The sequence below is a fragment of the Alternaria hordeiaustralica genome (genome assembly GCF_023758085.1).
Source record: "Alternaria hordeiaustralica strain BMP 2776 chromosome Unknown scaffold_3, whole genome shotgun sequence".
Lineage (NCBI taxonomy): Eukaryota > Fungi > Ascomycota > Dothideomycetes > Pleosporales > Pleosporaceae > Alternaria > Alternaria hordeiaustralica.
In genome coordinates, this window is record NW_026056775.1 from 478,571 (window position 1) to 901,874 (window position 423,304).

Here is a 423,304-nt window from a genome sequence, read left to right on the forward strand (position 1 = left end):
ATGTACTCGATGGTAGCACAGGCAGGCCGGCTGGGGATCTGCTCCCTCTCCTCCAATATGAGGCCCTCTCAAAGAGACGGGCGTGGTGGGGTTGGTCAAACGCGGGCTGGCCGTTCCGCAGCCGCGGCCATGGTAGCATCTTGACGTCGCGAAGCCCCTGGTGCCGTAGCAGGGAAGGGCGCGATGTGAATGTTCCGAGATGCTTCGAGGATAGCGTTGCCGAATTCTATGTGTCACACCAAACCGTGCCTGCATGCCGCAATTCTCTCATGGCACCTGTGCAGTCTGCTGCATCGAGAGATGCTGGCTGCGGTCCAACTAGGGTCCCTTTTCGGCGTCCAATCCGGCGCCTCTCTGTGCACTGGAATGCGGAAGGAGCTTAGGGCGCATGGCGTCGGCAAATTTAGCTTCGCGCCTGCACTGGCTCAGGCTGCTCCTTCCCCAACGACGTGCCAGCCCTCGTCACGAAGTTTTTGTTTTTCGCCTGCTCCTCGTGAACCCCGGAGAATAGACGCACGCCAATCGCATACCCAGATACGCTGTCCTGCCCGACACCATGAACGATGCGTCCGGCACCATCGTGAGCCGCATGGGCTGTCCAGCGTCCCAGACACCAGCTGCCCAAAACGTCGTCCTGCATGCGCCTCCACCCCGTTTCTTGTCCGCTCCACCTGTCTTCTTTCTTTCACCGTGCCGTCATGACATACAGCCCTCCACTGCAACGTCTTCTGCGATACACGAATGCGTCCGCTCTCTGCATTGAGAAGTGCCGTCGGCACTGTCGCCGGCCTTTCCCTTCGCAGAATACGCGCAGCAACTGATGCAGGTCGGTGCATTTGCTCTGTCTCTGGCTGCTGCGTCAAGTCGACCTCCAGTCAGGTTCAGCTCGTCCACACGGCTACATGCAGCCTTACATTGCGTGTCCTGCTGTGGCGCGCAGATCCACTCATGGCCGCCAAATAGGTCTGCGTCCATGTCGAGATTCTGCATGCCATGTCGAGGGCATACTTGGACCAAAGCAGCAAGAGCACCATGCAGGTGGCTTGCGGGAGATCCACTATCAGCTCTATCGACATTGCTTGCTTCTGCGACGAGCAGTCATGACGTTCCGTTCCAGCATGTAATCTCGTTCCTCGAGTATCGGAAGTTAGAGTCATGTAGCAGTAACATGAGCATAGTAATCACTCGCAATTGTCAGAGACATCCCTGACGGGCTTCCATATCTGAGGCCTTTATATGCGCATCGGATGTATCTGTCAGGAGAAGCTCGGTCATGGCTTGCTGGTATGCGATCCTACCTGTCAGGGGGCATCTGCGTAACGACTTGAACCCTAGCAACGCGCTGTTCGTGGTCTTGCTGTTCCTTTTCACATCGAATACAACATCGTCTTTCCTTTGATGACATGACACGATCTGATTCATTGCTGGCAGATCTCATTACTTACTAAAAGCATATCCGAGGTCGGGACATGGCGTTCCAGCGGCCTACCCGGCCACAGGCAGATGATCAGAGCTAGGTCCGGCGCATCACACCCTCCTCTGTGTACCACATAAGCCTCGATGGTACCTGACTGGACATCACCACGGGAACTACGTTTTGGAGGCGGTGGTGGGAGCTCTACACTCGCTTGGACCCATCGGTTACACCGGATCGGAGTGAACCTGGCGCTCGGTGCCACAATGCAAGATCGCGACAACCATCACGTCCGCTGTGACCATGGCGCCCGTGTGGCGTCCTGCGTGTGGACGAATGCGCGTCCGTCCCAGACGGGGTGACTTCCTCTTCTCGCTAGCTCCATCGCCCGCCGCAAACACGCCAAGCACGCTTGGCTCACACCCACGCGACCTCTCAAATTCTACCATGGCAAGTGCTTGCGGGGGCTTTCGCTAGCTGCTCGAAAAGCCGCGTTCGCAGCGAGCCTCCAGGTTTGTGGCTTGACACCATGCATCATGGCAGTCAGACACTCCTGTAACGCGACCTAATTTCTCAACCATGCAGCTTCCTGTGTAGACCCATATGGTCGCCGAGGTCTCATTGTCGGCTTGCCAATGTTTCTCCCAGGTGACCCTCTTCCAGACAAGGATTCGGAGGATATGCTCCTGCGTTGGGTAGTTCAGAATCGGCGATTCAACCGACATCTGGAGATGATACGTGATCACACCACTTTCCACGCTCGAGTACCAACAAATACGGGCACGCGTCAGACGAAGCACAACGTCTCACCCGCTCTTAAGCTTTATCACGACCTCGAACCAGGCTCTTGGATACGCTTCTCTCCCGCTGCAGCCTCTATTGGCTGGCCAGCCGCTCTACATTGCTGTTGTGTACGCCGTTTTCTGTCAATGCAAACGCGTCCAACGCACAGCAACATCGAGGAACATGCCAGCCATTGCACCATACCTGAGACCCGGCGTTCGGAGGCGGACCGTGCAAACTAGTGTCCGCATACCGTGTGCTGGACAGCCAATCGGGGTGTTTATTTTCAGCCTTACGGCTCATCACACTACCTGAGGATCATGAAAATAGAGGGAATTGCGATGGTCCGGCTCCTCACCAAATGAAGCGCTGGTGTTCTTCTTTCGGTGTATGCCGTGGTGGGACGAGAAAGTTCCCGCTCGATGCAGGCGGATGAGGCGCCGTTTCTTCAGTTCTGCGCACCATCACGGTCTTTCATTTCCCACATTTGCACGCAGGTGGCTAATTTCCCTATTACAGACTCATGGTACGTACCTGCCAGGGTGATACCAGCTCACCGCCTATGTCCGATATTATCCTTATAGGACTATAGGAAGGATGTAGACGCCCAGACCACCCACTATTTACCTGGAAGGCTTTCATGAACTGCCGCCAAACCGACTCTAGCGGATCGACCTCCACGAATGGTTATGTGGATACGTCGGGAGAAACCGTCATAATCTATATCTCCCGCATTCGTATGTCGACGGCAAGTACGAAGATCATGGCTACTGTGGATCAGCGTTGCAAATGGCAACGGATGTCTGCAGCTCGCGCGATCGGAGCAAAGGTCAACGTGCGCCTCCATAGCTACACTAACGCTTCTGAACCGGTTCGAGGGTATGTATGAAGCCGGGAAGGGAACTATATCGGCTACGACAAGGAAAGTCGCGAATCGGTTGAGATCCGGTGTGGGGATTGATTCAGGTTGAGCAACGTACAGCACCGAGGCCACAGGAGTACAAAGCAAGCGGTGAGCTTGTACGACGTCTTTTGCTTGAGGGCGAGGCTGTCTAGAAAGCACAACTACGACCCATGTGGAGATATAGCTGGCGAGTAGATGCCTGAGGGAACCTAGATGTATAACACTTGAAAGTACCTCGTCTTGTTGGTGTCGACTCTATGCCTGCTTGATCATCCACGTCATTGGAGACACAATCGTAGCCCCATCCGTGGCAAGCCTGATGGTTGGAATATCTTCCATGGCGCTTTGGACGCCCAATATACTTGCGCAGAAGCTCAACAACAACCAAGCCTATCCAATCGCACACTACAGTGACACAACATTGTCCTTGATTGAGAGCTCTCCACGTCAGAGGCAGACACTCAACATGAATGCTGCGGCCCAATTCTCGACTTTATATCTCATCACAACGTACTAAAGCCCAATGACATGTTGGGAGGCGGAGTCGGATGCATTGCGTGTACGAAGGCGACTAAGTGCATCGTGCGCGCACCGTTGGCCAGGAAGCAATGTGATGTGGTCGCGTGACAGCGCTGCAGCAGCTTGTAAGACGCCTAGTTGATGCACAAGTCTGCATAAAGGCAGATAACGATCATGTTGCTCCTGCCTGGTCTCCCGCTCCCGTAGTTCCCTTGGTCGTTGACAAGTTGTCCAGCCGTCTGCTCGTTGCTGTTCGCGAGTCAGACACACGTTGCTGGTTGGGGTATCCGCATCGGGTCATTATAGTGGGGCCGGGCTAAACCCCTCCCGGGCGGATATCTGAGCTAGCATGTCGAACAATTTTGACATGCACGACCGTTACCGGCGTCCTCACCAGCCCTCACCTCAGTTTGCCCACTACGAGAACGTCACTCTCCTCGGCCCGCCCACCATGAGGGGCGCACTCGTCTTTGGCGGGTCTTCGCACCCCAAGCTCGTCGACGGCATCTGCGACAGGCTGGGCACGAAGCCTGGCTCTGCGACGCTGGGCAAGTTCAAGAACGGAGAGACTTCCGTCACCATTCGTATGTTGGCTAGCACTCTCGCCGCCTTCACGTGCTAAGCGTCTCCAGATACCTCGATCCGGAACAAAGATGTCTTCATCGTCCAGAGTGGAAGCGAGAAGTGAGCAGCCCAGCCTTGGTATGCGTCAACGGCTAATGGGTCAGAATCAACGACTCGATCATGGAGCTGCTGATTATGATCTCGGCCTGCAAAGGCGGCTCAGCCAAGTCGGTCACAGGTACTTGGGCTCTGTAAGGCTCGCTGCCAGCTGCTGACATCACCAGCTGTCATGCCCTACTTCCCATACTCGCGCCAGTCCAAGAAGAAGCAGCACCGCGGGGCCATCACCGCCCGCATGGTCGCAAACCTCCTCCACATCGCTGGTGTGAACCATGTCATGACCATCGACCTCCACGCCTCCCAGATGCAGGGCTTCTTCAAGTGCCCTGTCGACAACCTCGTCGCCGAACCCCTCCTCGCCCGCTGGATACGCGTCAACGTGCCGAATTGGAGGGAAGCCGTCGTTGTTAGCAAGAACCCTGGTGGCACCAAGCGCGTCACGTCTCTGGCAGACGCGTTGAAGCTCAGTTTTGGTATTGTCACAACCGACAGGCGGAGGGCAGGCACGGCGGTGCACTGGAACGAGAGCGCCATGTTCGAGCAACTCCGGTTGGATGGCTCATACGAAACCCCCGACGACCTGGTCGAGGCTGCGCTGGATGCCGACGCTGAGATTACGCCCATCTCCAAGATGACGGTAGACTCAAAGGCTGAACCAGGCAAGTCAAGTCTGAAGCGTGTACCGTCAAATCCCCTGCAAAGGCGAGCCAACGGATGGTCAGAGCCGACCGGGAGCCATCCGCTGTCTAAGAGTATGCGCGCAGGCTCTATCATCGAGCCCGAGGTACCCCTGGAGCCCATTCGAACAGATGTCGAGAAGAACAAGGAAGAACTTGAGGAGCAGAGTGCAGATGAGAGCGGCGCCGAGGAATACACTGACGAGGTATGTTCCCTTGAAAGGGTCTGTTGAATACAGCTAACATCTGCAGCGCGCGAGGAACGTCATCCACGGACGACTAGTTCAAGGCCATATCGTCGACGATACACATCCTTCCCCCTCTATGTCCGCGACATCGACCAACACCTGGCGCAACCGCCCTCCGTCCGAAGGCGAAAACGACGATATACCCTCGCACATGATGTCCTCTTTCATCTCGACTACCTCCTCCACCCGCAACAGGGACACCGAACATTCACATGCCCTCGGTGGCACATACGACGCCGCTGCATCATCTGAAGACGAGGAAGAGGATCTCAAGAACCCCGAGCTCGAGACCATGGTCACTCTTGTCGGCAACGTCAAGGATCGCCCTGTCTTTATTGTTGACGACATGATGGACAAATCTGCGTCATGGATCGCGGCCGCCGAGACTGTTGTCAAGCGCGGTGGTGCGACAAAGGTCTACTGCTTCGCTACTCATGGTATCTTTGGCGGCGACTGTCTTGAGGAGATGAGCAACTGCGATGTCATCGACAAGATCGTCATCACGAACGCGTTTCCGATCCCCGACCACAAGCTTGCGCAGGCGAGCCCTGATAAGCTGGTGGTCATCAACGTCGACAATCTTCTAGCAGAGGCGATTCGAAGAAACCACCATGGAGAGAGCATGAGCCAGCTCTTCCTTCACTACGACTAGCACACGGGCTCATCAAACACGGGAAAACGTTGGTTCTAGGATTTGGGGAAATGGTTAGCACGGCGTATTGGTACCGACCACATGGCTTTGAAGGTCGACACGGCGTTACGGTCAGGCACCGAAAAGCCTATATTGTGGCATGAATAACGATGAAGAAGATACCTTATCAGGCTTATAGCCACACATGCAGTAAGTTGCAAACATCAAAGACAGTATTGATACCAGACTCGTCATCGACGTTTACTTTCTTTCTCTTCTTTCTCCTTTCTCATGTAATCTCTGTCCGCGCTTGCAGCCAGACGATGTGAAAAACCCGCAGGTGTCAATGGTCTACCTGAACCACAAAAGACAAACACCAACGATGCAGGCCTTGAGCCTGCAGGAGTCCCGTGAAACGATACGGTGTACTCTTAACGGAACGTTGGAAGAGTGAATACCAGCTAGAGCGCTCCTTGAGCATGCCTGGCGCCTCACAACATGTGACGTCGGGCGTGAGAGAGCTCTTGTACATATGGTTTGTGATATTCTGACTGCTTATGCGGTTGTTGGATGGGGTAGTTAGTATAGACATGCACCCTCTACTGCCTACAAATCCCAGCTTTAAGCTTCTATCAATACACCATCGTTCTTATATCTGGCTTACAGTCGAGAACACATGCCATTCCATGTGGCTCGCTCTGCATCCACGGTATATACCTGAAACCAACGACCGTACCCCAGACATATAACCCGTTGGCTATTCTCCATATCTAGCCAGGGAACTACCAACATACTCCACATCGTTACTTTTTCCGTTCACCGGACACCGGAATCTTCACCCCACACTAAAGGGTGGTGGCAACCCCACTTGGGGTTCTGCACGTCAAAGACTGGTCTCGTCCTCACCGCTTGTTACACGAGTTGCTTAGTGCGCATCTCCCGCAGCTGCCGCCGCTATCATGGTGTATTCGAGAGTCAAGTGTGGCAAGATCCAGGGTATGGATTGCACTTGTGGAGGGCGGAGTGCGCGACAAGGCCGGTTAAGGTGGGCGTGGGTTACGTAGGTACGGAGAATTGCCTCGTAGGATGCGATGGATCTTGCTGCTGCATGGGCGAGATGGGTGTGGTTTGCCTTGGCATGAGATCTCTGGGCAGGTACTAGTTTTCTTCGATGGCATCATTCTCTGAGGAAGAGTTCTGGGTTGTATTCGTGCGCAGCTTCTTTTGAACACTTCTGGGCCTGCCACAGTCATGGTCATCCACATCCATTGGCAATAGGACAGACCAGCCCTAGCCAGATTTTGACAGCTATACGCGGACTACAGTTGCCTGTCCTAACAACGGTGTATGCACGACACCATGTCTGAGCGTAGTGCTTGCCGTTCGACTCCGGTTGGCCTGCCGTACACGCCATCAGGGCATACGTCGAGATAAGGCGTTGGACTCGCAAGCTGGATCTGTGCACCCTCCAATGGCCGTCCCTTCTAGTACACCCCAGTCTTTCGCACACTGACGATCATTGTAAGTTGTAGAATATGCTACACAGAGGTGCAGAGGCGCTGCACGTCTCGGCACAAACCCGGTGCAATAAATGGTTAAACTGCCAGGCAAGCAGTGGTTGAATACAGGAGGCGTGGTAGCGTTATCTTCTGCCTGAATCGTGTAGATGTCAAATTGAGAAGGTCTGGAGCTTTGGAGGCGTGGTGGTGCAGGCAGATATGGAATACATGCGGGCGACTACCTACGTGGATTGTCGCAGGTCGCTTAGTAGGGAAAAGCGGAGATAAGGTAGCAGATAGCGTCACCTGAGACCGAAGGAAGCCTCGGAAGATTTTCGTCTGTCAGCTCCGCCAGCAGCCCGCGCATCTTTTCTTCATCACACCATGGCGCCAGCGACGACTCCTTCGTAACTACGCAACCAGGCTATCTTCGGCTTACCCTCACTGAAGACACATACAGGGGCGCGGATCCGCCTGCGGCCTGTCCTCACCCCCGCATGATGCGAGGCACGCGCCTCGTCACCGGCTAGATTCCCCAGGAACGTTCATCGAAAAGCAAATTAGTACCACATGGCACTGGCATTGGCGTTGAGTGAGCGCGGCCTTGTTATGCAAGGCCAATTGTGTACTCAGCATGAGCAGAAAAACTGGCCCTATAGCATAACGAGCATCTGCGACGTGTAGGGGTCGCGTCATCCCCTTACTCCATGCGGCGTTGGCTTGGTCAGAAACATCCCACGAGATCTAACCAGAGAGCATTCTAGCTACACCAACGTGGTGGGTTTTACTAAGTCTCGCTCCACTCATCTCAGCATCTAGCGCTTGCGCACCGACTGACTTGTGAGGACCCGCATGTCGTCCGGCTTGCAAAGAGCGGGTATGCATGCTGAGATTTCGTATCCCAGTTTTCTACAGCTATGCACGGCTCTTAGAGGTTGAGCTTGCTTCACGCGCCTCTTCGCGTCGCTTCTATCTCGGATTACTTATTCCTAGTCGGACTGGTCAGGCCTGCTGAGTGCCCTTGGACCGAGGCGCGTCGTCCTTGCCGAAAGGCTATACCTTCCCTTCTTAAGTCCAAAAGAATTCAGTCTGGCTCCATCTGTTTCTCCCTCCGCTACGAATCGCTGAAGTCTCCACCCTGCCGCGTCAAACACCATAACCTTTTGCCAAGTTATCTTGATAGTCGCCCAAGAAGTCGAAAACGTAGAGACTGCCAAGCCAACTTGACCTGTCTCAACATCCCTAAAACCTTTCTGGAACCAAAACACACAGACCTCTCCATCTACGGAGACCCCAGATCCACGAGCAGCCCGTTCCCACTGGCGGACAAGAATTGCCAAGTACATTTGAACCCACAATCAGCCTCAAATTGCGTCGATCATACACGTACCATTGTACACGCAGCCGGACGCTTACGCACGCGAAACAAGTGTCTTCTGCGGTCTTATCAATCCACGGACGAACCGCGCCATCTAAAGCGGAACATCATTAGTGCACCGGACCCATACGATCGCCAGGGTCAATTACAGCTCCACGGCCAAGACCCAGCGCGGAAGCATCTGCAACATCCCGCGCTGCAACCCCAGGCCTCCTCTCGATTTTTGGCTCCAGCTCTTTTATGCTAGACGAAGCTAGACACGTTTAAACTACGCACTAGGCAGGATACACCGGAGACTCAAGCGCGTCGGACCTTTACTTTTGGCAGATCATCAAAACGCTCCAGCCAGTTACAGAGGTCACTTGACACACGCGAGCCCCGGCGGAACTTGCTTGGCAGCGCTACCCACGGTACCCACGCACAACACCGAACTTGAGAACTTTCACAATTGATAATCTCTCGGGCAACATATAAGAAGTGCCGACCACCTTCTGTCATCCTCCAGAACACCCACATTACCTCTCCATAACGCAAAACTTTCCAACCAACACCATCATCTCCAACCAACGCCTCACCACCCAAATACCAACAACCAACACCCAATCTGGCGCAATGTCTTCCACTAGCTCAACCTACCACATTCCCTTCCCGAAAAACTTTCTCACTGTCAACACTCCCGTCAAGAAGGCAGCCAGCCCCGGTATTCAATCTCCCACCGAGCCCGTCGTGCCTGCTCACGGGTTTCTATCCAACCGCCCCGCGCGCCACCAGTCCATTTCCTCCGTCTCCAGCATCACCAGCAGCGTTGCCGCCCCACCCTCCGAGACTAGTACTATCAGCGCGCCATCTTCTCCCGCCACAAAGGCTGCCGATTCACCGGTCCTTGGTCTTAAGATTTTCGCTCCTCTTGCGGTTAATGCAAAGCATGCGCTTCCGCCGACCTCTTCCTCGGAGATGAGTGCCGCTGAGAGGCAGAGGCGCATGAGCTTCGAGAAGCACACTTTCTTGTCCAACAAGCACTGAGTGTGTGAACGATTACCTCTATCGGATGGAGTTGCACGGAGCAACACCCTATACGCCTTTGACAGCGATCCAGCATCATGGAGCAGCGACAGGAGTTCTGGTCGGGCGTTAACGATGTCATGACTTTCCTTTTTTCTCTCTCATACAAAAGTCGATATACCACAAAAGATCCCTCACGGCCGTTAAGGGTATGGATGGGGGTGGGCATGGGCAGGCGTTTACTTTTGCGGGGTTTGACTAGCCGCCGGGAACAGGCAGGCAGTACAGTACATTGAACAGTACAAGTCACATTACCATGAATCCAAATATCATCATAACTTGCACTTGCTTCTCATGCCATTCTTTCGCAATGTGGTATCGTGGTAATGTCGGGGGCTGCGGATACCTCATACGGTAAAGCGGTTTCACGATAATAGCCGTAAGAACCACCACGACTATTCCCCCACACCTTCTGCCCTAAACCTGCGTATTGATGCGCAACTCTCAACTTACATCTCGTAATAACGTCTTCTTTCCCCCACCAACCACTCGTGTTTTCGCATGTCATTTCCTGAAGCGGACAATACATCACATGCGCAGAGTAGCTTGTCGATTTGAGTTTCCGCCCCGCCCCTTCCCCCGCTGACACGACGGAGTTTGTGTTCAGTGTATGCGATTATTCTGATGCACCGTGTAAGTACCTAGGTAGCACTGCGGGAAGGAGGAGAGAAGGAAGCACGAGAGCGCTTCATTGGTCGAAAGCGGTTAGGAATGACCATGTTTGATTATTTGTGATGAGTATTCCTAATGCTGATACAACTCGCTCCCTTCTCTATCTGAGATGTCGGGCTCTGTATAGCTCTGATAGAGAAAAGGTGCATCAAGTTCTCTCGGTCAAACATTGCAATCGCAACAAACGAAATACCGCGCCAAACATCTTCCCAGCACCGCCAAATGATCACATGATCCCGAACACCCTTCCAAGTTTCCCCATCTCTTCCCCAACCAAACCGCCGACTCACACCCCAGTCTAAACTTCCCACCGTTGCGCAACGATCCCACCTACCAAAATCTCTCACACACCGATTAGCATTTCTTTGTGAACCTTGGAAGCTTACTTCACTTCATCACACTTTTGCGCAAATGCGCACGAAACAAAGAGAGTGGGCCGCGCGGTTTTCGGCACGTTGCGGCGCGACTATTTCGGGTTATATTGATTACAAAATTTGTGATGATGCGGATTTGACGAACAGGGTGTAAGGTTGGTTGGTTTTTGTTGCGCGAAAGGAAGGAAGGGAGGATAAAGCCACCAATCAACGTTTGCGAAATCTGAGTTCGGTATCCGGGTGCCTTTTCTATGACTGGGATTTGTTGTGTTAGACGTGGAAGATGGGAGTTGGCGTTGGCAACAAGTGCTTGAGTGCTGAGCGCGTGCATTGCTACTTGAACCAATTCACGAGACTACGAAACTACCGTGGATCATACTAGTTATATGCACTTCAATATCATCTGTATTGGTATTCGAAAAATGGTGGCGTACATTATATCTGCGCGAACGCTATATCAGGGGGAGCCATGAAGAAACCGTACCGTCGCACAAGGGCCGTCGTAGTTATGAGTCGATAAAACTGTCGAGAGTTCCTCCTCCGTTATTTGACCATGACGCGAGAGACAGAGAGAAAAGTAAAAAAAGATGTGATCGAATAAGACACAAATAAAAGGCATATCGTAAAAGAGAGACTATATAGCATACAAGTCCTCTCTCCTCGCGGGCGAAACCCCGTTACTGATTGGGGAGGGGAATTCGGAATGGGGGTGCGCATTCAACTTTTTTTCCTCTCTGGCCTCTGTCTCCTCCGGCTTATCTCTCTCAGTCCATAGTGACATATTGGGAAAAAGGGAAAAAGAACAGCGAGATTTCGGGGGAGGTAAAAGGGCAACCAAGGTTCAGCAATCGAAGAAATCCGACCCCGCAGAGAGAAGTTATGTTCCGATGAAAACAGGCCCATTATCCAAGACAAGAAGGAAGGAGCAGGTCCCAGGGAATCTTTAAACGCCAAAAACACCAATGCTGCGCTCTTTGTATGATAGCTAGAGGCAATGATATCTCCCAAAGTTCCCGTTTCGTGACCGAGGATGTGCATCATGAATGGCACGATCGGGAGTAATGATCGTAAAGGGCTCGTGTATTATGTAAATGTATGGGTATGGCGGAAGGAGGAAGCTGAGCATGTCGGAGCACTCATAGTTCGTATGCGTGGCCGTCAAGAGTTGGGGTCGGTGCTGCGTAGGCGATCATAGTATGCCGGAGTCTTTTAGCGCGTTCTGCAGTATTGTTTCCTTGACAGCGGCAAAGACGAGCCGGATGTTGGATGTATCGGTGGCTTGTGTTAGGCTAATAAGGTCAGCATGCGTGAGGGGCTCGTGAGGGGAAGCTTCTTACTGAGGGTACAGGTTCAAGTGTGCTCGGTTGACCTGGTTGAACCTCCACAACAGGTACTTGGCGGCGCGATTGACATCATTCCCACCAGAGTAATCTGGAAAGTAATTGCCAAGTGGAGATCGCGCAAGCTTCGCTTTGAACAGATCGACCTTGTTGAGGAACAGGATAATACTGGTTCTCATGAACCACCGGCTATTGACTACCGAGTCGAAGAGCACTAAGCTCTCCATCATTCGGTTCTGCAGGCACGAGTCAGTGGGAGTCAAGGAGCTCGACGTAATGACATACCTGTGAGCTTTCTTCTAACAGGACTTGATCGTATTCGCTCAATGCCACGCAGAAGATGATTGATGTGACGTTTTCGAAACAGTGTATCCATTTCTTGCGCTCGCTCCGTTGGCCCCCTACGTCGAACATGCTGTTTCATGTTAGCCTGACAACCACAGCACGGTTTGAAGGGGCGCACATACTGTATGCTGAGCTGGCCCATCGTAAATCGTGTTTCGTATATACCGGTGGTCTTGGTACGCGCTCGTAGGACGTCGGACTCGATGGGTACATAATTGGGGTCGGATATCCGTTCTACTTCATCGAAGAAGCTGCAAACGTTAGTAAAAAACGGGGAGATGATGCGCAAACATACTATGGCGCAGAGTCCATGAGGTAGAACTCGCTCGAGTGCTCCAGGACTTTGCCGACGCATGGGTCGCTCCACATAGATGTGATGGCCTGGCCCACCCGTACATCGAGGGGCTTCTCAGGGTCGGGGTCGACTGTGTAGTCGAGCAGGTAGTCGCAGAGTTGGGCGTTGCCTGGCTTCTCGGGGCTAACGTCGAATTGTCGCATGGCGCCAATGAGGGCTTTTGCGCAGTCGATGACGTTTTTGTATATGGTGAGGCGGTACATGGCGAGCTCTTCCTGCGTGTAGCCGTTCTGATGTATGATCTTCATCTGCTTGACGATGGTCGACTTTCCGCTCTCTCCGGAGCCTGTAGGGTGTTAATGATGGCGTTGGCACGCAGACAGGCTGGAGCTACTCACCCAACAGCAGGATCTTGCATTCCCGCCGTAACCGTCGCGAGTCCTCCTCGAGCTTGCGGTCAATGGCCTGGCTGCGCTTCTTCTGCTCGACATCGTCGTTGTTGGTGCTCATGCAGATGCCCATAATGCCGGCGTGTGGTGCGGCTCGCGGCCGCGGGCGTTGGGGGGGAGTCGGGCGCGGGATAATGATGGAGCACGAGGCTCAGCGCGTCGCAGAACCGTCGGTGTGGAATGTGTGCGGTGATGCGAGCGAGGCTCTGGTCCGGATGGCGGCGTGACGGCTGGCGCGTTGCTGGAGCTGTGGTGACGCTTGGTCGGCTTAATCCGACACGCAGCTCCGTCAAAGGGGGCCTCGCGAGGTGAGCGGGCGCGGCAGCGTCGTCGCCAGCGTGGACGGCGGCAACAATGGGAGCGGGGTCGGGCTGGCGCGCGAGGACGGGCTGGGGTTTGGAATGCGACGGTGGTGGTGGTGTTGTATGGTTGGTAGGGTCGTCTTGGTGAGCTAGATCGGAGACTCCAGGGCTGCCAGTGGCTCGTGCGGAGGTGCCTTCCCCAGTAAGTTGATGAGGAAGGCGCGGGATCTGGAGAAGGTGCAACCAACAACAACGTCGCCCGGCGCCGACGGAGGGTCTGGGGGTATTGATTGCGGGAGGTGCGCGTGGCAAGAGGCGTGATGCAGATGCGTTGGCCCTTATTCTCGCAGCGCAGAGCGTGAATCACGGATGGGTGATGGATGTGAAGGCGATGATGGCAGCAGGCGCGATGCTGCTAAGCCTCATCCAATCGTGGATGCTAGGGCAGCGATCAGGGTAAATGGCACGAGCCAAGCAGCGGAACAGGACGCGCTGAAGCGAGGCAGAATGCAATAGTGCTGGCGGATGCTGGCAGTGGGGATGCGCTGCGCTGCGATGCAAGGCAATGGAGGTGTTGGTGCCCTAACAACGCTCGAGGCCGTGTGCTACCTAGGTACGCCGTCGTGCCATGGAGCGTGGCTGCCAGATCCGACGTGCCTCTATCATTGGCAGATTGGCCGTGTGCTTCAAGAGCTCGGCTTACGACCCGCGGCTTTCCAACACTGCCCTCACGGCGGCCCCTTGATACAACGGCCCCTGCACTACGCACTGCAGCTGTGCCTCCAAACGTCTATATACAGTACCTGCAGTCTGCACTCTGCGGTGCTACACCTCTGTTGGCTTCACGATGTCTCCCCCGTCCAATCGACCCACCGCCCCGATCAGCTCAGCCCCCAATCTTGGGGGGTCTCAATCTGGAACGCCTCCACGATAGAGTTTACCTCGTCGCCCAGCCAGCGCCAACTCCACCTGAATGACATGCAACGGCGTTTTCAAGTTAGACATGTCCGTGGGGCTGGTCCCCCCAATGTAAAGGCTTCTAATTTAAGCCGGGTACTTTTATCAAATGGCCCTGACTGAAGTTGAATGCGAGCCTCCTGCCACACACTGGTTCTGGTTACTGGTCACTGGCTAGCTGTGAAGGACGCTAGCTGAAAGCTGACCAGCTCCCACCTTTGCGGACAATGGACCTGGGACATGTTTTGATGTCGTGCATTATCATTGTGTCTGTTCGGGAACGTCAAACAGACAGATTCACCAGGGCCACATGTCAGCAATCGCTTGCACGTTTCGTGTGGTAGTGACCCTGTTCCGTGATAGCCGCAGCATACCATTCACACACGGTCGGCGCGAGCCGCAAACGAAGCATTACGCAATGCCACATCAGGGATGCCACGAGGGCTGGCAATCGGCCCTTGAGCCAGGTACCGCCGTGGATAGTGAAAAGTTCAAAGACGTTTGTGTTCTGGCCTGCATCCACGGCACCGCGGCATCACGGCATCGACGTATCAAGACATCCGCGTATCAACGTGTTGACGTGCACGCGACGTATACCATAGATAGTGCAGCCCGCGCGTTGTTCAACAAAGCCGTGTCTCTCATTATGGCCTACCTTCCTCATGATCTGATCAGTAATGGGTAGATATGATATCAGCAGGGAGACCCGGCGCAGGTTCTACACCCAGGGAAGGTCTAGCTGCCCAGACATGGTGTCTGCCCGTACCGTGTCAGAACGAGCAGGTAAGACAGCTGCATGTCACCGTTCAGGGCAGCCAGCGTAGTGCACGGGCCACCTCCCACGTGAAAGGAGGGGTGAAGGGGAGTGAATACGGAAAGAGCTTCGAGGCGGTAGTGGGGTACATGGACGAGACAGCAGACGTCGTGGTGATGGCGCATTGCAATCTTCAGCGTGTCCAGTAGAACCCGGTAAAGGCCTGCGCTAGGTGTGAAGCACAGGCTGCAATGGAAAACTCGAAAATCCATCGTGACGTCACCAGAAGAAGCCGAAACCTGTGTGAGCGACACTTGTGCGCGGGCCATGTGCATGTGTCCCTCTATCGCATTTGGTGCCTGCCCCTCGTTGTCTTCTTACCTTCACCTCTTCCTTTCCGCACTGATCTGCATCCTCGCCACGCCCTCGAGCCTCATCCTTGTGTTGCACATAGTCTGAGGTCATCCCGTCGGTGCCTCAATCCTCTCCGCCGACCCGCTTACTGTCAACATTGGTCTCCAAGCGGCAATCAGCAACCCCAACGTGTCCCAGCCGTCGACGCTCGCGACATTCCTGGTGCAAACTCTGAAGCCTTCGAAAAGGATTCCTCGGAGCCGTTGTCGCGCAAGCCCTTCGTTGCCGGACCCAGCCACCGAGCCCAATAGAACCTGCCCTGATCTAGCAGCGTCAACGTGTAACTAGAGCCCCGACGCATTCGCGACTACCCCACGGCTTCCTACTCGCCCTCTTCCACCACCACCACCCCAATTTTCGACACAGACCCGTCCTTGCGCCTGTCGCATCATCATAATCACCTTCCTTCACCATGGCGGAATTCGTACGCGCCCAGATTTTTGGCACCACTTTCGAGATTACCAGCAGGTGCGGATATACCCCACATTGCGTTTTCTGGCACAACTGACACCGACCAGGTACACCGACCTGCAGCCCGTGGGCATGGGCGCCTTTGGTCTCGTCTGGTACGACCTCCACACCACCAGACTCGAATTGATTGTTGACTCCGGCGCAGCTCAGCCAAGGACCAGCTTACTAGCCAGGCGGTGGCCATCAAGAAGATCATGAAGCCCTTCAGCACTCCGGTCCTGTCGAAGCGGACATACCGCGAGCTGAAGCTTCTGAAGCATCTTCGACACGAGAATGTGGGCAATGCAGCAGCCAGTCCCCAGCGAAAACTCTAACACTCTCCAGATCATCAGCCTGAGCGACATCTTCATCTCTCCCCTCGAGGATATGTAGGCAGTCACATCACCGCCAACCCGAGCAAGCACTAATCCGCCCAGCTACTTCGTCACCGAGCTCCTCGGAACCGATCTCCACCGCCTGCTCACCTCCAGACCGCTGGAGAAGCAGTTCATCCAATACTTCCTGTACCAGATTTTGGTGGGTGGCAAAATTCCAACCATGCAAGAAAATGCGCTGACCTGAAAAGCGTGGTCTGAAATACGTCCACTCCGCTGGTGTCGTGCACCGCGACTTGAAGCCCAGCAACATCCTCGTCAACGAGAACTGCGATCTCAAGATTTGCGACTTCGGTCTCGCCCGTATACAGGACCCTCAGATGACGGGTTACGTCTCTACCCGATACTACCGAGCGCCTGAGATCATGCTCACATGGCAAAAGTACGACGTCGAGGTTGATATCTGGAGTGCGGGCTGCATCTTCGCTGAGATGCTCGAGGGCAAGCCGCTCTTCCCCGGCAAGGACCACGTGAACCAGTTCTCCATCATCACCGAGCTTCTGGGTACTCCCCCAGACGATGTGATCCAGACCATTTGCAGTGAAAACGTAAGTAGATGCACAAAACCTTGGAAGCAACTTTGCTGATTTCCGCAGACACTGCGATTCGTCCAGTCACTTCCCAAGCGCGAACGACAACCCCTCTCCAACAAGTTCAAGAACGCCGAGCCTCAAGGTCAGTTTGCAGCTTCAATGAAGAGAGCGTGGACTGACATTATCTAGCCGTCGATCTCCTAGAGAACATGTTGGTCTTTGACCCGAAGAAGCGTGTGCGAGCGGAGCAGGCCCTTGCCCACCCATACCTCGCTCCATACCACGACCCGACTGATGAGCCAGTCGCGGAGGAGAAGTTCGACTGGTCGTTCAACGACGCAGATCTACCCGTCGACACCTGGAAAATCATGATGTACGTGTACTCCCAGTGCATCACGTAAACGGAGCTAACACAACACAGGTACTCTGAAATCCTGGACTACCACAACGTAGATGCGGCGGCACAGGAGGAGAACAACGGCAGCTAAATACACATAATGTCTACCAATCTCGAGCTACAACAATTTTCAGTCTCCACGACAACAAAGTATGCAGTTGCCGAGGCTCGACGTATCATCTGCCTGGCGCAGGCGGAGTTGCTGTTCCCAATGATTCCCAAGGTCTCGTCTGTTGGACCTATGTGACATGAAGGTGCGCGGTAGATGGGGCATGGGCTTGTCTTTGTCATTTGGATCGCCATGGCTGGTACACGAAAGGAATGTTATGGAGGAATTGAAGGCTATGGTCGACCTAGGTAGGAATGTGAAATCATATTATCAAACATACGTTATTCTTCACTTTGACTCATGAACATGTCTGATTATATTGTATTTCAATGCGATGACAGCATTCGTCGCTAACGGGCCTGGCATCGCAGGTACTCAAGATAAAGACTGCATGATGTAAAGGGGAGATCAGAAAGTCCTCCAGATCTTCTCTGGTATCCGTGGCGGAGGATCTCGGGCGTACTCCCAAACCCGGGAACGGGTGGAGATCGCCGAGGCTTTCCACTAGCGCCATAAGGCTGATTGAGGGACCGCTGTTTCGTCACCGCTCTGAGCGCGTCCGCAACGACTCGAGGACGCGAGCCTGGCCCCTATGGCCCTACAACATTTGTTTGTATTTAAACTGAATGCTATGCGATAGCACTTCTATCGCACGACAATGGCGACTCTCAACCCACTTGTCTGCGTCGTGGACTTCCACCATGCGCGGTAAGCTTCTCCTTTACCAGTAGAGGTGTGAGTACAGAAAGAGACGGAGGAAGGATACTGGGCAACTTACGATACCTTTGTGGCTATCTGATGCGAATGAATCGCTGACTATTCAACGCAGAGGCCCAGAAGTGGAAACATGGCTCGGGGCAGAAGAGGGAACCGACCCAGCAGTAGACAACGACTGGTCGCTGCTGCCCTTCATGGCCCTGAGCGATGGCGCGCATGCCTCTGCCGAAGACTACTCTTACTTTACGCTCCGCCGCGCTCAGACCCCGACCTCACCCGCTACCTCACTCTTCGGAATATCGTGTACGCGACAGCTCGACGCAAGCAAGCTTATCGATCGGCCGGCTGAAGTTACAAGGAGTACGGTGCAAAAGGCTGTCGTTGTCATCAGCGATAGCCCACAGCACTTTGGGGCCATAAAAGCGCAGCTGGGCGTTGTCACCCAGCTGTGGTTCAATCAGAAGTACGTCAGGCTCTCATAGTGCAAGTCGAGGATGACGTGGAACTCACAATTCTTCAGAGACTTCACCGATATCGAGATATTGGAGCGCTTTACGGAAAGTCTACCCCAACTGCTTAAGAATCAGGAGGGGCAGCAGGACCATTACTTCGGTATTTCTCTGCGCGAGTTAATCCACGAGTTCAAATGGCAGACTTTGGTTCTTTTCAAATGCGCGCTACTTCAACCGAAGGTATGTTTCAACCTCTTGAAGCCGACATAGTGTGGCACGAGCATACAAGGTTACTGACGAAATGCAGGTCCTCTTCTTCGGCTCCCATTGCGAACGATTATGCATGATGCAATTTGCTCTTATTTCACTGATACCCGGCCTTATTCGCCACCTACAAGATGCTGCTGACCCTAAGTTCAATTCGTGTGAGGAAAAGTGTGTCATGCCCACTTCATTAAAGACATCGGAGCGCGCTTCCTGTCAGTGCATGTTCTCACCAATAGAAGCAATATACTGACAAGATTCAGTGTTGGCATACATGGGTCTCCCGCTCCAACTCTTCGGTACAGGCTCGCTGTTTGGACCATACACACCGCTTCAGCAGCTTGATATACTTGCAGACCAAGATACCAAGTCCTACATCGTCGGCTCTACGAACTCGCTGCTGCTTCAGCAAAGAGATCGATACAGCGATATCCTCATCAACCTCGATGACCACACCGTAAACATCACCTCAGCTGCACTCCGACAAGCATCGATCTTGTCGACGCCGGACCGGAGATGGATGGACTTCTTGACACAGACGATCAACGATACCTGGGATGAGGCAGATCCAGCGCGGCCCAAGGATCACGGATACGCCGGCAGCGAGGAGTTCATTCGCATGCAATTCGAAGAGTACCTGCTCGCAATGCTCAGCTCCGTCAAGTACAAGCTTTACATGGAAAAGAACGCACACAAGGAGAACTTGATTTCTGAAGTAGAAGGAGACCCAGCGAGCGAGTTCTCAAATGAGTGGGTACACGCCTGGATGCAGACTGAGAACTTCCGCATCTGGAATAAGTTTACCGATTCTCACCTTTTCGACATCGTTGATCCCAAACACCCCTGCTCTGGCGGTCTCTCAATGGAAGACGTTCAACGCCGACTAGCACAGTACGTTCCCGCATTCTTTCCATATCCCCACAAGCCCGACTAAAGCACTCACTTAGTCTGTTCTCCAACACAACCTTCCAAGCCGTATCTCTTGGCGTATGTGTGCTGATGCTCGCTTGGCGATTAGGCAGGTAGCAGAAATGCATCTCGACGAACGACTAGAAAAGTCTAGGGAAGTCTTGGGTAAACAGCTTGCTGTGGGTCAACAAAAGGTCAGCTCTGCATACAACCGCCTGTGGGCGGAGATGGAAGCCATGCGCGAGGCACAGAGGAAAAGGGCCGAAGAAGCACGACTGCAAGCTGAGAAAGAAGGGAGGCCCGTCGATGATGCAAAGAAGTGTAAGTCAGACATGCCGCTTTTACTGGAACACCAATGCTGATAATTGGACAGGGAAAGCTCCTCAAGCCCCCGACCTCACGAACGCAAAAGCCAGCGCGGGCGCATACTTCTCCAGCTGGGGCACATGGGCAAGCGAGAAGAGGAAAGGATGGGGGACAAAGACACCCGTGTCTTCGCCTCCGCCGGGTGATCTCAAGAGAGCAGAAGACTTCAAGAGAGACAAGGAGGCGGTTGTTGGTGATATACCGGCTAGTCCGCCGCCGCCGGATGTCAAGAGGAGAAGCTTGTTCTTTGATGCGGAGAAAGACAAGGAGGGTGTTGGGAAGGAATAAAAGAGTAACGACTATGGCAAGGCATAGAGGATACTAGTGTTCGCACAGTTATAAGAGCGGCAATTTGATGCGGCGATCTATAGCGTTCGTTTCAACGAAGTAAATATATATGGTATCTCGCTTGTTCTGGTGTGTACCTCGATCGAGGGACTAGGCCTTGGACCTTGCGCTCGTCTTCTACTTTGAAAGGACTACCGCGAATCTGCTTCTGCCTATACGACTAAAGCCAATGCATGTCACTTGATAATAACAAGAGGCACTACTGGTACTATGTCGTGCCTGCGCAATGTTCCGAAGGGCAGTTTAGTCATTAGCGTCTTGGCCATCTCGTGCCTCGTCAGACGTCCGATTGTCACCACTCTTCCTTCTCCTCCAACTTCGAATCTGTCGCTGCGATAGTAATCGCCCATCCCAATATTGCCAAGTCCTCGTTCTTATCTCGTCAGTCGCTTGGCCATGCTCGTCGTACTCGAAAAAGAACTTATAATGCCATTGATCCTTCGAGCACGGAAGTTGTACTGAAGACTAACATGCAGTTTGACACAGTATGGCGGGCCGTAAAGGTAGGTGCATTCTTCACATTTCATTTGTATCGCATCCTAGTTACCTTGCATTGCGTCTTCCTTTTCTCCCGTCTTTCTTCATCGAGTGTTGTGCTTTGCAAGCTCCGGAGCGGAGATTGTTCCATACCAGCAGGATGTGGCCAGGCCTGGCGAAGTAGACTAATCCACTTGACTGTCCATGTCCAAGCGGTCTACTCATGTGCGCCGTATCACTGGCTTGCATACTGAGGATGCTCATTGAGGACATGCGGTGTGTGCGTTTGTTCTTGCTCCGGCTTCGGTGGCCACTTCGACCATCCAGGCCATGGCGGCTACGAAGCAAGATCGCGATGCACTCAAGTGCAAGTGCAGTACTCGATGCAACCTTTTCCTGCCACGGTTGTGTCGCAATTGGCACAAGCGGTCATACTGCTCACCGTCTCACTTCCCTTCAAAACCATGCCAACGCCGCCGAGTATTTGGGCAACGCCGGCATCGCATCCAAACGTAAACAGCTACCGATACGTTCTGCGACAATTTTGATGTTCTCGCTTGCCAACATACCCGTCCTCTCGCTCCCGGTGAACCCCGATTCGGCCTCCGCACTCAGTTCACCGCCCGCGCTCCCGCTCCTCACCACGCGTCTCTTGTTTTGATAAACGTCTCTCACGTTCACCAGTGTCAACAAAGCTGCCTGGAGCACGCGAGACGCGTCTTGGGCCCGAGCTTAAGCTGCTTAAATCTCTGCTATATAAAGGCTTGCTCCCCGCATCTACCTCTACCTCCTCACCCCACCCCACTCTTGAGTTGACACTTCGTCGACTTTGACCAAAGCTTTGTCTTTGAAAGCTTCCATCTTCCTTGCTCCTACCCATACCTTGAGATACCTTGCCTCACGATGTCCAGCACAACAACATCTTTGTTCGGAGGCGGTGCGCCATCTGTCCCCGCGAACAACGACGTAACGTTGGCGGTCCAGCTTCCCAGCGCCTCAGATGCTCCCCTTCCCGACGTTGATTCGTTCGCTTCCGAGCTCGGTAACCTAGTATTGGCCGTACAAGCCGCTACCGATACTGCTAGAGTTGCGCACGACGCAGATCTAGTAGCCGGCAGAGCTGTGCAAGCCGCTAGAGTCGAAGCCATCATCGCCAGGAAGGCCAAAGAGGCTGTAGCAGCGCTCTTCGCTAGCCAGCTCAAAGGCAAGTCCAAGTCACATTCAACAGTCTTCAGGTTATGCTAACAGCTTCAGCTTTCATTGCGAGTTTCGGGGAGGAACTCAAGAAGCACGGATTGTCCATTGATCGTCAGATCTCTTACATCTCAGATGCCCCCGACGTATGCTGACATGTACAGACCTCGGCATCAACCCTTGCACTTGGCTTGCTACCATGTCGCTCCCCTCCAATGATGAAAAGGCCGCCAATACCGCTGATGCTGCCGCTGCTACCGAAGTAGGTTCATCAGTTCTTTCTTCATCTTCTTTTCCTTCTCCTACCATCTTCATTTCTCTTTTCTTGTTCATCCATTCGTACCCTCCCTCGTTTATTCGATGAATATGAATTCACCACGAATTTAGGGTGTCTTGAGCCTCCCCTTTGAGGTGTTTGGCGAGATCGGTATTCATCTCAGCGTCACGGACCTCAACGAGATGCGTCTTGTCAACAAGCGCATGAAGGAGGCTGTGGCATTCCCATACGGTAAGAAGATTTTTGTTACTGAGAACATCGTTATCTTTCCTACGTTTGCAAGCGTTTCAGCGTTCTTGGTTGGGCTTGGGCTGGATGGTGCGTATCCTGGGACGGTTCGAACAATCACCTTGGTTGGCGAGGGACCGACAACCCCGGAGCTCGGCTACAACTACTCTTGGGAAAATCTCCACATTCTCAAGTTCCCCGGCATGCCAGAGCCGACCGAAGACCAGTTGTATGAGGATGAAGAGATCTTGGAGTTCGCCAATGATGAGCACAAACACTGGAGCCGGATCAACGAGTCATTCTGTCACACTGGCGCATACCGCACCATGCTCAGTAAGTCTCTTCCCATCTAACATGCTGCAAATTGTACCCCGACTACGCAAGAACAATACAGCTAAATTCTGAGCAGGCCTTGTACTCGCCAAGCTTCCCAACTTGAGGACGATTCAGGTTCGCAAGCTGTACCCCGGCGAGCACATCCCTGGTTGGGCCGGGCCGGAGGCTTTGTCGAAGATGTCGTCGTACCATCCATGGACTCCAGTCAACGAGATATACTATGGTGATTGGAAGTACGATGAGGTACACAAGCGGGTCACGATGTGGATAGACGAGTACGGTGAAGAGATGGAGGAGGACGATGCTGGCCCTCAGGCGGGATTTGAGGAGGATCTGTTCGCTGCCATGGCACTGTCTGGCACTCAGGCTCAGGTCTTCGAGATGCATAAGGAGTTGGTCTGATTTCAGATAGACATGGATGATACTGGTGTGTAATGGGTTGAGATGATACGGATATGACTGCTAGATCTACCTAATAGCTGGTCTCGATGGCAAAATATGATGAAATTTGCCCAAAATATCTGAATTTTGAGTGATCTATAATGGCTACATCACATGGACAGAGTTTGTACAGAACCCTGGTGAACAGGCCAGGTGTACTTCAGTATCTCGTGCCCTCAATGGCCATAACAGCAGATCTGACTGAATACCTCCCCGCCTCCTCATGGAAATACATACAACACTGAAGGATGTATTGAAGCACATCAGCCCTCACCGAAAACAAAGGCCTTCCAATTGCTCCCTAGCCTCTTGACACCCTCCTCCAACCCCCATCCTTTGATTCCACATATCCTACGTATGATATCTTCCAACCTCCTATCCATCTCATCCCCCGCAGTATGCAGGTCACTCTCCACCAACAACATATCATCCGGCACCATCTTAATGATATCCTGGAAAGCCTGCGGTGTTTCCTCCTCATCCAACGCATCCGACAGGTTAATCGCCGTACTAAACGAAGCAAAGATCTTACAAGGAATCTCCGGCCGCAAGTACTGCGCAAAATTCGACGGAGAACCAGAATATGAATGCAGACATATGCGCGGCGGGTACGGCTTAGGACTGTCGTCTTTTGCAGCAGCGCCACCATCGGCATCACCCATCTCATCAGCCTCCAACGCCGCCTCCGCCCCCGGATGATCCCTCCCCCTCTTCTTCCTCTCCCTCTTACTCAAAACCAGCCTCTCGCACCCCTTCCACGTCTCAGCCAGCACCTCCAACACCAACCCATGAGCCTGCACCCCATGCACACTAACCGCCCTCCCCATCTCCGCCGCAAGATCAAGCTGTTTCCTAAAAACGATCTTCTGGTGCGCAGGACTACAGCGAAATGGCGTCAACCGCCTTCCTTCGCGGCCACCCGGCGTGAGATTACTGTTGCGCTTCGCCCATAGATCGGGGTTGCCGGTCCAGGACTCTGGGATGCGGAAGGAGCGGTCGAGTCCGATTTCGCCGATTAGCGCGAAGGGGTGTTGGAGGAGGTGTTGGCGCGTGAGGGCGAGGAAGGTGGAGAAGGGTGTTGGGTCCGGGAGGGAGGCGTAGGTTTGGAGGTCTTCTGGGCTGGGGTCTGCGCGGTGGGGTTGTAGGACGGATTGGTAGTGCGTGATTTTTGCTTGGCCGGTTAGGGGGGCTTGGTCTTGTCCTTCTCCTTCTTCTTTGGAATCGGGCTCGGAGATGTACATTTGATAAGAGAACCAGGGGTGCCAGCCGAAGCAGGGGACGATGCATTCTTCTTTTGTCCATTGGGATGGGTTGGCCGATCGGATGCTGTGCTTGTTTGCGGTGGCTAAGACGAGGTCTTGGTCTTCGGCTCTTGTTGCCATTACGGTAAGGACGCGCGCTTTCATGTTTTGGATGGTTTCGATGCTCGACATGGTGTCTGTGGGGTGGCAGTGTGCGTCGTAGACTCCGAGATGCCATGGGAAGGGCTCGTCCTTGTTGGATTGTGTTGACATCTTGTGTCGATGACAGAAGAACTTCTGGATCAAAATGTGTAGAGAATTGGAATACTCTGTGTCGTCGCATGAAGCAAATCTACATTATGACGTGCATGTGAGGCTACTCGGGTGATCCCTGTCGGGCAACGCGCTTTCCGGATTATCCCACGACCCCACCATCAATTGCTGCATGCCAGCTTCCGACAGCTCTACAATGCCATATAACCCGCTAGTATGATCCCTTACAGCACTTAATCTAGTCCTCTGACCTATCCTGAGTCGTATTCAGCTTGCCTACCCCAGTCTAGGACCTCGGCAACTACCAGTACTGGCGAAACCTCGGAAGAGCCAACCTCATACCATTTGCTACTTACGGATACATGCGCATGCGCGCATGCATAGTACAAAGAGCCGTCTTCCTGGGTCCATCAGGCAGACGAGAATCCACTTTTTACATGGAGCTGTCAGCCCAATAGCAAACGCCACATTCCGCGCTACCTTGTACGGGACCTAGACGCGAAATGTATTGAGTTGTCACTTTACGCCCCGGAATACGATCGACGCAGAACCAGGTGCCTCGCTTCAATTAAACTCCATGGAAATCCACCAGTGAAGGATTCTGCTAGTAGACCTGTTTGCCTAATCTTACTCCAGGACCGAGGATGTACTTTCTCCGCATAGAGTAACCCCTCACTAGATATGCCCGTTCGCTTGACAGTCACTTGGACAGTCTAGTACATGTACTCATACTTTATATCACTTCTACTTCACTTCGACTTGTCACTATCTTTCTTTCTCTTCTTCTTCTTCTTCCTATCAACTTCAGGTCTCTTCCTCTTACTACAATACAACGGTCTATCCCACAGCAAACACAGACAACCAAAACTATCGTCACCTACCAACTTCACCCCAACTTCAAACACAACTACCACTACACTCTCCACGATGCCACCCCGCCTCCACAACAAAATCGCCGTAATAACCGGCTCCTCCTCCGGCATCGGCCGCGCCACAGCCCTAGCCTTCGCCTCAGAAGGCGCCTCCCTAATCTGCTCCGACATAACCGAAACGCCGCGTTCAGAATACGCCACAGACACGTCCCCCAGCACCACCACCGTCGCCGCCGCCCACGCCCTCGGCGCAAAAGCCGTCTTCGTAAAATGCGACACCACCTCCTCGACCGACATCCAAGCCCTGATCCAGACCGCAGTAAAAGAATACGGCAGAATCGACATTATGGTTAACAACGCGGGGATTAGCGTGGAGACGGGTGAGCATGGCAGTCGGCCTGTGTGGGAATACGAAGAAGCGGCTTTTGAGCGCACGGTCGATGTTAATATCAAGGGTGTTTTCTTGGGCACGAAGTATGCGAGTAGGCAGATGGTGGGGCAGGAACCGGGGGAGAGGGGGGATAGAGGCTGGATTATTAATTTGAGTAGTGTTTATGGGTTGAGGGGGACTTCGGGGATCTGTAGGTTCTTTCGTTCCATTTTCGTTCTTTTTGAATATGCGATGTTGAGGCTATGAGTAGACGGAAAGCTGACATTCTACTAGCGGGCTACGCGGCCTCCAAACACGCGGTAATGGGTCTCACAAAGTCTGCTGCGCTTGACTGCGCGCCCTACCGTATCCATGTCAACGCTCTTTGTCCGGGTTACACAGCTACGGCCTTCATCTCTTCGCTACTCACACCCGAAGCCGCAGATTCGAAGAAAGAGGTCGAGACGAGACATCCGTTTGGCGGACTGGGTACGCCGCAGGATATTGCGAGGGCGGCGGTGTTCTTGGCTAGTGAGGATGCGGCGTGGGTCACGGGTATTGGACTGCCGGTTGATGGAGGGTTTAGCTGTATGTGAGGTGCCATGGAATGGAGTTATGGGCGGATGGAAGGGTCTGCTGGACTGGGAATTGGATATTTCGTGCATTCTACTTAGATTGGCATGGTCATGAAGTAAGATTCCGGCTGAAGAGCATGATAGCCAGGAGCCTACAATCGTGTGGAGAACATACAGCCTTCCATCACAAGCAGAATATCTTCTGCAACTGAGTGTTTGACCTGTTTCATTGATTTTGTGGATTATACTAATCACTCTGTACTATGCTATTGCCTCTAGGCCGTCCCAAGTCCTCAAAAACAACACCCTATGTACACCCAGTCAACGTAAAAGTGACACACGAAGAAAGCCCCAAAGTGTATAGAAAAAAAGAGACAAAACAACTGGTTTGGGGAAATCGTCGATTGAGGGAAAATGCAAGGACAAGGAGACCCAAAAACGCCGCAGCTATGCATAGCTTTCAAGAGTAAAAGGACCTAACGGAGGGGGTGCGAGAACGGAGTCGACTAGGAAAACGGAGAGAGTGCGAATGGATAGGGTATCGCCGCCGGGGGGACAAGGCCGACATGTGTAAGAGGTGGTCGTGCTCCTTGGTACTATGCAAAAGATGGATCAGTCAAGCTGAAGGGTCGGAATGTAGTGTGGGGATATAGGTGGCGTGGTGGAAGGGCCGAGGGAGTGTGGGAGAATGCATGGAGGTGTTTGAGGCACTACCTCGCTACACGGTGGATCAACCTGTGGTGGATTAGTAAAGAACGCAGGCATGTCGTTGCTCGAGTAAACTTACCTCAGCGTGCTGATGGAGAAAGTGGCAATCCATGCAAGCAATGCAATCAACAGAGTCGCTGTCAAGCCCTTCTGCCTCTCACAGATGCTCTGTCGATACGGACAAGCATTCGTCCTGTCCGACTCAACGCATGCCCACTTGTCGTCCGTCAGGGCCTGGAAAGCCAAACTAAGGTTCGCCGACTCGAAGACGATGAAGGCGAGATCGAGAAAGATCAGCGACATTTTGGCATTGGGCGAGCGTAGGCCGAGAGGCTTGGATGTGTATTCGTCGTAGGTGATGTAGATGGTGTATAAGACGGCTACGATGTCGACGAGTATGGCCATCCAGGTAGACGAGTTGTTGCTGCAGCCGTTGTTGTCCGAGTGGCGGTAGATGGAGCAGGCGAGGGAGAGGGCGAGGATGGAGAAGACGAGGACAATGGCGCGGACCAAGGCGGGAACCATAGGGTGGTTCATGATGGTGTTGTGGAAGCGCATCAGGCGGCGCTTCCTCTTCTCCGAGGTGAAGAGCCAGAAGCCCTTGATGTGCTCGTCGCCGAGGCCGTTGTCGATGGGCTCCCACTTCTGCTCGAGATCGGGCATGTTCTCCTTGAGCCAGTCATCGTCGACGATCTGGCCGCGCGAGGAGATGGGGCGGTCGTGGTTGGAGGCCTGGGTGAACTGCTTCCACTTGGGTGCGCTGTCGCTGACGGGCGTCGAGAGGGTCACGGGGGCGCCCTCGCGAGCATGGTCAAACTTGCGGCCTGGCACGCTGGACTTGGGGGTCGGGCAGAAGTTGTGGTTGGCATGGCGTACGTTGGTGGGCGTGCGTGGTAGGAGGAGCGAGGAGGCGTCTACATTCTCGTCTTCGTCATCGGCGGACTGGACCCAGGGCGGTAGTGAGCGGACGGCGCGCTGCCTCTCCCTGTTCTCCGCGCTCGCGGTTATGCTCCGGTTAGAGGACGCCAGCGTGCGTGGAGTGCTGGATATCGACTGCGAGTGGCTCTTGCGGACGGGGGGCAGGCCGTCGTGACTGTCCTTGGAGTTGCCGGAGACGGCGCTGACTCGCGACTGGGGGCGCTGGGTCGAGGTGAGGGACGAGGCGGTCGGGGGCGGAATGGGCGAGGGCAGCAGGCGGTGGCCGTTGGAGTGGGACGAGTTCAGCGTCGAGGCCTGCGAGGTCTGGCTGCTCCCCTGGGCGGCGGCGTCGGGGCGGAGGTGCCCATTGCTACTGCTGCTGGTGGTACCATGGCCCGGGTCGCTCTTTCGGGGCTCAACCATGGGCGTGCTGGTCATTCTCTGGGAAGATGTGAGGGGCTTCCTCGTCGCACCACCAAGCACCAGCCGGTGTGTCGCGCCTGCCTGCACGCAGCAAGCTTTGAGGGCTTGACAGTGAATCAGCACCGGGGGAGATTACGTGGGAGCAAAGTAGACGAGTCGCAGCGACACCATGTCCGGCTTAGGAAGTGACGGGGCGCAGTGCAACAGTGCGGATAAACAAGACAAGGAAGCAGCGAACGACGAGATGGTTAGAGTTTGGTGGTGCGCCTGGGGGTGGTGGAGCGTTGGGTGCGTGCGCGTGTTGGCGTCGTAGGGGAGATTGCTTGTTCGTCGATCAGGGAAACAGGGATTGCGCGCTGGCAGCATGCTTAGCCAGGAAAACAGCCTGGGGTGAGGTCATGGGTCCGCAGTAGCCCGTCGTCAAATTCCGACGACACGACACCCAGCTAGCGATTTCGGTGCCTTGGTCTCTACGCGACTCGACCTGCGTCATGTCTCGCACACCTGCCGCGAGAGTTTGTTAAATCGCGATTAAGTACGCGCAGCCATTGCGCTTACCTAACCACCAAGACCCTCTGCCCCGCGACCCCACGGTCCTCATCCTACGACCCCACGATGCGTCTCTTCCTGCTGCCCATATCCACGCGTCGCTCCCTCATCTACTGCGAGAAGCTGCACGAAAAGGCCCCCAAGGACCGCTCCTACTATGACAAGATCACCATAAAGGCCAATGAGACGTGGGTCGCCTGGGAAAAGGATGAAAAGGCCATCTGGGACTGGAAGAAAAAAGTCACCTTCTACGGCAACCATGCCCTGAAGCGCATACCCTACGAGGAATGGGGGCTCAAGACCATACCCGCCCTCACGGCGAAGCGGAGGCAGGACATTGTAGACGGAAAGGCAAAATATGAGGTCCTGTTCCCTGGAAAGTACCTGCCGCAAGAGAGAGTGTCGGGGCTGCTGGAGAAGCTGGCAAAAGAGAGGCAGAACATGCACCGGACGAAACTCATCTGGAGCGTCGTCATCATGCCCTTCACCGCGCCCTTTATGCTCGTCCCCGTCATTCCCAACCTGCCTTTCTTCTACGTCCTCTACCGGGCATGGAGTCACTGGAAAGCCTTCAGCGGATCCAAGCACCTCGAATTCCTCCTCAAGCACAACCTCCCTACCCCTGCGCCATCGGGCACGCTCGACCAAGTCTACACAGCCGGACTCATGTACCCAACCCGCGCACTCTCGCGTGCTGCTCCCGACCCGACCCCACAACAAGCCCAGCAGGTCGCCAATGTCGTGCACCAGCAGACCAACAACGAGACTGAAGACGTCATGGTCTTGCAACGGTGGAACGGAAAGCTCATCGCCGAGCAATTCGACCTACCCGACATGGAGGTTGAGATTGAGCGTGCTGTCGAGCAGGTCGAGAACGCCATCAAGTCGAAGGAGAAGAGGATGGAGGAGAAGCTGGAGCAAGAGAAGGCTGCTGGGGGTAACGGCACAAGGGCAAAAGACGCATTGCCTGAGGAGATCCTGGAGAAGATACACGACAAAGCTGAAGATGTCGCTGAAGAGGGCAAGAAGGAGGCGAAACAAGCTGCCAAGTCATGATCCCATTTCATGTCCCAGCGAAGTACGATATCATGGTTCAAGATTCATAAACAGCATGGGCGTTGGAGGCTATGTATGTACTATACCACATAGAGTGTTGGCATCTGTATGATTGGATGCTTTATGAACATAACGATATAAGATCAATCTCTTCGTTGACAGACTGGTGAAGTGGTAGCCGGGAGGTTTCTGTTACATCAGCCGCCACAAGAAATCTCCCGACAAGACACCAAAGGCCTCCAGGCTACATCATCATGCGCCAGTCTGAGCTCACGGAGCGACTTGTCATCGTCCAAGCAACTTCCAACTCCTCACAACACACACTGTCCCCCTTCGTCAGCCTCACAGCTCACAACTCACTCCTCTCCCCCCTACAAAACCTCTCCAGTCTCTCCCTTCCCCACGTCACAGGCCCTCCCTCCCCATACAACGGATCCCTCTCCAACCACCCCACGCCCTTCACCTTCTCCGCCATCCCCTCCTCCCCCTCCTTCCCATAACACATATCCCATCCACACCCCTCGGGATAACTCCCCACCATCATAAACCCACCCTCCTTATCCTCCACCAACCTATGCCCCACCCCCGCCGGCACAACCACCGCGTCCCCAGCTTCCACCTCTGTTTCCACCCGCCCTGGATTGAATTCGCCGCCGAAGAGGAGGGTGGCGCGGCCGGAGTAGATGCAGAGGATCTCGTGGGTGGTGCTGTGGTAGTGCGTTGTGGTGTACATTGTGTAGCGCCACTGGGGAGTGAGGTTGTTGGCATGGAGGTGGGATTCGAGGGTTGAGGGTGGGGTGGAGGAAGGGAAGGCGGAGTGGTAGATGTAGAGGGGGTGGTTGTGGGGGGTTGTGTTGGGGATTAGGGAGTGGGTGGGGATGTAGTGGGTTGACAGGCGGAGGGAGGTGAGGGGGGTTAGGTTTAGAGAGGGCATTTTGGGGAGTTGTTTTCAAGATTAATTGCTAGATCTTTTAGTTCAGTTGTTTTGACGTAGGATACGTTGGTAAGGAGCAAGACTGCTATCTCAACTTCTGATATAAGATTGTATCTGATGATCCTACCAATACGTCATCGATCAAAAAGCCGGGATGAATTCGCGAGCAACGTCTATTATTTTGCCATTGTGGATCCAGTGTTCTATTCTGAGCAGACACTTATCTCTCCGCAGTGGAAGTTCTAAGTTCGTAGCTGAAGTTCCTAGAGTGACCATCACTATTATTTGCCACCAGTACCTAGGTAGTGTAGAGTTCACCATGGACAAGCGAAGATAGTATCGCGTGGGGAGCCAACCTAAAAGGCCTTTTTGGATAGCTCCTAATGATAAATGTAATATGGCATGATCTCCAATGAGACCAAATCACAGGAAAATACCTAGGTACCTAGGTAGTGAGGAGCCAACCTAAAAGGTCTTTTTTGGATCCCTCCTAATAAGAAATGCAATGTTGCGAGATGTCTACAAAATCTAAATCACGCGAACATAGTAAGCAGCTGACAAAAAACCTTTTGGGATCCCTCCTAACGAGAAAGGTAATGTTGCGAAATCTCCAGCGAGTCCAAATCACACGAAGATGGGGATGAGCGGTACTGCAGGCGCAAATGACATCAAGTGAGGACCTGCCCTAAAAAGACCTTTTAGGGGGGCCACCTAAAAGGTCTTTTTAGGGTCCTCCTAGGTAAAAGTGCCACATTGTAAGGTCCCTTATATACACCTACTGCTGCATCACAGCGAATATAAGGTGTTTGGGAAATACACCTACATTGAGATCACTATATAGAGTTACTAGACCGCGTTTTGTTGCCCTGCTCTGCATCAACATTCCACCATAATAGTAAGGTCCCTTATGAGCTGGGACCACACGAATATAGTAATGAGCGGTACTGCAGCAGCGTGAGATGTCCTCAAGTATTGCCACTTAGGTGTGGAACCGTCATTACTACGACCAACAACATAATCCGCTTATCCAACACGAACAAGAGAGGGTTTGCGAAAGAATTACAATGCTGGCAATGTTCGCTGTTAAGGATTCTGCTGCCTTCGCCATGAGCACTGTGGAGGCTAGTGCAAGGCTGCGTGAACGGGACCCTTGTAAAACGCCAAGACCCAAGCTCGGTGCTGCCTGAACTGTATGAACCGACAACGACGTGACTCTAAACGTCGCCGCCTCGCTCGTCCGGCACCTTCACTTTTCTCTTCTCCCTCTCCCCCGTGTGTCGCCTAACTTGACGGCGCATACCAGAACCCGCGGAAATCGACAGCTCGGTACATCTTAAGCCCTCCCCGCCCGCTACCATTACTCCCCACCACTTCACCGCGCCCTCCACCGAACCCGCCTTTATCACCATCCACCCTTGTGAAAGGACACCAAACAAGCGCGCTCTCCGGTGTTGCTTGACAATCCGCTTGTCTGTGACACGGCGGTTCCGACAATAAAGTTCCTCACGCGCAAGAAGTCGCCTCAGAAAAGTGCCCAAGAGCACGCGACGACACAACCCACTATGTCTTCCAGTATGCCACCCGTCCCGGCCAAGGACGATGTCAACGCCACGTAAGTTATTCTCTATCACTCCTAGCATCTTCTTCTGTCTAGCGCTGCAACCTGCGGAGTTCTGGATGGGTTTTAGTGACGTCTCGAATGGCGATCTGGTGTTCGCCTCGTTCGGTTTTTGAGAAAGCTGCGCCGCTATGGTGAGCGCAGGCGGACACAGCCATGACAGGACAAGCTATACTAAAGCGACCCCAACCCGAAGATGACGTAGAGCTCGACCAGCCGCTAACAGCTCACAGATGGAAGTACCTCGAAGCCGGTGTCGACAAGATCATGACCAACCTGCGCGAAGGTGTCGACATGAAGACGTACATGGGTCTCTACACCGCCATCCACAACTTCTGTACTGCCCAAAAAGCTGTCGCCGGCTCCTCGTTCCACGCCGCCAACAACCGCGGAGGTGCCCATCTCCTCGGAGAGGACCTCTACCAGCACCTGATCGAATACCTGAAGGCGCATCTCTCCGAAGTCCAGGCGGCTTCGCGGCAACATGTCGACGAGGCGCTCCTCCACTTCTATATCAAGGAGTGGAACCGCTACACGACAGCTGGCCAGTACAACAACCATCTCTTCCGGTACTTAAACCGTCATTGGGTCAAGCGTGAGATGGACGAGGGAAAGAAGCACATCTACGACATCTACACACTGCATCTAGTGCGCTGGAAGGAGGACATGTTCACGGGCAGCCAAGAGAGCGTCATGCGCTCGGTCCTGAAGCTGGTGGAGAAGCAGCGAAATGGCGAGACTATCGAGCAGTCGCAGATCAAGTCGGTCGTCGACTCTTTCGTATCGCTGGGTCTGGACGAGGCCGACAGCTCCAAGTCCACCCTGGATGTCTACAAGGAATACTTCGAGAAGCCCTTCCTAGAGGCCACCGCCCAATACTACGACAACGAGTCCAAGCAGTTTCTCGCAGAAAACAGCGTGGTTGAATACATGAAGAAGGCAGAGATCCGCCTGGAAGAGGAGAAGGAGCGCGTCCCACTTTACCTGCTCAACGAGATCATGTCTCCTTTGATGCGGACATGCGAACAGTCGCTCATCACAAGCCACTCGCAAGCGCTTCGCGAGGAGTTCCAGATCCTTCTCGACCACGACAAGGAGGAGGACCTAGGCCGCATGTACAAACTGCTTGCCCGCATTCCTGAGGGTCTTGATCCTCTGCGTCTTCGGTTCGAGAACCACGTCCGCAAGGCGGGGTTGGCTGCAGTTGACAAGATCGCACAAGATGGAGACAGCCTGGAGCCAAAGGTGTACGTCGAGGCCCTTCTTGAGGTCCACACCCAGTACCAGGCGCTCGTCAACAAGGCGTTCAACGGAGAGTCAGAGTTCGTTCGCTCGTTAGATAACGCCTGCCGCGAGTTCGTCAATAGAAACAAGATCTGCAAATCTGGTTCCAACAAGTCGCCTGAGCTCCTCGCAAAGTACACCGATACTCTGCTGAAGCGCTCCAACGCCAAGATGAGCGAAGAGGACGACATGGAGAAACTCCTGACACAGATCATGACTGTCTTCAAGTACATCGAAGACAAGGACGTGTTCCAGAAGTTCTACTCGCGTATGTTGGCCAAGCGTCTCGTCCAGACTACTTCCGCCTCAGACGACGCCGAGACCAGCATGATCTCGAAGCTGAAGGAGGCCTGTGGTTTCGAATACACCAACAAGCTACAACGCATGTTCCAGGATATGCAGATTTCCAAGGATCTCAACACCGCGTTCAAGGAGTGGCAGTCAAACAACTTGGACGAGTCAGACATGAAGACCAACGTCGATGCCTCATACCACATTCTCGGTACCGGTTTCTGGCCTCTAAACCCACCCACCACACCGTTTACCCCACCGCAACTCATCGTCCAGACCTACGACCGCTTCTCTCGCTTCTACAACCACAAGCACCAAGGTCGTAAGCTTACCTGGTTATGGCAGCTGTGCAAGGGTGAGGTCAAGGCCAACTACTGCAAGGTCGCGAACCTGAAGACTTCACCAACATTCCAGGTCTCGACGTACCAGATGGCCATCATGTTGCTGTTCAACGACAGTGACACCGTCACCTACGACGACATTGCCGAGTCCACCAAGCTGAACAAGGAGACTCTTGATCCCAGTTTGGGTGTCTTCATCAAGGCCAAGGTTCTGCTCGCCCAACCCGAGGGCGCAAAGCCTGAGTCTGGTACCTCCTACAAACTCAACACCGGCTTCAAGACCAAGAAGGTGAAGATGAACTTGAACATTGGTATCAAGTCTGAGCAAAAGGCCGAGGCGGAGGATACGCACAAGACGATTGAGGAGGACCGCAAGCTACTCATTCAGGTATGTATTCATCACTCTTATCTCCGCACGTTACAGCATGCTAACATATCAACAGTCGGCCATCGTGCGTATCATGAAGTCCCGCAAGAAGATGAAGCACCAGCAGCTCGTCTCAGAGACCATCCAGCAGATCAAGACCCGATTCATGCCCCGCGTCCCCGACATCAAGAAGTGCATAGACATCCTGCTCGAGAAGGAATACCTGGAGCGTCTGGAGGCAGACGAGCTCGGTTACCTGGCCTAGCCGGTTAGTCCCGATCCGATACGTAGCTTCCGGTGGATATCTTGAGTAATGAGTAATGCGGTTTTCATCATCATGGGTTGGGTTTTCGTCTTAACATCATCGTCCCCCCCACATTTCTTCGATGCGTATCATTTGGGCGTTTTCCTGGCATGGCCAGCCGGAGTTAGGGAAACTACTGTGTGGGAAATGAAATGGCGAAAGGGATGGTGCGACTTTTGGGAAGGGAGATGTTACGCGCGGATGAGGTGCGTTAGGTATCTATCCCTTTTCTTGGATGATAGATGGGAGTATAAAAGCCAGACATGGTTTATTAAAAGGAGATTGCGATCTTGATGTCTACTTGGTGTGTGTACGTGCTTGATGACATGTTCGAGGCTGTGTTCAATTTGATTTGGACTACTACCCTTGCCTTACCATCTCCTTTCCCTCTTGAGACAAACGTAAAGACGTTGTCTGCACGTCAGACCACTTCACCGTCTTCTCTTGCATCGCTCCCCCTATTCCTCATCTTCTTATACATCCATACACCTAGCACAATTGGACCGTGTATCAACAAAGGTGACCATTCTGAGTTTTCAGCCTGGTCAGATTTGTGTGTCGAATATGTAGTACTTCGAGCGCTGGATGTCGTCCCGTAGCTTTGGCTCGCGTCTGTCGATGCGGCCCCTGGGGGCCTGGGAATGAGGGGTGTTGTGCTGGTCGCTGTATCCGGTCGCTGAGAGGCTGTAGTAGCAGTAGCGCTTAGAGTTGACGTCGATGCATCTGACGGTTGCAGGGTTGTATTGGTCGTGGAGCTTGTGCCTGGCGTTGGCTCTGCGTGTGGATGATCTGGCGATGCCGAAGGAGTTTCGCTTGCTGTAGCTTCATCTGGTGGTGTAGCCTCGTCTGGTGCTGCCGTCTCATATGACGCTGTCGTATCAGCTGGTACACCATGGCTCGGTGAAGTGGTCACTACAACAACTGGTGTTGAGGATATGTTCTGATCTGCCGCGGCGCTCTCTTGGGAAACGCCGTCTATGGCTGTTTCCGTCGTCTCACTTGATCCTGCATCGGCCTGTGCCGATTTTTTCCTCATACTAGCAAGCCAAGACTTGACCAAGTACAATGTTGCTACATACGTCTTGAGTTCTACGCTCAAGAGGAACACTATCGGCCATGCCAACATCAACCATACGAACGGTATTATGGCAATGTTGACATAGCCAGACGCTTGAAACTTGAAGAGGCCACACATCTTTCCTTTCGCCTCATCAGGTAGCGTATCAGTATACGTCGGATTGTCGTGGTCTTCCGCACTTGCAATACTCCAAGCGTCGAACTGGGCTCTTGCAAGAGATGATTTGAACAAGTGCTCAGCCTCATGCTGCCAATGGTCATTAGGCAGTGGCATGGATCGAGATTGGCCGACTCGTTCTTGGGCCAACAGTCCACTACCGAGACGAAGTTTTATGGCGTCGTAGGTATTCGAGCTCTTCAATGCGTACTTCAAGAGCCAGTAGGATGGTGTAGTGTACCCGCCATCCGGTACCGCATCATTTGCATGCCAACATGGTGACCCCGAAGGTGCACAGAAGATGGTCTCATCAATACAGGCGAAGGCTCTTGCTTTTGGCTGGGAGTTGTAGTAGTAATCGCTTTGATCACCATGGTACCGGAAGGCTTTATCGGCTGTGAAGATTGGGTCGTAACTTGGCTTAGTGTAAAGAATACGTAAGGTTGTCACGAAAAAGAGACTCAAAGTCTTGGTTATGTCTTGCAGTAGCCCTGTAGCGTTCAGGTATTCTGAAGGCTGATAGAAGTCGCAAACCGTGTCGAGTAACGATGTGGCGTAGGTACTATAAGTTTCTTAGGCACGTTTAATAGGAGCCAGAGGTCTCGCCTCCAAACTTACTCAACTTTGTAAACAGGCGCTTGCCATTCAAATGGATGGCCAGTCATACGCAAAGTGTATTTTGAAAGTAGCACTTTTTCTGAGCAATTTTTGGTGTCCCAGAGCTGTCCATAGAGGTATCTGTATCCCGACTCGTTTGTCCTGCTGTTGGTGAAGTGTTCCACGAAAGGCCAATCTGCACTCAGTGGTGCACATGTTGTCTTGCGTCTGAACTTGTGCATAGACTCCTCGTTGATACCAAGTACTCCTGAATCAACCAAATTTGTGTCAAAGGTGATGGCCGCGCCGGGTTGGTAGCGCCCAACACAGACTTCGGTGTGCTGAAAAGGGCAGGTGTCCTCTCGCCTGTCATACCCGATGGACGAATTGTAGAAGAAGTCGCACTTGGTGGCTTTGACTTTGGTGTCAGGGTCATAGCAATCCTGCGCATAGGCGGCTGCCCGCCGTTCTCTTCCCACCATCAGTATATCTGCACGTACAGCATCCTCTTCACCTCCTTTCTTGTTGTCATACTCGTAGAGACCACAGACATCTGACTTCAACAACGCAGATCTGCTTCTTGCAACGTTGTCGGTCAGCACTGTCCCCACAATGGATTGATACAATACCAACAAGACGGATGCAAGAAGAAAGGAGCGAAAGAAGCGATGTCGAGCTTCCCAGGAAGGTTCTTGGGCGATTATGGAGGACGCCAAATACTTCCATCCGCCCTCCGTACTAATGGCAGTTTTCACAGTACCGGTCGGAACAAGGCGGTAGGCAGCTTCATCGTCGCGAGTATTTGGCGTCTTTGCTGGCGAGCGGTAGTATTTGACACACGATATCGTACTGATTACAATTCGCAGGACGTAGGGTGACGCCAGGGTAAGGCTGATAGCAATGCCGACTTTGAACCATTGCGCTGCCCGCCAGGAATCGTGTTGCAACGTCTGAAAGCCTACCGTCCTATTAGTACATGATTCCCAAAGTCGAGCGCACACTCACTGTGTCCCTCGCTATGATCCCTCCATCGTCCCGTCTGCGGCATGCTCAGAAGCGACATTAGTAAATATGCAGTATGGTGGTTCGGCTCGTGAAATCAAAGTTGTTCAGTGATGCCCTGGGCTCCAGACGCATCAGCCTCAAGTGGACGGGCGTGAGGAACGACACGATTTATCAGAACAACAGAATCTGTGCTGCAAGTTGTGAGTGATAGGAACCGCTCCTACCATGAATGCTGAGCAACTCAATAAACGTTCGCTTCATTCGAGTTGCACAGTCTCTTAGGTCGCTTCGACTTGAGCTCGTTGTCAACGTTTGTATCCGGGGCGTACTGCGAGCATGAATCTCGAAAACGCCGGCGAGGCACATCCATGCACTTAGGCTGAATGCTGACAACAATGGTCGCGCGCATTCTTGTCAGGCTACGCTAACCACTTGGATTGGTTCAGACGTGCATGACGGGGGCGTTTTCCTACGAATAAGATACGGCCTGTCTCATTGGCAACACGGGACAACACTCGTAGGAGCAACCGAGGAGACCGCATGACGCATGCGCTCATTAAGTGCAGAAATGTCCAGGCGTATTTCAGGTTGACTTAATAGTAAGAACTGCGGATAGACATGTCGAGTTAGTGAATGAGTTACCGTCAATGTCGCGGCGAGTGGACATACCTTATCTTTACGACACCGCATGTCCGACAAAGCGCGGACCGCAGTCCTTCAGCCTTTGGTTTTTCTGCAAGCGCGATTGCCTCCCGCCACGTACGCCGCGTACCCGCCAAACGATATAACGAGGCGCGCCCCGAGCTAGACTCCGCTACTGCATACGATGGAAACACACGTCCCCTGGAAGTGGTACGAACCACACAAGCGATTCTACAAGTACGATGCTTCTGGTAATATTGTATGGTTGGAACCAAGCCAGACTAAGGATAGCGGAGATGAGGGTCCTTGGCCAGATTGGGAGTATTCCTACAGCTATAGTCGTTACTACAGGTACGAGTATGGTGATGACAACACCATTCTCCAAACTCTTTGGAGCCGTCCAGGTCCACCGGAAGAAGCCCAAGCCGATATCAGATCAGGGCGCTGCTCAGAGTGGATCTGGTCGCCTCACTACAACAGCTATCACAAGCTCATGTACGGGAAAGAGGATATTGTTCTCAACACAATATGGGAACCAACGTCAATAAAGGACGCAGAGATGCTCATAAATAGTGCAAAAAGAGCCGTACATTTTGCATACCGCGGTAACGGATATCTTACAACGAGTTATCACATACCGCCTCAGTGAGTTTTTGGCGTCATGGCCAAGTGTGATATGCTGACACCATCGCAAGATACCGCACGTTGGAGAGCGATAAAGACCGGCAACGAGATGACCGGAACGACCGTAACCGGCATGAAAGGAGCGGCTACAGAGATAGCGATCCTTCGGGTGGGAGACAGCCTCCTGATGACGGAGACCAGCCAGACCACGGCGACGATACGCAATCAAACCCTGGGAGCTCCTATGGTCAATATCCCCCATATGCTTCCACGTATTACGCGCCACCCGCGTATCTCAAGGCTCAACATCCAATTGTCTGGCAATAACTCGAGAGTGGAGGAAAGGGAGCTCGATCGTCTCTCACATGCGGAATCTGCGAAAATGGCGTCGCGTCCACCAGATCTCCTTGCGACACGGCCGCGTTGATAATGGCTTGCGGTTCCCGTCGCGGTCGGATGAGGATAAATCATTGCCCACAGTACCCATTTTGTCGCTTTATCGTGCCTTGAGGGTGGCTGGTGCTTTTCGCGATGATGGGACGATAGCAGGAGATCGCGTCGTGGAAATGCAGAAAGCAGGAGGCAGGAGACAGTCGCGTATTCGGTGCAGCTTCCGTCGATGCCGAACGCGTAAACTTCATTACGTCATCATGTTGACGCGTTAACGTAGCCGACGTGAGCTGCACCCTCTGAGCGTCTGCTTTTACTTATACACACGACCTTTGAGACTGTAAATACAAACACGACGCGATTACTAGCCGGTTGTACTGTTATATATCCCAAAATGTTCACGCGTTCCTCAAAAGCTTCGGGAACACATGCAACGCGTGTTCTGCCAAAATCCCCTCGCAAGCATGTCATTCATGCTTTGATCGAGAAGAAAACTGGACAAAGGATACTGAGACGATTAGAAGCTCTTCGCTATATTCTTCTTATTGACTTAGTTCCTACGACATCTAAAAACATACCCATGGCATTACGCGATCTGGTAGAGCTTGCGAGCCCCCGAATGCACACCATCACAAGAAGCATAACACCAAGTGCTCAATTTCGCTAGTATTCTCAGGGCCTTGATGATAGGCCGCCGAGGCGGTTTTGGTTGCATGTCAGGCCGCCTGCTGCGCCCTTCTCAAGGTTTACCACTCCGGGCCTAGCGTTTCCCGTTTCGGAAACCCAAGACTTCCGCACGCGTGGCTACGAGGTAGGGCCTTATAGAGAAGTTTCTCTTGAAGATGGCAAAGTTGGCTCATAAGTAATACTGCTTGCAGTTCATGCTGCGCAATCTGCAATTCGACCATTCCAGACCTACGCTCTAGAAGATGACTGCCGTAACCACGACCTTGGCCGAGGACGATCGGAGTGCTGCTAGTAAGTACTCCGAGCACTGGACGTTCATACCAGAGTACTAACTATCCAGCCGCAGACACAGATGCCTCCTCTGTGGTGCACGTTGAACCCACCGCCGAGAATGCCGACCTCTACACCATGGACCTCCCAGAATACACTCAACAGGTCGCGGGCGGAGAAATCTCGGTAGATGCGGAGTCGACGCAAAACGAAAAGCCACGCAGTCAAGACCAGTCGCCGGCATACGACTCACTTCCAGGCCCAGAACCGCGGAGTCTTCAAGAAGAGCACGAGTACGACATACGACAGGATGCTAGCGACCAAGAAAACCCATCGCATACACGTTCGTCAAACGCTCCAGCCTTGACACATGACTTCACAGAAGCCGATGCAACGGCGAGCCTTGCTAGCATACGAGCATGTAGCATCCTTCACGATAGACCAGCAGTATGGCTGGTGAAGCGGAAAAGCCTGGCCCTATCGCCGCTTGCGGCTGCGGTGCTTACTAAAGAGGGTCTTCTTCAACCCAAAGACTTGCATCTGTAAATAGTCTCGCAATGCAACAAACGGTGGCTATCACTGACACTCACTACAGCATATCTCAATACTCAGACATGAAGCACGACCCAACCGACCCGGTATCCGCTGCATTTCTCACTACCTACGACGTGGTAAGCGGAATCATGCTGGGTCTCATAGCAGGTCCCGTCGAACTGGGCAAACAAACAACACCAATGCTACTGCAACGCGAGATAAGACGGAAAGAGAAGCGGGACGGGACTGCCAACCCATCACCTCCTCTCGACACCAAAGACTCGCCTCATGTAGCACGCCAAGTAGCCCTCGGTACCGCAAAAGGATTCGGACGCATCATCACCACCAGTCTGAAGAGTCCGGCGATTGTCATGCATGGTATTACTCGAGGTTTTCATAACCTTCCGAAAGCGTATGGTGAGGAGGTACGGCAGTATGAAAATGTGACTGGGTTGAGGAGTGGGCTGCTGGTCAGCTTCAAGAGCTTTGGTTACGGACTGAGTGATGGCATAAGGGATCTTATAATCAAACCCATCGATGGTGCGGAGAAGAATGGTGTCCTGGGTTTTGCCGCTGGATGTGCGACTGGCGTTATGAATGCGACCTTTAAGCCTGCTGCTGGTAAGTGGCCTTTATTATAGATGACGACTGGTTGGCTGACTGAATGTAGGCGCATGCGGGCTGGTCGGGTACTCGTCGGTTGGGGTATATAAATCCATTCGCAATATCGGTTCGGTAAAGAAGGAAGATCCGATACATTTGGTGCAAAGGCTGGGCGAAATCGAATATCAACAGGCGAGCGATGCGGATAGGCTGTACATAGTGCGTCTCTGGTGTCAAACGCAGATGCGCGTGCGCATATGTTAGCTTGTTGAATGCACCGTTTCGGTTTGTCGATGTTGTGATTTCATGGTTCAAGTGATGTATTGCGTGAGAAGGAGCTTCGCTCGGGTCGAAGATACTATCCCTTAACCAATGCGTTGGCTGATCTAGCGTGTCCGGCCCTTAGCTCGATGCAGAGGCCTTACTTTCCGGTACGCCATACGCCCTCTTCATCAAGTAGTGACTAAGTTGCCATTTCTGAATTGTGTCAGTAACTCGAAGTTCCACGGGGCTTGATCGTCAACGTACCACTACTTGCTGGCTCTCGAAATAGTCCTTCCATTCCTTGTCCTCCGCGAGATCGACGACCACATCCCATGGCCACTGCTCAGACTCTAGCTCGACGAGAGTAAAGTATCTGTGTAGCTCTTTCTTGTCTTTGGTCTCGAACTTTCCGCCCTGCATCGTTGTTGCGTTGTCGACCTCAAAGAGGCGAAACCGCAATACGTCTGGTGAACTAGATATTGTGGGGCCGACGACTTCTCTGTAGTATTTCATGACTTCCTCTTCCTTGTCGGCTGGTACGCTCCATTCCATTGCCGCCACGCTTGCGACGTATTCGATGTCTATCGACATTAGTCCGTCATCGCCGGCTTTATCCGCACCCGTGATCTTACCACCACCGTCACCGGACCAGTCGTCTTGTTTCCAACTCTTGATTTCCCGATAGGACCGAAGATCAAGAAGTAGGCCTTTGAGCGAAGCCTGCAAATCGGCATTTGGTGGATGGTATTGCGCGTCGTACATGTCTTTGTTGGCTTGGTCGACACTTTTTATCTCCCATACGGTCATGTAAGGCCATGGCGCGTCCAACCTTCCCACTGGCTCATTCTCCATACCACTCGCTGTTACTTCGCAATGTAAAGCATGCTTTGCGTTGTGTGGATTCAGTGAAGGTAGGTGTACGTTCTCGTACCACTCTTCGCGTCCCTCTGGGATATTCGCCCATACGCAAGCTATGCCAGCCATATTGTTCCGATTTCGCAGCGAGATTTGTCGCAAGTTCAGTAGCTAAAATTCCTCTGGTTAGGGGTCCAAAGTGTTAAATGCAGGTGTTTGTGCCGAGCTGTCAGTCAACGTTTGCAACGGGGAAAAGATGGAGGGACAGCTAGTCTGCAACGTGACGCGGCTGTTGCCATATTATGACAGACCCTGATTCACAGCTGTGTATGATAGTCCCTACGAGACGGTCCGACCGTATTTTGCTCGACCAGTCCACCCTGTTTCGGAGGTAGATAAAGCGGTATATACGCCGTCGCTTAGCCAATGGACGATGATGCGAGCGGACGTGATTGGCTATTGATACCTGAGACGTAAGGCGATAAATTCTTTCAGGACGTGGGCTAATGTGCATGTGTCGTAGGCGATCGACGTTCCCCACAACCTGCCACGAATGCCTGAAGTCGGAGAATTCGAAGCGCGGGTAGCGCCGAAAGGATCAGTGATGTGCCAGCATCAGCCGATTGATTGATGCCAAATTCATGGCTTCACCGGTCATTCGTGTAGGATTTTCTTATCTGAATTCTTGGAGGTATAGGAAGCGCATTGTGCATGTCAGGAGTGACACTAAGGTTGGGCCTTCCTGCGGTCCGCTACGACCCTAGCGCCGGCAGCACAACGGCGTTACCCCCGCTTAGGGGCCTTGGACGCCTGTCCCTACAAGACACATGCCTGTCGACACCTCGTGAGCCAACCTTGGCCCAAGTCACGATGCTTCTGTTTCACTCAAACATTCCGAAATTCTGCGATTTCTTCACGGGCCGAATCGTGAAAGTTGCCCTCGCTCGGTGACTGACGTGTATGCGGTTTTGATCATCTGACCAGATAGATGAATCGCCGGTTATATAGAGCCGCCTGCAGTCGCACGTGAAAGCGAGCTCGGATTTTACCAGGACACCCTGAACGGACTACCAGTCGATCGGTCGTAGGCAGATCGACGCGCAAGGAGATCTCGCTGTTCGTGCCCGTGCTGAGGAAGGTGCTTTTTCTCACAGACATGGTTCGCTGGGCCCATGACAGTATAGTAAACTTGGATTTTGCCCCAGGCCCCTGGACGAGTGCGCCATAGTGATCTACTCTCGCGGCACTATGTACCCACATCTGTGCCGTACCTCAAAAGCCACAGATTTCTGAAGAAGGCAACATTCGCGATTGCCACACCTACAATCCAGGAAACAGAGGTCCCAACAAAAATCTCGGTCTTCAATCTGGTACAACACATGGGTCCTATGGAAGACGGAGTTCAATCAAGATCGAAGTTGAAATCTGGTTCGTGGCTTACCGGCTCTATGGGTATCGGAAGAAGAGCTACCTTGTACGGAAGAAAGCCCGTGCTTTCGCGGTCCAGAAACGAGAGTAATCAATCGTGTCCGCACGGATGGGGTTAGAATGATCATCAACAGCGTTCTTCCAGGCGGGTAACAAGGGGGCGAGGAGCGACTACACCACAGGTCTATCTTGAGCATGCACAAAAACAACTCACAACGAACAGAGTGGCTCCAAGGTCGTGAAGTGGCGTGTATGTATCTGCCGACAGTCACCAGATCATATAGTTGTCTGTTTTACCAAACTACACTGGCAGCTTCTATGAATAGTAGCGCTCCAGCGCTTCTCAACAGACAGCGGAAGAACATCGTCAGTAGATGAGCACCAACAATCTTCCCGTGTGCGCAATCAAGTACCTGGGAATAGCAATGATCTGATAAGTTCTCCTGCTAGATCGTGCAGATACCCGAAGCAGGGACCTGGCAGGTGTTATGCCGTACGAACTTGTAGAACAGCCAGAGCAGAGAGCATAACCCGATGAAGGTTTATAAAAGCTTCATGTTTCGTCGATTATAAGCTCATCTTCATAACATCGTCCCGGCTTGCTCAAACAGTCTTCTTCATTTTGCAGTATCATAAACCAAATTCCAAGATGCGGATTCTTCTTCTCTCCGCTGTCACGTCGACCTTCTTCGCTTTTGCCTACGGCGCTGGAAGTGCCGTCCAAGGCACCGGGTCAACCACTCGTCAGTGGTCCTGTTGCAAGAACTCCTGCTCTTGGCCCGGCAAAGCTCTTGTCGACAAGCCAGTCCTGACGTGCGACGCGAGCGACAATCTCCTCGACAACTACAACAGGCGCGACGGCTGCGAAAGTGGCGGTGGCTCATATGCATGCTCTGATCTCAGCCCATGGGCTGCGAGTAACGACTTGGCGTATGGCTTCGCCGCAGTCAATCTTGCAGCTTCGAACGAATCCGCGTGGTGTTGCTCTTGCTACTCGTATGTTCCTTCAATTTGATGAACGAGCAGTGACTGACCGACTCTAGTCTGACGTTTACTTCCGGGCCAGTCAACGGAAAGAAGATGATCGTCCAAGTCACGAACACCGGGTCTGATCTAGGAGAGGATCAGTTCAACATTGCCATCCCTGGTGGTGGTGAAGGTTCTACCCAAGGATGCACGAAGCAATATGGCGGCGCGGATGTCTGGGGTCAAGACTATGGTGGCGTAGCGCATCGCGACGACTGCGACGCCCTCCCTTCTGCGCTGCAAGCTGGCTGTTACTGGCGGTTCGACTGGTTCCGAGGAGCTGACAATCCTTCGGTCAACTGGGAGAAGGTCAAGTGCCCTGAAGCTTTGTCTGGCGTGTCTGGCTGCCGCCGCAACGATGACCCAATTCCGGGGCAGAACACCCCATCACCGACGCCTACGACTTCGGCCCCGATATCTTCTGGTACTGTACAGCCGGGAGGTCAATGCGGCGGCAAGTCTTACAAAGGTCCCACTCGATGCGTAGGAGGCACCGTTTGTACCTATGTCGACGAGAATTCTTACTATTGCCTCGCGGACCCAGCTAACACAAGAACAACTCCAACGACTACAACCTCTGCTAGTGCCGCACCTACCATCGGCCTACCGTATGACCAATGCGGCGGGAATGGTTGGACTGGCCCCAGGACATGCAAGGATTCGGTGTGCGTGCGAGTCGATGAATGTGAGTCGCGCTGTTTCGATCATGTCACGCATGCCATCCCAAATCTGATACTGACGTATCGTAGATTACTCGCAATGTCAGCCACCGGTATCATCTCAGAGATCCACCAGCACGCGAACTCAGACAACTGCTAGACCTACATCCACTCCACCTGCTCAACCAGCACCGCCGTTCACTCGCACCCGGCGCACGACCACGACCAGACCTGCACCACCAGTGGCTACGGGCCCAGTACAGCTCTATGATCAGTGCGGTGGCCAGACGTGGCAAGGTTCAACAACCTGCAACCAGGGCCTGGTCTGCTTCAAGGTCGACGAATACTATTCGCAGTGTCAGAAACCGACCTAAAGCAGTGGAATCAAACAACGTTGGTGTGATGGATCAAAGGCGTTTGTGTTGTTGCTGATAGAGAAGTATCTTCGATCGTACATGTAAGTATTGGTTGGATGTGGAAGTCGTAGCAAGCCGGAATACAATGCGATTTTGTTTGACATCAGAAGCATGTTCCCCTCTTTCTCCTTGCTCTTGAACTAACTCACAGCTTCGCCTTAACCCCAAAACTCTTCTGCACAGCCTCAACCCCCCTCTTCGCAACATCCTCATCCTGACTCGGCAACCCCGTACTACACCCCACCGCCCCAACAACAACCCCATCCTTCACAATCGGCACACCACCCGCAATCGTCATAAACCTGCCTCCATTGCTGTGATTGATGCCATACGCCGGCCCACCAGGATACACATTGTCTTTGTAAACAGACGTAGGCGCGCGATGACCTGCAGCTGTGAAAGCCTTGTCGATGGCGATGTTGATGGATGTGAGTTTTGCGCCTTCCATGCGGGCGAATGCTAGGAGATGGCATGCGTTGTCCATGATGGCGATGTTCATTGGTACGTTGATTTCTTTGGAGCGCTGCTCGGCGGCGGCGAGGGCGATGCGCGCACCGTCGAGGGTTAGCGTTGGGATGGATTTTGTGCTCATGATGGCTTTTGGTAGAGAGGTTTGATAGTCTGATGGTAGCAACGCGCTGCTGGACGCGGTGTTATGGTGCTGATGATGGACCTCGGATATTGCAGGATAATGACGTAGGGGCGCTTTCATTGGCCCGTGTTGCGGAAGCGCTTGCTTTCGCGCGGGTCCGCTTCATCGAAGACAATATCAGCTCATAATGTTCATTAATCATACCTGTTCTCGCATTTATCCTTTGATGGGATGCCGATACCTTTGCGATTGGTGTCATGAAGTTCCAGCGCACAGCCTGGACTGATGTCTCGGCAAGCAAAGCTCACATGAAAAGCCCTAGAGGACTCCGGAAGCGCGAGCCCGGGAGTATGCTATACGGTGGCCTGCGATGACGATAGCCCAATCAACGAGATTGCTTGGCCTGTTTTGTAAAATGACAATATTCGTCGATGACTTACATTTCAAGTCTACCTGGCCACATCTCGTTCTTGGTCTGTTCGGTCATCTGTTCACATCTCGCGGTTTCCTATGTCCACGTATTTCTTTCTCGTTCAAAAATTTGAAGAAGAAGAAACAGATAACCTTTCAATCTATCAGTTCTTAGCGAAGATTTGTCGGAGTTCGAGGTAGGGTCAGTGGTCGCTCTGCGGAGCGCCAACAATAATATGTATTGTCATGCGTATTGGGATCTGAGTTCTGGCATTTGCCAGAGACTGACTACGCATCGCTATGGCTTCCTTTCACTCTATGGCGATGGGCAGCATATGTCCAAGGGTATGTAGGCGGCCACTGGGTGACATTCACGTGTCTTTTCCACCTTCACTTGCCAAAATGCCTGATACGCGAATATGGGCCCGTGTTTACCAGTGCGTCATATGCTATTCACGACGCGATCTCCAGAATCTTTTCTCCCAACTCACCCAACTCTTGCCTCGTTCCACCGACGTTGACCTAGCGTCACGATAGCCCGACGGCAACAGAAAAGTTCGCGACCTACTTCGCTATCACGACCATGAAGGAAGAAGATATCCTCGCGCGCCAATCTCGTCCGCAGAAGCATTCTACCTGGGTCCCCAAAAGCCGCGACTGGCGTTATGCGACCGGTGTCTTCCAACACGATGATAACGAAACCGCGCCCAACGATCGGTCGGCGTGGGATGACATGGACTACGACTATCAGGTCGCCGACCCTGGAAAGAGCAGGAGTCGGAGTGGCAGTGGCCCAAGCGATGGCGACATCAAAGCGTTCGATGTAAGCGCCCCGGTGTCGGCTACTCCAAAAGGCGCAAGGAACAGAGCCCTATCGGATATCCCGAAGGCCACTGTGAAGGTCCGAGCATTCAAGAGGAAGTCAAAGTCAAAGACTGCGAGGAAGAACGTATGGATGTCAGTAGCAAGGCGCCAGCGAATCAGCCATGACGATGTAGAGGGCGAAGAGCCAGACTACCAGACCTATAGCTTGACCGTCAGGTTGCGCTTCTCAGGCAGACTCATCATAGAGGATGCGCTTCCGGCTGTATCAACACCAGGCCCTATGCATCTCCAACAAATACCCGACACACCTGCGAACTTCAGCACGCCCTTCGGCCGTCATACCCCTGCCACAGCTCGCACCGCTGCCTCGCTCTACACACCGCACATGTCGCATTCGGGCGAATCCGTGCACACATATCCTCCCTTCCAGCGTCCATGGGTAGACGAAACGAAAGACTTCAATATGCGAGCAGTTCGCGGGGTTCTACAAAAGCCTGGGTTCGTAGGAAAGGACCTCGGAGTGCATTATACATGGTACAACGACGCAGTCCCCGTAGACGCTCTACTCCCCCCAGGGGTACCTCTATCCGCCAAAGAAGTCATGGCCTACTACCCCCATCACGTCCGGTGGAAAAGCATGATGGTCCGACTAGCGAACAACGACTATCGCGGTGCGGATATCGTTGGTATGCAGGTACGTCTTCGTCTGTCTGATTGCCCTGAGATAGTTTATAGCTGACAAGACACAGGGATTCTTCCGTGGCCCCCCAACAACGGACATCACAGCCGCAGTCATGAACCAGTTCCAACGCGACTCCGTCAAGAAGGTCATCGAGGGTTTCAAGACGGACACTATCAACGGGAAGCATGATGCCAACTTACATACCGACCACCTGGAGCCAGGCAGATACATCGCGGACAGACGTAGCGGTTACGTCCTGCCGACTTTCGGTGATCTCCTGAGTGGCCTGAACCATCTACCGTCTGGTCTTGATGCGCGCGGCCTTACAGAGTGTCTGAGCTGGTATCTCCATGTCCGGGACTCTTTCACACCGAGGCTAGAATTGAACGTCCTGCATACCCAAGCTTTGATCCGCGCGCTTCGCATACCGCTCAAGCGCTATGGACCGCAGAATATGGATTGCAACGCACTTAAGGAGTGGAAAGAGAAGGGGAGGTTCGAGGAGCGGAAGGTGTACTATGAGCCAGCCAGACCCACCTCGACAGAGTCAGGAGATGAAGCGCAGAAGAGGTCGCGACTGCACATGAACCTAGACAACCACGAAGTCAAGCTTGACTACCAACTCCAGCTCCGCCACGTCCTCACCGTCCCTTTCCTCGTCCTCCACAGTGTCATGGGCGAAGCGCTCAAGCTGGGTATCGAGAAAGCCGAGAACCGGATGAATGAGCGGGTGACCGCTGAGGGGAAAAAGATGCTGGAAGCCAAGTGGGCTGCGAGAGTAGCTGAGAACGCGGAACCAGAAGAACAGGCGCGCGACGTGGAAGCGCAACAACTACAAGCGATGATGGAGAAGCCCGAACCGATTGTTCGAGCAGAAGATAGCGCAGAGAAACCTTATCGCATTCCCCGAACGAGCCTCACGGCTGAAGCACTGCGTACCCTAGCTCCGGCACCGAGAAGAACATCTGCTTCGCAGTCACCGAATGATGGGCCACTTGGTCACCGCGTTGCAGGTTCATCGATGCAAGCGTTTGGTAGACAGTCTCATGGAACGCCTGAACCCATGTACCTCGACCGGGCTTGGGGTACACCATCACCTTCTTCCGCGTATGCGCCTCGCTCGGTGTATGGAAGGAGGGAATATGAGTCGCCAAGGCAGACAGATCAAAGGAATGGGACGCAGCGCGGTGGATGGAAAGACGATCGTGACGGATCATATCGTCCGAGAGATCGGTAAGGGCGATGCTTTCGTCGGCTGATGAGGGTGGGATGAAGACAGCATGGCCATGTAATGATAGCGAAATCGATGCATACCATAATTTCGGGTTCAGAAAGCGATTAGAAACTTGAAGTAGTAGTCAGGAGAGTATGGAGTGAGATAGGCGTACCCCGCACGTCTGAACGTAGGCAGCAGCCATTACTGTGCCGCTTGACATCGCGACTACTCACCATCTCCAGCCTTCAAATACGATGCACTTACCTTTCCACCCACCAGAGTATTGTGTCTTTGACTAGTCAAACAACATGTTCAAAATCTTGTCTATCATCGCAGGTGTAGTAGCAATCCGGCTTGCCATCACCTACGCCCAGGCGATCGCACTTGAGATGCAGGAAAAGCCGACATCGAAGTCGCCAGTAGTCGGTATTTCGCTTACTGCAAATCATGCGACAGCAGCAATTCGATGGCCGGACGGAACCTTCGAGAACCTTGGTCGGGTGGATGCATCGAAGGCGTATGTGAAAATGATGCGACGCCTGTCTTTGCCTTCTTCGGTGCATCTAACGTGGGTTGCAGGATCATTGTACTTATGGATACAATTGCTGACAATGTACATTACAGCGAACCCTACGGCAGCATGGACGACTTATGGAACGACGCTCCACGAAGAGCCTGGCGAAGCGCACGAAAGAAGCTCGGTCTGGCCGCCTCTGCCGACGTAGCAGTACTAGCCAAGATGCTAAAAGCAACGGCGAGGATGGCGGAAAGTGAACTTGGATCTCCTGTATCCACGATACAGAGCTTCCCTGCGTTACTTGCTTTATACCAGGAAGACATCAAGGATGCCGCGGAGCACGCAGATTTGCGTATGCTGACGACCGATTCCGGGCTACAATTACACGAGCTCATCGCTGCGTATGCCGGCCATGGGATGGGTCTCTCTGAGAGCGGTTCCGAATGTCAAACACCAGCCGGATTTCCTGGGTGCCACACAGTCATCGTGGAATATACTGAGGATGCTATCTTACTCGATGGTCGACCGCTGGATCGCGCTCGCGATATCGCGAACTACGATGATGATGATATTCGAACAAGTTTCGATCTTGGCAGCAGAAGCTCGGCAACGGAGGAGCAAGTACGCGACTTCGTTCTAGAGTATCTGCGTAAAGTGTACATTGGTTACACGAAGAGGCCCTGGGTCTTTCCCGAAGAAATCACTGTCATAATGACGGGAAGCCGAGATAGCGTCGGTCGTGAAGAGATTCGGATGGCAATCGCAGATGCATTCAGCTTGTTCGGAACGCGGGCCAAGATGCTGTATTCTGACCCTGAGTACGTAGCAGCGAGGGGCGCGGCTGAGATAGCATGGCGAGCTTTGCCACGTGACGAAATCATGGAGTTGTGAGAGGATACATGTAGTATTAAAGCTGGTGATTAATGTAGTTTTGTTCACGCTTTGCGCGAATCGACACTTCTGTGCCACCAAGCTGTCAAGATCGTGTGAACCAGGAAGACCCTCGTAGTACGCAACGCCACTTAGCAGATCACCCGAGACCGGAATCAACAGTTTTGCGAAATAGTTGCCGGAACGGGTAGGTTGGAATCTGAAACTGCACGTTTTGGCGAGTTGGTGGTCTTTTCGCTTGGATGAATCGAACCAAACTGTGTTGTGGGACCGGAACCTGGTAGGTAAGACTAAGCACACGTGGATCAATGAAAATTATTAGTTAATCGGTGAACGGATAAGTGTGTAGAGATCGTCTGTTGAGCGTAGGCCTCGAGTCAGAAGGGCTGAGGTTGCTTTTTCTGAGATGTCGTCGAATCGTGGGTTGTCTTGGAGAAAACGCTAAGGCGTGTCGGAAACGTGGAGAACAGCTTACTCCTTGGTACCCCGCCAGCTCATTGAAAGCCTACCTGGAATGATGGAATGATTGTCGCGTGTCTGCGAATATTGTTGTTGGTCTAGCGATGAGAAGATCTGTGATAATGATCTGCACAGGGGGTTCGGGCTGGGCACCTCAACGATGACGAGGGCTAGGATGCCGTCGCCAATTCGGCCCTCGCCCGCGCCTGCTTTCCTAGTCGCACGCCCGCCACGCGCTCGTGGCTGCCTCTCCTTATGCAAAGTAGTCGCGCTCTTGCTAGCTTCTTAACTTAATGTATGTTGTTTAGTGGTTTTATGTATTCACTCCTACCCGACCGTGACTTGAAGAAGCGCACCTCCGCGGCCAGAAGGAGATAGGAGAGGTCCAATGCCCGACCAGCAGCGCCGCTCATGGCACCAGCCTGACGTTACTAATCTGCCCCCCGACTCGTACACTGCGCAGCGACTGGTATGCATGGCTGCAGACTACCGCACGCATGTCGCAAGCTAAGAGGAGTAGGAACATGCCACGCCCGAGCATCTGCATCTCACGACGAGACGCTACTTCATCGGTCCTATCCCCACGGCATGGCTGACCAAGCACCGCTCCGATTGGTATGAGATATCGCTGCAGGAACGGCCTATGCGACATGTACTGACATCGTGCGCCTAGGTACAAGCACCATCTACGAATCAACTACTCGACGCGTACGGCGACCTTCTCCTCAGACCCGCGTGAGGCGCGCCAACGGCGACTGAGTGGCCTCGAAGGCCCCAGTTCCTCTGCCCTCTTCCAGCACAGCTTCCCCCAACCCGAGGAACTTCAAGCAGAAGATGAGGAAGGAGCGCAAGAGCTCGAGGCCAGCGGAGCCAATGGTGCGGCGGATGCGACTGCGGCGACTCCACCCGCCTTACAAGTCCCGCGCGCTTCAGATCACAAGAGCGATGTCATGGACGATGACGAGAACGACGAGTTCGTAGACGCGCCGTCGGAGCCGGAAGACGACGACATCGAGCGCATTCCCACCAACGAACGGACAGTCCGCCGATCGAGTACGGACAAGACGTATATCACCGCATCCTCGATACCCGCAGACGAAGATGATGACGAAGACGAACAAGGATCGGACGAAAGGCCGCTGCAGGGGCAACACCAACAACAAGCACAGGCAAGTGGCTTACAAGTTCCTTCAGGCCAAGGGCAGGCAGGATCAACGTCACTAGGCAAACGCCCACTGTCGAATGTAGAGAGCCTTGGGAGTCCTGCATCAGCTACCGGAGCAGCCTCTGTAGATGCAAACTCCACATCGTCTTTGCTGCGTAAGGCTGACATGAATAAGGCACCGGCCTCCGCTGATGTCGATTCGAAACCGCCTGCGAAGGGTATAATGGCAAGAGTGAGGAGGAGATCAGGCATGATGTCCTCTTCCGCGGAACTGCCCCAAGACACGGACCCTGCCACGGGAGACCTGACGCGCAAGAAGTCGAATCTGCGAAACCTTGTGAAGTTTGACATTCCGGAGGACTCCCGGCGTGCCACGATCCAGCTCAAGGCGAAGAAGGCGCAAATGACTGTTCAGCGAGCCGGCACGAAGATAAGACGGCAGAAGATCAAAGATGGGCTTGTCGTCAAGATGGAACGCATGCTTGTGCGAGTAGATGCCGCCGCAGAAGTTCCCGAAGACTTTGACGAAAACGTCAACCAGAGGGTCGTCTCCCGCGTCAAGGATAAATGGCGGGAGTACATGGTCGTCTGTCGCCACAGCCATACCAATGACGCAGAATTTCTGCTGCAGCTCTACCAGACACGGGTACGTTTGCCCATTGCTTTCATATGCGTCAAGCTACTAATTTCCTTCACAGGTCATCCCTGAAATTGAGAATGCAGGAGCGGGCAAGAAGGCTGCCTATGAAGTTCCGCTGGGGAAAAAGACCTGCAAGGTCAATCTCTACTCATCGTTGGACAAGTCAATGGTCGTGTCCTCACCAGGTTCACGCGAAACCCTGATCTTCATCATGCAAGCTCGAACCGCGTCCAATGCAGTAGAGTGGTATACTTTCCTACGGAACGTCCTTGGCTGGCAGCGTGCTTCCGAGCTCCAGATCAGCATACCAGACATGAGCTTGAGCATACGGATTGCCAACCCATTCGAGAAGTTAGAGGCATCGCAAAACAAAGTTCAGGATGCAGAGAACACCGAGGAGGCTCTGCTGAGGACTATGCAAGAGGAACAGGCGGTTGCTCAAGATTTGATCAAGCGCTGCTTAGATCAACTGCAAGATGCACCGGAGTGGGCTGACGTGCTGGAATCGTGGATCAAGGACCAGCGTATAGGTCTCGCCTGGAAGCGCTATGATCGACTTGAGTGGATACATGGCGCGAACGAGCGGAAGATGTACGGCACGATAGCTATGCTGAAGTCGCACGAACTCGAACTGAGGCCCAAGACACACTATCCTACAACAGCAGTGACACGGAAGAAGCACAAGACCTTGACCGAACCGGTTCCTGTTGAAGGCTTTCTTATCAGACTGACAGGGCAACGAGGACGGGCAAAGCGACTAGGTCTGATGTACCACAAGCAGCTATACTTTGCCAGCCACGATCAGTATCTCGTCTTTTCACGACCCACAAAAGTCACCCCACCTCCACCTCCGAGGCTACCTGCGTCTGGAAATGCCAATGTGCCGACAGCGCAAGCGGTCAAAGACGCGGTGCCAGAGAGCTGGGCTGTCAATCCGTATGGCCTCCAGGATAGGCAGATTGAGTGGTTGATCGAAGGTCACTCAGGCACGACGGAAGCTAGGCGGTTGCATGATGAAGATGCAGCAGATGAAGCTACCCGCAAAGAGCAGAACCTGCTCAACTGTGACGGCTACATCAGCTTGGCAGATGTTGTCAAAGTCCGCAAAGCCCAGTTAGGCGCCAGTCCTGCCGATGAAGACCTGGAAGAAGGCTCGGATGTGGACTTTGACGAGGAGGTCGACGACTCTATGCGCAACGACGGAGCTACGAAGGACCTGGACATCGATCGTACCCTGGAGTTGGTTATGAAGAATGGCCTCATCATTCGTCTACAGGTGCCTAACTCTTTGGCATACACCTTTGCTCTTGACTGACATGATATACAGGCCGCAGATAAAGCTCATCGGAAAGAGTGGATACAGCACCTACGCGCTCTGGCCAAGTACTGGAAACACCGTACCGCATTAGACATTGCCCTCTACAAAGCCACACGTAGTCGCAACCTCAGCGCCCTTAAGATTGACGAAGAGACAGAAGCACACGTTGGGCAATTCGCGAGGAAGTGGGAGGTGACTCAATCGTTTGCTTCACCAGAGCTCTACAACATGTGTGGTATCGCTTGTTGTCGCAGCGTTCATATGAGCGGAATGTTGTATCGCAAACCGCGCATCCATGCGCCCTTCACACGATGTAGTGTTCTGCTGACTGCCGGCACACTGCTCATCTTCCGCGATGTCTTGCGAAGTAGGGTTGGCAAACAACTGGCGCACATCCACCACGAGCGCATCGCGAATCTCGATCTCAAGGACTGCTACGTCTACTCTGGTCTCCTTACAGAGAATGACCTTCTCTATCAGAATCAAACTTTCGATGCGAACAAACCAGGACACCACGCCCTCCCACGAATCTACCTCGAAGACGGCTGGACATCAACAGACGAGGACGTCATGACCACGTTTGTTATCTGGCATGGCAAAGCAAAGAGCTGGTTCCGCGCAGAGGAGGGTGCAGGCGGCGGGGAACAAGTCCGCAAAGAGGGTAAGCGCACAAAGCTTAAGAGGGTAGCTAAGCTTGGAAGTAAAGGCCGTAGCGTGGTCTTTAGGGCGCGATCGCGTGCAGAGCGAGATCATTGGGTACTTGCAATACAGAACGAGATTGAGCGAATCCAGGGCGACAATGCGGACTTCAGACTCGAGGAGAGTGGTGAGAATGGGATGGCGAATGGGAAAGTTTGTCGGAGTAATACTAATACATAAGAGGAGGATGGTCTAGGGTGCTTATGAAGGCTTGCATTGTATATGGATTATTGCTCTCGGCAGGCGTACTGAGTCTTCAGCGTTTAGGACTCAGCACGGCGGTGGGCGGTCTGGGCATGTACATCACTGCATGCTTGCTGTTGACAATTGACCACAGCGTTTGAGCTATATACATAGGTGCTCGTAATGTAATACTATCGAAGTGTCCGAAGTACCCATGTTGCCACACTCTTCTGACATATGGCGGTTCTTCATTTTTTATTTGCACTACCTCACTTACACTGACGCCACCACCCGGTCGCGCGGTGTCGCTACGCCAACGCGATGGGTAAGTCCCCACGCGAACGCTTTCACATTCACACTCAAGGACAGCGGATGCGTTGCCTCTGCCTAATCGCCTCACCCGCACTGCAGCCTTGGCGCTATCAAAACACGCTCGGCCCACTCCCCGCACAAACAAACGCCCGCCTCCGTAGATAAATAGAGCGATACCCCGCCCTCACCTTCTCTTAACCCATCGCTTCTACTCTACACTCGTTTAAAGCAACTCAATCTCTACTCCACCGCCCTTTCGAAGCTTCCCAAGCAATCCCTTCGAACTTCTTACCCACACTCACTTACACCTAACAACGACTACCAAACATTGCAATGGCTATCTTCAAGAACTTTCTCGCGGCCACCGCGCTCTTCAACGTCGCTCTCTCGAGCACCGACTTCTCTTCGAATGTCGGCTCTGTTGTCACGTCCGTCCAGCTCGTGACTTCAGTTACCTTCGTCGACCCGGTCCCGACTTCGTCTAGCACTCACTGCAACACTCTGACTGTTACCGCGTCTGGTCCTCCTAGCACTGTCACAGTCACTGCGCCTCCTGTTGTTAGCGGTACCGGAGTTAAGACGCTGACCGAGTCTTCTTCTACCAAGGACATGACTATCCAGACGTCTATTCCTTCGTCGTTGTCCTCTATGACCGAGAAGCCTCTCCCGTCTGAGTCCTGCATTAGCGACGTCCACACTGTCACCCATGGCGGTACTCACACCACGACCATCACTGGCTGCAAGACGCCCCCGAGCTTTGCCACTGTAAGTCCCCCATCTCTCTTGATCCTCCCATCACCGATTCAGTCCACTGACATATGAAACCAGCCTCCTCCCACTCTGACCAAGAGCCTCACGTCAACCAAGGAGGTGACCGAGACCGTCGTCTCGCCTTCATCCAGCGCTGCTACCCCCGACTTCAGTGTGTCCATCATCACTGGAACGCCGGTCAAGCCCTCTGAGCACTCCCGCCACGTGCCCTCCGGCTTCTCCACGCCCTCGCACTCATTCCCCACCTTCAACACCACGATGACTGCGACCGCGACTGGAACTGGTCGTCCTAGCGCTTCCATGTCGAAGCCCGTCCTTCCTCCTTTCACTGACGCCGCTGATGCTAGCAATGTGGGCGCTGCCCTTCTGGCTGGTGGTGTCTTGATGGCTCTCTTTGGCGCCTAAGCGTTTGATCGTTTCACTGATTGGGGTTTGGAGTTTTCGGACTGGAAATCGGTGGGATTGATGATGAATGATTGATGTACATGTTCCGTCTTTGGAATTTAGATGACGGGGAATTACGTGTTTCTCGGTAATGAAATTCATGACCCAAATCTTGCCTGTTTATGTGACTTGTCTTGCTTATAGCGTTCTCTTACGTTCCAGCAAGATTGCAATGCACTGGCGCTGACGCCTTTGCATGATTCCCGACTCCACGACTTTCTTTGAACCTGGTTGTATATTCTGTATTGTACTTCCTGTTTCTTTTCATTCTACATGTCTTCTCACCGTGATCAAAATTCTCTCTCAGTAAGGCAGAGCATTGACGAAAGACATTTTCGCGCTGCAATCGTGGATGTGTGAATGTGGTGAGGTCGGTCGCGGCAGGCGGAACAGGGATGGCGCGTTGCCGAAAGTGGAATGGCGTGCGCTGCCCCACGGCGGCGGGCGATCTCACACAGTGAGTGGGCAAATCTTTGAGTCACTTCGAGCCAAACTACTTTCACGCTTCCACTCGGTCCAAGCCCAGCATACCGACGCTTATCCACTCTGCGCAGCAAGAACTTCTTCTCGCTCACCACTACATCTGACCTCTGGAAACTCCACCCCAAAAGGAAAGAACAATCCTAAAAGCGACCCCACCTCGCGACAGTCGAGCGACGTTACCCAACACCACACAGGAGAAGAGCAGGAGCACATATTCACCATGTCTCTAACGAATTGCCGATTCTACGAGGAGAAGTACCCGGAGGTGGAGAGCTTCGTCATGGTCAACGTGAAGCAGATCGCCGAGATGGGCGCATACGTCAAGCTGCTGGAATATGGTGGGTTGAGGATGTAGCAAAGGCATGGGCAGCAAGGCTAACCATTTAGACAACATCGACGGCATGATTCTGCTTTCCGAACTCTCGCGAAGACGTATCCGATCCATCCAGAAGCTCATCCGAGTTGGCCGCAACGAAGTCGTCGTCGTACTCCGTGTAGACAAAGACAAGGGTTACATTGATCTGTCGAAGCGCCGAGTGTCGCCTGAGGATATCGTCAAGTGCGAGGAGCGATACAACAAGTCGAAGATGGTGCACAGCATCATGCGCCACGTCGCCGAGAAGACCCAAACACCCATCGAGGAGATCTACCAGACCATCGGCTGGCCGCTGAACAAGAAGTACGGACACTCGATCGATGCCTTCAAGCTCAGCATTACGAACCCCGAGGTCTGGAACGATGTCACATTCCCCAACGACGTTGTCAAGGAGGAGTTGCAGAGCTACATTGGCAAGAGGCTGACACCGCAGCCGACCAAGGTCCGGTCAGACATTGAGGGTATGTTGGAGGAGCATAAGTCATGTAGACATCTTTGCTAACGTCTGTAGTCACCTGCTTCGGATACGAGGGTATCGACGCCGTCAAGACCGCCCTGCGATGCGCCGAGGCCAAGAACACCCCCGAGAACCAGGTCAAGGTCAAGCTCGTATCGCCGCCTCTTTACGGTACGTGATCGCGCCACATACATATCCCCATGCTCAACTAACTCCTGCAGTCCTCACCTCGCAATGTCTCGACAAGAGCGCCGGTATCGCATGCCTCGAACAAGCCATCGTCGACATCAAGGAGAACATTTCAAAGGCCGGAGGTGACTGCCAGGTCAAGATGGCACCCAAGGCCGTCACCGAGAACGACGACGCCGAGCTGGCTGCGCTCATGGAGAAGCGTGAGCGTGAGAACCAAGAAGTCAGCGGTGACGAGGACGAGAGCACGAGCGATGAGGGCGGTGTTGCCGAGGCCGATTAAGCGGCTGGGAGGATATCTGCATACGAGCAACGATGATAATGAAGACCAAGGGTATCTGCAAAAAGTGGGCATGGGCGTTTGAGGCGTCGATATGGTGGTTCACGAGCATGCATGCAAAGGCGTCTCGACATGTACAGCACCTTGTCTTCAGCCACATGCATATATGCGTTTGCGCATAGAGGGAGTGTTAGAACAAGCGGATTCAGCAGCAAATCAACAATGAATATGCACTCAAGTCCCATGGCTCAATCGTGGTCTCGCATGCAACGGCTTGGGATTAATTCGGCAGCAGGAGAGAGCTTGGGCCATTAGCAGGGTGGAGCGGGATGACGCTGGCTGGACTGGTGGAGCGCGCCCAGCGTTGTCAGCCAGGTTTTAGCCAACACTAGCCTCGAGAACCCGGTCCATCGTGGGTCCTGCTGCTTTGTTGTCGCGCTGTCACCGCAGCTTCTTCTCTGCTCAGGTCCTTCGCTGAGTGTGCATCTTGTTGTGTTGCGCAGTTTTGCTTTTCCAAGCCTGACGCTACCTCGGTACTTCGCTGCTGGGCACTTCCAGAGCTCGACATAGCTCTCGTGAAGCTTGACTGACCTGCACGAGACATAGCGCTGACGCACATACACCGCGATCATGGTGCGGTGGAACGAGCTATTCAGTGGAGATGGCGATAGGCGACACAGAGTGCAGGATGAGATGAGCGCGCGTACGTCTTCTTATCGTTCCTATCAATCCCAGTATTAACACCTCCCAGTTCTTCCCACGTCGCGTCGCGAACACCTTCCTCCTCCGCCTATCGACCCCAAAGACGTTACCATTGTAGCTCTGCGATTGAAGCACCAGATCGAGCAAGTCGTACCATGCGAGCTCGAAGAAGAGCAGATCACCAAGGCCCATAGTAGCATCATCACCGACAAGGTGCTTGAGACGGCCAAGCAAGCAGGAGCTCCTGAACACAATGCCTGCGTGGTCTTCTGCCTGTTGCAGGTGAAGAAGTGGTTTAAGAAACAAGCGACCGCAGAGCTGTGGGATGCCGACCTCCACGAAGTCCGCGCCGTGGCGGCAGAGATCATGGCCAAGCGCCTGATTGAGGCCGAAGAGGATACTACATACCTGTTCGAGGAAGTGCTACTCAAGCGCTACTCGACACTCATCGACGGAGAGCCAACCACACCCGCCAATGCCGTCGAGAAGGCCGTTGACCTCCACGCCGTAACGGTCATCGGATCATCCGGCTACCAGAAGTGCATCAACTACCTGTGGCGCGGCTGGGTAGTCCAGGATGACGAGGACCCCAGTCGCTTCGTCACATACGAGAACAAGACCAACACCAGCTACTGGGCCCATCTCGACCCCGATCGCATGCGCGTCCCCAAGTACCAGAACTGGGTGCAGATTGCCGTGTCCATCATCTTCTTGGGCCTCTACACCGGTGCTATCAACACCATCAACCCTTCTGGTGACCTGGATGTCGTCGAAGGTCTGCTGTACCTCTTCACTTTGGGCTTCATCTGCGACGAGGCGAACAAGTTCTGGAAGGTTGGACGGTTCTACATCTCCTTCTGGAACATGTTCAACAGTACCTTGTACTCGCTTCTCACAGTCAGCTTTGTCCTGCGCATGGTAGCTCTTGGGCACCCTATCAGTGACGAGAAGGACACTCGACGCGAGTATCTGAACAAGATGAGCTACGACTTCTTGGCTTTCACTGCGCCTATGTTCTGGATGCGTTTGCTGCTATACCTCGACACCTTCCGCTTCTTCGGTGCCATGCTTGTTGTGCTTAAGGTTATGATGCGCGAGTCGCTCATCTTCTTCATGCTACTCCTTGTTGTCATGATTGGTTTCTTCCAGGCCTTCATCGGTCTGGACATCGCGGACGATCAGCTTGCTAACGACACTGTCTTCGTGTTCCAAGCCATGTTGAACGCTGTCATGCAATCGCCTGAGTTTGAAGGCTTCGACAACTTCTCGGTAGGTCGCATCCTACAGTACTAAACTCAAGCTCGAGCTAACAAATAATAGCCTCCCTTCGGTATCATTCTTTACTACATCTTTACCTTCGTCGTCATGGTCATCCTGCTCAACGTCCTCATCGCTCTCTACAACTCGGCCTACGAAGACATCACACAGAACGCCATCGACGAGTACATGGCTCTCTTCTCGCAGAAGACGATGCAGTTCGTTCGCGCTCCCGATGAGAACGTCTTCATCGCTCCGTTCAACCTCATCGAGATGTTCTTCTTGATTCTTCCATTCGAGTGGTGGATGGACGAGAAGCGCTACGACAAGCTCAACGATATGGTACGTGATTCCTCCTCGCATAGGCCCTCCCTTCCGCTGTTTATATGATGATTTCTATGTATTTGCTACTTCAGAGCTTCGGCTATGAGACAATTATCACCTAGTACTGATTACAGCATTCTTCCACAAATCATTTTCAAAGCGATATGCTTGCACAGAAAGCTGACACCAAATAGGTCATGGCAGTAATCTACTCGCCCCTCCTCGTCATCACCGCCATGTTCGAACAACAAGAAGCCTGGGTCGTCCGAGACAACCGCCGCCGCGGCGAAGACGACGAAGACACAACCATGGAGTGGGAACAAGTCCTTGACGGTTGTGACTTTGAAGCCGACGGCTGGGACAAGAAGGTTCAGGCCTCGCGTCCCAATGTCGAGTTCGACACTGCGGTGTTGGAAGTCAGGCAGCTGAGGAAAGAAGTCAGCGAACTGAAGGATATGATGAAGATGCTCATCGAGGGCAAGAAGGAAGGCTGGGGCGGAGACACACTCGGCGAGAGTGGACTGGCGAAATTGGACGCAAGCAAACTGGGCATGCAGGGCGAGAGCAGTGAAAACGGGGGCGGAAGGGATGAGTAAGTGCGATTTGCTTTGTGTCTCGCTGTCACCAGTGCTCTTTCTGTTGCCGCTGTTTCTATCTTGTTCGAGTACTGGTGTGTTGACTTTTTGGTTGTGTAGGCGCTATAGGAGCGAGTTTGGAGAGAGTCAGGCGAGTGATTGGCACTCTGATTGATGAGTGCAACGTCGCTCTCCTGCTCCTCTTCTTCTTGTTCGAGTACATATTACGGAATGTTACGCGATACGATACGATATACGATATACGACACTAGGCGATGCGATGCGATACTCTGGTTATATACCCCTCCTTTACAACAATATGTCATGTCTATGTTTATGCACGAATATACTCACTCTTAAATTTCGTTGGATCTTTTTATTGCACGCTGTTGAGAGATTATCATTTGCTTGTTCTTTTCTGAAATGAAGTTGCTGGCGTGTGCCATTGTCGGTGCTGACAAGGACGCGTGGCTCCACCAATCAGGCGCGCCTCGGCATCTCCCACGTGTACCCCCTTTTGATCTAGCCCACACACATGTGTTATCTGCTACGTAGGTACCCGCTTTCCCGGTTCCAGGTTCTCTCCTGCTCCTTTGAGGGGACGCTTGGTGGTTCATTATGCCGTTCCGCCCGGTGCGGTTGCACTGCCACAAGGCTTATGTACCTGTCAAGGGGGGTCTGGATGGGCCCGAGCCACAGGTGTCCCTTTAAGTACCGTGGGAGCTCGCTGTTTCTTGTTTGGGGACTTCACACGATAGAGCGACTTTGTGGATTATTTTGATTTGACCGAACGACAGGTGGTGACTGAGGTCTTTGCTTTAATTGCGAGCAGACGCAAGAGGTGGAAATACGAGTACAAGGATGCGCATCGCCCTCGTCGACGGTTCCTCGTTTACGCCTTTCTTGTCTCCTTTCTCTTTATCTCCTTGAATCAACTCCGTGGACTCCAGGAAGCAAACTCCCAATCAACGTCCTCGTCTCTCCACTCCGCCGCCAAAATGTCAACAACCTACCTAACCCCCCTCACAACAAACACCCCGACCAAACGCTCCGCCTCCGCGCCCCCGCCAAGCCGCACACTCTACACCTTCCAAGAAGTCCACCCTTGGCAACGCGACAACGAGTACCTCAAGAACCATTATCGTTGCACCACCAATTCCTACCGCGAATGTCTGAAGAGCTTGTCGTATCTGCACAACCAGACTGGGAATATTTACACGCATCTCATCGGCGCCGTCGTTATCCTTTTTTACGCCATCTACGCCTACAGCAATATTAGCAGCCGTTACGAAACGGCTGATATCAACGATTTACTGGCTTTTGGGGTTTTCGTGGGAAGTGCGGTCGTGTGTTTCGGCGTTAGTGCTACATTTCACATGTTTGGGAATCACTCGAGCAAAGTATACCATACATGGTTGCAATTGGACCTTTACGGCATCTTCGTGTTGATTGTAGGCACGGTGTATTCGGGCACGTACTATGGGTTTTACTGCCAGAAACAATACTGGGTGTTGTATTCAGCTGGAATTACTTCGATTGTCACGGGTGCAGCAACGCTTTGTTCGATTCCTCGGTTCCGGACGCCGAAATGGAGATGGGCGAGGGCGACGCTGTTTTGTGCGATTGGCTGGTCGGGTGCGGTGCCGATGACGCATGCGGCTCAGGCGTTTGGGAAAGAGCAGGCGGATAGGCAGATGGGGTGGCGGTTGATGATTTTTGAGGGGCTGTTTTATATTACGGGGGCTTTTATCTATGCGGTAAGTCTATGGTGAAGACACATACTCGGGATACTTGTTGCTAACGCTCTTCACAGATCCGCTTCCCGGAGAGATTTCGCCCGGGACTTTTCGATATCTGGGGTTGCTCGCATCAGATCTTTCATCTTTGTGCTGTGGGGGGCGCGGCGCTGCATTTGGTGGCGCTGCTGAAGGCGTTTGATTACAATCATGATCCGGCGACGCGGATATGCTGAGGGTATCCCCTTTGGAGCTATCGAGCAAACGACCAATTTACCCGTGCACACTGCGTGTTCAAGACTCCATCTTCCCATTCATTCCTAATGCTCGATCTGAATAACGACCTTTGTCGCCCTTTCAGCTTTCCCATCGCTTAGTTCTCCAAGCTACACATTGCCAGCCCACGTGCACTGATTACAAGAGCCAGGGGCCAGCAGAGCTCATCGACCCCGCCCTTGACCCCACCGGCGGACACATTCCTGAAAGATCGAGCATCGTCTCAATACCCTTGTTCACCTCCAGCGAGGCTGACAATATGTCCGCGGAGAACAAGACCACCGTCATTGTAGGCGCGGGATCTATTGGTCTGTGGACTGCCTATCACCTCGCACACGCAAATCGTCGAACCGGTCTCTCGAGCAGCAACACCATCATCGTCATAGAAGCATCAGCGAGCGCATTCGGAGAGACATCCGGGACCTGCACAGGATGCATTCATCACAAATTCAACGACGAGATCATGGACGAATTTGGGAAGTACAGCTTCGCAGCCTGGCGTGATTTGGCAGAGAGAAACGACCTGTGTGATACTGCTGGACTCCGCTTCGATTCCATTTTCGGTTTGACCAAGGGTGATGGGGATGATCAAGAGCGTTTGCCGGATTGGCTTCGAACGAGCGATGCGTGGGGGGTCGACACCGAATTCTTGGGGACAGAGAATGCAATGGTGTAAGCATGTTGTACATGCATCACCTTCTGATGCTGATCAAATTCGTTGCAGTAACCCAGTCGGCCTCGGCAAATGGCTTGAAAGAGCATGTATCGACATGGATGTTCGCATTCAGACCTCTACAAAGGTCACTGCCGTCGAGTTGGACCAAGGAAACCGAGCCACTGCAGTAATCGTTGTTCGAGAAGACTCATCCTCCGTCAGAGTCCCATGCGACAACTTCGTTCTAGCCGGGGGCCCATGGACTCCGATGATCTACAAAACGCTATTCCCTTCCTCCCCAATCCACATCGACTCAGCCACAGAGGCAGGCGACTGGATCGTCTTCCGAAACCAGAATCCTGTCGCGAAGAACTCGGTGGCTTTTGTCGGCCTAAATGACATCGTGGGAGAGAAGTTGGAGTTCGCAGGTCGCAACGACGGCACGATCTGGGTTTGCGGAGCAAAAGATCACACGGGCATGCTACCTTCATTGGGGTCGAGAGGTCTACCAGATGCTGCAAGGATTGCGGAACTTACAGGTCGCGCATACCGTTTTCTTCGCGTCCACAACGCAGATGATTCGGACGCGCTCGAGGAGTTGGAGGTCGTTGCGCTTGGGCGGGCATTTCGGCCCGTTACGCTTTCAGGGCGCCCGATGATGGCTTTGGTCGAGTCTGACAAACTCTCGCATCACAGCGGTCTTCATGCAGATGGAAGGGGTGGCAATGTGTTTTTGTGCTGGGGGCATGGGTCTTGGGGACTGACACTTGGACCGGGCACAGGGAAGTTGATGAGTCAATTGATCTTGGGTGAACCGACAGATCTTGATCTTTCGCCATTTCAGATTCCAGAGATTACGTAGAATACAACTTGAGAAAGCATCTCCAAAACAAAAAGCCTGGAGTGACCCGATCAGACATGCCAAACCTCACGATCGTCCCCCTTCATTCAATTTCAACGCTCGCCATGCCAGCTCCGCTGCACCTCTCGCAGCTATGAAGTTAGGGTTCTCTTCTAACATCTCGGCTTTCGCGCCGAGCGCCTCGATAACGCGCTTTGTCACCCTCCAAGCTTTCCCGTCGTTGAGACTTTCGAAACTACCAGTCATCATCACAGTAATTGAGTCGGGAGGATGAGGCGTCGGGTAGTAATACTGGTGATACAAGAAACTTAGGACAAAATCTTGTATGTCCAGTTCGTCAGGCTCACCACCACTACCTAAGTCGAATGAGGTTGCAAGATCCAGATCCAGCCACGATGTCTCGATCGATTCCCGAAGGATGTCGTGGTGTAGAAGGAGCGCGGACTCAGTGTGTTCGACCAGTAGCGTGTGGCGAGATGTGAGGTTCCTCCCCTCTTCACGGCATTTTTCTTCGTTGTGGTAGTCTTCACAGAGACCTAGACCGTTTCCTGCGTATGCGGCGACGTCCTCGTGCGGATGAGATGCCTCTAGCAACCGACCTAACTCGTGGAGGCCGAGATAGCTCGCCGCGTCGGCGATGTCTTCTTGATAAAGACCTGGTAATGCCGGAAAGCTGATCAAGGCTGACAGTGGGGAGCCAGCATACGTTCCGGCTACTTCGATGACGGGCTTCAGGGCCTTGGCTATGATGCCCACTTCGCTCGATGCTGGAAGGCCGAGCTTCTTTCGCATGGATCGTTTTGCTTGGCGGGGCCAGTCATCAAATATGTCCTTGAGACTGTGGTATGGAGGGCTGTTACCGGTCTTAGTAGTCGCTCAGATTGCTACTGAGTTACTTGCGATGGGGGCCGTACCTTGGGTGTTGAGACGATGGGTGTGAGAAATGCCGCATAAGTTCGATATATTCTTCGGACGCTTTCAGTTCTACCAAGTCTTCTGTTGAGACATTGTTCCACCGAACAGATGCGACGATATGATCTACAGTTAAGGCGAAGCCGACCGTCGGCCGGTTGGATGCTGTCTCATCCAGGAATAGGATGGTCTGAGTGCATGCGACTAGCGAGGGCCACAGAGCCAGTGCGAGGATGAGGGAAACCATCTTCGGCATGATAGTGATCGCTACGCTTCAGTGAGTTGGAGCGGTGTCACAGCATATGAGAAGGTCTTTAGGCAACGATGATGCGCCCATGTGGCACAGTACCATCGGTGAGCGTGCTTCGCCCCTGATGTTTCAGTGCAAGAGCGGGGTTGGCTTGCTTCGAGCTGCGCAGTGTTTCTGTGCCTCTTTTCCATCGGAGCTGCGCAACATGTGTAGTGTGTTGGCGCGATCTGGTGTTGACTGTGTAGCGCTTCAGTACTAGATTTGCGGTCAATACTCAACTCTGGAATTCGCTCGACAACTCGATCTTTCTATGTGTACTTCGTAGAAACATCACGATATCTTTAGTTTGCAATGGGTTTTTGTTTGAGATGGCTCAAATAGATTGATGCTGTTATGACTTCGAAATCGGGAATGGCTCGTTCATGGTGGGTCGTCGCAGTACATGAACGTCACAATTCCATTCTTTCTTCATGATCCAGCGCTCGCCACGCCATCTCCGCTGCTCCCCTTGCTGCTACATGGGCTGAATACTCAGCCAGAACTTCGGCATGCGCCCCAAGTGCTTCAAGCACAATCTTCGTTGCTCGTTGCACCTTACCGTCGCCGACGCTCTCGGGATCGCCCACCAAGATGACGGTCATGTTCGGTGGTCCTCTCCCTAATCGCTCGTTGTAGTGATGGTACAGAAAATTCAGTACGCTATTGCGAACGTCCTGCTCGTCCGGCATCCGAGAGCTACCTAGGTCGAATTGCAGTTCAAGGTACATGTTCGGCCATGACAGTTCGACTGCTCCATTCAGACCCTCCAAGTGCAACAGCAGTGCGGTTTGCGTGTATTCAGCCAGCAGCACAGTACGTGTTGCGAAACTGCCTCCATCGTCCGGCACGCATCGTTTTACGGGATTGTAGCTCTTACACAGGTCGTATCCATGACCCGCGTATGCAGCGATGAGTTCGTGAGGATGGCGCGCGAGGCCTTTTGCTAGTTTCTCAAGACCGATGTAATAGGCGGCATCGACTATATCCTCCTGGTATAGGCCAGGCAGAGCAGGGAAGCTCACTAGAGCGGAAACAGAAGCGCCCACAGATGCTTCAGCAGCGTCTTTGATGGCTTTAAGCAGTGTCGCAATTACAGCTACGTCATTAGAAGCAGGAAGTCCTTTCTGCTTGCGTGCTTCTCGTTCTCTTTGACGAGGAATGTCGTTCCATAAGTCACCGAGCGATGCATATGGTGGGCTTGGGTGAGGATCAGCTTTTTATCTTGACCATATGATCCAACAAGAGAACACACCTAGGATGCTGGGAGGACCACAACGAGAACCTTTGCATCAACTTGATGTATTCCTCCGAAGCTTCGACTTTGGCCAGGTCCTCGAAGAACGTGCTGTTGTGGCGAATTGTAGCAGTTGCATGGTCGACCGTAAGTGCAAAACCGACGGTAAGAGTGTCTGTTGATGTTGCGTGGTAAGCTGCTGCGTACTGTGACCAGCAGGTCAAAGCGCATACCAGGAACAGATAGAAGGATAGGGTCATGACTGTGAATAACGATAGAAGTCTAAACAGGTAGCGCAAAGAAAACACGGGCACCATTGTGAGCTGAGTGAGCTCACTGTCCTCTTTTAGCAGCATTGAGAGATCTGTGCCGTCCTTTCTCAAGCTTGATGGCCGCAGTGCCTATGCGGCGCGGTGTCCAGGCAGCATCGCCAACAGCTTCGATGCGCGGGTGGGCATCATAGGCTGCATGCTGCATCGAAATCAACCAGAGACGCTCCGCCGTATTATTGCATCAAGGTCGTTGCATCATCGTCCGCCGATGTCTGCTGACGTTCGCAGCTCTGCCGTGAGACCTCGAGAAGTCCCTTCCGAACGGCCCTGGGGGTGTTGCCAGTCGTTGCGCTGTGTGATCGGATTGCACGTTACATAGATATGTCGAATAGAATGCAAAGTCTCATGAGAGGATCGTTTTTCGAATATACGAGAGACGCGATGACGAATCGCATTGTGACATGGCTTGACGTGGCTGTTACTGTGGAAGCTATGAAGCTGGTGTTCTCATCACGTCGCCCACGCGAGATTCGGCCCTTTATGCACTGACCACCCGCCACGCAGGAGCCCCTTGGGTCAGTCGAGCCGCACGAATCATCCTCTGCATCATTAGCTCCCATCTATCCAACGACCTTGTCCACAAGAGCCCTCATCTCCTCCTTGACGCTGTTGATATTAGCGAACGGATCTTGCTAGCATTTCATGCATTTGCCTTACATATTACGGAAGCGAAGGTTGCCCGGATAGAGCGCCGACGAGCAAAGATTGAACCTTCTGTGAGAAGCTTAGCCAGGTTTCGAGACGCGTTTAACATGCCTGGATACATACATGCAGTAAAGCGCATTCCGATCATCAAAGTCTTTGGCCGGCTCTGACATGGGGTAGTGCTTCAGATACTCGGTCACATAAGGTTTTCCGATTTTGTGGCGGGTAGGTCGCCATGGTGCCAACTCATCTGGTGTCGCAGTCTCGATCAGCAAAGGCTGGGTTGGATAAGACACTATAGAAGAGCTTACATTCATGATGGGCATATGAAGAGCATGCGTCGAAAATTACGGGCCGATCTGTGGCGGCATCAACGGACGTATTGCCATCCCAAAGGTCACCATGCACCAAGCAAGGAACGATGCTTCTGCCTTCGGACTCAAGCGGGCGCAAGAGCTTTGGGATTACTTTATCCATGATAGCTTCACGCAATTCCGTCATCTCCTGCTCATACCCTTGCGAGTTCGCTTCAAGCTCGAAGAATCGGCGAATGCTGCGCGAAAAGCTTTCCTCCCAAGTGTCGCATTCCGTGGTATCCTGTGGGAGCCTTCCCTGAAACGTTGGGACTGGGAACCCGAATTTTCCGGACGGCGATACTCCTTTCTTGTGCAGTTTGGCGACCATCTCAGGGAAATCGGACACATCGGGGACTTCGTCGGTCATGTCATGGAAATCACACAGGAAAAAGTACGTGTCGGCTTCGTTCGCATACTCGCCCCATGCAATCGGTTTTGGCGCAATTTCAGGCAAAGCGTCATGGATAGCAGACATGGAATGGAATTCTCCAAACATCATACCTTTGCCAGCATCGCCCTGGGACACCTATCGACTTCTGATCAGAACTGCACTTGCTCTGGACTTTCAGGTGTTTACCTTGAGGAAATACGACACGGCCTCTCCATTCTGGTCGAGAGCACGGATATGCGCTGTACGAGTCCAGTAGGATGCTCCGTGAGACGAGATGCCCTCGATAGTCAACCCTTTTGGAAGCTCTGGAGCCATGATCAGTAAATGGCGACCACCAACAAAGGTTGCTAAGCACGCGATATACTCACTCTCTTCTACGTTGGGATCGACATAAGAGATCACCGCTTTTGGTACGGCAACTTCCTCGTTCCAAATCGAAGAGTCGGTCATCTCGAGATCTGGCTCGGCTGCACGGAAGAGAAAGAAAATGGGAATCAGGCAGACGGCATTCCGCCATGCATCGCCTAGTTATAGGTAAAACACATGATGGTACCGGAGCCCAATCGCAATCCAATAAATCATTGCTATGCGGCACAGCTTACGCGCCGTATGCACGGCCCCCACGTACATGCAGTCTCTCAGCCTGATGGACGCTCTTCGTAACGCAGCAACAGGAAAGCATTCCAGGAAGCGATGATTTTTACGCCCGGATTACATGGCTCTATCCATATAGTAGTGGTCTAGTTGGAAACAACGACAGAGCACGGTATTGGAAACTTAGTAACCGGAGGTACCGTGTGGTACAAGGCGATCCGCTTATCGCTTCACGTCATTGGCTGCAGGTCAGAGCGCCCTCTACGAGCAACCTTCCCCTCATTAGCCGAGCATCCCGTCCCGACTCCTACGTTCATGGATCGGGATAGTACATTGCCGCTGACGTGGAGATTTGGCCGGGGCTCCGCGAGAGGCTGCGCATCGACTGAGAGCCTTTGTGTCCTCATGACTGAAGTCCCTTGTACCCATCGCACCATCATCCAAGGCCCACTCATCGCATGGGTATGTTGCTTTATATCCCTCGGAAGAAAGATCTCGTCATCAAAATCTCCGAGCCACGGTTGGCGGGGTAATCGCAACGCGAAACGATGCAGTCTTCACACAAACGTGGATCCATAGCCTCGGGCGCATCGAACGGATCGTTCTTCTCGCGGAGCTTTACAAGAAGGGACACAGGACGCACCGATGACAGTGTAGACTTCCCCAAGGGCGCCATCGGTCTGACCACATTACACGATCCAGAAGAAGATGCTGTCGCAGATATCATTTTCGTGCATGGGCTGAATGGCGGCTCCGAAAGTACTTGGACGAAGAATGGAAACCCGTCACTCTTTTGGCCCTCTGCTTGGCTCCCAAACGACGAAGCGTTCAAAGATGTCAGGATTCATACTTTTGGCTATGCTTCTGGCCTAAGCAAAGAGTCAGTTCTGCACGTTCCAGATTTTGCCCGGTCTTTGCTAGCCTCAATACACGACTCTCCGCGGATACCGTCTGGCGGTCATGTACGTCCTGCTCACCCTAACATGAAGTATGCTGATCACGTCAGGTACCGATGATACTCATTGGTCATAGCATGGGCGGTCTAGTCATCAAAAAAGCCTTTGTACTTGGCCATCAAACCAAGGAGTTCGAGGGCCTAATACGCAATATCTTCGCTATATTCTTCTTGGCAACACCGCATCAAGGCGCCGGCATAGCGGATACCCTTGGTAGGATACTCGCGCTGGCCCCTGGTTCCAGGCCATTTGTTCAGGATCTATCCCCGGAGTCGCCAGTGCTCCAGTCGATCAACGAAGAATTCCCTCTCTACAGTAGCTCTCTACGCTTATTTTCTTTCTATGAGACTGAGCCCATGAAAATTGGCATCGGAACACAACTGATAGTGGAAAAGCACTGCGCAGTCATGAATTACCCCAATGAGCGGAGAACATATCTGAATGCGAACCATCGCAATGTGGCGAAGTTCTCACTGCAAACCGATCCGTCCTACCTGGCTGTCAGAAATGCTTTAGCGACTACGATCGCGAGTAAAAGAACACCCAAGGCACTGTCGAATCAGACAGCAGGTTTCGAGCAAATTGAAGCACTCAGTACTTTCCTCAGTGTTACCGAGACCCCCGATGACGAGCTAGAGAGCCAGTCAACTCGACTGTCCGAAACGTGCGATTGGTTTCTTGACAGAAACGCATTTCAGGAGTGGCGAAAAGCAGCAGATTCGAAAACTCTGTGGGTACGTGGTCGACCTGGCGCTGGGAAGAGCGTTCTCTCGGCGCACATCATCCATCACTTGAGGGGATTAGGTCTCGACTGTTCCTTCTACTTCTTCGTGCAGGGTGACAAAACGAAAGCCACGATCAATACGTTTCTCCGATCGATGGCGTGGCAGATGGCCAGTCAACACCCCCACCTTCTGAGTATCGTTCTTGATATCTCGACAAGCTCGCAGATTACTGGGATAAACAAGACTGATCATGTGGCCGTATGGCGGCGTTTATTCCTGAGTGGCATGTTGAAATGCCGTTTGGACACGCCTCAGTACTGGGTGATTGACGCGGTCGATGAATGCAAAGGAGGATCTGAACTTGTAACGCTTTTATCAAAGATGCAAGAAGTTTGGCCGATCTCTCTCCTCATAACGTCAAGGGACTCTTTCGACAGATATGCCGATGGAGCTGTTCAAAGAATCGAGGTCATGTCGGAAACGATCCAAGAGGAAGATACTAACAAAGACATCGCTCAGTACCTACGTTCATGTCAGGATCAACTGCCAGCCACCGGGGCAGCAGAACGTGAAGCGATGTCCCAAGAGATTCTCAAGAATGCCAATGGATGCTTCCTGTGGGTTACCCTTGTACTCAAGGAACTGCGCCAGGTACATACGTCTACTGAGATCCGCAAAGTACTTTCCAGCAACACTGCCGACATGGACGAGATGTATGGCCGGATACTTAACGACATGGCAAATGCGAAGTTCGGAAAAGAGCTTGCAAAGGCTATCCTTGTGTGGACAACGTTTGCTTTTCGATTTCTCTCAACCGACGAGATGCATTGCGCTATTGAGCTCGACATCCACGACAAAATCGACGACATCGAACGATCAATCAGTACTTGCTGTGGAAATCTTGTGTATGTAGATCGCAGCAAAAGGGTCCAGTTACTTCATCTTACTGTCAGGGATTTCCTTACTCGGCAAGGCATGAGATCAGAGTTTCAGATCGAGCGTGCTACTGCACACAAACGTCTTGCTTTGGTCTGCCTTCGTTATCTGACCCGTAGTCAAGCTCGGCCGACTAAACCTCGAAAGCTGAGTGTGGACCAAATCCCGGAGAAGCCTCGCCTTATGGACTATGCATCTGAGTATGTCTTCCAACACATATTCCATGTAACCTCCAGCGACAACGAGGTCCTTACACTATTGGGCAAATTTATGGGATCAGACTGTGTGCTCAAATGGATCGAACATCTCGCACGGAAAGGTGATCTTGAAAAGGTTTACCAAGCGGGGAAGACTTTGAACAACCTCCTGGGAAGATTGGCCCAACACAGCCCACTTGTCGGGTTGAGAAAAGAGTTAACAGTCTTACACAGTTGGGGCAACGATCTTACCCATCTTGTCACCAAATTCGGAAAAGAGCTGTCGTTTTCACCCTCAGCGATACACCGCCTGATACCGCCATTTTGTCCAGTAGATTCAGCGCCCAGCCGACAATTCTCGTCACCTCACCGGGGACTGAGCGTTCTTGGACAAAGTACCGAAGGCTGGCAAGATTGTCTTGCAATTCTCAACTACACCAAGCCGGCTCGACCACTCACTGTAGCTACGTCACAAAGGTTCTTCGGACTTGGGTTATCTACCGGAAAGGTCATGATCTACGATGATGTCACCTGCCAAGAAGAGACCGTATTACAACACGGGGAGCCGGTCTGGGCGCTGGCGTTCAGCGAAACTGGCCTGACCTGTGCTTCCGCTGGGGCAAAGTCTATCAAAGTATGGAACGTGATGAACTGGACTGAGGTATTCCGCTTCGCCATTCCAGTCATGTGTCTTTCACTCGCGTTCAGCGAGGAAGACATGCTTTTGTTCGCAGCTACCAAAAAGAATGAACTCATGTGCTGGAACCTTGCAAATGGTGGGGTACCAGAAGATGTGGCTGACTGGACGATCGACTTCGACGAGCAGTCGAGCGTGCAGTCAAAACAACCAACACTGGCAGTGTTCTGTCCCCAGCAAAGCATCTTGGCCATTGTTTATCGTGGAGAGGACATAGTCTTATGGGACTACGAACGAGATCGTGTGTATGATCTCTACGATAAAGAAACGGGTTCCACTCTTCATGGGCCGCTGAAGGTCTCGGATGGGAGCACAACTGTATGGAGCCTTCAGTTCAGCACGCTTAGAGACGAGACTTTGCTTGCCGCAGCATACTCAGACGGCGATCTCGTCATATACGACACACTCCACGGAACAGTACGTGACCTCATCATAGGTGTTAACGCGCAAAAGCTGTCATGCTCACCCGATGGGCGTACGCTCGCATGCGCAGATTCGCTTGGAACGATTCAATTGTTCGACATGGAGACGGTCAAGCTTTTGTATCGGCTGGAGTTTGAAGGCGATGCTATAGCACCTAGGACGCTTGCATTCACTTCTGACAACCACCGCATCATTGATATACGGGCGAACCAGTGTCGGCTATGGGATCCAGCTGTGCTGCTGCGACAGGACGTAGATGACGAGAATAGTGACACAATCTCGGTATCCACAGCTCCGCATGAGGCCAGCTTTCGCGGTTCCATGTCAACTCACATAACGGCTCTAGAGTGTATATCCTTAGCTTCTAGCGTCTTCTGCGGCAAAGAAGACGGATCGGTGCATATTTACGATATCTCCCGAGAGCCTAAAGGCACTGAATTGTTCAAACAGACCGTCGGCATACCCATTATACTGCTCCATTTCAACGCTGAGAGCATGATCCTGGCTTGCAGCGATGCTGCCAGCCGAGTAACGATTAGGCAAATGAAGCGAGACGGGCGGAAATCATGGACTGCGGCTGCCCCGTATATCGACACAGTCATCGGACGTGGTATCACTGGACTCTTATTGAATGCCAAGCACTCTAGATGTCTAGTCGCAACGGACGAAGAGACACATCTCTGGTCAACGTCACAGGACGCCAAACAAGCTTCTCTGGTCACGATGCAGCCTGAGCGTAAAGGTCACTGGGTACATCATGGGAGCAACGCAGACATCTTGCTCTTTGTGTCCGCAACATCTGCTCGCATGTGTTCCTGGACCACGCTCGAACTATCGCACACCATATCATTGAGCAATTTAACCGAGCCCTTCACAGCGATCGGTCGAGTACGTTCTCTTCGACACCCTCGTTACTTCATTGGCATCTCAGTGGACCCATCGCGAGTGCGATCATCGCAAAACGTTATACGAATGTACGACTACAATGACTTCAACCTTGACATGGAACAAGTTGCAAGCGTTCAAGATCTCGGAACTTTGTCGTCGAATGTGCACACCATTATCGGTATCTTCAGCGAGAGATTGGTCTTCCTGGATACGAACAACTGGGTGCGCTCTTTGGAGATCAATACAGACGATGCGATGCCTGTTCGTCATTTCTTCATCCCGAACGATTGGGTGAGTCTTGTACAAGGTTTGGTATTGGATATCGGTCATAGTGGCGAGATCATATTCGTTAAGAGAGGGGAGCTGCTGGTCATCAAACGCGGGCTAGACATGACGGACCAAGGTATACTCACACCCAGGAAGAGAAGCATGAGTCCTAGAAGCGCTATGTTTGGAGGTCTCGCGCATCGCACAATGAGTCATTGAGACTAATGCTCGTGAAATTTCCTGCATCTTTTGAAACGGGGACATTAAATGCTGATTTCATTACACGTGGTCATATATTGGTGCGCGCATGTTAGCTAGAGAGCTATGTTAGTGTTCGTTATCATACTGAGGAGCTTGTGCCACATACACATGGAGCCCATCAATCTACACATGCATTTAACGTTCGTTCCCTGGCCATTGTCCCTTACATGACGCAATCGGCTGCGACTGGATCAGAGCCACATGATCTTCCTCGAAGGTCCACCGTCTAATAACTACAATTTAAGAACGATCCAATCTCGCCAGTCTCCATTTCCACCCCCATCTTTGCAACAGCCAAACAGCAATGATACTAAACACCCCATCAACAAGTCCGATCGATGTGAACATCCATCCGTTTCCAATAGCGTCCTTGAGTGGTTCCAAAATCGCCACAGCGATAGCAGAAAGTGCACATCTCGTGATGTTGTTTGAAGCCGCGGCAGTGCCGGCCTTTGACGGAAATATGTCCACCATCAAAGTACTAAACAGCTGTAACACGATAGTGCATCTAGCACCAATGAAGAATTGGAGTATCAGCGGTATACTTGCGTGGACCCGACGCTCGACAGCCCAGCCATAGCCCACAAGTGCGCCTATCGAAAGCGCGTGTAGTATGTATGAACCACGGGATCGCGCAGCCTCAATAGGGAAGTTGACTAGATCATCACCAGACACCCGATTGATGGGCAGGTCGTATTGTTGTGCGGTTCTTTTGTAGTTGAAGTCCAGTAAGCGCCCTGCAATGAAGCCACCAAGTATAACTCCGGCGCCGCCAGACAAGAAGCAAAGACTGACTGCCAGCGAGTTATACCCATACTGCTGGCCGTATATCAAGGGTATTGAAGCCTGAATGCAGTACCATACAGCATAAGGAGATGCGGCTGACCAGAGTGTGAGCACCGTATCGGCGTAGAAGATAAGGCGCACGGAAGAGAACGGGTTCGGAAAACTCCATACGCCTATCCCGTTCTTCCCGACGTTGACATCGCTGATGACTATCGTGGTGCTTGAGGCTTCCAAATCTTGCGACCGAGAATGTTTCAAGCAGGACCACCACGTCTTCCATATACTTTGGGGTTTGACTGCTCCGTTGCCCACGATATTCCTCCCAGTCTCTGGCATGGTCCATCCGATCATCATGAGCGAAGTTATCCCAAAGATGACGAGTGTCCAAAAGCACCACTGTGTTTGTCCTGTGGCTAAGACAATACCGCCACCCAACACTGGACCAAAACACGGCCCGAAGTTGGTAGAAGCAAGCATGGGTCCGAGAATCTTGCCTCGCTCCGCTGGTATGGAGATGTCTGCCACGACCGCGTACGCAAGTGACATGACAGCAGAACCGCCTATACTTTGGAGCGATCGCAGGACTATCAATGCAGCATAGCTGTGTTTGTTGAGTGCTAGGCCAAGGCTTGCTGCACAGTATATAGAGAATGTAATCAAGAATACTGGACGGCGGCCGAGACTATCGGACATTGGGCCAAAGAAGGCTGGCGATAATGCTTGTAGCACCAGATATAGCGTAATGGTAAGATCGATAGCGAATATTGACGCATTATATTGTTTGCTCAGATTTTCGATCAGCGGAAGGTAAATCGTAGCTGTGAGAGACGAAGCGAGTGTTAGATAACCGAGGAGATAAGTGAAGTAGATATGTTGGCGGCGATTAAACACGGTGAAGGCTTCAGCTGGCTGATCAGGTGTATGGCTGCTTTCTGGGGTCTTCTCATTCGACATTGTTCTGTGACTTTGAGTGGAAGGAAGGATAAACCGAGCTTGGCCAGTCAGGCGCGCCGGTGGTGTTGGTGGGGAGGCACCTTGTGATGCCACCCCACGCATGACGTTTTGCAGCCTCGCGTGCAGCCGTGCCGCAAACACAGCCTGGTCGTAGTGCGGGGTAAACCTCAACAATGTACATGCCGCATGTGTCAATTAAACCTGGACCTATTCATCTGCGTAAGCACGCGAATTGGTGAGAGAAGCACTGGAGTTTGCAATGACGCGACAGCACGTGCATTTTGACGCGCTAGAAGCTAGTGATGCAAGAAGGCCCGATTTGCCAGCCTCCTTCCTGTAATGACGCTCCTTCATCTTGCACACCTCGCAGGATCATACCTAGGTATGCTCAATTCTACAAAAAAATGGCAAGCAATCGCAAAAAGAGGATATGCAAAAACATACAACAGCGATTATTCGCTTGTGGTCACCCACTAAGCTACTAGTTCGCCGGTTAAAGGTTTGACGTGTGGAGAGCAAACGGGATCCAGTATACTCCTTTACCTGTGGTCGTATGTGGAAGAAGTGGCGCGGAAAGGACATCTATTGCCGATGCTTCATGGGAACTCTTTGCTAGTGGCCAATCTCCCCGCTACTAACTAGGTACCACCTTTAGCATCTACGACGAAACGTCCCTTGCACTCTCGAACCCCGAGCATCAGATCAGTGCGAACTCTTCCGCTTCGTCTTCTTTCCAGTCCACTTTCCCTCTACCCCATGGATCCATCCAGTCTTCAAGATAGCAAGTGCTGACCACTGTATATGTGTTCTTCTTGGGTACGCGCCGAAGCGCTACTGGATGCGAACAGCCATGTAAAACGCACAACAGATCCCCACTTCGAAGCCGACTTCCTGTCGCAAGACGTCCACCTTGTGTGATCCACAATTGTCTGCCTTTCATGACAGTGCCGATGTATTCGGCCAGTGTACGCTTTTCTGTGTCTCGATAATGGATCCGAGTTCGATCATAGTTGTCTCCTGCGTATTGTTGGAGTGGTCTCATCGCAAAGTCTCGGTATTGGTTTCTAACACGGTTGGCGAATTTTGCAGTAACCTCTGGAACGTATGATGATGGCTCACAATGACCTTCCGCGAGAAGTGCTGCCAATATCGACTCGAGTACTGGTAAAGGTACTTTTGGGTCGTAATGGCGAGAATCTGCCCATGTTTGCATGACTTTCAGTAGTAAGGGGATATAGGCGCGGTTGGTGTCTTCCTTAGAAGTCGCTATCTGGTAATCGATAGATACATCCACGACAGCTACGATTTTGCCATGGACCCCAAGACTATACCCGTGACATATTCCGTTCCATGGATAAGCCTCAACGCGTGTATTTGCACTTCCCGTACACACAGAGGATGGTAGAAAGGGTATGACTAGAGGCGGTGAGGTGAAGTCTGGAACCCAGGATGGTGTAGTCGTCGATGCCGTCTTCCTCGGTAAAGTCTCGAAGATATCGAGGCTTTTGGTTCCATCTATAATCGACCGTGCTGTGGCGACCAAGGCGTCTTGCAAAGAAGCCTCATACGACGGGTTTAGACAGATTCGGTCATCTTGGTTCAAACCGAAGAACGCATATATTTGATCATGAGCTGTGGACGTTCTAGCTCCAGCGCTTAATGAAGAGAGCACCTGGACTAATGGCATAGAGGATATGTTTGCTGATGTGTGTCTCTCTGCCCAGCGATGATACATCTCTTTCAGTACACCGTAGCGGGAAGTTGTATTCAGATCCTCGCGTTTCTGTAAAGACATTCTAACTGTCGTAGGATTCCAGAACCTCCATGCAGTTTTACACAATTTGTAAAGAGTTGGTAGCGAGACTGTTTCGCTCCGCTCGGGGTTCCTCAAAGAGCCCTGCAAGATGAAAGCGGATCTTCGTGGTAGGACTACTTCCTGGAAGACCCAAGCTCGAGAGAACCATGAAGTTCCGATGATTTCGTGACACAGAGCTAGCAAGTTTCTTTGTCTGAGCTTGCAGCTGACGAATGTTCTCATGAAGTAATCCATGTTTAATTTAAGGTCATGAGTCTGCCGTTGAAAATCGACATCTGCGCATTCCAGATCTTCGCAGAGTAAGAGAGTCGAGGTTAAATTGTCCAGCGTGAAGCATTGCCCTAATAATTCGGCTTTTAGTGAATGAATCTGTCCTAGCCACACCAGAACGCGTGCGCACCGAGAGTATATGCTGCCCATTATTGAGACCTGTTGCGCTCGCTCGAGAAGATCGTCTTGATTAATGCATATTTGGTCGATCCAGAGGTAGCCCGTAGAGCAATGTTCAGTGATGTGCGGCAAAGCTTCTTCCAAGGCTTTGGTAAGTCGAAGTGATGTGCCGTCCGCCAAACCAAGCAGCCCATTACGGCCTGGGGTACCCCAAACATATGACAAGGTCTCATACTTTGGAGCATCCTGGATGTTGGTAGTGATCAGGGAATACCGCCATCGCCGTTCTGCGCCGTTTACAGCTTCCTCGCGTGTTATCTGCAAAAGCCGTATGCTGTGCTGTGATCCCAATGGCTTGTAAGTATAGATCTGCGTCTGGATTTGTGTTTCTTGTGCAGCGAGGCCAAGGCGATGTATCCGAGAGAGCATAGCTCTAAATTGGTTGTACGAAGTATACGTAATCGTCCAACTTCGCGACGGCGACAACAATAGTTTGGGATGGTTATCAGCACATCACCGAGATTTGCGAGCATCTGGCGATGTTCAGAGTCAATGGACTTCCAATATGCCCTGCTTCCGACGGGTTGAAGGTCAGTCGCAACGAACATGCCAGAGCGAGGCCAAGCTGCATGTGCCAAGACGATAACAGCGCGCATAGCTTCTACGAGAATGGCGCGGGGCAGTGCTCGGTGAACGCGCCCCAAGCGGTGTAGCCCATCGCCTGCATGAGCCGCATCGTCGTTACTTCCCTATTGCTCCTCAGACCTCTTGTGAGGCTATGGGAACATCAGTTTACCACGGCCGGGCATGTCAAAAACCAAAGAAACGGCGCATTACTTCCGAACTGCGTGATCAACTCAAGTCAAGTGCTATTAACGCATGTCAGTGTTGTTGTGGCATTGCGCTCCATAGCCAGTCATTGTTCTAGCGCGTTTCGTGAACCGTTATGGCATTATAAGACTCGCCAGTCGTTAAATTATATGTACGTACAGGGTATCGCTTTTGATCATAAAAGAATTAAGATGCCGGACTCGGACTGTTGCGAGCTGGCGAAAGGAAATTCGAAGAAAGCGCAATCCGATACTTGGGGATGCGGTCAGGAGTAGGAGTAGGAGTAGAGGTCTTCTTGACGCCATTCGGAGGTGGATCAGCGATCTCTGCCTTCGCACTGTCGGAGGTGACCTTCGTCGGTGTGCTCTCCGTCTCGATCGTCGAGTCTTTTCTGCGCTGTTGCGGTGTCGGGGTGTCCGGCGTCAACGGCGGACTGTCTTTCGAGGCCTGCGGTGTAACGCGCTTGCCATTTGTGCCACCCTCTAGAACAAGATTCAGGTTCGCTGGCGTGCTCGCTGTAGATGATGCAGCAACAAGGTCATCGGAAGAGCGTTTTGTCTGCGAGAAGTGTGGCGACGTGATAATGTGAGCGTGTGGGAAGCCAAAGCCTTCGAGCTTAGCTGCCATTGCTTGGTTGTATTCTTGCAGATTGTTCGTCTCGGTAGCCGTTGTGGAGGGGATGCTGAAATCGTCATGGGTTTCATGAATGGTAGTGATTCGCGAATTGCCATTCGCGACAGCTTCGTGCGACACAGTCGGGCCCTTCCATTCGGGATGGGGTATGCGTCCGATGACATTCAGCCTGCCCGTCCCTAGTTTCGCCCATTCCCAGATGCCTCGACGCGTCGGTGATCGCTGTGGTGGCTGCACCGGTCCTCCCTCTAGCTCCCTCAATGCTTGATCTTCAAGCTGGCTATTCTGGTGTGGGTGAGACGCGTCGTCTGAGCTTCGGCGGCGCTCTTCTAGGACTGGGCGTGACCTCTGTATCTCCGTTCCACTGCTTTGAGCCCGCTCCAGGCGTCTTCTCTCCGGCGGCGTCACTCTGCGCAGCTTTTCCCTGTCCTTCTCCCTCTCGCGAATCGCGTCGAGATTGGGTGCTTGACTGGCGACTGCCATCTCCGTCGATGTGCCAACCGTCGAGCTCGCCGGACTTGTCAGGCGACGGCGGAGAGGACCGGCGCTTCCCTCTTGTGGGCGAGCTTGCAGGGGATGAGGCGGGCGAGGCGTCTTCGGGGGAGGAGGGCGGGGAGGGCGGTTGTGCTGGTCGGAGCTTATGTAGGGGACTGATTTGGCGGATGACAGGCCGGCTTTCTTCTTTGCTGGTTAATGGACGTTATTACGCGTTTTTGACAGCAGTGAGATGGCTGATAGGGTGCTGAGTGGGCTTGGGAGAGGTCGGAGTCACACACCTTGCTTCCCTTTGCCCTTGCCCTTTGTGTGGCAGTTCGGGCCAGCTTCGTGGTCATGGTAGTCGCACTCATGACCCTCATCTGTTGGATCGTCGAACAGCATGCCGCCAGTGCCTGACCTGATGGCTTTGACCAGATCGATGGCGAAGTCGGGATTGTTTTCGAAGCACTCGCGATAGGTTTCGACGTCGCGCTCACTACCAGGATCCATGATCTGGCGGGCCGCGATGCGCGTCATGAGCGTGCGGAAGGGCGACCCTGTCGGACTCTTGCGATAGATGTCATCAATCTCGTCAGCGTCAGGTACTAGCTCGGCCTCATTTAGGCCTTTTCTGTACTGATCCATCGCGACGTTCTTCAGTTGAAGCATGTCAAAGCGATCGCACAGCAGATAGAGTCTGTGACAGCTCACAGCATACTCATACTTCTGGTTGGCGTCGGCCATGTCAGAGACATCGTCGAGGCTGCCCTGGTATAGCCACTTCACCAGCAGCTCGAAGCCGGCAGGGTTGTAATCGGGAAGATCGAGGCGATCTTTCCTAGTGTGGCCGTCGGCATCGCCTAGCAGCTCGTTCTCGAGGGTTTCGGAGTGGTGGCATAGCAGATTGCGATGCAGCGACCAGTGGCGCTTGGACTCGCCTACGTAGACGTCGATCATAGGGCCGGAGAGAAGTCTATCGCGTTGTAGCTTAGCTTTGGCCCGCACATGGAGGCGATGAGAGTAGAGACGGTGGGTGAGAGCCGGGCGCACCGCGATGCATCGCGACGGCGCTTCGGGTCTTTGCGCCAGCGCCAATTGCGGTGCATCGGCAGGCGGCGCATTCTCCATGAAGTCATCCTCCTTTTCCCGCGATGTCTGCGATTGCGATGCACCCGCCTCGTCACCGTGGTCGAAGAAAGGATCGTCTACGTACTCAGCAAAAGTCGCGGCAGGCACGTCGCCAATGCTGCCAGAAGCCATGCGTGACCGTTTGGAACCCGGGATGGCAAAATCACGATGGTATTGTCGCAGAGTCTGCCACATGCAGCGCGGAGACAGCGCTCATGGATGCGCGATGGCTTATATGGGGGATAGTACGTGTCGCGATGCGGTGAGGGCTGTGAGGTGTCGTGGTGAGGTGTACCGTCCGTGTAGACGTGCTGGAGTGGAGACATCAAGGATGGCTGGGTGGCTCCTGCCCTGACGTCGTTGGCCCGCCCGGGGTAGCTTCCGCATTGCCTGGGCCCAGATCATCGCCGTCACTCCGGACCTGCATCTAACAAACATCAACTCAACATCTGGAATCTGCTTCCTCAACACCGCATCATGGTAACATGAAGTCTTGTTATTGCGCACGATGGCTGCGCAGAACGTAATCCCGCGTACTCTCGACATCGCCGCGCTAAGCACATGTGACGTTGCCTTTTTACCATAGCTCCCCATGCTAAAGCAGGCTCGTTAAACAGGGGATGCTCTCCTTGCCGCAGAACCGCTGTTTCCGGCGACGGCAAAGTTCTGCTAATCTGAGCCTGCAATTTGGCTTTTACATATCGGTAAACAATCCGGAGAGTACATATACAAATCGACTCATTGGTTCCCTCGGCACAGATGCTACAGCCCCTCATCCTCTGCAAGACTGACCCGTGGTTCATCGCTCCACGACCCAAACATCAACATCATATATTTCTAGCAATCTAGAGATATTTCATTCTTAACTCTACATTTCCGCCCCACCAACGTACACGTCAATCGCATCCTAACACACCATGCCACCCATGATCAGAGACAAAACATCGTTCGACGCGATCGTCGACCCTACCTCTTCTCAGAACACCCTTTCACTCAAGCGAATCTGGAGGAAAGCAATGCCTCGCGCAAATTCTTCGGCGAAGCGGTCGCCTGATGGGATTTCCAAAAAGCGAAAGCTTGCATTGTACTTGTTGCCGCGCCCTCCGATCAAGTATCTCGTCACAGACCTTGTCACAGACCCCAGGAACAGGATAGCGAAGTAACTTCAATACTGCTAAGATCGGCTCGCGATCTTCGAAGGATCATATGAGCCAATGAGAGACGCACTGCACACGCCAAGAACAGCAGCCGAGACTGCTGCCTGTTCAAGTCTTCTCACATCACAACCTTTGAACCATATGCGCTCTATTCCAACTCGACGGCATCGAACTCAATGGCCAGTTCGCGGTCATTAGAACCCTCGTTCGGCTGGGAACCTTCTGATCATTTCTTTCTAGTACGTCGGACTGCACTCTACGCCTTTTAGTCAGCACAGCGAGCATGAGCAAGCTCTATCGAATGCGACTGATCAAGAGCAAAAGGAGAAATGGGATCCAGAATCATCTCTACACCAAGACGAGCAAGAACGAAACATTATCAAAGCCTGGATCCACCTCGGTGAGCGTGGCCGTTCGGTAGGATCTACCTATCTCACTTTGTGGGCACGTCCGAATTTCATTTACTAACGCGCGTCTTGATCAGCTTTACCGCGAGCGATGCGACGATGTATCACTTCCTCAACACGTCCCTTCAAACCTGTCGGTCTTCGAGAAGCGCCGCAAAGTGACGGATTCAGGCAAATGGGATCGTGCTGCTGGTGCTATATGGATCCGGACATGGTATGGCAATGAAGCATCTAATGGGCAGAACCTGGGTGAAGAGATTGTTACACGCGCAAGTGCCGACGAGGCATATTCCCGACTATGGCAGAAAGTAACGTGCTGTCCGGAACACAACTACAACTTCGACGAAAACTTGTTTGGGCTTTTTGTATTCGACGACAACAATGCCGCATACGGAGTGGCGGCACGGGACGCCGATGACGAGGTCGGGCTGATGGATGATATACCACCGTTCATCTTAAGCGCTCTAGTCCGATGCCCCGACGCGATGGAAGGAAGCAATGTGACTCAGATGATAGGTGAGGAGTACGAAAATACCCATCAAACGTTGCTTGTAGCGGTTGCAGACCGCGAGGCCTGCGAAGAGGGATGGGTATTGCTGATTGCACTCAACCACAAGGGCCAAGCGTTGCACCGCCGTGTCAGATGCAAAGCTGCCAATGTCTCACTGCAGGTGTACTCTTTCAGGATGGGAGGCGACCCGTTGGATATCACGGAAAGCGAGGAGAACGTAGTCGACTACATGGATGCCAGTAGATCAGGCGATGGATGGGATGAAGATTGACATGTTTTCAATAACAAAAGAGCGTTGTCCGGTCTTCACATTGGGCTACAGGTTCTCAAAATACCACTTGGCCATTACTTGGCAATCTATTCGGAACCCGTTCATAGCGTACTCAAAGAGAAGGACACATGCTCCCCGTTGTCTAACCCATTCTTGACCACAATAACGCCATCTTGGTGTACAATCACGATATCGTGGCTCCGCCGTACCTTGGCGATAAGAGGCGAGTTGCCTGTGCGCCAAACCGATGGAACAAAGAAGTGCTTCTGGAATTGGTCGAGGACTTTGCGACCGCCTTCCCCGATCTGAACCGAGCAGACCCACCCCATCTTGGAAAGGAAAATAAGATGCCACCAATCGAACTTTTTCACCGTACCAATGATTCTCTCCACATCGGGTATATCAGCGACATCTCTAATGGAAGACCAGCGAGTATAGGACTTGCTACGACCGCCTCCGAAAGGATAAGAGAATGGGACATTGGGCGTAGCCGTTGGCGATAGAGGAATACCCAGGGTTGAAGATGGCTTGGGGTTCAAGAAGATAAGAGACTGTGTCGCGTTGTCAATTGACATATCAGGCGACGACGAGCCTCCGATATCAGTAGACTCGGGATCCAGAGTAGTCAGATCAAAGACGCGTATCTTGGTCATCATAGCGTCATTAGACTGAGGTCGCAGGCCCGGTACACTGTGCTGCACGGTTTGCGATCGCTGCAGAATGACCAGGTCATCGCCTTCGCTTGAGACAGAAATGGCATCCGCGTCGGCTTGTTCCCCAGACATGCGCCTCTCGATCTCGATCGGCACCACGGGGTTCTCAGAGGCAGCGATCTGGTGAAGGTCCTCCCATCTGAAAAGCCGCAAGATCTTGTCCTCAAAAAGAAGCAGTTGCGACGGAGCAGATGGTCGAACAAACCATTTCCAAGCTATGCGTTCTCGCCTGTCAAGTGACGCTACTTGCTCCTTGGTTGATAATGACCATATAGAGTCCGCCTCTGATGAGGAAACAAGTACGAACGAACCCTCAGGGTGGACGAGGATCTGTCGTATAATACAGCCTTGGCCTAACCTCGACTGGACCATCATCTCAGCGCTCCATTCTCTCCGTGTGCCAGTCGTGATTTTCATGATACAAAACTTTCCTGCAGAGTCTGCACTCGCTATCACACGCGCTCTAGGACTCCAGTCCATGCATGTAATACTAATGAAGGACCCACCATGCTTGTATAGGTTGCGCATAGTGTTCTCGGGGTCGTCGAGGTTGCAGGTATCGACACGTCCGTCGTTGCGCCCGCAGAAAGCCATACCACTTTGATCGCAACAGTGCAGGGTGGTTATGATAGCAGACTCGTTGACAACAGATTCAACAATGTCGTCTACTATTTGGTGCACAGATTCGCTAGGCTCGCTGGAGAGAGCTTCAGTGTCTTGCCCGAAGAGGACGAGTGGCTCCCAGACATTGGCTTGCGTACCCCGCGAATCCACGATGCGCAGGCTGTCGCTAGTGAAGGCGAGCGACGATACCGGATCTCCTTGTATATGTATGTTGTGGAGAGGTTGGAGCGTCTCGAAATCGAAAATCTTGATCCCGCCATTGCCGTCGCTTCCAGCAAAGGTTTTCTCGTTGCAAGAAATGGCCATCTTCGTGACGCATGTCGCAGTTGTGAGGAGCGGCTTGCAAGTCCTACTATCGAACTTGACCAGGATATCGTCCCAATATGACACCAGAAGTCGTGGGTTTGCAGAGCTGGTATTGAAGACTAGACAGTTGACGGTGTGGCCTCCCTTGTCATTCTTGTGCGTTGCCGGTCTCAAGCAAGCCCCGATACAGTGCTGCTTGTCCAGAGACCACAGCTGTACCGGCTTGCTTCGATAGACTATCGCAAGTGTTTGTTGTTCTGTAGATAGCCTGGCCGCAGATGGAGATGGTGCAAAGCCTGAGTCTGTGTCTTCAGAAAAAGCGTCAATCCAGGGGACCTGGTGTAGCGGTGAGCCATCGGAAATTCTGTAAGTCAGAACATGCTTGTCTCTGGTCGCTATTGTAACCGACGTTTCTGTCTCGTCGAAAGTCAAAGCTAGGGTTTGCGAATCGGTAGCGATGTGGAAGAGTTGAACGCCAGTCGCCGCATCCCATAGTCTTAGAAACCGCAAACCAGCTGAGGCGATGACTTTGGATGTGGAACCAAACTCCAGAACTGATACTGATTCTTCATGTCTCATACTCAGGAGTTGTTCGCACGTGGAGGTTCGATAGACATTGACCAAGCCGTCAGCCAACCCAACAGCGAATCGTTCGTCTCGAGAAGCAGCCACTGTCGCGTAGGTGTCATGATATGAGATGGAGCATATCCTATCCCCCCAACCTGCGTTCCACGCGCCTACTAGCTTGATGCCATCCTCAGCATATCCGAAGTGCCGGTATACAGCAGAGTCTCGAGGACAAAACGGCGGCACGAGTGTGTGGATGGCAGCGGGATCGCTCAGAAGATTGACGCCGAACTGTGTTACCAACCTAGGTAAGTCGACGGCCCAGGCATGTAGATCGCTTTGCAATAACGGAACATGCTCCATCCTGCGGTTGAGGTAGTTCGACAGGTGTCTTGAAGTTCGATTAAGACAGTCCAAATCTTTGAGATGGGCCACGTGCTCGATCCAGGAAAGCACGTTTGTTCTGAAGAACTTGTCTAACGTGTTGAACAGTTCGTTGGACTGGGAGGATGCTCGAAGAATGTGTTCGCTGAACCGTAAACATACGTAGTCAGTCATTGAAGTCTTGCTGTGCCCGCTCGTAGTGGAGCTACGCCGTCTCCTTGAATAACTCAATTCATCGCTCATCAGATGATTGAGGCAAGCCGATGCAATAAGACTGTGTCCTTCAGCATAGTCAATTCGAAAGTCTGAGTTCAGATCCGGATGAGTGAGGAAAGTGCGGGCTGTTTCGTGAACTAGCTGTACCCGCGACTGCACATCAATATCGAGGAAGTATCCACAAAGATATTGGAGACTGGTTCGTAGATCGCGTGCTATAGGACTTCCCAGAGTCAGCCTGATAGCATCCTTCATCTGGTTGACGGTCAAGGGATGCACAGCGCAGATTGCCCATGTAATTGTATGCTTTGCTGCGCTCTTTGACCTCAGGGACTCCATTTTCCGGATGTTGTGCGTGTATAGGTCATCCATTTCTTGAGGAATCTCGCATAGAACCTCGTGAACTTCTCCGACAGTGAAAACTTCCCGAAGCTGTTTAGTCACTAGCACGGTCCACAAGAAGCTACCGCCAGACATGCGAACAATCTTGTCAACCAATTTTTCTCTTTCTTGAGTTGTATTAACGGGGAAGGTGGCGGACCATTTCTGGACGTACGAGGAGATATCGGGCAACAAATCCTCTGGCGATATGTATTCTTGCACCAGAGGAAGCTGCACGAACAAATCATCCAATGCGGGATCTGGTCGACTGGTGACGAAGATCTTCAGTGGGATGTTTTCGTCGATCTTGGACAGTAGACTGAAACATTCATTTAATGTGCCCCTGTCGGCTGCCTCATCTAATGCATCAACCACCCAATAATGACTGCAGCGGTTGTGTGAGTTCCGCCCTGCATAGGAGCTGCAAAACACTTACGGGGTAGGGAATGTAACGTGAAACACACAGCTCGTGAAAACAGTGTTCCAGATGGTTCTCTGGTTGCGAGCATCGATGGGTGGACCTTTCTGTGAAAGCCGGAAAATCGCGCTACGAACGACAGGGTTGATCTGAGCCATCTGTAGCGCCATGGAGCGTAGAAAGCTGCTCACGTTGTTGTCGGTCTTATCACCTTTGTTGAAGAAGTAGTGACATACGGGGCTGTCTTGTAAGAACTCAATAACATAACTTGCGAGCATTGACTTCCCCGACGCCGGTGTCCCCTTCAGCCAGAAATAGCGAGGTGCTGGTGGCGACCGCCACTCCCGAAAACTGGTTCTGTTAGTGAGCCAGGAACCTGATCCAGTCATTCTTGTGTTATTGAGGGTTGAAAGCCTTTTGTCGTCTGATGCATCGATGGAGAGGTACTTAGCGATCTCCTCCATCTCGTTCGCCCTACTTTGATACAGCTCTGGTAAAGATAGCAGTACCGATGCATCGGGAGTTTTGATACCAATCTCCATACTTGAGAAATTCGATGGTGTTGTTTGCTTCTGCATTTCGAGCCTTATCTGATCGATTGTTGATGCCAGACGGTTTCTTAGAGACCTGTAATTTGAGTCCAATGTAGTCTCGAACTTGGCTAGATCGCGATGGTTCGCATTTAACAACTGGATGCGTTCTTCAGCGTAACCTATGACGGTCAGTATTAGATCCATGGCTATTATCGGCTAGCAGACCTAGAGTAGCGGATTCTTGATCGACGATCATTCCAACAGGAGGTGTGGGCTGAGACTCGTAGAATGTGTGCAAATGTATTCCCGCATAATGAATACGGAAGGAGTCGCTCAGAATACGTATGCTCTCTGACTTAGCTTGCAAACTGGATACGTACGCTCTTCGTCCACTTCCAGACAGGCGAAGGAAATTGTTTAAAACACCAGCGAGATTCGAGCCTCGGTGGGGAGTACCCAGGAAATACAACGAATGTAATCGGTTAGCGATGTCGCTGTAATCCGGATTAGTCTTAGATAAGACGCATGCTTTCTTGATCACTAAACCACCCATGCTGTGCCCTACAAGGATAATGCGACTATCCAGATTATTGATCTTTGGATCGCTCCTCAGGTCTTCGACTAAAGACTGACCGAAAGCATGGATGTCGACCGGACTCTTCAGCCAGGTGGCCCAATTCGCGTTGTATCCAAAGCTGTGGATACGGACTCCTTTGAAGTCTGGGTCTTTAGGTAACCACTCTTTTGGCCAAAAGTAATCGGCGTCTTGCTTGAGACACCATGTTGTGCTGGAACCACCGCCGAGACCATGCACAAAAACAAGGTCTGCGATGACTGCCGAAGTTTCGTCCGGTTCGTACACAGTATTTAGGCCAAATTCGTTCCGTGGCTTCTCGACTTTGGTCGTTGGTTTGCGACTAGAGAACGATTTGAAGCTGAATCTTCGGCCTATAGATAAGCCGAAAGATGCGATGCTGGCACTGCTGGTCTTCGCAGTTTTCCGCTTTTCGATGCTCTTATCGATGTCGGGGAGATCGCTGACATCCTGTAACATTGAATCAGTCGTTCATTTGAGACTAAAAGCTGTGGGCCTCTTACGTCATCCATCGCATGGACTTGATTAGAGAAAGTCGAGTTATCGTGCTGCCTGGACAAACAATGAGAACAGGTGGGTCTCTGAAGATGTGGAGCTGGCGAGATTGAGTGGAGTTGGAGATGAAAACAGGTCGCTAGAAGGTCAGGCTAGTGTACATGGGGCAATGCAGAGTCAGACTCTTCCCAAAAATGCAACCAATTAACCTATAAAGACATAACAAGATACGACAGCGGAGTGGAAATGGGTTTCAGCAAACAGCCGCAAAAGCAATGATGTTCCAAGCCACAGCCTGGTAGTGGGTCAGACCAATTGGTCAGCGCAACGATGTGTTGTCGCCTTCCTAATCGCGTGCAATCGAGGCGATACGAATGCGCATGAGTGGCGTGTGCCGGTGAGCGCCTGCAGAGCAGAGGACATTGGGTGGCAGCTGGGCAGCCATTCCTTCTCACCCGCATCCTGCATCCCTCACTGGCCAACCAATCGGGTTTAAAGCTCTATGTAACACCCGCTCTGTGGAACCTCGCCCCAAATAACGACCCCGCCGATGTCTCTCTTCATCCAGATTTAATACTCACTCAACCTTGTAAGGCCAAATCTTCTAGTCAGTGCCAGCCTTAAAACTATTGTCGACCCACATAGACCATCTCGAACTCGCTTCAAAGCATGACGGAAATTACGTGGATACCAGAGCCAACGAAACAACTTACGTCGCAGGCTATTGATGTAGACCAAGCCATCGTTGAACGTAAGTAAATCTCCCGAGTGCTGACAAGAACTGGACTGATCGCCACCAAGAGTTACCGCCGGGATGCAAAGTGATGGGAGCAAAATCACACGGCGCTAGCTTCTGGACACGCACTGCGCGTATCGATGTTCAACTAGCCGATGGAACCCCCAAGAAGTATTTCCTGAAGGTCTCCAGTGGGGAATTAGGCATGAGTATGCTAAGAGGAGAATACTATGGCGTCAAAACCTTGCATGAGTACACTCCAGGTACGCGACCTAGGTAGATGAACACTGACACAGCTCTGACTTTGAACATCGGTCTTTAGAAGGAATCCCACGTGCCATTGCTTGGGGCACATACGTATCTGATCCAAGCAAGCACTTCTATCTCGCTGAATTTATGGAGATGATCGAAGATCTCCCGGACATTCGTAAATTCTCTGCCATGCTTGCTAAACTCCATCACGACAGCATGGTGGACCCGAAAGCTCCGACGAAGTTCGGTTACCATGTCATGACCCACGAAGGAAGTATGTATCAGGATCTGACATGGAGTGAGACATGGGAGGAGCTCTACAGCCGCCGCTTTCAGTCCTTTGTCGACCAGGAGTTGGTATCGCAGGGCCCAAGTGAAGAGATTGAAAGACTGGTACTTGGTCTCAAAGAGAAGGTCATTCCTCGCCTTCTTCGACCCCTGAACACTCATGGTCGAAGTCTCAAACCCGTTGCACTCCATGGCAACATTTGGTGCGGTAACATGGGTACCAATGCAGCTACCGGTGACCCAGTATACTTTGACCCATCTGTATTTTGGGGTCATAATGAATGTAAGCAGCTACTCTATTGTTGAAGTTGTAATGGGACTGACGAGGTGATTTTCGATAAAAAAAAGACGATGTCGGTAGTATGGCCACCCCGCGCTACAAGCTCGGCCGGCAGTGGATGCGAGAATATCACAAGTTCTTTCCGATAACAGAACCCGAAGATGACTACGAGGATCGCAACCTTCTTTATGCTATGTAAGCAAACCAGCCAAGACCAATGTCTTTGCCGCTAACGTAACGAAGAAACGGACACTTTTGCGCCTCAGCCTTGTACTCGGACAACAGCAACTTTCGAAAGATGTACGCACCGACTATTCTTACCACGCACGAATCCACTGATATAAAGCAGGGCCATTGCGGATATGCAGCGAATTCTGGAAAAGTATCCGAACGGGTATCAGGGAGAATGAGACATGTGTTCGTAATTTCCGGCCTGTACAAACCAATGGCTGAAGACTTCCCATTTCTGCACTAAGTGTGATTTTGCATCTTACCTAGTGAACCGTCAACCCATTCCGGGCCAGTCTCCACCTTCGTCCAAATCTTAGCTCGATGAAGTAAAAGAAACCGGCAATGAGGCAAAACGAACTCATGATAACGAAGGTCCAGCCAAAACCTATAGAATCTATGAGGTATTGGAGAACGGCTATCATGACGGTAGAAAGGGCACAACGGACGATATTGGACGAAGCCTGAGCCGTTGCTGGCATGTCTTGATTGATATCAACCAGTAGAGTGTTGTTGATCTAAGACAGTTAGCGATGGGCTATCATGAACTGTAGCTGAGGGCTTTTACGTTGAAGCAAGTCTGGATAGAAAGGCCCGCAAAGAAAAGGCAGATCAGAGGTCCTGCAAGGTGCTAAGGCGTGTCAGCCAACGAATGAAACCCTTCGGGACGCCACTCTGCTCACTAGACGCTCATTGACCAGCCAGCCATAGACCAAGATGGAGGCAAAAGCACAAAAGACGGGCGCGAATGCGCTCCTCATACGAGCTTCTTCAATGGGAAAATTCAACAAATCATCCCCAGACATTTTAGTCACGGGCAAGCCATGGGCCTTCGCTACAATACGATAGTCTCGGTCTATCCACTTGCTGGAGATCAAAGTCGCAAGAATCGCGCCGACACCAAATGGAAGATATGACAGGCCGACTTGCCATTCTTTGAGATGGTAGACCTGCACAAAGGTTGTCGACAGTGATGTGTGAATGCAGCAGTAAACAGTGTACAAGAAACTTCCAGGCATAATGCTTACAGCCACGTCTTTGCGTGACAATACGCGAAGACTCATGATTGGATTCGGTATTCTCTTGACTTGAAGGGGTGGGGGCGGAGTACTCGGGCCGCGCTGGCCGTCCCATGGCCGCATGATACCTCTGATGATAGGCTCCAATAGCTTTGAAGGTTTGATACCGCCGTTCCCGATAATGCTCCGATTGGTCTCCGGTAAGGCGAGTAATAGTGTGACCAAACAAAAGCCGGACACGATGGCTAGAAATCCGAATATCCATCTCCAACCAGGACCGGAGGCAAATGCGCCACCTATGACCGGGCCCAGGCTTGGCGCGGTGGTGATCCTATCGAGTGTCAAAAGAAGCTGATCTAGAGTGTGACGCTGTGTAGCGATTTCACTCACCCAAATGAAACAGCAGATACAAAGGCCCCCCTCTCACTTGGTGCTGAGATGTCGGCGATAACACCATATGAGATGGAGAAAGCGCCTGATCTTGGTTCACAGTTGTCAGCTTGCTGCACATTCATGCTCGTCAAGAACCTGGCGGGGGCCACATGCCAGATATCCCTGCACTTTGCACCATGCGTAGCAGTAAGAGTGCCACAGCTGAGTGTTGCATTGCAAGCCCAACGTTCGCGGCGACATACAGCAGAAGGGTGACTGCGTAAACGGGTCGGCGTCCAAACATGTCAGCTGCATCTCCGACAACCGCGGGAGCGACGGCAGATACGACCAAGTAGGACGTGACGGTAAGGTTGATCATCGTAATCGACGAGTCCAGATCCTTGGCAACCATCGGAAGGGCAGGGTAATAAATGAAACTGCTCAGAGTCGAGAACCAGGCTGCCAGGGTGATCATAGCAACAATTCCGTATCGTTCGTTCTTTGTGAAAAGCGAGTATGGCACCGGTGAGTCTGCAGCTGACTCGTGCGGGTTCTGGTTTACTCCTGGTTTGTCTTGCCCGTCCGCTTCTCGGTTATCCGTATTACTTGGAGAAAACATGACGGTTGAAAAGAGAAGCTAAAGCTGATCCGTTGGGTTGAACAAGTCTGGATTCGAATGAGGTTGGTAGATCGCAGTTGGAAATCGATGACTATGCGACGTGTTTGAGAGTTAGGGTCGAGTACACCTAGGCAGTTTGCAGCTTCCGAAATTGTCTGCTCCCTGTGTAAGCTGCATGAGGGAGGTTTGAACCAAACAAATAGTGTGTCGATACCTAGTGCTTCAAACCCGCGGGCAGGTGGCACAGAAGCGGGGTTTGCAAACCTCAACCAATAGCAGTACGTGACATCGCTGACGCTGTGCATACTCGCACATTTGATTCACCGGAAAATGTACGTTCTTGATCTCGCAAACGCCTGCGCGTCCTGCCCAGTGCTCACTCCACAAATACAGATTGGCGTCCGCAGTGGATACCCCACTCTTGCTGGCATGTCGACCCACCAGCTCGAACCACTCTGATGCCACCCGCTTATTGGGAATTGCAAAGCGCGCCGAAAATCGATCAAAGCGACGTCGCGCTTGATGAGAACATCATCACAGGTAAGTCTACTTCCTCTCCGATGACAAGAGTTTCCCCTGGCGCTGTGGGGGCTGACACACCTGGGTACACTCCAGTACTGCCATCAAAGGCGAAAACTCAAATGTATCTGGGTCATGGCGCGAGCAATTGAAATACAGCAGCCCGTGCAGTTGTCGATATAGGTGTGAAAGAAGAGTCCTACTTTGTTAAACTGAGTTGTGGTACTGGACCGCCACTGCGCTATGCTCAACGCGATGTAGTCACAAGGCGACGCGACTGGTAGCGAATTGTTCCACGGTGAGTTCGAGAGGAGAAAGATGATCAACGATCTTGTCCCAGACTTTTCATCGAAACCTCTCTCGTAGGGTAAACGCAAAAACTGTGCAGTTGAACCAGCACTACATGTACGACTCGAATGTCATCGGCATCAGGTCTTCCAACTCCTATTGCCACGCGTAGTGCTCGTTGTTCAGCCACAATGGCCTCTCGTCACTGACACCGCCATCTGCATCGTACCAAAGAAGGCTAGCAATACTGTCGTTCTTCCGTTCTACAACCTCGAAATCAAGCCCACTTTGAGCAAGCATGTCTAGAACCAAGGGTGTAGGATCCCAGAGCTTGACGACATCGAGTTTCCATTCTTTGGCTTCGGCCTGGGCGGCCTGCAAAACCGCCCGAAGGTATACTGCCTGCTGCTCGTACATGGCAGGCTCAGGCAGTTTTGCTGCATCGGAAGATAGCCTTGTTGCAGTCTCATCGACCTCCATCACTAGCCGAAGTATGTATAGCACGTTGCGTGACGTACTTGCGTCAGGATGACTGTAATATCGATGCGTCCAAAGTGCCCATACTTGGCTGCCGTGCGGGCCAGCTATCGCTCCTTTCGCATTGGGTATCCGGTCAAAGAGGTGTTTCGTCGCAAACACCTCTTTGGATATGTGCCAGAGCATATGTTCAAGATCTGGGATGATCGTAAAACGAGTTTTCGCCTCCTGCGTGGGTATTGCCATGCGGGACCGAGCCAAGTCTTTGTCCCGCTTGCACAAATCTCCTATCTCTTCCTCGATAACTGGTGTAGCCGGCGAAGGCCACGCGATGGCGCAGGGTTGCAGCTCGATGTGCGAATTGGTGGAGTTTGGGAGCCAGCCTAGTTTCGCATAGAATTCTTTCCCAATGTCGGAATACAGCGTGCTTCCTACACATGGATATCCTTCTGCTTGCCACGTATGCAAGGTCCTCGCCAATTCACGCATCATGCGCGCCGCATACCCTCGGCCGCGGTACTCGCTCGGGGAGAAAACGCTGGCCACGCCATGCACAATGTTCTCGCTGATAGCGCCGCTCGTATCGCTCGTGAGTGAGCGTTTAGAGAAACTCTCGCAAGAACACAAGATTTGACGTTCATTGGGAGCTTGATCTTTGTGAACCAAGATCCACGCTGTCATGCCTCTATCCCGGGCTAAAGGAACCGTAGCGAGGAATTGTCCCTCTTCTAAGTATTTCGCGAGTGAAAGCGAGTCTTTCCATTCAGTGGATGTATTGGTGGAAATTGTCGTGCACTCTTCTTCGGTAGGGTGTCGGATGACGAGGTGGGGGCTATGCGAAGTCGGCAGGTCTTCTCTCGAGAGGTCGGCCATAGTACTTCGTAGAGGCTCGTTTGTGCGCGATGCGGAAGATGCAGTTGTGTAGCGTGTTAGTATGGTTTACTGGACATGCGCTTACAATGTAGGAGGGATGCCCTGAGTGCGGGGCTTTCAGCTACGTCCATGCCCAAGGCCATACTTAAGGCCGAGAGCGACGATGGCGGGATAATTTGAACAGGCCAAATATTCCATACTGAAGCAGCACCTAGTGTCGCAGCATGAAGTGTGGCTGATGATTCTGGGTGCGCGTAGGGGACGTGTCTTGCGAAGGGACCTCGGGGGCATCCCGAGAGCGCCTGGGCGAGTTGAGACGCGTGATTGACGCGCTAAGCAAGCACGTGATCATCGTCATCTCATGGGTCTCGCGCGTGTCTCCTGTCGCATGCGGCGCATGCCCGCGCAAGAGGACAGCCACGAGTGGGACCCTCCATTCCTTAACGACACTCTCCATCTCCCAACATGCACAACATGCGGTCACCATGCGCATGCACTGAGTAGTACAGGCAGCTTTACTCTTGTCAAGATGCCATTACCCAGTACCTTCGCCAACACCTCGGGAAGCATACATGCGCGCGCACGACCATGCCCAACAGCGACGGCAACAACAACGCTTCCAGCAGTAGAGGCTCGGGTTTATCAAGCGCAATAGCAGCGTTGTATACACCTAGCAGGCTAACGTCTAGCGTCTAGCCATCTCGTAATCACCTTCACTTGCCGGCCGACATCTCCACACCGAAGTACGACGATTATACAACTTCGAAGCCTCTATCACCCTGTTGTAACGCTATCTACTCCGCGCCAGCAATACGATACGATGTGAATCTCTATATGAGTCTCTGTCCTTGTTGTCTTCGACAGCTTCCAAGCTTGTTCGAACAAGATGCTGCTGCCGCTGCGTATGGTGGCAAGTCACACCGCAGACACGGCCACATGGAAACATAGTGGACGACGTCGTAACACTTGAAGAACATCGGAGAATGGGAAATATACTCCTGGCCTTAGGGGAACCAGGGAAAGCTAGCACACACGACAGTTGAACGCTAGGGGGAGACTAAAGGTAGTGCAGCCGCAAAGCATGAGGCAACCGTGCCTCTACGGGCCTTGAGAAACGTTACACATACGAGGCTTCGAGCACAGCATACAAAAAGGAAGATAATCTGAGGAACACGAACACAGGCAAACACGTCACTTCTAGAGATGCAATGTACATAGTTCTAGACAGAAGCCAGACAACGCTGGGCCTCTGGGGATAGATGGTTCTTGCGAGAGTGAAGTAGGGCGGTGCGGACGCGAGTCTGCACCGTGTCGGCTGTCTGCCGCGCCTGGCATCTGGGCACAGCTGCGCATTCGCAGCTGAAACTGTGTAGGTAGGTCTTAACCAACCACCCAACCAAACCCCGTACAAACCGGGCATTCGGACCAATTTGAGTACTCTTTGACATATTTGTTACCGCTGCAACTTCCACATGGGTTGGTGTACCTAGTGATCCATCCCTGCTGACAAGAGCCACATTCTCGTTGACCATAGCAGTTTGTGCATTCGTACTGATCAACCTGATACCCCTTTCCCTCACATCCTCCACACTCAACGTCCTGCTCTGTGGTACAATTAGGGCATTGTTTCGTATTGCCCATTGTCGAGTCTCGCTTTAGGGAAATGATGGGTTACAGCGGGCTATGCGAAGACAGGTGACTTGTTGAAGACTGGTGCCTGTGCTTGTTAGTTTCGAGCCTATCATAAACTGGTATTGGGTTGAACTGCTACGAACTCTCTCTCTCTGTTATGCGTCCCCTTGAAATGATAAGTGAAGTCCAAGATATAGGTCGCTATGAGACGTTGTACTCAAGTTTGTCTACGAGCCGGGAGATATATAGGTGTAGTCTTCAGCCATACTGACACCATTTAACTTCACGCCCCCGCCTTGGAATCAAAAATAGCCATAGATCGGCGATGAACATCACTGGTCGCTGCCCTTCTAATGGCGGAAGCTTTGCTGTTACACAGCATATGAAGCATGAGAAAGCACTGCAAGCTGACATGTTACCATATTAGTGGTCACAAGTACCGGTCAATGATATGCGCTGTCTGATTTATACTCAGCCTGTCACTGCTGTAAACCATACAATGCCTAGTACCCCTTCTCGGGACATACGGTGTTCTTGGCTCGCTAAACCTTCGATGCTTTTGACGGCCTGCTGGCCCTGATTCTGTGCAGCCTGTTGCGCCATCGCAATGTCATGACGCTGGCAGCCCACAGCTCCCTGGCCTTCTCCATCTTGGAGCGGCTCCACAAGCTCTGAAAGTCTTCACCATGCATGGCACCCCGATTACCCAAACTTTGATGTCCACGTATGTAATAGCATTTCTCGTACCAGAGTTATTTCGCTTAAGAGCTGGAATTGCTGGCGAAGTCGATTTAAGACCAATGCCTATCGTCGTCAGTACTAGGAGAACTACCACTAAGGTAGCGAAATTTCTGTGCGGCTTTGTGGCAATGGCTCCCGTCTACCCGACCAACATCTTGCTTGCGTATCTCCACGTGAATTACATCGTTCCCGTTACGCATTGGGGTTTACTTCTTCCCCTTTGCATTTACATGGCATTTTGCTTCTTCGTGGAGTACCTAGTACGGCTACTAAGGTCTCAAACCCTCACATCGCCAGTTGCTCGTATCACGCAGCTGTTGGGCGGAGATATCGAAAAGTTTCATCGCAAAATAATCGGTACCCCAAAGAAGCTGTTCACTCTAGTCGCGGTGAATTCAACACTACAGTCTCCCCCTCTCTTGATTGGATTTACTCTGTACTTTATATCGCTAATTATGGCGGTAATTGTAGGGCTGGTAGTGCTTGCGTTGATTGCGACAGCTGCGCCTGACACTGATGAGTCACCACATGGGGATGTCATGCCACCGCTAGTTGCCTATCCCTTCATATGCTCTCTAGTCATTATCTTTGTGTTCTTATCAATCCCCGTGATATCTTTACTTCTTTATGGTGTGCTTTTCGTTGGCTTGTCGTCGAAGACCCCACGAAGACTGACGGGTATCAAAGGTTCGATGGGCGAATTTATAGCTGGATACTTGACACTATGTAGTCTCTTCACGGTGCTCTATATGTACAGTCAATTGTGGGCGTCGGAAGGAACATACAAACCCGCGTGGGCAGATTATCTCGGCTAATGGTATCATCGTTAGCATATCCCCATCAAATTCAATTATTAGGTCGAGGACATTCAATCAATCGTGGGTTTCTACCGTCTTCTTGTATCCTCCCAAAGCATGCTATGTTCAACATGTCACTCATTTTTATTCTTTCATGCTAATTGCCCACTACTCTCCAACCAAACCACACTCCTCGGTCTACCCACGGTCATCTCCCCAACGCCCACCGTACTACTCCTCACGTCTGGCACAACTATAACACTCTCCCCATAACTTAAATAGTCAATCTCGCAGTTCAAGATCTCCGCCTCTGTAGTACTTAACTTCGCCTTCTCTTTCTCCTCCTCCTTTGGCTTAATCTTCGCGCGGATATCCACATTTGGCAACAGCGTATTCCCCGACTTGAGCGGAATGAGCATGATGGGCCATTCATGTTCTTCGTCCTCCTTGGCAGTGAAGTGCGCACGTCGTTGACCGGCGACGAGCCAGACTTCAGGATTCGCGTCGATGGTGTAGACGAAATCTATATGCTCGCTTACTTCGGTGAGGTTGGCGGCGGAGAGGAGACTGGACGGTGAGGCCCAGCGGCGGGTGTGCGAGATGCGAAGGGTGGTCATGATAGGCTGGCCGACGGTTGCGACCGTGGAATGGGAAGAGGACGAGGGCGAGTTCAAAGATAGGGATGCGGTATGCAGGATGTGGGTCTGAGGGATTGAGACTGTGATGACCATCCGCCGGGGTGGGTTTGGCGATGGCGGAGCGGTCGGCTGCTGTATTGTATCGGCAGTATCGTCTTCGGTGAGCAGGATGGTTCGGTGTTTCTGTCAAAACATTAGTATACATGTTCCACTCGAAGAAGACAAGCACTTACTTCATGCCACTTCTGCAGCCAGGTCTGCGTGTCATCACGGACGACCAGCGGTAAACTTTCCAAACAATCTGCCCACCCAACCTCCTCGAACGCACCTAGGTCGAGCCTCTGCAGTAACGCGATCTTTTCGTATTGCGATGGCAAGATATGCTGCTCTAGTTGACTAGCAAAATGTTCGGTAAGCAAACGAGCCAATCGATGAACTGGACTGTCTTCCACAGCCTCAGCAAACATCACCCGCACTCGTTCAAGAACGTCTTCGTTCAAGCACCTGTACTCAACAGCCAACGATAAACTGCCGGTGGTGGAAATTCGGCTTTGTCGCTTCTTGGCAGCGTCCATCGTTTTCTTAGTGACTTTGTATGTCACGGCGACAGGCTGCTTCGGGAAAACATTGACAGCCTCTTTCGGACGCCTTGGCGCATGGACGTCGAACTCTTCTGATCCTTCTAGTGCGACATCTAGAAGCTTCAGCGGCACATGGTTGGCCGTCTTGATGTTGAATTTCGAGAACAGTGATTTGCTCTTGAAGTGGTCGTGGACGTTGACATCTAGAGGCAACTCAACGGGGATGACGAAGGTGGAGGTGTACTGAAACTGGCCCTTGGCAGTAAAGTAGTCGACGTCGATCTTGACAGTAAGGTCTTGCAATATCGTTTCCATATCGTAAGGCACCTTCAATGTCGCTGTAGTTTCGGCCGGCATGGCCCCAATAGCGATGACTCCCGGCGTTGGCTTACTATCATCGATCTTGATCTCTCCTGAAGCCACGCTTGCATTTGCGGTTCGCAGCCGTAAACCTGCAGAGGCAGACTTTAGCCGGACTTCTGCGCGCGTAATCTCATTCCAGCCAGCTGAGCACTCGACCTCTATGTGCCGCGGCTTGTCGATATGGATGAAGTGCGAGAGATAGATCCGGGCTTGGAAGGATTCACTACGCGGGAAGCACAGTATCCGAGCTTTCTTCGCAGCCTTGAGAGAATGCGCAGAGACCGAGGTGATGATACCGAGTGGAGTTGTCGCCTCGGCCTTTTGGAAAGGTTCGTGTACGAAGACGATACGCTTTGCTTCTAGGACAACCCTGTCAACCATGTACGGTCCGATCGTGTTCACGTTGCAGCCAATCCACATGCGATTCAAGCCTTTCTTCAACTGTATAGCCCCCGTCTCTTCGAGCCATATGTCCTTGGCTTGGTTCGAAACTGCGCTGACCAAGCGGATCTTGGCTGCGCGTATTTCAATTTCGTCTTCGAGATGGTGTCTGAATTGAAGGCGTAACTGAAACCCATCTTTATCATCGTAGTGTCGAACGTATGGCTCTACCGAGATGTCGCCGAAGTATTTCGGCATTTGGACCGTGACATCATAGGGTAGCTGTTGCGAATAGCTGATGAGTTCATGGAATACATCAGTAGTGTCCACTTTGTCGTCGTTCAGCCAGACACCAGGCATGTCACCTGCGTCGGTTGTACTGGCTCGTTTCGAGGCACTCTTGAACGCCATTCGGCTCGCCGCAGACTTTGCTAAGAGATCAAGTACCGTCCGCACATATTCATCTTTTCGGTTGAGTTTCTTGAGGCAGCGTGCGTGCATCTTGAGCATGGTTGTCTCGACCGTGTTCCATCTGCTCTCCGCAAAGTACGATGCCATACGTCCAAAGTACATTGCGGCTGCCGCGAAGTCACCGAGTTCACTATAGTGATATCAGTATTTGGCCTGATGTAACCTGAGAAGTGGCAAACATACAACCTGAGGGCAGCCAGATCCCCGAGCACGCTTTCTGCTGACTTGGTCTGGCCTGCGGCCATATAGTGCTTGACGATAAGATCACTCAAAGCCTGTAAAAGTTAGCAGCTTCATGCGGGGTTATATCATGTCTTCTGACCTCATAGAATTGTCGGAATTGCTTGATGGATGTCATCGCAGTAACCAGCGCTGCAGCAGATATACCGAGACGTGACTTTGAAGCTTCCCCTTCCGTTTCAGTATGAGACTGGTTCTGCTTCGATTCATCCTCCTCCTCTTCCTCGTCTTCTAGGTCAACCTCAGTGAGCTCTTCTTTAGCACTCAGAGATGCCAATATGGCATTCCAGCCAATGTTCCAGCCCATGCTCTTGCCTGCATGTTCGAGCAAACGTCGCTGAATTGCGAGCAGCTGCGCTCTAGTACCAGCCAGTTCCTGCAAGCCGTTTTTAGCAGAAGGAATCGTGCTCTGTTGGCCAGGTAGTGGTCGATCGTGATACTGGCCGTTCTCAAATACGACTTGTGCATTGGCTGCAGGTTGTGAGTATGGCATGTCTGATACTGGTCGCCCATGATTCAGAGATGTCGATCTGGATGGATGGATCATGGACTTCTGTTCTGAAACCTTCATCTTTTGTTCTTTGTTGCGGCCACCAAACGAAAGACTCTTACCGGAAGAGCCTGTCGATAGGTTTCCAGAGGACTTCGTAAATGGAAGAGATCCTGTAGATGTTTCACGTAAGACTTGTTCCAGTGCAGCGAAAGTCCACGAACGAACGATGTTCTCGACGAGATGATCAGGAAATGTGATATCGTGAGCTTTCGCACTACAGCGATTGATTAGTGCTGTGTCTTGACTAGATGCAGATGGACTTACCCGTGAATTAGATCATCTCGCAAGAGCCGCCCAGCAAAGGTAATGAAGTTCAGTGCACGCGAGCAGAGTTCAGCGAGAGAGAACAAATCCTCTGAGTCGTTCCCTTGGCCGCCCGACTTCATACCAATAGTGCTGTCATCAGCCGAGCGCTGTAGCACGCCGGCATTCGGTCGAGGTTGTAGCTTGGCTGCGAGGTCGGAACGTGCCGAGACTGAGTTTCCAAGCCTCAAGAGCAAGAACATCTGGCGAGCGAAGATGTAAAGCCTGAAGTCGAAGATCGAAATGTTGTTCGCAAGGATGAGACCGCGATAATCTTTCTTCAGCGCGTTGATCGGTCTATCATCGTGTATGGATGGTCCTGATCCATCATTACCATTCTGCTGCGCGATCTCTGCTGCCGTCTGATGTATGTCGTCTGAATAGCTGAGCAAAACGCTTCCTTGCGCGTCTTCGCTCGACTGATCACGTATGACGCTGTCTAGACCGATGGAAAGCTCATCATAGCCAAGTAGCGCATCTTCAACCAGACCTACGCTTTCGAAGCCTCTTGCTAAGCCTTCCTTCAAGATGAAGAATGTATTGAAGTTCCAGCCAGGAAACGAGCGCTGAGCGTCGTTCTTGCGAATGTCTTCTTCATACTGGCTCACCCGGAGGTCAAACGAAAGAAGGATCAATACCTTGAACTTAGCGATAACATCAGCCCAAGCACGCTCTTGTTCTTGGGGGCTCTCGGTAATAGCAGGGGTGGCGGCAGGTGCAGCAGCTGGAAGCATGTGCTGTGGAACTCTCTCTTTTGGCACTCGTATTTGAGCTACCCGGTCGGGCGCCGATTTTGATGAGACATTGAAGTCGGCGCGAAGCTTTTCCAGCAAGGTCGTCGTCCCGCGCGTCCATCTAGATGCTGCTCCAGACTTCTCCTTCTCACCGGTTGTAGTATTAGAGGATCCACGAGGCTGGCTTGCTGCCGGCGTCTCGGGCACTACGACATGTAGAATCAACCATTCGTACGCATCATGATTTTCCTGCGTGTTCGCCGTACTGCTTTGAGAAGGTGGGGTGTGTTCCTTCACCCACTCGCGGACCTGCTTACGGGCAGTCGCCTTGTAAGTCTCTGAATCGTCGCACCTCAAAAGGTAGACCTTCAGATAAGGCGTTTGGCGCAATCCTGGGATCTGATGCCGTCTCTCTTTCTCTTTGTTAACCGGCCTGAAGATCTCATCCGTGTTCCTATTGGGCGTACCTTGGCCAGGTGCTGAAGTCGACGAAGCCGCACTTGCAGCCTGTGCTGATTCTTTACTTGGCACGAGATCAACATGTAAGGAGTCGATAGACCGTAGTGGCCGTGTAGGAGCCTTCCAGTGCAAGTTACGAAGGGGCAATCGCGCAGCCAAGTCTTCTTGTATCAATGAAAAGACTCCCGAAGGGTCATGGTACTCGACTGTGAAGTATGAGTATAGGGGTGTTGAAGTTGCAGGGGTGCATACCCGTCACTTTAGAGCTCGAGAGCCCGTCCATCACCGTAGGTTCGGCTGGAGTTTGCCTAGAACCATCCTCTGTGGCACCCAGGGCTGGCGCACCATTTCCAGCCACACTCATGAAACGTGCACGATGGGATTATCGGTATAACGGCGGATTATGTGATAGACGTCGTTTGCTTGAGTGCGCGGATAATGATGCCGTCGCGAGATGTACGTTGCGCATTCGGCGGCTTCACCGCTAGCCTGGACTAATCCAAATCCGGTAAGGACTCATCAAAGGTCTCCGCCACATCACGTGTGCGTCTTTCCATCAAGTTGTTGCTGCGCAAGCCTCCCACCCTCTGCCCATCACCGGTCAACAACCGTACACTCTCGCTTCACCCTGTTACCGATGGGAAGATGCGCCTATTCAGCCCTGTGCTATGCCTTGCAGAGTCGCCTCAGCTGAGCGCCGCTGTGCAGCCGTCGCATTCATCGCATTGGCCTTCTTATGAGGGGTCTGACATCTGCGCTATTTGAACGTGTTGTCGTGAGCTTCACTCCATATATTTAATCTCGCGTCCTAGGTATAGAAGGACCAGTATGCTAGCGACTCTATCTGGGCGCATATTGTTCTTGTCCCTTACTCTGCAATAACGGCTTTTTGCCTCTGACTTTCGGACAGCTTGTCTCATCAATTACACGAATCCAGTCATCAGTTAGTTTATCGCTGTGACATCGTATTCGTCGTTCTCAAGATGGGAATGGGAGACTACTCGCCTGGCAGCATCTGGTACTATGCACCAAACAAAGCCGCACCCATAGTATTCATCATCCTCTTCTCCATCTCCGGTGCGCTCCATGCGTGGCAAACAGTGTAAACACCTCGATAGTCGCAGTTGTGCACTACTGATATCCCACAGCAAGCACAAATCATGGCGAACAACAGTCCTCCTGCCGTGGGCCGCTCTTCTGATGATCAGCGGCTTCGCAGTGCGTCTCGCAGGCGCATACGACACTAACAATCTAGCCTACCTCATAGCTTCGACCGTTCTTATCATGTCTGGGCCGCCGGTATACGCGCTCATCAACTACTTCATACTGTCAAGATTACTCTACTACATACCCTACCTGGCACCTCTTCACCCAGGTCGCGTCGCAACAACCTTCATAGGCCTTGACGGCGTGTGCGAAATCCTTATCGGACAAGGAGCATGGCGTATGGCCAACTCCAGCTCAACCGATGCAGAACGGCAACTCGGCTCGGATCTTGTCACCGCCTCTCTCTGTCTCCAAGCAACACTCTTCGGCGCCTTTGGTCTGCTCGCTGCACAATTCCATCGACGTGCCAACAAAGCCGGAGTACTGAAGCAAGATCTACGCGTCGTACTGTACGTCATGTACGTGAGTGCGAGTATCGTAACCATACGCTGCATATATCGCCTCGTAGAATACATCCTCGGCTGGGAGTCCTCCATATATCAGAATGAAATCTACTTCTGGATCTTCGAAGCTGTCATTATGTTTCTCAACACCGTTTTACTCAATCTGTGGCATCCGGGTAAACGACTACCTCCTTCCAACTCTGTGTTCTTAGCTCGCGATGGCGTGACTGAACGGAAAGGACCAGGCTGGGGTGATGACAGGCCGTGGATCATTACCTTCTTCGATCCATTCGATCTTTGGGGCCTGGCCAAGGGGAGAGATAAGAAGACACAGTTCTGGGATATGAGCGACGCAGAGTTAGAGACGGCTAGAGCAGAGAAGAAGAGGAATAAGCGAGGAGTAGTGAAGGGCTTGGTCGATCCTTTTCATCTTTGGGGTGAGAGGGGATACATTGGCAGGTATCTCAAGAAAGACAAGAGAGGCAACGTAAATGACCATGAGGATGTGGTACAACTCCGACAAGCCAAGCAGCACAAGTACGATGGTAAGGGTACGAATGATGCAGTGTGAGAAGAGGGGCGGATGATGATCAGATCTGTGGAATTCTTTCCTTACTCATATAATGTTCTTCATGTTACGATTGTCCAGCTCGTTCATTCATCTTACATACCCCTCAAGCGTTTTCGTAGTCTCCAGAACACCCTTTCGTTGAAGCAAACATTGGAGAGTTTTCATCAAGCAATCGATCAGACTGTTATAATCACTCTCTTCCAGACTCTCCATGGCGAGACAAATCCCACACCACTCTAACGGTAAGGAACTATGCTCAACAAGATGTTCTTCCAGATATTCATCCCCTCAGTCCTCCTCGTCCTCGTTGCTGCCATCGCGGCACTACACCGCTACAGGCCAAGGTTCTTCCCCTGGCTACGGAACACCCTACGCGACGCAGTAGTACGGCTTTACACTTACGTTCACTGGCGGTGCACCCAACGAACTTCACAAGGACAGCAAAACAGCAACGTTGCAAGTACGTCTCATACACAACCCGCTGACGGCGCGACACAGCTTCTTCCAGCGGCGAATTCATCACAACAGACCTCCAACGCTGCACCCTCCGCAACGAACCAGACGCTCCCGAGAGATGGCATCGAGCTCCAGAGACGTCCGAATACTGACTAAATATCAGAGCCGTTGCCTTTCGAACCTCCAATTAGAAATGCGCTGGTACATCATCCACATCCACTAGATCATATTTCGGAAGCGGAAGACTCGTCTGAGGGAACAGGTACGTAGTCGACCAACCATCTTGACATTGAAGAGTGGCGAGATTTCTAACCTAAGCAGTGAGATGATGCGAATGAGTAGGCGGAGGAAGTGCGTCAAAGTGACGACCTCTTTGGGATGTAGTCTCGGTTGGAGTTGAAGCCGAAGGGAACGCGTATGGAGCTTACAGCATGAAGGCGGTTGTACGTAGACATTTTCAGCTATTGGCGGAAATACCGAATGGCGGCATGATGAGTAAAAAGTGTTCATGCATGTGATGATGCGCGACTTGCGACTTAGTGATTCCAGGCGTTCAAGCTATTACGCGGCAGGCGCTACGCGTCCTGTCAGGCCCCGGGTGTCGTCACCATCTAGTCAAACGCGACATCGGTTTTCACCGTCACTAACCAGAAGCGATTTTGTGAGAGATGCAATAGACGTTAAAGATTCATGATAATGCTATGCTTCTATGTAAGCAACAGACCTACTTCCAGGTAGGTTGGTGAATATGCAAAACCCTTAACCGAGAGGTTGTAATCCATGCCACTCTTGATAACGCCAACGATGCACGTATGCATTATAGAAAAAGTCATTACGCTGGACAGGTATTAGGAAAATTGTAGTCCACACATCAGAAGCCGTTGAAGCCCATGAGGATGCCCGCACCAGCGACCGCAGCACCGCCAACCCATGGGTTTGCAGTTGCGGCCGGCATGGCAGCGCCGGTAGATGTTATGATTCCACCGCCGCCGGTTATGTTAGGACCATCGATTCTGGGTCCGCCAGTGCCGACAGCTGCAGTAGACACTGCGTTGGGAACACCTGTAGCGTTGGGTACGCCGTCAGAGCCTTCTTGAATCTCCTGAACGTTCTCTGAGGTGGCGTTGAAATTTGTCTGGGCAAGGGAAATTTCGTTGTTCTCAAGGTCGTAGACAACGTATGCGGATCGTAGGAAAGTATCGCCGAGAACGGCGACAGAGGAGCCCGCGGGCCCAATGCCAAGTATGCACACCGGCTGTCCACGACTAACGGCAGCAACTATGACAAGCTCGTTGAGTGGGACAGAGATCGTGACACCGGAGAAGTTGAATTCAAGCGAGCCTTCCTGATTCGCAAGGTCGCAGTCGACAGTGGCTGCGCCCTGCGAAGGACGGTACTGGGCGCCGAAGGTCTGGTACAGAGCGCTCGCGACATTATCGGGAAGATACATCAAGGAGGACCCTGAGTCAAGCAGGACCGGTACGTTGGAATCGTTGAAGATAGAACCGTTCTCGCCGTTCTGCCCCATACCAGTTAGAGCGATGATGAATTCGGCATATTGTCCACGCTCTGGGATAATTGGTAGCGTCTGTAGTTCACCCGAGTACTTGTCGGTGTCTACGCCTCCAAAGAGAATGCTTCCGGTCGACGCATCCAGGTCGTTCAGCCATAGCGAGTATGCGTTTGAGTTGATAGTACCGTCGTCCTTTAGCTTTTGAGGCAAGTTGGGGTATGGTTCTAATCCGGCGCGTCCTACGGCAACTTCGTTGATGGTGTAGCCAATTCCGAGGATACCCTCCGGTGAGCTCGACACGTAGCCGATACCGAACTGCAGGTCTTCTACTGTCTGGCCGCCGAGGCGGAAGTTATCTGTTGCGTAGTCTCCCGATGCGCCTGACCCATCCACGTATGAAATGTTGAATGCGCCGTTGACGTAGTTATATGTCGAAGAGTCGTTCGCGTTGTATGTGCCCGATTCGCCGCACTGGTTGCCCCCTTGACTACACAGATTCGAGTTCACTGAGTTGACCCAGAGATCGCTGCTGCCGGTATCGATGTGGAGGCGGAAGTTCTGTTCGGGGGTGCCTAAGCTGGCGTTGGCGAAGTAGAGTGTCTCGAGGTTGTCAAGCGTCTGCTGGACAACGTTTTGCCGTCTCCGTAGCTGGTCGTGTGCGACGGGGTTGACATTTCGGCGCTGGGTATCCAGGCGCACTACTCTTGGGTTCTGAAAAAGTCAGCATCGCATTCGACAAAGCTCTGGTGATGCGCACGAGGCGCTGCGGGAGGATTCGCTTCGCAGTGAATCTGGGGTGCCAAGAGTGGCACTTACCTCTCGCGGTGCAAGCCTCACTGCTACAGCCGACGACGCCAATTGCGCCGCCAAGAACGTCGAGTACTTCATGATGTGGTTTCTGAGAAGAGGATCCTAGGGATGTGCGATCGATGTATACCACGGAAGTGAAAGGATCCCTGGTGTGGCTTGGTAAAACCTGACGCACGAGTGGTCGGAGTTGGGTGAGGGCGGCAATGGCCTTGTGTTTGAGATTGCAATTGAAGTCGCAAAAAGCGGAGCGCTGTCCAAGCACAGTGCGAGTAGAGGATGACAAGGGAATAATAGCGACAAAGCAGAAACAAACGAGCTGTGACTAGGAATACAGTCGATGCGAAGTAGAGGCGCAGGCGCGAGGCTTTAGTCGGCGCAGGGGGCGTTCGAGCCTTGTGATGACGACGCGTATGATGAGGTCAAGTCTGGACCTGTAACGGATTCTGTGGCCCTTTAGTGCACCTGCCCACGTAACAAGCATGGGCAGCCGCCGCCATTTCCGGGCCTAAAATCGCCAGCCAACGGGGCTTGTGTGTGCCTTGCTGGGGGATCCGCAGGGCGTGGCGTTGCCTCGATTACGAGACGATTCGTTTGTATCGCAAAGCCAAGCGCTTGGTGCCGACGCTGGCATCCCTTGCCGCCGTGCGCCGCCTGCGCCTTGTTCGCGCTCCAAGGCTGCGCCGACGAGGCCAACATTAGGAAGGACATACAGCATTCACAACCTCATCAGCGAACGTCTGGAGCTGCTTCTACACAATAGCTCGCTGACGTGCGTGGACTTGGTAGGTTGCGGACCGCTTCCGTCAGCCGCATACGTCACCCTGTCAACCACCAGGATCCCAGTGTCTTGACGCCGTCGCCATGTCGCAAGCTACTAAAGCAATGCAAATAGCCCGTATGTTAGCGACTGAGGAGCGATCGGGTGATTTCTTCAGGCGCCCGATGCTCGATGACTGCGCCTCTCGAAAAAGACGTTTGGGGCTGAAACCTCAGGACCTGCAGCATCGGTCGGTACCTGAAAGCCCATCTGGCATGCTAACTGAAGATCCCTCGAGAGGATCATTTCGTACTTCGCGTTGTACAGGCGTGCAGGAGGATATGTGCAAGAACATAGCCTCGATCCGTACCGACGCCAGTGTGTGATCTGGAGAAAAAATCCCGATCTGATCTATCGTGCTACGCAGGTGACGTCGCGTCGGACGAATCTATCTTTAGCGCCAAGGGCATGATATTTCGCTGCCGCGGCTGCGCGTCGATCGTGCCCGGCTCACGTGAGCACTAGTCCCAAGACGGATGACCCGTGAAAGCGCGTTTGCAGAGCATCGCGTGTTTCGCGTCACCCCTCCAAGTCAACCACCACAGCCCAAATGTCAAAAGCCGAGTCCTCCAAAGCCGCCGCCAGCAATGGCGTCAAACCCAATCCCAATGCGGCCGGCGGTGCAAACTACGAGCTACCATGGTAATTCACCGCTCGTGGCCTTCGCCAGCTTACTTCGACTAACATTGTCCCAGGGTAGAGAAATACCGTCCCGTCTACCTCGATGATGTCGTTGGCAACACCGAGACAATTGAGCGCCTCAAGATCATCGCCAAAGATGGTAACATGCCCCATATGATCATCTCCGGTATGCCTGGTATCGGCAAAACCACGTCCATCCTCTGTCTCGCACGCCAACTCCTCGGTGACGCCTACAAGGAGGCTGTCCTCGAACTCAACGCCTCAGACGAACGTGGTATAGACGTCGTTCGCAACAGGATAAAGGGCTTTGCGCAGAAGAAAGTCACACTTCCCCCGGGTAGGCAGAAGCTGGTCATCCTCGACGAAGCGGACAGCATGACCAGCGGTGCACAACAGGCTCTGAGGAGGACAATGGAGATATACAGTGCAACAACTCGATTTGCATTCGCTTGCAACCAGTCGAACAAGATCATCGAGCCGCTACAATCGAGGTGCGCCATCCTCCGATACGCCCGCCTTACCGATGCGCAAGTCGTGCGCCGCGTCATGCAGATCTGCGAAGCCGAGGACGTGAAGTACTCAGATGACGGAATCGCGGCACTAGTCTTCTCGGCGGAGGGAGATATGCGACAAGCCATCAACAACCTACAGTCGACATTTGCCGGTTTCGGTTTCGTCAATGGCGATAATGTGTTTAGGGTGGTCGACAGCCCGCATCCCATCAAGGTGCAGGCCATGATCAAGGCGTGCCATGAGCAGCGTATCGACGATGCTCTGACATCACTGAAAGAGCTGTGGGATCTGGGATACTCGTGTCACGACATCATCAGCACAATGTTCAAAGTTACAAAGACGATTGACACGCTGAGTGAGCACGCAAAACTGGAATTCATTAAGGTGAGGCTTCGCAACGGGCGGTTTTTACAGAGGCTAACAGCAACCAGGAAATTGGCTTTACCCATATGCGCATTCTTGAAGGCGTACAAACCCTTCTGCAATTGTCTGGCTGTATTGCGCGCTTGTGCAAGATCAATATGCAGCCTCAGCTGTTCGCACTCCCTACGTCGAAATGAAAACGTTCCCTCGAAGCATCTGCAACATTTAGCATGGAGTTTGGCGTTCACATCTGGCGTATGTAGGCCTGTACAGGCATATCCTGGTGCAAACGCTGTTTGACGACCTTGACATCGAAGTTCTGTTTGTCTATCCGCTCCGATTCCCTGTGACTTATTTTGCTACGAAAGGCCTCTAACCACACTCGGCGTCGATGCCTAAATATTGCGAGGCCTCGACAAATTGTTCCACGCATCGTTTGCACAAACGTGTATCATGTTCTGTGTTTTCAGCAAACTTCTTTACTACATATCAGCAGGCACAGGAACTCACATTGATGACTTACTACAGTCAGGATCTACAACTCATTATCCATCCCACGACCATGTCTGAAATGCAAGAAAACCCCACTCCTGCTGACCAATCCTCCCCAGCTATCACATCGACCATGTCTGATGTGAAGGAAACCCCAACCGCTCCTGACCAATCCTCATCAGCTATCCCCTCGGTCACGTTTGATGTGATAAGAACCATTCCTGACCTCGACAAATCTCCACTCTCGATCGCCCATACCCCCAAAGAGATGAGGCGACCTCCCCCCATCGACACCACACGTAACTCGACCATCGACATCGCAAAGATCACCCCACCAGGTCAAACCGACAAGTTCCCCAAGGAAGCTCTAGGTACATATACGCCCAAAAACGCACCCGTGACAGACGCCATGATCGAGCGCACATACCAAAGCATTCTACGAGGGGACTTCGGCATCGATCTCAACACGTTCAAGCCTGACGAGCACGACCCCGATTACGATGTACGAAGGCACTTGTCGTTGGTGCAGCTGGCGCTGTTGGCGACGATGCAGGACGACCACCAGGATAGGATCATCGAGGCCATTCGCGATGATGCTGATGGTAGCATTTTCTGGAAGGGACCTGGTAGTGAGGATACTGGGATCGGTTGGCGGAAAGATGATGAGGAGTTCAAGGCTGAGATCTGTAGGCAGCGTTGATGAGCGTGGCGAGCGACCCTTGTGAAGTCTCTTCGATGGAGGGGAACAGCCGGGGGAGGGCAAGATATGATGGATTCTTTTGTACTAGGAATAAGCCATGGACGCATCACTAGTCTTCAAGCATACTAGGCATAGTTGATTCATAGTCTCTTTTCATTCGTGATAGTAATGCACACCACTTTGATGTAGCCTAACGCACTGAACACTAAGGCTACATTGGCCTCGGTGACGACAGCACTACTTAGTACGCCGATGTCGTCGCAGGATAGATAGGCGAAGGGAAGGCCTGAATGATGGACGACGTAATCGGCACGAATGATTGCGTGTGAGTTGCATTCGCAGGGCCAGATGATGTCAAGTTGGCAGTGACCTTCTCCTCGCCAGTCGCGATATCGTAGTGGTACAGAGTACGGTTGAAGTATGCCAACGCGGCAACAGCTACAAGTCGAGTTAGCAAAGCCCGTCGTCTGCCCAGACTGGCTGGAATGTCTGTAGCAAGAAGACTTACGCTGATAATAAGGAATCTCATGACCGGCCTCGTAGACGCGCGCAAAGCTAAAGTTGCCATACTGGCGTACCTCGCCGTATTCCGTACCATCAACCATCATAGGCGCGTAACCTGCGGCACGGAACTCGTCGCTGTGAGTGTACTCCATCGCAAGACTGATGGCTTCACCACCAAACCAGTTGCCTGAATGTGTTAGAAATATCGAATGACCGGTAGGTATCAAAGGACTTACAGATGTAGTCAGCATCGCCATACGCCAGACTAACACGCACATCCTGGCTCAGCAGGTACTCCAGATCGAGCCTGAAGTTGGGGTAGATGAAGTCTCCCGTGTTCTGGAAAGCATAGTAGATGCCATTGCTACCAGAGTAGTTGAGGGTAACGCCTAGGGCGTCCTGGATTTCTGCAAGGTTCAAGTAATCGCCGTAGTTAGAGGGGGGTGTCGGGTCCTCGTACGTGTGACGGATATCGTAGACGCCGCGGCCTGAGTAATAGTAGTACGGAGATTCGACGTTGTCACGGCACATGTCTGCTGCTTCGTTGCAGATCTGCATCTCGCCTGGTGTTAGCTCGGCTTCGGTGATCTTTGCATCGGCGTGGTAGTAGGTGGTGTTGCCTTCGGCGGCGGCTCGGCAGAGGGCGATCTGGTAGAGACATCCGTTGTACATGTTGTTCGCAAACTTGGCGTACGAGTAAACGGTGTCGTTATACGCCTTGATGCCGTAAGTGTTGTTAACAGCGAACTCGGGGTAATGCTCGGCTTGGATGGCCTCGTCAATGATGCCGTTGATTATGCCGAGCGAGTTGAAGTTGAGTGGGTATCCGGGCATGCTTCCGTTCTCGATCTTCAGGTTCTGGTTGTAGAAGTAGCTGAAGAATGCTGGGCCATAGTGACCACCGTACGACTCAGTGAAGAGGTTGAAGTCTCTCGCAGCATCCAGATCTCCAAGCTTGGCATCAAACTTGGGGATGGTGGCCAGGAGGGCTTGGAAAACGTGCTGGATGCATCGAACGTGATTAGCGCAGGTCAAACGCATTCAATGACAGATTTCTACTCACCCACACAGCAACAGCGGCAAGATCCGTAGTATCAATAGTACCAGTGTTCAGCGGTTCGAGCAGAGGCCATCGACCAGTAGCGGGCCATTCGCTAGAGTTGTAGTGGAAGTCTTCGGAGAACGAATTGAAGCTTCCGACACCTTGCTTCTGGTAGCTGAAACCAGTTCCGACAGGTTGCGAGATGTACAGCATGTTCGAGACATTGTTCCAGCTGTACGGGTTGTACACCGCAGTGAGGTTGTCATCGATCATGCAAGGTCCGTTCTCTTCGAATAAACCGATCAGCGAGTCAGATCCCGGACCTCCGTTCAACCACAAGGTAAACGGGTCCGATGCTGGGTCGTTACGAGATTCGAAGAACCAGAAGAACACATGGACCTATATCGCATTAGAAAGAGCGCTTGTATGTATGGGTGAGTTTGATACACACATCAGGCGTCAAATCGACATATCCAGAGTAGCTGTCCACGCCGGGGGTAGTCTCGCAGATACCAGGGTTCTTGTACCGAATAGTGACATTGTTCGGAGCAGTCGCGGTCTTGTAGTCGCTAGTCTCTTTCGGCAAGTACAAGTGGTCGCTCCTCTTAGTCCACTGCTTCTGAGAGACAGCAGCAGCCTGTAGGGCGAGGCTTGAAAGCGCCAACAAAGGCGTGACTACCGACTTGGTAAACATGCTGAGAGCTGCAGACAAATGGCGCAAGAGCAGTGAGAAGAGTGTGAGAGCAACTTACCCTAGCGTATTTAAGCAGTCTTGGAAAAGGCTTGTCAAAGCTTGTCATTATACGCGCGTTGAGGTCACTATCTTGACTTTTGGCGGGGTTGTCGAATGAAATGGGCTCGCGCGTCGGACATGGTTTCGCTCCTGCCTCAACGGGCTTAGGCATTCCGTACAGCACCGGTACCATGCTCTTTAAAGCATGTAATCTCACCAGCCTCGCTCCGCGATGTTTATTGCTGAAGATAAGTTGCTCGGGCCGGCAAAGCTTTTGCAGAACATGTCGTCAGCTTGTAGGGATTGTCGGGTGAGATCACCATATGCGGCCAGAGTGTTCGGATACGCTCACTTGTTCAGTACGGGAACGATTCTTTGACCTTTTGATTTGTAGTCTAGTCTCATTAATCTACATGAATGTGTTTACTAACACAGAGTCCACCTGTGAGATTCTGTCTAATCATCTAGCACCTATGTGCCTTGAACCATTTTTTGGGGTTGAAGAGTGGAGTTATCGAGCCTTTCCGCAACCTTGAACCACATACCCTTTACTGCTCCTCCCAGGTCAAGTTGAAGCGTCCAGGCGCACTCTGATACTCCTTCAGATGTGTTATCACTTCGTCGGCGCTAAGAGCCTCAGAGATGATGCCAGCGTTGGTAGGCGCAACGAAACCGCTGGTCACAGCGTTCTTGACCCACTCAATGAGACCACTCCAATAGCCGTCCACGTTGTACACGATGACAGGCATGTCGTGGATGCCTAGCTGGTTCCAGGTGGTAATCTCCATCAGCTCCTCAAATGTTCCGTAGCCACCAGGTAGAGCAACGAAGCCGCCGCCTGGCCCACCCTTGACAACTTCCTGAGCCATCATCTGCTTTCGTGTGTGCATGTCCTTGACGACAGTAGTGCGTCCATATTTGTCTGCGTCGATTGAGTGGCCGTTAGGGTTGGCAAGGTCGCTGTGCTGCTCGAGTTGAGTGAGGGCGCCGGGGATGATGCCGTGGACCGAGTCGGGGCCCGACAGCGAGACGAGGGTTCGTGCTACCTCGCCCATGAGGCCGACAGTGCCGCCGCCGTATACGACCTTGGTGTTGGCCTTGTGGAGAGCATGCGCAAGTTGCCTCGCTGCCTCCATGTGGACTGGCGATGTGCCACTGGAAGCGCCGCAGCTGTATCACAGTTAGCTATTCGCTCCATCAATCAGTTGACGTCCTGTCTACATACAATACGGCAACCACGGGCTGCTTGGCAGAGCCATTGCTAGCTGTTGCGTTGTTGTCCGCCATGGTTATTCGGATGGTTGATAGAGATGCTCGGAACGAGGGAACTAGAGTCGGAACGCGGGCTGTCAAATGCAATTGACGTGTTGAGGAGGGGCGGCGACAGAAGCTTGAGAGGAGCCTCTCCAACGGAGGAGGGGTTAAGGCAGCGGTAGCCCCATTATAAGGTCGTCAAGATGATATTAGGCAGCACCTTTTGCGCAGCATTCTCATCAACCCATAGCTGCAATCCCTTGGTGAAGGGTAAGCTCCAAAAGGTATGCATTTCGGTGAGGTGCATGAGGTCACCGCCACCTGGGCCGGGACCTCGAGGCCCATGTGGCTAGACCCTGACGCGGGACAGGCACGGGCCCTCGGCGGAACCGCCAATTCCTCGGGAAGTCTCCAGATTATGTGTTCAGACTTCATCGCGAGTTCATCTTCCTTCTCCACCTAACAAGCTGCTCAAGCCGGAATCTAGGTTCCGCACGTTGCCATCATGCCAGAGGCACAAGCAGCCGCCGCGCCGCCCGAGGAGGGCAAGAGTGTAAGTCGCGAACAAGACCCCTCTGCTCCGAGATGATAGCTGACGGCTCCCTGATAGCTCGTCAAGTCCATTGTGCAAAGCGTGGGCCTGTTCCTGCTCATTCAGGGGGGCATGAAGTACTTCATGCCCCAGACTGCCAAACCCGCCCCCGCCGCCAACGATCCCGCGCAAACTGGCTCCGTCGCCGCCGTCAAACCAGCTGGCAATGTCGTGATTCCCGCATGGGAGCAGCGCCCACAATCTCTTGACCCTGGTGCTCAGTACAGCCACATCCCATATGCTGTCGCGCCCATGTGGCCTGCCGGCACCGAGATGGACATCGCCATGTACATCTCCTCGTCCGTCGCAATGCCCCCGCTCAAGTCGATGCCCAAGGACTCGCTGTTGATCGAGGAGAAGAACTTCAAGTTTGGAGACTACAAGGAGAACAGAGAAATCCATACCGAGTTCAAGGTCCCAAGCGAAGTGCAGCATAATGCTACTCTGCTTGCTCACTTCTACGTTGCGCAGAGTGGCAGCGTGCTCGATCCCACGCAGCCCGGCTACGACCACAGCAAGGCTTACCACTTCATCCGCCCATTGTCCCAATACCAGCCCAAGAAGAAGATCGCGAAGACGAGAAACTTGCTGAGCGATATGCCAGAAAGAGCCGAGGTGGAAAGCGAAGAGGAGAAGAACGCGCCAAAGATTGTATCCTCCTACTACCATCCCAACTTCACCGTCTCCCTGATTCCCGACGCGGGTACTTTACAGTATGCCGCCATGCATCCCGGTCCCAGGCGATTCATCACACTCGAGGCTACCGGCGCACGAGATGCAAGTGGGCAGAACACCTGGTACTATCCCATCGTATTCACCAACACCTTCTGGCAACTCAAGAAGCACATGATTGAGCTGAATGACACTGTCACAACCCTTCCGCTCAACGTCAAGCTCAACAACCTTGCACACTGGAAGTACAACATCTTCGCCGCAGTTGACGAGAACCTCAATGCAAACGCTAGGGCCGCAGCTGCAGGTCAATCTACCCCCGGAGGTGGCGATGGCTCTGAGATGGAGATGTTCAAGGAAATCCTTATCGACAGCAACTCATACCTCCTCGCCATTACCGCGGTCGTGTCCATCTTCCACATGATCTTCGAGATGCTCGCTTTCAAGAACGACGTCCAGCATTGGCGCAAGAAGAAGGACAATATTGGAACCTCAGTCCGCACCATCGTCGCAAACGTTTTCATGCAAGCCATCATTTTCCTCTACCTCATCGACAACAACGAGAACACATCCTACATGATCCTATTCGGTCAGGGCATGGGCATGGCAATCGAAGCATGGAAGATCACCAAGTCGGTCAACGTGCGCATCCGCCAAACAATGCCTGGCTCCCTGCTCCCCTACACCATCGCATTCGAAGACAAGCACGTCCTGTCCGACACGGAAAAGAAGACAGAAGAATACGACGCCGTCGCATTCAGGTACCTCTACATGGTCGCCGTGCCCCTCCTCATCGCCTACGCCATCTACTCGCTCATGTACGAAACCCACAAGTCGTGGTACTCCTTCATCATCACCACGCTCGTCGGTTCCGTCTACGCCTACGGCTTCCTCATGATGGTCCCCGCCCTCTACATCAACTACCGTCTCCAGTCCGTCGCCCACATGCCCGGCCGCGCCATGACATACAAGTTCCTCAACACCTTCATCGACGACCTGTTTGCTTTCACCATCAAGATGCCCACTCTGCATCGCCTCGCTACCCTCCGCGACGATGTCATCTTCTTCGTTTACTTATTCCAGACGTGGAAGTACAAGGTTGATTACAACCGTGTCAACGAGTTTGGACAGGGTGGCGATGAGGAGGAGGTCGAGGAGAAGGATGCTAACAAGCCGTTGGCTGCTCATCCGGGTGGCGATAAGAGCTTGAAGGTGCCTGATCAGGAGAAGTTGGAGAAGGTGCAGAAGGAGAAGGCGGAGGCTCAGGCGACGGGGAGTCAGAAGAAGAGTGGTGCCACGAAGAGGAAATAGGATCATCCCTGACAGTGAGGCTGTAGGTCTCTTGTACGGACTTGGTACCTTAGTGGTGTTGTATAGTTAAGTTCTATTTATTTACAAGGGATGGTTTTGTGAGTACAGCGCTGATGTGATAGATCGGTTCGTTGCCAGGACTCGGTTTCTTGGCTTGAACCGATCTATCGCATCAGCGCTGTAGCCACAAAATCATTCCGAAGAGATATTGCTGTATTACCACAAATAATAGAAGGTTCGCCCTGGTATCCACTGTGCGCCTTTGTTACTTCATCGCCTGCAGTGATCTGGCCGGAGTGCAGCTATCGTCGGAGCCTCGACTTCTCCCCTACTCATCAGGTTCGTTGATTCTTCAAATGGTATTTGGTCAAAAAAATCATAAAATCTTAGTTTTCATTATGAGGCCAGATCAGGTAGTGCAGCTAAGTAGTACTAAAGATATGCCGCCGAAGCGTGATTGAGAATCACCGTAATCGTATATCTGACTAACCGGACTCGAAAACCTTTTGAACCCCGTCGTTGCCTGACGTATGCCAGTGCTGGATCGACTGACTCGCATTCGCAGCCACAACGCCTCGCAATGCTCTTGACGAGATAAAGCAGACTGTCCACCACGATTGTGCCTTACCACCATTTCAGGAAAGACTATAACGTATATGTAAAGGATGAAATCCGGAAAGACCAGCATTGGAAACCTGCCATGTCGAGACTAGTCGATCAAAAACTGTTGTGTACAGGAAAGTAATTTAGATCGAGGGGACGGCGCATCTGCTGTGGGAGAGGCGAGTTACCCCTGTGGGAGTCATGAGAAACCTGGAAGCTGGAATCCGAAGCCCGGAACGGCAGGCGGGACGGCAACACCTTGTTCAGGTCGGGGCGAGATGTGACGTGGGTCGTTGACGGGACGATGATCTTGCTTGCGGAACTTGACCGGGCCATTGTTGTCAAAACCACCGCGACCACCGTTACCAGCGAACTCGTTGCGACCGAAGTCTGCACGCTCACTGAAGTCATTTCGTTGGTTGAAGTTGCCACGTCCGCCATGGTCTCCACGTGCATTGAAGTCACCTCGGTTGCCGAAGCCTCCACGACCTCCGCGAGGTACGTCGGTTGGTACACGCCGACTGATAGCTAGGTTGTGTTAGTCGTGCCACGAACAAGTGATGGATGTACATACCCTTTGAGGAAACACCTGCACCTATCTCGATGTCTGGCTCCTCGATCACCATACCTCCCTCTAGTGGCCGGCCACCTGTTCCACCGTGCTCAGCGGTCAAAGCCCACTTGCGATCAGCATCTGTGAGACGAGAGATGGGCACTACACTAATGCCAGTGGTGTAATCACTGCAGTCACGGGGCCCAAAGCCGACACCCCATCGGGTCTAATACTGTTAGTAAGGGAAAGTGGGCATCAGCAACGACTATCTTACCTGGCGTGCTTTGGACTGTGCAGCGGGATCCTGGAGGGTGTCCATACCTTGCTTGGCGGCAACGGCATCCGGACGGGTCAACATCTTGACGAAAGCGTGTCGCTTATCCTGGTTGACAATACAAGTTTGGACTCTACCAAAACGAGCAAATATGCTCCGGATCTCACCTTCAGTTCCGCCAGCACCACCTACGAATAATGTACGGCTGAGGACTCTGATGTGATCGCGCGGCAAAGTTTCATCCCACTCGATATACTTCGACTGGCCATACGCTGCCCTAGGCGGGCTCGGCTGTCGTCGCGGCGGTGACCGCTGGCGATACTCATTACGATCATTACGACCACCCCTCTGTTTACCACGACCACGACCGCGCTCACCTCGCTCAAAGCGTTGTGCATTGCCCTCGGGACCTGCATTGGGGTCGTAAGTACCATATGTCGGACTTTCCCGCCGATTTGGGTTTGGTGGAGATCTAGGCACGGGCGATCGTCGACGTTGATAGTCGGGCGATCTGCTACGGTCGCGCATTCTACTGTCGTTCAGGTCATATCTGTCTCCCTGGTTACCGTTCTGCGCAGCAGGCTGAACCTGCGGCGGTGTCTGCGCAACAGCCGGGAGCTGCATTGGTGGCATAGGCATTCCGCCATTCTGGGCCATAGCCAACGTGTTCAGTGCCTGTATTGCTTGGTCGGGTTGGATGGAGCCAGCGCTCATAGCCTTTAGAATCTGAGTCACGATCTCATTCGTACCAGCGGGGGGAACAGGCATGTTAGGCTGCCCCATTGCTCCAGCAGGTGGCGGAGGCACGAAGCCAGGAGGTGGTGGCGGGACCATGTTTTGTTGAAAAGGAAACGCAGAAGCTGCTGCAGGTGGAGGGTTAGTTTGCCCATTCTGCTGACCGACGCCAGCGAGCGCAGCGAAGAGAGCACCCGGGTCTTGTGAAGGTTGTGGCAGAGCTACAGGGGGTGTTGGCTGTTGGTTAGTGTGCCCGTTGAATACTGGTACTGTGCCGTTACTCTTAGGTGGCTCTGAAGGTGCTGATGCATCTACGTTGACTACGGGTTAGCTAAATGACGCCTGAAAGACGAGTCTTGACCTACTGTTTTGGCCTCCATTCAGCTGCTGCTTGAAGCCGGCGAGCATGTCCTGTGGAAAGGTCTGACCGCGCTCCCAAATGTCTAGGAGTTTCGAGATCTTCTCTTTTTGTGTCTCTGGTGCTGATTGGATCAAATTGTGCATCATGGCTGGAAGCACGTCTCGCATCATCTGCACACCCGAAGCATAGGTTCCTTGCGCCGCATTCTTTGACACAGCCTGGCCAGCCTGCTTAGCCCTCTCAACCCATTGGCGGGCGACTGCATCTACGACGTATAGTACTCCGAGCTTGTGTGTGGCGACGCTGTTCTGGAGCTGCTGGGCGATCTTTTGGACGATTACGGAGTGAGACTATAAGTGAAGGCAGATACTTAGTACGAGGTTCCATGTGCACGGAAGATGTGTAGGAGATCCTGGCGACTGGCATACCTGAATGTTGTCGACGCACAGCTGCGTGATAGCCTTGATCTTGGTGGGCGTGACTCCCGGCGGCTTGAGGGCCTGTAATGACTGCAATTGCGTGCCTAGTTCTTCCATGGCTGCCATGATTAGGTTCAACGGACCAGGTCAAACTTGATGCGAAAGGAAAAGAAGTGTCGGTAACAGCGCGCTATGGGTGGAGCGCGAGGTGAGAGAAGCGAGATGGCAAACGCGCAAGCACTTTACTCGAGCTCGCCAGAAACAGCCGAAGCGGGCAGATCTAGGTAGTAGGATGACTGTAGAAGAAAGGTGCAGTTGAGCGAGCTGCGCGCGAGATGCAATGCGCAGTGTGGGGATTGCGCTGACGTGTGTGGTGAGGTGTGTAGGGAGCGAGCTGTGGTGCGATTCAATCTAGGATGCGACGGCGCGCTGAGATTGGAATGCGCGAGGCGTCTTCTTCACTACGAAGTGCGAGCGTCGCAGCGAGCCAGAGTTCAAAGAAGCAGCGGAATAGGTCGCCAGAGTTGGGGCTGGTCTACGTCAAGGGCGCAGCGGCAGGTGAGTAAGACCCGTGTGATGAGTCCAGACAGAGAGAGGGATGGCTGGGTGCGTGCTTGGTGCCGAGTTTGAGAAAACAGCGCTAGCCGCCGACACGTGACGGCATGATGGAGACGATCCACCCCAGCCCGGACTGGCAAGGACTGGCATGGCAGGCTGGCTGGCCCGACGCTTGCAGCATCTGGAGCCCTGCATTTGTTGACCCAGCGATCGCTCAGCTTTTCTGTACATGTGGCCTCAGAGCTGCGTGGCCCACAGCAGAGACTGTGCCTTGCATACGAGCACCGCCGTTTTGACGTATTCTCTACCCGCTCCAGCAAGCACCAAGACTGTGCCGAGGCGATTGCATATCCTGTTACACGTCCCAAGCTTAGCACTCCATACTATGGCCTGTATGCTCGGAAACCGGCAGTAGCGGCTGCGTACCTGTCTGCGAAGAAGTGAAAGTGAACATGAACATGAACATGCCGGCAGCACGAATTGTTCTTTCCGCCAAATAGAAGCCTCGTGCGAGACTACGCTTCACTCGACTCCATTGGCCCTCCACAGCACCGGAACTGAGGGACTTCCGAACGTTGCCCGCGCGGGTAGCATTCCTTTCGCTGCAAGGTTGCGCGACCATGACGACCGTGCGAGCTCCACCGATATTTTCTCGCATCGTCCCGATCGAAGCCTTTTAACTCCCCCCCATCCGCCCGCCCTCTTGTCCTTCCTCACACATCACTACCATGGCTTCTGCTCTACGACTGTCGAGCGCTCTCCGCGCCGCCGCCCCTCTGCGGACCACAGCCTTCAATGGCCTCCGCTGCTACTCCACCGGCAAGACTCAGGTATGCCACTTTTCTCTCGAGAGGCTAGGACGCGCGCTAACCAGGCCAATTGCAGTCGCTGAAGGAGACCTTCGCCAACAAGCTGCCCGGCGAGATCGAGAAGATCAAGAAGCTCCGCAAGTACGTGCTGCCGGCCCCGCGCCCACCCCAGTGCACCGCTGACATCATATCCCAGGGAGCACGGCAACACTGTTGTCGGTGAGGTCACTCTCGACCAGGTCTACGGTGGTGCCCGTGGCATCAAGTCGCTCGTCTGGGAGGGATCCGTCCTCGACTCTGAGGAGGGCATCCGTTTCCGCGGCAAGACCATCCCCGAATGCCAGGAGCTCCTCCCCAAGGCCCCCGGCGGCCAGGAGCCTCTCCCCGAAGGTCTCTTCTGGCTCCTCCTCACCGGCGAGGTCCCCTCCGAACAGCAGGTCCGCGACCTCTCTGCTGAGTGGGCTGCCCGCTCCGATGTCCCCAAGTTCGTCGAGGAGCTTATCGACCGCTGCCCTAGCGACCTCCACCCCATGGCCCAGTTCTCTCTCGCCGTCACTGCTCTCGAGCACGAGTCCAACTTCGCCAAGGCCTACGCCAAGGGCATGCACAAGTCGCAGTACTGGGAGCACACCTTTGAGGACGCCATGGACCTCATCGCGAAGCTCCCCACCCTCGCCGCCAAGATCTACCGCAACATCTACAAGGACGGCAAGGTTGCTCCCATCCAGAAGGACAAGGACTACTCCTTCAACTTGGCCAACCAGCTCGGTTTCTCCGAGAACAAGGACTTCGTTGAGCTGATGCGCCTGTACCTCACCATCCACACCGACCACGAGGGTGGAAACGTCAGCGCCCACACCACCCACTTGGTTGGTTCTGCTCTCAGCTCTCCTTACCTGTCCCTGGCTGCTGGTCTGAACGGTCTTGCTGGTCCTCTCCACGGACTGGCCAACCAGGAAGTCCTTGTCTGGCTCCAGAAGATGAAGAAGGCTATCGGCAACGACCTCAGCGACCAGGCCATCAAGGACTACCTGTGGTCCACCCTCAAGGCTGGCCAAGTCGTTCCCGGTTACGGACACGCCGTTCTCCGCAAGACCGACCCCCGCTACGTCTCCCAGCGCGAGTTCGCCCAGAAGCACCTTCCCGACGACCCAATGTTCAAGCTCGTCAGCCAGGTCTACAAGATTGCCCCCGGTGTTCTCACCGAGCACGGCAAGACCAAGAACCCCTACCCCAACGTCGACGCCCACTCCGGTGTCCTCCTCCAGTACTACGGTCTCACTGAGCAGAACTACTACACTGTTCTCTTCGGTGTGTCCCGCGCGCTCGGTGTCCTTCCCCAGCTCATCATTGACCGTGCCGTCGGTGCCCCCATCGAGAGGCCCAAGTCTTTCAGCACTGAGGCTTACGCCAAGTTGGTTGGTGCTAAGTTGTAAGCGCGTTACTGCAACGTGCTCTACGGCCAGGAGAATGTGGAGGAATTTGTTTAACATTCAGAGATACCTTGTCCTGTGTAGAATTGCAATGTAAGGATAGGGAATGGGAGCGTTACGGCGCTACATCACTACATTTTAGTGAACGAATTGCTGTATTCTCACGTCTTGATGATCAGAAATCTACGCTCCATGAAGTTCATACTATGTGTCTGTTGCGATGAAGCCGTCGTGAGTGCCTTCGGGCCATTTTCAGGTGTATGAGATTGGCCCAATCGCATCGGCGCAAAAAAGCAACGAACGGTGAGATAAGTAACCGGGATATTCGGAGCGTGGGTAGCTTTCGTTGAGCGATGGGGAACCGATGCGGATCGTTGAGCTCTCCAGTGCGACCCGACGCCAATCCGACCCAACAATTCGCTGTTCAGGTGGTGTATTACATAGCTGTACATGGAATCGCAAAAGCAAACACGAGCATACTTGTAATAGAGAAAGTGACTTTCGGAGAGTACTTGGAGGCAAAAGCAATGCTAGACCCCTCGCCCGGTACATGGCCGCGGATGGGAAGCAGCTGCGGGACATGGCCCTTCCGCCAAGCGGCCGATAGCCTCAGGGACAACCCCAATTATAGCGCGCCCGGACGGCGGTCAACCAGCAACACAGACCACCTCGCAAGCTTATACCGTTTTTCTATGCATCCCTTTCCTCGCTTTGCTCACACACTTGATACTACTCACATTTGCGACGGAGCACCCTTTTGCCTTGGTCAGGCCGCATATCTTCGACAAGAGAATCCCAGAGAATGAGCTCCACACCTGCGACGGGCGTCCCCAGCATGGCGAGGAACGGCCCGCCATCGCTCGAGAAGAAGCCGGTCAAGTTTAGCAATCTGTTGCGTGAGTCTGCGTGCTGATAGAGAGCGGGAATGTGTGCTGACTGTAGGCGCAGTTGGTGCTGGTCTCAACATGTTTGAGTAAGTAAACATCCCACTTCACCACCAAGATAGCAATTGGAGCTGACTGAAGATGACAGAGTGACAACTCTGGGACAGGTATGCAATTTCAGGCAACAAACTTCGCCGGAAGCACACTAACGACCGATGATAGCCGTTGGAGGTCGTCAAGACTACCATGGCTGCCAACAGGTCTGAAGGCTTCTCGGGAGCCATTGGTCGCATCTGGGCGCGTGGAGGTGTTCTTGGCTGTCAGTATGCACTCTACAGTTTCCAGACAATCCCACTAACAATCGTACAGTCTACCAGGGTCTCATTCCATGGGCCTGGATCGAAGCCTCCACCAAAGGAGCCGTCCTTCTCTTCGTCGCTTCCGAAGCCGAATACTACGCCAAGTCATTCGGCGCCCCCGACTTTCTCGCCGGTATCTCTGGTGGTATGACGGGTGGTCTCGCTCAAGCCTATGCCACCATGGGTTTCTGCACTTGCATGAAGACGGTCGAGATTACAAAGCACAAGGTCGCAGCCACCGGTGCGAAGCCCCCGGGTACGCTCGAGACATTCATGGGCATCTGGCGCGCGGAGGGTCTCCGCGGTATCAACCGTGGTGTCAACGCCGTCGCGGTGCGCCAGGTCACCAACTGGGGATCCCGCTTCGGTCTGTCTCGTGTTGCGGAAACCGGTATTCGCAAGGTTATGGACAAGCAGCACGGCGAGAAGCTCAGCGTGATTGAGAAGATCACCGCTTCAGCTCTCGGTGGTGGTTTGAGCGCGTGGAACCAGCCTATTGAGGTTATCCGCGTGGAGCTTCAGTCCAAGACTGTTGACCCCAACCGCCCCAAGAACCTGAATGTTGCATCTGCGTTCAAGTACATCTACTCGAACAACGGTATCAAGGGTCTGTACCGTGGCGTTACTCCTAGAATCGGTCTTGGCGTTTGGCAGACGGTCTGCATGGTTGCTCTGGGTGATGTGTAAGTTTTAGCGATACCGCTCTTCAAATCTTCGCTAACGAATCTCTAGTGCCAAGGAGGCTGTTGAGAAGCTCACTGGCGACAAGGTCACCGCAAAGCATTAGACGGCGTTCGGATACTGGATCTAACGGGGTTGATGTTCTATCAATGATCTATGCAAGTGGTCTGGCATCAGCTGTGGTCTTGGGATGAGAAAGCATGACGGGGGACATATATGACTATGACGTTCATAGCGCTATAAGATTATAATACTCAACACACTGAAAGTCTCGTGACATTAAGGCTTATTTTCAACCGCTCGTTCCATGTGAGAAACCATGTATATTGTGAAATGTTTTCCGTGGTCGTTCCTTCCTATTATACTTGGGCAGTGGTGAATGCACTAGCATGTGGTACAATTCCGACCATGCCCTAGGTGCCAGGTGCCTACCTAGGTAGGATGGCGCTAGCTCACGTCATAACCAACCACCACCAGCTCTCTCTCTCGCCCACCACACGACACAAACTTCGCATTTTGAATACCGCCTTTGGAGCAAGAATGCGGTATCTACCATGTCCCCACATATCGCCTGTATACCAACGGGTGATCATCGCGGAGAAAAACGGGTGAGTTACTTGTATCCTTAAACACGGCCTACTGGGTTGCTGGGAGCACGACAAGAGCTTGAAGTGGCCTCAAAGCGCAACAAACAGTCACACACTTCATATTCAGAATCTGCCGATTCATTGATAATCAAATCTCTGATTTTGCCGCTGACCCAGGGTAGTTCGCCGATGGAGACGCGCCTCCAGATTTGCGAGATTGGCGTTGCGACTTGACGGGCCTTTCGCATCAACATAATCTCTACTTTCTTGCCTCTGTCGATGAGCTTCATGTCTATCAACCAAGCTTTCCAGACCAAGGTTTATCTGATAAACCTGAGCTTGTGTTACATCCGCCAAAATCTGGCACTCGTGGGTATGGAATTGACCCGTCGAACCCTCACTCTATCTGTCGCATCTTGGTCGATTATGTCGGCAACGAGGAGATGCTTATGCTGGCCTGCGACGATGGGGACGTTATTATATATCGAACTCGAGAGATACACCGAGCGTTGGAACGGCGCACCAACGTGCAGGAGCCTGCTGACGAGGACGGTGTCCATGTGTTTCTCCACTGCAATGTCGGTAGAAGTGCATGGGGCTTGGCTGTACAGCGCAAGAGTCGTATGATCGCGATTAGTGCGGTATGACAACCTTGATTTCTCACACGCTCTACTCCTCTAACCTCAACAGAACACTCATCAGATAACGATAGTCGCATTCGCGCTCGCTTCCGATAGCGAATTGGAAGCCCCAGACCACGGTACCAACCCTGGTTTCCCACACAGCAGAAGAGAGGACAGTATCTTTACCCTTCAAGCGACAAACAATGTTCCCGCAGTATCATTCTACGGTGACTCCGGTCGCTGGCTTCTGAGCAGCTGCATTGATGGCAAGACATCGATGTGGGATTTGTACACCAAGAAAGAGGTGGCTACATTCCAGTTAGGCTGGTGCGCCAGCGCAAGCGATCTCTCGAAGCCGCCTCGTTACATATCTCACAGATTCCTGTGCGACTGTCCGGGCGCGCAAAATGTTCTCCACGGGGCATGGGGTACTATAGCGCTGGACACGCGATCCGCATACGAGTTACCGTTAGATGAAGGCATGACTGCGAGTTCGACATGTAGCTCGAGCGACTTCCTAGATATCTCCGACCAGAAGAAACGGTTCAAAGTTTCCGAAACCACCTCTCATCAATACCATCCCGACACAGACGACGAAGAGGACAGTACAGATGACGAAGAAATCGAAGTAGTCAGTGAAGCGAACGAGACAGACAACGACGAAGAAGATATTGATCCGAATCACCAGCTTCTCGGAATGACCTTTGAGGAGTTGGCTCAATCTGTAAGTGTAGTCTCTACTGTACCTTTTGCAACATATAAAGCAATCTCTTGTCGGCTGTATCCAATTAGAACGTAGCCAGAGGGTATAGCCACGCCAACCTGGGGAAAAACTGAACATCCTGGAGCCTACGTTGATGTTGGGTCACCTACTTTGCATGGTTTTGGGTCTATGTAGTCTGCAGACCTGTTCGAATTTTTTCTTGTATGAGGTGCAGCATTACGAGGAGCAAATCTCCTCTTCGTTCATATTTGAAGTTAAAGACACGTTAGGTGACTAACATACAGCGCAGTTTGGTATAAGTGAGACGCTGTTGTCTTCCATTCGACCCGGAACATTGCGCAGCCCTAACAGAGCGCCGTATCGCCTGATTGATGACTTGAGACCCATCGCAGAACCGATGGGTGGCCCATTCTTAATCTTCACCAAAGAGGACATATTCCTCATCCAAGGCCTTTCCGCAACATCACTCAATGTGCCTCTCAAGCCCATCGTCGCGATAAGACGACCGCTACATCCAGAGCGATGGGTAGACTCCCTCATGTCTTGCGACCGACACTGCTTCTTCTCCCAGATACCCGAGCTGGGCATCTTCATAGTCGGATCTCCGGCCGGTCGTGTCGGCGTCTTCAGTCTGTACTATACTAGAGACAAGAACACTGGGGAGCCGTGGTATGGCTTCAAACTTGAATACCTTCTGCCGTTTCGGTCAGGCAATGAGACGGAGATAGCGGGAGGGCCGAACGAACGGCTGCTTGGTGTAGCTGTCGCGCCTATGCAAGGTAAGATGATGATGATGATGACTACTTCCACGTGTATCGTAGGGCTCACAGGTATACAGGCATGTTTGACCCTTCAGAAGATATCGAAGTACTGGATCAACGGGGCTTGCTTTCCCTCCAGCCTCGCCGATGGCGCTTGTTGATGTACTACATGGATCATACTGTATTGAGCTTTGAGTTGTCAAAGCGGAGGATGGGCGAGTCGCCAAGCTTGGGTGATATGGTCGTTTAGCACCTCAACCTAGGGAAATTCAAACAGGTCTGCAGCCTACATCAATTTGAAAACATGAAAAGTAGGTGACCTAACGTCAATGTAGGCTCCAGGCTTGTTCGGTTTTTTGCTTGTATGAGTCTCTGGTATCGATTGTATGAGCACATGCTACGTACTTTCCCGCTGGGTATCATCCAATGCCCTCGTGGAGCCAAATCAAATTCACATTACGGCCGCTATTCTTCTAGCCTCAGATACACTTCCAGCACCCTTCTGCTAGCTCTAACCGCCAACCTCTCCGTTGTCAAATCCTCGCTTTCCTCATCGTCGTCCGTCTCATCAGCTTCAGTCTGCTCAATCATGCTCTTCAGTTTGTCCGCCGTCACGCCATCAGCTGGTACACCTTTCTTGAGTAACCTCTTCACATTATCCTTGATGCGCGCATCGTTCGTACATAGATACAACGTCTCAAGACGCGCAAAGGGACGCAGATATGGTCCAATAAGCGCATACGAGTCCAGGCCGGAGTACGAGATGACGAGGCGTTGAATATGGGATAGACTGATCGGCGGCAGGATAGAAGACAGCGTTTGCAGACGAAGCGTCTCAGTGGTATTGCAAGCAGCTGTGAATCTCGCACTCAACCATATGATATCCCTGTCAAAGTTGAAGTAGAACTTCTTCTCATTTTCTTCTCCGCCGATCTTCCGGCCGTGAAAGGAGAATAATGCGGTAAAGTTCTCCGATGTGAAATTAACGAGTTCTCCACCTTCAAGTGCGATACTGAAGTTTCTGGCTTCTTGGTTGGTGGAGAAGAGCGGTGGGAGTGGCGGTATGTAGCGGATGCGCGGGATGTGGTCGATGGTGTTGTAGGTGTGGAGTTCGAGGAAACGGGTTCGGGGGGCGGGAGCGGCGTGGAACCAGATTAGTGTGCGGACGGCGGGAGGAAGGCCGGTGAATGTTGGGGTAGTGGGGGGTGTTTTTGTTGTAGTCTTGATAGGGTTGGGGTTGGTGTGTAGGTCCACAGTGTCGGTGTCGTTATACTGATCAGACTGCGTGTTGGGAGGCGGTACTGGTGGACTGTTGATGTCGACGCCGCTGTCTTGCGGAGCGTCTTCGCTGTCAATAGACATGGCGCTCGAGCCTAGGCTGCCAAAGCTTTGACCGGGAGAGTCGGTTGTCATGATAGAATCTTCGAATGGCTCTTTCTTCTTCTTAATACTCATCATAGTCCCGAAGGACCTCTTCAGCGATTCGAGCGCCATCCTTCGCGGTTAAGATTGCAAGTTTTGGTGAGTGTTGTGCTTGTGTGTTGGAGCGGTATCAGAACCGGAAGGCTGTAGGCAGCCAACGGCAGAGCTGTTTGCGTCCGTGTCGCGGAGCCAGCTGAGCGTTTGCCCGAGTTGCGGCGACAGTACGCGAGGCAGCAAACGCATCGGTTACATGTGACTCCAGAGTTTAAGCCGCTATTATAGGCGCGTATTGCTGGTTTTGTACCTCTTCTTCACATTCACCTACGGTGCTAAGTATACTGTAAAAGTTAGTCCGAGTGTACCCGAGTCGATGTAGATTCCTTGACTTACTCGAAAGCTGCTATCAGATCATCGCCATCGTACCTACTGACGGTTCTCGGCTGTTTCCAAGGCATTTCATTCGACCTTTTGGCGGCTAGATACTTGTTTGGTGGAGCCATTGGTGTAACGAACAGTTTCACTCCCTCGTAAAGCGACCCATGCACTTTGGCAATGAACTCGTCGAGCGCGTCTTGTGTTAGAAACGATACCCACCATATCATTTTTCTGTCTCTTGCCAAGTTTACATCAATTGCATCGAGACCCACAGCAAGTAACCCATCATGGGGAGCGCAGAAATCCGCTAAACCGTTTGGTGTTTGCAAAGGCAGTTTACTTCCATCCCACGCGGTAATACGCGCGTTTCGTTTCCCACTATATTCATCATACTTCTTGTGTGGGAGACGTGATACGCGGCCAATGCTTGGTTTGGGTAGGTCATGCAAAACCCTTCCAGAAAAGAGTGCGGAAAGAACAGCCAGAAATTTGACGGCATCGGCAGCGGCCCCATGTTTCTGATGCCTGGAGCGCCATCCAATTATTTTCAGAGCTTTCATGACTCGATCTAGACTGGGCTGACGATATCGAGGAAGTAATTTGTCGGGTTCGGCGATTATGCTCTGGTAGGAATCGCTGACAAGCTCTTGTACATCGCACCAAAAAGTGAACAGTGCTGCGATGGCCGGATACTCATCGCTGATCCATTTGAATTCCCTCTGCATGCCAAAACCAACCAATATAAGTTCGCCTGGGAAGGAGGACAAGAACTTGTACAGTCTTGCGCCAGCAGTCTCCTTAGTCTCGTCGGTCATGGTCCCAACAACAGGCCCGTATCGCCGTTCTTGAATGCGAATGGTAAATGCCTCGATCTCGTTCTGATTGTAGAAGTGATACATAGACGAGAAGAAGCGAAGTGGCTTTGAACTAGGTCGTAGTACCGCGACTCCAAGCTCACTCGCCTCTGAACCACGCTGGTGAACTCCTTCTATATCGAATGCTACCACTGTGGCTTCAGCAAGGCGGTCTTGGATGCTAGCAAGGCCTCGAAGTTCCGACTTGAGCAGTGGCTGCACATCGCGGTTCTTGACGAAGCCATAAATACCCTGTTTGTTGGGCTTCATCTTGTATTGTAGACACGGGTTGTTTTCGGGCAGAGGTAATTATCGAGATGTAAGTCCAAAAGATGGATGAGTAATGTTTGGAGACGGCTGTGGGCAGCATACAGAGCAATATAGAGTGGATTTTGTTGCGACGGTGGTACCATGGTTGGGCGTGGCTGACTGAGACCAACAGGACGGCCTTTACACGACGACGAAAATTTCTTGTCGGAGCGACATTTCATTCTTCCACAATGATTTCCGACTTCCAAAAGACCCACGCGAAGACAGCCAAGAGCTTCAGTCCGCAAGCAGTCCACAAGGCACCTGCGAGACCTACACTGCTGTGCGCATACAATCCACCAATGCAGGCTCCCAACAACAGCATCGCGGGTGCAGCGATCCTCCTGTTACGCTCCACGTTCGAAATCTTGAAAAGCTGAGGGTCAGAAAAGAGGTCGCAGTAGTTGCTCGTGAGCACGACACTGGTCAGACCGTTGTACTTCAGGGCGCGCGACGTGACTGCCTGGCCACTGGATTGGAAAGCGACTGAAGCGAGCGGAACAATCATTTGCCAATGAAGGCCTTCTTTCGTGTCTTTCCCGACAGTAGCAATCAATGCAGCGACAGCAATGAGTAGCATCTGGAACGTGTAGGATACGATGAGCACCCATCTCTTGGCTGGCGAGAAGTAGCGATGAAAGCGCGCGAAGCAGAACGAGCCAGCACAGAACGCGACGATGGATGTCAATGCCTTGATCCAACGGATGCCCTCAGAAGGTGCGACAATGCCCAAGCCAAGATACACGGTGTTACCTGCATGTTGAGTAAGCTTCTAGACCAACAGAGATGGCGCTCTTACTCACCCGTCTGCATGCTCACGAAAGAGCCCCATATGAAGACAGCCGAGCTATCCAGTAGCCCAGTAACAATGTAGCAATACAGCAAAACAAGATCTGCCCAGTTCTTGTTAACATCGGCATTCATGTGCCGTTTGAGCCGCTGCATAGTCCCCTTGCTGTCCGATTTTCCGCCGGCTGGTCCATTTCGGCCGAGAAGCGGCGTTTCCTCGTCTGCGCCGCTGCGCGTGGCGTCTCTGCGCGTTACGCTGCTCATGGTTGCACGTGTGGAATGAGATCGTGTAGTCGTATATTGCGAGGGCTGCGAGGACCGGTAGTTATGTCAGTTGGGGCGGGGTGCAGATAATCGCGTCAGCGCAGCCGGGAAGGCGCGAGCCAGCGTGCAGATCGACAGGCACTTCGACTCAAGCTTCAGTTAAGCTTTCGACGCCCGCTGCGGCAATTGCAGGATATCTCAGGACGTGTGGCTTGAAGACCTTCCTGATGTGGCGTTGCATGTACAAGCAATGCGTTTGACGTGCGGGGAAACGGTTCTGGGTGGGTATGGTGCGTGGAAAATTGATGATTGATGCGCAGAGATGGCGTGGGAGTGGATGGTTGTTGCTTAGTGTCAAGCAAGCATCATAAATAATCATGGCTAGACTGTCGTCATCGGCACACGGCATCGCAGGACGCGCAATGCACGCGGCATGTCAAAAGGGCGTCGTCTGCCGGGTGAATAAACTTTCGACTTCGCGATCCTCTTCAGCTTCTTCACTTGAGGTCAATTGAAGCCGTCATGCATCTTCCGTCGTTACTGGTCGCGCTTGGCGTATGTGGTGCCGTGGCTGCGCCATTAGAGCAACAACAACCGCTGGCTGGCAGTGCGCGACACCACGCAGGACCTAACAAAGTCTTCAACCCGTACAAGCCTGGCAACAATGATCCATTTGACAAGAAGATTGATTCGCAAGGCGACAAGCTTCAGCCACTACCCTACGTGAGTCCATCATTGAGACCATTCCTCCGCGGAACGACGAATATCTAGCTCGATAATGGTCAACATGCTAACAAAGTTTCCAGCGCAATGGTGACGGAGCGAGTGTTCTAGGGCCTCGCAACCGAGCGCGCGAACGACAAAACCCAGATCTCGTCCGCCCACCCAGCACCGACCATGGCGCGATCCCCAACATGCGATGGTCCTTTGCCGACTCGCATATCCGCATCGAGGAAGGTGGTTGGACGCGCGAGACGACTGTCCGCGAGCTAGGTACTAGCAAGGAGCTAGCCGGCGTGAACATGCGTCTTGAGGAAGGCGTCATTCGTGAACTCCACTGGCACAAGGAAGCCGAATGGGCATATGTCCTCGAAGGCAAGGTCCGCATCACCGCTCTCGATCCTGAAGGTGGCTCTTTCGTCGATGACCTAGAGAAGGGTGACCTATGGTACTTCCCCTCTGGCCACCCTCACTCGTTGCAAGGCCTGAGCCCCAACGGCACCGAGTTCCTGCTCGTCTTCGATGACGGAAACTTCTCTGAAGACTCTACCTTCCTGCTCACCGACTGGATGAGACTGACACCCAAGTCCGTCTTGGGTGAGAACTTCCGCGTTTCGCCAGAAGTCTTCAAGGCAATTCCCGAGAAGGAAAAGTACATCTTCCAGGGCTCAGAGCCCGGTCCCATCGACGATGAGGTTCCAAGTGGCGGCAAGGGATACAAGAAGTCGAAGATCCAATTTACTCACAAGATGCTTGCTCAGGAGCCTGTCAACACAACTGGTGGTCAAGTTCGCATCACCGATTCGACAAACTTCCCCATCTCCAAGACTGTCGCTGCAGCACACTTGAGCATTCAACCTGGCGCAATCCGCGAGATGCATTGGCACCGTAAGTCACTCACTTACCCATCCGTTATTCCATGCTAACTCTTTACCACAGCTAACGCAGACGAGTGGTCCTTCTTCATCGCTGGCCGTGCCCGCGTAACGATCTTCGCCGCCAAAGGCACAGCGCGCACATTCGACTTCCAAGCCGGCGACGTAGGCGTCATCCCTCGCAACATGGGCCACTTCATCGAGAACCTGTCTGACGATGAGGACGTCGAGGTGCTCGAAATCTTCCGTACAGACAAGTACCAGGACTTTAGCTTGTTCCAGTGGCTTGGCGAGACGCCGCAGAGACTTGTCCGGGAACACTTGTTTGCGAATAGTCCTAAAGAGGCGGAAGAATTTGCTAAGGCTATTCGCGATGCCGAGGAGGATCCTATTAAGGACACAGAGGTCGATGAGGAGGATAAGGAGGAGTTGTAGGATGGGCGTGGTGATGGGAGGCACTGAGATGCAGTAGATGGGAGATGGACTGGATTCTTGACGCTGAAGATGAGGAGGCTGAGCGACTGCTCGTGGGTAGATTTACACTTGTAATACAATTTCGCCACACATACCGAAGCTACAAGTTCGATCAATTTATGCACGTGGGTTCCACGTTGAGGACAGAAGATATGACCACTTCAGTCTTGAACAAGTAACCCACGCGCATCTGTCGGTTGAGGTTGGAGTATTAGTTGGCTCGTCCCAATTCCATGGTCAGATGAACTCATACACATGGTCAGCTTAGCTCTACTGATGGTCAGCTTAGCTCTAGTCAAGGTCAGCCCAGCTCTTAGCGATGGTCGGGTGAACTCTTAGTCTCGATCGTTCGGGGATGACCCTAGCCTGTTAGATCTTAGTCATGGTCTGATGAGCTACTAGTCATGGCCGGATGAACTGCTAGTCATAATCGGGAGAGCTTTCAGCCGTCGGGCGAGCTATGTCCTAGGCCAGCTCGGCTTCCGAGGTCTGTTTAGCTTTGAAAGACAGCTCAACTTTCGAGGACAGCTCAACAGCTCGCATGTTCAGGTTGGCTAAATCCATGGTCGGGCCAAGTATTTGGATGGTCTGTTCAGATTAATTCACGGCCGGATAAGATAGGTCTATGATCAACTAAGATCGTCTATAGCGTCATACGTGGTTTGTTCGTCGCATACTTGCGCGTCTTCACATTGTAGTCAGTGGCTACGTTGCCTCCTTCCTGCAAATCATCAGATATGACGCGTGCTGAGGTAGTAATTCCAAATTTCAAGACATTGACTTAGGCGCAAAACTGCACAACTACAGTATGAGCTTGAGCGCAGCCACAACGCAGCTACCCCGCCGTGCACCTCGTGAATTGCCAGGAGCTCATTGCGCTGACGTAGCCGCTACCATGGCGCGAAAGTACGCATAAAGCGGCAGAGCTTGCGGATGCTAGTATAGCTCGCCAGGCTAGTCGTGGGCGTACCATTTATACGTTCGGCATCTTGAACTTTGTTGATGAAAAACCAAATGCGCAGCAAAACGATCTCGAATGCTGGATCTGACAGCCTCCACGTCTCGGGATGCATGCATCATCCATATCATGGCTATGCCCTGCGACGCATGTGCAAATGCTCTCCCCGCCGTCGTTGAATTGTTGATTGTTATTCCTATTGCGTAACGTCGTTGTTCTGTGCTAGCGGTTCCGCTGTGTGATCGGCCAGCATAACGCCCAGGACACAGGTGAACCATCTCAGGAGTAGCGGTTCAACAGGGTGATCCTTATCATCGCCTCCGCTTATGGGTGCCGCTGTCCGGATGCCAATGCCTGCGCTGCCAGGTGGCTACTGTCGTCGTCGTCGTTTTCGAAGGACGTGTAGGGCATGAAGAGATGCACCGAGTTTGTAGCTATTGTTCAGCAAATTCAATGCTAGCACCTATCATGAGTAGGTTCTAAGCCACCTCGCGCGATGGCGGACGTGCAGGAGGGTAGGATTCGGCTGCATCTTTGTGCCTCGGCGCCTAGTCTCGTGCCCGAGCAGTCAACTGGTCATCCTTCGCAAGTCTACAAGGAACCATATAGGAACACATTATAGTTGAGGTTCTTCGGCGGTAAGCTGACTTGGTCAGACGCAGGTTATGCGTGATGGACCCAGCAGGTCAAAACGGCGGTTCGGTCTTTTCGTGGTGCCCGAAATAATTAATGACGCGCACGCTGACGCAACCATAGGTATCATGAATAATATTCTGCCGGTGAATTTTCAGGAGGTGGGTGATTCGGATGTGATTATGTTTTCGAGGTGTGGGAGTGGCGAGCGAAGGGCGGGGGCATTGCGAGTAGAAATGGCTTCCGTCGTACACGTATAGGCAGTTGGACAGTGCCTGAGGGGCCGAGTCCGCCCTTCAAAAAGCACGCGGAAGCGGCAGTGGTGGTGGAGGAAAAGCAGCTTGATGTTTGATGTGCGGTGCTAGACATGCACGGGGTGAATGTTGCGAGTACGCGCGGCGTACCCGTGTGGAGCGTCTGGATATAGCGCATGGGGATCGATACGCAATACGACCTAGGCAGGCGACTGAAACTGCTATTACGGATACTGGATACGCGCTTGAGACGATCGGGACAGATAGGCCGTTGCCCGGTGCACAGGCGTGCAGCACGCGGTGGCGCTGTGCCAAGGGTGTCACCCGCTGTAGTTTGGTGATAGCGTTGATTGCATTGTGCCGTGACAGACAAGTATCTCCCTGCCCTGCGATGGTTCGAGGTGGTGGGGAGCGCAGCAGGGCCGACTGCGAGATGGATGCCCTGGCTGCCTCGCTCCTGCCTGCCGCGGTGCATTGGCGGGTCGCGTCCAGGCTCGCATGGCCAGTCAGAGGCGTTCGCTGTGCGGGGCGACTTTCCCGCAAAAGGGTCCAAAGGGTCCAAGGTCCCCAGGATGCTGGCTGCGCTAGGCTGCATGCGGGCTCATCTGGGCCTTCGGGACTTCGATTCGTGTTCCCAAGGGCTTGGCGCGCGCTGCGAGGACGATGCTGCGTTGCACCTGCCTATCGCGGGCCCGTGGGCACCTGGAGCAAAGGAAGCCGTTACCCACTCTCCTATTTCGCGAGCGCACGCTGGCCCATCTATACGCTGCGCTGCGAGATTGATCTCCCGCGGGCCTCAGGGTCTCGCGGGGCTTGGTCGCTCCAGGGCAAGCGCAGGCTCCATGGCGGGTGAATTTGCGAGCTACAGGGCCTTGGGCGGGCCCACTGTGCGGTACCGTTGGGAGTGCCTCCTTTGTTGCTCTTCCACTCGCTGGCACCTCCGACTCCCGCGTGCGTATGCGTGCCACCAAAGTGACGTACCAAACGGCTCCGCCCCCTTCGCAAGCAAACGCTCCAAGATTTCGCCTGGCCCGCGAACCGTGCACACGGCGTAGGCGGGAAATCTCCCCAAAAAGTACCCAGGTTCGCCAGCGCCCTCGCTCGCCCGCTCCTGCATTCGTATATATCCTGCTGTCCCGCTGATTAACCAAACACGCCCACCCTCACCTCTCACAACCAGCCCCAGCCATTATGTCGCGACACCGAATCATCGCGCCCGCCGAGATCGCGCAAAAGATTGCCGAGGGCGAGCCAATCGTAATCCACGAGGGCTATGTCCTGAATCTCGGAGAATGGATCAATAGGCATCCGGGCGGCCGTCTCGCCATCCTGCACATGGTGGGAAGAGACGCGACAGACGAGATCAATATGTATGTAATGCGGGACGAGCCTAAATATCGCCAGCCCTACCAGCCCTTCCGCAACAGGCAAAGTTCGGCCACACCATGTCGCCGGATACTGCGGAAGCGTTGAGTAAGCAACCCAGCTTGACCTAATACTGACCTCACAACAGCTATCACACCAATAAGGCACTGCTTATGATGACAAAGCATCGCATCGGTCGTGTCGAGCTGCCCTGGGCCAACATGGAGCCTCCAATCCGCTCGCCGGACTACTACATAAATCTCGCGGAAAGAAAGCGATTGGCCGCGGCGCCAGAGTCCGAAAAGTCACGTCGCGGGAGGAGCGTCGACCTGGGATCCGTGGGTCTACCCCCCACCCGTTCGCATTTACCGTCCTCGCTAACATGAACAAGGCCGCCGCCATCATCAGCAAGAAGTTGATTGGAAAGCCAGATACTTGTGTCTACCGCTCAAGTAGCAGGCCTGCAAGCGACCCCGAAAAGCTACCTCTCATCCAAAGCGAGGATGAGATTGAGACACCAGTCTTGTCTGCCGCGGAAGAGAAGAAGAGGCACAGGGAGCAGTATGCCATCGAGCAAGAGGAGAGGGAGATCGAAGAAGGTATCCGCGACAACCCCTCGCTCGACCTGGAAACGCAAAACACCATCATACAAAGCTACCGCGAATTGCACCAACGGTTCAAAGACGAGGGCCTGTACCAATGCCGCTACTCAGAATACGCCAGAGAGTCGGTTCGATACGCTCTGCTCTTCGCTGCGTTCGGCGGCTTCCTTTACGCCAAGTGGTACATGACTTCCGCAGTCTTCCTTGGTCTTTTCTGGGTAAGTCCACTCCCTCCTCTGGGTCAACGCGTTCTAACATAATGTAGCAACAAATCATGTTCACAGCACATGATGCCGGCCATCGTGGAATCACAGGCAACTTCGTCATCGACACCCTCATCGGCGCTTTCATCGCAGACTTTTGCTCTGGCCTCAGCATCGGCTGGTGGAAATCCAGCCACAACGTCCACCATCTCATCACTAACATGCCGGAGCATGACCCGGACATTCAGAACATCCCTCTGTTCTCCACCACTCCTACTTACATCAAGTCCGTTCTATCATCCTTCTACAACTTCCAGTTTGTATGGGACGCTGCATGCGATGTCATTGTCCCTTACCAAAAGTACCTTTACTATCCGATCATGGCCTTTGCCAGGTTCAACCTGTACTTCCTCGGCTGGTTGCATTTGGTCTCACCCCGAGCAGCTCAATTGGGTGCAGCATGGTGGACACGCCCCGTCGAAATCGTCTTCATGTGCTGCTACTGGTATATCTTCGGCTACCTTCTCTGCTGGCTCTATCTTCCCACATGGCCCATCCGTGTCGGCTTCGTCATCATCTCGCACATGGTCACCATGGTTTTGCACGTACAGATCACCCTCTCTCACTGGGGCATGCCCACTGCCGACCTCGGACCCACTGAGTCTTTCCCTCAACGCCAACTGCGCACAACCATGGACGTAGATTGCCCACCCTGGATGGACTGGTTCCACGGCGGTCTGCAGTTCCAAGCTGTTCACCACCTGTTCCCTCGTGTACCTCGCCACAACCTCCGCCGCGGCCAAGAGCTCGTCCGCGAGTTCTCGGCCAAGACCGGTGTCAAGTACAACTGCGTTGGCTTTGTCGACGGCAACAAGGTTGTCATCAGCCGCCTAGAACAAATCTCGCAAATGGTCAAGATCATGGTCGAATGCCAGAACCACATGGCTGAGACTGGCGAGAGCGGATTGCACTAGTACGCGCAGGCGCGGAAGCAGTAGATTTTTGCTGGCGTGTTCGCTTCATGACGATGTTAGATTTGTAGACCTTTATCTCCTTTGTTTTGTGCATAATTAGCGACAAGAAGGCTACCTCTAAAAAAAGTTACGAGCAATATACACGATATTTGCATATCCTTTTCTCTGCACCTGACTTGACTCTACACACATTTGAATTACTGACTCACTGTAGGCACAAAACTGACTTGCATGCAATGGTAACAGGAGAAATAAGGGGTGCGATCGGTTCATTACATGGCTGTCACCGGGGAGTGGATACCGGGAGTCTCGCCTCGCAAGTCGGAAAATGCGCACGTCCTCAGCGCAGAAGCTTTCAGAAAAGCGGCAGCTAGGCAATCTTAACGTCGGCAATGTGCCTTCGGATAGACTCACTAACTTATCGATATCCTGAGCCAACGTGCTTTGCGTTCATCTCCGACCTGGGTATATCAGAGCGCTGCCGGATATTTCCGGTGCCCGCGCTGTTTTCAGGGTCCAACTCCTTGCCAGCTCAGGCCATCAACACGCAATCCTCACCACGCACCGAGGTCTACAAACGCCCACAGCGTTAAGATATCACCCCCTCTCCCTATCGGTATTAATTCTGCATATTCGATATATCTCAGCGCAATGATTCACATTGCTCCAGCTCAGCTAATGGGGACGCCTGTGCAGGACGGTTGGCTGGCTTCTACCGGAAGCTTGCTTTCACATCACAACCTTCTTTGATGCGACTGGACATGCCCGACTTCGAGTATGCTTCTATGAGAAAGAGATGTGTTCTTTTAGAACCTGACACATAATGTACCCATAAGACAGTGCCGACACCGGGCCGCAGACCCGCAGATGTCCATCGCTGAGGGGTTGGCTGGTCTCCAAAATCATAGGACGTCGTTGACAATAGGCTGGAATATGCGCAACTATACGCGCTGGTTGGCTTCGAAGCCCGGAAAGGACGCAATAATGTCTGGCAGGTTCACTCGATCAACCAGCCCATACGTGGATAACAGGCAACTTCCTAAGCAGCGAATAGGTGCATGCTGGCAGGGCACCCAGCTGCAGCAAAGTAACCAACCGAGCCTCAAGCCACTTCTGAATGGGATTGTTCTTTCGAATCAACCAACCAGGCTATCTCGATCACAGTCGCTTCCTCGGAAATCCTGTGGTCATTGCCCACGTTGGACCATGCGAACAGAATATTCGATAAGTTCCGCTCTCGTAGAAACGCTCGAATGGAACATCGATCAGACTTTCGGCTTCATCCCGTCTGCATACTGCTCATGGAGATGTTGAATGAGGGTGTCAAAAAGAGAAATCATCACGTACAGCTACTGGTCCACTATGAAGTCACCAGCGACATGCCAATATCATCGGGTGCGCCGATACGAATGACGACCTGTGCTATTACTAAAGCAGTATGTTGAGTCTTAGGGTCAGGGCATTTCCTTAGTGTGGCAAATGATCCCACGAGACTGACAATGAGCATGCTACTGATTTGATGAACAAGCGGAGATATAAATGACAGTGCATTGTACCTGCGCTAGTTTTGATGTTCTTCCCAGTACCTAGAAGTTCAGGATTACCTCGGATTTCGCCTAAACTGCGGCATCGTGAGTCTTCACATCGTCGCAGTCTTCGCGCTCTTCGACTTGCAAACACTTCACGCTTCGCAATAGGGCAATACTGACATTCTATGCTGACAAAACCACACCTCAGCATTTATCTCAAGGCTCTGTTCGCAAATGTCTCAACAACTCACCGGACAGTTTGCCCGTTTCGTGCACACCAACTCCACCACCACATCCGCATCCCACGTGCCAAGCATGGAGACCACCCCCAACAGGCATTCGCACGCTACTCCAGCGTCACACTCGGTAAACCCGCCTACTCAGGACCACTTTCTACCAATTGTTCATCTCGAGAAGCAAGTTTTTGCCTTCTTTTACGGAAACTGAGTACCGCAATGTCCATCGCCAAGGCAATCCGCCGCCTTGGCTCGGCGCCCAGCCATGTAGGTGTATGCTCTGCAGCATCGACCCGAAGGTAAGGATATAAAACTTTTGGCCCGTAGACACTGCAGTCACTTCCTTACCCGACTACCTCTCACGAAACATCCTATTCGAGCCCTCAGGACATTCCCTCGTTACCTACATATCTAACTCGACAAGACAACTACGGTCGTTTCAACACATTCAAGATGAGGTTCTCGGTCATCTCTCTTCTCGCTGTCGCTGCCGCCGTTGTAGCACAGGACACCGTCTCTGTGACTGCTGGTGGTGAGTGCGAGCCCCACGGCGACCACTGGTAAGGCGATCTGAACATCATGTAGTCTATGAACCAAACTGACAATATCAAGGCACTGCCCCGACGGCGTTCCAGAGCCCACTGGTGCTCCTACCCCAGAGCAGCTTGCTTCGCACTCCGCTGAGGAAGCCGCTGAAGAGGCTACTTCCGGCCCTGCCTCCACGATTGCCTCCACTACCGTCACTGTCGTCTCCTCTGGATCCACCATGATCACTGCCTCCGCATCCCACAGCCACGATGACGAGGATGATCACGACCATGAGGCCACCGCTAGCACTTGCGAGCCCCACGGCGACCACTGGCACTGCCCTGCCGGCGTTGCCGAGCCCACCACCGCTCCTGCTGAGACCGTATCTGGCACTGCTACTGTTACCGGCGACGATGCTGCGTCCGCTGCTGAGTCCAGCGCTCTCCCTGAGCAGACCGAGAACGCCGCTGTTGCCGTTGGCGCCGGAAAGGTCGCTGCTGTTCTTGGCGCTGCTGCTTTCTTCTTGTAAGCGCGGATTCGCTGGGATAGTGCTGGAACCTTATCGCAATCCAACTCTTCAATAAGTAGATGTGCATATGATGGATGAACTTGGCTCTACTACACGACTTTACCTGTACATATTAGCATAATGGGGCTACTTGATCGCATCCTAATCAGACTCAAAATAAATGATCCTACGCAAGAACTCACTTGAGAACATACATGACGCGTGGTTCTGTACTGCGCAAATTGACTTCATACAGAAGTTCGTCGTGATGATGTTAGTGCTAAGCAACGAATGAAACACTTGGCTGACCAGCAAACTGCATGACATCGCGTTATGAGCCCCAGCTGAGGCCCTCTGTGTTCGCGATCCTTATAGACTTTCTAGAACCTCGATGATGCAAGCCAATCTAGGATTACGTTCCAACCTCCTATTCCATGCCACAATCGTTTGAATGCCATCGGGCACCATGAACACACTTCTCTATGCACTACTTTAAACCACGCCTCCTCAGAAACAGAGCATACCACGCAAGACCTGCAAGCCTTACAACGAACCATGTCTTGCTTTCTGCATATAACACACGTCTGATTGTCTCGTACATCGACAAAGAAGGCGCCAAAACTCCACGAGACAAGAACAAAGCACAGCAAGTCCTTGTCTGGCAAACAGAGATGTCTCACAAGAAGAGAGACATCACCATGCTACTACGAAATAGATGCTCACTCACATCTTCATCGAGATAAATGCAGCGAGACACCAGGAAACCAGACGGTATCACTCGACATATATCTAATCACTCCTCTTAATAGCAGTGAAAGTCAGGTCTACCGTATTACCACTACTTTAAATACCTGCAAAAACCATTGTCAAGATGGCATTCTCCTGCCTCACCCACATCTTCACCACCACAGCTTCCACACCAAATTCCACCCACACAGGCGTCATTCACCGGGCCCCTCTCCCGCAGGACCGATCCTCCACCTTCTCCCAGACATCCGACATGGCCAGCACAGCATTCGCCCCCTCGCTCGTCGCTGGCACTGCATACCACGATAACGTAGCCTCTTCCAATCGACCTCGCGCTAAGACCACAGAGATAGAAGAAGAAATAAGAAACAGTTGGGTGCCAGAGTCAGAGTCGAGAGATGGACATGGATGGCATGTTGGGTATGAGTGGGCTACGCAAATTGTTGTTCGGCGGAAAGGGAGGGGGGCGTTTATGTTTGAGAGAGCTATGATGGAGCGGTGGGGGGTCGAGGATGAGGAAGGGGATGGGGAGGAGGAGGAGGAGGAAGAGGGTAGATACGGAGTGGAAAGGCTGGAAGATGGGTTTGAGTATCGGGGATGGGTGGATGACGAGATGGCGACGGGGAGTACGGAGGGTGTGGAGGGGGATGGGCAGGAGATTGAGATTGGAATTGAGAGGAGGAACGCGATGGAGGGAAAGAGGGATAGTGTGGGGCGAGCTCTATTTTGGAATAAGTTTTAGGCAATGATGTCTACATATCAGCCACATCAAATAGTATGACTGTGGACTTGCCTTCAGGCCAAGCCATCTTCCAAAATCGACGGCACATGATATATCTTCCTCAAATCTCCACTTTCGCATCTACACCATCGTGGTGTTGTCCGACTCGCCGAAGATCCGTCCCACATCAAGCATTAAGCAAGGGATCTCTGCATACCAATAGCCAACTCCTCTCGCCCACGCCGCACACCAAAATGAGATCGAAGGATCTCTTCGAGAGATCATGTGCCCGGGAGGAGTGACTATGACCACCAGTTGCGGGAGTAGGCGCCGTTGCCGCTATCCAACCGAATCGTTCGAGGACCATCTGCGCCGCATCGCTTCGACTATATGGACTTGAGGATGACGTCTAGATGGCAATCTAGATCCTATCGCGATCCGCTATCGATACGCGGTTCTGTGGTATACGAGAAGGAAGGAGACGTACTGGCGAATCAAGGCCGATGCACGAGGTGATGGCCTTTGTTGGTTGCGTCTGGAGGACGAGAATGCTGAACGTAAGGATGTGGAGCTAATAACTTACATGCAGAATCGATACTCTTAGAGGTACTATCGTGCAGTCAGTCAGTGGAGTAAGTGGGTCGTCGAGCAAGATGTTGGCTTGCCCAGAAGCCGCCGAAAGATGTGTATAAGAAAGCCAGTGATTCCCTCCTATTTCTCTCCTCACCCATTATTTCAAAGCGATAGCAAGCCGCACTCCTCTTCACTCGAATAAGCAGCACCATGGACATGAAGTTCCTCAGCCTTACTTTCACTCTCCTCTCTCTTACTGCCATCAATGCAGTTGCTGCACCGGCACCGGAACCGGTGGCGGCACCAGTACCACAGATATCAATAACACCACGTCCGGATCCTTGCGTAGGCCGCTACTGTATCGTCTACCCTGAGCCATGGTCTGCTAAGCGCAAGAACGTAACTGTGGACTGCGTAACCAACTCTTTTGCGTCTTTTGAGTGGTGCAACGCAGGCTGTGAGAACGGTGCTTGTCTATGATCCGCTATTTCCAGTTACGGTGGATGATGGTGAGTACAGTAGTTGGATTTTCAATCAATAGATTCTGGTACTGACGACTTGCACAGCTGAGGAGGAAAAGTGGTATCCTGTTACCTGGGGTATGCGAGATGACAGGGATTCGCGAGGCGTGATCTTGATGCTATCTTGAGACCACAAAGACAACTGAGGACATTCTCAGCACCTTGAGGAAAGAAGCAGGAGACATAGCTTAAAGAACACAATCCTATCGTTCTTGGAATACTCGAGTTGCGAAGTTGTGAAACATATGGAGCGAAGATGCTAATCAAGAATTCGTATATGACAATTGGACGTAATGCAGTCTCTAGAATCTCATGCGAGAGTCAGGGATGTGGTCATTCGAACTGGTAAAGGCGTGATGCGAGAGATCGCGTTCCGACATATAAGCAACGATAAGCCAGCATCATGACAAGATTTGATGAGATGACTAGATTTTGAGGATTTCCGCCGTGCAAATCGACTGACTGAATCTTGTCAGAAAGACAGAGGACGATAGGCCGGTATTACAAAACGCATAACGGAGTTGAACAGATCCGAGACGGCATGGAGCGCACACTGACACGCGTGAATACACTGACGCGTAAGGTGACGTGTACCTGCCCTTTTTGAGGCCGAATGTAAGTTCGAAAACGAATACCATCGTTCTTGCCAGTGATGCATAGTTGTCCTTGGAATGAAGGCTGTGTGAGATCTATACGGGTTACCTCGTGAGTACCAGGTCAGCTGGTAGACGTCACGGTATCTGCAAAGCAATGGCTTATATGTTGGAATGTTCCAAGTCGCCAATGGAAAGAGATAGCAGTCGATACGACAGACAGCCAACGTCTTGGACTCGTGCTAGCGCCATGCACTCCCTGTGACGCTGATTGACCAGCGCATACCCAGTACCAACAGCATGATCTGCATCCGCACTTCTATTTCAAGCCTCGTATATGTGCAGTTGTCGAATGCCGCTGGACGTAACGTCTGCAGCCGCCGAATCTCCCGTGTTAAGTAAGGGGTTGAGTGCACCAATGGTCCCTCTCACATTCTTTCACCGATCAGATCATATCTTCTAGAAAGACAGGGGCTTCCAGAAGGCCACCCTTGGGTAATGCACAAGTCGAACTGTTCCGAGCCTTTCGGTGCTTGATGTACGCTCCGATCTTGCCGGATTGTGGCCACAGGAGCGCGCAGCATGCCAGCGCATCGTATGTAGTAGACCCTGTGAAATGTGAGGTATGTTGGTATGTACAGAAAGGTATGTGCTTGCTGCTATCAGACCATATGGACGCGGGGTGGTCGTCATGTGTGGCATCTTGACTGCATGGTGGCTTTCCCTGGGCCCGACCATTGGAATGATCGGTATCTGAGGGTAAGGCTGCGCCTGCTGTAGACTGACCAAGATGGTCCAGGGTCAAGACGTGGCTTTTCCCAGTGTGACGTTCGTGTTCAAGAGGCGCCCAGTACACTGAGCCGCAGGAGCTGAATGCGATTGTTTGGGTCTTGCGGCGTCTATTGAACACGCTAGGTCAACGTGGCTCTGTAGTGCCTCCAGGGGCGCTGAGTGTAGCGAAAGATGGCCTGATATCGAGACAGCATAGGCAGAGGAAGTCTGGTCGGTGGAGCGCAGACGTCATTTGTAGGCATGCACCTAGCCTGAAGGTTTAGCACGGGCTCATGCAAGGACTTCGGGTGTACTCTGCTGTCACGCTTTGCGCGATAGTCGTTGCAAAGCGTAATTTGAGGCATGCAAGTCCGTGCGATATTACCGCGTGATGGAGATAGCACGGGTGTGGGTTCAGGTTGTTTGGCCAGGCTGCAATTGAATAGAGTGAAACGAGTGTGGGATCCAGGCCTTAGGCAATAACCAAGCGCATATCGCAGTGGGTGCAGTGATTTCAGGTTGGCTGAAGAACCTTTGCAGGAGACAACGCGAAACGCTGTAAACCATATACGACTGGTGCCATGATGCGTCTTCTCGTGTAAGCTAGGGCGGGAGACTGCATTGGTTGATGGTCTTCAGCAACGACGCTGTGCAACTCTCTGCGCAGCCATTGCCGAGGGTAAGGGTTCTGACTTTTGAAGGTACGGAAAAACGACGCCAGACGCGAACACAGCAGACGGCGTCATAAAACGACCAAACCATCCAAAGTTACCGACCAAGGTTTCAGCGACAGGGTCCATCAGGGTCGAATGCGAAAGCGCGGAAGACGACGCTGTGTTCGGCCAGGGTGAAGCGATTGGTAACTTCCGGGGGATTTGTCGGAGCCTAAGTGCGACAGCAGTCAACCAACAGAGCGTTTGACATGTGCGCGTGGTGGGTTCGCCGGCGGCAGTCCCAATCAATGAAGGGTGAAACCTCCGCTTTCCGCAAACTCTAATGGCATTTACTTTTGCGAATCGCTCCGGGCTGCGGATAGAACGGGCGTCCTCATGCACGATTCGGCGGTACATGATCACCACGAGATGCACTCGGCATCGACAAGCAAGGGCGGCGTCTGACTGCGATTAGATGTCCAAGACGTCGAAACAGCGCGCAGGATGTTGTTGGCAGCAGGAAGCGGATCTGATCGCCCCCGGCCCTGAGGAGGGCTGCAACGGGAGAGTGCGCATCCCGGCCGTTGAGGAAGACAGGAATACTGGGGCTGCATGCTTCCGATAATGGAGGGGGCGAATCAAGGTGGCTGGAACGACGGGTAAAGGATCCCACTTGGCGCAATCCAGCAGAAGGGCAGCAGGGGCATGTCAGCCACGGTGATCCTTTGCGAGTGGGCCGTTTGCTGCCCACTGCTGGCTGCTGGAATCCGCCTCGCTGGCCATTGGTTTCCAGCGTCCCAGCCGGCAGTCAGTCAGCAGCGTCGCATAAAAAGCACCGTTGGAGAACCGTTCATGGGGGCGGTCAGCACTCTGGCAAAAGGACGAGATGGGGCTGGAAAGAGTAGCGAGGAGACGGCATGGATAGTGACGAGCATCAGACCATCTGGCTGTTGTGCGCGCCAGCCATTGTCGCACGGCACAGTGTGCTTGGCCCAGGCGGTATCTCCCGGGCACCCTGGCACCATGCATCCCCAGGCGGGCCTACTACAGAAACCGGCTCTCTACCCAGACGTGGCGCCCAGCTGAGATGGGCAGCAGTGCAATTTAGTGACATCTGGATGTGGGAGAGGCGAATGCGAAGGTGACTAGTATGGAATACACTGTGCTCGTAGGAGGGAGTACTCTTGAGTGTAGTATGGCATGTGCGTGCCTTGTAGCGTAGGCATGGCGCCAGACCCAAGGCGATGTGATGGGACGACACCATGGTTGCCCATCGAGAGCCGGGAGCTGGAACCGTGTGATCGGTGGGCTCTGGTCTGGCTGGCTAGTTTAACTTTGGCAAGACGCGGGCCAATATGTTTCGGTTCCCGCTTGGTGCTCGCTTCGGGGTGCACGAGTCAGTGCCGGTGGTTGTGCCCAGGTGGTGGATGGCGGGCGTGCAGAGAGGAAGGTGTGGAGAGCAACGCGCTCCTTACCATGGTTCTCGCCAGCTTCTCGCGATGCAAGACGATGCACGACGATGCAAGACGACTGCGCCTTGCCGTGGTGGTACTAGGACTGCAGCTTCTGCGCGCGAGGCGTCCGCGGAGCATTCATGGATTGCAGGCGGGTGAGGCTTCAAACCAATAGCCACAGCACACTAAGCTGCCTTTGTCCGGCTAAAGTGTCAGTGCAGATGAGCCTGACCCAGCGGGCCTCTCAGCCGTCCCCTCTCATAGCCGCGTGCCCTCAGCTCTCCCCATTCTTCACATATCCATCGCCGACTCTTGCACCCTCACTGCAATTGCGGCTCCCGACGACCGGTGCTGTTCTCGCTCTGCCATCTGTCCCGGAGGTTCCTTTTGAGCACACTTGACTTGGCATCATCTTAGCCAGCCTCGCCGTCGCGTCTCCCAAGCTTTCTGCTATCTGCTTTCTGGCCCCCAGCACCCGGCCCTCAGCACCACCCAGCCATCGACCGCAGCACCGCGAAGACATCCATCTCTGCGCATCCCCCACTGCACTGCTCCTCTGCTCGACTTGTTGCTTTGCGCATCATTTTTGGTTGATTTTCCACGTCTCCATCGGTAAGTTTTCCCAGCGAGTCCCGCCCGCGCCTTTGGGATGCCGACAGTTCGGGCACGCGTCAGCCAGCGATGCGGCGTTGGCCCTGCGGCGCCCACGAGTCTGTCGGAATGGCATTGTCAAACACATGTGCTGACCACTCCAGACTGTCTGCTACCGTGGTTCACTCCAGCGTAGCTGTTGTTCTAGCTCGTTCAAAGTACCCATTGTGTGGTCGCTGATGTAAGTGTTCCCTGTGGGTGGGTGCCGCGAGGCAGTCCCTGGCGTCGACTCACCCCGACTCCACGACGACTCCGCATGCTGACTCGCTGCAGACCAGACACATCGCACTCATGATGTCCAACATTGCTGTCAGCCACGAAAACAAGAGCCAATTCATCCGCACCACCAAGGATGGCCGCACCATTCGCTACAATCTGCAGGTAATCCAGCAGCCCGAACGCGCGCGTGCATGTGGTAGCGGCGCAAAGTCGAGTGCCGATCGCCGCCCCGTGGACCCTCCCCCGATTGTCGAGCTTCGCATCTACGAGAACGACCAGGACATCACCTTCGCTTACAATGCGAGTTTCTTCCTTCATGCCAGTCTCGAGAATGCGCGCGCCATCGCACATGGACGCACCCAGTCCTCGGCAGGCCCCAGCTTTCCTGTCCTGACCGGCACCCCCGTTGCGGGCATGGCCTACCTCGAGCGCCCTACGCCAGCCGGCTACTTCATCTTTCCCGATCTTTCAGTCCGTCACGAGGGCAAGTACCGCCTGAGTTTCGCTCTGTTCGAGAACTTGGCCGAGGTCAAGGACCTGGACCCTGGTGACCCAGAAGTCATCTTCGACGGCAACCACTTTGTCTCCCACCGTGCTGAGGTTAGATCATCGCCATTCACCGTCTTCTCTGCGAAGAAGTTCCCTGGTCTGTCCGAGAGCACAGCCCTAAGTCGCCAGGTTGCCGAGCAGGGCTGCCGTGTTCGCATCCGTCGCGATGTGAGGATGAGGCGCCGCGAGAACAAGTCGTCCAAGGAATGGGACGAGTATGATGAGGAAGGTGGTGGCTACGACCGCGCGAGAGGAACAGCGACCCCCGAAAACTATGGCCAGGCACCAAACGCCCCTCTCGATGACCGTCCGCGGTCCGTCTCCAACGCCAGCAATCCGTCGCTGGCACCACCCCGCCGTCCGAGCATGGAGGAGATGGCACATGGCTACCCTGCCAGCAACGGCTATCAGCAGCAGATGCCGCCGCCGCAGAACCCCACGTACACGCAAATGCCTTCGTATGCATCGAGCCAGCAACACCAATACTCGCAGCAGTACTCCGCTCCCCAAACGCCTTCCATGATGCAACCTCCCCAGCATTCTACTGCATACCCGCAACACCCGCAACATTCTCAGCACGCTCAACACGCCCAACACAGCAGCTACTCGAGCCAGCAGCAACCTCAGCCCACAATGCCCGCAAGCCAGCAATACAACTACTCAAACTACCAGCAGCCGGCGCACTACGACCAGGTTCCTCCTTCTCGTCAGGAACACGTTCCCGCAGAGTACGCTCAGCCAGTCGACTACCGACGCTCGTCTGTGACCCAATCGTCGCCTCAGCAATACTCCGCGCCCAGCCATGCAGTGCAATCCTACAGCTCCATGGATCAATACAGTCGACCACAGCAAATGAGCCAGCCTCTGCAACCCTTGCAGCCCCTACACACCTCACCACAGGCTTATGCTTCGTCTACACCTAGTGCTGTGCACACTCCCAGCCACCAGCCGCTGCCATCTTTGAGGCCCATCGTCGCCGAGAAGCTGGAGCCCGTCTCGCCTTCTTACCAGTCACCGCCCGGTACCCTTTCAGCTACCATGTCGGTCAACTCTGACGGGTCCAGCCAGAACTATGCGCTGCCCAAGTTCAACGCCCAGGCACAGGGTCTTCCGCCCATGTCGGCTGGATCAAGCAACAAACGTTCCTTCTCCAGCACATTCGACTCCCGCCACTTGAACGAACGCATGGTGTCTGGCAGCAGGCCACAACCCTCTGGTGCTGGGTACAACTACGATCCTGCCGACTCTCCGGATATGGAGGAGCCAATGGACCGAGCGGCCATGAGCTACCGGCGTGCGGACGGGACACAACGGCAACGTCATGTACCCGCAGTCGGCCATTGAGTTGTTCTCTGCTGACGGCCGCGTAGCTCTGATAAGACCGGCCCCCAGCATGTACGTTGCATAAGGATCTGTTGTAGGAGTACGGCGTTATGTGTGCTGTTACGGATCTAATGTGCTCTGATCATCTATACCCCCGAGTACGACGAACGTGCGATCTCGCCACGGCAGTCTTTCCTATCTCGTCTCCAAGCCCTGTCTTTCTATGCTTTATTACATAAACGTCAGCTATTAAGCTGCACACTACCATTTCTTTTCACTGTTACACAAAACATACTACCCACATACCCCACATCAAGGCAAAACGCCCTCTGTTTCCTTTCAATCTATTATTCCTACCTTGTACTTTGTCTGAATGTGCTCTACAGAACACGCGGCTCAGCAAATTGAGAACTCTGGCATTTCCTTCTATTGGTTAACGGAACTGTGGCTTTATCATTAACGGCTTCATGTCGCCGTCCGGAAAATCGGATGAGATAGTATACGCATGAGCATGCAACAAGGGAGGCTGCTTGTGATTTGCATAGATTCCGTAAGCTCAATCATGGCACACAGTGCGCCATTGAACTTTAGTTTTGGTCCCTTTGTGTGAGCAATACATGCAGGTGGTGCGCTCTAAGTCCATGCCACGGAACGGATACATCTCGCGTCGTCTAGTCCGCCTCAAGAGTACCCCTCCAACTACCCCGCGTCCCGATACAGATCAACACAATCACGCAATTTGCCAGCGTCCTACCAGAACACGCGCCATGCATCCGACGAGTATAATGTGACTGTCTTTTACACATAATAGGAAACGTAGAGCTTGAAGTTTTCGCATTATGCCGCAAAGAAGAACGGCTTACCTAAAGCTAACCTGTGATGGTATGGTACGAGCGTGACAGGCTTCAAGCACACTTCCCGCCATGGGAAGCTACGAAGGAGTGCCCGCGGACTCTGGTTACAAGTGTGATCCACACCCGCGTGGGCAGAAATGACGTGACGGACGCGACTTTTGGCACAATTGATCCTCTGGTTCTCCCCTCTTTTCGCCTTCCTCTCCTCCATCCCCAAACGCTCTCGTGAAGATCTAGCACTCTACCACCAATTCATAGCGCCATTGTGCATAGTTCTTGGATTGTAAACCAACATGGCTGAGGAACTATCCAAGAACTTCGAGACGCTGCAACTGCACGCTGGTGAGCGCTTTTTAGCTTCTCTTCAGGTGTATGTACTAATACAGTATCTCCAGGCCATGAGCCAGACTCAGTGACAAACTCTCGTGCCGTACCCATCTACGCGACCAGTGTAAGTTGTGGAACAAAGTGGGCCTCTACTGACACTCATGCTGATACAAATAGTCTTACACGTTCAATGACAGCGCTCATGGCGCAAGGCTCTTCGGACTAAAGGAGTTCGGCAACATCTACAGCCGCATAATGAACCCCACCGTCGATGTCCTCGAGAAGCGTATCGCCGCATTGGAAGGCGGTGTTGCAGCACTAGGAGTAGCGTCTGGCCAGTCCGCCCAATTCATCGCCATAGCTGCTCTGGCGCACGCCGGAGACAACATCATTGCAACCTCGAACTTGTACGGAGGCACATACAACCAGCTCAAAGTCTTCTTCCCGCGCCTGGGAGTGCAGACCAAGTTCGTCAACGGTGACAAACCGGATGACTTCAAGGCTGCGATTGACGAGAAGACCAAGGCGATCTATGTGAGTTTTTGCGAATGATTGTTCACAAGCTGGCTAATGTCCCAAAGCTTGAGAGTATCGGAAACCCGAGGTACAACGTTCCCGACTTTGAGAAGATCGTAGCGATTGCGCATGAGGCTGGTATTCCAGTTATTGTTGACAACACGTTTGGTGCTGGAGGATACTTCTGCAGGCCTATCGACTTTGGCGCTGATATTGTCGTGCACTCTGCGACAAAGTGGATCGGAGGTAACGCTCACTTCGTCCTTGAACAGCAGGCATATATTGACCGAGACGACAGGCCACGGAACCACGATTGGTGGTATCGTCGTCGACAGCGGAAAGTTCGACTGGGGCAAGCACGGCAAGCGCTTCCCGCAGATGGTCGAGCCATCAGACGGATACCACGGGCTGAAGTTCTGGGAGACTTTTGGAGCCATTACATTCATCATGCGAGCGCGCGTTGAGATCCTGCGAGACCTAGGCGCAGCGCTGAACCCCTTCGCCGCCCAACAGCTCATCCTTGGTGTCGAAACTCTTTCTCTACGATGCGAGCGACATGCATCCAATGCACTCAAGCTGGCGAAGTGGCTCGAGAGCAACAGGAACGTGAGCTGGGTATCGTATCCAGGTCTCGAGAGCCATCAATCACACGAGCTAGCGAAGAAGTACCTGCCGCGTGGGTTCGGAGGCGTGCTATCATTTGGCGTAACAGGAGGTGGTGCAGCAGGCAGCCAGGTCGTAGACAACTTCAAGCTCATCTCCAACGTAGCGAACGTTGGCGATTCCAAGACGCTGGCTATCCATCCTTGGACGACGACACACGAGCAGCTGAGTGACGAAGAGAAGATCAACTCAGGTGTTACTGAGGTAAGCAAACATTGCTTAACGAGCCAAAGTGATTACATGCTGACAGGTTACAGGACCTCATTCGCATCTCGGTAGGCACAGAACACATCGACGACATCATTGCCGACTTTGAGCAGTCTTTCAAAAAGTCGGCAACGGCGCCAGCTGAGAAGGGTCAACCTGAGAATGCAACAAAAACAGGCGGCGGTGAGCCCTCTGCGTCCCTGTCGGGAGCTACATAGGAACGTGGTACTGAGGCTGTTGCTCTAGAAACGCGAATAGCGATTCCGAGATTGTAATGAGATGAATACCTAATGGTAGCCCCGGCATGTTGTGGCTGATAGGCTAGACGCTTGATACCTACACTACTGTTATCTATTGCGCAGCGTGAAGTCTCTCCGTGGTGTCCTCGTACGAAGTCGTTACATGTCTCTTCTAACCCCTGGCCGCGCACACGCAGCATCTCAAGCCGAGGCATCTTCCCTACCGGTGGGCTCCAGTACCGAGATCCGCTGACCAATCAGCATGGAGCCGTCTACGTGGTCGCGAAGCAAGGATGGTTACCCCAGGATCTGATCTCGACAACATGTGAAAGTCACATATCTAGCACATGACGCATCTGCGCATGCAAACGCTCTCGTCATGCTATGCGCACCAGCCCTCTCGCTCAGCGGTATACCCAAGGCAGCGCGACGCCCCATCTCGTTCCCCGCAAACACATGCCAAAAGGTGCCTGCTCCGGAGTCTGGAGAAGAGCGGGATGCCCAGACATCGGGGTTTCAGCTGCATCCAGCGCACCTGACCGGTAGCTTTCGGTGCAGGAACTTGGCTCCAGTTTTCATCTTGGTCGCAATTGGACGGGCGCGCGACATGACGACTTTGCCGAGGCACGTTTTGCGCCGCCATGGGAAATTGTGGAGTTTCTGGCTTAGTCCCGTATGATTACGACCCTTGCCTTTAGGGTTCGTTGCGCCTGATTCCCATCTTCCACTGCTGAGTTTGAGCGCGTTGCCCTTTCTCGAGACGTGTTGCATCTTCTCTTTACTGTTAGCTGTAGCTGAGGAGAAAGCGGGAGTCCTGGCGTAAAGCTATAGGTATGTGAGGTCATCTGCCATGTCGCAGCTGGAAGCTAGAAGCTTGGGGCTGTCCCGGACACGCCGACTTCGCCCATGCGCGACGTGTTTACCAAGAGCTCTGCTGACGTTTGATATAGAGTAGACTGTCTGTCATCACCTCGCTGGTATCACCTTTACACGTTACACGAAGCCGTCCTCGACCGAAGCGGAAAGAGCGACCACTCGAAACCGACCTAGCCGAACACACACATACGCAAAGATGTTCGGATCTATAGACCCTCAGCTGGACCGCGCGGAGGAGCTCCACGGCCCTCCAGCGAAGGGACAGCCATACAGCGTGGCGTTGCCAGGCTCAGAGGCAGAGGGAAGGAGCGCCATCTACAGGCATTGGAGGTTTACGGACAAGCCTCTGCTGGATCACCTGGTCCCTGAGATCAGGACACCCCACGAGGCATTTGAGAATTCGGTCGCCAAATGGCCCAAGAACAAGTGCCTGGGCCACCGCCCCTACGACACCGCTACCAAGACCTTCGGTCCCTACGTTTGGGAAGACTACGAGACAGTCGCCAAGCGGAGAACGAACTTCGGCGCCGGCCTGGTACATCTGCACAAACAAGCTGGCGTTACTGCGCCAAAGTATGGTATTGGACTGTGGTGTCAGAACAGGCCGGAATGGCAAATCACGGATCTGGCGTGCATGTCGCAAGGTCTCTACACCGTTTCCATCTACGACACGCTAGGTCCAGACACGACCGAATACATCATCAACCACTCTGAGCTCGCTTGCGTAGTTGCTGGAGTGAACCACGTTACCGCGCTGTTGAAGCTAAAACCTCGACTGCCATCGCTGAAGATCATCGTAGTCCTCGACCCGCTCTCCGCCGGCGAGCTTCCCGGAGAGTCCAAGGGCGACATCCTGAACTCGCTTGCGAGCGAACAAGGAGTGACAATCCACTACATCAAGGATGTGGAAGCTTTGGGCGAGAGGCAACCAATCCCGATGAACCCTCCTACACCCGAGGACATCGTCACTATCAACTACACATCTGGCACCACGGGAAACCCCAAGGGCGTCGTTCTGTCTCACAAGAACGCGCATGCCGGAACATGCACATCCATGGTCATCATGGGTAGCAGCCCTAACGAGGTCATCTGCTCTTTCTTGCCCCTGGCACATATTTACCAGCGGCTGGGAGAACACAGTGGGCTGGCAACCGGTGCTGCTATTGGCTACTTCCATGGAAACATCGCAGAGCTAGTAGATGACTTGCAGATGCTGCGACCGACCATCTTCTCTGGTGTACCCAGGCTGTACAACCGCTTCGGAGCTAAGATCAAGGAAGCGACCGTCCAAGCCACTGGTGTCAAGGGTGCACTATCCCGACACGTGGTATCGACCAAGCTGGCGGCTCTTAACGACAAGCAAAACCCGACTAACAAGCACATGCTCTACGACCGCATCTGGGCTAAGAAGGTTTCTGCTGGTCTTGGACTGGATCGCGCAAAGGTACTTGTTAGTGGCTCTGCGCCCATTGATCCCAGTCTGCATCAATTCCTCCGCATCGTCTTCGGAACCAACTTCACACAAGGATACGGTCTTACCGAGACTTATGCCGTTGCACTCGTCCAGCACGAGGGCGACTTCTCCGCTGGCAACTGCGGTGGTGTTGGACCGAACACAGAGTGCGCTCTGCTCGATGTGCCTGACATGGAGTACATGTCCACCGATAAGCCGCACCCTCGTGGTGAGCTGCTGATCCGCTCTGCATCGCAGTTCAAGGAGTACTTCCGCAACGAGGAGGAGACGGCCAAGGCGATTGACGCCGATGGTTGGTTCCACACCGGTGACATCTGCTCCGTCGACGAACTTGGTCGCTTCAAAATCATCGATCGCAGGAAGAACGTCCTCAAGCTCGCACAGGGAGAGTACATCTCCCCCGAGCGGATCGAGAACGTATATCTTGCAAACTGCAGCTACCTCGCTTCGGGCTACGTCCATGGCGACTCGCATCAATCCTTCCTCGTGGCCATCTTTGGTGTCGCGCCCGACATCTTCCCACAATTCGCATCCAAGGTGCTCGGTGAGAAGATCCCAGAAGGTGATATAGCTAAGTTGAAGGAGGTCTGCAAGAACAAGAAGGTCGAGCAGGCAGTACTTAAGGAGCTGGAAAAGGTGGGACGAAAGAACAAGTTCAACAGCTACGAGCGCGTTAGGGCTGTGCGGTTGTTTGTTGATCCTTGGACCATCGAAAATCAACTTTTGACCCCAACGTAAGTTTGACTTGACATACTACATAGACATCTCACTAACACTACGCAGATTGAAGTTGAAGCGCCCGCAAACCGTCAAGGCTTTCAGGAAGGAGCTGGACGACTGCTACGAAGAGGCACTGGCCGAGGAGTCGAAGGCCAAGGCGAAGTTGTAGAGAGCGGAACTGCATGTTTGGCGTCTGGCGGCCGTACGAGGATACCTAGACAGTGATTGCATGGTTGCTTTCCTAGCGCGCGGGTACTCAGGCACCCTGTGCGAGTCATGGTACCATGGAACTACACATAGATCGGTCGATTGAGTGTACAGTAGCGGTAATACTACAAAGTGAACATGTTCATCCGACCGCTGTGGAGATTTCCCGGCTGATGTGCTGGTGAAGGGATAAAAATTGCAAGCGGTGAACGACAGTAGACAACGTGTCACGGGCCGTGGTGGAGAGTAGCGAGTGGGTGCCAAGTCACGCATTGACAGGGTCCTCCTCACCTCGGAAGCCGTAGCCAGTAATTGTCGTGTCCGACGCTGCAACCAGCGATGCAACTTGTCGACTAATTTCTGCACAAAACAAACACTCAGGCTCCTCCGCTATACACCCTCGACCCTTCTCCGCCTTGTTGCCGCCTCGCCGCTTCCTCGAGGCGCGCTCTCTTATCTCCACCACCTTACTGTATCTTAGCGCCGCGAGCACCCCGACGGATGCCCATTACACGCGCAACGGCTTTGGCCATGAGCGACGACGCCGCCGATGAGTCGACACAGCCGCGCGCGTCGCGCTTCAAGGAACACACAAACACCAACGGTAGCATACGACCGCCGCCGGACGAGCTATGGAAAGACATCGGCATCGAAGAGCTGATCGAGCAGTTCAACGAGGAGAACGCGAAGCCGCCGACGTCGAGAAAGAGCTCTGCGAACCGCATGCCCCGCCTGGTCAAGTCGGCTTCTTCGAGGGCTGCTTCTGGCAGCGGGACCCCCACGGAATCCAGCTTTAGCGCAAGCGTCCAGGCATCGGCAACCGCGCCGACAGAGACGACATATGCCCGCCTCCAGCGCGCGTTCGCTTCCATGTTCGGCAGTGTTCTGGGCAAGCGCAAAGCTGGGAACGCAGACGCGGAGCGCGAAAAGGACCAGCACCAGCAACTCCTCGACCAGCGCAAGAGGGATGCCGAAATCGCCTACCATGAAGCGAAGGACCTGGGCCTGCTTCCTCAACCAAAGGTCTTTGTACGACCCGCTATGAGGTCGCGGCAGTTTGGTACACCATCCCAGCCTGTTGCTGCCGAGAAGATGCAGCTTGGCTTGACCGCAGCTATGGCCGAGGCAGCGACCCCAATCCGCACACCGCGAACACCAACCCTCCGCCACACCCCCAGCAAGAAAGACCTGCACAAGCAGAAGAAGCTCACGAAGCGCGTCTCTGACCTCGAGTACAAGCTCGCCTCTGCGAAGAAGGAGCTCCAGACCGTCCTCTACAACGACATACCTCCCGTCCCACGCATCCCCGACTTCGCACCACCCACCCCCGACGTCACCCCGAGCGAAAACGAAGACCCGTCACGAAACACAACCCCCGTCGAGGTTGAGCCCCCCGCCAGCATCGGCAAGATCGTAAAGAAGCGCAAAGCCACCATCCACGACTCGGACGGCGAGTACAAGCCCATACCCACCGACTCCGAAGGTGACATCGACATGCTCTCCGCTGCATCCGCCTCTGAAGCCGAAGTGTCAGAGCGCACTGAGCGCAGTATAAAGCGTGTGAAGAGCACCGCCAGCAAGAAGAGTCCTGGCAGACGGTCTAGCTCGAGGCTCACCAAGCGCTTCTCGAGGAGTAATCTGAAGAGCGAAGAGCCTGTGCGTGTTGTGCCTGATGGTAGGGATGTACCTGACGTGCCTAGCATACCGCGTGAGATGGAGAGCAAGGGCAAGAAGGTCAAGGTTGGGGATGATGGGTTTGGAGGGTTGGGCCATGAGATCTTTTGACTAGAAGATTGATGATATGTTTGGGAGATGTTGAAAAGCTTGCTTTACACGGCGAGACCATTGGGCGTTGTCGCATCACCAGCCTGGGAATATCTTGCATAGCACATGGAGTGTGCGGGAAAGGCGTCTGCTGGGTATCCTGTACCTCCTCTCTTTCTTCTTTTCTGGTCTTTTTCCCTTTTGTCATTTTCCGTTTACATCATCAGCGTCCCTCTCGACTACTCGCACTGTGTGCGGGACTGGAGTTGCTATACTTCTTGTATCTGTCTTCGTGAGAGATTTTGGTCTTTTTTCCATCAATGTCTGGAGCATTTTGTATAGGTTTTGTCTATGCATGAAAGCGACGAAATTACGACTTAATAGCATACAATGGCATAATATCTATTCTTGGACAGATTAGTGTTGGGGGGTTCAAGACTTGGAAGTGTACTACTTGCATCTGGGAAAATGTGTTCTGAGACCGAGATTGGTAGCTTGTAAGGCACTCTTCTGGTATGTGCACATGTCTTGGTGCTTTGGATCATGACGCTGCTGTAGTCGCTTGTCGTCATGCAAGACATAGTAAGACATGCTCAGACACATGTCTCTAGACATCAGAAGTCTCAGACCGACTACGACCAAGAGCGATATATCTACCTTACCAGAGGCTCACATGCAAAAATATACACACCAGCAAGACACCAAAATACCATAGCAAGATATCCAGAACACCATCCAACCAAACAAACGTCAATCGCACAACATGCCCTACCACCCCGACTCAACATCCCGCGCCCTCTTCATCCGACACCACATCCACACTCCTACCACCCTGCAAGAAGTCCTCTGCTCCATCTGTCGTCAGCGCTGCACCGACCGCCACCAAGTCGTTCAGATCACTGCACATCCGGAATGTCAGTGTGTGTTTGGCGAGACGTGTCTGCTGCAGTGGTTGAGATCTGGAAGTGCGGCGAGTGGCACTTGTCCGAGTTGTAGGGCTGTGCTGTTTAATAGGGGTGTTGATGATGACGAGGATAGCGATAGTGATAACGAGGGGGATGAGGATGAAGACCAGGATGAGGACGGTGAAGAAGGCGAGACTCAAGGCGACAATGCACGCGGACGACAGCGAACAAGACAGGAAAAGGGGCATCGCCCTCGTCGCCGTAGAACGCCTTCGTCTTCGCGCCCAATATCACGAGCATCCTCCTCAGCCTTTTCTGCCGTTGTCTCCGTCACAGCACCACCTCGCTCTTTCCACCGCCGTCGCCGCTCCCCTTCTCCGTCTCCGTCCCCATCTTCATCAGCCACCTCACACACCTTTTCCGCCCCATCCACACCCACGCTCAATCCCATCCTCGCAATCGACACCCTAGTCACCGACCTCTGGGCCGGAACCTGGGACCTCGTAACAGAAAGCTGGTCGTTGACCCCAAACGATGCTTCACGCTCACGCAGCATCACCCGCGCGCAACTCATCATGCTGGTGCGTGATGTCAATCCTTTTGAGGAGGAGATGGCAGATGCGGTGGTTGAGCATCTTGTTGTGAGAGCGAGGAAGATGGTGGTGAAGCATCGGCGGAACGGGGAGTATGATGATGGAGGGGAGTTGAGGGCGGAGAGGGAGGATGTCAGGTTGGCTGTTGGGTATGGGGTGTAGATGTTCCGCGGGCGTGTTTGCTTTTGCGTGTGTTTGGTTGTTGGATGTGGTCTAGATTCCGCGTGTAACCTTATGGAGTTTGCTTTTTTGTTATGTCGGTTCTCGAGAGTGTTGTCACATGTGAACTCGAGGAGGGTAAGCGATAGGGGTCATACAGCAAATCTATTCCATTCACATAACCTGTCTAGATACTGCATCTGGACAACGAAAGCAGCCAATCTCACATTACACAGCGCCTATCAACTTTAATGCTTCCAAATACCCTGCACGAACGCCCGATTGACCCCGCAGAACCACGGCGGCTACTCCCATTTCCGAACCACGGACATGCGGGTCATCCGGTTGTGGCAGTCACGCCAGCCAATCGCAAACGAGGGATATAGTTCCGCTCCACCACCTCTTTCCCTCCCCCTGCTGCGTGCGCCCCACGTCATCGATAGGCCCCAGTCTAGAAACGACAATGGCCATTGTTTGGCAGCCTGGCAGGCCTATATAGTCAGGGTGGGTCTGGGACTTGCTGCTGACGTGCGTGCTTGCATATTGTCTACCACTCCCGAGCGATAACTACTTGCGGATTTTCATGTACGAACATAAACCCGAGAATATGGCCGACGAGAAGAAAGAACAGGTGAAGCGTGTTGCGGCGGAGAAGAAGGATCAGGCTGAGCGTGTGGCTGCTGAGAATGGCATGTGAGTTTGTGGTGCTGTGAAGTCGAGATGCGATGGGTTGCTGATGGATGAGTAGTGCTAATCCTTCGGGTGCGATGATTGCGGCTTTTGCGCCTATGTATCTCGCTGCCATACCTCTTACGTACGTCTTCCAAGGCTCTTAAAGCCCTTCGTCAAACCGGACTGGAACTGAATGGGTCGAACAGCTCCTTCCTCACGAAACCGAACAGCGTCACTCAGTCGCTGGTTCACGCGCTCATCAAGTTGATCCCTGGTGTCACAGTACGTGTTCTATTCTTTTACCCCGATACCGTACTGATAGCAACGTCCAGACTACAGCGATAACTTCCGGACGCGCAATCCCCGCCCTCTCAGCTCTATACATATTCTGGACCTTCGGCGCATCGGGCGCGCTCTCCGCAGCAGGACAAGCCATGGGACGGGAAGAAGGTCTTGATCTGGAACATTCGAGGAAGCATATTCACAAGCTCGACGGGCTGCCACTGAGGCTGAGGAGTGCGCATTATGCGCTTATGGAGAACTTCCCTGGTGAGTCGACACTTCTTGCAGTGCCCTCTATCAGCAAGGATTGCTAATGTGAACGTGATTGCAGGCTTCGCCCTTGCTGCCGCGCTGGCGCAGGTCCTTGCGCCTCGAGATGCACAGATCGTGAACCTGCTGGGATACCATGTTATCGCCAAGTTGCTTGTACATTACCCGTCTTACCTGAGCAACGTGGCTCTACCGAGGACTGCTGCGCATGTTACTGCCACGGCGGCCTTGATCAACATTTGCTGGAGGTTGGCCGCTGGCAACTAGAATGGAAGCAAACTTTGAAGTCGTGTTGATTAGGTAGAGACTACTATCCGAAACTATCCAAGACGTGCCCATGGCTACCATCCTATCTATGCAAGGAAGCTCATCTTGCTACTAGTACCGCTCTTGTACTTATATTCCCTCTCATAGTAGGTCTGATCAACTACATCCTCTTCACCGAGGAGATCCTCACCTGCGAGAGCCTTGTCGTGCAGGACCATGGTTGCAACCTTCGACTCTCCCAAACCGTTCTTACTGGCTACCCTGCGGATCTCTTGCAGAATACGATCCGAGAGACGTTGATACATGGGGTCGTCAGGAGGATTGTCGCCTCCTGGGCCTTCCTTGGAAGAGCCACCATCGCTCTCAAACGGCTCGAAGTACGCAACGACCGTTTCCAGCTCAGAGAAGTTTGCCAAAACCTCGGCGTAGGCGGCAAAACGGTTGTCGAAGCCGGTGATCTGCGCTCCGGTAACGCCATGTATCTTCCCAGCGAAGCCGTCGTGCTTCCATGGTAGTCCAAACATTAAGTGTCGAAATCCCAGCCGCTTGAGGTTGGGACGGATAGCCAAGATTCTCTTCAGCATACCTACGTTGAGAGAGTTCGCCCCAAAGCTCAGATCACATGACTCCAGGTCGGAATGGCTGGAGATCATCCGAGCCAAGTCCGGCTGCCAAGGGTTGAGCGAGACGACTTTGAGGTCTTTCAGGGTCGAGAATGAAGCGAGAAATGCCTCAAGACCGTTGGGATCATCATCCCAAAGCTCTTCAGCGTAGTCCCAGTTCTGCACATCCAGCTTCTGAAGATTGACGTCAGTAGCCATGAAGTGTTTGAGGAAGCGGGGTAGCAGCTGGCAGTCATCCAGTTCGAGCCGACGTACGCTAGAGAAGTTGATGCATGTGTAGGTATCCAGGGGGAATCCGTGGCCAAAGTCGAAGTGACCGAGGCGCAGATGCGTGATGTTGAAGCAGCGGATGGCGGGGGGTGGCGCAGGAGCCATGTTGAAGATGTTTGCACAGTCATGCTCGGGCCATCGCATCGACCATGCTACGGATTCGAAACCTTGTGCGGTCGGGAACCCAAAGGCGCCGAGAACTCTACGGAACATGTTCACCGACGTGCCTGTCTCTGAATTGCGGTGTGACATAGCCTTGTAACCGCCACCGTGCACCAGGAGTGCGTCTTTGCTTTCTCTTCGGGTAGGCTGGAACGTGTAGTTGACTGAAGAGTCCATCATACGGTGTGGCTGCGGGATAGAGTCACAAGCCCATGGAAGATACAGCTCTTTGAGGTTTTCCTTCAGTGGCATCGAGTCGGCATCGAATAGCATCTGGAGATAGGTATCGACCTTGCGAGTGAGGGAGACGTCAGTAAGCCGAAGCTCCTTCAGCGGTACGTCACGGAGCTCCATGAGAAACTCAGCCAGAATATATCCGACTTCCTCATCGTTCGAAGCAGAGAGAGTCAGTGTTTGCGTCCGGTGAAGTTTCATCTGGTCCAGGGTACATGGCAGATAGGTATCCGCCATGAAGCTAGCGTCCTGACACGGGCTTTGGTCGATGTTGATGGCGACATGTTGGTAGAGAGGGCGAGCAGCGGGAGCTTGAAGATATTTGCAGACCTGAGTGACGTCGTACAGGAATTGTCTACCCTTCTTTTCATGGTATAGCTGTATCAGTTAGCAGTGCTCCTCTGCGTTTCGCTCAAGCATCTGGAAACTTAAGTTCTTTACTTACATGCTCCATAACATTGTCTAACAGCTCTACGGGGAGCTTGAGCAGGCCTTGACGCCCATTGGTCGGCGCTGCGGGGGCTGGTACAGCGACAGGCGCGGGGATGGGTGTAGGAACAAGTGCGGGGATGGGTGTAGCAACAGGCGCGGGATCGTCCAGTCTTGGTTTCTTTGATACCACATCCTCTGACTGCGATGACGAGAGGGAGCGAGAACGTTTCGACGGAACTTGAACTGGACTCGCTGTGTCCTTGGTCGCTGTAATATCGGGCTCTGCGCTGTCGCGCTTGACTCCTCCGGATGCGGGTTTCTCTTCTCCAGGTCCAATGGACGTGTGAGGGCGCTCCAATGGAGCGAGATCGTCATTCGATGTCATCTTGCCAGTGATCTCTGTCGACCCGAGCGACAGTCGCCAAATTGATCCAAGAAGTCGGGGGGTGGGAGGAAGGTGAGGGGGAGGTGAGAGAGATCAAGTGAGAGAGAGATCTAAGACTGTGTCAACACCGCGACCGTTTGCAATATTGCGTCACCCACTCAAGGCGCGCTAACGCGCACAGTCGCCCACACACCCGCTACAAATACCGCTTGTCTCACCCATTTCCTCTCTTTACTTTCTACCGCTTCGCGTTCCCAAGATCAATCGCACTCCTCAACCCTCTACTCATCCCTCTACTCATCCCTCTACTCACCCCTCTACTCACCCCTCTACTCCCCCTCTACTCCCCCTCTACTCAACCGCGCCACCCGATCGCGCTACATCGTAAGTGATCCACCAACCCATCTGTTCTACTAAACGTGCAATAGCCGCCTGGAGATACCCTCCAGCCACATCACTTCGCTCACCGGGTGGAAGCGTCGAGTCGGCATAATAGCCACCAAAAGGCTCAACTTGTGTGGAGGGGACCCCAGGCCAAGCCACAGAAGCTTTCAACAGTTTCGCCAGTGCGAGTTGATCTACGAACGATGGTGAGCGACGGAGACGATACGGAGATCTCTAGAGGTCTACTTGGAGGCTCGCTGGTGCCTTTGAGGACGGTCGAAAACCAGCGCCCGTTCTACCCTTACCCCAACGTCCGGCATTCAACATAACCGGGAGGGAAACGCAGAACACCTTTTTTCATTGATACGATTGCTGTACGCCATCGATCGAGGAAGAAGCAACATGGTTACATCCAGATGACGAGACCGCTGATTCATCAGTCTTTGGACCGGAGATGGTGAGAATGGCAAAAGGCGGGGTAAGTTGAGTATTTCCAAGTCATTAACACCGCTGAACATAGAAGACGCAGTAGCCAAAAGTGAGCGCGAGGCCTTGATCTGAAGAAGAGAGACAGCGCGCACATGACTTGGAGGAGGGAGCGCGCGGTCGTAAGGCTGGTGCACCCCTTGCGATCGTCTTCACGTCACTATACCTCTAGCTGTGTAGCGACTGAGGCATCACTTGCGGCTCGCAAGTCGTTCATGGGGGTGGGTGTTCAGCTCTTTCCTTGTATGAGGTGTCACCGCCACACATCGTGCCTTCCTCAACAACGACCTCACTTCCGAGAAGAGCACCTTCCACAACAACGATGACGAAGGTGTCGTCATCAAATCTCGATGCCTGCCACCACTCTCCTCTGCACACTCGCTATCCTGGATCTTCAGGATGGACCTGGCCACTATGCGAGAGCTACCAACTGAATCCGCAGCGACTCTCCAGCCCTCAGATGAGCATAGCGACACACTTCTTGCCCTCGCCTCCGCGGTTCTACTTCAACTCGACACCGACGCTACATGTCCTGTCTTCGTTAAAAACATCTTTCAGGATGTTAATGACGTTCTCTGGTACCTTCGCGAAGCACAGGTAAGCTCTCTAGCTTCTTGCTTATTTATTCTTATCTATTTCTATTTACTAATTCTAAATTCTAGATCACTTTTCTCCCTGACCTTCTGGAGCTTCTAGTGACTGGAGAACCCCCTTCCGCACAGCACTTCCTTGGCGGATCTCTTCCTCTCAAGAATGGATATGGTCTTTACGTGCTGGTGCTAAGGAAGTGGATAGGTGATGCATTCACTGGCGACTGGATATACGATTACCGACTGTATCTTGGCAGTGGGACTGAGAAAAGAAGGGGCATCCGCACAAGATTTGGTGATTACGATCGCGACGAAGGCTACTCAGATGGTGTGGCAGGTGCCATACACTTTGGCTGGCAGATTGCACACCGATCGATAATTGCATGGGCTCCTCTAGTTGAACCAGTCCGACATTTTCAGCTTCAGATGCTGTTTCTTACATTAGAAGCCACTTTCAGCCACGTCTTCGCAATGCACGACCATAACTACATGAAGAGTTTGGAGAAGAGCTTCTGGAATCCAGCCACCCTCGACTACCAAGGGCTGTGCAGCGGAAGTAGCCTACGAGAAATCCATGAACTCAAGGGTTTCTTCGATTTGAGCGAAGAAGAGCTAAGAGCGGAGGTAGAAGCTTTGGAGAAGAAGGCAAAAGAACGGCGAGACCGCTACGTAATATCCCCAGAAGCGAGGGTAAGGAGGAATGAGGCCCGGAAAGAACGGAGAAAGGATCCTAGAGTTGCAGCGAAACAGAATGAGGCGATGAGGGCGTATAATAAGAAGCAGCGGAATACCCCAGAAGGCAAAGCGAAGAAGGCTGCTGAGAACAAGGCGTATAATCAGACACCAAAGGGTAAGGCAGCTCAAAGGAAGTCTCGTCTGAAGAAGAAGCTGGCAAAGGAGGCAAAGGAGAGAGCGGAGACAGAGTGAGGATTAGCTCAGGACAATCGAGAGAGCTATCAGCGTCAGTCACTGCCCAATCACAAGGAACATGGCGAATCGTTGGCAGGCAGAGAGATGAGGGATCGAAGGATCAGGCATTGGGCGGACTTGCAGCTTGTTTCATTTAGCCAGAAATGCCGAAGCAAATATGTCAGAGATCTGTAAGCGCAGGGTGTTGGAGAGCGGACGGAGATGTCAGCGGAGGGACATTTGGGAAGCGGCGAGAGTTGCCGAGGCGCCAGTCGAGCTCGGACTTGGAAGTCGCGCGCAAGCGAGGTATGGCGAGCAGCTGAATTTCGTGTCCTGCCCGTTCCATCATCTATGACCGATGCCACTTCATGGTTTAGAGATGAGTACAAACCGAGTTCGACCGCATTCTATACAAAGAGTGGCAATAGCTGGACGAGAGAAAATACGATCACGGCGATTCTGACTCCACGAGCGACCCAATTGAACCCCTCCGAAGACCCTCAAACCCCGAACCAGTTCTTCCCTACATCACGACACCGAAGTCCGGGATGATAATGGCGAATGCTGGCCACTCCTGTCGATCTCCCGCAAGATACCCACAAGCCCGCGCATCATCTCCGCTGAACCCAGCTTAGCGCTTTCGGCAGCATTACGCATCACTCACGAAGTCCGGAATAGCGCCTTCTCCTGGGATGATCAGAGCTAGTTCTACCAACTGAATCTGGATCTTGGCGACTGACTAGGCTAAACTACGAACTCACGATACTGGCGGACGGGTCTTAAAAGCAGCGCATATGATGCGTTTGGCGCCTAAATTCTTATCATCAAGAACATCTTCTCGTTCCAGGGCGCCACCATGTCAACCATATCATATCGGCCTACAGCTGTTTTGCCAGCCAATCCGTCACCCAATGAACATGGTACCATGTCGGTGTCCTTTTCAACAATGCATCAATGTATCACCATCACTGCGCCTTCCGCTTAGAGATAGAGAGGTGTACGAATCTGTACGTCATTGATATAGGTAAAATTAGGGCACTGCATGTGAGATAAGGATTAAGTGTGGTGGGTAGAATATCGTACGTGGGCGGCAACAGTAACGAGCTCTTTAGCTATAGGGACACGCAATAAGGTTGCTCTCGAGCCGAAGGCTAAGATGTAAGTGTCACATCATACTAGGGAAACACTAAACACCCTGGAGCCTACGTCGCTGTCAGGCCACCTGCTTTGCACGTTTTTATCTTGATGTAGGCCTCAGGGTGTTCGTTTTTTCCCTTGAATGGGGTGGTGTTTAGAGCCAAAGAACCTTGCGGCATGGCGTTGGGAGATGTACCGAGTTTGATGAGTGCGGACATTCGCGAGGTGCGCCGCAGAGCTCCTTAGAAAACTGTGGCACTTTGGATAAAGAATTCGAATAGTGTCACATTGAGAAAGTCTTGTTCATTTGGAAAGCTTATTGCACTCTACCTGGGAAGAATCTAATGTCCACGCAGAGCTACAAAGAGGATAAGCCTAGCTAGAACCGGCTCGATAGAGCTTCTATCTTCGGGCCTAATCTTGGTGAAAAATAGGGCTCCATGGGATCCTGCGTCTCGAAATCTTGCGAGAGAAAAGATGTAGAGTACTTTGGAGAACGCCATACTGTTTCCAGACTTTATGGTAAGAATATGCGTGCCTTGATGTAAAATCTGTAAGGCGATCAAGGGTAGACTGTTGCTTCTCTCATCGCATGGGGCACGCGACACTCCCGCTTTTGCTCTCCGAGTACCTTTTGACGAACGCAGTCTAAGCAAATGCCATCCACCGCATCATAAATCTTGTCGAGCTCGGCTATAAGCGTAGCCTTAGTGTATCGAGCAACAGACTTGCAAGCACAGTTCGGGGTTGTGCAACTCGCATAAAGAGGAGGTGACTCAGGTACGGCCCTAAGCTTGGACTTGATGACCAAGACCGAGCACTGATTAACGGGCCAAAGATCATTCCGCCTGAGACCGAAGATAAACGTATTCAAGGCCTGCTTTGAAGCAGCACAAAACTCGAGTCCCGTAACGATCGAAGCGAATGCCGTGGTAATTCGCCTCTGATATGAAATTTGACGAAGTAGTAGGTATTCGAACACCTCCAAAGGTAGGAACTCGTGACCATCTGTGGCTTTTGTGACGCTGAGGATCGCGGTAGGGTCGCGGACCAATCTCTGAGAGACTCTGAAGAACTCTCTCGGCAACTCGAGGAGATGTGTGGCAAGAAGCATCTTTTCGAAATCTGCAGCTTCGAGATCTTCGAGAAGGGCGCCAATCCAGATGATAGCCCATGAACGAACCACATTCGCGCAATCGTATTTGTTACAACAAAGCGCAATTTTGGACAAGACGGTGGCGGCGAGCTTGAGGGGAAGTTCCGAAGTCTGCATGTGTGCGATCTTACAGATCATGATGATGGACTCAGGATCGTCATCTGGAAGCGGGACAGTGCGTGGTGAAGCCGGCGAAAGATTCTGGCCCTCAGAGAAGCGGCCGTCGAACATAGCCGCAAAGACTGGTGAAGCGAGGCCGAGCACCACGGACGAGACGAGGATGTTGCGAACTCCTTCTCCGACTCCGTCTTGGCCCGATTGGAGTATGACATCGCCTCTTTTTGCAATGACCTCTGCGTTGCCTCCGCTTTTCGACATTGTGACAGCGCCTGTGTTAACGTCAGTAAACAATTCTTACGATCAGGTTAGTGATCAATCACCTTCAGACGTGCGCTTCCGTGGGATAGCCAGCGTGAAGACTTCGCCTTCTTTGAGACCGTGGTAGAACAACAACAACTTCAATTCGCGCCCGATTGGAAAGTGTCGGGTTCAGAAGATGGAAGCAAAGACGGTGGTTGAGAGGGGGTCGCGACTGCCCTCAGGGTCGCGACTGGAGCCTGGGCTTATTCGCACTCACCTTCACTTCCTTTATGGCCCGCACGCGTCTTGGGCAAAGGAGCAAGCCGATAGAATTGCCGAGTGATAAAACAGTTCAAAATCATCAAACTGAGATATTGTGATGAAGCGCATCTTCCCTTCCGTTGCGGTTTCTGTGCGCCGCTACTTGACGTGTTTTGAAGTGCTGTCGCCAGTCAATTGAGAATTGTTTGGAACTACTCATGTGTTGAAGCCAGATCAACGATCAATATAGTGCACCGAGAGTAACCATAAGCTCTTCCACAGACCGTCTGACCTTGGGATGGTGTTGCGGCATCATTGCCTATCTAGCGCCCACCTCACAACCGCCGCGATCGTTAACACGGCAACACGTCAACCTAGGGAAAGTCTGAACAGGTCTGGAGCCTACATCGGCGTTGGGGCATCTACTTTGCAGGTTTCCATGTTGATGTAGGCTGCAGACCTGTTCAGTTTTCCCTTGTTCGAGGTGGCAATGTGAGAGTTCTAGACAACCTTTTGGACGACAGGAGGGCTATGATGAAAGCAAACGCCGATCTTGTGGCACGGAGAGGTGATGACTTGATCTTCAGCTGTGATGAAAGTGATCGAGAGGAGACGGAGCTGCCGGAGAAGTTGTGTGATCAACACGACGGTAGGCAAGAGCTGGACTGGATAACTAAGTCTTTTCAATCACGGAACTTAACTCCATGAGATGTCGGCGAGACGACACAATGACACCATCGGGTCCCTCAGCTACATCGGGAGAAGGGATGCGTAGTGTCATTCTGTGGATGTGGTGGGGTACCTGGAAGCTGGAAGCTGGAACTACCGAAACGCGGATTTGGCGCGCGCACACCTTCCGAGCGAGCTTCGGCCGAAAGATAAGAACGATCTCCAGCCTGCCGCCGTCTAAACCGAGACAAACCCCCTGCGCCGACCGTCGCCCTGGCTTCCCGCGAGTTTTGTCAGACGCAACGGCGACATCTCGCATCCGCAGACTGCGAGCTTGAACCGCTGCAGCTCCGCATTTCCTGTGCTGCCGCGGACAAAGTACAAAGCGGCATCTAGATTGCTCGGACGCAAGCCCACTTTCCTTGGATTTGCCATCGCTAGCACGGGCACGACTTTCCAGAGATGCTGTGGGTGTGTCGTCCGAGCCCACAGTTCTCTCTACGCAAGATGCATTTTCCTGTGGTCGCATTGGAAGCTGGAACCCGGCGAAAGCCCTGTGGACAGCCATTCGAACAACACTTCATCACGACCTTCGGGCCTCTGAGAGTCACAATACCAGCTCCGTAAACCATATTGATCCTTCCACAATGCCGAATTGAAGCTATTCGGGAGCTCTCCATATGGAGCTTTAGCGTACGCCAGTGAAGTGCCACTCCCAGGCCTCGATTTACGTACATTCTTGCTCGATCGGGTCAAACGACCACGCGCTACTGGAGCTACCGTGTTGACCCACGCCCACAGACTACGCTACGGGCTTCTCGGCGAAGCTTCGTGAGTATCAAACGGGTAAGCAGCTGGTAGAGCTCCCCTGGCGCGTCTGTGAGCTGATTCGCGCCATTGGACGCGACCCCGCACTATCAGCGATGCGAAGTAATTCCAAACACGACCGTCACACCCGCAGCGACCACTTGTCCGTGTGGGAATGTCGCATCACCAAGTGGGGATGACCGACCTCGTCTGCCTGGTGACCCAGGGATCAGAGGCTGAAAGTAGTGAGAAGATCGTGCGGCTGCTCGGCGGTATATAAAAGCCCCCTCACGAACCCCTCAATTGCTCTCACAACACCAACATTGTCCAGTGTAGCATCCGGTCTTCCATTTAACTTCTCTACCATACACCGACGTCACTTCGGCCCGCAAGAGGTATACCGACCCACGCACCCCTCACTTCCCCCCTGCCGGGACGATAGGCTGACATACCTTGCGTCAGGAATACGTACCATTCGTTGTACCTTTGCCGGCTTCTACTATATATCTCTCCCTCGGAGCCTCAATTGTTCTACTATCAGTTCAATAAGTCAAAATGGTATTTCTCCGATCTGCTTCTCGCCTTGCGCGCCCTGCCTCCTCCCTCCTCAGCGCACGCGCCGGACCTCGATTAACTTCGTCGCTCCGCCAACCGAATGCTTTCAGAACGCTGACCGCGACGGCTTCACAACAGGGCAAAGTTCTTCTCGTCCTCTACGATGTAAGTGTCTATGTTACTCCCAATGCGCGTTGGCATGTCTAACAACGACACTAGGGTGGTGTCCACGCTGAGCAGGAGCCTCGCATGCTCGGAACTACCGAGAACGAGCTAGGCATCAGGAAGTGGATCGAGGAGCAAGGCCACGAGCTCGTCACCACCTCCAACAAGGAAGGCGAGAACTCCGAGTTCGACAAGCACCTTGTTGATGCTGAGGTTATCATTACCACTCCGTACGTCAGAGCTACCCCGCAATGCCGCTAAGCGCCCCACATGCACGCGTCAAGCTTCGGCCGGACGCGCTAAGGCTGCAAACACCATCCGAGCCAGCATCAGCTAACAGATCGCGATCAACAGCTTCCACCCCGGTTACCTCACCGCAGAGCGCCTGGCTAAGGCTAAGAACCTCAAGCTTGCCGTCACTGCTGGTATCGGATCTGACCACGTCGACCTCAATGCCGCCAACAAGACCAACGGCGGTATCACCGTCGCCGAGGTTACTGGCTCCAACGTCGTCTCCGTCGCCGAGCACGTTGTCATGACCATCCTGACCCTTGTCCGCAACTTCGTCCCCGCCCACGAGCAGATCGCCAAGGGAGAGTGGAACGTCGCCGAGGTCGCCAAGAACGAGTACGATCTCGAGAACAAGGTTGTCGGTACCGTCGCTGTCGGCCGTATTGGTGAGCGTGTGCTCCGCCGTCTCAAGCCCTTCGACTGCAAGGAGCTCCTCTACTTCGACTACCAGCCCCTTTCCCCTGAGAAGGAGAAGGAGATTGGCTGCCGTCGCGTCGAGAACCTCGAGGAGATGTTGGCCCAGTGCGATGTTGTCACCATCAACTGCCCGCTCCACGAGAAGACCCGCGGTCTCTTCAACAAGGACCTCATCTCCAAGATGAAGAAGGGCTCATGGTTGGTTAACACCGCCCGTGGTGCCATCGTCGTCAAGGAGGACGTTGCCCAGGCTCTCAAGGACGGCCACCTCCGTGGATACGGTGGTGACGTTTGGTTCCCTCAGCCCGCTCCCAAGGACCACCCGCTCCGCTACGCCCAGAACCCATGGGGCGGCGGCAACGCCATGGTTCCTCACATGTCCGGTACCTCCATCGATGCCCAGGAGCGATACGCCAACGGCACCAAGGCTATCCTCGACGAGTACTTCTCCGGCCGCGAGAACTACCGGCCAGAAGTGAGTAAAATTCTAAACCTAAACCATGTGAGACATACACTGACTTCGATTTACAGGACCTCATTGTCCACAAGGGCGACTACGCCACCAAGGCGTACGGTCAGCGCAAGTAGAGGAGCGATCTTCTTCAGCAGCCTTCTGTCTTCTTTGAGCGATTTGGCACGAATTTCTTTGTTTAGGTTTAGGCGTCGGATGGGTATTTCCGCCTACCTATGTACATGAATATATCCACTTGAACTCCAACACCAACTCCAGCCGATGATGTGATGCATGAAACATTTCCAAATTGTAGGGAAAGTGATGCAAACACCTCATACGAAAAGTTCGGACACCTACCTCCTAGAAGTCTACATTACCTCAGGGCTTTACATAACTTCAGCTTTTATGCTAATGTAGACGGCAGTGCAGTTGTTCGTGTTTTCTTGTATGAGGAAGGGTATTATAGAAATCATCGATGTCGTGACAAGGACCGCCGCCTCTCGTCTTCATGCTCATCTTCACTGTCATCCTTGAAGCCTTCCTCCAGCTCACGGCCTAACCGCCGCTCTTCCTCCATGATGCTCCGTCGTTGTTCGAGGGCTTCTCTTCTCCTCTCATCGATGGGGTCAAAGCCCACCATGCCCTCTCCCTCCTCGTCGTCGAACAAGTCGTCGTCGTGTTGTCCGCTCCCATCCACAATCGCGCGCTGTCTGACCCACGCGGAAGGCGCGAAGAGGTTGTAGAGGGCATCGGAGAGGTTCGTCCGCCAAGAGGACGGGAAGTCGGTCACGCTCGCGGGCATAGGCAGGTACTGGCTATAACGGCTGCGGTGCCGGCGCACAAAGGGCAGCACGAGGAAGACTAGCAGGACATAGAGGAGGGCAGCGAGGAAGAGTGGTACGAGGATGGTCTGGAGGCGTATCGTCAGCCTCCACATGGGGTTGGTGTGCGCGGTGGGTCGCGTTATGCGCTCACCGCCCAAGCTTCCTGTACGTGACAGCTGTCACTCACCTTGAGGAAATGGGTAAAGCCGGCCATGGCTGTGGATGCATGTGCTAGTGAGGGTGCGTGAACTGGCGGAGCGCGTCCTTTTGATCGCCTCGGGCTGACGCGAGGCCGGGGCTGCTAGCCGTGGGTGGTGGATGTGGACAGCAGACGTGGTGTTGAGACGCAGTGCGCCAGGCGTGAGGAAGGTGCGACGGGCGAGTGTGCAGGTGCTGTGCCTGCTGCGCCACAGACAGGCGGGATGTACTGGATGTGCCGGGAATAGTTGCTGTCGATGTCGAGGCCGATGGGAGGACGGCCGTCGCGTAGGCCGGCTAGGGGTTCGTCTGGGCATGGATGGCAGATGGCGCCACAACACGGACGTGCGCACGTCTCAGGAGAACGTCGGAGCCAATGCGGCCATGGCGGGTGGTTCGCGTGCTTGCATATCCACGCGGAGCAGCCCTGGCGCGCTGTAACTATGAGACGTGGTGAATCGGCGCTGTGGAGATCAAATGGCCGCGTCCCAGTCCTGTCTACTTGCCATGCAGTCACACGGGGGGCGCTAGTTAGTTACAGTATTCGGCAACTTCCCACTCCCTCTCTCGCAGCCGCATTGCTGCCACGACGGCGCCCCAGGAATTGCTTCTCACCTTCGACTCACCGCACGCAGCCCCGCACGCTCGTTTCAGGACCACACACGCCCGCTGAGGCAGCGGCATCGTCACCTGCGCCGTAGCAGCGAGGCGGGACGCATTGCTCCGCGAAGGAGGGGGACGCAGACACGTCGGGCGGCGCGCTCCCAAGGCGGCAGAGCATTGGGCATAGGCTCTCGCTATAGGCATGGACAGCAAGGGTCGGCAATCTTCCGCCGGCAAGTTCTTCGGACGACGCCTGCACAAAGACAAGGACAAGCACACGGGCGACGCCAAACACACGACCACATCCTCCACCGACAGCCCCCCGGGGAGCTCCCATGGCTCGCTCTCGTCACGACACTCACACAGACACTCCATCGGCGGCGCTTCGATAGACCAGCGGCCCGTGTCCATGACGGCCGAGGGCATCTTCGCGCGAGCCGGCCCCGTATCCTCCATCGACCCCCCGCGAGACGACGCCCTCAAGAACGCCGAACCGCTGCCGCACCACCTCAACAAGGGCGGCGGCGACTTTCATCAGTATCCCGTCTTCAACGCCACCGCAATGCCCCAGAACGGCTACTCCAACCCGGGGCCACCGCGCCCTCCGCCCCATTCGCTCGGCACCACCATCGCCTCGAGCAACCCAGGCGACCGTGGCGTCTCGATGCAGCAGTGGGGCGCGCGCGGGAGCAGCAGGGACGGCAACTACTCGTACTACGCCGGCACTGACTCCTCCAACAACACGCGCACCTCGTCCGACCAGGCGAGCATCTACAGCAATGACTCCAAGTCGCGCGGCAGCAACGTCTTCTACCCGCAGAACCCATCTCAGAGCACCATCTCCTCCATAGGCCTCGATGCCGGCAGTCTTCTCCCCACCGCCGTGTCCACCCCCCGCGACTCGCACCGCCATCTGCTGCACTACAACTCCTCCTCGCCCTCCGCGTCGCAGACCTCGTTCAACCAGAACACGCTCAGCATACAACGACCGCCAGACCATGTCGTAGAGAAGGAGTTCATGAACCTCATGGTGAAGCGAGGATGGAAGAGCTTACCAGAGCAGGCGCGGCGGCAGATGGAGGCCTACAAGATTGACAAGAAGTGGACCCTCGTCTACCAGGACAAGCTGGCCGAGTTCAAGCACGAGGAGAAGAAGCGCCAGACGCAGCGGATAACCTACGGCGGCCCCGGTGCCGGTGGAGGCCAAGACATCCTCATGCGCGCAGAAGAGGAGGGCTCGCCCGAGTGGTACGTCAAGAAGGTCATGGACAACTCCATATCTATAAAACAGATGTCGAGTTTGGAGATCAGTCTGCGAACACAGCCCATCGCCTGGGTCAGGGGCTTCATCGAAGCGCAGGGTCAGATCGCCCTCACGAATGTCCTGGCCAAGATCAACCGCAGGAAGACAACAGGGCCGGCGCCCCCTCCCAGCGTCATGGCGCAAAAGGCGGAGAACGACGTCGAACGCGAATACGAGATCATCAAGTGCTTGAAAGCGCTGATGAACAACAAGTACGGTGCCGACAACGCCCTCAACCATCCGTCCATCATCCAGGCGCTGTGCGGCTCTTTGATCTCCACACGGCTCAACACACGAAAGCTTGTCTCAGATGTATTGACTTTCCTGTGCCACTGGGGCAACGGAAGTGGACATGAGAAAGTACTGCAGGCACTCGACAACCTCAAATCACAATACGGCGAAAGCAGTCGTTTCGATGCATGGATGCGCATCGTCGAAGTCACGGTCGACGGCCGTGGCAAGATGGGCTCCATGGTAGGCGCTTCAGACGAAGTCCGCAGTGGAGGTATCGGCGTAGAGAACCTGCTCATGGAATACGCCATCGCGACACTCTTCTTGATCAACATGGTTGTGGATGCCCCGGAGCGCGACCTGCAGCTTAGGATGCACGTGCGAGCCCAGTTCACAGCATGTGGCATCAAGCGCATCTTCAACAAGATGGAAGGCTTCCAGTACGATGTCATCGACAAGCAGATCGAGCACTACTTGGACAACGAAGCTGTCGACTATGAGGATTTCCTTCAGAAGGAGAACAGCTCCATGGTCGAGGGCGTGGAAGGCGAAACCAAGGATCTCAACGACCCTCTGCAAATCGCAGATGCTATCATGAGCAAGATTGGTGGCACTCGCGCGCAAGACTACTTCACGTCAGCTATGCAACACTTGCTGTTGATGCGCGACACGGAGAGCGAGGATCGATTACGCATGTTCCAATTGGTGGACCAAATGCTGAGCTACGTGGCTATGGACCGCCGACTGCCAGACATGGACCTCAAGCAGAGTCTGAACTTCACTGTGCAATCTCTGCTTGACAAGCTGTACACCGATTCGGAAGCCCGACAGGTTCGCGATGAAGCAGTCGAAGCACGACAGATAGCAGACTCGGCTATTGCAGAACGCGATGAGATGAAAGCGCAGCTGGAGCTGGGTGCAGATGGCCTAGTCTCTAAGCTGCAGAAACAACTTGCGGAACAAGAACGTATCATCGAGCTCCGTGGTAGGCAAGTAGAGACGATGAAGGCCGAACTAGCGGAAATGCAGAGGATACGAGCACAAGAGCTGCAACGCAATGAACTGGAGACGCGAGAACTGTACTTGATGCTTAGAGATGCTCAGGACGTCGCAGCGTCGGCAGCGAAGAAGTCTGGTAAAGACGGGCTCGCTACCACCGATCCAGCTCAAATGCAGGGTATCATGGACCGCGAACGTCTGATGAACAGACTGGAGATCCAACTGCAACGAGCCAGGACACAAGCAACACTGGAGGGCAAGTCCCTGCAGATGCAGCCCAGCGAGAAGCTTAGGGAACTGCGAGAAAAGATGGAGGGCGACATGCCTGGCATGACCGAACAGGGCTATGGTGGCCTCGAAGCCAGCTCGTTCGGATCAGTACGTGCCAAAAGTGGAGTGCCCCGCAGGAAGCCCCTCCCTGGCCTTCCTGGCCAGATTGGTGAGGATGCTGAGATGTCGGAGATGGACGATGATGATGCTGTCATCGAGAAGCCCCGTCTGATCCAGATGCACAAGCCAAAGCTCAGCACTTCGACAGCCAATGCCCTCATGGCGGATATCACGGCGAACGTCAAGCGATACGAAGACTCTGATGCCGAAGGGGATGGCGTTACTACAGGACCATCGCATCCCAGCCTCGAATCCGACTCACCAAAGACACCTGGTGATAATGAGGCACCCAAAGCCAACATCCCTCCACCTCCACCCCCGCCTCCTGGTGCCCTTGGATTCTCGAACAACATTCCTCCTCCGCCTCCTATGCCCGGTACTGCTGGACCTCCACCACCTCCGCCGCCACCGCCTCCGCCAGGCAAACTTGGCTTCAAGCCCGGAATTCCTGCACCACCTCCCATGCCTGGAGATGGCAGCATGCCACCTCCTCCACCACCGCCACCACCAATGCCAGGTGCCAAACGTCCTGGATTCATGCCCAAGGCGCCTGGATTTGGCGCTGCCCAACAATTTGCTCTTTCTGGACCGCGACCGAAGAAGAAGCTCAAGGCCCTGCATTGGGACAAGGTCGACCAACCTACTACCACTGTCTGGGCCACTCGCGGTCTCAGCTCGGAAGAGAAAGAAGAGAAGTACCAGGAGTTGGCAAGGAAGGGTGTTTTGGAGGAAGTCGAGAAGCTCTTCTTGGCAAAGGAGATCAAGGCGATTGGCAAGAAATCTGGCAAGAAGGACGACAAGAAGCAGATCATCTCTCGCGACCTCATGCACAACTTCCAGATCAGTATGGCCAAGTTCTCATCGTACGGAGTTGAAGATATCGTGAGGATGATCATCCACTGCGACAACAAGATTCTGGATGATCCTGTCACTATGGAGTTCTTGCAAAAGAACGACTTCTGCGATATTCCCGATAACACCGCCAAGCTCATGGCTCCCTACTCGAAGGACTGGACTGGACCCAATGCTAGCGAGAGCAAGCGCGAACAGGACCCGAACGAACTCACACGAGAGGATCAGATCTACCTTCTCACTGCCTACGAACTGCACCACTACTGGAAGAGCAGGATGAGGGCGCTTGCGCTGACTCGCACTTATGAAACTGAGTACGACGAGATTTCCAACAAGCTGCTGGAAATCTCAAGAGTATCCGAGAGCCTGCGTGATTCGTCAAGCTTGATCAGTGTTCTGGGTCTCATTCTCGACATTGGTAACTTCATGAACGATGCCAACAAGCAAGCCAGTGGTTTCAAGCTCTCTACTCTGGGGCGATTGGGTATGCTCAAGGATGACAAGAACGAGTCGACATTCGCCGATGTCGTTGAAAGAATCGTTCGCAACCAATATTCTGGATGGGAAGGCTTCACCGACGAGATCAGTGGCGTTGTAACAGCCCAGAAGATCAATGTCGAGCAACTTCAGACCGACGCCAAGAAGTATATCGACAACATCAAGAACGTTCAGATGTCGCTAGACTCTGGTAACTTGTCCGATCCGACCAAGTTCCACCCAGAAGATAAGGTCGCCATTGTTGTACAGCGGAACATGAAGGAGGCTAGAAGAAAGGCAGAGCAGATGCAGGTCTTCCTGGAGGACATGCAGAAGAGCTACGATGATATTATGGCGTTCTACGGTGAAGATCCGACCGACGACAGTGCGAGGAGGGATTTCTTTGCGAAGTTGGCCAACTTCGTCCAGGAATGGAAGGTAAGTCATCAACAATCCTCTGTTCTTGTGATCGCAATGCTGGCTTTACACGGCTTGGTTATACGTTGCTATGAATCAATTGCTAATTTGCTTGTAGAAATCTAAGGAGAAGAACACCACTCTCGAAGAGCAACATCGTCGCAACGAAATCTCCATGCGTCGCAAACAAGCGCAAACCGCAAACCCTCTCTCACCCAACGCCCTCTCCTCGGACTCCGATGCTCCCAAATCACCCGCATCCACCGGTGCTATGGACGACTTGCTCCAGAAGCTACGTGCTGCTAAGCCCGAAGCAAGAGATCAACGCGATCGCCGTCGTCGCGCCCGCTTAAAGGACAGGCACCAGGTACGCGTGGCTAGTGGCCAGAAGATCCCAGAGATCGGCGTCAACATGGAAGATGGTGGAGAAGGTGCCGAGGGTGAGGACGAGAAGAACAAATTGCTCAGTCCCACCAGCGAGACTGCGGATAGCGAGGCTAGTAGCACCGCTGGTCCTGCAGCTGTCGCTGCCGCCGGTACCGCCGAAGCAGACATCGCAGACCGCGCTGCTGCCATGCTGGAAGGTCTCCAGTCCGGAACTGGCCTAAACAAAGATGGATCACTATCCGTCAGGCGGAGAAGAGAGAGCGCGGACACGGAAAGACAACGAAGGAGAAATCGACGCAATCAAGCATCCGCCAAAAGCGAAGACGGAGGCATCTTGAGCCCGACTGCTATACCCGAAGAAGGCGAAAGTATCATCGACGGTGATGGCGCCGCCGACCAAGAAGGCGACGAATCAAGAGATCCCACGACGCCAGTCACAGTCGTCCACCCACCGAGTCCGGAATCAAAGGGGAGAGATCTACCTACTCCACCGCCGGAGGAAGGCTGAGAGAGCTACGTTAATACCGCCACGTTGTCACGTACTGGGGGCGCTGCTTGCACTATCATCGCTGTTGTAGCAAGGGAAGCCATACACTTGGAAGGAACGGAGGGGAAGGAAGCCAGTTGGGAAAATAATTTTCGCGATAGCCCCATTTTCGACTTCGATACCCGATCGCCTTGTTTTTTTTTTTTACTTACTTTATTTTGTCATTTTCCTCGCTTGAGCAAACTATAAGCTTTTTTTTTTAACTTTTTACACAACATGGCTGTCTCTGCTTGTTTTCCTTGTCTTGTATTGTAATACATCTGGAGGGACCTACTAATGCATCGCTTGCGTCCTTGTGATGTTCGCTGGCGTCGTTTTTTTGCTTGGTACTGTTATTGTAGGGAAGGTGACGGATGGGTATGTTTGGATGATGGGATGGATGGCTTGGTATGGGTGGGCGAGGAAGGAAGGTTAGATATCCTGGGGAAGGTATGATGGGGGTTATAGGAATTATCTCGTCATCTTTGTTTCTTCGTCTCTGTTCATGTGATGTTGGAAGTTGGGAGGTTGGCGTTGGGAAATAGCGGCATGAGGTAATTCGCGTCAGTGGCGTTAGGGTGATGTATATGGGTGGTTTTGGTAAGTTGTGTGTCGTCCCTTCCTCTTCAATGTGCTGGGGCTGATGTTATTCACAGCGCGGGGCATGTTCGGCGATGTGGGCCTTCTGTGTTCAGTTCCTTACTTATCCATGGCTCCCGTTTGTCCGCGGTCGGCAGCCTCGTCATTGGGCTACTTGCGTGCTGCGTCTCAATTGTTCCATTCATTCCCATCCCCTCTCTTCCGATCCGCAACTGGCGCATGTCTTGTCGCTCAGCCCAGGTTTCTCTATAACCACGCCATTACGTCATCGCATGCGATGTAACGTGAATAAGGTCCGTAAGACTGATGCTCTCCTCTCGGTCACTCGCATGTGCGTCATTTCTTCTTCAACGCACTGCTCAAGGCAGCAACGTCAACGAAAAAAAAAAGATGGATTCCGTCGTTCGTTTCGTTCATGTGAGCCTCCAAAGTAGCTCACACTTAGATCTCGAGATCTCCGTATCGTTGTGGATGCTTCGTATCCAGGACCGCACTTCACAGACCGTCTCGGGTTGAAGCTCACTCTCCAGGGATGGTTTTCGTGAGAAAGAGGGTCCCCCTGGCACCATCGCTACTGTCGAGTAGGTGTTGCTGGTGGGTCGCAACACAAGCTTCTGGGTCATCAGGCCTAGGCCCTTGAGCCTAGACGTTCTGCCCTCGCAGAGTCATATGTGGCACACCTGACGCTGTGTGAGTGTAGGTGGGAATGATTGGAAGAGCTGCTTTGTAAAAGATGGAAGAAGTTGTTAGTAAGTCGTTGCGTCGCCGCTGTTTTAAGGTAGGTGGAAACGATTGAAAGAGCTGCTTCGAGAAAAGGGAAGAAGATGTCAGTACGTCGACGCGCCGCCGCTTCTTTGGGTAGTGCGAAGGCGAATTAGAAGATAGCACTGCCATGGGGAGCAGGTTGGCTGAGGTCGAAACTGGAGGCGGAGAGGACAGGACTCTTATACAGGGAGCCCGGGTAGTGCAAACGCAGGCAGACGCGCTAGCCTGGTCGGGACTGGAATTCATTGCTCACCATTGCCCGCACGAACTAGACAGCCTCTTGCTCGCCGTCTCTCGTTCGTAGATACGACAATAGTGATCTTGGAATTGCTCAATCCACCAAGCTGTCACCAGATATTGCCACCGCCATGGCTTCTGACCGACCTCGAGCAGCCAAACGAGAAGCGCCTTCGTCCCAGCGCTCCGGACGTCATCACAATAAGCCCAAGACGCTGCACAATGCAGCCGAGTTTCGCGACAAAAGAGCGTCCAAGAAGAAGGGCAAGACCGACAAGAAGGAAGGAGTGCAGGAGAACCCCAAGGCTCGCTCCAAGCATTAAGGTAGCTGCGAAAGAAGGAAGCGTGAAGTGTCGTATTCGTACTGTTGTCATCACTAAACAGCCCACTCTAATGTTTGAGCCCAGCGTCAAGAACCAAGGCTTATCTCAGGGCACCGTGCTCGATTTCCTGTTGAAGGAGGAGGTAGCTTGAGCCGCTTTGGCCGGCATTGACGTTGAACATAGTCGAAGGAACGCATGTGTAGATAATGAATACATGGCCTTACTGTATCGTTCTATCATTGTAGTAGGACGCATTACCGAGTACAGCCAAAAGCAGAAGAACATTGTGGATGCTGTTAGAGAACTGAGACGCCTACATCAACGTCGTTATTATCCTTCGCGCACTTTGTAGCCGTGGTGCGTTCTGCAGAAGGTTCTGTTCAGTTTCTTCCGAGCATGAGAACGTGATGGGTAAACCCAATGGGTATTCGTGAAGTGTTTAAATTACTAATGACATCGTACTACTGTGTCATACTACCCGCCGCCTATCCTTTTGCTAGACTATGGTATATAAAAGAAAACATGACTAGCATGTACCATCAAAGAGAGTCGTGAAGTGCTCATAAGGAGATAATAAAAAGGTATCGTAACGCCCAAAAATGCTCACACCGTGCAAATTACCCACACCGTCTACCACTTGAGGCGGTCGAAGAGGTTGCGGCTTCTGACATCCCTCTTCTTGCTGCCACCAGGCAGCGCACTTGTGCAGTCGATCAAGTCTCCCTTGTTCTCAACACCGAGCATGCTCATCTTGACCATTGCGCTTACGAATGCTGAGTCCCACATACCCTTGCTGGCGGCAAAGGCGATGAAGGGGCCGGCAGTAAGGGGGTTCTGTGCTAGGCTCTTGTCGGAGGGGAGTGTGAAAGGAGCCCTGCCACGCATGGTCTCGGAGTAGTACTTGTTATCCCAGGTGCCGACAGTGGAGTCGAGGGCAGAGCCAGCTTTGGAAGGGTCGGTGAAGCGTTGTTTGGCAGCAGTGTGGGCGCCGATGAGAGCGGCGAGGTCGTAGGGTGAGAAGCCTTTTTGCGCTGGGAAAGCTGTTAGCTATGAACATGTTGAAGACTAGAGATGTATGCTTACCAAAGAGCCCAACTAAGTCCTTTGCATTGGCGTGACCGCTAGGTAGAACACCGAGAGCATTCGCCTCGCTGGAGTCCTTGCGGCCAACCTTGACGGGAATAGTGGGTCCTCCAGGACATGTCTTGACTGCATGTGCGGCGGCAAATTGGATCAGATCGGCAACACCGACCTTGGTCTGGGAGGCGACATTGGCAAGGTTACCGCAAAGGCGCTCCATACCGCGGTTCTCATTGTTCGAGCACTCGTTGGCGAGGATGAGAGAACCGTCGCATGCGCCGTTGAAGCAGTCATGGAATGAAGATCGGATGGCAGCGCGCGCAGCATCTGTGCATTGGCCGTCCCCGAGGAATTGTTGGGTGAGGGTGGAAGAGATTTGAGTCCAGACAGCAGGGCATTCTTGCGCAGGTTCCTTGCCGCCGCCACCGAAGATGCCGTCGAATATGCCGAAGATCTTTGCAAGAGTACGCTTCTCTTGTACTGGCGCTGGTGCTGGGACGGTCCAGTCTTCTTCCCGAATGGTGTAGTTGGAGTAGGCCTGGGCTGTGCTGGCAGCCGCAAGGCCAGAGATAAGGACGTTGCGAATATACATTATGTGTGAAGAGAAGATAGTGGTCCTATCGAGTGAGTGTCTAGTAGGATGAAGAATAAGATAGGATAGGTGAGAAGTGCCGAGAAGCGAAGAGCGAATGACTGTGATGACCTGAGATGATAATGGTAAGAAGAGAGCGATGAACATTTCTCTTTATACACTGTAACATGTTTCCGAGAAGTGGCAAGAATAGCAGCCGCGACTCATGCTTACACCTAGCACTGTATGAGTAGCTGTCTCCTCTGACCCCGATTCCCATGGGTAAGCGTTGAAGAGAGGTGCTGGAATAGATGTGACAGGCCGCTAGAGCAATGGTGAGGAAGACCCACGCTACTGTTTTGGGAGTACGGATATACGCCAATATGTGACCGGTGGAAAGCTCCTGCTTGAAGCGTGACATGTTTTAGCGAACATGCCCGTTATGCTCAAGCTTACGATGTGGTTCCCGGTCATTCACCTCACGAGATGTGGTGCATCTGCTCATGGTCATTGATCATCGTGCCATAATTCGCCAACTCTGCGTGGCGATCATGTGGTGGATCTCACTCGCAGCAGCTTCAGAGCTATGAGATGCATGCAATGCTGCCGGTACTGCATTGTGCTGAACAACATCGATACTGCTTTGCAGAGCCTAACCCTCCGATGAACGTTTTCTGGTGTCGCATTAGCAAACGGACCGTTAGTTTGGAAGGTGATACCCCTTTCTGTCGAAACGAGAGAGTTCTAAAGAAAGATGTGGGGGTGTTGTTTATTGTTTCAAGACAGCTTCAGACTAGTGAACGTGGAGGAACTGCAGTGCCGATAAACGATGATCAACACGGCCCCGCGGTTTGGGCCATGGACGCCCTGCGTTTGAGGCGCAGGGCAGGGCTTGTGAGCCTGACCATATGAAGTCTAGAGTCGCGAAGTGGTTGATAATGGGCTAACGTTAGCGACTTGAGGTTCCTGGCATCGGTGCGGCTAGCACGTGTCGCGCGTGTTGGCTTCGCCTTCGGCAGGTAAGCTTGCAACTAGACACTGCCGGATGGCAATAAGTCTTTGTAAAAAGAGGTTGATAGAACTCTTTCGACGTTGCCAATTGATTGAGTAAGGTGGAGACTGAGATCCGTTCGTGTTTGCAATCCTGCGCTTCGGAGAGGGAAGGCCGCTCCGTAGCTCTCACGCAGGGTCTTTGTCAAGCCCTGTCAACTGTTAGAGATACAACCTGAACTCCACAGCCAATTATCTCAGGCCCAATAGTCGGCTTCCTGTTTGACGATGCGATAGCGCTGATGGTGTTGCGGACATGCATGTCGGAGACCCGAAAGTGGAAATCCCTATAAGGATAGTCCAAGAAGGCGATCCTCTAGCGAAACCTTCTCTTGCCGAATTGCACCCTTGCAATTACTCATGACCCACCAACTTCGCGAACGCAACTACGCTTGCGACTCAAGCCCTCTGCGTCGGGCGATGGAATTTCTGAATTCGACGAACAGCGTGAAGCCGTCGAACGAGATGGCGCCACCCGCATACCGCTTATCCGTGATGTGCGCTCGTTCGCGCTATTGAGGCGGTGGAATTGTCAACAGCACCACCCACCGCCTCGAGGTCGCGACATGCGACGTGGTGTCCGAATCACACGCGAAAACCCGCACATGTCGTACAGAAGGCGAGACCGACATCCACGCCTATCCCTCCATCTTCGAGACGAACGCCACAACCCATGTATGGCTGCGCATTCACCCTCCGGGCTCTTCCGCCTCGCACCGCTGGCACAACCCCGGTCAGCTATCGGAATACATGAACAAGTGTCGGCATGGAGTTGGATGATATCGTTGGACAGCATGATTGGGGTGTGTCGAGATGCGGCTGCTAGATGGGTGAGATGGCACAAGCTTGCTCTCACAAAAAACGGCGATGAGGAGAAGGGTGGGGTCATTGCGACGGCATTAGTGATAACAATGCAGGTCAGTGTCGCGCAATGTAATGGGCACGCAGAGATGCGGTCAAGCAGAAGCTTGGGAACAAATGGACAAGACGAGCTGAACGTTGAGGCGCGTGTTGAGGTCCTTCGCGGTTTCCTGTTACGCGAAGTCGCGTGATTCCGCGTTTGTAGGAAGGCGCGACCCCACCCTCGAAAACAACACAACACGTATTGGATCACGGGTGAGTACTAAATGCAATCAGGGCAAGCAATTATGGAAAATGTATTCTGAGCCCCGAAAGCTGCCGCAGCGTCGTGGACACATCACAGCGTTAGTGCTGACGATCTGGCCACTCACGACACATTTGCTCAAAGATAACATGAGAAGACTAAGCTACCGATGAGCGCGCTCAAGAGGGGTAGAAAGCTCATTTGTGCGACACGGCATATATTGGAAGACGTTCCGAGGTCTAGCATGTGCCTTGTCACATGTACTTCGCAACTCCATACCACAAGCCTATCGCTACAGCCACAACAGAGGCGCCCAGCGCAGCGAAATTGCTTTCTGAAAGCGAAACTTTCGACCCCGAAGCCGTGAAAGCGTCCCAATGCGCGTACGCCGGGAACATACACTTCAGGGTAAAGTTCGTTTGCGAGCGACTACAGTTTATGTTAGCACGCTGAAGCCATTGGCATAGCTTGGTCTGGACAAGCAGAACTTACGGATACATGGTCGAATTGTAACCCTCCTCATCCATATACCAACTCCGACAACCCACAAAAACGGTCTTTTCCAGATCTTTCTTCACACCCTTGGTCCACGCCGTGACGGCCTGTTTCTTCACCTCGACGCGGTCGACCTTGCCGCTCAGGATTGGTTTGATCATCTTGAGAATATACGAGACCGTATTTTCGCTCGTGAGGATGAGTGAGTGATGGCCATTCGCCGTGTTCGGTCCGACCGCGATGAAGAAATTCGGGAACCCATCGACGGCCATTCCCATGTATGCAGCCGGGCCTCCACGCTGCTTCCATACTTCTTGCAAGGCTGCTCCGTCGCGACCGTAGACTGAAAGTGGGTGCAACCAGCGGGTCGCCTCGAAGCCGTTGGCGAGTATGATGACATCGGCGTTGATGCGCTGTTGGCCGGATGTAGCCTTCCCATCGGCACCCAGAATGAGCTCTTTACCATCCACAGCTTGGATGGGACGATTGGTAAGCGTAAACTTGGAATTCTGCATGCTGGGCAACCACTCAGTATCGAAGACGCGTCTCTTACATCCATACGGATAGTCTGGCGTCATGATATCATGGTACTTTTCCGGCACGATTTCCTTCATCATAGCCAACTGTTGTGTTTCGATCGCAGCCCGCCACTTCTTGTGTTTCATTTGGAACACGGTTGACCAAATGACTTCCACCAGCAGATATATCAGGACGCGGTTTACATACCCGAGGAATGGAAGCCACTTGTAGACCGTGGGTGCGTATTTGGCGTATTTTTCTTTTCCGAAAGGCTCGGAAAGTCGTGGCATTACCCAGGGTGCTGATCGGCCGATCTGTGTTAGGGAATTGACTTCGTAGGGCTCTTTGAGTAGAGACGGGACTATCTGTGCAGCGCTACATCCTGTTCCGAGTACTACTACGTCTTTTCCGTTGAGATCAATGTCGTCGCGCCAGCGCGCAGAGTGAAAGACGTCGCCTTTGAAGGTATCGCGCCCTAGAATTGAAGATGGCCATGGATTCGGCTCTACAAGGATTCCCACACAACTTATCACTGCTTTGGCGCGCACGACTTCTTCATGCAGGTATACGGACTCGCGACCAGAAGCGGTTGCTTTGTCTTCTCGATCTCGGGTGCTAAGATCCCCGGTACCAGGAACCAGGTGCTGGAGTGTTACCTCCCATTGCGCGTCGGCCTCAACCCAGCGGAGTTCCTTTACGTCGGTGTTCAGCTGGATGTGAGAGGCCAGTTGATACTTGTCCGAGATCTCGTTGAGATACTCGCGGAATTCTTCGCCGGTGGGATATAAGCGTTTCGAAACGTAGTTTGGTGCGAAGGAGAAAGAGTATAGGGAAGTAGGCCTTGTGATGTTCAATAATCGTCGTTACAAGCTCGCACAATATCGCTTACACGTCGCATTGCTTCGTTGCAGTCAGTGTTGTTCCGATTATCGTGTATGATAAGACTTACTACTCCTGGGTACCTGTTGATCCACCATGTCCCTACCACCGATCGTCAATCAAGGCAATTATGAGATCGCTCTTTTGACGAACCTCCAATACCAGACTGGCGATCAACAATCTTGAATTCTTTCAGTCCGAGCTTTTGCCTCAGTTGACTTCCAGCCGCGATACCTGTTGCACCCGCCCCGATGATCAAGACGGGATGATAAGTTGTTTTGCGTTTCTTTACGTTATTCGGGCTCGTCATATTGAATACTAGGACAAGAAGCACAATACAAGATACGACATCAATCAAGAACTCGTGTACCTATGTGCGCGACTGCTAACACACGGATTTGAAAGCAGGGTGTTGGGCGCCTGATGCCGGTGGTAGATTAGCCGCAGGCGTGAATCCATGCTGCAACCTAACTGCTCGTTCCCTCGTTTGATTGGTCATATACGCGGGCGCATCCACCTTGGGGCGTAGGATCGTGTTCCTGCAGGATCAAGTTTCTGACGAGACGGGACGAATGCGCCGTTCGGCGTCCGTGGATTGCGTGGCTTGATTGCGTGGCTTGATTGCGTGGGGAAGCTCATCGTTAACAACATCGTGAATTTAACCCTAACCAGGGACATATGTCATCCTAGCACTTCCATGCCACTATGCAAAAGTCCATCCAGAATACCCTCGCAATGCCCAACCAATAATGCCAACATCGTGAGACAAGCTACCAAACCGCGAGTAACGCCATCAAGAACATGCGAAAACTATGTTCACTTCCCACCAAAGATCCTCTTAATATCTGCAAACTTGACAGGCTTAACAAGGTACATGTCCACACCTGCCTCTTGCGCATCCTGTTGATCCTGCGCACTCGCGAGTCCAGTCAATGCGACGATATGCGATTTCGGCAAGCCGTTCTTGCTCTCGAATTGGCGGATATTACGTGTACTTGTCAGACCGTCCATGACGGGCATACTCAGATCCATGAGTATGAAGTCGAAAGGGCGGGCTGGCGGTGAAGAAGACATGGCTTCTGATTTGTACGTTTCAAACGCTTCGAGACCATTGGTAGCTTCCACGTAGCGTAGATTCTGCCGTTTGGCGAACACGACGAGGAGCTTCAGATTGATGGCATTGTCGTCTACGAGGAGGACACGTGGATTGAAGTATTCACCGCCTTCGCTGTGGGTGGGACTCAGAGGGGTGGTGGTTATTGGGAAGGGACGCGGTGGCGGTGGAGAAGGGTATCCGGCGGCCTCGTCAGCCTTTCGCGTTGATACATCTTGTGGGAACATGTCACTGAGACTTCGCTGAGCCGAGGCACGAGGCGGTGCAAGAGTCTGAAGGTTGGGCTGGACTAATGAGGAGCTCATCGATCGGCTGATGTGTCGCTCGTTGTTGTGTTGTGAGGCGCGTTTCTGGCATGATAGAAGTGTCCGGGCGAGCTTTCGAGGTCCGCAGCTGTGCGTGTCGTCAGTAAATTGGTCTCAGACTTGCGTAAGGAATACTCACGGCTGTGTAACTATTTCAATGATCCAGCCCAGCGCTTCGATTTGTCTCGCAAGCTGAGTCTCTGCTGCTACTTTCTCTGCAGTATCTGTACAAACGCAAACTACTCCTAGCGGTGATGTGTTATTGCGACTGGCATTCGAGTTCTGCATCAATTGGTAGAGAGAAGGCGAGTCGATGAGCAGAAAGTCGATGTCGGTGACCGAGATGTCAGTGCTGGCGTGCTTCGAGGCGACGATCTTCATGTCAAAGTTCTTGCAAGCGTTTTCCATGGACTCCTTGGTTTTTAGCCCCCGCTCGCCGCCTTGCGTGTTAGTCATGTCGCAAACGATGGAGACAGATGTGCCCTTCAGCTCTTGGGGTGCTCTGACAAGAGCATGATCTTGGTGGGCATTCGCCTTGGAGCCAATGGGTAGACGTATGCTGATCTTGATGACAGTACCAACGTTATGCGTGCTCCTTACTTCAATCTCGCCTTTCAGGGATTCTATGATCTGCTTGACGATCGAAAGACCCAATCCGGTACCGGAGCTGAAAGGGTCTTCTTGACTGAATGGCGAAAATAACTTTGTCCGCTGGTACTCCTGCGACATTCCCCGACCGGAGTCTTCCACACTAAGAGATAGGTCCATGAAGTTGGCGGAGCTTTTTTGCTGTATCATGTTGATAGCAATATAGCCAGAGTCGGTGTATTTGAGCGCGTTCCCAAGTAAATTCATCACAATGCGTCGCAGAGCACCGGGCTGCGATCTCACGATCCAACTGACGTATGGGGCTACGATCAAAGACACAGCAACAGAGCCATGTGTATCTCTGCCTGCCACTTCGTTGCTGCTATTCGTGTCCTGGAGGGACGTTGTTGCCGCCTTGCTCTCAGCTTGATCGTAGATTGCGGCTCCTTTGATGTGATGTGTCTTCCTGAACGTGTGACCAGCACACACAGTGTCGCAAACTTCCTCGACTAATTGTGCTAGATCGAAGTCGGACGTAACACCAAGAATCGAATTATCAGAAGGCTGTCGCTTGTTTCGCCCCACGCTTCGCTTGTTCTGACCAGAGACTTTCTGTAATTTGTTGATTTTTGCGTAATCAAGCACGTGATCTATCGTATCGAGCAGTGTCTTGCCGCAAGTTTCGATAGAAGACACCAAAGACTCTTGGTACGCCGATGCCACCGTCTCGCGTAAGAACTCGACAGATCCAAGGATACCATGCAGGGGCGAACGCAGCTCGTGTGATATAGACGCAATGAATGTGGTTTTTGCACGATCCGCTTTCTGCGCATTGAGTCGTGCTACTTCGCTGGTCACTGAGTTCCCGAATGCTTGGAGATATGGGAGTTCGTTATCCGGGCTCATCAACCTTCCGGCTTGGGTGGTCCAGATAAAGCCACCAGCAATCCATCGTTCCGTAGCCGGGCACCAGAGTGGCAGGAAGATAAGGCTCCTAACCTTTGGCAGAACTTTGAGGAACTCGGTTGGGATGAATCTTTCTCGCTTTTTGCGCGTCTTCTTGGTGTTAGCGGCGGGTTCGTCGACTGTACGATCCGACTGTTCTGTCTCGGAACGTTCAGACTTCTCATCAGAAGAGTTGATGCCCATGCCATCCTCATTGTAGTTGAAGAACTTCCCGTACGGATATCGATGGATATAGCGCTCCATGGCAGCTTCATTGAAGCTGAAGTCTGTGTGCACTAGGGCCGCATTGCCTTCGCGTAAAGATAGTCCGACCACAGGACAGGCCTTGCTGTCAGTCCCATTTGCATCGGATACGCCATCCGCGTCGACGACTGTCTGTTTCTTGTGCCTTCGTGAAGCCGTTGAGTCGCCGGTATCAGTGTTGTGTGTCGCACTCTCGTCGCTGCTACCGGCTGTGCGGTTGTAGTCGTAGAGATGGGTTCTTATCCCAGCGGTCGAAGTGTCAAAGAAGACGACACCATCGGCCTCAGTACTCTCGCGAATTATACGAGCGGCGCTGTGGAAGATACGAGCTGCGTCGGATTCGGCGTCACGCTTGCGGTGAGCTTGTCTGGCAGGTACAGACGTGTTGTGGCCTTCTTCTTCGTCAAGGGCTAGTAAGCGCGCGTTCTCGGTCTGCTTCTCCATAGTGGTGGGCCGGTTGCCGTCTTCTCGACTGTCCTGTAAAGAGGAGCGCTCGATGAACTGAGTCAAGCCACGTACCATGCGCTCACCCTTGTTGCGGTCCATGCTGTCTTTGGCCAGCTCGAGGTGCTCCATGACGGCGGCGGAAACATCTTGCATGAAGCGCAATTCGCCAGCACTGATTCCATCGCGAGGCTTCTCATCAGATACAGCATAGACGCCAATGCGGTGGCCTGCTTTGGTAATGATGGGGACGCCTGCGTAGAACCTCACACCAGGCTCACCCTTGACATAATCCCTATCGGCGAATCTTGCATCTAGTCTGCAATCAGGGATGACCATGCATTCGCCAGTGTAGGTGCTCCCATCGTCCTCCTTTGCCGTGTAGGTCGACGAGAAGGTGTGGTAACAGACAGCATCGGTCTTGGTCAAGATGGCATTGCCCAGCCAGACCTCGTCTTCGGGCTCTTCGGCGACGGGCTTGAACAGCGAGAGGGTGCGCGTGGCCTCGGCAAGAATGTACTGGTGGTGCGCGTCGATCAGCGATACCATTGCCCGCCGGGTGTCGAGTCGAAGCGTGGCGAGCTGCGCAAAGGCAGTCAGTGATCGATCGCGCGACGTCTGGGGTTGGAAGCCAGAGTAGGTCAGGCCTTTACCAGAACCGTCGGCAGCGTCAACCAGGCTCTGTGCATCGAGCCATGGGCGGTAGTACCTGTAAGCATCCTTAGCTGCAGCCGAAGCGTTTCTATCGCATAATCCAAACCTGTGGAGATCGCGCTCGCGGGCTGCTTCTGGCCACGAGTAGCCCATGGTTCTAGTATGTTCGTGGGGGATTCAGCATGTCCTTCTAGTAGCACAACATAGCAGAGTATCAGTCCCAAGGCAGAGGCACAACGGTGGGGGGTTTGCGACTGGCGGCAGCGAGGGTGCTTGTTCCTCTTGCAGGCGAGTGGCTGCCGCTGTCGTCCATTTTGAGTGACATAGTAACTGCATTGGTGCTAGGCGGCGGATATCCTGCTCCGCGGGCCATTCCAAGGCAATTGCATTTCTTTTGGCATGGGGGGAAACGAAGAATCCGATCGAGATGCGCCCGTGGTTATTGCCAGGTGACGAAGCGATCGTGCAGTTCCGCTAGTCACCTGTCTAGCCAAATGCCGATCTCCCGCTACGCAACCGATGTCCAGGCACGAAACTTTCAGAACAGCAACTTCTGCGACGTCCATACGACAGCGCCATGTTTGAAGTGCCGGATGCGAAGCGGTGGGTCGACTCGCTAGTGCGCCTGTTATCTGCATACTGACTTTGCCAAGGGTTCGCCGCGCTGAGCTGGAGTCGCCCATATCATCTAGACAATCCTCGCCAGACCCCGATCTCGAAGAGCTGCTGCGATCCAGGATAAACACCGAGTTTACCTATACCACGACCGAAGATGATGTTCACGACATCGCGCAAAGCGACGAAGACGAGACGGAGCTGCGGCTCTTCGCTGCGCCCGCAAACGCTGCTCCACAATCGCTGAAGATTAGAATTTCATCGCCAGGCGCCGATAGCGGAGAGCCAGGACTGATTCTGAAGAAGCCACGGAGCTATTATTTCGCCGACGAGCCCACAAGCGAGGAGGAAGACGCCTTCAGAGCGGCCGCCATCGAGGGAAGGAGCGTCCTGGAGCTGTCGCGGCAGCCATGGCCCGGTTGCGCCCTGCCATGGAAGGTGCGCACCATATCGCCGGCCGGCATGAGCAAGGAGGTCCTGGTTGGTCACCCTCCTATGCTCGTCACGGTCGAGGATAAGGCACACAAGCGCACAAGGAAGGGCAAGAAGTCACGCATAGCGATACGGAAGAAGCTCCAGGCGGTAAAAGAGAAGCAGAGTGAGGCAGCACGTCTTGCGCAAGAGAAGGAAGAAGCCAAGCGTGAGAAGAACACGCGGAGAAATCGAGAGAAGAAGCTCAAGAAGAAGGCGAAGGAGCAAGCGAAGAAGGCAGCTGATGGCGCCACAGACGGGGCAGCAGAGGCTATGGATGGTGTGGTGGAAGACACTGTGACCGAGAGTCATTCTGTTCCTGATGGGTCGATATGAAGCGCATCATTGCACCTCTATTATCTCATCAGCGTTACGAACGAGACGGGCATCAGACGCATGACTCCTACGGTTGCAAGTAATACTTGCTCGGTCATAGGCACCCTTCACCTGTGACATGAGGCTACCTTTACCTATGCCGGTTCTACGCTAGCAAATACCTCTATTTGTCGACTATAACTGCTTCGTTTTGGTCTACCTGTTTCCACCAACTTACACTCTACGACTCACTCAACTGCCAACATGGACCAGAACTACAACCAAGAGCATATGAACTTTGACAGCGCTTCTGGTGGCGGCCCGCAATACGCCCCGGTATATCCCTATCTCCAGGAGAGGTTCGGACCATCTACACCACAACACATAGACGAGACCTCAGCTCCGCATTACGGCTTTCATAACCACGGCACGAATGGCTACGACACGTTCATGTCTGATGTAATGCCGCCTGGTGCTCACTACGACGGGTACCACAGACCTATGACGCCGGAAAGCACACCTCATCCTATCGAATCGAACGATGCCCAGTTCCATGTTGCAGTTGAAGAATCGCACCAGTATACTGCAGACATGCAAGAGGAAGAGCCAGAGTTGCCCCCAGACTTCTGGAAGACTCTGGTTGATTTCGAGATCCCGGACTTTACCCAGACTTCTATCAACAACATACCCGGTATTCAAGCCTTATACGTCGCCTATCTGTCCCACTATGGACCACTGTCAACTGCGACAAACGCAACTCGCATGCAGTACGCCAAAGCCTTTGCTTTTGCTCTCCTCACGCACTACTATCCCCCGTCACATAATTACACGGTGGTGCCCACTTCCCCCGGACCCGTGGCAAAGTACGGGATGAACTTCATCTTAGCTGCCGACGATAAGTCAGATATCTGGAAAGAGTTCCACAAGAATAAAGGCAGGGCCTTTCGCCGTAAAGTACCAACCAAGAAGGAGCTCGAGAGGGCGGAGAGAGAAGAGCAAGACGCCAAGGTAGCAGAGTACGCCCAAGGTATTACGCAACTCTTCAACCTGCAGTGGGATCATATCGCGCCTGAGGACATCGCCGCTTTCGTGGTTATGCGCAAGACGATGGCAACGAATACTGAGACTGGTGCGATCACGCACGAGCAGCATCCGTATACTTACTTCGCCATTATGATCGACAACTTCGAGGAAGTCCCACGCCTCTCCACGAGCAACACCATGCACCGCAGCGACGTTCTCACTGATGCCTTGTGCCGAGGTGGCAAGATCCAGAACGGTCACGGCATGTTGCTGTACGGCCCGCGCCTAGAGTTCTACGCCTTTGATCGCGGAAACGAATGGATCTATCTTGACGATGAAGAGGAAAGCGAGCAGGGAACTCAGGATATCGAACCTAAGATGGAGGTGCTGTTGTCGGGCGGCCAGGGCTTGGAGATGGATCTGCGCACTACCGGTCTGGACATGGTAGACGCAGCATTTCGAGATGTCGCTGTGAGAGAGGTGGTTTATGCAGCTGAACCAGAGGCTATTCCGGCCGAAGATGCAGGTTCAGCACATGGTGAGGACGAGATGGCGGAGTACTAGGGACGCTCCAGCGAATTAGAAGGCGAAACGTGCGTTCAGTGGTTCATTGCTGGCAAGCACTTCCCTGGCGATAGATAAAAATCTACTTTGACAAGACAAGTGTACTTGATTTCTGCTCGTTCTTCGCGTTACTTGAAGTGTGACGGGCTTTAGACGACCCGCCAACGGTCGCTAGTTATGTCCCACTTGCGCGGACACAACTCCGATGCCTGCCATAACGTAGTCTACGGGAGCGTCCGCCCGCTAGCTGATATGCCTGTCATTCTACTAATGTAGCGAAGGGCCGAAAGAAAGTGTTGAAATGCGTTGAGTGTTTATTGTAGTAGGTTGCCTGATAGTGTATCTCAACTTCATTGTATGTAACGAATCATGTATCCAGACAGGCGTAATGCCTCAGCCCCCTACCATCCTCCTTCGCCCCACCATCGATCCAATCCATCTTCTGAGCAGCCTCCTTTGCAATCGCCCTAATTTCCTCAGTCAACCCCTCCATCTCAACAAGTTCCCCAAACCTCTTCTTCCAAAGCGCCCACCTCTGCTTACTAAACTCCGCTCTACCATCCCATAACGGTCCACCGCTACCTGGATCCCCCTCCGTCGCCTTCTTTGGAGTGAGGTCTTGTTCTCTTTCGTAGATGTGTTTACCCATAGCAAAGATCCAGACCGCAGCGGAGGGGATGAAAGAATTGTATTTCTGTATTGCTGTGCCATTCGCATCGTCTTCGTGTGGTGTCTCGAGTGCATTGCGCATTTGCCAGATGCAATATATCCAGAAATTGCGGATGTTTTCGCGCGTGATGAGGGCGTAGAAGTAGAGCATGTTGGCGTATGCGTGCACTTCTTGTGACATGTAGCCACACTGGCCTCCCGGGCCGTCGTCTATACTCTCGCGCGCGGCCATGCCGAAGCGGCGGAGGCAGGTGTACATGTCTGAATCTTTGGCAGTTGGGGGTGGAAAGCTCGCTTTTATCGTCTTCATGAGGGTGACGAGCTTGTTGAGACCGTTGGTGTCGCGGAAAGAGAGGCGTTTGGCGGAGTGGATTATGGAGTACCAGATACTAAGAAAGGGGAGGTGCTTTCGGTTTTGGAGGATGGCTTTGTTGATGGGGTCGAGCAGTTTCTTCGTAGCGTCTTTTGCATTGGTGTTGTTGTTTAAGTAGTCTTGTATGATTGCGTAGAAATGATTGTCTTCGCTTGGTCCAAAGCATCCTCGCTTCTTCATGATAATGTCGATTTGGGTGGCTTCATCTTGAACGTTGGCGATGGCCTCCACAATCTCGCGGTTTTTTCTTTCTCTTCGTTCTTCCCAAGACATCTTCTTTGATGACAACTCCATGGTTAGGAAGCGTTACCGGTCAGAATGTGGTGTTTTATGTTCGCATACAATCTCAAAGTTGAAGTACGCCCTTCAGCCCTTCAGGCTGCCGTCTCAAAGCGCTAGTTTGTGACAACATGCATGCTTGCGCATGTAGTGGAGATTTGCCATAGGCGTTCTTGAATGCTGCCCCGCCATTCGTGCCAGTCTTGTCCTAAATTACTGGAGTAAGCAGGCTATAGAAACGTCGGGGTATGGCCAGTAGAGTAGCGCACAAGTCTCGAAGAGCTTCAAGACATGTTTTCCAATCAGTGCCCTACCACAAATGGCAGCATGGACTCGCGGTGTTTCAAGATTCAGGACATGCCTGGACATGCTGCTCTACATGAAGCGGTCGGGCGACGCGCCGGATTTCCATCGTTGAAACCAGGCGCGCAAAGATGTGTACTGCGGACGAGGGCCGCTTCGGACGATTCTGTCGGCTCAAGAAAGGTTGCGCATATTGGCATGAACTGGTTGCATCACGAAGAGCGGAAGAGTAGCCATGGTTTGGGGTGAAGAAACGTTGGAGCGTGGTGTTGGTAACTAGGGTCTTGCTCCCAAACGCCCAGTAAATTGGAAACAGCGACCCGGGCGCGACCCGACTGCCTCGCACCACCACTAATCTCCAACACCGACACGACGGCATAAAGTGTCCACCACGCGCATCGGCCGCCCACACCCTCGAACGGCGATCGCACACAATCATGTCGTCCTACCTAAACAACCTCCTTACAAACACGACTTCGCGCTACAACAATCTGCGACGACAGATCCTCTCGGACGAAGCAGACGGCGACACAGAAGACGACTCGCATCTTTCCAGAGTCCTTCGCGCATACTACACGGAGAAAGGACGGCCGTTCCCGCAATGGCTTCCTCCCGACCCAAAGGCGCCCCAACCTGCGCCCGCCCAGTTCGTGTCTTCGCGACAACAGGCACAAGCACAAACAGCAGGCCGAGGAGGAGGCTTGAACGACCTCTGGGATAACCCCGCGCCACAACAACCACCGCAAGAACCACAGTCACTTCGCAGAGGGCCAGGAGCACGGGGCGGTGGAGCGCGTCCCATGCAAGGCCGGCCCATGGGCAACTCGTTGACGCCAGATCCTCAAATACAAGGCAGACCACTGCCCAGCCAACGAGCAGGGAGCTACCAAAGCTCATTGGGAGGACGCCCACCAGCAGAAGCTTCACCACCACCGAGCGCGGGTACAGGGTCGGGCACAACAGCACAGGAAAGGCTCAAGGCCAGGTTATGGGGACGGTCACAGAGCCCAGCACCGCGTGGACTTTCTTCAGAATCTGCCAACTCGCAATCCTCCCCGCAAGGTGGACGGGCGCCTTACCCTGAAGATCGGAGTCACAGTTATGGAAGTACTGGTAGCGGCGGCGGGAGACCACAGGGCTCATTTGGCATGTCGTCGAACTCCCCATGGAGCGGGAACGATGATCCGTATGCGCCCCAGGGTGGAGGATATGGCGGCGGCGCACCTCCACCACAACGCGGACCGCAAGGTGGACGAATGGGCCTGCCAAGCGGACCACGCATGCGTTGAGCATCTTCTTGTTGTATGCAGCACGGCGTAACGGAGTTGGATCTTGGTCGTCACTGGGTGGGAAGCATGGGGTTTGTAGACCTGGCCACATAGACGAATACCTAATCAATACATTCAGCTCACAATCGCTTCAAAGCACAATTTCGTTCAGAGCTATCTTGCGCACAGTGTCGCGACCAGAGCACATTACTCGATGCGATGGGGCTGGGGCGACGCGAACCCCGCGCGTGGCTACCTAGGCACGGTAGTTGCACTGCCACACCTGGGCTGCGTCATTCGGCGGGTGCAGGTCAACCGCAAGCATCACCTGCAACTGCATAGCGCCAAACGGGTACGCGCCTCTTTCTTGCTTTATCACTGTACTACTCTGAACATCTTCTGCGCATGATATCTGGCCATCTTACTCGGAACCCATCACCAACCTCCACTCCGCGTCTTTGGGACGCCGCCTAGCCCCGCATGACTTCGTCGGCCCCAGCGCCCCCATCGCCCTCGGCCAGCTTCTACGACCTGAGCGACGACGAAGAAGGCGAATACAACACGATCCGCCATACAAGCAGCGGAAAGGGTGTGAAGTTACTATACACCAAGAGCAAGGTACGTAAAGCCTACCCAACGCAGCATGATGGAAGTAGGCTAACATGTGCAGGTCTACGTGCATCCCTCGCCTTCCTCCAAAGACAACATCCCAGGCTTCGTCGCTCTCGTCCAGCAGAAGTCTAACCGGACCGTCAACGATGCGCGTCCCACCTCTTCCTCCTCCGCTCGAAGCGTGAACGCGTCATCGCTGCTCCTCGCCTGGATACCAGAGTCAAACCTCGGCGATGCATACGATACATACGTCAAGGTCGATCTGTCAGACTCCTCGTCACCCCCAAGACAGTCATACCTCGTACCTCCACCTCCCACACCATCTACACATGTCGGAACTCCCGGGTATGCATTCGCCCTGCCTGTCAGCGAGATATACTCCGTCCTCATACGGCCACCAAGCATCGGATGGTGGTTTGGCAGCGTCGTCATCAACACTCGGGCTGGCGACAGTTTCCCTGCTCTCTTTTTCCACGACAGCGAGTGCCAGTCTACCATAATGCAGCGGAAGAAGCTGGCCAAGGAAAGCTTCGATCCGTTTGGCGACGGAGGAGGCATGTTCTGGGGCGGCGACGAGGTGCTGAGATGGCTCAAGAGATACGTCACAGTTGAACGGTCCGGTGCTGATCCAAGCATATACCTTATCGACCCCTCGGAAGACGACAAGCGATCCTTCGGCAAAGACGTTGCCCCAAGGAAGAGCACCGAAGGCAAAGCAGACGCGTCATCTTCGCAGTCTGGTAAACGGGACGGTGGCATGGATCCGGTCACAAAGGCGCTCAAGGAAGCAAGATGGAACTTCCTCGAGAAGCTTAGTCAGGTCACCACCTTCACGCGGAGGACTGCTCAAGCTGTGGCAGACAACCCCAAGATCCCGCCTCAGGTTAGACGCCTGATTCAGAACCCAGAGGTCCAGACACTACAAGAAGAGTTCGACAGCGCACGGTTATACCTCGCAAGATGGGCTATGGGCATTGCAGAACAAAGCGAGCGGGAACGGAACCAGCGGATATGGACAGCAAAGGATGTTTTGGCTATGGAGGAGAGCGATGTCGGCGACTTCGAGATCCTTGACATGGATAAGATGACCATGGCCGACCGAAGAAAACCTGTCACGTTGGAAGAATGGAAAGGATTCTTCGACCCTAAGGGCCGGCTACAACTGACACCGGACGAGGTCAAAGACCGCGTCTTCCATGGAGGTCTTGATCCTGACGATGGTGTACGAAAGGAAGCATGGCTCTTCCTTCTCGGGGTTTACGACTGGGACAGCTCAGACGAAGAGCGTCGCGCGAACATTAACAGCAGGCGCGATGAGTACATTCGGCTCAAGGGCGCTTGGTGGGAGCGAATGGTTGAAGGGAACCAGAATGAAGAGCAAGAGGAATGGTGGAGAGAACAAAAGAACAGAATAGGTATGCATCCTTGCGCGTTATGCCCTTGCTTGAAAACTGGCTGACTTGTCCCATTCTATGGGGTCCGTTGTGTAGAGAAAGACGTACATCGCACAGATCGCAATATCCCTATCTTCGCCGGCGAGGACATTCCCCACCCTGACCCTGATTCGCCTTTTGCGGAAACTGGTACCAACGTTCACTTGGAGCAGATGAAGGACATGCTTCTTACGTACAACGAATACAACAAGGATCTCGGCTACGTTCAGGGCATGAGCGATTTGCTTGCGCCCATCTACGCTGTCATGCAGGATGATGCTGTTGCATTCTGGGGCTTTGTTGGATTCATGGAGCGCATGGTATGTACTAATGCGATGGCTATTATAAACACGTACAAGGACTGACGCGCATACAGGAGCGCAACTTCCTACGCGACCAGTCGGGCATGCGCAAGCAACTCACGACGCTTGACCACCTCGTACAGCTCATGGACCCCAAACTCTATCTGCACCTTCAGTCCGCTGAGTCTACGAACTTCTTCTTTTTCTTCCGGATGCTGCTCGTCTGGTACAAGCGCGAATTTGAGTGGCCAGATGTACTGCGGTTGTGGGAGTCGCTCTGGACCGACTACCAGAGCAGCAACTTCCACATCTTCATCGCACTAGCTATTCTGGAAAAGCACCGAGATGTGATTATGGCGCATCTGAAGCACTTTGACGAGGTGCTCAAGTATGGTAAGCTATGCAATCAAGCCAACGCAAAACTACAGTGAATGGTACTAACGCTACTCCAGTCAACGAGCTTTCTGGTACTATGGATCTCGAATCAACGCTCGTTCGCGCGGAGTCACTCTTCAAGAGATTTCAGCGAACGGTAGAGACAATCGACAAGAAGGGCAACTTTCCCTCCGCTCCGCAAGCCCGGCAACGCAAGTTGGCTGCTGCAATCGTCGCCGGCCCCGGGCCAAGTACGTCCTCAAGTGCGTCACCGGCGAAAGACCAAGCGTCGACTTCCGGCACAGATAAGGGCAAGCAGGTTGGTGAAGAGGAGCAAGATGAGGCGAGGGTCATCAGTCCTGAGCTACGTGCACTGCTGAGCAGGAAGGTGGAGAAGCTTGACAAGCAGACTATCTTAGAGCATGGTGGTGGTGTTGGCAAGTAAAGACGGCACATGTCTCATTTTGTTTAATTGTTCATTGGGGGCGGCGTTACGGCACATTTGGATACTTGTGCGGGTATATCACGACTGCTCGAACCCAATGAGACCCCGGTGGTAAGGTCAGGTACACGTGCGATCTTCGAATCGCATCTTCATATTCATTTTGCATATCGTTCTTCACCTCACGCCTTGGCCGAACATCGAACTTCTTGTCGCTTCACCGTTAGCCACGCGCAAGGCGTATGCTTCACTACTTTCGCTGTCATCCTCGTTTTGCACTTCAATCAATCAATGTAAGCGTCCGCCTTTGCGCTCACGTGTCTATCTTGCAGGTCCATCTTCACAGAGAGTTTGACTCCTTCACATCCAAACGCAACATGAACAAACTACCAACCGTCACCTTTCGCCATGTTAAAAAAGACGAGTATAACAACAGCAGGCCTTCAATGAACTATATCAACCGCTTCATCGATCGCTACTCTCCGACCCATCCGCCGCGCAACACTTCGCATCCCGCGCAGCCTCCCAACAGTCCCGCCACCTCTCCCCATCGTCACAAATCTCAGTCACACTCTCACCACCGGCGCAAACATCACCATCGCGAGAAGATGACATCCTTCAACGGCCCTTGGTCAGGCGATCTCGACGCGTTGAAGAAGTCGGTGCAGTCGATGCCAGATCGGTACAAGTCGTCCTTCGCTGCCGCTTCCAAGAGCACTCTCGAAAAGGTCTGTGACCCAGGTGTCCTTCACATCTGGGAGACCGACTCCGATATCGACAGCCTTCTCCAACTCACGTCGGTCATCGCCAAGCTGTGCGACCTCGGCGTGCGCAAGAATAAGGGCGCGAACGAAAGTGATGGCAGTATGCTAATCATTGCTGAAGAGAGTCGAAGTAGGAACAACTTCGGCCGCATCTGCCAGTTGATTGAGTATCTGACTGGAGCTGATGGCAAGAAGCATCTCGAAGGCACCGTGGCGGTGTTCAGCAAGATTGTCATAGTGAGGGGATGGGATAACGGCGTTCTATCTGGACAGCAGGAGGCGCTCGAGAAGACAGTGAAGAGAGTCAATACGGCTGTCGAGCAGGTACTGAAGATGGGCGGATTGAAGAAGATAGTCTGGCATCACGGCGCTGTACTGCACTTCCTGCTACAGTGGATCAACATGACAACATCTCCTCTACGATCCGCTTTATCTGCAATCACCATCACGGGGTCCCTCAACCTCGCAGACGGAATAGCACCTTCCGTCTCTGGACGAGCGAACAAACTGCCGGATCTCGAACGCTTGGAACAGTTCGCAAAGAAACTGGACATTCCTGTTGTCTTCCTCGATGCACCTAGTCAGTTGCTCAACTTCGAGTATCTGGGTACTTATGTGTACTATTACGCTTACTACATCAACACGTTCCTTCCTACCTCGCTGTCGCGGCCTCACCTCCACAAAGCGCAAGATGAGCTCGCTACCTTTGCATTCCGGCTTCGCGCTGCGAGTGAAGGCAGGTACGGCAGTGACGCAGTCAAGATGGTGCAGAAGCACCTCGATGCGGGTAAAGCGAAACACTGGGCAAGAATGTGCGTGAGCAAAGAAAACTATGAAAAGAGCAAGTGTCGTGCAGCCGGCAAAGACGAAGCCATACACCACGCTGTCCAGCTAGCCGATTCCCCTTTCGCCCTTCTAGCCCACGGCGCAGGCGTCCCTGCATTCGCCAGACTAGCAGTTGGTCCCGCCTCTGCTTCCGCGCAAGACTACTACACCGCAGCGCCCGTCAGTATCGCCTTCACTAAGTCGCAAATCCGACCCACCAGCCCAGCGACCCTCCACATCCTCATCCCGCAGTCCTCTCAAGATCTCGAGAAAGTCACGAGCCGCGTTCAGGGCCTCATGATGGCCGTGCTAGAGCGCGTAAGACAGGAGAAAGGTAGCCCTGTGCTCGGAGACACGGAGAAAGGGATGTGGAATGCGGTTGTCAAGGCGTGTGAATGGGCGATTGGAGGATGCGACGAGAGTAAGATGCCCAAGGGTGTGGCGAAGAAGGTTGGATTCGTCAAGGGGAAGTTGAGGGAGGGGACTTGGGGTTTTGCGCTGAACCCACCGAAAGATGTGGGGAAGATGGCTACAACTAATGTGGCTGCGGTGGCTGCAATGCCGGAACCTAATCGAACATATGGGTTTGGGCAGAATACGCAGCAGACTAGGGGGTCGCACCTGGCATATAATGGGACTGAGCAGCAGCAGCAGATGCCGCAGCAAGGCTATGGAGGGGGAATGCCACAGGGGCCTATGCCGAGTCCTGTTCAGGGTGCTGCGTATGCTCAGCCGATGCCTGGCCAGATGCCAGCGCAAGGTATGTACACTGGTGGTCAGGGTCAAGGTCATATTCAAGGTCAAGACTATGGTGGTGGTCACTTCCCTGGTGGGCAAAGCGCAGTGTTGCCGTCGCATCGTGGGTTTGAACATGGGGGAAGGGGCGGTGGATACCCACAGAGCATGGGCGGGCCTTGGTGATCTGGGTCACAACTTGACTGTACACAAATGGCACGATTGGATTTGCACACATAAATATACTGGTAAGAGTGAGCATGTTGATGTACTTGAAGTGGCTGCTCATGATGATGATGATGATGGGTTGATTTGAGAGCTAACCCGATTTGGTTGGATACAAAGATGGCTGGGTAATGACGTGTGTGGGCAAGCACCCACCGGGTCACGACGCGTCTATTTCGCTGGCGCGTCGTGCATCACAAATACATCGAAATATCTCGAGCCATGGCGTTACTAGAAGATCCTGGCGGATTTACAGCAGTCGACGCGCGCTGTCTCGCGCGAACGGTCTGCTCCTATTCAATCCGATGACAGTACATCCCATTCACGCTTCTTCACAAAACTAACCAAAATGCAATTTCGATGACCGGCGCGCACCAGACCAGGTCCCAATCCGAGTGAAGGGCGCATTACCTTCTTTGCAACCCTATGAACAGCCCATCATGGCGGCTACCTTCCATCTATTCCCCAAGCTACCTGCCGAACTTCGGGCTTCGATCTTGGGTTTCCAATTACAGAACGAGAAGGCTCACCGGGATGCTTAGCATGGAACGAAGACGAAGAAAAGACCTACTGTCACGATTACACTGCTGTGAGCGAGACTGTATCTTGGAAGAGGCTGGTTACCTTGGCGCGAAACCCCGTAGTCGTTTGTGAAATACTGAGCTTGAGGACCACATGTGGTTGCCAGGGGTGTGTTTGCTGCGCGCAAGTCAGGCTTGAGGGGAGTCACTTGCATGTGACGTCTATTTCGCAATCTCTAGCAATCATGTTGCTGCATATAATACGCCCGTTACAGGCGACAGAAGGTGAAACCATAACTGAGCCATCCGCACAACATGCCACCAAAGAACACGCCTCAAAAGAACGCTTCCAATGCAGGATACTCAAGCGAACACTCCCCCGACGAGCCAGACCAGGAAGTCCTATCCGATTTTGAGGAAGAAAGCTCATCTTCCAGTTCAGAGTCTCCACCCAAAGAGAAGCGAGTCACCACTTCCGAAGGCGAAGACGACGACCTTGTTACCGTGAGCAAAAATAGCACACCCAGTCCTACCGCAAGCACCATCCTGATAAGGTTTGAACTTGAGGATACTCTGCTGGCAGGTAAGATGAACGAGAAGTGGAAGAAGGAGTTGAGTGATACAGAGAGGGCGAAGAAGCTTCAGGGACTGCTGGATGAATGCACTGCCAAGAGGGAGGAGGGGGGAAGAGCGGCGGTGGAAGAAATGAAGAGGAGAATGGAGGAGGATGACGAAGAGGAACAATATGAGGGAAAAGGTAAGGGTAAGCAGGTCTAAAGGTACATCAACTTAGATGATGTATAGACAGCAATGTAGTCACTCTGTTGCATCGCTATCTACTGCAATGCGCGTAATACATGTAGGTCATCTCCGATTTAGCAGTCGACGTTGAGTGAGCCAAGATTAACATCTCGAGGAAGCCAATCCAGTCACATTCACCCATCACATATTGCCTTTCACTTTCACTTTCTTTGAGCTATCCTGTCCAAGGATCAATAAGCCCGTTTGGTGACAAGGTCCACAATGGCCAGCTCGACAATAGAACAAAGAGAAAGGCTACCCATTGTCGCCCGTGCAAACATAGTTTAAAAGAGATGGAAGAACTATCGACGCGCGGGAAGTCATCACACCCAAAAAAAATCTTCATGAGACTATCGCAATCTCGCATCAATTCCTACATCATCTACCGTTATCGACTGCATTAGATCAACATGCCTCCGATTACGCGGCGCCAAGCAGCCACCGCCCCTATACATCTCCCTCCCGCACCTCCTCCCCGAAGCCATCGGTCTCGCTTGCCACGTGGAAGGAACCCTCGCAGACCTGCGATTACGAATGCAATTAGCAAAAGATGGCCAGAAGGCCGTCCCGACAAGCAGCCCCGCGGCATTGGCAATTCGGGAAACTCTTGCTACATGAATAGCGCTTTACAAAACCTCGTCCATCTTCCAAAGTTCTGCAGCTGGATAAAGCAGCATAACGATGCAGCTCTGGGCGCGGATTGGACTTGTCGCGCAAACGATCCGAATCGCCATCTACCGGTGAATCAAACGGAGGACCAAGTGCTCCTTAAGATGGGCGAAAGCATTAAGCAATGCGTAGCCTGCTTGGTAAAGGCTTTTGTCCTGGACTACTGGTCGAATGCTCGGGAAAATGGAAACAATCCTTCTATGAATTTTCCCCACACACGTCCTAGCGTCAAAGCGTTGAACGCCATGGCTAGACGCTGGTCCACTGAGCCCCCCAGCTCCTCTGGACTCACTAAAGCGCAGGGAGAATCAGAGAATGCTTTCATGAATCGAAAGCTTAAGAAAGAAAGCGCCAGTGACCGCAATGGGCGCAGGAGAAATGCTGCTGGCCAGCAAGATTCCGATGAGTTCTTGATGAGGTTGCTAAATGCGTGTAAAGACAGTATCGATCCTGGGTAAGTACTCTCTTAACTCCACCCGTGTACAGATCACTGACTGTCTCAACAGTAATCACCAACGACTGGACGAGTTCAACTACCTCTTCACTCTGACCCGGCATGAAGAAATGCGGTGTACACATGGCAGTTGTACACACCTCCACTCCATCGACGACTACGACATCACCAAAGACCTTGGCTTCTCAAACGTCATGATTGCAAAGAATGGGCATAATCATCCTGATCTGCAGACTGCCCTGGCAGGCTCGACATGGCTGGATATCGAAGATATGCCGGTAACATGCGGAGCCTGCAATCATACGGGAGATGTCAAGAAGTTCAAAACGATCGAAGCCGCACCCGAGTACCTTCGCATTAACCTGGAACTGAACTCTTTTGACAAAGATGGGGAACAAGTATTCGACAAGGACGACCAAAGCCTGCCGATCAAGAATACGCATCCCATCATCATCCCCAACGAGCTCGATCTCACTGCACACGTTAGTCCACCGTCTTCACAGCTCCGGTACAAGTTCATCGGCAAGATCATTCACTCCGGTAACCTCACACGAGCGGGTCATTATACCGCATGTGTGACAACCTGTCCTCGAAAAGGCAGACAGAAGAAGGACAGTCCACCGCCAATAAAACACTACTTCATCAATGACGATCACCATCTCTTCCCTTTTCCAGGAACCGACATACACCCGCTCACTCATAATCCAGAGACCCAAGGTGGCACCGATTTTGAGGCCTCGACTCTGATATACGAAAGATTACCCAACAGACCAGGGCCAGTTGCTGAGCTGTACGAGCCACCTGAGAGAATTGGCGTTGTCGGGATCGTATGGAGGAAGGGGAAGAAGGAAGGGAATCAGGGTGAGAAGAGAAAGAGTGATGAGATAGAAGATGAGAAAGTCGAGGAGAAAAATACCAAGGAGACAGATGAAAGTAAGGGCAAGAAGGAGGCATCAGATGTGCAAAGCCAGGAGCAGAAACCGAAGAAACGGTCAAAGACTTTCGAATCTACTGATCAAAGCTCTTGGGATACCCTCCGTCAGGCTTACAAACTGACAGAGATGCCCGGACCTCTGGACCAGCGCATTTGGACTGCCTATAGTCAGCTTGATAGTTTGTCAAAGACCCACTCCTAGGCTTTTGGATAAGCTCGCGTAATTTGTAACTATATTTTTATTGATTTGACTACGTTCATCCACCTCTCTTGTCGTTGCCTCGTTGCGCTGAAATTAACCGTAAAGACCCAGATTTGCACCATGTATCCTCTACGCCTCATTTTCCCTCCTAACATCAGAAACCGACAGCTCGACAGTCACGTCCTGCACCGGATCGAAAATGCTACTAATCTGCTCCAGCGACAGGCCCTTAGTCTCCGGCACATAGAAGAAAATGAAGTTGATAACCGCGACCAATACACCAATATAGACCAAGTAGTATTTCCAAGCAATCTTGTCAATCGCCACGGGGTTCACGAATTGGTTGAAGGTGATAGACACGGCTTGCGATACCCAAAATACGCTTGTGCCTTTCGTGCGGAGATGACTCGGCCAGATCTCGTTGACGTAGAGGATGGGTATGGGTGTCAGGCCAATGACGTAGCCACCGAAGAAGAGAAAGAGGAATACAATGACGGCGTAGCCTGCAGATGCGGAGCCGGTGGTCGAGTAGAGGGCCGAGCAGATGGTTATCAGGACCATGAAGACCAACATTAGGCTCGTGGACGTCAAGAAGAGGCGGCGTCGACCGGCCTTTTCGCACAACAGTGCGGCTGCACAGGCTAAGAGCCAGACGTAGACTTGAAGCCCGCCGTTGATGCCTTGTTGGTGAAGGGAGTTTGTGATTCCGACCGTTCGCAGGACCGGCGCCAAGTAGAAGCTGATGATTCCGTTTCCGACCCATTGCGTAGCTACGGCGATGACCACAGATAGGACGAGGCGTTTGCGGTTGCCTGGTGTCGCAAGCAAGGCCAGCCAGCCAGTAGTGTTATTCTGAGCCTCAGCCGCCGTCGATGCGCACATGCGCGCGAACTCGGAACATACTAGCTCATCACCAGCGAGTCCATTGGCATGGTATCGTATCATGATAGACTTGGCCTTCTCTTGTTGTCCGTGTCGTACAAGCCACCTAGGCGACTCGGGGCAGAACATGATCAAGCTCAGCTGCGCCAGCGACCAAAACAGCTGAATGGCTACCGGTAGTTTCCATGACCACGAACCCGGTATTCTCAAAGCCCCGTAAGAGGCCCAAGCCGCGGTGATGGAGCCGATGAAGTAGCATGTGTTGAAGAGCGCACCTGCAACGGCCCTCTGGCGTGGATGTGCAAGCTCGACGAGTAAAGCGGAGGAGGAAATCGTGTTTGAAATACTCGAAAAGCCGACGAGTATACGCATGCCGAGAAATTGATCGAATCTCGTACAGAAGATCTGCCCTGTAAAGCCGGCTATCATCCCGATGTTTCCAAAGATGATTCCTACGCGGCGACCGTACTTATCTGACAGCCATGGTGCTGGAAAGAAAGCGGCGATGCATCCCATGGACTGGGCAGCGGTGACTAGTCCGAGCAGCTTCGGATGGGAAAGCCCTTGTATGTCTTGGAAGTATCTGGGGTTGGCAATGAGGTTGGAGATGAGGGAGCTGATGTAGCCATTCGTTATGGCGCCTATGTAGCTTGAAAGGAGCAAGAAGTTGAGTTTCTTCATGCCCGGATCTTTCCACCATTTCGGATGCGTGTTGTTGGCCAAGGTATCCATCTTGAGGTACGCAGTCGCGATGTTCGTCTCAGTTGGAGTTGACTGCCAGTCGTACTGTTACAAGCATATATAGTTCCACACGGACAGAGTTCGGCACCTAGAAGGATATCTTAACCGGCGGATGTAAGACTTCTTTGACGTTTTCGTATCTGAGTGTCGGTGAAGCCTTAGGAATGATGATCGTCATGTTCCCGGTGCCGCGGTGTAACGTCGTAAGGTCAGGTGCTCACGATCCTAGAATTTACCATGACTCGTAGCGTCATGTACAACCAGCCATTCCCATGTGGCAGGAATCCCTTACCGCGGCGCGGTGATACTCTCCTGGAGGTTGGAGATATCGCCACTTCCGCCATGACTTCCTATTCGTCAAAACCCGCTAGGCAGGACCATCGGGCCAATCAGGACGATCCCGAACCCCCACTCGGGGAATCGGGATACCACAGTACGAACCTAGGAGCTTTCCAAAAGTGAGCTAGAATGCGTGGATTTCATGTCAGTACACCGACTGTCTGGCACACGTTAACATGCTTTCACTTACCCTGGACCCCGACCAACCAGCGTTGGGCTGAGGGGGATGTCTTTGCGGCAACGAGTCCCATTCGTCGCTGTTGCGTTCTTTCGTAGCTTCGGAGGATTAATGAAGTAAGCGTCCAGGAACCGTCTTTGAGTCCGCTTAGACTTGATGCGGTCAAGCAAAGGGTAATGATGCCTGTACAGCTCTTCCAGTGGCCGCGTAGACAAAACCCGAGAGAAGAGCTGTACCCGCCCAAGTGTGTCGCCAATAGAGTCACCCACTCCCGGTGCCTTAGCGAACAGACTGTCCGAACTGGTTCTTGTCGTACAACTGATTATCGAAGATACTTTTTGGCCTGCCCGCCACTCTCATGGCGGAGTCTTTCTCACTCGTATCAGGTCCCACGCGATACCGCCCAGATAAGCCATCTTTAGAAAGTCAAAGTACAGGCGGCACTTCTCATCAGAATCAGCTTCGTGGAGTGCAGCGTCCATGAACGTGGTCCAGGCACTGATAAAGATGTCTTTGTTGCGACGGAGAAAGCATGTAACCTAAACATTGGTCAGTTCTTCGGGAACGATTGGCAGTGCAAGATGAGGGCGGACTTGTGGTGGAGAGAGATCAGAGGTTTGCACAGACGCGGTACCTGAACAGGATCAGGTCAAACCGCTAGATAGGCAAGCGAGCCGTCTACGGTTCATGACCATCAATCTCCAATCATACCAGATTTGAATAGCCTAAAGTAACAAGAAAGTGGACATTAGATACAACTTTCGGTGGAGTCGTTTCGTATATCACTGGTGAAGTTTGTCAGCCATCGATTTTGTAATCAGGCCGAAGTTCGACCGATCACCTTCACAGCAGCTATACCGAGGGGAGATAGATGCTTAAATACGTAGCATCTAGGTACAAGCATCTTCTCAAAGCTTAGCTAATTCACCCAATTCTGTCGTCATTCCGCTACATTCTCCATTCAAACCCCAGCAATTGCACCCGACTTCAAAGCTCAAACTACCGCCATACCTACGGCAACCACCATGTCCGCCCTTCTCGCCAACAAACCCCTCCTGGGTCCGCTCGTCGGCCTAAACATCTGGACCTTTGCCATGGAAGCTCTTCTCTACAAACGAAGAATCCCAGCCCTCTCCCAATACGACATCAGCTTCGACCCGGCAACCGTCAAGAAGCAAAAAGACGAAAAGCTACCGGCCTTCGTCAAGTGGCCTGCAGATAACTTCAACAACTTACTCGAACAACCCACTCAGTTCTACGCCGTGTTGCTGGGACTGAGCCTTTTGGATGTAAAGGACAAGAGGACCGTTGGTTTGGCGTGGGCTTATGTCGGCTTGAGATTCGTACACAGCATTATTCATGTTTCGACGAACAACGTCTCCCTGCGCTTTCCAGTCTTTGCTGCGAGTTCGGTTGCGCTTCTGGGACTCACGGCCGAGGCGGCATGGAAGCTTATCTTCTAGGGGATTTGGCTGTGGTGGTGATATTCGTGTCGGGAGGAAGATCTAAACAGATGTGGGTATCTGGAACAGGCCTAGCTGGAAGTGAAAAGATTTACTCGACTTTTGGCAATTGTACATCAGAAAAAGCATATTCGAGAGGGCTTTAAGCATATTTCCATGAAGCCTGTGACATTTCTTACAGCTTTCGCATCGTCAGAGCGAGTTTCATTAGTGTTGCGCCGTACGTGCTATTCCCCGCAGCCTCTGGGATGAGCTGTCACTTGATCTTTACGCCTGTTGACAAGCTGGGTACGACCAGACAGAAGATGATGACTATCGAGCATCTCTTATGGATGGCGTAGCGAAGAGGTGCCTATCCTCTGTGTAGTGAGACAGCTCTTATTGAACCAACTTTCCTCCTCTTGTCCATTGCGTAGTGGGGTATCGTAGTATTCGTCCTTGGTGGAAGTGCACCGCATGCAACTTTGTATGTCTTGCGTTTGCATCTCCCTATGACCTTCTCGTCCCACCTCTTTCTATTCCTTCTTGTATCTTCGAGCTCAAGCCTTCTTCTCCGCTTCAGTGCCCTGCCACGCCAGATTCCATCTCCTCTTCAGCACATCTATGCTCTCCTGTGAGGTCCGGCCCTTCTCTTTCTCCTCGCGATTTATCCGTGTGAAGGCAGCAGCGAGACCGATGGATATGGCGAAAAGAGGGTCGAGACTTCTGCGCGACTTGTTAGTCTCCAAGTCCAAGGTCGACGAGAGGGGAAGGCGCACTTTGATATGATGTACTGGGCCGCCATAACTGCGGGGTCTCAGAATAGTATTCCGGAAGTGATCCGATTGCGAACAGGTAGTGGGTTGTTTAGGCAACTACGATGGTTCTGCAGGTACAAGTTGGCAAGGACAGAAATGCACGGCGGTGTCTCGATCAACTTCTCCCAGATCGCGTCCATCAAAGATCCACTGCACCTGCATTTGCTGTGGTCCGTGCCTGCCGCCAGCTGGAGCTTCCCCACGCCCGCGGTCGCGCCATGCGGACTACTTGGGCAAGCACGCGTCAAAAGCCGCTTGGAAAGCATGTCATTGTTTCAGAAGGTGCTAGAACAGTTCAAGTCGCTCTGATTATCCATGTTGTGCATCCAGTCTGCATGCAGCTGGTTGTATGGAGGCGGTTAGGCGTCTGGTGAGGCGGGTGATGGCGTCATGGGTTTCAGCCCGGAGGAGCCGCAAGTCACGCTGCCTTGTCAGGTACAGATAGCGCTTCACGGGATACATGCGAGACGTCACAGATGGGGTCATGTGAAGACAGTCGTCTTGGATTAAGTCTGGTGCATTTGGGCTGAAATGTGATGATCAAGCTACAGGTACAGCGCAAAAGAGAAAGCCAATCTGTCCGACCGCCACTCGTCATGTCCGTGGAGCTCCATCTCCAGCGGAGTGCATTCTCGCTGTCTTGTGCTTGATCCGCCTCATTCTCAGATGATGTTTGCCTAGTGCTGAGTGCCGAGGAGTCTGCCGTCGCACCAAAGCGCTGATCAAGAATACCGATCCATCACCCAGCCCGTGTAGTGTTGCCATGAAATAATGAAGAAACCCGTGATCCGATAACGCCTGTGAGTTCGCCGCGGCCTTGATAACCGATAGATAAGGGGATGCGGGATGGAGCGAGCTCCCTAGATGGCCTCGCCGAATGTGTTCTCGCCGGAGTACCTATAAGGTTGTTAGCAGCTGCATCGCGGTGCGCGGCGAAGGGATTACGTACGTAATGTACAGGAAGCCATCCTCATCCTTGTGCTCCTCATATATCGAGCTCATGAGCGCGGCGGTAGGCGGCAGAACCTCATCAACGAAGATGAAGATGGCCTTCTCAGGTGACAGCTTGATGCGCTTACGGATCACGTAGACGAACTGTCCGACGGTCAGGTCGGCGGGTACCAGGTACTTCTTCTTGTCGATGGTCGCGATGTCCGACTTCTCGACCTTCTCGCAGATGACCTGCGCCTTGTTAGCTACGGTCGCAGTGAGGGAGATGAACAGGCAGGAGGCAAACGTACGGGAATGCGGTCGTTGTACTTCTGGCGAATGCGCTCCGCCTCGGCCTTGCGCTTCTCGAACGGGTGCTCGTCCTTGAACTTGGAACGCATCTTGGATATGTGTAAGAGTGATGGGTAGTGTATGTGAGTGTGTAGAGTGAGCAGGCGGGAGTTTTGTCGGTGGTGCGGGTGGAGATGTAGGACGCTGAGGGTGCGGGCGGTGTGGGAGTTTAAGGGCAGGCAGCAGAGCGGGGCGAATCACTTCCAGCCTTACCTAACCAACGCCCAAGTCAGTCACCATCCATGCACATGCCCTATGCAACAGACGACCAACGCTTCACGCGCCAGCCAAGTGCTCTCTGGGAATCAGAGACAGTGCAATCAGCCCTCTTTCGTCATGCGAATGCAGCCCTTTTCACCCGTGAAGAGCGACCTGGTCCTCGTCCATGGCTGTGCTGACCGCTTCGCCCACCAAGTCACTTGCGAAGCTCCCATGACCTGGGTCTCCCGGACGCATTCAAGGTTGAGTCATCCATCGACTTGAGCACCGCCACTGTAGGCACGCGCCGTGACGCTATCTTGAACTTGACGTAGGCTGCATCATTCCATCGTTCGAAGTCGACGCGTTGGACACGCGCGTTGGCAGGCATGTAGCGCGTCCGACCACCTTACCGCTCATAGCAACGTAGCTATCTCTTCAGACGCCCTCTATGACAGCGCGAACGAGTACCTCTTGTGCACCGTGAGATGCCCGTCAGGATACTGGGTAGCAGTGCGCACCCTACCTAGCGAGTACCGCCAACGAACCCTCGCTACCCGCATGCTGCGCGTCTACAGATAGGTCCATATGTGTCTTTGAGCACTCAGCCCGTCAAAAGCCGAAACCAGTACAGCTCAAAGTAAGCGCTTTCGCGCGTCCTCACCTTCGTTGTCTTTAATGGCAAGTTTGCCGTATTTGCATGATGCAGGTACCGATACCGCTAGTAGGAGTACCGAGGAGCTCCACTGATGATGCGCCCACCGTGGTGTGATGGACGACAACTTTCCAAACCACAGACTTTCTCCCACAGACTTGACATAAATCAATTCGCGACTATCACACACCTCCAATGATTTCCCCGCGGTGAACGTCTTCTCAAGATTCCACACGCCCGCCATGCGTCCATTCCGATCTTCCCTCCGCATCTCAAGAGCTCTCGAGCTCCCCCACAGCCATGCGCCGCAACCAACACTACGGCCGTATCACATCTGCAATAGACAATTACACGCTTCACCAAGACGCCGCCTAGACCTACCCTCAGGCAAGAAACCGGAGAAGCCGGATCCTTTGGAAGAATGGCGTAATCCTCCACCGAGCAAATGGCCGAACAGGATACGGTTGCTATTTGTACCCTTCATTGGGGCCTTGGTCTACTCCATGGTACACAGAGACCCTGAACATTGCTTTGAACCTTATTGACCATGTCACAGTGGACGGACGATACGATCAAGACCGAAGCACCCACCATCGCCGAGAAGGATGCCCTGCTCAAGCGTGAGAATGGCGTCTCGGAGCAATCACCCATGCGCCTCCGAATGGAGCAGTTCATAAAGCAAAACCAGAAGGAAATCGTGGCTGAGCTGGAAAAGGTCGACGGCACTAAGTTCAAGATCGACACATGGCAGCGACCAGAAGGCGGTGGTGGCATCACTTGTATCCTGCAAGACGGCAACGTGTTCGAGAAGGGAGGCGTGAACACCTCAGTCGTATACGGGCGCTTGCCTAAAGCCGCCATACAAAAGATGCGCGCCAACCACAAAGCTCTCGACCCCAACGTCGATTCGCTCGAGTTCTTCGCCGCAGGCCTATCCATGGTCCTTCACCCCCACAACCCCAACGCACCGACCGTGCACCTCAACTATCGTTACTTCGAGACCGCCGACGAGCTGGGAAACACAAACGCATGGTGGTACGGCGGTGGCTGCGATCTCACACCCTCTTACCTTTACGATGAAGATGCGATACACTTCCACGGCGCTATCAAGCAAGCCTGCGATAAGCACGACAAAGCATACTACCCGCGATTCAAGAAGTGGTGCGACGAGTACTTTAGCAACAAGCACCGGGGCGAGACACGAGGTGTAGGCGGCATCTTCTTTGACGACCTCGACGAGACGGAGAAGGATCAGGAACAACTATTCTCCTTCATACAAGACTGCTTGTCTGCTTTCCTGCCTTCCTACCTGCCCATCATCAACAGGCGGAAGGATATGCCCTACACGGACGAGATGAAGCAGTGGCAGCAGATCCGTAGAGGACGCTATGTCGAGTTCAACCTTGTGCACGACCGTGGAACGGCTTTTGGTCTGAATACACCTGGTGCTCGGGTCGAAAGTATTCTCATGAGTTTGCCTCTTACGGCAAGGTGGCAGTATATGCATGAACCTGCAAAGGGTAGCAGGGAGGAACGGTTAATCGAAGTCCTCAAGAGTCCGAAGGAGTGGGTGTAGAAAGTTGGGACGCGAACTTGTACATAGATGTATCATGACGGAATATACGAGTCGAAGTAGGAGACATCCATGTATTGAAATATGTGATTGCTACCATTGATTACCATCCATGGAGATTACGTAGAAGCCCAAATATTATATGGCTGAGTCAAAACGCCACGCTATGCTGCAAAAGCCCACCATCGTTGCCTTCTCTGAAAATTGGCCAAGAATCAACGGCTCAAAGTAGACACTGATGCCTAATAAGCCCTAACCTTCTTTCCCTCCCCATTAACACCAAGATCTGCCTTCCTCTTTCCAAGTACTGAGTCAGGCGTGCCTGGCGCCTCAATACCAACACCCTTACCATAAACCTCCTCAAAACAAGTAGCATGGTATATCTTACCACCCACGCTTACGGCATCCATCCACACAAAGTCGTTGGCCTCCACATTCCACTGCGTCTCGAATTTGTCCTGGCAGATGGGGCACGGTGCCTGCTGTAGTGTGACGTCTTGTGGTACGCTCACGTAGCGATCTTTGGCCTGTTTCTTCGGTTTAGCACCACCTGTACCAGAGGAACCGTCGTTGGACTGGTTGGGGGCTGTCTCGTCGACTTCGCGGTACTCGATCCACTCCTTTTCGGGAATGTACCAGCTGCGGTGTACACCTCGCTTGGCGGCATCTGGATCCTTGACTTTGAAATGCCAGTCCATATGGCGTGCTTTCTTCTCTTTGCCTTCGGGTGTGCTCTCAAAGCGACGGCCACATGTGGCGCAGATGTTGGGCTTGGCTTCGTAAAGGCGGGAGATGAGGTGAAGACGAGGTTTCTTCATTGATGCCGTGGTGAGTTCGATCTGTTCCATCAAACTACCCGGCGCAAGTGGCTGTTGTGTGGCCGGCTGGGATTGAATTGGCGCTGGTTTTGCAGATATACCACCAGGTACACCACCCAGAGCTTTCAAAAGCCACTCGGCGGATCCAAGGGCTGGAGCCGCAGCAACAGGTTGTTGTGGTAACTGAGGAACGGGAGTGCTCTGCACAGGCGTGGGTGGCATTGAGGGCGGCACGGCACCGGGTTTGCTGAACTGCGCAAGCAGAGCAGCGAGATTGGCAGTGGGTGTCGCGGACTGGGTCGGCGGAGGAGCCTGAGGTGCCGGTACCGGAGTCGAGACTGGGGGCGGGAAGCCTTGGAATGGCATCTGAAACGGGGCTGGGGCAGGTACTGAGTTCGGCTGTGCTGGGGAAGACACACGTTTGAGTAGCTCTGCCAAGTTCAAGGCCGGTGGATTCGGGGTTGGTGCGGGTTGCGGAGTCGATTGTGGTGGTGGTCGGAAGCCTGCCAGAAGTTGCGCGACATTCGGCGGAGCGCTGCTCGGAGGTGCACCCATCGGAGAGAAGTTAGGTGGATAGCCTTGGGTCATTGCCTGTTGTGGTGGGTACACTGGCGTAGAAGGAGCAAAGGTCGGTGTTGGTGCTGGTGGAGGTGCTAATGCTCGGACCTGTTGACGTACGGCCTCTAGTTGTTGAGGAGGCAACGTCTGTGTGTCCAGGATCTGCTTGAGGGACAAGAGTGCCGACAACTTTGTACGTAGAGCAGCGTCAGCTGGGTTATGCGCGAACATGTTCTGTGTTGTGCTGATAAGCTGTGTCAATTCCACCTTCAAGTCGGCAAGATCAACAGACGACATGGGCTGAGGTTGCTGGTATACAGGTGGTGTGGATGCGTGTGATGGTGGATATTGAGGTGTCGGGGGTTGTGACTGGAAGGTTTGTTAGCAAGATTGTCTGAAGATCGTATTGAAAACCTACCGGTCGAGCACGCGGATCATTGGGAGCGGCATAACGTGGTCCAGTTTGCGGTGGCGTGGATGTACCCCTCCAGGCGACATTGAGTGACGGAGGACGAGGGGGAAGCGCGTGTTGCGGCCGAATCTGTTGCTGAGCTGCGCGGAATTTAGCCAGTGCATTCTCGATGTCCTGTGTCACGTCGGCTTGAAACACAGGGCGAGGGTCCATCGACTCGGGCACGGGCATCTTCCACGTCCTCAGCAAGCCTTCCATGTTCTTGCGTGTGTTTTGATCCATCACGAGATAGGCGTCCATGAAGGTTCTGTAAAGGTTGCGACCAATGTAGACGGTGTATGGCGTGCCAACATTCTTAACAATCGAATCAAGGACGTAGAGGGCTGGAAGCTTCCATTCGGGGCGAGTCTATGCCATGTCAGTCACCGGTGGATAAAGTAAGTTTGAACTGAATGATAGAGTTGTTAGTCTACACGGTTCCAGGACGTACCGATTGGATATGCTTCTGAAGCTCATTGGATATGGCTTCCGCATACTCTGTGTTTTCTTTGGCGATGAGGGTTAGATTGCTAATCTCAGGTCTGCTGTTCATCCTCAAATCTTGCAGGGCATCCCGAAAGTCGGCAGCCACTTCAGCAGCTGACACAGACATGATGGGCAAGAATATCTGGGGTTAGACAAGAGGGGATGTGTGCTGTGTTAGAAGACGTGAAACTTGCGCGCAAAGGGCAGGGTGAGCGGCTGACTCTGCGGTCGGGGAGTCGCAACGCTGACGATGTCGATGCCAGATGAACAAGATAGACGATATGCTTCCTCGCTCTCGACGAACACACGTAATGACAGTGCTTGTGTTGGATACTAGCTATGGCCGCGCCAAATGACGCAGTGTGAAGACTGCGCCGGTACAGCTAGGCAGTAACAAACTCGCTCTCCTCCAGCTACTGCAATCCTCCTTCTGTATGTATGCCCTTCCCCCTTCAAGCCAACAATGAGGCGGTGATGCGCAACTGCGGAAGTGTCGCAATAGAGACCCAAAGTGACTCAGGTGCTGCGACGACGGCGGCGCCTAGTAGGGTGTCGTCTAGGATGAGCTTCGTCAGTTGCGAAGCTGATAAACAGCGTCGAGTAGACTCTGTGAGACGTTGTCGGGGTTGTCGTGATGGTGGGGGCCTGAGGTTGGTGGTCAGGCGAGTGATTTGTAGGAACAAAGGTGGAGGAGCGGCTGCGGTCTTTGACAATCGCGAACCAGCCGCGCCCCCATTTGCCAAGCCCGGGTCCGGCAAATAGTATCACCGCGCGTCATGGCTGTCGCGCTCCCTTGAACTTTCCTTGACATCTCTCGATCGACGTTCGCGCCTGGTCCACCTTTACCGCGACAAGTCACCGTTAATCGATCTCGCATCCTCCGCGCTTTCTCACGGATACCCCGACTTCGACGAACCAGGCCCAAATAGCCAGCATGGAGGACGTTGAGTTCAACCGATCGCATTCGAGGTCGCCGTTACCAGCGGCTGGCAACGACCCAGCTGATCCGCTGCGCCCCGAAATCGACGAGGAGAATGCCACCCCGAACCCCCCTATCGGTGATCCAGACCAAGATATGGAGGTGACAGAGGACCGACCCGGCGAGATGCCTGACCAGGACGACGTCGAGGCTGGCTTGTCAGACAACGAGTCGGTGCTTTCTGAGGCGCTAGACGATGACCAAATGGACGAGCAGTTTGGCGATTTCGATATCAACAATGTTGCTATTGACGAGCGCCCGGCGCAAGCGATCGACGAAGACAACGTCAAGCAGATTGGTGTACACAAGCGAAAGCGCACTGCTGCTGAGGGTGAAGAGCCAAAGAAGAAGAAAAAGAGGGCTGAAAAGCCTCGCCGCAAGAAGAACAAGGATGGCGACGATGACGGTGATATTGCAGAGGGTGACAGGCGAAGCAAGCGGTCCAAGAAGGCAGGCAGGGTCCGAGCCGCAAGCCCAGAGGGCGATCCAGACGAGCATCTGACTCCGGAAGAACGTACGTACGACCATACCTAGACCCTCATATCTACTAACTGTGACTTTAGGACGAAAGAAGCAGCTTAATGCCCAAATCGACAGCATCGTTAGCACCAGCTCGAACCGCCGCCGCAAGAAGGATGGCATTGACCTTGAACAAATGGCCGACCAAGAGATTGAGGAGATGCGCCGCCGTATGGCAGCTGCCGCCGAAGCCGACAACGAAGGTCGAAAGCGCAACGAGCCCGCAAGACACAAGCTCAAACTTCTGCCAGAAGTCACCGCCCTCCTGAACAAGAACACACTCAGAGATACTATTGTGGACCCCGAAGTGAACCTGCTCGAATCGGTGCGCTTCTTCTTGGAGCCCCTCAGCGATGGTAGTCTTCCCGCGTACGACATTCAGAAGGATCTCATGGCCTCATTAGCCAAGTTGCCTGTCAACAAGGACACGCTTGTTGCATCTGGCATCGGCAAGGTCATCATGTTCTACATCAAGAGCAAGAAGCCCGAGTTGACCATCAAGCGACAAGCCGAGCGCCTCTTCACAGACTGGACGCGTCCCATCCTTAGGCGGACAGACGACTACCGCAAGAAGGAGTTTGCTCAGGCCGACTACGACCCGAGGTATGTGCTGCGCCTTCATATTTCGCTATATATGCTAACAACCCTAGCCAAATCAAGACTACCGACAGGTCCGCTGCCAGCAGCCAAGCTGCCGCCTACGCAGCCAACCGAAAGAAGCAGCTCGAAGCTCCCAAGGCATTCCAGCGTGCTCGCATGGAGTCTGGTCCCACTACGTATACCATTGCGCCGAAGAGCAACGTTGTGTTCAACGAGAATGCACGCAGCCGTTCGAGCAACGTGGATATCATGAAGCAAATCAGGGGTGGTCGCAGCGGAGGCAGGCGCTGAGCTGGGTCTCATGACGCCATTCACATGCGGTTTGCGTTTTCTTTTCTGTTCGGCTTTAGACAAGGTCATTGATCCGCTGCTCTGGACGTCACATTGGTACTCTGATATACACCTGGGGTCTACGCATGGTAAAATTGCATAGCGGGCGTTACTTGCAGTTTCAGAGTTGGTGTGTGGGTTAGCCAGCTTCTTGTACACTATCAAATACAGTCTTGTTCTTCTGAGCTCAACCTGAATGCTGTCATTTCCTGTGTCAACTAGTACTCATGCTCATCATGTATACTGACCAAGGTCGTGCCGATGATTTGAAGTAAGTATGATATAAATTGACTACGACATTCCCTTAGAGGCTAAAAATGTAACAAGAGACACTGTCTATGCTAAGGAAGACGCTCTCTGACCTGATGCGGTCTCATATAACAGCCCTGAGCTGGAATCTCCTCGACCCCGAACCCCACTAAAAAAAAGATTTCGACCCTTTAGCAAAAAGTAAAAAAGTGCTTCTATTTCTCTTGCTACATATTCTATAGTATGCAGAGAGCAAAAAGAAGATGATATTCCGACACCGGGAATCTGAATCGTTGTTAGAGGAGATCGAACTGAGGGGTAATCGAGGAAGCTTACCGAACCCGGGCCTTGCCGGCACTGAACAGTGAACTGACTCTGCAGATGAGAGCGGCAAATCCTAGCCACTAGACCATATCGGACGTTGATTGGATGAGAAGACCAGGAATTGGTGTGAATATGAAGTTTGGGAAAGATTGGTCATGTGGTGGTGGAGTTAAGGGGTGGAAAAATTTGTATACAGGAAAAGCCCCACTAAGTACAATCCAAAAGGCGAAATTTATACTCCGACCATCCACAAGGCAGCGGCATAGAGCACATGATGTACCGAACTTGTGGTTGAGATGGTACCGTGGTTGCTGTTGAAAAACCAAAAAAATCGACCGAACCAGAGGACACTTGATACAATCTAATCTACAACGAAATATCTAGATCAAGACCGAGACTACCAATTCTCAACACGTTGACGGTGTCTGCAAAGGTACTGTTGTTGTCTTGGTTGTCCGCCAACTCTACTCCATCGCGCGTGATAATTTCTGTGCTACCCACGGTGTTCACGTTGTAGAGATTGATGTCGTACGTGTTGCGGCCCCCTTCAATCGACAGAATGGTCGACTGGCACTTTTCGTCTTCCGTAACCCGCGAGCAGTTTGTCGAGTAGTTGTTGAAGAAAGAGTACAGGCCTATTCCGTAGCCGAGAATGTTGTTGCTGCGGAGGATGCGCAGGCCCCAGCCGGATGCAGTGCTGGTGGACGTAGAGTTCGTTGCATTCAGAGGCTTGTGTGTGAAGACTGGGTCAGACAGCGCTGGGTTGTTTGGGAAAGGGAGGGTGGCATCGGGGTTGGGCTGGTAGTAGGCTGTCTCCGTTTGGATCTGGCCCATGAAGATGTTCTTGGTATCGACGAACTGGTATTCGTAGAGAACGTGGTGCTCGACTGCGGTGCCGGTCCTGTGATAGCATTAGTGATTGTTGGCGAAACTTCAAAGGTTGGAAAACTCACAGCCATATCCTCCCGTTGATACTCTCAACAAGCAGACCACGGCCAGCATAGAGAGTGAGCTGGCCGTCACCGTCGAGGTCATGATCAGACGTCCACAGCCAGTTGTTCTCCATGTACAGTCCTGCACTGAACTTGGTGAGGTGCATAGTCATGTAGGATACGATACATTCCTCCTTCAAATTCGCCGCAGTGGTCGTAATGTTAGGCGTTGTTCCACACTGCTTGACTTGCTGGTCTGATCCCACGAATCCTCCAATACGTGCATGCACATCCCAAAGACCAGCAGGCTCGTCGGTATAGGTACCAAGATTGTACTCAATCAGAATGGCACCAGCCTGCGCGCCCTTTGTGCTCACGAAGAGATCGGACAACTCCACTCGGCCCTGTTCGCCTGGTCGGGCGATCTGCACAACTGGCTTGGGATTGGCCATGTCGTTGAAGTAGGGGCCAGAGGAAAGAATTACAGAGGCAAGAGCCTCTCCAATGATAGTGGCACCGGGAGGGATGTAGATTGTAGAGGTGACCACATAGAAACCGGCGTCGATGAAGAGGATCTTCCCCTCGGCGTTAGCTTGGAGGATCGCGGCGTTGAGAGCATCGGTGTCGTCGGTTCGACCGTCTCCAGTGGCACCAAGATCACGAGCGCTGAGGAACTGCGACAGTGGGACATCGCCATACTGAGGCTTCGAGCGCTCGTAGTATTTGCCATCCGCACCCAACAGTTCTGTTGGGCGCTTGGTTGGGTCAATAGCGCCGCGCACCTCTACGGGACCTTGAGGCAGATATCGGTGACCGTCAGCCCAAGCTTCGATAGTCGAAGCACCAGAAGATCCTGCTAGGTACGTGCCGTTGGGTCCCGCTACAGCAGTACGGACATTGTCGAGTTTGATATTCTCCAGGTAAAGGGATCCGGCAGCAGCAGGCTCAGAGTTCTTGGTCCTGGAGGTAACGATACCAATCGGGGTGTTTGTGATCTCGCTGTCAAAGAAGGTGATTGACCCCACATTGACTGCAGAAGGACCACCGTTGGTCATATTGAGTCCAACCTGGCAGTTGTTGATCGAGACAGACTTGTACGTCCAGCCCCAATCCCAGAGCTGCTCAATAGCGGTGGTGACATGATTGAAGGTAATGTTTCGAGTGGTGAATTGCTGGTTTCCGACGATGAATCCCTTGTTTCCACCGTTGAAAACGAGGTCAGTCATGAAACCACCGGATCCTGCCTCAACGAAAAGACCTTGGTGTTGCGTTCCGTTTTCGGCGTTCATGTTGAAAATCACGTTCTGGATACTCGTCGCCTGTGCAGTTGGCCAATGGATTCCAGTAGGTGAATCCTTAGCCGACATTTTTGTTGTGTCAATGATGAGGTTCCGAATCTGGCGGAAAAAGGTGACCGTAGGATTGAAACCAAGTCCATTATCGCCGTATAGAGAGCCGTCGATCAGGCCGAAACTTGAGCCGGAGAAGTTGGAGGCAGCCTGAATGGTAGGAAGACAGTTTGGGTTTCCGATGATCTGCAACGAGTTAGCTACAACATTCCATACGTATCACATAAGTCCCCGTCTCCAAGTAACATCCAATATGTTCCATGTTCCCTTCAAGTATGCACGTATCTTCCATCCATACGTAAACCAGTCAGAAGTCATTGTAACTTCCAGAGTACAATTTCTTTTTTTTCTTGGCTGACTATAGTGATCCCATCTTTCTTGCACTGGACAGAGTACATACCTGAGTATAATAGTAGTCAATAATAGCACTCGAGATCTTGTATGTTCCACCTGGAAAGTACACCACAGCAGGCTGGTTAGTAGAACTCCCGCAAGTCCCAGGCGCACATCTGCCACCATATGAGATCGCTCTCTGGATAGCGGCAGTATCATCATGGACTCCATCGCCGACTGCGCCAAAAGACTTGACATTCCGGAAGACGGTGTAGTTGCCAGGGTTCGGATTGTAGCTAGCAATGCCCTGGTGTTTGATATTTTCCATCCAGTATGGAGCACATGACGCATCCTGATCTACAGATTGGCGAGGTCTTGCGTGGGGATGGGCGTGGCGTGGCGCAAAGTGTAGGTTGGAGGATCCATGGACATAGCCGTTGTTGGAAGGAGCGGACAGCGCGATTGCGCAAGAAGAGTACAATGCCAACACAACGGAAGATGCGGAAATCAACATCTTGGACAAAGACCGTAAAGAGCGACGAGAAAGTGAACAACAGAAGTTGAAGGCCGTCAGACTTCCGCAAGATCACATATTAATACAGCACGAGTAGGGGCGGATCTTTTGTCGCCCCTGTCATCATTTGGGGTCGTTGTAGGGCCGATCGACCGCGACTACATCCGGCGATCAGCCATGCGTATTTGCTTCGCTGATTGGGCACGCAGGCTGCGCGGTGCATTGCTGTTCGGGCTCGGATCGGAATCTGTGGCGTTCTTGTTGACGGCGTGTTTAGAAGATCTGAAACATTTAGTTCACCGGTTCGCAACGGATCATTGCAGCGCCAGCTAGCCCAATGTTAGCTTTCGCAATCAAACCATATACCAATTCCGGAGTCCTGGATGGGGGCGACACAGATTGTACGACCTGCACGTTGGGCGCATGATGCCTCCACGGACTGCGGGCACGCGGGTGCATTGTTGAGTCTCGGCCTCCTGCGTTAGCCTCGCAATGAATGGAAAACCATCACTTCATCTGAGGCAACGCTAACCGCATAGCTACATATCGGAAGAACAAGTACATACGTTAGAAGCCTACATTGTTCTTAGAAGTTGTAACCTGCGAGTTATATGCTGTTGTGGGCCGCTAAGTGTACTCGCACCTGCCTGTTCATTCTATCTCGCCCCCAGATTTCGGCAGGTGGACGTGCTTGCGGGTTTATTCCCGGTAATTCGACATCACCGCGCCACGAGCTTCACTGACCTGGTTCCGTGCCCTGTGTAGGTTCAAGACAGGGGTGAATGCACATTCACGTTGACCTAGGAAAAAACTGAATAGGTCTGCAGCCTACATTATCCTAGAAAAATGCGACTCAGGTAACCTAACGTTGATGAAGGCTCTAGACCTGTTCAGCTTTTTATCTGTAGGAGGTGCATTGATGTATGAAATGATATTTTTTCAGAAGGTGACGGTTACGAGAGATGACAGCATGTGGAGATAACAGATTTGGGGGTCGAAGAAGGAAATGCGCCTTTGATTCAGCCTGGGGCCTGGTCTCGGTTTGGCCTGGTCATCGAAGTATTGGAGGTTGCTAGATTGGGAGGTTGAAGTCGGGAGTTGATAGAATTCGTGTCAGCTTTAAGAAAATATGTCAAGGGTATGCAGATTGATGAGTGAACAGCATGTCCGTTCAAGTGTACATCGGTCCGTTTTGTTGTACAGGACAGCTTGTTCGTACAGTTGATCAAACATGCTCGACCTGCCAGTCGGGATGAGGAGGAATTGAAATCTCCGAGGACTGATAATCAGGTCCGAGTGAAAGGCGTTCAGTCATCGAGCAAGCAGTTTTCTTGTCATCAATACCTAGGTAGACTGAGGGACAGAAGACTTGATGAACTGCTGTCGGTCACCCTGCCATGCCGAACCAGACAGTCGAGAAAGAGGGTTCAAAGTAATGTCTGCTGTTCATGCTGAAGAGAAAGGGCGAGCACAACGAACGATCAGCCTTGCAAGGAGGGTGCGCGCAACCACGTGACCGACCGCATCGGCGATATCGCCCCCCAAACGCCGACAATCCAAACTTTTGCGTATCCAAGTGCACCGTAAACGTCATCTTCGAGATACCCAACTTGCATACCGCCTGTCGCTTTACAGCACCTCCTATCGCCTCACCTCACAACTCATACAAGACACCGCCATAATGTTCGGAGGTGAGTTTTGCCAGGGATTGCCGCATCCAAGACAACGAGGCTGACGTGCATGACAGCACCACCACAGCCATCCAAGCAGGAGCTTGCCGCGGCCGAAGCACAGACTATGACCGATATCAAGTGGACAGCTGCCAGCGCTGTCGTGCTGTACTTCTGTAAGGATGATCTGGGACTACATGGTGGTTGGATGGAGACTAACAGCCTGCAGCACCTCATCTCGTCGAATACGTCTCGAAACTCTTCTAAGCAGCGACTGCTCCCGCGATTACGAACTCGTCCGCAAAATCTAAAGCGCTGGACATGAACAGGTGTACGCACAGACGGAGTGAAAGAATGAAGCAATATACCAACGAACTACTGTACAACATACTCGCATGGCCTAGGGAATACATGCGCTTGTAACATTACTGGTTGAACGGACACAAATACCCTTACAGTATATGGGGATCGACGCATACGTCTAGAAGCAAAGAGAATTACCAAACGCCATCTGACATGTGCGCAATGATGAGACGATGAATATTTATGCAACGCTTGATTGTACGCCTTCTATGCATCCGTCCGCTGCTGCATGGTATCTCGCAACGCCCAACTTTTCGCAATATAACCTCTACATCACCTATGAATCGTACATGACAAATGCGCCCTCGTATTATACCCTTATCGCTTTGCTGGCCTTGACTGCTTTGCAGTCTCCCACTCGTCGTATTCGTCTCTGGTGTCGTCGACCCACTTCTTGAGGTGCTCGAGTTGTCGGTCGTAGTCTTTGAGGAGCTGAGATACGTGATTAGCATGTGTGGGGGATCATGGGATGGGCTTCTTACCTTCTCCAACGCCTTCTGGTCTTCATCTGTAAGAAGTTCACCATTTTGCTGCTGGTCAATCGTCTTGCCCAGCTTCTCAGTCTCCTCTTGTAGGATGCGCGCCCGCTCCCGCACACCGGACATGCGCGCCCAGATCTCTTCTTGACGCCCGCCAAGTACAGGATCAAAGGTCTGCTTCTCCAACTCGATGAGCTTCTTCTTCAACTCCTCCTCTGGCTGATCCATAACGTATCCCCGGTTTCGCAAAATCTGGACCTTAGTTGCAAGGGCCAGTGTCCGCTGAGTGAAGACGACGTGCTTGCGCTTAGCTTCGGTGATACGCGATGCTACCGTCAGCTCATGGGCGTCTTTGAGAAGCGACAGTGCATTGTTGATCTCGTGCAGGCGGGTTCGTAGCGCGGTGACAGCGGCTGCTTGTTGCTTGATGCGTTCTCCAACTTGCTCAAAGCCACGCGCAAGCACGGGAATAGCTCCTGGACTTGGCTTCTTGGACAAAGCCTCCTCCCATTTCCGTTCGTCTTCACCCTGCGAGGGACCGTAGAAGGGCGCTTCTTCAGGCTTGACCGAGTTGTAGAAGTAGTATTGGAAGACGCATTCGGAGCTGCTGGGATCCCACTTGTTATTCAGGATCCGTATCTGCTCGATGACCGACTTCTCTCCTGGCAAGTGTTAGCGCGACTTCAGCGGTGATCTCGAGGTGCCGTACTGTGACCGTTCATGGTATTAGCAGCGAAAGGTTGCGCGGAGGACTGGCGCAACTGCGGAAGCCCTTCGCGCTGTTGTTGGATGCTTTGCGCCTGAATGTTGTTCAGGACGGGCGCAGGCTGCAATGAGGCGCCGAAGAGGCTGTTGCTCATGTTTGGCTGTTGTTGCTGCCCCTGCTGCTGCTGCTGTTGCTGTTGCTGCTGTTGCTGGCCAAACAGACTTGAGCCGGCATTTTGTTGTTGTTGCTGCTGAGGTTGTCCGAAGAGGCTTGAGCCTGCGTTCTGCTGCTGTTGTTGGGGCTGGCCGAACAAGCTCGATGCCGAGTTCTGCTGCTGTTGCTGCGGCTGTGTCGAGCCAAACAGGCTATTGGTGTTGTTCTGTTGAGGGGCGGTCGATGAGCCGAAGAGGTTCGACTGTGTCGCGTTCGCCTGCTGCGGCTGTTGCTGCTGCGATTGACCGAAAAGACCGCCAGCTGGTGCTGTGGTGCTTCCAAACAGAGTGCCCGTCTTCTTTTCTCCACCTGCCGGGTTTCCAAAGCTGAAAGACATGTTGTATAGAAGTCGGAGTATGCCCGTGTCCCTCTATGTAGATTCGATGGTGATTCGAACGAGTGTCGTTATTCAGGTCGCGAATGGAGGAGCTTCGAATGTTTGTTTTCGGTCGCGCGTAGGCACGCGAAGGAGGCGATCGCTGAAAGTAGGCGCTGGTATAATTTACAGAAACGATCAATCGGCGCACATCCTGTCTGATGAGAAGCAGAAGAGGCGTGTAAAGGCGCACTTGGGGTGCAGATGGAGCAGTGAGAGATTGTTGTCTCTCGCTCACAAAGGTCAGGCACAAGCGCGGCCCATCGCATCCCTGCCAGTTTTAGTGAGCGCCAAGACCGACTTCCGCGACGACCTCACGAGCATCATCGCCAATTCGTGAGCCGATAGCCCGCCATTGGCACCTCACCCTCAAGATGTCGTCGCGCCAGCCCAGGTAAGCGCTCTCTGCCAATCTCATGGCGCTCACATATGCTGACTAATTTGCAGGTTCAACCAGCAAGCCCTCATCGACACCACCCCTCTACCCGACGACATCCCCAAGGTCAAGGAGCTCGGAGCCAGTTCTGCGCCCCTCCTCAGTGCCTCGTTCTTCATTGGCGCGCGATGCAAGGCCTACAACGATGACTACATGATGTGCAAGACCGAGGCCAACGGCCGGGGAGAGTTTGACTGCATGAAGGAAGGCCGCAAGGTCACCAGGTGTGCGGCTAGCGTGTACGTACTGGCGGAAGGTCTAATACAAGACGCCGGATATTGACAGCTGTGGCAGTATCAAGGACATCAACGAGAACTGCCTGGAACAGTTCCGCACCCACTGGCAATGCCTAGAGAACCACAACCAGCAACTCTGGAACTGCCGGTCAGAAGAGCGCAAGCTCAACAAGTGTGTATTCGAGAAGTTGGTATGTCGCGGTTATCGTTGTGCCTTACGTCTTTCGCTAACACCACTTCAGAAATTGGAGAAGACGATACCAGATGCGCCAAAGGGCGAGACCCCAGTCCACCTGCGCACACGCAACATCTTTGCGACCCACTGAGCTTTGTATATAATTACCGCTGGGATGGACACAAGGAAAATGAACGACATCACTTGAAATGCATAACTAGGACGAATCACTGCACGACTGTTTGTAAGGTGACGAAGCGATCAGTTTGCTGCAACTATAGGTCACGTACAACAGGTGATCTACTACACTCCGACCCCTTCGTCAATGTACCTTCGCATTCGTTTTCTACCGTATCTTCTTATTGTCGCGTTTCCCATCTTCAGACAATGCTACGTGAATCAGGCGGTTCACCGCAGCAACATTACGCATTCATGATTCCCGCGGGGCTTGAATAGCCGCTGTCACCAGCTATTGTTCAATAAGTCAGCGAGCCCTATTAATACCCGTCATCTTCGCAATTTCTACTCCTGACAGCTCCGTCTCCCACACTCAGCGTCATCATTTGCTCTTTTCCATCAATCCCCCTGACAGCGCTCAGATCAGCAATCACGCTGAATCCGACATGATGGCCACGTCAGCAGCACCTTCCGCCAACCCCTTCAGTGACAGATACGCCGAGTCTCCTACGCAGCCTACGAAGACCGTCGACACCGATGTATTCCTCAAGGTCAACACCAGCAGAAAGCCTGGCTATGACAGCGACAATGCATCTCACAACATCCAGCACACTATTCTGGGCGAGCCTGGTGTTCAATGGGTTCCTAACCTCAAATGGACCCCTCCCTCCTCCCGCGGCTCTCGCGTAAGTCTGTCCAGCATGGACGGTTCGTCCACAGCGCCCTCCTCACCGATTTCCGATGACACGGATGAGCCTATCGAATGGAATAGTGGTAACCTCATGTACCTCATCAGCGTCCTGAAGCCGGAAGAGCTTGAAGCAGATACAGTCACCTTTGCTCCACCACTTTCGGTGCTAGAAGACCTCAAATACCCATTTCACCTTCAACTCTACAACAAGGAACGCACATTGGTCGCCAAATCAGACCCAATTTGTTTGAGCCCAAAACAAGCCCGCCGCTCGATCGCTTATGACCTCATGTCAGACCACAAGGTTATCGACACCACCATCGGCAAGCTGAACGCACTGTGGGCCATCCACAGTAGCTCAGTGCCTACATTGGCGTCGTTGCTACGCGGAATGGAAGAGATGATGACCGTTGCCGACGACGAATGGCAGCAGCGTATCTATCAGCTGAGCGGCGCAGTCGATGGAGACTACGTTGGGGAGTGTGTGGATGGAGAATGCTCCATAGAGACTCGTCTGGAGTACTACCTGCTGCTGAAAGGCAGGGACGCCCTGGAAGATTCTATGCGGTGTGTAAGTCATGTTTTGGGCTTGGACTCCGACGAGGAGAGGGCGGAGCGCGCGGAAATGTTTGGAGAGGCAGGTAGCTTCCTCGAGAAGGCGTTTGAGGAGACGTTAGCTGAGGTGTAGGGGCATGTTGTCGTCCGGGTCGTGTTTGGCATGGGTAGAAGCGATGGTAGAATGGGATGGGGACCTCCTGGTTTGTATATTGGTAGCATGAAACGGGCTTGTTGCTCATCTGAATACAATCAGGCTCTATCGAGCTACTGGGTATCTCTATCGTACATTCATAATCATTACCACACTCAACATCAAGCCCTCCTTCCGCCTCCTCCACCGCCACCCCTTGCGGCCCCCAAGAACCTGTCTCTCAGACTACCCCTGTTAGCTGCCGCGTTCCCTGCAGGTGAGCTCCTCAAGAACGAGCTGCCCTCAAGCAGCGAACTACTACCATCCATGCCGAAGCTACTACGCCCATTCCCCAGATCAACACCCAGACTAACCCTTCCAACAGCGGGATGTCCGCCTCCAAACATCATGCCCCCAGGCAATCCCGAACTTCTGCGGCTTGAAATATGGCGTCCACTGGAGCGGCGTCTATGTGAACGTGTCGAACGCGCGGAAGCCAGACCAGGTGGAAGGGCGCTATTATCCACGTCGCTATCATCTTCGAGTTCGGAATCCGTGTGTTCGTAACTCCCGGCTTCTGGTACATCGTCATCGAGATCGCGCTCATCTTGCAGGACGCCTGCCATCTCCGCCTCCTCCATCTCCAACATGTGCGATACTTCTGCTTCCAACATGCTGCCCTCGATGAAGCTGTCCTCGTTGAACGGTACTGTGCTTTCTTCCTGGACATCACCGCTGACTTCGCTAGCTTCCTCCTCTGATTCTTCGTCGCTGGAGACCTCGGAGGCGGATGCGCTGGGTGTGCTTTCTGCCTCGGGGACTTCGTCGTCAAGGTCTCTTTCTTCTTCGCCTTCTCCAGCCTCTTCCGCCATCTCTCCTCTCTCCCTTTGCTCCTCGTTTGCGGCGTCTTGTTGTGCGGCTGCCAAATCCATCATGGCTTGCTCTCTGCGCTGCATCATCTCTTGTTCCTCCTTCTCGAACTTTTCGTCCTCCCTGGCTTGGAGTGTTTTGGTGACACCGGGTGGACGAATCCAACCCGCACCGAATCTGCGAACATTGAGTTTACGCTGGGCGATTGTGTTTTCGTCGGCGGCTAAACTGGCGAGGAATTGATTTTGAATGCGACGAGGGCCATGGTGCGAGGTAGGGCGTCGCTGGTTTTGGCCATGGGCTGTGTCTGGAGGGGAATTCGGGTGGGTATCTTCGAAAGCGGCGTGGGTGGTGTGGTGGGAGGGCCAGAGGCTGGCGTCCTGGAAATCTCGTCAATTTGTTGCTAACATGACCTTTGTTTGGAGCACTCTGAGATACCCGTGAGAGTACTTACTGGGCGCGGCGCGATCATAGGCAACGAAAACATCTTGAATCTCGTGACGGCTTCGGACGACGTAAAATGGAATGGGAAAGTTGCAAACAAACGATTGCGCGGGTTGTCGCGTCGGAACGCGTCGTTTGGTGTTTCCTCGTGCTTGATGTGAGCTCATCGCCCCACCTCGGTTCGTCCTAATACAGCAAGGTGCAGCCCACCTGCACCGCTCTACGTCCGCTCTACGTCCGCTCTTCTACACATTATGCTACCTTCCTTCATGACTACACGTTCTCAAAAACTTCAAAATCCTGCGCCAGATATTCTATGTCTTTGTCCTGGCTATCCCAAATATTCAAAATATCGGCGCTGACGACCCATGTATCTGTCACGCGTATCCAGAAATCCAAACATAAACGTCCAAAAGACATGGATTTGAAAGCATCGTCTATCTAAAACTGTTCCTATTCCTCTCTTCTGCTCGCATCGATCAAAATCATCTGGACAATTTTCATGTTGGTGTAGTCCAAATCCTCAGGTTGTCGACCGTATGGGCCGCGTAGGAAACCATTAATCTCAATACATGTGTCGATGTTGTGACCAAAACACAATCATGAAAGCCGCATGGGATTTGAAAAATCAGTGTATCGGTCCGAACGCGAATGCGAGTGTGATATACCGCGAATATACACCGGTAACACCGGTGTACGACTGGTACAATACCCGGTGTCAGTCAGAGTCGAGGTCGAGACTGAGGTCTACATGAAACTATTCGCGTACGATTTCGATCCACAAAAGAGCCTGAGAACCTCCGGGCGCCATAATAGGCGTTCTGGACGACACATCAAATTGATCGTGTTTCGTCCGTGGGGTGGAATATCAACCAAGTGCCGGGCTTGTTGCGGGTAGCAGAAAGCAGTTGGCTGTAAGCGACGAGTACCACCGCAACGGGGGCAATCCCTTGCGAATATACTTTACAAATCGGGCTGCAACGCCTTGTAAAGGGCTGTCATATCCATCGTTAATCGGCCCTGCATGGAGTCATGTTCAGCCTCCGCGGACACTAATCGTCATGTGTACATGTACCTGTACATCCATCTCGTGGGTCCCCATCTCGAAGGAGAACGGCGCATCTCCGCCCTACTATTCCCGCTGTTACATCCAGCCCATGCCCCATCGTCGTCAGCCTCTGCTACGCTTAGGGAAAACGACCTTCGTCTACGGCACGACTTCGGACTAGTCCATGAGATCTTTTCCACTTGTGCTCCGGCTTGTCGGTCGCCTCCGCGCCGACATCGCGAACCGCGGACCCGACAATTTCACAAGGTTTTGACGTGCGCTTGGTACAAGGCTGGTAGTGCAAGGTTGCGGAGACGGTGTAGACGTAGCCTATTTCGAAAAAAGCATCTAACGTCCATAATCTCCGTGTCTGTATCCGTCAAAAAGACTATTTTGATATCGCATGGCTAACGATGCGATGCCTATGCGATCCGCTTGCCGTGCCGGGTAGCTCCCCATTCAGTAGTCCCGGAGGCGTGCCCGCAGCAGGCGAACGGATGCTTGGCGACCAAAGCTTAACGCTTACGTTGGCGCTAGAATCGCGCATTTTAGCCGCCTCGCCGCCCACAGATGGGTCGAGATTCCAGGCGTGCAGCCGATGGCTTAGAGAGGATGTGGCATGAGCAAGCGAAGGTTAGCAGGCTGAAATGGGTGGCAGTGACGATCGAACAGGCGCGTCGGAACGAAACACGGTGAAGAGATTTCGGATAGCGGGTAGTAAGCATAGCGGGAGTAATACCATTTGCGGCTCTCGCGTTGAAGTTGTTGTATGGAAGCAGCCTTGGGAACCTGACATCCCGTGAAGCATACGACGGTCCTAATGTTTCCAATCGTAATAGCAAGACGTACTCTGGAGCATACGCCGGGAGTCAGGCTGCTCTAGTTGCAACTTTGCACGGCTAGAACTGTCAATAGCCTCCAGGGCGTTCGTATACAGTGGTTGCTGCTAACAATGTATTGCCGTAGTGCACGACGCAGGAGAAAGTGGGAAGTGGGGAAAACCCTATTCATGTGTTCCAGCTTGTCAAAAGGTCCTTTCCTTGGAAGACGGAAGCTCCGCTTACAACCTGGACGCGTCCTGCACCAGTACGCGCGCTAGATACGTTTCAGTGTCGAGCGTCGAGAACTTTGCGCGGAAACGTAAGAGGCGTCTGCTTAGGGTTGCAGAATCACCTGAGTGGCTGGCGGCGCGTCCGCGATAACGGTATCGTGCCCATGGGAATGCTGCAGATTGTCAGCACCAGCGACAGGGTGTAATTCCTCGCGTGTGGGAAGAGAGGGGTAAGGATCCTATGTACTGAGTACTTGCCATGCGGCTACTTTATACCATAGCCACTTATCTGCTTGTTGCTGGGACCGTTGAGTTCGTGTCGTGCCGTTGAGCCAACAATCACACCACCTGGAGGCTCAATGTAGAAACGGCGTCCGTCTCGAGGCAGCATGGCAGGCTACAGGGGACCTGGTCCGTGACGACGATGGGCAGGGGCAGGCGACAGAATTGGGTGCGCAGATATTGGCAGATGGATATGCATCGAAGGTTGTGTTGCACCTGGGGAGGTTGTGTGGTTCGAGAGTTGGTGTCGGGCAACGCTGACCTATTCGTGGGTTTGGACAAGCGAACGATTGCGAATACAGTGCATATACGGCGGTTTCTCTTCGTCAGAGCGCCGCATACCCGAATGATTGGATGTGCGCTTGGCCTCATCGCTGTGTTGGATAGATGGCGTATACACCACCTGTATAGTCAGCCATGGCACAACTGTGCCACAACATGAGCCGCTTGACGTCTCTAGCGACAGCAAGATGATGAAACGCAGCACAACAGTGGGAGAAAACTAAACATCTTGGAGCCTACATCGCCGTTAGGTCTCCTACTTTGCATGTTTTCATCTCGATGTAGTCTGCAAACCTGTTCAATTTTTGGTTGTCGTCTGGGGTGTCAAGAGGTTACTGGTATGAGAGCTTCTTGTATCGCAGCTGGCGTCATCAAGCTTGAGCATACCGATGGCCTCAGATAAGGCCAGTTAGACACAAGGTTGTCACCACTTCCACATGTCGTGAAACGAACAGTTGTTCAACGACACCAGCTGAGTAACTCAAGCCATTACAGCACGCTGTAACGTACCACATTTTCCCCTGATACGTAGCACTCGTAAACGCATTAAGACTGATCTTTCTTCAAGTAGAACCGTGAAGATCTTGGCCAGGTTATGCGTTAGTGTGCGGCATTATAGCGAGATGATGTATACCTCAACCGTCATGTACAAGGCAATATACGCGTACATGGAAAGTCAAGAGGATCTGGGAACGTGGCCGTCTGCAATCAAAAGCGTTTGTCGCATATTCCTGCCCACTTTCAGTGGGGTCTGCGTACTAGTCGGGTTACTGCAAAGTATTCCATGGTTGGATTGATATGTAAAGAACGGTACGGAAGCGCTATCTTATCAAGCGACTATCTACCCGCAGGACCGATTGCACAAGTTGGCCGAAGTCTTGATGCTCGCAACGGGGAAGTTCGTTTCTTCTGATCTGCACCTAGGTATGCTGTTACCCAAATGTCTACACCGTATCTATTTTGTCAGCACGAAGCCCTAGCATACGGCCCGCCCATGCCTTTATGGTACGGTTTCCCTAGGTGCAAGACAGAAGAAACGATTTGTCCTTGGTACGGTCTGTTTGACGGGGTCTCTCATGTCCTGGCGCAGGATCGCCTGCAGGGGAAGATTGTTCCTATATCTGGTCTGGTGCTAGGTAGATGCCCTGGTGTATAATGGCTTTTGCTATAGCACGGCGCAACATGGGACGCTGCACAAGCAGAGACGTGGAAAAGTTTGCATGCCATCCACGTCTGTTGCAGATGTTAGTTCTTTCGACATACAGGAAGCACCGGATGTAAGACCGTGCATAGATTCGAAGCATCGTAGAACAAAGTCGATAGTCGACGGTTTGGGCGACTGTTCGATAGGTGTGCTTCTGCTGCTAGGGTGGCTTGGCAGGTGTTCGGCTTGTACGGTGAGTATCATAGCGACAAGCAGCCAATGGCCAAATATCCGCAAAGCCACGCGGAAGCCCGGCCGTGCAAAAGCATCATCAAGGGCAGCAAAGATTTGCATCAGTTCGGCGGATTCTATTTGAATATGCGACACAGAAGTCAGGTCGTTTCGCAATATTGCACTTTGTGATACAAACGTTTGGGGTCAAGTTGGTGTGGTCTGGCCGCAACTTGTGTCATCGAGTGGGATATGGCGACTTTGAGTAGTTGCATTCCGAGAAACCCAGCGGTGTGCTCCGTCGCCACTGGGAGCGGGGGCTAAAGACTAAATCCTGGGGTTTAACAGGGCGAATGACGGCAGCGTCGCAACAGGTCACAGATGGATGCGTGTTGCGGCAGGCTGCGTCCGACGACGGTGGTGAAATTTGCGACTGATTATCACAAACTTTACAGACAAGTCGACAGGCATGGACAGCAGGTGCAGCTGGACGTGCGCTGGAGGTAGCCTGGGGCCCGGGATGCCTGAGTGGACGATCAGGCGTGGAAGGTTTGTGGCAGGCAGGCGGTCGGTGGCACCATTCGAGGCGTGTGGGCAGGCGCCCAGATGGCAGCTTGGCTTGGCTCGGTCTGCCGGATGAGACTCCGCGAGAGGCCAAGTCGAGGGCTGGCGTGGATCTGAGGCGTGCATGGTGGACAGGCCTCGACGCAATGGCGCAGGATGATTCGCATGCAGGCCTGGGACACGATGCAGTGTTTTGATTGAGCACAACGGCGCGGTCGCACAGCAAGCCGACTCCAGCCGCTGTCAGAGCCTAGAGAGTGCAGGGTGAAGAATCTGCAGCTAACGGGGCGTGCGCTGGAAGTTCAGGTACATCTCCCGCGGTGGACCGCACGGGTTTCGCGGTGCAAGTGGGAGAATAGACAATTCACTACGCCGGCAGAGTGGAGTTTGAAAAATTGAGGCATAATGGGTAGCGCCGAGCCCAGTGCGCTGGGGCGTCGGACAGCTGTGGATCGGCCTGGGTAGCCGGGCGGGCAAGGCAGCGCTGTCATGGCATCGATGTACCTCTACACAGGCGCCCGCTCCGGCTCTGGGTGGTGTCGTTCGCATGGGCAGGGATTATTCGACGTTGGTTAGCAGCCAGCAGCCTTAGACTGCGGCGAACCTCAGTGGGGTGTTGCTAAGAGAAATACCGCCTCTATTCACCTGTCCCCGTCCCCATAACCCACCTCCTCCCTCCTCCGCACCCCGCTTGCCTGCCTCACTACTCCCCTCAGCACCCGTCCAGCTCGCCCATCCCACTCCAAGCCTGCAGCAGCTGTGGTCTCATCGTCCCAAGCTGCCCCTGACGCGTCTCCCCGCCCGCCGACCGCTCCGGTGCGCAGCCTGGCTCGCGCGCGTCTCATTGGCCCATAGCCGGTCGTGCCCATCACTTACGCAGCGCTGACCTGCACCCTTGGTTTTGCGAGCAGACCCCTCACCAGCAGTGGCCACGACCGCTTGCACCCACACACTGTTCCCAGTCCATCGTAGCCTTATAGTCCCAGACTGTCGCTTCCTCTGACCCACGGGTTGTCTCTGTCCTCGCATCATCTCCCTCACTGCCCACTCTCGTTTAACAAAAGATCGCCCGCGGGACCCCGTAGGCCCACAATTCTTACCCAGACGTCTGCCCACCATGGACACGATGCAGAACTTCAACACCTTTGTCAATCCCCAGGACCTCGAAAACCACGGCGACTTCCAGGACTCCTTCTGGCAGATGCGCATTGATCCCAACGCCTTCCAGTCGTACGATGCCGTTGGCGTCCTACCTGGCACAAGCGAGCGCTCAAGCCGGAAACAGGACTCGGCCCTCGACCTGACGTCCTTCTCCAGCCAAGGCTACCCGTGCATCAAGACCGAGGACGAATTCAGCAGCTTCGTCAACACGGCCCAGTCGACACCCACTTCCAACACACCCTCGCCCCACGACCAATTCATCTTCAGCAATGCCAACTCACCAGGCGAGTACAACCGGGATCAGAGCCAGACCAGCTCCCCGGAGACATGCAATGAATCCCTTACCAACGACAGCTGGCCTGCAATCCACATCCCCCAGGCCCTCGAGCAGGCCAAGGTCTCTATCGCTCTTGATAAGAACAAGAACCGGGCCGAAACGCAAATCAAAACTACCGTGACCATGGACCCGCTCGCTTCGCACATCCAGTGGATTCGCTTCCCCCGCCAGAATCTCGCCAAACCAAAGCAGATGGCCAGCACCGAGGAGGTTGAGGCCAACGAGAAGAACAACTCCACTGCCCGCTTACAGCTGACTCTTGTTCTGGCAACCGCCGTTGAGAAGCCAGAAGGACTGGAACGCGCCTTCCGCCGTGCCCGTGGCGAGGAACCCACGCCAAGGCGCCCACGTGGCGTCGCCATCACAGACATCGCCAAAGACGACCGGTGCCACCCCCAAAATGGCGGCGCTGTCATCATCTGCGAAGGCTGCAAGGAACGCGAAGCCAAAAGATTCAACCGCAAGAAGAAGCGCGAGGCTGACGATGAGAAAGAGTGGTCCAACTACGAGGACGACCGCATCATCATGATTAACGAGAAGGAGTTCAAGAGATGGCAGGACAACGATAACTCCGACTTCTCTATGAACGCCAAGAAAGTCGAGTTCGTCATGCGCATAACGTGCTACTGCAGACATCAAGAAGACAAGTCCCCCGTCGGCTACAGGGTCATCTTCACCTTCAAGGACGCCAACGAGAGCGTACTCGCTCAGGAAGTCTCCGAGATTGTACAGATCACAGATGACCACAAGAACAAGGAAAGTCCCTCAGAGGCCCTGAGCTCTTTGACTATTCCCACTGGGCCACATGAGAACATGCTCCCCCAGTACACAATTCCCATGTCAGAATACTCTCCGACCGTCTGCAGCAGCCAGTACTCATTACCCACGACGCCCATTGTCCCACAAGCTCCCGGATTGCCACACTCACAGAGCATGTTTTTCCCACGGGACGCACAGTACCCTCGGATGATGAACCCTACCCCTGCGAGTCAAGCTCCAAACCAAGGCAACATGAGCTTTTACGGTACTGCCATGCCTGCGCCCGCACCTACTCAGCAGTACGCCTCGCACCAGCGCGGCCAGAGCTACTTCTCGCCAACGATGCTCAGTCCTACAGCAGACCAGATGTCAGCACAGGCTGGGTACGCCCTCCATCGCCCGCATTCTCTGGACAGCTTCCCACAGGCATACAACTTCCAATTCTCGGCACAGCAATCGTATCCTCAGATGTACTCATCCCAACCGCCATCACGCGCCACCTCCCGGCCAGCATCGCCAACTTGGGACCAAGGGCGGGGCGCCAAGAAGATGCGCGCTCAACCTGGCTTCATGCTGTATGAAGACTTTGAGGAATGAACTTCTGACGATACGAAAGCACGAATTACGACAACAAATATGGGGCTATGTATAGCGGGCATCTGGGTGGCGTTTTGGGGTTCTGGATATCTATGTTTGATGATGATTTTGGTGGGATGGTTCTCTGGTACGAACAACATTGGCTTCGGCCACTTTGATTCTGGAAAAAAAGCCTTTGACTCGCTCGAAATCTCATTTGTATTCTTCTTCGCTGTCGAGGGTCGTTCTCACGGGCGATACGATACTATCCGCCATAGACTTTGCTCGGTTACTACCACTTTAATCACTAGACCAAATCCTCTTACACTGCTAGATCCCTCGCAAGGACTAGCAGGTTCAACGATCTCTCGCTACAAGCATACAACCTGAACTTTGTGGATTGTCCCCAAATAATGATGTGCTCTGATGTTATACAGTAAATTCTCCCTTCTCTGCATGCCAAAACAGAGGCTCATGTATTTCTCAGAGGTGTACACCACCTGATTCTGTAAACAACAAAAAGCCCTCGTAGTCTGCAAACCGTGGGTGCCCAGCTCCTGTGTGAAGACACCTAGTACCGTATACATCTACCGCATTTGCCTACCACATATTGATGACATGGACGGACGATGCTGCAGCGGAGCTTATCCGATGCAGCAGGGCGGCCAAGCTACGGAAGTTAATATATGATAGATTAGAAGGGCGTGGGATGCGCACTGCAGCGTCGATAAGACAACACCGTTTAGCAGGGCCACAGGACACACACGCCGCAGGTACCCGAGCATGACCGTACAGTGCGCTCCTGGGCACTAATGGTGGTTACGGTTCGTGTTGCGTTCTGTAGAAAATCTTAGATATTATCAAGAGTTTAATCTAGCTAGGAGTATACATTGTGTTCGAAACTGTCTAGTTGTCAAGCGATCATAGCGTGTATGCAGCAAACAGGACACAGATTCCAGCAATTCCTGGTGCTGATGTGTGTGCAATCCACTGATAGCAACAACAAGGAACGCAAACCACGACCTAGACCTTCCCTCTCCCATTCGACACTCCGCTTCGGGCGTACGGAAACAGGGCCGTTCAAACAAACTTTCCAGAGGCGTTTATGCATGTCAGAACTCCAGATCGTGCGTTTCCTGTAATATACACTGCAGAATCTCATCGAAATCGAAAGGAAGCACATCATCCATCTCATTTGCATTGCGTCGTACGGAATAACTATAAGTTGTGTGACCACCAACACGCTGTTCGTTTGCATTCATCCAAAACCTTCCTGTTTCGCATCACCAGTGCCAGAATAGCCGAATGAGCCGGAAAAGAGAACGCCAAACGCCAAATTGAACTCCGAGAAAAAAACTGGAAAGGTGTAACATTATTGTGGATGGGCTGGAAGACGCGAGGAAGTAAGGAAATGCAAATGGTTCATGCAGCATCGGGAAAGGGAGACGGATGAGAATAATGGGTGCCCGCTCAGGACCAGACACCTTCTAGAGCACCGGGATGCACATCCAGTCGGGAGAGATGCAACGGCCCGAAGCCGCGCCTGCTTGCGTATAAGCCGGGCCAGCTATATCACGCAGGAAGCATTCGGACATGTATGCACGGCACGGTACGTCTCTCCCCGCCACTGGGCACACGGCAAGCAGGCTATAAAGTACGCCCCGCATGGCAGCACAGCAACTACTGCAGACCCCTCGTGTCTTCTGCAGCGCTTCTGCGACGGTTTGTACAGGATGAGGAGGGGAGGGGCCGGTGCGAGCGATCGATCCTCGTGGGAACACGACGTTGTAGGCTAAAAGCCTGCAGCACTAGCTTTCCTGTATTCCTGAAAGTTGCTAGCGATGGTTGGGTCTTCTTGGCTGCGCAGCTCTTCCTCCCAGCGCTCTTCTTCTTGCGCGTGGGCGGCTTCGAAGGCGGCGGATTGGCCGCGGTGGAAGTACAGGGGTGCGCGTTTGAGGAGGGCGACGTCTTGCGTGACGAGGATGTGCTTGACGCTTGAGCCTGGGGGATTTGTTAGTCAGCTCAATCTATTGTCGAGGCAGGAGGTAAGCTTACCGGGTGTCTCATATTTGGCTTGCAAGAGAAGCTGGTCCACGACGTGTCGTAGCCCGCGGGCGCCTGTGCCCATCCTACTTGCTTTGCGTGCGATTTCGCGAAGCGCGCCGTTTGTGAAGCGTAGCTCGATGTTCCTGAGGTACGATTTGTGCTCTTCTTGTCTTATCAGGCTGTCTTTGGGCTCGGTGAGAACGCGGACAAGAGCTTCTTCGTCCAGAGCTGCTACTGCGCAGACCGTGGGTATGCGGCCTATGAGTTCGGGTATCATGCCAAACTTCTGCAAATCTGCTGGTTGCACATGGTCAAGTACATTAACCTTCTCTTCCCGTTGAACCTGTCTAACACCAAATGGGTTCGGGACCTCGTTCTTGGGCGGTACGAAGAAAGGGGAGTCTTTCTTGAAGGACTCAGCTTCCACACCTGTCAGCATAACACCATCGGCGGCGGCATGTGCGTTCGATGACCGTATCGAGGCCCCGAAACCCATACTGCCCTTGGACTTCCTGTCCAAGATGATCTTGTGTAGGCTCGAAAAGGCGCCAGTGCAAATGAAGAGTATGTTGTCAGTTCGGATGTTGAAGACCTCGCCTTTGTTTCCGCCAGGCCCAGGAGGCTGAGGACCACCAGGCATTCCACCGGGCCTGTTCGCACTCTTCTCCGGTTTGGCTTGCACCTGTACGGTTGTGCCCTCGATGATCTTCAGCAGCGCCTGCTGAACACCTTCGCCGCCGACATCCTTGCCGTATGACATCTTGGACCCTGCGATCTTGTCGATCTCGTCCAGAACAATAATGCCATGCTCGGTTGCGTCGATGTCATAGTTCGCGGCTGAGAAGAGACGAGCAACGCACGACTCGACGTCGTCCCCAATGTATCCTGCCTGTGTAAAGGTAGTGCAGTCCGACATGGAGATGGGTAGACCCAGCGTCTTGGCCAGTGTCTTGCACATCAACGTCTTTCCCACACCAGTAGGTCCAAGTATGAGCACATTAGACTTTTCTATCTGCAGCTGGTGCTCGCTGGTATCGAGTAAGGAGTCGGGGTCTGAGGAGGTGGACGAGGCTGGTTTGTAGGCAGGTGCTTCGCCGTAGGGTAGAGGGTCACTGTGACTGTGCAGTTCTACGGTGGACTGCTGGCCGGGGAACTCGTCTGCTCTGCTGCTCAGCGCCCGCATCATAAGAGGATGACGGTTGAAGTCGTCGATGATTGGATCAATATGAGATTTGGGGCTACCTTCTACAGGATGTCTGTACACGGATGCTCGCCTCTGAGCCTGCGCCTCGAGTCTAGCCTGCTCATGGTGCTGTCTCTTGATCTCTTGGATGCGGAGATGGTGCTCGTGGACAGCCACGCTCAAGACTATCTTTGCGCGATCCTGATCAACGACGAATTGATCGAGGTGCTGTCGCAGCACTTTGGGCGTGATGTGGCCTGCGCCCACATTGCTGGTGTTGCCCAGTGGACCGCGCGTGGGCTGGTCAGGCTCATAGAAAGACGAGAAGCCCTGGCCGCTGAAGTCGGAACGATTGAATCTAGACGATTTGCGCGTGTGCGACTGGGACAAGGGCGCGCGACGCGAGATGCTATAGAGGGCGAGGTAGGACGCGCGGGCCTGGGGCGAGACGGCAGCGGGAAGCGCGCTCCGGATCGTCTTGGACAGCAGCATCGTGGGAGAGGAGGCGCAGGGAAATCACACTACAAACTCAAAGACATCGAGGGCATCACGGGGGCTTTAATACAAAGTCGCGATGGCGCCGGCTGCGCTCGAGGCTTGGAAGTAACCGTGGTTGAGCCGCCGTGAGCTCCCCACGTTAGGCCAGAGATGCGGGGGAAGCTCTGTCCCCACGGTTCCCGATGCCGATAAGGGCCTTTGCCGCCGACGCGTGACCAGCGTGCTACTATCAGGTAGTCTACAACACCATGTAGTCGGCAAAGCGCCTCAGGGTCCGCTTCAATGGCATTTTAGACGCGGATGCCGGTTCCTGGCTCCGAATGAATTGTAGCGCAAATCCTTCCGACAGCACCCCAGCAGAGATACGCTGTTGGGACGTGGCGCGGGCGCGATGCCCGTTACAGCGTGCTCGGAGCTATGACGTTGATTGTTGGGTTGGCAACAACTTTTGGTTGAGCGCTGCCCTCAGCAATCGGGTTAGAGACCCCGCAAATTCGTGATCGTCTCTGCAATTCATCTGGCGGCCTGTCGCTGTGAAACCTGCATCCTCCCGCTGCCATATACTCTGGTAGCAAACCTCACAGCTCCTCCCACCTACCATCCCACACCATGGAGCTCAACAAGGCTTCCGCAAACTCGGCCCTGAGCGACGCCCCGGGGCAGGTCCCCAACGATGGCACTGGTACATATTGATGCCCAAATTATCTTATCAATTGACTGACCAATTCGTCCAGGCATCATTCAGATGGATGGCTACCTTGAGCCCTTCAAGGACGCGCTGAAGAGCCGCTTCTCCAAAGCTCAGAAGTGGATCAAGACCATTGACGAGACTGAGGGCGGTCTCGAGAAGTTCTCGCGGGCAAGCATCCCAACCGCCTTGGCAAGAGCGGTGTAGCTAACAGCGCCCAGGGTTACGAGAAGTTCGGCTTCAATGTCCAGTCCAACGGCGACGTCGTCTACCGCGAGTGGGCCCCGAATGCCCTGCGCGCCTACCTCATTGGTGATTTCAATGGCTGGGACCGCGATGCGACGCCCATGACCAAGAACGATTTCGGCGTCTTCGAGGTGACGATCCCTGGCCAGAACGGTCAGCCCACTATTCCCCACGACTCCAAGATCAAGGTCTCTTTCGTCGTCCCCAACGACCATGCGCGCCAGGAGCGCCTCCCCGCCTGGATCACCCGAGTGACCCAAGACCTCAACGTCTCCCCCGTATACGATGCCCGCTTCTGGAACCCTCCCCAGAAGTACGTCTGGAAGAACCAGCGGCCGCCCAAGCCCCAGAGCGCACGTATCTACGAAGCCCACGTTGGCATCTCCTCCCCCGAGCCCAAGGTAGCGACCTACAAGGAGTTCACCCGTGACATCCTCCCTCGCATCAAGCACCTGGGATACAACACTATACAATTGATGGCCGTCATGGAGCATGCGTACTACGCCAGTTTCGGATACCAGATCAACAGCTTCTTCGCTGCGAGCAGCCGCTACGGCTTTCCAGACGACCTGAAGGAGCTCATTGATACTGCGCACGGAATGGGCATTACCGTCTTGCTGGACATGGTGCACAGTCACGCATCTAAGAACGTGCTTGACGGTCTCAACATGTTCGACGGCAGTGACCACCTCTACTTCCACGAGGGCGCCAAGGGACGACACGAGCTGTGGGACAGCAGGCTGTTCAACTACGGTTCCCATGAGGTCATGCGCTTCTTGCTCAGCAACCTGCGCTTCTGGATGGAGGAGTACCGCTTCGACGGGTTCCGATTCGACGGAGTTACCAGCATGCTATACACCCACCACGGCATTGGAACGTGAGTATTTATCCGCTTCTAATGCTAGCAAAGACTAACGCACCCAGGGGCTTCTCGGGTGGTTACCACGAATACTTCGGTCCTTCGGTCGATGAGGAGGCAGTCGTGTACCTCATGATTGCCAACGAGTTACTGCACACACTCTACCCCGACTCCATCACAATTGCCGAAGACGTTTCCGGTATGCCTGGTCTTTGCGTGTCGCTCTCGTTAGGCGGAATAGGATTCGACTACCGATTAGCCATGGCTGTACCCGACCTCTACATCAAGTGGTTGAAGGAGAAGCAGGACATTGACTGGGACATGGGCGCACTCGTCTTCACTTTGACAAACCGAAGGCACGGCGAGAAGACCATTGCCTACGCGGAGAGTCACGATCAAGCGTATGTTAATATCCGGAGTTTAACCCTCAATACTGACATATCCTAGGCTGGTTGGAGACAAGACTCTGCTCTTCTGGCTTTGCGACGCGCAAATGTACACCAATATGTCGGTTCTTTCAGAGCTCACCCCTGTCATCAACCGCGGTTTGTCGCTGCATAAGCTGATCCGACTGATCACACACGGTTTGGGAGGTGAGGGCTATTTGAACTTTGAGGGTAACGAGTTTGGTCACCCTGAGTGGCTCGACTTCCCTCGCCAAGGCAACAACAACAGCTTCCACTACGCCCGCCGCCAATTCAACCTCCCAGATGACGAGCTCCTCCGCTACAGGTTCCTCAACGAGTTCGACAGCAAGATGCAGTGGACCGAGGAGAAGTACGGATGGCTCCACTCGCCTCAGGCCTACGTCAGCCTCAAGCACGAGGGTGACAAGGTCATCGTATTTGAGCGCGCTGGACTGCTGTGGATCTTCAACTTCCATCCCCAGGAGAGCTTCACCGACTACCGTGTTGGTGTTGAGCAGGAGGGCACTTACCGTATCGTTCTGAGTACCGACAGCAAGGCGTTCGGTGGCCATGGTAACGTAGACGAGACAACCAGGTTCTTCACCACACCATTTGCCTGGAACGAGAGGAAGAACTTCCTGCAGGTGTACATTCCTAGCAGGACTGCTATTGTAAGTGAACCCTCATTTGGATGTATTGTGACCACATGCTAATCATATTCACAGGTACTGGCGCTCGAGAGCACTTTGTAAGAAGTATGACCGATGTCTAAGAGGCATGGTGATGGATGTTAAATTGAAGGGTCAATATACCCAGCGAAATGATCGTGCCGCATAGTATGAATAGCGATTTGTGTCTCGATAGATTAATAGAAGACATCTGCCGATCAACTACGCCCTTTTTTTCTTCTAACATGATCCAAATTTATGTTACAGCTTCAAAAAGATGAGCATATAAGCCGTTGGGTATCATTAAACATGTGTCCAAGTTTGGTATAGCCCTCTACAAGTACCAAAAAGGTCGTGAAATAGGAGTTAATGCAACATATCCTCGACCGATGGGAAGCTTGAAGTTCTAGCTGCAAGTGACGCTTAAAGTACACTTCATCTTGCCGGTGCTTCGCGTATCAACAAACACCTTAGCGAATAACTCCACGCTGTATTTTGACGAAAGGGTAAGTTTGGAGAAATCAACGTAGATGATGTGACTTTCCTATATATTTCATTTAATTAAACTATTCCTCATGTAACAAAGACCTGCGAGCTCTACCTGGGTGATTAGCGTTTGTACGTCATGAAAATGTCGGGTATCTCATCGAAGTATTGTTATGTTTTTGCCCATGGGTCGAGTCCAGCTTGACACCAACCTTTTTGCCATGCAGAGTTCTTCTTTTTGCTGGTAGCGTTTGTGGTCGTCCTAGCTTAGTTGTGTCACTGTAAGTGAAGGTGAAAGTGAAGGTGACTCAGAGATGGCCTATTAATCACGATCAGTGTCAAGCCTTGTACTATCTAATCATGAATTAGTAAAATCAGATGAATACTCTATGATTCTTGCTGTGTCTGATTGCTATCGTGCGGTGCGTGGTATATATAGGCTTCTTCCAAGTCATCTCCCGTATCTTTCCTTTCATCGCCAAATATAGGCGATGTGGATCTAGATACCGCCAGGGCAACGGCTGCTAAGGGTGCGACCTGCACATGTGGGGGGTTATACGGTCACTATTGCGGATTCGCGAAGTCTTCGAGGACAACCCAATACATCTCATCAATCTGATTGTAGGCTAGTCTGGTCGATAGTCGCCGCCGCGCTGCCCTACCACCCGACTGACACCGCGCAACTATCAAACACCTCACCGGCCCCGTACCGCACTCCAAGTTCTTCGCTTGGCCACCAGAGTAGAACAAGCAACGAACCCTTTGCGCAAAAGAATGAAGAGGAGATAGGAGGAGAGGGAAATAGAAGAAGGGAACTGGCATCTCACCATGTGCAAAGGGTTGGCTTCTCGCCAGCACGATCAAGGCATCACGCGAGAGGGTAGGCATCTCACCAGCACGATCAAGGCATCTCGCCAGCACAATCAGGGTATCTCGCCAGCACAATCAGGGTATCTCGCCATGTGTAAAGGGGAACCACTTACCATCGGTGAAAGAAGGCATCTCGCTTCACTCTTCGTCGTCATCGTCGTCCTCTTCGTCTCTGCCGACTTCCTCTTGCGATTGACAGGGCCCTTTTTTTGTTTGATCTTCGGTGCGTCCATGTCTTAACGGGCCCGCCACCTAGCCTGGTTCATGTTGCAGAGATACTCTTCCACCTTGCCCATTCAACCTCTTCTCTTCTCGGTGCATGTGACATCTGTGGTTCGATGTCGTCAAGTACACTTATCGGGCTTCGGTATATTTCCCTTGGTCTTCCCATCGTGCTTTCGCTTCGGCGCGTCATGGGCTGACCTTGAGGAAGGCAGCCTTCGTGCGACCGGAAGACGAACATGTATCTCGCTATCACAATGGAAAGTGTAGAAGAAGAGCACTTACAACCTATGAAGCCTAGTATTTCGAAATCCTACCCAACACGCAAAATCTACTTTGAAGTATACGTTGTGTGTTGCAGTCATAACGTTGTAAGACAGGATGTAATGTAGACGCCCAGGGTATGTGTCCAGAGCACGGGAAGTATTCAGCTTCTCCGTTTACAAATCGACCACGAGCCTCGTTCCGCCGGTGTTGTCATATAGGATGCTCCAAAGACCCGCATCTGGAAGTGATTATGGTGGTTACATTATCGTGCATTGCAGCATACATCAGCGTCTCGACTGGGCTACAGTTGCTGACAGTAGAGCCTGGAGGTACTCACAGTTAGAACCATGCCGTCGCGGTAACTTCTCGTACTGGTTTGGGGACTACGAGCAAGCTTTTACTACCATTAGTACGACAACCGCTTCATCGATGTACTGTGCGATGCGAGGGATACATATTTGAGATCATGGTTGTTGATCTCCAGAATTGGCGACCGAGAGGAAAGACAATGCCAAGGACAAGCGTACCCAGAGAGATAAGGAGCTGGGTGACTAGATAGTATCTTGTGGAAGCTTCATCGTCCTTGTTGGCATACCGTTCTGTGGCAAGTTCTTGAGTTGGCGACGATTGTTCGAATTTCCCGATAGTTGAAACGGCGAAACATCTCATTCGGGAGGACCTAGTTGTACGGGGTATGAGCCTTGGAAATTGTGAGTCGCTCCTCGGCGACGGGCCATCACGATGAGTACCAAGGTAGAGTGTGTGAGTCGACTGTTGCGAGTATGTATCCCGATACGCATCCTCGTTATGATCTGAGTTCACGGAACAGTCGTGGGACTTGGCCTCAGGCCGCAGCCTGAGTTGTAGTCTACTGTGTAGATGGGTTGAGAGAATCTTTTGCGCACACCATGACCTTGTGTACCATCATTTCGCTTTGCGCGGTCTGATTCCGAGGCGGCTGCTGAGGACGGTTGTTCAATCGGAGCGAATCGGAAGGCGGGCTGACGTCGTGACAACGACTAAGAAGGCGTGCATGTGGAAGTAAGTTGCGATGCTCGGAGGATAAGAGCGACCACACTCGAAGTGTAAGAATAGAATCGCAACGTGCTTTGGAAGATGTGGGAAAATCGATCCTGGGGTTGTCTCGTTGCCGGATGCTAACCGCGTGGGCACTAGCCGCGCACGGATCTTTTGGCACGCCGCCTTCCTTTCGAGCTGTGAGAAGCTCTTTCCTCATCAACCCACCCTCTCTCCACTCACCAATCCGTCTACCACATATCTCACAATGCTGAAGAGGTAAGCCAAACGCCCAATGAGTTCAATTGACGATGAATTGAGATGGACTGACGCCGTTTTCGACAGTGGGATCCAGCAGGCGCTCCGCGCTTCCATGCGCAGGCCGGCCATCCGCCGCAGCGCATTTTCGCCCATGAAGAAGAGCTTCGCCCCAGCTATGTCCACACGCTTCGCCAGCACCGATGCTACAAAGGACGGCAAGATTCACCAAGTGATCGGCGCTATAGTGGATGAAAGTTTGCCCAATTCCTTTAAGAAAAGTTTTCTGGTTGATAGTGGTGGAGTTTTGACTTCGCCATCAGTGATCGCATCCACACAATAGCGACTAACAGCCATTGCAGGTCAAGTTCGACACCGAGCAGCTCCCTGCTATTCTCAACGCTGTCACAACCCAGAACGGTGACCAGAAGCTCATCCTCGAAGTCGCTGTAAGGACGCCAAGAACCGAAGAAGTGGGAACAGCATCACTGATTCAGCACAGCAACATTTGGGTGAGAACGTCGTCCGCTGCATTGCCATGGACGGTACCGAGGGTCTCGTCCGAGGTTCCAAGGCCACCGACACCGGTGCTCCCATCAAGATCCCCGTTGGTCACGGTACCCTTGGTCGTATCATGAACGTCACTGGTGACCCCATTGACGAGCGTGGTCCCATCAAGGCCACCAAGTACGCCCCCATTCACGCCGACCCCCCGGAGTTCACCGAGCAGTCCACCTCCGCTGAGGTCCTCGTCACCGGTATCAAGGTTGTCGACCTGTTGGCTCCTTACGCTCGTGGTGGAAAGATTGGTCTCTTCGGAGGTGCCGGTGTCGGAAAGACTGTCTTCATTCAGGAGTTGATCGTAAGGACACGGAATGTTTGCAGGCTGAGCGCTGGCTAACAATGGGCAGAACAACATCGCCAAGGCCCACGGTGGTTTCTCCGTCTTCACTGGTGTCGGTGAGCGTACCCGTGAGGGTAACGATCTGTACCACGAGATGCAGGAGACTTCCGTCATTCAGCTTGACGGTGACTCCAAGGTCGCCCTTGTCTTCGGTCAGATGAACGAGCCCCCGGGTGCCCGTGCCCGTGTCGCCCTTACTGGTCTCACCGTCGCTGAGGTAAGTTCTTGACAACCGACCGTCGCTCATACGACAAAATTGCTAACGAAAGCAGTACTTTAGGGACGAAGAGGGCCAGGACGTCCTGCTCTTCATCGACAATATCTTCCGCTTCACACGTTGGTTCACCCCCTTCACTCCCCCAGCGAGTCACACACTAACAACTTTTCAGAGGCCGGTTCCGAGGTGTCTGCTCTTCTCGGTCGTATCCCCTCTGCCGTCGGTTACCAGCCCACCCTCGCCATCGACATGGGTGTCATGCAGGAGCGTATTACCACCACCACCAAGGGATCCATTACCTCCGTCCAGGCCGTCTACGTGCCCGCTGACGATTTGACTGACCCTGCTCCCGCCACCACCTTCGCCCATTTGGACGCCACCACTGTCTTGTCCCGTGGTATCTCCGAGTTGGGTATCTACCCCGCCGTCGACCCTCTTGACTCCAAGTCCCGCATGTTGGACCCCCGTGTCATCGGTCAGGACCACTACGACACCGCCACCCGCGTCCAGCAGATTCTCCAGGAGTACAAGTCGCTCCAGGATATCATTGCCATTCTCGGTATGGACGAGTTGTCGGAAGCTGACAAGCTTACCGTCGAGCGTGCCCGTAAGATCCAGCGTTTCCTGAGCCAGCCTTTCGCTGTCGCCCAGGTCTTCACTGGTATTGAGGGCAAGCTTGTCGACCTCAAGGACACCATCCGCTCATTCAAGGCTATCTTGACTGGTGAGGGTGACGACCTTCCCGAGGGTGAGTTTCCCGCACATTCGTTCTCGCCGCGCTTGACTGACATTTCTAGGTGCTTTCTACATGGTCGGTGACTTCGAGTCAGCCCGCGCCAAGGGAGAGAAGATTCTTGCCGAGCTCGAGAAGTCATAGACGGACTTTCGTGGTGGGTGAAGAGTCGGCCAGAGTGTCTAGGGCAAATCGCTGGTAGTCTCACTTTGTACAAAAGATATACCTCCGAAACTGTGGGACTTTAGCGGGTGTCATGATGCGTGGCTTTCTGTAGCTTATCTTGCATGAAGAGACCGCTTTTTCTTGTTCGAATTATCTCGATTCTGATGTGCACGTGATTCTGACGAGAAGCAAGTGGCCTATAGTCTCTTAGCATGCTTCTCACCAGATTAGTTCCATACCAAACGACTGGGCCTCAGATCAGGAATGCATGGTCTCATCCTCCACACTCTAAAAGTATTGCTATACCGTGCCACTGGCTACAACTCATTCGAGCTCATCCCAGGATATGTTGCAGGCTGGAGGGAAGCAGCAAGCGGAATCTCAGGATGCCGAGGTCGCAGCCCAGATTGTAGAATACATATACACCAGAGCACTCTATAGTAGAACTCAACAGGTACCCTGCAGTCTACATTCGTGTTAAAAACGCAGTTTGGTAGATTCCTGATGCAATGTAGACTACTGGTTTATTTGCCCCTACCGTCCACTGTAAGAATGAGCTCCATGGTTCGCTTGAATGGGCGAGAGGTGTCATAGAGCATATACACTGCAGGTAGCTGCCGGTTATAGTACATTGGAACACGAGCGATAAATAGCGTAAGGTCACCTGCAAAATCGAGACTTGCAAAACGATCAAGTCCGTAAGATTACGTGAATTCACGTCATCGATAGTATACTATGTAATACGCCATCAGAACACAATTGCCTCCTTTGTCTCATGAGCCCTGGGCCTGCAAGGGCATGCCGTTTTGCAGTCCTGCTTGAACGTATCCATAGGTGCACCTACCGCACGCAAGGAAGAAAGTGAACAGGTGCCGTGCAGGCTACGTTGATGTGAAGATCAAAGTTATGAGTACTTTCAAGGTAATGTATACTTCCAGGCAGCTTACTTTTAGCAGGTGTTTGATGTTTTGCTTAAATAGGGTGCACCGATAATTCCCACAATGGATGAACGCTGCAGTCTATCTTTACTAAATCAGATGAAGCCCTAGGGAGCTAAAGTCAGTGTTCACCCATGACTTGCAACTATCCATTGGAGAGCTAGAAGCTCATAAGCAAGCTTGTGACTTCAAAGTAAGCACGGCCGCGGTTTTTACACTTCTTCAACAAATATGCTATCACAAAGCTGACATATCTCGTTTCTGTGCGACAATGACTACCTCGGCCGCGGATGCGGGTATGTGCGTCTTTCATAGCTGCTATCAGCCGTGTAACCCATCGTTCTCGTAACATGATATCTGTCTGCATGCTGCAGTTCATGATTTTGATCAGCATGACAGTCACCCGATGATGGGTGTGGAAAGATCGTGCATTGGATTATACATTGCAGATGGCGAAAGGACTGTTTGATATTAAACAAAGATGATAGGAATTGTCTAACCTCACCAACAAAGATACCCTAGGCATGAGACCCCTAATATATTACTATTGTGTGGACGTAATTGCTAACAGCAAAGTTAAAACCTAAGAAGCATTAATTAGAAAACTGTTTTTTAAGAAATTAGGCGAGACTTATATTATTGTAATATTAACCTCTTTAGTTATCTTTACTCACCTTTAGTTAACAGTCACGCAACTACACAGGTATCATCTGACGTGACGAGGATAGAGCGCTTTGATTTGAGAGTTGCATAAGTCATACAATGTGCGTCTTGCACATGATCGAAGTGGAGAACAGTCAGGTAAACGCGAAAAGCCTCTAGATTTCTGTACAATGAGGACTATTATGACAATGGCCGATCGGCAGCCGTTCGTAATGCTTTCGATCTTGTTGTATGTGACACAGACAGTACCAAACGGAAAGTTGACACAAGGAAAATGTGGTATCGGTATTGGCATGGTGATTGCTGTGACGCTTCTATTCGAATCTTTACTCATCGTTGAGCTTCTCCCTGGCAGGCAGGTCCTTCTCGGACTTGCTCTGTACCAACATTCCCTTGTAACCGGTGATGGGCTCGCTGCCTTGCGACTGTGCTGTGTTAGTGCTGACGCGAATGTGCGAGCGTGAAAGTGGCATACCTTGAGGTACTCCTCACTGGCCTCTTGCCATTCCTTTGTCATGGTGCGGGGCCGGATGGGGCTGGCGAACATGCGCGTGAAGGCGAAGACGGCGAAGGCACCCATGATGACGGCAGAGGAGAGGAGGAAGACGTTGCGGCCCTCATCCGGGGGCGGGGGTCGGCGGGGACCGTGAGGACCAAAGGCAATGTAGTAGGCTGTATACAAAGGGTGTTGTCAGCGCGGTGTTCGTATCGATAATTTCTCGGCACGTCGCGATAACTCGCGTTAAGCGCACCAGATGCCGCGGGCTAGCTCGGGTACCTCGATCAAAACACAAGATACGTCATACGAGCTGTCGCAGTACCCAGATGCGCGGAATGGGATTGTACGCACCAGCCTTCTTCTCCTGCATGGTCAACTCTTTCCAGTCGGTCTTCATGCGGTCCCTAAGCGTCATCCACAGATCGGCCTGCTCCTGTGGGGGCATGTCCTCCCATCGCTTCTCGATGTTGGCGAGGGTCGGGTTGGAGATGGCGTGGGCCTGGCGGGATTGCTGGATCTGGCAGGCTACGGGGGCAGCTCTGGGGAGAGCAGTGCGGGTCGCGGTCGATGACATGGCGGCAGCCGAGCTTGAAGCCCGGGCAATGGACGAGCGCAGCATGGCGGCGGGTGGAGTGGAGAGTGTCGAAAAATAGAAAACAAAGGGAGAAGCTTCCCGTCGAGGGACCTACAGCTGCCAATGGATCGTGGTGGTGATGGAGTCGATGGTGGGCCAGGAGAGCTGTCTTGCAAAATGTGGTTGCGGGAGGAACGCCAAGGTGGTGGAACGATCAATCTTCTGTGGCCCGAGCGCCCTCGTCGTCCTAACGCTGAGTCTCTCATTGGCCGGGACAACCGTCTATCTCGGCATCTGAGAGCCTCATCCCACCCTGAGCTGAGGTTGCCATGTTTCCGATATACGCCATGGTGAGAGGGAAGCCACGTGGAATGAAAGTGGATGTTGCCGTTCGCTCGAGCAGCTTTCCAAGGTTAGCAGTTCTCTCACAGGGCCCAGTCGCGACATTGACATTGGAGATTTGACCGAGGAACCTTTGGCGGCGCTGGAAGTCTACAATAGCATCGCGATCGTGACCTCAGTTCAGCTACGACTGGTTATATGAAAACGCGGAATGGGTGCGCTTTCGCCCTGCGTGAGCTGCTTGGTCGGCAGAGACCCCTGGATTTGGCTAGATAAGGCACCATAATGTCGCAACAAACAAGACAAGATAGTATGTGTATGCTAAATCGACTATATCGAGAGGCTTTTGCTGGTCTATATATCTCACATGCGTTGCATCGTTCCTCTTTCTGGGTACCCGAGTGAGCATGGAATGTTCAACTTGGAACAAAACACTCGCAAATTCCCTCAAGCGCGGGGTAGATCAGTGTTGCGAGAGTCTACAACGTATAGATGCTAACCCATCATAAATGTCCTTCAAGCGTTTGTAAGCAATTAGACATCTCTGACAGGATGACATTGAATTTTGCGTGTTCAGACGCGCTCTACCTAGGTAATTCCAAGGTGTCTTCCCGTCCCGTGATCGGAGGCTCGGCACCTGCGCACAACATACGCGTCGGGGCGGGACTCGCTTGCATCGTCGTCTGAACTCCGAGCTCGAGCTCAAGCTCAAGCTGTAGCTGTAGCTCCAGGTCTCCTTGCCACAGCACCCATATGCAGGTACCTGTGCTCCTGGTATAATCGCCGTAGCATCTGGCGATCATGTGGCGGGCCAGAGCTGCTACAAATAACATGTCTGTCCATCATAGTGCCACGGTGCCGGCCGCGGATACCCACGCCTCATCTCGAACCATACTCGACTTTGCCTGGCGGAGAGAATCTCGGTGGTGACACAAAACACTCGCCTCCCCACGAACCGGTGATCGCATCAGACTCTGCTGCGCGCTTTGGTTTATCATATCGAATGACCAAAAGATCCTGCCCACGACAGCGACAACGGCTGACGCCCGCGCAGAGCTGTTTTAATCACTAGTCTGTGCTTTCGCTGATTACGAGATGCACGTATACCTCTTTCGTAAGAGCATTGATAGAATCGTATCCTGCGTGGCGTGCCGGGCCTGAATGGCCGACCAGCCGCCTGCGGTACATACTGCAGTATGCGAGGCTGCAAGTACGGTATCACCAGAGCGCTTGGCGTCACGAATGCGTCTGGAGATAGTTACGGATGCCTCGGTCAGGGTACTCTCAGCATAGTCTGCCCGAGCTGCCCGCCTTGCTCTCCGGTGCAGTCCGCGGCCTCGAATGATGGCGATATCGCCCCCGAGGCTGAATGCAAATGCGCTTGGCTTGACAAGCAGGTAGCCGGCCGGAAGTGTGGGAGGCGCAGGTGGTGCAATTGGGGGCCCAGGCTGCGCTGCATATCGGATTACAGAAAAAGAACTAAAACTTGTGACGTCCTCAAGCTGGTCGCTATTTAGCTTGCCCCTCCCTCATCTGGGCACCCCACCTTAGCCCAGACCCAACAAAACACTGCGCCCGACACAAAACTCTGTCTCTCACCACTTCTACATCAGCTTATACCCTATAAAAGAGTGAGCTCAGCGCAATTGCCTTGCTTCCTCTTCAACTCTCTAACTTTCTCAGCACTACACTCAGTTCATCATGGTTGTCAAGGTAAGCTCCTTCCACTACCCCGCTGCGCCAGGAGGCAGTCACTAACACGTCCGCGCAGGTTGGTATCAACGGATTCGGTCGCATTGGCCGTATCGTCTTCCGCAATGCTATCGAGCACAACGACGTCGACATTGTCGCCGTGAACGACCCCTTCATCGAGCCTCACTACGCTGTAAGCATCCCCGCGCAAACACAAACCCAGAACAGCCCACCCATCTTTGCACATCGGCTTTTGCGATGCCATGCAGCGGTTCTACGACTACGGGACGTAAGCTAACACACGCAGGCCTACATGCTCAAGTATGACAGCACACACGGCCAGTTCAAGGGCGAGATCAAGGTCGACGGCAACAACCTGACCGTCAACGGCAAGACCATCCGCTTCCACATGGAGAAGGACCCCGCCAACATCCCATGGAGCGAGACCGGCGCCTACTACGTCGTCGAGTCCACCGGTGTCTTCACCACCACCGAGAAGGCCAAGGCTCACTTGAAGGGTGGAGCCAAGAAGGTTGTCATCTCTGCTCCCTCCGCCGATGCCCCCATGTTCGTCATGGGCGTCAACCACGAGACTTACAAGTCCGACATCGAGGTGCTCTCCAACGCCTCTTGCACAACCAACTGCCTTGCTCCCCTGGCCAAGGTTGTCCACGACAAGTTCACCATCATTGAGGGTCTCATGACCACCATCCACTCCTACACTGCCACCCAGAAGGTCGTTGACGGCCCCTCCGCTAAGGACTGGCGTGGTGGCCGTACCGCTGCCCAGAACATCATTCCCAGCAGCACTGGTGCCGCCAAGGCCGTCGGCAAGGTCATTCCTGAGCTCAACGGCAAGCTCACTGGTATGGCCATGCGTGTTCCCACCGCCAACGTCTCGGTTGTCGACTTGACTGTCCGCATCGAGAAGGCTGCGTCCTACGACGAGATCAAGCAGGCCATCAAGGAGGCTGCTGACGGCCCCCTCAACGGTAAGCTTCTACTTTCCCATGCCATTCAAATGCATATTCTGACACTACACAGGCATTCTCGGCTACACCGAGGACGACATTGTCTCCACTGACCTGAACGGTGACAACCGTTCTTCCATCTTCGACGCCAAGGCTGGTATCTCCCTGAACAAGAACTTCGTCAAGCTCGTCTCCTGGTACGACAACGAGTGGGGTTACTCCCGCCGTGTCCTTGACCTCCTGGTCTACATTGCCAAGGTTGATGGCAACGCTTAGGAGTCAGGACAGAGCCAGGCAACACCTAAACTCTGATTTCACTTCTTCAGCACCGACTCAATGGAGCGGGCTACCTTTGGCTAGGCGCGGACAACGCGGGGATGAAAATATGGTCTGAACATGAATGCGTTATGCTAGACATGAATCAATGAATAATAATCACCACAATAAAGCTCGCCTGTATCCCGTGAACATGAAGTGACAATAAGGCTCCCCTCGCCCGTCTGCATGGTAGTGGAGCTGCCCCTGTCGTTGCATTTTCTAGCGCTCCTTTGCGAGCTAGTTCCCGAGGTACGACTCTCACGCGAATGTATACTTGCACGCGGATCCCTTTCTCCCGCTTAGTTCCCGGCTGCTCGTTTACGTCCCGTAATCTGGCGAAAGCGTTTGCGGGGAAGAACGGGGTGTTCTAGGTGGCTTCCGTGATGCGGCAGTTTTAGGCATCTGAATGGCTAGTATCGGCTTTGGGCTTCTGTATGGCTATGCTGAGGAGCTGTCCTGGGAATATCAGTAACCTTAAAGCATGCCCTCCCCGAAAGCGCCATCTCTCAGTAGTGAATGTTCACACTCGTGTGTCGTATCATGGCATCCCGAGGTCCTATACTGGGGACATTGGGAGAGCACTTGGCCTCGGTCTGCGGGTTGCCGAGATGCCATGTCGGAAGCGGATGATGAAGCTACCTAGTTCGCACACAGCTGAACCACATAACCTACTTCAATGCTGCTCATGCTTGCCGCTGCCATAACTTTGAGGAAGATTAGGTCACCAGGTTGAGCACTGAAGGCATGCGGCGAGGGACTGCGCTAAATAACTTGGCGCTGCTTAGTCATGTGACGGATCTTGGCCGCGTAGGGAACTTGCATTGCAACGCTCCACTTTATCCCCTACTTTGAAGCCCAGCATCAGCTATCACGAGATTCAGAAAGCTATAGACTGCTTTTACGTTACATAAAATTGCTGGAGCTCCAGTCTCACGTTGTTCAGCAGCTGATGTAGGTGACCTCTGTCGCGATTTACGATCTACCCTTCCACATAACGCGACGAACAACATATAGTCAGTGCATAACGACCTTTACTTACCCAACTACAGATCAGCACGGCTCCGTGAAAATAGTATCGCAAAGAAACAACACTTGGCGCTCTCACCCTGCAGCATCCACTAGAGCGTGATCTACTCTCATCTTCTGGAACCAATCCTCCACCAATACGTTTAGCTCCAGTACAGCTAGCTCAATGCGGTAGCGATATTGCCAGTAAGTACCTTTCTATTCACCACTCCCGAAATTCATCCCAAAGCAGCTCTTACAGTTAGCTCCGCATCAACAACATGTTCTCATACCAGAGGTCGACCCTCGAAGCGCTTTCTCTTCAACATCTTTGTTTCTTGGCATGCTTGGGATCACATTTCCATCTACCCAAATCGGCTTCAGATTAGAAGCATGGTTTTCTTCATTCACTCAGCACACCATGCTGAAGTCATGGGGTCGGGTGTTCAAAGTCATACGACCAGCGCGTCTGATAGTGTTGTCGCTAATGGATTTATAGCTGCAAGCCCGCGACCGCAAAGCGAGGCGTACCATGCCCGCTTTACCCTACGAAATAGTCATGGCAGACGAAGACTATGCCATGGGAGATGACTCCATCATCAATTCGACGGAGCCAAATGGGGACCATGTACTGGACACCGTGAACCCGTCTGAAGTTTTTGCGAACATCAAAGGGCCACCATTATCTAAAAGAGAGCAACTCCCCTTTCACAGCCCATCGAAGAACCCCTCATTTCTGCAACCTAGTACCACGCAGAGCCAGGCTGGATCACATCGAACGACAAAGTCACCGAGTGGCTGGTCGGATAAGATGAGCATGTCGCGCCCTACTCCTGTTAGGCGATCAAGTCCGCAAGTTCGCATACCCCCAAAACCGAGATCATCGATTCTTCCATATGCGACGAACAAAACAGGCCTCGTCTACGACTCTCGCATGCGCTTTCACGCCGAGCTACCTGACATGGATCTCATTGATGATATCCATCCCGAAGATCCGCGTCGTATTCACTCCATCTATGAAGAGATTAGGCAAGCTGGTCTACTGGCGACTAGTGATTTAGACGAAGACCAAGAAGACAAGTGCTGGAGGATCATGACGCGCTTCGCTACGAGACCAGAAATCCTTCTGATACACACGGAAGAGCATTACGCATTCGTAGAGTCATTGCAGGGTAGGTTTATGATAACATTAAGAGAACTCGACTAACTTTGCTATTAGACATGACTGTGGAAGATCTTAAAATGGAGGCCTCCAATCGCGACTCAATTTACTTCAACCATGCGACCTATGAATGCGCCAAGCTCGCAGCTGGAGGAGCCATCGAGGCCTGTAAAGCGGTAGTACAAGGAATCGTGCGCAACGCAATCGCCATCATTCGTCCTCCCGGGCATCATGCCGAAACAGATCAGGCTTCGGGATTCTGCATCTTCAACAACGTTCCGATAGCTACCCGGGTCTGTCAGAATGCATATCCGGAAACTTGCCGTAAGGTCTTGATCTTGGACTGGGATGTTCACCACGGTAATGGCGTCCAGCATGCCTTTTACGAGGATCCAAACGTACTCTACATATCGCTGCATGTCTACAAAGACGGAAACTTCTACCCCAACTTGAAGGACGGTAATCTTGACTATTGCGGCAAAGGTCCTGGTGAGGGGAAGAATGTGAATATCCCTTGGGCGGAACACGGCATGGGCGACTCAGAATATCTCTACGCTTTCCAGGAAATTGTCATGCCCATTGCTACTGAGTTTGATCCGGATCTTGTCATAGTTTCGGCCGGTTTCGATGCAGCCGAAGGAGACCTGCTGGGCGGTTGTTTCGTCACACCAGCGTGTTACGGTCACATGACACATATGCTTATGCGACTAGCAAAGGGGAAAATCGTGGTGTGCCTCGAAGGTGGTTACAATCTCAGATCAATAGCGCGCTCGGCGCTAGCCGTGACGAGGGTACTCATGTTGGAGCCGCCGGATCGCCTGAACGAGGATCTTCCAGCCCCAAAGGATAGTGCGGTTTACGTCATAGAGAACGTGAAACGCCAGCACTCCAAGTACTGGAAGTCCCTCTACCCTAAACACCTGGACAAAACCGACCCTGGCTACAAAGATACATATCGATTGCACGAAATCATCCGCGAATGGCAGAGTCAGCGGCTGTCATCAGAACACTCCATGGTTCCTCTTCCTCCACTCCAAATCAACAAGGCTGGCTTATCCCAGACGTTTGAACATAATATCATTGCAACGTAAGTTCATTCTCCTTATAATCCCCGCAGATCCTGACTTAGTACAGACCAAAGTTCATGGACCGGTATCCTCTCCTCGTGATTTTTCACGACCCGCCGAGCTTCCAAGACCACACCGATCCGGTGACTGGTAAGAGAGAACTGCACAACACATGGCTTGTGAGTACGGCTGCAGTCTCGCACTGTGTAATCGCTGACTTTGGATGAAGACTGATGTTACGAAGAGGTATATTGACTGGGCCATCAACAATGACTTTCAAGTCATTGATGTCAATATTCCGAGAGTCGTTGCAGTGGAAGACGTGAGCTTTCGCGATGCTTTTGCCGAAACAGCTTGCTAATCACAGTCAGTCGATCATCGGCTACACAAGATCCGATGATTCCGCAGTCCGAGCGCAGCAAACCCGCGAGCTTGCAGCGTATCTGTGGGAGAACTATATTGAGTAAGTCTCTCAGAACGCGCTTTTAATCAATCATTAACGTGTGAATAGACCAAACGAGGCGACGCAAGTGTTCTTCATGGGTATCGGCGATGCGTATCTTGGACTTGTTGATCTACTGAGCCACAACGGTAAGCATCCCAAGTCCTCTCGCAGCTTGCCTTCCCAGAGCAGCGACTGACTTTACAGAAAACTGCACCGATCCGGATAGCCCAGTCGAGTGCTTAATCGGATTTGTGGGAGAAACAACTATTCAGTCCATCAAACGAGCAACGGACGACACCATTTCCAGCTGGTACTACTCCGTAAGTACGCTTGAAGACTACAACATGATACCAGCTAAGATTCGCAGCACTCTATGATCTTCGTGAAGAACAGCCACTTCGTCTGGAATCCGAGCCGTCAACGCAAGATGCGCAAGAAGCTTGGCAACCTTATCCAATCGCCCAAGGACAGTTTAGACGATATGCTCGAGCAGCATTTGGATGAAGTGCAAAGCCTACTTTTGGAAAAGAAGAGCGAGTTTGAAGAGATGAATGACATTTCCAGTCGTACTGACGAGGGGCCGCAGAACACGGCCGCAGGGCTGCGAAGCCCGCCTGTAGCGAGCGCGTCACACACATCTAGGCGGTTTGAGCAAGAAGCCGCCTCGAATCTGTTAAAGAGCCCTAAGATGCCTCAAATGGGCTTGTTCAGTGCGAGCAGTCCACGGAGTCCCGTCAAAAGGCCACCCTTTTGAGCCACTTGAAGCTGGTCGAGAGATGGCGTGATTTGCGGCATCCATCATATTCGTTGCATGGCCTGGCGTATCTGGCATACCTTTTTCGCTGTACGATGAAGCGATGTCTGATGTTTTATGTGTTGAGTACGCGCGCTGCATTTCTTCAATCGCAAATAATCAACATCTCCTAGAGGACAGCTGCGCCTCGATAATATGAGTACCCCGATGATGACTGTGATGTTGAACGAAAGTCTTATTGATAGCTTTGCTGATGCGATGCAATGCAAAACCTCGGTACTTTGAGCCGCTTCAAGATGGTCGGCTTGCGCCTCGCTTAGGAACGAGCCCTGCAGATGGCTAATCATGACGCCAACCGTTATCCATCGAACCGGCCGAGCCCTACGCCTCACGACAGCCGCTCCGCGCTCGCATGATCCTCCACCCACCACAGCAATTACTCCGCACACGCATCGCAATCAGCATACTGCGCCCAAGCCATGCATGCGCCAAGCAGACGGGCCCGCTTTCATGGCCGGGTCGCTGACCAACGCTAAGCTCACTCGAGGCTGGCGGCTCAAACGCTCGATGCTCATTCCTTGACGACAACTCAGCTGTGCTCCACCACATGCCAGCTCGCGTACGAGAAGGATCTAGACGGCATGGCAGCTGCGAACAGCGCAAATCGATAACTAGATACGCGGAAAGAGTTGCTACGCGCCCTTGGCCAGCATCTCCAGATTCCTCAGAACGAGGTTGGAACGAGATTGTCAATACTGATGCACTCGGCGGCGCAGTCAAAAAGATGGTGGCACGGAAATAGGCCAAGTGGTGATGGGCCAGCATCAGCACTAGCTGCCGTTACACATATCCAACCTTCTATCGACTGTGCTTCTTATTCCCTGCTGACATGCTGATGGCACGCCCCGCTGGCGAATTTACAGGCATGTTGCTGCAATGGCTGTACGCCTCAGATGCGCCCGCACAAGGGCGCGCCTGCCAGATCGGCAACATTGAATGTACTGATTGGTTGCATAAGACGAACAAAGGCTATGTATGATGGCAGATACAGGAAGGTGGCCTGTCGCTTGGTCCACTATCCGCAGTGCGGCTGTGGGGGCTGGAAACAGCGGTATCGAGCAAGATGGGCGGAAGAGTGACTTAAGGGTTGGGGTCAGCCTGCTGGGTCACCTCTGCTCTGTTTCCTTCTTTGAGCCTTTATGCTGCCTGCTACACTGCTAGCACTGCATTCTTATTTTCCCGACAATCAGAACACTGAGTGGACTAAGAGATCACGGGCTTTGTGCAGGAGGCTGGTCTTACTATTGTGCTTATCTACCCGCCACACCACCATAGCAATGAGACGCTCGTGGACCGCAAGGCTAGCAGTGGCCATCGCGACCAGCCAACTTTACTTTTCGTCTACTATGGCGCAAGATGTCTCACAGACAGCATCCAACAATATACAATCTTCATCGGCGACACCTACGACCTCGGAAGCAGTAGAATCGTCGACTGCAACACCGACATCGTCGGGTGAACCAACAATCCACTCAATCAAAGCTGGCGCCGGAGGCTTCAAATTTACACCGCAAGAACTTCACAATGTCTCCGTGGGCGACATCATTCAATGGGAGTTTTATCCACCGGATCATTCGGTCGCGAGAGCTGAGTTTGGATCAGCCTGCGTACCGTATGAGTATACGGGAAAAGACAAAGTAGGGTTCTGGTCTGAGACCCAATGGGTGAACAATACGAATGAGGTTGGTCCTTCGATGAACAGCCGGCCAAGTTACGCTAACACTCTCGCAGCTCACATACTTCAATGTTACGATCAACTCGACAGAACCCATCTTCTTCTATTGTGCAGCACCGAACTCGTGTCTGGGCGAACACATGGTCGGAGTCATCAACCCGAACTCTACGCAGACACTGGCATCGCAAGTCCAAGCGGCTGCCGCAGCAGACTTTCAACTAGCGCCCGGCGAACCAGTTCCTGGTGAGGCAACATCGACGCTGTCTAATGCTCCTACGTCAACGGGAGCACCGCCACCATCTAACGGGGGAGGTCATGGCGGCGGTCATAGCCTGTCAACTGGTGCCATCGTTGGCATAGTACTTGGTGGCGTAGCTTTCCTGGCAATCTGTGCCGCTCTCTTCTTCTTTGTAGGCCGATCCAAGTCGTTGAAGGAGGTTATCAAACAGCGAGATGGTACGAATACCCACGATCCAAACATGAGCCAACAGTACGGTCGCTCGGACTACGGTCATGGAGGACTCTCATCGCCAGGGTTTCAATCACCAGCTCCTGACTATGCTACCCCACCGCCAGGACACTACCCAGACTATGGCTTCAACTCGCCCCCAGGATACGGTCAGCACAACGTAGGAGAGCAGTACCCGTCGGGTTGGATCAGCCCTGGGCCCCAACATGGCCATATGAGTATGATGAGCAATGTCAGTGGGTTGTCGCAGCAACAGTAAGTACCACTCATCTGAAAGATACCTGGCCTAGACATGCACGCTAACTATAGTTATAGGATCGACCAATCAAAGCATGCACAGATGAACGGGCAACCTGCCGTAGCAGAGTTGCACAGTCCACCGCTGGAGCAACAGTCTTTCTCGGCAGAATTGGACGCATCTGGGCGCAATAAGCCAAAATGATGAGCGATATGTATTTGAATTATCATCTTTAGCTCGTATGCAATGTTCGTCCGATACCATTTGAATAAAGTAGTGCAATGCCCAAATGGGACTCGTGCAGACAACGTGTTAAAGCATGAAAAACCTTTGACGCCGTTGTAGAGGCTGGATCATACGATGCAGGCTACCTCGAATAGAGAATACAGAATAGATCTATATGGTGCAAGCTTATCGATAACGTGAAGTGTAGTCACACCTTTGTTGTACGTCCGACTCTCGCAACGACACTGGAGACTACACAAGTAATACACGAACCGACTCGAGACTAGATCTGCTCTCGGAACTCACGGCAGCAAGAAGATCGGTCTAGCTGACGGTAGACCGTACAGCAACGAAACCATCATGTACTGCATCTGCAATTGCCACACGATACCATTTCGGGCCTATTGTGTAAAACCCTGCCAAGCGGCTCTCGTCTCGTCGAGTGATGTTGTGGCATTGGAAAACGTGGGCCGGCAACCAGCGGCTAGCGACATTGTGGTACCAGAGTTTATCGCAGGTAGATAGCAGAGGGTCCGCGGGTTAGGTAACTTTGAGGTTGGAGTTGGACGCGTCGCGCATAGTGGGTACTCGAGCGAGGATAATTGTCAGTTGATCGGTCGTCTGGTGAGTGAACTCTGCCAGGCGTTGACAGCTTTGTGCGATGATGACTGGAACATGCATGTTTTTTGTCGAAGTGACATCACGCTCATCGTGTAGTCAGGCTTGAATGAATTGAAGACTGGCGCAGTTTCGCAAGAGCAAAAATCTACACACTATCTAAGCTAGTGCGAGCGGAAGCTAGCGATCGGTTGTCGTCTTCTGGAAATTTTGATTAGAGGATGTTCCCTCCATGTCTAGGGCTTAATGGCTAATCATTGGCGGTCAGGCGCTCCGCAGCGATGACGAGCATGTTGGCACGCAGGGCCGATGCGCCTACACGCAACCAGCCAGGAAATGCGGTGAGAATTACTAAAGGCTGCGCAAGACAGGAAGAAGCAGCCATGGGATGGTTTGCCGATGTTCAAGAGGGTGCAAGGTTTGCCCGGCAGCCTACAGAAATCCCCGGACGTCACACGTGGTGTGGGCGCTGCCTGCTATCGTCAGAACGCCAGCCAAGCCTCGCTCAAGGAAGAGCGGCCGCCCTACGCACTCGACGCCAGATGAAGCCTCGCCGATGGTTCCTCCCTTCCCCACGTTCCTGCCAACAGTTCCGTGACCGTCCTCAGGCCTGACTATGATTTGCACCGCGGTTGCCCGATCTTGCCATCTTCCTCCACCCTAGGACCCCCAGCCCGGCACAACGACATGATCACTTCCTCACCCACAATCTCGCAACCGCCCTCGCCGAACACGACCTTCCACACGCCCAGCCACCGCCCGTACCATGCCTCGCGACGCACATCGGCTTCCTCCAGCGCCCACTCGCCCCGCTTTGCCGTGACCACGGTAGCCTCACGGCGATTCGACGCGCCGCCCACCCCAAAGCCCGCCTTCTCGGCGCCCTCGCCAGTCCCGACGTTTGCGCCCTCGCCTCAGAGCCGCAAGAGAGGATACGTCGACTCGGGCACCCAGTACTCGCCGTCTGGGTTTCCCCCGACTTACCGGCCGCAGCCCAGCAACCGCACCAGCGCCGACATCGCTCTCGATATCTCCACCCTCGACCAGGACCGGGACCAGGACCAGAAAACGGCCGACCCGACGTCTTCCAGCGCTCCTGCCACTGTGCCTACACCGCGGGGGGATACCTCCGCCGCGCCTGTCGTCACGGAGCCCCCCGAGCCCCAAGTGCGGGTAAGTCCGCAGCCCATCGCGCCCGCGAACAATGTGCAACCTCAGGGTCGCCGCATGTCGCACGAGAGCACGCATGCGGAAGTAGAGCCAGCCGGGGTGCAGAAAGAGCAAAGCACTGTCTTGCAGGTTCCTGCCTCGCCAGCCAAGCGAGCGAGGCCCGAGGAGCCAGGCGTCAAGGTCATGCCCCTTCAGTATGAGACGTGCGACGTCAAAGACCTCGGTGTGCTCATCTCCGACATGCTTATGGAATTGGTGCGGCTTAACGACGGCTATCCGCTGCGCGACGGCACACTTACACGATTCCACTCCAGGTGCGTCCGTCCAAGACTGACCGAAGCAGTGTTCGCTGATATTGATCCCCAGAGCCCCGCCGGGCATCTCAGTACGAGACTATCTCTCCCGCCTCATAGTGCACGCTACACTGTCCCCGCCTATTCTCCTCTCCATGGTCTTCTACGTCGACAAGCTGTGCGCCATGTACCCCGCCTTCACAATCAGCAGCCTTACTGTGCATCGATTCCTGATAACCGCTGCGACAGTCGCAGCTAAAGGCCTTAGCGACAGCTTTTGGACCAACAGTCTATATGCAAGGGTCGGCGGCGTCAGTGTCCGTGAATTGGCGCTACTCGAGCTGGAGTTTCTGCGGAGGCTCGAATGGCGCATTGTCCCAAAGCCAGAAGTACTCGTAGATTACTACAAAGGTCTGGTCGATCGTGGCGCAGGTTACGTTATAGAGAAGGAACCGGAATCAGGACCGGCAGCCAGCTCAAACCACGTAACTACGCCTACGGGATCAGCGACAGGAATACACACCAATCAATCAGGCACATAATGACGGAAGCTCTTGAGCGCTGAGCAGCATCATGCCACGATATCAAGCCAGCTCATGAAACGCTCCCAAATGCCGTTAGCGTCTCTACCTCGATAGCTTTGGTCGCAATCACGAGTTCGCGAAGACGACGTTGCGGGTTATCTTATCTGTTCCCAATGTCAAGCCAAACCGTGGCCGCCCTTGTATGGAAGGCTGGGACGACGGCTGGTTGGATGTGGATGAGCTGGCGAACATGACTCGGCAGGAGTTATCACCTACAGCCTCTCCTCCAACGGGGGATCTTATCGAGCTGCCGGAGGCACATCACTACATCATCTCAGGCTCGTGCCATCAGCGAGCACGCTCATAGGCATCTTTTCGATGCCACCAGCACGGTCCGTCACAGCGACGCCTCTCGTAGCTATCAAAAGCGCAAGGCATGCTTCAGAGCAACAGAACAGCTAGGGATGAAGCAGAACATTGCCCTCGTGTGACCGCTTGTTTAGTAGACGACGAGCGCAGGATGCACGAGGCGAGTGAGAAAGTTGAATAGCAAGTATTACTTGGAAAGTACGAGCAAAATTAAATCATCAACCCCTTTCAATATGCATGCCACTATCTTGTGAATGGTGTTCTGGCAGACGCACCACGGTCAAGCCGCTAAGAGCATGCATCGTGAGTAACGTGGACGAGTAGAATCGGCTGCTAGCATACCCCAGTCGTAAGACGCACGGGTGCCGCAGAGTGAGGCTAACACTCCACCCCTATGGCGTAGCTCTTCGTGCTATCGCGCTCCTTTGCTGCGACGACGGAGGTTCCTGCAAATGCCACGGCGCCAGGAGAGCCGAAGCATGCTACACGCGACCTTGATCAACGATGTCGGCTTAGGTAGTGGTGACCCTGACCCAAGAGTTGAACATGACCTGACTTGAAACCCTCCGTCCTTCATTCTCCACCCCCACTACACTCTCCACGCGTCTGTCTTTACGAGGTCACATTAGAGCAATCGTGTGCCGGCGCTACCCCGAGCACCTCGCGATCCAGACGTGATCTCCACCCCGACCCGCGGCAGACGCGTCTTACTCCTCCGGCGGCGGCAGTAGCGCGACTATAGTACTATGAGGGTGAGTGTGTATATGTCACAAGAGCCCACGGACCCAATCGAGCGCTCTGTGTTCCTCGCCAGCTCTGGCTTTACTTCCCTGGCTTGTCTGAAACCTTCGCACGTGCTCAAGTTGCTCGTCGATAGTTCCGCCATGCTGCTTGATCACTCTGTAATTGACAACTCACTAACTGGCACCAGAGGTTCAGGTAATTCTCCAACACAGAGTGCTATGCGTAAGAGATGAACTCGGAATACACCCGTTGGGATGGTATCAAACACCAGTACGACAGTCCTTGGAGCGCGCCTCGCCCCGAGGCACCGCCAGCGCCGTCTGCCCTCCCGTACGCGTTCCCCGAGCCCTTCCCGCAACTCACAAATGGGTTCCAGCAACTGCAGGTGGGAAAGCACCCAAGAACGCGAACGTCGCCCGTAGTCACGCGCACACGCATAACCAGACACGGCTCCGAGCCAAACCCTACAAGACCGCTGTCTAGCGGAGGAGACGCCCACATGGTCCCTTACCAGACCCTCGTCCCACATCGTCGCTCCGAATCCTACTCCCAGCCCACCCCGCTCGAGGACTTCCGCAAGTCAAGACGATGGCCGCCGAAAGGATACACGTCGGAGGATGCGCTGGAACCTGACCAGGCAGAGGAACTCATATGTGCCGGTGCGTCGTCGTTCAAGGGATATTGCGATGCGATAGCAAACGCACCAGCGGGCTACGATCGCTACTATGCGGTCATGGAGGCTGAGCATCAGAGCCGAACGGACCGCGCATCTTTCCAGCAGGAGGCATACAGGGACATTTCGCTCAACATGACGGGTGCGTCTGATAGCCAGTTTCCGTGGCTGGCTCACGAGTACCCTTGCATGGCGTACGCGTTTGGCAAGAGTGCAGGAACCACAACTTTGAATAACTGGGTCAGCAAGTGGAGGACCAGTCAGCCTCCTACACAATTCGCGAGCGAGGTCAAGCCACGGAAGATCAGGCTCCTACAGATTCTGGACCGGTTACAGACCCTAGAGAGCGGCCTCAATGAAGATGTCAGTCAACAATCGTGCTCGGGGTGCTTTGGTTCGAATGATCCTAACTATTGGTTTCGCAGGATCCTGAGGACTTATATCGGTATCTATACGGTACACTGATCGAAGACCCAGAGCGATTTGACGAAGAACGCCGCCATGTTCGGATCGACCAGCAGATCACGGATCTCATCACAGTACTAAGCAACCCGAAATGGGTAGACTTCTCACACCCCAAGAACCAGGTCGTGGCGAAGTGGTTCGATTCTCCCGATCCGCAGCGGAAGCAAGACTTCTTCCACCAACTGCTACTGTCAGTGGAACTCTACCTTCGAATACACTCCAAGCACCATACGGACAAGTCTAAGCGGAAGCTCATCCTGCAGCTCCCAGCCATCATCACATGGGACCTAGCAGTGGCTCAACGGTGGCTCGAGAATATGGAGATTACGAAAACGCGTACATCATCCACCCAGAGCACTTTTAGCTTCGACCTGAGGAGCAAGAGCAGACAGATCGAAGCCTTGAGGCTCTTTGCGGCAACGCTCAAATGGCCGAACATGGACGAGGTTGAGTATGTTCTAGACGAGCAGGACCTGAAAGAGAAAGCGCTCGAGGACCGGTCTGCGGATGCCATGTCTTGGTTTTCGGGGATTATCTTGCCAGGTCGGACGCTGCCGTGGCTCATCATGAACAGCTTGATAGACTGTGATCGAGACACCGGGGATGCTCTAAAGTACCTGACTCACGTGCATCCTGCATCTGGATTCCAATACCGAGCGAATACGTACTGGTCATCACAGTCCATTGTTGGCAAAGTACTAGGGGCTGCACGCGGGGTGAAACAAATTGCTGGCTGGATTGGACCATGCATCTACACCCCAGATCTCAAGCGGACAGAGTGTGTAAAGGTTAGACAGCACGAGTCTCCGGATCCCATGCTTGTCTCCATCGACGTGGAGTCTATGGATCAGCGCAGCAATCCCTTGGGCGCGCCAGACGACATGTATCCCGTGGACGACTACGAGGTTCCTATGCCAGACACCGAAGATGTCACAGACCTCATACGTATGGAGAAGCTTCGCTTCATCCCCGTTAAGGAGCGTCCGGAAGGAACCAGACATGCTGCTGGTCCTCCAATACTGTTCGATGCTGGTATTTCATTTGCATGTGGTGGTGAGAGCTGGGTGATGAAGCTGCGATACAATGTCGACTTCATCAATGCCTTCCCCTGCCACCAGGGCCCTCATGGTATGAATTTTTTCTCAGCAAAAGCTTGTCGCATGCTAACACCCGTCAGTGCTTTTCTACGACTTTAGTTACAAAGCCATAAAGATCGACGACGGCCTTGTCGACATCCATGATTGGGGTACCCAGTCTGGTCGCATACCCCGTCCCACGTCGTCCAAATCCTCTCCTGGCAAGAAAGCCCTCACACTCATGAACGAGAAGCAAAAGAGCGCGCACGAGCAAGTTACCAATGTCCTTGTTATAGAGGCTCTGGGTGTGAGTGATAACGAGGTTTTCGCAAGAGCATGGTGCGCGCATCATGGGCATAGTGCTATTGTGGCAAACATCAAGGAGACGTGCATGGCTTGTGCGGTTCGGGAGGCGTACGCAGCATGTGTGGCTGTTGTCATACTTACTGAGGGGGGTGTCGTGAAGGAGAACGATACCGAGGTTTATGGATATGGATGAAGAGACGAACCTTCTGGGGGTTATGCATTTGCATCTTTCTGGGTCTGCTTCGGCACCCTTTTGTATTGATGGCTACACGATTCTCTTTTGTCTTGGCGGCGGGACGGTGGCATCGGGAAGGGATTTGGGGATGCGTGTCACGACTGTAACGGTACTCATGGGAGTTTGGGTGATGATTATGTAACACGTTATGAATGTACGCATTTGCTCTGTTCGGACATGGAAACCTTGGACCGACTTCGCATGAAGGGTCGATCACGTGGCGATAACCAAAGTGTTATCGCGCGACTCTGACGTTTGCGCCAACGCGATGGAGCGCGGGCGGCTTTGTGCATCATCAAAGTTCCCTCGCGACCACCCGGCGAAGCATGACTTACTTTGCAAACTTCTCATCGCGACTGACGACTGTTTTGAATTAGCGCTTACTTGCCGCATGAACAGTGGTACAGTTCTCTATTGCGCCTTCCTACGATCCTCCAGCCTCTCAAGCCGCAGTTTCCCTGGGACGCTTCCATTGCGCCGTTCGTCATTGCCACACGCTTGTGCGCCCAGCACTGAACCTCTTCGCATGAGGCTGCACGACGACCGTTAATCTGCGCCAGTCGGTTGTAGCACACGCCCATTACCGAAAACCCGCTCGCTCTTCGTCTACGCCATGGGCCGGTCAACGATTCCTCCCGCGCTCAGCGAGCTTGCGAATCCGAGCACGCCCGAGGCACAGCTCGCCGCGCTTCAGAATCTGAAGAATGAGATTGTCGGACACGAGCAGAGGAAGGAACTGGCAGTGACACATGGTGTTGTGAAACCACTGGCGGGCTTGCTACGGGCGGAAGCTAGGAAGGGTGGGAAGAGGAGGAGAAACGTCACCAATGGACACAGCTCTGGGCTCTTCAATGAGTCCAGAAAGAGCGCCGAGGAGTGGACGACCGAGGATGAGTTGAGGTTCCAGGCCACGCTCGTTGCCGGTAGCCTTGCGAATGGTGAGCGCGCATCGCGAACCAATACTACTGTGAAGCAACATGTTTGCTGATATTTGAGACATATAGGCGGACCAGCGTTCGTCGCTCCGCTTCTGGCAGGTCACGTACTACCTCCCCTGCTTGAAGCGCTACGACCCAGCGAGACACCTTCAAAACTCGTTACCACGACCCTCAAAACCCTCAACCAGATCGTCGATGCAGTCAACCAAGAAAAGCCCTGGCTCGACCACTCCGAATCATCCTCCCGATCGTCTCTCGCCTTTACCGTCAACGAATCGATATACACCAGGCCTGTCATTGACAGCTTGGCCGAGATACTGGCGCAACCGACAGGCACGATGAAGGCCTACCAACAGATTGACTCGACGATCCGGCTCATCACGAAGACGTGCGTAGAAGATAATCAGAAGAAGATGCTAGTAGATGCGGGAGTACTGGATCTCCTCGCTGACAAACTTGCTGCTGTCGCCGCCATGGACGATCGTATCCCCGCAACCGAGTGGAGGCATTCCAATGGCCAGGCAACAACAACAGGAGGTGACGGCTCGAACAGTGTTCAGAAACCGGCTTTGACGCCGACAGATCGGATTCGTTTGTCGGACATCATGGAAGCGATTTCGGTCATCATTAAGGACTCGCATTACTATACCGCACGTTTCCTGTATTCACACTCAATACAGCAGCTTTTTGGGTGGCCAAAGGAGCGGAATGTATCAGATGGAAGTACACAAGCGGCATCGTGGGATAAGCTAATACCACGGGTACAGACGATGGCGAGCAAATCAGATCCGTACATCAAACAATGGCCGGCGCTTGGTGCCTATGGCTCTGTCACCGGGGATAACTATTCTCGACTACCGAGTATGGACTCGCTGCAGCAGAACTCAAGTCGGAGTGTGATCACTGACGAATCCGAGTCACCACTCTTCATATGGCTTATATACGTCGCCCGCCGCGGTGAAGGCCGAGAACGTCTATCTGCTTGTGGGATGCTAGCACTGCTGAAGAAATTCGGCGAGCGTTGGCCTTTGAACGACCCTTCCAAGACATCACGAGAGCGCCACTTCTCGTATCTCATCATCCCTCTCGTTGAGAAGATGATTGAAGATTCAAGTCCGACATCAGAGCAAGCGAAAAGAGCTAATACTCTAAGCTCTGCTTCAAGAGATGAGATCCGATTCATGTTGGAACGCTCGCCAGTTGTACTTGCGGAGCTGATTGCAGGAAATAAGACTCTTCAAACAGCGGCCGTCCATAATCGAACCCTACCGACCCTTATTCAGATTCTCAAGAAGTCGTTCGATGTGCCGGCTACATCTTCAAAACCTCTCTGGCAACCACGATCGTCATCTCACGAAGTGAAAGACCCAGATATTGACCCAACATCTTCCACACTGGGCAGACCTGGACTAAGCGCCGATGTATTGCACGCGTTCAGGTATCGAGAGAGTGTGCTACTGGCTCTGGCAGCGATAGCTGGAGACCAAGATGCATTGAGAAAGATGGTCATTGAGATGGGCGCTGCAACGCACATTATCGAAGCCTTGGTTCCTTACCGTGAAAGCAACGAGCAGGGCGCGTCTTCTTCAGCGAAGGACGGCAACCCAGATTCGGTGCTCATTGCTGCGTGTAAAGTCATACGGTCGCTTTCCAGGTCTGTCAGTGTGCTGAGGACGAGCTTGATCGATCACGGAGTTGCACAGCCGATCTTCGAGCTCTTAACGCATCCGAACGTCAAAGTGCAGATTGCTGCTACGGAGGTCATCACCAACTTGGTGCTTGATGTGTCACCTATGCGAACTGTAAGAACGATGCTCATTGTGTGGTTTTTCCATGCTAATGTATTTACTAGGAGATCGTCGAGTCTGGAGTACTGGGAACGCTCTGCGAACAATGTAGATCAGCAAACTTCGACCTTCGTTTCGGTAGCCTTTGGGCGCTCAAGCACTTGTGCCTAGGCTTACCACATGCCATGAAGATACAATGCCTTGAGGAGCTCGGTGTTGGCTGGCTCGTACAAGTACTCAATGGAGAACCATCCAAGCCAGCTATGGGCACACCCAACGCAGCAGGAGAGCAAGTCGATATTCTCAATGCGGTTGACGAGCCCCATATGGATGTGGACGAAGAGCCGTCATCCGAAGAGGATGATGACGCCATGACCGAAAGTATACCGTCTATGCGACGGCATCAACGTCCTGGTTCACGGTATACAAGTGCAACTAACATTCGAGATCGGTTACAACAGATCAAGAACGACGAACAGGACAACCGGCTTAACGGCGAGCGCGACGATATCCGTATACAAGAACAAGCGTTGGACTTCATCCGGAACTTTATTTCAGAAGACAAAGCTTCCGGTGAGATGATCGACCACCTGCTCAAGACCTTTGGCCACAGTCGGTTCTTCGAAATTCTCGATGCTAAGATCCGGCCAAAGACGATGTCACAAGCTCAACCCAGTGCTACAGCCCCAAGCTACTGGCCAAGCACTAGCCACCGCACACCTTTTTCCTCTTCCACAAACACCCCGGCACAGCCAAATTGGGCGACCTATCCCGCCCCCGAACTCATTCTGGCCGCAGTGTATATTCTTGTCCATCTCGCCAATGGTCGGCCTCAGCACCGCTCTCTTCTCATCTCGCAGACCACTCTCATGCAGCATGTTCTTCAGCTTTTCACTCACCCTCGTCGCGACATCCGCGTCGCATTGTCCTGGATGCTGCATAATCTGGTGTGGATAGAAGATCATACCGATGAAGCCGCTACGCGTGAACGTGCCATCACCCTTCGCCAACTGGGCTTCGAGGAAGGCGCTAAGCAGCTGGGTCGCGATGCAGACAACGACGTACAGCAACGTGCAATAGTAAGTATTGAGCAGTTCGACAAGCTACTCAACGGTGGTAGTGGTAATCGTCGGAGCGGTGGCTTTGGTAGCCCTGGAGGTTTCGGTGGTGGAGACAGCGGCGGTGGCCTTTTGAGCGGGCGTTTGAGCGGCGGGATGCATGGCTGGAGACATGATAGGGGTTAATTCTGGGATAAGTCAGGTGCACTTCAAACACGTATATGAAGGAGACCCTCTAAAATCATCAATTATGTTGCCGACCACATGTCGTCTTCTGAATCTTCAATTGCCTGTGACCTTCGGTGTGCACCAAACTCCGAGCCCGCGCTAGTGTACTGTAATACCCCGACTTCGCGTCATCATCGCGGAATGCTTTCCGAAACGCCCATACAATTTCCACATCGCCCCCAAGAATCTCGCACGCCAACTTCGCAACATGTCCTTCACCCGAATCTCTCGGGCTGCTATACCACGCTCCTTTCGCTCATTCTCCACGACCCGGACGCGCTTCCAGACCGCGATACCGTACACGCAATCATGTCCGTCACCGAGCTGCGAGTGCGCAGCAACGCCTCCCGATCTAGACATTGATCGCAAGACACCACTGTTGAACACTATGGCGGCCTACTCTGAACAGGTCATATTCTGTACCGGGAAGGAAGACTGGGTCAGCAACATCGAGCAGGAGGAGGGCGAGACCGGGGAGTTTGTAAAAGGGCTCAAAGGTGTGATTGGAAAAGGCGGTCCTGGGTTTGATGTAGGTCTGTTTCCCAGTACGGTCATTCATGATACATAGAAAGCTGACGCGTTGCCGCATCATATAGCCATTCACGAACGTTCTCATCACTGCTTCCTCATTGCCGAAGAGTGATAAGCCAGGCGCGACAACGGCATTGCTATTCCCGAGCTTCAAACGCATACCGGATATCCCACATACCCCCGAAGCCTTGTCCAACTTCGCGACCGCCTACCTAAAGGCTCAGAATCTCCATTCCATGCACGATGGTCTCTCCGCTGAGCAAAAGTCTCATCTCCTTCGCGACGAGTCGAAAGCGACCGAACTGCCAAAGGCGGAAAACATCACCAAACCCACGATCCTGATATGCGGCCATGGCGGCCGTGATCAGCGCTGCGGCATTCTCGGGCCATTGCTACAGTCCTCATTTCGCTCTGAATTTCAGCGGAGGGGTATAGATGCAGATGTAGGGCTGATCAGTCATATTGGTGGGCACAAGTATGCGGGCAACGTCATCATGTACCTACCTCCCAGTATGGAGGGTAATGCATTGAAGGGTTCGGGCATCTGGTACGGGCGCATAGGGCCTGAGAATGTTGAGGGTGTGGTTGAAGAGACTGTGGTTAGAGGACGCGTCATTACGGAGCTGCTGAGAGGGGGTGTGATGCAGGGTGGAGGGAATATTGGGAGGATGATTGAGGCACAGTTGAGGAAGGATAGTGGGGAAGAGGATAGTGGAACGTTGAGATTGAAGGCCAAGGCAAGAGGCTGATTATAGGCTTAAGAGCATGAGCATGATGTGCATACTGGATAGTGGTGACTGTAGTAGCGCGTGAACAGTCTCAAATACTGGCTGTAATGTTATCAGCCGCGGTCAAGACTGTGTCAAAGAACATCAACATCGTCTCTGTGTTGAAACCGATCAATTGATCTATTGCGATCCTTCTAGAATGGTCTGCACATGAGGGGTGGCTAGCAGCCGCATCAATGCTGGTCAGTGCGTTGATCATATCCTCTCAATTCCGATGTGCTTCACTTTACCTCCTCATCCACCTTCAACCTTCAATCATGGCTACTCAAAATATCTTACTCAACATCAAGTACCGGGGGAGTGAAGGCGTCATGAACATTCCCTCCTGGGAAGGCGCTGCGAGCGTGCCGACCAGTCTCTTAGGGGCACCATTGGAGGTTCGAGAGACCCCCGAATACAAAGCCCAGCTTCGTTCCACACTCCTGGACATCGAATCCAAGCATCGGGCCCGGTGTAAACAGACAGTTTCCGGACATCCGTGTATGTTTTGCGGCTCGAAGGCTACCGATTTACTTTTCAGGCCGGAGTGCCTACTAGATCTCGACGCCCCGCAAATCAGGACAAACGTTTATGCGACTTGCGGGAGCCGGTCCTGTAAGACAAAAGCGATCGCAGCACACGATGCGGTGATTCAAATGACTACGGCTCATCTCCAAAGCGAAATATCTAGTGGAACTCCCTGCCACTGCGGGCGGAAGGACGGAGCAATGAGATGTGCCAGATGTAGGGTGACGAGATATTGCAGTAGAGAGCACCAAAAGGCAGATTGGAAGAAACATAAGCGTATTTGCGAAGACCTGAAGTTCGCGAAAGAGTACTTGGAGGAAATTTGCCAGGCTTGGAAGCTCCTTGACGAGGAAGAAGACGGAACATCCAGCACCTTGACGTCCACCACCAACACGGCTCCAGCGCAGCAAAAGAACAAGAAAACTGAACCGAGTAAGGGAAAACAGCAATCTGGGCCCAGTCAGCCAAGTAGCAGCGCCTCGTCGAGCAAGCAGAGCCAGGGAGAAGACAAAGCAAAGAGCACAGCACAACCCAAACCAGAAATGCGCACCGTACGTATGCACTGTACGCCTCTAAGCTTCCAAGAAGTAAAGCCCTGGGACTTTTACTCCGAGATCCCCGCATCTCTCATTATTGCCCCAGAGATGCACTCGAGCCCACCCCCAACATACGAACGCGAGTTCGGAGAAGCCATGCCTCCAATCATCGCAGAACACCAGAACGAGTTCAACACAAGGAGTGGTCCAAAATGCTTAGTCTGCAAAGAAGCCCCGACAAGATACGGAAAGACTTTCTGCGTCTCCCAACTCCACACGCCGGAACCGTTTATTGTCATTGGCATCGTGCCAACTTGCGGTACGAAGAAATGTGTAGAAGGGGCTAGCGAACTTATGAAAGTCTTCAGAGCGGAGCAAACGAAGTACGACGCAGAGCACGCCTGCAAGGTGTGTGGCAAGTTTGAGGGGTCAAGGCCATGTTCGAAGTGTGGGATTAAGTGGGCGATGTATTGCAGTGCTGAGCACGAGGAGCGAGACTGGCCGAATCACAAGATTTTCTGTAAGGGCCCCAGTATGGCGCGTAGCTGCGAGGTGTGTGGCAAGTCCGAGGGGTTAAAGCCATGTTCCGCGTGTAAGTCGGCAAGGTACTGTAGCGTTGAGCATCAGAAGCGGGACTGGCCGATTCATAAGGGTATCTGTAAGGCCTTGAAAAGTGTTCGAGATCTTGCGGAGGAAACAGGAAATTTGGGCTTGGAATGACGAACGTTCATATTGTCATGACGTTCAGAAAGTAAAATCAGCCACTACATGTATACCCCTCGGTCCCCAATGCTCAAGCAGATCGGAAGTGTGTACCGATGTTGAATCTGCCGCCCTCCTCGTACCCAGACCCAACTGCCGCTCCCTCGCCCTCTATCTCCTCCAGGGCCTGCTGTGCCGCCTCCGCCAGGCCACCCGCGAACATCTGTGTAGCCGCTATCTCCTCTGGTAGCTGGGCGTACGCCTGGTCGGCGGTGCCTGTCATCATCCGCGCCATCGCGGTCTTGCAGTCGCCGCTCGTCACTTCGCCCGGGTATTCTCCTCGCTCACGCCTAGCCTCCACAGTTGCGACCAGATACCCCATCGCGACCTGGTATCTACCAACACTGTGGCCGCTCAGCTTGCGCACGTCACCGGCAAAGCGTGCAGGCCAATCGCACGGAGCGACCAAATTGCCTTCACCGTCGCGAGGCGCAATCCACTCAGGCAAGATCTCGCTGTCGTCACCCAACTCCCAATGCTTGCGAATGGCCTCGAGGTACTTCTGCGCCTTCTTGTAGGCGCCAGACGCCTCAGCGCCGGAACCTTGTTGACGCCCACCAAAGGTGGCTTCGATGCGGTATGTCGGGCCCTCGACAAGGTGGTGGTAGTCCAGACGGACTTTCTCATCGCGCTCAGGATGCCAGATGATGATGTCTTGAGTGGGTTCAAGAACCCCGGAGAAGGTGGCGCGGAGCGCGTTGTAGACCTCATCGCCCTGTTTCAGGCTAGAGGAGACTTGTCCCCAGTAGATGTCGTCGCCAAAGCGCATCATGATGAATTTTGTGCGCTCAGCGGGGGTGTTGTATGCGTATTGCATTGTGATGGTTGTTGTGATGGTGTGTAGGAAGTGTGTTGTAGTAGGTAAGTAGTGAGATGATGAGGTAGAAGGATTAGAGAGAAGAAGTCGAAGGCAGCAAAAGAAAGCTTTTGTATCCCAGTACGAAGCGCAGAACTAGAAAAAAGGCCTTCACCGCGGATAATTCCTCGGTCACTGTCACTTTGCGTAGCACGCGATCTCAAACGCGTCTTCACCTTCACTTCCACTGCTCCATAGCTACCGCACCCGCGCGCAAAAAAGATGCTAAGAACTTACATATCAAAGACTGTCACAAGCTGAGTTCGAACAAAAGGCAAAAATATAACAATACTTCGGAAGGATGTTATGGCTTGTTTCAAGATGTAAAGACACGTATCACTCCATTCGAACCTGCAGGTCTTTGCTATATGAGAATTAGCTGAATTAATTACAATACATAGAGCAGTCAAATTGAGTTCTATACAGATCTGAATCCGCGCGGTTGTGTTGTGGGGGAGCGCGTGGTGAGAGCAAACGCGCAAACGCTCGTTGCCATGGCACTGCGGTGAGAGCGCGCGCACATCATCATCAGACGGTGCAAGAACACCATGAGTTTGTCTCTTGACTGCAGCATACATCGTCCCGTCTTGTTGCTCGTTACTCAGCGAAAGCCACGCCTGGAGGTATCCGCGATTTGCCCCGATGGTAGACTTACTGGACATAAGATCACGTATCTAGTTACACAGAATGTCAACAACAACTTGATGACAATGGGTTCTTTTGTAGTCAGCCAGCTAGGCGATGAAGAGCAGCATAGTATAACGAGCTCCTTTGTATTCGGCAACCCAGTAAAAGGATCATAGCTTATAGCTAGGCTCCCTCATGAGTCGTGACCAGCGACCTAGAAGTTGAACCACAGCTTAAGACAACAGGCTCCTTCATAAGCGGCAATTTGAAGAGATGTGAGATTGTATTTATACATATGTTCATCGACCCTTCTCCAACTTAGGCTTCTTCGGCCCAACAAAATTACATAGCGCACCGCCGTTAACAGCAATGACCTTCCACCCCGCCGGAACGACACCAAACTCCTCACTCTCTTCCTCCGTCGCACTCAATTTCCAGATTTTGCCCGTCTCTCTATCAAACCACTCCCTCCCTTCTGGAGTTTGTACCAACTCACCAAGCACGAACTTGGTTACAGCTTGAATATCTTTGGGGTTGACCGAATCGGGGAGTTTTTGGATATCCACGTCGAACTTGCGTTTGCCATCGATTTGGACAACACATTTGCGCGTTGTGGTGAGGAGCGGTATGATGGCGAGGTCTGCGGTTGGGAAGCCTGTTGCGAAGACTGTTGAGACGCTGCTGTCGTTCGTCTGAGTCGCAATGCAAGTGTTCAGTTGATGCCAGGCTTCCTCAGCGACACCAGGAGCAATCGGGGCGAGCATGCGAACGAGGTGGGCCATGGAGTACCATTTGAGAATTGGCGTGATGGAAGACGCATGCGGCGTGTCCCAGATAGTGTTTGTCAGTGTCATTAGATCGCTGACGACGGTGTTGAGAGAGTATGTTTGCGAGTACGATTCCGTGACACTGGCGATGATTTCTTGTGTCTTGATCCAAAGCTGAGCCTCATCTGATTTTAGGGTGGACACCAAGGTTTCGCGTGTGGCGCTCTCAGATTCGCCGCTTGTCGAAGCATCTTGTAGGATACTGAGGAGCTTCCTGTCAACCTGTGTGGGTATAACGAACTCGTCTATCACATCATCCGGTATCCATGGTGCGGTCGACAGCTTGATGACTCGATGTAACCATCGTTGTACGCCAGTGATCTTTTTCTCATCCCACTCAAGCACATCACTGACAGGTGCTTGGAACAGCATGTGCGCGCGCGTGGCGTCTGCGCCATACTTGGCAATCGTGGCACCTGGATCCACTCCATTGTACTTGCTCTTCGACATCTTCTCGAAACTAACGTTCGGAGTGACTCCACTGGCCTTAATGATAGGCTTGGAAGGATTGATCAAGTCGACTTCATCGGGGCGTAGGAAGCGACCATTTTCGGGGTCTGTAAACGTCTCTCCATGAACCATACCTTGCGTGATGAGACGCGTGAAAGGCTCGCCATTCGTCAGGTGACCCTTTGGCCATGTTGGAGTGGTTGCCAGAAACTTGGAGATGAAGCGCGCGTATAAAAGATGGAGAATTGCGTGTTCTACGCCGCCGACATAGAGGTCCACTGGCATGCCAGTATTGGTCTTTGTCGGGTCGACCAAGGTGTGCTCGTTCTTTGGATCTAAGAACCTAAAGAAGTACCACGACGAGTCCATAAAGGTATCCATAGTATCAGTCTCGCGCTCAGCAGGCGAGCCGCACTTCGGACAAGTGGTCTTCTTCCAGTTCTCATCTTCTGCTAACGGATTACCTTTGCGGCCCTCGAAGAAGCTGTCGGGTAGGTTCGGTAGCTCAACCGGAAGGTCTTCCTCAGGCACAGGAACAGCACCACAAGATTTGCAGTGGATGATTGGAATAGGCGCACCCCAGTAGCGCTGCCGACTTATCAACCAATCACGGAGTCGCCAGTTTGCTTTCTTCTCAGCCGGCTTTCCAGTATCGAGAATCGCTTGTACAACCGCATTCGCGGCTTGCTTTGAGGTCATGCCCCCGAAGTGATCTATATCTGCAGCAACAAAGCCTTTTTCGGTCATAGGTACGTCCTCACCACTGCGCGGTACAACCGGCAAAGGTAGTGAGCCTTTCTTGGCAGATACGACGACTCTGACTGGCTCATCACCAACGTTCTTTCGCCAGAACGCATGGTCTCGGGCGTCGTGACCTGGTACACCCATTACAGCGCCAGATCCATAGTCGTCCAAAACGTATGGAGCCACATATACAGGTACAGAGGGTCCTGTGGAGCCTTGAACATGGGCGAGGGGATTGCGCGCTACAATCTTCCCCAGCTTGAACCCCTCCTTGGTGTCCGAGGGAAGGTCCTTTGCTCGCTCCATGAAGGCGCGGAGCTCTGCATCCTCGATGGCTAACTGTTGGACAATTGGGTGACGCAAAGAAAGAGCGATATACTGTACTCCAAAAAGCGTGTCAGCCCTGGTAGTAAAGACATCGACAGGCTCAAAGCGCATTTCACTATCGGTCGAGACAATGTCGAACCAAAGTTGCGCGCCTTCAGACTTGCCGATCCAGTTCCTCTGCATGGCAAGAACCTTCTCAGGCCACCTGCCGTCTCGTGCAAGAGCGTCCAGGTCCTTTAGCAAGGGTTCCTGGAACTCCTTGATCTTTAGAAACCATTGCTTCAGCATCACCTTCTCGACCTTTGCACCGGACCGCCACGAGCAGCCATTGGCATCTACTTGTTCGTTTGCGAGGACGGTTTTATCGACGGGATCGTAGTTCACGAGGGATTTGGCTTGGTAGGCTAGGCCGCGCTCATGGAGCATGAGGAAGATGCGCTGGGTGTGCTTGTAGAAATGGGGATCGCACGTTCGTATTTCCTACATACAGAGATCAGCCCATGCCTAAACATCCTGAGCGGTTTCCATACAGCGTCCCAGTCCCAGCGACCACCCATTTCCTTCATCTGACTCTTCATAGTCTCGATATTCTGTAGCGTCCACTTCTCCGGGTGTACCCCTCGCTCGATGGCTGCGTTCTCAGCCGGTAGACCGAACGCATCCCAGCCTATGGGATGTAGGACCTTGTAGCCCTGCATGTGCTTGTATCTGGAGAGAACATCGGATATCGTGTATACCCGCAGGTGGCCTAGATGGAGGGTGCCGGAGGGGTATGGGAACATGGGCAGCACATATGCGTCTCCCCTATCGGACTTCCGTAGGTCGTGCCATTGGGCAGACAGCTGGTCCCAATGTGGTTGCCATTTCGCAGTGAGCGATTCGACCTTGATTCCCTCAGCTCTTGACTTTCTCTCCAGTGTACTCGCCCATCGAAGGGCTATGCGTGGTCGGAGGACTGGGAGGCGTGGAGGGCGCCGCCAGCCTACGGACTGCAGACTGAGACGACGCATCACCTGGACGTATGCGCATGGCGAGGACGTATCGTAGTCATGGTCTGGAGGATGCGCGGATCTACGCCAAGCATCCAGTCCTGAACGACTCCCACATTTTTTGGATGCAGCTCTAGCGCTCAAACGGGAGCTAGTCCCATGACGGCATAGGAGCCCGTCGGTTTCAACAGCGCATGCAAGCTGCACCACTCATACACGGCAGCGGTGAATGCTTGAAAGGGGTGCTGGATACTGCCCCTACACATACCTTGCGCTTTATATCATAATTACCGTCCATGGCTAGCAGATAGGGTTGCGCGCATCTCTCCCACATTCCCTCCCCATCATGGCCGCCGGTCGCTACTCCAACCTCCCACCGCCGACTCGCGATTCCCTCGAACTCGCCTCGCTGGCCTCCTCTTCGCACCCTTCCCGGCGGACTTCCGAAGAGTCTTCGGCCTCAGGCGCGCCTTCCTCGCGTAGACTGTCGTTCGATGATGAAGACCCTCTGTCAGAACTGAATCCGGCCGGCCACGATCCGAACAGACCACGGCACAATCGCTCATACAGCGTGTCCTCCGCCTTCGATTTCGCGCCGAACTTGTTCCCTCTCTCTAGTACCGCGCAGGGATATACAGCACTGGGCGCGCCCTCGAATCCAGCATTAGACCCGTCGAATGCGCTTAACGGCGGCTCATTGGAGAAGAACAAGAGCCTGACATACCTCAATGGCCTGTCATTAGTCGTTGGGCTTATAATAGGGAGTGGCATCTTCTCTTCGCCATCTCAGGTCAACAAAAATGCTGGGTCGCCAGGCGCGTCTCTCATAGTCTGGATCGTCGCTGGAATACTGGCATGGACGGGTGCCGCGAGTTACGCCGAGCTCGGAGGCGCCATACCACTTAATGGCGGTGCCCAGGTCTATCTGTCCAAAATATTTGGAGAGTGGGCGGGATTCCTGTTCACATGGTGCGCAGTCGTGGTGCTGAAACCCGGCTCGGCAGCCATTATTGCCATAATATTTGGAGAATATCTGGTGCGAGCTATTATTGGCGCCGAAGCTGTCGACGCAAGCACATGGTTGAACAAGGGCGTGGCTTTGGTGGGACTTGTGGCTGTCACGCTACTCAACTGTGTGTCCACGAAGCTGGGCACACGGAGCGCCGACGTCTTCATGTTCCTGAAGTTCTTCGCACTTACGGGAGTCACGGTCATCGGTATTGTAGTTGCGGTGACCGGGCTCTCATACAAGGGCGATGCGAATGAGGACTGGAAGAATCGCGGCTGGTTCGATGACACGAGCGAAAACGTTAGCAACTGGGCAGTGGCACTCTACGCCGGGCTCTGGGCCTTCGACGGTTGGGACAATGTACGTCAAGCGATTCGAAACTCTGCCCACTCCTACTAACGACACCAGGTAAATTACGTCACCGCCGAGTTCAAAAACCCAACCCGCGACCTTCCCCGCGTCATCCACACTTCGCTCCCGCTCGTCATACTGTGCTACATCTTAGCCAACATATCCTACTTCCTCGTCCTCCCGACCTCGGTCATCGAATCATCCAATACCGTCGCCGTAGCCTTCGGGTCGCAGGTCTTCGGTCCTGTTGGCTCCCTCATACTCGCCCTGTTCGTCTCTGGGTCATGTTTCGGCGCACTCAACGCGACGACCTTCACATCCGGCCGCCTAGTGTACGCCGCCGGTAAAGAGGGCTATCTCCCCGCCCTATTTGGAAATATCGGTCTAGGAAAGAACCACCGAGCAATCCGCTTGCACAGCATGAACGCAACGCAAGGGAAGAGCAAGATACCAAAGAAGCTAGTAGCCTGGTTCGCGGATGCCGACGCAGGCTTCTTCTTCACGCCCATATCCGCCATGGTGCTCAACGCCCTCCTCACCGCAATCTACATCGTCGTCGGCTCTTTCGACACCCTCGTCACCTTCTACGGTGTAGCAGGATACGCCTTCTATTTCCAAACCGTACTCGGCCTAATCATCCTACGCGTCCGCGAACCCGATCTAGAACGTCCATACAAGACTTGGATTACTACACCCATCATTTTCTGCTGCGTCAGTCTCTTCTTGCTGAGTAGAGCCGTATTCGCAGAGCCATTACAGACTTTACTCGTTGTAGCCTTCATGGTAGTAGGCCTAGTGATTTGGTTCGCGTGGGTGGGGAGACGAAGGGGGAAGGAGCAGAACAAGTTCCGTATGCCGGAAGAAGGCAACGAGAAGGTGGGCTGGAAGTTCTGGCAACGCTGGAGGCGATGAATGGGGCAAATATTGCCGTTCTGTTGTATACTAAGCGTCATGGTTGTATAAGATTACGTAGAAATGAAGAAATGATATCAACGTGTACGTCTTCTGTTCCGTCGTCGTCATCTGCGTCTTACCTTCCTCAGGCCCTCAGATATCTCGTTACGAGGTACGATGTGATGTCGGCTTCGATTGGCCCGGTCCACAATGGTAGACTGGCAAGTCAAGACCCTAGCATCGTTCGTCTCAAGTCTGGTATTCCAAATTACATCCTGGTCCGCTCGAGGCCAGCTAAGCCGGAACCCGGGTGGAAACTCCAAGCGTAGATCCATCGTTTTCCATTCGCCTCCTGTTTCGAGGAGAACGCATGATGGTGTGACTGGCACGTGGTCGGAAAGAGTGGCCGTGAACAGGTTACCCCAGAGATACTTGGTGTGGAATTTTGAAGGTACCGGCAGGATGTAGGGTCGTATATACTTTGGGCGTATCATTTACGTGACAAGTCGGGAGCGAACAACTCGGGTGAAAGCGAGTTCTGCAACAGAGCAGAAATCATCATAGTGTATGATAGCAAGGCAATATGGAAAAGGTTTTTATTTGTTCATATTTCTGCTCCTTTCAATCTGATCAAAGAGACTAACAGAGAATCGGGCTATGCTACTCAAAGGCTCAACACCTTCTATCTCCTCGGGTTATTAACAAGAGCTCATGGAAGAGGCAATGGGGGTGCTAAGCGAGACGTGAAGAAAGATAACAGTGGGAAGACAAGGGGGGGAAGAGGGACGAAGAGGAAGAGGAAGAGATGGAAAAGGTGATGGTGTGGGGTATAAAGAGCGGACGTGCCGTGCTCATTTCCGTAGCAGGGTGCGCAGCACCGGTGGTTCGTAAATGAATGTTCGTATCGTAAGCGACGTGACGGATGGAAGGTCGAGAGTCAAGACCTTGCCTGACCTGACCGAAAAGGGTCTGAAGTTCCCATGAACCTTCATGCGACAAAGGGCAAGCTGGGGTTGGGGCTAGAACCCTGACCAATGTGCCGAGACGCTGTGTCGCAGGAGGTGTTGTGCAAAATATGAAACCGAAACCGTAACGCCTGTGTGGGTATGTTGCCCAGACGCGAACCACCCAGAGTCGCGAGAGCAAAGGAAACAAGAAATTTAGAAACTCGCGTCTTCCCAGTTAATCGTACAGGCGGCTCGTTGCCGATTCCGGTCTAGCAGTAAGAAAGGAAATAGGGTTGGGAAAGGTACCCTCGCGCGTTTCGTGTAGCCTCAGGCTCCGCTTAGATCCAGCCGTTGCGTGGCGTCCGTTGCATCGTGCCCGCGCCAAGTGGAATACGGGCTGTAGGTGACGGAGCGGCATGGCCACTGTTCGTTCGCGTGAGGTTGTTGACTGACGCAGGTGTGCCTGGCTGCGATGATGTTGTAGGTGAACCAACTGCTGTAACGGGTGTCACAGGGTTCATGCGCAGTCCGCTGATGCAGGCAGGTTCGGGGACAGCAGGCTTTGCCGGAGTAGCAGAGGGTTGAGGGGAGGCTGGCGACTTCGGGGGTGGGGAGGGTAGCACCTTCTCGCGTTGGGCCTGGAGGTAAGCGCTGGATTGACCTGCCGGTGTGATGGGGAAAGGTGGAGTCCGCGCTGGGCTGTTCGCTCTGGGTCGTGTTGGCGACTCACCACGCGGGGGAGGAGGGGAGAATACGCTAGAGCTAAGCATCTCCTGCGATGGCGATGTGCTGGTCGTAGAAGGCTTCTGAATCGGAAGAGCCAACGAAGCTTCACTGCTGTCGGTAGCACCTCGCTTCAACGGAGGGGTCTCTCGTTCAACCCGTGTGCACTTGGCTGCTGCAAGCGTGGCAGGCGCAACTGAGAAGCGGAGACCAATTTGGACGGTTGCACTGCTATCGGTACTTTGCATGCGTTGGTGCCGTTCTGCAAACGGTAGTTTGGGCTTGCTCAGAAAATCCCAAGCGTCGCCGACATTCGTGACCGAGCCGCGTCGAGTAAATCGTCGCAGGGCAAGCTTGGAAACAGAGGAACCGTCTGACGTAGCCTTGGGGTCGTAAACGGTTGGTGGAAGACGAGGTACCTCTTCAGCGCGTGTGGGAAACAAGGAATAGCTTTGGCTTCGTGTGCGCTCGTGTTTCGTAGTTTCGTTGTCGAGAGCAGGTGGAAGAGGCCACTTTGTGGGATCGATAGGGCTTCCAGGTTTGGTCGATGCCGGTGTCAAAGCCCGCTCTGGTCGTTCAAAGTACTGGGGATCAAAGTCACCACGGTTCTTTTCTGGCCCAACATCGATCAGACCCTGTTGACTGTGTAAACGTTGAGTTGTCTGCAATGCCATCGGGCCACTGATCTGCATCTCCAAATCGCTAGGGCCGAAGAAACGGATCTTTGGTCGTTGTTGTTTCGCGGGCGCCTTGAGTTCTTCGATGGGACGAATGACCATTCGTGTCGCGTTCGTGCGGAGGAAGAGGTGGAAGAACGTGATGACCATTCCCGACGAGAACAGCGAGATTTCAGCGACTCGAGAAGCGGCTAATGCTTCCATGAATTCTCGGCGAAGAGACTGTACTTCCACAGGGATGACGAGAGTCTATGACTGTTAGCTAGGGAGGCTAGAGAGGTAGTGCAGATACTCACGTAGATTAGTGCGGTAACGATCAAGAAGTAAGTCATACGTGAAGCTGAGATTCGCTCATTGTGGTCCAGGTCCGGCGTTCTCATCAGCTGAATACTGATCATAGCGGCTACCATGAGCAGCAGAAAAACAAGAATTGAAAGAAAGATCAGCATCAGAAGATCGTACCGCATGGGGAACCAGATAAGCCCGCCAAAGCAAGTGTTCGGAGACGGCCAGGCAACAGTCGGCATCCAGGAGAGAAGCAGCATGAACGATACAACGGCGATACAGATTATCGTGTTCCACTTGCCGCGTGGGGCGAATCGGTCTTGTTTGTAGGCCCTGACTGCTACCTCGATACCGAAGACCAAGGTAATGAATCCGATCAGAAAGATAGCTGCTGTTCGTTAGTCTAATTATTCGCAAATGCAGTGTATGCGAGCGTACCAGGAAATGTGACCATCGCAAGTCCGCGGCAACTTCTAGAGAACACGCTATGAAGTGTAGTGCCCTGCACTGATACGAAGATGATTTGTTGTAGAACTGCACCGCAGGCCAACGCAAGGGGAAAGGTTTCGGCAGGGTGGACATTGTGAAGAGCATTGAATCTCCTAGTTCTCGTTAGCAATGTCGCAAACTCCGATCATGCTATACTGACTTCTTTCTTGGGAGAACCTGAAGAGCTGCAGCTCGTCGCGCATCCGACACGATCCGATGAACCGTCAACAAGGTCAAGGCAAGGCTGAAAGCTCCAAGGGTAAGATGTGTCGTCCGAAGCGTTTGTACCTGTTGAAGCTGTAGACTCGCGATGAGAGTCCTCGTCGTGTTTGATTGCGTCCAGGGAACTTGGCGAACAGCTGACGTGTTGAGAGTTAAGTTGAAGTGCGATCGGACCTCGAGCTGAGGGAAATGGTCGGCCCATGATTCCATCTCGCCGGCTTTAGTTACAACGGGTGTAGAAGGAATAGAATTGTCTCGCTGGTAACCAGCAGCGGCTGAAGAAAGGAAAACGACTAGGTATTCATGGAGACCGTGTGACTGACGTCGTAAACGAAAGAGTAACCAGCTCAGCGTCAAAGAAGGAAATGGCTAAGCCTGCCAGCAGAGCAACGAAAGAAGGGGAAAGAGCGTGAGCATTAGACGTAAGAGACAAGAGACGGGTATGAGACTCCAAACGGTATATGACAAAACCACTGGGCGGTAGCTGCTGCGCACGGTTTCGGAACAGCGGTCCTCAGGCGTCTATCCGGTCATTGGCTGAAAAGACCCGCATTAGCAAAGATCCAGCCAGTTCATATTACAGGTCGCATCTTCCCGCAATGGGTGGGAGTGGGTTTCAACCTCATGCGAGCCACCCGCATTCTGCCAGGTAGCCCGGCCAGCGGAAGCAGCGAAACCCGCGCAGGCACCGTTGCGCCGAACAGCAGCCACCTGCCTTGGAAAGCCTCTTGTCGCTCTCGTAGCTGCTGTCATATAGACCGGGTTGGACAGGTTCAGCACGACGTCATTGCTTGACGTTGCCGTAGCGGCCGTCTCCACATGGTCCGCCGGTGAACGTGCCTTCGTTCTCAAGACCGCAGACCCATTTTCGTCAAGTCGTTCGGCCTGCTGAAGCGCGCAATCTCATCTGACGCTGAGCACTATACTTGGGTTCCTGGATAGCTATTTCCAGCGCGGAAGCGCTGATGTAGACAGTGGCGCATCGTCGGTGGTGGTGAGGTGGATGTGGTCGGACTAGAGTTCTGATGCTTGCTGGGTTTAGACTGTGCCGCAGATCCTCGCTTCGACCCTGTCCGAGACACAGCGAACTCCAGAACCCCTGCCGGGTCAACGTTCGCCGGGGAAGCCTCGCAAGCCCACGACACGTCCGTAGCAAAGATGGTTAGCTGGAAGGTATAAGCAATATATTATAGAAAACGGAGGGTGATGTGTAAAGCCACGAGGCATTGCTGCATTAGGCCTAGTGCGCAGGTCGGTTTACGCAGGCGACGTATAGGAACGGTTCGCGGGCGTGAGATTGAAGGATGCAAGACCCATCAGCATGCAAGACGGAAGGAACCGATTGAGAAGCCCAGATGGAAGATCGTGTGTAATCGCAGCCCAGCGCACCTGGGCCTCCACAGAACTGACTTTCAAACCACTGGTACCGCCGAGTGGTAGAGAGTTGTGCTGCAGAAAAGCAACATACTCGAGACGTAAGTCCAGCGCCGAGAGCGCGACACCATACGATGATCAGTATTCACATCATTACACTCCCTGGTAGCCGCCGACAGGTCTAATCAAGGCGCCTACACAGTCGGACAGTCACGTCTACACCCAAGCACTTCAGACGTCTCGTCACAACCGCCGTGGTCTGAAGTTTGACCTGGCAAGCCACCAAGACCAAGATAGAACAGAGAGGGCTTTGCAAATCTTACTACAACAGGCAGTGCACGAACTTCGTCAATGCATCGTGGTAGTCATACTAGGAATGGTAACTTTCCAGAACACCAAGGCACAGCCTCTACATAGTCACAGCCACAGCACGAGGCACAAGGGTGTGCTTCATAGTATTCTCCGATAATGCAAATCATGAACCGGGTGGATACAAGCAGTTTAGCTGGGTCTTGTGATAAGGATCAGGCCTGATAAGACTAGAAGTTGTAGACTGGGACTTGATTTTGCTGTTCACAGGTGTCTTGTTGAATGACACGATTGTGACAGGAGGGTATTATTTTTTGGAGGGCATTGAACAGGCCTGCAGCCTGCAGCCTACAATAAGCCAGAAATAAGCAAACAAGAAAATGTAGCGTTGATGAAGACTCCACGGTGTTCAACTTTTCCCTTGAATGGGACTGATACACAATGCTGCGCAAGGCCTGACTCAAGCCGACTTTGCAAACTCTTCAAGGTACGAGACGAGTAGCTTGGTGCCATCTAGCGAGACGGCATTGTCTAGAGCACGAAAGAAGTTAGCCTGAGTCACTGATGGGGATTTTCCCCAGGCCGTATCCTAGATCGAGTACACTCGGCCAGGTCGGCCAGAAGCCGCGTACCCAAGCATGCCTTGTGAAGGCACGACTCGAACCATGTCTGACAGCGGGATCAATAAGACGGGAGTTATAGGGCCACTTACAATTACTGGCACGGATGCCACCTACGCTGCGGTGTCCTTTCAGACCCAGCAGGCCCTTCTTCTCCGCGCCTGCAAGGAAGGCCTTCTCTTTGTCCGCATCACCACCGTTGACGCGGAAGCAGATATTCATTCTACTGCGTACAGACTTGTCTGGCACTACCTGGTAGACGTTGGAGTACTTCTCGAGCATATCGTAGATAAGCCGCGCCTTCTCGTTGGAGACATCCTCTTGACCACCAATGCGCTTGGCACCATAGGAGCTGACGAGTCCGGACATGACCTGGCCAGCCACCCAGACATCGAAGATGGGCAATGTGTTGTACAGCGAGTTGTTTTTCGCGATGGTGGGGTAGTCGAGCACAATGGGGCCAACTGATAGGTTGAGCTCTCTCATCAGGTCGGGCGAGGCGGGTGTTGAGTGTGGCGGAAGGAGCGACTTCCGCATGATGACGATTGCGATACCCGTGTTGCCAATGTTCTTCTGGGCGCCGCCAAAGATGATGGCGTACTTGCGCACATCAACCTTCCGGGAAATGAAGTTTGACGACATGTCGGCGCAGACCAGGGGTGCGTCGTCGCCCTCAAGGCTCTGAGGGAAAGACGGGAACTCGACTCCGTCGACGGTCTCATTGTCGCAAAAGTACACGAAGGCTGGCCCGCCCTTGGAACGCGGAGTCAGGCTCCACTGGTCTTCCGAAGCGATCTTGCCAAATTTGCCGTCATTGATCTTGCGCGAGTCGGTGGCCACGTTGACGTGCTTGGCTCCTACAAGACGCGCTGCCTCTTGCGATGCCTTGAGCGACCAAGAGCCGGTGACGAGGTAGTCGAGTTTGAGCTCCTCGTCGACGACCTTGCGCAGCCTCTTCACCACCTCATCCTTGTTGTCGCCCACCTCTTCCGCAATCTTGGCGCGCTTCTTCTCGACCCATATCGAGACGAGGTTGTATACGGTCGCACTGAACTCGCCGCTGCCGCCGCTCTGGAGGAAGAGGATCTCGTAGTCGTCCGGGATCTCGAGCAAGTCGCTCAGGGCCTTCTTGGTGTCGGCAAGGATCTCGTTGGCTTCTGGCGAGCGATGGGAGATTTCGCAGAGGCCAATGCCCTTGTCTTTGTAGTTCAGAAGCACCTGCGAGGCCTTCTCGAGGACCTCGGTGGGCAGGGGTGCGGGGCCAGCGCCGAAGTAGTTGACGTCGGAACGGTTGACCATGGTGACGACAGGCTTGAAGATTAGTAGTGGGTGTGCAGAGTTAGTCGGAGATGCTTGGGAGAAATTGATCAAAGAGGGGCGGTTTGTCTGGTGCAAGTCTTCTCACGTCGCGTCATACGGATGACTCCAATGCCAACCTCTTACCAAAAGTTGCTTCCGATCTCGGGCTAGCATGCAACACGCAGGCGTGGACATCCATGGATGGTGGCTCCCTCATGCAGAGTACTCAAATATAGCTTGCCCCGGATCCTACACGTCCCCGCGTGGGAGTTGTTAGCATTATGCGAAGTCATTGCAGGTGTCCGGCTGCGCCCAATGGCAGGCGCCGCAAGTCCGCTGACGCCGGTTTCGGTGCGCGGGTGGGTCGCGAATTTTGGTCTGGGGATGCGCATCACTGCCGTCTGCTGCAAACACCACATTGCTGCCAGCTCAAGCACCACCACAGCAATGGCCATGTCGCTACGGGCAGCCCGGCTCCTGGGTCGCAGGCAACTAGCAGTATGTCGGGAATGTCGTCGCCGGCTATGTATCCTCTAATGTCAAATGCAGCCCCGGGCAAGTCTTGCTCTTCGTGCCGCCTCGCTTTCGCCTCGACCGTGTTTCGCACCCCGAACCTTTGCCACGACCGCCGCCCGTCGCGATGCCCATGATGTCTTTCCCTCGATGAAGGAGAGCCCGGCGGCGAGCTTCCTCTCTTCGCTCAATGAGACGCCCGCAACACCCCAGACTCTCACCGAGAAGATTGTGCAGCGGCATGCCGTCGGCGTTGCGCAGGGCAAAGTCCTCAGGTCGGGCGACTACGTGACATTGCAACCTCACAAATGCATGACACACGACAACTCGTGGCCTGTGGCGCTCAAGTTCATGGGCATCGGAGCCACCAAGATCAACGACCCCAACCAAATCGTCATGACGCTCGACCACGACGTACAAAACAAGACGGAAAAGAACTTGAAGAAGTACAGCCAGATCGAGGAATTCGCACAGAAGCAGGACGTCGTCTTCTACCCCGCTGGCAGAGGCATTGGCCACCAGATCATGGTAGAGGAGGGCTACGCCTGGCCGGGAACACTTGCGGTAGCTTCTGACAGCCACTCCAACATGTACGGCGGTATCGGATGCTTGGGTACACCTGTCGTGCGCACAGATGCGGCGAGTATCTGGGCAACGGGCAAGACCTGGTGGCAGATTCCGCCCGTGGCCAAAGTCACACTGAATGGCAAAATGCCCCAGGGTGTGACTGGAAAGGATGTCATCGTTGCTCTGGCTGGCCTCTTCAACAAGGACGAAGTGCTCAATCACGCCATCGAGTTCACCGGCACTGACGAGACCCTGGGCAGCATTCCCATCGACGATCGTCTCACTATCGCGAACATGACAACCGAATGGGGTGCGCTTACGGGTCTATTCCCTATCGACTCTACCCTGCACGGCTGGCTTCGCGCAAGGGCCACTCTGGCAGCTATGGGAGAAGGACAGGCCAAGGACCACCATCAACAACAGTTTGTCCACGAACGTATTGATAAGCTATTCACTGCTACTGGTATCGTTGGTGAGAAGATGGGTCACATCTTCAAGCCTGCGTTGGCTGCGGACAAGGGAGCGGTATATGCCAAGGAGCTCTTCCTTGACCTGTCAACTCTGTCACCCTACGTCTCCGGTCCCAACTCCGTCAAGGTGGCCACCCCACTGCTCGAGCTCCAGAGCCAAAACATCCCCATCAATAAGGCTTACCTCGTGTCCTGCACCAACTCCCGCGCTTCCGATCTTGCTGCCGCTGCCAACGTCTTCAAGGATGCCGCCGTTCTGAATGGCGGCAAGATTCCCAAGATCCCTGACCATGTCAACTTCTACATTGCTGCCGCGTCAATTCCTGAACAAAAAGCTGCAGAAGAGGCTGGTGACTGGCAGGCGCTTTTGGAAGCTGGCGCGCAACCATTGCCTTCCGGTTGCGGCCCCTGCATCGGACTTGGTACCGGTCTTCTCGAACCTGGTGAGGTTGGTATCAGCGCCAGTAATCGCAACTTCAAGGGTCGTATGGGTTCGCCTGACGCCAAGGCTTACCTTGCTAGCCCTGAAGTAGTTGCTGCAAGTGCCCTGTCGGGCATAATTTCTGGCCCGGGATGGTACGAGGCTCCTGAAGGCTACCAAGGTGTTCGACGTGGAGAAGGCGATGGTGTTCCTGAAGAAGAACGCATGATGACAATCGAGGACATGCTCGAGAAGGCCATCAAGGACGCTGAGGCTGCCATCGACACGTTCGGCAACGCTGAGCCCGAGACACAATCTGTCAACCCGCCCGCGGCACCAGGATCGGAAGCCGAGACGCTGACCGAGATCCTCCCCGGCTTCCCTGAGAAGATCAGCGGTGAGATTGTCTTCTGCGATGCAGACAACATCAACACCGACGGTATCTACCCCGGTAAATACACATACCAAGACGACGTTACCCGCGAGAAGATGGCGGAAGTGTGCATGGAGAACTACGACCCCAGCTTTGGGCAGATTGCCAAGGCCGGCGACGTACTCGTATCCGGTTTCAACTTCGGTTGCGGTAGCAGCCGTGAGCAGGCCGCAACTGCTATCCTGGCCAAGGGCATCCCGCTAGTCGTCTCTGGTAGCTTTGGTAACATCTTCAGCCGAAACAGCATCAACAATGCTTTGATGGGTGTCGAGGTACCCAAGCTAGCCAACCGTCTCCGCGAGGTCTTCTCTTCCAAGGATGCGACATCCTCACAACAGGCTATTAAGGAGCCTTCCAATAACAGCGAGTCGCTCGATTCGCCACCTCCAGCCGCTGCTGCTCAGCCAAGTCAAGCCAAGCAACTAACCCGCCGCACTGGCTGGACCCTGGAATGGGATGTTCGCAGGAGTACCGTCTCTGTACAAGAAGGACCAAATGGCGCCAAGTGGAACGTCAAGGTCGGCGAGCTACCTCCCAACGTGCAAGAGATTATCGCTCTCGGCGGATTAGAAAACTGGGTGAAGAAGGAGATTGGTAGCCCTCTCTCGTGAGTATGAAAGGGCTCAGTGATTAGCTTGTAACATTCATGTATACCCAATTGAAAACTTGCATAGACGGCGTTTGAGTATTTAGGTCCATTACATCAAGCAATACAGACTTCAATAGTACATGCTACCAGCACATGTCCCGTGCATCGACTGGAAGGTCTTAACCACATACCTATCCTCCTCACCTCATATAAACCGGCATACCCTTCTCCCACCCCTTCACCCTACAACAATGCCAAGTATCTGTCTCACTAACACCCTGCCCCCCACTACTCTTCTGATCAATACTAGCATACACACTCCAACCCTCCTCCTCCAACAACTCGACCAATACAATCAACAACTCCCGCACCCGCATCGTCTCCTCCCCACTAGCCTGCCATGGATTGCCCCTGAGTTTGCACTCCCACACCCCTTGCTCTTTTAACCCAGACTCCAAGATACAATCCGCACCTACACGAGCCGGGAAGGGCTCGTACAACGAAGCAGGCGCGTCGATGAAGCGAAGGCGGTTCTGGCGACTAAAGGCTACAACACACCATTCGTGATGCACAGGGATCGGGTTCTGAAACCGGAACAGGAGGGTATCTTTGTCCATTGCGGATTTAGAGATGTCGGTGTTGAGTGTCAAGAGCCAGCCTGATGCATGCAGCGTTGCTAGTACACCGTTCATCAGACGCCGTGCTTCAACGCCTTCTTTGCCGTAGCCGCCCCATGGGTAGCCGTTTAGTTTGAACTCGTGGCTGTTTGCGTAGAGCTGCTCTTTACTAATACCTAGCGGCCGGGTTGAGAGAATGGTGGCGCGACACTTGGAGATGATGGGCTCAGGGAAGCGCAGGAAGCGGAGGCGGTCTTCCTTGTGGAGCGATAGCGATGCGAAGCGTGTTTGTACGGGTTGGCTTAATGCGGGTTGTGATGCTGATGAGCAAGGTGCTGTGTAGGCGGGTGGTGGGGGTGCGAAGGATGAAGTGTCTTTGGTGGAATCGGTAGAGTCGCCTTTGGAATGCCCGGATGGGGACTTTCCGCGGAGTTTGTCGAACATCTTGGGTTTGGGGGTGGTGGTGTTGCGGGGTGAGAGGTAATCGAGATAGGACTAGCGGGGTAATTGCGCGCCTTACTTTCCATTGTTGGTGCCTATTGCGCCTTCTATATATAGGATACGTGACATGTTTGTATGTGGCTTATATTCTCTCCGTCTATGTGCAGCCTTAATGCATCACCAGATACAAGTTCAAAACCAAGATAACCTGCAGACTACACTGGAAGAACATCATCGACTCGAAAGATCTAGTGTTAATGTAGGCTCCGGGGTTTTCAGTGTCCCCATTGATCAGGCCTGCAGTGCTATCACGCTCCGATGAGTCGGTCTTCACCCGAAAGATAATGTAGTTTCCCTATCGGTACCCCAACATTTCGAATGATCCCATAGGCCGTCACGTTGTGGAAGAAGCTATCAAATCTGTTAGCAACGAAGGCATGTACTCAAGAGACTCAAGACAACTTACAAGTTCGGTAGAACGAACTCCTGCAAATAGGTCAAGCCGTTCAAATCGAAATGCCACATGTTAGGCACGTCGATCGTGACGGGCATGTCTTCTTTCCCAGCGAACGCCTCGGGTTGCGCCTTCTCGAAGCATTCCAAAGCCTGCTCAATCTGTTTGTATAGATCTTGGAAAGAGGCCGCGTCGAACCCGAACGTGGGTACTTCCATACCACCAAGACGTTCAAGAGCTTTCGTGGCGGTAGTGACTTGGAAGAAGATTTGAAGGGCGAGGGGCTACAAATGCGAGTCATTAGCTATTGCTCTCCTCCAAGGATCATTAACAAGATACGTACATGCATATCTGGAGCAAGCCTAGCACTGAGGACTTTCGAGTGCGGATATCCGTTCTCATCGCACCACTGTTCACCCTTCTTCAAAACCACCAAATGGTTCTGCATTGCTTTCCGCAGCGGGGGTACGCACAGTTCGTAGAGAGGAACGGTCGACGGCATGTTGATTGTGTTGTAGATTTATCTAGGTACCCTTGAAGCCATGTGGGAGAGGGGGACTTAAGTGTACCTGCATCACCGATCACTTGAGGCGTAGGCCGGCTCGTAGAATGTCCCGCATCGACCCGATGCTAAGGCCCGAGAAGCCGTTTCGCATTCTCGGTATGATCCAATGATGCGATGTCAGTCACCGTTGTAGGCTACCACGTTTTCAACGCCTGCCAGCCCTGGCGTCCTCTTCCATGCTCCATGCTGATTCCCACGTGGTGTGGCTTGCCTTCGGATCGACGGATCGTTACAAAATATTCACAGAGATCTAGATTCATGAAGCGCATGACGCTGATGATGGGAATTGCCTCTATTGTCGGCTACAGACATCCATACGCGGAGGCCTCCCAGACTTTTGATAGTATCGCCCGCACCTTCTCCCCGATCTCGTCGTTCGTTGAGCCAGAGTTAGCTCGCTTTTGCTCCGCTTGCACTATCAGCAGCTTCTTCTGGAGATGATCCAACCCCTGCTTTACGACTATGCGGCCCACCACCTTGGATTCCTCACTGTCCAACACGAACCGGCCCACTTGAAACTTGCTGTCGCCTAACTCGACGCGACTTTCACTGTTGCCTTTCTTGATTTGGTTGTCGGTTGTCGCGTATTTTGCTTGTGCCGCGACGTAAAGTGTGCAAAGAACGTCCAGCTCATGCAAAAGAGCCATAGCGCGCATTGGGTCTGAAGAACATGTGCTGCACTCCATCATTGCACTATACAGGTTTGATAGCTTCTGATCGAGCTCCAAAACCTTCTCTAGTGTATTGTACTCTGCAGCGGGATCTTGTAGTTCGATGCCGATTGGGTTCTTGGGGAAGCATTCAGTGTTTGTCGATGATCTCCAACACATGCACTGCCTAGTCTGGTCGCTCGACAGAGGGCCCTGTATATGAAGTCAGCAAAATTGAAGTATTACACTTGGTTATTGAACGCCGTACCCTGATGTCCATATTAACAATTACAACAAATATAAGGTCGTTTAGGAAGAGGACGATTGACTTGCAAGATGGTACATATGGAGACATTCACCAAACGTGATGCTGTTATAATGTGTATCTTTCTCTCCTTTCTCTCCGTGCCAATGCTCCGATGCTCCTCCAATCGGATCATCACACGACGAGCGCGCAAACAAGAAGTAATGACTACTGTTTGGTTTCATGCGTAAAAACAGCCCTGCAGTAACAGAGAACGGGGGGTTCATTTATGAAACAGTCACTCTATCCCGAGCTCAGCTCGGCCCAGTTGTCTGTGGTTCTCACGTAGGAGCGATCAGAGGACCAATCACGCACAGCATACCGCATGTAGTAATGGGGGGTGTTGAAGCCAATACTCCGGCTATCGAAAACGATGCAGTAGTTGTGCGTGCGGGTCCTGCGGGAGATAGGCCCAGGCATCCCCAAGCAGATCACCCGGACTCAATTCTTGCCGAATACGTCGTATACCATGCAGAGCGGTTGAGACACACTGAAGACAAGACTTACAATGGACACGTGACGCAGAGCAACGAAAGTTCTTTTGCGAAATCTTCTCTACACAAGTATAGTAAGATGAATAGAGTGCGCCTTTGACTCAGACTGCGGTCTGGTCCTGGTTCGGGCTGGTCACTGAGACGGTGCTTTGGTATATGATATGATTGCGATAGCTTTGATGACAAGTAGAATAAAGGAATGATAAGATCCATATAGCTAGCGAAAAGACCTCGTAGTTCTCCGTGGGTCTATCTATTCAGAATCTCTATTTCATACGGGATCAAGATAACAGAATCCTTTCGCAAGAGCAAGTTTGTGTTTGGCGACCGGGTGCCAGCCTACTGAACCACGACGTCATGCACACTAAGTTCCAGCGCCGATCTCGGTCGGACCCACAACCCAAGACACGGAGTTCCCCGCGCGCAACGAACGCGCCACATTGAGGCCTTAGGGGGTTCAGTACTGTAAACTGCTGCGGCTGTCGCCCAGCCCAACGAAAAGGGGCGCAACGATTTCTCCAGTCCATACCCACCTAGGTAAGGTTCATTCACTTTGACCCTTTATTCATTCACCCACTTTGACCACAGCCTCGATCGCGACCGGATACTTCCAACGCTTCCAGGCACAGAGACAATGAGTACCTAAAAATACGCCAGTGTTTCGGCATCTACCCGCCATCGAGAGCAGACGCTGACAAGATCCATGCGCGACTTCGTAATTGAGATGGGCAAGGAAGCTGTGATCAAATCCCCGTCCGTACTGTTGGTAGGACCAAGATATATGCGCTGAACGAAGTTTGTTGTTCATTACAAGGGAGTGCCAGCCTTACCCGTTCGTAAGTTCGATCCCGAGGCTGCCCCCGACTCCCGTTTCACAACCACTACCCGCGACGATTGAACTTGCGACTTTCAACGGTCGAATTACGTGTTAGAGGGCTGGCGTCTCATGCCGGACCTTGCGTGAAGGAAAGGTCGGCGTAAACCAGATTGCGCGTTGGCAACCTTAGAAGTGTGAGGCTTGTCGGCACCGGACCGACTTGACCCTCACATAATACCGTATGCAGGACCGGTTGGCTGACACTAGCGAAGCAACAGCGTGTGCCGACCTTCCGCCGCCATGAGTATCCTGGTCAACTTACTCCAACGTTCATACAAGCATTGCGGAGTGGCGCCTCAGCTTATGGCTGGGGCTCTTCGACGTCATCGAAGTCTTCTCTATCAAGCCACAAGGGTTGTCTCGGCGATGGGTACGAAGTACGCACACGCAATCACAAACTTATGGTACGCCGTAGGTACACTAGCCCAACTCCCCCTTAGTCGACTGTCCGTCGGCGTGCGATGATCGACGGAAACTCCCAGAAGCGAGGCTGAAGTGTCACTGTGTCAGCCACTTCAACGCGCACAGTCTATGTCTGTGCCCTTGATCTGCATAACAGATGAGGACACCAAACTCTGGCCCCCGTCAGGCCTCAAGACAGGTCTGCTCCAACGGCGCTGCTTGTCCAGACAGGGTAGCAGAGACCTAACACGCGCTGGCTTTTACTTGCACGGCGTGCTATCGCGGAGACGGGACGTCAACATTGCATCACAGTTATTACCAGAAGATGCTTGGTGGCCGAGCAGAAATGCCGCTGTAAACGTTTGAAGACAGCTCCTCCGCCGTTCTAAGGCACCCACAGTCATAGCATGCGCACCGAATGCGAAAACTCAATTTCTGGGTTGTCGGTTCTCCTACGATGGTACGAAGTTTGTTCATACTTCTGGTCGACCATGGATCCCCAGGAGTGTACAATTACGATACCGGTTAATAGTAGTCCCCTGCCAATTTATCAAGTAAGTGAATGTCTACATGTGTATCAGATAGCATCACATAAGCTCGTGATTATCGCACTGTCAACATCACCACACTCTCGTTCCAAGTTTTTCACGTTCATCTATTCAAGGTCAACTTTCAGCTTCTACATAACCGACGTATCTCTATTCTCTTCGCGAAGCTACTATCATGGACCCAGCGCGTCCGGGAACCCGCCGGCTGCGCAACTCTTGCGATATCTGCACTCTATCGAAGCTCAAATGCAGTCGCGAAAAGCCAGTCTGCCAACGTTGCGTAGACCGTGGCTGCCAACAAGACTGCAATTACAGCGTCGCACGCCGCCCGGGAAGGCGGCGTCAAACATCTATAGTCTCAGATGACGCCGGGTCGTATGGTCAGGATGCCAGTGCCAACGGGTTACGGACAAGGCGTGGAACAGCACCGCTGACACCCTCTTCATCTTCCATGGACTCGCTCTTTTCGAAAAAGAAGCGTCACGATTCGACACGGAACACCCCCCAGCAGATCTCGAGAGAAGCAAGCGATGGAGGGGACGGGCGTTTGCTTATTATGAAGTCTCCAGGGATGGATTTGATGGAGTCGTTCACCAACATACCCATGGAACTATCACACAGTGGCGACGGAGTTGACTTTGCACCTATGGACAGTCTTTCGCTATGGGAGTGGGGTGAGAGTGGAATCGACATCAATGCAACGAATAGCCATCACCCAGGCGCCATGCCGCAGATGTGGGACATGTCGTCAGGTCAGACCATGCTCAGTGGCATGGACTTCGAACTCAGTAACGATATCGGGGGACCAGGACAGGAGCCATCACCACCACTGAGCCATACGAGCCAGCAAAACTTTTTCCAGGACAACCAAACTTCTCTTCTACCCCCAGCAGACTTCAGCAGAGATTCCAATTCCTCCTCTCCAGCTGCTTCAAATTTCATCTTCGACCTGTCCAAGGATGTGGATTGCAAATGCTCCACTCAAATCAGCCAGCTCATCTATTCTGTCAGTCTGCGGCGTGCGACAGCAGTTCCACTAGACGTTGTTTTCGCTGTGGAACAACAGCTCAGCCAGACCAAAGAAACAATCACCGCATGCGCGAACTGCTCTCTCGGCTCACCATACATGAGCATGATGCTTTGCACTGCCATGAGCTGGGTGATTGAGCATCTAGAAGCCTATATGCGCGAGGCAACAGTCAGCACGCCCAACGGCCAAATGACGTACCTGACAATCAGCGGCTTGACGCTGAGCAAAGACATGTCTCAATCGTGTTCTGAGGCATTGGTCAAACTCCGCCTCAGACGAGTGGTGCAGACAGCACGAGAGTTGTCAATGTTCAACATGGAGACGAAGAGCACGCTTTTGGATGGATTGCGATCCGCGGCAGCCGAGACTGGAGCGGCAGCGCAACAGATGTTTGGAATGTTGGAGATGAGAGGTGCATTTCAAAAATGAGAAAAGCTCGCGATTCAAGGAATGTCAGCACCAAGTGCAGGAGGAGGTAGATAACAGGAGTTCAATGGTAGCGCTGGTAGCACCTCGTGATATTTAGAGCAGATACTTCCAAATACCTTAACATCAAAGCTTTTATTATATTTGCATCACGGACTCTGATTGGCCTCCGAGCATGTGGTACTCGGTACATTTGCCTGACATTAACGCTTCGGTGATATAGATGCAATGTCCAGCTGACAGGTCAGCTTAGGCGCAAATGTGATAGACAGTAGACTGATGTAGGCGATATTCATCGCCTCGCACGTGGCCGCCGGCTCAGGAACTGTTCGCTTTCGCATGATGTAAATCGAGACTCTTCCAAGTTTGGTTTCATATGGGGAAGGGATTTCACTGCTCTTCAAGATAGGTGCATTCATGTAGAATCCCGGGAGTTTGACTGATGCGCGTAGATTTGGCTATACACCGAACAGTATTTGGGGAAACGCTCCGGGGTAATTGGATTGCTCCATCGTCTATCACTTGGGTAAACCGCACACGCACATGGCTTTGACCCGAAGTAGACTGGGCCTCATTGAATTGCGTGCCTTGCTATCTTTTGTATCTTTCGCTGAGAAAAAGAACAGCTTGCAAAAATATTCAGACAGAACCATTATAGAGCTTCCAGGCCATACCAGCGCAACCACCCAAGGTATGTCGAAGTATTCTCACTGCTGCCACGACAAAGAAGAACGCTGATCAGATCCAACAGATGCAGCTTCAATATGAGCTGTCCAACGTCTCTCTTAGCACACAGTCAATATACGCCATCGCCCTAGCTTTCGCAGCCCTCTGGGTAGTGCAGAGCTCCATCCGAGCCTGGTGGCGCCTCCGGCACATTCCCAGCGCGCACTTCACCGCGGCATTCTCCTACTTCTGGATAGGACGCACCACATACAGCGGCCGTCAATACTGGATACTCCGCGACTTGCATACCAAACGCGGTCCGCTTGTGCGCGTCGGGCCCAACGAAGTCGTCACTGATGACCCCAACATCCTGCGCACCATCTCTGCGGCGCGTAACCATTACCCTCGCAGCGATTGGTACGAAGCTGGCCGATTCAACCCGTATCACGGTAACTTGTTCACGACTACCGATCCGGCAGAGCATAAGAAAGCGAAAATGAGGTCCATGGCCGCATACAACGGGCGCGAAACTCAAGGTCTCGAGGGTTTGATCGACGACCAGGTCAAGACGCTTATCAGCGTTGTCCGAAACCGCTATGTGGTGTCTTCGCCAGGAAAGGGCCAGCCTCTGCTGGATCTAGCGGCCATCACGAAATACTTCACCATGGATGTCATCACACGGATGGGTTTCGGCAAAGCGGTTGGCTACCTCGAGGACGAAAAAGACCACTACGAATTCTTGGGCACAGTAGACGAGCTTTGGCCGAGGATGTCGACGGTGGCTGACATACGTTGGATCCGCAAGATTGCATTCTCGCCTTTCGTGCTCAGATTGGTCGGACCGAAGAGCAGCGACAAAAAGGGCTTCGGGGCACTGATGGGGTAAGTACCTGGCTGAAGTTGATTCAACTTACAGATTTCTGTTCTGGGCAACCTCACTGACTTTCGACCAGTTTCGCAGCTGATCAGGTCAGCCGTCGCTTTGCTGCACCCGATGGTGGTAAAAATCACAAGGACTTTCTGGCGAGTTTGATGGCTCGTGGCTTCACAGAGGAAGAGTGCCAATCCGAGGGCCTTTTTCTCCTACTCGCTGGAAGTGAGAGCACCGCTAACGCCATGCGCTCCATTCTCATACACACCATAAGCTCGCCCGCCGTGTATAATCGACTCTCTGCTGAGATCCGGGACGCGGTACGGACGGAGAAGGTGTCCTTCCCCATTACCTTGGAGCAGGGAAAGAAGTTGCCGTATCTGCAGGTATGTCTCATCGAGATCGCGCCCAAACGTGTTGATCTTCCCCGCTGACATATATCTCTTCCTTCCAGGCGGTCATCTACGAAGGCCTGCGCATGCGCCCGGCCATTCTCGGCCTCTTCCCAAAACAAGTACCCGCAGGCGAATATCCAATCTTCCACGGAAAGATGCTTCCCCCAGGGACCGATGTATGCATGAACATGTCAGCCCTGCTGCAGTCAACAGATCTGTTCGGCGCCGACGCGGCCGTGTTCCGACCAGAACGCTTCATGGAGGTAGGCGACGAGAGACGCAGGAAAATGGAGCAGGACGTCGACATGTCCTTTGGCTACGGAGGCTGGGTATGCGCAGGCAAGAACATCGCTATGATGGACATGGTGAAGGTGGTCTTCGAGGTATGTTCGCAGCGTGCGCGATGGTGTTGGTGTGACCGTCGCTAACCCTGGCAGATGCTTCGCGTGTTCGACTTGCAGCTTGTGCGTCCATTTGAGCCGTGCGATACGATTAGCTATGGCGTGTTCCTTGACAAGGGGTTGATGGTGAAAGTGTCAGAGAAGAAGTGAGATGGACGCGTTTCGTGTTTATCACCTGGGCAGGCGCGGCAGGCTCGGGGGCAGGCGGCTCGGAGGACTGATTGGAGGATCTGGCGGGGCCATCACCGCATGAGGCAGTTCAGCCGACGAGCCTCATCTCAATGGAGTTTGCTTCTATGAGAATATGGCTATAGGGCAACGCTAAAAACCTGTCTTTGCGCAATTTCCTGCTGCTGCACTATACCGACGCGTGCGAAATCTTTATGCTATTCGTCATCCTTTCTTGATAACACCTTCACTCTCTCCAGCGATGCAGATATGACTAATGTTTTCCTTATGTCCTCTGTCACGAATGAACATGTTCACAGCGCACTTTCTGTTATTGCCTTTCTTGAGATGCGCTTCGTCGTTTACGCATGCGAAGACAATGTCGGCGGAGTGCATGCATCATCGTTTACTCTCTGCTCGAAGCACTCAAGCATGTGCCAGACGCACGTCGGGTAGGCCTGCTAATCAGTGACGCATGCTGTTGCGAAGGCTGCAAGTAATCTCGGTCAGCAGAGAACTGTCGTGTGAAATACTCGTGTGATTATACGGTTGTGCGTAGCAAATTGAACGCACTTTAACGATCGAAAAGCAACTGGGCGGCATGGTGGACACTTTAGAAGCACGTCACAGCAGCATGGAGTCCAACGTTGTTAATTACTGCATATATTCCACTATCCAATTTCTTCCTTATCATACTCCCTTGAGTATGATACAACATGACTACCACGCTTGTGTGCGCTTCAATTTCAACGGCAAACCATCCTTGGGTTTGATAGCTGTAATACCAGCAGGTTGTGGCACATAGGTTTTATCTGCCATCTCAAACTCATAGCTACCCACAAAGGCGGAGATAAAAGCCCGTAACTCGACCTTTGCATAGCCCGCTCCAATGCACTTGCGTGGTCCATGCAAGAATGTCATGAAAGCGTAATTGGTGTGTGCATTACCATGGTTGTTCGCTCGGCCGCTGTCTTCATCAATCCAACGACCCGGTTCAAAAGTATCTGCAGTCTCTCCATAGAACGATGCAAAGCGGTTCATAGCCGCGGGAACAACCCACAGACGCGTTCCGGCTGGGATGCGCGTACCAACGATGGTGGTGTCTTCTACGGCGACGCGTGAGGTAATGGGTGAGGTGGGCATGAGACGTAGTGTCTCGTTGACGACGGCGTTGAGGACGGGGAGGGTATCAAGGGTAGCAGAGTCGCTGAACCTTTCTGCGTCGTTGTCGAAAAAGCGGTAGGGAATATGTTCGCGGATTTCGGTACGGAGTCGATCTTGCCAGGTGGGATTGGTGGCAAGTAGCCATAGAGCCCAGGTAAAAGTTGCTGAGGTAGGCTCGTATCTATGTGGCTATTAGCAGCAATTCCTATCGTCCACCAATAAACGTTGGCGACATACCCTGCACCGATGATTGTTAGAAGCTGGCCAACCAGTTCCTCGTCCGTTAGCGTTCCACTTTGTATGAGCTGCAGTAAGAGGGCTTTTTGTCCGGTGCCTTCGGCAACTTCCTTCTTTCTCTCTTCGACAAAGGCAAAACAAAGCTGTCGCAACTTATTGCGAGCGTCATCAAGGTCCCGGTTAAATTTCCGTGGGAGGAGTTGTAGCACCCAGGCCGGCAAAAAAGCGTTGGCTATGAACAAGTGACGAACGCTCTCTTTGCTGCCAGTCAACAGCTCATACAACTCCGTGAGCTCATTCGGTTGCCGTAGTGTGTCGAAGTCTTTGCCCAATGCAGCGAGACCGATAGCATCGAGAGTACCTTTATTACCCCACGGCAGAACATCCACCACGGTATGCTTTGCGTCAGCTGAGGCGGTAGACCGTTCCATTGTTTCCACCATATCAATGGCCTTTGACCAGAAAACGGGGCAAAGATCTTGAACTGTTCGATGATTGAATGCCGGCTGAATGCGTTTACGAAGATATTTGTGCTCATCGCCTTCCAAGATGAGGAGAGACGGCCCCAGAATTCGGCTCATTAGCCGTCGAGACACCGCTGGCTTGGAGAATGAGTACGCGCGACGAACCAGCACCTCAGAAAGGGCCTCGTTGCTGACCACTAGGACATGGTTGACGTTCATAAATCCGCGGAAGTGGATCAGACCCTGGTTGGGTACCGAGTTTGCCATGTCCAAATAGGCTTGTCCACGGGGGTTGGTGAATTGAAGGAGCCCATGGCCTAAGAAAGGTAGTCCACCCTGTAGCAACACTGTCAGTTATGCACCAAGCATTTCATGGTAATATCTCACTTTTGCTGTGGGAAGATGTCGAAACGGGTTGAAAAGACGGGGGTGGATTTCGACCTTGTACACCAGATAGATCACATAAACCACAGCCAGCGTCGCACAGAGCGCTGGTAAGGACAATGGAATCGAGGCAAATCGAGAGGAGATCAGTTCTGTATACATGGCGAAGGTATCAAATGGTGTAGAAACCGTGACACGAAATGTAGGATATGTACACAGATTACGCCTGCGATTCTTACTGCGAATGACGTCTGTTTTGCTAGGACAAGCTTTCAGTTTGTTTTGTCCAACATCAATGTTATCGTTCCTGCGCCGGCTCAGAAAAGAGTTCTAGGCTCAGAAGTATCGCGAGGCAGATAAGGCGCGATCGTTGGCGAACGGCTGACGTTGGTGAGGCTGGTCGGGCCAGATGCGGGTGGTAGGCTGGAGGCAATCGCCCGGAATTATGCAACCCAAAACCCCGATGGGATGAAGAGAACCACCCGACAACGGCGTGATTACATTCTCACCGTAACGCGATGATTTTGCGCCAGCTCAACTGTACCAGTTTCGTGCTAGCCTGCTGCAGCGCAAGTTGATATCGTAGTCGTGGGCGGTGTAGGCAAGCGAAGGAGAAGTAGAAGTTGAAGAGCACCCCATATCTTGATAAAGTCATTTATCTTATATATCCCACTGTCAGCTCAACTGCTATCATTTCTCCAAATTTTGCTCCAGAAGAATAACCAGCTGAAACATGATGGAGATGCAAGAGAAACTTTTCATCAACAACGAGGTGAGGACGGAGACAGTACAAGATATGTCGCGGTATGGAAGCTAATAACCAAATGCAGTACGTCGCATCGCATACTAGCGAGAGGCTCACGGTGCACAACCCGTACGATGGAAGTCTTGTTTCAGACAAGATCGAAGTAGCGCTAGAAAAGGATGTCGACTTGGCTGTGTCGGCAGCACAGGCGGCGTTCCCAACATGGCAGGCAATGACAGGCGTACAGCGTAGTGCGCTTATGCTCAAGTACGCCGATCTGGTCGAGAAGCATACTCAACAGATAGCCCAGCTCGAGTCGCAGTGTATGGGAGCGCCCATGATGCTGGCGACGAGGGTGGTGGGGAACCATGTGGCCGCTTTCCGTTATTACGCAGGTTTGACAGATAAAATCGGTGGCACTACTTACGCCGAAGATGGCGATGGCTTCTTCAAGATGGTGTTGCAGGAGGCGATTGGAGTATGCGCAGGCATCGGAGCGTGGAATGCGACGCCCATCTTTTCGGCGTTGAAGGTGAGAATGCCGCCCATGTTCATTCTTCCTGGCGATTGCTGACTGGAGTGCAACAGATCGCACCCGCTATCGCAGCAGGTAACACATTTGTGTTCAAGGCGTCAGAGAAGTCGCCGCTGGGCGCGTTGTACCTTGGACAACTGTTCTGCGAGGCTGGCTTTCCCCCCGGTGTAGTGAACTTGGTATCCGGTGGGCCAGCGACGGGCGCTCTCCTCGCCTCGCACATGGGCATTCGCAAAATCTCCTACACAGGCTCGGTCAGCGGCGGCCGCGCAGTACAGCATGCAGCCACAAAGAGCAACCTGAAGCAAGTCACACTTGAGCTGGGAGGCAAGTCGGCAGCACTTGTCTTTGACGATGCCCACCTCGAAACCGCCATTTCGCACTGCTCGCAGACATTCGCCCTCAATGGTGCCCAGGTGTGCTCCGCAGCCTCGCGAGCGCTTGTCCACCGCGACATCGCCGATGCCTTCATTGCGGGCATCAGCACCGCCTTTAAGCAGTTGGCTGCAGCCCACGGCGCGCCGGCGGAAGCCTTCTTTGGCCCCTTGGTTGACAAGCAGCACCGTCAGCGAGTGCAGGCCTTCGTGGATGCTGCCCGTGACGAGGGTGTCAAGGTAGTCGCAGGCGAGGTGCCTGACCACCCCACCGCCCTATTCATGCCGCCGACGGTTCTGATCGATCCGCCAACCAACAGTCGCGCATACCGCGAGGAGATCTTCGGGCCTGTCCTGGCTGTGAAGACCTTTTCCACAGAGGAGGAGGGTCTTGCACTTGCCAACGATTCCTCCTACGGGCTCGCCGCTGCTGTCTTCACCTCAAGTATGCCGCGTGCTCTGCGTGTAACCCGCGCTCTCCATGTTGGCATGGTGGGAGTCAACAGCCCGGTCCTGCCCTTGAGCCAGCTGCCATGGGGCGGGTGTAAGGAGAGTGGCTACGGGCGCGAGGGCGGGATGGCTGGTCTGGAAGAGTATCTGCAGTCCAAGACGGTCATGATCAGCATGAAGGACCCAACTTCCGCCAAATAGATTAGTTCGTAGCGTTATAGCTCTAGCAATCACACTCCTTACAACTTCTCGTTCGGCGTACTGCTCCTGACCTTTGCGTGAAGTAAGACCAGAAGCTAAGTGCGAAGCTGGCTCCGTTTTATCGTGCACTCAACTGACAGGAGAAGCCCTCTGGTCTTGTTCCGCGCTCGTGGCGTACGTATACGGGAGCAAAGCACATGGCCAAAGTGGGATCGTTGTAGAGCACCGCAGATGCTGATTCAATCTGAGAGCATTGAAAGGCATAGATGTGCACAGAAAAGCGTTGGCGGCGTACTGACTGCGTGAATGTTCGCATCAAGAGGTGCAGCGTGCCAAGTCTCGGACCTTCGCTAGCCGAAGTGGTCAAAGCTCTCAAATCGCCAGCCATCCGCAACATTCCTACAAACACCAACCTTCACATATCGAGGTTTATCGAGATGAAAACATTACAACACATGGATTGAACTTTTTGATATATGCCGTCTGAATTCCTCACCCGTGTAGAGTACCACTAGATGCCTGCCCGTTCCTGGAACCGAATGTACAAATCGGGTCGGTTCAAAGTCTGAAACGATCTCAGAAGCCCGAAATGAGGATCCATACTCCACAGGCGATTCTTCTCACCTTCCATTCCCTCGGTCTCCAATCCGAAGTCAAAAGACCAAAGTAGATGTGCGATGGTCAATCGAATTTCGAAGTAGGCCAGATTCTGGCCTATGCAAAGTCTGGGCCCGGCCCCAAACGGCGCGGACGCAGACAGCTTGTCGTCTTCAAAAGCTGGGTCCCAGCCCTCGTCGGGGTTATTGCGCAGCCATCGCTCGGGGTGAAATTCATTGGGCAGATGGAAGTTACGCTCAGAGCGTACTGACGCCCATGGCGACGTGGAGACTGCCGTACCTCCCGGGACTACAAGCGGACCGATCTGCGCACCCTGCGCCGGGGTTTCGCGTGGAAGACTTGAGCTGACTGGTGGGAAGACACGCAACGCTTCTTTGATGCACGCATCAAAATACACCAAGTCTTCCAACCTTTGTAGTGTAATGTCACTTGGGTCTGCGAAGGTGGTACGGATGAGGGTAGCGAGGCGCTGATGGATGTCGCGATGGGTGCTGAGAACCCACATGAAACTGACGAGAAGGGAGGAAGTAGTTTCGGAGCCGGCAACGATGAGGGCCATCATGTCGAGGTAAAGCTCGGTTGGCGAGAGGGACTTTCGGGCGTCCTGGTTGCGTTGATAGTGGTAAACTATGTCTTTATGGTCAGACTTTTCGTCGGCAAGACCTGGCTCACTGTTAGCTGACTTTGTCTCTGTAGATGTATGGCGACGGCCTACGCTCGAGAGTCCTTTTCTTCGCGTTCACGAAGGAAATCATCCTCCACTTCATTGCTTCCTTCGGCATAAGTTTGAGCGCGATACGGTTGAGCAGTGTACCCACTCCCGCGACTCTCCGGACGGCCATGTCCAAGTTCGAAGTAACAAGAACTTTCGTCGTTGCCTCTGCCCATTCAGTGGCAACACCACTGTCCAAGCAGTGGAACGACTCGCCGAAGCATATATCGCCGATAATATCGAATGTTGTAAAGGATACTATGCTTCGTTAGATCATGTTACTGTCCCCAATGACAAGTCATATGGGAGAGGAACTTACACCAATCGGCCATGTTCAAGGCTTTGCCGTTCTTTCCTCGTGTCTTGATGACGTGCACCAATTTGGATATCTGAGTCTCGAGTATCTCCTGCTGTGACACGAGTGCAGGCTTCGTGAAGCCAACTGCCATTCCACGTCGGTGTCTCTGGTGCTCAGCCCCCTTTGAGAGCCCGATCCCGATACAGCCATCGACGGGTGTTGCAATGCCAATGAAAATTGGTGACTTCTCCAACGCTTTGCCATGCTAAACCAATCTGTTAGCCGAGACTGCACTACATATATAGGCGCTGCTGGATGGACTTGCGCGAAAACCGTATATCTGCTCAGCTCCATATGGCTCGGCAAAGCTCAACTCATTCGGGGAGGTCCGAACGATTGGTCCGTATTTCTCATGCAACTTGTAGTTGTACAAGTGTTGAACACCACGGAAGACTGCGAATGCGCTCGGGATATTCGACACGCTGTTGAGCCATGGTCCTGGATATTTCCTCAAAGGATGCATCCATTGTCGATAAACAGCTGGCCCTATGACAGACACTAAGATCTTCAGGCACGAGTCAGTGTTTGTCCTATGCGTTGGCGCATGTGTAGCTCACCACCAACAAAATGGTCCACCCCGCAAATGGGTTGTGCGAGAGGGCGAGTTCGAGCACAGCCATCACGCGAGTAGGATGCTATGGTGGAGAGCTCTTTGGCGAAGGAGAATGGAAGTGACAGGAATCTGAGTGGAAGAATCTGGGAGTTCCTTGTCAGTATTCTCTTTGGTGGTTTTGAAGTGGATCGACGTGCGTCAGAGAACACTAAGGAGGGTCAACGGCACATATACCAACTGTGCTATTGATAGCAAAACGTCGTCAACTTAGTAGATCACAATGAACCGAATTGATTGATGCCGGAGTGCGCGGATGCAACGGTTGATACTACGTCATAACGGGGGAGAGGTTGACATAATATCCCGCGGCCTTATTCAAGGTGGGATTTGGGTTTCGGGTCATTCACCATCAGATCTGACCCCGCGCATGAGTCGCAGATGGGCGATTGACGAAACGATGAGTACGCGATTGAGTTGTGCATCGACAACGACATATGCCACGAAGATACCAAAATTGGCCAGGTATACTCTGGTATAAAGGCAGTATGCCACAAAGTGATCATAATTTCACACCACTACAACCCTTCGCAGCACTCAATCCTTACATCGATAAAACTATTCAATATCACCATGTCTGCCTTCCCAACCAAAGTTCTGGCTAACGTCATTGGCTTTGGAATCGTTTGGACCGGGGTCTTGATGTTGCAGGTACGTTCACCACAACATTACTAAACATGAAGTACAGTGCTAACTCGAACACAGCGATTTCGTTCCCAAGGGAAACAAGACCTCCTTCCCATCGATGATCAGAAACCCAAACAACACTCTGACCAGGCGACTCATAACAAAACCCATGTTGTCAATGAGCGCTGGTACTACCCACCCGACATCGCGGATGACTTGAAAGATATCGACCTTCCGTTCCGAGTTAAAGAAGAGATCTACGCAACGGCTTGGGAATACACTCGCTGTGTTATTCCTGAATACACCAACTGGTCCCGATATGTTGCCTTCATGCGCATCATCGTGATGGGCATCATTGCGGAATTCAAGGGTGATCTCATGGACGTTGCCAACGACGACAATGTCGTTGGTTACAGTCTTACCGGAGTATTGGACACCTTGTGCGGAGGCACAGCAGGAGGGTATGTCTCACCATCTGGCACCGTGGACTTACCAAGTTTTCTTTGCTAACATAACCCCGTCTTCAGTGAAGAAATGTGCCGCGAGTACCGCTGCTTCCTCTTGATGTCGTCGCAAAAGTCTCGCCACCAGACAAACACTATGCTGTTCCGCCGTTACAGTGTCGCTCTATCGAAGGGCCCTTGGCAATTCTTCCGCATGCGCGATACCGATGCGCTCGCCCGCTTCACCATCGGTGTAGCGCTAGTCTGCAACGATCTCGACCACATCTGGTTCACTGAAGAGCAATTCGACATTATGGCCGAAATTGGTAATACCATGTACGACGGTATCTCTTACTGGAAGCATCGTTCCGAGGGAGAGATCAACAGCACCTTCGCATATGTCCCAGAGGAGAAGCGCGTCTTGGCATACCACAAGTGCCGCGAGGCGCTCTGGGCTTTGGATGTAGCGTGGGCGAGACAACCCGAGATGAAGTGTGTCATCAACTTTCTCCGGTATTTCGGTGGCCCAATCCACATGATCATGCGACGATACCGCTTTGTGGAAGAGGGTCTGACCCTAGGCCGACCCGAGGACCAGCGCGTCATTCAACAGACACGGAGCAACGTCAAGCTCTGGAATAGGCTTGACGAGCAGAAAAAGGCGAAGGAGCAAGAGAAGATGAGCGTCGAGCAGTACCGTCACGTTCTCGCTAACGAGAAGGTCTTGTTGTTTAACGGTCTCGCGCCTATGCTGGACAAAGCCGAGCTGGGTCTGTGCAACAAGTGCAGCTACCGTGAGACATATGGTGCCCCACAGGCCCATACCTTTGGCGGAGTCGTTCTGTGCGATGAATGCCAGCAGGGGTGGGCCGATTGGACGGAAACCGTGCTACAGCGCATGGTCAGAGCCTTCCCGGAGGCTGCTGAGACTGTCCGTGTTAGTGAGATGCGATCGAGGTCCTCAATCGCACCGTGAGCATTGCACTCGGATTTTGAAGAGCTGGTGGTGTGTTGGAATACCACAGGGCGGCGCGCTGTTTATCTAGATCGTATATGTGGAGACGAGATGCATTCCCTTGTTCGTTGTTTACTCTGGCGGTGTTGAGGAGCCAGGCGGAAGGACCTCGGGAGTCGAAATGGTGGGAATTGGCGATGTAGCCACGCTTTGATATCAGGCCGGTTCTGTTTGTATAGATAGTAGCGAAATGAACATTGTCCCCGTACGAATGTTTCCCTCAACAGTTCTCCACTAAGCAGAGTCAAATTTCGCTCTTGCTGTCCAGGCCAGAAGATCTCGAGTACTACTGTGGTCGGTGACAGCATGTCCGCAGTGATATAGCGAAGAAGAGAATACACTTCTGAGCGAAATAGGGCGTGGCCTTGGTTCAGTCTGTGTATCGGAACTGTAGCTTGGTATGCGAGACGATTGTGACAGGTTTGGGATGGTTCGCTAGAGTGCCGTCTGATGTGTCACCCAGATGTAAAGTGGTCTGCATGCCATTTGAGCGTACAAAATGTATTGCAAAGTAATGCGCGAATCATGCGACAGCAGTTGCAAGTTTGCAAGTGCAGTATTAATGTGAGGAGGTGGTTCATGCTGGGGGCTGCTGCTCCGGGCAGTTGAGTGTCTTGCGGCGGCCTCATTGGGGCGGCGCTCCTTGCCGAGAGCAGGCTGGGTGGGCCCACCTGGGCAGGCCCGGGCGCTATGGGACACATTCCAACACCCAACTTCGCATCTTCCCAACCATTGATACCAACCGCTGTCTTCAGCTCGCCGATGCATTCTGCTCTAAAGACTACTGGAGAAGATGTACATGTCACTCGGCGCATCCTCATCGCCGCCTCAGTGCATATGTCTCATCAACCTCACGGAAACTCACACTCATTCCGCGGTGCGCACGTCAAGAAAGCTCAGTACACAGCAAACACTTCATATTACTACTATCTAATCCCACTTCTCTATGCCAGGCAGCAGATAAGATAGGCCCCAACGACAAAACGATACAGCAGCTCTCCAACATTCCCCTCCTCAAACATCTTGATACACTTCGCAACCCCCCAATGCCGGATCAGACGCAAACGCCTCGAAAACATCCTCACCGACATTCAAGAACAAGTTGAGCCCGTTCTTATACCAAGCATTACCAACCGGCTCACCATTGGGCACGGCCTCTGTCAAGACAAAGAGGTTAGGTATGGAGGACGACGGGATATAAAAGGACGGGCTGAGCGGTCCAAGACGAAACTTCTCGTAACCCAAGTGCGCGACCGAGCTAAAGATAAGGTGTTCGTCACCACCTTTGAACGCAAAGGTGCGCGAAGGGCTGTCTTTGAAAGTCGCGTCGTAGGTGATTGCATGCATTGCGTTGTCGTCGTACTGACCGAGGGTCTCCGTGACCTTGATGGCGAGGTTGATGGGATCTGTGGCGTTGTCGGGCTTGCTCTCGGCATCAGGAGAGATCATGACATTGACGTATGGGGACCCCAGTAGTCCGTCGCGTACGCCTAGTAGCCAGCGGAAGCTGCTCGACAGATGTAGATCGACTGGCGGCCGTTGGACACGACCGCGAGCCCGATTGAGACAGGCCCAGAAGAAGCCAATCAGCACTGCCTGATCGGTCAGGCGCATTGAACCTTTAGACTGTAGTTCTTTGACCTTGTGCTCGACCTCCGTGGCTGGTATGTGCAAGAGGTAGTTGTATATGGTCTCCGGTTCTAGCGTCTGCGTGGCACCTGAGCTATTTGGCTTCAGTGTACGGCGGTACGGGCCTCGTGTGGGAAGTTCCTGAGCTTTTTTAAGGAGCGCAGGGCCATATTCCTCTAGGTCGATCTCAGCAAGTTGCTCGCTGAAAATCTCTGGCTGCCATGATGGCGGGTTCTGGGGCCTATCGTTTTCGCCGTGGAACATTTGCCCGTAGTTCACCGACCAGCTTTCTAGAAACTTTGCCGCCGTATAACCGTCAGCCAGGCCATGTTCAAAGTCGATGCCAAGACTGAATCCACCGCATGCGAACGCCGTGAACTGGACCTGAATGCCAGGAGGCTGAGGGGAGGGCGCCGGAAACAGGGCTCGGACAGAGGAGGGTGTGTAGTCCCATAAGAGTGTCGACTCGTTCAGAGGAGCAGGTGGAAGTAAGCTGCGAATGCGCGACTTCGTGCTCGCTTCAATGAACGATACCGCCTTGTCGCTGGAACTACCCCAGCTGACAGTGGTTCGCTGGTACTCTTGATCGCCCTGCTCCGCATTTGGTGTTGCGCCAGTTTCCAAAGTTCCAACAAAACGTGGGTAGATATCAAGTGTTTTGGAGAGACTCGCAGTAAGGCGCGCTACGAGGTCTTGCGGCAGCTGCTTCGGTTTCTTGAAGAGGTATATCGTTGGTACCGTACGACGGTAGGCGTACCATGCATCCAAGATTGGCAAATTCGCAGACTGTCGTGATAACTTCTCGTAGCCCTGGGGCCAGATCTCGTGTACTTTGACAATGTCGACTTTCATTTTTGCGTATGACGAAATTTGATAGAACGATTACACTCCGCCAATAGAGCAAGATGAGATAATGACAGATAATCCCAGTAATGATTAAGAGATACCACAATTACCAACGTTGTGGGTGTTGGCCCTTGCGCGGTGAGAACAGTCGCCAATTCCCCGTATGCCCCGATGACGTCCGGCTTGCTCTGTACTTCACGGATTTATCCCGAATATCCCATGCGACAATGAAAACTATCGGGCCAGTTGAAAAGATGACCCTAAACGCCGTATCACATTAGGTTCAACTTCCAGATCATGCGCCGCAAGAAAGAACCTGTGAGAACTTGCAACTACCCGGACGTCCACTTGATCACGTGACAGTGATCTATCCCAGGTCAACAACAACATCCCGGTGTCGTCATCGATGAACGCGCAACGTTTTATCCATAGTTTCGGGTCGTGAAAGAGTTCGACTCGATGCAAAGGCAGCATCGCGATGGCGGGTTAGCGATGTTTAAGCCGGGAGCCTACGTAGTCGTCCGTCCACGCCTGATTACCTTTTGCAACAAATAGCAATATATGCCTAAGCCTACCTCTTGACGCTTCTCTTTCTTGTCTCATTGATATTCACAACCACGATACCCATCACCCGCCTTTTCATAATGCCGCTCTACTACACAGACACCACGCCCACGAACGGCATTCCGGACATGAACGGCGTGCCTTCAGATGCTCCTCCACAACCTAAATCTGATGATATGTCGAATGCGATAGCGATAGTTGGCATCAGCTGCAAGTTCGGAGGGTCAGCATCCAACCTCGATGGTCTATGGCACACATTATCCAGCGGCGAGAGCTGCTGGTCGCCAGTTCCCAAGAGTCGCTTCGACATTAGCAAGACATCGCATCCCGACTCTCAGCGGACAGACAGTGTAAGTGTCCTCAAGCACCTCAAAACCATGGGTAGTAGCTGATTATGTACGTGAAGCTTCATGTAAAGGGCGGCTTCTTCATCGAGGACGATTTGACAGAGTTCGACGCGCCTTTCTTCAACCTGACGGCGGAGGTCGCAAAGTCCATGGACCCGCAGCTGAGACTGATGTTGGAAGGAGTATACAATGCGACTGAGAGTGGTAAGCTAGCAACCCGATTCCCCTGAATCGCTGTCTTGCCAGAGCTAACAGAATGACAGCGGGTCTTCCCATCGAGAAGCTTTCCGGCTCGAACACCTCCGTGTATTCTGCAACCTTCGGCAGAGACTATGCCGAGATGTTGATGAAAGATGCGGACTCAATGCCCACATCTCTCGTCACTGGAAACGGTCCAGCCATGTTCGCCAACCGTGTTTCACATTTCTACAACCTGATGGGACCCAGTGTCACCGTCGACACGGGATGTTCAGGTGGTCTAGTAGCCCTGCACATGGGTGTCAACAGCATCCGGAATCAGGAATCAGAAGTTTCCATTATTGGAGCCTCCAACGCAATATTGAACCAAGACTTCTACATCGCCATCTCGAATCTGGGTCTTCTACACGAAGATGGAAAATGCTATTCCATGGATCATCGTTTCGGTGGTTACGGCAGGGGCGAGGGTATGGCCGTATTAGTTTTGAAGAAGTACTCCGCGGCAGTCAGGGATGGCGACCACATCCACGCTTTGATCCGCGAGTCTGCTGTCAATCAGGACGGCAGAACCGGAACGATAACGTCTCCCTCCATGGACGCGCAACAGCAGCTCATCAAGCAATGCTATAGCCGGGCAGGAATCGACCTCTCATCAACAGGCTACGTGGAGGCCCACGGCACAGGAACCGGGGGTGACGCTATTGAAGCCGAGGCCTTAGCATTGACCTTCGGTAACTCAAGAGAGAAGTTTGACCCCATCTGGGTCGGCTCTGTCAAGAGTAACATCGGCCACACTGAACCTGTTAGCGGGCTAGCAGCAGTCATCAAAGCAGCTCTCATACTACGCCACAAGCAAATACCTGCAAACCCTACCTTCGAGAAAGCCAATCCGAACATACCACTAGAGGATTGGAAGCTTCAGGTACCGACAGAGCTGACGCCATGGCCAAAGGACAAGCCGTTCAGGGTATCTGTCAACAACTTTGGTTATGGTGGAACCAATGCACATGTCATCCTCGATGCGCCCCCGAGCCCTGGCGAACAACGTCGCTTCGCACTCCAGAATGGCAACGGCGAGATCGCCAATGGACATGCGAGCACCAACGGACACGCCAGCACTAATGGACATGCCGACACCAACGGGCACCCAAATACCAATGGCCATGCCCTCAGCAACGGCCATGCGAGCAATGGGGTTGATCAACCTTCCGACAGCTCCACCGACCCGTCGTCTCTAGTCTACATGTTGAGCGCCAAAGAAGAAGCCGGCGCAGTCACACGATGCAAAGACCTAGCAAAGTATATCCGCAACGCCCTGCAGGAGGGTAATGCCCCAGCGCCCAACGATCTAGCCTACACGCTTTCCGAGCGCAGATCGAGGTTCCCATGGACCGTCGCCGTCAAGGCCCGCAGTCTAGAGCAACTAGCCGATGCTCTCGAAGACAGCCGCTTGAAGCCGACCCGCGCATCGTCTGCGCCAGTCCGTATAGGCTATGTCTTCAACGGTCAGGGTGCACAATGGTACGCCATGGGCCGTGAGCTCATGACCTCATCTGAGGTGTTCAGCTCATCTATCGATCAAGCTGAGGCCCACTTGCGAGAATTTGGTGCGCTTTGGTCGTTGAGAGAAGAGCTCTCGCGTGATGCGAAGACTACCAAGGTCGCGGAGATTGAGCTTAGTCAACCGCTCAGTGTCGTTGTTCAGCTGTGCTTGGTTGACTTGCTGCGGTCCTGGAATGTTGTTCCTTCCGCTGTCGTCAGTCACTCGAGTGGTGAGATTGCGGCAGCATACGCGGCGGGCGTGCTTTCGTTCAAGGAAGCTGTTGGCGTCGTATATCACCGTGGACGACTTGCTAAGAAGTATCAGAAGATCACAAAACTATCGGGCGGCATGATGGCCGTTGGTCTCGGTGCTGAAGAAGCCCGAGAGTACCTGACTGATCTCTCTTCTGATGGTAAGGTGGTAGTCGCCTGTGTCAACAGTCCATCCAGTGTCACGATCTCTGGTGACATGGACGCCCTGGAAGAAGTCGCAGATCGTTTGGCAGAAGATGATGTCTTCGCACGGAAGCTGAAGGTCCCTCTCGCCTATCACTCTCATCACATGGAGCATATGGCGGAGGAGTACCAGAGTTGCCTCGAGGAACTTCTAGGACCAATCACAGAAGGCGAGCTCGACGTCGCTTTTGCATCTCCAGTGACGGGTGGCATTGTCACTTCACGTTCCACTTTTGAGGCTGCACACTGGGTGCGCAATCTCACTAGTCCCGTCCTGTTCTCAAACGCGTTGGAAGCGTTGATCTTGGATTCGACAAAGCCTGAGGGTGAAGCGCCAACACCGAATCGCCAGGTCTCCGTCTTCTTGGAAATTGGAGCGCACGACACCTTGTCAGGTCCCGTCAGACAAACGCTCGGCGAGACACGCATGCCGTACCTCTCTTGTCTGAAGCGACCTTTAAATGCGATTGACACCGTGCAAGACGTCGTCTGTGCCCTTGTGGCGCGAGGCTACTCTGTCCATCTCACAGCTGTGAACAAACCCCAGTCGAACATCTCACATCAGTCAAAGTATATCCATGACCTCCCGGAATATCCTTGGAACCATCAGACCTCCTACAAGATCGAGCCAAGGGCTTCTGAAGAGCATCGATACAAGCGCTTCAAGCCCCATGAGTTGCTTGGTAGAGCCATTCCTGGATCGAATCCTTTGACTCCGACCTGGCGCAACTTCCTCAGGACAAATGACATTCCTTGGCTAGTCGACCATCAATTGGAATCAAGTGTGGTCCTTCCTGGCGCAGGATATGTGTCAATGGCCATCGAAGCAATGCGCCTTCTCAAGAGCAAGCCTGACCAAGAGGTACCTCAGTTGCAGTATCATTTGCGAGATGTGGACATCATCAATGCTCTCATTATACCACAAACGTCGAGTGCCTCGAACAGAGGAACAGAGATCCAGTTCTCGCTCCGTCCTTGCAACGACAAGGACCTGGACAACGCTGGTTGGTACGAATTTGAGTTGTGGTCGGTCAGCGCCAAGCACGCTTGGATACAGCACTGCAAGGGCTGCATCACAGCTAGATCAGACCACGGCGTGCATTTACTAGAGGATGTCAGGGCTTCTCTTGGCTCTGTACTGTCCCACCAAAAGGACACCAAGGAGATCGAGCCCGAGAACCTGTACCAAAGGTTGCGAGATTCGGGCTTCCACCACGGACCAACATTCCAGAACATTGTTGGGAGTCGCGTTCTTCGTGAACGATCGGAGACCGAATTCTCTATCGCTCCAGCGGCCTTTGAACGCGAACAGCAATACGTAATACACCCAACGACACTGGACTCGATCTTCCAATGCTGTTACGCGACCCTACCCGCCGACCTGACGAAGGATGCAATGTTCATACCTCGCTCGATCCGGAAGGTGATCGTGCCTTCCCAGCTCGGTACGCATGCGGACCAGCGGTTGCTCGCAAGCCTGGACTGCCTGTCATCAGGCACCAAAGGTTCAATCTTCACAGGCTCAGTGTTTCCCACAGGAGATGATGCGCACCAAACGGGATCATTCGAGATGCAGAACTTCCGTCTCCAGCGTGTTACCCAGGCGGCTACGCATGCGCAAGATGCGAAGTCAGCGCATCCCGCGATCCATTCCAAGAGCCGATGGGAACTCGACATCCACTACGCTATCCCAGATGATATCAAAGACTCGATGAGGATTCCCCTAACCCAGTCTGAACTCGACTTTGCACAGGACGTCCGCGAAATATCTTACCACCATATTTCCCGAACTCTGGAGCAGCTGGGACCGAAGGCGGACGACCAATGGACTTGGTATCACAAGAGGTTCTACGAGTGGATGAACTCCATCATCCTGTCGGCCGACAAAGGTACACTCATGTCAGGGAGTGATCAATGGTCTACGAGGAACAAGGCTTCTATCGAGGAGCTCTGTAATCGAGTGGCCCAAACCAACGCATCCGGAGAGTTGGTCGAGCGCGTTGGAAGCCATCTGTGTGACATCGTGCAAGGCAAGTTGACACCTTTGGAGTTGATGATGGAAGACGGACTCTTGAATCGATACTACGAGCAGCTTCCGCAGCTTTGCAACGGCTCTTACAAGCATCTCCGAAAGATTGTCGAGCTTTACTCTGTTGTGGACTCCGGAGCCAAAGTCATCGAGATCGGTGGCGGAACTGGCGGAGCAACATCCGTGGTTCTGGATGCTTTCGCTGCGCGATCAGGACAGGAGTCAGACGCTTCGCTACTGGGCCAATACGACTTTACAGATATCTCTTCAGGATTCTTTGGCGCAGCAAAGACCAAGTTTGCCACTTGGGAAGACAAGATGAACTACTCCAAGCTCGACATTGAGCAAGATCCGATCGAGCAGGGTTTCGCAGCCCATAGTTACGATCTTGTAGTTGCTTCACATGTGCTCCATGCGACACCGAGCCTGGAGCGTACCTTGTCGAATGTCAGAAGGCTGCTGCGACCAGGAGGCCAGCTAGTCTTGCTCGAAGGGAGCCAGGATTCGCTCGATGTCCAGTTGATATTTGGAACCGTTGAGAGATGGTGGTTGAGCGAAGAGCCTGAACGCCAAACATGCCCTTATGTCAACCTAGGAGTATGGGACAAGGCTCTGAAAGCAGCAGGCTTCTCTGGCGTCGAGTTCGAGATTGGAGACTGCGAAAACCCTGAAGTCCAGTTTACCAGCACCATCTTGTCGCACGCCAAAACCCAGGATCCAATGTATCCGTCTTCAATTTCCATTGTCGTACCGTCAGCTTCAGAACCTCAAGCCTGGTTGGATCAAGTATCAGGGACCGTGCAGCACGTTACTGGCTCAGCTCCCTCGGTGGAGACTCTCGATGAAGTTGAGGCAGACAGTGACCGTCTGCTTATCATGGCGCTAGACCATGACACACCTTTCATCGATACCATGGATTGCGGTGCATTTGAAAAGCTCCGAAGTCTCCTTCTTCGGTCCAAGGGCATTCTTTGGCTGAGCTTTGGTGGAGCTGTCGACGGTGAAGATCCACGCTTTGCGCAGGTGACTGGTCTCTTGAGAACTCTACGACGCGAAGATCCAAGCACACGATATGTTCGGTTGGCATGCGAGCCACCCCAACAATCATTGCCAACCGAGACCATCCTGATGCTTGCGCATGTGTTCAAGCAATGCTTTGACTACAGCACATCTGAGAACGTCAATATTGATTGGGAATATTCCGCCAAAGACCAGAACCTGTACGTTCCCCGCATCTATCCAGATTTTGAACAGGATCGGGCTGTCAGCGGAGGCGCAAAACCTCTTCAGCTGCAGGAGTTCAGCTACTCCGGCAAATCACTCGTCCTGCAACCATCAGGCAGCGGTACATCTGGCGCAGAGTCCTGCTTTGTGGATACGTCTGATGCGGTGGATGATCTGCCGAGTGGATTTGTTGAGATCGAACCGAAAGCCTTTGGGCTGAACATTGTAGGGGCGAGTGAAGACAACGAGTCGGTTGCACATGAGAGCAGCGGTATCATCAGGAGCCTTGGCCCGGACACACGAGACTCTGGACTTCGCGTTGGAGATCGAGTGTGCGGCATCTTCAAAGGACCTATCAGCAACGCCGGTCGCGCTCATTGGACCAACGTCGTCAAGGTTTCCGACAAGCTTACATGGGAGGAAGCCGCGTCCACCCCATATGCATACTCCACCGCTTGCTTAGCCTTGCGCGAAATCGCAAGACTTCAGAAGCATGAGCGAGTGTTGTTACACTTTGGTACGGCAGGTGTGGGCCAGGCTGCTCTTGCACTGGCGGAGAACATCGGAGCCGAGATCTTCGTCACTTGTGGAACAGACGAAGGGCGTCGAGTTCTGCTGGAAGATTACAACATCGCTCCCAGCCATATCCTGCAGGATGAAGCCGCCTCTCTCGTTTCTGCTATCATGTCTCAGACAAACAGCGAGGGAGTTGATGTGACGCTGAGCTCAGTTACTGGGCCGTTGCTCAAGGCATCCTGGGAGTGCACTGCACCATTTGGTCGCTTTGTGCAGATCTGTAAGGCTGATACCGAGAAGGCAAAGCATCTTGACATGTCGCCCTTTGGCCGCGGAGTGTCTATGACTGGTCTTGATACCCTCCAGTACAGCGAGATGAGAGGCGCCATGTTCCACAGGGCATTGGCGAACTCCATCGAATTGTTGCAGCACAAAGAGGCGAGACCCGCGACACCAATCAAGGTTTTCAAGCTGGCCGAGATCCATGAAGCGCTCCAGTATGTCCGAGGTGGGAGCTACATGGGTAGTGCTGTGATCCTGCCACAGCCAGGTGACGAGGTTCATGTCGTCCCGAAGGCTGAAACATTGCTTGGCCTAGACGCTCCAGACTCTACCTTCATGATCGTTGGAGGTCTTGGAGGCATCGGACTTGCCACCGCTTCGTGGATGTTGGAACATGAGGCCAAGAACCTTTTGATCGTCTCCCGCAATGCTGTCGCTCATCCAAAGGGGCTGGCGTTGATTGAACAAGGGCAAGAGCACGGTTGCAACGTTCATCTTCGCAACTGCGACATTGCCGACGAAGGAGCTGTCCGTAGTCTCCTCGCAGACGTGAAGGCAGAGTTACCTCCGATCCGTGGAGTTCTTCAGATTGCTGCAATCCTTGACGATACTGTCTTTGAAAGCATGACCTTTGAGCAGTGGCAGAAGGCCATTGGCCCTAAGGTCACCGGCACATGGGCCCTTCATAACAACCTGCCTGACCTCCAATTCTTCATTACGACCTCTTCCGCCACTGCAGTTCTCGGCAACGTGTCACAGAGCAACTATACCGCTGGCGGTACGTTCCAGGACGCGATTGCGCGCTACCGCACTGCCCTTGGCCTGCCCGCCGTGACAATTGATCTTGGTCCTATTGACGATGTCGGATATGTCGCACAAGGAGGCGATGTGGTGAAGAACCGCGTGGAGAAGGCCCTTGGCATGAAATGTCTTCCGATTGCCCATGTATTGCGACTGTTCGAGGATGCAATCAGGAACCCAAATCGACGCCGGGCCGAAAACAGTCAGATCATTACGTGTATCACTGGATACAGCAAGTTGGTTGACGATCCAGCGGTGAAGAAAGACCGTCGATTGGGAACCCTTCGACTGGGCGATGATACCACGACAGAAGCCTCAGCTCAGGGACAGTCTGAGTCTTCCAAGAACATCGATGGATTGATATCTCAGTTATCGGCACTGTCGGCGGGTGACAGCAAAGCGAAGGAAGTCGTCACAGACCTGCTAGTAGCCAAGGTTGCCGACTTGTTCAATCTGGAGACGAGCGCCATCGACACCGCTGATGCGCTCACAAGCATCGGCGTCGACTCCCTGGTTGCTGTGGACTTCCGGAACTGGTTGGGTAGCGTTGTCAAAGCTAAAGTCAGTATCTTTGAGATTCTGCAGACACCGTCGCTAGGCGAGTTCGCTGGCTTGGTTGCAGAGAGGAAAGGATAGGCGCACAGCCTTTCATTCTGGATTTGATTGCGCGTAGAACAGGGGCGTTTATTGTTTCGTATAAATCTTCTTGTATGATGTGGTTAGCTAGTTACCTAGTCAATTACTTACGATCTGAGGACTCGGGCTTCATCATGCGCGTCACGTGCCGACTGCAAATTTCCGACTTGACAGATTTCTATGCTGCGCGAGGCAGAGTTCACGTGTAGCAGGCGGAGTGCTCCTCAATCGCGTGATGTGATGCTGCCGGTGCGTGTCGGGATGGAGGGACAAAGTTTCGCGTCTGGGGGCGCGTGTGGTAGCGGCGTGGTGCTTGGCGGGGCGATGCCGGACGTTGAACTCGCTTCCCCGACGACTTTTTTTGAGAGCGGGTATCGTTGGGCATCTTATCTCTAGCTCCCGTTCTTCACTGCTCGGTACCGCAATTGCCTTGCGCTGTTGCTCCCTCTCACACCTGTCAATTGTCCATTTCTGCTTTGCTTGAAATCCTCGACCATGACGCCATCACCTTCCGAAGCCGCCGCAAAGGTTGCGCAAGTCGCTGCCGGCACCAACTCGTCCGCAAAGGTGTACAAGAGGGAGTCCAACACAGCTAGGGTCCTGGGTGCAGGTACATCGGCCGTTCTCGAGTCAATATAGCATATCTGACATGCACAGGATGTGCGGGAATCGCAGAACTCATGGTCTTCCACCCGGTCGACACGACGGCGAAGCGGTTGATGAGCAACATTGGCAAGGTGCGACATGTGGACCATACAATACCCCGACGGCGTCTGACTCGAACACATGTAGATCGAGAACGCAGCACATCTCAACAAGGTCGTCTTCAGAGACGCAGCCGGCGCGTCAGTCTCTGGGCGATTCTTCTCACTGTTCCCCGGTCTCGGATATGCCGCCGCATACAAGGTGCGTGGAAAAGTGCAAGCACACAGGAACTCGGACTGACAGGGACAGATCCTCCAACGAGTATACAAGTTCGGCGGACAGCCCTTCGTACGCGACTACCTCGCCCACAACCACGGTGACAGCTTCGACCGCGCATTCGGCAAGGGCAACGGCAAGGCTATCATGCACGCGACTGCCGGTTCCATAATCGGTATCGGTGAGATTGTCCTCCTGCCATTGGATGTTCTCAAGATCAAGCGACAAACCAACCCTGAGGCTTTCCGAGGCCGTGGGCTGTTCAAGATCATCTCCGACGAAGGGCTCGGGCTGTACCGTGGTTGGGGATGGACGGCAGCACGTAACGCTCCAGGGTCATTCGCAGTATGTACACCACTCTGCTTACAGCTATCCGAATACTAACACACCCCCAGCTCTTCGGTGGTTCCGCTGTCGCCAAGGAGTACTTCTACAAACTCACCGACTACAACTCGGCCTCATGGTCGCAAAACTTTGTCGCCTCCATCGCCGGAGCCAGCGCATCGCTTGTCGTCTCTGCCCCTCTCGATGTCATCAAGACGCGTATCCAGAACAGGAACTTTGAGAACCCCGAGAGCGGCTTCAGGATCGTGTCCAACATGATGAAGCACGAGGGTCCCACGTCCTTCTTCAAGGGACTGACGCCCAAGCTGCTCATGACAGGACCCAAGCTGGTCTTCTCCTTCTGGTTGGCCCAAACACTGATCCCTGCTTTCGGCAAAATAATGTAATATGTAGCGATGAACTTGTCCTGATGTCTGTACTATATGGGGGTTTCGGGTTACTGTGCTTTAGAGCTGGCAGGTTGGGCTACGTCAAAGGCAACGACGTACGACGGACCGCACACTGCTGCAAACGAATGACACATTCTCCATTCCATGATCAGTTGGGTGAAAGCTACTTGTAATCGATGGCGGTGATGCGTGCCATGGCTGGGTGACTGGGGCGGTGGACCCTGGCGGCTGTCACGTGGGTGCACTGATGGCACCCACCTGGCACTGTACATGATGATGCGTGATCTGCGACTGTCTGGCACTGCAGTGGGCAACAAGACAGAGCAGAGTCATACGTCAGACGGCGTACGGGCGCCTCACTGGACAAAGCTAGGCGGCAGATAAGCAGGCGTGAATGTGATGTTGATGGCGCGACAAGCTACGGCAACTTGTGACCACGGATTTGGGCCTGGCTGAATGCCAAGCTATTCACATCTGGTATCCGCGCATTGCACCCCATCACCCTCTACTTAACACCGTCAGCCTCGACGACCCGCGATACCCCACAACGACTGCCTCTGACCACCCCCAACTTGCATCTCTTAGTCTCTTCCCTCTTTCCACCCCCGCAACACCGCCATCATGAACCCTGAGTGGTACGTAACCTCCGCGCGACGCCCACCGCCACAGGCCGGGGAACAGCGCCGCCAGATCTGGGGGTGCGACTGTGCTAACGTGAAGACCCGCAGAGTTACTTTTTCCCATCGACGACAGCCCTGGTGCTGCCCGTCGTGCCATGCAAGGCTCCCGCTGACGGCTCGGTTCGACAGATACGACTACCTCTTCAAGCTCCTCCTCATCGGTGACTCTGGTGTCGGAAAGTCGTGCCTGCTCCTCCGTTTCGCCGACGACACATACACCGAGAGCTACATCTCGACCATCGGTGTCGACTTTGTGCGTTGTCCCGCGCACCTGCAGCCCCGGTCGGCGATAATCTAACAAGCCCCAGAAAATCCGAACAATCGAGCTCGATGGCAAGACGGTGAAGCTACAGATTGTGCGTACACTGCATATGCAGCGTCTAGGCGTGAGTGCTGACAGTCATCGCAGTGGGATACCGCCGGCCAGGAGCGCTTCCGAACCATCACATCTTCGTACTACCGCGGCGCCCACGGCATCTGCGTCGTCTACGATGTCACCGACATGGACTCTTTCAACAACGTAAAGCAGTGGCTGCAGGAGATTGACCGATACGCAACCGAGGGCGTCAACAAGCTGTTGGTCGGCAACAAGTCCGATATGGCGGACAAGAAGGTTGTCGAGTACACCGTAGCAAAGGTACCATCATCTCGCTAACCCCAGAGCACGCACGCCATCTAACAGCTCAAACAGGAGTTCGCAGACAGCCTTGGCATCCCCTTCCTCGAGACCTCCGCAAAGAGCGCCACCAACGTCGAGCAAGCTTTCCTGACCATGGCCCGCCAGATCAAGGAGCGCATGGGTACCACAACCGCCAACACCAAGCCCACAGTCCCTATCGGCCAGGGCCAGGGTGTCCAAAACGGATCCGGCGGTGGTTGCTGCTAGAGAAAGAGGAAGAGTTGTTATGTGTCGGAGAACGGACCGGTGTCTACGGATAAGCAATGCACGGCGTGGGTGTTTGAGCTCCCGCCTTTACGCCATGCGAGGGTTGGTGCAGTACTACGATAATGCTCACTGATACATGACCGCCATGTCTCCCATTCGTCACCATCTCCACGTTTCCATCCCGAAGTTGTGCGCTAGCATGGCGACATCCGATCGCATAGAATGGGGGCTCTCGTTTGGATTTCTGGGATGTGCTGGTGTCTACATTACAATTTGTGGTGGCCACTAGGTCTCTTCCCTTCGGTGTCTCAGGTGTTCTTTAATATGGGCAATCAGACTTCATCTCCTAGATCTTTGATGCCTGTTCCACAAACACAAACTTGCGCTTTAGTGATGTGAAGACGCCAGCTCAGCCACCACACGACTGATGGATAAGGTTCAACAACAGCTTCGATGCTAACGTCCTACTTATCAAGATCTCTGCGTGATATTGTGACAACTGATTTGCGCCCTTGATGCGCCCTTTGACATGTATGGATGCCGAGTACCCTTCGCTCCTTCCCGCATCCGGTAAAATGCAGGCGCTGACGTATGACGCGAAACTCGACTAGGCCCCAGGCCTCCAGGCAGCACTAAACACTCCGGTCCGTCATGGCTTCGGAAAAGCAATCATAACCAGAGCCTCTTCTCTTCTTTTTTCCTTCTACAAAACTTCTGGCCTTCCTAATGTCTTAGAGTCCAGGTGTACCAACTCCGCCACGCTCATAATACCCACCCTATCCTGAACCTCGGAGCATGTCTGTTCGTGATGCGCCTGTCAAAGCGGCACAATGGCTCGGCCGCGAACTGGGACTCGCGACAATGAAGCATGCTGGAAAAGACGTCTACATCCTCATTCTGGCACGGTACATCCGTCTGTTTGCATACGGGAGCGTGGCACTTATCCTCGCACTCTTCTTCCAAGAGCAAGGATTCTCAGATGAACAGATCGGACTCTTCATGTCGTTGACGTTGCTCGGCGATGTAGTCATCAGCCTCCTCCTCACACTTGTCGCGGATACGCTAGGACGGCGCCGAACATTACTCCTTGGGGCTGTGTCCATGGCAATATCCGGCGCTGTTTTCGCAACAACAAGCAACTATGTGGCTTTGCTTCTAGCAGCCATCGTCGGTGTCATCAGTCCTAGTGGGAACGAGATCGGGCCGTTCAGAGCTGTGGAGGAGTCGACGTTAGCGCACCTGGTAGCCGAGGACAAGAGGTCGGACGTGTATACTTGGTATGTCGTCTTGGCTGTACTGGGCACGTCAACGGGGTTGGCAGTTGGTGGTGTTGCGGTCGACAACCTGCAGGCTATCGAGGGTTGGACGGATCTGGATGCGTATCGCGCCATCTTCTGGATTTACACTGGGGTCGGGTGTGTCAAGGCGCTGATGACTCTGTTCCTGAGCCAGAGATGCGAGCACAGCGACTGGAACGATGAACGGAACAAGCCTGCTGCATCAGTTGAGACCGAGCCGTTGCTGAACAATGACGAAACAGAGAATCGAGATACTGCAACTCGAGACGCAGCCCCCAAGAAGCCTAAGAAGTTTTGGCATTCCTTAAGCAAGATCTCCAAGTCGAGTCGCATTGTTCTCATCAAACTCTGCAGCTTGTTCTTCCTGGATTCATTGGGCTCGGGAATGGTCCCCTTTAGTTTGATCAACTACTACATGGAACGTAAATTTGATCTACCAAAAGGGAAGCTCGGTGGCATCATGTCTGCAACATGGTAAGTCACAATCTTATCAAAGCATGCCTTGAACCACACGCTTACGAACATACAGGTTTGTGTCGACACTTGGAAACGTCTTTGCCTCGAGCCTGGCCAAACGTCTCGGCTTAATTCAAGCAATGGTATTCACTCATCTGCCTTCTTCTATATTCCTCGCGCTACTGCCTGTGCCGTCGGGACTAGCTTTAACCATCTGCCTGCTCGTTGGCCGCTCTGTGCTCAACTCTATGGATCAGGCACCTCGATCAGCTTTCCTCTCGATTGTGGTCTTACCAGAAGAGCGAACAGCTGTTATGGGCGTAGTTAACATACTCAAGACACTATCCCAAAGCAGTGGACCAAGTCTTACTGGTGTACTTGCTGGAAACGATCATTTCTGGGTTGCTTTTGTTGCAGCTGGTAGCTTGAAAGCGACATATGACTTGTTGCTTCTCGCATTCTTTGGCGGGAGGGTGCAGCCGCGGAGTGAAGGACCGGAAGCAATAACTGGCATAGAGGAGGATGACACTATTGACGAGCCCGCGAATGGACATAGGACTACTTGATGTAGCTTGCGCGGACTTGAAGACATAAACAAGAAACACAACTAGACCAATACCCTCTTGATGCAGATACAATAGATTTCACAGCTTCTAGAATGTTCAACATGCCGTTTGACGCTACACCGCCAGGTACGGGTGAAAGCCGAAGGCGCTACCTCGGTAAACTCCTTCTTGGGCTTACTTGTACGATTTCTTGCGTACACTGGCAACAACTTCCGACATCACAGCTATCAGCAATTCACTACGGCGCGGTCGCTATTGCCGATTTTCGGTGTGGCTGACCTAGCCATGCACATAGTATGCGCGAGTACTCCAGCTCAACGGTCAGCTTGTCGGCCGCCGCTCCGATCGTGAACACCCACGCTCTGGCCAAGGACAGGCCAGCTGGGCATGCACCAGGCGTGCCACGAGACCATGTGAACGAAGAATTACCCGAGCCACCAGCATCCGTCTCTGTCTTCCTAACCCATAGCAAGAAGGTCGCATATGGGACGACCCAATCACGTCCGCGCACGGCCGCAGGAGATGAAAGCTCCACCTGTCTGCACGCGACCCAGACCCTGGCTTGCATGGTTCGCCGCTACAGCCACGCTTACCCGAAAGCCATGCTAGACCCCGCAAAATTTTATGCTTAAAGACCGCCTCATGTCCTACCACCCAATGTCACGGTAGCAGTTTCCCCGGATTTCTCTTTACTTTTGTCCTGGTTCGAGAGTGTGTGGAGCAGCGTTGCAGCACCCCACTATCGTTCCCAAAGCAGCCCAGCCCTGGCCGGATCGCCATCGGCCCGACTTTCTCTGTTTGCAAGAAGTAGAGTTGACGGAAGAGAGCAATCATGGCGGAAGAGAAGGAGATTCAGCCCACTACCGCGCCCCCGTTCGAGCATTATGGAGAACATGAGGAGTCCGATCACAAGCGCGCTGCTAATAAGCTTGTCGACGATGCGCGGCTTGCCACGGACAACGAACGCAAGATGACGCTGATGCAGGGTATCAAACTCTATCCCAAGGCGATTGGATGGTCTGTCCTTATCAGCACGTGTATCGTCATGGAAGGCTACGATGTCTGCCTGCTGAACAACTTCTTCGGATTCCCGCAGTTCAAGCAAAAGTACGGCGAGCAGCTTCCGGACGGGTCTTGGGAGATTCCAGCGCCATGGCAGGCGGGTCTGTCGAACGGAGTCATTGTTGGCGAGATCATCGGTCTTTTCCTCAATGGATGGATCAGTGAGGCTATCGGATACCGCTATACTGTCATGGGATGCTTGCTTCTGATCATTGGGTTCACCACCATCTTCTTCACGGCTCAGACGGTGGTACACTTGCTGATTGCGGAGATTCTCTGTGGTATCCCCTGGGGTGTCTTCCAAACACTTACCATCACATACGCTTGCGAGGTCTGCCCTGTTGCTCTGCGTGGATACTGTAAGTCTACCAAGCTCTACTTTCACATACACAAGCTTACATCAATTAGTGACCACCTACGTCAACTTCTGCTGGGGTCTTGGTCAAGTCATCGGTATCGGCGTCATCCGCTCCATGGTCGACCGTGATGACGAATGGTCATACCGCATCCCCTACGCCCTCCAATGGATGTGGCCCGTCCCCCTCATCATCGGTGTCTTCCTAGCGCCCGAGTCGCCATGGTGGCTAGTCCGTAAAGGAAGAATCGAAGACGCGAAGAAATCCCTGCTTCGACTCACCAGCTTGGACCGAGAAACTGATTTCGATGCCGACGAAACGGTGGCCATGATGGTGCACACCACCGCCCTCGAAGAGAAGATCACCCAGGGAGCCAGCTACTGGGACTGCTTCAAGGGTACCGATTTGCGTCGTACGGAGATTGTCTGCATGGCCTGGGCGATGCAGAACTTGAGTGGAAACGCTTTCTCGGGTTACTCTTCCTACTTCCTCCAACAGGCCGGTCTACCCGCATCGACTTCGTATGACTTCGCAATGGGTCAGTACGGTATTAACATGGCCGGTGTCTTTGGCGCTTGGTACCTCATGAAGGTCGGTTTCGGACGCCGAACACTCTACCTAGGTGGTCTTTGTGGACTATGCGTTATGCTCTTCGTCATGGGTTTCCTTGGCCTGGTACCAGCCTCCCAGCGGGAGAAGGGCGCCATGGCTACCGGAGCTATGATGATCGTATGGGCTATGTTCTACCAGTTGACCGTCGGCACCGTATGCTACTCTCTCGTTGCTGAGCTTTCAACCCGCCGCCTCGCTATCAAGACCGTGGTCCTCGGCCGCAACCTCTACAACGTAATCGGCATCATCACCTCCGTCCTCACACCCTACATGCTCAACCCCGGAGCCTGGAACTGGTACGTCACTCCCTCACTCCCTTCCTTTCCTTCTTCCCTCTGCTAACCACACCCCAGGGGCAACTACGCCGGATTCTTCTGGGCCGGCTCCTGCTTCCTAAGTATCATCTACACCTACTTCCGCCTACCCGAACCCAAGGGCCGCTCTTTCGCTGAACTTGATCTCCTCTTCGAGAAGCGCGTCAGCGCGCGCAAGTTTGCAAGCACGACTGTCGATGTGTTTGAGGACAGCCATATCCAAGGGACTGCTGCTTTTGATCGCTATGAAGAGAAAGTTGATGCTGCTGTGAGAACCGAATCTGTTGCTGTTGGTGTTTCGAAGGTTTAATGACAAGAAGATTTAGGGTGTATATGTGTTGAGTGGGAAGATGTTGCATGTATGAGCGCATGATGTGCATGTTTTGCTGTATGATGGTTTGATGGGGATTTGGTATCATTTTAATCGAACTTCTTATCATGAAAGACTCCACGATTGCATCTATGTGGTAGAGCAATAGAATGCAATGCAATGCAGGCGCGAGCGTTTATGCACGTTCTTCGAGGTACAGTAGCTGATTGGACCTTCCATGTAAGGGTGCTGCGAGGGCGGGGCATTGTGCCGCGGACATACATACCCTCTCTTTTCTGTAATCCTCTGGTTTCTTTCAACACGTCCGTCTCACGTTTCTCAACTATGTTGCAACTCGACCCTGACTTCATCCGTATGGACGCCGAAGCTGAAAGAGCCAAGGGTTTTGTGAGATGCAAGTTCAACGAACAGATCGACTCGATACCAATGTACAGTCCCTCACATTCACTGGAATCAATATCTCTGCTAATCGACAGCCACATATAGATACAATGCCTCCCCTTCAGAACGCCAAAGAGCAGTAGAAGCCGCAACTGCTGCGCGAAAATCATGTCGCGAACTAGCTAGCGAGTTCCACGCCGTCCTACCAAGAGAGCTTCGAAACATGATATACGCCTACATCGTCGGCCCGACAGCTCAGCCTCAAACTACACCGGAATATAGCGGAATGTGGTGGCGTGTCGAGTGCGGCAAGAGCATACGCATTGGCTGGTTAGACTCGCAATGGGGCGAGGGTATTGAAGCACTCGACATCTGCGGTGAAAGTCTACACATGCAACCCAAATGCTGGGCTATGGATCCAGCATACTTTGGAGCGCACGCAGCCCAAGAGCTTACAGAAACTTACTACAGTATCAACAGTTTCTACATCACGTCTGCCCAGGAGATGAGCAACCTGTTCCGCGCCGATCCCTTCAAGCTCGGAATGAAGCCGTATCAGTTTATCCGCAAGTTCACGCTGGTGCTCAACTTCTCCGGAACTGGAATGCAAAGCGAGGACGAAGTGGCGGCTCTTCACAATAACCTCCAGGACCTCCAGCTACTACCTCCGAAACGTAAACACGAAATTTGCATTCGCCTCGAGACAGCTTTCCAAATTGGAGAAATCAAACTTGGTGGGTATCGATATCGTCATCCCTACGACATGGAAGATGAGCGGGTTATGCTCAATATCCTCGAGTCGATCAGACGGCCCGTGTATGATCTCTTACACAGGAGGAAGTCGGTCAGGGTGTTCCAGGCAAATTTAGAGGACTGGTGTACACCACGCCAAAAGACAATTGAGGATGTAGGAGTAAGGTATTTGACATCTGCTGAAAGAGTGAAAGGCAACTGGAGGCCGCCTTGTCAATTCTTCAGCATGACGGAAGAGGAGTGGCGAAAGGTATGCGGTTTGCTAATCATCACGCGAGTGTCTGCATGGGTGAGGCTAATGAGTGATAGGAGAAAGAAGAGGATGCAGATGGGGACCCAGCCCGGCATTACGTTCTCCGTCCGCCTAATCTTGCAAGCGACAAGGATAAGCACAACACGAACGAAGACAGCGAGGAAGACGAGGAGGCAACAGATGAAGAAAGCGACGAAGACGAGGAGGCAACAGATGAAGAAGAAGGACCAGAAAACGAGAGCGACGACGCGGATTTCTTGTTCAATCGGGACCAGACTCTAGACACGGAAACCAAGCTCAAGGTGCGCGAAGCGCTGAAAACCCGATGGCAGGAATCAGGCGCTCTTGATCACTTTTGGCACAGCGGCGACCGTGAAGGGCCTTTCGGACTCCAGAAACAGAAATCACGATACTCATCGCGGGATCTGCAGTATGAAGACTTCGTGTAGCTATACTACACAGCAGGATATTATTTGAGCGGGCTACAAAGCTCTAATCAACACAGAAACACACATTCACCACACCACAAGCGCACAGCATTCCATCAATCAACCAAAGAACGAATTAGATTAAGTAACTAACCATGTGCACAAAACGCAGCAGTCGCTCAGACCCAATCCTCCCTACTACACAGCCAGCACCAAGACTGGCCCAAAAGCCTCCGTCTCAAGTGAAAGCTTCAGTACAAGAAGAGTAAGCGTGAACAAAGGAAAGGGCGTGCGTCGCAGCGACAGTGGGAAAAAAGGGAGAGGGACAGGTCCAACGCTCAAGGGTATGAAAAGTTTGTTGTGACAAAGCCATGCTAAACATGTGTACTCATACAAAAGAGCGATTCGGGGTGTGCGAGTGTGTGTGGTGGTTTGGAGTGGGAATGATCGGGGGGGGGTTAGTTTCCACCGGAAGCCAGGTGATCGGCGGCCTATTGGAAATTGTTAGTTGGAGTCTTCTTCTACATAGAGTGTGGTTGCATTGCTTACCTTGTTGATGTCGTAGTCGTACTTCTCGAGCGCAGACAAGGCGTCGTTACGTCCATAGCCCATACCGGTCAGCTTCTTGAGGATAGGGTCGTCATGCTCGGTTCCAGTGCTGATGGCACGACCAAGCGAGGGCATCTGAGGCGACAATCCCTGAGACTTGGATGAAGAAGCAGCAGCCTCCTCATTGTCGAGAGTGTCAAAGACAGACTTGCCAAAGTCAGTGGACGCTTGCTGCGAGTGTGAGCCCTTGTCGGTCTGCGACGACTCGAGGTTGGAGAAGATGGCATCCCAGTCCTGGGACGAGGCAGCGGGTTGAGGCTGCTGGGGCTGTCCTCCAAAGGTCTGCGACAGGTGTTCAAAGTCACTGAAGCTGTCATCACCACGCGGCTTGCCGGTGGGAGTCTGCTGAGAAGCCATAGTGTTTGACTTGGAGGCAGCTGGCGAGTCAAACACTGGGTTGAACTCGTCAAGACCTTCACGGTTCTGCGAAGAGAACATGAAGTCGTCATCAGCGCGGTCATCCTCCTTGGCATCCGCTAGATCATCAAATCCGGCGTCGAAGTCATCGTTGAAGGCAGACTTGCCGAGTTGGGGGACGTTGTTGGAAGGCGATGGGCCCTTGTTGTTCTCATTGGCACCGTACGATACTGCAGAGTGGTATTGGTCGGATGGAACGGTCGATGATGGAGTATCTAGAGGAGGGGGCGATGTGGTCGCAGACTTGGAAGGGCCGCCAAAGAGAGCAGCTCCGTGACCGCCAGGAGGATTGTACGACTTCTCGGGACCTTGCGCGGTGTCAGGAGATCCTGGCGATGTTGGGTCTTCGCGAGCGGGAAGAAGACCACCGAACTCAGGTGGGAATTGGTTCGATCCACTTCTGGTCTGGTTCACACTGGACTCGTAGGTGGGTGGGGACTTCTGCGCACTAGGAGAGGGCAAGCCACCGATGTTGGAGTCCAGGCGGGTAGTTGGCGGCGGAGCTCTGTACAACTCGTCACTTGACGCAGTACCTGGTCGCTGCTGTTGCTGAGAGCGCTGCTCTTGTCCTGTGCTAGTACGCTTCTGGTTTGGCGACGCGGATGTGAAGTTGTCATCGAATCCGCGCTCATCGTTACTGTCGCTGTCATCATCGTGAGCGAGGTCCTCGATCGGAGGGAACTCCTTGTTGAACCTGTTGGAGTTATCCGCGGGTGCGCTTGTGGTGGATGCAGTAGCAGTGTTCTGACGACTAGGGCCGAAGCCAGCGAATGCCGCATCGAAATCATCCTTGCCTCCACGAGGTTGTTCACCAGAAGTGCTGCCGAAGGGGTCGGCGCGGTTGATGTTCCTGTTGGGGGCGCTCAGACTGCTCTCTCCAGTTTGGTTCTGCTGAAGAGGGGTAGCAGCCTCACGTGGGAAGGCACCAGGAATGTCAACACCAGCTGAAGGTGCTCCGAAGTTGGAGAAGGCATCCTTACGGTCCTCAGCTCTGGTTGAGCGCTGAGTATCACTGGTGATACTGGCTACAGGAGATGCTGATGAGAAGTTACGGTTGAACAGAGAAGGGTTGAAGTTGTCGGTTTCTGTGCGGTTGGTTTCAGTTCGCTCTACCGTGGGCTTCTCTGCTATTGGTGTGCTCGCAGGAGATGCCTGGGAAATTGTAGGTGTCTCGTTGCCAGGGCCACCGTATCTGCTGGCAGGAGCAGTAGCTCGCACGGAAGAGCTGAACGAGTCGGATCTCTGGCCGCCTTCCCTCAGAGGTAGGAATGAAGAGCCAAATTGACGCGACTCAGGGGGGGCTGGCGGGTCTGCAGCGCGGGGAGATTCCTGGTAAGAAGACAGAGGGGGTGAGGTAGACGGTGTGGGGACGTCAGGTCCTTCGGAAGAGCGTACTGATTGGCCGGATGGAACAGAGAAGCTGGGACCTTGGCTCTGGTTTTCGGGACGGAAAGAGACGGGAGGTGCTGTGCTTTGAGGAGTGCCGAAGCTACCAAAAACGCTGTCAAAGTCCTTGTGCGGGCCTTCACGTGCGAATCCAGATGGCGACATGGTGTTCTCCGCAACGGGTTGGGGCGACTTGCGGAAGAATGGGTTCGTGCTCTGGCTTGTAGTGGACGCTGCGGGGCTGACGGCGACGGCGGGAGTCTGGGCCTGCGGACTGCGTGTGCCCTCTTCCTGCGACTTGGTCAAGTCGTTCATTTCGTTCCTGATCTTGTCGCGTTCTCCCTCATTGGTAGCAAGCTGCTTCTTGTTGATAGCAACCATGCCCTTCTGCTGTCGGGCATCGTTCCTCATCTTGTCAAGCTGAGGACGCAGCTGTCCGATCTCGGTATTGAGTTGGCGGATGCGTTCTTTCAAGCTGTTGTTCTCACGTTGGTCAGCCTCAAGTTGGCCTCCCACCTGGCGGTGCTGATTCTGGAGATCCTGGTAAGAGCCCTCGATCATAGCAAGGTCCTGCTGCAGCTTGCGGGTCTCGTTGCGAGAGGCAGCCAGTCGGTCCTCTAGCGCCTTGACAGCCTTGACTTCCTGGTCGTACTGGGTCTTGAACTGCGAGAGGCGCAGCTCGAGATCGCGCTTCTGGGTGTTGACACTGTTGAGATCGCCCTCTGTCGCAGTCTTCTTGTTCTGAACTTCCTGCATCTGGTTTCGGAGAGTGGTCATCTGGTTAGACATGTTGGCCAGGTCAGTCGAGTCTTGCGTCAGCTTCTTGTTGATCTCGGCAACATCCTCTCCACCCAGCAAATCGTCCATTGCGGATGGTGTGGAGTGTTGTGGTACGCCAGAGGTACCCGATTGGCCTGTAGAATGCGCAGTAAGAGTCTGACCGAATGAAGAACTAGGCATGAACGGCTTGAAGGTGGAAGCAGGGTTCCGCGGTTGAGGCTGGAATGGGTGAGGAGACGTGGGCGAAGTTGGCTTGCTTCCGAAAGGATCCGCCTCGAATGGCTTGCTGAAGGTAGCCGAGCCGCCTGTCGATTGCGGTTGCTGAGGAGCAGGAGCCGGTGCTGTGAAGGCGTCGAGTCCGAAGAGATCATCTGCAGCTGATTTGGCGGCGCGAGGAACGGGTGGCGCTGGCTGAGGGGCGGCTACTGGCACTGCTTGGTTGGCAGCTGTTCGTAGGCTCGGGGGAATCAGGCTGGGTGGTAGTGTTGCTGGAAGCTGGTCTCCCTTCCGTTGTTGACGGATCAGGTACATTGCGACTGCGAACTCGTCCTTGGACAGCTGACCTTCCGAATTGATGTCTGCGAGGTCCCATATTCCTGCGAGGACATCTTCGGGCAGGCCGGAATCGCTGAAAAAGCGCACTGCCTGGTCGCCAGTGATAAAACCGCGACCCATGGTGTCAACCGTCTTGAAGAGGTTGTCGTAAGACGCCTTCTCTTGTGGGCTGATAAGCCAATCGCTGCCGGTCGGTTGGGGTGCTGGAGCCGGTGCTCCGAATGGAGTTCGTCCAAGGGGACTCGATTGCCGCGGCTGGTTTTGCTGACCGCTGAACTGGCGCGGGATGGACATGGATTGGTCTGGTCGGCCTGGTGGAGGTGGGAGTTGTCCCCGTCGCGAGGCAGCTTCGTACAGGCCTGGGGGTAGAGCGGTCGGGAGGGCCTTCATGTTGCCAGTTCGGTAGGAGGCGAGCATGTGCATGGCAATGATGAATTCGGTGACGTTCAAAGCGCCGCGCTGCTCCGTGTCGGAAAGATTCCAGATGCGACCGAGGACTTCATTGGGTAACCGCGCTTTCTCAAAGATCTCCTTTGCATTCTCGCCTGGAAATGTTAGAGTCGCACTAGTCGAGTATCGAGACACATACCAGAGAGCACGCCATTGACGGCACCAGACTTCTCGAATAGGCCTGCGTATTCAGCAGCCTTGGCGGGTACTAGCGGAGGCACGCGGATGGGGCCGTTGCCGCTCATCTGAGGTTGTATCGAACCGGTGGGTTGTGGAGAGAAGCTCGGGGCGGCGGGAGGAGCGGATGGGATGTTCAAGCCCTCGAACTTGGGCAGGGGCGCAGCTGCGGGAGTGTCAGCGCATGGCTATACTACGGGCCATTGAGGTCATACGTCTAAAGGCCAGCTCTGGGGCGGGGTCTCTGCCGGCCTGGTAGTGTCCGATGAGGCGCAGGACCTGGCAGAAGCCGGCCATGGTCAGGAGACCGCGGTTCTCCGTGTCTGCAATCTGCCATATCTCGCCCAGGACAGCGGGTGCCAACTTGGTGCGCTCGAAGAACTTGACGGCAATCTCGCCTGTTATGACGCCCAGCTTCTCCGTGTCGGCTTGCTGGAAGAGGAACTGGAAGACGCGCTTCTCCTCGGGCGTCAGGTTGAGGACGGGCTGGTCTGCGCCGCGTTAGCTGGGACGTGGGCAGGTGTATGTGTCAGCACGCACTCAATTCGCCGCTCTGTGCGAGGTCCGCCATGGCTGTGTGGGCTCCGTGGACGGCGCTCGTGGTTGTTAGGCTTCTGCCTAGGTGGATGAGGCTGAAGCTCCCGGCGCTGTCGTGTAATGGAGCGGGGAAGCTTTGGGCGGCCGGGCGGTGGACTGCTGCAGGGCTAGCGGCCGGCGGCTACACGCGAAAAAACACCTCTCGAGTAGCGATGGAAAGCCCTTGGGGGTGAAGGGGGCGCGATGGTGGTAGCAATGTTGGTGGAGGGTTGGCCTTGGGGAGATGCGCCGGAAGCTTGATCCTAGTGATGCTAGGCGCGAGTTAGTCGTTAGTGCTGCGTCGATGCTCGCAACTCGTCTATTGGGCGGGAACACAGCAGCTGTCACGGGCCCAGCCACGCTGTCGATGCATCCCATCCCGCCCTGCCACTCATTTCCATGCACATGGCCGGCCTCCGCATTTCACCCAAGCCCTCGGCCAATCGCACACGCACAGTTATTCCGGATGTGTAACCTGACGCACCGGGTCATCAGCGGTCGATACGCATGTGAAATTGACGCTGCTGTGTGAGGATGGGTGTTGTCATTACTTCGTGATTACAAGTCTTGTACAATAGGGTGGTGAAGGGCCTGTACACCGACGCTTCATCGCCGCTCGCCACGACCCCGACTGTTCTTCTCTCTCCAGCACTTGACAAAAGCCAGACTAGGGCTCACTTCCTCACGCCTCCCCCACGCCCGTCCCAGCAGCCAGTCAGTGACACTGATCACCTTGGCCGTCCTGTCCCAGTGCTGGCCCTCTTCTGTGTGCTCGATGATGTGATTCAAGATGCGCCCCTCTTCGTCGAACTCAAACTTGAAGAGCCCAGTGAACTCCTGGTGCGGTCTCTTGGATCCTGCGACAATGCTCGTAATCTTTTCGACTACGTCGCTGACCTGGCCGTTCTCCTTCTCCGATTTGCATGTCTGCCACCGGACTATGAGCTTCTCGTTGCGTACGTTGCTTGTGGCGGATCCTCCATTCTTGACCATGCGCTCAGACAATATCTTGAGCTTCACATTGCCAAGAACTGGCACCTGGCCCCATGCGACCGGTGCTGTCCATAATGCTGCCGCGTATGAAATCCTCCCACTAACGGTGGGTAGGTGCGGGTGCGTCGAGGGGAACAGTTGAAGACTGATCTGCGGGGAAAGTATGTCTTGCGGTAGGGGCGATATTAAGAGCGTGGGTAGGCGATCGTGGAGTACTCGGATTGCTGTCATCGTGTTAGCCTTCTAATTCTACATGTAGAAGGTGCCGCCTACTGTTTCCGAGTTTCAAGTTGCGCTCGTTGGAACGCGCCTTCTCGCGCTCATCGGATTCCGGATGAGAGCATGGCGACGAGCTAGTGAACCAGTGCCTTGACACGGATGCCTGTCTCGCGCCGGCGTCGCTGAGGGTCCTCTTGTACTGCTTGAGCCCCAGCAGCCGGGGCGCAGTGAGCGATCTCGCTGTCCTAGTGGGGAGTTGCGTGCGGGCAAACGTGGAGAAGCGCCGCATCAGACCGCTGGTCATCTGTGTGGATAGGGATATGCGACCATAGGTGAAGATGTACTAGGTGGTGAAATGGCAATTGCGGAGGATTCGCTGTCTTCGCGCGCTAGTCGTATGACCGAACATTGAAAATGCTCAGGTGGGTCCAACCTCGAAATGCCGGGGTAGGGGTCGTGACGTAGGTTTACCGACCATCTACATCCCGCTGTAGCTACCGTCCTCGCCACGCCTGTTCGCATTGAGATGTCCCGGTGGGACGATCGATCTCCAGATGCACAATGACGCCTATAAAGATGAGGATATCTCTGCTCGACGCTTTCTTGGATGAATTTTCAATCTTGTCTCAGCAGATTCCCTAAAACGCCAGTTAGACCTTTTGTTAACAAAGGGTAAGAACGACCCCGCAGTTACCCCATGCCCAAGCTACCACTAACATATCGAGTATTAGATCGCGAACATACAAGAACATTCTCCCAGTCCCCAAATTCTCCACAATGGCCCCCTCAGGGAAGCGCATCGTCTTCACCGGCGGCTCAGGAAAGGCTGGACGCCATGTCATCCCAGAACTCATCAAGAAGGGCTACTCGGTACTCAATCTTGACTTGACAGGTACATTCCCGATTTCTTCGCTGCAATGTTCTATGAATTGACATCAACCAGACTTTCCCGACCCGAACGCCGGAGTCTTCACCCTCAAAACCGACCTCACAGACAGCGGCCAAGTCTTCAACGCGCTCACAACCCACTTCAACTTCGCCGGCTATGAAGTTCCTCACGTACCCGGCCCACCAGACGCAGTCATTCACTTCGCAGCCTACGCACGAAACATGCTGGTACCCGACAACGAGTGCTATGCTGGCAACGTGAGGTCCACATACAATGTTATCGAGGCAGCGTGCAAGCTCGGCGTCAAGAAAATCATCATCGCTAGCAGCGAAACAACCTACGAAGTGTGCTTTGGCCAAGGAGATCTCGACTACACCGCGTTTCCACTGACTGAAGATATGGACGTAAACCCCATGGACACCTACGCCATCTCCAAACTCTGCGGTGAGCGCGTCGCCCGCGGATTTGCCCGCAGATTTGACGCCGACATATACGCCCTCCGTATCGGAAACGTCATCGAGCCTCACGAGTACGAGCGCGACTTCCCAAAGTACATCAAGTCTCCAGAGTGCCGTAAGAGAAACGCTTGGGCATACATTGACGCTCGTGATCTTGGTCAGATTTGCGATCTATGTGTACAGAAAGATGGACTGGGTTTCCAGGTCTTCAACGCAACGAACGATACCATCACTGCCACGTTCCCAACAAAGCAGTTCCTGGAACAGTATGCACCCAATACGCCCATCACGAGGGAAATGGAAGAGTGGGAGGCACCGCTGAGTAACCGCAAGATTAGGGATGTTCTTGGATTCAAGGAGGAACACAACTGGCGGAAGTACTACAACCCTGATCAGTAGATGCCGATCAACTGCCATTAAAAACACCAAGCATATGTTCAAAGTTCAGATATCCGAATTGTTTTTGAGTTTGTGATGTTCCTATCATATGCGTTTACGCCCCTTCTCCTCTTTCCTCCACATCACTCCGTCCATGCTTCTCGCTCACAGCAGCAACAACATGTCCATCATCCCCACCCATTTTAACCCTCCCAGTATCCCCCTTATGTCCCTGCGTCCCTATCCTCAAAAAGGGAACAAGAAGCAATCCAGGCACCGAAGCAGCCGCCGCGAACCAAAACACCGCCGCAAACGGCTCCGCAGCATTTTTCGCATAGTAGCCAGAGGTAGCAGGACGTCTTTGAACGGCATCAAATATGGCAGTCGCAGCACCATACGCAATCGCAGTACACAGACGAGTCAGAGTCTGGAATAGCGACCCGGCAATGGATTGTTTGCTTGTAGGCATGGATGAGAGGACGTACATCTACTCGTGATCAGTGTCAAGAACCACTAACAATACACAACGAAATTGGAAAGGAGAGAAACTTACATTAGCGACAATGAACTGGAAATCCACCCCAATAACACACAAACACAGTGCGGGGAAAGAAAACGCCCAGTACGAGTCTCCGTACCTCTGCACGGCAGCGAGGGTGAACGAGACGGTTAGTGCTGCGGCACCGATGCCAACGAGCAGTTTGTTGGAGACTTTGTGTTGCACGAGAGCGGCTACGGCGTTGGCGGACAGTCCTACGATGACCATGGGGAGCATGTGCACGCCTGTCATGAGGGCGTTGTAGTTGAGTTGGGTTTGGAAGTAGAGTGCGATCCAGAAGGAGAAGACGGGGAAGCCGAGAAAGCCACAGGAGAGGATGGTGAGGAGCTGTGTTTGATGTATGGGTTAGTGGGTTGTGGAACTTTTCTTCCCGTGGTAATGGTGTTGATGGTAGAAAAGTAGACGGCGAGGAGAACTTACAAGGGAAAAGTCCCGATCATACCAGATCTTCATGTCGATCATAGCATATGGGTATTTGATTTCCCATACGACAAATGCCGCGATTAGGATAAGTCCAAGAATCAGTAGGACGAGCACATACGGCGTCTTCCACCCCTGCGGTGCATCGCCTCCCAGACTACCCCAAAATCAGTCTGACACCCTCTGAAGCCTACTTGGAGAACATACCTCAACGCCGCACAAAACATCCCAATCCCCAGCACCGTCAACCCCGTCCCCGGCAAATCCAACCTCTTAACCGTCTCGGCATCCAACCTCCTCTTGGGCGTCGCATCCCTCGGCACCGTAAACGCCGCAACAATACTAGTCACAAAGTACACAATAGCAAGTAACCAAAACCCCGCTCTCCAACTAAACACCTGCGTAAACAATCCCGACAAGATAGTCCCGAAAACAAAGCCCATGGGATTTCCAGCGCTGAAACAACCAAAAGCGCGGTTCTTGCGTCGGCTGGGCAACTCGTAGATGGCGCCCAGCATACCTTGGGCTGGAGGCACGGAGGAGGCGGAGAAGATGCCTAGCACGCCGCAGAGGATATCCAAAGTCATGCCCGAGGTGGAGAAACCGGCGCCGAGACAGAAGACGGAGAAGAGGAACATGGAGGCTATGAACATGGTTTTGCGGCCGAAGAGGTCGGCTACGCTGCCGAAGAAGAGGAGGAGGGATCCTGCTGTGAGTCTATGGGTTCTCAGTCTGCGTCAGTCGAGATGTTCTGCTGGGTATATGCTTACGATGTCGCTGCATTCATCCATGTGACTTCCGCATTCGTCATGTTGAGATCCCGCGCAGCGAAAGAACTCATGACTGTGATCGACCCGGTTAGGAAGCTCGTCATGGCGACGGCCATGGTCACTGAGGCGATGAACATGCATTCTTGGAAAGTCGATGCGAAGCATTCTGGTCGCGCGTTGGGATCCTTGTCGCTGATTGGTTGATCATGATGCGAAAGGGAAGCGGCGACTTCGGCGTCTGCGTCTGCTGCGTCCGCCCCCATTTCGTCTCGGAGTGCTGAACGCAAAGTTGAAAGAAGCGCAAAGAGCAATTGATAGGAAAGATGCTATGTGGGTTTCGAATTGACGAGACAGGGATCTGAGAAGCAATGATCGAAATGCGCCGATTGTGGAATTATTCAGCGCGCGGAATTCATCCATGAGGCCGCGCTTGTTGCATAACGTCTAGCCGCTATTTAGGCAAGTGATGGCTGCACTATTCCCGGCTTGCATATATGCGCAGTTACGGACTCGGAGAAACACCGATGTCAAGATCCGCGGAGTGTGTTAAAATGCGCCAGGTATAAGATGATGGGCGCATAAAGAGTGTGAGAGTGAAGATGATGGATATCATGGTGAACGTACGTTATCTTACAGCTTTATTACTTTCCACTCACCTAGTTGCATCCTTCCTAGTTGGCCACCTAATGGGCCTTGTACCTCTCTTCCGTTGGCCCAGAGCTTCTTGCCTGCCCAATGCTCAATGAATCCATCTGGACCTGATACTATGATCAGCCTTGAGCCGTTCTCTGCTCGTTGCCTTTGTATCTTCTTCTCGATCTCGGATGGATGGATAAATGTCTTCTCCTCGTCGACGTAGTAGTTGACACGGAGGCCTTCGCCTTTTGTTGCTTCGCTCCGCTTCTTGAGCGCATCCAGTTCCTTCACCACAATGCCCTTGGACGCGGTAGATGAGTCCTCCGCAAGTGGTGCAGCTGCAACGGACTCGCTGGAACCGAAGAAGCTCTGCCACCAGCCTACTCGATCTAGTGCAGATGTTGTACTGCCTCTGTCGTCGCTGACGCCACCTACACATTCTTCACGCCGCCTATTCGCCCATAGTATGTGCATCCGGCTTCCAGTCCTTCTTCCTAGGGCTTGAGCAACCTGCATCGCGGGTGCTATGCCGGTCCCGCCTGCCAGGAAGACAACCTCTATGATATCGCGGGGAAGCTCAAGTTCGGTGTTCGGTCCTCGTAGCTCGACGGTGGATTGTTCGGGTAGTCGGTGCAGGTAGGTCGAGACCTCGCCTCCCTGTTCTTGCCGTATGAGCAGCCTCATATCCTCGGGCTCATTCTCGCCATTCTTGTGGACGTCTGGGGGTAAAGGCGGCAGCGGTGTGTATGCGCGCGCAATCTGTAATTGTGGCTGCTTTATCTGGACACTCCAGATGCTGCGCTTCCACACCTCCTTCACACTTTCCGTATCTGAGACCCCATTGCTATTGCGCAATGTGAATATTGCGCTGGTCGACGAGACGGGCTGCTTGTCTACAAGCGTGTACGGCGTGAAGGTATGCGGGTTCAACGATGCGTCGGAGGGGTCGGCGGATTTGGTAAAGCGATAGGCGGCGCCGCCAATGGCTGAGGTCCCGAGTACTATCAAGGGCCCTGCTCGCCGTTTGAGCCAGGACATGGCGTCTATGGGACTTGGCCGTCTTCAACGAGATGTCGTGGTCTCGCGCCGTGGGCACGCAGCGGAAGAATCTCGACATGACGACATGGCCCAAGCGCGATGCCCGCTCTAGTATGCCGAGGCGTGACCATGTCCGATGCCATCATTACTAAAGGGTATCTTGTGGCATTCTGACATCTGTTGCGCAGATCGAGAGCGTCAGGCTGGGTTAGAGACTATACCAATATTGCTCTATGTGTCGTCCAGTAGACTCTTTCCCGGCATCTGTGAGGGTGAAGAGGTTCGACTTCGTAGGGTTGCTGTAGCCCGCGTGGGATGGCTGTAACGCGTCTCTGACTTCTAGAACATGGCGCGGGGTTTTAAGGAGGTGGCAAGAGGTCGATCGTCTGGGTGAAACAACATTAGCGAAGGTTGCTTTCCTTTTCGAGGACATGCACACCTCAGATGCGTCGAGCAGCTAAGCGGCTGCTTCCGTTGGACCCTGCATCTGGGGCCTATTGACCCTAACCAGGTGGCGTCCTGGCATGAGTTCGTTATCGTTCATTGTAACACTTCCATCGCTTTACTACCGCTCTCACCGCTCTCCTACTGTCAGCCTTCCATCTACTCAACTACAGCCAAGGTACTCCTACGAACCCGATCCACGGTTCCGCACTTGCACCGGCGAATCGCCGGAGTTATCGCGGGATAAGATTTCAGCCCTATCACCTCTTCAACTTTTCACCAACCACGATACAACACCTGGCTGTCGCTTAGACGTCCGGCCTGACTCTCTTGACAATTCAATATCGGGATCTGTTGTAGAAACATCTCACGCACTACCCGATTATTCCGGGCTTCAGACCCGCGACCAAAGCGATGGCGCCTGCCGTTCTGACTCAGCGCCCAAGGATACTCTGTCTGGACGCCTACGACTCTTTTTCCAACAACATTGTCGCGCTGGTCGAGCAGAATGTAGACGCGGAAATCATCAAAATCTTCATCGATGATCCTGTTCTTGCGAAGCCATCAGCCTCTGGGGAGTTCACAGCGTTTACCGACTATTTGAAGAGCTTTGATGCCGTCATTGCAGGGCCGGGACCTGGCTGGGCGAAATGTGACGAAGATGTTGGTCTAATGAAAGAACTCTGGAAACTTCGGGATGAGCAGATCATTCCAGTGCTCGGTATATGTCTCGGATTCCAGTCGCTATGCCTTGCATTTGGAGCCGATATTGAAAGACTCGCGGAACCAAAGCACGGTATCATAACGGCCGTCCTACACAAGAGCCAGTCAATATTCCGCGGTGTGGAGAGTCTTTTAGCAACGCAGTACCACTCTTTGCAAGTCAAACTCGATCACCCCATACAGAACAAGCGCGCTGTACGGTATCCTGCACAGCTTTGGGAACCCACCGAGACCTGCCCTCAGTTGGAGCCGTTGGCGTGGGATTTTGATAGCGATCTCAACGGTGCCGTTCTCATGGGCATCAAACATTTGCAGAAGCCGTTCTGGGGAGTTCAATTTCATCCAGAGTCGATATGTACAAACGACGAGGGCAAGCGCATCATCCGGAATTGGTGGGAGGACGCCCAAGCCTGGAACCGGAAGCGCATGTTCAGGAACGTCCCCAAGCATAGTCTGACATCCAACGTGCCGTCTTTGCCGATGACTGCTGAGGATTTCCGACGAGAATTGGGGATCTACGGCACAAAGAAACAGAGCAAACGCTCTTATACCGATTTCGTCGCAAAGCTTGATAGCGACACTATCACACCGTTCGAGCTGGCCTCGCTCATTGCGCATGGGGACGGGCAGTCACTACCGGATCTACCACCGAGCACTGTGCATTGTGCGACCACGGGAAGTGGACGACTTACCGTTGCGGATGCTTGTGAGCTCTTCGAGTTATCAAGAGGCGAAGCCATAGTGTTAGAGTCGGGACTGCAATCGAACCTCGTACCCATGGCTGTGGGAACAGGCAGGTACAGCATTATTGGTGTCGTCATCCCAGAAGAGACTCTGCGCCTACATTACTACGCCGGCACCCGCAGAATGGAGCTCAGAGATGGTAAAGACCAAGTGCATACGGACTGGACCGTGGCCGACCCTTGGCCCTACGTACGAGAAGTCATGAAGAGTCTCCAGCCCTCGACTCCGCCACAGGGTTCAACATGGGCTCCTTTCTGGGGAGGTTTGATGGGATATGCATCTTACGAGGCTGGTCTAGAAACAATTGACGTCAACGGCCACGAAGAAGCCTCATATCCGGACATCTGCTTCGCCTACATAACAAGGAGTATTGTCTTTGACCACCAGATCAAAAAGATCTATGTTCAAAGTATTCGCGGCCCCTGTGACCAGGATTGGGTTATCAACACAATAGAGAGACTGTATGAGCATGCAGGCTTCAAATCACGAGAGACTACCCCGAACTCTGCCGCAATGAGACAGGTCGACCCTTTCGAGACGCATGGCACCATGCACCAGTATATTGAGTCATGCCATCAGCTCACCGTTGGCGAAAACGACTACTGCGATAAAGTCAGAGCCTGCAAAGACTCGATAGCAGACGGCCAGAGCTACGAGTTGTGTCTGACGACTCGCAACGAGGTTCGTGCTCGCAAGCCTACAGCGTGCAGAATATCCCACTCCGAGGATAATGAACACTCCTGGAACCTCTACAAACGCCTAACTGGTCAAAACCCCGCGCCATTCAGCGCCTACATGAGGATGCACAATGTGCATATACTGTGCTCCTCACCAGAGCGGTACATAAGCTGGGACCGATCGCAAACTGCACAATGCCGGCCAATCAAGGGAACAGTGCAGAAGAAACCTGGTGTAACTGCCGAGATGGCCCATGACATCCTCTCTTCGTCCAAGGAACGTGCAGAAAATCTCATGATTGTTGATCTTACCCGCCATCAACTTCACGGTGTCTATGGCTCCGAGAACGTCCGAGTGAGCCAGCTCATGGAAGTGGAAGAATACGAAACACTGTGGCAACTAGTCTCAGTCGTCGACGCAGTACCCAGCGGAATCTACAAGCCTACCACCCCGGAAGATTGGGAAGACCCTGTGGAATACGCTTCCAAAAAGCCAACCAAACACTCGGTGCCATACTTAGGGTTCGACGCTTTCGTCGAGAGTCTGCCACCAGGAAGTATGACTGGGGCGCCCAAGAAGCGCTCATGCGAAATCCTTCACACCGTGGAGAGTGGCGTGAGGCGAGGCATATACTCAGGTGTTCTCGGGTATCTCGACGTCGGAGGAGGCGGCGACTTCAACGTCGTCATCCGTACCGCTATCAAGATCGACGACGATCAGGAAGATGACAAAGAAGACGTCTGGCGCATCGGTGCTGGCGGGGCAGTCACAAGCCAGAGCACCCCACAAGGCGAATTTGAGGAGATGATTGCCAAGTTCGGCAGCACGAACAGAGCTTTCATGCCATTGCCACCACCAAAGCCAAAGACCAAGGGTAGAAGGGTTGAGATCATTGAGCCTGATGACCCGGAATTTGCGGAACTGTTGGCGAGTATGAGGGGTGGGGAGGAATTGACGCTTGACGATGCGCAGCTCATGTTGAGGGCTGTCGAACGCGAGCTCAGAAGAAGGAATGCTGCAGGTGATACGGCAGGCTTTATTCCAGATGGGGAATGATTTGTTCGATAGGAGTTTGAACGGGCGGAGTCAGTCATTTGAGCTTAACCTGTGATACCATGTTTTGAGATAGTATAGAGATAGAGTTTCTTGGTTTCAACACCAATGCCATCACGTATTTTACACAACGATTGTGTCCAAAGCCCCTTCTTTGATCATGTACTACCTTCGCAAATCAGTCAACTGTTTCAGTTGGCAATTGAGGGATGGGTAGGCGCGATGACTAAGCACGCGATTGGTGGGGAGATGTAGCATCGCCGCGTACCTCCAGATGTAGCATTGCGACGCCAACACGCGACTTTCAGTACCCAACGCCAATGGCGACCGAAACGCCAGACCCACGAACCTTCCAGACGTGGGAAGACGCGTTCCAATACCCCATCCCCGTCGTCCGCAAGCTCGAACAGCAGCTCCGCAACAATGCCGACGACAATCGAGAGAAGCTACGGTCGCTTGTCGGGTACGAAACGCCAGGCCAACAAGGGGATAGAGGTCGGAGAGGCTGACGGAACTACAGGGCAAGCTATCGCAGCCTCCTCGACACGGCCGGTACGATCATCGACATGGAAGTGCGCATGCAGCAGGTGGAAACTAGGCTTTCAAGAGTAGGGCAGAGCTGCAATTCGCGGGGCCTGGACAAGATCACAAAGAACGCGGGAAAGATGGATACGCATACACGAAGTCGCGGTCAGTCTACAACAATGCATTGGCAAGGGACAGTGGGTTGACGCGCAATAGATGCGGAGCGCTATACATTCGCGGCCCAGCTCGCAGTCATGCGCAACGCGCCTGTGGTCATGACGCGCATCATGAAAAGAGAAGGATCATATCTGCTCATTGCGAAAGTCCTGGTCATCTCAAGACTACTCCACAAGTCGCTCAGTCAATCCGACAACAAGGCGCCCATTGTCAATCAGCTGTGGGAGAGACTGCTGTCGGTACGGCGGAAGCTTCTCAGGAGGATTGACAAGCGCCTCTCGAACACGAACGGCGAAACAGCCAGCCTGCTCGAAAGCATGTGTGCCTACGCGCTCGCGACGAGTTCCACCCCGACCGATGTCCTACACCATTTCCATAAGATGCGATTGGACAAGATGAACAGCGAGCTGAGGGCAGGAGGCGATGAGCTTGCGAAGCATGGCATTAGCGCGCTCAAGCTGTGCATTCAGACATGCCTCGATACACAGACCATCTTTCCGCGGCGCTTAGCAGAGGCACTGGCAAAACTGAAGGCACAGCCGTTGATCCAGGACCCCGACGTCCGCGGTCTCTACGAGCTGAACCTCGATGTACATGATCGGTGGTTAGGCGATGAGGCACGGAACTACACGCCATGGCCGAGACACGACGAATTGCAGCGGCCGGATGCAGAGCGGATAATGCACCGATGGTCAAAGGACGCTATTGCCGCTTTCCTCAAGGGTGTGCAAAAAGCACTGGAGGGCGAAGAACGACTCAAAGAGGTTGCAGACTTGAGGCAAGAGCTGATCGAGACCTGGATATTGTCTGGCTCACGAATGGCGGGTGTCAAGTCGGCCAACGTTTTAGACGATCTACGAGACACGATGAACGATAAGCTTGAGGGCATAGTGCGATCGCGCACACATGGGCTACAAAGTGTCGTTACCGAGCTGACGAATCGACTGGACACGGTGGCTTCAACAGACAAGGCCGTGGCACCTTCACTATGGGATACCACCACCAAGGCCTCTGATCTGAGCAACGGGGCACAAAACTTCAAATCCGCTATACTCAACACCTACCAAGGGCGCGATGAGTCTGTCATCAGTGTAACCTCTGCCTTTGACAAGTGGATGGAGTCTATCCTGGAAGTCAAGGGTATCGTCAAGAGCATGAAGGAAGCACGATGGGACGATACCTTCGCAGACGACGTGGACGACGAATCCGACGATGAGCTTGGCGATTCGAAGCAAGCACTCCTCAGCGATGACGATCCAAAATTGCTCGAGGAAGCTACCCAGGAGGCCCTGAGCGAAGCCATGCAAAACCTAAGCCGGAGCTTCAATACTATCGTGAAGAAGTCTGATGGTGAGCAGTCAACACAAAAGGCCACTTTCATGCTGCGCGTAGTCAGGGAAATCGGCGATCGGATACCGCGGTTACGCCTCCAAGATAAAGCCACACCTCTTGCGTCACCCTTTACGCTAGAGATTCTTCAACCTTTGCATACTACACTCGCGTTACGCGTCACGAGACCAAGCGTGGAAGCATACAAGACATCGCTTCAAGGTTCACTTAAAGGGAAGACGAACAGCCACATCCTGTGGGAAGGACACCCACCACTACCGAGCCAGCCGTCACCCAGCGCTTTCAGATTCCTGCGGGGTCTAAACAAAGACATGGGCGCGCTGGGCAGTGATGTATGGGCGCCCGGCAGCGTCGAGGTCCTGAAGAGTAGCGTCGCCAAGGAAGTAGTCAAAACGGTTCAGCAGCATCTCGACGCCATCAGCGCGCCTACAAAAGAGCAAAGCCCTTCTTTCCAGGAGAAAGACGAAGGCAAAGAGGAAGATGGAGCCGAAGACTCCAAAACCACGGACGATGGGGAGAAAGCAGACGTCACCGCATCATTACCAGACCATAAGGAAGCAAAAGAACAGAGAGTCAAGCAACTGCTTTTCGATCTTCTCTACATCCAACGCTTTGTCGGTGACACAGGTGCAGACGATGCCAAACTCACCGCGCTGGTACAGAAAACCGACATGGTGGACTTAGACGAGGCTGCTATCAACAGGCTTAGGAAGAACGCGGCGGATTATGCGAAGAAGACGTATCTGCTCTTCGCACTGCTCGCGTAGATAATTATACGTAGACATGAACCAATGATGCCATTACTACTCCTCACAGCTACTTGCACTTCTATCGAGCTGACAACGTGATGCTCGCTTTCCATAGTCTACACTCCGCAGAGACTAGGCAGATCGAACTTGTTTGAAGCTCAGAGCTAACGGCCATGGTTCCCGTGTAGAAACCCCACTTGGTTCGAACGCCACGATGGGTCCGGTGCACAACGTCGTCTTCTCTGTCTTTCGCGCTCGAGCCCAAGGGGTCTATTCGCGAGGGTACTTCGATTGTGTACATTGGGGGTGCACAACGTCGTCGAGTAAGCAACTCGTCGGTATATGCTGTATTGCGTTTCTAGTGCCTGTGCTAAGGAAATTACATGCGGTCGAACTGTATGCCGAAAAAAAAATGTCCAAACGCCATGCATGATGGATATCTCAGGTTACAAAAGAAAAGATGCTCCGACCCAGCCCACCTTCTCCCCTCGTCTCCAACAAACCACACAGGGCGTCGTATGCAGGTGTGGGCTCTACGAGACATCCATACTGTCCCCGCCCGTCCTCAACCCCTCAATCTCCTTGCGCAGCAGCTCAATCTCCTTCTCCTGCGCCTTCATCTTCTCCAACGCCATCTCTATCAAACGCGCTTTATTAACCGTCTTCTTCTCTCCCGGCACAGACCCCTTCCCACTCCTCACATCGTCATCGGCACCATCCGTCACCTTCTCGCTCCCATCCTCGCCGTCTTTCCCTCTCATAACGACAAAACACGTGGTCCCGCTCCCGAACGTGACTTCGCCGTCGAGTAAGAATTCAGCTAGATCTACCATGGCGGTTTTCATGCGATCACGCCGGGCTTGTTCGGCGGCGCGATGCGTGGCGCGCTTCATCATTACGCCTGTGGCCATGGCGGTGCTGAAGTGGAGGCCCATCTCTAGGTGTTGGCCAGAGGAGATTAGTTCGTAGTTTGATTTGGAGGCCAGCAGGTCGGCTTGGGGGGTTGTTACGCCACCGGCGCCTGGGAGGAGTTAGTTGTATCCTGAATTTTGTGTTTGTATTGTTTGGGTGAGATTGAGGTCACGGGACTTGACGACGAAGAGGGAGGCATACCATTACTGTCAGCAGGTACTATATTACTGCTTCTTCTTGCGATGGCGACTTTCTTCGGTGTTGCGGATGATGCATGGGATATTGATGATAGAGTGCTCGCGGTGTCTGCTGCTATTGACGGAGATCTTATCGAAGATACTGTGGGTGATGTGACAGATTGCGTTGTTACTGATGGCGATTTCAATGGGCGGATGGGATGTATCGGTAATTGCACGGGTTGTTGCTGTGGCTGTGTTTGCGGTGCTGGTTGCATTTGCACGTGCTGCATCTGCTGTACGTGTTGTTGCTGTTCTTGTTGCTGTTGGGCGCTCTCCCTAACCGGACTATATCTCCTTCTCTTTTTGAACAACTGTGGCCATGTTCTACTCAGCGGACCCCGATGCCCGCCTTCATTTCTGTCGTTACCGGGCGGTCCACTCGGCTGAGGATATGGCTGCATGATTCATCGAGCCGCAACACCAGACGCTTTGCGGTGGATGTGATTTTGTAGAAGTCTCCGACAAGCGGTAGTCGTAGCAACAGTGTACCAGATGGCAGAGGCGTGCCTAATGCGGGTTGGATGTCAGACTGGGCTACCACCCACAAGAGGCAACAACAACAATGACGGGGTATCGAAACAAGGCGCCAACAAAGACCAGAGCGAAAGCACGAAAGCGACGGGTCCAAGGCTCTGGGGATCTTGAGCTTGTTCAGCTGGGCTGCGCACGTACAGCCGCGTAGCAGGCGGGTACAGGTGTTATGCGTGAGCCGTCGAAGTCGGCCTCATCCATGGGTCGAGAGCAGCGGTCGCAACAAGGCGTAGTAGACGCGCGATCTGGAAGGAATTCCGCGCATGCTTGCACTGGGCCGTTAAAAGCAAATGGCTTCCGCAGCGCGACTGATTGTGAGCGAAGCTTTTGCTTGGCGCAACCCAAAGACGTGGTGTTGCTGCTGACTTGGAGGTGCGTGAATGCGTGGCTGAGCCAACCAAACCTCGCCCCGTGAGCACATGGGCTTGGCGCGTCGACGCATGCTAAAGCGCCCCTTCCAAGGTTGTCTCGAACCCAGGACGCCGAGTGCTTAGTTGCCACTCTTACTGCTCAGCGCTGCAATCAAGTGACATTCCCTCCGTGCGCAGGGTCGAGCCTCCGCTACGGAAGCTACTCCAGTCTACCGAGACGGAACGTCGCGGAGGTCACCTTCTATATTCGGAGCCGTCGATGAAACAGCCGATAGCTTACATGTAGTCGTGGGGATCAATGAGCGCTGCACAAGAACACACGTGCTGGAGATCACTATAGAAACATTGGAAGTGCTGTCGCGGCTTCTGCCGGCCCACGATATGGTGGTCAGATCATGATGATCGAGGTCGTGCTCAAAGTATTATCCATCTACAATGTAGCGGTTCAGACAAGATACCCCGCACAGTCTGCTAATGCTATTTGGCTGGACATCAAGGTGTCTGCACGCACATGTTGTTTCTTTCGCATTGTGATACGTGGCCAGAGGAGCAATTTCCTGTCGCATTAAGATGGGAAAGTTATATTCGTTACAAGCCTCATCCAAATCATTCTCACGTGTCGCTAATCCAAGCTGTTCGTTCTACTGGTCATCTCGTGGCTTTCGTAGCTTCGCTTGCCTTTGACCTGAACTCCGGGTACATACTCCAGATCCTCGTCCTCCAAATCGGTATCCAGGTCCTCCTCACTGAGCATCTTGGGGTTTAGTGCAAAGGCGCCTTTCGGCACAAAGGTACTCGTCAAGACCAGCACACTGATGATGGTGAACTGTACAGCAGCCACGTTCAACACAGCCCCGTGTATCTGTTCGTTGTGGCGATCGGAAACGCGGTCGATGTAGGTCCCGAGGGAAACGGATGCGATCGCGTACGTGACGATGTATGTGCTGTAGAGGAACGCCATGACGGCACCGAGTGCAGATACGTTCTGAGTCTTCGACTCGATGCGCGCTAGTGATGCCTGAATGTATGCGGCGAGCGATACGTCGCCGGCAGCCCACCCGAAACTGATGGGGAGGAACGTCGCTCCCACGATCCAAGCTTGAGCCACGTCGTTCTTGGGTGGGTTCCAGAAAGGTAGATACCAGACTATCAGGAGAGCCAGGGCGTCTAGCCGAAGCCATGGTATCGGAGTGTGCACCAAGTTCGTGAACATGAATACAAACAGCGCTCCTAGCAGTTCGCCGAAGTTTGAGCCTCCCACTATGATCTGTGACCATGCCGAGTTTCCGAAATAGCGGCGTGCTACGGCAGGAGCGATTGCGTTCTCGAGGTATCGGTGCGCATAAAGCGCGACAGCATATCCGGGTAACAGCCAGATAAACTTGCGGTGCTTGAAGATGATCTTAGCACCGGTTCCAACGGACTCGAAGAAGAGGTAGAATCCGCCTATCACGGCCTTGACATAGGTTGGCTGACTCTCCAAGATCAGAGATCTGCCTTCCTTCGGTATGCTGGCTTCCTCAATGAAGTACCAGAGTATGGATGCGGCGGCGAAGAATATGGGCGTGATAATGAAGCTGAAGTTGTTGCCGAACCGGGGAATGAGCGCAAGTGCTGTGCAAAAGGCACCAGCAGTGCCGCTGATCTCGTAGAAGATATGGACCAGAGAGTCCATACGTCGAAGCTTTTGGATGTTGCCGCCAACCAAGTCGCGCGGAATGACTCGCCGGATCAATTCGACCATGCCGTAGACTATACCACAGACGCAATCTAGCGTTCGTCAGCAACATGGAATCAGATGAGAACAAGTACCTGCTGCTCTTTACAGCACCCGCCAGCGACAGCTCTGGCGGTAGCAGACATGAGAACAAAGGTGACCGACATATCGAACCGTTAGGTAGACTGGGGCTATGAACTTACAGATGGGGATCATGGCGTCGGTATCATAGTCACCGTAGTAGCTGAAGTCATCCTTTGCCCATCCGCGCGGTGCGAACTTGCCGCCAGTTGCAGCGTCTAAGATGAGCAAGACGCTGCTCATGAAGGCGAATATAAGCACTGCACATGCCAGAACGTTCTTCGTCGGATATCTTTTGATGAGTGGCGCGATCAGTATAGATCCAACACACTGAAAGGCTTGATTCAGTCCAGTCAAGACGCCGACACGTTGAAAAGTAATGGAGATGTGCGTTTTCTTCTCGAGTTCATCGTATCGATTTGTCGCAAGCGCAATGACAGATCCGTTGAATGCCTCGAGGCCGAACTTGTACATCATGATGCCGGCGATGTAGATGCCGATGTTCCGTCGTTCGACAGGAGTGTAGATGTTCCATGTCTCGCGCATGACAGCGATAGGCCGGACCATGGTGACAGTCGGGGCACGTAACGTGCGGTGGTGTTGCTACGGGAAGAGACAGCTAGCCCGCAAATGCGGAGAGACCTGGTTTATACGTCCACGATGCCGGAACGCTGGTGTTGAGGAATGGACCAATTAGGTGAGTGGGCTATCGCATGCGGTACTCTACGGCGTCCCGTGGGTGTTCATAGAAAATGACGCCCGCATCGGTGACGAGGAGGCATTGCAAGAGCCCTGTCGTTCGTGTTAATGGAAAAGACGGCGTGGAGCGTTTGCGAGCCAAGTTGCACGGGCATGACCCCAGTCGTTGTGAGGACTTGGCGCGCCCGTCAAAAGCTGGCCATTCAGGTGACCCACGTGGGCCGACAGCTGGACCGCCTGGGGTAAGCACCTAGGCCGATAAGAAATGCCAACCCGAACAGTGCGTTGCAGACGGACAAGATTCATCGTTCAGCTGTAGTGGCTGTCACAATGCGTGTATTAGATGTGGTATCGTTACTTGTGATAAGGCGAACGAGGTGTGGTGAAGATGAAGCCCTAGCAAAGCACCTTGCGCAATGTGCGGTACGCCTCCGTTCTCTTGACAGGTCTATTCAGTACCGAAAGATACGCCGGAGTGGAGATAGGTATCCCGCGCATGCAAACTAATGTCGCTTGTGAGCGGCGCGTTATCCTAGGTGCGCATCAGTGGAGGTGAGACGTCACGGAAGCAGTCAAGTCAAGTCAATTGACATGGTGTAAAGGGTTCCTGCATTAGAACCAAAAGCCAGTAGACAAGGGTACACTGGGTGCTCGTTTAGATCTCATCTGTTGAAGTCAGTCTGCTTCTTAGACTGTAAGCTGGAAGACGAAGCTGACCTGTCTGTGCCTCCAGCTTCCGCACCAGTAATCGACAGTCGCTATCTTTGGTACTAGAGGTATGTCGTAGAGATGCCAGAGACCGATTTTCGGATGCTAGTCTCCAGGCAGTAATGCCATGCCTTCAGGGTGGTGCACAGTGGCTATGGGTATCGGAAAGGATCATAACGCCAAATAGCAGACTCGCAGAAGCTCAATCCGAGTCGTCCTCCCTATGCCGCCTGGCTTCTTTCGCTCTGGCAGTCCTTTCTTCGTCTTCGGCCTCCCTCTTGGCTAGACTGTCGCGCATTCTCTCCTCTTGCTTCCTCCAGTGACTTCCTTCCTCATAGTCTGCGCTGATGCCCAGGGCTTTGCGCAACCTCTCGCTCTCTTCTGCCTTTGCTTTGGCAAGGTCGTGGACTTGGTGCGACTTGAGGCGCTTCGCATTAGGACCGAGATCTTTGCCGTCTTTTCGTTCCTGATCGAGTTTGCGGCGTAGGCCTTCGCACTGGTCGTCAATCTCGTCTTCGTCGACGCCTTCGTCTTCAAGCTTGTCGCGCAGCTCAAGGACCTTGACTTCGATGTCGCGCTTTGCTTCGTGTTCGAGGATCTCGGCGTCTGGTTGTCTTGGGCGGTGTTTGGCATGTTCCCAATCTTTGGGGTAGGGCTGGATCTTGTCGCGCGGTCGGAGGAGGGATCGGTTCTTCTGGACGTAGCCCGAGGTTCCGCTACCTCTTGGCGTGGTGAGGCCTACGTTGTCGGCCATGGTGCTCAGTGATGTGGTGGGTGGAGATGGGTGTCGCGTTGGAGAGCGTGGCTGGCGAGACTGATGGATGGTTTGCGGAGAGCTCGGAGGTGAGCACGGAGGCCCAAGCGCAATGATGGAATGGCTCGCCCCACCAAAACTTTACCCTTGGTACTGCGCAGACTCACCCAGAGATGGAGTCATTGCCTTGCGATATAAAACTTAAGAGATTTCGCTCTCATCCCTTCTCACACAATTCACGACCACCATGACTACACAAGACGCCACAAGCGACGACACCACCTCAGGGCCGGTTGAGGTGGGGTACAGAGAACTGCCCTTCCCACCAGTCACCAAAGAGCACATCCTGAACTGCTCATACCACAAATGGCATCCCAAGTTAGTCTCTACTCCTTCCCGTTCTTAGATCTTCATCTAATTGCAATAGGTACCGCGCCGTGACACCCAAAGCGCGTCTCATCCCCCTCCCACCCGCCTTCCTCGACTACCTCCGATCAGACGGCATCATCCTCCCTCCCGAAGAGAACGACGACCCTTCGTGGTCAGACAATGACAGCGGCATATTCTCGGGTGCGGACAACAACGACGACGATGAGGACGAAGCTCAAGACCCGAGCGCCAACTGGCGCGACACACACGAAGCCATCGAGCGGACCATCGAGGAATTGGGCGGCAAAGTCGCACCCAAGCTGAACTGGAGCGCGCCAAAAGACGCGACTTGGATAGCCGCAACCAACAGCATGGAGTGCCGGACACCAAACGACATCTACCTGCTGCTGAAAAGCAGCGACTTTGTCACACACGATCTGGCGCACGCCTTTGACGACACTGCCAACCGATCTACAACACCAGACCCGGAGATTCCCTATCATCTCGTCTTGAGGAAGTGGATCACGCTGAATCCAAGCGTCGAGTTCCGATGCTTTGTGCGGAATCGCCGGCTGATTGCCCTGTGCCAGCGAGATCTGAACCACTTTGACTTCTTGTTCAACATGCAGGACAAGCTGCGAGATACCATTCAAGACTTCTTCGACGCGAAACTGCGCGACACGTTTCCCGATCCCAACTTCACCTTCGACGTATACGTACCGCCGCCGCACGACAAGGTCTGGGTGGTCGATTTCAACCCATGGGCTGTGCGGACTGATCCTCTGATCTTCTCATGGATGGAACTCCTTACAATGGAGGTACCCGACGCAACACCTCTCGAGGAAACAACTGTGCGTCTGAAGATCGCGCAACCGGAAGACAAGGGCGTGCCAGTTGAGGCAGCTAGTGACACCTCAGACGAGGATGAAGACACAGATGAGGACGACATTGAGGAGCTATGGCAGCCAGAGTTTCGCCTCGTACGGAGAGATGACCCCGAGGCATACGGCTTCTCGACTCCACAGTACAGTGCGCACAAGCTTCCGAAAGACGTAGTAGATGCAAGTAGCGGTGGAGAGGGTCAACTGCGAGAATTTGCGATGCAGTGGGAACAAGCGCAGAAGTTGGCTGAGCAACAAAGAGCGGAAGATAGTGAGGATGATTAGCTCCACGGACCTACCGTAGCGTAAGGGAGGAGTCATAACTGCATACATCTTGGCGTAAACAAACAGACGTTTGCAAAATCGTGATTGGGCGTCTGTGGAATGTTGGCCAGCCTCGTCGCGTGAGGCTCTGGGGCCGCCACCGGGACTCGCGGTGACTCGCTCCTGCAGGGCATCTGTTTGTTTCACCGCTCCACACCCCACATCCATGATTCGTCGACATCATCCTTCACTCATCCTTACAACAACACGTCGTTGGACACGTTGTTTTTACTCTTGATCAACTTTTGCTACAATAAATTCCGCTAGAGACCCATACTTTTGGCACCATTGAATACCACAAATTTTCCACGATTACGATTACAACATGAGCGTGACGGATAGCAGCAGCTACAGCGGCTTCTTATCGATACCCACTGAGATACGATGCCAAATTTACGACTACCTCCTCACCGAACCGCACGCAATCACGATTAGTGCTGGCTACACTACGTGTTTTGGCAACCGGATACAGGACCGCGCCCGAAAGACGGAAATTCCTGGTCTACCACTTGATCTCGCGCCGCTGGCACGCCGCCACCACGATGCATCTCTCCTCTCAGTCGCGAAGCCACCCACGATTGCCGTCGAGAATGGACACATGGAAGACATTGAGGGCGAGAAGCTGGGCTTCCCCGGTGCCGTGGCGCTGATGTTGACGTCCCGATTGATCAATGACGAGTTGAACGATTGTGTTCGTAGGCGGAGACATATCGCGCAGGCGCGTTCTACTGTTGATGCCGACGGAGTCGTTCACGACAACGAAGAAGACCAGGAAGGCCTGTCACTTTACGTGTCTTATCCTTACGGCGTCTTGGTATTGAAGCACCAATACCCCTACCTGTTGAAACAAGCGCGTCGAGTCTACATCTCTGGCTACTACACACCCCAGCAAGAGAACCAGGTCGATCCACGAGATCTCCAGACAAGCCATGATGAGCGCTTGACGCCATCCAGCAGCTTTGCAGCACCATCTTTTACCACCCCATCATCAGGACCAGCAACGAGCTTCACGCGCTCCTCCTCCCGACGAACAGCCCGCCACGGCGTCTCGGTCAACGCCTCGCGCCCGCGCCTCCGTCTCGACCCTCCCCTCCCCCGCGAATCCCGCCAAACAACCAGCATACACACGACCTTCCCGTCCTTCTCCGCCTCCACCTCGGCCGAAGCCCCCGCCGCCCTCGCACACCTCATCACGACCCTCTTTCCCAAACAAACCACGCCCCTCACAAAGCTCACAACCCGCATCCTCTTCCCAGGCGAAGACTCGTACGGCTCCGTCTGGGGCGACGACAACAGCCCTGTCTCGCACATCCTGCGCAGTATCCGCGGCGGCAAGATTGATATGAAGGTCCTGAGAGGTAGTCTAGGAACGGGCCTGAGGCTGACGGCTAGGCCGAAGCCCGAAACGAGGATTGTGAGTACGAGTTGGGTTAATTGGAAGAAGGGGGATGTTGCGGCGAGGGGTGCGGCGGGGATGGTGAGGAGGGCGGGTGGGAGATTGGGTGTGAGTGATCTGGATGCGTTTTTGATGGGTGAGGAGGGGGCTTAGGATGTCTGTTATTGTTTACGGAGAGGACAAGGGTGTTTGTGAAGGACTGGCACGGCTACTGTGTGGCATGCATGTGCGGTTTCCTGGACTGCTGACTATATATTTCTCTTTGTACGATACATTCAGCGAGATATCTTTTATGTTTATCGGAACGAGCGGTCCACCAGACCATATGAATAGTCTGCTGGGTTTCAGCCTCTTCTCTTCAGTTCCTGGTATCCTCCTTCGCTATCGTGCTGTGATGGATCCATTTCCATTCCAATTGCGCACTCTTTGGTTTTGAGTGCATTGCACGACGTGCTCTTTAACCCTTTTGCCCTCTTCATGTGACGATAAGACAATGTCTTTGTCCGCAGTTGGAGTAGTCTGGCGAAGCGAGGGACAAGGTCTTCCTCCATTCAGAGCTGATCGGATGTAGAGCAGCGATGGACGCGAGAAGTCTCTTGGCTAATGTCTTGAGCGAATGTAAGGCCAGACTCGGGCTTTTGGGGTTGACGGGAGATCGCAGACTGTCGTGCGTTGCGACATGACGTGGAGGAAATCATCGCCGGTCGCCATCGGTCCACACCTCGAAGTGCCGACACAGCAGTGAAGAACAGGTTGGTACTCTCTCATACCTCAGGTGAACACCCTTCTACCAAGTAATCCACTTAACCGACCCGGGAATTCCAATCGCCAAATCCCTCGCATCTGAAAACTCAACCTTGACTGTCCGATCACTATCTTTCGGATGTGTCAAATAGAACGCAATAATACGCAAATGCTCCGGCACCTCCAGCTCCGCATGAATCTCATCTTCCTCGATACCCATCTCCGCTCGCGCACGTTCTTGTTCCAACCTCAACGCCTCTTCCGCAATCTGCCCAGCAAGCATGCCATCCCAAAATCCTTCCCGTCGGGGATGGCTCAGCATGAGCTTTACAGCGCGCTTGCGTAATGCCTGACATGAAGACGGTGCGCGCACAGCGATGGCCCAGAGTGCGGATGTAGGGCCAACGGGTGTTTGGAAGATGGGCGTCTGCGCGCCTGAAAGAGGGAGGAGTTTAGCAGCGAGTTCGAAGATGAGCACGAATTGTGCGGCCATGTCGAAGGGTTCGATGAAAGGTTTCCGCGCGGGTTTGAAGTCGCCTAGACAGGGGAATTTCTGGATGAGATCGGCTCGTGGGGCGCGGAGGAGGAATTCCATTTGGGCTTGTGTTAGTTCCAATGCCGTGAGGGGTTCTGTGTATTCTTCGCCGTAGGCAGGGGCTTGCTTCCAGAGATTGTCCATGGTGAGTTTGCCGCGGTGGTAGCGTGAGATGAGATCGAGGTATTCGATGTATACTTCTTCGACTTCGTCGGCGGGGCGTAATTTGGTTCTTTGGTTGAAGGCGTGGATGCTGTTTAGTAGGCTCTGTGTGTGTCCCAACATCGCATGTAGCGCAGACATACTCAGCGTGTTCGTTGAACTGCCCAGCGGTCTAGTCTTGGGCTTCGCGACCCAGGATGGTGAGATGTGCGTTGGCATTATCGCCCTAATCTGCGTATCGAATCCCACAAAGATGGTACGTATAGACTCCAGTTCTATTGGGTGATCAAACTTTTCTTTCCCTTGGTCCACTTCGTTTAACATCCGGATGCCGCTGCGTACATGTTCGATTGCGTCTCGTTGGTAGCCTTGCAAACAACACATGCTGGTGAACAAGATAGCGCAGGTCATAAGCGTAATCTTGTCTGATTTGACTACTTTGTCATTGCTCTTCGGCTTTTTCAACAAGTCCTGAATTGCTTGATTAGACTGTCGCAAAGCGAATTGTAGATAATTATCCAGTATGGCTGTCTCGGTCAGACGTGAGTCGCAGCCTTCGGAAAAGCGTCGATACATAGCGCCCAAAGCGATAATGCAGTGTTGAATCGCGGGCTCACGATGAGCGGCTTGAAGCAGTTCTCGTTGCCAGAACGGCGAATCGAGGAATCCGCGCAGATTTGAGACGGCATGCGTCATGAAAAACTCGAAGCTATCTCGCTCTTCTTTGGTATCGAGACGAATGGCTGGAGCGATGAACACTGGTGAATGAGACCGCGTCAAGCTCCAACTTGATACCGACTGCGGTGAACTTTTCGATGACTCTGGAGGCGAGGGCGTTGATGGTGGCGGAGGTCTGAAAGTCGGATCGTAGCCATCGCACGTACGGCCCGTTGAGGTGCATCGTCTGCAGTTCGGTTTCTCCTCATCACACTTGACTTTGCGTATTCTATACAGATTAGCAAGAGGCTATTGGATACACAGCAGTACTAAAAGACGATATATTCAGCTTCGAGTTCATGTGTGATGGGATCTGATGACGACGCGGCTTGGAGCTGGAGAATGGCTTATCGGGTAGACGTTTGGCGTTACCTGCCAGCGGGCGGCGGAAGCTTTGCGGGCTATGAGCCCAGCCACAAACAAAGTGCAAGCCATACCGTGCTATGAAGATAGGCACACTTTATAATTGACGCAGCGACTTACTTGCAAGTTTTACAGCCAGAGCGTGCTTTGGGTTTCCAGGCTCTCTGGCGTGGTTTACCGGACACCGTCGCCATGTTAATTTGGTCGAGTTTCATCCGACCAATGGGAGGGGAGTCAGCGAAATTCAATTATACGAGCGAGCGTGTAGCAAGTACGGATTGAACAATGTACGACTGCGCAAATGACATCGGTGGTTGAAGAGTAACTCGGGAGGCTGCATGGCACTACCTAGGTATGCAGCATTGCGGCGTGGTTGCCCACACAGTTAGGCTACCGCGACCAGGCCCGCGAGCAGAGGCCCACGGCTATTATTATCAAATCTGGCCAATGAGACGACAGCACGACAGGGTTTGCGATCCTCCTGGGCGTAATGCCACGAGAGATTTTGACGGAGTCGCATCCTTCTGGACCCTAGTGAACCGTTATTATTAGATTGTGGTATAGTCCAAGGCGATTGATGCGGGGTTTTCAGACCGATTGGGTCACTCAAAAAGGCATGCACCGCGAATTGTCGCGTGAAGCGCTTGGTATCATTTATCAGCAAGCAGCCATTGTCAGCCTTATTTCGTAGCTACTTGCATTTGCGCGAATGAGAGTCGCATGATAGAATTACAGTCTTGTTGATAGTGGTGTTATCGTATAGGCGACCAAATACACTGGTCATGTTACTCAGAAATTTCGCCAGAGGTTCTGGACGAAGCCTTGCTTCACTCGCGGCTCGGTATGCGGTTCCGTCTCCACGTATTCGTCCTTCATATCCAAGTCCTTCCTCATTCCCGTGTCAAGATCAACCTCGTGGCTTCGCCTGAAACTTGTCTTGAATATGATTTTGTATCCCACAAACATGATCCCGAACACCGGCAACATAATATAAGCGTCGACAAATGTGCCTGCATCAAATGGGCTCAGCGTGGTCCATCCCTGAACAAGAGCGAGGAATATATTGGCTGATACTCCAAAGTAGGCATTCCACGGGAAAGCGAGCGACTTGAAAGGTAACATGTCGGGCGTTCGACCTTGTGCTTTCCAAGCTTTCCGGAAGCGAATGTGCGTAAAGGAGATAGAGCCCCAAACAAGGAAGGTAGAGACACCGCTCAGGTTAACGATGTAGGAATACGCCTGGCCACCTCCAGTGCTGACGTTCATCATAGATATCGCACCGAACAGGTTCGTGAAAACAATGGCGTAGATTGGGACTCCCCGGCTGTTCGTCCTCCCAAGGAACTTCGGCGCCATTTTCTCTTGTGCCATGAAGAGTATCGTTCGAGACCCAATGTAGATGGAGCTGTTCGCAGCGCTGAGGACTGTGATAAAGATGAACGCATTGATCAGATGCACGCCTCCTTGCCATCCAGCGTTTTGGATCGCTATGGTCATGGGGCTTTTGAGTGCGCGGCTGGCTCCGTTCGCTAGGCCGTCCGCATTTGAAGGGCAGGTGAGCCCAAAGAAGAAGGCAACTCCGATGTATACGAAGAGAATGCGCCAAATGACTTGTCGAATTGCCAGAGGTACAGCTACTGATGGGTTTCTGGTCTCTGTAGCGGCCACAGCAACCGCCTCGACACCGGCGTAAAACGTCGAAGCGAAAACGAAGACTGTGGCTACTCCACGGAAGCCGTCTACCCAGGGGCCGGGGTCATTCCAGTACCGGAATCCGAGTGCTTCATCTTGCCCGATGAGACCACCAGAAGCATAGATGATGGCAAAGATGAAATAGGCGCAAAGACCCGCAAGCTTGATCAGGGCAAGCCAGAACTCCGCTTCGCCGAAAGACTCGACGCCCAACATCTGGAAGCCTAGGAATGCAAACCAGAAGATTAGAAAGTAGCCCCATAGAGGCACCTCAGGACCCCAAAAGACCAGTATAGAGGAGATGACATTGTACTCGTTGGCTAGCACGCATGCCCACACCAGCCAGTACTGCCATCCCACCGCTACTCCGAATGCTTTGTCGACAAATCGGTCGGAAAGCGTGACGAAAGCACCACCAGTAGGATACAGTGTTGTCATTTCTCCCAAGGATTGCGTAATGCTGAAAGCGATGAATCCGATAACGCTGAAAGCTATAAGCAGAGATGCCGGTCCTCCTTCTGCAAGGGCGCCACCAGTACCGACCAGAATACCAGGTCCAATGATTCCAGCGAGCGCCATCATGGACAGATGACGTGTTTTGAGGCCTCGCTTGACTCCACTGGGGTCCATTCGTTGGAAGTCATCGTCGCTATAGTTTGCCGTGGGCGACGGGTGCTCGGCGTGAGCTTTCGAATCAAAGAGGGCCATGTCGAACCGGAAGATGGTGGTCAGAGAGAAAGACGCATAAAAGTAGGCATACCACCATTATAAGCGACTTCCTAGTTTTTACTTGGCGTGGGAACGGTAGATCTGTGACGAATAATAGCGTACTATGGCTTGGTGCATGTTGCGATTTTTACTGTGGATTGCGCGATAACAGGGTCTGAGTAGTTTCGTAGCATCCTAAAGAAAAACGATTATGACAGAAGCGCTCCGAAGCTGGAAGGCTACATATCGTCCCAACCTTGGACTGTTTGTTGCCGTGTTGATTGATGGCATCAGAGCAGGATAACAACCGGGTGGCGGGGGCAGAATAGCAGTTACGATAAGCTTGGTCCGCCTTAGGCTTAGCTTAGTGGGTTTTCGATCCTTCACCTTGGCGTCACTTCTCCCGGTAAACCGCCACTCTTAAATCCATTAATCCCGACGTCAGCAACCACCGGACTTGTGCAAGAAGGACGCATATTTCTTTTCTTATGAAGCATTCATTGCGATTCGTTATACTCTACAATACTCATTATCTATATGTATCCGATTCCATCATCGATCGTTGGCGCTGAACCAGCCAGTCCATGTATTAACATTGGGGTAGAGTGTTCATCACATCCACCTTAGTTCTTGTTACCAATCTCCATGCGCTTCTTGAGCTTGTAAGCGATGGCGCGCTTCCTGGCGGCGGCGCCCTGTGTGAAAGCAACAGATCCGCCGAAGGGACCCGCGGCAGCACCGTTGCGGACGCGCATGACGCAGACGTTGTTGACACCAGCAACAGTAGCGTCGCAAGTCATACCAGCCGGCATCTGTACCTTCATGGCAAACTCGGTGTTGGTGGCGAGCGAGATACCCTGAACACCGAGGCCAGGAACGTCCTGGGTGACGGTAGCAGGCTGCATAGCGGCCTCGTCAGTACCGCCCGAGGTACCATCAACGTCGGCAGTGAATGGTCCAGCACCGTCCTGGTTAATCTGAAAGGAATGAGTTAGAAATGTATGGGAATGAGTAGGAGTGATCGCTTACCTGGCGCAGAGTCATGGTGACGGTACCATCGTCAGCGCAAGTGGGCATGCCGCTTGTGGCACCCGCTCCTACTGCGGCAGCAACGCGTGACTCTGGTGGGCCGTTGACCTTGTCACCACCTCCACCGAGCAGTCCAGCGATACCAGTAGCACCGGCCTTGCCGCCAGCGCCTCCAGCACCACCAGCGCCTCCACCAAGAAGACCGCTGAGGAATTGACGCTTCCTCTGGCCAGCCTGTTGGATGTTGTCCTCAACGCCAACACTTCCAGAAGCACCGTTGTTCGCAGGAGGCGCGGCACCCTGTCCCATGAAGGCACCAACCATAACGGCAGCATCAACGTTGCCGTTACCTTGTGTGCGACCAAGAGGACCAGTCTTGCCACTGGAGATTTCGCGGTCCCTGATGATGGCAGTGTCGGCTTGAGAACCGCAGCCGCTGAAGATTGGTTAGTAACCTGTTTCAAGAACATAAGGTTGAGAGACCTACTTGGAGGAGCAGTCGCGAGGAGTTCCGTCTTGGATAGTCAAGCCAGGCATGGTGACTCCATTGGCACCCTTGATCTCAGAGACCACACCGTGGGCAGAAACGGCAGCCGCAAGGGCGAGGACGAGAGCTGGTGAGAAGTGCATATTGTATGTGTGTATTTGAAATCGAGATCAACTCGGTGGATTAAAAGATACGGGTGGTTTGAAAGTAAAGGTGAAAAGCGAGAAGCACCAGGCTAATGGAGATCGAAGTATTAGTAGAGGAGTTGAAGAGTTGAATGTTGATGATGATTGTAGAGCCGGCTTCAACAAGGCATCTTATACCTCTTTCCCATTGCGCTGCATTGTCGATCTACATCGCATCGTATTCTCCATTGGGATGACAGCCGCCCACCGCTCCACTCAGCTCGTCATTGGCATGTACAATTCAGTATGGATACAGGCAGGCTCATGTGTCAAGATGCGTTTTCGAAGGTCTTCCGGCAAGGCTAAACGTGCTTGGCGGCAGTGAGGCGTTTCCCTCCCATACTTGGCTGTGGCGGAGTGCCGATTATCCAGGCGATGAGAGGTGTCAACGTTCCGATACTCAGTTTCGTCTGCGCCTGGGGATGAAGGCTAAAGGCGCCAAGGCGGAAACTCTCAATGCAAGATCGTGGATTTGCGAAACGCTGTCTTTGGAGTTGCAGAATCCCACTAAACAAGCAAACGCATGTATGTTTCACATAATACCACCACCACATTATTGACCTATCAGAATAGCCAAGTCACATAAGCCCAATCCACATGCTGCAGGCTGCGATCGGTATTGGTGAGTTACTCATGTGTGAGGCTCTGTCGTAGTGCTGATCGCACCGTGGTGTTGTTCTTGCAGCCCGTACCAAAACGAGTAACTCCACCCCGCGCGCATGACAAGTCGCACCAAACACGGTTGATTCCGAACATGCAAAACCACACACTCAAATCATCGGTTTCCAATCACTCGCAACTATCCTGTTCAGCATCAGCGTAGGCGAATACTAGTTGCCGTGATCCACCCGCAGCTGCATGATGTTGCAGGCCCGTCGCCACTAGCGTTTCACCAAACGACACGGTCGATCTTCAAACATGAAATGCCTGGTCCCTCAAACTCGTGCCCTGGTATGATATGCGACGGATCCTGTGATCCGAGGCTGGGGTGGGTTTTTTGGATGTGGCTGCGATGGTTGGTAAGTGGATGGGTCGAGGTGTTGATGAAGTGGAGTGGCTGAAATGGGGCAGGCGGCGCGAAAGTTGGTTTGGGAGTTACGTCTGGTAATCGAGAACATCAAGACAGCGCTTTCAATCATGATAACACTGCAATGGTAAGCACACACGTCAACCTAGGGAAAAAACTGAACAGGCCTAGAGCCTACATCGACGTTAGTGCACCTACTTTGCAGGTTTCTATGTTGATGTAGGCTGCAGACCTGTTCGCTTTTTCCTTGTATGAGGTGCACACATCATACTGGCTTTCGTAAGCAGGTATGTGACGTCTGGTTCTGATAGTGCCATCCTGCTCTGTCTCTCAAATTGACGGCAATGTCACTAGTAGCTGGATCGTGGCTACCAAAATAGTCCCACTGGTGAGTAGCCAGCTAGCAACAACGAAACCACTCTGTACGTCTCTAGTAAGAGCCGACCAGATCACTCCAATCACAGCGCTCACAACGACTCCGCCGACAACGACTATACAAAGGCGGTGGAAACATCCTTCCTCTAGTTGTAACCCCCAGCCTATGCCAAGATCTGGGTGCTCATTGTGGTTCCAGGGCTCTGGACGATCAATACGTTTAGGGATACGCTTGAAGCATATGCTATCTTTTAGAAACTCCTCCTTCATCGAACAAGTGAATCGATGCATGAGAATGTCGTTGTCCAGAGCAGGCTCGTGACCTCGCGATTGGGGCTCCAAAGCGTAATGCGTTTCGCTTGCCGGCGGTGTGCCATGTTGAAGACTGTGAACCTCATTGCGCTCCAACAAATTGAACTGCACGTATAGTCAGAGATATCCTCGCTACAGTAGCTGCTATTTACCTTGACAAAGTTGATCTTTTGTACAGTCCAGATGCCAAGTTTGCGATGAGCCCATGAGAAGTTTGCATCATACGCCTCTCGAAGATTGGCGAAAAGCTCACGATCTTTACTGACCTGGGTTAGAAGTAAGTCATGGCGAAGCTTGAAGTACCTCTTCACTTTGAAGCAAACATGAATAAAATCGCCGGATGAAGGAATTGTCACGTTTGACGGGTTCGACAATGTTGCTGCTGTCACTTGCGACGAGGCGACTGGGACGGCTTGGGGTGGCACCGATGTACCAGATGGGAATGTGCTTCGGTTTGCAGTACCTTGGCTTTGCGCAGAAGGTGTGCTTGCCGAGTTCCTCGGATTACCACTGCTACCTGTGTTTGGTACAAGCGCTGGGGTCTTCTTTGGTCCGTCCGGAACAGAAACGCACGTATTCCTGAGACCATCGGCGGGCTTTATGACTGGCACCGCTGTTGATGGTGTATAGAGTGTGGCGGTAACGTATTGTTTCCAGAAGTTTTCTGCCGTCATTTGAAGTCGCGATATAGCCATATCAAAGAAGTTGTTCCAGATATCGAAGGAATTGTAGGGCTCCAGAGTAACTGTGTATCCTCCATTCTGAAGCTCTGTGGCAAGTTCTCTTATCGCACCGGGCCTAGACTCCATGTAATGGCCGAGTCCTTTGAACCCACAACTCTATATCGTCATTAGCAATGCTTCCGATAGCCTACTATTGTAAATGTCTATTCTTCACAGCCAAGGAATAAAGTTTCGACATAAACATCGCTCGACTAACTGACCAAATGTAGTGATAGTGCGATACTAATTGGGGAATCGAGAGAACGACAAGAGAACACATAGATGCCGTGATGTCACGGCTGCGTCCGGAACCTGCACCAGGATGATTACGTGAAACTTTACTTACACAGATCCAGTACATACGATAGCCCCGGGCTAACTGCGGTACATCCACCTCTCGAACCATGGATGGGTTTGTGGAAGCTTTGGAGATGTGCGCCCTGGAGTCTCGCGCGAGATGCAGCACCTCTTTCGTGGAATCATTGTTCACAATGTGCGTAGCCGTACTAGCGGCTTTTGAAGTTGCTTTTTCTGCTCCAAATGGTACCGCGAATTCGATGACAGACAGTTTCTCTTCGAGCAAGAGATCTGAGATCTGTCCCGACATATACTCGCACACATAGCATGTTCCGATGACTTGGTATCGCCAGCCTTCGTTCTCCACCATGCGGAGTACAACGGGAACGCTGCATTGTGGGGTAAAGCAGATCACTTCTCGCTTGTCAGTTGCATACCATGTGTAGAAAGATGAGGGTACACTCACAGTCACCTGCCCTCATATGAGCAGGACCAAGGCCCTTGACTGACCACCTTCTACTTCTGAATAACCTCCGACCTTTTGTCAAAGCATACAGATCTTCGAAAGCCTTGCAAAGTTCTGATAAGCGAGTAGATTCATCCTTTCCGTTTTCGGAGTCTTCCGCTAGGAGACGAATGCATTGAGCGATATCGAGGCTTGAATCGAATTCTAATTCCATAGCGCTGGCCAGTAACGTACGAGCGAACTTTGGTGCATCATCTATGAAATCCTCAGACAGCCACGATCTAGGGAAAGCTATATTCGAATTGTCATGAACATCAGTGATGGCCTCTACTTCATCGAAGAGGTAGCCTTGGGTGAATATAAGGTCCTCGGTTATCATGGTGAGCCCTCGCATCATGGGGTTCAGATGACAGCCATCGAACATGTTATATGGCGACCTTTGCCCCGGAGCTTGTACCAAGGAAACTGTGTGGACCCTTTCCTCGGCCTGATAGGATGACCATGGTGATGGTTGAAGCCATTTCCACGGACGGAAGATGACATCCAGACTCCCGGAGTGTGTAATGCAAAGCATGTAAAAAGTCGTTTGGACTTCTTCCCATGATCTATCATAATTGGGAAATCCTCCGTGCGATTTCCATGTGTCAACATCGACCGCTACTTCTAGCAGACCATATATATAGTCGAGTGGATGCGATGCTTCGGCGGCCGAGAATCTGAACACCAACTCCTCTAAAAAGAGTACGGGCAGTTTTACGTGTCCATTCTTACTAAGGCCAGAGCATTCGTCGATGTTGAGTGCGAAAGAAATGGCCTTATCGACTCGGCTATCGACGTGTAATGACAGCTTGTTTTGACGCTGAGCGAATCTGGCTCGTGATGCACGGATCGCCTTCAAGAACGTTTTCCAATAGAGTCTACCATAGCCCAGACGAATGTCGATATGATGCGCAAAAGCAAGTTCCTGCACAACCCATATACGCGTGAAGTATGGGTGCATCAACAAAACTTGCAAAGCTTGCCAATGCGTGTCGTACGCATCTCCAAATACTGGGTCATCCACGTCGCTGGTCCTTGCGACGCGGCTCATGAACGGAAATAACCCTATATCATTCCTAGTCTCTTCTCCTAACCAGACCGACACCATATCAGCACATTGGAAAATCTTTCGAATCTTGAAAATCTGATGTCCTCGTTCGATCAAATCGGCCATGTTGATGCAGGCGGCGTCAGCCCAAATCCGACGCTCATTTCTCCAGTCGCGAATTTTCCTTAGAGCAAGCTCGAGATTTAGAGGTATTGGTAAGTCAGCACCATCTATGGAAATGGAGCCTCCATAGACGTTGGTCCCCCATGTGTATGAGACAGCATCGTATCCTCCACTACGACGTTCGGTGCTCAGCGGTCCATCTGGTAACAACTGTTGTCGTTCTCTTCGGCCTCGAAGTGGGGCATTGGAGTCGTCGTCCGATGGATACAGGACTAGTATGCGAATTTCGTCGTCCCCCAACGAATCTCCTGTGGTAGGATCAGGTAGATCCTCATCCTCGTAGGCCCCTTCGAATGAGCGAGCCTCGTTTTTCTGCAGAATGTCGCTCAGGATAGGAATGGGTGATATTTCTGGGCGTACGTTTGGATTTGAAGTGCGCCAGTCGTCTCCCACCGAGCGGATCCCAATTTCAAGATCGGGTAGGTCGTCCTCCTCCATTGTTCTTTCGGTAGCTGTTCTTGCGCTCGTGGATCGAGGTGGTAGAAGTCAACTCGATGTGGCCGAAGCAACAAGGTGGAACTGCGGCTGAGATCAGGTTAGGCGCCAACGCAGCTGGTGGCGTTCATGCAATGCATGGCCAACCAGTGATACGGTTAGCTACCCACAGACCGGTGAGCTCATCACTAATGAGCGATTGGTGGTCTGGTGAGAGTAAGCTGCGCGAAAACCCTCTCGGGTGGCAAAGTTCGCAGGACGTACAGCGAAGACGGCCCATACAAGATCATACTACGATTTTCCCTATGTACACAGTACATCTAACGCCATGCGCAACCTCTCACTGACTGCGAGAATTCCGCAAAATGGTATATACCCAATACTCATTACTACATTAGTTTTCCCATGTCAACCTTTTTGTGCCCAGCCGAACTCAGAAAACACCCCTTTACTCCAATCCCGTGCCCCTCCTTCCCAAACTCGGTCTCCCCCCACTAACACTGCCCCTATGCATCCTCGACCCACCTCCACCGTGCATCATATCCAAATCAACAGGCGTCCCCGCGCCCAGCGCAAAACCATATGCCTCAGCTCCTTGCCCGGAGAAAACGCCGTCGTCGCCTAGACTGTGTTGTGGTGGCGGCTCCACATTGAACGGCACGAAGTAACTGCTCATCGGATCGAAGAAGTTGTTGTTGTTCGCATTGTTGCCCAGACCCATGGCTTCGAGGTTCCAGAAAGAATTGTTGAAGTCGGTGGCTAGATCGGGGAAGGGGGAGAGGTTCGTAGGGTCCATTTGGTGGGCGTGTGAGGGATGGATCATCGTGGGTGAGGTGTTGATGAGGGGAAGCGATGGGTGGTGAGGGTGCTGTTGATGCGCGTGGTGGGAACCTGCGAAGTCGGCGAGGAATTGTTGGGGTGAGGCGTGTTGTTGCTGTTGTTGGGCGAAGAGAGCAGCGGGGTCGTAGCCTGCGGCGATGGCGGCATCTATTGCGTCTTGCGAGGCCATGTTTATGTTCATTTGCTGCTGCGCTTGCAGTCGAGCGGCATGATTTTGCTGAGATTGGCTGTTGTGTCGTTGTAAGCGTGGCAGATCTTGTTGGTTGGCCGAAGCGAGATCAGCAGGTTTTGAGATCGACTTCGACTTGTTCTTGCGCGCTTGTTTGCGTTGCTGATCGGTTTTCGACGGTGGAGATAGCGATGCGAAGAACTCTTCCACGCTTTGCAGGTCGCTCTTGTGCCCCAGAACAGCATCAGTGCCTGGCTCATTCGGATTCGACTCAGCTGCATCTTCGTAGTCTGTTTTCGAAACACCGTGCGGGTATCGATCGAACCAGTCGCCATATTGGAATATGCTGCCCTTCTTCTTTTCACCGCTCGCATTTGGCCCCTTCAACTGCGCGTCGGCGTGTTGACGGTACAGCTCCTTCAGGTTTTCTGCAATGTAGTGGAACATGCCCCAGTACTTCTTCATCTTTGTCAGGTATTTGACGTTGTATGCCAGGTACTTCTTCGATTGCGCTTCCAGCTTCGGGTTCTTCGAGAACACACCATGAACATGTACGGTCGAGGAGAAGAAGGCTGAGTAGCCGGCGAATGGCGCGACGACGTTGTGGTCCATGGCCTCGTTGATGAGCATCGAGATCTGGTTCGCGGCATCGAGCGCGGAGCGGGCGGACTCCGTGAGGAAGTCATGCGGCATGTCTTTCGGTGGTCTGCTGCCTGCAGTCGAAGGTAGCGCGAACCTGTGCATGAACAGCATAATCTGTTGCCACAAGATGTGAAGATACAAGAACGAGTTCGCAGTCTTGCCAATCGCATGGCTCTTCAAGTTCTCCGGATTGTAGACAAGCATCTCAGGCAATGCAGCCTTGAACTCTTTCGCCTCTTTCTTGATCGCGTTGTAGGTCGAATCGGCCGACCACATGGGCTCTGCTTCGCGTTCCTTTCCTCCCAGATTCATGTACTTGATGAGTTTGCCCCATATGCAGACCAATCGTATGGTGTATGCCGAGACACCCATGTTATCGCGCGGGTTTGCCAGTTGACCGCTGTCAGGTGGAACGGGGTTTGGCACGTCGCCTTCTAAGTTCTCGGTGGGCGCGTGTATCTCGTGTACGTATAGGTGCTCTTTGACTGGTAATTGCACTTCGATGTACTGCTCGTGTACGAAGAGTGGTCGGTCGGTACCGGAGGAGTTGAAACGGTCCATCAGGAAGCAAGACCACATCGTCCGCCGCCGTATCTCGCGATCAGTAGCACTCAGGGGTTTCCTGTCTGGCTCGTTGACCAGTGGGTCGTACTCGTTCTCCTTGTGCAGTTGTAGTGCGTATGCCATCCTCTGCGCCATACCGCCAAACATCCAACTCCGTCCGCCTTGACATGTGCCAAACTCATGGAGCCCCAACAGCAGGTAGACTATCAAGATGGTGATATTCGGTGCGTCGTATCGTTTTAGGGCAATCTCGCGCGCTCGTTCAGCCCAACTGTCGCCCCGTAGGAAGCATGGCTCTGTCCGTAGTTGCGGGTGGTTCGAGAATCGTGCCGATATGGCGCACATTGCTAGTATCAGTACCGGCGGAACCTTCCCAGCTGCTAGTCTTCGCATAAAGCTCGGCTTGTGCAGGAGTGGGTAGCTTTGCCCGTAGACAAAGTCAAAATACACCTCAGCCAGGTGTTCTTGGATCTCTTTCGACGGCAAGCTCTCCGCGCCTTCCGTAAGAAGCTTGCTCTCGTCTGATTCCTTCCCATGCGATGTCGACCCAGCGGTTTCTGGATCTCCTCCTTTTGCTTTCGACCATTCGTCCAGCTCGTTGCCAAAGGCTTCTTCTGCGGCGCGTTTCTTCGTGGTGGGTGTTTTGGGTGGGGCGCCGGGGATAGCGGGCTTAACGACGGATCTGCCCACATTCGCAACAGAAGGCAAGCTTTCCTTTGGTATCAGCTTGATGACACGATCCTCCATGCGCTTGAGCCTCTTGTCCAGCATCGCCATATAGTCCGTCCTCGGTGCAGCCTTCCTAGTGGTGACCTTGTAGACACACGGTATCCGGCTCCGCAGGCAGTGTTTGCAGGCTGGCTTCTCGCCAGAGCAGCGAATCTTCTTCCTTCGACATGCGATGCAAGCGAGAGGCAGTCGTTTCCTCTCCTTACCAGCCTTTGTCTTCATCTCGCTCCAAAGTGGCGGATCTTGCGCATCGTCCTTGCTCCTTCGCGATGTAGTCGAATGGTTTGTGCCGTCATTGCCGCTGTTCATGGCATACGCCGAAGCATCATTCATCGATTCGCCAATTGCGAGCATACCCATGGCAGGTGCGCTCTCGGGGCTGGTGTTGTTTCCGTCGCGGCCGGGGCTTCCTCCAATGCTCATCCGATTTGGATGCGCACTCCCGCCACCACTCATACCCTCTTCGCTCATGTTGCCGACGCTGCCTCTGTGGTCCGCATATCCAGCCTCAATCTTTGGTTGTATGCCGTCGAAATTGGACGCGAATCCTTGGCTCTGCGCAAACGTCATGTCGAAGTCGGAAAACGAGCCCATAATGTTAGACGGACTAGTCCCAGTCGCATTCGGAGAGGCTCGAAGTTCAGGCAAGCCGAATTCAGCCAGCAGGAGCGAGTCGTCGTTGTCGAAGCGCGCGTGCGAGGGCGTGGCTATGGAGGTTGCGGTTGCGCCGGAGTCGGCCATGTTCTCGACGACTGCCTGCCGTCGTGGAGCTGTTGCGTAGCGCCGAGGCAGTCAGTCTTACATCAGGTTCCAAACTTCAAGATCAGAAGAAGAAATATTTCATATGCGCCTGCACCCAAGGCCCCAAAACAACATCGCAGGCAGAATCAGGCGTCGAGACGTCCAAACGTCGTGTGCTTGGATCGGAACGCCGGCCGAAGAAGGGGAAATGGTAAGCTCCGACTTCTCCACAGGATAGTTACGGCCCTTGCTTGGAGTCCAGTGGGGGCGCTAGTCTCTATATCAAAGCGCGAGCTGGGTATGTGGGGAGGTGGATTGAGCGTCAGCACGCGCGACGGGAGCAGAGAAGCAGCACGCAGCCAGGCCGACACAACTCGGGGCTGGATGAGACAAGAAACGAGGTATGACGACGGTGGGTGATGTATGAAAGCCTTCCAAGAGGTGCTTGCTGCGGCCTATCCCTCCGCCTATACTATGGCTGCATTCCCCATGCCGCCTGTACAAGGGACGGAAGCATGGCCATGTAATGGCGCCCTTGCGATTCGTACGCTTGCCTCCCGTCGACGTCCGATTAAACCGCGATCAAACTCGTCGGCCCACTCAAGTCACTGGCCGCACGTTGGCCGATGCAAGCCACACAATCCTGCCCTTCCCCACATGGCAATCCTTGCACGTCGAGACCCGGTGCTGATTATTCAGACATCACAAAGCAGTTTCCAGTGCCACCAAGCCTCGAGCGGACCATGATCGCCGCCCAGGCTGTACGCTGCCTATCCTCATACATCGCTGTAAGGCGCCTCATATGCACATATATGATGTATAACTCTACACCGGCTCTGCACATCACGAGCGCATCTCCGTGGAGCCCGGTGCGCTGTGGCTGGCGGGACCCGTCGTGTGCCAGGTGGTCGCTATGCTGCGGGGCGCCCGCCCTGTTCAACGTTGCGACACGTTAGACGCACGCGAGGTATATGAGCTCTACATTGCGCTTCTATATAACCCATATGTCTTATTTTCCGATTCGACCACTTGCGTCCAATCTCCGGCTTCGCCCTTTCGCGCGAGACTGTGCGCCGGTCGCTTAAGCCTGGTGCCACGATGTTGCCTACAAACATGGGCGGCGGGTGCATCACGAGGGTAGTGCACAACCATCACCATCTAACTTGGCCAAGTGGACCATTTGCAAAGTAGGAAATGCGACTACCACCGGAAGAATGCGTTTCAATATTTGCGGCGCATACATATGTACACGTTCGTTGTTAGGACCAGAGGTAGGCACCTGTGGGCTTTTCGTCTCGGGTGCGTCATCGATTCGGGCGTGTCGACACGACCAACCCCCTGCCCCCAGTTTAACGTTACGGACTGAACCATGACAGGCCTTCTAGCTGCCTTCTGCGGGCACGGTTCAGGAGTCGTCCGACGATTTGAGATAACCCATCTTTCCTGGTTCGTAATTGCATTTGTCTTGAGAGGGGGCCGTTCTACACTGATCCCTGCACGTCGCTCTCATAATATGAGTGGCTGATTTATCCATATTTCTTCATCTCGTGTTGTACACTTGACCACGCGCACATGGGCGAACCTCTCAGACGTAGTATTGGAATGCGATTCATACTGCATTTGGTTCGCTGGCACTACGCACTGCAACTCTGGGACTGGGTGTGTGCATTGTTGGGGCCATATGCAACTCGAGCCGAGGTTACCGATATTCGATATGGGAAGATGGAGCAAGCGCCTATACGGCCATACGCGACAGCCGATCGATCCAACAAGATCAATAGATCCTGCTGCTGAATCCTGAATCCTCTGCATCCCACGCATAACGATATCTGTAATGCTATATGTCATCGGGTATTACTAGGGGCGGCCTTGTTACCCATGCGCCAACGCCAGACGTTCACCCGTAAGAGTAGTTCTGTGTAGTGTACCCAGGCTGCTCCACATCCCGATGGCGCGTACCCGATGAGCCACGCACGACTGCATTGACACGAACGACCGAGCCAATACCATGGCTAGCCTGGCAGTGAGGGTGTAGTAGTCCCAGAGAAGGTGGAGTATTCACCCTTTACGATCACGTCGATCCAATCTTTGTTGCTACATCCTGCCATTACCAACCAAGCCTATAGAGAAGTTTGCTACTTGGCAAAAGTATTGTTGAGTCACTTCTGAAGGATGAGATGATTAGGATACCAAAATCTAAAGGTGATCGTAGTTCATGATACTACCAGTCAAGCAGTCAAACGGACCAAAATATAGAGCCAATTCACCAAACATCATCAAAGAGCCACATACAAGGAGCGACACTTTTATTTCCATTCCCTTCATTACGACCCCTCTAGCAGCTTTACATACAAACGAGCGACAGCGCGACCATCATCGCAAAAGACACGGCAATCGATCGTGTGCAGCATCCTACACTCGTTCATGCAGCGAGCCGTCGCCCTTGCTAAAGGCTCATTCAACACAGCCACTCGCAGCCATGATGCATCCAGCTTTGGCGACTTCAGCCTCAGCTGCACCGCCGTATTTGCCGTAGTTTGAGTAGGGGCTACAAGGGAATCCAGTTAGTGTTGATCCGGCACATGAAGACGAGAATGATTGCAATGAACAAAGGAGGAGAGAAGGCTGGATGTCCAGGGGAGAGACATCGGAAGAAGAAGAAGGAAAGAGGAGAAGAAGCTTACATGTAAGACTGGTACCAAGAATCCCCTGCAGCCTGAATCTCCTTGGGCTCGTCACGCTTCTCGCTGTTGGCCATCTGATCCATCATCTCCTTGGGCATATCCACGATATGGCGCTTTTCCATCTTGGCGTTCATCTTCGCGGCTTCGGCTTCTACAGAAGCAGGGTACGGATTGTAATTCTCGTAATACACGCCGTAGGACTCGTACTTATCGTACTTATCGTACACCTCTTCCTTGGATAAGGGTTCGTCGCGCTTCATGTTCGTAGCCGCTGAATCTACTGGACCGTTAGGAGTGCTTTCATTCGGGAAGTTGGAGGGCGAGAGAATGTACCTTGCTGCGTCTTCGCTGCCTCCGCTTCGGCCGGTGAAGAATAATCTCCGTACTGATAGTACGGGCGGTAGCCGGCGTATTCCTTGTAGTTGATATCTTGGGCTTGATTCGCGGAGTCGTCACCCCTCTTGTCGAGTGGCATAGCTGCCGCAAGGGCGGCGAGACCCACGAGAACCAGTTCGAGATGCATGGCAGGGAATGATCGGCCGTGAGACAGCGGAGACTTTCAAGGATGTCGAGGAAGTAACCTTGAGGGAAGACTGTTGTGGTGATTTCCCAGTTTCGCCACGGGAGTCACCTTTTTGTACATGTCGGCTTGCAGTGCCTATGGAGTACAACCTCATTACAGAGGCCAACTGTAGTGAGCATGGCGTAAGGTTGCATCCGCATGCGCGTAATATTGTATCTGCTCGCATTGACTGCAAGCATCAGGGAAGCATGCACCACGTAGCTCGCGCAGGTGCAATGAAGTCGCTGCTGTAGGTTGTGCAAAGACAACATCGGTAAAGTGATATTGGTCCGAAGTTTTGGGAAGACGTAGTTCAGATGCGCTCAACAATGTACACCGCCTTCAAGTGAAGCAAGCAAGACGTACTCTTCCGGTAATAACGCCTACTGGTTGATGAGTGAAGATTGCAGGACAGGTGTAGCTGTGCGTCGTTGCTATGGAGTCAGCGTCATGTGTCCCAATTAAGTCGTGATAGTTATTCCGGCATACATGTTTGCTTATTGTGACCCCAATTCGGTGTGAGTGTAGAGCGCATCTCCATAGCAGTAAGGCGGAGTAAGTCATTCGGTCAAGCTATGGTAGCGTTGGGGTACCTTTACGCAGGTTCTTCAATAGTACGGTACGATCGTGACCAGTACGGCGATTGATGCCTCAATGAAAGAAAGTCGGATACTGTTAGTGGGAATTCCAAAGATATGATAGGGTGCGGTGCTGCTAGCGGAGTGATATATGTCGCCTTTCACATCGCACGACTAACGTGTTTGACATGTCTGACGCCCATCACAGTGTCACTGCTTGTCCTACACGGCTGGTTAAGTCGTACTGATGTCCAATTCGTTACGAAAGTCGTACGTAGAAGATTATAGGGATAGACGGTGTTGAGTCCCAGTCGTCTGGTAAAGCGACTTGGGGGGACTCGCATCCCTTGCTGCGATAGCAGGTCTATCGCGATCTCCTTGCTACTCTCTCATCGTCGACCAGTTTCCGATCTCAGAACGCGTGTATCTGAACTGCAATCTCTTCATGTTCGACATCCTCCGCAATCGTCCTCGGCACGAGCGGTTACTCCAACACGACTCCGAGTGCCATGACGACGACGACACTCTTTTGCCTGGCTCTTCTTCGTCGACCTTACTGACGCTCAAATCACCAGCGTTCCAAGGATCGAGCCGCGATGTGCGAGTCGCAGTGAGGACCCTCATAGCATGTACCATCGTATACGTTGGTGCTGCTTTGTGGATAGCCTTCACTGTGAACAGGTCAGCTTTGATCTCTGATCCAGATGACTTTTGTATCCATCACGTTTCGCGATACTGTATGTAATGGACTTGCGAAGAATACATGTCCTTACTGACGGCAACAGCACCGGTCGTCCGAGATGTGAAACCAAATTGGCACACGCAGTTGTTCAACGGTAGTTTTCTCCATCAGAACATCTATCGCCAACCGGCAGGACAAGAAGTTGATGCTGCATGGGATGCGCTGGGTGTCAATTGTAAGTCGATTGTCTAGCATTACCAGCAATGCGCACACTCAGTGCTGATTCCCATACTAGATCGGAGTGTTGTGATACCCGAGGACGAAGCTGAGCAAACCGGATTGCGACACGACCAGGTGAAAGTCAGCCAAGAGTATGGAGGTGGCTTCCCAGCGAACGTAGAAGGCCTCCATCACTTGCACTGTCTGGTATGCAAGATCAGGTAGCGGACAGTACATCACTAACGTTTCGAAGGACCTTCTCCGTAAAACTCTATATTGGAACTATTCCTATTATTCGGCAAAGAAGGAAGGACCCTTCGTCAATAGCGAGTACATCGTGCGAGTGCACACGACGCACTGCTTGGATATAATAAGGCAGGTGCTCATGTGTAATCCAGACGTAGGTGTACTTGGTCAAGTGTGGTGGCAGGCCGACACTATGCCAGACCCGACGCCATTCGTGGACTTCAACACAAGGCACCGATGCCGAGACTATGAGCAAGTTCGAGAGTGGGCGGAAGCGCACCAGCTCCCACCAGAGACGGAGGTGAACATGAGCCGTTTCTACGAGATGCCGAAGCCGGGAGATTTCATCTTCCCTGAGATCCCATGAGGGTCGTGGACGCTGAGTATGTCAGTGGACGTAGCTGAGAAATGTTCGGTCCTTCGTAGCAGTATGAAATATCTCGCACGTGTCCTTTCCGTGACAGCCTGTGCAATATGCGCTGGGGTAGTAGATGTGTGCGACAACTGGCGCAAGGCCTTGTTCAGTTCTGGCGAGGCTTAACGACGCCATCGTGCACAATGTAGTACACGACTGTGCTGTCCGTGTCTACCGACGCTAATAGTACGCGCTTGGTTGTTCTCCAAGGGTTGGTAGGGCGGTCCCCCTCTACTGTCGACGCGTCTGCTGCCGACGGGACCATGGTGATGGCATCGAAGACCTGGGCCAGCCGACGCAGCGTCCACTTCTCGTTCAGCCTGGTGGGAAGTATCCATTCGCGCTCCGGCTCTGCCTTGACCTCCAAGCCACCTGCCTCGCCCTCGGCGCGCGCCTTCCGCTCGCGGTCGGCCTTCTTCAGCAGCTCCACCTGCTCGTCGGGGTGTACGTAGAGGCGGCGCGGGGGTAGCCCAGAGACCAGCGGGCGGGGAAGGGGCTCGTGGGTAGTCGGTGAGTGCGTGTGTACGTGGAGGTCGGACCAATAGTGCTGGTACTGGAGGTTGTGCAGTATCTGGCGGGCGAGCGATAACTCATTCGGAAGGTGGCTTGATGCTGCGGCTGCCTCGGGAGCGATTGATACGAACGTCTGCAGCGCAGCGGGCGCAACGGCACGTTTCATCTCTGTCGTTACGGCGACTGTCGTCATACTGGAGGCTGGGCGCGGAGAAGTGCTGGGGGACTATTGGTGGTGCAAGGTTTCGCACGTCGACGAAGCTACTCGGTTGTGGAAGGAGCGAAGATCTCAAAAAACACCCCGCCAGTCACGCGAAGGCTGCCGAGCGACTATGGGAAGGGGCGACGCGGCCTAGGCAGCAGACAGCGTCCATTCTTATAGCTTGTCCAGTTGGGTTATTTTCGCAGTTGAAGACTCCTTCGAAACTTCCAAGAAACATTCAACCATCTTCGCAAGACCGTCGTCATGCTCGCAGCAATCTCCATCCCCACACTTCTGCTTCTGGCTAGCGTTGCCGTTGCCCAAGACGATACACCCTCAGTCGCGACCTCGCCATTCGTCAGTCCCACGCCCGAGTCTGAAGCCCTCTATACTATTCAGACTCAGACCGCTACTGATGATATCGACCCATGGTCGTGCTACATGGAGTGCGTTCAGCCTCCATGCCCGGCATGTAAGTATACCCTCTTCGGCCTGTCGCGCAATGTGTTTAACAATAGTAGGCACCGGCAGCATGATGAGCGTTCCCCCGGTTTCTATGCCCAGTGTAACGGATGTGTCCGTCATCCCTCCGGTTTCCATGCCCACCGTGACGGACGTGTCAATTCCACCACAGTCTGGCATCTCCGTCGTCACAACGCCTGTTCCTATGCCCACTGTAACGGACGTATCAATCCCCCCTCAAGACTCCACTGGCGCCATGTCAATTCCTGAGGGCGAGACACCCATCTCTAGCGGCGCTGTTGACACGCCTTCTTCGAGCCTTGGCTCGGCCGCGAGTGCGACTAGCTCTGGTCTACCAGAGCAGACAGAAAACGCTGCCGCAGCGAGGGGTCGCGACATGCCCGTCGTTGTCGCTATTGCCGGCGCTCTGGCTTTCTTGTGAGTATCGAGTTGAGAGCGAGGGTGTTGGACTGTTCTTATCAGTTGTTTGTTTTGTGTTGTCAATGCGACGGCTGCGTTGGGGCGCGTCGGAGTGACTCCGGTTGCCAATACTACATGCACTGAGACGATGGGACCATTGTAGAAAGGTGCATTCGCAGTAAAACTCTGCTGAATACGATACATAAACGAAGAAAAAAAACTACCCAAGACTCTCATGTATCTCGCAAGTCTAACCGTGACGCGCGGACTGCAATGCCATTACGTGTGGCGAAGTACCTCTCGCGTATTCGTATACCTAGCGATCTAACGGTGGCTTATACGCGCTGCACGTCAGTGGGTCTGGGGTTGGCAGGAGCCGCGTCCACAACAATCTAGGCCGTCTCCTTCCCTCCACGCCAGCGCCAACACCATATAACCTTGGGTGCCCAGCACTCGCAACCATGTCGATTTTAAGACGGCTCCTGCTATTCTTCGAAGCCGGTTTCATACAAGCACCCCTATACCGGCCCAAGTGATAGCAACCGGAAAGCAGGGATCTCGCCAAGGCACTGTGACATTGCCAATCGCACCAGCGATCAACCACTTGGCTGACACGTCGAACCGCACACGCGCTCCAACGGGGCGAATCTCCTACAAAACAAGCGCGAGCGTGCACTTCACTCTCGCCAGCCATGGCTTCCCCGAATAGCAACGTACCAACGCCAGTGCCGTTCCCTCAGCCTGAGGGCATTCGCAACCCAAATGCAGCGAGCCCTACCGCAGAGTCGCCCAAGACTCGCGAACGAACTTCCACCAATGCCTCCATCGTCTCCAACAAGATCCGTACCGCGACTGGTAAATTGATGGACGTGAACCCGCCGCCCGGCATGTGGGCTGCCGCAGGGACGACTGCCGCCAAAGCACCTTCGATAACGGACATCAGAAAGGGCTCATTTGGTTCTGACGGATGGAACGAAGACTCGCAACGGAAGAGAGCAGGTTCACGAACGAGCCAGGGCGAACAGCGGTCGCGCGCTTCCACCAACGCGGCATCACCGATAGATCAATCTGAGCGTCCGTCTTTCGGTGGTCAACGCAAGGTCTCGTCGAGCAATGCATTGAACACTGAAGCCTTTCCTGCTCTAGCTGAAGAGGATACAAGACAATTTACGGGTTACGATGGTCACGACGAGCGCCCCAATACCGGCATACAATCAAAGCATGATTCCGAATCCGCGACAGAGCACCTTGACGACGATAGGCCGCAGCAGCCAAAACGGACATCCTCAGGACGGGTACGTCTTCTCCTCCACCGTCCAGACAAACATGCTAATCATGGCGCAGTATGCCAACGGCTACGTACCACCTCCCAAGTTGCCGTGGAAGAAATCGTTCATGATCGGGCTTAAAGGCTTTTGGAAGTGGTTCCTCACACCCGCCGGCTTTCTCATCACGCTCTACGGCCTGAACGTCGTCGCCTGGGGCGGTATGCTCTTCCTCCTACTCTGTAACGCCGCACCCGCCATGTGTACACCTACCTGTGACGACATCAATTCCCCGCGCCGGAAGTGGGTCGAGTACGATTCGCAAATCCTCAACGCACTTTTCTGCGTCACAGGGTTTGGTCTCGCGCCTTGGAGGTTCCGCGATCTATACTACTGGGCTTGTTGGAGAATCGGAGGATCAGCCCGCACGGAGACGGGCATCAGACGTCTTGCTGGCATACATCGGGGATGGTTTCGGCTTCCAGGTTCAGATCGGCTGCCTGACAAAGCAGGCGCAACCGTCGTCGATCCCGAAGATCCAGCTGTACCAATTCCCGTCCAGATGATCCCCGACCCACCGCCCACGGCGATTCGCGCCCCACCCACTAAGAGCTGGAAGATGGATTTCGTCATATGGATGAATGTATGGAATACTTTCTTCCAGGTGGTTCTATGCTTCTACATGTGGCACTATAATCGCATCGACCGGCCTTCCTGGGCTACTGGTCTGTTCGTGGCTCTGGGATGCGGAGTGGCGGGTGCTGCAGGCATCATGATGTGGCACGAGGGCAAAAACGTCAAGAAAGTCGAAGGTGTGCCCATGCGTAGGGATTATGGAGACCAGCGAGACGACGAAGAAGCGCAGAACATTCCACTCGTGACCACAGGAGTGGCGACGAAATCCTAAGGAATCTGCCCAGCGCCTTGTGTTGCGCAGCCATGGAGGCTGAGAACGCTCATTGGAGCGGGACCCTCCCTTTCCTTCTTGGCGTTTGGTCTAGTTGTGGCGTTGCATTGAACACAACATAGACACATTTTTATGATCGATACCCCAACAGCCCGCGGGCAAGTACCACTTTTTAATAACGTACGCATGACCTTTTCTGAGTCAACGGTTCTTTGTTCTTCTTTCATCACGTCAGCTTTCCGTCGCGCAAAGAAAGTGCCGGAAGTTCCCTCCGGACTTCGCCATAGATCAACCTTATGTGAGCCTCGTGCTGACAAGCTTGCCGAGCTCCCCGGATAGGCCGAGCTGCATGCTAAGCGTTCCCGAAGCAGATCCGTTGATCGAATGACGTATCAACGTCGTACTTTCTACGGACTGGTGACAGTTGCACGCGCTCTTGGTATTTATTTAGCCAAGGCCTTGTGATCGTGTTGTCTTTCGTATTTTGCATCTTCATCTACATCGTACCTACATTTATTTCCAGTCATACCTTCTTCCTCCAAACAAATAACATCATCAGCAAACACTCGAACAGACTACAAGAGATGGCAGCGCAAGAATATTATCTGGGTACAGCGGCTGCGCATGAACTGCCAGGCAGCCACCCGCCAAATCCATATTCACCGCAGCCACCAAAGCCGCCACAATACCAACAACCACCTGCGCAACCTCCACGACCACACGTTAGCAATCCTCCATATGCGAACACGCCGCCTCCATCATACTCAGCATATCCCCAGGCCCCGCCGCAACAACCTTATGGCTACCCACCTCAACAACAACAGCAACACCAGTACTACCCAGAGAAGAAGAACGCCCAAGCCATGACAGCACCATACCCACAAACACCACCAGCAGGCGGCTACTACCCACCCCAACAGCCGATGCCCCAAAACAACGGCTACCTCGGCGCCCCTCTACAACCCTACAGAAGCCACTCGCAACCCGCGCGCGTACGCTTCGCAGATCAAGACTCCGACCGCAGCACAAGTCTAGGCTCCGTGTCCGACTCGGACGACTACTCCCCACCCCGGCACAGCAACAGCAGCAGACACCACCGCCATCACAGCCACTCTACCCGCGACCGTTCCACCTCTCGCGACCGCGACCGCTCGCGCAACGAACGCAGACACAAGCCGCGCAAATCACACTCATTTGACAAGGCACACGAGGACAAGCACAAGAACAGAGACACGTTCCTCGGCGCAGGCGCAGGCACGATCATCGGTGATGCGATCTTCCCTGGTTTGGGCACAGCAGCCGGATTGGTGCTGGGTGGCTATGGGGGCAGGAAGTATGCCGACACGAGGAGTAAGAGCGATTATGCGGGGAGTGAGAGGAGGAGTCATCGCGGGAGTAGAAGGGCGGGTGATGATGGGTGGGATGAGAAGACGAAGACGTACCGGAAGGGTGCGGCTGTTAGGTGATCACATTTACGTACGATCATGATTATGGTTTACTCATGCTCTCGATGATGTTACGATTTCTGTTCTTTCTAACTACGTTTATGACTGGAATGACGTGGGATGATGAAGGAATGACCTGCTTTATACGCTGCTGGACGGCACGACTCTAGTTATTAGTATCAACGTATTCTCAACTTCTTACAACACACCTTCCATTGCATGGTCAGCTTACGTCATGTGAATAAACATTATTGTAATTTGGCATGTTCGTCTTCGATCGCTCGAGAGCGATAGCGCTACATGTCCATCTACCTGTCCCTACATTTTCGGCGCACGTCTTCAATCGTCTTCACGATAGCGTTGCAGCCGTTTTCCTACTTCCGTCGCGCTCTCCATGATGTATGTCTTTGACCGGCCGTGCGGTAGCATTCCATCTTCCTCCCAATAATGATACATGGATGTATGTCTTCAACCGATTTTGCGGTAGCATTCCATCCTAAGCCTCCAGATATAAATACAAACAAAAACATAATGGGTGCACGTCTTCAACCGCGCGAAGCGGTAGCGTCACACCCTGATCTTGACATCCCATCAGAAGTCTTGGAAGAGACCTTCTAGTAGATGCCAGGCACGATCCTGTACGGGACAAGCTCGACGTAGCGGTCCCAATCCTTGCCGTACTTCCTGCGGCACTTCTCCTCATCGCGACGCTCACGGTGGATAAGGAGGATGGCAAAGTAGACCATGAAGAAGTAGGTGAAGATCATACCCCAGCCCTTGGCCTCACCAGGGACGGCGTACTTTCCGTAGCTGTTCTGGTAGAAGTAGGCATCGGTTTGGGATGCTGTGATGGGAGACTGAGCCGCGTTCTTGATGAGGTAACCGGACATGGCAGTGGGTAGAACGTAGCTCCAGCTCATGAACCAGTCGCCAAGATAGTTGATGTGACGCGCCATACCCCACCAGCCACTGATCAGAAGCTTGGAACCTGCGGCTGTCTCGATGCACTTGAGGTGCTTGACACGCGGGTCGTTGGGGTCGGTCCTGAAACGGTTCTTTTCGTTGTTCACCGAGCGGAAGATGTAGTATCCGATACCCTGGACAGCCAACACGCCAGCGATACCAACGGGACCGAGATCAACGGGGTAGTTGGAGAGGTAGCGGGTTTGGATGGAGTATGTGAAGGGCACCCAGACGAGGTCACCGAAGGAAAGCATCATACCAAATCCGTCGGCGATAATGTCGATGGTGGTAAGGATAGCGGGCTCCATGAACAGCGCGTCGAATGTGTACACGGTGTGGGCGATGGTGACGAGGAGGATGCTGTCAGTGACGCGGCCGAAGTTGCGGTATTGCTGCATGATGAAGGCCAAGTCGAGGATGATCCATCCTAGCATTCCGGGGCGAAGCTCACACCATGCCTTGATATCAACTTCTCCGAAGATGGGCATGTTGACACGGGGGTTCAGCTCACGTCCGATAAACCAGTCGTAAAGCATGTTACCGGTACGGCCACCGGCAGCAAGCTCACGCATAGACGGGTCCTTGGGGTGCTTGACACTGAAAGAAGCGACGTAGCAGTAAGTGGCCAAGAAGTAGGAAATGAGAATGTTGCTCGTCAGGATCCCAACGTAGTTGTCGGTGATAAAGGTCCAGACGGGGAACTCGGCACCCTGGGAGATGGTACCGGCAGCGAGAAGAGTCATGATGAAGAGGGCTGAGTTCCAGGCATTGAACCTGTACTTGAGCCTTCCGCCGCTCCTGAGCTCGGTACCCTCAACTTCCTGGCCAGGAAGGAATCGGTAGAGGAACAGACTCAGGAAGTAGTAGGCCAGGGTGCCAAGGAAGGCCTGGGTGTTGAGTAGACCCGAGAAGCCAGTCCATCCTACCTCCTTCTTCAGCTGCTCAAGAGTGAAGCTGTAAGGGTGGAGAAGGACAGGCGCCGGGCATCCAGAGATGTCATTGCACAGAAACGTGAAGACGTACACCAAAACTGGAAGACCGAAAGAGATGATGAAAGCTCCGGGGCTGGAACGAGGTTAGCGTTGTGATCGTCAGGGCGCGCAAAAGTCGTGGATGGACTTACGGTCCTAGAAACTCATAGCCATGAGGCTCTTCAGCCAACGACTTGGTCGCCTTGTCAGTCTTCGCTTTCGACATGTTTCCAATGTCGATTTGTCGCGTCCTCCAACTCTTTCCGTTCCGGCTAGATCCGCCGAATGAGGGAGCTCGAGGAATAGGGGTCCGGTCGCGTCGTTACAACAAAGGGTCCTTGTCGCAGTTGTTGTCTTCGCCGAGGGTGATTGTCGCGCCGCCTGAACCAAAGACAGCCACGGGTGCAGTGTCCTATATAGCAATGAACGAGGCTGGGCGCATCAGACGATGAAAGGGATCTCGGATTCCATCGCAGCCGTAATGACGCGCACACGCCATCTTGGCCGCGCTAACTGCTTTGGGCGCTACCGCCCGTCGTTACTGCCGCTGCAAGGCACTCGACATGGAAGGCGCGGCGCCGGAAGTCAACGTGTTGCGAAGATGGACAATCGCATCAGCTCCACCTTCACCGTCACCACGCCTCGACCCTCATAGTGCGTAGTGCGCCGATCAACTACGCGATGATATCCCTACTCTACTCGCTCCTGCTTCTGGCAGCGTCGGGCCCATTCGCAGCGGCCGCTTCGGACAAACAGCTCAAGCCATGTACCGTCATCTCGCCCACGTCCGAGCGCTTCTTCGACCTGAACCCTATGCGCCGCCAGCCACCATCAGAGTCGGATGGCAAGAAGAGTAGCAAGAAGGAGGGCGAAGAAGGCAGCTGGCATGCCAAGGGTTACGATTACAATGCCAACTTCACAATCAACTTCTGTGGACCTGTAGTGGAGGAGCTGGACAAAGTGCAAGATCTAGACAAGGGCCTTTGGAAGAACGTCAGCGCATTCTACGAGAGAGGAGACAAGCAATGGGCTATTGGGTGAGTCTCACATCCTACGAAGTGGGAATAGATGGAGGCGCTCAAGATGCTCCTTCACAACTAGGCATAACAGTCCATTGAGGCGCAATGCTAACACCTTGCGATTTCTAGTCTCGAGAACTCAGAACCCATCTTCCGCGGTCGCAAGCTCATTCTAAACTACACCGGAGGTTCGCTCTGCCCAGATCTGTCCTCGAAATCCAAGCGCACGCTCGAACCCACCTCTCTTGACACCCGCGAGATCATTGACGGCGACGATGACGATGACAAGGATGACGGAGACAAAAAGAAAGGCTCAAAGAAAACTGAGCGCCGCAAGACTACCATCATCTCTCTGCTTTGCGACAACGACCCGCTCGCGAAAACAAGCGTGTCCTTCGTCGCGGCGGTAGACGATTGCTCATACTTCTTCGAAGGCCGCTCGCCCTTCGCATGCGGCGGCGTACACCAGGATACTCAAGCTCTAGGCCCCGGCGGCGTCTTTGGTGTCATCGTTATGATCGCCGTAGCCGTATACTTTGCTGGTGGTTGTGTCTACCAACGCACCGTCATGCACCAGCGCGGATGGAGACAGCTGCCCAACTACGCCATGTGGGCAGGCATCTGGCGCTTCTTCTCTGTAAGTCTACTCCGCTGTTGTCGTAGAAGGAGTAGTAGTAGCGCCCGGTGGTGATGACAGACGCTCGAATGTCTTGTTGGTGTTGCTGACATCGTGAAGGACATGTTCATCATTCTTACTTCGTCGTGTGCGCGCTTCATGCCTTCCCGCCGGGGCTACAGTCGCGTCTCGCTCGGCCAAGATAGCGGACGGAGGGGACGAAGGAATGAAGATGAGGATAGGTTGATAGACAACCTGGATGAGGAGTGGGACGATTAGATGTGGCAATACATTAGTATCGGGCATGGCATAACGACGCGGCGTTCACGGAGTTTGGTTAAGAACAATAGACGCTCAGGAGCGCATGAACAAAAGACTTGTTGACTCAGACACCTTCTTCTGGGGGAAAGTGAACACCCTAGAGCCTACGTTAATATTAGATCATCTACTTTGCGTGTTTTCATCTTGATGTAGGCTCCAGGGTGTCCGGCTTTTCTTTGTATGAGATGCTGATACATTACCGATGGGTTCAATTTCACGAGTGCACATTCATGGAGATGTTTTGAAGACTGCATTGGTAACGCACTGACACCAAGTATCCATGTCTCCACCCGGCCCAGAACTAAGTGGCTAAAGACACCATGTACACCGGAGAAATACCGACTGAAATTGGAAGAAAGATCGCTCGTTCTTCTCGTATTATCACCGAAAAAGACCAGTTCCTCTCGCATGGGCTCGCGAGTCAACCTAATCAGGCCCTTCATATCGACTGATTCGGGGAAGAAACCATCCCATTCTGAACGCCCGCTTGGCAATTCGACTAACGCCTGGGGTATAAAGCAGCGGACAATGAAGCAATACAGATATCGACGGCTAAGATGATGCTGTGTCGTGAGCACACCTACATCTCCTCATTTACCTCGTCGTCGACTCGGGTATGTCGGTCGACATGGTCGCCACCGTTCTTGGAAAGGGATGATTCAGTCTCTATCGGAGCTGCCTCATCAACGTCCTCCTCGACGGAGTCCTGTGCGGAGTCAACGATGCTGCGGTCGTCCTCCACGTCAACGTCCATCTGCTCTTCTCCCTCGGCTGTGCTGTTTTCTGCATCTTTCTCTGCTAAGATGTCGCCGCGAGCGATGGGCTCAAATTGCGCATTGATGCCTGCCAAGATCTCTCTGATTTCCGACCTCAGCTCCCTCTCTTCTTTTGATTGCAGATTAAGGGGCTGGCAGCCAGCCGTGCCACCAAGCACTCGGGTATAGTCCCTGTCCATCTGCACGAAAATCTCATCAACCTTGGTTTCCATTGACTCTTGTAGTGCTTTACACATGTCATCAAGGTGCTTGTTGACTGTGGCGATGGCTTCATGGAACATCCTGTGTCGCTCCCGCTCCACATGATCTTCCATGTGTTGTTTCATGCGCTTGTAAGATCCAGCGCCACGCTCTTCTGTGCACACATCGTATACGTCATGCATGATGCCTGCGATACAAGGGCTGAAGTCACGGTTCGCTTCCCGCTGGAGTTCGTTCATTTGAGTGATGAGCGTGACCCCAAGATCCTTGAATAGCTGCTCGTAGTTGCAGACCTGTGTCTTTAAGATTGAGAGATTCGCCAGGCCAACGCCGCTGGTCCTCGCACGCTCTTCTATGGCTTCGTGAAACTTGTGAAGAAGCGTGCCTGAATTGCCGATATACGCATCAAATGCTTTTGGAAGGCGCGACTGGAAGGCTCGCTCCCAACCCGTTGCTAGTTGCTTGATGATGGGATCCACAAGATCGGAGTTGAAGTCACGGTGGCCGGCCGCAGAAGAATGATAAACGCCGTCGCGTCGAACGACAGCCTTGTAGGATCCCCACGCGAGGCCACCTTGATCCTTGTAACCCCAAGCATGTGCTGTAGCTGGTGCAGATTCAATGGCCTTGTTGATGAGCTCTGGGCATTTGTCGAAGATTTGAGTCTTCATCTCAGATCGCATCTCTTTGATGCAAGCACTAATGGCTGCCTCTAATCCTTCCGTTAACTGAGTAAGCCGCCGCCCTAGGTAGCTGGCCTGCTTGCGCTTGTCCTCGTCCGTCATCTTCGAACCCGCCCCGTGGTTTGACATCCAGAGGTTGAAAGTGGTTAATATTTGGCAGACGCTGGTCAAGAACGCGCGGCTAGTTTGGATGCGTCCGCCTTCAGTAAGCTTCTTACAATGGTTCTGAAGTTGGGGCACTTCCGTCTCTTCGGGTGTTAGGAATCCGGGCACTTCATCGTCTTTTTGCATTCGGTCGCACATCTTCTGGTACGCGCGACTGCTGACGCAAAAGACTGGCAGAGACCTAGCAACCTGGCTGTAGTCGCGCATCTCTTCATCGGGGTTGAAGTTGTCTTCGTCTTCTTCCGCAGCGTTTTCCTGGTCAATTTCCTTGATGCCGGCAGCGAAATCCTGCTGAATAGCCGATTTGGAGTACTGGTTTCGGCCTGCAATACAGATGCGGCTGATCTCAGCTTTGATTTCATCCTTCTTTGCGTCCAGTTCTCGAATTTGAGGTTTCAGGTCGTCGATAGAGTGCTTGATTGCTATCCCTTCTCGCCTAGCATTCTTCTTCGTTTCCCTTAGCTCCTTCAGTTTCTCTTTGATGTCAGTCTCGGATAGCCGCTTCCTCTCTCCCTGGAATGTGACTTCATCGTCGCTCCTAGACTCATCGGAATCGGAATCCTCAAAATCATCATCCGTATCGTCATCGAAAAGCTGTTTCCTTTTGCGTGCCTGCTTGTTCGAGACGGTCTTCTTACGTTTGTAAGTCTTGGGCTGGGGTGCGAACACAGATTTCCCGTCGTCCAGTTGCTCCTGGAGTGATTCCCACACCTCAATGTCATCACTTGCGCTCGACATAGCAAGCTTATAGACCTCTCGCGATTCGTTCAACTCTTGAATCTTGCTCCGAATCTGCTTTATCTGCTCATCGTGGCGTTCCTGTTCTTCTTCAAACGTTGCAACATTCTCTTCGAGCCCGAGACTGTCGATTGCTTCAGTGATAGAGATGTCATCTGTTTTCGAACAGATGAATGTAACACTGGAGAAGCCGCCATCGTATTTGAGCTGCCTTTTGAAAGAGTCTCCGAGCAAGGTTTTAGCGGCTTTGTCGTCCACAGCTCGATTGATAGGAGCAACGATCCAAAGGCCAGTGCATTGCTTCATATAACCCTGAGCAACAGCAGCTCTCGCAGCGTTACTGTCATGAACACCCGGCAAATCCACAATGACTGCACCAGTCGAGAGCGCATGACTCTTCGTATAGATTTTGACGACCTTGATCAAGGGCCAGTACTCAGTTTGGAAAGCTGGCTTGGAGACCTTCTCCTTGTTCTTGTCCTTCTTGGCAACTTTCTCTTTACTATCCACGTAGCGTTGGAGCTCTCGATAGAAAGACTGCGGTCTAGCCGTGCGTATCTTTTTGGTAGTTCCAAGTACGTCGACAACGGATCGCTTGGACATGAGCGAAGGAATGGTGCAGTCACCTAAAGCATCTTTGGCGACCGACGGGTAGACGGAATGGAACTTTGCCCATGCAACACCGGCATCAGAATTGGGATCCTGCGCCTCGCGCGAGAGAGAACCATTCTCGGAAAGGAACTCGCGCAAAAGAACTGTTAGTTCCTTCTCCCAGTCCGCCTGGCTAATGAACTCAATCTCGGCGCGGTATTTAGAGCCTGGGTCGGTGCTGCTGTTCCACGAGATCTCGGTAACCACCGCAGTGCAAGCACGCATGCAGTTGGTAGGTACGAGCCGCTCTTCGTCAAGCATAGCGTTGATGACGCTGCTCTTCCCAGCTCCAGTATTGCCCACTACGCCGACCACAGTGCGCTTTCGCTGCGCTTGGGGAATGAGCTTCTCAATGGCTTGTACCCATGCCGCAGCGTCCGCACTAGATGTTGAGTATTTTAGAAACTTGTCTTTAAGGCTTGCGAGAACTTTGAGCGATGTGGAAACGCCAGCCTCAAGGATGTCAGGGTCTCGTAGCTCAATGACTGAGCGAATGCATCGATCAACGGAGCCCAACTCTTCTTGGACATCTTGTTCCGGCGAGGCATCTCTGTTGAAAATCTTTTCCGGGTCAAAACTGCTTTCCGGCTCCATATGGTCATCTTGGGCAAGGGACGTACGTTGCAAAGGGATTGGCGACTGTCTCTCCTCCTTGACGGCGGAACAATTGTTCATTGGGTACATTGATGGTGCCGCAGGACGCGCATCAGTAGGTTCACGATGAGCAGCTTGCGCTGCACCCTCCGTAACTGAAGCAGCAGTTGGTCGAGGAATTGCCTGGCGGAAATTGTCCCCTGGAACTGACGGTGTGCTTAGTTCACTAGAAGAGCGCCATGGTAGCTGATGAGATCGGTTTGGCACAGAATATTGAACAGGAGACCGTGATTGAGACCACGGCGGATACCTATCTGAGTCGAGTGCAGGTGCGCGGCTACTCAAAGTACTGGTATGCCTCGATGTCAACGGCGAAGCAAAGCTGGGATTATGTTGAGTTGCCGAATGGCCTGATGCACCATGAGAGGAAATGGAGGCTGTCTCAGCACCATAGCGTAGTGGTTCTCTTCCCATTGTTCCAGGGTTGACATGGTTGTTTGCTGTTTGTTTAGCATCGTGACCAGACTCAATCTCCTGGTGCCGACGCGGGATCTCGGCTTGAATGAGCTCTTCCCTGAGCGATGGAGGGTCTAGTGTTTGATGTTGTACCGTTGCGTTGAGCGGGTCTACGGCATTAAAGACCACGACACAGTCTTCCGGCACTAAGAATGACTTGACGATATCGCTTTGGTCGACGACACAGCCTTTGTAACTAATGCGAACACCGATAAGATCATGCCGTTTCTCGTAAGTATCCTGAATCTTATTGATAGGAATTTTCTAGAAGCAGGTCAGCGGATGGGCGTGGTACTGCATCGGCGCATTCGAGGTGTATTCCGCGCGCATTGACGCCGCCAAAACATCGTTATCCCGGAACAGGGAAGGGTATAGAGCTTACATTGTGGCCTATCATCCATAAGAAATCGGTTTCCTTGAAGTCATCCTGCGTAGACTTGCGGTGATCGAGCACACCAATCCAGCACCGGCGTGCTTTGAGCTCCTGTTGTGGCACAACACGCTTGGCGCGTCGATGGAAGTCGTCCCAGTCCATTGCTAGGTTATGCTTATGAGTGAGATGCTGCGGCAATGTATTGATGTATGCAGAAGCTGATTTGACGCGTTAGGCGGGAGCTACCCACGGGTGCATGCAGCTTGCAAACTAGCGATGGCGGGGTTGGCGGGGTTTGCAGGATGGTGTGACTGAGAGCATTGAAGCATTGGCCAGCTGTTCGTCGCTAGTGCGTGTAACGGTGAATGAGGAGATTGAATGTGTTGGATGTGACCAACGGTCCCTGAAGAGCAAACAGTGGGGCAAACGCGTCTGAACACGCTAAGACACGTCAGCACATGACGCCAAGCCTTTTGACGCGTCCCGATCTCGCTGCCGTCCTTTCGTCCGAAACTGTACTCTGTGATCATCATAACATCACAACATTCATCAGTCTTCAGAATCATTGCATTCTTTGAGCGCGGGCTTCGCTACTTCTAAAGTTCCTACTATACGCACGACGCTAAGAGATATTAATTCGATTGTTACCTCCACCTGCAGCTCGTTGCGATGACGCACTCCTTTCACGACAAGAACGATAGTCTGTCACAAGTCTCATGCATTAGCTCGAAGCTATTCGCAGCATTGTATAAACTGAATCGTTTCCCTGGACATGTTGCGAAGATACGAAGGCGCCCCAGCCACCCACATGAGCTCGGAACGACAGCGTTATTGTCCACGCATCTACCATAAAGCGCGCCAAGTCTTTCAATACGTTTAAAGAATAGCTTCCGGCTGGCTCAGGCACATGTGTGCTCACACGCAGAGCGGTCGTTATCACATTCATATCTCGACTTACCCAAATGCCACTGTCCGAATTTTCTCCGAAGAATCGATGGATCGCTACACAATGCGTCCGATTACCACCCTGGTTCACAGTGGCTCAGTCTCTTTTACCATGACTTTCCCATGCTCAACACAATGTTTCCCGAACTTCTAGGAACCAAGTGTTGTTTCTGCATTGTTCTAGTCTGGCCACCCTCTTTCCTAGTTGGCAGGCATGTTGTTCATTTGACTCACCGCTTTGTCTCATTATGTCGCGGTTGACTCTCCACAATGGTCATGCCTCCAATATGTATACTTCATTGGATTATGACGAGTACAGGTGCGCAAACACCCTTTCCATATCCGCAAACGATGACGGAAGAGACGCCGCTGCGACAGAAACGTGTCGCCCCAGAAGCCAACCCCGGTATCAATGGATTGATCGCAGCATGCAACAAAGACGACAGGTTCAAACTTCTAGAACACGAAAGTGTTCTGCCTGGAGACTTGCGCAATCCAATCCATCCGACGTTGCGTTGGTTTGATAGTAACGGGCCTATGCGGCAGATGCTTCGGTTGGCATCACATTTTCTCAGCCATGACACCGTCCTCGCTTTTTTTGTACCGCTTCTATACGGACGCGACTTGATAGGCATAGTTGACGATGCGAAGAAGACTTACCTCTCAGACCCGCTCGCGAATGCGTCTGAAGAGAAACGCAGTCAATATCTGGCCGGAGTGCGTGAGGCTTTGCATTGCCTTGGGCACAGCGTTTCCTTCCATTTCCTACCGTCTGCGAGGCGAGTATACGCCCGTTCGCTGCGGGACAATGCAACTCCACACCATGTCGCGTCATGTTGTCCGGCGTTCCAGCGCAAATTTTCTTGTAGGATCGAAATGGCGGACTGGTTGCGTAACTTTTATTCGACTGGTGAGTACGAAGCCGCGTCGCGATGTGCGCAGTTTCGGCATGATTTCCTTTTCGCTGCAACACTCGTGCATGAGATTACCCATGCTGTGGGAATATTGCGACGGGGCAATACAAGGGAGCCGCACATCCGAGCTGACTGTCCAGAAGCTGAGTGGGGCTATGGCTGGGAACACTTCATGTTCGGCACCGTAATTAACCCTCAAGACTTGTCGGGACCAGGCACTCACCTTCTTATGCGTAAGATATGGGTAGATCGAAAGACGGCCAGCGAGACTGGAGGTAAGGAGTACTGCGATGTACCCATGTCTTATATAGCGCAATGGTTTCGGAACGACACATGGAGCATTGTAGCCAAGTATGGACCAACTGCCGTTGCAGCACCAATCGCTAATTTTAAGATACGGCTGTCGGACCAGCGTGGGGCCTGGGTAGTGTCAAGTGACCATCCAGAGATCGAGAGTGATCTGAGAACGCTGCAATCTCAATGGCGAAATCGCTCTTTGAGTCTAAGTCTACAAATAGGGTCGTCATCATCACCAGCTGCTCGTTCGCGTTTTGCCAAGATATTTTGGCACCGCGTAACTAAGGAACAGCTGCAGAAGAATAACGCGCCGGTTCCGCTACGCACTTCGATCATATCGCGGGCTGAGACAAGCCCCATGCCAAAGCTCACTCAGACCATACAAGCATGCTACAAGCCAACAAAGACACAGGCCCTTGCAGGATGCCGACCAGACTACTCTGATAGCTGCGATATGTCTCGAAAGCGGCGCGCAGAGCCACGAGACGAGTGCCGCCGCGTCAGCAAAGCAGTGAAGCGGTAAACTGTGGCTGCGACCCTAAAACCCCAGGACGAGCTTCAGAGGTCGTACTTATCCCACGGAAGTTGTAACATTAGAAGCGATATAGCACAGTGTTGATACTAATTCCGGAACGAAGCAAGGATGCGGACTTACTGTCGCGCGCACGCTCGCTGCGCGGTCTCAACTACATAGCTACGTCATGAGCTATGTAGCATATGACGAAGTCTCAGCCAACACAGTAATTAGGTATCAGGCTAGCAAACCGTAGTAGTCACCTGTAACGTCTCACCGGTGTGTCTCTCACTTCTTGGACGCTTGTTCTTCATACCAATATAAGAGCCTCAGCCCCAGCTCCTAACGTGCATTGTCCGTAGTGAACTATTCAACCCAAAGCCAAGAACATCAGCGTTTGAGATGCCTGTTAGTACGCCACTTCCCCCGCGGGAGGCATATCTTAATGACTTGATACCCGTCGCGATATGTTCCGCAGCAGATCCTTGCCACATTTGTTGGGATAGTTACACCAAAGATCACGAACCGGTTCTTCTGCGTCCTTGTGGGCACATTTTCGGTAAGCCATGCATACAGCAATGGTTCGAAGAAGGCGCAAACACATGTCCGTTCGATAGAAACAAGCTTTTCATGTCAACAACGCATGCGGAAGAGACCGAGAGCTGGTCACTTGTTCCGTTCGGCGCTTTACGAGACCAGGGCGGCAGAGATGCGCCACGAAGTGATAGAAGAGGTGGAACAGCCAACAGAACGCATTCGGCACCGGAGCAGTATCTGTTCTTCGGTGGCGAGATCATTGGTATAAACAGTCGCCTAACACTCGAAGGCTGTCGTCGCGTCGTTCGCGATCTCTGGTATGTAAGCAACCATCTTTACCATCAGATTCGTAACCATGCCGATGATCACGACCCGCTATCCGTTAGCGAAGACACCCTCAGAGAGTCGATACATGATGCGTTGCCTCGCGGTATCGACGTAGATGACCACGCTTGGCCGCTACTTTTTAGCATGGCAAGAACTATGGTCACGTCGCGGGGAATGGCCTGGGAACAGGGCTCGGAGGCGAGTTTGCGTAGGGAAGATATGATGGGCTGGGGAGAGGAGCTCTGGCGCGTGTGTGTGGGGGTTTTCAGAACCGAGATTAGATAGAGATGCAGATAATGAGCTTCAGGCCGGCGAATATCTAGTGTGATGATAGTGGCTAGTCATATAATAGACGTCTGAGGGTTTCGCTTCTGAGGGTCTCATCTGCTCATATGTTGATAGTTCCAGGTTTGCGGGCACTCAGCGCGGCGGCGGGAAAGCTCGAACTAGGTAGCCAGGTACCAGCGGACCATCCCACGATCTCTTTGCACTCAACGAAGATGCCTGAAGAGTCACATTTACAGTACACTGCACCTGATACTGGACGTGTTGTGCCGGATAATAAATGGCAAGTTCTTTGGCTCCCAAGGTGGTGACAAGTTTTGTGCCGTTCTGAAGTTTCCATCGAAGCTACGGAATTTCTAGAACACCACCACTGGGCACGGACTTCCACCCTCGCCGTCACCAACTCACTCCCCGCCTTTTGCTCTAAACTCCCCAGTTGCTCAAGATTCTCGAGTACTACCACCAAGTCTCATACAGTAGTCGCCTGGGTCCGATCCAACGACGTCCACTTGCACTTTTCGCACTGCGCAGGCGCACACGTGGGCCCGACGCCGGCCGCTACCCGGTCAAAATCCTCACCGCTGGCTTCACTTGGGTCGCGCGACAATAGCAAGGCTTGAATACTTACACCACTCGCACCTTATCTATTCAACTGTATTCACTCCACGGTCACCGTGGTCAGATAAGTCCGCAATAGCTCGGCTCCCACACACCCAACGCTGTTTCCTATCTTCCACCCAAACCAAAACAGCTTTCGTCAACACTACGACCATGGCGCCTACATACAGCATGCCATACAATCCCGCTGATTACGTCGCTTCCGAAGCACTACTTCCTGAGGAATTCTTCGGTTATGCCGACATCCCAACTCTAGTGAATATTCACGAGGTTCTGTGCAATAGCGAAACACAGGATGACGTCGAGCTCGCTACATGGATACAGGAAAGATACCTCAGCGCCCCCAGGAACGCGTCGTTGACAGAACCGATGCGTACCGCACAGGAATTCAGCAGATTGGACAGGGCTTACCGTAGGGTGCGGTCTCTCAGTGGCAAAACCCAGGACAAATGGCCAATCCTCGACTTACATTTCAAGGAGATGTCATCAGCTATGGTTCGAAATAACGCGCGCGGTGAAGCCGCTCCCGGAGTCATGTTCCCAATTGACGGATTGCAGAAGAAAGCTTGTCTAGCTGGGCAGCCGCCCCACGGGTTTGTCACACCTGATGGTAAGTAAGCTCTCGCCCAATCCTGCCTGCAGATACTGACTTCTGCCATTACAGCCTCCGTAGGACCAGAACTCCAAGTGCCGTTTGGTACACCCAAGCCTAGCCGGTACCAACCATACGTGCAGACTTACCCACGTCCGACACAGCAGACTCCTGTACCACTTCCATCCAACGTTACTTCCAAATCGTCTGGAGAGCCGAGCTTTGAGAGTCAGACCGTACCTTCCCATCGGTCTCAAAATTCTGCAGCTTCTTCACAGAGCAACCAGCAGGAGACACGTAAGTTACCACCGCCTGTTTTACCCAACCTTACTTGATTACCTCACTCCACCCCACATCTCAGGGCTCACTTTCGTTTCCGCTTCCTTCATTGTGCTGACAAAAAACGCTAGATCTCGCCTCAAAATCGGATAGTCATGCAATGTCTCAGACCGAGCCACCCCCATCAGGCTTGCCTAAAACCGAGGAAGCTCTTGGCCAGACCTCACCTAACGACAAGAGTGGCGCTTTTCTATCAAATCCCATAGGCGGTACCGTATCGCGCAACATCAGCTCCAACCCCAGTGAGGATTTGCAGGCAGAGTCGGAAGTACGAGATGCGGGCGCGGGTAAGGTTCGCGGCCCAAATGGACGCTACCTACCCAAGGACGATGTCGAGCCCGAGACCAAAAAAGCTAAGAAGCCGAAGAAGGCAGTCAAGCCCCGTACGGGCTTGAGAAATATGAAGAAACAGGAATCACCTGCACCAAACACAGTCGGCGAAAAAACCGAGACTGCACCAGCCGAAGATGAAGATCTGATGGCAGATGTCCAGCCGCCTTCGCCTCCAGTGTCTAGCTATGAGGCTGAGGAGATGAATGGAGTGGAAGATGTCACATCTGTCAATCTAGCTTCTGACATCGTCGTACCATCCACAACTGATCTGGCTACATCCCCTACAGCCGTAAACGAGCAAGAGGCCGAGATGGAGGAGGAAGTAGCGTCTGGCTCGGGATCTGCCTCTGCGTATCTTCTTGCAGCTGCGGCTGATCCAGTACCGTCAAACTTGGACAAGCTACCTCCTAACTCTAGGAAGTCCATCAAAAGAAAAAGTGAGCCAACTGCCACGTCTGGAGACCGTAAGCGGGGTAAACACGGCGGGATAGTCGGCCGCCCAAGGAAGTCCGAACAGCAAGGAAGCGACACATCAGATCAAGCGCCAGTTCAGCAAGAAGATGAGAACGTCACAAGGACAGAAGATCCACCTCAGATGGTAACGCGTCGAGCCACCCGACGCTCTGCAGCCGCAAACCTGAACGCTTCCGAAACCAACAAACCAGATGCGACGTCAACGGCAAACTCTCCTATAAAGGCACCAGTCGACCAGCCGCTCTCAACTTCAAAGAAGCCATCGAAATCCAAACGAAACCCAAGAAAATCATCCGCTCCCGACGAAGACGAGGTCATGAGTGGGACCGAAGATCGCGAAACGGCTAGTCGTGAGGAGACTCTTAAGCCTACTCCCATTGTTAGAGAAGCCAGCTCTACGCCTTCGTATGCTTTGGGAAGCGTTGCGCCCTCGCAGCTTCCGGATAATCATTTCTTGAGCATCGGTATTAGCAGAACCAGCTCCCCCGCCCTTCATCCTCAGCCGTCTTCGCACCAGCCCTACCAATCTCCTTACCAGGCGGTGCCGCCCACGCCACCACCTACAGTTGTTGCAAAAACGCCCCTCATTAACGGCACAACATCTACTTACCCGCCAGGTCACGTGGAATATTTCGCTCGCATCACCACAAGCAACGGCAGTACAATGGACTTACCGATCGAAGAGAGCCAAATCGAGAGAAAAGAGATGGAGACGATCAAGAGATATGCCGAGTATAACGCTGTACCCAACGCGGTGCCAGTTTTGTATCCTCAGTTCCGACAGATCTGGGCTTTTGCGAAACAGGGTTAATACGGAGAAGGGACACTACGTAAATTTTCAGGCTGCACTGAACGCAGTGATTGTACGGATAGCATAGGCATGAAACTATTACAATAACAATGATCATCATTGATTCTCATGATATCCAGTTTTCCTCATTCTCGGACTTCAATGATGTCTCTCCTCTCTCTGAACCACTTTCTTGCCCCTACCATCAGCGTCTCCGCCTCTGCGGGCCCCTCCTATCGTACGGCTCAAACCTTCCATACCTTCCACCGCCGGTATAACTCCAACCACTGTCGCCACTGCCGTGGAGTTGATTGTATCGTGTCTCGCCGCGACGGGCTCCGGGCTGGTGCGAATACATGCGGTCGGGGTAAAAGCCGCCACCGTTGTTTGCGTCTTGAAGCGAGTTCTGGTAGGGATAGTACGAGCGGCCGCCTGGAAACATGATGTTGAGCGGGTTTTGGCGGATATGTGTGTGGGTTTTGGTGCTTAGACGTTTAGGGCTGGCTGCGATTGCTTTGTGTATAGAGTGGAAGCTGAAAAGTACTAGTAGTTGTTCTGTTAGATGCTGATGTGCTTGATATGATGGATGAGTAGAAATTAAAGGCAGAACCTGGAGGATTATATACGAGGACTGGATTGATGAATAGTTGACTGCGACAGCCAGACGTGAACTCGATGCGTATTCTGTGTGACTTGATGTCTGGTGCGTGAGTTCGCACAGATGTTGCCGAAAGTCTACAAGGCCACATATTGTATAAAGTGATCGTGGGTCGTGGGAATTTTGGTCGCTGTCCCGATGTTATTGAATTCAGCGACATCCGTAATGCCACCTCTCTTCACCTCGCGCTCCCTGACAGTGCCTCAAGCTGACACCCACCCCCTGCCACGTCTTTTCCTGGTAGACGTATGCTTAAATATACCCCCGAGTCGTGATGCACTGTAACAGGCTTTCGTGTCGATGGGCCGTTGGTGTGGAATGATTATCGCGGCAAACTGATTTGAAGAGACGCGCCGCTATGGTAAACGGTATTTGAGTAGCTGATGTGGTGCGACAGCCCCTCCAGTGTGGTCACTCTCGATAGACTCAATACTGTCCATGCGAAGCAGAGAATTGCATCGAATTCTATGCTCAATGGCCCGTTGTCGAAACGTCTCGGAGCCTCGAAATTCCTCAAGCTGGCAATTGTTCGCCGACGCGTCGTCTACGTCATCGCTGAGCGCACCACGCGTCGAATCCGTTAGCCTAGAGGCCACCAGCCACCACAATTCCCTCAGCATGTCAAACCCTAGGCGATGTCAACAGATTGCATGCGCGTTTTCGACATTTCCACCCCCCGGTCGCGGATCATGAGGATTGCAACAGAGTGTCTAGAAACCGAGTCCAATGACGATAATCTGCAGGTCCGAGGTCTGCAGCTCCATGCCCCCTGGTAGGGCTCTTGGGGCAGGCGGGAGACGGCAAGCGTACCGAAACGGAGGACATCCGTACGAGCATGCCAATCAACGCATCGATCGCGCGCATATTGAGCCATGCTCACGAAGAGCTTCGCTTATCGTGAACTTCTGCAAGATGCTGACATGCAGCGAGAATTTTCAACGGCGTGCAACCTTGGGCTTTGTGCCACGGTCGACATCAGCCTCCAGCGACGGTGACATCTTTCCCGACCGCTCATACTTTTCGAAACACGAACAACAGTCAAAATGAGATGTCCGGGGATCTTTTTGGCGCTTGCGCTCCTTCTCGCTGGATCAGGCGCTGAGCCGATACCGCGGGCTGTGAAAGCACCCAGGGTTGATCTGGGCTACGCTGTCTATGAGGGGAGTTATGATTCCAATACCGGCCTTAATATCTTCAAAAGGTAATTTTCAGTCTGAGATCTCCCAAATCCTCCAAGAGCTGACCTTGCGCTGCAGTGTTCGGTATGCAGCGCCACCACTCGGCAACCTCAGGTTCGCCGCTCCTCAAGCCCCTGTGCGAAACAGAACGATAGCATCAGCTTTGAGCGATCCACCAGCTTGTCCGCAGACTGGCGCCTCTTCACAGACCCCAGCGGCTTACGGCTTCACCTCCGCCATTGGAAACGAGGATTGCTTGTTCTTGAACGTATACGCGCCGGCTCACGCGAAGAACCTGCCTGTCTTCTTCTGGGTTCGTGAGTCATTTTCCAAGCAATGCACAAAACGCAGGGGATCTCGCTAACAGTATCAAGATGGTGGAGGTTACGGGCTATTCAGCGCCTCTGGGCTAGACCCCAGCGAATTTATGGCCACCAACAAGAATGGATTCATTAGCGTCATAATTCAGTACCGCCTAGGCGCTTTCGGGTTTCTCTCAAGTCCAGAGGTGAAGCAGCATGGTGCGCTTAACGCTGGGCTGCTTGACATGAACTTCGCATTGAAGTGGGTACAAGCTAACATCGCCAAGTTTGGGGGCGATCCTAGCAAGGTCACTATTGCAGGCGAGAGTGCAGGAGCAGGCGCTGTCCTCTATCAATCTCAAGCCTACGGTGGGCGGCAGAAAGAAGACCTCTTCCGTAATGTTATCACAGCGAGTCCATGGGTACCCTATCAGCACGATTATGACGATGAACAACCCGCAGAAGCCTATGCGGCGTTCCTTGAAGCATCCGGCTGCTCAACAACGAAGGAAAGTATGGATTGCCTCCGCGCAGCGGATACCATCGTTCTCCAGAATGCCAGCGCCAGGGTTTCGGAAGCTGGCCCTTTCGGTACCTTCGCTTTCTTGCCAGTAACAGACGGTACATTTGTTCAGGACCGCCTGTCCACAACCCTTACTTCAAAGCCGCTAAAGGGAAGGCGTGTCTTATCGGGTAACATGGCAAACGAAGGCGTGCCACTTTCGCCTCCTACCGCGCGCACGCTGCAGGATTTCCGAGACTACATTGATCTGACATTTACCGACTTCTCTACATCTGAGAAAGCCCGACTGGAACAAACATACTCATTTCCTGGGGATGACCTCGACGTGAAGCCCAATGCTACGCGCTTTGTTACATCTGGTACTGGTCTACCCACGGCACTCAACATGAGTGAATTTGGGACAGGAAATCAACAACGTCTCTTGAATGTTTTTGCAGAGTACGCCTTCGTCTGTCCCAGCTACTGGGCTGCTGGAGCTTTTACAGAGGGCTGGAAGTATCAGTTTAGTGCGCCTCCAAGTTATCATGGCTATGATCTGCAAGCGCTATGGAGCGGAACTTCAACGCCCGGCAAAAGCTTCAAGCACGCTTTCCGTAGAATTTGGGGCAATTTCATCACAAAGAACTCGCCGGTGATAAGCTTGGAAGACGCGAAGGGTGGTGTCGCAAACTCGACGACCCCGCCTGCGGTTGGGTATGGTTCGAGTGACATTTCTTGGCCAAAGTGGAACGAAAACCAGCCGGTACTACTGAACATGAACGCTACAGGCGGCATCCCTTCTTTCGTGCAAGCGACAGACGACCTTTACTACTACGTTTATAGCGATCCGGGCGTCAGCAACCACATGAGTTTGACCGATGCAAATGCATGGGAGGGTGGAAGGGGCGGGCGATGTGAGTTTTGGAAAGCTATGGCGAGCAAAGTACCATATTGACAGGTGGAGACGTGTATGGGCTTGAATGTCTGAGGAATGATGATCGTGAACTACGCTATATCGCAACTACAATCCCAGTCGCTTGTCCATCGCGGCCAAAGATATACCCAAGATTGACCCGCTTACACACCGTCGTTGAACTCGTAGTCTTTGTCCCATCGCTATGCTGGTCAACAACATGTACATTGATGTCTACATTGTACTTACAGTGTCCCATGGCTTGCTGCCATCGACAAATCTCAGATCAGTACCAACTCTAATCACGTTATTTGGATCGTGATTCAATGTGGATGCGTGTATCTGACTACTGTTAGCCAAGATATACATCAGCTCAAACTCAAGGGTACCTACCGCAAACGGGTTGTGGAGGACTACGTCGCCCGCTTCGTAGTTCGTCACCAACCAACGCCTGTCAAAGGTGTCAGAATACTCTCGTGGACCGTCAGCGAGCAGCCCCGTTGATAGCATGTTCTGGTTGAAAGCGTTCTTCGTTTCTTCGTCGCTCAATCCACTTTCCGCTGCCTTTCGGTTGAAGTCTCCCTCTACCTCACGGCCAAGCGTATGACCTACCAAACTCGTTAATGTTACTCAATCATTCATCGTCGACGAGAAGACTCACCATTTTCCAAATAGATCAAGCCTCCTCCAGTCAAGCTTACGTCGCCCATAGGTACCCAGGCAGTGACACTCGTCGGCTCGCCATGCCGGAGGAAGATCTGATCATAATGTACGCCGATGGCCTTGTTTCCTGGTGTATTGTTGCGCAATAAGCTTCTACGGACACCTAGAGTTTTGTCGCCCCAGTTTGTCATCCGGGCAATGAAATCTTTCAGCGCAGGGTGCTTGCAAAACGCCTCTTTGTACCAATTTGCATAGTGCGCTTCGAGCGCCAGACTAACGAACTTCTCCGCTGTCGCTTCTCCCGGCTTTCCATTTCCAGGAGCCGCACCAGCGCCAATACCAGGGAAGTCTGCCGCGTCCTTCTCGGGATCGAATATGCCATCCACTGGCTGGGTTCCAGGTTTCAACACGCCGCTCGGCGCGAGCGACTTGAAGTACTCTTCGCGGGCTTTGAGGACATCGTTCCTTGGTAGTAACCCCTTGAGGAAGACATATCCATCTTCGTTGTAGCGCCGACGCAGCTCTTCCATGGGCATATCTGGAGACGACTCCTTCAACTTCCCGACTTGACCTGGTCGGAGCAACCCGTCGTTCACGAAAAGTTTCTTGCCATCAAAGCTCGGCACGTCTTGCTCTGGTGATAGTGCATGGGGCATGATGAAGGATGTGACGAGATAGCAATCGGCTTCGAATTGTCTGCACAGGGAGACACGATATCTAGGTGTCCAGCTTGTTGTCAGAATATTCCGGCAACGTAAACGTGGTGTAAACCTATCACCACTGCCATATCTGTACACGACAGACGAGTGTGCCGGGGAGACTTACCTCTTTCGTCCCTGCCAAGATGTGGGGTAGGAAGCGGGGCTAGTCGCCGCTGTGACACGCTATCTGGATTTTCCGAAGCCGCGGACGCGATCGTCAAAGCCCGTCCTTAGTAACCGGCGAAACATGGTTGGGCACGACTCTGCTCATCTCGGCGGGCATTCCTCGTCCTGGACCCCTTTGTGCATCGTTATCGCGCGTGTCCCAGCTTCGTAAATTAGCCCGCACACGGATCCTTCGCGAATCCACGACTACGTCAAGGTTTATCGCAAATGCCATGGTACGAGACTTCGCATCCTTTGCGCATGACCTGGACATCGCTTAACCGTTCGTAGCAATCGATGCCGCACGCGTCATTATCGATGTAAGCTGAAATTCTCAAGCTAGTGATGCATACTGATGACGTTGCGATAGGTGATGGCAAGCAGCCGGCATGTGCAAGGTGTGCGCAGGCGAAGAAGGAATGCGTCTACGAAAGCGGTAGACGGTTCCGGCGGTCGTCAATCTCAGATTCGTTCAGTGTTGAACAACCTTGGGTGTCATACCCTCCGCGAAGTGAGAAATTACCCGAATCTGTTGCATCTGTCGCTGACACGATTTGGCAGTCCAATTCTTGGACGAATCGAGCGAAATTCGCTCTCAATACGTGCAGGATGGCTACTCTCCATTCGACAGCCCTTCAGTTCATGCGCCATCACCCAGCTGTACACCTGGAAGTGCGCCGGGTACTGCTTTGACTCCAAACTCAACCTTGTTCACCCCTACGGAAAACCTCACAGTTCTGTCTTTACTAAACTCAGAATCTCCTGTGCAACATCAAGTACCTGCGCCTCCAGCATTACACGGCCACCGAGCCAACACAAGCACATACCAGCCACATCAGGAAGAGGGAGTTAGTACCTTTGTGTACCAACAGCCTCCTGGCGAGCCTGTGCTATGGCCTTTAGAGCATGAGCAAGAAGCAATGCTTCTGCAGCACTACATCGAGAACGTCGCCTTATTCGTGAGTACCTTTATCCAGAGAAAGGGCCTTTTACTGACGAACATAAGTTCGACATGGTCGACACCAGAGATCACTTTGGGGTTCACATCGTCCAGATGGCCAAGCAGAATAGTACCCTGATGTATGTAGTCTGTCTACTGCGGATATGCGTTGGCAATCGACTGACCACCAATCTCATTCAGGAACGCCATTCTTGCGCTATCTGCTCGTCAGCTTAGTCGCACCACCGATTTCGACCCTTACATTGCAGATGCCTATTATCAGCGATGCTTTGACACGCTGATTCCAGCACTGAACGACAACGTCACGATCAAAGAAGAGCCATTACTTGCTGCAACCGTCATCCTGCGACTCTTGGAAGAGATGAACATCTCAATTATCGGCTCCGATCCGCAAGGCCATCTGTTCGGCACCCAAGCTATAATTCGCGCTGCTGAACAGTCATACGCTGCAACGTCTGGCCCTGATCGGCGGCAGGCTATTTACTGGGCTGCTTTCCGTCAGGAACTGTGGATCTCACTCATGACGCAACGCGCGTTCAAATTACACATCTTTCCCGCTGATCGCTCACTCGAGCCGGCCAATGACTCCATCTGGGCTACACGAACGATTGCTCACCTCGGCGACGTGAGCAACTTCGTCTTTGGAGAAGGTAGAAATAGCATTGCTCGCTACAACCAACTGATGGATGAGAACAGATCCTGGACACAGTGTAGGCCTGACAGCTTCGACCCATACTATTTCCGGCAAGATCGAGATGGTAGCGGAAGAAACTTTCCGGACATTCGCTTCCACCAAAAGACCCACGTTATGGGTACCCAGTATAACCTCTTAGCTCATATGTTGCTGATTGTACATGATCCGGCGATTCCACAACTCGGACCAGCACACAAAGCATCACGCGCTATTGTGGATAGAACCGTGCAAGACAACGTCCGCACACTATGCGGAGTGGCCCAATCGAACTCCAAATGGTTTCCTTGCAAGTTTGTTGCCTGCTTCGCGATCGCATTAGGTAAGTTTGTTTCGATCCCATTACGCGACTATGACGAGACGTAGTCGCGTGTAATATTTGTATTGCTTCTGTATCTAACATACCCAGTCGGCGATCGCTTCACGCTTCGTGAGGATCAAGAACAGCTTCGCGATCTATGGTATGCCTGTGAACGATCGCATGGCTTTCCTCCCACAGCGGCCATTAACCAACTCGAAGAGTCGTGGGGTTGGCACAACTCTTGAAATACATGATGCGGCCATCTCCGACGGCTTCAGCTACCTTAGCACGCCTTTGGACTCATCATAAGCCCTAGTTGAATGCATTCATGCGCCTCGGGTCGAAATTACCGGGCATATAAGGCCCAAATCCCGTTCCGGAGTTGAACTGGTCCAGCTCATCTTCATCGAATCCCGCTCCGTAGAATGGCATTGGGTTGCCATGGTCACCTGCATGTCCGGGAAGAGCCGGGCCCTCCCACTTCGTGAAATGATGCTTTGGTCTGCGATGTCCCGCTGGCGGCTTCCCTTTGTCGTGCTCTTCGGCTAGATCGTAGACTCTATGCAGTCGTTTGTCGACAGGAAGCCGTTCCCTTATTCTCGCATATTCAGCCTTGATGTTCAACAGCAGGGGATATATGCGCACCCGCTCTACAAAGTCTTTCTCTAGAGCTTTCTTCAATATGCTACTGAGTTCTCTGGTATAGCTGGAGCCTGCCGGTTGTTCTTTGTCCCATCTTTGACCATGGGGGAACTCTTTGCTTCGCGGGCTTACGATTCCGGTACATGCGCAGACCATACTCAAGCCTAGTTGCCAGACATCTGAAGCGCCGCTGAAGAGTGGAAATTCTGGAGCGTCGAACCCAGGCGTCCCCCCTGGTTCCATTATAGCGCGTTCTATACTACGCTCAAGCGACAGATAGTCTTCAGTTACTGCCAATCCAAAGTCGGCAAGCTTCGCTATAACTGTATCACCTTCCATCGTCAGTAGGATGTTCGCAGGCTTGATGTCGCGATGATATATTTTACTCCAACCGGACTGGAATATCTCGTCATCGGTCATATTTGGCTGCGGGCCACGGTGACAGTACGTAAGGGCAGAAGACAGTTCAAAGAACCATCTCCATATCTTATGTTCGTTGACGTGGGCGCCCATAGCAACATTGAGCGCGACGTCTGCCAGGTTACCTACTGTACAATACTCCAGATACACAGCTCCGTCTGGTTTGCGCTTATCGAAAAATTGGTCCACCATCTTAGTAATATTCTCGTGGTCCTGAACCTGGTGCAAAATCTGGATTTCTTTGCGCGGTACATCGTTCTCGAACGCGTCTTTACTGAAGCGCTTCTCAATGAATTCCATACCCCGAGCTTTTGGATTACTACATTGGACTTTGCTTATGCCGCCGTTCAGACCTCCGCCCATGCTACCGAGCTTCTGGATTACTGTCCATTTTTCTCTCGGTTTTGGTTGATAGGTTACGGATAGCTTCTTGCAAATTTTGGGCATCGCAGTCCCAGGATAGCGCCGTTAGTGTTGAATATTTAGGAGTGTGGTTAACGTTGTGGAAGATGGCAAAATGAAGGTTCAACGGACTCATTCTCTTGTTTGAGTAGCCTGCGATCGGTCTCAGCGATTGTTTTTATCACGATATCCTTTCCATTGTTGTGTTAAAGGCGCAAAGTGCTATATCACGCTTTTGTGATGCGTAAATTGACCAGGATGCAATGCGCGTCTCGTGGTTCATACTTGTCTCGCCGATGACTCTCCATGTGACGTGGTATTTTCAAGCATAGCAAACCTTTCTGCTTCAAATAGTGAGAGGAATCACGTACTTCTAGTCACAAAGTCAGCAAGACCATCATCATCATCATCTCGTAACATCTGTACCGCAACATCTCATCGAATGTCACGGAATCTAAGATCTCGTGGGCGTGGTCGAGGGAAAGAACCCATCACAGATGACCCAATGGATCTTGATTACTCGCCAGACGATGTGGAGATGCAGGACCCGCCGCCAGAGGCTTTGTCGCGCCTCAGACCTCGAAAGCCTCCATCTTCGCAAGCTGTGACTACGGAAGAGTCGCCATTCTGGACAGACCCTTCACACAGAACGCCCTTGCCCGAAAGCTCGCCCCCTCCAGCGCCTCCAAGATTGAAGCAACCCATGACATTAAAATTTCGGAATGATCATGTTGGCCAGCCTCCCGGTTTTGTTCGTGGAACAGCTGCTCTTGTGCGCGAGACTGGCGAGGAACGCTGGAAAAATGGTGTACTAAGCGGCAGCGCACTGATCCGGATGCTGGAAGATCTATCGCGCAGCACCAAACGCGAACACTGGCAGGTCTGTGCCTTGCTAGATGGCTTCGCCGCAAAGTTTGGTCGCTTCCACACCCCGGATGGTCTCATAGTGGCGGATGCATATGAGACGTACATGCTCATGCTCGCACGTAAAGTTTGGGTTGATCACACAGGCGAATTTGCTGGGGGAGATGTTCTCTGGGTACCCGGACTAGAACCTAGAGCCATCACCGATCCGGACTGGGAAGCCAGCGCAAGGCAAAATTTACCGGAGTTACCTATCAAACATTACCAGCCGCCTTGGTTGGCGGCGGAGAATCAGTACATGCACCGCGTTATGCAACGGCCACAAAAGGGGGAGATTGTCTACAAGGGCTGGGTTGATGACATGAAATGGGAAAGAGATATCCGAGAGGGTGAGAAAATTGATCAAGGCACGCCCAGCGACGACCCTGTTGTTTCCACATCAAATACAGAATGAAGGGTAGCAGGCGTCAATACTTCCAGGGGTCAGTAGCAGGCCGTTCCGTTTTGGCCAAGGCAGCAATCAGTTGAAGGTACACCAATAACGAGAATGATTTAGGTAGTCGTAGAAATGTGACTTTACAACACGTAGTCAACGGTGAATGTGAACAGCTACATCGATCAATACCTGGGTGGTCGCGCGGAAGAGACACGCGATCATGACGTCATCATTCTGGAGTTGCACTAGGCTTCTTAGGGATGAACATCAACGAAATGCTCTACACTTCTGCACAGCAGCTCAGTCCACTCCGCCTTGCACAGGTGTTGTAGCTACCGCAAGACTGGTGAGGAGATGAGAAGAAAAGTCATGCGCTCTCGCTCACAGATCTAGCGCAAGGTGTCCAGCGTGGGCACACAGAAATCTTGGGAAGGGCCGCCGAGATCCCGACCGGAAAACGAGCATCGACTCAACGCGAAAGTCAAATACTGCACCTGCAGTAGGAGTATCATCGGCTGCATGACTTCAGTCCATCGATTAGGCGAAGACAGCCGTCTTCGCTGGCCTGTATGCGACCTCCAGTCAGCTGCATCTGCACCTGCACCTGCGAGCTCACCGTTCTTCCAGACCCCCCGAACCATCACCCCTCCCCATCCTCTTTGTTCTACAACGACGCATTGTGATCACCGCTGCAGCGTAAAACTATCAACTTGCTAATTCCTTCATCTCCCCCCTTATGCATCATCTGCTATTTTCAAACATTTGTTGATCGTTCCGGCCCGCGTGCATCTGACGTGCGTTTGCACAGCCTCAATTCCGGGTTGGCGGGCATAGTAAACCACGACTCTTGGTAGCGGCGATAGCGACCGTGCCTCTGTTCCGCGTAACGTTGCGCTTAGGCTTGCACATGCTCATGCAGCGGAATGGTCGTTCGGTGCAGAAGCGGGAGTGTTACCTAAAAAGGGAATGGCGAGAGAGTCGTGGTGATAGTGTGGTGCTTTGCCTACAGCAAGGTATGGTGTGTAGCATTGCCACTTGGACACTCACTGGCTATACTGTACTTTTCGGTGATTAGAACCTCATTGATACATTATGCAGTCGAAAGTGCTGGGTCGAGATCTTGGCCCGCTGGGTATGCTACAGCATACAACGTGCGCATGATAAGCTTTTCCGCCCCCAAACTCCCCGCATCTACTTTGCTCTCCTTCGAGACTTACGTGCATTTTAGTGGGTCCTTAGGTACTTCCGTGTTACCATTAACGTGGTTAGTGATGTGTAGACTGGTCAGTTGACTACGCGCAGTTGTAGGAGTGTATCATACATGATTTCCAAGCCTTCGTTTTCTCACAGCATGCGGAACCTAGTAATGTGACGGTACCTAGATAAGCCCCAAAAACGTGGCATGGAAAGGGTGTGACTCAGAACTTCAATGATTGGCCAGCCTTCAAAAGTAACTATCACCGACCATGTTCATGCCGCTCTCTTGTCATGCCGGATAATGACCGGTCAGGTACATCACGCAGTCAATTTTTCGATCCGCACGAGGCTGTCCGCAAGGCATATTTCCATGTCTTTGTCACATCTCATATAGCTGTCCGGATCTCTACTGGACAATGTCCAATTTGCTTACAGCGAAGTGACAACGTCAAACATGTTAGGCGTGAAGGGATGTACTCTGGGTGAATACTCAGTTCAATTTAGGTGGGCTAGCGCGACACCCGCCCGGAGACACCTGTCCAACAGTATTGACCATGTTCCCTATCGTGACTATCAGCTACACCAGTATTCACTTTGGAAATTGTATCCATGCAAATTACTCTTTCGTACGCATGATGTCAATCAATGTAGGGGCCGAATTCCCTTTCCGGTAAATATCTGACCCTTACAAGTTCTATTGGCGTGACACCAATGTAGGCAATACATATAATCGAACGATAGACCGGCCCGGGACAGGCGATCGCGGGGGCGGTGCCGCAACGCTGCATCATCCCCATGACTGCAGCAGTCATGCGTATATGGTTCACTTCGATATCAATATGTGTCGAGAGAGACGGATAGACGTATTAGAATTAGGTATTATGAACGATGGACCGGGGCTAAACGCAGCCTGGATATCGTTTGGCCCATCGAAAAGCCGGCGACGTGGAGTAGCGAGTCCAGATTTGGGTCTGAAGCCTATCTCCTCAGCCTTCGCGAAGGCTGACGAGATTAACATTCGCATGCGGAAGGAACGTGAGTTTTGATGTTATGCAGTATATTTGGTTTTGATTTGTTGGGATGACCTGTTTCTCGATGATCGTATTCATCTTCGCGTACCCCTCCACCTCGCTTCTAGTTCGCGAGCCCTTGCTGACGCTTCTTGTCTCTTTTTCGCTGCCATTTCCGCCTGGCTTTGTTGATAGTCTGGAAGTTCATCATCGGATCCTTGAGGGTCATTCAGCCCCAGCAGGTTCAGTTCCGCTGTAACGGCGTCCAAGTGTGATGGTGGCTGCCATTGCTGATAAGCATCGAGAGGTGGATTGGGCACCGACATCGCGTGGTTCAGTGCAGGTGCTGCTCGTGACGAGATAAGCGGCGGTGGCTCAAAATTCTGCCAGTCATCTCTTTGTTCCCTTGCAGGCCGCCGTGTTGGTAGGGTCCGCGACGAATGCTGGGGATGTTGAAGAGGGATTGGGATAGTGTCATTAGTGTTTCTTCGGGCGAAAAGTGAACCTCGAAGTTGCGGTGGGCCCGTTGGTGAAAAGGACTCGTTGTCGTTTGGCAGACCGGTCATAGCCTCTGCGAAAAGATGAAATTGAGACACGTCAGTGAAAGCCTCGGTGGGAGAGCCCCATGTTGTGTGCGGTCGTGGCCGACTAGAGGCGTTGTCGCGGGCCGTAACGCCAAACGTAGATTCAGGAAAAGTGCGCGATCGTGGTGTTGATGCTGTCTCGAAGTAAGGATTCATAGAGACAGCACGTTGTTGTAGAGGCCGGGAGGACTGCGGTTGTGGTGGCAGCGAGTACGGTTGGTACTGCACGGCGTCTGAGTGATTTGAGGCTGAAGAATGCGCCCGAGGAAAGGCCGCCGGGTCCTGATAAGTAGATTGACCGAACCCGTAGGGAGAGTTTGGCATGCTTCTGGAGTAAGTATGGCGGTGCTGGCTGTTTGTGTCTACGTTCAGGCTGGCCGAGTGCCGTTTTGGTTGATACGGTCCAGGTCGGAGATGGGTTGATCCCGGTTGCTCTGAGGATTCGCGTCGGAGAAACCCTCGCAACAAAGTTGGCTTGTGAGATCGCTTCTCGGGACCGGATGGCGATGGTGGTAGTGGTTTGTTAAGGTTCGAGCCGCTCGCAGGGCTTACACTGATCCGCTGCGAGGTTGCTTTGTAGGCGGATGGCTCTAATCGATCCCCACGCTCTGGTTGTTGTGTAGAAGAGGCAGGCATATTTAGCCACAGCTCATTCTCAGTCTGCAAGCGGCTGGAACGGTGGTTATGTTGTGCCATGTATTCCTCGTCTTCGTTGTGCGTCGAGCCGCCCTGGAGGTGGAGAATAAGTCGATTGGAGGATAGAACTAGCTTGCTTGTAGACGAGATGTCGTCAAGCTTATAGTCAGACGATGCGGTCGGGATCGTCAGTAGTTGGGCGCCGGGTAGCATCCTAAAGAGAGCTGGCTCGTATGCGGATATGTCCAAGGCTAAACGCAGGGGTGAGCAGACCAGGCCTAACAGCTTGGTGTTGAATGTGGAGGTGAGGTGCGGCTTGAGGGCGTTGCGCTACTGCACCACTGTAGTATTCGAGCGAGTTTAAACGATGCTAATAGCCGATTCGTAGATCCGATAGCTCCAACTGTTCTATGCTTCCGAAATCCCGGGTGCGTGGTATTGTCAGTGGAACAGGTGCGATACATATGGTTGGCGACCTTAGTGCGGCGTAGCAGAGGGGTGGCGGTGGTCGTCGGGCGCAGGGGTAAGGCGTGAGCTGGTAAATTGCTATGTGTAGATGTCGGAAGGGACAATCCTTACAGAAGGACGTGCAGACTGCTTAAACGGTGCATGTTGAAGTCATACCAACGGGGCCAAGACAGAGAAACTCCAATTGAAGCTCAGATCTGACGGAAATGGATGTGAAATTAGAGGACTCCATATCTGGGTTCATCTGAAAGGATTTTGAGACGCATTGCTGGCCTAACTTTTCAGGCCAAACGCCCAAGCTTCAACGAGGCTCGCCGTCTTCGATACGGGTCCGGCACCTAAGAAACCCTTCCAACGCCCTACGCATTACTGACATGATATTACCGAACAGTAAGCGGTGAGGCTCAAGGCGGTACGTGGTCACTCGACCTTTGTGCAGCCAGCCGCTCGCCTCCCGAGGTCTGCATTCAGCGCGACAGCAAGGAGGGCGCTGAGGGAACGCGCCCGGCGGCAACAATCCTACTCTGAGTATGCAACGAGTCGGGCAGGTGGCAATGGGTAACGGAAGACGCGATCACCAAGGACCATTGAGATGAAAGAGAGTACGCCAGCACTGCCTCCCCTATCTCCTAATTTTAGATAGAGGGCGCGCTAAGCACCAACGTGGCAAGTACTTCGTAGCCGAGGCTGCAACACATCCATGGCAGCGGTCCCCTGTCCGCGTGCATCCTCAACCATCACTGTCGCGTCCAGATATCACCACACCTTCTCAGCGGCAACAACAAGAACATTCGGAATACTTGTTTCTTCTGCGTCTTGTCGATCCGTTTCTGGTCCTACCTATTTTGTCAGAGCCCGTCTGGGCTGAGCCACATGAACGCACAGGTGCTGATGCGCATCAGTGCGAACGGGCGATGACATAGATCAGCTCGGCATTCCATTGTCTCGTGATGCTTTCAGCTGCGGAACAATAAGGAAACATTACTACTGCCCTTTTTTCTTAGCACTGGACCATAAGGCGCTGGAGAGCGGTACCGAAGGCTTTCATCATCGATCTAAAGACATCTCTTTAGTCACGGACCTTGGGCGTGACGCTTATCAACAAGGCAGACTTCGTCTTCATCATCTGCCGCCTTGACATCGTCTCTCGCGATGTAAGACAGTTGGCGATGTCGAGCTATGGCGTCACGACGCTGGCCTTATCGAATCAGCCACTTTCATGAAGGACCTGCGTCAACCCCCACAGAAATTACTCCAAGTCTGAATTGCAGGCACTACATTGTGTCTAATGCCTTTTTCCAATTAGCCCAGTCGTGATGTGTATATGGAGTACTCTTGCGACCGTCGACGAGATTCAGTGCCCATTATAACTCGGGTTCGTCACATGGTGGGTCAAGAAGGGAGCGGTGAACACGTCTTTCGCACGTATTGCGACAAAGCTTGACGGACGATACAGGACTCGCAACTCCGAAGAGATCGTACAGCACTTATCAACGTGATCGATTGCGCGTGTCGATGCCAGGGAGTCTCTTAAACAGGAGGCAACTGCGCATCTGACAGTACACAAGACCACTACACCGACAATGCACATTCACGTAGCCGCGACACCCGTGGGTTTGATTGCTTCAGTCTTGGTATGACATCGAGAACTGTGGATTGTTTTGTTGATCGTTGGAGAGTTCACTCTCATCCAGCCCCTCACTGCCCGGCCTTAGGCCTCCAAGCCAACACTGAAACTCGCCTCGACAGCCGCCTTTCGCCTGGTCTCTGAATACTTTTGCATTGAGGCTGTGACCGGCAGGGAGCGACCTATGCAGAAGTGGAAGTGTGTACAATTGATGAGCGGGACCGGAGTAGGCTTTCAGTTGACGGTGCACATGTCAGATCACAAAGGCCTTACTCCATAGCCTAAAAGGGAAGCTGATTCATGCCCGGAGGATGGCATTGCGCAATATCATGACTGAATCCATGTCTAACATAAACCCTGACGCTAATTCGGCACTACCTCCTAGACTTCGGAAACGACTATCTCTGGCTTCTTCTGCACGCGCATGGGCGTCGGCTTGACCACCCCGACCTTCGCCGACCAGGTATCGGACCGATCATCTTCAAGTTGGATGCCTTTCTCGCCATACTCCATTTCCTCAGACCCCTGCAGTCGTCGCGCTAGCATATTTCGTGCTATAATTGCGTACCGTGCGAGCACGAACAGCGCAATCATTCCGCCCGCATAACCCAAGACATGCAGAACAATACTGGCGTTGCCGTGTGCCGGGTTCATCCACTCATACACGTAGAAGCCCTGAGTATACCGCGTGAGGTACGAGAGCCCAAGGTAAATCGACAAGACTCCAAGGACGACGGACAGATGATGCCACGGCTGTGGCTCGGTTGCTGATAGTATGATCTCAGTCGCAGCAAAGACGCTGTTGAGACCGTGAACGGAGATGTTGATCCACTGTTCGAATCGTCCGGCCGGCCACCCAGAGTTCATGGTACCCCAAAAGACGATCGTGACCAAGAACGGAAATGAGGTCATGGTGGAGTAGTACATGCTATGCAAGAGCTGCAAGTATTTTGGCCACGTATGTAACCATGTTCGTTGCCTGAACGCATACATGAATGTGTGTATGCTTGAAACGAGGAAGTAGAAACCGAGCGACCAGAAGGTGAGGTAGGTGAAGAATGAGAACGACTGCCCGATAGCTGCATTGCCTTGTTGGATGGTATAGGATCCTATGTTCACATCTTTGAGTTTGATTGTAGCCGTCTCGTTCGCCAGCCAAGTATAGCATGTTATGATAGTCGTGAAGCAGTATATGCTGAGCAAGGCGCGGATGCATGCGAGGACGACGGGTGAGACGAAGTGCGAACGGACGAAGTTGTATGACGGATCGAAGCCGGCCCTGGGCACCCCCCAGGTTTCGTAGGTGAATAGCTTCATGATATTTGATACGAAAGTGGAGTTTATGAAAGTAACGAGCGAAGTGCAGATGGCCTGCTATGAACGTATGCAACTCCCAACGCAGAGTCTGAAAGGTAGTCGGGTAGCGAGTCGTGTCTCAAGAAAAGGAACAAGTGCATGATATATGGATCAACCGCACGAAACAATACTCGGAGGGCTTCTTACCGCACTGATGTTGCGCAAGATGGACACAGCAAGCCACATGAAGGCCTCAGTTCAGTGAATGCATCCTTTAGCAACGCCACAAGATCCATATCACATACCAACATCTGCATCACTTCGCTGTCGCGATGCAAAAGTCTGTAGTACCAACCAAATATTTCCTAGAGCACCGTTCGTTCAAGCCTTACGCCAACCTTATGAAGCCCAGCAGCTAGCTCTCGCGCTGTGATTCCTCAGCCTTCGCAGATGAAGGCTTGCTGCTGGCCCACAGGCGCCTACGGGGCTACCGAGGGCGTTCACGCGAGTACACCATGCTTCGCCTAGCTATTCGTTGTGATGCTGGAATTGGTTATTGTTCAGCTGGGCCAATGGCGGTAGCGAAGGGGTAGCGCCCAAAAGGGTGTGGTGCGGACCGGATCGGTGTTAGCTCAAACCTCAGCCTTACGGTAGCTTTGCTTTTCAGCGCATGCTACGTGCGCCCAGATCGGTCGAAGTATGCGGAGATCGCGATTCATCGGACGATGTTTCCATGTATGCAGAAAGTGTATCGCGCATTGTAGTGTGTGTTTGCAGACGATGAGAAGGTGCGATTGGATGATGGGTGTCTGCGCTGGCTCCGAGGCCGGGCCATGCCGAATGCGCTGCCCTCGGGCCCATGGCACCTGCTCTTGGGCTATGAAACTTCAAAACCAAAAGACTGCGTTTCAGCACTACTACAGATTTTGGTACCATCGCCATCCATCATCTGGTGCTTTGCACATCAATTCACTTCTAGGTCACGCTTTGATCGTTCACGAGGAGCGCTTTATCTGCATCAGAAGCTGCCATGAGCCGGTTTTGATACAGTGTCATTATACGGCTCAATGTAATAACGCGTTACTGCAGCCCCCAAGACTACCACAAGAGTGCGCGTCGCGAATGATCACAGTTGTGAACGTGAGCGCGGACTTGTCCAAACAGTCGATAGTTTTGTAAGATCCGCATTACTACCATCCAAGCATGTCTCCCTAGCACGAGCTCATCTAATCCGCTGGTTTCTACCCATGCGTACAATCGTGGCTAAGATAATCATGCTAAGGCGTCTCTCGCACGCTTGCTAAGAAATCCCGTAAAGGAGCTCGACCCTCCTTGACAACACGCCTACCCCAGTGTAGTTCGTCAATTGTCAAGCTCTTCTACATCAACCCAGATACCCTTCTCCTCACATCCGTTGCGGAGCTCATCCAACTTCGCTCGGACAGCGGAAAGCCCTTTCCGACATGGAAGATAGGTCAGCTTCAGGGTACCCAACTCAGGCCAGAAGGCGTCTGCAGCCATTTCCAGAACCTTAATGGCCACTTGAGAGACACACTCATACATTTTGAGCGTCTCCAAGGACTTCGGAAAGTGGTTCAGCAATGTCTCATAATCCACATGCCAAGCACCTTGGATTAGATCCTGGTTGACTTCCAAGTATTGAAGATGGTGAAGTTCACGGAGGTCACCGAGAAACACGCCTTCTGTGTTGGAGCCTCCAGAGCCGGTGAGGATGAGGCGCCTCAACGAAGCCTTGTGCGAAAGCAGCCACCCCCACAAGATGATGTTCCATCTATCGACACCGTCAAATGATGTGACGTACAGGGCGATGTTGATGGTGTACTCGAAGACTTCTAGGTTCTTGCAGAGTCCAAGCAAGCGAAACGCCTTGAACCCCGCCATGTAGCATCTAATCAGACGAATAGCCGTGACCGATAGCTTTTCAGGATAACGAAAACCGCGCAATATCTGGTCCGTGACAGTCATGTCGAAGAAGGCGAGTTCTTTCAGGCTTGGTGACCTCATCAAATTGCAGCAGCTCGTAGTGAGTTCGCAGTTCGTGATTTGTCGAAGATGCAATGTCTTGAGCAACTTAAAGGAAGTCACCGACGCTAAATCTGACCACAGGCACTTGAGATCGCCGCACAGATCGATAGACTCCAGTCCAGGCAGTAACGTCAACAGGAGGGCGACTACTGCCGGCTCATACCTATCTTGCACCTGACGCAGCCACTGGTGTAGGGTTGTCATCTTCAAACCGGGCATATAGTAGATGCTCTTTTTCATCCTGTCGATAATGGGTGTGGTGAAGATATTGGCAGGAAGTATGTTGATGTAGTTGTGTTCTCGATCGATCGAAATCGTCTTGAAGCCCGAGGCATACGCATGGATAATGCTCGCAGTTGTACCATGTGATAGATTGTACAAGTGTTGGAGAAGCCGAGCAAGAACACGGTCTGGGTCGGCATTGGGGTCGTCCCCTGGGCCTGAGCGTAATGCGATAGGGTTGTTGATCCATTTTGTCGTGCGAACAGTACCAAGAAAGTGTCTGGCGGTCAAGGCGAACGCGTCCAGGGTAATTTTGTCGTTGTGGAGAGGAAGGAGGATTATCAACAGGATCTCGTCGGGCAGACCATCAAGCTTGGGTTGGGCTTGCCGAAGTACCTCCTTAGATACGCCTCCAGATTTGTCCACGACCTCGACCATGAGACTACGCGATGAGGGGATCGGAACTTCTTTCGGCTCGTTGGATCGGTACTTGGATTTTGGCGGGCCACGACGTCTAGATGTACGCTTTCCAAATGGGTGGCAGACCTTACGCCTGTTTGACATGTCGAGCTAGGAATGCTAGAAGTTGACATGTCAGCTAATCGCATACGTGTAGTGGGCGGAAGGTAACATACCAAGGCTTGGGTCTTCAAGAGAGCTATAGAGACGCGCAGATCTTGTTCGTTAATCCGGAAAGCTATGTGAGACGTCAATAAAGGCCCAGAGAGCTGCCGATCTTGCCTACTACTCACAGTGAGGTCTTCCAGGATCGTATGTCGGAGTACTAGAGGCACAGTAGAACTCGATCTGTGTTCAGAATACTGAGACTCCGATGATGTGTTTCCGAGTGTTGTGCGTAGTGATAGGCACTCGTGTCGGTTCTGTATCGCGTATGCGTACTGCATCTGTCAACGGTTGTTACGCGCGAGCCTGAAAGCCTTTGGATCCGAGCTATGCAGCGGGGGTAACTTACGAGCCAATCTACCGGATACCCGTCTAACAATCGTGGACGGAGACTGATGTATAGTATTGGTGGGGTAGTGGAGGGAGCGAGTTTATACGCAGTGGGCGGGAGCTCGGGCGTCGAGATACGCTAACTCCCGGAGCGCCGCCTACGCAACGACGAGGCTGATCGGACAAGCTTCTTACTGTGATGAAGCTCTCCTGAGTCTCCCTATATTCCAGACCGAGCCTGAGTAGATCTCTTAAGCCAGCTGCAATGCGAGCTATACCGACGTGCATCAAGCTAGAACGTGACCGACGGAGGAGCTACGCGAACCGACGCTTCAGCCGACCCTTTCCCTCACAGCAACAAGCGCGAACATCCCTCACAGCAAGGGTCCCTGAGACTTGACCATCCACAGCAGAGCATTGGCTGAAGGAGACATCGACGGCGCCTCTGATAAGTGCATCACCCTGTTTCTCGTGGTAGAGCGACCAGTCGTGCTGACCAGACTACAGCTTGCCGACGGACATGCCTCCTATAGCGATCTTAGGTGCACTACCACGCCTTCCAGTGGAGCGCCCTTTTGATGACACTCGACGACGCCAGACCTGAT

The 423,304-nt window shown here is 53.0% G+C and overlaps 140 protein-coding genes across 140 annotated transcripts; 81 read left to right on the forward strand and 59 right to left on the reverse strand.

The window, feature by feature from the left end:
* Positions 1–4,071: 4,071 nt before the first annotated feature.
* Positions 4,072–5,881, forward strand: J4E84_002328 (uncharacterized protein; the record flags this gene model as incomplete). The annotated part of the gene is made up of 5 exons (XM_049384953.1): positions 4,072–4,204; positions 4,253–4,304; positions 4,349–4,422; positions 4,469–5,187; positions 5,234–5,881. 5 exons carry the CDS (start codon positions 4,072–4,074, stop codon positions 5,879–5,881), a joined length of 1,626 nt encoding a protein of 541 aa, XP_049246976.1.
* Positions 5,882–9,349: 3,468 nt separating this feature from the next.
* Positions 9,350–9,760, forward strand: J4E84_002329 (uncharacterized protein; the record flags this gene model as incomplete). The annotated part of the gene is made up of 1 exon (XM_049384954.1): positions 9,350–9,760. The coding sequence occupies one exon, from the start codon at positions 9,350–9,352 to the stop codon at positions 9,758–9,760; it is 411 nt and encodes a 136-aa protein (XP_049246977.1).
* A 2,274-nt stretch (positions 9,761–12,034) lies between these two features.
* On the reverse strand, positions 12,035–13,347 carry GNA3 (G protein alpha subunit; the record flags this gene model as incomplete). Its single annotated transcript, XM_049384955.1, has 6 exons — positions 12,035–12,134; positions 12,183–12,421; positions 12,471–12,600; positions 12,653–12,781; positions 12,826–13,171; positions 13,224–13,347. 6 exons carry the CDS (start codon positions 13,345–13,347, stop codon positions 12,035–12,037), a joined length of 1,068 nt encoding a protein of 355 aa, XP_049246978.1.
* Positions 13,348–16,113: 2,766 nt separating this feature from the next.
* Positions 16,114–17,567, forward strand: HOG1 (MAPK protein hog1; the record flags this gene model as incomplete). The annotated part of the gene is made up of 9 exons (XM_049384956.1): positions 16,114–16,169; positions 16,220–16,267; positions 16,318–16,447; positions 16,497–16,540; positions 16,589–16,688; positions 16,738–17,094; positions 17,143–17,221; positions 17,269–17,452; positions 17,501–17,567. 9 exons carry the CDS (start codon positions 16,114–16,116, stop codon positions 17,565–17,567), a joined length of 1,065 nt encoding a protein of 354 aa, XP_049246979.1.
* Positions 17,568–18,243: 676 nt separating this feature from the next.
* On the forward strand, positions 18,244–20,581 carry J4E84_002332 (uncharacterized protein; the record flags this gene model as incomplete). The annotated part of the gene is made up of 7 exons (XM_049384957.1): positions 18,244–18,293; positions 18,415–18,765; positions 18,823–18,994; positions 19,062–19,233; positions 19,282–19,909; positions 20,037–20,248; positions 20,301–20,581. 7 exons carry the CDS (start codon positions 18,244–18,246, stop codon positions 20,579–20,581), a joined length of 1,866 nt encoding a protein of 621 aa, XP_049246980.1.
* A 1,440-nt stretch (positions 20,582–22,021) lies between these two features.
* J4E84_002333 (uncharacterized protein) lies at positions 22,022–23,555 on the forward strand (the record flags this gene model as incomplete). Its single annotated transcript, XM_049384958.1, has 4 exons — positions 22,022–22,353; positions 22,386–22,458; positions 22,700–23,150; positions 23,227–23,555. 4 exons carry the CDS (start codon positions 22,022–22,024, stop codon positions 23,553–23,555), a joined length of 1,185 nt encoding a protein of 394 aa, XP_049246981.1.
* A 302-nt stretch (positions 23,556–23,857) lies between these two features.
* J4E84_002334 (uncharacterized protein) lies at positions 23,858–25,108 on the reverse strand (the record flags this gene model as incomplete). The annotated part of the gene is made up of 1 exon (XM_049384959.1): positions 23,858–25,108. The coding sequence occupies one exon, from the start codon at positions 25,106–25,108 to the stop codon at positions 23,858–23,860; it is 1,251 nt and encodes a 416-aa protein (XP_049246982.1).
* A 927-nt stretch (positions 25,109–26,035) lies between these two features.
* J4E84_002335 (uncharacterized protein) lies at positions 26,036–26,946 on the forward strand (the record flags this gene model as incomplete). Its single annotated transcript, XM_049384960.1, has 2 exons — positions 26,036–26,561; positions 26,645–26,946. 2 exons carry the CDS (start codon positions 26,036–26,038, stop codon positions 26,944–26,946), a joined length of 828 nt encoding a protein of 275 aa, XP_049246983.1.
* Positions 26,947–27,635: 689 nt separating this feature from the next.
* Positions 27,636–28,989, reverse strand: J4E84_002336 (uncharacterized protein; the record flags this gene model as incomplete). Its single annotated transcript, XM_049384961.1, has 2 exons — positions 27,636–27,660; positions 27,713–28,989. The coding sequence occupies 2 exons, from the start codon at positions 28,987–28,989 to the stop codon at positions 27,636–27,638; spliced, it is 1,302 nt and encodes a 433-aa protein (XP_049246984.1).
* Positions 28,990–29,589: 600 nt separating this feature from the next.
* Positions 29,590–30,579, forward strand: J4E84_002337 (uncharacterized protein; the record flags this gene model as incomplete). The annotated part of the gene is made up of 1 exon (XM_049384962.1): positions 29,590–30,579. One exon carries the CDS (start codon positions 29,590–29,592, stop codon positions 30,577–30,579), a length of 990 nt encoding a protein of 329 aa, XP_049246985.1.
* Positions 30,580–33,075: 2,496 nt separating this feature from the next.
* J4E84_002338 (uncharacterized protein) lies at positions 33,076–35,679 on the forward strand (the record flags this gene model as incomplete). The annotated part of the gene is made up of 3 exons (XM_049384963.1): positions 33,076–33,125; positions 33,365–35,435; positions 35,491–35,679. The coding sequence occupies 3 exons, from the start codon at positions 33,076–33,078 to the stop codon at positions 35,677–35,679; spliced, it is 2,310 nt and encodes a 769-aa protein (XP_049246986.1).
* Positions 35,680–41,139: 5,460 nt separating this feature from the next.
* On the forward strand, positions 41,140–42,342 carry J4E84_002339 (uncharacterized protein; the record flags this gene model as incomplete). The annotated part of the gene is made up of 3 exons (XM_049384964.1): positions 41,140–41,188; positions 41,244–41,460; positions 41,763–42,342. The coding sequence occupies 3 exons, from the start codon at positions 41,140–41,142 to the stop codon at positions 42,340–42,342; spliced, it is 846 nt and encodes a 281-aa protein (XP_049246987.1).
* A 364-nt stretch (positions 42,343–42,706) lies between these two features.
* J4E84_002340 (uncharacterized protein) lies at positions 42,707–43,330 on the reverse strand (the record flags this gene model as incomplete). The annotated part of the gene is made up of 2 exons (XM_049384965.1): positions 42,707–42,781; positions 42,833–43,330. 2 exons carry the CDS (start codon positions 43,328–43,330, stop codon positions 42,707–42,709), a joined length of 573 nt encoding a protein of 190 aa, XP_049246988.1.
* A 2,170-nt stretch (positions 43,331–45,500) lies between these two features.
* J4E84_002341 (uncharacterized protein) lies at positions 45,501–46,364 on the forward strand (the record flags this gene model as incomplete). Its single annotated transcript, XM_049384966.1, is given in 3 exon segments — positions 45,501–45,847; positions 45,895–46,306; positions 46,320–46,364. The coding sequence occupies 3 exon segments, from the start codon at positions 45,501–45,503 to the stop codon at positions 46,362–46,364; spliced, it is 804 nt and encodes a 267-aa protein (XP_049246989.1).
* A 733-nt stretch (positions 46,365–47,097) lies between these two features.
* On the reverse strand, positions 47,098–47,544 carry J4E84_002342 (uncharacterized protein; the record flags this gene model as incomplete). Its single annotated transcript, XM_049384967.1, has 1 exon — positions 47,098–47,544. The coding sequence occupies one exon, from the start codon at positions 47,542–47,544 to the stop codon at positions 47,098–47,100; it is 447 nt and encodes a 148-aa protein (XP_049246990.1).
* A 994-nt stretch (positions 47,545–48,538) lies between these two features.
* On the forward strand, positions 48,539–50,699 carry J4E84_002343 (uncharacterized protein; the record flags this gene model as incomplete). The annotated part of the gene is made up of 2 exons (XM_049384968.1): positions 48,539–49,474; positions 49,530–50,699. 2 exons carry the CDS (start codon positions 48,539–48,541, stop codon positions 50,697–50,699), a joined length of 2,106 nt encoding a protein of 701 aa, XP_049246991.1.
* A 619-nt stretch (positions 50,700–51,318) lies between these two features.
* On the forward strand, positions 51,319–52,086 carry J4E84_002344 (uncharacterized protein; the record flags this gene model as incomplete). Its single annotated transcript, XM_049384969.1, has 1 exon — positions 51,319–52,086. The coding sequence occupies one exon, from the start codon at positions 51,319–51,321 to the stop codon at positions 52,084–52,086; it is 768 nt and encodes a 255-aa protein (XP_049246992.1).
* A 752-nt stretch (positions 52,087–52,838) lies between these two features.
* On the forward strand, positions 52,839–56,547 carry J4E84_002345 (uncharacterized protein; the record flags this gene model as incomplete). The annotated part of the gene is made up of 6 exons (XM_049384970.1): positions 52,839–52,844; positions 53,009–53,014; positions 53,066–53,160; positions 53,219–54,356; positions 54,409–55,626; positions 55,678–56,547. 6 exons carry the CDS (start codon positions 52,839–52,841, stop codon positions 56,545–56,547), a joined length of 3,333 nt encoding a protein of 1,110 aa, XP_049246993.1.
* Positions 56,548–57,195: 648 nt separating this feature from the next.
* On the forward strand, positions 57,196–58,038 carry J4E84_002346 (uncharacterized protein; the record flags this gene model as incomplete). The annotated part of the gene is made up of 2 exons (XM_049384971.1): positions 57,196–57,627; positions 57,691–58,038. 2 exons carry the CDS (start codon positions 57,196–57,198, stop codon positions 58,036–58,038), a joined length of 780 nt encoding a protein of 259 aa, XP_049246994.1.
* A 742-nt stretch (positions 58,039–58,780) lies between these two features.
* Positions 58,781–59,865, forward strand: J4E84_002347 (uncharacterized protein; the record flags this gene model as incomplete). Its single annotated transcript, XM_049384972.1, has 4 exons — positions 58,781–58,898; positions 58,948–59,397; positions 59,448–59,564; positions 59,615–59,865. The coding sequence occupies 4 exons, from the start codon at positions 58,781–58,783 to the stop codon at positions 59,863–59,865; spliced, it is 936 nt and encodes a 311-aa protein (XP_049246995.1).
* A 627-nt stretch (positions 59,866–60,492) lies between these two features.
* Positions 60,493–62,741, forward strand: J4E84_002348 (uncharacterized protein; the record flags this gene model as incomplete). The annotated part of the gene is made up of 4 exons (XM_049384973.1): positions 60,493–60,565; positions 60,614–61,833; positions 61,885–62,163; positions 62,340–62,741. 4 exons carry the CDS (start codon positions 60,493–60,495, stop codon positions 62,739–62,741), a joined length of 1,974 nt encoding a protein of 657 aa, XP_049246996.1.
* A 3,574-nt stretch (positions 62,742–66,315) lies between these two features.
* On the reverse strand, positions 66,316–68,944 carry J4E84_002349 (uncharacterized protein; the record flags this gene model as incomplete). Its single annotated transcript, XM_049384974.1, has 3 exons — positions 66,316–67,087; positions 67,943–68,647; positions 68,733–68,944. The coding sequence occupies 3 exons, from the start codon at positions 68,942–68,944 to the stop codon at positions 66,316–66,318; spliced, it is 1,689 nt and encodes a 562-aa protein (XP_049246997.1).
* Positions 68,945–69,741: 797 nt separating this feature from the next.
* On the reverse strand, positions 69,742–69,978 carry J4E84_002350 (uncharacterized protein; the record flags this gene model as incomplete). The annotated part of the gene is made up of 2 exons (XM_049384975.1): positions 69,742–69,939; positions 69,973–69,978. The coding sequence occupies 2 exons, from the start codon at positions 69,976–69,978 to the stop codon at positions 69,742–69,744; spliced, it is 204 nt and encodes a 67-aa protein (XP_049246998.1).
* A 1,572-nt stretch (positions 69,979–71,550) lies between these two features.
* J4E84_002351 (uncharacterized protein) lies at positions 71,551–76,310 on the forward strand (the record flags this gene model as incomplete). The annotated part of the gene is made up of 2 exons (XM_049384976.1): positions 71,551–71,882; positions 72,035–76,310. 2 exons carry the CDS (start codon positions 71,551–71,553, stop codon positions 76,308–76,310), a joined length of 4,608 nt encoding a protein of 1,535 aa, XP_049246999.1.
* A 5,005-nt stretch (positions 76,311–81,315) lies between these two features.
* Positions 81,316–83,913, reverse strand: J4E84_002352 (uncharacterized protein; the record flags this gene model as incomplete). Its single annotated transcript, XM_049384977.1, has 3 exons — positions 81,316–82,448; positions 82,539–83,553; positions 83,905–83,913. The coding sequence occupies 3 exons, from the start codon at positions 83,911–83,913 to the stop codon at positions 81,316–81,318; spliced, it is 2,157 nt and encodes a 718-aa protein (XP_049247000.1).
* Positions 83,914–85,814: 1,901 nt separating this feature from the next.
* J4E84_002353 (uncharacterized protein) lies at positions 85,815–90,909 on the reverse strand (the record flags this gene model as incomplete). The annotated part of the gene is made up of 3 exons (XM_049384978.1): positions 85,815–89,289; positions 89,341–90,034; positions 90,177–90,909. The coding sequence occupies 3 exons, from the start codon at positions 90,907–90,909 to the stop codon at positions 85,815–85,817; spliced, it is 4,902 nt and encodes a 1,633-aa protein (XP_049247001.1).
* A 705-nt stretch (positions 90,910–91,614) lies between these two features.
* On the forward strand, positions 91,615–92,527 carry J4E84_002354 (uncharacterized protein; the record flags this gene model as incomplete). The annotated part of the gene is made up of 2 exons (XM_049384979.1): positions 91,615–91,696; positions 92,004–92,527. The coding sequence occupies 2 exons, from the start codon at positions 91,615–91,617 to the stop codon at positions 92,525–92,527; spliced, it is 606 nt and encodes a 201-aa protein (XP_049247002.1).
* Positions 92,528–100,218: 7,691 nt separating this feature from the next.
* Positions 100,219–105,153, reverse strand: J4E84_002355 (uncharacterized protein; the record flags this gene model as incomplete). The annotated part of the gene is made up of 6 exons (XM_049384980.1): positions 100,219–100,887; positions 100,938–102,630; positions 102,684–102,775; positions 102,823–103,507; positions 103,558–104,995; positions 105,042–105,153. The coding sequence occupies 6 exons, from the start codon at positions 105,151–105,153 to the stop codon at positions 100,219–100,221; spliced, it is 4,689 nt and encodes a 1,562-aa protein (XP_049247003.1).
* A 920-nt stretch (positions 105,154–106,073) lies between these two features.
* J4E84_002356 (uncharacterized protein) lies at positions 106,074–106,970 on the forward strand (the record flags this gene model as incomplete). The annotated part of the gene is made up of 1 exon (XM_049384981.1): positions 106,074–106,970. The coding sequence occupies one exon, from the start codon at positions 106,074–106,076 to the stop codon at positions 106,968–106,970; it is 897 nt and encodes a 298-aa protein (XP_049247004.1).
* Positions 106,971–108,297: 1,327 nt separating this feature from the next.
* On the reverse strand, positions 108,298–109,827 carry J4E84_002357 (uncharacterized protein; the record flags this gene model as incomplete). Its single annotated transcript, XM_049384982.1, has 2 exons — positions 108,298–109,650; positions 109,756–109,827. The coding sequence occupies 2 exons, from the start codon at positions 109,825–109,827 to the stop codon at positions 108,298–108,300; spliced, it is 1,425 nt and encodes a 474-aa protein (XP_049247005.1).
* Positions 109,828–111,116: 1,289 nt separating this feature from the next.
* RFC4 (replication factor C subunit 4) lies at positions 111,117–112,281 on the forward strand (the record flags this gene model as incomplete). Its single annotated transcript, XM_049384983.1, has 3 exons — positions 111,117–111,208; positions 111,262–112,105; positions 112,153–112,281. The coding sequence occupies 3 exons, from the start codon at positions 111,117–111,119 to the stop codon at positions 112,279–112,281; spliced, it is 1,065 nt and encodes a 354-aa protein (XP_049247006.1).
* A 256-nt stretch (positions 112,282–112,537) lies between these two features.
* Positions 112,538–113,276, forward strand: J4E84_002359 (uncharacterized protein; the record flags this gene model as incomplete). Its single annotated transcript, XM_049384984.1, has 2 exons — positions 112,538–112,544; positions 112,696–113,276. 2 exons carry the CDS (start codon positions 112,538–112,540, stop codon positions 113,274–113,276), a joined length of 588 nt encoding a protein of 195 aa, XP_049247007.1.
* A 241-nt stretch (positions 113,277–113,517) lies between these two features.
* J4E84_002360 (uncharacterized protein) lies at positions 113,518–115,516 on the reverse strand (the record flags this gene model as incomplete). The annotated part of the gene is made up of 5 exons (XM_049384985.1): positions 113,518–113,714; positions 113,785–113,967; positions 114,017–114,782; positions 114,844–115,221; positions 115,274–115,516. The coding sequence occupies 5 exons, from the start codon at positions 115,514–115,516 to the stop codon at positions 113,518–113,520; spliced, it is 1,767 nt and encodes a 588-aa protein (XP_049247008.1).
* A 587-nt stretch (positions 115,517–116,103) lies between these two features.
* On the reverse strand, positions 116,104–116,842 carry J4E84_002361 (uncharacterized protein; the record flags this gene model as incomplete). Its single annotated transcript, XM_049384986.1, has 2 exons — positions 116,104–116,725; positions 116,781–116,842. 2 exons carry the CDS (start codon positions 116,840–116,842, stop codon positions 116,104–116,106), a joined length of 684 nt encoding a protein of 227 aa, XP_049247009.1.
* Positions 116,843–117,314: 472 nt separating this feature from the next.
* On the forward strand, positions 117,315–119,384 carry J4E84_002362 (uncharacterized protein; the record flags this gene model as incomplete). Its single annotated transcript, XM_049384987.1, has 2 exons — positions 117,315–117,362; positions 117,420–119,384. The coding sequence occupies 2 exons, from the start codon at positions 117,315–117,317 to the stop codon at positions 119,382–119,384; spliced, it is 2,013 nt and encodes a 670-aa protein (XP_049247010.1).
* An 802-nt stretch (positions 119,385–120,186) lies between these two features.
* On the reverse strand, positions 120,187–122,446 carry J4E84_002363 (uncharacterized protein; the record flags this gene model as incomplete). The annotated part of the gene is made up of 5 exons (XM_049384988.1): positions 120,187–120,515; positions 120,562–120,766; positions 120,815–121,860; positions 121,915–122,260; positions 122,339–122,446. 5 exons carry the CDS (start codon positions 122,444–122,446, stop codon positions 120,187–120,189), a joined length of 2,034 nt encoding a protein of 677 aa, XP_049247011.1.
* Positions 122,447–123,615: 1,169 nt separating this feature from the next.
* On the forward strand, positions 123,616–125,132 carry J4E84_002364 (uncharacterized protein; the record flags this gene model as incomplete). The annotated part of the gene is made up of 3 exons (XM_049384989.1): positions 123,616–123,717; positions 123,773–123,837; positions 123,893–125,132. 3 exons carry the CDS (start codon positions 123,616–123,618, stop codon positions 125,130–125,132), a joined length of 1,407 nt encoding a protein of 468 aa, XP_049247012.1.
* An 832-nt stretch (positions 125,133–125,964) lies between these two features.
* Positions 125,965–127,159, forward strand: YHM2 (Mitochondrial DNA replication protein yhm2; the record flags this gene model as incomplete). The annotated part of the gene is made up of 6 exons (XM_049384990.1): positions 125,965–126,025; positions 126,078–126,102; positions 126,162–126,180; positions 126,236–126,332; positions 126,383–127,055; positions 127,105–127,159. The coding sequence occupies 6 exons, from the start codon at positions 125,965–125,967 to the stop codon at positions 127,157–127,159; spliced, it is 930 nt and encodes a 309-aa protein (XP_049247013.1).
* Positions 127,160–128,744: 1,585 nt separating this feature from the next.
* Positions 128,745–129,286, forward strand: J4E84_002366 (uncharacterized protein; the record flags this gene model as incomplete). Its single annotated transcript, XM_049384991.1, has 2 exons — positions 128,745–128,987; positions 129,272–129,286. 2 exons carry the CDS (start codon positions 128,745–128,747, stop codon positions 129,284–129,286), a joined length of 258 nt encoding a protein of 85 aa, XP_049247014.1.
* Positions 129,287–130,213: 927 nt separating this feature from the next.
* J4E84_002367 (uncharacterized protein) lies at positions 130,214–131,242 on the reverse strand (the record flags this gene model as incomplete). Its single annotated transcript, XM_049384992.1, has 1 exon — positions 130,214–131,242. The coding sequence occupies one exon, from the start codon at positions 131,240–131,242 to the stop codon at positions 130,214–130,216; it is 1,029 nt and encodes a 342-aa protein (XP_049247015.1).
* A 314-nt stretch (positions 131,243–131,556) lies between these two features.
* Positions 131,557–132,669, reverse strand: J4E84_002368 (uncharacterized protein; the record flags this gene model as incomplete). The annotated part of the gene is made up of 1 exon (XM_049384993.1): positions 131,557–132,669. The coding sequence occupies one exon, from the start codon at positions 132,667–132,669 to the stop codon at positions 131,557–131,559; it is 1,113 nt and encodes a 370-aa protein (XP_049247016.1).
* A 217-nt stretch (positions 132,670–132,886) lies between these two features.
* On the reverse strand, positions 132,887–133,761 carry J4E84_002369 (uncharacterized protein; the record flags this gene model as incomplete). Its single annotated transcript, XM_049384994.1, has 2 exons — positions 132,887–133,461; positions 133,512–133,761. 2 exons carry the CDS (start codon positions 133,759–133,761, stop codon positions 132,887–132,889), a joined length of 825 nt encoding a protein of 274 aa, XP_049247017.1.
* Positions 133,762–134,283: 522 nt separating this feature from the next.
* On the forward strand, positions 134,284–135,791 carry J4E84_002370 (uncharacterized protein; the record flags this gene model as incomplete). The annotated part of the gene is made up of 3 exons (XM_049384995.1): positions 134,284–134,484; positions 134,568–135,369; positions 135,421–135,791. The coding sequence occupies 3 exons, from the start codon at positions 134,284–134,286 to the stop codon at positions 135,789–135,791; spliced, it is 1,374 nt and encodes a 457-aa protein (XP_049247018.1).
* Positions 135,792–138,866: 3,075 nt separating this feature from the next.
* J4E84_002371 (uncharacterized protein) lies at positions 138,867–140,819 on the forward strand (the record flags this gene model as incomplete). Its single annotated transcript, XM_049384996.1, has 4 exons — positions 138,867–139,045; positions 139,189–139,378; positions 139,432–139,860; positions 139,908–140,819. The coding sequence occupies 4 exons, from the start codon at positions 138,867–138,869 to the stop codon at positions 140,817–140,819; spliced, it is 1,710 nt and encodes a 569-aa protein (XP_049247019.1).
* A 2,218-nt stretch (positions 140,820–143,037) lies between these two features.
* Positions 143,038–143,641, forward strand: J4E84_002372 (uncharacterized protein; the record flags this gene model as incomplete). The annotated part of the gene is made up of 2 exons (XM_049384997.1): positions 143,038–143,144; positions 143,197–143,641. The coding sequence occupies 2 exons, from the start codon at positions 143,038–143,040 to the stop codon at positions 143,639–143,641; spliced, it is 552 nt and encodes a 183-aa protein (XP_049247020.1).
* A 6,957-nt stretch (positions 143,642–150,598) lies between these two features.
* On the forward strand, positions 150,599–152,416 carry VEL1 (velum formation- protein; the record flags this gene model as incomplete). The annotated part of the gene is made up of 1 exon (XM_049384998.1): positions 150,599–152,416. The coding sequence occupies one exon, from the start codon at positions 150,599–150,601 to the stop codon at positions 152,414–152,416; it is 1,818 nt and encodes a 605-aa protein (XP_049247021.1).
* A 3,857-nt stretch (positions 152,417–156,273) lies between these two features.
* J4E84_002374 (uncharacterized protein) lies at positions 156,274–158,440 on the forward strand (the record flags this gene model as incomplete). The annotated part of the gene is made up of 2 exons (XM_049384999.1): positions 156,274–158,285; positions 158,335–158,440. 2 exons carry the CDS (start codon positions 156,274–156,276, stop codon positions 158,438–158,440), a joined length of 2,118 nt encoding a protein of 705 aa, XP_049247022.1.
* Positions 158,441–158,979: 539 nt separating this feature from the next.
* J4E84_002375 (uncharacterized protein) lies at positions 158,980–160,263 on the forward strand (the record flags this gene model as incomplete). The annotated part of the gene is made up of 1 exon (XM_049385000.1): positions 158,980–160,263. The coding sequence occupies one exon, from the start codon at positions 158,980–158,982 to the stop codon at positions 160,261–160,263; it is 1,284 nt and encodes a 427-aa protein (XP_049247023.1).
* Positions 160,264–162,506: 2,243 nt separating this feature from the next.
* J4E84_002376 (uncharacterized protein) lies at positions 162,507–163,390 on the forward strand (the record flags this gene model as incomplete). The annotated part of the gene is made up of 5 exons (XM_049385001.1): positions 162,507–162,592; positions 162,648–162,713; positions 162,778–162,853; positions 162,904–163,120; positions 163,185–163,390. The coding sequence occupies 5 exons, from the start codon at positions 162,507–162,509 to the stop codon at positions 163,388–163,390; spliced, it is 651 nt and encodes a 216-aa protein (XP_049247024.1).
* An 86-nt stretch (positions 163,391–163,476) lies between these two features.
* J4E84_002377 (uncharacterized protein) lies at positions 163,477–165,496 on the reverse strand (the record flags this gene model as incomplete). The annotated part of the gene is made up of 2 exons (XM_049385002.1): positions 163,477–165,057; positions 165,125–165,496. 2 exons carry the CDS (start codon positions 165,494–165,496, stop codon positions 163,477–163,479), a joined length of 1,953 nt encoding a protein of 650 aa, XP_049247025.1.
* Positions 165,497–166,765: 1,269 nt separating this feature from the next.
* On the forward strand, positions 166,766–167,883 carry J4E84_002378 (uncharacterized protein; the record flags this gene model as incomplete). The annotated part of the gene is made up of 2 exons (XM_049385003.1): positions 166,766–166,963; positions 167,029–167,883. 2 exons carry the CDS (start codon positions 166,766–166,768, stop codon positions 167,881–167,883), a joined length of 1,053 nt encoding a protein of 350 aa, XP_049247026.1.
* A 1,681-nt stretch (positions 167,884–169,564) lies between these two features.
* On the reverse strand, positions 169,565–170,536 carry J4E84_002379 (uncharacterized protein; the record flags this gene model as incomplete). Its single annotated transcript, XM_049385004.1, has 1 exon — positions 169,565–170,536. One exon carries the CDS (start codon positions 170,534–170,536, stop codon positions 169,565–169,567), a length of 972 nt encoding a protein of 323 aa, XP_049247027.1.
* A 2,274-nt stretch (positions 170,537–172,810) lies between these two features.
* On the forward strand, positions 172,811–174,271 carry J4E84_002380 (uncharacterized protein; the record flags this gene model as incomplete). Its single annotated transcript, XM_049385005.1, has 4 exons — positions 172,811–172,975; positions 173,030–173,205; positions 173,330–174,158; positions 174,215–174,271. The coding sequence occupies 4 exons, from the start codon at positions 172,811–172,813 to the stop codon at positions 174,269–174,271; spliced, it is 1,227 nt and encodes a 408-aa protein (XP_049247028.1).
* A 335-nt stretch (positions 174,272–174,606) lies between these two features.
* On the reverse strand, positions 174,607–175,175 carry J4E84_002381 (uncharacterized protein; the record flags this gene model as incomplete). The annotated part of the gene is made up of 2 exons (XM_049385006.1): positions 174,607–175,047; positions 175,149–175,175. 2 exons carry the CDS (start codon positions 175,173–175,175, stop codon positions 174,607–174,609), a joined length of 468 nt encoding a protein of 155 aa, XP_049247029.1.
* A 789-nt stretch (positions 175,176–175,964) lies between these two features.
* On the forward strand, positions 175,965–181,326 carry J4E84_002382 (uncharacterized protein; the record flags this gene model as incomplete). Its single annotated transcript, XM_049385007.1, has 2 exons — positions 175,965–180,452; positions 180,550–181,326. 2 exons carry the CDS (start codon positions 175,965–175,967, stop codon positions 181,324–181,326), a joined length of 5,265 nt encoding a protein of 1,754 aa, XP_049247030.1.
* A 2,573-nt stretch (positions 181,327–183,899) lies between these two features.
* J4E84_002383 (uncharacterized protein) lies at positions 183,900–184,941 on the reverse strand (the record flags this gene model as incomplete). The annotated part of the gene is made up of 2 exons (XM_049385008.1): positions 183,900–184,300; positions 184,353–184,941. The coding sequence occupies 2 exons, from the start codon at positions 184,939–184,941 to the stop codon at positions 183,900–183,902; spliced, it is 990 nt and encodes a 329-aa protein (XP_049247031.1).
* Positions 184,942–187,563: 2,622 nt separating this feature from the next.
* Positions 187,564–189,278, reverse strand: J4E84_002384 (uncharacterized protein; the record flags this gene model as incomplete). Its single annotated transcript, XM_049385009.1, has 2 exons — positions 187,564–188,858; positions 189,122–189,278. The coding sequence occupies 2 exons, from the start codon at positions 189,276–189,278 to the stop codon at positions 187,564–187,566; spliced, it is 1,452 nt and encodes a 483-aa protein (XP_049247032.1).
* Positions 189,279–189,784: 506 nt separating this feature from the next.
* J4E84_002385 (uncharacterized protein) lies at positions 189,785–193,435 on the reverse strand (the record flags this gene model as incomplete). The annotated part of the gene is made up of 3 exons (XM_049385010.1): positions 189,785–190,475; positions 190,527–193,337; positions 193,389–193,435. 3 exons carry the CDS (start codon positions 193,433–193,435, stop codon positions 189,785–189,787), a joined length of 3,549 nt encoding a protein of 1,182 aa, XP_049247033.1.
* Positions 193,436–193,859: 424 nt separating this feature from the next.
* Positions 193,860–194,704, forward strand: J4E84_002386 (uncharacterized protein; the record flags this gene model as incomplete). Its single annotated transcript, XM_049385011.1, has 2 exons — positions 193,860–193,885; positions 193,936–194,704. 2 exons carry the CDS (start codon positions 193,860–193,862, stop codon positions 194,702–194,704), a joined length of 795 nt encoding a protein of 264 aa, XP_049247034.1.
* A 243-nt stretch (positions 194,705–194,947) lies between these two features.
* Positions 194,948–196,270, forward strand: J4E84_002387 (uncharacterized protein; the record flags this gene model as incomplete). Its single annotated transcript, XM_049385012.1, has 1 exon — positions 194,948–196,270. The coding sequence occupies one exon, from the start codon at positions 194,948–194,950 to the stop codon at positions 196,268–196,270; it is 1,323 nt and encodes a 440-aa protein (XP_049247035.1).
* A 367-nt stretch (positions 196,271–196,637) lies between these two features.
* J4E84_002388 (uncharacterized protein) lies at positions 196,638–197,606 on the reverse strand (the record flags this gene model as incomplete). The annotated part of the gene is made up of 1 exon (XM_049385013.1): positions 196,638–197,606. One exon carries the CDS (start codon positions 197,604–197,606, stop codon positions 196,638–196,640), a length of 969 nt encoding a protein of 322 aa, XP_049247036.1.
* A 725-nt stretch (positions 197,607–198,331) lies between these two features.
* Positions 198,332–199,183, forward strand: J4E84_002389 (uncharacterized protein; the record flags this gene model as incomplete). The annotated part of the gene is made up of 1 exon (XM_049385014.1): positions 198,332–199,183. The coding sequence occupies one exon, from the start codon at positions 198,332–198,334 to the stop codon at positions 199,181–199,183; it is 852 nt and encodes a 283-aa protein (XP_049247037.1).
* Positions 199,184–199,642: 459 nt separating this feature from the next.
* On the forward strand, positions 199,643–202,329 carry J4E84_002390 (uncharacterized protein; the record flags this gene model as incomplete). Its single annotated transcript, XM_049385015.1, has 5 exons — positions 199,643–199,780; positions 199,833–201,189; positions 201,265–201,527; positions 201,584–201,902; positions 201,962–202,329. The coding sequence occupies 5 exons, from the start codon at positions 199,643–199,645 to the stop codon at positions 202,327–202,329; spliced, it is 2,445 nt and encodes an 814-aa protein (XP_049247038.1).
* Positions 202,330–202,934: 605 nt separating this feature from the next.
* Positions 202,935–204,836, forward strand: J4E84_002391 (uncharacterized protein; the record flags this gene model as incomplete). Its single annotated transcript, XM_049385016.1, has 1 exon — positions 202,935–204,836. The coding sequence occupies one exon, from the start codon at positions 202,935–202,937 to the stop codon at positions 204,834–204,836; it is 1,902 nt and encodes a 633-aa protein (XP_049247039.1).
* Positions 204,837–205,711: 875 nt separating this feature from the next.
* J4E84_002392 (uncharacterized protein) lies at positions 205,712–206,173 on the forward strand (the record flags this gene model as incomplete). The annotated part of the gene is made up of 1 exon (XM_049385017.1): positions 205,712–206,173. One exon carries the CDS (start codon positions 205,712–205,714, stop codon positions 206,171–206,173), a length of 462 nt encoding a protein of 153 aa, XP_049247040.1.
* Positions 206,174–206,970: 797 nt separating this feature from the next.
* J4E84_002393 (uncharacterized protein) lies at positions 206,971–208,456 on the forward strand (the record flags this gene model as incomplete). Its single annotated transcript, XM_049385018.1, has 2 exons — positions 206,971–207,320; positions 207,373–208,456. The coding sequence occupies 2 exons, from the start codon at positions 206,971–206,973 to the stop codon at positions 208,454–208,456; spliced, it is 1,434 nt and encodes a 477-aa protein (XP_049247041.1).
* Positions 208,457–208,585: 129 nt separating this feature from the next.
* On the reverse strand, positions 208,586–210,070 carry J4E84_002394 (uncharacterized protein; the record flags this gene model as incomplete). The annotated part of the gene is made up of 1 exon (XM_049385019.1): positions 208,586–210,070. One exon carries the CDS (start codon positions 210,068–210,070, stop codon positions 208,586–208,588), a length of 1,485 nt encoding a protein of 494 aa, XP_049247042.1.
* A 1,551-nt stretch (positions 210,071–211,621) lies between these two features.
* On the forward strand, positions 211,622–212,059 carry J4E84_002395 (uncharacterized protein; the record flags this gene model as incomplete). The annotated part of the gene is made up of 1 exon (XM_049385020.1): positions 211,622–212,059. The coding sequence occupies one exon, from the start codon at positions 211,622–211,624 to the stop codon at positions 212,057–212,059; it is 438 nt and encodes a 145-aa protein (XP_049247043.1).
* A 1,657-nt stretch (positions 212,060–213,716) lies between these two features.
* ATG8 (ubiquitin-like protein atg8) lies at positions 213,717–214,187 on the reverse strand (the record flags this gene model as incomplete). Its single annotated transcript, XM_049385021.1, has 3 exons — positions 213,717–213,753; positions 213,806–214,038; positions 214,098–214,187. The coding sequence occupies 3 exons, from the start codon at positions 214,185–214,187 to the stop codon at positions 213,717–213,719; spliced, it is 360 nt and encodes a 119-aa protein (XP_049247044.1).
* A 1,045-nt stretch (positions 214,188–215,232) lies between these two features.
* Positions 215,233–216,566, forward strand: HEM13 (Coproporphyrinogen-III oxidase; the record flags this gene model as incomplete). Its single annotated transcript, XM_049385022.1, has 2 exons — positions 215,233–215,496; positions 215,547–216,566. 2 exons carry the CDS (start codon positions 215,233–215,235, stop codon positions 216,564–216,566), a joined length of 1,284 nt encoding a protein of 427 aa, XP_049247045.1.
* Positions 216,567–216,805: 239 nt separating this feature from the next.
* Positions 216,806–219,003, reverse strand: J4E84_002398 (uncharacterized protein; the record flags this gene model as incomplete). Its single annotated transcript, XM_049385023.1, has 3 exons — positions 216,806–218,308; positions 218,358–218,759; positions 218,842–219,003. 3 exons carry the CDS (start codon positions 219,001–219,003, stop codon positions 216,806–216,808), a joined length of 2,067 nt encoding a protein of 688 aa, XP_049247046.1.
* Positions 219,004–219,810: 807 nt separating this feature from the next.
* On the forward strand, positions 219,811–221,265 carry J4E84_002399 (uncharacterized protein; the record flags this gene model as incomplete). The annotated part of the gene is made up of 3 exons (XM_049385024.1): positions 219,811–220,369; positions 220,419–220,977; positions 221,025–221,265. The coding sequence occupies 3 exons, from the start codon at positions 219,811–219,813 to the stop codon at positions 221,263–221,265; spliced, it is 1,359 nt and encodes a 452-aa protein (XP_049247047.1).
* A 978-nt stretch (positions 221,266–222,243) lies between these two features.
* Positions 222,244–224,819, reverse strand: J4E84_002400 (uncharacterized protein; the record flags this gene model as incomplete). Its single annotated transcript, XM_049385025.1, has 3 exons — positions 222,244–222,778; positions 222,831–224,344; positions 224,559–224,819. The coding sequence occupies 3 exons, from the start codon at positions 224,817–224,819 to the stop codon at positions 222,244–222,246; spliced, it is 2,310 nt and encodes a 769-aa protein (XP_049247048.1).
* A 2,537-nt stretch (positions 224,820–227,356) lies between these two features.
* Positions 227,357–228,773, reverse strand: J4E84_002401 (uncharacterized protein; the record flags this gene model as incomplete). The annotated part of the gene is made up of 3 exons (XM_049385026.1): positions 227,357–227,470; positions 227,521–228,179; positions 228,227–228,773. The coding sequence occupies 3 exons, from the start codon at positions 228,771–228,773 to the stop codon at positions 227,357–227,359; spliced, it is 1,320 nt and encodes a 439-aa protein (XP_049247049.1).
* A 413-nt stretch (positions 228,774–229,186) lies between these two features.
* On the forward strand, positions 229,187–229,810 carry J4E84_002402 (uncharacterized protein; the record flags this gene model as incomplete). The annotated part of the gene is made up of 4 exons (XM_049385027.1): positions 229,187–229,206; positions 229,260–229,487; positions 229,543–229,675; positions 229,727–229,810. 4 exons carry the CDS (start codon positions 229,187–229,189, stop codon positions 229,808–229,810), a joined length of 465 nt encoding a protein of 154 aa, XP_049247050.1.
* Positions 229,811–230,285: 475 nt separating this feature from the next.
* On the forward strand, positions 230,286–231,215 carry J4E84_002403 (uncharacterized protein; the record flags this gene model as incomplete). Its single annotated transcript, XM_049385028.1, has 1 exon — positions 230,286–231,215. One exon carries the CDS (start codon positions 230,286–230,288, stop codon positions 231,213–231,215), a length of 930 nt encoding a protein of 309 aa, XP_049247051.1.
* Positions 231,216–231,397: 182 nt separating this feature from the next.
* Positions 231,398–232,572, reverse strand: J4E84_002404 (uncharacterized protein; the record flags this gene model as incomplete). The annotated part of the gene is made up of 2 exons (XM_049385029.1): positions 231,398–232,313; positions 232,514–232,572. 2 exons carry the CDS (start codon positions 232,570–232,572, stop codon positions 231,398–231,400), a joined length of 975 nt encoding a protein of 324 aa, XP_049247052.1.
* Positions 232,573–238,248: 5,676 nt separating this feature from the next.
* On the forward strand, positions 238,249–239,985 carry J4E84_002405 (uncharacterized protein; the record flags this gene model as incomplete). Its single annotated transcript, XM_049385030.1, has 1 exon — positions 238,249–239,985. The coding sequence occupies one exon, from the start codon at positions 238,249–238,251 to the stop codon at positions 239,983–239,985; it is 1,737 nt and encodes a 578-aa protein (XP_049247053.1).
* Positions 239,986–244,300: 4,315 nt separating this feature from the next.
* Positions 244,301–246,643, forward strand: J4E84_002406 (uncharacterized protein; the record flags this gene model as incomplete). The annotated part of the gene is made up of 6 exons (XM_049385031.1): positions 244,301–244,373; positions 244,426–244,550; positions 244,601–245,502; positions 245,550–245,885; positions 245,932–246,562; positions 246,617–246,643. 6 exons carry the CDS (start codon positions 244,301–244,303, stop codon positions 246,641–246,643), a joined length of 2,094 nt encoding a protein of 697 aa, XP_049247054.1.
* Positions 246,644–249,716: 3,073 nt separating this feature from the next.
* On the forward strand, positions 249,717–251,677 carry ATP2 (atp2, beta subunit of the F1 sector of mitochondrial F1F0 ATP synthase; the record flags this gene model as incomplete). Its single annotated transcript, XM_049385032.1, has 7 exons — positions 249,717–249,968; positions 250,042–250,128; positions 250,182–250,541; positions 250,591–250,800; positions 250,856–250,919; positions 250,973–251,548; positions 251,598–251,677. 7 exons carry the CDS (start codon positions 249,717–249,719, stop codon positions 251,675–251,677), a joined length of 1,629 nt encoding a protein of 542 aa, XP_049247055.1.
* Positions 251,678–253,625: 1,948 nt separating this feature from the next.
* On the reverse strand, positions 253,626–254,417 carry CYA4 (Cytochrome c oxidase polypeptide 5, mitochondrial; the record flags this gene model as incomplete). Its single annotated transcript, XM_049385033.1, has 3 exons — positions 253,626–253,724; positions 253,775–253,971; positions 254,150–254,417. The coding sequence occupies 3 exons, from the start codon at positions 254,415–254,417 to the stop codon at positions 253,626–253,628; spliced, it is 564 nt and encodes a 187-aa protein (XP_049247056.1).
* A 1,998-nt stretch (positions 254,418–256,415) lies between these two features.
* J4E84_002409 (uncharacterized protein) lies at positions 256,416–257,653 on the forward strand (the record flags this gene model as incomplete). Its single annotated transcript, XM_049385034.1, has 4 exons — positions 256,416–256,427; positions 256,486–256,599; positions 256,714–257,398; positions 257,451–257,653. 4 exons carry the CDS (start codon positions 256,416–256,418, stop codon positions 257,651–257,653), a joined length of 1,014 nt encoding a protein of 337 aa, XP_049247057.1.
* Positions 257,654–259,232: 1,579 nt separating this feature from the next.
* On the forward strand, positions 259,233–262,128 carry J4E84_002410 (uncharacterized protein; the record flags this gene model as incomplete). The annotated part of the gene is made up of 8 exons (XM_049385035.1): positions 259,233–259,872; positions 259,920–260,949; positions 260,997–261,108; positions 261,159–261,251; positions 261,301–261,392; positions 261,441–261,520; positions 261,579–261,694; positions 261,742–262,128. The coding sequence occupies 8 exons, from the start codon at positions 259,233–259,235 to the stop codon at positions 262,126–262,128; spliced, it is 2,550 nt and encodes an 849-aa protein (XP_049247058.1).
* Positions 262,129–264,342: 2,214 nt separating this feature from the next.
* Positions 264,343–264,774, forward strand: J4E84_002411 (uncharacterized protein; the record flags this gene model as incomplete). Its single annotated transcript, XM_049385036.1, has 2 exons — positions 264,343–264,587; positions 264,648–264,774. The coding sequence occupies 2 exons, from the start codon at positions 264,343–264,345 to the stop codon at positions 264,772–264,774; spliced, it is 372 nt and encodes a 123-aa protein (XP_049247059.1).
* A 1,326-nt stretch (positions 264,775–266,100) lies between these two features.
* J4E84_002412 (uncharacterized protein) lies at positions 266,101–267,418 on the forward strand (the record flags this gene model as incomplete). The annotated part of the gene is made up of 2 exons (XM_049385037.1): positions 266,101–266,897; positions 266,950–267,418. The coding sequence occupies 2 exons, from the start codon at positions 266,101–266,103 to the stop codon at positions 267,416–267,418; spliced, it is 1,266 nt and encodes a 421-aa protein (XP_049247060.1).
* Positions 267,419–268,515: 1,097 nt separating this feature from the next.
* J4E84_002413 (uncharacterized protein) lies at positions 268,516–271,226 on the forward strand (the record flags this gene model as incomplete). Its single annotated transcript, XM_049385038.1, has 5 exons — positions 268,516–268,521; positions 268,701–268,708; positions 268,793–269,549; positions 269,612–270,779; positions 270,829–271,226. 5 exons carry the CDS (start codon positions 268,516–268,518, stop codon positions 271,224–271,226), a joined length of 2,337 nt encoding a protein of 778 aa, XP_049247061.1.
* Positions 271,227–271,881: 655 nt separating this feature from the next.
* J4E84_002414 (uncharacterized protein) lies at positions 271,882–276,559 on the forward strand (the record flags this gene model as incomplete). Its single annotated transcript, XM_049385039.1, has 5 exons — positions 271,882–272,206; positions 272,273–274,008; positions 274,059–275,072; positions 275,566–275,808; positions 275,876–276,559. The coding sequence occupies 5 exons, from the start codon at positions 271,882–271,884 to the stop codon at positions 276,557–276,559; spliced, it is 4,002 nt and encodes a 1,333-aa protein (XP_049247062.1).
* A 1,875-nt stretch (positions 276,560–278,434) lies between these two features.
* J4E84_002415 (uncharacterized protein) lies at positions 278,435–279,220 on the reverse strand (the record flags this gene model as incomplete). The annotated part of the gene is made up of 1 exon (XM_049385040.1): positions 278,435–279,220. The coding sequence occupies one exon, from the start codon at positions 279,218–279,220 to the stop codon at positions 278,435–278,437; it is 786 nt and encodes a 261-aa protein (XP_049247063.1).
* A 965-nt stretch (positions 279,221–280,185) lies between these two features.
* Positions 280,186–283,521, reverse strand: J4E84_002416 (uncharacterized protein; the record flags this gene model as incomplete). Its single annotated transcript, XM_049385041.1, has 3 exons — positions 280,186–282,714; positions 282,765–283,118; positions 283,492–283,521. The coding sequence occupies 3 exons, from the start codon at positions 283,519–283,521 to the stop codon at positions 280,186–280,188; spliced, it is 2,913 nt and encodes a 970-aa protein (XP_049247064.1).
* A 48-nt stretch (positions 283,522–283,569) lies between these two features.
* On the forward strand, positions 283,570–285,495 carry J4E84_002417 (uncharacterized protein; the record flags this gene model as incomplete). The annotated part of the gene is made up of 2 exons (XM_049385042.1): positions 283,570–284,592; positions 284,641–285,495. 2 exons carry the CDS (start codon positions 283,570–283,572, stop codon positions 285,493–285,495), a joined length of 1,878 nt encoding a protein of 625 aa, XP_049247065.1.
* Positions 285,496–286,762: 1,267 nt separating this feature from the next.
* On the reverse strand, positions 286,763–289,030 carry J4E84_002418 (uncharacterized protein; the record flags this gene model as incomplete). Its single annotated transcript, XM_049385043.1, has 4 exons — positions 286,763–288,073; positions 288,121–288,497; positions 288,548–288,711; positions 288,759–289,030. 4 exons carry the CDS (start codon positions 289,028–289,030, stop codon positions 286,763–286,765), a joined length of 2,124 nt encoding a protein of 707 aa, XP_049247066.1.
* Positions 289,031–290,963: 1,933 nt separating this feature from the next.
* On the reverse strand, positions 290,964–292,422 carry J4E84_002419 (uncharacterized protein; the record flags this gene model as incomplete). The annotated part of the gene is made up of 2 exons (XM_049385044.1): positions 290,964–291,034; positions 291,216–292,422. 2 exons carry the CDS (start codon positions 292,420–292,422, stop codon positions 290,964–290,966), a joined length of 1,278 nt encoding a protein of 425 aa, XP_049247067.1.
* A 447-nt stretch (positions 292,423–292,869) lies between these two features.
* On the forward strand, positions 292,870–295,437 carry LYS4 (mitochondrial Homoaconitase; the record flags this gene model as incomplete). Its single annotated transcript, XM_049385045.1, has 2 exons — positions 292,870–292,920; positions 292,972–295,437. The coding sequence occupies 2 exons, from the start codon at positions 292,870–292,872 to the stop codon at positions 295,435–295,437; spliced, it is 2,517 nt and encodes an 838-aa protein (XP_049247068.1).
* A 178-nt stretch (positions 295,438–295,615) lies between these two features.
* J4E84_002421 (uncharacterized protein) lies at positions 295,616–296,476 on the reverse strand (the record flags this gene model as incomplete). The annotated part of the gene is made up of 1 exon (XM_049385046.1): positions 295,616–296,476. One exon carries the CDS (start codon positions 296,474–296,476, stop codon positions 295,616–295,618), a length of 861 nt encoding a protein of 286 aa, XP_049247069.1.
* Positions 296,477–296,935: 459 nt separating this feature from the next.
* On the reverse strand, positions 296,936–297,429 carry J4E84_002422 (uncharacterized protein; the record flags this gene model as incomplete). Its single annotated transcript, XM_049385047.1, has 2 exons — positions 296,936–297,211; positions 297,271–297,429. 2 exons carry the CDS (start codon positions 297,427–297,429, stop codon positions 296,936–296,938), a joined length of 435 nt encoding a protein of 144 aa, XP_049247070.1.
* Positions 297,430–297,794: 365 nt separating this feature from the next.
* J4E84_002423 (uncharacterized protein) lies at positions 297,795–298,422 on the reverse strand (the record flags this gene model as incomplete). The annotated part of the gene is made up of 2 exons (XM_049385048.1): positions 297,795–298,355; positions 298,411–298,422. 2 exons carry the CDS (start codon positions 298,420–298,422, stop codon positions 297,795–297,797), a joined length of 573 nt encoding a protein of 190 aa, XP_049247071.1.
* Positions 298,423–301,491: 3,069 nt separating this feature from the next.
* Positions 301,492–304,706, forward strand: J4E84_002424 (uncharacterized protein; the record flags this gene model as incomplete). The annotated part of the gene is made up of 5 exons (XM_049385049.1): positions 301,492–302,186; positions 302,884–303,771; positions 303,843–304,146; positions 304,215–304,538; positions 304,593–304,706. 5 exons carry the CDS (start codon positions 301,492–301,494, stop codon positions 304,704–304,706), a joined length of 2,325 nt encoding a protein of 774 aa, XP_049247072.1.
* Positions 304,707–307,709: 3,003 nt separating this feature from the next.
* On the forward strand, positions 307,710–309,278 carry J4E84_002425 (uncharacterized protein; the record flags this gene model as incomplete). The annotated part of the gene is made up of 3 exons (XM_049385050.1): positions 307,710–307,745; positions 307,804–308,250; positions 308,307–309,278. 3 exons carry the CDS (start codon positions 307,710–307,712, stop codon positions 309,276–309,278), a joined length of 1,455 nt encoding a protein of 484 aa, XP_049247073.1.
* Positions 309,279–309,789: 511 nt separating this feature from the next.
* J4E84_002426 (uncharacterized protein) lies at positions 309,790–311,057 on the reverse strand (the record flags this gene model as incomplete). Its single annotated transcript, XM_049385051.1, has 3 exons — positions 309,790–310,559; positions 310,612–310,866; positions 310,928–311,057. The coding sequence occupies 3 exons, from the start codon at positions 311,055–311,057 to the stop codon at positions 309,790–309,792; spliced, it is 1,155 nt and encodes a 384-aa protein (XP_049247074.1).
* A 1,092-nt stretch (positions 311,058–312,149) lies between these two features.
* J4E84_002427 (uncharacterized protein) lies at positions 312,150–313,622 on the forward strand (the record flags this gene model as incomplete). Its single annotated transcript, XM_049385052.1, has 3 exons — positions 312,150–312,227; positions 312,282–312,664; positions 312,731–313,622. The coding sequence occupies 3 exons, from the start codon at positions 312,150–312,152 to the stop codon at positions 313,620–313,622; spliced, it is 1,353 nt and encodes a 450-aa protein (XP_049247075.1).
* Positions 313,623–314,675: 1,053 nt separating this feature from the next.
* J4E84_002428 (uncharacterized protein) lies at positions 314,676–316,142 on the reverse strand (the record flags this gene model as incomplete). Its single annotated transcript, XM_049385053.1, has 1 exon — positions 314,676–316,142. One exon carries the CDS (start codon positions 316,140–316,142, stop codon positions 314,676–314,678), a length of 1,467 nt encoding a protein of 488 aa, XP_049247076.1.
* A 638-nt stretch (positions 316,143–316,780) lies between these two features.
* J4E84_002429 (Type I Iterative PKS) lies at positions 316,781–324,731 on the forward strand (the record flags this gene model as incomplete). The annotated part of the gene is made up of 3 exons (XM_049385054.1): positions 316,781–317,050; positions 317,119–317,251; positions 317,311–324,731. 3 exons carry the CDS (start codon positions 316,781–316,783, stop codon positions 324,729–324,731), a joined length of 7,824 nt encoding a protein of 2,607 aa, XP_049247077.1.
* A 495-nt stretch (positions 324,732–325,226) lies between these two features.
* Positions 325,227–326,383, forward strand: J4E84_002430 (uncharacterized protein; the record flags this gene model as incomplete). The annotated part of the gene is made up of 5 exons (XM_049385055.1): positions 325,227–325,341; positions 325,389–325,468; positions 325,524–325,637; positions 325,686–325,997; positions 326,048–326,383. 5 exons carry the CDS (start codon positions 325,227–325,229, stop codon positions 326,381–326,383), a joined length of 957 nt encoding a protein of 318 aa, XP_049247078.1.
* Positions 326,384–327,007: 624 nt separating this feature from the next.
* YPT1 (GTP-binding protein of the rab) lies at positions 327,008–327,952 on the forward strand (the record flags this gene model as incomplete). The annotated part of the gene is made up of 5 exons (XM_049385056.1): positions 327,008–327,021; positions 327,169–327,319; positions 327,375–327,422; positions 327,476–327,703; positions 327,758–327,952. 5 exons carry the CDS (start codon positions 327,008–327,010, stop codon positions 327,950–327,952), a joined length of 636 nt encoding a protein of 211 aa, XP_049247079.1.
* Positions 327,953–328,747: 795 nt separating this feature from the next.
* Positions 328,748–330,272, forward strand: J4E84_002432 (uncharacterized protein; the record flags this gene model as incomplete). The annotated part of the gene is made up of 2 exons (XM_049385057.1): positions 328,748–329,724; positions 329,780–330,272. 2 exons carry the CDS (start codon positions 328,748–328,750, stop codon positions 330,270–330,272), a joined length of 1,470 nt encoding a protein of 489 aa, XP_049247080.1.
* Positions 330,273–331,104: 832 nt separating this feature from the next.
* J4E84_002433 (uncharacterized protein) lies at positions 331,105–332,926 on the forward strand (the record flags this gene model as incomplete). The annotated part of the gene is made up of 3 exons (XM_049385058.1): positions 331,105–331,693; positions 331,743–332,598; positions 332,656–332,926. 3 exons carry the CDS (start codon positions 331,105–331,107, stop codon positions 332,924–332,926), a joined length of 1,716 nt encoding a protein of 571 aa, XP_049247081.1.
* Positions 332,927–333,271: 345 nt separating this feature from the next.
* J4E84_002434 (uncharacterized protein) lies at positions 333,272–334,783 on the forward strand (the record flags this gene model as incomplete). Its single annotated transcript, XM_049385059.1, has 3 exons — positions 333,272–333,375; positions 333,434–334,235; positions 334,391–334,783. 3 exons carry the CDS (start codon positions 333,272–333,274, stop codon positions 334,781–334,783), a joined length of 1,299 nt encoding a protein of 432 aa, XP_049247082.1.
* A 437-nt stretch (positions 334,784–335,220) lies between these two features.
* On the reverse strand, positions 335,221–339,707 carry J4E84_002435 (uncharacterized protein; the record flags this gene model as incomplete). The annotated part of the gene is made up of 5 exons (XM_049385060.1): positions 335,221–335,253; positions 335,312–339,054; positions 339,099–339,302; positions 339,352–339,627; positions 339,677–339,707. 5 exons carry the CDS (start codon positions 339,705–339,707, stop codon positions 335,221–335,223), a joined length of 4,287 nt encoding a protein of 1,428 aa, XP_049247083.1.
* Positions 339,708–340,318: 611 nt separating this feature from the next.
* On the reverse strand, positions 340,319–341,228 carry J4E84_002436 (uncharacterized protein; the record flags this gene model as incomplete). The annotated part of the gene is made up of 2 exons (XM_049385061.1): positions 340,319–340,929; positions 340,979–341,228. 2 exons carry the CDS (start codon positions 341,226–341,228, stop codon positions 340,319–340,321), a joined length of 861 nt encoding a protein of 286 aa, XP_049247084.1.
* Positions 341,229–341,701: 473 nt separating this feature from the next.
* Positions 341,702–342,670, forward strand: J4E84_002437 (putative secondary metabolism biosynthetic enzyme; the record flags this gene model as incomplete). Its single annotated transcript, XM_049385062.1, has 2 exons — positions 341,702–341,816; positions 341,868–342,670. The coding sequence occupies 2 exons, from the start codon at positions 341,702–341,704 to the stop codon at positions 342,668–342,670; spliced, it is 918 nt and encodes a 305-aa protein (XP_049247085.1).
* Positions 342,671–342,764: 94 nt separating this feature from the next.
* Positions 342,765–344,535, reverse strand: J4E84_002438 (uncharacterized protein; the record flags this gene model as incomplete). The annotated part of the gene is made up of 5 exons (XM_049385063.1): positions 342,765–343,136; positions 343,203–343,535; positions 343,629–343,785; positions 343,836–344,345; positions 344,399–344,535. 5 exons carry the CDS (start codon positions 344,533–344,535, stop codon positions 342,765–342,767), a joined length of 1,509 nt encoding a protein of 502 aa, XP_049247086.1.
* Positions 344,536–345,028: 493 nt separating this feature from the next.
* J4E84_002439 (uncharacterized protein) lies at positions 345,029–346,072 on the reverse strand (the record flags this gene model as incomplete). Its single annotated transcript, XM_049385064.1, has 1 exon — positions 345,029–346,072. One exon carries the CDS (start codon positions 346,070–346,072, stop codon positions 345,029–345,031), a length of 1,044 nt encoding a protein of 347 aa, XP_049247087.1.
* A 524-nt stretch (positions 346,073–346,596) lies between these two features.
* J4E84_002440 (uncharacterized protein) lies at positions 346,597–349,717 on the forward strand (the record flags this gene model as incomplete). Its single annotated transcript, XM_049385065.1, has 2 exons — positions 346,597–346,600; positions 346,929–349,717. 2 exons carry the CDS (start codon positions 346,597–346,599, stop codon positions 349,715–349,717), a joined length of 2,793 nt encoding a protein of 930 aa, XP_049247088.1.
* Positions 349,718–350,034: 317 nt separating this feature from the next.
* Positions 350,035–352,533, forward strand: J4E84_002441 (uncharacterized protein; the record flags this gene model as incomplete). The annotated part of the gene is made up of 3 exons (XM_049385066.1): positions 350,035–350,177; positions 350,235–350,404; positions 350,456–352,533. 3 exons carry the CDS (start codon positions 350,035–350,037, stop codon positions 352,531–352,533), a joined length of 2,391 nt encoding a protein of 796 aa, XP_049247089.1.
* Positions 352,534–353,048: 515 nt separating this feature from the next.
* Positions 353,049–356,933, reverse strand: J4E84_002442 (uncharacterized protein; the record flags this gene model as incomplete). Its single annotated transcript, XM_049385067.1, has 3 exons — positions 353,049–353,536; positions 355,214–356,338; positions 356,489–356,933. 3 exons carry the CDS (start codon positions 356,931–356,933, stop codon positions 353,049–353,051), a joined length of 2,058 nt encoding a protein of 685 aa, XP_049247090.1.
* Positions 356,934–357,975: 1,042 nt separating this feature from the next.
* CWC21 (RNA-splicing factor) lies at positions 357,976–358,527 on the reverse strand (the record flags this gene model as incomplete). The annotated part of the gene is made up of 1 exon (XM_049385068.1): positions 357,976–358,527. One exon carries the CDS (start codon positions 358,525–358,527, stop codon positions 357,976–357,978), a length of 552 nt encoding a protein of 183 aa, XP_049247091.1.
* Positions 358,528–358,774: 247 nt separating this feature from the next.
* J4E84_002444 (uncharacterized protein) lies at positions 358,775–360,062 on the forward strand (the record flags this gene model as incomplete). Its single annotated transcript, XM_049385069.1, has 2 exons — positions 358,775–358,905; positions 358,955–360,062. 2 exons carry the CDS (start codon positions 358,775–358,777, stop codon positions 360,060–360,062), a joined length of 1,239 nt encoding a protein of 412 aa, XP_049247092.1.
* Positions 360,063–360,426: 364 nt separating this feature from the next.
* On the forward strand, positions 360,427–361,650 carry J4E84_002445 (uncharacterized protein; the record flags this gene model as incomplete). The annotated part of the gene is made up of 1 exon (XM_049385070.1): positions 360,427–361,650. The coding sequence occupies one exon, from the start codon at positions 360,427–360,429 to the stop codon at positions 361,648–361,650; it is 1,224 nt and encodes a 407-aa protein (XP_049247093.1).
* Positions 361,651–362,284: 634 nt separating this feature from the next.
* On the reverse strand, positions 362,285–364,233 carry J4E84_002446 (uncharacterized protein; the record flags this gene model as incomplete). Its single annotated transcript, XM_049385071.1, has 2 exons — positions 362,285–363,884; positions 364,139–364,233. 2 exons carry the CDS (start codon positions 364,231–364,233, stop codon positions 362,285–362,287), a joined length of 1,695 nt encoding a protein of 564 aa, XP_049247094.1.
* A 574-nt stretch (positions 364,234–364,807) lies between these two features.
* J4E84_002447 (uncharacterized protein) lies at positions 364,808–366,418 on the reverse strand (the record flags this gene model as incomplete). Its single annotated transcript, XM_049385072.1, has 1 exon — positions 364,808–366,418. The coding sequence occupies one exon, from the start codon at positions 366,416–366,418 to the stop codon at positions 364,808–364,810; it is 1,611 nt and encodes a 536-aa protein (XP_049247095.1).
* Positions 366,419–367,041: 623 nt separating this feature from the next.
* On the reverse strand, positions 367,042–368,077 carry J4E84_002448 (uncharacterized protein; the record flags this gene model as incomplete). Its single annotated transcript, XM_049385073.1, has 3 exons — positions 367,042–367,395; positions 367,448–367,883; positions 367,935–368,077. The coding sequence occupies 3 exons, from the start codon at positions 368,075–368,077 to the stop codon at positions 367,042–367,044; spliced, it is 933 nt and encodes a 310-aa protein (XP_049247096.1).
* Positions 368,078–373,471: 5,394 nt separating this feature from the next.
* J4E84_002449 (uncharacterized protein) lies at positions 373,472–376,708 on the reverse strand (the record flags this gene model as incomplete). Its single annotated transcript, XM_049385074.1, has 1 exon — positions 373,472–376,708. The coding sequence occupies one exon, from the start codon at positions 376,706–376,708 to the stop codon at positions 373,472–373,474; it is 3,237 nt and encodes a 1,078-aa protein (XP_049247097.1).
* Positions 376,709–379,388: 2,680 nt separating this feature from the next.
* J4E84_002450 (uncharacterized protein) lies at positions 379,389–379,915 on the reverse strand (the record flags this gene model as incomplete). The annotated part of the gene is made up of 2 exons (XM_049385075.1): positions 379,389–379,669; positions 379,726–379,915. 2 exons carry the CDS (start codon positions 379,913–379,915, stop codon positions 379,389–379,391), a joined length of 471 nt encoding a protein of 156 aa, XP_049247098.1.
* A 1,062-nt stretch (positions 379,916–380,977) lies between these two features.
* J4E84_002451 (uncharacterized protein) lies at positions 380,978–382,046 on the forward strand (the record flags this gene model as incomplete). The annotated part of the gene is made up of 4 exons (XM_049385076.1): positions 380,978–381,269; positions 381,318–381,449; positions 381,510–381,640; positions 381,687–382,046. 4 exons carry the CDS (start codon positions 380,978–380,980, stop codon positions 382,044–382,046), a joined length of 915 nt encoding a protein of 304 aa, XP_049247099.1.
* A 154-nt stretch (positions 382,047–382,200) lies between these two features.
* J4E84_002452 (uncharacterized protein) lies at positions 382,201–382,800 on the reverse strand (the record flags this gene model as incomplete). Its single annotated transcript, XM_049385077.1, has 1 exon — positions 382,201–382,800. One exon carries the CDS (start codon positions 382,798–382,800, stop codon positions 382,201–382,203), a length of 600 nt encoding a protein of 199 aa, XP_049247100.1.
* Positions 382,801–383,073: 273 nt separating this feature from the next.
* Positions 383,074–383,713, forward strand: J4E84_002453 (uncharacterized protein; the record flags this gene model as incomplete). The annotated part of the gene is made up of 2 exons (XM_049385078.1): positions 383,074–383,281; positions 383,331–383,713. 2 exons carry the CDS (start codon positions 383,074–383,076, stop codon positions 383,711–383,713), a joined length of 591 nt encoding a protein of 196 aa, XP_049247101.1.
* A 670-nt stretch (positions 383,714–384,383) lies between these two features.
* Positions 384,384–385,863, forward strand: J4E84_002454 (uncharacterized protein; the record flags this gene model as incomplete). The annotated part of the gene is made up of 2 exons (XM_049385079.1): positions 384,384–384,986; positions 385,036–385,863. 2 exons carry the CDS (start codon positions 384,384–384,386, stop codon positions 385,861–385,863), a joined length of 1,431 nt encoding a protein of 476 aa, XP_049247102.1.
* Positions 385,864–386,447: 584 nt separating this feature from the next.
* Positions 386,448–387,329, forward strand: J4E84_002455 (uncharacterized protein; the record flags this gene model as incomplete). Its single annotated transcript, XM_049385080.1, has 1 exon — positions 386,448–387,329. One exon carries the CDS (start codon positions 386,448–386,450, stop codon positions 387,327–387,329), a length of 882 nt encoding a protein of 293 aa, XP_049247103.1.
* Positions 387,330–387,922: 593 nt separating this feature from the next.
* On the reverse strand, positions 387,923–389,468 carry J4E84_002456 (Delta(14)-sterol reductase; the record flags this gene model as incomplete). Its single annotated transcript, XM_049385081.1, has 2 exons — positions 387,923–389,336; positions 389,395–389,468. The coding sequence occupies 2 exons, from the start codon at positions 389,466–389,468 to the stop codon at positions 387,923–387,925; spliced, it is 1,488 nt and encodes a 495-aa protein (XP_049247104.1).
* A 455-nt stretch (positions 389,469–389,923) lies between these two features.
* On the forward strand, positions 389,924–391,156 carry J4E84_002457 (uncharacterized protein; the record flags this gene model as incomplete). Its single annotated transcript, XM_049385082.1, has 3 exons — positions 389,924–390,279; positions 390,391–390,898; positions 390,998–391,156. 3 exons carry the CDS (start codon positions 389,924–389,926, stop codon positions 391,154–391,156), a joined length of 1,023 nt encoding a protein of 340 aa, XP_049247105.1.
* Positions 391,157–391,778: 622 nt separating this feature from the next.
* Positions 391,779–395,096, reverse strand: J4E84_002458 (uncharacterized protein; the record flags this gene model as incomplete). Its single annotated transcript, XM_049385083.1, has 1 exon — positions 391,779–395,096. The coding sequence occupies one exon, from the start codon at positions 395,094–395,096 to the stop codon at positions 391,779–391,781; it is 3,318 nt and encodes a 1,105-aa protein (XP_049247106.1).
* A 247-nt stretch (positions 395,097–395,343) lies between these two features.
* On the reverse strand, positions 395,344–396,057 carry J4E84_002459 (uncharacterized protein; the record flags this gene model as incomplete). Its single annotated transcript, XM_049385084.1, has 3 exons — positions 395,344–395,388; positions 395,496–395,786; positions 395,905–396,057. The coding sequence occupies 3 exons, from the start codon at positions 396,055–396,057 to the stop codon at positions 395,344–395,346; spliced, it is 489 nt and encodes a 162-aa protein (XP_049247107.1).
* Positions 396,058–400,485: 4,428 nt separating this feature from the next.
* On the forward strand, positions 400,486–402,881 carry J4E84_002460 (uncharacterized protein; the record flags this gene model as incomplete). The annotated part of the gene is made up of 3 exons (XM_049385085.1): positions 400,486–400,942; positions 400,997–401,221; positions 401,335–402,881. 3 exons carry the CDS (start codon positions 400,486–400,488, stop codon positions 402,879–402,881), a joined length of 2,229 nt encoding a protein of 742 aa, XP_049247108.1.
* Positions 402,882–404,561: 1,680 nt separating this feature from the next.
* Positions 404,562–406,455, forward strand: J4E84_002461 (uncharacterized protein; the record flags this gene model as incomplete). The annotated part of the gene is made up of 3 exons (XM_049385086.1): positions 404,562–404,719; positions 404,775–405,013; positions 405,071–406,455. The coding sequence occupies 3 exons, from the start codon at positions 404,562–404,564 to the stop codon at positions 406,453–406,455; spliced, it is 1,782 nt and encodes a 593-aa protein (XP_049247109.1).
* Positions 406,456–406,577: 122 nt separating this feature from the next.
* J4E84_002462 (uncharacterized protein) lies at positions 406,578–407,732 on the reverse strand (the record flags this gene model as incomplete). Its single annotated transcript, XM_049385087.1, has 4 exons — positions 406,578–406,616; positions 406,663–406,755; positions 406,807–407,021; positions 407,075–407,732. The coding sequence occupies 4 exons, from the start codon at positions 407,730–407,732 to the stop codon at positions 406,578–406,580; spliced, it is 1,005 nt and encodes a 334-aa protein (XP_049247110.1).
* Positions 407,733–408,954: 1,222 nt separating this feature from the next.
* On the forward strand, positions 408,955–410,140 carry J4E84_002463 (uncharacterized protein; the record flags this gene model as incomplete). The annotated part of the gene is made up of 3 exons (XM_049385088.1): positions 408,955–409,022; positions 409,084–409,916; positions 410,004–410,140. 3 exons carry the CDS (start codon positions 408,955–408,957, stop codon positions 410,138–410,140), a joined length of 1,038 nt encoding a protein of 345 aa, XP_049247111.1.
* Positions 410,141–410,207: 67 nt separating this feature from the next.
* Positions 410,208–411,320, reverse strand: J4E84_002464 (uncharacterized protein; the record flags this gene model as incomplete). The annotated part of the gene is made up of 1 exon (XM_049385089.1): positions 410,208–411,320. The coding sequence occupies one exon, from the start codon at positions 411,318–411,320 to the stop codon at positions 410,208–410,210; it is 1,113 nt and encodes a 370-aa protein (XP_049247112.1).
* Positions 411,321–411,864: 544 nt separating this feature from the next.
* Positions 411,865–412,677, forward strand: J4E84_002465 (uncharacterized protein; the record flags this gene model as incomplete). The annotated part of the gene is made up of 1 exon (XM_049385090.1): positions 411,865–412,677. The coding sequence occupies one exon, from the start codon at positions 411,865–411,867 to the stop codon at positions 412,675–412,677; it is 813 nt and encodes a 270-aa protein (XP_049247113.1).
* A 5,885-nt stretch (positions 412,678–418,562) lies between these two features.
* On the reverse strand, positions 418,563–419,498 carry J4E84_002466 (uncharacterized protein; the record flags this gene model as incomplete). The annotated part of the gene is made up of 1 exon (XM_049385091.1): positions 418,563–419,498. The coding sequence occupies one exon, from the start codon at positions 419,496–419,498 to the stop codon at positions 418,563–418,565; it is 936 nt and encodes a 311-aa protein (XP_049247114.1).
* Positions 419,499–420,839: 1,341 nt separating this feature from the next.
* J4E84_002467 (uncharacterized protein) lies at positions 420,840–422,309 on the reverse strand (the record flags this gene model as incomplete). The annotated part of the gene is made up of 1 exon (XM_049385092.1): positions 420,840–422,309. The coding sequence occupies one exon, from the start codon at positions 422,307–422,309 to the stop codon at positions 420,840–420,842; it is 1,470 nt and encodes a 489-aa protein (XP_049247115.1).
* Between the last annotated feature and the right edge of the window lie 995 nt (positions 422,310–423,304).